Below are 570,669 nucleotides of genomic sequence, written 5' to 3' on the forward strand. Positions count from 1 at the left end.
CTTTTAAGTTTAAAATCAGCAGGACTGTTGCTGCCTGGGGATGTGTTTCCACGACAGTGGAAGGAGAAGTGAATGGAGGAGTACTGGATTTTTTAAAGGAACGCAGGGCTCCATGAGCAGGTTCTCTGCTTCACAGAACATACTTCCTGGTAGGGGTAGGGGTTGGAGTGAACATCACCTGACTGGCAGGGGCTGCTCAACCAATAAGAGAGGCTCTCCCCCCCCTTTCCCCAGAAAGTCCAGATGCAGCTGCATTTCAGGAGCAAGCCTCACTGAGCACAATGGGAGTTACTTTTGAGTAGACACATATGCTTGTGCTGGGAAAGGGTAGGGGAGAACACAAAGATGGGAAACCAGCCCCCATTTTAACCCACAGGATCTCTATAATGAAGGGTTAGTTACTTCCTAAGGCAATAACCAAACAAAGGAGAATTGGATCCTCGAGATTTCACTTTACCGCACTTAGGGAATTGGGCTTCAAACTGTGCCATGTCAATTAAGGGAGATCTCTGTAAGTTCTGATGTGGGCATTCAGAGGGCAAGCCTCATTCAGTCCAATGGGAGTTACTTCTGAAGAGATACTCATTGGTTTGTACAGGGAGGGGAACACACAGGAAACAACCCTTGAATGGGGTCACAGTGAAAGGCACACCCCTGGGCAGAGCTAGCATACCTGAGCTAAATGCAGGGGTTGGGGCACACAGCAACTATACCTCCGAGAACCTGACTTAAGGAAAAGAATCGGACTTTAAGCAGTCTCAGGAAATCCAGGTTTTCCCTGATAAGCTCCAGGGTGACTGCTGGCTGGCCATGATGTCATCTGTCCCTAACAACCTCAGCATGTAGCCAGCTCAAAGTAAATCGCTGGTGGAAACACTCCCTGGGACGCAGATAACACCTTTAGCCTTCTCAGCCTTTTCTGCTGTACCAGGAGAGCAGCAAGCCAGTTAGAGGGGCCAGGTTTGGTAAGCCAGCCCCACCTATGCAAGGAGAAAGAACTTTTGCCACAGCTGCACTGGTTTCCTGGGTTGGAGGCTCTTTCTTTGGAAGCCGCCACTGGCAGCAAGTCACCACTAGCAAGTTACCCCTTTTGGTTATTTGAAGGGTGAGGGTGCTCTCTGTTTCCTCTACTGACTCAGCCGGTGTAGTCTCCACGGTGAGGCTAGAATCTCTGGGAACAGGGGTTTTGCTGGAGGGTGGGTGTCCCTCTTTTTCCTGTTGAATGGGCCTATTGAGAGGGGTGCCACAAGCAGAGAATTGAGTGGTTATGTGGTCTTGGGGAAAGACTCTGACTCAAGAGATAAAAGGATTTGATTTAGGGTCTAGGCAAGCTTTGGATTGTGAAAGTGCTGGGAATTCATCTCTGTCTGGCTTCACAATACGTTGCAATCAGGAAGAGGCAGTTACTCCTCCTCCCCTACAGAGTAACCCTGGGCAAAAGCAGCCAACTTGAGACACATAATAGGCCAGATAGCAGAATTGGCTGTGTGTGTGCATGTGCGCGCCTGCCTAAGGCTTACTCCCAAGCAATGCCTGCAACTGAAAAGGAGAGAAAAACAACAACCAGGTGGTGTTCTCAGGTCCAGGCTAAGCTTTCCCTAGGCTGGATTAAGACGTGAAGAACCCTAGTCGCCCTGCCCCAGCATAAAATCTGGCACACAGGCAAAAAGGGGTTTGTGGTTTCAGTGTCACTGATCCTGGACACTCCTTTGCTGAGACAACTCTTGAACCCTGAACTAACAACTCCTTTGAGTCCTGTGCCTTGGGGACCCCGTTTTGGATTATATTGCAGGACTATAAAACCATGTCTCTGGCTCCTGTTAGATTATCTGAGTTTATTTCAACTTGGGTGCACTAAGGAGACTGATGTGTGGACTCTGTGATTTGCCTGTTTTGTATCCTGTTGTAATAAAGGAGTTCAATGTTTCTTTAATACGTGTCTACTTGCTGATGTTGCGAGTGAGAGGGGCTTGCCAGGTTATGCGTGATGGGTTATTGCCCCTCTGCGAAGCTTGTTTCAATGAGGGGAGCTGGTGAGCAGCAGTTAGGAAATTGATACCTCGTCTGTTTTTGCATGATTGTTGTGGGGATTTTCCCTCCCTGGTTCCTCCCCTACTTTTTAAAAGTTTCCCGCTGCAATATTTTGTAAATTATTGGGGGAGGGAATTGGTTGTTATGGGTTAAGGAGCAGGAGAGCATGGCGTTTGCCTATTTGTTGTTTCAAAATAACTCTTCAGAGAAATTGGACCTAAAATAAATCAAACAGCTTTATATAATTTATGAGAAGTGTAATTGGACATGAAATTGCTTATAGAAACAGTTCTTAATCACATATATTAATATTACATATTGTAACAAGCAATTTAGGTTCCAAAACAAGAATCGCCCTATATAAAGACAAGAATGTAACCAAAAGATATAATTTGATAGGAGAGAGAGACAGTGAGACAGAGAATTCAAAACAGAAACAAAAGTAAATTCAAAATTTATTTATTTATTTTTAAACAGCAATGCATATGGGGCCATGCAATTGACTCTGCTTCATTTTTCAATATTGCAGGTTGCATGGGAGAGAGAAATAACAGCAGATCTAAGGAACCGATCCAAAACCATCTTTGTCATCTGAAGCAGTATTCTTCCGTGTCAGGTATCATCTTTTTAAAAATTTAGCAACATGAATATCAGCGAAAAGAAGGAACCAGATATACTGGTATAATAGGAAATTAAATTTTCTAGTATATTTGTATAGTGCTTTCAAGTCTTCAAAGTAGCTCACATGCATTATCTAGCTGTAAACTACTATTATTATCCTCCATAGGGGGGAGGGGGGAGGCGGTTTGAGGCTCAGAGAGAGAGAGGGAGGGAGGGAGGGAGGGACGGGGGGAGAGAGAGAGAGAGAGAGAGAGAGAGAGAGAGAGAGAGGCTTACCTAAGCCTGCCTAGTGAGTTCAAGGCAGAGGTGATATCTGAACTGGGGATTCGCAGTTCAGTCTTACTCACTACATTACACTAGCATATGATGAACTAATTGAATATAACTAGGGGATAACTGGACACAATATTCCTGAGTGTGAATACAATCACCCGAGAGCTACTGCTGAAAAGAAAGGTGGCTTTTTTGATATTTAAAATAAAGGAACCAAACGATGAGAGGATGATACAGCTGAAGGGACTTGCCGAATCAATGGGTTGAGGAAGTCAACAGGCACCCTTGGCTTGTTTTCAAAAATGTTAAAATGTTACTTTTTTTTTTCATTTTCATGAAATCAAATCCAATGAAAACACATGTGTAGATGAGCGTCCAGTTCGTTTTCCTTGCATTACAGTTGCAAAGCAATCCATTCTGATTTCAAGTCTTAAGACCCCTAGTTACGGATTCTGTAATCAGGAACCTGTGGTAAGAGAAAGCAAGTGGAATTGTATCACTATTTGTCTTTAAATTATCTGAATGAGCACACAGCAGACTCATTTGGAACACAAAGAAGACCATACACCAGTTTTTAGGCTTTCAGTCTCTGCTTTCTTCATTAGAAGAACAACAGTCCAGTAAAATGAGAAAGTTCAGAGACAAAGGTATCATAGGCTTCAAAGCAATTTTGGCTGCTTTGCAAAAGGAAGAAGAGTAGCTGTCATCAAAATTCTGTTTGTGTCTTGTCAGGTGTTTATTCTAAGCTAGTCTTCAACACTGCTTCGAAGAAGTATTCCCCATGCCAGCTTTTTTTGTTAAGAGCTCTAAATGACACCTCTAAGGCTGCAATCCAATGTCCACTTACCTGGGTGTAAGTCCCATCAAAGTCAAAGAGGCTTACTTCTTAATAGGACATGTATAGCATTGCGCTGTAAAGCACTAGAAGGCATCCCTCCACATCCCAGGTTCACTCAAAAGAAAGGCTGGCCAACCAAGATATGGCTGGAGGAAGAATATCCTACTCTGCACTGTTTTCAGCCCAGTGCAGGAATAGGGGTGCTTTGCAACCATGGAAGTGTTTTCACCATCATGACTCACAGAAGGATACATGTTAGGTCAGGGGTGTTGAATCTCAGGCCCTCTGGCACCTTCTGCAGCCCCCACCCCCTTTCCCCTGACCAACTATAATTGGGTGGTTTCCCAACTTTGGCAGTTTTTTCCCCATTCTAAGAAGGTTGAAATGCCTCTCCTGAGGCTTAGCTACTGGCAGTAAGAGCTTTACAATAAAATATGTCTTTTTTTTGCATTTTTGGCCATGCCCCCTTTGGCTTCAGCGCCACTTACCACTGCAATGTGCTGCCAAGAGCTTCTCTGAAATTGAATTTGGCCTTCAGGCTGAAAGAGGTTCTTAGGTAGTGGTTGAACAGAAAGAAGAGACTAATGGGAACATTAATGCCATGCTGGATAAGACTGATCAGAATGCTAGTCCAGCATTCTGTTCCCACGGTGGCCAACCAGATGCCTATGGGAAGCCCACAAGCAGGACAGGAGCACAATAGCACCTTCTTGCTCCTGTCCCTCAGCTACTGGTATTCAGAAGCATGCTGAATACAGGAGATTATATATAGCCTTCATGACTAATAGCCTTTGATAGAGATGGGATGACAGGTTATGCAGAGGAGTGGAAACTTGCTGGCTTTGAACAGGATGAATAAGGATAATGAGCATGCCTGGGCAGGGAAAACACTGATGAGGGAGGCAAAGCGAATACCTTTGCTTACGAGTGTGCTGTTGGAATGGTGTGTGTGTGTATTTATATATCTATAGATGTGTGCACACACACTTTTACAGGAGTTTATGAGCCATGTGGGAATAGACATTGTGGAATATGTGTGCAGTGTCAAAGTGCGTGTCAATGTGACCTCTAAAAGCTGCACTGAAATGCTACTGTTTAGGACCCCCAGTAGCCTCAAGTTCGCCAGCTCAGAAATCACTGAAATATAACATAGTAAGAAGTAGTGCAAGGGCTTATTACACACACACACACACCATTTCTGGCTTGCTGTTGTTCAGTCGTTAAGTAGTGTCCGACTCTTCATGACCCCATGGACCATAGCACGCCAGGCCTTCCTGTCCTCCGCTCTCTCCTGGAGTGTGCTCAAGTCCATATTCATTGCATCGGTGATGCTATCTAGCCATCTCATCCTCTGCCGTCCCCTTCTCCTTTTGCCTTCAATCTTTCCCAGCATCAGGGTCTTTTCCAGAGAGTTTTCTCTTCGCATTAGGTGGCCAAAATATTTGAGCTTCAGCTTCAGTATCTGTCCTTCCAATGAGCAATTAGGGTTGATTTCCTTTAGGATTGACTGATTTGTCCTCCTTGCAGTCCAGGGGACTTGTAAGAGTCTTCTCCAGCACCACAGTTTGAAAGCATCGATTCTTTGGCACTCAGCCTTCCTTATAGTCTAACTCTCACAGCCATACGTCGCTACTGGGAAAACCATAGCTTTGATTATACAAACCTTTGTCGGCAAGGTGATGTCTCTGCTTCTTACTATGCTGTCTAGGTTTGCCATAACTTTCTTCCCAAGGAGCAAGTGTCTTTTAATTTCATGGCTACAGTCACCGTCTGCGGTGATCTTGGAGCCCAAGAAAGTAAAATTTGTCACTGCTTCCATTTCTTCCCCTTCCATATGCCAGGAAGTGATGGGGCCAGATGCCATGATCTTAGTTTTTTTTAATGTTGAGTTTCAAACCAGCTTTTGCACTGTCCACTTTCACCCTCAACAAGATGGTCTTTAGATCCTTTTCGCTTTCTGCCATTAGGGTGGTATCGTCTGTGTATCTGAGGTTGTTGATAATTCTCCCGGCAATCTTAATTCCGACCTGTGATTCATCCAACCCGGCGTTTCTCATGATGTACTCTGCATATAAGTTAAATAAGCAGACGCGACAATATAAGGCCTTGTCGTACTCCTTTCCCAATTTTGAACCAACTGGTTTTCCATGTCTGGTTCTTACTGTTGCTTCTTGACCCTTGTACAAGTTTCTCAGGAGACAGGTAAGGTGGTCTGGTACTCCCATCTCTTTCAGAATTTGCCACAATTTGTTGTGATCCACACAATCAAAGGCTTTAGCGTAGTCAATGAAGCAGAAATAGACGTTTTTCTGGAATTCTCTTGCTTTCTCCATGATCCAGCGAATGTGGGCGATTTGATCTCTAATTCCTCTGCCTCTTCGAAACCCAGCTTGTACTTCTGGTAGTTCTCGGCTCACATGCTGCTGAAGCCTAGCTTGTAGGATTTTGAGCATCACCTTGCTGGCATGTGAAATGAGCGCAACTGTACGGTAGTTTGAACACTCTTTGGCATTGCCATTCTTTGGAATTGGAATGTGAACTGACCTTTTCTAGTCATTCATTTATTTATTTATTTATTTATTTATTATTTAATTTATTAATCGCCCATCTGGCTGGTCACCCAGCCACTCTGGGCGATGTACAGCATACAATAAAACAATAAAATTCTACAATAAAAACATTTTCTAAAATACCCTAACCCACCCCAAATGCCTGCCTGAACAGCCACGTTTTTAATGCACGACGGAAGCTCATTAAAGAGGGGGCATGGTGGAGTTCCCTAGGGAGGGAGTTCCACAGAGTGGGGGCCACTACAGAAAAGGCCCTCTCCCTCGTCTCCACCAGTCTAGCTGTGTTGGCTGATGGGACAGAGAGAAGGCCATCCGAGGCTGATCTTGTTAAGCGGCCTGTCTGGTGCTGCTGGAGGCGCTCCTTAAGATAGGCTGGGCTGGAACCATATAGGGTTTTAAAGGTCAAAACCAACACCTTGAATTTGGCCCGGAAAACAACTGGTAACCAGTGCAACTCCTTCAGCACTGGAGTGATGTGATCTCGCCGGCGGCTGCCTTTAATCAGGCGAGCCGCCGCATTCTATACCAGCTGCAGCTTCCGAACCGTCTTCAAGGGTAACCCCACGTAGAGCGCATTACAGTAGTCTAAACGAGAGGAGACCAGGGCATGTACTACCGATGGGAGCAGATGGTCGGGAAGGAAGGGGCGCAGCCGCCGTAGCAGATGGAGTTGATACAGTGCTGTCCGGCTCACAGCTGACACCTGAGCCTCCATGGACAGCTGGGAGTCCAAAATGACCCCCAGGCTGCGGACCTGGTTTTTCAAGGGTAGCCGTTTCCCATTCAACACCAGATCAACATCCCCAGGTTTTCTGGGTAACAGACCTGACATTGCAGAGCAGTAAACGAAGGCCAGAAGATGGGGTCACACCTCCCCCAGCCATCCTTTGGCTCTGGACAGGCCCGGAGCAGGGGACAGATATTACACATCTCTCCCTTGTTCCCCTTACCTGGCATGGCCTGCCCCTAGCGCTCTGCCAGCGCCTGCCGCCCAGCCTCGGTATCTTCTGGCCCCCAACACTGCCCCCACTGCCTCCATCAGGTGGACACATGCCCCCTCGCTCCCGCCTATCAGGCAGGCTACCCACCCCTAAAAACTCAACAAAATCCCCCAGAAAAACAAACAAACAAAACAATTAAAAATCCCCTTAAAAATAATGCCAGGCCGGAGTCCACAGGGAAGGCCTGGTGCTGGTGGCGGCAGCAGCAGGCACACCTCTTCCCCGGTGGTGGTGGTGGCCTCTCCTGCAGGCCCTGGCTCTCCCAGGCCACCTCAGCCAGCCAGCTTATGTAGCCCCTCCAGGGAGGGGCAGATGGAGCAGCACAGCTGGCTGGGTACCTGGGGGCCTGGTCCTGCAGGGACTGGCGGTCTGCCAGGCAGAAGTCTACAGGGAAGGCCTGGTGGTAGTAGTGGTGGTGGCGGCGGCGGCAGCAGCAGCAGCAGGACCAGCAGCAGCAGGCATGCCTCTTCCCCGGTGGTGGTGGTGGTGGCCTCTCCTGCAAGCCCTGGCTCTCCCAGGCCACCTCAGCCAGCCAGCTTATGTAGCCCCTCCAGGGAGGGGCAGGTGGAGCAGCACAGCTGGCTGGGTACCTGGGGGCCTGGTCCTGCTAGGAGGCTAGGGGATGTTGACCTGGTGTTGAATGGGGTACGGCTACCCTTGAAAGACCAGGTCCGCAGCCTGGGGGTCATTTTGGACTCCCAGTCTTGTGGCCATTGTTGAGTGTTCCAAATTTGTTGGCATATTGAATGCAGCACTTTAACAGCATCATCTTTTAGGATTTTAAATAGCTCAGCTGGAATACTGTCATCTCCGTTAGCTTTGTTGTTAGTAATGCTCCCTAAGGCCCACTTGACTTCACTCTCTAGGATGTGAAGTCTCTCTACAAGATAAAGGCGAAGTACAGGCTGAAGGGGCAGGATTGCAGCTTGAGATCGACAGGCATATGGTCAAGGAACACCTCATTACTTTGAATGAGTTCAAATCTCCAGGGCCAGATGAACTGCATCCTAGAGTAATAAAGGAACTGGCAGAAGAACTCTCAGAACCGCTGTCTATTCTCTTTGAGAAATCATGGAGGACCGGGGAAGTGCCAGATGACTGGAGGAGGGCTAACGTTGTCCCTATCTTCAAAAAGGGTAAAAAGGAGGAACCTGGGAACTACAGACCAGTCAGTCTGACATCAATCCCTGGGAAAATTCTGGAGCAGATCATAAAGCAATCCATCTGGAAGCACCTTGACAACAATGCCGTGATTACTCGAAGCCAACATGGATTTGTCAAAAACAAGTCCTGCCAGACAAATCTGATCTCATTTTTTGATCAAGTAACCTCCCTTGTGGACCGTGGGAATGCTGTAGACACCATATACCTCGACTTCAGCAAAGCTTTCGACAAACTGCCCCATGATATCCTGATGAGCAAACTAGCTCAAAGTGGGCTAGATGAAACAACGATCCGGTGGATCCACAGTTGGCTACAGAATCGGACTCAAAGAGTGCTTATCAATGGGACCTTCTCAAGCTGGGGAGAGGTAACGAGTGGGGTACCGCAGGGCTCAGTCCTGGGCCCAGTGCTCTTCAACATTTTTATTAATGACTTGGAGGAGGAGGTGCAGGGAATGCTGATCAAATTTGCAGATGACACAAAATTGGGAGGGATAGCTAATACTTTGGAAGACAGAAACAAAATTCAAAGTGATCTGGATAGACTGGAGTGCTGGGCAGAAAACAACAGAATGGCATTTAATAGGGACAAATGCCAAGTTCTGCACCTAGGAAAAAGAAACCAAATGCACAGTTACAAGATGGGGGATACGTGGCTCAACCACACTACGAGCGAGAAGGATCTTGGAATTGTCGTCGATCACAAGCTGAATATGAGCCAACAATGTGATGTGGCTGCAAAAAAGGCAAATGCTATTTTGGGCTGCATTAATAGAAGCATCGCTTCCAAATCCCGGGAAGTACTAGTTCCCCTCTACTCAGCACTGGTTAGGCCTCATCTGGAGTACTGTGTCCAGTTCTGGGCACCACACTTTAAGAAGGATGCAGACAAGCTGGAGAGTGTTCAAAGGAGGGCAACAAAGATGATCAGGGGACTGGAAACAAAGCCCTATGAAGAGAGACTGAAAGAACTGGGCATGTTTAGCCTTGAGAAGAGAAGACTGAGGGGAGATATGATAGCACTCTTCAAGTACTTGAAAGGTTGTCACAGAGAAGAAGGCCAGGATCTCTTCTTGATCATCCCAGAGTGAAGGCCACGGAATAATGGGCTCAAGTTACAGGAAGCCAGATTCCGGCTGAACATCAGGAAAAACTTCCTGAGTGTCAGAGCAATACGGCAATGGAACCAATTACCTGGGGAGGTGGTGGGCTCTCCCACACTGGAGGCCTTTAAGACGAGGCTGGACAGCCATTTGTCAGGGATGCTCTGACTTGGATTCCTGCATTGAGCAGGGGGTTGGACTCGATGGCCTTGTAGGCCCCTTCCAACCCTACTATTCTATGATTCTATGATTCTATGTCCGGCTCAAGTTCAGTGACTGGGCTATCATGGCTATCAGGGACATTCAGATCTTTCCTGTATAGTTCTTCTGTGTATTCTTTCCACCTCTTCTTGATCTCATCTGCTTCTGTTAAGTCCCTGCCTTCTTTGTCCTTTATCATGCCCGTCTTCGCACAAAACGTTCCCTTGAGATCTCCAATTTTCTTGAAGAGATCTCTCGTCTTTCCCATTCTATTGTTTTCTTCAATTTCTTTGCATTGTTCATTTAAGAAGGCCTTCTTGTCTCTCCTTGCTATTCTCTGGAACTCTGCATTCAGTTAAGTATATCTTCCCCTTTCTCCCTTGCTTTTCGCTTCCCTTCTTTCCTCAGCTACTTGTAAAGCCTCATCAGACAGCCGCTTTGCATTCTTGCATTTCTTTTTCTTTGGGATGGATTGAGTTGCTGCTTCCTGAACAGTGTTACGGACCTCCGTCCATAGTTCCTCAGGCACTCTGTCTATCAGGTCTAATCCCTGAAATCTATTCGTCACCTCCCCTGTATATTCATAAGGGATATGGTTGAGGTCATACCTGAATGGTTTAGTGGTTTTCCCTATGTTCTTCAATTTAAGCTGAAAATTTGCAAGAAGCAGCTCATGATCTGAGCCACAGTCAGCTCCAGGTCTTGTTTTTGCTGACTGTAAAGAGCTTCTCCATCTTTGGATGCAAAGTACATAATCAATCTGATTTCGATATTGACCATCTGGTGATGTCCATGTGTAGAGTCGCCTCTTGTGCTGTTGGAAAAGAGTGTTTGCTATGATCAGCGTGTTCTCTTGCCAAAACTCTATTAGCCTTTGTCCTGCTTCATTTTGTAAACCAAGGCCATGCTTCCCAGTGATTTCTTGACTTCCTACTTTAGCATTGCAATCCCCTATGATGAAGAGGACATCTTTTTTTGGTGTTAGTTCTAGAAGGTGTTGTAGGTCTTCACAGAAGCGATTAACCTCAGCTTCTTCGGCATCAGTGGTTGGGGCATAGACTTGAATTACTGTGATGTTGAATGGTTTGCCTTGAATTCATACTGAGATCATTCTATGGTTTTTGAGATTGTACCCCAGTACTGCTTTTCCCACCCTTTTGTTGACTATGAGTGCTACTCCATTTCTTCTAAGGGATTCTTGCCCACAGTAGTAAATATAATGGTCACCTGAATTAAATTCGCCCATGCTTGTCCATTTGAGTTCGCTGATTCTCAAGATGTCGACGTTCAATCTTGCCATCTCATGTCTGACCACCTCCAGCTTACCTTGATTCATTGATCTGACATTCCAGGTTCCTAAACAATACTGTTCTTTACAGCATTGGACTTTCTTTTCACCACCAGACACATCCACAGCTGAGTGTCCTTTTGGCTTTGGCCCAGCTGCTTCACTCTTTCTGGCGCTACTTGGAAATTCCCTCTGCTCTTTCCCAGTAGTATATTGGACACCTTCCGACCTGAGGGGCTCATCTTCCAGCGTCATCTCTTTTAGCCTTGTGATATGTTCCATGGGGTTTTCTTGGCAAGAATACTGGAGTGGGTTGCCATTTCCTTCTCCAGTGGACCACATTTTGTCAGAACTCTCTGCCATGACCTGTCTGTCTTGGGTGGCCCTGCACGGCATAGCTTATGGCTTCACTGAGTTATGCAAGCCACATCACCACAACAAGGCAGTGATCCATGAAGGGGCCATTTCTGGCTACCAGTTGCATATTACAGGTAGAAGTTTTATGCATATCAGATGAGACTGAAGGTGACATCTGGGTTATTTGATATTGATCGTTTGGAGAGTGGGGAGAGGCCCATCTTTGTTGGGCATATTATGAGTGTGAAAAAGTCCCAGGTTCAATACCCAGCATCTCCAAGTAGGGCTGAGAAGGACTTCTGACCAAAACCCTGGAGAGTCGCTGCCAATCCGCATAGACCAGCCTTCCCCAACTTGGCACCCTCCAAATTGGCTGGACTACAATTCCCATCATCCCCAGCCAGCATTATGGGAGCTGTAGTCCAGCACATCTGGAGGCACCAGGCTGGGGAAGGCTAGTGTAGACAATGCTAAGATAGATGGTCTGACTCAGTATAAAGGCAGATTCCTCCACCTCCTAAAGGAACTTATAAATTTTCCTCTACCGCTGCTCCACATGACATTTTTGATCCTTTTAGTCCTTTCAGCACAAAAACAACATAGGGAATCCTATGTGGTAAGTTGAATGTGAAGATTCAACATGGGGTGGGGGGATTGCTCACCAGTGAGGTCTGGGAGGGGCTAAAGAGAGAGGAGCAACATTTAAACTCTCTGACCTCCTGCAGAACCTCCACATCTGCTGTTCCAGGACCATTCTGGAAAGTGTTCCATACACTCCATCTGAGAGGTGGTCTCCTGACTGATTTGAAAACTTTAACATGCATAAAATTTTCCCCTGCAATGTTCCAGAACTGAAGTATTTGGGCCCCATCTGGTGCTAAGTCTCTGCGGAATGAAAGCAACCCCCCACCCCACAAACACACACAAAACACATTTCTTAGGGCAAGTGTTTTGGTAAGCTATTCGACAAACTGAATTTAAGGATTCACTCCACAGTACTGTTAATTTCTGAAGTGATTATGGAAAGAAAAAAAGATTAAAAAAATGAAAAACGTCTCCCACACTGGAGCCACTTAACCAAATCAAGTGATTTACCGCTGCCTTTAAAGCTTGGTCCAGATCTTCCAGCAAGTCTTCTGAGTCTTCTAAACCAACAGATATGCGAATTAATGTATCAGAGATTCCAAGGGCTTCTCTGTCTGCCTTGGGAACTGAGGCGTGAGTCATGATGGCACTGAAAAAGAACAGCTCATCCATGATTCCAGAGTCATAAAAGCGCCAAACCATCCAGTACCAGCAGTGTAACAGTTTTTTAAAAAAAGAATTACACGTAGCAAGCAGATCTAAGAGCGAAGCACGGTTATGCTCTGCACGGCACTTTCAACCCATCTGCAAAATGCCAGTAGGTTCTCTTTCAGAGACAGAACTCTGATTAGTCAAATATGAGCTGGCACAGTGGGAAATCTGTGGGGTCTAAAATATATGCTAATGAAGGCACTGGATCAATTCTGACTCCATTCTAAGTACACTAAACTTACAGTATTTTTTAAGTTAAACAGAGAATATTAATCTTGACTATACTAACAGTAACACTGATCTATTGGATGGTGTGTGCGTGTGCGCGCGCGTACGCGCGTGCAGGGAGGTTGTCCAGCTTTAAAATAGGGCTTCATTTTCTCCAGTCCAGGGCTTAAAGTTGGTAGAAAGGGTTGTGGGAATGGGATGATGTAATTTCAAATTAGGCCAGACACAAGAAGTGGTATAGGTATAGGTCATCCTGAAAAGAAGTAGCATCCCACCTAAACTTTGAGCACTGCTGCAGTCTCTACAGGTGGAGTTTACTGTTCCTGTCAGATGACAGAATCAAATGAAATTTTTGTCAGCTCAAGACGTGGTCCAAAAAAATAAGCCCCTTTTCAATCATAATAGGAATAGGAATAATAGTAATAATAGTAGTAGTAGTAGTAGAAGTAGTAGAAATAATAATAATGGGCATTCTGGCAAAGTTAGCTTCACTATCTCAAACATAAAGGAAAAATCTCTAAATTCCTTTCTTCACAAGTATTAGACCCAAGGCCTGAAAATGCCACATGCATTTCTAGATATTTTGTACAGGATGCGTGGGATTAGCGTGCTTTCCTGAGCTATGGCTTTTTCAGACTTTGATCCCTAGCAGCCCCAATTCCTAGGTATTGTATCCAATTTGGTCCACGGGAAAGGCCTATTTTGTTAACCAGGGTTGGTTCTAGACAAATCTGAAATCACCCTGCCTCATTTACAGACTTTTACAGGAGGCCCAGACAACATTGTCTTTGATTTGTAACCCTCCCTTATTTTCCCACCACTTCTTTCATCCTTTTTCTTTCTACACAAAGTCCATTAAAAAGGAACAGACAGAATAGCTGCACAACACCTTTTGATGGGTAGTGCTAGGAGCCTGCCATCTGCAAGTACTCATAAAGACACTGGCTATATAACATCCATTAAAGGGAAGATGATTCTTGTTACCCTTGATATTTTTCCTGGTTGTAATTCTTTCTCTGGGGCAGACAAGTCTCAGACTCCTCTAATTTGAAACTATGCATCTTTAAGTCAGGGCAATTTGGAAGTAATGAAGTATTTACATGGTGCTTCCAATCTGCACTGTGTCTGTATTTAAATACACACTATTACATTATTTGCTGCACTTTATGAATGCGGTACAGTTTCCTGTACCAAATATGCCCCCCTCTGTACATAGTCCAAACAGCAGACTAATGTTTTACTAACAAGATTGAAATGAATATGTAGAGGGGTGTCTCGGTTATCCAGTGTGTTGATTTTCCCTCATTGGATGATTTGTAGGCTTATCCCTCCCACTACCTCTTAAAGAATTCAAATTACTGAAACACACAATTTCTGAGACACTTGAGATTAACCTGAGATTAAACCCTGGTTTCTGGCTCTGACTTGTTTGGGGGAAAGACAAGCCAGAGTTTTGGGTTCAGATGTCGTGCTAAACAACACAGGGACGGAGTGTTTAGCTGCTCTCACTGGCAGAAGAAGCAAAGCAGGAGGTTTGGGGTTTAAAAAGGCCAAATCCTAAACTGTCATTATGTGCAAACCAGGCCTAACTTTAACTTTTCTCATGTAGAGAAAGCCATACTCTGCAGAATTTGGCTTGCTCCTTCTTGCAAACTTGTACCAAATATTATAGCATAATCCAGACTCTCTTTTGCAGGACAAGGTAAAACTCATATCTCACAGCTGGGGATGGGAAAGGGCTCTTTAAACCATATAAAATAGTAAAAAGATGTTGGATTGTAAACCCACTGGGAAGGGTCTATCTTTTTATGTATTTTGTAAATCACCTAGTAGGTAGTTGTTGTTTTCCTTTAGACACTTCACAATTTACTCATGGTAGACTTACCGGATCCAAAACATACTCAGAACTGAAACAAATAGAGGTACGGCATGAAGCACACAGATGACTCTCAGAAAAAAAATGATTTAGGTGAAAAATCCATGTCCATCACTGGAGTATTATTATGTGTAGTAACAATACAGCCAAATTCACATACAGGAAAGTGTGGTTAAAATTGTGCAGGAAACAGCTTCACACAAAAGGCTTATTATGTGGAGATCTGTTACAAGAGGCCTGTCCAACAAGTGTGGATCTATTCCCTGCACCAAAATTATTATTTTCTACAGTTACGGGAACTTAACCACTCTCTGTTGTCTACCATGCATAGCAAGTTGAGATTCACAATATTCTGATAAAAATATATTTGAGGTTCATTAGTATACATTTTATTTTATAAGTGTAAAGCTTAGTTACACTTTTTTTACAAAGGGATTTATCCTAACAGAGATTGAACTTCACTTACGGATGTTCTGCCAAGCTTTCATATCCTCCCAGACTTTCAGCCAGGGCAAAAAGCTAGAGAAAAGAATACAACATGTTTAAATAAACATTCATTTAACTTTTCATTTGAAAACATGCAGCTCCAACATATGCAGAATTTGGTGTGCACAAACCCAGTGAAATCAGTGGAGAGGTGCACCGAAATCTGCACAGGGTCAGGCAACAAGAGGGATTATTTTGGCAGAGTAAAAGAAAATAAAGATGCATCAAATGCAACAGAGCTCTCCGCTTTAACAAAAACATAGGCACTATTTGTTTTCATTTTTGGAGTACATTTTTGTATGTCTTGAACTACATAATACCACATCTTCGAGAACATATCAGTAAGAGGTGCTAGGGTAGCTTATCAGCCTAAAAGGATAAATTATAGAGACCTGAAACCAAATACAATGATCAAGTGCTACTCTTCTCGCTTGGCTGCCAGACAAGTGGTTTTTCTGCATGACAAGGAGATTTTTTGCTTCTCTCACCAAACTGGAAAAAATGGTGTATCTTGTCAGATGCACAGAGCAATTGTCCTCCTAGAGGACGAGACTGCAGTGGTAGGGCATAATCTCCAGTAGCCCATTCCATGAAATCCAAGGTGTGCTTGCGTAGTAGGTAGAAGAGAGTCACTGGTTTGGCCTCATTTGGTAGAGATAGAATGCTACTGTATCTATGCGACAACAAGCTACTGTCTGCTTTGCTGTGACTACAACAGCTTCATAGGTAAGGGTTTACAAGAGATGATATCACAAAGACAGCATTGAAACAGTCTCTGATTTTCTGGCATTTCCTTCCCCTTATTTTCACAGATCAGGGATGCCTCAAGAGTCATGGTCCTGTTACTGTTGCTTTCCAAGCTTAATTCAGGGTCTGAGAGTGATGACACAAAGTGCTAGGCCTAGCGAACCTAAGAGATGGCCTTTGTCTCTGCAACGTCCATCGGACCTAATAGATAAACTTAAAAGGCTGTTCCTGGTCTATCACTTACACACCAAGATCAGGCAAGGGGACCATAGACATATTTAGAGGCTTCCATCTTCTGCAAAAAAAGGAAGACCTGCTAAAGCAGGGGTGGGCAGCATGCAATCCTCATGGCCTTGAATATGGCCCCTGCCATTCCCGTTGTTGCCCCACATTGCTAAATTAATTGGCACAAGGCAAAAAAATTGGTGGTTTGCCACCAAAATTCAACGGCAAACTACTGGAGACTCAAAAGTGCCAGATTTAGCTTGCTTTCAAGGATCTCACGTTATCTGAAGGATCGCCTCCTCCCATATGTGCCTGCCCAGACCTTAAGAACATCCTCAGCGGTCCTTCTCCATGAGCCCCTGCCAAAAGAAGTGAGGCGGGTGGCTACTAGGAAGAAAGCCTTTTCTGCTGTGGCACCCCAGCTGTGGAATAAGCACCCTAGTGAGGTTTGCCTGGCACCTACATTGTATTCCTTCCGGCACCTGGTAAATACTTTTTTTCTCCCAGGCATTTTAGCTTTCTAGTCTTTTAGCTTTGCTGTTTTAAATCTATATTTTAAATCTCTGCATTGCTCCTAGATTTTATTCTGGTTGTATTCTTATATTGTATTATATCATATATATAAAATGATTTTATATTTTGTATTGTTTTACTGTGTACTTTTTGGTTTTAATTTTTGTGAACCGCCCAGAGAGCTTTAGCTATTGGGCAGTATAGAAATCAATCAATCAATCAATCAATCAATCAATCAAATAAATAAAATGTATCCCTTTTGAGTCTCTGTAGCAGTTTGCCATTGAATTTCAGTAGCAAATTGCTAATTGTTTTGCTGCTGCGGACAGTACAGTAGCAGCAGTGTACTTCCCGGTGGGGCCCGGGGGCTGGAAATTGGCCCCTAGATCTCCTGAAGTTGCCCACCCCTGAGTTTGGGCACCTTCTGAAAGTGATGCAAGATACTGTTACTCAGTTGGTTTTTAGTGGCAAGGTGGTTTTAAAGGCAAAATGGGGGTTTAATCACAAAATCCCAGTTACAAGGATTAATGTATTATTACCTGCCCCAAGCCCTTGGGATGGGGTGGCACATAAAGCAAAATACATATTTTCCCTGCTCTTTGTGTCTGGGATAGCTTTATTCTCAATTATTGCTGCAGAACAGGAAGAGCTTTTTGTTATTTGTTGTTAATTCAGTTGCCAGTCATTGGTGAAACAAGGGCACATCTGTCCACAGACAATGGGTACAAACTGAGACAAAACAATACATTTGCTGGCAGACTTTCAAGAGAAATGACTGCACAGCTGTATTTAGGAGAGCATACCTTTCCAGTGAATCATGCTGAAGAAGCAGTCTTTCAAGTCAAAGCACTTGCGTCAGGCACTTTATAAACATAATACCGCTATTACATCATCAAAAACTTCCTTGCTTTCAAATTTCCATGTATAATTGTGGAGGCAGCAGAGAGAGCAGCTGGTACAGAGTGGCATTACGTGACACTTATTTGTTAGGCAACCACTGGGTGTCTGAATGAACACTTCACATTAATTCCAATGCACCCTTTCCCTTCCTTCTCATTACTGCCATTCCCCATAATTATATTTACATTTTGGGATGTCCTACAAACATATTAACGCCGTAATGCAGCCCTGCCCAACCTGAGGCTCTCCAGATGTGTTGGACTACAACTCCCAGCATTCCAGACTAGTGGCCACACTGGCTGGGGCTGATGGGAGTTGAAGTCCAAAGCATTTGGAGAGCACTAGGTTGGGCAGGCTGTCATAATGCATTCTGCAGGGAGGAAGGCAGTGTCCAGCTTGGTTGGCAGCATCCAAATCCTGACTAGGTGACAAGGAGGTGCTGCTGGTCTTCTAAAGGGAAAGTGCATTGAGACATGCTTTACCTTTAAGCTTTTGAGAAATTTGGTGGCATGTTCAAGGTTTCCTTTAATGTAAAAGGAAACCATTCCGGGGCAGCCCGTGCACTGACGTTTGACCAGCTCGTACTGCGGGTGCGATGGCAATCCTGAAATGAGTCACACGTTATACCAACGGCCTGATTTATATTACTACTTTCACACACACAAACACACACACAGCCTATTAAAATTTGAAGTAGCCAGCCAAAGGTGTAAATGGAATGGGCATGCATTGGCCATCAAGAATACCTTTATCAGTTCCACAGTTCAAACTGAACGAGTTCCAAAAAATACTGCTTGCCAAAAAAAAAGGCAAGTAAGGGTTCTGATTATGGTCATTATATTATTTTGTTCCGCACACTGGCTTGTATTCAGTGCTAATCCTAGTCAGAGTAGAACCACTGAAAAAGATGGGACTTAAGTTAGACTAACACTGGATACAATCCATTGGATACATGTTTAAGCTGGAGCAGAGCCACCTCTCTGGCCTAGTCCCCCCCCCCAAAGCGCCCCCTGCTGACCTCACCCCTCCAACACCCACATGTTCAGCAGGGGTGCCTGGGAAGAGACAGCTAACACCTCTTTGCAGATGTCCACAGTGAAGGCAGGGAAGTTCAGGGGCAACATAAGTAGAGCCATGCTGGATCAGACCAAGGCTCCATCTAGTCCAGTATTCTGTTCACATAGTGGTCAACCAGCTGTCAACAGGAGACTCACAAGCAGAACATGAGTGCAACAGCACCCTCCCACCCACACTCCCCAGCAACTGGTGTGCATAGGCATACTGCCTCCGATACTGGAGGGAGCACATAGCCATCAGGACTGCTAGCCATTGATAGCCTTCTCCTCCAGGAATTTGTCCAACCCCCTTTTGAAGCTATTTAAATTGGTGGCCATCGCCACATCTTGTGGTAGTGAATTCCATAGTTTAACTATGTGCTGTATGAAGAAGTGCTTCCTTTTCTCTGTCCTGAATCTCCCACCAGTCAGCTTCATGTGATGACCCTGGGTTCTAGTATTTGGGGAGAGGGAGAAAAAGGGCGCAAAGTTGAGGTCAGGGCCAGTGTTGCAGCCCAACTCCACCTCCTACACATGAAAGCCCTACCCATGTATAATGTATGAAAAGGGCTAGGATTTTGAATGCATTGCCTGGGATGAGTGTGTGTGTAATAACGGTAAGGAAATAAACCAATGGAATAAAGAGGATTGCAGGGGTGGGATCATGACAGTGAAATGGAGATGGAAGAAACTATTCACAAGCACCTGTTGTTTCCATCCTTAACCAGTCATTTGAGCCTCCAAACTAGAGTTGAAAGAGTCTTACAGCCCAATCCTATACACCTCCACTCAGAAGGAAGTCATGTTGAGTTCAGTGGGGCTTACTCCCAAACAGGTGGATATAGGATGCAGCCTCAGTCATGCAGTTGGCCAGATCTTCCCCCACTATAGCCCATGGCATTTTTATTACAGGAATAATTTAGCAACTGCCAGGTTCTGCAAAGTCAGCATACCAGGGAAAATGACCTTTTCAACTCTCGGATCTGACTCCAGGTATCGGGCTACAGCTAACGCGTTGTGGAAATGTTGTCTCATGCGGATCGGCAGTGTCTTTAAACCCCGACTGCAAAGGTAGCAGTCAAAAGGAGATGGAACTGCTCCAATGCCTGTAAAAGAAGACACAGAAATCACCTTCTTTGCTCATGCCCTAATTGCCCGCTTGGGGGAGGTCATTCTCTGCCAACCAGGTGCTCTCCAGATCAGTTAGACTGCACTTCCTGCCATTTCCATCCTTCGGCATTCCCATCAAAATATATTCATCACATCTTCAGAGTAAGATACCCAACTTGAATAGAGTTTTAATTGAAAGAGTTAAAATACAACACTCTGGTGGCATTGTGGCTAATAGGGATTCTGAGATTTGAACCATGAACCTCAAGGTCAGAGGCTGGGCAGCCTGGCCTAAGGAAAGAACATGGCTCTTGCTCAGGTCTCAGAGTCTTCTTCTGGCAAAGAAGGAAACAGTGATATTATTAATTATATTTTTATAATGTATCCCTTCCTCTAAGGACCTCAAGGAAATGTGCATGGTTCTCTCCCTCTCCCCAGATCTTTTATCCTCACAGCAACTCTCTGAAGTAGGACAGGTTCACAGGTAGTGATTGGACTGAGGTTACCCAGTAAGCATCACGCCTGAGTGAGATTTGAACTTTGGTCTCCCGGGTCCTAGTCCAACATTATTTCATTCTGGCTAATGTACAACTTCAGGCCTTCCATTTGGCAGGGCGTATGAATTCTCTGGACTGGCCAGGCCCAATACAAATTATTATTACATTTATACCCCATGTTTTTCCTCTTTCCTGAAACACAAGGCAGCTTACAGAGTCCTCCTCTCCATTTTTATCCTCACAACAACCCTGTGAAGTAAGCTAGGCTGAGAGTCTGTGACTGGCCCAAAGTCACCCAGTCAGCTTCGTGGCCCAAGTAGGGACTAGAACCCGGATCTCCCAAGTCCCAGTCCAACACTCTAACCACTACACCACACTGGCTGTCATTCAATTCTAGGAGAGTGCAATCTTCTACCTTTGCTTGGACAGTACAGAATCATCGGTCCCAGTGTTCGCAGCTGAAGCCACAGAGCTCAGTCAGGGACTCTGAGTAAGTGAACACACCCTCTCAGTCTCAACTGAAGTATGACCACTAAAGGCCCCAGCTGAGCCTGGGCTATGGGGCACCACTACCTATTCTATACATTCTGCTGTATTTAGAAATAGGTCATAGAAGGGCAACTCTACTATTGGGCAAAGTGAACCTGTTGCCTCAGGCAGCCTATTTTTGGGTGTTATGAAAATGGTTGGTTATTTAATTTATTATTATTCTATTTTTACTCCCAGGGAGAGCAGCTTGCAGGGTTTTCTGTCTCAGGTGGCAAAATAACTTGGCCAGCCTTGGGTACGATGTGCATTGACTTGGGGACAGGGGCACTAATCCTGGCCAAAACAGTTGCAACACAGGTGCCTGTATTGTGCCCATCCGTTTTCTCCAGCAGGGCTAATAGGAGCTTTGGAGCACAGGGGAGGGGCAAATTGGATCAGGAAAAGGCGGAGATGTAAACACACATTATGTGCTGCTGTTCTGGGTCAAAAATTGGAACACCCTGCAACCTCTTTGACATATAAAACCAAAAACAAATCTGGCAGGCGATCCAGTCACAGGTCTCCCATCATCTTAAGTCACTGTTTATTTATTTTAGGTTACAGCCTTGCTGTCCTCTTCTTTCTTGCCCTCATGTTGAGCAGCATCAAACACTTAAAAAACAAGAAGCCAGCAGGAATGAACCTGCCATATGAATGAGCTGGTTTACAATGAAAGATAGATTTGATTTAAAACGCTGCAATATCTTTAGTGCAAGAAAAGTGGGGTGGTGGGAGAGACTGTCTAACGAAGGAATGGCATCTGTTCCGCTGGAGGTTTTTGAAAATAAGTTAGAACATAAGTGTCAGGCACAAGAGCTTTACATAAAAACACGAAGCTGTATTACTGAGATAGGCAGATTTCGGAAATCTACATACATCACATGCTGTTTGCATGTGTATTTAATTCATACTCACCATTTTGCAAAAATCTGAGTCGTTCATGGATATCATCATCATTTACTGAAACCAGTCCCATTACAATGTCACTGTGACCTGATAATACAAGAAAGCAAAGGGGAAAATGGTTCATTGCTAATTTATTTAAGCAAAAAACAAGACACAGGTTTTATAGTAGTCCTTTTGCCTATTGTCCTTTCGCCTGTCATTCTGCATTCCTCCTGTGCAATTTTAAGCCATGACACTGGATTTCTGCTTTAGTGATGCTATCTTCCTAGAGATGTTTACTCTGAGGCCAAACGCTGAGATTTATTGGAACGTAATAGTTACTCTCCAAGATAAAACAGTAGGGCACCCTTTCCCAACCTGATGCCCTCCAGATGTTTTGGATTTCAATTCTCATCAGCATCAGGCAGCATGGCCAATGGTCAGGAATGCTGGGAGTTGTAGTCCAAAACAACTGGAGGGCACCAGGTTGGGGGATATAACATACCCCTAGTATGGCTTTCATCAGCCTTCCCCAACTTGCTGTCCTTCACAAGTGTTGGAATATAACACCTATCATCCCCACGTCGGCTGGGGATGATGGGAGCTGTAGACTAATATATCTGGAAGTGTTTTTTTGCAGATGTCCACAGCTAACCTGTGGACACTGGGGGCAGGGCCAAGGAGCTGGAAGGCCTTGGAGGCGGGACCACAGGCACATTCCTGCCACCTGTGTCCACATGGGATGAGCCATCACATGATTCACACACGAAGGGGGCTTGAGCCACGTGGCAAGCCCCGCATACACATTTATAGGTGTTTCTACAGCTGTTTGAGATACAGGAAGTGCACATGTAGTTTGAAGAAGAAAAAAGTCCAGATTAACACTCGTTGCACGCAAGGCCTTGGGCGCATCTGAACAATGTATTTGACCCCTGGTCAACGGGATCTTTAGATGGAAACAGTATGCTTTTCCAGCACTTGGGGAAGACTTTCTTCTGTCTGGGACAGAAATGAAAAGGCAGACAGCCTTCAAAGTAAGGAACTCCACATTCAAGAAGTGTATATGCAAGCAGAATACTGCCCTGCAGCACTATTGCTAAACTAAAGAAACATTTAAAAAAACCCAGAAGGAAAACTAGTCTGGACAATAACCACTGTGTACATATACTCTGCTGGGAGAAAGGGAAATGCATCATGCATTTATGGATGCCACCATAACACAACTTATTCTTTTTTCCCCCAATGTGGCATGAAAAAAATAAGAACCTGACAGCAAAAGGAACACTACCAGATATAAAAAGTATTTTGACTACTTGGTTCTTAAAATAAATAGCAACATAGCTTTATATAACATCCAGAAACTTACCATTCATGTATTTAGTTGCTGAGTACATACAGATGTCCGCTCCTAAAGCCAGAGGACGCTAAAACAGAAAAAAAGGAAGAAAAATAAATGCAAGAAATCAGACACAAAATCCTCATTTCATTTTTCTGTTGAGAGAATCAAATAGAAATTATACACTGGCTGCTGAGGCATATGTACCTCATATGCCTCAGCAGCCAGTGTATAATTTTCTATTTGATTGGTTTCTCACTGGTTTCTCACTGTTGAAACCAGAGCATCGCAGAAATTTCCTCAGTACAGAGAATAAGCAGATGGGGTAGCTGAGAAATTGTTCATGAGTCCCATGGACGCTTTGCCAACCACCGCTTGTGCTCTCTAATGAACATGAGCAGTTAAAGCTCTTGCCTGAAAAAAGTTTTAAGGAGGGTGAGGGAGAGATGGAATACTGCCTGGGAAAAGGACAACCTAGAGAAAAGGATAAGAGCCAACAAGTGGGAATTGAACTCTAAGGGTGGAATCTAGTTAAGTCATCCCACTGACAGAATGGCTTTCATCAGCAGAATGTCTGATGAAACAGCATGTACGGCCTGTCTGTAGGGAAAGGAAGACGTCACATTTCATAGCTTTAAGCTAGAGGAGGCACCAGGGCACCCGATGCACCCTCCTCTGGATACCAGGTAAATCAAGACATTGTATGCCATGTTTTGTTTTTACACACCAGCCAACTTGTTTTTGATAAGAGCAGAAATGGTCTTATGAAAGTGCCTCTTCCACCTGAAACACAGTCAGCTTGCTATTTCCCAACTTTCTAATCCTCTTCAGAATGTGGGAAACCATCTTCTTGTGTGGGGACCCTTCCACAAGACTGCTGCACCACAGGAAAACTGAAGGAAGCCTGAGGAAGGGTGGGAAAAAAATCACCTTGCGGTGTTGTGAATTGGCCCTGGGTCTTACCATGGCTGGGCATGTGTTATTGGCAGGATGGACCTGTGTTGAAGTATCCTCTTGGAGTATTTCAGTAAAACATTAATAGGTGTTAGGGTAGAAACAGATGCTGAAAGAAACAGGCTGCTACCACTACCCCATGTTTCTTTCTCCCCTTTCCCTGAATTCTTCTAGAGAATATGGAATAATCTGTTTTATTCTATCATCAGGGTCTGTTCTGTTGTGTGTTTATGCTTTCTTCCCCTGGAAATATTATAACTGTTGTGGTATCTCTTACTCTCTTCTGCTCTCTGCTTCTGGCACATGGCAATTTGGACCACTTGGCACTATTTCCCTCTATTATATTGGCTAATCTATTAGGAACGTTTGGTCATGGGATTAGTATGGGCGAATGGGCTAGATTATAGAACCATGTCACTGTCAGAATTTTAATTCCATGGAATTAAAGTCCTTCCATTTTACTGCCCTTCTATTTTCCAGGGATATTTCTATGTAGCTTTATTATTAACCATGACACCTCTTCTTGTTTTCAAATAAGTCACTAAATTACAGACTCTGCACCGTAATATTTAAACCCTATACTTTGTATGTTTACAGTACAATCCTTCACACCTTTTCTCAGAAGTAAGCTCCATTGTGTCTAATTGGGCTTACTCCCAAATAAGTTCATTTAGGGTTGCAGCTTCACTGTACAAAGGAGGGTCAAGGTTTAATGGATTTCTATATGTCTTTAAACTGAACAAGATGTTATTCATTAAATGTTCTCAGATTTGGTTGTATCTGCTACCTAAGCCGACAGTATGGATTGAACACTTCTGTTTCTGAGCAATAGAACTGTTGGGCCAGTTTGGTGAGGTGGATAGATTTGGAAGACCCAAGTTCAAATCCCACATCTGCTACTGTTTGACCTTCACAAGGTCACTCTTTGTCAGCCATGTTTTCCCATCTGTAAAAAGGGGACAGCATCGTGTCAAGAAGGCAAACTGTAACGAAGCACTCGGCAAATTAAATGTGCTATATAAATGAAAAGCAGCTGTAGAAAAAGACCAGTGAGTATCAAGATTAGTAACAAAAGTGCTATATGAATCATGATCTTGCCATAATGTTCCAGCAATGACCTTTCTCTTGTTTCTTAAAACACTTGTGCAGAAATATGTTTCTGTTTGTGCCGTGAACAGAAAATTACAACCTTGCAACACTGTTGTAATAACCTGTGTTAAACTATGGAGCTGGCCCTGCACTTTGAAAGACCCATGTCACAGGCCTAGTTGCAGGCACAGCAACTCTTAGGGCCATTAAAGTATAATCCCATTATACCAGTCATACATTACTACAGAGTTAATCACTCCAATATAGCATCTCTCTTGTACAAGGCCATACAATAAATATTGCAAAACCAGTAATAGGACACCTTTATTTTCTTATGACATCAGGGGGTGAGCCCCAGCTGTAATGCCAGAGGCCTGCCCCTGAAATCATCAGGTCTGCGCCTCGGGCGGGACACCAGCTTTCCTCCACCTGGGCTTTCTCACCATGGTGGCAGCTTCGCTGCTCCTTCACATTTCCGATAGAGGAGTAAAGTGGACTCAGTCAGCACCTACAAGAGCTGGCTGAGTCCCAACCTCCATCCCATAATGCATGCTCTTAATGACTATGCTACATTAGAGGGGAAAACTCGGCATCCTTACATGGAAGGTGCACTGTGCACACACTGCAGAACAGATGACACTTTCTGTCAACTCCTACCACACTTATCACCTGCGACTGGGAGGAAGTATTGTTGGAAGGGAGGGAAAGGAGACCTCCATTAAAGATGATAGCATTGCTTGTCTGCTCATAAAGGGCAAGGACACGCTATACTCTCAGCCTTCGTGTGAACAGTGCAAATGTTTAAGATCAAGATGTAAAGACTGCAATCCAATGCACGCTTGTTTGGGAGTAAATCACAACCTGATTTACTTTGGAGGAAACATGCATAGGATTATGCTGTAGCTTGCTCCAGAACAGGAGAAATTATCTCCCTACTACCAGTTCCACATGCCAAGATGTTTGGGCCATGCTGGCTCACTTTCATGACATGTGAAAAACCAATTAAATATATATATATACACACATTGGTGAAATCTCAACTATATATTGAAAATTCAGCACCATTGCTTGGAGATTTAACAAGAGATCAAATCCATGGTTTCTCGTGGCCAGTACTCTCATGCAATACTTTTTGAAAAGAAAAGAAAAAATACTGTCCATAAAGCATTTCCTGGACAGCACTGCATAATCAGCTTACCTGGAAATATGCAGACATAAAGGTATTATCTACTGCTAAAATAACTCCTTTGTGTTTGTGGACAATGTTGGCACACCCTTGAATGTCAATAACTTTCAGCATTGGATTTGTGGGGGTTTCAATCCAGACAAGCTGAAAAGACAAGATTATAAGATGATACATAAATGCATATTATTTGGCAACATCACCACCAATAAAATTGTATATTATTGTTTTCCTTTCTTACATTTGTAGGATGCAGTAAATTGAAAAAGGATATATTTGGACCTCACTCTTTCATGCACACACATAGACTTATTTCCTTCATCACAATTTCCTTGAACAAAGTGTTCAATTATTGTGGCAAATTCAGTATTTCATATTGGCTGGGTTCACACCACACCACACTCAAGTTTTGAGTGTGGGTTGTCGTGTTGTGTGAACCCAGTCATTTGTTATCACAAGAGGTCCCATGGAAAGAGACTTCCAGACTTGTAATCCTGTATGCCAAATATTTCAGCTTCACTTGCAGTCACCCAGATGCAAACTTGGTTCTTTGGTTATGTGCAAACCACGCCATACCGTACATGCTTACATTGGCAAATGGTCATCAGGTAATTGCCAAAGAGGTCAGTAGTTACAACTCCATCGAATGCAGTCTTTTTAACTCCTTATACTGAACAAGAAGAACTTGTTCCATAACAGCCAGTATAAGGAGCTATGCACTATATGATCTTTCTCCTACGCTTTTGCTTTGGGCAGTTGCAGCCAAACATCATAACTCCCAGGCTCTTGTACACTGAAGAGGGTTGATAGAAGAAAGTCACTCCAGGCATATTGAAAACACTGTTTTCTGAACATTCCTCTGTTACCTTGGTCTCTGGTGTGATTGCAGCCTCAAGACGTTCCAGTTTGCTACAGTCAACAAAAACAGCTTTCAGACCCATCTCTGACGCTATCCTCCGGAAATACCTGTTTGTGCCTAGGATACCAAGAAACCTGTCTTTATGAAATGCACCTTACATTAATTTCATTAGGGGGGAAAAAGAGGACCAATATTTTTCACCCTTTTGGAATTTGAGATGTGCTTAATGGCAGCTGTACCCTAAGTAGTGCTGATAGCAAACCCTGCTGGTTTCCATACGCATCTGACTTACAAGGAAGCAGGACAGCAGATTTATAGGCCGTTCTCATTACAATCTGAGTAACTTTTGCACCTTAGGCAAAGCTAAAAGCTACTATACCTTTTAAGACAAAAGGCAGGATATTATTTTAATAAATGAATCACTAAATATTGGCGGGTGGTATTCATCCAGTCATGTCCCCCTTGCTTTTCAGGAAAACATGTTTTGCTTCTCTAGGTGAAAAGCTCAGTCACATTAGGACATATTATTTGGCAATGCCTGCATGTAGCTACTGTAAATGGATACCTGTTTTGCTTACCCTTAAAGCTATCCTTGGCTACTGCCCCAAATAGTCTATGCACTAGTAGCAGAAAAGTCACCAGCATGGAGATCCCTAGTAAGAGTTCTCCACCTTCATCCAGTGAAATAATAGAAGAAAGGTCTATAACACCCATTTATTATGTGTGAGGTATTTGTTTTTAAAGAGCAAGTGTTAAAATTCAACAAAGTAAAACCTGCTTATGACAATGTTGGTTTTAACCAATGCTTTGGCTATTTTAAAGCACTATCCCCATTGTCTTAAAATAAAACATGGTAGTTACTCCAATTTATTTCCAGTGGGGCAATTCCATCTTAATTCCAAATAGGTCATGCAAACAATGGCATGCATCTTCATAGGGCTGCTCCAGTTCCTGGGCATACCTAGATGGGACCTAGAGTAGGTTGCTACTCTAGGAAAAGCAACTTATAGCAAAAGCACAATGAAGCATGAACTGATAAGTAGTCCACAGTGGCCCAGGACTACTGTGGCCCAGAACTCAATGGACAAACAGAAAACAAGGAACCTAGGAGAAGTAATGAATTAGCATCTGAAAGAAGGCTGGCAAATTTAGGACTGTTTGGTACAATAGCACATTATCCCACCTGCACAATGTAAAACTGCAATTTAAAAAATGGGATATACCTGTTTTTGTTTAAACTTAGGTTTAAAAAAGCCAAACCTTTCAAAAGGTTCTGAACTAGTTCAGAGGCAACACCAAACCATAGTTTGACATCGCCGAGGGAGTGATGGGTTCAAGAACTTTCTCTTTCCGTAGAATCAAATTAGTTATTTCTTCTTTAATGCAAACCATAAGTTGCCTTTACAGCTGAACCAGAGAACTGGGGTTTGCACTTGTCCTCCAAACCAGAATTACAAACCAGCTTCAACCTTAGTTTGGAAGGCTAGCATAAACTGTAGTTTGCCAGTTCAGATGTAACGGCAAACTATGGTTTGAACTAAAGAGGAAGTATCTGATTGAGTGTGTAAGCAGTGTAGAGACCCTGTAGCACATTCCCAACTGTCTAAAACAATGGTTTGGAAGTTTGGGATGTTAACATCTGAACCAATCCCACTATTTGAAAAAACATCAAACTAAAGAAAGTACACAAAAACCCATCAGTTTCCAGGGCAAAGTATGTGCAGTATGTGGAAGAAAATACATGTGTGAACCCATTAGTGCCTGTTGCCAAAATAACTAAAGCTCGTTTATAAGGAATATAAGCAATAAAGAAAGGGACAAATAGGGGCAGTGAATTCAATGAGACTGAGAGCTGATTCACAAATACATGAACACATTGAAGACTCACAACGGGATGCATCAACTGCTTCCATCTAAAAACTACTGTGCCTGAAGTGATATGAAAACTCCATCTATGGTGTTTGACCTGTTGTAGCTGATGACCTGTAGCTGAAGTTATCCTCGAACCTGCTGCAGTCATCGAGTGATAGATATAAACGTGCTAACTCTGTTTAAATCCCTTCTGCATTACAGTCTAAGAGATTACATCCAAGATAGTTAACACAGGTACATCACTCACCTCCATAGACATCATCTGTACAAATAACAGTATCTCCTGCCTTCAGTAGATGGGCAATGTTCAGAGTAGCTGCTGACCCAGAAGCATATGCTAAACCTAAGGGGGGGGGGACACACACACAAAAGAAAATTGACAAATGAACAAATTAGTTCTTCAAAACATTTGAGCTTTATAGCAAATATGAACTGTGGCAGAACTTGGGCCTTTGAACACAAGGGAGCCTGTACTGCAAATATTGTTCAAGAATACTGTCTGGGATTAGATTAGGGCAGGGGTGGCAACATGCAGCCCTGGCCACTACCCAAATGAAAAATAAAAATAAAACTCAAGTGCCATCTGTAGCGCTACCAAGTGCCCAAAGGGCCAAATTTAGGTTGTTTGCAAAATTATGACACCAAAAGTAAGTAAGCTAAATTTGACCCTTTTGGCATTCCATAACAGCTATGGATGCCATTTTTAAAAAATTCATTTTCGGGTAGCCCTGCACACTGCAGCCTTTATGTGTGTGTGTGTGTGGGGGGGGGGGGGTCTGGAGGGCAAAAATGACCCCGGGAACATCCAAAGTTGCCCATCCGTGAGTTAAGGGCTCTGACCACAAAGTTAGCACATAGTTTTTTCTAGAACCAAAAGTATTACCAAACATTTCCAGGCTCAAGAAAAGCACTGTATTTTGGAGCTGCACACATTTACGTTATATGCACAATTTCAAATTCCAGATACCCCGTGGATTACCAAATGCATTAATACAGCAGATAAAAACTCGAACAGTTAAAAAACAGATCTAATAAAATGATGGAGTTGTATCGCGGCATAGCATTTTACCAAAATCAGAGTTAAACATAAATCTATGATTTAAATAATTGATGTTTTAACTATTGTTCTGTATGGTCTTCATTGCCTCCAAAGTACATTATTTTTCATATTTAAAATGTTGACAGCTTACAATACTTAGCACCATCTAGCACTGCCACAGCCTTTTCCAAGCAATTACGAGTAGGATTTCCACAACGGCTATATTCAAAGCCCTATGAAAAATGAAAACAAAAATTGTAAAACTATCTTAACCAGTAGTTGATAGAAATATTAGGGTAAGTACAGAGACCTACTGCAGTTTTGCCAAACAAATACTAAATCTACCATTGATCATGAAATTAGGAATCCTGAAAATCTGTTTTCACCGGGGGTGGGGGTTAAAAAAGAAAGTTGCTAGACCTCATGGTTGCAGAATCGTCCATTTTGCCTTTGTCGCCACATTGCATGAGAACTCAGATCATGAAAACAGATTAAATTTTGCAAGCTGGAAGTGCTTTATGCTAATGAGGTCACTATTCTCTTGGATTAGGGGGTTTGTGGGTGATCAGGCTTCTTTTCAGCATTCAGGATCAAGTCAATATTGCACAACAAGTCAACACTTTTCAAAGGACAAGAAATACAGTAACGTCTGACGACTACAAGTATATGCACACATGATGCCAACATGCATAATTTGTGGCCACCTGAGTATTCTCCAGACAGACTATTCCATAACAATGTGAGACAGAACTAAACCAAACCATAATTAGAAAGGAGTTTTCTCCTTTCCCCATCACTTGGCTCCAAGATGGTTTCTGCCCAGGCTTGCAAGCAACCCATGCAAGTCCAGCAATAAGTCTTATCCAATGTTAGTCTATCTTATGTCCCATTCATTTCAATGGGTCTACTCCAAGTAGGACTAACAGTGGATACACAGAACCCAAAATATATGACATTCAGAAGACATGCATTTTCCCGAGCAGAACCATTCCAAAGGTGGGATATGAAAAATGCACATACTCAGGATACAATTCTCATGCAGGTACAAAACATGCTGGGGAGGGTGAAGATGCAGGAGGATGCAGAAACACACCTCGATTCAAAGCAAGCCCAAGGTTTAGCCTCCTGTGTTTCGTAAGGCAATCCAGATGCCCCAGAAGTAATGCTAAAACTGTAGGCCTAGACTTTGCCATTCACCTGGATCATTCAACTTGGGGCAACTTGTTGAAAGCCAGAGTCCTATGCTGCTCAGGCCATGTACTAAAGTCAAGGTGATCGCAGAAGAGGAGGAGGAGTGCAGGGGGACTATGAGACTGTTTCTGGAGGAATCCAGTTTGCCCAAGAAGCAAAGTCAACAATGGGGCTGGTGGAGGAAATGGGTGGGGTGCCGAGACAAGACTTAGGCTGCCAGTGTGGAACTACGTTTCTGGTAGGAGGCCAGTCCAAATATATGGAGTTCATTAAGGGGCTAGGTAGGACCATGGGGAAGCTTTGCAACTGAGCCAGAAAAAAAACTGCTAGAGCTAATGGCAAATCTGAGATAACAACTGTGGAGACTTTAAGGGGATAGAAGGAACGAGGAATCAGAAGAGGCCAGAGCTTCGGAGAGAGGGCATTCAGCTGTTTTCCCAGCCACCCAGAGGGTAAAATATACCAGTAATGGCTCCAAAAGCTAAACGCTAGTGCACCATAATGCTCAGATCATGAAAAACAGGCTGCAATCCTATATCCACTTAACTGAGAGTAAGCCCCATTAAACTCAATGGGACTTACTTCTGCCAGGCATGTATAGGACGGTACTGGGAGTATCTACCCACCCCCTTTTGCAGAGGTGGGCAGTTTTCAGGCCTCTGGGATCTACTTTTCTTTGTTTTTTGTTTTTTTACTAGTACCCTGACATCTTCCAATTGATGTGGATACAAACTAGCATCTCAGGCAGAAGGATGTATGCTAAAAATGTATGCACGTGCTCAGCCCAGGAATTTATGATCAGTACAAGAACCAAGCTCACAAGTCCTTTTACTCAAAAAAATTCTCCTGGTTTCCCCCCTCCCCAGCATGCTGTTTCAGCAACCATTTGGGGCAGGGGGGGGAAGCTTTTTAGTTATTGCCCTTGTTAGACCATTGGGAATTAGAAACCCTTGCCAATCTATTGGCAAAATCACCCCAAGATCAACCAGTAGATCCCGATATCTGTTCTTCCCACCCCTTCTGCCCTACTGGAATGTAGAGCGGCTGGATTTATCTTCCAGGTTATCGCACAAGTCCAGTAAAGCCATTCTCTTTAGTCATGGCAGAAACTGAACCAATAGAAGCGCTCAAAAAAGCTTCAATGCCTTATTTGCTGTCCTCTAATAGAAAAAATGGTAATGACTTCACACACATTGGTTTACTTGGCGTGGCAGCTACATGCAGGTGAGCCAGAACTGCAGCCAAAATGCACACATACACACATGCACAGAAACAACCTTCTTTGATGTTTTTAACCACAGCCAGCTTGCTTCTTTGGCAACAGGAACTGCTGCAGCAAACACTTCAAAGGCCGGTCTTCAGGCATGCACCTGTGTTGCTTTGTTGCATTATAGCCATATTAATTATACCTACAGTCCCTTCTTGTCTTAGAATCGATTACTTGCAAGTCTGAATATATCTGCTGGAAAAATGACAAATTAGGGATCAAAGCCGATTAGCCTTGAAGGGTTGGGTGGGGAGAGAGAACTAGGCTTTCTATTGGAACAAGATATTCTGTACAGATATTCTGTACAGAAACGTCATGGAAATATATATATTTTTCTTCTTCTGGTTTTTAATTGTTCCTGCCTGGCTAAACTCTCAAATGTTGGCTTGTAAAATCTTAAGTCTCTTATTGAACATTAACAGAAAAGTAGCTGTGTATGTCTGTTGCAGCAAAAGAACAAAATGTCTTGGGTCACTTTAAAGGCTAACAGATCTGTTTTGGCTTTATCTTTTAGCTATAAGGCGCCTCAAGACTTTTGGCTTGTTTTAATGAATGTGAAGTTTTATGGCTTTTAAAACACATGTGCTCTTTGAACCCGAAATATGTAATGAGCAATGCAACAGTTTGGAAAGTTGCCCACTTGCTTATGCAATTTCCGTATTGTGTTGTATCATGCAGAGCACAGAGAAGCAAGGTGAGCTTGTTGTGTCCTACCCATTAGAATAAACCAACTTAAAATGAATGAGCATTTCCTTGTAACCTGGAAAGTACCCAGAACAAGGAAGAACATCCTGAAATTCAACATTGACTGAATGTGTTGGAGTTGGATACACATATTATCTCATTATGGGGAGATGGAAGGTGATTATCACAAAACAAAATCAGGAGTTCCCTTTTAAAATATTTACAAATAACTTGCAAATTTCCAATACCTACCCCCCCCCCAAAAAAAAGAGGGATCAGAAGGAGAAAATAAATGCTCATTAAATTACTGTCCTAGTGGGGCAGAAGTGAAAACGAACACTGTAGTTGTAATGGGTCATTTCATTACTTTTTGAAATACTCCAGAGGTAATACATTTCCAGTTTGCAGTTGCATAGCCTCCACACATATACTAAAAATCTTTGTTGTCCTTTCCTCACAAGCACCCTTTAGCATTGCTCTTCCACAATCAGTTGGAAGCAAAGTATTACTCTGGTTCCACATGGCGCTTAATATAGCCCTGTATTCCCCATTCCACTATGTTGGCCCTCATGGCAAAGGCAAAAGTGGGCAGTGCTTTACCATCTCAGGAATCCCAAGGAAAAAAGTTGAAACATTTTCTTGTTTATTTCCTTCCCTATTAGCACTCTTGCACTTCGGTGCAAAAAATAACAACAATAATTCTTTTTTTAATTAAGAAAAATCCAAACATCTGCTGTTCAAAAGTAAGGGAGGAAGGGCATATAGGGGCAGAGGTGCAAGCAGCCAGTGCAGGTTAAAATCTGGTTGATTGGCCATTTGGGAGAAAAGAAAGGACAGGGGGTTAATTCATTCTTAGATAGTCCTCTGCACCATCTCCTGAACAGCTCAACTGTGGAATTTTAACTTTTCTGAAAGAAGTGCAGGGCGGGTATGGAACAAGTCATGGTGGTAGAGCAACTATGAAATGCACAGCAAGTATTTCAGAAAGGTGGGGTTTCAGCAACCATGTCACCTGCCACCTGCGTCATAGACTAGTCCTCCCATCAAACATGTCAAGCATGCTTTGCAGTCCACATGTGAAGCCTGGTGCGGCAATTACATGGAAAGTCAGGCAAATTGCTGCAAAGCAGATCTTTGAAAAGAAAGACAGGGAGAAAAATAGGGGAAGCACTAGAATGCGAAGCTTTGACAGACACATTGTCTGGATTCTCTGCAATAACCAAGTGTATAGGGATGCTGGAGAAATTCAAGATGGACTCGGAAGCTAAGCAGGATCAGCCCTGGGATATACTTGGATGGGAGGCCACCTGGGAAACAGGCTTCCTGCATTGAGCAGGGGGTTGGACTCAGTGGTCTTGTAGGCCCCTTCCAACCCTATGATTCTATGAATGGCATCAATTTGAGAGAAAATGGCTAGAGAGCAAGCATTGCCTCCTGGGCTTTCCTGAAAAGCGGTATTTCCAAATTCAATTCAGATATTGCAAAGTTGATATATTCTAGGAACTCCTATTTCACACCAAATACCAATCTCTTGCCCTAACTGACTTCCTGGATTCCACACTGATTCTTAATTTAAGTTTTGCCATTTAAAGTCCAAATTACATGATACATGTAATGCGTAGTCTGACAACATCTGAAAAGCCACACATTTCCACCCTGCTTTATGCACCTCATGCACCTGTTATTGTTGTTGTTTAAAAAAACCCAGTTGCAATAGCTTCAGGGTCAGAGGGCTGGGGGGACATTTTCTAGGAATGCAGCTTGCAGAAAAACCTCCTCCGCAATCCCAGTTCTGATCACACACACACAGCTGCTATTTGAAAAAGAGAACACAGGATCATCTAGTTTGGCCCTTAGAATGCAGAGTGACAAGGCAAAAATGATCAAAAGTGGTAATGTCATTAGTATTGTATCTGACCATCACGTTTTCTCTGAAACGGGCTAAAGGTCCTTCTCCTGGGCTTTTAATTCTACCAGGATTATCTTAATGAAATGTACAATTGAGCCAATGCAAATTAACAGAAGTGACCAAGTCATCACTAAAAGAAGCCTCATTGGCCTGGCATATACTGAAAATTATCTTAAGGGTGCTTCCAGATGGAGGGCTCCTAGCACTACCAATCAGAAGGCATTGTGCAGCTATCCCACCTTTCCCCCTTGATGGATTTTCTGTGGTAAGAAGCGAGGGAGAAAAAGATGGAAGCAGCCAAGAGAAAACACAGGAGGGTTACAAATGGAAGACGCTGCCTGGTCCTCCCATTACATTTCAGTGCGATGGCACAATGAGCACCTCGTCCGGAAGCATCCCTTAATCTGCTGATAGTATGTCGATGGTGGGATTTACTCGTTTTTGTTTTTTCCCATGCAGATTTTCCACATTAAAATTAAAAGGGATGTTTTCGTCATCATTAAAACCGAAGGACTGCAGCTTTCCTAAGGAACCTGCGGGCGTCTGGGAAGCGAAGGGAAGGAGTCAGGAGACGCAGGCTGAAGAGAGAGTAGGGCAGTAGGGCATGGAGGAGAGGCCGAGTATGGCTGGGGGGCAGTCGTAAAGAGACCCGATTTGATCACATGTCGGTACTGGAGAAAGGGCTGCTATTCGAGAAAAAGTCTTGATTTGGACGTAGCTAAGCAGAAAGAAGCTGGAGCTGCGGGGAGACCATTGGGGAGACGCATGGAAGAGTAACCCCTAACTGGAGAAGGCAGAGGGCGCCCTCCCCGCGCCTCCCGCGCCCCATCGCCACTCACGCTGGGCTGCCCCGGCGCATGTTGCTTGAAGGTGGTCGAGAGAGTAATCGGAGGCACCACGGCCAGCGAGTGCCACTGTTCGGGCTCTTGCCCCACGTGGATGGCCTGCGTGGCGAAGTGCTTGAAGGGCGGCAGGAAAGCGGCGCTCCGATCCTCGTTTGCCATGTTGCTCCCGGGGGCGGCGGCGGCCGGTGTCCCTTCCAGAGAAGCGCTAGGAAGCGGGTCGGGGGCGGCGGACGCGGGCTGAGCGGAACGCGCTGGGCGGCGAGGGGCAGACGACGCAGCGCTGTTGCCGGCGCAAGGTCCTGTCGCGCCGCGCCTTTGCCGGGTTGCCTGTGGCTGGCGGGGACAGCTGCCTTAAGGCGGGGAAGCTCCGCCCGGCTTGGCGGCCGGCGCGTCGCATCGCATCGCATGGCATGCGGCGATAGGCGGAGATCTGGCAGCCCCATCCGGCCACATGCTGGCCCAGCGCAGGCCTCCCATTGGCGCGAAACGGGGGCGCGTCGCACCCTGCCCAGGCTGGCCTTGGGGTCGAGGAACTGGCGGGCGCGCGGGCTGGCGCGGGGGGCGGCGCCATCCGTGGCGGGAGAAGGGAAGCCCGGTTGAAAGGGGACCGGCAAATCGTGGCCAGGCCATTCCCCGCACCTGCGTTTCTCTGAACGTCTCGCCCGGCCGCCCCACGCACCGCAGAGATCAGGCCCTCAGGCGCACTGCTGCCATTTTCTAGCTGGGGGCGGGGAGGGGTCGTCATTTTGAGACAGCGATTTGATAGTTATGTAGGGCAGGGGTGGGGAGCGCGTGGCCCTCCAGATGTTGGACTGCAGCTCCCATCAGCCCTAGCCAGCTTAGCCAACAACCTCTGGCGGGCCACGCGTTCGCCACCGTCGGGGTAGGGATTCTGCCCTATCTACTTCCAAACACCCAGCGACTAGACTTCGGACTTCTTTCTCCTCACCGCTAGTACTAGATAGAGAAGTTAATGTTCTGAAAAAAGTTGTCTTCTGGCCAGTGGATCATGTGAATGAACTAAAAAGTAACAGTTGAAGGAGCTGAACCATCGGCTGCAGGAGAAGCTACTCGGAATGAATGCACTGCATCCCAGGAGTTAATTGACAGAAGGGAAAGGGAAAGGTTCCTCTTGGGCAAGCACCGAGTCATTAGTGACCGCTAGAGGGGCGCGGTTTTTCCTCGGCGTTTGCCTGGCAGACTGTATAGCGGGGTGGTTTGCCATTGCCTCCCCAGTCCTAATTACCTGTCCCCCAGCAAGCTGGGTACTCCTTTTACCGATCTCGGAAGGATGGAGGGCTGAGATGGCTACCTGAAAACCAGCTTCTGCTGGGTTTGAACTCGGGTCGTGGGGAGAGTTTCGGTTGCGTTACTGCCGCGTACCACTCAATTACAAGAAAACAAGAATGTAAATGTAGCAGGCCTGGCATCAACATCTCATGTACTGGGGCATTTACCAGGGGCCATGCACCCTGGCAGGGTCACTAGTGCTTGCCTGAGTCTGTATCAGCCACATGAGCTTCCCACCAGTGGGCTACTACAGCTGCCAACCTCGCCCTTCCCTTCCTGAGGAAGGGCAGTTTGGCTCCCACTCCGTTATGCCACCAGGTAAGCGCCACCTCATGCAAACAAGGGGGAGGATGGCAGCTGCTTCAGCACTGCTGGCAGGTGGCCAAGTGGCAGGAGCCTTTAGGAGAGGTCTGGTCGGTGAGCATGGACTCTAGTCAGCATAAGGGTTTACCAGGGTTAGACAGACCATTTACTCCTTAACAGAAATCCAGACAACAAAAGGGAAAAGGCACAACTCAGATTTTATTAATTACAAATAGGATGCATTGGGCCACACGGCTACCATACAATACAACTCAGTTCCCCACAAGGCTCCCACCACAAGGGATATAATTACCAAACAATGATGGCTCCCTGCAACCTGAAATCTTTTTTTCATTTTTACCACAGTGCCATCTAGGTTACATCCTCACTTGCCAAGGGCAAAGGATCATACTCCTCAGCTATTATCCCTCTGAAAATTTCAACATCTCCCCTGCTCCCCTCCCCCCCTCCACTGCTGCTGTTTTCATTAGAAGGAAGCCTCCACTGATTTTCAGCTTTGAATTTATATTTATTAAATTTTTAGAACACTTGACACTCCTCCCAAAACACATGTGCAGCCCAAACCAAGCCATGTTTACTTGGAAGTGTCCCACTGATTTCAATGCAGCCTTACTATTGATTTTAATAAAACTGATGATGAATGCAGATATGTGCATGTTGAGAAGGTATTAAAACGAACTTTTACATCCTCCATGCATATAACCAACTGGTAAGCCTGTAGTCTGTATTGTTTGGTCAAGTGATGAAGAAAATCTTACCAGTTCTTTCCTTCTCCAGATCTCCGACACAGATGCTGAAATGTGACTCACCATTTGTCAGGATAACTAGTCAACCAGTTTACCAAATAGACACATCATAGGCATGCCACTGTTAAGTTACTTACCACTTGATAGATGGTTGTTTGTATTCACCTTTGCTTGCAAGTAATTTATATTCCCAGCCTGTTATAAAACATTTACTCAGGAATAAGCCCTATTTCATTCAATGGGGCTTATTCCCAACTAAATAGGATTGCAGCCTTAATTGTTTTTATAAGTAAATTGTATACCCCTATATGATAACCACTTCCCAATATTTGGAAAAAGGATTCCTCCCTCCTCATTCTTTCCTCTAAAAATAACTTGAAACTATGTTTTTTTTAGATGTGTAAGAAACATACTAAGGGAATGCTAAATAAAAATCATTGTTTATTTTTGAAAGGACTGAAGGTGGATATAATCAGATGTGATACTACCCCTCTGGAATGGTCCCATCTTTGTTGGCAATTTATTTATGTTGAACAACAGGGGGAAATTGACTTATGTACAGTCAGGGCCAGAAATATTGGAAAAAGGATAACTGTTTTCGCAGATGGCCTCTGTACACCACCACATTGAAGTTGAAAGGAAACACACCCAGATGGGAGCGAAGTCAGGACTTTCAGCTGTAATTCAAGGGGTTGGACAAAAGTGGGGCACTAACCATTCCGGAAGGACAGCCAGTGGCATACACACACACACCCATCGTTGGTGGCTCATAAGTAATGGAACAAACCAACATAATTTCAAACTTAAGGATCGCCTTTAATACCTGGATGAAAATCCTTTGCAGTCAATGACTGCCTGAAGTCTGGAACCCACTGACAAGACCAAATGCTGAATTTCCTCCCTTGACATGCTTTGCCAGGCCTTTACTGCAGCTGCCTTCAGCTGCTGCTTGTGGGTCTTTCTGCCTTCAGTCTTCAGTAAGTGAAAAGCATGCTCTATTGGGTTGAGATCAGGTGACTGACTTGGCCAGTGAAGAACATCCCACTTCTTTGCCTGGAGAAACTCTTGGGTAGCTTTTGCTGTATGTTTGGGGTCATTATCCATCTGCAATATGATGCGGCGTCCTATCAGTTTGGCAGCATTCAGCTGAATCTGAGCAGAAAGTATAGCCCTATACACTTCAGAATTCATCCTGCTGCTTTTATCAGCAGTCAGGTCATCAATAAACACCAGTGGCCTGGTTCCATTGGCAGCCATACATGCCCATGCCATAACACTGCCTCCACCATGTTTGACAGATGTGGTATGCTTTGGATCATGAGCTGTTCCTTTCCTTCTCCATACTTTTCTCTTCCCATCATTCTGGTACAAGTTAATCTTGGTTTCATCAGTCCAAAGAATCTTATTCCAGAACTGAGCAGGCTTTTTTTAGGTGTTTGCTCGCAAAGGCTCATCTGGCCTTTTGGTTCTTGAGCGTTACCAGTGGTTTGCACCTTGTTGTGAAGCCTCTGTATTTACATTCATGAAGCTGTCTCTTGACTGTAGATGTTGACAATGACATGCCTACCTCCTCAAGAGCATTCTTGACCTGGCTAGATGTTGTGAAAGGGTTCCTCTTCACCATGAGCAGAATTCTGCAGTCATCCACTTTAGTTGTCTTCCATGGTCTTCCAGGCCTTTTGCTGTTGCTGAGCTTGCCAGTTAATCCCTTCTTTTTCAGGATGTTCCAAACTGTTGTATTGGCCACTCCCACTGTTTTGCTATCTCTGTTTTGCTATCTCTTATTTTGTTTCCTCAGCCTAATGATGGCCTCCTTCACTCGCATGGACATCTCTTTGGACCTCATGTTGGGAGTTCCAGTGAACAGCTACCAAATGCAAACGTAACACTCAGAACCACCTCCAGGCCTTTTATCTGCTTGATTGGTCATGGGGTACCCAGGAAACAGGCCACACCTGGCCATGCAGCTGCTTGTCAGCCATTCATTCCATTACTTATGAGCCACCAATGATGGGTGTGTGTGTATGCCACTGGCTGTACTTGCTGAATGGTTAGTGCCCCACTTTTGTCACACCCTTGAATTACAGCTGAAAGTCCTGACTTCACTCCCATCTGGGTGTGTTTCCTTTCAACTTCAATGTGGTGGTGTACAGAGGCCAACTGCAAAACAGTTATCCTTGTTCCAATATTTCTGGCCCTGACCGTAAATTGAGCTAGCATCACCAAATATATCATAATTTGAACTATTGGTTCCATTTAATAAAATGGAGCCATGAAGAAAGGACATTGACTGATGAGTGGGCTTCTAGAGATCTGTATTTCTGTGGCATGACGTGTTCCAACTTTCTCCTTCAACCTCACCTAAGGATTCCCCCTGCCCCACCCAATGTAATAAACTTCATCAATGAAGACTAACGGCATAATCCTATGCATACTTACCCAAATATAAGGCTCACCCAGCCCTGCTCCTGCTCCTAAACCCAGCCTTTAACAGCAGCTTGATTTCCAGAAATCAGCATGTGAAGCTTTTCACACAGCATTATCACCTGCTGTTAAAGGCCTATGAGCAAGGGCAGTAAAAAAGTTGTCAACTATCACTAGCGAGCATGCCTAGGACTGTAATTGTGCAAATCAAAAGCATATTTACTCAAAAGGAAATTCCATTATATCCAAGTGTGTGTACATAGGTTTGGAGCTATGCAGAACAATTCTAAATATGTTTACTAAGAAGTAACTTCCTGAGTACAATGGGACCTACTCCCTATCAAGCATAGTTTGGACTGCAGCTGTGCAGCCCTATTCTGTGCAGTGTTAGGTGTAGGGAGTAAGTTCCATTGAAGTTGATGTATTATTGGAGTTACCATCAGAACGGATGTGAGTGATTTCAACCTTTAAAAAACTTTCAAAAGTGTATCAGTGGCCTGCTGAGCAACCTCCATTAAACTAGGATTTGGGTGTAGCTGTAAATCAGTACCACTTTGCTGGATGGGACTGTGCAGGCACACTGGTGACAGAGAAGTATGTTTTCTTTGCTGCCATGACTGCCACAGAGATGCCCTTCAAATGAGCTCTAAGCTGTGTTGGATTGGATTTCCTCTGGGTTTTCTTCCACTTGCACTCAAGTCGTCATCCCTGACATCCCATTTCCCTCAAGCCATCATAGAACTATGGTGACAACCGGGCTTTGGCAGCAGGAAGAGGACATCTAGGAGTTACTCTAACCACCACCAGCTGACTAGAGCAGAATTATAGCTGAACTAGTCTGTCAAATCCTGGAGGGAATTCTGAAAACCAATTAGATCCTGGATCAGAGGTCCACCACCCCTGCAAAAGCCATTCATACCACAAAGCCCACCTTCACCGGATGGCAATCCATTGATGACTATGGGGAAATCAATGGAGGTAATACTCATGGAGCACCCCCACTCTGACTGGAACAAAAAAAAACAAAGCTAGCATGTGACCAGCAATCTATTTTATTCCCAAAACATACTGAGAAAGGCCCACGGTTGTCATGGCTGCCATTAATTCATAAACTTTTCCTTGGATAAACGTTAAAGCTTGGAGAACTCAGCACCACTTCTGAAATCATCTCAATCAATTTAGTCAGGAGTGCTCACCAAAGAATCCCCAATTTATGCCACCTGCCTAAGGCAGTTTAGGATTGAATCCTATGCAGATTTAGACAGAAAAAAGTCCTACAACTTGCAGCATGCCCCAGCCAGCATGGCTGGCTGAAGAATGCTGGAAGTTGTAGGACTTTTTTCTGTCCAAACTTGCATAGGATTGCACCTTTACAGCATGAAAACAATACAGTTCTACAAGCATATTGATCAAATCACATTAAATATAAACAACAATTTTTAATAAACCAGCTTAACACAAATTACCATCTTAAAATAGACATCATTAGTAAATACCATTAAAAATTTCAAGTTAAAAGCCAGGAAGAACATGAGTTTTTAAAACCCTCTTAAAAGCTCCTTCTCAGAATGAGCTCCCCCTCCTGCCTGACTCTTGCAGCAGGGACTCTGTAATGGACACTAGGTCAGCTGCTTCAACCAAGATTACATTATGAATGACAGATGTCTTTTAAAGGACTTATTTGGCATTAAAATGGAGGAAACATAGGTTAAGTTGGTGATTGACATAATCTAGGTCTAGAAAGGACTGGAAAGTAGAAGGTACAGATCTTATGTGACTGTCTCCTTTCCTGGTATAGAGCCAGTCCTACGTCTCTTCAGTACCAATCTTCCCCTTCCCTTTACCATATGAATCACAGAACACACTGTCCTATCTGCAACAAACCCAGGACCAATAAACTTCAAACAACACAGGCCTTGTTTCCTGTCCAGCCAACTATAGCAAGAAGGGGGAGTTTTGTCTGCAGATGTATCTGATTTAACTCTCCATTCAGTGGCACAGAAAAATCTCAAGGGTGAGGACTGATTTCACTTCCTTTTAACCAATGTCTGCAAATGTGGAAACTTTAAATGTTCATTCAGTCTGGATATAGAATAAGACTCCAGTGTTTATTCAGTTAGATTGATTTAAATTATTTGACATATTGATTTAAATTCTTTTGATTAAAAATATGCCCCCTATTAATTTGAGAGCAGATTTTTGATAACATTATTTTTATTTTTAATATAAGAACTTACAAATCCATGGATGGCAGAAAGGACTATCTGTTCTGGTGTGGTGGCTGGTGTAACGTGTGTAATCTAAAATCAAAGGAAGAAACCTTTTCTGTAGAACTATTATTTTATTTATATACACTTTTATGCATTTAATCAAGCGATCAATTGTTTAAACTCATATGACTGCATACTAAGGCTGCAGTCCATAGCTCAGTTGTGCACTTAGTTGTGCTCAGGTAACCTGCAAGTGCTCAGTTACCTGGAAGTATGTACAATTGAAATCAGGGGGGCTTACTTCGGAGTACACATTGCATTGTAAGATTTCTTTAAGCAAGTGACATCTTCAGGCAGCAATTCCATATCCAGTTTCGTGGGAGTAAGTCCCACTAAACATGGTGTGACTTTCTTTAACATGCACAGGATTCTACTGTCAGCATGTAAATCAAGGAAGCACTGCACGAATAAAAAGATAAAATCAACATTTAAAAAGCAGCTTGCATACAAAGGAGGGAAATTGAAAAATCAGGATATTGGGTCCTTTTATGGATTTTAAAACACACAAAAAGATAACAAAATTGTTTTGGCTGTTGTCCTAAGCAAATATGGCAGCGTTCCACCCATGTTCACTTTGTGTAACTCACTTTCAAGTAAACATAGTTTGGATTGGGCTGTTTATCTGTATAATTCTCCCTTTCTAAATAAGTTTTCACCTCACTTACACCCAGTTATAAAATGCAGACAGAAGCAGATGGTTGAACCCACACTTAGTCATACTTAGATCAGATCCATTGACCAACTGAAGTCACTGATTTCAGAGAGATATAAGCTAATCATGGACCAGCGGAGCTGTCTTTTTTTCCCTTATGGACCAAGGTCGCCATCTTTTTTTTTTTTTATGTCCCATTGCTTTCAAGGGGTCTTCTCTAAGTATGACTATGCTTGGCTCCACCCCAGGGTCTATTATTCATTCACATAAATATAAAACAGTAGATCGATCTGTCTGAAACAACCTAATTACACTGTTTTAAACATATTTGTTTTTGTTTACATATGTCATGAGACAAATATTATCTGCTTGTTCCTGTCTGGACATTTTATCATACATCAGGGCTCAATTAAAATCTGCAGACCTTGTTGATCTGTACAGTGGATGTAGCTTTATTGAATTAACAGGACAGTTTGCTGCAGAATTGTTACAAAAAGAATTTTGCTGCAGAATTGTTACATGGCTTTTGTTCATGATAGAGATATTCTTTATTGCAGTGTTTAACAATTGAGTATTAGCAGATATTGGGTGCTGTCCAGCTTACTGCTCCATTTCTAAAATGAGAATCAGTTCTGCTAGGAAACTTCACCTCCTGAAAGTATGAACTGCTGACCCTGACAGTGCAGTCCTCTACATGACTACCCAGAAGTATTTATTTTTTACACTCTTAAACCACCCAATAACCAACACTCTCTGGGTGATATATAGCTTCAGTGGGACTTATTCTCAGGTAAGGGTTATATCCAATGTTAGTCTAACTTAAATCCCATTCATTTCAAGGTGTCTACTCTAAGTAGGACTAACCTTAGATACAATTCAAGCATGCATAGCAGGGGTGAGCAACTTGTGGCTCTCCAGATGTTTTGGCCTACAACCATTGGCTATATTGGCTATGGCTGATGGGAGTTGTAGGCTGAAATGTTTGGAGGTCCACAGACTGCCCACTCTGCTGTGTCCAGGGCATTTGTGGTTACTGAGTGCTAAGAGGAAGGCATTTCAGCCCATGTTCAGGTGCACTCTTCTTTATTACTATTTCATGTGTTCTAGCCTTGGTGCTAAAATGAAAAATAGGTGCAGGGATTCACCACTGATGAGCTGAATTAAGCTGGGCAGCTACTAGCTCAAGATGTTTGCTGGGCTAATTCTTATCCTAGTAGTAACATGTTCCTTTATAACAAGGGTGGGCAACATCTGAAGGGCTACAAGTTGCCCACTTCTGCTTTATAAAATCTGCTTCTCTAGGTGCAAAATGTGGCATCTGTAAGGTTGCCGGCTAACCAGAAAAACAGCTTTGCCTACTCCTATGCCTTTAACAGCAGCTTGATCTGTAAGAAATCAGCAATGCTTTTCAAAGCATAGAACAGAGTTGGGCCGCCAGAATTGGCCCTTTAGAAAGCCACCCTGCCCAGGTGGCCTCCAGACCACGGGGTAGGGCTTGGGGAGGGGCCCACAGAGGAAGCCCAAGCCTCTATGGGCCAGATGGGCAACCTCTGCTGGCCAGAAGTTGCCCTCCCTTGGCACAGGGCAAAGCATGGTAGCCTGCTAATGTTTGTGGATGAAGCTGCTGTCTATGGCACAGAAGCAGGGACTGGTAAAAAAATATGTTGGCAACCCTTAGGCCTGAGTTATCTTGAGTGTTGAGTTAACAGATTTGAATGATCCTTAAATCTTCAGTTATATCCAGAGTATTCCTTAATCACCCTACTATCACTTTGTCTATGTTCTGACTCTGGTGGACTCAGTTACTGGGAGAAGAAATATAAAGCAGACATAATGGTCTGACCTCTTTGATTCCATAAATTAGTTAACAGGAAGAGAACATCAAAATAAATCAAATCTTTGCTTCCACATTCATCCAGTAAATACATACATAAAATTTAGGTTGTGCACGGGCTCAGAAAATTAATTATTAAAATCCATAAATGACAGGAAAGAGCTAATTTTTTTCCTGATTGTTTTGAGGAGAACTTCTCTATCTCAGCTGACTCATATGTCTAGTGAATGCATAAACCTGCTACAGTGTCAGCATTGAGCCTCCTGGTGTTTGTATGACTCAGGAAACTGCAGGTTCTGTCTTGCCAGTGACCCAATACAATAACTAGGATATGCAGTATTGCATTATAGTTCCAGTTGACATATTTCAAGTAACAGATTCAAGGATCCAAGAGTTCAGTACAAACCTAACCATTTTTATTTGAAATAGTCTATTTTGACTTGGAACATGGAACCATCCAATCCAATGCATTATATATTTGGAAGTCAGTCCCACTGATTTCAGTAGACTTAATCCAAAGTAAGCACGCATAGGCTGTAATCCTATGCGCATTTTTTGTTGTTGTTCAGTCGGTGGCATTTACTTGGGGATAAATCACATTGAAATGAGGGATCCTTTGGCAGTATCCAATGCGATGCTACAAGTAACATAAATTATGTTATGCTAGTGTAAATGACCTCTAGCACAATGCTAATAGTGCTTGCTGGCATGACAGGTTTCCCCAGAAAACCTGTTGTGCCAGCAAGCGCTATTGGTGTTGCGCTAGACGTCATTTACACTAGCGCAATGTAATTTCAACTAGCGGTAGTGTCACATTGGTTAATTCCAAGTTAACATGGATTGAATCAGCTGGCTCAAGTCAAAGCAGACTAATTCAAACTCACTGGACTGCTGAAATGTGTTAGAGATGAATAAAAGCCTGATGAAGTTTTACTGGATTATCACTTTCAGAATCTAGGAATAATGTATACATTTGAAATATCATAACATATTGACACATATTCATACACATATTCCATCATACACTTATCTATTTTTATTTATTTATTATTAAATTTATTAATCGCCCATCTGGCTGGTCACCCAGCCACTCTGGGCAATGTACAACATACAATAAAACAGTTTAAAACAATAAAATTCTACAATAAAAACATTTTCTAAAATACCCTAACCCACCCCAAATGCCTGCCTGAACAACCACGTTTTTAATGCACGATGGAAGCTCATTAAGCTCATCTAGAAGTAAATTCTACTGAGTTCAATGGAGTTTACTTCTGAGTAGCAGTGAAGTGGCTACGTTTGCTGATTACATCAAATTATTTAGAGTGGTTAAAACAAAAAGGGATTGCAAGGAGCTCCAAAAGGATCTCTCCAAACTGGGAGAATAGCCATCCAAATGGCAAATGCGGTTCAGTGTAAGCAAATGTAAAGTGATGCATGTTGGGACAAAAAAATCCCAACTTCAGGTATAACCTGATGGGATCTGAGCTAGTGGTGACCAACCAAGACAAAGATGTTGGGGTTGTGGTAGACAGCTCAATGAAAACGTTGACCCAGTGTGTGGGTACTGTAAAAAAGGCAAACTCCATGTTAGGCGTAATTAGAAAAGGAATTGAGAATAAAACTGCCAATATAATACTGCCTTTATACAAACCCATGCTGCAACCACACTTATAATACTGTGTACAGTTCTCGCCATACCTAAAAAAAGATATTGTAGACCTGGAAAAAGTACAGAAAAGGGCAATTAAAATGATCAAGGGGCTGGAGTATCTCCCCTATGAGGGAAGGTTACAACCGCTGGACTTCTTTAGCTTGGAAAAAAGGAGTGTAAGGGGAGACATGATCAGAGGCCTACAAAATTATGCATGGTGTGGAGAATGTGGGTAGGGAGACATTTTTCTCCCTCTCTCAAAATACTAGAACCCTGGGTCATCCCATGAAGCTGAGTGGCGGGAGATTCAGAACAGATAAAAGTACTTCACACAGTGCATAGTTAAACTATGGAATTTCTCTACCTCAGGATACAGTGATGGCCACCAATTCTGATGACTTTAAAACAGGGTTACATAAATGCCTGGAGGAGAAGGCTAACAATGGCTACTAGTCCTGATAGCCATGTGCTACCTCCAGTACCAGAGGCAGTAAACATATGTACACCAGTTGTGGGAACATGGGCAGGAGGGTGCTCTTGCACTCATGTCCTGCTTGTGGATTCCTGGTCGACAGCTAGCTGACCACTGTGTGAACAGAACACTGGACTAGATGGACCCTTGGTCTGATCCAGCATGGCTCTACTTATGTTCTTGTGAGTAGACATGAATAGGATTGTGATGTAAATAAAAAAATTAAAAAACAGAAAAGTTAAATGAATGCATGTACTGTTCATAGGATGAGCATAGGTTTTGGTGATATAGGCATGAAAAATGCATCAAAGAAGTTGTTAATTTGTCATCGCAGTCCAACTATTGTTTTCTATTCCTAAAAGGTCCCCTTGTCCACCACTTCCCACTTCCGAATCCATATCACCTTGTCTTGACTTTTGCTGCTGGTGAACATTAGGTGCCTTCTGTTCCCCAGCCAATCTGTTTCCACACTCCCTAATGTCAAGCAAAACAACACAAAACACTAGTCACCCCTTATTTTCTGGGTTTAACATCCAGCTGGAAGATTTCTTGATAAGAATAACTTTAAAACTTGCTTATTAGTTTGTGACATTTTACTTGATCCCAATAAAAATATTAACCTACTATTCACTAATTGTTATTCAGTTTTAATTTAATTCATTTAATAGTTTGCAACGATCCTGCCATTTTCTTAATGTGATTTTGCGGTTCTGACATAGCAGAGGGTTTTAGTGGGATGTTTAAGGAGAAAAAGTGTTTTGTTTGTTTGTTTTAATGAAAAATACAAAGTACAGTTTAGTAAACGTGCACACTCCAACCTTCCTTAAAATTAAACAAGGCATGCTTGTTTGTTTGTTTGTTTAATTAATTAATTCTATACCACCCAATAGCTAAAGCTCTCTAGATGGTTCACAAAAATTAAAACCACAAGTATAGCATAAAAACAACATAAAAGCTTAAAACTACAGTATAAATGACAACCAGAATAAAACCGAGCAGCAATGCAGAGATTTAAAATACAGCAACAAATTTAAAACAACACAGCTAAAAGACTAGAATGTTAAAATGCTAAAATTCCTAGGAAAATAAAAAGGTCTTCACCTGGCACTGGAAAGAGTATATCATAAGTGCCAGGCAAACCTCCCTAGGGAGCTCATTCCACAACCGGGGTGCCACAGCAGAAAAGGCCCTCTTCCTGGTAGCCACTCACCTTGCTTCCTTTGGCAAGGGCTCCCACAGAAGGACCCCTGAATGTGATCTTAGGGTCTGGAAAGGTACATATGGGAAGAGACGATCCTTCAGATAACCTGGTCCCAAGCCATTTAGGGTTTTAAATGTTAATACCAGCACTATGAATTGGGCCTGGAAATGCACTGGCAGCCAGTGCAGCTGGAAAAGTACTGGCATAATATGATCTCACTGGCCAGCCCCCGTTAATCTCATTTTTATTTATTTATTTATTTATTTATTTTATTTATTTCTATACCGCCCAATAGCCGAAGCTCTCTGGGCGGTTCACAAAAACTAAAACCAAACAACACACATTAAAACAATTTAAAATAAATAGAACATTAAAACCACAATTAAAACAGGGCATCTCATTGCCCTGTTTTGGATCAGCTGAAGTTTCTAGACTGTTTTCAAAGGTAGAGCCATGTGTAATGCATTGCAGTAATCCAGACGAGAGGTTATCAGAGCATGGATAACTGTAGCTAGGCTAGTTCTGTCCAGATAAGGGTGTATTTGGTATATCAGCCTAAGCTGATAAAAGGTGCTCTGTGCCACCAAGTCCACCTGTATCTCAAGTGACAGTTCTGGTTTCCAGGAGCACCCCCAAACTACGAACCTGATCCTTTAAGGGGAGTGCAGCCCCCTCCAGAACAAGTTGAACATCACCTAGCCGGGCAGATGAACTACCCACTAACAGTACCTCTGTCTTGTCTGGATTGAGTCTGTTTATATTGGCCCTCATCCAGTCCATTACCTTGCCCAAGCACTGATTCAGAACAGGTTGCATTTCACCATAGGGATACTGGAGAAATTTGAGATGGACTAAAATGAGCTCAGATTTCTAAGAATCCAACCTGCAGAATCTGCTGCGGAGCAACCCCTGCAGGCTGCGTGGAGTACGTGGACTTTTGGATTATTTTTTTTACTTTCCCGAAATGTACATTTGTAGGAAAATGCATACGTTTCTGCTGAGGAAACGTTGAATGGAATGGGGGACAATACACTAAATGTTATGCACTAAGGTAAATTATGTAAACACTTACATAAATACTTACGTAATTATTTACGTATTTTTCTGCATGACGAAAAAAAATATTCGCATCTGTCTGTAGGCGGAAGATGGAACAAAAGGCACCCGACAATCCGTGAAACACAGATGGAGCGGATTTTACACAATCTGTACATCCCTATTTCACTGGTAGAGTATTCCACCAAGTTTACATAAGATTGCAGTTGTGCCAACTGGTAAGTACAGCAGAGGGCTTGTAATGCTGGAGGAGAGACTGAAGGGGGATTTTAAAAAATCAAGCATTTTCTGAAAATGCAGCAGTGACACTTAACTTTTTCATGAATTCTAGTCTGCTGTGCAGACTGATTTATGCAGAAATCAATAGGGGCACCTAACTCTAAATAGGATCAGATTTTGTGCAGTTTTATGTAAAAACAGTAGGGCAATCTTCTTAGTAAATATGCACAGAATTGGACTTTTAGCATTCCCTTTACGAGAGGCAGAATCCTAATCCTGGGGTGCTTCTATACCGATGGCTCGTAGTGCTAATAAATCGCTGAGCTGTATCCAATGCAGCTTCTGCTTAGTTCTGCTTAGGCAATTGATGGAGTGCTAGTGTAAGCAAGTTGTAGTGCAATGCTGATAGTGTATGCTAGTGTGGCAGGTTTTCTGGGGTATAGTGTCACACCAGTAATGGCATTGGCATTGCATTAGAAGTCCCTTACACTAGTACTACATTAACTGTGTAAGCAGAGCGGCAGTGTTGGATACCACCCACTGATCTTCCACTGTAAACTACAAGCAGAATTGAAATCAATTTTCGGTGTGTACATCCCACTATGTCCATCCACACTAGTGTCCTTAATGCTACTCTTCTATTTTTGAAGAGCATGGTTTTGATGTGGGCAGCGACTTATCAGGCACTTCAGTCTATCACAGCTCAGCCTATATTTACTATGCCCTTTGCAGTGGGCACCATTTTTATCACCTGTTTATTTTTAATTGACCTTTTAAGTAGTTACAACACTTTTCTGGCTATATCTTTTATTTTAAAACATACAAATAATAGCTAAATACCATTTAAATGAAAGACAGGAGGGAGCAATCCTATGTCCCCTAGACAGTGTCTGGGGGGATACAGGCTTTTTTGGATTCCTGGCTCCGCAGTCAAAGACAGGGCTCCGAGCTAGGAAAATGCGCTCCCCCCTTCCACTTATAGCCAGCACAGAGAGAACCGCACTGGCTGCCTCTCCAAGCTCGGTAAACCGAGTGCAGAGAGGGGGAAAGGAGGCATTCCTGGGGGTGGGGAAGAGGTTGGGGCGGCTGGCTTACACCTTTTTCTACTGCCACCACAGCCTCTTTACCTCCCCCTCCCCGAAGTGTCCATGAGACAGGCAATATCACCCATTTAGTTAAAATACGGTACAGAAGGCGCAAGACTCCTCCCTCTCTGCACAGGATACTCATAAGCCTCCAAGTTCAGGGTACCGACTTCATGAGTACCTAGGATGCAACTCATAGGATTGCGCCCTTAGTGTCATAACCCTATAAACTATATATTTTGGAAGGGTTTTTTTTCCAGTCACTACCATTTAAGTAAGGTTAATGGTGGTGACTGAAAAGAATTTTAAAAAGCAACATAGGACGCTGTCATATACTAAGTCAGACCCTTGGTCCATCAAGCCCAGTAAAGTTGACACTGACTGGCAGCAGCTCTCTAAGGTTTTAGGCAGGAGTTTTCCCAGCCCTACCTGGAGATGCTGGGGATTGAACCTGGGATCTTCTGCAGGCCAAGTATGTGCTCTACCACTAAGCGGAGACTGTTCCTCCACCTGTGGACTTCACATCTCCACCTGGTAGCTCCTAGGTCCGACACCCAATAATCTAGAGTTTGGGAGGACATCAAGACCCATTATTTAATAACTGAAATCTGAAAAGTGTGCCACAACAAGCCACTTTCTCTTTCTCTACATACAATTCCTTCTCTCAAGATTGTCATCCAAGATTTAGGGTGCAGTCCTATGCCCGCTAGACAGCGGCTGGACAGCCATAGCATTATTCGGTTTTCAGGAACTGACCTCTGAGCCTGTGCTCCGAGGTCAGTTCCCAGAAAACCGCCTCCCTGCCCCCTGCCTCGTAGGCAGCATGGATCATCCCGGGCTTTGTAAGCGCAGTGTGGAGCAGGAGGAAAGGGGGCGTTCCTGGGGGTGGGGAGGGGACCTTGGAAGGGCTGGTACAATGCTTCCTATGCGTCACCCCCCCCCCCACACTTTGGCTAGACAGCTGAAATCGGCTGTCTAGCTGCAAATGCAGGGCGGCCAGAGTGTGAAGGCTAAGATCCCCTCCGAGCTCTGCCCGCCCTGCATTTGGATAGGCAGTCACCTTGGAGTTCAGAGGCGGCCGATTGCTCCCTTAGAAGAAGAGCCTTTCCCTGTGCCTCAGCCACCCGTGCAGCCAAGCAATTTCAAACTCTGGCCTTTGTGGTCTTATGGGGGCGGGCTTTAGATGGTCATGTGCATTTCTTCACTTGTGAAACACACAACTACCGTTTCTCCTCCCCCTCCCCAACTGCCATTCCATGTTTTAAAGCTGCTTCTATATTCCTCATATTTTAGAACAACAAAACTGTTTGCCAACCCGGATTTTTTTTTTTAAATACTCTGCGCATGTGCAGTTTTTCATTTTAAACTCATTTAAATCATAGCGCCATAATGACTACAGGAATAAACAGAATTTGCTTCTGCTGCTCCGACGCCCTCTTCAACTGCCACTCTCCGGGTGGTCATTTGTCCCCCGGCTGCGGGGCCCTGGACTTGGGCCCAAAGGGCCAACCTAGCTGCCCTCAGGAACTCACTAGGCCCGGTCCCGCTCTTCCCATTTCAAAGCATCCCCGTTCTTTGCCGCCGCCGCCCTCCACGCAGAGCGCCTAACAGAACTCCCACGAAACCCCGCTCCAGCGAGTGGCTCAATCCGCCGCACGGGCTCCTCCTCGTCACGGTAACCATCTCGCGATGTGTCCTGCGATCTCACTCCGCCGAGCGCTCTGGAATCGCGAGATTCCCTCGACAAGATGGCGGCGCGGTCGAGTCGCTGAGAGGAGCGGCAGGTGGAAGGCAGTTTGAAAGAAGCTCGGCTGGGCTCGGAGTCCCTCAGCCTGCGGGGCGTCCCCGGGTGGGGTGGGGGGAATGCAGCCGGGACGGGACTCGCCGCCGCGGCTCTGAGCGCCTCGAGCCCCCCGCAGCGACTGCGGCGCCGCATCTCCGCGCCCGGGGCCGCCGCTGGCGATGACCGGAGAGAAGCTGCGCTCGCTGCGCAGGGACCACAAGCCCAGCAAGGAGGACGGGGACCTGCTGGCGCCCGGCGAGGAAGAGGCGGCGGCCGCGCCTGGCGGAGGAGGCGCCTTCCCCGGGGGCCGGGCGGGGAGCGGCAAGGGCGGCCGCGCCGGGAGCCACCGCATCTTCACCAACCACCACCGGCTGCCGCTCAAGGGTGGGCCCGGGGGGTCCTCGCCCGCCGCCGGCCCCGAGCCCGACAAGTGTCCAGCGGCGCAGTTCCCCGTGCACGAGTGTGTCTTCAAGGGAGACGTTAGGCGCCTGTCGGCGCTGATCCGCACACAGGGCATCGGCCAGAAGGACAGTCACGGTAGGACACGGTGCTCGGCCAACTTCTGCCAATCCCCCCACCCTACGGCGGGTTGCGCCTTCTGATGCCGGGTCCCCTGTCGCAAGCAGACTTGCTCGTGGCCAGTCCCGTATTTGTCCCAGTTTACTGCTAATCCGGCGGTCCTGCTGCTGCTGTCACGTTCCGCTCCCTTGGATTCGGATGGTTTTGAGATCTCCCCAGGAGAGTGTGGGTCTCCACCTTTATAATCTTGCTGTGTCCCCATCCCAAGAGTTCAAGCGCTACTTGCGAGGGGATAGTCTTGAATGTGACCCAGAAAATCACAGGGGCGTCCCCACTTTATCTCTGTGACATAAATGTCCCCTGTCGGTGATCCACAGAGCCAGAGATAGGACTGGGATTGCTTTATCTCCTATGGGATATGTGTCGGCTCCTATTCACCTCTGGATCTCTGGTCCTGTGTAAATCTATCACGGTGACCTAGTAAAGTAGCTTTAGTTCAGAAAGGCTGTGTGATAGCAGAACCTCTGCTGACCCTGTTTTGGGTTGTGTCAAACTAAGAAAGGTTAGGTTAAGGAGGATCAGTGCACACACAAGCACATGCTACTGACAGAATTTAGTTCCAGGGTGGGTGGGAGCGTACTTCTGAGAAACATCAGCTTTTCCTTGCTGTGAGAATTAAATAAAGGTTGCCTATTCACGTAGTCCTTGGCTATTTACATTAATACAATGTAGTCGCCATTGAAGGCAGAACTGTATTATCCTGGAGTTAAGGTTTTAAGCCAGCAAGACAACTTATGAGCTCGGCATCTCCCCTTTCTTCCAGAGGTGATGTCCAGTCAAAGTACAGACATAGTTATTTCTTCCCTTTTATGATGTTTTTGAATCTTGTATAAGCCATAAAGGACATGACAATAATTCTGCTGTGAGTCTCATAGCAAAATGGTATATCATTGTATATTTTAGGTTAGAATGGATGCGCCCTAATGTGTACTTGTTGCAGTCAAATATACAAAAAGCCTAGGTCTTCATGGTTGTTCGAAAGCATGCTGCCCACTCCATCCCAGTCTTTACCTGGGATGCACTCTTCGGTGATAATTCAGTGTGTTAGATTGGGCTGCATGTGCCCATGGGTAGAACTGTCTTTCATATAATGACTGGTTTCACACAATCACAGAGGGAAAATAAGCTTGTTCTAGGGTTTCAGGGCAGTTTGTAAACCACCCCAATCAGTCATCCTTGCTGGGTTCAGACATCACAACAGACTGTGCCCAGCGAGGGTAATTATGCTTATTAGGCAGCTCGCAACTGGCACGCGTGGGGCAGGAAAATAAACCACCGTGGCTTATTTTCCCTCTGTGATCATGTGATCCCACCCATTGTGTTTGTTAGGAATGTTCCTTTTCTGGAAAGAAAATTGCCTCTCTGGACACGCTTCACTGTTATGTGGTGATCATATTTTCCAGGAGAATAATTATGATGTCACCTGCCTCTTTCACCTGCAGCCATGAACTTGAGCTGTTGTTGTTGTTCAGTCATTAAGTCATGTCCGACTCTTCGTGACCCCATGGACCATAGCACGCCAGGCCTTCCTGTCCTCTGCTCTCTCCCGGAGCATGCTCAGGTTCCAAATTTTAATATGGTACTTATCTCAAGGGGTGTGCGTCATTTCAGCCTTTCCTTTCCGTAGCTTTTAACGAAACATCGGTATGAGTCTCTGAGATTCTTCCTGGCTACTCCCACCTTGAGATTTTTATCTGGTAGAACTTTATGCAATACCTTCATATTTGATGAATGGTTGTATCACAACATTCCAGTGGATAATTACACTTTTTCTTAATAGAAAAAGTTCTGTTAGCCCTTTACAGTAAATAATGATGAATGCAAGTTGGCACAGGTTGGTCTAAGATCACCAGCAAGCCAGCAACCTAGTTGAACCTATTTCAGAAATTGGCAAATGTAGTCATGGTACAGTAATAGTTATAAAACAGAATTGCACAGCTAACCTTTTCTATATCCGTTTAGTCCAATATATGACTAAATAACCTATTGGTATTGTAAAGCTGTCATAATGTAAAGATGTGCCTTAGAACCAAGCAAAATTTCATCCCAGAAATTGGCTTTCCTTGTCTTGAAACTTTTGAGATCTCACCCATGATATTGGTACATGAGTATAATTTCTGGATTCTCTGCGGTTCTAGGCCCTACTTAATTCAATAGGGCATAATCTGGCAGGAATGTATGAGTGCTGTTTGTTTTCTATTCCCATTATAGGTTCTCTTCCATCACTGCACCTTTAAAATCTCAGGCAAGAACAGTTCTGCAGTACATTCACAATCACACCTGTTCAATAAGGATAGTTTAGTGTACTAGCTGCCTCCCTCCACCTGTGAACATGGAGACACATAGGGAATGTGGCAAGAGGCATTCACCGCAGTTTGGGGGAGTGTGGACTGCCCACCACACCATCTTCCATCCCTTCCCCAAAGTATCCCTGCTGTAAAACAAATTGCATGCAAAGATAATACCAAAACCAGACACATAGCACTAAATATATTCAAAAGGTAGCATTTTCATTCCACCACTTCACATATTGGCAGCTGTAACAGAAAAAGGAGAAAAAAGAGCTTCTACAGTAGCACTTCACAGTTATCGCAGAGCTGGATGGCCTAATACTTCACTTATCTGCTTCACTTTTATTGAGGTGCAGTTGAGGCATGACTGAGTAATCTGCTCAGAAAAAGTAGCAGTTAATAAGCTTGACTGAACAGTAGGACCCATTTCCAAAGTAAATATCCTGTCACCATTCCACCAAATCTTTAACTCCAGGCAGGTGGATGTGCTGCTTGTTAACTGCCAAACAAGGGCAATCTGGGACTGATGAACTTGAAGTATGCCTTTGCAGCTGGGCAATTTTCTGTTTTTCCCTATTGTAAATTCACTAGTTGTAAACCCTCACCACCATCACCAGTAGAAGCAAAATGTGGGGTACCACCACTTTTTTAGAGCCATCCCAAAGCAGGATTCAGTTATACTTAAACAAGGAAAGCATGAATCATAAAAGCATAGAAATTCAATTAGAAGAATAAAAGTATAAAATGCATTTCATTTATGTACACTGTGATGGTAAACTGGCAAAGGTTTTATTTGATTGCCACAGCTTTGGATCCATTTTTTTTAGGGGAATATTGGAGTTTCTTCAGAACATGTTGAACTCTTGTCTCTGACTGGTAACATCCAACTGCACCACTGTAATCACTCAAGCAGTAGACTGAGAATGGATAGTCACCCAGTCAGCTGACTAACGACAAGGCACAAATATTAGGAATAAGTCTTATATATAAAACGCACCCTGGCAATTCAAGTGGCTAAATCCATATGACTTTTGACTGGTCATAACTAATTTCCCATAGGGATTACGAGAGAGAGAAAAGTTGATTTTCTGTTCAGTCAGAAACTTAGATGGTATTACGTGAATGCCACACAGTATGCATTTCAGTGGCCAGAGATTCTTCCAAGAGTTTATGCCTTAAAATAGTGGTAGACCAGGTCTTGGTGCTTTTATGCCAGTAAAAAAAAGAAGCAGAAGTTATAACGAGCACTGAGAAAAGCTTCGATGTAAGGCTACAATTAAGGGCAAACAACCCATCAGGACAAAATAAAAGTCTGAAAAGATTGTTTGGTACAGACAAAATGATTTGGTTGTTGCCCAGGGAGTTCAGTTACCAGAAAGAACCAGTTACCATAAACAACGATCTGGTGGATCCACAGTTGGCTACAGAATTGGACTCAAAGAGTGCTTATCAATGGGACCTTCTCAAACTGGGGAGAGGTAATGAGTGGGGTACCGCAGGGCTCAGTCCTGGGCCCAGTGCTCTTCAACATTTTTATTAATGACTTGGAGGAGGAGGTGCAGGGAATGCTGATCAAATTTGCAGATGACACAAAATTGTCATCTGCAAATTTGCAGATAGGATAGCTAATACTTTGGAAGACAGAAACAAAATTCAAAGTGATCTGGATAGACTGGAGCGCTGGGCTGAAAACAACAGAATGACATTTAATAGGGATAAATGCCAAGTTCTGCACCTAGGGAAAAGAAACCAAATGCACAGTTACAAGATGGGGGATACGTGGCTCAACAACACTACAGGCGAGAAAGATCTTGGAATTGTTGTAGATCACAAGCTGAATATGAGCCAACAATGTGATGTGGCTGCAAAAAAGGCCAATGCTATTTTGGGCTGTATTAATAGAAGCATAGCTTCCAAATCCCAGGAAGTACTAGTTCCCCTCTACTCGGCACTGGTTAGGCCTCATCTGGAGTACTGTGTCCAGTTCTGGGCACCACACTTTAAGAAGGATGCAGACAAACTGGAGAGGGTTCAGAGGAGGGCAACAAAGATGATCAGGGGACTGGAAACAAAGCCCTGTGAAGAGAGACTGAAAGAACTGGGCATGTTTAGCCTTGAGAAGAGAAGACTGAGGGGAGATATTATAGTGCTCTTCAAGTATTTGAAAGGTTATCACAGAGAGGAAGGCCTGGATCTCTCCTTGATCATCCCAGAGTGCAGGACACAGAATAATGGGCTCAAGTTACAGGAAGCCAGATTCTGGCTGAACATCAGGAAAAACTTCCTGTCGGTTAGAGCAATACGACAATGGAACCAGTTACCTAGGGAGGTGGTGTGCTCTCCCACACTGGAGGCGTTCAAGATGAGGCTGGACAGCCATCTGTCAGGGATGCTCTGACTTGGATTCCTGCACTGAGCAGGGGCTTGGACTCGATGGCCTTGTAGGCCCCTTCCAACCCTACTATTCTATGATTCTATGATTCTAAGAGAAACTAATTGGCCTGGGAAAATAACAGTTTTTCTTAGACCGCTAGCTCAATGGGGTCTCAACAGCTGAGGATTAGTAGTGTTTTCTGCTGCACTGACAGCCACCGGGAGGGAGAGTGCTGCATGTGCAACATTCATAGCACTGCCCTGCATTAAATAGGTCAGCACTACAGAGGCTTCTGCGCAACAGTATTCCAGTAAAGTCTCAAACCTTATTCAAGTAAATTTAGTCTATTGTTCGTTTGTGTTAATTAATGAAATATACACAGTTTTTATATAGGTAAAACAATAGTTTAACAGAAATTCTTGGATCTGATTATGTACTTCAGCAGGCACCACTTTAGAAGAGTTTTTCTCTCTCGTGTGTGTGTGTTTTCAAAGATGGCACCTACCATCTACAACTTTTGTGAATGCTTACAAATATATACACACACACACACACACACACACACACTCTTAATATTGCTCAATTTAACCAGGGCCATCTTTTTTTGAAAGAACTTTTAAGTGATCTAACTGATTAAACTTTGTAGCTCACGTACAAGCTGTCAAAAGCCATCATGGCAGTAATGGGGACATATTAACCTGGAGGCAACTACTGCTTCCCACAGACAACCAGACAAATGTTAAATTGCAAAGTTTGCTATAGTATGGCTGCTGTCCATGGTTCCTAGTTAGCCCTTGAGAAATGCAATTGAACTTTTGAAATGAATTCCAATTCCAATGTTTCTGTCATAATTCTTTGAAGCTGCTGTTTGCATTATATTTTCTGTAAGGAGCATCTGCCCAGTGCAGATATGACTTACTGCAAAAATAGTAAAATCTTATTTAAAAAAAATTCTAATGTAATTTGAAGTTCGCTCAACAAATTTCAAGCACAAGATGAGATTAAGGGGGAAGAACAGGGAAGTTTAGCATCCAAATTACACATTCTCTTGGGTAGCTTTCTTTTATGATTTGGTATACCAGGCCTGTTTTCTATGATAACCCGCCACTGTGACTGACTTATTGACATTGTTATTTGTGGATGGGATAAGTGAGCATCTGAGCTATCTCCTATTTATTCAGATATCAGCAGCTCCAAAACCAAGTAAGCGTTAGGGTTGTCATTGGTGCATGACCGTGCTACTTGTGACCACCTGAGAGAGAACAGTATTTAAAATCCCAGAAAGACACTTTTTCAATGATGCCTGATATTCTAGGGCAGCCTTCACCAACCTGGTGCCTTCCAGATGTGTTGGACTACAATCTCCAGCCAGCAAACTACAAAAACACTTCCTTGGTTAATATTAAAGGTAAACCAAATCTGCTTATGGCCCTTTTCACATTTTTTTTCAGTACAATTTAAAATAGGGTAGAATCATCACAGTTTTTTTTAAAGCAGTCATTATTTTAAATATGTGCCTAATACAGGTCCTGCCTACAGGCTTACAATCTAAAGTGAAGACATGTTAGAGGGAATGCCATACTATTTTGGATTTCCTTTTTGGACATTGCACCAAAGAAATCATCTGAATTTCTTTAAACATCTCAGTGGTAATGTAAGTCAGCTGCTCAGTGTCTTGCATATTTCATGGTCAATGTCACATGTGCCACACCTATTGAGAAAATCAGGAATCAGCAGGCCATCTTCGTGTGCTAAATTACAGGTATAATTTAAATATCTTTGACATATAAGGAGACTGTAATTGAGTAAGGCATGATTAAATTTCAGGCCATGGAGGTAGAGTATACTTCTTACAACAAAAGCTTATTCTAGAAGGTTGAAAATTGCAGTGCTCAAGCACACACCTACATTCCAGAACATAGTTAGAAAAACATAGTTGCTAATTAATGTATCTTCATTTCCCATGGATTAGTCCATACACTGAATATTAAAATTCAGTATGGGAAATGTAATGGCTTGTATTCCACCATTTTGGCTTAATTTAAGAAAAAAAATCTCCCTAAAGTTAATGTCTGCCTTCAGGTTGTAACAGTTGGTGATATTTTAGTTATTTACATCTTAACAAAAATGTAGCTATAAAGCAGTTCAAAATAGGTTGGGTAAACTGGAGTGCTTGCTTTTTGGCTTCTGCATTGAATCCTGCAGTTCAAGTCCTACATATTCAGAATTAGTGACAGCTGGGCAGACATACGAATGTATTAGAACATATGTCTTTATGCATTCTTATAAAAAAAAAATTGACAAATCTTAGCAGCTCCCACTGCAAATAGAGCAACCTCTTTTTCATTAGGTATGGCAACTCCAAAACTTGTATAATCAGACTGATTAAAAACTTCTTGATCAACTAAAATTAAGTGAGCAGTACGTTTTTTAAAAAACACTGGGCAGTATCCCAACGCTGCCCATGCACTAGTGGGACCAACTACTAGTGCAATGGAAAGCTAGCGGGCCCTGAAGCAACCAGAAACAACTGGGAACGCTTGTTTCTGGAAAGGGGAAGTATAATAGAGGTCGCAGAAGGGAGCGTCACTGACTTGTCCCATTTCAGAAATTAATGTTCCTGCTAATTTCTAGGGTTCCTTTAGGAAGCACCAGTTTCCTGTTGTGGTAGTGGTTGGTCCTGTGGGAGGAACAGAACTAGTGCAGACACAGTGGCAGTATTGGACACTGCTCATTATTTTTAATCCAAGTATCTACAAAAACTTGCCATTTTAGGAGAGAATTTCACACTTTTCTACTGAATAGTAAGAAATACCTTTTCTAGAATAGTATCTACTGTGAAGCATGTGTGTCCTCTAAGAACACTATTTTCTTCAGAACTATTGTTTTATTCATATGTAAACTCATGCAGATTTGAATTCATCAGGTGGAACTCATGCAATTAATCAGTGAAGGTTTCTTAATGGGGAGAATCCATTTGTCAAATTAGCAACTGACTTATCTTTTTTCTGTGGTATTGGATAGTTCTGGCTAGTAAAGGTAGTAACAGTTAATATATATCAGAGGTGCGCAACTTGTATTCCTCCAGATGTTTTGGCCTACAACTCCCATCAGCCCCAACCAGCATAGCCAATGGTGAGAGATGATGGGAGTAGTAGTCCAGAACATCTGGAGGGACACAAGTTGCCCATCCATAATATATATGAATAAAATGAGTATTTACTGTTGTATACTCTTTGCTTACAAAAGTCAGAATTCTGAGGTTCTGTTAACTGTATCAAAAATTACATGGTTTTCCCAATTGGTAAAAACTGCATGCATTTGTATAGAATTTGTTCATTTTGTATTTTTTTCTTCTTCTGGTTGTTGTCATTCAGAAGGGCACTAAAGTGCCACAAACAGCTAAAAAACTTGCTTAACTTTCCAGCCCTATTTTTGAGTTTTTCCAGTCACTGTCTTTTGCTTTGAAAACAAGAGTTGATGTTCTCTAAAATCTGACTTCTATGTTCAGTATAACGTTCTGTGCTTTCAGATCAAAGCTACAGAAAACCCATAACTATTGTTTGTATATAATTTTAAGCTATTACTCTAACTTTTTCCAGTAATTAAGTATTTTGAATTTATATGCCAGCCATCATAATTGTCCCAGGGCAATTTGCAGTATAGTGAATGATACCTGGTTTACATAACAGTACTTTACTAAGAGTTCATTTATAAAACTGGACCTGTGCAATGAATAAATAAAATATGCTGTTTAATTTTTTATTAGAATAAATTCCTTATGGGTAGTGACCTAGATCTGTCATTATTGATAACAATGGAGACTTTATAGACCTTAATTAATTTAGGGTGACAGAATGTCTCTTGTTTTTAGTACTTTTAATTATTCTTGTCCTATTAATCAATTTCCCAGGAGTAAATTGAATATGGAAACAATACAGATAATGTAGTAAAGTAACTTGTCATATGATTTAACACTGTTTATTCAGATCAAATTGAAAACAATAGGATTATTATACTTATATCGTCATAACCTCAATTATGCATTATCAGTGTGAAATTTGATATTCTGTCTGATTAAGATCCTGTACACTTATTGAATAATAATTTATTTTTTCTTTATAGGAAACACTCCGTTACACCTTGCTGTGATGTTGGGGAATAAAGGTTGGTAATTGTGCTCTTCTATCTGCTTTAAAAGAAAACATCCCGTAATGGTCAGCAACTTGAATCCTCAGGATTTTTCTTTTCCTTTTTTTTTGCACATCTTGAAACTGCTTGAAGGGAGCAACAGAATGAGAAAGAGGAGAATTCCTCTTTTTTTAAAAAAACCTCTCAACTTTCTGATCAGGAAATAGCTGTGGAAGATGGTGGTGGGGTTGACAGAACAATAGTGCTAGTGAGAAGAGAGTCTCTCCCTTCTCTCCCTTCCCACATCTATTCCTCCTTGTTCCTCCTTACCAGCTGTTTCCTGTCATGGGGGGAGGACAGTGGTAGTTGGACTTGCTAGGCATGGCCCACTCAACCTCCATTGATATTGGCCTGCCAGTAAACTCATTGTTAGCCAGGCCTCTGTAACAAGTTTCTGTTATCTTAGTTGATACTTGCTGGGGCGGTATTATGGTGGCAATGTGTTTGTGGAATGAAGTGGAGTTGTGGAGTGAAATGAAAGAGTTGCTGCAGGTCCAGGGGCTCTGTAAGGCCAAGAGTATGAGGAGGGTGAGCTGCTTGCTTATCTACGAAGTTGGTGCATAATTGTCAGAAAGCTTTGTAAAGTACAATGCAGTGGCACTGATGCAAGGGTGTGTGTGTGTAAAGTGTGCTTCCTGTTAGTGGAAGGAGTAGGAACATGAGTGAGAATTGGAAATGTGCGACCAGAATTTTCTCTGCCATTGGTCCTTATTACTAGCAATGGCAGGGGGTGGGGGCAGTCGTTCCCAGACTACAACGGAGGGATTTGTGGTTTTGGTACTGCAACAGCAGTTTGCAGACCATGGCAGATGGAGGTATCAGGGCAGGGGGAAGCCCTCTACCTAGTTACCATTGTGGAAATGCTGTTAGTGCTGTTTTACTGTGAGTAAGGGGCAGGACAAAACTCTCTTTGTTTTCCACTTGCCCTTGCTTGCTGGATGGCAATAGCTATAGGGAGGTTGTCATGTAAGAACATGGCTACCTGCACACCTCTACACACTACAGTCTTTCATTCTTTTGTTGTGTTGTGAAGGGCAAGATGGGACTTGGAACACATTCATATTGCAGGGACTGAGACTGGCTAGAATAAAGTACTGTAGGAGAAAGTGCTGGAGGATAATTTTCAGAACTTTCTATCACTCATATGTAAAACCTCATGGATATTGACTTCAGTTCATTTTCTTTACCATAGTCACGTTAGTAGCAGAGCTAATCATAATAATTTATTTTAAGTACTGGAATGAATTTACTACCCTTTTGTCAAATTGTGTTATTTTTTCAAAGCCCCTATTGACTAGGTTTACACAAGACGACAACGCACACTCGGGGTTGAGAGTGAGTTGACTGTGGGTTGTTGAGCCGTGGGTTGTTGTGTTGTGTGAACCCAGCCATTGGTAACCACATACCATCCACAGTTCACAACCCAACAACAAACCATAGATTCTCTTCATCGGTTGTTCATGGTTAGCACACCATAGTTTGTTAGTGTGGCTGGGTTCACACACCACAACAACCCACAGTTCAACAACATCCCACATTCAACCTATACTCAACCAGAGTTCTCGGACCATGAGATGGGCTGCTCTACAGAGGAAGAAATAGCTGCTAGCAGATGCACAAGCAATGTCATACTCAGTTGCAGCCCTACCAGTGAAATATAGTGAAGTGTATACACTAGTCCGAATTTCTTATCCTTAATGTCCTTTACTACAAAACTGCCTTTTGCTGCAAATAGCTATTGGGTAGACAATCTCTGTAGTAGACGTTTCATACTACTTTTGAAAATAGAAAGCACAATTCATCAGTTAAGTAACCTTAGTGGAAATCCTGTTATCCTGAAGATAAAATTATTCTGAAGGTCCAAACTGAAAGTATATGTTCTCTGGGGATGGATTCTTGGATCAGTAGATTATACATATCACACAGTGGGCAGGCCAGCAAGGAAATCCAAATCTCCAAAGTTAAGTTTACTTGTCTTTTCCTTTTGTTGCTGATTTTTATGAAAACCAGTATCTTGTGACCTTCCTGTTTTTATCTGAGCTCTGGACTAAACTCAGTGGATCCAGGCTTAGTCATGTTTAGAGCAGACCCACTTAAATCAATGAGACTTAATTTAGACATGACTGACTTAGGTCCTATTGATTTTAGCAAGTCTACTCTAAGCATGCCTACATCTAGATTCAGCCATATGCCCAAAATAGAACTTCTAATCTTTTCCCTGAAGCCTTCCTCTTCTTGTATATTTTCCATATCGGTTGCCAGTGTCACTATCCCCGCTGTTCAGGCGTGAAGGTTTGGCTCAATGTAATTTCTTCCCCTTCTTTGCACTCCATATTTAGTCTTGTCACCAAGTCATGTTACTTCTCCCTATACAAAAATGCTGTGTTGCACAAAACACATGATCCTAAGGGCTTGTTTTCTTTGCTGAGTTAAACCAAATTAATACAAATGCTATTCTTCTAACCAAGCTATATTTTTTTAAATGTTGTCAATCAACTAACGGATTAATTCCTGATCTGATTAGATTTGAATATGGAATCCAGGCTGATATGTGAAAAGGCCAATACCAATCTAATCAAAGTGCAATGATGGTGCTATAGAAAAACAATCTGTTTGAATTAGATTGCCAGACTAAAGGCCTGCTTTTGATTTGGAGCTTACCTGTTGAAGACCAGTTTTGTAAACTGTTGCTTTTCTCTTATACTATTTCAGACATTCAACTATTAGGGACCTCTCAGTGTTCCAACATAACTGAAGAAAATGATAATCTATATTCTGAAGCAAATACTCTCTTTTGGGATGAAATCCTGGATTAAGTTGGCATGGACAGTAGCAGAGTAATACAGCTTGTTTAGGATTAGCCAGGCATCCTGAGAACGCATACAGAATATGCTGAATTTATTAGTTTAAACTCGAAGCTGTTGCATAATAGCCTAACTGATGGCCCTGTTATCCTACAGTATTAAGGCTTATGCATGTTTTTGTTGTATTGATTTCAGTGAAACCAAAAGTGCTCTAATCAACCTACTCCAATTTAACTGGGTGAGGTAGTCACCTCACTTAAAATACTATACAAATATATGAAAAATTTCATTAACCAGATCAATATACTCTTGTAGAAAAAAGTAAAGTAACTTTTAAGGCTTTGTAATGCCCTCAGCAAGAACTCAGTTAAAACAGACATTTGATCTGCACTATTTATAGCATCATGATAGCCTTTTGTTTAATCCTGTTTTATTACGGGTTATTGCTATTATATGTATCCATCTATACATTGCAGATGGGTCAGTTGCATGGGAAGGAAAGGGTTTCTACCAGTGATAAAGATTTTCTGTCCTTGCAGAAAAATATTTAGGTTTTGAAATGATGCTTCTTAAAAACAGGCTTTGATCTTGAATGGTGTATATACACTTCCCTCTGCCATTGGAGAGTATCCCAGGCAGTGTGCAGGCACTACCCCTGAGTAGCAATGGGGGAATAATTGTGTAGCTTAACCAACATAAGGAGTCACAAATCCGTCCTCTTGCAGCTGTGTCCTCAGGGGTGAAGGGAGACTGAGCCTTACTTTCTTATCCGAAGTGACTTGTTGATGTGGGGAGGTGGAGGTAATGTGGGCTCAGACACAATGCTCATTTTGGCAATGGTCTGAACCACCAATCCTCTGAACTTCAGTTTTTGCAAGGGCTGGGGGGGAAGAAAGGGATTTCCCCATAGTTCATTTCTCTGAGTGAAAACTTTGCAGCCTTCCTTGTTTTCTGTAATGAAGGAGGAGGTGTCTCCTCTTAGCTTGTCATTCAAGCCAATACTTGCTTTAGAGATGAAGTCTAGCAGCAGATGCATCTCAAAATTCATGTGCCTTACTGTAAAATAGATAGCCTATATGGCAAGCAATAGGAGAAGCAAAATGAGCAAGAGACAAAATAAAACAGGATAACAAATTGAGGAACTGCTTGCTGATTAGGACCTCCATAATGACTAAGAGGCTCACTTTCCTATACTGGGAGTTGAACAGCAGATAGGGGTTTTGTTGGATGTGCCTATGAAGGAGAACATACACCTTAAAAGAGAAGGGTCAGAGCAAGAAGCTGAAGCAAATGTGGCCTGTGAAGAGTGAGGGGATAACTTTGTTATTCATATTCTTCCTTCATTCTGTTTTTCTTTTCTCTTTCATGCCATTCCTTCTTTCTCTTTCCTGACGTTTGTATGGCAGGAAGGTGGAGGAGGTTGGGAATTAGATGCCAGTAGTTGGGCCACACTAAAGTGGCAGGGTTGGTGGTAGTTTCTATCTTTTGAAAATACAAAACTCCTAAAATTTCCTCAGTGCAGCACCAACATAGGTTGGAGGGCTGGGGGAGCGGGGCGGGAAGTTGCTGTGGTTCATAGAACCTCCATCTCTATCTCCAGGAGACCACTCCATCTTGGAGCGGGCCTTGAGGGGTTGCACCTGGTGTTGGGCCATAGAGACAGATTGGGAATGCTGCTAGTGTACTGCCACCCTGCTGCCCAGCATCCTCCCTGACTGAGCTGGCAGAGGCAGTCGTAAGTGTGGTGTTGGAGGAACCCAGGACGGTGGTTCTGGGTGATTTCAACTTCCATGCTGAGGCTATCTCCGGAGTTCCAGCTCAGGACTTCATGGCCTCCATGACAACCATCTGGCTGTCTCAGTATGTCATCAGCCCAACACATGAAGCAGGGCACACCCTTGATTTGGTTTTTTCTCCAACTTGTGAGATGGGTAGTCTGAAGTTTGGGGGGCTCCAAGTAACCCCATTGTCATGGTCAGACCATTTCCTGGTGAGATTTGAACTTAATGGCGTTACTCTCCTCCCACAGTGCCGGAGGAACTATTCAGATGGTTCGCCCCAGGAGACTGATGGAATCCAATGGATTTCTGAATGCTCTTGAGGATTTTCCAGTGGAGAGAGCTGGTGATCCATCCGAGGTCCTAGCCTCGCTGTGGAACAGTGAGATGCGGAAGGCCATCGACTTGATTGCACCTGAGTGCCCTCTCTGGCACTGTGGAGCCTGTTCTGCTCCCTGGTATACTGGAGAGCTGTGGTCAATGAAACAGGCTGGATGTCAGCTAGAGCACAAATGGCACAAGACTCGAAATGAAGATGACTGAGCACGCTCTAGAGTGCATAATTGTGCCTACTGCATGGCAGTGCGGGCAGCAAAGAAGGTTTATTTTGCTGCCTCCATTGCATCCTCAAGTAGCATCCAGCAGAGCTCTTCCAGGTGGTCTGACGGTTGTTAACATCTTCCCCAGTAAATGGGGTCCTGACACTGTCGAGGACCTGCTGTGACCTTTTTGCATCGCACTTTGAGGACAAAATCGCTTGTCTCTGCAGTGAACTTGATGCTGTTGTTAGTGCAGTACCAGTCAAGGTGTCTAATGCCACCATCTGCCCGATTTTGTGGGATCAGTTCCAGTTGTTACAGCCTGATGATGTGGACAAGATGCTTGCAATAATGTGACCGACTACGTGCCCTCTTGATCCCTGTCCCTCCTGGCTGATAAAAGCTAGCCGAGGGGATATGACTGGGTGGGTCCAGGGCGTGATAAATGCTTCCCTACAGGAAGGGGTAGTCCCTGCTGTCCTTAAGGAGGCAGTAGTGTGGCCACTCCTGAAGAAGCCCACTCTGGACCCAACCGTCCAGAGACAACTACCACCCAGTTGCAAATACCCCTTTCCTAGGGAAGGTACTTCAGAGGGTCGTGGCGGAACAACTGCAGGCACTCTTGGAGAATACTGATTATCTAGACCCATTTTAGTCTGGGTTTCATCCTGGTTATGGGACTGAATCAGCCTTGGTCACCCTGATGCATGACTTTTATTGAGAGAAGGACACGGGGAGTGCAACCCTGTTAATTCTGCTTGATCTCTCATTGGCTTTTCATACCATCAACCATGGTATCCTTCTGGATCGACTCCATGGGATGGGTATTGGAGGCACTGTGTTACAGTGGTTCCAGTCCTACCTATGGGCCGATTTCAGAGAGTAACATTGGATGACTGTTCCTCAGCCCCTTGGCAGTTGAGCTATATGGGGTGCTGTGGAGTGCTGCAGGGTACTATCTTGTCCCCAATGTTGTTTAACATCTAGATGAAGCCTCTGGGAGCAGCCATTAGGGGATTTGGAGCTAAATGCCATCAGTATGCTGATGACACACAGTTCTTTCTCCCTGTGACACCTGAATCAGGAGAGGCTGTGCAAGTCCTGGATCGGTGCCTAGACTCAGTAATGGGCTGGATGAGGACCAATAAACTGAAGCTGAATCCTGGCAAGACGGAAGCCCTGTGGGTGAGTGGTTCCCGGGTCTGGGAGATAAGCTCATTGCCTGTTTGGATGGGGTTGCACTCCCTCTGAAAGATCAGGTCCATAGTCTGGGGGTACTCCTAGATCCATCATTGTCACTGGAGGCCCAAGTGGTCGCGGCAGCTCGGAGTGCCTTTTATCAGCTTTGGCTGGTTAGCCAGCTACGGCCTCTCCTGGACAGGGATAGCTTGACCATGGGGGTACAGGCATTAGTAACCTCAAGACTGGATTTCTGCAATGTGCTCTATGTGGGGCTGCCCTTAAGGCTGGTCCGGAAGCTGGAGCTAGTGCAGAATGCAGCAGCTTGGCTGTTGTCGGGGGTTGCCCCTTTTCAGTGTGTAACTCGTTTGCTGAGGGAACTGCACTGGCTGCCTATTCACTACCAGGCCAGGTTTAAGGTATTACAAAGTTGTTTTAAACCTGTTGGGACAGGTTTAAGGTCCCAAGTTGTTTAGGGCTTTAGTGTACAAAGCCCTAAACAACTTGGGACCAGGATACCTGAGCAAGTGCCTCCTTCTTTACCCAGTCACTGAGGTAATCAGACGGCATGTTCCTGGTGGTTCCACATGGACCCATGGCCCAATTGGAGTCCACCAGGAAAAGAACCTTCATTGTGGTGGCCCCCTTCCTGTGGAATTCTCTGCCTTTAGAGGTCAGGCAGGTGCCAACACTGTGTTTCTTCTGGCTCCTCCTGAAGACATTGTTATTTCAGGAGGCCTTCCTTGCATGACTGGCTGTGGTTTGTTAAATTCTACTTTATTGGGGTTTGTCTTTTAAAAAAATGTTTTAACTCTTTTAATCTGCTGTTTTATTCTTTTACCGTGTTATTCACCACTCCAAAATCTTCTGATGTGGAGCGGTATATAAATATTGTAAATAAATAAATAAATTTTAAAATGGATAAAATTATTTCTTGGCCTCCTGATTGCAGACCTCGGGCTCAGATGCAGTCCTCCATTTGCTCTTCTCCCATTCTCCTCACTGCAGATAAAAGTTACCAATTGAACACAGGTAGTCAAGCAGGGTACAGTCTCAGTATTCCCTCCAGTGTAGGGTAAATTAAACTTTGCTGATGATTAAGTTTTTCTTCCTAATCTGTGATCACGTTACAACTGTTAGAGTGTTGCGGGTCCATGTCCTCTTTATCCACTAGTGGCTTTGGCTGACCCAAATAGGAAAGATACTCGCACTAAACAATCTCCAAACCTCAGTACAGTTAGGTAGAGTAGATACAAGGTAGATGCCCTGTATGGCAAACAAAACTGTTAATCATTTTCTGTCAGTCTCAGAGTCATTATTATTTGTGCATAAATGGGTAGTTAAACTGCTGTTACATATTTCTAATTGGTCATTATGAAATAGTTTTTAAAAATATAAATTACTAAATCACAGTGGTACAGGTTTTAGCCTTTTTTCCACCTTTCAATTCAAAGTCTGCCTCAAACTAGCTATCTTACAAAGGAATGATATGGCTAAGGCACATTATGAAAACAGAAGATTGTATCCAATTGGTGTCCTCCATTGATGGAAGTCTCTTTGATCCAGTGGAGGCTTCTATTAACAGAATGGAAAGGGAAGTGTTTTTTGCCGATTCCCCTTCCCCTTGAAGCACCCTGCACCACCTCCCATGTTATCTGAAGGATTCCCCATCCTTCCAAAGCAGATCTGGGAAGGCGTGTTGGGGACTGGAAGGGAAGGAGGCATTGCCAAAATTGCCTTTCTCCCCATTCTGCTGATAGAAGCCTCTGCTAGATCTAAGAGGCTTCTGTCAGCAGAAGGACACCAATTCGATACAGTCAACAAAAATCTGCTGCACCACTCCAATGTACGTGAAAGTTATAATTAAATAATGTACCTGAAAGTTATAATTAAAAAATTAAAACTGTTCGACAAGTAGCTTGATAAGGTAATACCATTTCTTCTGAATGCCCTGTAAGGTTATGGAAACTACAGAATTCACTTCCACAAGATGTAGTGCTTACCACCTTCTCGGGGATGGCTTTAAAAGGGGATTAGACAAATTCATGGAGGATAAGGCCCCAATGGGTACTAGTCATGATGGCTATATATTATCCCCAGTATTAGAGGCAGTATGCCTTTCAATACCAGTTGCTGGAAAACACAAGAAAGAGGATTTTACTGTGCTCATGTTCTGCTTCTGGACTTCCCATATGTATCTGGTTGGCTGCTGTAATGCTGCACTTGATTGGTCTTTGGTCTGATCCAGCAGGGCTCTTCTTACATTCTTATGAATCATATTCCATGTTCCTAACAATTATAGGCAAATTTCATGTAAAATAATTTTAAACTATCGGTGAATCCTGATTTTCAAATTCAGTTCTGAAGGTACTTGCAGCGATTGTGTTTTAAGAAGGGGGATGGTCTGTATCATAAGCAAAATCAATGGTGGGTTCTTAGTTTAGGTAAATCAGTACAGATAATTTCCTAGGATCATTGTAGAGCAGCTTGGATTGTTAAATAAGCAATCCGTCAGATTTGATTTCTACATAATCTGTAATAGCTCTGCAGGGTACTAGGCTATATCCAGAAAAAGCTAGTTATATTCTAGCCCTTTTGAAATCAATGGGTCAAGTTAGTCATAATTTGAATTTTGATTTAAGTGGGACTAAAGGATGACTAATGTCCGCTGGATTCAACATAGATGTGACATTCAAATGGTTGGTTTACACCAAAATGCTACATAACATGTTTAAATGCCAAGAATGTCCTCAGTCGGTTTGTTTTAATGTGTTGCTCAACTATCTGTGAATTAGAAAAATGTATTTACTTCAGTATTGTTTGTGTCCATTTATAAGTAGCTCTTTGCAGAAGAGCGATTTAGGGCCCAATCCTATGCATGTTTAGACAGAAAAAAGTTCTACAAAAAGTTGTAGGACTTCTGTCTCAACATGCATAAGATTGTGCCCCTAGTGGACTTATTTGGAAAATAATTACTGCCTCTTATTTTATTATAGAATGTGCTCACCTGCTTTTGGCCCACAATGCTCCCGTGAAAGTGAAAAATGCTCAGGGATGGAGTCCTCTTGCAGAAGCTATCAGCTATGGAGATAGACAAATGAGTAAGAAACCATTGCTCTGGTTGTTTGACATAAATACAGGAAACCCATCTTGCCTTTAAAATCAGCTGTGTATTGCAAAACCTGGCTGAAATGTTTTGATCAGGGGGGGGAAACTTGTAACGCTGTAGATGTTTTGGCCTACAACTCCCATCAGTCCTAGCCAGCATAGCCAGAGGTGAGAGATGATGGGAGTTGTAGGTCAAAACCTTTGGAGGGCTACAAGTTGCCCACCCTTGGTTTAAATGATGAGCACCAAATCGATAATTTTTAAAGCATAATCTTTGTGTAAGGTTGTGCTATAGACTCACCAGGATGTCAGCGTGGAAACTGAGCCCATAGAGCCTCAGAGCAGTTCTGATTCTGAGGAAGAGCAACAACCCGTGGGAGAGGAGCTCGCTCATCGCTCACAGGCACAGCGGCAGGGAGAGGTTCCTCCTGCCTGCGTTCCTGAGAGAGATAGTGACCCTGGCAGCGGGGGATGGGGTCTTGCTGGACGCTCGGCACAGACGCAGGGAGCGGCGCCAGATGGAGGTCGCCAAGAGGAGGCACTCTGCTCGCTTGGCACTAAAACAGTGGTCGCGTCCCGAGGACCCAAGGGTAAGAGGGAGGATCTCTCCATAGCCCATAAGTTCAGAGTCTTCCCGCCCTCCTCCTTCAAACGGGGACCAACTGCCTTACCTGGAGCTTAGGCTACTCTCCTAACTACCCCAGTGCAGTTCCTTGCTTAGTCGCTGGTGATTAGCATCTGAGTCATTAAGTTGTAATAGGAATAAAGCCTTGGAAAGAATCCTTTTCATCTGTGTCTTGTGTTGGCTATTGGAGGGGACTGTAAGAGGCAGCTAGGGTGCTCCTGACACAGGATAAGCTAGTATTAGGGTTGGTGCAGAGGTGAAGCTGGCTATCAGTTATGGTTAAAAGATCAGGAATGGATCACAGGAGTCGTCACCCAGCCATAAACATAGTTTAAGTGTTACATTGGCATTAACATTAACTATGATTATACTGTTAGGTAAGACTTAGTCAACCAACCATATATTAAAATCCAGACCAATTCTTCAAAAAGGCAGTGTGTTGGTGTTATTATTATTATCCTGCTTCTCAGCTGAAAAGTTCCTGACACATAAAGAGACCGACTCACTCTTTCTATAGAAGTAAAATTATAAGACTTAGGTTTACCCAACTGCTTGAGCCTTTGTAAGGGCAAATTCTTTCATGACAGATGAATATCATTTTGTTTGTTCATATCTGAACATTTAATTTTATTCAACACAAATGACAGAAGGACCTTGATTTGCTTATTATAAATTACATTCCAAGGCTAGTTTACTTAATATCTGTAACTTTCATATTGTTACTTACACGTAATGTTCAGGATAGATTATTTATTCATTTGTTGTTCAGTCATGCCCGACTCTTCGTGACCCCATGGACCATAGCACGCCAGGCTTTCCTGTCCTGCGCTCTCTCCCGGAGCGTGCTCAAGTCCATATTCATTGCATCTGTGATGCTATCTAGCCATCTCATCCTCTGCCGTCCCCTTCTCCTTTTGCCTTCAATCTTTCCCAGCATCAGGGTCTTTTCCAGAGAGTTTTCTCTTCGCATTAGGTGGCCAAAATATTGGAGCTTCAGCTTCAGTATCTGTCCTTCCAATGAGCACTCAGGGTTGATTTCCTTTAGGATGGACTGATTTGACCTCCTTGCAGTCCAGGGGACTCGTAAGAGTCTTCTCCAGCACCACAGTTCAAAAGCATCAATTCTTCGGCGCTCAGCCTTCCTTATAGTCCAGCTCTCACAGCCATACATTACTACTGGGAAAACCATAGCTTTGATTAGACTGACCTTTGTCGGCAAGGTGGTGTCTCTGCTTCTTACTATGCTGTCTAGGTTTGCCATAGCTTTCCTCCCAAGGAGCAAGTGTCTTTTAATTTCATGGCTACAGTCACCATCTGCGGTGATCTTGGAGCCCATGAAAATAACATCTGTCACTGCTTCCATTTGTTCTCCTTCCATGTGCCAGGAAGTGATAGGGCCAGATGCCATGATCTTCGTCTTTTTAATGTTGAGTTTCAAACCAGCTTTTGCACTCTCCTCTTTCACCCTCAACAAGAGGCTCTTGAGATCCCCTTCGCTTTCTGCCATTAGGGTGGTATCGTCTGCGTATCTGAGGTTGTTGATAATTCTCCCGGCAATCTTAATTCCAACCTGTGATTCATCCAACCCGGCATTTCTCATGATGTACTCTGCGTATAAGTTAAATAAGCAGGGCGACAGTATGCAGCCTTGTCGTACTCCTTTCCCAATTTGGAACCAATCGGTTGTTCCATGTCTGGTTCTTACTGTTGCTTCTTGACCCTCGTACAGGTTTCTCAGGAATCAGGTAAGGTGGTCTGGTACCCCCATCTCTTTCAGAATTTGCCACAGTTTGTTGTGATCCACACAATCAAAGGCTTTAGCGTAGTCAATGAAGCAGAAATAGACGTTTTTCTGGAATTCTCTTGCTTTCTCCATGATCCAGCGAAAGTTGGCGATTTGATATCTAGTTCCTCTGCCTCTTCGGAACCCAGCTTGTAATTCCGGTAGTTCTCAGTTCGCATACTACTACAAGCCTAGCTTGTAGGATTTTGAGCATCACCTTGCTGGCATGTGAAATGAGCGCAATTGTATGGTAGTTTGAACACTCTTTGGCGTTGCCCTTCTTTGGAATTGGAATGTAAACTGACCTTTTCCAGTCTTGTGGCCACTGTTGAGTGTTCCAAATTTGTTGGCATATTGAGTGCAGCACTTTAACAGCATCATCTTTTAGGACTTTAAATAGCTCAGCTGGAATACTGTCATCTCCGCTAGCTTTGTTGTTAGTAATGCTTCCTAAGGCCCACTTGACTTCACTCTCTAGGATGTCCAGCTCAAGTTCAGTGACCGCACTATCATGGCTATCAGGGACATTCAGATCTTTCCTGTATAGTTCTTCTGTGTATTCTTGCCATCTCTTCTTAATCTCATCTGCTTCTGTTAGGTCCCTGCCTTCTTTGTCCTTTATCATGCCTGTCTTTGCACAAAACGTTCCCTTGAGATCTCCGATTTTCTTGAAGAGATCTCTGGTCTTTCCCATTCTTTTGTTTTCCTCGATTTCTTTGCATTGTTCATTTAAGAAGGCCTTCTTGTCTCTCCTTGCTATTCTCTGGAACTCTGCATTCAGTTGGATATATCTTCCCCTTTCTCCCTTGCTTTTCGCTTCCCTTCTTTCCTCAGCTACTTGTAAAGCCTCATCAGACAGCCACTTGGCTTTCTTGCATTTCTTTTTCTTTGGGATGGATTGAGTTGCTGCCTCCTGAACAATGTTACGGACCTCCGTCCATAGTTCCTCAGGCACTCTGTCTATCAGGTCTAATCCCTGAAATCTATTCCTCACCTCCACTGTATATTCATAAGGGATATGATTGAGGTCATACCTGAATGGTTTAGTGGTTTTCCCTACGTTCTTCAATTTAAGCCGAAATTTTGCAAGAAGCAGCTCATGATCTGAGCCACAGTCAGCTCCAGGTCTTGTTTTGACTGACTGTATAGAGCTTCTCCATCTTTGGCTGCAAAGGACATAATCAATCTGATTTCGATATTGACCATCTGGTGATGTCCATGTGTATAGTCGCCTCTTGTGCTGTTGGAAAAGAGTGTTTGCTATGATCAGCGTGTTCTCTTGGCAAAACTCTATTAGCCTTTGTCCTGCTTCATTTTGTACACCAAGGCCATGCTTGCTAGTTATCCCGGTGATTTCTTGACTTCCTACTTTAGCATTCCAACCCCCTATGATGAAGAGGACATCTTTTTTTGGTGTTAGTTCTAGAAGGTGTTGTAGGTCTTCATAGAACCGATCAAGCTCATCTTTTTCAGCCTCAGTGGTTGGGGCATAGACTTGAATTACTGTGATGTTGAATGGTTTGCCTTGGATTCATACTGAGATCATTCTATCATTTTTGAGATTGTACCCCAGTACTGCTTTTCCCACCCTTTTGTTGACTATGAGTGCTACTCCATTTCTTCTAAGGGATACTTGCCCACAGTAGTAGATATAATGGTCACCTGAATTAAATTCGCCCATGCTTGTCCATTTGAGTTCGCTGATTCCCAAGATGTCAATGTTCAATCTTGCCATCTCATGTTTGACCGCCTCCAGCTTACCTTGATTCATTGATCTTACATTCCAGGTTCCTAAACAATATTGTTCTTTACAGCATCGGATTTTCTTTTCACCATTTATTAAATTTATTTTAATTTATTTATTCATTTAATTACATACAATTTGAATAAAAGAGCCTTCTGTCATGTTACGGGGTGACAGATACATGTGTGTTCATTGCTATTTTTTTTAAAAAATCTGTTCAATAGAATGCTTATGTACAGCTCTAGTGTTTAAATGGTGGGAGATTCTTTCAAGCATGAAGAATATCAACATTATGGCTGCAGCTGAGAGGTGCTTGCTTGTACCTGAATTTTAGGAATGTTCCCTACAGAATTCTCAGACTGCTATTTAAACCCCTTCAGAAAACAGTCTGGGAGTTGGATGTGAAAGGTTTTAAAGGGAAAACATTGCTGCAACTGCACCATTTCTAAGAGTGAAACTCAGAAGAATTCAGTAGCTCACATAAAGGCTGTATGGATGTGAAAATATTGTATATATACCCTGTTATTACATGAGGCTCCCTGTGGTCTCCCATCGAGATTACTGACCAGGTCCACAGCTGCTTTTCAATAATGCTGAACCATTTAGTGTTCCCAGACTTTTCACTGGGCTCCATGAAGGTGTTATGCATTGCTCTCCAAATGGTAGTAGATGGGGATATAGTTGGAAATGTATAAATTCAGGTTGGCTTTTGCCTCCAGCCCTGCATACTTTTGCATACATTTTCAAATAGCAAAAAGGATCTTAAAGGCAGTCTCAGGTTCTGAGTCCCAGGGTTAGTGGATGTTTAACATTGCTATATTATCTTTGGCTTACAGTTCATTTATTTAGTTACAGCACTCCTAAGGAAACTGAAACAACAGTCTAGGGAAAGTGTTGAAGAAAAGCGACCACGTTTATTAAAAGCCCTGAAAGAGGTAAGTTTGTAAAGATTTTGTCATTTGTGATTTAAGATTATATGGCCATGAAATAATTATAGGGCCATAAAATAATTTTCTGGTGATTGCACTTAAGGGCAAACTGGCAAATGGTGTTTCACTTGTACAAGTTCCTGTTTGAGTTACAGCAATCTAGAGCTGTCCTAGTCAGCCTTTGTCTGTGAACTGCATCTCACCTGCCTGTCCATCTCCTTTAGAACAGCTGGTCCATAGGTGAGTCACTGTGTGGGGAAGGCCTTGGTGACAAGGTGTGGCCTATCAGTTGTATTTTGCCTATTCCTGCTACAGAGCTTCAGTCTTTTCTGTGGTTTGTAACTGATAAAAAATACGGCATCTAATGTGATATGGTACAGCTGTCTGTTGAATCTCCTTTCCCCCTGTGGTGATTTTGTCTTGGATAATGATACATTCCCTGCCTCTACTGCTTTCGACATTTCTTTTACTTCTGGATTATTCCAGCATTAATGAGCCACTGAATCTGCATAGCCTGTTTCTGCCTATATGGAGCACCTCAGAGTGGGGGGGGGGGTGTGGCCGGACGGCGCATAGGAAGTGTCATAACAGCACTTTCACGGTCCCCATCCCCAGGCACACCCCCTTTTTGGCTGCTCCGTGCTGCTCCTACGAGCACGGAGCTGGGGACAAGCCATACCTCCTACGAAGGGGCCGGGGGAGAAGGTGGGGAATCAGATTTCTAGGAAACAAAAAATTCTGTGGCTGTCTAGACACTGTCTAGAGGCCATAGGATTGTGCCCTAAGAGTATAACCTTAATATTATAGGAGAGCCAGTGTAGTGTAGTGGTGAGAGTGACAGACTGGGAGCCAGGAGATCCGGGTTCTAGTCCCCACTTGGCCATGGAAGCTCACTGGGTGACTTTGGGCCAGTCACAGACTCTCAGCCCAACCTACCTCACAGGGTTGTTGTTGTGAGGATACAACGGTGAGGAGGAGGAGAATGTAAGCCGCCTTGAGTTCCTTGCGAGAGGGAGAAAGGCGGGGTATAAATGCAATAAATAAATAAATAAATAAATAACATGTCAAACAGGATTATCAACATAGTAATAAGCATCAACAGCCTGATTTTTAAAAAAACACTGGCAGAATAACTGTTTAAATACATTCTTCTGTTGAAGACTCTCATTGTAGGTGTAAATCTTGTAGAAAATAATTTTTGTGCATGGAGAAAATTGCTGCATGGAGTCATTCTACTGTGGAAGAACTAGTTATTTCTAAAGTGGAGGAATGGCCATGAAGTGATAATTAAGCTGAGCTAACTTGGTAAAACAAAGTGACTGTGGCACTTCCTTAAGTGAGAGTAAATGGATGATAGATACTTCTAAGTAGCTGCAGAGCCCTATTGTGCTGTGGGGAAAAAAAAGCTTTGAATTGGAGCTGCTCAGTATCTTTTATCCAGGGTTCCAAAGCAGGTTCTCTCTTCCCACTTGTCACACAAATTCCCATAGAAACTGTGTATATGTAGCCTTTCTTCCCTAAAATTGGCAATGTGTCCCTCTTTAACTGGTCTTGAGCTCGGACACTCCCATATCTTGTCTTCAAATAACCGTGTTGTCTTTAACCAACCATTCACTTGGTCGCATTGGTGACCAGGGATTCTGTGAAGGTAAGTGCATGGAATTCCCTCCAGGTGAATTGGCTGGCAAAGAAGGGACAGAGTGATTGCTCCCTGCTTTGCCAGCTTGCCTGGCTTCTATGCTGGCTACAGACGAAAGCAGATCAGGCTGGCGCAGCAGGGACAGTGTTGCTGCTGCCCCAGCCCAGTCAGTTTCTATGTTGGAAATACAGGAAGCGAAGCCCCTTGCTCTGTGCCTGGCATAGAAATCAAGCAGGCTTGCTGAGGAGGCAGGGAGTGATACATGCCTCCTCTGCCAGCCTACCTTGTTTCTGCGTTGGATTAGAGATGTACAATTTCTGATAATTTTGAGGTCATGGGGGAAAAATGTGTTTTTATGGGGGTTGGGGGGAAAAGTGAAATTTTGGAAAAAAACGTGAAAATGAGCAATACTTATTTCTTTAGTGCTCTTTACAGATCTAAAGTCACTGTGTTGCTTTAAGACCAGCCTGGTGCCCTCCAGGTATTTTGGTTTTCAGCTCCCATCAGCCTCAGGCAGCATGGCGAATAGCCAGGAATGCTGGGCATTGTAGCCCAAAACATCCAGAGGGCACCAGGTAGTGGGAGGGGTGCTTTAAGAACATAAAGCAACCTTTCTGTTCCTAAAGTTATTCTATGTATAACTTAGTTTGCTCATAAAATTATCAGCATATTTTAAAACTTTTAAAAGTAAACTCAGTAAATTTGTAATTATTGTCTGAACATAATAGATTAGATTAGTAAATGACTGCTAGAGCATCAGAAACACAGCACTCTATAGAACAAAACTGAAACTGTCAAGAATACATATTTACTGTCAGGAATGCACAATGGTGACTTTACTCACATGTCGGGAAACAGAGCATAAATGTCTGTCAGTAAAAATATACTTTAGATCAATAATTTTAATAAGGAATGAAAGAAATAACTATGCTGGGAATCTTACAAAGAGGATTAAAGAAATGTTTTCCCCCATAGCTTCATTATTTCCAGATATTTTACATCACTAGTCTTTCTGTAAGAGTGTTATTACTACATAGATTATAGAAATTATTTTGGGGGGACGAAAGGCTGGGTAACAATATATAAATACTTTGTCTTAAATTCTAAAAGAATATTTCATAGTCCAAAGCTGTTCAATTTTTCCATTTGGGGGGGGGGGGGGGACACAAAAACATTCCTCAGAAAAAAACTGTTTTGCCTTTAATTTTTCCAGGCCTTCACATCTCTGTGCTGGATATGCATGAAGGAGCTTTGTCTTCTGCACAGAAGAAACACAGTAGGATGGCAGAGGAGGCATGGTTCGATCCCTTTTTTCTTGGTGAGCTCACTTGGCTTCCATGCTGATGATGGAGGAAAGGGCTTTACTGCTTCTTTGACAAGCATGGAAGTCAAGGATGCTGGTGGGAGCATGGAGTGATCCATGCCACCTCCGCTAGCCTACTGTGTTTCTAGCCTCAAAAATTATGAGATTGCTTTTTAGTCTTAGGAGGAACCATTTACTTTTATGAGTAAAAAGCAGGTGAGTAAAAAAATTGTGGTCTATTAACTTGTGTGGGCTTAGCAACAAGGCTGAAATATCCACAGGATCATCCAATTTGGTTACTCACTTTTTTTCTTTCCTAGCAAAATCTGAGGGAGAACATGGTTTGAGCAGCCTCTAAGAGTCACAGAACTGGAATGGTAACATTGGAGAGAGTATAGTTTATGGGCAGTATTCTACACTGTTGCATTCTATGATAACGGACTGCTAGTGCAACAGGAACTAGCGGTTCCTGAAACAACTGGAAATAAGCAACAACACATGTTTCCAGAACAGGCAGGTCAGTGAAGTTCACAGAAGGGAGTTCCACTGACCTGTCCTGTTCTGGAAGTGAACACTTCCAATTATTTCAGGAACCACTAGTTCCTGTTGCACTAGCAGTCCATTCCACTAGTGCACAGGCATTAGGGATACTGCCCTGTATTTAATTAAAAGATTAGGTTAATTAAAAAATCATATTGTTTTGGCCAGAACAGTTTTGCTTGTGCTCAATAATATTTTAAACTAGTAATGGAAATACTGAGAGATGCTACCTTTAGTTCTTTTGTAGATGAAATAAGAAAAAATAATGTAGATTTTTTAAAAAGCTGTTAACGTGACTAGGTGTGCAAACGGGCTTTCATCAAAGTACACCGACTACAAGTTTAGCATGTCCAATATGAAAGGTGTGCTTGTGTTAGCATTTCTGAAGAAAAATAACAGCATTCATTTATTATCATTTACCAGTTACAATTCTGTTTCTCTTCAGCTAGGAGACTTCTATCTTGAACTTCACTGGGATTTTCAAAGTTGGGGTATGTGTGTGTGTTTTTTTTAAGAAGACTAAAAAGGTCGGTAGTATTTTTCCAGACTTTCAACTTGGGTTGGTCGTGCTTTTACAGAAGAATGTGTCTGTGCCAAGCAGACCTGTCCCAGGTTGTGTGAAAGTCTTCATGCATACAGCTGTTCGCATGAAGAGCCCCTCCTGCAGATGTTGACAATACATACATAGACAGCAGGGCAAGGGTTTCTTGGTGTATCTGACTTTGCGGGAAGGGCTACTCAGCACTCGTGTGTTGCTTTTACTTGTAAGTACAATGCCTGAATAGGGCTGTAGTTGGAGCTAATCCCTCTCCTAATCTAAGTTAAGAACGTTAACATGTGGTGTTGCCTGTGACTTGATGCAGAGACGATGTTTCTTGATCTCTTAACCATGGTTTAGAGATTGGGAGCACCCTCTGGGCTTGTGTGCTCCTCCCCTCTCCCTCCCCATGTCATTTTTCTCTTGGTTCACATGCTCCTTCTCATTTAAAAGCCCAGCTCCTTTACCTTTTCAGCACTAATTATGGCTAGCCTTGTGTCTACACCAAGTTGAATACAAACCAGAGTTTGAACTCACTTCGAGCCACAGTTTCAAATAGTTAAAGCTAAGTGTGGCTAGCATTCAACTCACTGGAGATATGATACTAACTTTATTAGTGCTGAAAAGGAAAGGGAGACGAGTCTGAGTGGTTTGAGAGGGAGCATGCAGGCCAGAGTAGTATTCTCAATCACTTAACCAAAGTTAAAGGATTGGGAAACATTGTCTGCACTAAGCTTGTTGTAATAGGAACCAAATTGTTCCTTTATGTAACAATCATAGCATTGGATATAGCATTTTTAATATTGCTTTTATAGAGAATAAAATACCAAATTACTTTAGGGCACAATCCTATGGCCGCTAGTCAGCTGCTAGACGTCCATAGGATTGGTTGGTTCCAGGGAACCGACCTCGGAGCTCACGTTCTGAGGTTGGTTTCCAGAGAACCGACCACCTCCTCCTCCTGCACTGCTTCGTAGGCAGTGTGGATCGGCCCTGCGCTCTGCGCTTGGAAGAGCAGCATGGAGCGGGGAAAACAGGGCGTTCCCAGGGGTGGGCTGGGGCTGGGGAGGTCGTTAAGTGCCGGTACAACACTTCCTATGTGTCGTCTGGCTGCCTCTCCCTGCGCTCCGAGGTCCTGCGGCTAGACAGCTGAAATCGATTGTCTAGTCGCGAAAGCAGGGCAGCAGGAACACGGAAGAGATCCGCTCCTCACCATTCCTCCTGCCCTGCACTGGATAGGTGGTCGCCCCCATGATCAGAGGCGACCATCGATCCAAATGGGATTGCTCCCTCTGTGTCTAAGTTAAAACATGTTTTGCCACCCTGCTTTGAAATAGATTGGATGCTTTAAAAGAGTTAAATAGAATTCCAATAATACTGGTATATGTGTGTGCTGTTATGAGTAAATATGGTGTTTCTCTTACATATGAAAGGATGTATTATAATTACATTAATTCTAACAGTGCCATTTTTGTCAAATACAGTGCCTTTACTTTCCCGAATCCTGCCTTCCGATGCATGTAAAATATACAAACAAGGTATAAATATCAGGTAAGAATAGTCTTAATCTTTGGACTGTACTACTATAATATTGCTAAAAAGTTGGTTCTAGCTCCATAGAATTAATATTCCTTTTCTGACTATTATTTGACTCTGATTACTAAATTTCATACCCTTTAGGGATAATGGGTGAGGAGATTAAGAGTTTCTGGATGGGATGTAAAAGGCCATATTCACAGGGGCTTTTGATCTGCATTTCCTCTGCAATCCCCTTAAATGCCCCCCAAAGCTCCTGAATATTGGAGAACCCATCAAAGTGGTATCCATAAGGTTCTGTAACTAAAAGAGAAATTGGCACAAAGCCCTACCCCCCACCCTTACCAGCATATGTTGAAGTATGCTTATAGGCTTCTTTGGGTCATGGCCTCTCAAAATCATTGTACTAATGTGATCTAATTTATTACAGAAACATGGTTAGGGGAGATAACTGTATGAGAGAGACTTAATGTTCTGAATGATCCAATATGTGCAAGATCATGGGCCTGTCCATGTTTGGAAGCATTGAAAGACATGGAGTTATTCCTATTTTTTGTCACTTAATGCCAGGTACTATTATATCAAAGTGTGATTTGACCCTTAGCTGATTGTTGAAATGCCTTTTGTTAGAGTCTGGACTCTCATACTGCTAATGTGTGGAGAATTCTCAATGGAATAAAATATTCATAAGTTTTATTCTGTAAAGCAGCTCACTCTAATCCTTTTAATATGAATAACAGGGTGCTTGGCTTTTTAAGGCTAGAACTTGCTTAGGGCCCATCTTCAGCATAGTCTCTGTCCTACATAATTAAATCCTACAGAAATTGTGGAGGTGCTCCTAAATCAGGGGTGGGAGCTGAGGGCCGAATTGGCTCTGGGCGAGTGGGTCTAATCTATCTTTTACTAATAGACATTTAGGGATGCTCCAAGTCATTATCAGTTTCCCAACATGTGACTGCAGTCACCATGTCATAATATGTGAAAAAATGTGCATTCTCAACAGTTCAAGTTTTGATCCATAGAGTCTTGTATTTTTGTGCTTGTTCTAGTTAGATGTAGCAGTCAGTGAATGTAGTTCTAAAACCCGTGCGTGAGAGAAACGCTGTAGGTTATCCTGCCTCTACCACTACGTGCGACTGAGCGATGTGTGGATGATCTTGCCTAAGTTTCTTTAAAAAACAACAACAACCCCCAAAACTTTGAGGCTTGAGTCTATGGAACTCACTGCCACAGATTTTAATAGACTTCACTGTTAGGAAATGTTGCTTCAGCTATAAAACCTTTAACCACTACCATCAGAATAAATCCCTCTATAGCTAAAAGAAACTCAGTAGCCTGGTTCCTATGACAAAGGCATGGGGTTGACACCACCACTAGAGACAACCTTTCAAAATGAACAAAAAATAAAATGTTTATTAAGGAGAAAGATTTACAAAAGGGAAAAAATGTCACTCTTCAAATAATAGGATGAGTTCACTTAAAAGACTCTTAAATTAAATATGCTTGGTTACAATTCCCAATAGGCAAGAGCACCTTCTCCAGCTAAGTAAGCTCTCAATATCTTTACCTTCAGACCATACTTCCCTAAACTCCACCCCAACCAATTCCCCACAAACAAGAACAAATACTCTATACCAGTTTCCCTCTGTTTCCAGCTCTTCCTGCTTCATCTAGCTTCTAGGCTGATTCAGATGTTTCAGGGACTACTTGCTGAGGTTCCTTTTTGACAGAAGTAAAATAGGGACCTAAAATGTATTATGTATAGCTTGGCTTGCTTATACAATTATCATTTTTGGTATTTTAAATTTAAATGTATATGTTATTCAGACAATTATAAATGTACTGAGGTTACTTTTAAATGTTTGTAATTTTAATGAAAGTTTTATGAGCAAACCAAGTTACACATAATACAGTTTATATTCCTAAAGTAACAAAATGACTTTAGATCTGTAAAGAGGCTAAAAAAAATTGTACTGCATATTTCCCCCCAAATTTGCTTTTTTTTCCCCACACAAAAAGGAAAAAACCCAGTTTTTCCCATGGCTTCATAATTTCTGGAAATTTTGCAACTCTACAGTTGTCCATTGAGGGCACAGTCCTATGCATGTTTAGACAGAAAAAAGTCATATAACATGGCTAGCTGGGGAATGCTGGGAGTTGGAGGACTTTTTCTGTCTAAACATGCTTAGGATTGCACGATGAGCTAACTTTCAGGACTCTGCTCTGGTGTTTTAATTGTACGAACAGCACTAGTTGCTACACCTTTTTATACCACCAGCATATTGTGAAGCCCGACTGTGACTTCCAGTGGCTGGCTATTTCTTTGCGAGCTGCAGCTACCACCAAACCAAAGCTCATTGTTAAGAATAAAATAGGAGAGAGAGAGGCAGGTGAAGAAAACCTCAGGGCCTGTTCCAGTTGGACTCCCCACAGGACCATCTACCATCAACTGACTTATTCAAGGAGTCTAGGAGGGAGAGGAAGATAGATAAGGATAACAGCAGATGGCTGCTTCTGTTCCAACTAGACTATCCCTTCCTTTGCCCCCTGGGGCATCTATCACCAGCTGCCCTGCAGAAAGATCCTGATGAGTTTCTTGTTTGTTAATATTGTTTATTTTGACATAATTTTTAGTGATACTTGTAAGCTGCCTTGGTAGGATTTGTATCCTGAAAGGTGGCATATAAATAAGTGAAATAAAGAATAGTCATGGGAGTTCAAAAAGATTGACACCAGGGCCAGCATTGAGCTTGGGCCCCTGGTTGGAGAACACTGTCTGAAATCTTACTTGAAAAGTAAAGATCTTGAACATCCTTTGCCAAAGTTTCTGGACATAGTTGCAGTCCTACTACTTGAGATGGAACAATTGCTTGGTTTTTGCAACCCCTCCCACAATATGGGGGGAGAGTCTTAGTTATGTGATACAGTTTTAAGGGGGTATAGTTTCACTGGAGGACTAGTTTAAGCATCATTTGGCGGATATGGTCCTTGATTATTAGCACAGCTGCCTGTTAGGTAATGGATTTTTAATTTTAAACAAGTGAAGATAGCTTTTCTGTTTCTAAATAAAGATGTTCAAGTTTCCATCAAAGAGAATACTTAATCTCTTCCTTAGTTTTAATGTATTGCAAGGCACTCTCTCTTATATTAGAAAAAAGCAAAACAAACTTCTCCATCTGGCTACATCTGAAATTTTGGACAGCAGCCTTATCTGAATGAGATTTCAGTACTAGTATAGACTATGGTATCTGAATTGGGAACTTGTTCCTCTTCTCACAAGTCAGAATCATACGCCAAGAACAAACTCTGGCTTATGACTAGAGAACAGCAAACCAGAGTTCCTGTGTCAGACATAACGCTAAACAAATCAGTGAATGAGGGTTCTTGGTTTGTTTAGCTGCTCCTGCTGGCAGGAGGAGCCAAGTGCGAGTGACAGAGCAGTGTACACTGGCACATTCCACATTCTAAAAAATTCTGGCTTAGCATTATTACATGTGAAGTGGCCATACGAGTTCTTCCCAAAATATACCCTCTCGGATTCTTATTTTACTTCCTTTGCTCCATCCTTAATGTCTCAGAGAGTCCATGCTTCCTTTCCCCTCACTAATGAGTAATTACAATGAGCAGCCAGTCCCTGGAGGAAGGGCATTTAAGGCAGAGGCTATAACTTCCAGGTAGGTTTGAGTCCTGCCACCTCTTTGTTATGTGTTTCCCACAAGTAAAGCAGTGGTTTCACGGGAAACAGTACAGAATGCACTGACACCAACAATCCCTCCTTTTTCTGGCATTTCAGATCTCCTTTTCACCTTCCTCACTGGCTCCTGAAATTGTACTGTTTTGAACTAAGCAATGTAATACATGTCTATTTTTCTGGATCAGCTCAAGTGTTGGAATGTTTCCACAGGCTTGACACAACGCTCATAGATTTTACTGACATGAAGTGCCAACGAGGGGACTTAAGCTTCATTTTCAATGGTGATGCTGCACCCTCTGAATCCTTTGTAGTTTTAGACAATGAACAAAAAGTTTACCAACGAATACATCATGAGGTAAGCCATAGGATGTCTGATAAATGAAAGTATTCCATGCATACAAAGCAAAATATTTTCTTTTTTTTAATCCAAAATGAATCAAATACCTAGTTTTTAAAAAGTGTGCAAAGTAATTGCAAGGTGCTGCCAGTATACAAGGGTACTGTTCTTTCTTGGGAGTAAGACCCATTCTACAGAGGAGGCATGCATAGGGTAGAGCTATAAAACTACTGCTTTTCAGGATGCCTAATTAGTTGACAGCTCAGCTACAAACTGTGATGAATATGCTAAGCTTCTTTGCTGTATAGATTACTAGTGTCCTTCCAAATTCCCTTTTCCATTATGGCAATGGTGCCATTTCATTTTTAAGCTAAATAACGCAGGGTACATCTAAGGTCTGAGGAGGTCAGAGGCTGCAAGAGACAAATTTCTACAGAAGGTTTTCAAAGGCCTCAGTGGACATGTATGTATAGCTTTAGAAAGAAGCTGAGAAGATGAAATTGAAGTACAGTGTAATCTGGTACCTGGGAATTTGGCCAACCTCTGCAGTGATGCAGTTTAGATCAATGAAATGCATGGTGCACACATATGTATAGTGTGTAAGACAGGTCCCAAAGGGAATTAATTGATTATAGGAAGGCTCCTAATTATTTGAGCAGAAAGTTGATAAAGTAGAAGATAACACTTCTGTTTAATTGTGTTTTTTCTTAAACGTGGAATTGCACTTTCTCAGGAATCTGAGATGGAAACAGAGGAAGAAGTTGACATTTTGATGAGCAGTGATATTTATTCAGCAACATTATCAACCAAATCAATTACCTTCACACGTGCCCAGACAGGATGGCTTTTCCGAGAAGATAAAACAGTAAGCCTGTTTTTATTTTGAGATATCCATCTGTCCTGTGCAATTGTGCCCCACAGAGATAAAATGAGAGACTACCATGCACGCTGTCGGGATTGATCTGATCTGGATTGAGAGCAGGGAGGATTTTAAAGGTTAGGGTTGCAGAAGAGAGTCTGCTTCCAATGAAGCTTGAAGAAATAAGAGTGATTGGGGGGAAAGAATATATAAAGTGAGCAGGTAGACAATAATAGGCAAGGCTTGACGTGGTAGTTATCTGGCAGTTTTAGTCTTTGCATCAAAACATTTTGTGTTTTTGAGTGTGTGTTTTTATGTGTTTGTTTTTTTGCAGGAAAGGGTAGGAAACTTCTTGGCAGACTTCTACCTGGTTAATGGGCTAGTGTTAGAATCAAGGAAAAGACGAGAACATCTCAGCGAGGAAGATATTCTTCGAAACAAAGCTATCATGGAAAGCTTGAGTAAAGGTGGAAACTTGATGGAACAAAACTTTGAGGTACAATTAATTTTTTGTTAAACTGGGCATTTAACTAAACTTGTCAGTCTTGAAACAGCAATCTGACTATTTGTTGGAGGATAGAAAAAGTCGCAGTCTTAAACACTACAACGAAAGAGCTTGCTTGGGTCTACATGCTGTTTTTCTGATACCTTCCAGCACTGCCATGCTTTCTGAAACTCCCTGAGTTTCAGGGTGGTTTGTGAGGTAGTGTCAGAAGCAAAGGACTTGGAAGCCCCAGAGTGGATTGAGCCTAATATGCCACCCTTTGGATTGGGCCTTGACTTGTCTGCTTGTTGACCAGTCACTGTGGTCTCTCCCCATATTAAGTGATCAGAACAATAATGCTTATTGTTTCAGGGGGTTAGTTTAAACATCTTCCTTTGATGTATTTGGCAGGAAGTATGGAATTCCAGACAGTGTCCCCTTAGTTTTAATAGACTTTTTTTCTGGTTTAGTAAACAGGAATGTGAGTGTCTCACGCTATTTGGTAGATTTCTTCCTTGATGCCTCCCCGACCCTTGTCATTCCCTCCCATCTGCTTTGTGCTGATAGACTGCCAACTTTCCAGTTCCTTTTCTCTAAATAGTTTCAGGACGGGAACCTATTTAATTTTTTGTCAAGAAGCTGAAACGTTGAAGGTTTTTTTAAATGTATGCTGCGTTCCTCTATCTTCCTAAGAGGTGGCATGATGTTTCCTGAATAACTTAAATGTAGGTGAAGAGTGCCTTTTGTGCTCATGCAAAATACCGTTAGGCTTTAATGTTTCACCACAATGTGGCGTGTTATAGTTTTGCCATATTGAAAGAATGCTAGTAATTCTGTAAGTTGTAAAGGCTGTTAAAGATGGTGCTTTGAGTTTTAGTTGAAAGTTCAGGATACTACTTTGTCACAGAACAGTCTAATAATACACTTAATACTTGTAATGTCAAGTTATAAATTTGATTTTGAAAGGCTTACTGACATCTTGCTCATAGGCAAGCTACAGTGAGCCAAATAGTGGCTTGTGCTGTTGATGCTGAAACATAATCCTCTGCCTGGAGAAGGCTGCCAGAGGCTGGCCATCCATCCAGGAAAATCCTACCCTAGTCTTCCCTAACCTGGTGCCCTCCAGGTGTTCTGGACTTCAACTCCCAGAATTCCTGACTGTTGGCCATGCTGGCTGCACCTGATGGAAGTTGAAGTCAAAAACATTAGAGGGCACCAGGTTGGGGAAGGCTGCTCTACCCCTTACCTTACTATCAGAAATGGCTAGTGCAAGTTTGTGCTGGTTTGCCTGGCCCTTAGGTCCCTGCCAATAATGTGGGGAAGAAACACATGTTGAGAGGTCCCTGCCAGTGATGTGGGGTATATTGAACACGCTCTGAGGGGTATGTGCATAGCTGTTGGTGTAACTTTCTTGGAGGATGGGTGAGATAGATTTGTTCGCCTTGGTAATGATCTCAATGCTGCTTGTTGTGATGGGTCCAAATGAGGTGTCCAGTACACCATCTTATTCAGTTTTGTGGGATCAGTTTCTGCTTCTGCAGCCTGAGGACATGGGCAAGAACTACTTGTAGCAGTTCAACCCACATGTCTTCTCGCCCCTTGCCCATCATGGCTTATTCAAGCTAGCCGAGGGAATTTGACTGGGTGGGTCCATGGAGTGATGAATGCATCATTGTGTGAGGGGGTCATCCCTGCTGCCTTTAAGGAGGCAGTGGTAGGACTACTCCTGAAAAAGCTCTCCCAGGATCCAGAGATTTCTAATAACTACCCTCTGATGGTGAATACCCCCTTTTTGGGCAAGGTGCTTGAGAGGGTGGTGACGACTTAGCTAGAGGTGTTCTTGGAGGATACTGACTGTCTAGCCCCATTACAGTATGGGTTCCAGCTTGGTTATGGAATGGAATCGGGTTTGGTTGCCCTCATGGATGACCTTTAGCAGTAGAGGGACAAAAGGAGTGCGACTCTGTTACTATTACTCAGTCTCACAGTGGCTTTTGATAGCATTGATCATGCTATACTCTGTGGGCTGGGAGTTGGGGGCACCATTTTGCAGTGGTGTTTTAGGCATTTATTGCAAATATATCTGTTAGGTCATGGCTGGGGGAAAGCCAAAGCAATCTTTGTTCCAGCCTCATGATACTATAGTGTGTGCGTGTGACCTGGTTTGCACATAATGCTAACCCATGGTTATTTAAACCATTGTTTCTTGCCCTACCCAGGGTTTGCCTGGCAGGTGATCGAACAAACCATGGTTTGTTTTCTCAGTCCCTGGGTTGTTTCCTTCCCTGTTCGCCCACTCTCTCCTTGTATCCCAACTGCTTTTGCAGCACTGCAGTACTAACATGTAAAGAGGCTGAGGATTTTTTTACCACTCTTGCCTGCTGCCTCTGTAGCCTGGTGAAACAACCCATGAACAACCCATGATTCTGGGTTTACATGTAACAAAAACCCATGATTTAAACAACTCACAGTTCACAACCCAATAACAAATCATGGGTTCTCTTTGTGGTTAACAACCCATAGTTCCCCCATAGTTCCAGATTCAAATATAACAACAGCCTATGATTCAATAAGCCATGATTAATTAAACCATGGTTTCGTGTTATGTGCAAACCAGGTCTATGGCCTCGTTTGCACATAACGACAATCTAGAGTATGCATTGTCATTGAATTGTGGTTTTTTGAATCGTGTGTTGTTATGTATGAACCCTCCACTTTGGTTAACTCTGGGTTGTTATTCACAGAAAACCCAGGAAGAGAACCCATGGCTTGTTGGGTTGTGAACTCTGGGTTGTTTGTGGTTAAAAACCCATAGTTAAACCATAGAGCAGAGTTTGCACGTAATGGCAACTCACAATTCAACAACAAACCACGGTTCAACGATAAGCCCTACTCAACCGATACTCTGGATTATTGTTACATGCAAACCGTGTTACTGTGTGTGGGTGGTGAGGCTTTTTTGTTAGCTTGTTTTGTTTTAGATTGTTCTTATTTTGTAAACCATTTCAGGATTAGTTTAAAATGAAAAGCAGAATATAAATATTGTTAGTTAGTAAGTAAGCATGTAAATAAATAAATACAGATGTGCTTATAGGTTAGATGGTGGTAGCCTATTAAATAGTACAGTGCTTTGATTACAAAGACATCATGTGTTTTCCTTAAACAGCCTGTGAGGAGGCAATCTCTTACCCCACCTCCACCCAACACAATTACGTGGGAAGAGTACATATCTGCAGAAAATGGAAAGTGAGTATTAAATACATATGGTGGTAGCTACTGCTATGTGTAGTTAAAGTTATTTGCAAACTATCTAGGATATTTGACATCAGGAACCAAAACCCATTATGCTCTTGTAAATTTTGAACTATTGAATAAGAAGTCTAAGCCTTTTTTTAAAAAAAAGTGTGTCTACATTTTACTTTGTTTTATATAGTGATTTATTTTCTTTGGTGGTCTTTCTTTAGAAGAGTATCCAATCAATTTCTGCAGTGAAAATAACTTCTCAATCAGGATGAATGAAGTAATCAGATAGCTTCTGCCCTTTGCCCTTATTGGTGTGCACACTTGTGAAACTTAATAATGTGTGAGACCAACCATGACAGCCAAATTTCTTGAATAAGGCACTGTCCTTGGCTAACCTCATAAGTACTTGTTTGATGCACCTCGTTCAGAATTGAGTATAAAGATGAACATGTGAAACCATTCTTCCTACCTCTTACACTAGGAGTGCACAACCTTTCTGGTCCTGAGGGCTGCATCAGGTGGTGCCAGGGGGCCGCATATGTGTATGCATATGTACACACACATGTGCTGATGCACACACAGGTTTGCTTAGCTAGTACTAGCAAGGGAAACCCCAGGCAGCATCTATTCCTTTTTTTAAAAGTTTCTGTATTATTCCCATTCTAGTTAAAGTGACTGGGACTCACTGGCGAAGATCCAAAGAACTGTGGAACAAGTTCGCATAGCCAAGGGGCTTTGAATGGGTAGAATCCAATGTTAGTCCTATATAGAGTAGACCCACTGAAATGGAAAACTTGTGTTAAGACTAACTTAAGTCCCATTCATTTCAGTGGGTCTACTCTACATAGGACTAACCTTGGATACTTCCCAGAGTCTGTTTCTTAAAGAGTAGGCCTCCATGCCACAATGGAAAAATGTTTTTTTTTTAATGTGTGAGGGTTGTCTTTTCAAAGAGAAAGGATATGTTTGACTGGGTATACAAGTTCTTGGACTTGACTGAGCAGTTCTTTAGATCCTGGCTGACTTTTAAGAACTCACCCTTAACTGTGTGAAAACTTATATGGACAAATTGTGTGTGTGCATGTCTTTATATTGTTCTACTTTTTACAGACCTCTGTTCAGTTACTTTAATCCGGTAGAGCCTGGGCAGCATGCCCATTTTGGTTGCTAATAGCTGAACTGTTCAGGGCTTCGTTAACCATCAGCCCACTTTCCTGCACAACAGAAATGCATTCCAAGGTCTTATTGTCTGTGTAACTTAGGTTTTAATTTTTATTTTCTTTAACTAGAGCACCTCATTTGGGTAGGGAACTGGTTTGCAAAGAAAGCAAGAAAACATTTAAAGCCACAATAGCCATGAGCCAAGAATTTCCTCTAGGAATTGAATCGTAAGTCTGAACTCTCTGCTAGAAAAGTTTCTGAAAGGATATGTGATGAATCTAAAATATATTGATGAATAGAGAATTGTGCTTATTCCAGAGACTGCAATGTAATGCATTGTCATAGAATAAGAAAACAGTTGTCTAGAATTCTGATTCTGATTGTTCTACTGCATAATAAATGGCAAGGTGGTAAGCAATATTGTAAAACCCTGTGTATATTTTGTCAGTAGTTATTCCCTCCTATTTTTTTTTACAAGCACAGAAATTCTACAGGTCCTGAAATTACTGGTTTAATATATTCTTCTCCTGGAGTAGTAGAGAAAATGGAAACAGTGAGGATATCACTTGGTGTTGTGTAAGAAGTCCATAGCAAAATGGTGACCAAGATTTGAAGTGTACTACAAATCAGATAGTAATTGCTGTCTATCATAAAACCAGTTCCAGATTTGGTCCATTATAAGCAGAGCTGTATTCTCTCAGATACCACAAAACATGAAATTTGTGTGATTTATTCTATATCTAAGGGCCAAACAGCTTAAAAATATTTTGGCAAATACATCAAATAGAGGAGTGAAGAGACTGGTGTGGGAAGTCATAGACGTTGGACTTAACTGGCCAGGAGGATTGTGCAGTAGGAGATAGAAATAATTAAGGTGGGAGTGGAGAGCTGTGCAGGATATTGAAGACCCATCAAAATGGCCAGGGGAGGCCTGTGCACATGTTGATTCCTGAATACATACAATGCAAAACCCATACATGAAACTCTTTTCTATAGCCATGAATTCTGTAAAATTGCTGTTTTAAAAAAGTATGAGAAACTAAACATTTTGCACTTGTAGGTACTAGATTACATATATGCCAACATTACAAATGTGCAGGATATATACTGCACTGAGCACGTGTTGTATCAGTAGTAAATAAGTACATACACTGTACTTGTAATCTGAAAAGCTAGCACCTTGAAGAGGTGGTGTGAAGGAATCAGCACACAAATAAGAATGTAAATATAGGAAGTAACTTGCTTTTGGAAAAGTATAGTTTCCTGAAGTGTTATATTGTTTTCCATATCTGCTGTTTGTGTGCCCTGACAACTAGTTCTTACATCATTCATAATGGAATGTTCCTAAACTGGAATTTTGGAAGACTGTTCCATTGTTACGATTCATATGGAAAAATTATTAGCTTCAAAAGGAAGCTCATTTTTAGGTTGGAGCTGTGCAACTGAAATTCTTAATGGGTTAAGTGGGATTTCATAGTCTTTGGAAACTACAACCTGAGCTGTTAAGCTCATCTAAGAGAAAATGCTAGAACTTAGTTTAGCAAAATGAAAGACAGTCGGGAAATCATCCTACCAAATCATTTGAAGTTGACTGGAAATAGATGCTTAGCTGTGTTGATCTCTGAGTAGCATCCCACCAGAATTTATGTGGGAATATTTGACCCACTCTTGTTTAATCTACATTGTATTAGCCAAAATGATTCAATCTGATTCATGCTATTGGTGGCAAAGAGTAATATCTTCCCTGAAGCATCTTGGCTCAGTTGTTTGAGTCCTTTGCAGTTATTTGCTCTAGAAGTACCTTTCCTCTGCTTATAATACAATTGATTGTGTGGATACATCTTAAAACTGCTAAGGAATGACATTTTCATATGTACTCTTTTTCAGGTTATTAAATGTTTTAGAAGTAATTGCACCCTTCAAGCACTTTAACAAACTGCGGGAATTTGTGCAGATGAAACTTCCACCAGGCTTTCCTGTAAAGTTAGGTGAGCTGTCAGTGTGCATTTCATTAGTTAAAGTGACTCCCTGCTGTGCCAAGGACTTGGGTTGTTACTGAAATGTCTTAATCTTTAGAATAAGAAATACATTGTTTGCTACGCATGCTGTAGAAGGAATATAATCAGACCCTGGAGAGAAACGGACATGCCATTTTATAGTGTACTGGGCTGCAAATGCACAATAATAGAAAGTGAGGTTATTGCATGACTGGTTGTATGTGACCTGGTTTGCATGATCAAAATAAGCTACCATGGCTTATTTAAATCATGGCACATGCAGGGCACAATTTCGATAATCACTACCCAGGTGTGGTTTGTTACATTGTCCGAACCTGGGCGGCATGGCTTGTTGGGTGGGGAAGCAACCGTCCAATAACCCTACAACAGCATATGGGTTATGGGAGGGTTGTTTCCCCTTCCAACAAGCCATGCCGCCCAGGTTCGGATGACACAACAAACTGTGCCCAGGTGATGATTATGGAAATTGAGCCTGGCATGTGCCGCAGTTTAGATAAACCAGGGCAGCTCATTTTGATCGAGCGATTGGTCCACTGTGTAGCCTAAGGGCCAAATGAGGCAATATGTGAAATGTAGCCAGACATTTCATCTATCTGTTTAAAAAAATGTTATGCAGTCAGGATTGTATAGGGAGGATTGTGTTGCAGTCCGGAGGAAAATCCCCGTGCCCCAAAGCTGTCATTGATGTCAGTGTGAAGGTTTGTGGGTGGGTGTATCAGGGGGTGTCACTGAAACCATGGTGCAGGTGGGGAAGGGTTAGCTCCTCCATGTGCTTCGGTCACAGGGTTTCTCCATGCTATTTTTAAAAAACGCACGAGATGCCATCCCACGTTTCATGTGTCACATCTGTCTTGGCTCTGTTGCCTTTTCCTCGATCTCTAACTTGGTTGCTTTTGGAATGCATGAGTAGAGTGCCTTTCTTTGGGGGCAGGGAGGAACTGCAAAATGCTGAGTGCCCAGGCATAACATGCTATCAGCAAATATTTTAAACATTCATTTCCTAATTCTGTGTGAAAGCCAGCATGTGTCAGCCAGTGTGAAGTGTGGCAGTACAGAAAGTAAAGTTGGTGACAGGCAACAGTTTATAAGAGAACCAAAACCGGTTTGAAAGAAGTATAATTTTTTATGGCTCATTTCTGTGTGCCCTTTCTTTCGTTCCATTTTCTCCTGATGAAATGGGTTTGGCAGGTTTTTCAAAATATACACAAACCTGTGGAACCTGTGTCAAAGGCAAAAATTGAATAAATACTATGAGCAGTGATGCCACTTTCATATCTTTAAAAATTTCTCCCTCCCTCCCTCCCTCTGTCTCTCTGTCTCTCTCCCACTGTAATCTGTCTCCAGCCCAACTTTCAGCAAAATCGTGCTGGGTGCCATACAGAGCACAGAAGTAGCACAGTCACTGCTCAAAGGATCTGCTTTCTGAATTTGACAATGCAGAGTTAGAGAAACAGAGTTTGACAGTGCTTTAATGTTGTAGGGGTCTAATCTTGTACTCTATTTTCAACAAATGGGGTGGGCCTCTTTTAAGTTGCTGGAGGTGTGAACACTGAGAATGAATATTTATTATTATCTTTTTACCCCTCTTTTTAGGGCAAGCCCTCACAAGTTGACGTAAAATAAAAAGTTGAACAAAACAATGGACAAATAACATAATAAAAACAGCATCAGATAAAATCATATATATGGAACCAACAAAAAAATGTTTGGAGGAATAAAAAAGTCTTTAGGGTCTGCTTAAAGGCCACAAGGAAGGGCCAGGCAGAGTTCTTGGAGAAGGGGATTCCACAAGTGCGAAGCTGGTGCTGAAAAGCCCCTGTCTCTGTTCCCTGCCAACCTAGTTGACCTTAGTGGCAGGCCTGAGAGCAGGGCTTCCAGAGCTGATCTAAGGGTGTAGATGATCTTTCAAATAACCTGGTTGCATGCTATCTAGCAGCACTTCAAATTGAACTTTTAAATCAGCTCTCCCCAAATTGGTGCCCTATAGACCACTGGCCATGCTGGCTGGGAGTTAGCTGAAAAAATCTGGAGGTACCAGGTTGGGGAAGGCAGCTTCATATGGATGTGTAGCCAGTGCAGCTGATGCAAAATTGGTGTGGTATGATCTGGTGGCTGAAATTTTGCAGCAGCTGAAGTTTCTAGACCAGCCTTTCCCAACCTAGCACCTTCCAGATGTTTTGGACTACAACTCTCATCATCCCCAGCCAACATAGAGAATGGTAAGGGATCATGGAAATTGTAGTGTAAAACATTTGGAGGGCACCAGGTTGTTGAAGCCTGTTCCAGACTGTCTTCAAAGGCAGCTATACGTAGAGAGCATTAGAGTAGTCTAGATATAACCAGTGTGTGTGTGTAACTCAGCCCAGGTCTACTTTCTCCAGATAGTGCTGCAGTTGATGAACAAATCTAAGCTGCTAAAACGCACTCCTGGCCATTGAGGTAACCTTTGCCTCCATAAATAACTGGCTGCAGGAGTATCTCCAAACTGCATACCTGATTATTCAGGAGGAGTGTAACCATATCCAAAACAGGTTGCAGACTTCCATCCAGATCTGTGGTCTTCCCAATGAACAGTACTTCTGTCTCACCTCGATTTGCCCTACTTAATTCCAGAACTGCCTTCAGACACCTATTTAAAGTGTCGTGTGCGTTTCTGGTACTAGCAGTTGGAAATGAGAGGTAGAGCTGTGTGTTGTCTGCATACAAGTGACACCTCATCCCAAATCTCTGCATAACTGCTTCCGGCATTTTAATTTACATGTTACAAAGTATTGGAGACAGGCATGGGGTACCCCAACCTTGAGGTACCCCAGTGGTCAGTGTCCATGGGGTGGAACAGTAGTCTCAAAACCCCACCTTCCAGATGGGACTGTAACATTGTCCCCAAGACCCATTCTGGCAAGGTGGTCCTGAAGGATACCATGAACATGGTAGGACAGGGGGAATCCTTTTCTAAAGATACAAATGCCCCATACTGCAGTGCATTGAGTTATATCTGTTCCAAACAACATTTTTGCTCTGTTCTTCTTAGATATACCTGTGTTTCCAACCATCACGGCCACTGTGACTTTTCAGGAGTTTCGCTATGATGAGTTTGATGAATCAATCTTCACAGTTCCTGATGACTACAAGGAGGACCCCAGCCGCTTTCCTGATCTCTAACTTAACTGGAAAGTTAGCAGTGAATAAAGAATACCAGCATGCCACAGAAAGAGAGAATGCAGATAGCCCACAGACATAGGTCTGAAAGTGGGTGGAACTGGAAGGGATAAAACTTGCTTAAATGTATTCAGAAAGGGAACACAGAGTGAATCTCAATCGGTTGTACCATATAGAGAGCATCCATCTAGTGTCTCAATGACAGCAGGTCTCCTGATGTGTCCCATGCATTTATACATCCAGACCTGCAAGCATGGTAGCCTGGCACCTCAGTGATGACCCCACCCCACATATTTACATAGCAGCTATAAGGACTGTAAATTTTTTTTAAATTTTTACATTTCTTGGTAATAAAAAGCATTCTTGGACCATTACACTAAAAACTAAAATGTCTTACCTGGCTATTAGCCCTTCAAAACATCCACCTTACTCAAGATGCCCTCATAACCTTCCTTTGTTTTCATGAATTGTAAATTCTGTAATATTCATAAACTGAACATCAACTGAGTAAAGGGAATTGATTTTCTGTAGATGAATGAACCAAATGGTAACTATTTAAACAGTTTCATTTACCTTATTGCAATACATTTCAGAACTAGAGCATTCACTCTGCAGGGAATAAGGTACCTCCTTTAGCACCTTAGTGCAATTCATTGTGGTGCTATTCATATTTTTCCCAAACTGTTAGTTTCTCCATTGAAAGTTGTTTACTAATCTTCTCATGAAATCTACAGATGTTATTTTTTTCAGGCCGGTTGGAAATGTCCTTGCTGTGTGTGTTGGAGAGCATGCTTGGAGACCCTTCATTAGCCCCAAGTTGAATAACTGACATTGACCTGGTTCGAACAACCATCGTGGGCTAAACAAGCCACAATGGCTTGTTTAAGCTGCGGTTCATGCCAGGCTCAATGTGCATAATCACCTGTCTGGCAGCGGCTTGTGCTGTCCGAACCCAGCTGGCATGGCTTCTTTGAGGGGGAAACAAGCCTCAAATAACCCATGGGATGTTGTTGGGTTATTTGAGGGTTGTTTCCCCCTCAAAACATGCCACCCAGGTTTGGATGACACGATGAGCCATGGGCCAGGGGGGTGATTATGCAAATTGCACCCTGCACGCACTGTAGAAACAAGCCACCATGGCTTGTTTAGCCTATGATGACTGTGCGAACCTGCCCATTCTTTTGGGTTTACCTGATCCATGAAAGCTGGCCATCAAGCACACTAACCTTGTATTGATGTTCAGCTGCACTTTGGAATATACTGAATATATGCAGTTACATTACAACAACAATCTCAGCGCTTAAGTATTTTTTCCTAAGTGAAAACTTAGGAGAAATGAATAGGGCTTGCAATGAATAAAAGAAAAGAAAAAAGTACAAGAATAATCAGGGTGTTTCCAGCATGGCTAGCTACAGAAAGTGCAGTGGTTGTTTTTTTCAGATGGGTTTTAAAAAATTAGGATCTTCACATGGTTCCAGTGTATGAAACTTGAAGATAACCTAGCCTTTTTGCTTTACTGGAAAGAATGTGTCCAAAACTGTCAGTACTTATGTTCATTTGTATTCAGAGGTTTAGCTTCCAGTGATGTGTAAATGTACAAAAAATGTAAATATTTTCAGAAGTATATTCTTTGTGCAGTCTAGTCAATCTTTTTTTCTGGAAATTGCTCAAGTCACTTTCAGACTTGATGAAAATCACGATGCTGGGTAACACACCCAGTGCTGGCGATAACTTGGAATGTGAAATGGCGTGAGGTGAGTCCCAGCATGCAATAAAATCAGACTCATGAGCCACATAAGCTTTGTCAGGAGAAAGGTACAAGAATAGTCCCAACTGCTGTAGCTTTGTACTATTGCCATGTATAAAGAGGCAACTCCAGAAACCTGGAACTTTATGACCTAATACGGGGGAGAATTGTTGGGCCCAATTCCAGAAATACGGTAAACTTGTTTAAAGTTCCAACCTTAACCAATGTTGACGGTGAAGACTGACAGCCCTGTGTGTGAACAGAGCATTGACTGAGTTCGTGTGTATTGTTGTAGGTGCCATGTTGTGGAAAGTACAGTTTCACTATCCATTCTGAGAGGTGTGGCCTGCTCCCTGTAAATAGATAATGAAATAGATAAATGCAGAAGCATTTTATCAGTTAATTACTCTTTCCTCTGCCAGTTGATTCCTGGAAGAGGCATGGGGTTTGAATGCCTGACACTATGGGTTGTATCCAATTAGCACCTTCCACCAATGGAACTGGAGGGTTGGAGGGACTCTCTCAAGCAGATTTGGGGGTGGGGGAGAGGGAAAGTTCTGTTGTACGAGTGGAAGTCTGCTCACATGATGTTGGATTTTGCCCTTTGTATTCTCAATCCTGTAGGTACCTCATATAACAATACTGAGATGCTTTATAGGAATTTACAATTCTGTTCTTACATGAGTGAATGATGAGCAGTATGGGCTCGATTAGGTGATGGCCACTAAACTGTGGAAATATGCAATTGGTCATCTCCTATATCTAAAATTATTGGGTAAATAATGCCAAAGCTGTCCGTCCTAGATGTCTACAAAACTAAATATTGGCCCAAGAGCTGTCAGACTCGCATCTAGCAAATGGGTTTTCGTTCACAATGGTTAGAAACAATGGGTTGGATCCAGCCTTGGTCATGTTTAGTATAGACCCATTGAAGCCCATAGGAGTTAAGTTTGTAGTGAATGTAATAAATTACATTCATTTCAATAGGTCTACTCTAAGCATGAGTAAGTCTGGATCCAACCTGATGTTGTTTGTCCTCACTGATAAGGTCACAACTCTCGCTTTGTAAAATCTGTCTAGAAAAGAACTTCATTTTAACGTAGACTTGATGGACAAATATGTAAGAGGTGCTGCACCATCTTTGAGGAAAGATGTGAGCCCTCAGAAATTCTAGCCTATTTGCACCCAAAAAAAGCGGGGGGGGAGGGAGCCAACAGCATTGGCTTTGATAGATATTAAAGATACAATTTATATTCTATCTCATCTTATTTTAAAATCTGTAGCTATGTGGAGCGTTTTGTTACAGTTCTAAGAGTTTCAGGAAGAATTGGTGCCCACTGCAACTGATGCATATACACACAGATGACTTGCATGCAAGGAGCTTCTAGTTCATGAATTTGGGAAGTTGATTCACCCATACAAAAATAATGTTTGCATATTGACTCTCTTTGTAATAAATGGGAAAGCCATTCCACTAAAGGGAGCTCTATGCAGGCAGTTATTTTCCCCCACTTTGAGCAAATGACTGATTAGGAAGTCTTAGATCTGAGATTTTGATGCTTGGTTAATAAAAGAATTGGCATGAAGCAAAATGGTTTAGCACTTAGTAGTGCCTATTGTGGCTTCTTTTACGTTGGATATTCACATTCTTTTCTGACGTAGCAAAGTCACAATTAGGCAACTTCCGTCTGGCATTTTTGCATGCCAACATTGTTCTTTGAATGCATCTTCATTGTTTGGAATGACAACCTTCCTATGTCCTGGAAATCTTTGGAATTATTTTCAGGGATTTTGGTTCTTACCACAAGTGCGTTGTGTAGTTGCATTATGAAGAAAAGTTCATGCAAAAATGTGTAAGGTATCACACTAAGTATCACAAGAGGCCAGGTTATAGGATAAAGTACTTCTTCCATGCTTCTAGGTTATAGCTGGAAGTTAACATCTTTGGGAAACAATGAGCATTCTAAAAATTTTGGACAGATGAAGTATATACAAGTTAAACTCACTATTTTCCAAGCGTCTTCTGAAACTTTCTTGAAGCAAGTCCTCTTAAAATCTAGCAAGTGTTTTGATAAGCATGAATATGATATCTTTAAAAAGAATTCCTAGAACTCTTCCTTAACCAAACTCAGTTTTACTTGTCTTCCAAATAATTGCTTTATTTCATGGCAAAGGGAATGATATTGCTTTCCAAGCAGCTGGCATTTCAGTCACCTTATTAAGTTTGAAATTGCAATTCATGGATATCTAGCAACTTGTATCAGATAGTACACCTGTGGATATCAATCTGCGCTGGAAACTCACCTTAAGTTGAAGCATAATATATTCAAAAAGTCCATTTTTAAATATATACTTGTTTTTGATTCATTAAAGATAATTACATTATTTAAACTTTATTAACAAACTTCCTATAATGCTGCAGTTTTTCCTTTGAGTTTATAATTGTGGAAACCTAAATGTCATTTTTTGTATATTTTCATGTGTTTTGTCTAATCTAAACTCACTTTCACTAATAGGTTTTTTTGGTTGCACCACTTAGAATTAAGACCAAAAGATACTGTTTGCTTTTGAGACTGAACATATGAACATTTTCAAATCTATTCTGTACCATGTGTGGACACTTCCTCCATATTAGAGGAAGACTCAGAACTACAGAAAGGGTGTTACAGCGTACCACTTTCACAAGGACATTTTATTTGTCAGTTTTTCAATAAAATCCTCAATTTTCAATTGCATTTGCTCTGTCTCTTAACTTCACGTGGTAAGCTACAGACCTGTTGAAGTATGAAATTATCCTTTTAAAACATAGGAACATAGAAAATTGCCTTCTACTGAGTCAGAACATTGGCCCATCTAGCTCAGTATCATCAACACTGACTGGCAGCAGCTCTCCAGGGTTTCAGACAGGGTTCTTTCCTTGCCCTACCCGGAGAAGCTGGGGATTGAACCTGGAACCCTCTGCATGCAAAGCAGGTGCTCTGTCACACTGAGCTGTGACCCCTCCCCTAGTTGCACAGCATACATGTTTATCCTAATAAGAGATGCTGTGTAAATGCTTGCACCAGGGCAAGCTAATCACATTCTTGTCAGCAGCAGTCCGCTAATACGAAGTGAAATGAACAGAACTGGTGTAATGGATGCTTTAAAAAAACTATAGTGACAGCTACTATGGAGCCCCACAGCATACCTAAAACCTCTGCCCTCACTCTGCTCCCACCCAGGAATTTGTTTTGAGTAACAGAACTGCACACAGCTCAGAGACATGTGAAAGCCTGCAGGAAGAAAACAGAATTTTCCACAAATTTTCCAAAAAAACCTGGGATTTTTTTTTTAAACTGGGGTGTTCCCCCCCCACCACAACCCTTTTTCCGTCCCCCCCCCCAAGTCTTCATATCTCTACTTAGTTCTTCCATACAAAAATCCTCTTACAGCGCAATCCTACGTGGAGAGGTAGCTGCCTCCAACATCAGACATAACCACCTATCCAATGCAGGGCAGGAGTGCGAAAGGGATCCTCTCCTCCATGCTCCAGCCGCCCTCCATTTGCGGCTAGACGGCCAATTTCAGCTGTCTAGCTGCGAGATCTTGGTGGGGAGGCCAGTTCAGAGGTCACTTCCCAGAAACCAACCAATCCTATGGCTGTCTAGCAGCCATAGGATTCACCCTTAATTACCCCAAGCTTTCTTCAGTAGAACTGTATAATTTAGGCTGGGAGGGGAGTCATTTTATTCTATTTTTAAACATTTGGGAGACAGAAATGTCTGTCACTGAGCTAGTGTATCACCCAAGTATCTCCCATTAGATCCAGATCTACACAATTCTATCCCTGGCTTGGAGTGTTGTGTTAGGAAGTGGGAGAATGGTCTACGGTGTGTTATCTTTGCTTTTGATTGCTGCTGCAGAACTGAGTTTTCTGATAAGATACCTACGTTTAGAGTCCTGAACTGCAGCATTTAGGGAGCTTAACACCACAAAAATGTTACGTAGCTGATCCTCTTCTATAAGATTCAGTCTTTGGATGTTGGGAGTTAATACAAGTGCTCTGTACCCTTTCCCCAATGACACCTTCAGTCTGAATGGAGCTAGTCAAAAGACATTAACTTCTGCATGAATTCTGTACTGGTGTCAAGCTCGTGACTATATTACTGTATGTGCATGACATTTTTACAAAGGACATGAAGACGGGTATCTGTACCAAGGGGTTACAATCTTTAAGTCACAGGGAAGAATATGCACTTAATTACACAGAGGCTTATAGTACAGGGTTGTGGCAAAAGTTCACAGAAAAGCTGGCATTTGAGGGATTAGAACAGGGGTTCAGGGAGATAGTTCCACGTATAGGAGCAACAGTGGAGAAAGGGACAGCTTCCTGAAAGCAGGAGGCCTGACAGCTAAGTGGGATGGAGCCAGATGAGGTGAAGTAATGTTTCATAATGGGGCAAGGGCTTGGAGTTTTGAAGGGAAGGATGAGCTTTCATAAGATGCAGGAACATGAAAGAAGCTAGTTTGCACAAGATTGTTCCTCATTAGCTGCATGTACAAATGCATTGCTTTTTGGGGGAAGAGGTGTGTGTACATTAAGTTCCTTTTCCCTTACTACATCCACCCACAAGCATCAGTGAGATTGCTTTCAGACTAAGTATTTTAGGCAGCATTAAATCTTTGGCCTTGAGGAGGTGGGGAATCTTTGTGATTCTCTCTCTTGAAAGCTATAAGCATTGAAGTGTCCTAGGTGATCATTTAAATCCTTATCTTTTAAGACCCTATAAATGGCTTGCATTTGGCACCTCTGTTCTGCATTCTATTAGTAAATACTGTAATTAGACATCAATTACAGAAAAGGACTTTTCCAGACAAGGATGGCAGAATGTTATGAACAATGACTCTAGTAGAACTGTATTTTGAAGTTACTGAGGCTATTTAATACGAGTAAACCTTTCCCCTGCACCTCCTGTCTCATTTGTCTCCTGCTTTCCTTTTCAACTTCTCTTGGCAGAATGCCAAGTAGTAAGAAATTTAAATTCTAAATCTAAACTCTCACATCTAACAAATATATCCACTTGGTAGGAGGACTGGACTAGCAGCCTTAAAGAATTAAAACAGACGCCATAATGAGATTTTAGAGCATAGTACTGGTTTGAAAACCAGAGCAGGCTGGCTGGGAGCACCTTGCATCCAAGTAGTACTACTCCAACCTCACAGCCTGCTTGAAAGAAACCCATGCCACCAATGTGTGGCTACCAGGAGTTGCTTGATCATGGTCACCCTTCTGTAAGGTGCCAGTTGCACAAATTGCTACCCCACTCACACATTGTATGGAGCGGTGTTGGGCGGTAAGTGACTACGATTGGTTTCGGGTGCTTGTATACGGCTACTGTTTGTCTAAACCAGCCTCAGGTCTAGGGGATTAGAGATTGGCTATTACCTAAGGCAAATCCAGTCTGGTTCTAGAGAAAGATATAAAAATTGGTTTACAGGCAACTTTGCTTGGAAAACAGATGCAAGTGTTATTTATATGCAGCATCTACGTGCACGGCCTTTTACAGAGCACAAGAGGATAGGTCCACGCTGGAGCCAAAACCTGATATTTCTGTATGCAGATTTTCAATCACTTGCGTTTCATTTAATCCAGTTCATAAACTCTATGGGAATTAAGTAGTAAGTTAGACACAGGATTGTTGTTGTTGTTGTTCAGTCGTGTCCGACTCTTCGTGACCCCATGGACCATAGCACGCCAGGCCTTCCTGTCCTGCGCTCTCTCCCAGAGCGTGCTCAAGTTCATACTCATTGCATCGGTGATGCTATCTAGCCATCTCATCCTCTGCCGTCCCCTTCTCCTTTTGCCTTCAGTCTTTCCCAGCATCAGGGTCTTTTCCAGAGAGTTTTCTCTTCGCATTAGGTGGCCAAAATATTGGAGCTTCAGCTTCAGTATCTGTCCTTCCAATGAGCACTCAGGGTTGATTTCCTTTAGGATGGACTGATTTGACCTCCTTGCAGTCCAGGGGACTCGTAAGAGTCTTCTCCAGCACCACAGTTCGAAAGCATCGATTCTTCGGCGCTCAGCCTTCCTTATAGTCCAGCTCTCACAGCCATACGTTGCTACTGGGAAAACCATAGCTTTGATTAGACGGACCTCTGTCGGCAAGGTGATGTCTCTGCTTCTTACTATGCTGTCTAGGTTTGCCATAGCTTTCCTCCCAAGCAGCAAGCGTCTTTTAATTTCGTGGCTAGTCACCGTCTGCAGTGATCTTGGAGCCCAAGAAAGTAAAATCTGTCACTGCTTCCATTTCTTCCCCTTCTATATGCCAGGAAGTGATAGCGCCAGATGCCATGATCTTCGTTTTTTTAATGTTGAGTTTCAAACCAGCTTTTGCACTCTCCTCTTTCACCCTCAACAAGAGGCTCTTGAGATCCTCTTCGCTTTCTGCCATTAGGGTGGTATCGTCTGCATATCGGAGGTTGTTGATAATTCTCCCGGCAATCTTAATTCCGACCTGTGATTCATCCAACTCGGCGTTTCTCATGATGTACTCTGCATATAGGTTAAATAAGCAGGGTGACAATATGCAGCCTTGTCGTACTCCTTTCCCAATTTGGAACCACTCAGTTTTTCCATGTCTGGTTCTGACTGTTGCTTCTTGACCCTTGTACAGGTTTCTCAGGAGATAGGTAAGGTGGTCTGGTACTCCCATCACTTTAAGGATTTGTCACAGTTTGTTGTGATCCACACAATCAAAGGCTTTAGCGTAGTCAATGAAGCAGAAATAGACGTTTTTCTGGAATTCTCTTGCTTTCTCCATGAAGCAGCGAATGTTGGCAATTTGATCTCTAGTTCCTCTGCCTCTTCGAAACCCAGCTTGTACTTCCGGTACTTCTCGGTTCGCATACTGCTGAAGCCTAGCTTGTAGGATTTTGAGCATCACCTTGCTGGCATGTGAAATGAGTGCAATTGTGCGGTAGTTTGAACACTCTTTGGCGTTGCCCTTCTTTGGAATTGGAATGTAAACTTACCTTTTCCAGTCTTGCGGCCATTGAGTGTTCCAAATTTGTTGGCATATTGAATGCAGCACTTTAACAGCATCATCTTTTAGGACTTTAAATAGCTCAGCTGGAATACTGTCATCTCCGCTAGCTTTGTTGTTACTAATGCTTCCTAAGGCCCACTTGACTTCACTCTCGAGGATGTCCGGCTCAAGTTCAGTGACTGCACTATCATGGCTATCAGGGACATTCAGATCTTTCCTGTATAGTTCTTCTGTGTATTCTTTCCACCTCTTCTTAATCTCATCTGCATCTGTTAGGTCCCTGCCTTCTTTGTCCTTTATCATGCCCGTCTTTGCACAAAATGTTCCCTTGAGATCTCCGATTTTCTTGAAGAGATCTCTAGTCTTTCCCATTCTGTTGTTTTCCTCGATTTCTTTGCATTGTTCATTTAAGAAGGCCTTCTTGTCCCTCCTTGCTATTCTCTGGAACTCTGCATTCAGTTGGATATATCTTCCCCTTTCTCCCTTGCTTTTTGCTTCCCTTCTTTCGTGAGCTACTTGTAAAGCCTCATCAGACAGCCACTTGGCTTTCTTGCATTTCTTTTTCTTTGGGATGGATTGAGTTGCTGCCTCCTGAACAATGTTACGGACCTCCGTCCATAGTTCCTCAGGCACTCTGTCTATCAGGTCTATTCCCTGAAATCTATTCCTCACCTCCACTGTATATTCATCAGGGATATGATTGAGGTCATACCTGGTTTAGTGGTTTTCCCTACGTTCTTCAATTTAAGCCAAAATTTTGCAAGAAGCAGCTCATGATCTGAGCCACAGTCAGCTCCAGGTCTTGTTTTTACTGACTGTATAGAGCTTCTCCATCTTTGGCTGCAAAGGACATAATCAATCTGATTTCGATACTGACCATCTGGTGATGTCCATGTGTAGAGTCGCCTCCTGGGCTGTTGGAAAAGAGTATTTGCTATGATCAGCGTGTTCTCTTGGCAAAACTCTATTAGCTTTTGTCCTGCTTCATTTTGTACACAAAGGCCATGCCTGCCTGTTATCCCAGTGATTTGACTTCCTACTTTAGCATTCCAATCCCCTATGATGAAGAGGACATCTTTTTTTGGTGTTTGTTCTAGAAGGCGTTGTAGGTCTTCATAGAACCGATCAACCTCAGCTTCTGCGGCATCAGTGGTTGGGGCATAGACTTGAATTACTGTGATGTTGAATGGTTTGCCTTGGATTCGTACTGAGATCATTCTATCATTTTTAAGATTGTACCCCAGTACTGCTTTTCCCACCCTTTTGTTGACTATGAGTGCTACTCCATTTCTTCTAAGGGATTCTTGCCCACAATAGTAGATATGATGGTCACCTGAATTAAATTCGCCCATGCCTGTCCATTTGAGTTCGCCGATTCCCAAGATGTCGATGTTCAATCTTGCCATTTCATGTTTGACCGCCTCCAGCTTACCTTGATTCATTGATCTGACATTCCAGGTTCCTAAACAATATTGTTCTTTACAGCATCGGATTTTCTTTTCACCACCAGACACATCCACAGCTGAGTGTCCTTTCGGCTTTGGCCCAGCCACTTCACTCTTTCTGGCGCTACTTGGAAATTCCCTCTGCTCTTCCCCAGTAGTATATTGGACACCTTCCGACCTGAGGGGCTCATCTTCCGGCGTCATATCTTTTAGCCTTGTGATACGTTCAATGGGGTTTTCTTGGCAAGAATACTGGAGTGGGTTGCCATTTCCTTCTCCAGTGGACCACATTTTGTCAGAACTCTCTGCCATGACCTGTCCATCTTGGGTGGCCCTGCACAGCATAGCTTGTGGCTTCACTGAGTTACACAAACCCCTTCGCCACAACAAGGCAGTGATCCATGAAGGGGAGACACAGGATAGCATTTTTGTATTTAAACTTAAAAAAAAATAGTCCCAAGTGGACCCGATCCAAATTGTAACCAAATTGGCACAGGGAGGGAAATAACATTTCTCCCTGCTCCTCTTTCCCAATGAATCTCTCCCTGCCCCCCCGCCGCTATTTGCCAGAGAGGGCTAGGTACTGTTTGCACTCATATCAGCTTCCCTTTAGAAGGCAGGTGCTCGGAAAACTTTAGGCCCCTTCTGCTCAGTTCTGATCCAGACTTCCTCCACTTTGTTGTTTTTCAAATGAACTATATGCAAAAACAATGATACGTTAAATGAATAATCTAGTTTAGACTTTAGCAGAGTGCCATATAGGATTAATTCCAAAGCAGAGTTCCAATAGATTCAGAGAGACCTCAGCATAAATAGGTTGCTACACTTCCTTAGTAATTTGAGGTTTTGGTGTATTCACATGGAACTGCAAAGATTAACGGAGACTTGCAGCACACAGTGGAATTATCTATGACAGATAGCTTTTGTTTACTTTCTTGTGGGGGTGCATGACTTGTTTACACTTTTCTGGAAAGAAAAGGCTAGGAGACATTCTTTATATACTTCACTATATTGAGAAAATACCTCGCAGTTATTTTAAAAAGTTACATATCCATACATTCTAAAAACATCTGTGGAAAAATGATATTTGCATATGCTACTTCTGTTAAATGTTTCAAATTCAAACAAACCATATAGGTACTAATTCTAGGTATAACTTGTAACATTTTTTCATTGGTTATTGGAACAAAGGTTAGGATCTTCTTTTACAGATTGGCATCATTTAGAATTAAACAGTGCTTGGATATTATGTCACCCTTATCCCACTTTTCTAAAACAAAGAACACTGAGAGCAGTGTATTTTATTCCAGTGATAAGAGCACCTTTAGAATATATTGGGTAGGTCCTCTTTTTGAAGGCTTCCAAAAGAACGTTTGAATTATTTTGTTCTCTCACTCCCAAGAGGGGAAGAAAATGCCTAGAAGTGGTTAAGTATCAGCTTACCACTAATGTCTGCTGTACCTAGATAGATTTAAACCTGTGATTCAAAATGGAAATGTGAAAAGGAAAAAAGTGAGGTAACTTCATACAAGTCAATAGCATAAATAGATACATGTACACTTCAGTACAAATACAAGTGCATATTTAAGGGTTTTATTATCAAAGTCTTGTAAAACAATTTCAGAAACTGTACATCAACATGGCACAGACTGTAGCCTACTTTTGTTTTTATCTGCACAAAAGTATATGCTCCAAAAACTTCCAGAACTAAAAGAACAGTTTGCCCAACTACTTTGCATAATAACATGGAATCACTGTGTGCAAAAGGTTACTACTTCAGTGACTGTAACACAAAATTATTAGTTTATACAACTTGAGATCAAGTACATTATCAAGTAGACTTGTTTTAAAATCATCATGAAGTTCAATTTTTAAAATGCACTACCCCTTTTTGCAGGGTTTTTACACTCACAAACAAAATGAAATAAAATGCAGGCTCTGGAAAACTACACAAGGTTAACTCTCTCTTGTTTTGTGGAATACGGAAGTTTTCATTACTATCTCAAGAAGTCCTAGTTGTCAAAACTCAAGCACACCACCTGAGAAGGATTTAGACTCAAAGTTGACCTTACATTGAGCATCAAAAAAGGCTAGTGCATTTCCACCTTGTCGAAGCCAAACAAATCCACAACAAAAAGATTCAGCCACATGGCTAAAAAGATTACCTATCTCTATCGGAACACTTGTTTCCAGATGAAGCTAATGTTAGTTTCTTTGTCTACACTTAAGACCCTTAGTAGATCCACCGTATTTTGAAGGAGATGAGGATGTTCTTGCCACAGTTAACATGCAGCCAGTGCATTCCCTATTTTGCTCTATTACCGCAAATGAATCAAACTCTAGAAACACTATTGTAGGTGAGCTGGTTTACTAAAAAGATCATACAACACAAACAGTCCATGCCTGCCAAAGATGCATGCAGCTTTTTGCTCAAAAAGGAAAAAAGCAGCACCAAGCTAATAAGAACTGCTGGGCTACTTAATTCAATTTGGCCAATAACGAGAATGGAAACCCAGATATCACTTTCTCTAAAACTTTTGATGTAATTATTTAATATCAGGAGCTTTACAACCAGTTATAGTTACAGCTGTGTACATCTAGCTTAAAAGGTTAAACAAGTACAGCATAAAGGAATCACACAGGAATGACACCAATGCATGTCAGCAACTGTTGGTTTACTACAAAGGCAACATTCAGTCACTCATATCCATATCCTCTTCATGATGATCATCCCCATTGACTTTGGACTCCCTTGTATCTCCACTCCCTTTTTCAGCTGGTGACTCCTTACGTTTTGGAGAAGTAGAATCTGCTGCCTTTTCTTCCTTTTTCTCCTTTTCACTATCATAGCCTTGTTCTTCTTCATCATAATCCCTTGTAACCTGCTTTGCCGAGATAAAACCCAAAGCAAAACACATAAGACACGCTTCAAGGTTTTGAGGATTTAAAATTAAGTAGAGCGCTACACAAACATACACAGAGGAAAAAGATTTTTAAAGCATACTTTGACATCTTTGTCACTCTCTGACTTTCTCTCTCGATCCTTCTCTTTGTCTTTGCTCTTTTTCTTCTTGCTTGTTGACCTTTCTCGTTCTTCCCTGCTTCTTTCTTTGTCTTTATCCTTTTTCTTCTCCTTCTTGTGTCTAAGGTCATAAGAGATTTTTATTTTACAGTTTTATAGTCTGCTTTTCAGGGTAACCTCCCCCCCAAAGCAGATTATAACTTACTTTAAAATACAAAATACATAATCAAATAAAAAGTGTCTAAATCATAAATGGTTAAAGTAACAAATAAGACTGAAATACTGCAATTCTGTGTTTTGGTGTTAAAACCAGCAGTCAAATACAATGTATGCTTATGGACAAGTTGCACATTTTTGTAATACAATTGGTTCACATATGTGAGAAATGCAGGAGAGAGATTTTTATCAGACTAATTGGTTGTTAATGACACTTAAAGCTACAAAAATTTCAATGTAGAATCAAATTATTCATGCCTATTAAAGAATTTTATAAGCTGATTTAGAGAAAACCATCCAAACTATTTCACCCTCCCCTCAACTACATAAAATCACACACACAAACAACTATATCAGATACAAGCAGCAAGAAGGATGCAACAAGCCTTCTCTCTCTCTCAATTTGATCTGCAGTTCTCCAGATACTGGGGTGGTATATGATCACTTTTGACTTAATGTTACAGCAAAGAACATTTAACATAATAACAGTAGAATATGTTAAAATAATTACAACTATCAGCCATTATTTGCTTGAATGGTATCAGCCATGGTAATCTGAGTAAATTCATTCGCAACAAAGTGGTGCAAAATTCCCTACAACAAAACTGCAGCCAGTGAGACTGAAAACCTCTCACTGTGTGCTTCCCAAAAGTACTAGTGCACAGTCTATGGATTGGTTAAAATGTACAAACCTTTTTGGTGAAGGGGACCTAGACAACTTTCGCTTAGGAGACCTGGGCTTTTTGGGTGACCTGGATCCACTCCTGCTTCTTCTGCGTCGTCTTTCTCTGGAGTGATTAGTAATAAAAAATGCCACCCAATCAACATTTCCATCGGTTTTTAACATTCCTATGCATACACCCATTTTCCTCAGCAACTTAAAACAGGAATTTTAAACAATTCTTTGTGAATCCTTTTTAATGCCTGGCGTGTGTTTTTTGAAGGAGGGTAAGGTATGGATTTCAAAAGATAATAAACGAAACCAGCATTCCCCAAGCTGGTGCCCTCCAGATGTTCCAACTACAACTCCCATCAGCCCGTCAGCAGGGTTGTCAGGGTTGTAGTCCAACATTTGGAAGGCACCAGGCTGGGGAAGGTCAATACTAAGTGCAAGATGTGAACAAGTTCTTTCGTCTCTGAATTGTGATATGCTGCTAAACATTTTGTAGTAAAGAATGCCTGCAGCCGGATTTCTACTTAGTTAATTAAGTCTTCAGGACAGCTACAACATTACCTCAGACTTGCAAATGCAGAAAAAATCTGCTTCTCGTAACCATAGTTCTGTTTATCCTGAAAAATTAAAGGGCAAGGTCCTATTTGTATAGAAACTAGCCAATCCACCCCTTGGGTCAGACTGCAAGATTCTGTATGGATTTCTTCCCTTCCAAGAAAGTAACAGATTCTAGATCAAATGCTGTCAAACCAGAGAAATTGCATAAATGAACTCTACAAGTTTGTTTTTACAACAGCTTTTATTAGTTGAAGCCCTGTAATTCACAGAAGTGCTTTTCTGTGATAAGATACAACTCTCCCTCAAGTAATTCAAGATTTCCCATAAATCAAGGTAGCAATCCCTTTAAGGTTAGCATAATTAGTTCTCAAAACGTAAATACAAGGTTACAGAAGATACCACACCTGCTTGTGCTTCTGGATCGTCTGGCTGTGCTGTAACTCTTTGGTGGAGTTTTAGACCGTTTCTTCTCTTTCTCTTCTTTCTTTTTGTCTCTAACAACAACAAATACCAACCATACGTTAAAAAGGTGCATGTAGATTAGCTCTCATTATTTTCCCCCAAGATCAAGAATGAAGCACAAGTTGTTTTGTCTCAAAAACATCCCCATGCATCAAACACTCTTGGTTACTGCAAGGTTGTACAATCAGCCACCTGCAGTTGGCCCTCCAAGGGCTGGGGCCTAGGATGCAGCCCCCAGGGGTTTCCTGATATCACTGCTGCAGCCCAATCTCCCTTCCAAGTTCACTATTTCTCTGCCACTAGCAGCAGGAAAATGGCAATCTTTGGAGATTAGTGAAAGCCTCTTCCAACCACCCCACCAACCTCATTTCAGAAGTTGCTGTTTTCCCGCTGCTAGCAGCGACGGAAAACACAAATCTCAGAAGTGAGATGGGAGGAACTTCTGGGAAGGAGCCATGTCGTCCTGGCAGTGACTTGCGGGGCTCCGCAGGTCGCTTCTATCAAACAGCTCTGAAAAGGTTGAGAAATGTCCCCCCCCCCCCCCCCCTGGAAAATAAAGGGGAAGCCTGCAGTACCATCCGGATGAAATCTTAGAAGAACAGCTGCCTTTGCAGAGGATGCAAAGGGGTGCAAAACTAAGGTCAGTTGCCAGAGATAAACACCTACTGAAACGCTGTTTTGAAACTCTTAATTAATTAAGAGAATATAAGGAGGGCGTGCTCCAATCTTAGATAGTATTTGGAAACTTAAACTACCAGCAAGCACCACTTGCACAGCAAAAAGCAAAAGTATGGCAGTTGTATAAAGCTAACCTGAATTAAAATCAAGGAGTTGCAGACTTTTACAAAATGACTTTAGCTCAAGAGGTCCTTTCAAAAGAAGAAAAAAGAACAAATACTAAGACTGGTTGCATTTTTGAATAAGTATTACAATCTAATTAACTTTCTATTTCTTTAAATCATTGTTTGAAGGTTTTAATGTTTGAATTTATATGGCTGAAATCTATGTTTTTGTCCAGTTGCCTTTATCATCTGCATAAAAGAGATTTATCTTTTATGATAAATAGTGAAGAGATTATCATCATGAAAGAAATTCCTGGAAGATTTCGGAGGAAAAGGAAAGATTATGCATTTTTAACAACAATCCTGAAACAGAAAAAGATAATGTTTAGATGGGAATTCCCAGAAGGTGTGGTCTTCTCTTACAAAGAACAGAGATTTAAGTTGAACTCAGTTCAAAAAGCAAGAGAGTTCTTTCGAACTTATGGAAAAGATTGGACAGACCTACAACCTGATGTACAAGAAGAGGACAGCACTCAGGGTGCAACAGATGGAAATTAAGAATGTACCTTAATCTTATATTTTCTAAAAAAATGGATTATAAATTTTTAACTTGGAACATTAATGGGGCAAATGCTCCTCAAAAGAGAAAGAAAATATTTTGCTATTTACAAAAATTGAAACAAGATATGCTTACAAGAAACTCATATTAAGAAAGAAGATACCAAATATTTAATTAATAAAAAATTAGGTGAAGAGTTTATAACTGCAAGCCGAAAAAAGAAAAATGGAGTAGTTTTATATATTAAGCCACATTTGGGACTGGAATTGGTATAGTCAGATGAACAAGGTCATTTTGTGAGAGTTAAAATTACACCGAATGGTGTATCAACGTTGATTTTAGGGGTTTATGCACCTAATGACCACAAGGCGGAATTTTATGAGGATCTCTTATCCAAACACGTGGATCTAACTTTTGACAGTTGGTGTTAGTGTAATGGGAGATTGGAATGGGGTGATTGCACCTCAAATTGATAGACTATCAGAGAAAAAAATAAAGTGTAATCAAGGGAAATTACGTAAAAGTAAAATTTTTGGACCATAACCCTGTATCTATATCATATGTGAAAAGAAGCACTACTTTTAGATGGAGATTGAATGAAATGATATTTCAAAATAAAAGTATTGTGGATGACACTAAAAAGGAATTGAGATAATTTTTTGAATTGAATCTGGACAAGGGAACAAATATCCGAACAGTATGGGATGCAAGTAAGGCCTACATGAGAGGTTATTTTATACAACAAAACACGTAACTGAAAAATAAAAGAGAAGAGAAGGTACAAAATATTCTAAAACAGATAAAGGAGAAAGAAGAATTCCTAAAGAAAAAACCGGGACAGGCAAGTGTCCTCCGACAGATGAAATTGCTCCAACAACAATTGTCGATATTAACAGTCCAGGATATGCAAAAAAATTAAACTTTGTAAAACAAAGAAATTTTGAATTTGCTAATAAACCAGGAAGATGGTTGGCCTATAAACTTAGAAAGGAAAAAGAAAAGAAAACAATTGTGAAAATAAGCAAAAGTGGATTAGAATTAACCGATAATGTGGCAATTCAGAAAGCCTTTTAGCAATATTATTCATATTTGCATAAAGGACAGGATATCTCCCCAGAATTAATGGATAAATAAATTCATAAACAAAATTTACCAAAAATTACTAAGGAACAAAAACAAATGACGAATGGCCCAATAACAGCAAATGTAATGGTGGAAGCAATAAAAAAAATTAAACTGGGAAAAACTCCGGGACCAGATGGAATATCAGGATTATATTATAAATGCGAAGAAGAAATTTTACAACCGCTGAAAAATATGATGAACAGTATTTTAGAAAAGGGGGAGATACCGGAAACATGGAAAACAGCATATATAACATTAATACCTAAAGAAGGACAGGATTTAACCTTGACAAAAAACTACAGACCAATCTCATTATTAAACAATGACTATAAGGTATTTGCAACAATTTTGGCAGAAAGGCTCAAGAAAATATTGCAGGAGTCTGTATATGAGGACCAAAGCGGTTTCCTGCCAAGGAGACAGATGAGATATAATGTAAGAACGGTCTTGAACATGATGGAATATTTGGAAAAACATCCAGAAAAACAAGCAGCTCTGATATGAAGAACCAGACATTGGAGAAAACTTTATAAAGTCGGTAAAATCGGTATATACTGATCAAAAGGCTGAAATAATTATAAATGGGGATTTGACTAAACCTTGTGAGAAAGAGGAACAAGACAAGGTTGCCTATTGTCACCGCTATTGTTTATACTGGTTTTAGAATTACTGAACAGAGATATAAGACAGATGATCGAATTACAGGAATAAAGATTAAAAAGGAGAAATATAAGCTGAGGGCTTTTGCAGATGACTTGGTGTTCATGCTGGAAGAACCTTTAAAGGGAATTGAAATGTTAATGAAAAAATTAAAAGAATATGGAGCAGTGGTAGGGTTCAAAGTTAATAAACAGAAAACAATTTTTTTAACAAGGAATATGAATGTTAAGAAAAAAAAAGTTGATAGATAAGACTGGCTTCCAAATTGAAAAGAAAGTAAAATATTTGGGAGTCCTTTTGACAAATATTAATTGTATGCTTTTTCAAAATAACTATGTTAAAGTGTGGAATGAAATTAAACAAGACCTATTAAAATGGGAAAAATTGCAACTATCACTTTTGGGAAGAATTGCAACGATCAAAATGAATGTATTACCTTATTACATTGGATTTACCTTTTAAGCAGCGGCAGAGAGATATAATGAAGTTTATATGGCAAGCAAAAAACCCAAGAGTTAAAAAAAAAAATTTACAAGATGCAAAGGAAAGAGGTGGCTTGGGATTACCAGATTTTAAAACCTATTTTTCTGCCTGCTGCTTGATGTGGATGAAGGAATGGGTGACGGTGAAAAACAGAAGACTTTTAGAACTAGAAGGACATGAATTGAGATATGGGTGGCATGGTTATTTGTGGTACGATAAAACAAAAGTAAATGTAGATTTTAATAATCACTGTATAAAAAGGACTGTATTAAGAATTTGGAATAAATATAAATTAATGTTCTACCAAAAAATACCATGTTGGATATCTTCACAAGAAGGAATGCATAGAAGAGAATTTGATAGCACGCATAAATGGATAAGATATAACGATTTATTGGAACTGTCACAAGGGGAATATACGTTAAAATCAAGGGAAAGCTTACTGGAAGAAGGTCATGTATGTCAGTGGTTTTCATATTTGCAAGTTAAAGAAAGGTTTAAAAGAGATGAGAAAAATGGTGGACTTGAACAAACAGAATCTGAGTTTGAAACAGCATTGTGTACAAATGATGAACATGTTATTGCTAAACTGTATAAATTACTGTTAAAGTATGAGACAGGATGAACAAGTGAAAGATTGTATGATAAAATGGGCACAAAATGTTGGTCATAATATATCAAGGGAAGAGTGGGAAAGTATGTGGGGAAAAGATTTAAAATTTACTTTATATACAAGTCTTAAAGAGAATTTTTATAAGATGATGTATAGATGGTATATGTCACCATTTAAATTGTCTAAAATGTATACAGGTGTTTCTGGAAAATGTTGGAAATGTGAATATCAAGAGGGAACGTTTTATCATTTATGGTGGATTTGTAAAAAAGCTAAAACATTTTGGAAATGAATACCATCTTTAGCTCAAAGAATATTAAAGACTACTATAGAATTAAAGCCAGAAACTTTTTTATTGGGACTAATAAACACGTAAAAAAGGGGGAAACCTCTTTCTCTACATGACAATGGCTGCGAGGTTATTGTATGCACAAAAGTGGAAGAATGAAACAATACCAACTGTGAGCGCGTGGATCATGAAAATGATGGAGCTGGAAGATGGCAAAACTTACTATTATAATTAAAGAAGGATGAACAACTAAATTTATGTTAGATTGGAAACTTTTAATAGAATTTGTACAAGAAATAGAGAAAAATGATTATCTATGTATGCAGATTTAGAACTTTGAGATGGTTCTCTTTTGTTGTTAAAATTAGAAGAGAAATGAGATAATGTCTGTGAACTCAATATATGATATACAACTAAGATAAGAACTAGAGAATAATAATAAGCATTTGTTGTGTAAGGGGAGCCAAGGGTAGATACCTTACAATCTTAAGAGATATTTTAGTGTATGTGTATTGTGGGTTTATGTTGCTGTGTTGTTGTTTAAAAAAACAAAAACAAAAAGAAGTGAGATGGGAGGAGGAGATGCAGCAGTGGTGTCAGGCCACTTCCTAAGGCTACATCCCAGTGCTTGGAGGGCCACAGGTTGTGCACCCCCATGATCTTCAGAGGAGATTGGTGTGTGTGGGGGGAACAGTGAGCTTTGGAGGTGGGGGAGGCTGTCACCTCCACCACCTGCCAGCAATCATTACATATTAGTGGGCGGGGGGGGAGGTTTAAATTTCCCCTGCCCCTCCAGCCATGATTACTTATGGTTCTCACGGCCAAAACATTTGCACACGCATGGGCTACAGGGATGTATCAAATAGGGTCCCTCTGCTGAAAGAAGCCTCTTTGATCTAGCAGATGCTTCTGTCTATGGAACCAGGACAGAGGTGATTTTTGCCAGTTCCCTCCCTCTGCCTTCTTGTCAGGGGAGGGACACCACTGGATACAACCCACAGTTCCAATAGCTAGGATAGTAATATCCTCCAGGACAAAACATATTTCAGAATTTCACAAAGTTTTCAGGAGTACCTGGATTTGGATGTGCTCCTAGACCTTCTAACACGCTCTCTGGAATGAGACCTCCGCCGCCGAGGACTTTTAGATCGTCTCCTGCTTCTTGATTTTGAGTGAGATCGTCTTCTTGAACGGCTTCTTGATGTCCGTCTATTGAACAAAATATCAGCTACATCAAAATATTTGACCACAATAAGGTATATTACCTTAGCTTCAGCTATTGGGTGGTATGGAAATGTAATAATAAAAAGAAATTATATGAACTACCATACCAATGAAGTTTTCTGAGCAACCAAACTGTGGATTAGAACTAAACAATTTACATAAGTATCTGAAAAAGAATTAAGGAAAGAAGACTTTATGTTTCCCATGCACTAAGTTTAGATTCTTGGGAATCTCAGTATTCAAGATTTTTTTAGAAATACACTTTTCTAATCCTTATGGATTATAGATACACCTGAATATATATGGCCACTATCTGATGAAATGTGACATGTCTGGGATGTGTGTGTGTGTGTGGGGGGGCCATACAGAAGGAGACAAAACTTGACTTCTCGTGATCAGGAGATGGGGCTTCACTACTGTGCATTACCCTCCTATCTCCAACTGCTAGAAGAAAAACATATGGAAACATTTGCATAATTGATCTGAATTAAATGGTTAGGATTCCGATAACAGTGAAAATGAAAGAATAAGGATGTATGAAAAAATAAAGAGTCTCATGTCACATAAATTACTTTCACAATAAGTGGGCCCATACTTCAAATTTATAGAAGGGATTCCTCAACTTTTCTATGCAATGCTTTCCCGTATCCAACTATTCTAGCTTTAATATGAAAATGAATATTCATTTAATATTAAATGAAGCTTAACAGACACTTAGTAGATACAATGAGGGTTTGGGAAAATGTTTTGTGCAATATAATTTAATGGGCCCACTCTAAGTAGGACTAACATTGGATTTAACCCTAAGGTTGCAATCCTATACACATGTACCTAGGAGTAAGCCCCACTGAACGCAATATAATTTAGTTTTGAGTAGACACACATAGGATTGTAAATTGTTTTCTATTTTCATATACTATAAAGTAGTATGATGAAATAAGTGCCTGACACTTATATCATGAAAGACTCTTACCTGTGTCTAGAAGAAGATGGAGTTCTCCTCCTCCTTGAACGTGATCTGGATCTTGAATGCCTTCTTTTATCATCTTTTTTATCTGCAATTAAAATATTTAAAATGTCACACAACTTCTACAAAACACTGTCATAAGATATCTACAAAAAGTTTGGTTGCATACCCTCCTGGCTCTTTCTATGTAAATCTGCAACTGAATGAATTGCTCTACCCCAAAACTGCTTTTGGGGTACTTCTGCCTGTTCCATAAGGGACAAAACCCCTATATCTGTATCTGAATTCTTCAACCCAATCATGAAAATTATAGTTTACGGTAGATACTTGAAGAGATGAGGAAGATATTTAAGAAGTTTCCTTTCCTCTAAGCCAGTAAGCTAATGTTTTGTACAGCACTAAGAATGTAAGAAGAGCCTTGCTGGATCAAAACAAAGACCTATCTAGTCTAGCATCTTGTGCCTCAGTAGCCAGCCAGGTACCTATGGGAAGCCCACAAGCAGGCACTAGCCTTCTCCCATTGCTGTGTTGCAGCAACTGGCATTCAGAGGCATACTGCCTCTGATCATGGAGGTAATATATAGCGATTCATGACCAGTAGCGATTGATAGCTTTATCCTCCATGAATTTGTTTTTTCTTTATTTGTTCAGTCGCTTCTGACTCTTCATGACTTCATGGACCAGCCCACGCCACAGCTTCCTGTCGGCTGTTGCCACCCCCAGCTCCCCCAAGGTGGAGTCCGTCACCTCCAGAATATCATCCATCTATCTTGCCCTTGGTCGGCCCCTCTTCCTTTGGCCTTCCACTTTCCCTAGTATCAGCACCTTCTCCAGGGTATCCTGTCTTCTCATGATGTGGCCAAAGTACTTCAGCTTTGCCTGTAATATCATTTCCTCAAGTGAGCAGTCTGACTTTACTTCCTGGAATATGGACTGGTTTGATCTTCTTGCAGTCCAAGGCACTCTCAGAATTTTCCTCCAACACCACAGTTCAAAAGCATCCATCTTCCTTCGCTCAGCCTTCCTTATGGTCCAGCTCTCGCAGCCATAGGTTACTACGGGGAATACCATTGCTTTAACTATGCGGACCCCCTTTAAAGCCGCCTAAGTTGGTGGCCGTCACATCTTGTGGCAGCAAATGCCACAGCTGAACTATCACTGTATGAAGTAGTAATTCCTTTTGTCTGTCCTGAATCTCCCACCATTAAGCTTCATTGTATAACCCTGGGCTCTAGTATTAGGGGAGGAAGGGGGGACTTCTTTATCCACTTTCTTCACACCATGCGTAAATTCAAACACTTCTATCATGTCCCCATTTCTCACCCTTTTTCTAAACTAAAAAGCCCTCAAACTTGTAACTTTTTCTTACAGGGGAATTGCTAGAGCTCCCTAATCATTTTGGTTGCCATATTCGGTACCTTTTCCAGGTCTACAATATCTTCTGAGATGCAGCAACCAGAATTGTATGCAGTATTTCAAGTGTGATTGCACCACAGATTTGTATAAAGCAGGCTGGATTTATTTAAATCAAAGCAATACAAAATAAAAATTTTAAACTGAAAGTGGGAAAAAGGCTGATTTAAATCAAGTTTTCCAATGGTACTTTTCCCATATATTTCCTAAACAACCGCACAAATCTGGCCCTTAAAATATATTAATTTACAGCTAAATAAGAGTATTATTTACACTGTTGTTTCATTCTTACAGTCAGGCCTCGCATCTATTTGTTGCGCGGCATATGTTTTGTGTGCTTTCCTTTTTCTCCTATAGAGGGAATGACTTTAAAATAAGCCCACATAAGAATGCTGGACTAGACAGACCCTTGGTTTGAGCCAGCATGACTCTTCTTATGGGGTTTATGACCAGTAGCTGTGACAGTTTATGAGGTTAAGTATGAAAATACAGGAATCTGCACACTTTTGCCCAACTTTGTCTTCTCTTCTTCTTTCCAATGTTGCTTTCTGTTGCACTGACTTGGCCTTGGCGCAGCCCCATCCTTAGAGTACAGAGTAGCAAACAAGAATGAAATGCCCGTGAGTGGTACATTGAAGCAAGGTCTGATAGTAAGAGGGCAAACCAGACAAACTTATTTTTATGAAATGCCTGTCTTTTGTAGGCGGAGTATAAAAATTCACATTTGAGAAATGATCAAATTGATTCATCATTTACACAGAAAAGCCTCCTTTAACTCAATCTGGTTGAAGGCACTGTTGCAGTTTAGAGATTAGCCCTATGCAAGATAAGTAAGGCTAAAGTGGGGACGGGATGTCTGTGAGCACACACATGGCCCCCAAGAGACATCAACTATATCATAGGTCTTTGTGTGTTCAGTGAAAAGATCTTCTAAAAAGGTCTTTCAAGCACGTTTGGCAGAACACATGTTCAACGAAATGTGTTTTAATTTTTAAAAGTGAGAAATTTTTATAACACAACCATTTTATTAATATTTTTAAATAACGGATTTTTATCCACCTTACTATAAAGGCATTATTCAGCTGCTTTATTTTTTTATCACTTTCCTAATTATTCTTATCATGGAATTGGCCTTTTTCACAGCCTTCCAAATCTCTTTCCTGATCAGTCTGAACCAGCTCAGCCCCCCTCCCCCCATCAGCGTTCATGTGAAGTTAGGATTTTTTGTCACAGCATGCATCACTTTAAACATACTTGCACTGAACTGCATTTGCCATTTTATTGCTTTTTCACCCAGGTTGCAGAGACCCTATTGGACCTCTTCATAATCCTTTTTTATTTTTACCTCTCTGAATAATTTGGTATCATCACCACTCTAACAACAAATACTTTTTGTAATACAAGACTACTTAGGAGACATTTTAGAATAGTTTACCTGGTTCTATAGCAGCAGAGATCAGAGATTGTGCTTCTCGTACTCGTTTCATGGCTTCTTCTATTTCTTTACTGGAGGTATCTGTTTTCAGACTTGGCGAAACGAGGCCTGCAGCTACATGGTTCAGCCTGGAAGAAGCAAAAGAGTTAATAGTGGTTTTCGGCCTATTCAAAGGAGGACTAATATAACCCTTTCTGTAGATAATAATTTCAGTATTATACGTAACTTTTTTAAAGCATCAATTTAACTTCAATAACTGGTGCTGAAATTTATATGTTTTCCTCTTCCCTCCTCATTTATTTTTCCTTCTGTATGATGTCTATTAGACTGTGACCTTTCCGGCAGGTCTTATCTTTTAATATCTATATAGGGCTTACACATTTTTAGCCACTTTGTAAGTGATAAAGAATAATAATTCTGATGAGATAGAGATCTCCCTGAACTACACAGTATTTAATTTACTTGAAACAAACAGGAATCCTGCAACTTATTTCTACATATGATACTGGTGCAATTAACTTTTTTTTAAAAAGACTCTTACAAGAAGCTTGATCAAAGAAATCATCCTGTTTTTATACTAGTGAGTATAGTATACTCACACCCACAATTTCTTCCTTAAATTAGCTCTCAGAATGATACTGTATTTCTGTTTAATATTAAGCAGCTGACTGTCAAAGCTCTGCCGAAGTCATTACAAACTATTAGAAGCCCAAGGCTGAACTCCTATCCACAGTTACCTGGGAGTAAGCCCCACTGAACGCCATGGGATTTACTTCCCAGTAGACATGTGTAGGGTTGTACTGTAAGGAAACCACTGTGAATTTTATTCCAGGAAATGGAAGAGAAGTAAGGTAGGAGGTGGCCTGAGCTAGGTGAAGAAACTTCTTCACTTCTACATTTGTGAAGCAACACCAGTGTTGACTAAGATGGAGAAAGCAAGAGCAAAGACTGCCCACTAGGAAAGTCTCTCTTTGCTAGTCTTCCCATAAAGGGCCTAGCTGAAACAGGCTAGGGGCGGCCTGGACTTCCTCCATTTGTAATAGATTTGGCTGGTTAAGTCAGCTTGTGAAAATCATCTCCTGCCTCTTGCTGCCTTAGGGCAGGAGTCCCTAACCTTTTTGGGGTAGTAGGCACATTTGGAATTTTGAGAGTCCTGTGGGTGCTCTCACAAAATGGCTGCAATGGGAGCATGGCTGGTCACAATACACCCATTTCCCAAAGGTAAACTGGTGAAGCTAAAAGAAAAGTAATTGCCCCATAACCTGACTACAAGGCAGAGGTTTGGCCTGAGTCCAAAGCACAAAACCACTTTTCTGAAACCAGTTTTCTGCGTAAACACCCATTTCACAGAAGGCAAACTGATGAGACTGAGACAGGTAGCTTGGCCAAGAAACTAGGTACAAGACAGTTGTAGTGTCTGAGCCCTAAATGCCAAATCACGTATTTGCCCCCACAAAGCACAACAAAATATCCATTTCACAGAAAGCAAAATGGTGATACTCAGAAAAACAGTCTCTCTCTCACAAACACAGGCCAAACACACACACATCGCACAGGCAAAATACCTCCCTCCCTGCCTGCCATCCACTCTATGTCCCCAACATTCTGTCCCCAGCCTTCCAGGATGCTCCCCATGACCTTCAGCCTATGCTTTAAAATGAAGAGCTGTGCTCCAGCTGCACCCCATTTTTATTTTCTAAGAATGCCTCTGGGGGCTAGAGAAATTATTGGAAATAAAGATGATGCCCACAGGCAGCACCAGCCTCCCAGTTTAAACAATTTTTAAAAAGCATTTATCTAAAATCATGAGAGCCAGGTTGCCTGGAAGGCACCATGTGAGATGACTACGGGCACCATGCTGGGGGCCCCAGCATTAGGGGCTCCAAAGTACAGACATCACAATCTGTTGTACTTGTAAGATAGGCAGAAAAGCAAGAATCTGAACAACTGCATCTCTTTCCCCTCATGCTTTGTACAGTGACAGGAGAAACTACTCTCTTAAAACCACAGGAACCCTCTCAAATGCAGACCTGGCAACTGTATGACTTGTGCGTGTGTGTCTTTAATTCTGTGCTAGGGAAAGCTTCATGAGTTTAATTTACATCTGGTTAAAGGCACAAGAGTTGGGTTAGAAAAAAGGTGGCAATTCGAGTACCTGTATGAGATATGTCCCTAGCTCGCCCCTTCTTCAGCTACATGAATGCAATCCAAAAGAAGCCTTATGTACCCATGAAAGCACTTCTGCATGCATACAGATGTGCGTGTGTTGCCAATTTGCAGCATGGTATAGCGGTTACTTTCAGAATTCCCCACTCAGCCATGAAATTCACTGGGTGAACGTGCCTATCTTACAGAGTTGTGAGGGCTCCTTGGCCCTTTGCTTCCCTGCTTCTGGAGACCATTCCTCACTTAACCTGCCCAACTTAACTAAAAGCTGCCCCTGCTGCTAGGGCGGGCGCGAAGATCCTTTTTCTTGCCAAGACCAGTTGAAACCTGCCAGGGCTACATTATAGCAGTAGGCAGGGGCAGAACCTGAAAATATTCCTCATTCCTGGTTTAAACTGCAGAAAAATAACACATTAAAAGCCTATTTGAATAAGAGAGGGAAGCTAGTCCAATGCTCCCAGAGAGGGGATTCCATTCATCCATCCACACATGTGTGCACATCATTCATTCTCGCTGGCTGGCTGGCTGTGCACATTATGATAAGCCACTGTGGGTTGTGAGCCATGTTCGTGTCAGCGTGGCTTACAGTGACATTCAACCCCGGTGCAGGTGATTCAGCATGAGTTGTGTTTGCCAACAAACCACCCTGAGAGCCCATGGCTTGTAGTAGGGTTGTTGAGAAGAGCTTGTTTTCAGGGTGGCTTGTCGTGATGTCCAAACCTGGCATCGTAGCTTGTGCCAAGTGCCTACAGAGCTGCTTGGCAAAAGCAGCAAATAAGCCCCATGCCACTCTTCACAATCTCGCCAGTGCTGCCTCCAGCCTCTCCCACCAGTGACTGCCCGTCCACTGATGCCCAAATGGCGCTATGGAAGGATCGTCACTCGTTCACCACCTTTTAATAATAATTCGATGCTTCAGGAGTATGCAGGAGTAAGTTGCATTGAGCAGGGGGTTGGACTCGATGGTCTTATAGGCCCTTTCCAACCCTATTATTCTATTAATCCATGAAATGGCATCGGGTGTTTTATTTTAGAATTTTTCCCTGGCTAAAGTGTGTGTGTGTGTGTGTGTGTGTGTGTGTGTGTATATATATATATATATATATATATATATATATATATGGGAGTTATTGGTTTTTTTTATATAAAAAAAACCAATTAAAAAAAACCAATATATATATATATATATATATATATATATAAAAAAAACCAATAACTCCCATTTCTGTGTTATGGAGCCAGTGTAGGGTAGTGGCTAGAGTGTTGGACTGGGAGTCGGGAGATCTGGGTTCTAGTCCCCACTTGGCCATGGAAGCTCACTGGGTGACTTTGGGCCAGTCACTGACTCTCAACCCTACCTACCTCACAGGGTTCTTGTGAGGATAAAGGGGAGAGGAGGATTATGTACGCTGCCTTGGGTTCCTTAAGGAGGAAAAAAAGACGGGATATAAACATAATGCATAAATAGTAATAATAAATTTCTGGACTTGCTGGAGACTCAGAGAAGTATTGAGAGTGGAGGGGACACTGCCAAGTGTCAGTTCGAGGCTTAACAGCAAGAGGATGACATTGCCAAACGGGACTAACAATCTGCATTTGTGTCACTAGGAATGAGGAAAACAGGGGGAAGGATGCAAACTCAGTAACAGCAGCAGTTGACTGGGTTTTGATTCAGAATGAGAAAGAGCAGACCTGCTTTGCTAACCTATGCTGAGAATCTGAGGTTCTCCCCCTCTCTTAGTTTTGCTCCCGACTGCTCTCCAAAGCCTCATCTCAGCACCTTTTCCCAGTCCCCCGGCAGCAGCACTGACAGTTCAGTGGAACCAGAGCAACGTCACCTCATCTTCCCATCCCCTCAGCAGGATTTCTCTTCCCTCACCCCATACGGACAATCTACTGTACCCACCCTTAAGAGTCACCAAGCAATGTGAAATATTCCCTTCTCTGTGGTACTTTCTATGGGGAACACACCATGCGTACGCACACACACAAGAGCACAGCCTGCCCCGTTGGTGGGTGGGAGGGAAAGAGACTGCTGATCAGTGGCTGCCAATCACTGCTGGCCCTCTTTTTAAAAAGAGTCAGGCAGTGTGTGTTCAGGTCATCCAGCTCCACTGCTTTTGCTATAGGGAAAGCAGAGAGGTGGAGCCAGCTCAGGGTGCTTTATCACGCTTCATTCAGCTGAATGAGGAGGGAAGTAGGCGGGCAGAGACGAACACAGTGGTAGGAGGTATCATCAAATGAACTGGCAGAGGAGCAAAGCAAACTGCTTGCGCCAGCTTGGCTGCAGCTCCAATGGTTGGGGGAGGGTGTCCTGGGTGAAGGGGGCTTGGTTTGGGTAGGTCACTGGAGATCTAGGCAGAATGGGGAAGAGGTCTGCATTTGGACCACCGTCTGGAGATTCCCCATCCATGTCCTAGCAGAAACAGCCTGTCATTCCCCTTCAAGGAGACTGCTTATAAACATGCTACACATCCTCTTTAATTCTTTGTCCACGAGCACTGATCAAGCCCAGAAGATCCATCATCACAGGTGCCAATCAAATCACTTTTATTGAAATCTTGCATTGGTAGCCATTGCATGCAGATGAGCGAATGGACTGAAGGGGGAGGGAGGTAACGCTACGACCCTCCTCTAAGCCCAGCCTAGAAATACAGTGAGCGGCTGCAGGAGCGATGGAACTCTCCATCTGGCCAGGGATTTTTAGTTTTTTGGCAGGCTAATACATTTTGTGGGCTTATTTACAGGACTGCCTCATTCCAGCCTTCCCCAACCTGGTGCTCTCCAGGTGTTTTCAATTTCGATTCCCACCAGCCCCAACCAGAATGGCCAATGGTCAGGAGTGCTGGGAGTAGTAGCCAAATACCTGGAGGGCACCACGTTGGCATAGGCTGCCTCATTTCATTACAACACAGAATTTTCATACCGTCTTCACTGTTAAAGTACAAAAACAAAAAGCCAACCACTTAATTTCTCAGGAAGGCAACATTTCCCAAGATTCCCTACAAATGGCTTCCCCATATCATTTTTTGGCCAGGGGTGGGAGAGAGCACTCTCAGGAGCAGCTGCATTCCAGCGCAACCATTAAGAGTCATACTTACTTTGGATCCACTGTGCTCATAAGCTTCAGTAGTTGATCTGCCGCAAGAGACTGTAAAAAGAGCCAGAAAGTGCTTTTAAAGTTATAAACAGGAAATGTGGGAGAGAGAAGGAAATTGCAGCCCAAAAGTCTCTAAATCTAACTAAAATGAGGGAGCATTTGCAGATTAAAGAAACCAATATGCAAAATGTATCTGTCAGCCTCATGAAAGTGGGTCATCTTAAATTGTCCGATTGCGTGGCATCTTTCCAGGCAAAGAATACCATTTCCTTTCTGATTACTAGTGGTCTGTGTTAGCAGTTAATTCCCAATTGCCTTGATTGAGAAGTTCTAGTTTGCTTAAGGCCGTTTTTTATTTTACTGTTTATTCCTTTTTATGGTTAAAAAGGTATGCCAAGGATCTAACACTGAAGGCATAGCTGAGAGAAGTTGAGCAGCTGAGGGAAACTAAACTTGTGCTAACTTGCTAACAGTTAGGCCTGCTTTGTGGGGCTAACAGTAGTTTGATCTAGTTTGCAGATTTCATTTTCATCAGGAACGTTTGATTTTATGGTTAACTATAAATGCACATTTGGTTTTCAGTTGCACCTAAAGTTAATGCTTTACAAGCTAAATTATAAGGTTGAATTTGGGCCAAAGCTGTGATCTAGCTATGTTACCTGAGCTGAACAGGTGTTTAGAAGTTATGCTACCCCAAGTGTGAACTATGATGGTGGATAAACCATGGGTTTATCCAAACAGCCAGTGCACCATGATCCTAAACCTGTTTACTCAGATCTAAGTCACATTGATTATGCCGACACTGACTTCCAGTGACCTTCAAATGAATTTTCTTGCAAATCAATCCAATTTAAATTAGCCACAACAGGGAATCAACTGCCCACACATTTTAATACAGAGCAGAGATCAGGAACCTCTAAACCTGGCCCACAGGCATTCTGCAACCAAACCACCAGCTTCTGCTGCAGGCCACACCCCCTCTCCTAGGCCCCACCCAATGCTTAGGACTAGAGAAAGGCTGACTGACTGAAGACTGGAGTTTCCCTTCACAGCAATATAGAAAGGCAGCCTTTCGCTAGTGCTAAGAACGGAAGGGCTGCTCCTTTCTCTGTGCACAGAGGGCATGGTCTCTCCATGCCTCTCCGTCCACTGAGAAAGAGTCAGCTAACAAAAGGGGCGGGGTCTATCGCCTGAAGTCATCCAACCCTGAGGAAGTGTCCCAGGAGACAATTTGGCCCCTGGGGCCAAAACAGTTTCCCCCACCCCCAGATACAGAGGATGCCTGCAGAATTCCATTTGAGTACAGAGAAAACTTTTAAATGAGTAAGAATTCACAATGTAAAATATGTTGACGAAGTAACAAGAGTTAACTGTTGCTAGACTTCGACAAGGCGAGAGATCATGGGATTAGGTTCCATTTTTAACACATACAATTCATGAAACGATTACTAAAGAAAATTAAAATCAAATCAAAAACTATTAAAGTCAAATAGAAGACATGCAAAGAGAAGCCCAGTCACTGCTATCCAGTGGTTTTCACCAAATGAATTAGAAATCTTTCACTAAATGTTTTGTCTGGATTGACCTTGTTTATTGGCCATCATCAAGCTCATTACTGATCTCTATCTAATACTGGTTCAGCACATCAACTGCTTCACTTGAAGTAGATAAAAAAAAGAGAAATAAGAGCTGGATGTCATCAGTATACTGATGACAACCTAACTCAAAAGCCCAGATGACCTCACTTAGTTTCATGCAGATGTTAAAAAGCACAGAGAACAAGACAGAACCCCAATGACAGCAAGTATCTAAAAATTGTGCTCAAAGATGTCATCATGCAGTTAGAGATCTGCTAGAAATAGTTCCAAAAATGCATTTGATTATGCCAGTTTTTCTGAATCACTTAGGGTGCAATCCTATGCATGATTGGACAGAAAAAACATCCTAAAACTCCCAGCATCCCTCCAGTCATTCAAGCTGGCTGGGCATGCTGGGAACTGTAGGACGTTTTCCTGTCTAAGCATGCTAAGATTGCGCCCTTAAAAAACCAAAATAACTTTTGTTCTAGAAAGTTCACTTGACTGTAAAATCATACTGAACTCTTTGCTGTTTTTGTTTTTTCTTGGCAAGTAAGTAGCAGTTTTGCTCAAATCTGGATCAAAGTAGTATATGTTAGTAGGTGCTGGAAAAAGTATCACATTCATTTTCACAATTGACAATTTGCCAGAGACTGAAAGGTGTGCACGCATACACACACATATATGTGTGCATATATGAGCAATATACCTGTGAATTTATATTTGCCCCAGGAAGCCCAAGAGCAGCCAGGGTTGGGTCAAGAGTTGGAGCTCCTAAAGCAGCCAAAGGAACAGCACCAATCTGTAAAAAAAAAAAACCACAAGAAAGATAGTGTGTAACAATATATGCAGCAATAATCTTTCATAAGGCAAATAAGTACCCAGTACATACCTGTTTCTGCCAGACGGTGTACAACACATTCCATTTTTAAAAAGCCTTCACCATCTCCATAAGGAAAAGGAGTAGTTTCTAACAGTTCTGTATAACTTTTGAAGTATTGCTGAAGGATTACTTGCAGTGACATTAATATGAAACAACATAGGAAGCTGTGTTTTACCAAGTCAGATTATTGTTCATCTAATCATAGCACTATCTGATTGGAAGCTCTCTAGGATCTGAAGCAGAGGACTTTCCCATCTCCTGAAAGCCTTTTCAACTGGAGTTGTCAGTGATCGAAGCTGGCCATTTCTGCATGCAAACTATGTGCTCTTCTACTGATCTATGGGCCTTTCCCAATGACGCTGCCCTATACTGAGTCAGGCCATTAGGCACTGTGCGAGCTACTAGTGATAGGTCTCCAAGTTCCCAGGCAAGGATCTCTCCCATCATCTGTTACTTCATCCTTTAAAAAAACAAACAAACTGGAGTTGTTGGGGACGGATCCTGGACTTATGCTTGCAAGGTGTGTGAACTACAGCTAAGAACCCTCTGTAATATCCACAATGTGTGACCTTATTAGAATGCAAACTTTAATTAATTAAAGCAAGTAATTGATCAAAGATTTTCAAAATTACTGAAGTTTTGAATTGGCTGCCATTATAGAAGATGTATTTATCTTCCCTCTTCTTAACTGGTGTCTGACATTTCCCTCCTCTCCACTCCTTGAGGAACAGGACCGAAGAAACAGTTAGATGCAGGCATGCAGGCTCAGAGCTCTTACGCACTGGTGTTTGCCTCACCTGTTGAGAACAGTTGGCTTGGCAAGTAAAAGAGATGAATAGGAGGCCCTGCCACCAAGGTGTTTGCCTCACCTGTTGAGAACAGTTGGCTTGGCAAGTAAAAGAGATGAATAGGAGGCCCTGCCACCAAGGCAGGGTGTCACAATGTGCACTTTGGGCGGAATTTTGCAAGAATCACTGGGGACTTATTTTGGAGTAGCCTGATCCAGAAAATCTTACATTTATTCAGAACAACTGGTTTATTCATGTGCAGATTTAATCAATTCATTTATTAGTTAATTGCAACTTAGATAATTAACGCTCCCTTAATCAGGTGACAGTCCTAGCCCACGGATGGCTAACGAGTTGCACAAGTGAAAGAGGCTGCTAGGATTAAGCTGCTGGGTTTTGTGATGTTCTAGGCAGGAACAGACATGCCTGTCTGTGAACAGGGGTAGGCAATCTTTTACCTGTTGAGGGTAATCTGTCAGGGGGTGCATGCTGTGGAAGGCAAGCTGGGCTCAAGGCAGCAGTAGGAAGGAGCAGAGCTAAAAGTGGCCACTCTTTTGTCTCTCTCTCCCCACATTGCTGGTTGCCAGGAAAGAGATAGATGGCCCTTGCCAGCGGTCTGAACTGATCGAATGCAGAGGACTTTTGAAATCAGGATGAGGGCCTCAGGTTGCCCACCCTGGCACAGAGTCAGGCCTACACTCCATTGCTTGCACTGCTACTGGAACAACTTGTACAATTAAAAGCAGCATGCAACTATGGACAGAATCAAATGCAACAATATTGCTAAACTTCAGTCCCCTGACTGTAGACAATTTTAGGGGCAACTCATCTGCCCACACTTCCCATTTATACCAGGACCACGTTCCTTTGGGCTATATGTCCCCTCAGTCTTCCACACTCTGGGGAGGGAGCATCACACCGTAGCACTTTGCTTCATCGTGGTGCTAACAGGACTCTTCTGATCTCTCACAGCCTCCATGATGCTATCCCTATGTTAAACAGGGTTGTATTTTGAAAACTGGATACAAGGCTCTCTCATTTGTGGGATGAAAACCAAAGTACTCTGAGGCTGCAACCTATGTAAACTTAGTAGGGAGTTAGGCCCACCAAACTCAGTGGGACTTACATCCAACTAAACTGTGCAGGACCTTGGAGCTTTTCTGGGAATGGAACATCACCCCAAGCAGCTTTTGGAACGCTGAAGCTTCTAAAGTTAGAGGGCTTCATCCTACAAAGAAGAAAACCTTAACCCCTGCCTCACAATACAGCCCCAATACAGGAAAAGCATCACAGAGGCTGTACAAGACAGAAGGACCCCCTGCCTTGGCATCATGTTGTGTGAAAGCATGCCAATCCTTTCTGGCTCCATTATACGGCTCATTCCTATTAGGGAAGCGGAATGCCAACACAGGAAAGCGAGGAAGTGAAAAAAAGGGCAGCGTTCTCAAAAATGCCTGGGAAACTCTCTTTCCCCACCTAAAATCTAATGCAGTCATTACTGCAGCCAGCTAATCCTTGTAACTAACTGCTCAGAAGCAACGACTGTAATGTCTGAAGGAGGGACATTTGGAAGATTACAGCAGCTAATTCTTCAGCTACAAAAATTGTGAAACACACTTTTTTCTGGTCAAGGAAGCAGCCACATCTGTTCCCACTTCAGAGGTTAACGTACAGATTCAGAAACAAGTGAAACATCTTTCAAATCATTATGGTGAATTGGGTGTCAACCCAGTATGAACTTTAAAGCTAAAGGGGAGAATGGGAGCTAGCCTGGTTGCTAGGGACAATATACTAGCCACAGTCCTGTCGTAAACTTTGTAATTATTTTGCTACAGGAAGTGCACCTTCCTACACAGAGATTCATTTATTTAGTATATACCTATACCGCCCCATAGCTGAAGCTCTCTGAGCAGTTCACAGAAATTAAAAACTATTAAAATACATTTAAAGTATAAAAACCATTTATGTAAAGACATGAAATACATAGCACACACAACAACATGTATATAAAAACAATTTAAACAATTGTTTAAAAACAATTTGGATTATCAGCCAAAGATAATCCAGGAAAAAGCTCATTACATGCTACCAAATGCCTGAGAGAAAAAGGAAGTTTTAACCTGGCGCTGAAAAGATAACAATGTTGGTGCCAGGTGGGCGTCACTGCGGAGATCATTCCACAATTGCGAGGCCACCACTGAGAATACCCTCCCCCTTGTTGCTGCCCTCCGAGCCTCCCTTGGATGCACAGCAGTACATGGGTTGGTTCATGCTGGGAGAGGCATTCCATCAAGTATTGATGCCCCGAGCCGTGTAAGGCTTAATAGGTCAGAACCAGCACCTTGAATCGGGCTTGAAAACATACAGGCAGCCAGTGCAAGCGGGCAAGAATCACAGTTATGTTTGGACCATCTTGTCTATGGTATCAGTCTGGCTGCTGCATTTTGCACAAGTTGCAGCTTCTGAACCCACATAGAGTACATTGAAGTGATCTAACTTGGAGGTTATCAGAGCATAGAGAACTGAAGCCAGGTTATCACTGTCCAGATAGGGGTATAGTTGGGCCACCAACTGAAGTTGGTAGAAGTCAGCCCGTGCCACTGAGGCTACTTGAGCCTCAAGTGACAAAGATGGCTCCAGGAAGACCCCCATGCTATGAACCTGCTCCTTCAGGGGGAGTGCAACCCCATCCAGAACAGGTTGAGTATCCTCCATCCAGTCAGGAGAACCACCCACCAACAGCATATGTCTTGTCTCGGTTGAGTTTCAGTTTATTAGCCCTCATCCAGTCCATTGCCATACCCAGGCACCGATTTAGCACATCCACAGCCTCACCTGAAGAAGACGAAAAGGAGAAACAGAGCTGTGTGTCATCAGTATACTGATGGCAATGCACTCCAAAACTCCGGATGATCGCACTCAACAGTTTCTTGTAGATGTTGAATAAAACATCTGGCTGACAAAACTGAGCCCTGCAGATCCCCATACTGGAGAATCCACGAGGTTGAGCAATATTCCTCAAGCACCACCTTCTGGAGCTGACCATCCAAGTAGGAGCAAAAACCACCGAAATGCAGTACCTCCCACTCCCAACTCAGACAATCATCCCAGAAGGATACCATGGACAATAGTAGCAAAAGCCATTGAGAAATAAAGGAGAATCAACGTCACACTCCCCATCTCTCTCCTGACATAGGTCATCATACAGGGCAACCAAGGCCTGTTTCAGTGCCAAAGCTCAGCCTGAACCCGACTGAAATGAATCTAGATAATCAGGCTCATCCAAGTGTTTCTGAGCTGGTTGGCAACCACCTGCTCAAGAACCTTGCCCAGGAAAGGAACATTTGCCACTAGCCTAAAATTATTAAGATTTTCTAGGTCCAGGGAGGGTTTCTTTAGGAATGGTTTCACCACAGCCTCTTTAAGGCAGCCTGGGGCCACTCCCTCTTGCAAGGGGGCATTGATCACCTCCCTGGCCCAGCTGTTTATTCCCTGCCAGTTTTTATAAGCCAAGAGGGGCAAGGATTGGATATGGAAGTGGTTGCACAAACCTGTCTGAGCACCTTATCTAAGTCCTTGAGCCATACCAACTGATAGAATCATAGAATAGTAGGGTTGGAAGGGGCCTACAAGGCCATCGAGCCCAACCCCGTGCTCAATGCAGGAACACACTGAAGTAGTACATACTGTGCATTCTTTTACATATCACCTAATGTGTAAACTTACCTGAGAAAGTGGGTTGGGCGTAGGCAGGAGTCCACCCCCCGGCAGAAGACCTGCCACAGCATTAGCTGGTGCCAGGAGAGACAAAGCCTTAGTCTCATCAGGAATAACTCCTGCAGAGAGACCGCTTTGCATTAGAAGACACTCATCAATGATATTTTTAAAAAACCACACACACAAATACACCCAGAAAATGTCTCCCTGAAACACCACCTGAGTTTGCTGAAGTACTTATGTTGGCTACAATACAATGTTTGATCTCTTAATAATTTATAATTAATTTGTATGTTCAGAATGAAACTTCAATGTGTGAAAATTTGACTGTTCCTTTTTCTCTACGAAAGGTTAAGTTCTAGAATAAAAAAATAGCACAATACACACTACTGTTTTGTTAACACTGCCAAGATTTCATCACCTGTACTCGATTTTTAAGTCATGAACCAAACGTAAGCAAGCACAGTCGGTTCTCCAGGGGTGTGCTCTCAACTTTCAAAAGCTGTTTTATGAACAACGACTCGTGTCGGCTGCTTCACTATAAAGCACACAGAAAAATCAAGATACACAAGACAAAAAAAGTTTGATTTAGGGGTTAATAATATGGTACAGTTCACTATGATTTCTTTTACACCTACCATACAATTTTGTAAAACTTAAAGAGCAGGTAAGGAAAAGTGTAGGGCTTTTGCTGGCATGTCACATGGATATGAAGGTCTCCACAGAGCTCCAAATAGAGGTTCTGCATATGTGTTCATGTGTATGTGTTCATGTAAACACCTAAAATGTGGCACATTCCTTACCTGTGCAGTAAAATACATGCTCCACTGTGTGTCATGCTTACTGTACCAAGAATGCTGCTGCAGATTGCCATTTCAGAAGAAACTTCTGGTCTGCAGCCTTGTAGCCTGCTAAGTGTATAGTTTTACTTCCTAGCCTGAATAGAGAACAACCTTACAAAAAGGTCCAACGTGAGACAAACAATGTTGAGCGTTGTTATTTTAACCAACAGCAAAAGCCCTATACGTATGGATTAATCTGTTAATGTGCCCAAGCCCCCAATATGAGAGTTCAACAAGACAACTGTACTATATATTTGCAAATACCAGAAGCGTTTCTGCAATACATATTTAAAAAGACTGCATCTCATCATAAAACATACAATATGTACAGGGCACTTAAGAGAAACTGGATAAGCTGCAGAAGAAAACTGTTGGGTGGTATTTTCAGCAGGGCCTGGTATATAGTTCAGGCTGAACCAGGGAAAAGAACTGTAAAACACAACAACAAAAAAGAAAAACCACTGTTAAATAAAGGTAATGGTTCCTTCCACCTATACTGAGAAGTGCCGATAATATAAACAAATGTATAATACACAGCACTGTAATCTTTCTTCTGTCACTGAGCTGTCATAATTTCAATACCAAAAGTTATGGTGGGAAAAGGGGGGAAGGTCATTTAGATACAGGGCATTAATGCATCAATATAAACATAGCTATAGAGATTATGGGATAATTTTGCATGCAAAATTATGTCTCAGAGGATATTATTTATGTTTACACACAATTAGTGCAACTATAACATTTCTGGCATCTAACTAAAAATCCTCTTATCTTGAGACACCTCACAGAAGATCTGCATCCATTAATTAGTCATGCATCTGATCCTCTCATTTTTAGGAAAAAAGTTATTCAGAAATAAAACTACATTTTTTTAAAAAAAAAGCAATGAGGCCCCTCACCAGTTAATTTTCATGCGTCAAGAGTTTTTTACTGCTGCTTTGTTAGAACCATGACATACTGCATGAATGTGTAGAAATGAAGAAAAAGAAACAGACAAAAGAAACAAACATTAACCAAAGAACCTACACAACCCCACCCAAAGCCATTGTTAATATTTGAGTTCCTTCCAAATCCTTGAATTTCACAGTGAAGTTTATCATACTATGCCTTACCGTGAACTTTGTGTTAAGTCTAAAACACAAAGCAACAGCCAACACCAAGATATGTGAACACACTAAGAACAGGAACGTGACTGATACAGGCTATGAATAGCATAGTGCAATATTTTAATAGTGAGGTAATGTCAAAACATATCACCACAATAGTAAAAAAAATGTAGATTTAAATTCAGCAGAGTACTTAAGCATGTGCCTCAATACATATGAGCAGGCCCATTGAATCTGAAGTAACTTACTCAACCGTGCTTAAGTACCTAGCGGAAAAGGGGCTCTTCCAATATAAACAATGGAAGAGCGAAGCCTGTTTGCTTCCATACATAAGGAACTATTGAAAGAACAAAGTAGTCAAACTTCATGGGGAAAAAAACAACAGTGGATTATTCTGCTATCGTACTGTGTCCAGAATCATAACTCTCCACCAACTAAAAAACTGCGTAGATCCTAAAACTCAAAATTGAGTCCTTGACTAATAATAGCTGCTCAAGTCACATTAAAAAATCTTCAGGAGATTCTCAATTGACCTCTTTGGTTGATCATCTTAGTGCCAGTTTTATCAGTCATTAGCATTCTAGCGCAAAATATAAAAACATGTTTACAAAGAGAATATTACCTATAAAAATCTTCAAAATTTACCAGCCTTAAACGTTGTCCTGCAGATACATCAGAAACTAGTTCCGTTAAAAGCCAAACTAGGTATGACAGCAGCAGTCGTGCCCCAACCACATAAAAAGGGTGTGTGTCCATTTTTGATAAAAGTAGTAACACAACGGTCCGAGGCCCTGAAACCTACCCCAACATACTGCTTACCTCTCTACTGCCCCTTTCTGCAAGCGCTGAGCACATTTCCAGCATTGGAGCTCAGAGGAGAAAAAAAGCACAGGGGGACAGATTGTAAGAAAGTTAAGCTGCAGGCACAGGAAGGGTTCTGCACTCTTCACCCATGCACACCTTTCAAATTAAAGACAAACACCCATCCCCTTCTTGATATGAAATTGGGGCAAATCCATATTTAAATGCAGAGCCACTGTCACATCTAGTTTGGCCCTAATATGGATAAAGTTCATGCAAGAACCAAATGCAAATATATCTCAAATTGTTATTTTGCCCGAAATAATGTGGAAGGAATAATCTGAAAATATCCTACTTGGCACTTTAAAACTGATCAGGAGTAGAAGTTGCTCATTTAGTTTCAGTTAGAAATATCCTAATACTAACAACTAGGTCTTGTCAGACATGTCTGCAAGCTACATATTCCTCTGCCTTGTTAATGTGTAAACAGACTTTTACATCAAAATAGTTACTAAATGTAAGACTTAACACTGCAATCCGACACACAGTTAGGCTGCTACATCCCACTGAATTCAATGAGGTTTAGCAACCTGTGTACCCAGGAGTGATTAGTAAGACTGAAAATATTTTATTTTAATCAAGTTATTTAAGAAGATTACTAGTTTATCAATTAATGGTGCCTTTGAAATAGTTGTGATGAAATCTACAGAAGTTCAACAGAACTCATTAGAAGAGCAGTCTTCTTGGTACAGAATTATAGAGTTATGTTCCCAACCCTGCTCATTGTTTTTCAAATTACTGTAACACCCTAAAAATGTAAGAAAAAGAAGAGAGAAAAAATGTTGTTAACAAGTGATTACACCAGGAAAACACTTGGGGGACTTGAGTGCTTGCTGGCCTTTAGTTAATGTCTAGAATCCCCTGTAGCTGCAGAGGACCCCACTGTTTCAGTCATCTGGAAGGGCCTTTGCATTTGCCTTCTCCACTACAAAAATCACACACACAAATAACAGAGAGAAGAGTTTATTATTTAGTGAAATTCTAGAAAATATAGCAAGGTTGAACAAGAAAATGCGGAATAAGATCTAACACCCAGTGCCCATTTAGCACCTTTGGAGATATTTTCTGACTAACAGAGATTATCAAACCCTTGGTGTACCAGAATTTATACTGAACGTAAATGCTTTTGAATTGTCAACTAAAGTAAACAGAACATTGCCTTGGATCTGCCACTATACTTCCACCCATTCTCTATGAGGGAGAATGAATCATGTGACAACATATGCCCGGTAACTTAAAGCAACATTTCTTGTTTATGTATTTCAGTTTCAAAATACTGCGTAAAAAGATATCTTGAGGGGCCTGATATAAATAAAAGATATCAAATAATGCTGCTTAAACACATTAAGTTTTCTAAAAGTCTTTTTGCGAAAAGACTGACAGGCATGTTCCAGCTTTTGTTGCATAACTAAATGTTTAATTTGCTTTTGTACAAAAACTAGATATATCAGTATACCAAGGGTTTTTAAAAATGTAAATAGCTTAGATGTTTTACATGCTAAACTTCATGCTATTAAACTACATCAAGATTTAGTACCATTGTTCTATGGCTTCGTAGATCATTAAACAATTCACAAACCTTCTGCATATGGTACGACTATCAATGCTCTGTCAACGAATACAGTATTTGTCAGATGTTGAGCCACAACTGCAGAGTCAGGTTCTTGGAACTTTACAAAACACACACGTGAAGAAACAGGCAAAGGAGAGTCACTGAAAAACAACACACAATAAACATTAGATAACAATAAGATTAAATAAGAACATTAGATATAAGATCAACACAGTCAATAAGTTATTCAACTGAAAATGAACTGTGTCATGGTATTTTAGTTTTGCATAACAATTTACTGTCATTAAATCATGAGCAGTTGCAAGAGACAAGAGATGTGAGGTATCAACCCGCTTCTAACAGTATTTTCTGGGTACCATTACATGCAACTCAACAAAACAAGGGAGTGTTAGAAAATGAAGTCACACAGATCTGCACAGAATATGAATGCATAACATATGAGGGCATGATTTGGACAGCTACACCAAGAAGATCCAACACTTTTATATTGCGTACTTTAAAACAGTTGAGAAACTAATCTAAAAAAAAAGAAGACATCTATTGGTAGTACTGCGAAATTCATCAATTCACTTTTCCCTTTCACCATTTAAAATAGTGGTGGATGGATTCCAAAACAGGGATGGGATGTTCAATGCTGGATTTCTGGAATCCATCATCCACCACCCCACCCGTTTCTTTGGAGTCCAGACCAATCTGGAATGAACGGGGAGGGGGGTAGCCCAAAGGTTCCCAGGAGCCATCCTGCTGTAGAAATGGAGCCAAACATTTTTATCTTCTAATAACATGCTGTCTCATATAATTAATTAGCAAAATCATGATCAGACACACAGTAGAATTGGGCAGTTTTAAAGCTATAATTAACTTTTCCAGGTAACTATCCCTAGGAAGTGCATTAATTATATTCTTATATAAATCATTGCAACAACAGCCACCAATTTGGCTATGTATCACCTCCAGTGACAGGGGCAGTATGGCTTTCAATACTAGTTGCTGGGGAACACGAGAGGGAAGGTGCTCTTGCGCCTCTATCCTGCTTCTGGGCTTCCAATAGGCTAGTGTGGGAACAGTGGACTAGACAGACCTTTGTCTGATTCAGCAGGGTTCTTATGTAGTAAGATTAGGATGTTAACAGTTTCAGGCCCTTACAGTGCAATCCTAAGTACATTTATCAAGCAGTGTGTGTGCTAAGCTTAAGAAATTACTTTTCTTAAAATTTAAACAACATAAGAGAAGTGAATGCTACTGAGTTCTCATGCCTTAAAATATTTCCATTTACTCAAATAAAGACAATTTCCAAGTAAATATTTGAATAACATTTAATACCACATTAACAGTGCAGTTCTATGCTTCTTACTCAGAAGAAAGATAAATTATATTTAATGAGGCTTAGTCTCACTCTCTAGTAAGTGTATTTAGGATTCCAGCCAAAGTGCACTTCCCTAGTCCCCTTCCTCCTATCAAATTTTTAAGTTCAATTATTCTACGCTATTGGAAAAATGTCAGGAATATATATATACAGCATACAAAATTAACATAAAATTTCCCCCCACCACCACCCAAAACTGCTTCCCACTGCTCCCTTTTGCCGAATTTACTTCATTGTAAGTGTGCCTTAAGGCCTTAAATAGTTTAATCCATATGGGAAAAATACATATTTGGAGCTGAGACTTAGTTACATCGTCTAAAGAAATGGCGCATAAAAATTAACTAAGGGAGCAATCCTATGGCCACTAGACAATGTCAGATTTTTCAGTTTCTGGGAACCGAGGTTGGAGTCAGGGCTCTGACCTTGGTTCCCACAAACCTCACTCCTCACCCCTTCCCCCTCATAACCAGCGTGGTTCTCTCCGCGCTGGCTACATCTCCGTGCTCCGAAACACAGCGTGGAGATGGAGAAAAGAGGGCGGGGCCTGCCTAGCCAAAAATTCAGGGAGGCCGGAGAATGGAGGCGAGGATTGCCTTCATGCTCTGGCCACCCTGCATTCAAGAGTCATCAGTCTCTGAGTTTGGAGGCTGACAACTATCTCTATAGGATTCCGCCCTATGTGAAAGGAGGCAACAGAATACTTTAGTCATGATAGCTCTAGAACATAATGTTTATACTCTACAGGACAAATACCAGAGTTCTAGAGCAGAGAAGGCAGGCTTTCAATCTTGCATGGTCTACTGCAGCCTTCCCCAACCTTGTGCCCTCCAGATGTGATGCACCACAACTCTCCATCACCTCCAGCCTGCATGCTGGCTGATGGTGATGGCAGTTGTCATCCAACATACCTGGAGGGCACCAGCTGGGAAAGACTAGTCAACTGTATTTTCTTTCTTTTTACTAAACTCTACATGATCCATGTTTTAACTGTATGAAGCAAAACGTACACTTGAGGAGTTCAGTTCAGGCACAACTAATCCATATTAAGTGGTCCTGAGGATACATTTCACTTAAGAACATAAGGTGACCTGATCCAGCAAGGCACAAGATCCACCTAGTCCTACATTCCTTGCAAAAATCCAAGCAGATAACAGGCCACCCCAAATCACTGAATAGTACAATGTCTACTTCTTGGCCATACCTCCTTTAAAACATTTCATAAAAGTATATTTTGACTCTTAGTTGCAAAAATTATACATTCATACCACCTAAAGAATCATTATGTCCACACCCCATTTTGAAGAAATACATAGGAAGTATAGATTGCTCTCTTTTGACATAACCATTGGTCATGTCTTCACACAACAATATGCCAGGATTCTGCAGAATCCTGGGTTACTCACAAACTGCATGCTACTACATGCAGGCTGTTTGCTCCCACTTGGCCCTTCTCCCAGTGGGGCTGGCTAAACTAACTAGGAAAGGAAAGCTTAGCATGTTATCCATTCTAGGACCTGCCTGCTTATTGTTCCACTTATAAGCCAGAATTGCAAACCAGGGTTTGATTTATGATTCCTGGCTTGTTTGGGAGCGAGAAAGCCTGGAGCCAGGGAATTCTGGCTTCCTGCTGGGTGCAAATGCGGCCACTGTAAATCACCTTGAAAACTTAAGCTGTGTGCTTTGGGGATGCTTCCGCATGACGCTACACACATTATTTATTTATTTCATTTATATCCCGACTTTTTTTCCTCTTGCAAGGAACCCAAGGCAAATTACATTATCTTCCTCCTCTCCATTTTATCCTCACAACAACAACCCTGTGAGGTAGGTTGGGCTGAGAGTCTGTGACTGGCCTAAAGTCACCCAGTGAGCTTTCCATGGCTGAGTGGGGACTAGAACTCGGATCTCCAGGCTCCCAGTCCAACACTCTAGCCACTACACCACACTGGTGCTCTTGATTGGGGGCAGGGGGGGTGGGAAGAGCAATGTAACTGCATAGTTGTATGGAAACAGATACCATTTGGCATTGTTGTTTCACTGATAACAGGAACCATCTCTCTAGAATTATTCAAAACTTGTGTGGAGTGGAGCACAACCCAACTCCTCGCCTTCTTAAATATACATTGGGGTTGGACTCAAAGGTCTTATAGGCCCCTTCCAACCCTACTATTCTATGATTCTATTATCTTTTCCATACAATATTCTTACAAAGACTAACCGATGCTCACAGACCATTCACATCCCAACTGTGAATATCTGTTTGTTCAAAGTATTATTTTAATGTTCCTGTAATTTTCCTCCCTCAAAGAGCTAAACGACTAGGCTGTTTTATATTTGTTATCCGCTGTCTCCACAGAGTGCTCTGGAAATGAGAAGGGCGGGTGGGTTTTTGCCTCTCTAGAGCAACAGAAAAAATGGGGCGAGCGGGAGAAAGGCGGCTACAGTTCTGGAAACACAAGATGGCTGGGAGAGGGTGGGTGAAGAAGGCACCGAAGGATGGTGCTTCTGGAGGCCCGAAGGCGTCCGATTTCGGAGGCTGCAAGAGCAGAGCCCTCATGTAGCTCTTCGCAGCCTGGCGCCCACTCCCGGCCTCCTTCCCTCCCCGCCCCCACAGGCCCGATTCGGGCCTGGCACGTCCGAGCGCGCGGCTTCGCGGCCTCCATTAGGCCGCCCTGAGGCCTAGGCCTTGATGAGGCGGCTCGGCGAGATGCCGCGTCCCCTGACGACGAGCGAGACTCACTCGGGAGGGAAGAGGCGCAGCTCCTCGATCTTGCCCAGGAAACCGAAGAGGGTCCGCATCTGTTCGGAGCTGGCGCTCGGGGAGACGTTGGTAACCTGGATCACGTCGGTGCCGCTGCTTGAAGCCATCGCACTGCCTCCTGCTCCGGCACTACAAACACATCGAGGGGAGAGGGGTCGAGGGCCCTGGGGAAGCGGGTGATCGCCTCTTTCTTGGGTCCCTCAGCGCTTCCGGTCGAGCTAATCAGAAAAGGGCCCCCGATCTCTGTCGCGCGCGCAATAACTGCCGCTGAACGATCGTTTCGCCACCAGCTTGCCTGGGTCGCAATATCCCACAATCCTCAGCGGCCTCGTCCCCGCGCTCCTCGACGGAAGAGCCTCTCAGCGCTGCGCCTGCTCGCGCCGAGCCGCCTAGCAGAGCGAGACACGCAGAACCTGTATGGTGCGCATGCCCGCTCCTTAGATCACCTTGCCGCGCATGTGCAGGGTCCTCGTTCAGTTCGGGCGGGGCGCCGCCTTGTACGTCGAGCGTTTTCCGGTGGGAGCGAGATAACGTTGGAGTCGGGGGCTGTACGGTAGCTTGGCTTTGAACAGCCAGGCAGGATTACTGACTCGCTGCGGTGAAGAACTGTGTGCTTATTAATTTGCTACTGACTTTTCATCAGTCTTAATCAGCAGTATTACAATCTCCTGGGGTATTTTGGCTGCCGTTAGGCAGAAAGTAGAAAAAGGACTCAATAGGAGCAAGATTAAGACCTTTCCTGAATATCCAATAGCTCTGTTTAGACACACTCTAATGTTTCCTCTGTTGTTGTTCAGTCGTGTCCGACTCTTCGTGACCCCATGGACCACAGCACGCCAGGCCCCCCTGTCCTCCGCTCTCCCCCGGAGCGTGCTCAAGTCCATATTCATTGCATCAGTGATGCTATCTAGCCATCTCATCCTCTGCCGTCCCCATCTCCTTTCGCCGTCAGTCTTTCCCAGCATCAGGGTCTTTTCCAGGGAGTTTTCTCTTCGCATCAGGTGGCCAAAATATTTGAGCTTCAGCTTTAGTATCTGTCCTTCCAATGAGCACTCAGGGTTGATTTCTTTTAGGATGGACTGATTTGACCTCCTTGCAGTCCAGGGGACTCGTAAGAGTCTTCTCCAGCACCACAGTTCGAAGGCATCGATTCTTCAGCACTCAGCCTTCCTTATAGTCCAGCTCTCACAGCCATACGTTGCTACTGGGAAAACCTTTGATTATACAAACCTTTGTCAGCAAGGTGATTTACTATGCTGTCTAGGTTTACCATAGCTTTCCTCCCCAGGAGCAAGCGTCTTTTAATTTCACAGATACAGTCACCATTTGCGGTGATCTTGGAGCCCAAGAAAATAAAATCTGTCACTGCTTCCATTTCTTCCCCTTCTATATGCCAGGAAGTGATGGGGCCAGATGCCATGATCTTAGTTTTTTTAATGTTGAGTTTCAAACCAGCTTTTGCACTCTCCACTTTCACCCGCAACAAGAGGCTCTTTAGATCCTCTTCACTTTCTGCCATCAGGGTGGTATCGTGTGCATATCTGAGGTTGTTGATAATTCTCCCAGCAATCTTACGGATTAGTAAAATAACATGGTGCTGGATAAGGACAGGAGAGGCCCAGACTCAATCTTCTACTTACTTAACAGAGCTCATGAGGCAGAATTGGCCGTGTCTTTCCAAGAGGAAGCTACTTTTAAGACTGTTGTACACATAAGAATTATAAAACACTTATTAGGGTGCAACCCTACACGTGTTTAGTCAGAAAAAAGCCCTACAACTTCCCAGCATTCCCCAGGCAGCATACCTGGTTGGGGAGTGCTGGGAGTTGTAGGACTTTTTTTTCTGTCTAAACTAGGATTGCACCCTTATTAGATTGGATCCAGATTTAGTTATACATAACAGTAGACCTACTGAAATAAATAGAACTTGTTAGTCATGATTAATTTAAATCTATTGAATCCAGTGATAAATACTGTAGAAATTATACATGATAATATACACATACAGTGATTCATGTTTAATGCCTGTTGTCTTTAAGTGAAATATTCATTGTCATGTATGTAACACTTATGCACGGTGGTTTAATATTTCCCAAAACCTCCCAGTGAATTTTATGATGTGGTGTCTTCACATTACTTTGTTAGTGGTTAGACATTAAAGATTTAAGACTAAAACTATAACATTTAAAGTAGATACGCAGATTTATTTTGCCAAAAGTTCATCTCAAAATCACACAGGACCACAATTGGACTGGAATTCAACACTTCTATATAATACAGCACTAACCCCATCATAAGCTAATAAACCACTTGCTTGTTATTATCCTATGAAGGTGGGTTCAAAAGTAACTATGGCTAAGTTCATCAGGGCTTACTTTCAAGTCAGTGTGCATATGACTGCAAATGAAATATTGTTTAGATCACAATCTACTAACCATTTATAACCCCTATTGATTTCAGCTGAAAAGCTTAGCTTAAGGTATAAGTCCCATCAAACCCAGTGGGATTTCCAAATAAATAGAATTGGACAGAGCCAGAAACAGAACAGTTATGCCTAGAATCTGAATTTCACTTGTAACACTACTTCTTTATCAGAGCTCTTCCACAGTCTCAAAACAGTCTGTGTTATGCAAACAAAGGTAAATGGAATAAAAAGAAAGCATCTATTGGGCGGTATATAAATGTAATAAATAAATAATATAATATAATCTATGCCAAAAACTGAGGGTGCAATCCTATGGCTGGTAGAAAGTGTCTAGACAGCCATACAATTTTTTGGTTTCTGGGAACCAAGCTCAAACCCAGGGTTCTGAGCTCGGTTCCCAGAAACCTCACTCCCACACCCACCCCCGCTGCCTCATAGACAGTATGGTTCATCCACAGCTCTGCATTCATAACCGCAGTACAGAGTGGGCAAAAAGGGGGCATTCCCGGGGGCAGGGAGGAGACTGCAGAAGTGTCATTATGACATCCTATGCTCCATCAGGCCTCCACCACCCCTGCTCAGACACCCCCCAGCTAGACAGCTGAAATCGGCTATCTAGCTGCAAATACAGGGCGGCCTCCGTGCTCCACCCGCCCTGCACTGGATAGTTGGCTGCCTCCAAATTCGGAGGCGGCTGTCTATCCCCATAGGATTGTGCCCAGAGTTAAATAAATATGACATAGGCTGCATTCCTAGTATGTCCACTTACTTGGGACTTACTTCAGAACAGCGCTGTATAGAATTGCACTGTAAAAGCATGTAATTATCCATTTTAAACATTCCATGGAAATACTACTTTCTTGGTTTCTTATCTAGTAAAAACAGATCTATTTTTGCATGTAAGAGATTACAGGACTTAAAATATCTTTCTTCCTCTGTTCTGCAATGGAGATGAATAGAAAGTAGATCCTGCACTGAACAGGGATCAATGGGCTAGATGACCTCTAAGGTACCTTCCGATTTTATGATTCTAGTATGGTACAGCCATCAAACTGATCTTCAAAAAGGAGTAAATGGGCTGCTTAACTGCTTGCTTCACCTTGCTTAATTTCATGTATGGTTTCATGGATCTGCTCCATTCAGTGTGGCTGCCCCTATGTCTAGTTTGTCACTTAGGCTTATTACTGTCATAGGAACATACTGAGTAAGATCACTGGCTCATCTAGGCCAGTATTGTTGACACTGACTGGTAGCAATTCTCCAGGGTTTCAGGCAGGAGTTTGTCCAGCCCTACCTGGAGATGCTGAGGTTTAACCTGGGGCATTCTGCATGCAATGCATGTGCTCTACCACTGCAGTGATCCTTCCCCTTTCATGATTTCATACATGGTTTTATGGGTCTGCTCCTTGCCCTTTCATGTCTAGTTTGTCACTTAATCATGCCCTTATTTTTGGCCTTGAAATGGCTGTTCTTAATCATTAAACCCTGAGAAATATATAAATCAAAGATGTGCTAGAAAGCTGCCCAGTGATCACACTATTAAAATGAAGCAGTCAGCATTATGCTGAACAGTCTTTGAAGAGTATGCATACGGTCAGCAGGCACTACTCCTTGTGAAAAAAATTCTCAAGGCATTTATCAAGTGCCAGGACAATCCTAATAGAAATCAACCCTGAGTGCTCATGGAAAGGACAGATACTGAAGCTGAAGCTCAAATATTTTGGCCACCTAATGCGAAGAGAAAACTCTCTGGAAAAGACCCTGATGCTGGGAAAGACTGAAGGCAAAAGGAGAAGGGGACTGCAGAGGGTGAGATGGCTAGATAGCATCACTGATGCAATGAATATGGACTTGAGCACGCTCCGGGAGAGAGCGCAGGACAGGAAGGCCTGGCGTGCTATGGTCCATGGGGTCACGAAGAGTCGGGCACGACTGAATAACTGAACAACAACAAGGACCTGGAGAAAATGCCTGCCTGAGAGTCACATCTCAGGCTTGGAAATCCTTCCCCTTTAGACCAGCCTCCTTCCCCAACCCAGTGACCTCCACATGTTTTGGACTAAAACGCCATTCTTCTGTTACCATTGGTCGTGCTGGCTGGGACTGATGGGAATTGTAGTTGAAAACATCTGGAGGGCACCAGGTTGGGGAAGGCTACATTACATTTCTATGGTGCCCTAAGGATCTCAGAGTAGCGTGCGACATTCTTTTCTGATTTCATCCCCAGGAGTTGCAACAATCCTGAGAGGCAGATTAAACTGAGAAAGTCTCATCTAATGCACTTCATCTAATGACCAATGTGGAGTTGAATCCATACCACTTTGACACCCTCCAGCCGCTATGCCCGCTGGCCCGCACTGCCTGCTTAGGCAAAGGCCGTCCGTATACGTCCTGGTTTTAAGGGCTGTTCAGACCTTTGTTTCAGCAGGAGCCAACCACCGGCCTTGTCTGAGACGCATATCCCCTGTTCTCGCTACCCCCGTCACCCGGTTAGGTTGTAGATCCGCCCACCACGTTAGCAGAGGCGGGCCCGCCCGAGGTTTAGGCGGCGCCGCGCCGCGCCCTCCGGTTCGGTCTGGCGGAAGCTCAAGGTGGACGCGATGCTGGGCGCGCGGAGACGGGGAGCGGGAAATTCCCTCGCCGGCTTCCGACGGGGCGCCGGGGATGGCGAGGCGAGCGCGGCGGCGGTGCCTCAGGGCCTGATCCGAGCGGCCCGGAAGAGCGGCCAGTTAAACCTGTCTGACCGGGAGCTCACCGAAGGTGCGAGCGGCCCGGGCGCGGGCTGGAGCCGCCGAGCTGTGTACCTCGTTCCCCGCGCGCCGAGGGGAAACGCTCAGCACGGACTGGCGGGGGGAGGCCGAGGCCTTCTGAGCTCACCCATGGGGCCGGGTCTCTCTCCTTGCGGAAAGAGGGCGGTTTGGGGTGGAGGGGCTTACGTGGGAGGGTGCCGTGCTCCAGACAGGGCCTTCTCATTCCCTCTCTCCCACCCAGAGTTTAGTGCTTGTAGGAACGGGCGCGAAAAGCCACGCCCATCCTTTTCTTGCCCTGGCCCTGTACCGGCCTTCCCTCAACCTGGTGCCTTCTGGAGGCGTTGGATTCCAACTCCCAGCGTGGCTGCCTGGGGAATGCTGGGGGTTGTAGTCCAACACTACCTGGAAGGCACCAGGTTGGGCGAAGGCTGTCCTATACAGCAGGGGTGGGCAACCTGTGAAGTAAAACCCGTGTCAGTAACAGGAGGAAGAACTCGCCCTGCGTCCTGGAGGAGGGAGGGATGGGATGGGATGGGGTCAGCTCCTCCTAACTGCTTTATCTTCGTAAAGGGACAGGAAGGCTATTTTGTTCAGTCGTGTCCGACTCTTCGTGACCCCATGGACCATAGCACGCCAGGCCTTCCTGTCCTGCGCTCTCTCCCGGAGTGTGCTCAAGTTCATATTCATTGCATCGGTGATGCTATCTAGCCATCTCCTCCTCTGCCGTCCCCTTCTCCTTATTACAGGCTGTCTTTACAGGTGGAACATGCTGTATATGGGACTGTGTGGCAAGCATGCTGGCTCCAGTGCTAAGCACACTTACTAGGAAGGAAGAAAATGTGCTTAGTCCCATTGGAGTAAGTGGGACTTATGGATAAACATGGCTAGGCTTGTGCTACACCGTTTAGAAACGGAGAACTTGGAAGGGTAGAGCAAGTTACGGGGGGAAAAACAAAGGCTTTCCTCCTTTGTAGATGTACATAAATCCAATATTTTCTTTTGTAATTGTGTGAAATATTTCAGAATGGCAACAGTAGTGGAGGCAGAACTATGACTGCTGGGTCAGGTATTTGTATGAACGTATCATTTTTCTTTGTGTAGTACCTCTACATGTATGGCGAATAAATTTGGATACTCCGGAAGAAGCTAACCAAAATCTCTCTTTTGGTGCTGCTGATCGGTGGTGGGAGCAAACTGATCTCACCAAACTAATCTTATCTTCAAACAAACTTCAGTGTCTTTCTGATGATGTCAAATTCTTGCCTGCGCTCACCGTGCTGGATGTGAGTACAATAACTGATGGATGTTGCATTCATATTGTGTAAAGTCTGATAAAGAGTGTGTGGGAGGAATCACAGAATAGGCATTTCCCATTCTGCAAGCTGTAAGAGTTTTGTTGAGTGCTCCAGTCCTGAAAGGCACGTATAGATCTTACAGTAAAAATACATGTCTGTGATTTATCCAGTCCATAGGAAGCAGCATTGTATCTAGCATCAGAGGGGCTTCACAGGTGTATATTTGTCAGTTGTTGAGCTGTTGTGGTGTGAGGCTAGAGTGCTTGACTTAAGTTACGCAGTCCGAGGTTCTCACTGGTTGACCATAGGTCAGTCACCAGCCTCACTTGCAGGTTGTTGGGAGAATAAAATGAATGCTTCCCTGAGCTCGGGGGGGGGGGGAGCACATTAAAAAGTTGGCTGACTTTAATGGGGATAAAGAATGAGGAATCTGCAAAATTCTAAGAAGGATTCTGAATCTTGGGCATCTGAAATTAAACTGGTTCCTATGCTTTAAAACTGTTCTCAGTGTGAGTATGGTTTCTTCCGTAGTTTTTCAGTTCCCCCTTCATTCCTTCCGGTTTTACCTCTTAGCCTTGCCATTAAATGACAGAGCTTGACAAAATGGCTAAAAATGTGAACCAGTGGAATTCTGGTTTAGAATTACAGTGGCTTGTACAGATGTCATTTCCAAACCCTAAATTTGTTGGCACTAGTTGTGTTCTAGAGCAATTGATATTTTATACACTAGGAGAATAAATGTGCTCCTGGCAACTTCTTATTTTTAGGTGCATGATAATCAACTGACATCTCTTCCTTCTGCTGTAGGATTGTTGGAAAACCTTCAGAAACTTAATGTGAGGTAAACATATTATACGAACTTCATAAAAATATTTAGTGAATGGAAATGCTTTTTATATACAGACCTTCATTTTTAATGTGCAAAAAATCTTTTCAAGCCAGAGGTCTTTGTGTTGACAGCTGTTATATTTTCCAAGGTGGTTCTAATGCATCCTTTCATAATTATTAAGGTGAGGGCCTTTTTAGTGGTGGCACCCCTGTTGTAGAATGTGCCCCCCCTCCCCTGAGAGAGGCTCACTTTGCGCCTGCATTGTGGCATTTTTGGTGCCAGGTGAAGACCTTTTTATTTTTCCAGGTTTTTTAGTCCTTCAGTTTAAAAAATTGCATTACTGCATTTGTGGAACTTTGCACTGCTGCTGGTTTTGTCTTGGTTTTATTATCTTTTAAACTTACATTTTTAATGTTACGTTTTGGTATATTATATTTTATGGTCAAGTTTTCTTTTGTAAGCTTTGGCTAATGGTTGGTGTCAAGAATGGGTTAATAGGGTAGGAGCAATGAGGGCTGCTGGGGCAGTCACTTTTTCAGCAGCCACCTGGAGGTTGATTGTTTTTTGGCCCTTTCTCAGCCAGGCAGCTCAAGGTTTGCTCTGGCTAATTGGGAAAATGATAACATCCTGTGCCTGGTGGGAAGATGCAACCTCTTTGGAGGGTGGAGTGGGGTGTCCTGGGACTGGGCTGAGATTGGGTGTTTCAAATCTGCCTGGAGTTGCTAGGGCTGGGTAATAAAAAGAGGGCTAAAGAAGGGGCTCGAGTCTTTTATTGGCCCTGACGGTACTAGGGTGTGCTACTGGTCAATGGTTATCCTGGGAGGCCCATACTTTGGTATTTATTGGATAGACTAGCTAGTTTTATTGTTTTGCTCTTGGGAGTGTGTGCCTGGGTGTTTAGCATTCCTGGTTTTGTTTAGAGTTTTGAACCTTGCTTGTAATTTCCTGTACAACCTACCACCTCTTCCCTGTTCCTTCCTCTTTGCCCCTTTCCCCTTTAATAAACTTTTATTCAGCTTTCAGTTGGTGTGGTCTTCTGAATAACTTCAGTGCTAAATACAGTGCCTGTTGGCCTGGAAGGGAGCAACTGGGTTAATTCTGGGGAAATTTGTGGCCAAGTTAGGCCTGGCCTACCTTGCAGGGTTGTTGGGGTGAAACCAGTAATCCTTCACAGTTGGTATCGAATATAGTACAATAAAATCAAGATATTATTTTATCTATAGTCATAATAAACTGAAAGATATACCAGAGGAGCTTACCCAGCTAAAGCACTTGAGGAGTCTGTTTCTGCAGCACAATGAATTATGTCACTTGCCTGATGAATTTGGACAACTTATCAGTTTGGAAGAGTTGGTAAGTAGAAGGCTTTTGTGATAACTCTCCTTGTGATGCTTACTACTATTATTACTATTTTTTTAGTTATACTTGCATAATACTTGAATTGGTACAGTATTTTACAGTTCTTGGGCTGGATCCAGACTACCTTTGGGTGGAGTTCCGCCCACAGGACTCCTCCTGGAGGATGGGAGGAAGAGGTTTTTGCCAGATCTCCCTTCCACCTGCCCCACTCCCCAAAAAGCTGATTGTGAGGGACAGGGGATCTCTGGAACACAGTGGGAGGTATCTCTGGGGCTGGAGGGGGAAGGAGGCATTGCCCCCCAATCCCCTCCCTTTTCTCCAGTGGGAGCTGCCACTAGATCTAGGTCTCTTCAGTGAATGGAAGAAGTCTGCGTCCAACCCTTTATTTTGGGTTTATCAGCCCTATATTAAGAATCGGGCAATTCTTGTCTGACAGATTTACTGTTGAATGTTAAAACTCTGCATATGACACACTGCTTGCAAACATGCTACAATTTGCAGAACCTTTTAGCTTATACTATATCTGATTAACTTAATAGTACTTCAGTTTGTTATGTGAAAAGTCTTGAACAACATTTCATCATCTCCCTCCAAAAGCTTATAGAAAAGTTAATGAGATGTGCTAAGGGGAGCCCTATTGGGTCTGCTCAAAGGTTTATCTTGTCCAGCATCCTGGTGCCCACAGCAGCCAGCCAGATGCCTCCAAGAAGCACTCCAGGAAGGCATGAAGGCAATAGTAGTGTCCCCTCCCACCAAGCAACTGTTATTAAGAGGCTCATTGCCTCAGAACCTTGACCTGTTATAGCTAATACTCATTGTGTGATCATGGATAATAGCCATTGATAGACTTATCTGCCATAAATTTGCCTAATTCCCCTTTACAGTAGGCATCACCACATCTTGTGGCAGTGAATTCTATAAATAAATTGTGTATGTTGTGAAGAAGTGCTTTATTTTGTTTGTCCTGAATTTACTGCTACACAATTTTATTGGGTGACCCTGACTGTCTGACATCTGAGTGTCAGATATCCCAGAGTTTCTTTGCAGGCGAGATGCTCCATGCAAGCAATCTTGTTTCTGTGGAAGCCTTCATGTACACGGCTGTACACTTGAAGGCCCCCTCCTAACAGACGTTTGAGGTCTACATACACATTTCATAGGGAGGGCCTACATGACATGCACGATAGTAGGGGGTGAGACTACTCGATGTGTCTCCGCTCACATGTTTAACTATGTGGGTTAAATAATGCCTGAATAAGGCTCTTGTCTATGGTAGACCCAACTCTTTCATATTTTAACATACATATGTGGAAAGCACATGTTTCCAGCTGCATGTATGTGCCTGTAAATGCTTCAAAGAGCCTGAATTGGTAGTGGGTCCCCACCTCATGTGGTGTCATTGCTGCCATGTCCTAAGATGAGGTATACTTTAAGAAACCCAACTGACGTGAAAGTTTACAAACAGCTTAATTTGAAATAACTTTACTGAAGCTTGTTTTCAATTGAATGTGACCAAGTCTAAATCTGTTAGCTTATTAAGTCGTTTGGACATTACTTAAATTTTCTCACATAATCATTGTTATAAATTATTCACAGTGCAATCGTATGCGTATTTACTCAGAAGTAAGTTAACTTGTATCCAATTCGTTTTATTCCTACATAGGTGTACATAGGGTCACTGCTTGAATCAATGTTTCTTCTCTTGCTTTCTTCAGGATATTTCCAACAACCATATTTCTAGTATCCCTACAAGTTTTGCTTTTCTTACAAACTTGGTGCGTCTCAATTTGGCTTATAATCAATTGAGGAATCTACCAGCAGAAATCAGTGCAATGAAAAGTAAGGAAGTTTTGAAATAGGGTTTTGGTAAACTTGTATTTGTTGTCGTGTGTGTGTGTGTGTGCGGGGGGTGCTAGTAGTAATTGTTTTTTTCTGAAACTCAATTTAAAAAGTACCTCACCATTATTCTTCTCTAAGGAGTTTTATTTTCATGCACTGTAGATATGACTTAAACCCAACAGCATATTACTAATTGTATTATTGAGTTAACCCTACCTACCTCTTTTTCCCTTTCGTCTAAAAAGCAAGAGTGGTGAAACCTCACTTGCACACTTGTGAATCATTCTTTTTCAATCTGGCTTGGACACTAAACATTTGAAGCCCCTTTTAAAAGTATAATTTGACTAAAATATACCTGTGTGGTGGTGGTGTTCAGTAAAGTCACCTAGTACCAGGGGCAGGGAGCCTATATACACCAGTTGCTGGGGAACATGGGTGGGACGATGCTGTCCTGCTTGTGCGTTCCTGGTCGACAGCTGGTTGGCCACTCTGTGAACAGAATGCTGGACTAGATGGATTCTTGGTCTGATTCTAGCATGGCTTTTACGTTCTTATTGACTTTGATTCTGATATATATACGTTGATCTGTTCTTATAGGTTTAAAACAGCTTGATTGTACTAAAAACTACTTGGAAACTATACCTCCTGAACTATCCAATATGGTTTCATTGCAAGAACTTTATCTAAGGAGAAACAAATTGTGCTACCTGCCAGACTTTCCTTCATGCACATCTTTAAAGGTAAGATTTGTTCTCTGTAGCTTTGATGCTTGGTTGTGCGTTAGTGGATTGTGGTATTGAAGTATATTTTTCTCATGCTACTGTAATTAATTTACTACTTGTAATTAAGGGAGCAGTCCTACTGGATTTCTGCCTGCTAGACAGGAGCTTCTGATCTCAGAGGCTTCTGAAAACCCTGTGCTCTGCTGGCTGCTGCCAACAGGATGGGTTGAATGACAAAGGAGATATTTGACTCTCGGTCCTCCTTTTCAGCATTTTCCATTAGATGGGCCTCTGAGCCTGGCTACTGGAGTTGTGCTGCCAGGGGTGGGGACAGGGCTTGAGAGGCTTTAGGATTCTGCAGATCCTGGCCTCTCCTCCTTCCCTGCCCACTGGCACACCCCTTTTTTCCTCTGCCTATCCCCTTCCGAGGTCTTGACACTGACCTTGGAAGAGGAGCTGCCACAGAGCTTGCTGGGGTGGCTGGGAGGGGGTGGGGGTGAAGAGCCGAGTGGGGATTCTAATCTCCGAGATCCTAGTTCTGTCCATTGTCTTGGAGGTGAAAATCCCCAGTATTCTATGGCCCCTAAAACTATTTATTCATTTGATTTGTATCCTGTCTTTCCACGAAGAAAATGGAGTTCAAGGTAGCTAACAATCATAAGAAGTAAAAAAAAAAAAAAAAAAACCAACCCAAAAACAAATACATTAAAATGACAGTTAAAGGCACAACAATAAAAGGTAAAATAGCAACAGAGTACAGCTTCTGCCAAGAGACCAGCTTATATGCCAAGGGCCTGCTTTAATAAAAACATATTTGCTTGCTGGCAGAAGGACAGCAGAGGGACCCAACCTAGCCTGCTTTGGCAGGGAGTGCCCTAGCCTGGGAGCAGCCACTGAGAACGCCCTTTCTCACGTCATCACTATATGTGCCTCTGAAGGCAGTATTACTGAGAGAAGGGCCTCCAAAGATCTTAAAACCCGGCAGGCTTGTACGGGAGAAGGCGGTCTTTCAAGTAGCCTGGTTCTGAGCTGTATAGGGCTTTATAGGTCATAATCAGCACTTTAACGTGTGCCTGGGAACAGAACAGTAGTCAGTGAAGCTGTGGTAACAAGTGAGTCCCTGTGAACCAGCTTCCTGTAACTGGCCCCATTTAACTGTGTGGCCGCAGCATTCTGGACCAGGTGAAGTTTCCGAACAGTTTTCAAAGGCAGCCCCGCATAGAGCACATGACTGTAGTCTAGATGGGATGTAAATAAGGCATGCATGACTCTGTAACTTTCATCTATATATATTGGTGAAACTGAGCTAAAAGTAGTTAAGCTTATCCAGCTAGGTACTGAAATTAGATTCTTAGCCTGATTTTTGTTTTGTGACACTGCGATTAGAGTATAGCATATAGGTTGTCCAGCTGCCTGTATTTAACCACATACAGAGCAATCCTATACATTTGTACTCAGAAGTAAGCCCCACTGAGTTCAATGGGACTTACTCCCAGGTAAGTGTGTATAGGATCGCAGCCTAACATGGTGCTTTCAGACAGTATGTTTTAAGGGCAGAGTGATTCCTGTGACACATATACATGATGTAGTTCCATCTGCATTCTGAAGAAAATTTGTATTCAAGTTTGTCTTCAGAATGTGGATAGAACATTTTTTTTTAATGAAAGTTAAGATTATCAGAATTTTAGTAAGGTTGGTAAGAGCAATTTGATGCTTCTCTACCAAGAAGTAATCCTACTGAGTTTAGTGTGGTTTACTTCCAAGTAAGTATGTGTGATATGGAACACTAGTTACTTAACTACCTACATGGTTACTACAGACTTCCTGCTTGAGAAACTCTGATTAAAAAAATGTAAATATTTGTTTGCTTTTAGAGATGTAGTAGTACAATTCAGAGACTGCTTTATCTTGGCATTTGTCTTTTTTGAGATTAATTTATCTTTTTTTCATTTTTTTCATTCCTCTAGGAATTGCACATTGGTGAAAATCAGATTGAAGTGTTAAGAGCTGAACACCTAAAGCATCTGAATTCCTTGTGTGTATTGGAACTTAGAGATAATAAACTGAAATCATTGCCTGATGAAATTACTGTACTACAGGGATTAGAGCGACTAGACCTATCCAACAATGATATCAGTGGGTAAGACTAGTCTAGTATGGTAGGAAAACATATGTAATAGTCTTCCTTGCTTCGTAGCAAGGAATCCAGGGTTATATGATTGCTGAATTTTAGAACTAAGACCATACTTTTCCCTTGAAAAACAGTATTAATTTGTAAAGTAATATTGAACCACAAAGAAGGATCTTCTAATTATGAGCTTCAGAATTCTGGGTAAGTGGGCATAGTATTGTTACACCTTCTGTATTTGATGTAATTTCTAAAAAATACTTTATCTTGGCAGTCTCCCTTATAAGCTAGGAAACCTTTCTCAGCTGAAGTTCCTAGCATTGGAAGGAAATCCTTTAAGAACAATTCGAAGGGATGTTCTACAAGTAAGTACACATACTTTACATATTAAATTATTTCTACTCCCTTTTAATCAAATATGTGATAATTGACAAGCTTTTTCTGTGCTCTTTTTCTTCTGTATTAGAAAGGAACACAAGAAATTCTGAAATACCTTAGGAGTAAAATACAAGGTAAATGTTTTCTTTGAGAGTTGAAGGTGTACAGTTAAGTGAGCCCTTGGGATAGCTGTAGTTTATTAGATTAACTATTCTCCATTTTCTTATTGCTGTTTTAGTTTTTTATAATTAGAAATCCCATTCATCCACATCTCTGTTCAGATAGCTTTTCTCTTTTTCCATGTAATTGAAAGTAGTTTACTAGTATGTATTGAAGCCTATCCCTTATTATATAGATCCTAAGTAAGTTGAAGACTCTAGTTTGGTATTAATAAAATAGAAAGCTGGAGAACTGAATGTCCAGAAGAATTGTTTGTTGCCTAGTTACTAGTTCAATAGTTCATTAGCAGCTTAAAATAAACTTGGTAGTGAAAGATGCAAATATTGCCAGTCATGAAATTGACTTGCTACCTCTGAATGTCAAACGCAGCAGCAGCCCATCTCAATACATGGAAAACTGCTCTAGGAACTTGAGGAAATTTCAGAAGCAGTTTGTGATATCACAGCCTGCTTCCGTCTCCCATACCATGATGTGCCACATTACTCTTCCCTTGTCTGTATTGACTCCTCCCATTATCCTGCAGCCATTTTTCATCCCCAACTGTATGCTTGCTACTCTTACTACCCTGCAAAACCTATCTCACTTTTAAGCTCCAGCGCAGGCAGAAGCCCTTGAGAGTCTTAGCTTGCTATTTCTGGAACTTCCCTTAACTTAATAAAGAAGTATTGCATACTTGTGCACTCATGTTTGCCATTCATCTATAGCTTGATCCTAAACACATCTGTTTGGAAATGTTTTATTGACTTTAGTGGAAGAGCATACTTCTAAGTAAACATGCTCAGGACGGAGCATCAAGTAAGTGTGCTTCCTTCCTTGATAGTGGATGAGTTAAACGTAATAATAGATTTTTCTTTCGCAATGTATTTAACGGTTTGTACTAGAGAATGTCGGCAGTATTACTGCTTGTGTAATATCTAATAACTATTTGACATCTCTTTTAAAAGGTCTGGTTTAGCAACAAATACTTTAAAAGTATTAGCATATTAATATTAATATTAATAAGTATTAATTTGAAATGGTCTCCTTGGGTGGGATTCTGTTTGTATGGGCAAACATGGTAGAACGATTGGGTATCTCTTGGTACCAGGTTGTGGGTAGTTACTGTAGTGCTATTTGGGAGCGAAAGAACTTCACTTACTGAATTATTTCATCGTCTGTTTTTTAAAAAAAAAAAAATACATGCATGCCAAAATTGATTTGGACTTGTATCAACCAAATATGATGTGACCATTCATTTTGTCATTAGTATAGCTTCCCCTTTAAAAAAAGGTTTCTTAAACGGTAATAATTCAAAGCGAAAGTGTTATATGCTATACTATCACAGATCTTACTTTTTCAGTAATATTCTCAACAATTCTTTAATAACTCGAAACCTTTGGACAACTGGATCATAGGATACTTATGAGAACATAGGATACTTATGAGAATCTAAAAATGAAATTGTCCATGTAAAGCATCTGGCCTGGTTTGCATGACACGGCAGCCCACCGTGGCTTAGTTTACCTGTGGGGGTTGTTATGTCATGCCAGGCACCATTTTTGCATGGCACCCACAATCGCCTGGCTTGCCATGGCTTGTCATATTGTGCAAACACAGGTGGCAGAAATTGTTTGAGGTGAGACAATTGGACAGGTTGTCTAACCCTCAAACAACCCCTGCTGCCTGGTTTCGCACAACACCACAAGCCATGGCAAGCCAGGCGCATGCAGACATCATGCAAAAATGGCACCTGCAGTCCCCGGCACGATGCAACAGCCTCTGCGGGTAAATTAAGCCATGGTGGTCTGTTGTGTTGTGCAAAACAGGTCATTTTCTCCATTGGTCCTGGTGTGGTGAAGAAATACAAGCTTTTATGACCTAAGGCACCTGTATAGCAAACACCGCACTTGATCGGATAGAACGATAATCCCAAATATCAACTACCTTCGTAAACCTTGGAGAACTAGAGAAGTTCGCAGGCTTTGGAGACTTTCCAAAGAAAAAGCCCTGAGCATCTTCTAGAGCCAGTGTAGTGTAGTGGTGAGAGTGACGGACTGGGAGCCGGGAGATCCGGGTTCTAGTCCCCACTTGGCCATGGAAGCTCACTGGGTGACTTTGGGCCAGTCACAGACTCTCAGCCCAACCTACCTCACAGGGTTGTTGTTGTGAGGATACAACGGTGAGGAGGAGGATAATGTAAGCCGCCTTGAGTTCCTTGCAAGAGGGAGAAAGGCGGGGTATAAATGCAATAAATAAATAAATAAATAAATACGCTGTATAAAGTCTTTGGGGCTGCTTGTTATTTACTACAGCTGAGCCAGAAATGGGATACTTTTCACAAACATGCCATCCCCTGTGAAAATCCAATTTGTTTATTTAAAAGATTTATAAGATCTCTTTTATGTTAAACCCTTTTGTTAAGTACAAGAAAATTTAAATCCACAAAGCATAATAAAATGATGTGAAAATCAGAATTTACAGTTAAAAATACCAGACAGTACCATATACACTATGGCCCTAGTAGAATCCTAACTCCATTATAGGCCAAGGTAAGCAGGTGACCCTTTAGGGACCATTTGAAGACCTGTAACAATGGGGCCTTTGATGATGGGCATTCTCAAAATGGGAGCAAACCTTTTCACAGTCTAGCTCCTTCCACAACATCTATTCAGTGTTAAGTCGATATTTTCCTGTTCCTACTTTGAATTAGCTTTGTGTCATCCCATAGCCAAATATGATAGGTTACATGATTGGTCATGAAACCAATTCAGAGGAAGGGTGGGCAGCATCTCAGTGTGTTGACCTCATGATGTCATCGTCACGTAGCCAGTTTCAGCTATGGGATGCAACAGCCAACACACTATGCAATTCTCTGTTGACTGAAATTAATTAGAAAAAGGAGTACGTAGTTAGAAAAACAAATGTCACTGAAGCAGCCAATGAGGCTGTGAAGAGGCTGCAAAGAACAGCAAAAAAAAAAAGAACATGGCCCTTATTTTGGCAGTGAAGAATATAGATAGTGTTCAGTTTGACCTGCTTTGGATTTCCCAAGTTCTTTGAATACACTGAAGTCAGTGGGACATATTTCTGAATAGACACACATAGGATGGGCTGCAAATATGACTTACTGGGTGTCGAACCATTTTAAGTCTTCTATTATGGCCCATGCTAAGCCTGTCAAGTAAAATTTGAAATCATGTTCCTTACCATCTGGCTACACTTTATCTTCTTAAGACTTCTGTACATTTCTGATGTTTTTCAAATGTTAACCATATCTACTCCTGTTTTCTTTAGACGATGATATAATTGGTCCAAATGGAGAATTGCCTGTGACTGCAATGACTTTGCCAAGTCAGTCAAAGATTAACTTTCATGCTATAACTGCGTTGAAAACATTGGATTATAGGTAGGAATATTTTAAGCTTAGAAGAGCTAGACTTATACATGAAAATGAATTGTTATAAAGTTTTCAGTTTTATAGTGTGTCCCTGACAGATCAGTTTTAATGAAGCCATCCATTAATCATAGCTGAAGGAAAGGGCCACAGGATCACATGCTTTCCCCTGCCAGCCATTCGCCTCTCTGGAATGAATTGTATCTTGTATCGTAACCATAGTTTGTATGTCTACAACATTTATCTACTGTATTTCTGCCCAAAGCACTCAACATTAGTGTTAACCATGGCTAAAGTTGGTGCTGATGGTAACCCTTAACTCCATGGTTAAAGCAGGGAATCTGTGCTGGAAAGACATGGGTCTATGGGAGGAGAACACACAATCCTGTGGCCCAGTCCCTTACCCATGATTAGTTGTGAAAGCTAGTTACAGCAGTACTGGCAGTAGAACTGCAAGTTCTATAAAGGTGTTTCCTTGGGATTCAGATTTCATTTTCATTCTGGGTGCTTTCTGGTAAGAGGGCTTAAACTATTTCACAATTTCAGTTGTCGCTCGAAATAATTGAGAACCTTGATGCAATCCTATACATGTTTACTTGAAAAGTAGTTAGAATGGACTGGTAAGCATGAGACAACAGCCCACCGTAGGTTTTTTAACCCACGAGGAGACTGCAGGATGCAAGTGGCCACCATTTTGCATATCCAGCCCTCGCTCAGGGGTTGTGTCATGTCATATGAACTTGGTGAGCATGGGTTATGCAAAGGTTAAACAACCCTCATACAACCCTTGAAGAGACCATGGGTTGTTTAACCCTCACATATTTCATGCTCGCTGGGTTCACATGACATGACAACCCCCGAGCGGACATTGGATGTACAAAGTGGTGCCCATGGGCCCTGCAGATCATCATAGGTTAAGTAACCCATGATGAGCTGCGTTGTGTTGTGCAAACTAAGTCACTTTGGTCAATGGGACTTACTCCCAGCTAAGTGTGCATTGGGTTGCTGCTATAGTGATCTTAAAAGCCCCATTTGTAGTAGCATAGTAATAGACTATAGTAATGGTAAACAGTGATAACAAGCTTTACAGTGTTGTTCTCCAAGCTATGAAATAAAAAGTCATCTATTTGGTAAAGCTGTTTGGTTAATGTTGTGCTAGTAGTACTATAATAACATGTTGGAGAACAATCTGGTTTCAGGGCTGGCTATGGGACAGAGACTGCTTTGGTCACCTTGGTGGACGATCTACTCCGGGAACTGGACAGAGGGAGTGTGTCTCCTCTTGGTTCTGCTGGATCTCTCAGCAGCGTTTGATACCATCAACCATGGTATCCTTCTGGGGTGTCTGAGATGGGACTGGGAGGCAGTCCTTTATAGTGGGTACAGTCGTTCTTGGAGGGGCAAATGTAGAAAGTGGTGCTGGGGGATTCCTGTTTGATGACATGGCTGCTGGGTTCCGTCTTATCCCCCATGCTATTTAACAGAGACATGAAATCGCTGGGCGAGATTGTCCTGAGTTTTGGGGCTTGGTGCCACCAGTGTGCTGATGACACCCAACTTTCTCCTTTGCATGGTAATCCATGTTCTAGTTCTAAATCAGTGTCTGATGTTGGTAATGGATGTGATGAGGGCAAACTAATTGAAGCTTAATCCTGTCAAGACAGAGGTTCTCTTGGTTAGGCGAAAGGCAGATCAGGGAATAGGGATTCAAACTGTACTGGATAGAGTTATGCTTCCCTGAAGGCTCAGGCTCGCAATTCGGGTGTACTCCTGGACTTGGCCCTGAACTTGGATGCCTAGGTTTTGGCGGTAGCCAGGAGTGCGTTTGCACAGCTGAGGCTAGTGTGCGAACTGCCCTAGTTCCTAGAGCTGTCTGATCTGGCCATGGTCATGCTTGCCTTAGTTACATCCTGTTTGGACTACTATAATGCGTTCTGTGCGGGGCTGCCTTTGAAAACTGTTCAGAAACTTCAGTTGCTCCAGAATGCTGCAGCCAGACTATTGACTGGGGCTGGTTACAGGAAGCACATGATTCCCTTGTTACAACAGTTTCACTGGCTACCAGTCTTTTTCTGGGCACAATTCAAAGTGATGGTTATGACCTATAAAGCCCTACATGGTTTGGGACCAGGCCACCTGAAATACTGTCTTCTCCCATACAAGCCTGCCTGGGTCTTTAGACCTTTGGGAAAGGCCCCTCTTTCGATATCACTACCTTTAGAGATGTGTTTGGCAACACAAGAGAGGGCCTTCTCGGTGGTTGCTCCCAGGCTGTGGAACTCCCTGCCAAGTGAGGCTAGGTTCACTTCCTCTATGCTACCCTTCCACCAAAGATATTTTTATTCAAGCAGACCTTTGGTGTGTAAGCAAAGCAGTTGAGTTGGGTGCTGTGTTTATTCTGTTGTGTTTTCAATTATGTTTTAATGCATTTGTTTTATAGTTTTAATCAAATTTTATGATTGTAAGCTGCCTTGAGTGCCATTTTTCTTGGTAGGGTACAAATAAAAGCAGGGTACAAATAAAATATATATAATAAAAAAGACTGTCCCTACCCACAGCCTTATAAAGCTTTCTGTGGAGTGGTCTTGTTGAGGTCAGTAGTCTTGGTTAGTAGCTATTTTTGTAAAGGCTTTAGAAATGGCTTCGCATCTCATTAATTTTTTTTAAAAGGTGTCTTCGTAGAATGTTGTGACTTGGTCTCCCAGCCTTATTCCATATTGATAGTTAAGTACAAATGAGTCATTCTGCAGGTGGATTTAGAAGAACCCAATGGCTTTCCCATTTTAATTTTTGATTTTTTTAAATTAGGTTGTTTTATCAAAACACCCTTAACGGTTATCAGTCTAAATTGCATGTGCCTCCTAAATAAAATGACTTCTAAAATATTTTTAGTGACAAACAGGCAGCTGTAATTCCAGATGAAGTATTGAATGCAGTTGGAAGCAATCCTGTCACTACCATAAATTTCAGCAAGAATAATCTGACTGACATTCCTGTAAGGTACTATGTTTCTGCTACAACAGTGTTAATCCTGCTATGTCTTATTTCAAGGGAAACATTATAGGCATGTTTCAGTCTTGGGAGTTAAAATATCGCTTCAGTTGTGTTTTTGTCTTAGGATATGATCCAAGATGTGCCCAGTGAAAGACTTTGTTCACTGTGAGTAGTGTGTAGGTATATTAACAAGATGGTGACCTAGTTTGGACATGAAATGAAAACACAGCTTAGTGCTATGTGCATGTGCCTTGGGCTCACTTGCTCTCCTCTTCCTTCTCCCACTCATCTGCAAGGAGTAGACTGGAAGCATCTACTTCCTGTTTTTAATTACTATGTAACATTATGTACACTATGTTTCTCATTATGTACAAAAAAGGAAAACTGTGGTTAATCTAATGAACCAAGCCAAGATCAACCCTGGTTGGTTTTAACAAACCATAGTTTAAAGCAGACTTCCACACATCAGCTTGCTGTGGCAAGTATGACTCCCCCTCTGGTGAGTGTGATAAGTAGAGCCACATAGGTCCAAACTGGGAAAGATGGAAACCCCAGCTTGTCCCACTGTCGAGTAAGAAAGGCAAGTAGGGAAGGTTGGATGCCACTGCTTGCCGGCCTTGGAGGGGTCTCCATGCAGCAGTGGCTAATTGGTCACTCTCTCACTGGCCTTTCCCATCAGGGAAGGCCCATAGTGTGTGTTGGAGGCCTGTGCTCAGAGGCTCTCAGTGTGCTTCCAACTGGGATCGCCCAGTCAGCACCTCTCCTGCCAGCTTTTCTCAGTGGGACAGTGTGTTGGGCTATGGCAGTTGGAGGCGCTTAGGGCTCCTCCAAGCAGCCACTCTCCTCCATCTTTTCCTGTTGGGAAAGGCTGACAGGCTCTGTATGTTTGGCATTGCTCGTCAGAGGTCCTTGGAACACTTATGACCTGTGTTGCCCAAAAGGCCGCTCTTCTGCCAGCCTTTCGCAGTGGGTGTGTGTATGTCTTGAGTGATGCTGGCCAGAAGTGCTCAGCCTCTTCCAAGCACCTTTGCCCACCCGGGCACGTTCCCCCCATCCCAGCCCTTTCATCAGGAAAGGCCATGAGGTGGAGGCTTCCCTGGAGTTTTTAGCTTGGCCAGCAAGACCAGCTAAAAATTGTAGACCCCTGGTTTAAACTAGCCTGAGTTCCCAGTTGAGATATAAGAATAGATCAGATGAACAGAATCTATGCCTGCTACCAGGTGCTCTTCCATACAGGCAGCTTACAGGGCTAGACCACTTTAATTTCAGCAATAGAACTGTGCCATTTAGCTTCAGACCATTCTTTGGGCTTCTTATATTAAGCTGTCAGTTATTTAATGCCACAAGGTAGTAGCAATAGCTGTCTTGACACCATCCCTAGGTGGCTGGTCTCATTCCAACTGAATGAGGTGAAATAATGGGTCTCAAGTAAGTTCCCTTGTTTTGAAGTAAAATTAAGTTTGTAATGGTTAACAGCAACTGCCCAGATCCTTTTGTCAACCAGAACTCATTTGATTAGCCTTGGACAAGATTACATTTCTGATCTTTTTTGCTCATCTGTAGTGAAGTCTAGTTCTAGGTGAGGATAACATCTTACTCTGGGGTTATAAAATGGTGATGGTTCTACAGTTTGGCTTTATCAGTGGTCTTTTGAAATAACTCTAAATACTGCAAATCACTGACATTTTTTTTAATTATCTGCAGAATTGTGGAATTAAAAGACTCTGTCTGTGATATCAATTTTGGTTTCAATAAGCTCTCTTCCATTTCCCTGGAGCTCTGTATGCTTCATAGACTGACACATTTGGATATCAGGCAAGTGATTACTTAAAACTTTCTCCCTAAGACATCTTAGAATTATAGACTCCCTTAAAGCCTTTCCCTTGTTAAATGCAGTAATAGGTGAAATTTTAGCCAATGTGGAGTCAAGGATATGCTTGAAACAAACCTGAGGATACTCCTAAACTCCTTTTTGAGAACTCTAGCAGCAGAGTTAAACAGCAGCAAAGGCAAGCTGTCACTATACTGTTGGAGCAAATGTGGCTAAATAGATACAAGGGTAAAATGACTGAGAAAAGGCTGGCCCTTCAAGAAGACTTGAATTGGCATTGGCTAAATCAGTGTGACGTTAACATTCTGAGATCAAAAGAAGGCTAGAGGCCTGGCTTGCGCAATTTGTGACACATGTAACAAAACCTATCCTACCAGCCATGCATGGGCCCTACAAGGGACTCTGGTAAACCTCTGGGTTTTGCTGCCTAGTACCTAGCAGCCTAGTGCATGGCTAGTGGGTTCCATTCAGCTTGTTGAGTTGCAACTTATGTAGGTCTCTTTTGGGCTGAATATTCTTATGGCAGAGAGGGGTTTGGACCCAGGTTTTTCCCAAAACTATTCCTGTCTCTTCTGGGTTATGTTTCATGCACTTTTCCCAACTAGCCAAGATCAAGTGGATGCCTCTTCCTATCTGGCCTCCACATCTGTAGTGCTCCAGGAGGGATGGGCAGTTGTAATATACTTCCATCTGTCTGCCTGTCCCTTGTACTTCCTACATTTGTGCATCCAGATTTCTGCACTCCATTTCAGCTGATGCCACTTGTGTTATGGAAGTGAAGGCAAATTTTAGCAATTGGAAGTTTGAACCAATTTGCCTTTGTGCAAGAGAGCAATTGACTAAACCCATAAGCGCAGTTAAGTTCCATGTTGCTAAGCTGTTAATTTGTATTTGATTAGTTTTCTCTAGTAATGCGTTATGAACAGTTCTGAACCGGTAAAAATGGCTGGGTTAAATAGATTCATGGCTGTTTAATTCATGCAGTCTCTGTAAGCTGACCCAGTGGATTTTGTTGGAATTACTGCATGTGCTCCACTGCATGTGCAACAAATTTCCCATAGACCGGGTTTGAATGTAACAAAAATCCAGAGTATGGATTGAGTATGGATTGTTATTGACTTGTGGGTTGTCTACATGCAAACCCTGCACTATGGCTCAACTATAGGTTGTTAACCATGGACAACCCGGAGTTCACAACCCAGCAACATACCATGGGTTCTCTTCCTGGGTTGTTTGTGGTTGACATTGCATAGTTAAACCATAGTGCAGGGTTTTCATGTAACGAAATGTAACGAATCCATGATTCAACAAGAACCCACAATTCAACCTACTCTGGGCTGTCATGGCATCCAAACCAGGCTAAAGAGATACTACTTATGTATAGAAAATTATGTCCTTATCTATATAATGAATGTGTATTTCACCATATGCACATGCAGCTGGAATTGCCAAGTGGGACATGCTACTGTTTATGTGATGTAATAAGAGGAGCCCTGCTGGATCAGACTATAGGTTAGCTCCTAGTTTCCAATAGTAGCTAGCTGGATGCTTCTTGGAAGCTCACAAGAAGGACATGAGGGCAACAGCTTTCCCTATTTTTGATCCCAGTAACTGATAGTTGGAAGCATGTTGCTCCTGAACATGGAGGTTCCACTTGCACTAATGTGCATTCACCCACACATGATTATTGTAGATGTGAAGTATACTCATCTAGCTTATTTATCATGGGAAAGTGGTTCTCAATCCATGTTAGAATAGGAGCCAGTGGTTCTACCTGTGTATTAAAGGAAAAACATTGTTTTAATAAAAATGATTGTTAGTCTGCCTTTAAGCTTAGAACCCTCTCATTTACAACTTTTGTACCAGGAAATGGTTCAATTAAAACATCAACTTCTAATCTAAATTACTAGTTGGAGTGTTTGGTTGCTTTTGTTTTTTACAATTTAGAAATAACAGCTTGACATCTCTGCCTGATGAAATGGAAGCACTGGCAAAACTGCAAATAATAAATCTTGCCTATAACAGGTAAGTGCCCTTGCAGATGGCCCTAGCAAGGTTACTGAATCGAGAGTCCATCAGGCCCCAACATTGCAGACTTTTAGGAAGCCTTTGAAAACCTATTTGTTTGCTCTGGCCTTCCTCTGATTATGTATGTGTGTTTTTATTGTTGTTTTTATGAAATTGCATCAGTCTATTTTATTGTTGTCAGCTGCCTTAGGAGGTCTCCTGCCCTGAAAGGTGGCCTAGAAATATTTTAAATAATACATAAATAGTTGGTTTTATGCCTTTGTTTTGTGGTATTATGTAACACTGAGAAACCACAGCAAACTTGTGCATTCAGAAATTCACCCAGGTAATTTGCTTGTATAAGCAGTACCATGTTGAAGGAGGCAATTCCTGGGATGCTTCAGGTTGTGTGAATAGACTGTATTCTGAAAGTGCACATGGATGTTGAAATGTGATGTTATTCCACTGCTCATATACACAAAAAAACCTATTCAAGAGATGTAAAACTTAGAGCTTTGAAGCCCATTAGGGTGTGTGTGGGGGTTGTCTCTTTTTTCTATGGGGGAGTTGGTAGAATTGAAATTTGTGACAGGTAGATCTAAACTACTTAAATAAACATGATTTATAACTCAACAATTATAAATATATCCATTGTTCAGGTGCAGCAGCTTGCTGCTCCATCTATAAAGTACCTAAGCACATCTTAATTTTTGTCATTTAGGAGAATAGAGGGGAAAATTAAGAGTTGAAAATAACCTAGTGTTTTGCCTCCAGCTTAACAGATTGTAGTATTATTAGTAAATCCAGATAACTTTAAAACACTGAACTCTTCAACTATGTACCATCATTTCATACAATATGGACCACATGAGTCATGTGAAACCTGTATCATTTTTATATCCTTAATTTAATAATTAATATAGCCTTAAAAATACTGCCATCTCAGGGTTCTTCCTCCAAGCAGCACAACTTTCTGAAAGATCTTCCAGTAACTTTCAATTCAGAACTTTTTATTCTTATCTCCTCTTCCCACATTCCACCAGCAGAAATGCTCTGCTAGTTCAAAAGTCTTCCACACATGGGAGGAGCTCTTCTGTTTGTGGAAGGCAAGGTCTGGATCCAAGCCATTGTTTATAACCCTGCTCTAGTGTACCTTTCTTCAACTGTTCTTGCAACATTGATAAATATTGTATTATGAAAACAGTGTTATTTATATATTTGTGTTGTCTTTGTAATGTATGTCACTTACACAGGGGGACATTTTCAGATAAGAAATACTATTATCTACCTTTTACCTCACCCACAGAAATCTGAAGTCATTCTCCTAGTGCTCCTGCCAATACAGGCCTATTTCCCTTCTTCCCCTATTACAAATATTTGGTTGTAGCCAAACAAACTATGCAATCCTATGCATGTTTATGTGGAAATAAGCCCTACTGAATTTTTAGGATTGCAGTGCAAGTTAGTTGCACTTAAGTCTCATTGAAATCAATTCTTAAATTGTCCCATTGATTTCAGTTGATGTGCAATTAACTTAGTCTGGATCCAGCCCCCGGTTTTTTTTTTTAATGGAGTCTCTGAAGGAACCACCATGCTCAGTTTCTAGCAGCCATATGATTGTTGGAATCCCAACAGGTGCATTCGGTAGTTGTGTTTACACAAATAATTTTTTAGGTAGAATTAATTTTGTTCAGCATTTATGTTTTACTTGTAATTATTCCTTTATAGATTTAAAATATTTCCAAAAGTCCTGTATCACATCCCAACCCTTGAAACAATCCTCCTTGGTAATAATCAGGTTGGGTCTCTGGAACCTCTACAAATAAAGAAGTTGGATAGGCTTGGTACCCTAGATCTTCAAAACAATGATCTTTTGCAAGTACCGCCAGAACTTGGGAACTGTGTCAATCTCAGGTGACTTTAACTTCATGAATTGTACATAACATGTTTCTATGCAACTTATTTATTTTGGAAAAGACTGTAATGAAACAGTACAAATATGCATCACTAAATCCATTTTATTTTTGTGTCTATTTGAATTGATTCAGTTATCTTTTTGAAAATGCGTGCTCTTAGTTCTTTGCAGAAAAAACTGTCAGATACTGTTGTTTCCAGAGATTAGGTACACACTAAATTTAAGGGTGCGCTCCTCCGTGTACTCCCATCAGTATGAGTACAATTCATTGAATATTTGAGTCTAGAATCTCTCTGTCTCTCTGGGATAGCACCCAGAACCTTACAAAAAGGTTTGTTGGAAAGCCCATGTTCAAAGAAACATTTTCCCCCAGTTCCGTTGTGATGTTGTACCTGTGCTAAAGAGAACACAGGAGAGAGCCCACTCTCTAAACTACTCATCTGACAGTGCCATTGGTTAGAAATTGGTGCTGTTATAGACAGTTGTCCTGGTTGGTGCTTGTAGGGGGAGTTTATGCTAAAGTATGAATTTTTTAGAGCTATAATGGTCTTTCAACCTGCATAAGTCCAGTTGTGGTTGAAAGATGGCAAATATAAATGATTAGGGACATGGCTGACCTCCATTTTTAAGTAATTGACATGAAGCTTCTATATAACAAGAGACTATTTAGATGACTTTTCTGACTCCAAGGTTTTTCAGTGAATCCTACCTAAAAATAGAATTTAAATGATTATCGCTTTTATGTATAAGGATTATGCATGCACATACAAGTGGGTGCACTAGAATGAACTCTTGTCCTAATTGGTTTCTGGTCCTTCAATTAGGACGCTTTTGCTGGAAGGCAATCCTTTTCGGACTCCTCGAGCAGCCATTCTTGCCAAGGGTACAGCTGCTGTGCTTGAATACCTAAGAAGCAGGATTCCTACATGATCCATTATTGCTGGTTTGAACTGAAATGGGTACAAGATCTTGCTCTCTGAAGAATGAAAACTGCAATCCTTGTGCTGGAGAACTGTTTGTTTGGATTAGCATAACCCCAACATGCACATGCTGGTGTTACTCTTAAGGGCTGATTCACTTAGGACTTTAACCTTACATGCAAGCCGTTCAACTGCCCTTGGGGACTTACTTGTATGCCATAAGTGTGGTACACAGATCTGTCCAGCAGTGATTCTTGGTGATCATGGCATTAGGGAAAAATGCTGCTGCAGTCAAGGAATTGTTGATGGCTGTATCCATGTATGCCCTGATTCACCACACACCTTATATGAAGAAATGTAGTATGTCAGCTGAAGTTGGACATGTGTAATGATATGGATTTGTGTTGAAATCACCACCACCACCATGTTCAAAATTACCTTTTTTTCTAATTTTGGGAGCACCAAAATAGTTCTTGTTCAAACAATAAAACATGGGGATTTTAATCTGCATGGTATGAAGCATCTGGTTCATGCTTTGGCCTATTACCGGAGAAGTATGATGAAAGCTTAATTGCCTTTGATGTATTTGTACCCATATTCCATATATATTCGAAAATCAGGCTCAACCACATATAGGAGGCGTTGATCAGTTTTAGAAAATCAGCCACATGGCTAAGTATGCTTTATATCAAACTGCTATAAATTCCAGAAATTAGGAAATTTGTGACTCCTGGTGGGTACAGTCAGTCTCAGTACATCCATTTCACAGAAGGTAAATTGTTAAGGTTAAAAGACAAGTAACCTGCCCAATAAACTGAGTACAAGGTGGCACCTGGGCTCCAAGACACAAAATCACTTATTTAAACTCCATTTTCTGTTCCAACACCTACTGCGCAGAAGGCAAACCAATTTATTTCCCTAAGTGAGAAGTTCCGTCCCAAATCAATTTCCACCAAACTCACACCTCATAACACAAACACACATGGTTGTATGGAACAGTGTAATTCTCTTAGTGAGAATGAGGTAACACTAGCGGAAACCAAGCTCTGAACTATGCGCGAAGGGAGAATCCAAGATGTTCCCCTTGCGTAGCCACTTGCCGATCTTAGGTTTCCAAAGTGGTCCGCTAGCACTTGCACAACAGGAAAAAGCAGCAGAGCGCTTCTAGCACAGCAGTTTCTTCTGCTAATGGTGCAATGGAATTAGGTCACAAAATCCCACTGCCACACAGACCGCTGCCCCCTTCACTTTCCCCCACTGCCATTGGGTTGCCCACTCACTGCTCCCTCTCTTAGTTAGGTCACTCCCTCCCCCCCCTGCACTTAGGTTGCTCTTTCCCACTTTCCATCTCTCCCTACCTTTGTTTTTGGTCCTAGGCATGCTGTGAAGTACAGCCCTAGCCAAGGCTCCAGCTGCCTGCCATTTTTCTTTTTCCAAAGGCCCCATGTGGGCCTACAGGCATGCTGGGGAAAAGAAGATGGTGGGCAGCTGGAGGCTTGGTCAGTGGTGTGCTTTACAGTATGAAGAGCTGCCCTTAAGTAAAAAACAAAACAAGAAATGGATTGGAAAGGGCAGGAAAGCCTCACAGGTGCATCTGCAGGGCTCTGCAAGTGCCGTGTTGGGGAAGTCCACCTTAGTTCAAAACAGAGTTGCGTATGTCAGCGCACATCTAAGTTGTCACTTTTCTTTGTAAAATACATGAAACTAGCAGTTGAGAAAAGGAAGGCACGTGGGGGGTCCTAATTCTTTAGCTGGAAAACAGCCTCTGACACCTCTTGCACAGATATAATTCAACTGCTCTTGTCATTGAGTATGCTAGGTGTGCTGCTTTGACTGTGTTGCCTGCTGGGCTTGCTTTTGGACCATTTTATATTGGCACAGAATCATAATGTTAGGAAGTTGGGATTTCCGCAAAAGCTGCAGTCCTAAAAGATACTTTAAGGTTCTGTTAATCAGTGGGATTTATTGCTGAGACAACTGTGTGAAGACAGATTTTGAATCTAGTATATAATTCTGTATGCGTAGTAATGGACAGAAGCCCCAGACTGTTGGTTGTTCCATACAGTAGCAAGGAAGCACACTACTGCTCCTGAGGATATTCACCTTTCCCCCAAACAGCTGATACCACTGCAGAAGCCATAGCCCCTTTCCACCAAGAAAATGAGAGATTGCTGGATGTGGATCCAGTGAATGGCCATGCAGCACCTTCCCCTGCAACCCATCAACTCTTCCAGGAGAGGATATTCTGTTGGAAGCCTGGTTTTAGTTGCAGATTGTGATGGATTTAAGCAAATGGCTCTTGTTTTTCATGGAGATACGGGCAAAAATTATTTTTTAATTATCAAGTTAATCGCTATAGTCAAGACTGGGGATGTGGACACTGAAGTAGTAACAATTCTTGAACATTTGATGTTACAGCATAATGCAAACTCTAGATTTTCTACATATACCATGAGTGGCATTCCTTCAGACTATAGAGGATGTTTCTAGCCATTGCCATCAATTCAGCGTAGTACTGGGTATGCTTAAGCATGTTTGACAGTGGAGAGTTTCCCTAATAATGGTGGTACTTGTGCAGCTTACTAGCATGATATGCTAGCACATTTGACACATGCTACCCCAAATCAGTTGTACCAAATGCTTCTAGTCTACAGTACAATCAGGATCCAGGTGAAGAATACTAACCAGTTTGCTAAACTAGTATTGGCAACTCCAAACCTCTAGGACAGCCAATACTACTTTTGTGGCTACAACTCTTGAAAAACTGACCACTAGAATTGTCCTTTTCATGAGAATGCAGCCCCACTTGATGCTTTTGATGTCCTTGGAATGCCACAAAATTACAACCTGTGAAATGACAGAATTAAAATAAAAAGAGGCCTAACATCATTCTATGAATGTCTGTGAATTAGAAAAATGAAATCTTTGTGCTGGTGTCTTGCAATTACATTTTTAAAAGACAGAATACTTACAATAAGGTGACTTTATTTATACAATAGACTTTTTAATATATTATTCAAAACACTTTTTTTAAATACTGAAAAAGTTTGAGTACATCAAAGCCGAAAATGGCTCTGCTATACACTGCACAGCATTGTTTGAGTCCCTGTATTCGTTTTATGTACAGAAAGCATCTGCGAAATGCATTCTAAACACAATATGCACCTTACCAGTTAGTGTCAATACACAAAGTAAAATGGGAAGGATACCACCTGCATGTGCAAATTAAAGTTAATTGATTTCACTGAATCAATTGATTTAAAATATAGCTTTAAAGTACCTTTTTGCACATAAAATGAAGCAGCTTTCAAGTTCAGTAAATCTGTATACTGCAAAAACATTGAAATACATTCACAATCTATGTTCATAAAGTAGTAAATGATTCTTCATTCAGCCTTATTTACAATGATACTGTAATTAAACTGAAAAGTACAGTTCGTCATATAGCAATCTTTGTAACACATACAAAAATGACAGTTCTGTATATAATTTAAGCTCAAAATCACAATTGTTCCAAAATATTAATTACAGTACAGCTATCTCTATAATTAAACATGTGTTTTATAAAATGGTAAAATTTGTAATAAAGTAAGTTGTTGGTTTTGACTTGATTACAGTACTCACAAGTAGAAAAATGTAACTAGTAAGTCTTTGTCTTGCCCAGTGTTAAGCCACCTAAGCTAGCAAAGAGGCAGGAAAGGCCCCAATTTATAAAAATTCAGCCTCTTGTGCCGAACTGTTGTGGCTTATTGATGTTTAGAATAAAAGATTTTACAAGGGGGCATGAAAATTCTAGATGGAGTGAAATGGTCTGCATCAATATACATACTTTATGTGCGAGTTAATGCACATCTGAAAGGTTCATAAAGACTAGTAAGGGAGGACTCATTTTAAAAGTCAATTAAAGTCTGGTATTTATAGACAAAAATCTGGCTATTAAAAATCCATGTGCTGAAGAAAATATGTTTTGCCTCTGGGTGTCACTGTTGGGCTGCACAGATAGCACCACTGTTGAGCATAGCAAAACTAATTGGGTTTTTTTAAACCCACCTTCATTGCATTTATATCCAATCCAAACTCCTGGCTAAAACGTGCTTTTGTACTTGTCTCAACATAATGCAGTAATGAAAGACATGACTGAAGGGGGCGAAATTGAAATCAAAATACTTGATAGCAATTTCTAAAGGAAGGGAAAGTGTTTTATAAAAGCATGAGTCTTCAGTTCCATCTTAATTTTACCAAGGTACATGAAAGCTGTAAACATGAAAAACCTGAATCAATGGCACTAACCTATCATTAAAAACTGTTTCTGTTTCCAATAGTGATCCCTCCTCAACCTTAGCAAGGGAATGGATATATTGGCATTTTGCTTTCATTTCTCTGGTTTGTATGATTATTTCTTAGTGAGGCATGTTTTGCTGTCACACACAGAACTCAATACACTCACAAACTAGCTCTGTACAATGCTAAGACTACTTTTTTTAGTTGTGAACATGCATAGCGTGTTGCAAAAAAAGCTTAATCTAGTAGAACAGCCTTTCCCCAGTCTGATGCCGTCCAGATGTGCTTGGACTACAACTCTCATCATGCCAAGCCAGCATGGCCACCAGCCATATCTGTAGTAGAGCATGTTCCTATTGGCAGGGTAAAAGAAAATGTATCATTTGGCTCTAGATTTCATAGATGCAAGGCTCACAAGGGAACAGTGGTTAATTTTAAAAATAAGACATTTTTTATTCTTATGTTGGTCCCAGGCTCATAGTCTGAAAGTACACAATGCAAGAACCTTGCTGAAGTTAAGACAGTGGTGGGTCTGGTGCTTGATTGGGAGACCCTGAGGTAATATCTTGTGTTCCATGAAGAAAGAAGGGATATAGGTTTGGTGGCAAAGCCAGGAAGATTGACTAGACGTATGTTTTCGAAGGGTTAAAATGGCACTTGCTACAGCAGGCAGGGCACAGTGTGGGACTAAGCAGAGTTCAGTTTTCTAAACACAGGACTTAGACTTTGTTCTAATTACACTATTGCCTGATTAAACCACTCACTTGATTAATCACATGCATTCTGGTTCATTAATGTATTGATTGAAATTTACATATGGGTAAAAATTCTGAAGCAAGAAGCATGCGTCCTTTTCTTTTAAGATGATGCATGCGTACGCCGTAGCAGATTGACCCCCCCCCACACACACACACACATCTGAAAGAAAAGCAAATGCCTCTTTTAAGATGGTGCTTGCCACCTGCCATTTTTACTAAGTATTAAAATATTTTTAAAATCTGCAGCCTGATGGCTTGGGTGCACCTTTTTAGCCAATTTAAAGGTTTTTAACTGATAATATCTAACTGATTGATTAAATGTTGCAGCTTTAATGCTAATAGATTGCTTTTTACATGATATAAATTGTGCCAGGGAGAACTGTTACAGAGAGTCTAAAAATTATAATTCTGTAGAAGTCCTTTTGGTAGAGTTTCTGCCACTGGAGCATGTCCCAGCATGTGCACAGCTGTAAAACAACTGAAATGATACTGTTGCTGACATGACAGTAATGTCTAAAATCCATGTAGTCACATCCATGTACTCTAATGTGCCCCTGAATAGCTGTTGTGTAATGAGTGGGAGAAAAGGTAAGGGAATGTCAGCCTCTCCCGGTACACTTTAGACTGCAATCTTATACACTTACCTGGGAGTAAGTCCTATTTAACTCAGTGGGGTTTACTTCTGAATATACATGTATAGGATTGCAGTTTTAGTGTAGTTTCAAAGCACAATTTGGTTAATAGGCTTGTATAGAAAGCTAAACAACAGGTATCGTTGGTAACAAAATTGTTGCCATGGCAACAAATGTAGCAGAATCTAATTCTAATGAGAAGGTGGAAACTGAACAGTAAACATTTAAGCATTAGTTTTGGATTTCACCTGGGTATTTTTTAATAATAAAAAATGAGAATGAGTAGGTTTAAAAACTACACAAGGTCCTCAGTGGCATATGAGGACGGGTAAGCTCTGCAGTGTTTTATGCAAGCTGTACTGATTGTAGAGGCAATCTGTGATTCAAAGATCACCAAAGATCCACAGTATACACGTTGAATGCCATATAGAATATTTATCTTATGTTCATATCCTACACACTTCCTCAAAGGCTCAGACCAGATTGTATACAGTTCTCAGGCCATCTTGCATCCAACTTGCTTGGGGAGGCCTTGCAGAATATGCTGAATTATAAAACCTTTCTGCCAAGCTGCTGTTTATGCATCTCCTTATAATTCTCGGATTCAATAAGATACTTGCACTGAAATCTGCATGTTCTATGCAGTAGGGGTGTGCACAGAAATGTTTTTGCTTTGGATCCCAGTTCAGTGTTTTCCATATGAGGCCAGTTTGCTTGGGACTGCTTCAGGCAACCCCTGCTCCACCTCAGATTTAATCTCTTGTTAGAACTGGATAAACATGTCAGGCATAGTAGCCTTTCTGAGAGGATGAGGCCTGCCAAATTTCAGGCAGATACGATTTTGTGCTAGGCAGGCACCTTTAAAGTTGATTTTCGGGGGTCTGTACTGGAATAAGGAAAGGGTTCAATTATACAAGCCAAAAAAACAATCACCAATGTTCCACTGCAAACTCTTTCAGAGTTCCTGCTCCTAAGGGAGTGAACAAGAAAAGAGCAATGGAAAACAGTGGCACAGTTTCCGATCTGTTACTTCAACAACCCTCTCAAAAGTGTTGTGATTGGAAAAGAGCCCTGATAAAGTAATTCCCTAAATGGATGCTGGAGGTGTCAGTCAAAACAAATTACACACCCTCCTATCCACCCACCCCCCGCCCCAGTATTCTCCTTTTGTGGAGAGTATTGGTAGGGGGTGTATGCATTTTAAATGGATTGTCTGTGATTCTCCAAATCTTTGAAGTGGTCCAAAGGTTCAGGAGCTGCCCAGTTTGCTTCAGAGAAGACTTGATGTACATTGGACAAGGTCAAAATTCGAAAAAGGCTGCTTCGGTTCAGCCTTCATCCGAACCAAATACACGCCCTGTACTACAGAACCCTGAGGGGCTATCCTGGCTATTTTTAACAGGTGATTTTTTATGGTTTGTTGCAGAGTTTTACTGTTCAATCATTGTTTTATATTCCATCCTTCCGAGGTCGGTAAAATGAGTACCCAGTTTGCTGGGGGGAAAGGTAGTCACGACTGGGGAAGGCAATGGCAAACCACCCCGCTATAGTCTGCCATGAAAACGCCAGCGTAAGCGACGTCCCTCTAGGGGTCAGTAATGACCCGGTGCTTGCACAGAAGGAACCTTTCCTTATCTTAAACCTAGGAAAGGTGGGATATCTTAATTAGCCTTACAGATATTCAAAACTGTGAATTGCTTGCATAAATCTATTGAAGTGCCTCGACAAAGTGATAAAAGAACTGCATTACATTATAGATAAACTGCTTTCCAATTAGCTACAGTAAGGGTTCCTCTAGTCATAAGCAACACTAAGCATTTATACACTTGGATAAAGGAAAAACCCGCACTATCTTTACCCATTCGTTGTCCTATTCTGGCTTAAACCCTGTGCACTTTTCATCAAGCAAAACACCTTGCCATTCATTGAGAATTTGGGCTGAGTAAGAACAGTGTACTTTTGCACTGGAGTGTCTGAGCTTGGAACAAGGAAAGGGATGTGGAAGGAAAGCATTACAGGTTACAAAGGATATGGAGTAGATGTCAGTGTTTCCTTGTGTGCCAGCCTAAACCAACTAAATGAATGAGGTTAGAGGACAGCCTTCCTTCACTGTTATGAATTGTTTACTAACAAGTAATGCCGCTCACTGGATATTTACGCTGCTGCTCACAAGGAAGTCTGCCTGTGCACCTGCTGAAGAGATGGTCAGCAACAGCTTTGGCAGTACCCATTTCAGGCTTCGTGTTTGAAGGTAGTAAGGGGGAGTACCGATACAGATCCTGCTCCACATCTTTCAACTTAATATTCCTAGCTAAAGGCTCAACACATTTGAATGGGTCGGGAAGGGATGGCAAGTCCCAGTCCCATTCTCCTCCATGGGGACTCCCTGCTCTGCCACCCATCTCCGAAATCTTTGTAGCCCTGCCCCAGATTCCATTTCTTGGTCACACTGGCATGTGAAGGAGTGTTGGGAGAGAGGACAAAACAAATTGGCTTATGTACACACACATACTAGAGCTGAGCATGAGGAGGGAGCTGAGCTTTGTGAACAATTTCCTGGTCCTCAGAAATAGGTTAATAAATGTCTGCTTCACTTCTTACACAATGAACCTCCTTCTACTCTATTCAAATTGGGATATCCAATGCCTTTAGTTAAGAATGAATAATTCCAAACGGAGGTTCCCTTGTTAAACTGTAGAGTGATTGCTTTTGGAAGCATGGCATTAAAATGTTAGGTTGTCCTGCTTGATTGTTTAGCCACTACAAAGATGGGTTACAGCTGGCTTAAGCTATAAAGGTTGGCCACTTTAAATAAAGTTAATGTTAAGAGAAATAAGAGGTTTCCTACTCACACTAACAACAACATTAAAATGATTTACTATCTATTCCACAATAGTTTACATGCAGTGAGCTAAAGGATCTGCAAAAGCCCAGTAACTGATTCTTCTCTAGACTTTGTTTATAGGCCCAAGAATGAATGGTATGATTTATGAACTGACGCACCTTGAATGCTAACATTTTTAGCTAATTAGAATGGAACCAGTTATAAACATGGCCCCTGATCCAAGGAGTCAGGTATGCAGCAGTAAGCTGTGGGTGTGCTGACTGGCATGACCTTCTAATCACTGTGCCCTCAGCTCTGATACACATTGGAGGTATGAAAAAACTGGCAGGATTCCTCATTTCCCAAATAGGCTAGTACTGTAAGTGCTGACCACTTGTTTGGTAGTGCATTCACAGCTCTGGGGTTGGATCCAGAGCTGTTCCTCTGCCCCCGGAAGGATACCACTGGTGGAACAGAACTCTCTTCCCCTCCCACATCCCCCTACACATCTTCCAAATCTCCTCTGGAGGATCGCACAACCCTACAGAAGATTGGAAGGTGCATGGAGGGGAGGGGGCTGTGGGTGGGGGATAGAGAGGACATGGAGGTCCCATCACACCAGTGATATCATTCCATGGGTGAAGGAATGATCCTGGATCCAACCTGATTTACTTTGGGACACTTTCCCCTATGAAGTGCATTATTCTGGTGGCAGCAAGGCTGGGTGGGTGGGGCTTAACTAGAAAAGCTTATTACACGTATTTTGCAGCAGCTGAACTAGTTGTTAATTTGTTTCCTGACAATATGAAGTGTTGGTGGTTACCTTTAAAGGTAACCTAATGGCGAGGGTGCAGAATACTTAAGGGGCCACCTCCTTCTGTTCCAGCCTGCTTCTCCTTAAGATCTGCTGGGGAGGTTTCCCATCTTCTGTTTGTGGCTGTGGGATGACTGGTCAGGACACAATAAAAGATCTTCCCTGTGGCCACACACAGATTATGGAACATCTTTCCTCGTGAGATCCATTCGGACCCTTCTCTCCCAGTTCTCACCACCCTGTTTTTTTATACAAAAAGTCTGCAGAAGGAGACCTAGTTTTGCATGTGTAAACTCCCACACCACTACCCACCCCAAATCATGGTGTTTATGTCAAATGTCATCCTCCAGTCTAAGGCATACATGTATTTGCACTAGGAAAACAATAACAAAAAAGGGGAAGATTTGCAGTACACTCCTATACATCTCACCTCAGAAGTGAGTTCCATTATGTTCAGTTCCCACATACGTGGTCATAGGACTGCAGCCCTAATTTAATATATATTTCTTCGAGGTGTCTATGAAAATATTTTTCTATAAGCCATTTATATCTGATCTGAGACAGACAGACTTTATGGGAATTAAACTTTTTATATAGTTTTCTTTCTAAAGGCATATACAACCTTGAGCAATGTTTTTGATGGACAACAAAATTTGTAAAGAGATTGTGTGTGCTTCTGTGTTCTGAAATTACATGACATCCAGAAATAATTAAAAAGAATATTTAAACTGGCACCAATGCATAGCCAGATGCTTACAATGGAAACTAATACATAATCACATGGAAGTTATATTTATATAGTTATTTTTCCCCAGGATGATCCATACTAACATATAGTATTATACATTTGGCACTATGTTTGCCATTGGTCCAGCAATTGGCAAAAAATGGTTTCATTCATATATATATATATATATATATATATAATTTTTTTATTTAATTAAACATTAGATCTGGCTAGGCATATTTTACTGTTTATAAAAAAATATTTAGACAGTAAGCTCACGTTGAATAACTAGGTCTACTGTATTCTGGAAACTCTTCAGTAGTAATACAGCTTTTTCATGTTCCATATGTACAAAACTGTGTCCATTTGCCTGTAACAGACGAAAGAAAAAAAATGAATAGAACTGTTTATCATTGTGGCCACATGGGGTGTACAGCTTAAAGACCAACTGAAATCATACAATAATACAAAATCATTGAAAAGCAATCCCAGTAGAATCTCCATTATTCTAACTTTGATTATCACAAGGCTCTAGGAAGTTTAAAGCATGTCCTCATGCAACCCCGTGTCAGCATCATCATCGTTAAATTAAAGAAAAGGTAAAGGTGTCCCCAACCAGTCGTGTCCGACTCTAGGGTGCGGTGCTCATCCCCGTTTCTAAGCCGAAGAGCCAGCGCTGTCCAAAGACGCTTCCGTGGTCATGTGGCCGGCATGACTGAACACCGAGGTGCACGGAACGCTGTTACCTTTCCCGCCGAGGCGGTACCTATTTATCTACTTGCAATTTCTTGCTTTCGAACTGCTAGGTTGGCAGAAGCTGGGACTGAAGACGGGAGCTCACTCTGTCACGCAGCACTCGGGTCTCGAACTTCTGACCTGCCGACCTTCCAGTCTGCAGTTCAGCGTCTTAACCACTAAGCCACCGCGGCCCCACTAAAAATTAATATTAAAATTAAAATTAAAAATTGTTAAATTACAGCTGTGTTAATTTCCAGGTTATACTGACCCTATTTTTATTTGGGCTAACAATTCTTCCAATTTACAGGGTTTTATCCATGTCAGTCTGGAGACGTGCACGGAGACAGGGGCTACCACGCTCATCCCCCTCATGCTGGGTTCTACAGTTATCTTTCTACATGGGAATGCTACATGGGAGTAAATAACTACACATCCAGCAACTGGGAACCTTGCTGGATTGGGTCCAGCACACATTGCCTAACACAAGAGTGATGAACCTCAGGCCCAGGGGCCAAATCCAGCCTTCCTGGGGTCCCAATCTGGCTGTTCAGGGTTCTCCAGATGGCCCACTCCCTTTCCCCCGACCACTTGGTGATTTCCTTGCTTTTGTGCAGTTTGCCCTCCATTCTAGAAGGTTGAAACGCCTCTCCGAAGGCTAAGTTACTGGCAGCAAGAGCTTTAAGCCAAAATATGTGGGGCGGAGGGGGGGCTGGCCCCACCACCTTTTGCCTTCAGCCCCGCCCACTATGGGAATGTGTCCCCGAGAGCTTCTCCAAAACTGAATTCGTCCTTTGGGCTGAAAGAGGTCCAACACCCCTGACCTAACGGATTTTTAATGCCATCAAGACCTCTCCAATCTGCAGTGGAGAGGTCCAGGTTCAATCACACCTCCCCCAAATCAGCACTATGACACTGGTCACCTCTTGGGGAGAGATCCTCAAGTGCATGGTGCTGCTGCTGTGTGAGGACTAAGTCAGGGCCTGTAAATGTAACAAGTATTAAATGACAACAGCAGCTGTAGTTTAAAAGCCAGGCATATTTGAGCAGGCAGCAATCTTGTGAGAAAAGCCAAACTTAATGCTGAGAATACCAGTGTTCTCCATGCAAAATACATTACTTAATTTCATGATTTATTTTGCTTGTTTGATTAAGTAAAGACAGCAGGAGAGGGGAATGAACAGTAAAGGAGGTCAGAAGAAATATAGAAGTAGAAGGACAAGATACTGCGGAAGCAGCTTTGAAGCACCAAACAGGCACATCGGTCACAGATTTCTGAACAGTCACATCCATGTTTTTTTCAGGATTTTCTCTGTAACCCATAAAGCCTAGGGGTTAGATTCAGACTTAGTCACACCTAGAGCAGATCCACTGAAATCAACAGGGCAAGTCAGTCAGCTAGTAGTATCCAGTGTTAGTCTTATATAGAGTAGACCCATTAAAATGAATGGAACTTAAGTTAGTCATGACTAACTTAAGTTTCATTCATTTCAGTAGGTTTACTCTATGTACGACTAACACTGGATATTACCCATGACTAAATTAAGTGTCATTGATTTCAGTGGCTCTACTAAGTCTGGATCCAAACCTGGAAAATGAACATGAAGTTTCTGAGGGATCCAGATTGCACAACATTGTTGATGATGGACACAATTGGTCACATATGGAATATGTTCTGCACTACAAATCATCAGGGGCGATTTCCTGGCATTTCTGGGCAGCATAGTGCTGATACAAATACGGGAGCTTTCAAGCAAATACTGTATTTGTTTGTGCTGTGTTTTTCACATCAAAATCAAAGATTTTTCATTCTTCAATGTAACACACCCTGACATTTTCACCAAAATCAGGATGTGCCACAGCTTATGCAAGGTGTCATTTAAGCAATTTTTACAAAAATAATGAAACCATCTCTGAAAGATGGCAGGATTTTGCACATTCTTTAAGTCCCTTTCTTTTTAACTTGCTATATGATTAATTCCTGAGTCTGCAGTAAGGAAAAAAATGACTTTGAACTTGAAAAATAGACAATGGAATGGGAATTGTTTCATACCAGCTCCTAAAAACCATCTTAAGCCTCTATTTTCAAAGCATCACAGGACTAAAACAAACCAGGAGGCTGGTTAAATATCCTGGCCCAAGGATCTGCTATATAAAAGCTCCACCATCACCTATCCCAGTTAGCCTCCATATGCAATTATCAGAAGCGAACAAGATGTCCAAGGCACAAATCATTTCATTAAGTGAAAGAAGCCATAGGCTGCACAGCCTGAAGTAATTATTAATATGTCTGACCTTGAGGAGGATATGTTCAGGGGTTTTTTCTGATAGCATCATAATATGAAGTACTGAGATGTCATATTGATTTCATCTTTCAGAATGGCCATATGTGACATAAAGCACTCATATTCTATAAGGGTCAAATAATCTTAATTCTAATTTACTCTAAAGCTATATAAAAGTTTACAGTTATATTCAGCATATATATGTTAATTTTAGCATTTCTTAGTTGCAGCATTCTTCTTTTTGTTTTGTAATTAACATTCTAAAATGGCTGAAGCAGACCATAGGCTTATTACTAGCATATTTATTAATACAGTTTACTAGTTATTGATCTTCATTACATTGTATGCATGGTGTACATTATGTATATCTATTTCATTCTGTATGCTTTGCCTCAGTTTAAACATTTTTGACATTTAAACATATCTCAGATAATCTTTGGTTTTAAAAAAGGAAACCTTATCAGTTATTTTAATTTCTTCTTCTGAATGCTGTAATTTAGTGCAAATCTACTATGTTTGAAGGACATTACAAAGGCCATATGTTCAGGCTTTCCCCCAAGATCTCAGTTTTATTCCTCAGTTTTGCTTTAGTACCATTGTTCGGAGATAATGGCCTGGTTCAGACATAATGGCTGAAACATGGTCAGGCTATTGTAGATGAACTTTAGGCATACATGTTCCTTCATCTCCTCCCCTTGCATGTTCCAATCCCGTTACTCCCTCCATGGTTTGAACAAACTATAGTTTTATTACAAACCTGTGGATTCCAATTCTGGCTTGGAGGCAAACTATGGTTTGGCCAATTTGCTTGTCAAGGTTGAATTATGGTTTGCTCGAACCAGGCAGGAAGGAGATAAACTGGAGTGTACAAGGGGAGGAGAAAGCCTGTGAACCTAAAACCCAATGATGATTAAACCATGGCTTGGCTGTTACATCTGTAATGGGGAAAAAATCTAGCAAATGTAATTTTCATGGGAGGATCTCCTTGCTTTCCCTATTCCTTCAGGTCTGGTGACCATAAGTTTAGAAAGGCTCACTAATTTACAGCAGCTTTGGTCAAAATGTATGGCAAAGAAAGCTATAAATCCCTCTCAGGTCTCCCAGTATTTGAAGACTGTATTAATTTTTCCCCAGAAAAGCACTGTCTATAACAATGGAAGAAAATGGCCAGGTCCCACCCCACCCACCAGTTAGACCAGCACAGCTAATGGCACTTTTGATGTATGTTCTTGAATAGCATTACCCACATGCAAGCCATTATTAAAACGGAAGGAAGCTTTAAAAGGCATATGATATTACATTTTTTTTTATCCCACCCTTCCTCCAAAGGGTCCAAAAGGCATACCTGCTCCCTCCCCTTTAATCTCACTAGCTTAGACAGAGAGGGTTGCTAGCCCAAGGTCATCAGTCAGTGTGAGGAACTGAGCCTGGATCTCCCCCCGAATAAGTCTAGCCTCTAACCACTATAGTACATTGAGTGATATGGTGTGGGAGTAACTGCCAAAAGAAAAAAAGAGTCCCAATGGGCTTATGTGCATGCCTAAAGCATCTTTTGGATCCCAACAAATATGAATGCAGTAATCCAGAACCACAGAGTTACAAAGTACATACAGCTGCATCTTCACGTCTCCCCATTTGCTTCAATGGAAAGCACAGCTCTGTCATTGTACATTGAGCTGTCCTCTCCATTTAATCAAACAGAGATGATCCTGGAGGCAGGGAAAGAAAGACTGTCTGTGTTCTAGATATATCTAGAACAGAAATGTCATATGTCCACCAGATGCTGTCTAGGGGACATAGGGTTGTGCCCTAAGGCATTTAGCTACATTTATGTGTACAGAGTAGTACTGAAAAAAAGTATCAAAGCTACAATTCAATGTTGAAGTATAAATTTAAGCATTGCCAAAGAGGCAAAACTACTACTTTCCTATAACGAGGGAGGAAGCAACAAGAAGAGTAATACTGAACAGAGAGCCCACACACTAAAGAGAAAATTATTTTATTAATTTAAATGTTGTTTTAACAAATAGCAGGAAAATAATTTAAGAGAAAGAGTACAAATTCCAGACAGATCAAAGACATTCAACAAAGCCTTGAATTACATGTGCAAAACCTCAGTAGAATATTTTCTGGCAGCCAGACTGATGCTGGGCTCCATTTAGATTTTAGGTTTTTTGTAAAGGCTGATGATCCATCATGTTGCAGTAAATGGCCTTAAGTGCAAAAACATCTGCCTGCATGTCCCTTTCTCATATCCTGTCAGCCTAATTTTGGCTTCCAACCTAAGGACTGAAACCCCCTAACTTAGGCCACAGTTCTCCATCCACTTACTCCAGAGTTGTCCAATTGATTTTAGGGGGGAAGGAGAGAAATTCAGATGGTTCTTTGATTGGACATGAATAAACCCATTCTTCTATTTGGCTGATCTTGATGCAGCGCAAAGGGCCGATAACATAAAAACATGTTTTCTATTCAAGGGATTTATAAAGGATCAAAACCATGATCCCTAAACATGCAGCATGGATCATTTGACACATAGTACGTTGGCTGGAGTGATTGACTTTATCATAAACAAGCTTTCAGCCCTCCTTCTTTTAAAACTTTTACCTGAAATTTAGATGCATTTGACTACGAAGAGAACATGAAAATGTGAGAACACTTAAGGATTCACTTGTATAATAGCACATGCTACAGGATGGTGACACAAATGGAGGCAGAAAAACTAAAGGAATCCTAAAGATTGTCTCCTGAAATTAATGGGTTATTTAAGGCAGAATAAATTGTAATTCTGTCAAAAGCATAGAAACCCAAGAGCAACTAGAATTCCAGGGAAACTTAGAGCATCCTAACTTCTAAATGTGAGGAGATATATAGTCAATGCATCCAAGCCTACTTGGTTCCACCTTGAAGCAGCACTGTGACCCTTAAAGCTCACGCGGTTCTTTTCCTAAAGATACCATCATATGCCATGGATACTGTTAATATCTGATGTTAAAATATTATTTTTCCACGGAATTGCAAGATGAAAATTTAAATGGAGTGATAATACTGAACCAACAGATCATATATGATCCCCTTCAACATAAGCCTAAAAAGTAGTTGCCATTAATAAGAACTGCATGCTGGACTTCTGAGTAAGGGAGTATGATCCTTGTACACAACATGTTCCATTTTCCTATGATTTGGCCTTGAAATAACATGTTTACTTGAAACAGCTTTAACTAGTTTATACCGTAGGAGTTATTGACTTATTTGCCATTTTTTAGAATCAGAAGGTAGTCTTTGTGATGGGAAAATCCTTTGTTGATGAGCCATATCAATGCATGAGGCAGGCAAACAATAGATATTCGTATCTCAATTTTCTTAACTCAGACTTTTTGATGATGTTTTATAGTGGATTGTGTGAGACAATGTTTTGTTCAGGGAACAAGACCCTGGATTTTGAAATGGGGTTTAAGAGATATCCAATGCTTCATGTGTACTCAGTGCCATCTGCAATAAGAACAAATATATTTCAGAACCTCAATTGCTAACTTTGCTTTACAAATACAACTTATTAAGTTTAAATTCAATGTCAGACTTACCATGAAACCACCCCACGTTTGTTGGCCAGAAGTCAGGGTAATAACCAGGTTCTGAAATCTGAAAAAGGAAAGTATTGTGGCTGTGGTTCGGCTACTTTGCCACTGCCCACTTTACTGATAATTGGCACTTGAACTGAAAGCCTAAGACACAATCCATATACTAAGGAGTAACAGTTTAATCTACATGACACAGATGTGTTTGATAGATTCACTTCGGTGTTCATAATTGTGTGTTGGCCAGTTGCACACTACCGACAGCAGGGGTGAGAGGTCCCATGGAAAAAAATCAACGCGTTCAGGGCTAAACTAGATGTGATGGTGACAGACCCATTTGTTTAAACCCATTCTCCCAAATCACATATAAAATGGGATGGGCTATATATGTGTCTGGTAAGAGTAGCTGAACTTTCCCTGTGCCTTCTGCATAATTCCCCCCTAGCCCCTTTCTCAAATTCTTCTCTCCCAGCTGAGCTTACTTTTGATATTGAAATTCAGCTGAGGAGAAACGTGCCTGAGGAGAACTACCTCAAGGAGGTAAGCTGCAGGGGCTGGGGGCAGCACCCCACTTTTGTGCCCCATCTGCTCTAGAAATATGTCCAGCCCTTTACTTTACATGCTATTGTGGCAGACCTGGGTGAGACAAATGGATCTGCCAAGTACTTGGGCTTTCATAGCACTCTTTAATATGACTGAACTTTGAAAAAATATCTTTCTTGAAAATAGTCCAGCATCAATGGGAATACTCTTATTGATGAACAACAAGCAAGCTTATAGGTAACTGATTAGTGACTCTAGGAAAGAAGGCAGGACTCAACAGATTTTGTCAAGCAAAATTCCAATGTGTTCTGAACCTGACAGTTCTTCCATATTGGAAGTATTTCAAAGTCACAAACTTGACAAAAATATTATATAAAAATACTGCTGAAATACATCTAGCTACAAAATAAAACACATGCCTTAATATGTAATGATGCAATTATATATATGTGTGTGTGCGTGCGTGTGTGTGCACGCGCAGAAAACTAATATGTCTAGTAATACCTCTTACTAGCAAAGCCATATACTAATTAAAGAGTCCCCAGGAAACTACATATTGCTAAAGGGAAGACATAAATGTAAAAAAACATCAGTTATTGTAACTGTTATTAAAACCTAGTTAAACGGTTTTTAGAAAGGCATAGGGCTCTTCCAGACAGGTTTTTGTTAGTGGGATATTTTGGGCTGTCCATCTGATGTCAGTAGTCTCCTGCAGTCATCCCAAGTCATCCTGAGTCCCCCGCCCCCCGCCTTCTCCCATATTTTCTCACACTGGAGAAAATCTTTTAATTATTTTCTGATGTACCATGATCCACAAAAAACCAGTGGAGTGGCTACATGATTTGGGGAGCTTGTGGTGTTTTGTGTGGCTGTGTGACATGTAAGGCGATGTTGCTGGGGGGGTGTTTTTATGGCTTCAGGGTGGCCAGACAGCTGCATTTCAATTGCACCTCTCCCTGCTTCTGCTGCTCTTTCCTTTATCTCCCCGCCCCCGTACACAGTCCTGTTTTAGGGCGCAATCCTATGAAGATAGTCACTAGCCTCCAAACTTGGAGGCTGGCAACTGTCCTATGCAGGGCGGCTGGAGCATGGCAGGGATCTTCTCCTCCGTGCTCTAACCACCCTGAACTTTCAGCTCAATGAATGATTTTGTGCGTCTAGCTGGGGATGTTGGAGCAGGAGCAGGGGATGCTGCACGGCTCAGGAAGAGGCTTCCACAGTCTCCTCCCCTCCCTGCCCCTGGACCACCCCTTTTTTGCCCTCTCTGCATGCCATTTGCTGGCTACGAGGGGGAGGGGAAGGACTGTGAGCTCAGACCCCAGAAACTGAAAAATCCTATGACACTCTCGACAGTGTCTAGTGGCCACAGCATCGCTCTCTTAGTGACAAAATAAAGGGTGGTGATGTGTGTGTGTGCGCAGGGGGAATGGTGATATTTGTACAGAGGTTTTTGTTTTCTAGTTTCTTCTCCAGAATTGTGCAATAGTGTAATTATGAAAGTCCAAAGGTTCTCTGCTGTGCTTTTACTCCCGTGTAAGTGCACGTGGTCCTGATTTGAACTATGGTGTTCCAGGAGCAGAGGGTTAAACCTTCCCTCCCCACCACCAGTTTCCTCCAAAGGTTTTATCACCACCACCTGGGAGGGATAAAAAAAGAAAATGAGTAGAATGGATACTTTGTTCTTTTTTATCCCCCCCGGCCCCGCTCCCATGGGGGGGGGGAATGGGGAAGGTTTAACTCTCAGCTCCCAAAATACCATAGTCCTGATCAAAATCAGGGCAACATGCACTTACACAGGAATAAAAACGCAGCAGAACCTTTGGGATTCCAGAACTGCGTAGTTCTGGAGAAGAAACAAATAAAAAACTGCACCTAAGCACAAAGAACATGTGGGAGGGAGCAGCAAAGGAAGAACTTAAGCTACATCTCTGCTCACTGGTGTGGACAGAAGGATGCAGCATGTAGTGGCAGTTTCCCGATAGTGTGGGCAGTACATGGAAATTCCACTTGTACTTTATAGTGGAAGTCAAATAACCAGTGGTGCTATGAGACCTCTATCTGGAAGAGCCCACGTGGATGGGCAAATGAGTGATGGTCGAGATCACAAGGATTTTCCAAACATCATCTTGTCCCTAATTCCCATTTGTGTTTGTGATCACTGCTCACTTTGCATGAACAGGAAACTTGCACAAATCAAATGGGATATTTGTGCCAATTTCCCCAAATCTGAACAAAATTCCTAATTTGCCAACTTTCCTCCATTGACTAAAGTGGGGCTGATTCAGTCTATGGATAAAATTTGTGCAAATTAGGAAATTTGCACAAATGGAACTGGGAATTGGGAACAAGATGAACATGAGCACATGTTCGGCAATTTGCAAATATTTTCAGTGGACACATGCATGTGCTCGTGTTTGGAGCTTCAAACAGGCATGCTTGCATGTTTTGTGAGCAAAAACAAAATTCCCATACATCCTTACGTGGGAAAGGTTTCACAAAATATGCAATTTGTTATTCCAAAATAAGTATGTATATAAAACTAAATCCTACTTCAACTCTATTCCTCCAAAATATATACAAAAATAAAACAGAACCATTAGGTAGGACATTGATTGTAAATAACAAATTGCCCTCTTTAGCAGTATTATAATGGATTTATTATATTTTGTTATGTTCATGACTTTCTAGTTTCATACTCAAAACACATATAGATTTTTGTTTGACAATAAAGTCTTGTCTGTCCTTGTTGGGTTTTGCCTTCTAGAGCTGTTTGCTGTGTTCTGCAGCTGTCCTGTTCCATTAGTAACTTTAGGGCTCATTTCACACATGCATTTAGTGGTGTGGCACTACAACCACATAAAAGTTGCACCACATGGCAAGCCATTCATGTCATGCGAACAGCTACCCATCTTGTTCTAACAATTTTTGCCATACAATTGCAAACTGCAAAATAAAAGGGTTGCAATGGCATAGTGAAGATTTCTAGAACTTCATGGGGAGCCATTTCCCACAAAAGGCTTGCTGAGTGCAGTGTGCATGGTTAAGAGGTTATTAATCTGTTGACTGATTGTTTCAATTGGGCCTAACTGATGGTTTATTATGATCCTAGAATAAGCCCATGCTTACACATGCACGTTCATCACTTGCATTATTCTGCTCTGACTCACTTGTATGAATGAGCCATCATAGATCAATCACTATCATTCCATGACAACTTAAATACAATATTTTTAATGGACATTGTTCAAACATTTAGCCAAATCAAGCATTTTTAGCAAATGATGACATACATATGGCCAGCCCTAAGTGTTCTATGTTACTTAACCAGACAGTGATTAAAATTCTAAAACTAACTGACTATCTCTCTCATGAATAGAGTAGAACATTCTGGGTTTATTGGGAAGACTCAGAGAAAATTAGCTAGGTTCCATCCCAGGGCTTTCTTTTCCAGTCTCTATATACCAATTGTACAAAAGACTGAGGGCCCTTTTCCTTTACCTTGGTGTGGCAAAGTCATTAGGAAATTTTACTTCATCTATTTCCCTTCGTGTATGGTTCTTCTGAATGTACCCAGATATACTGGAAAGGAGCCACCATGGAAAAGGCCTTGCTCCTTCTGACTGCTCGCCTGACTTCTGAAGGCAAAAGTATGTTGAACAAGGCCTCACCTGACAATCTTAGCATGCCCAGGAGCAGGAAGGGTTATATGGAAGAAGGCATTCCCTCAGGTTGAGAATGACCCAACTCTTGATCTACTCGCCCAGTAGATAGGACATGTGATGGAACAGAGAAATCTTCTTCTCCTTTCTGTGCCCTGGGTTATTCTATCCCTTGCCAGTTCTTTTTGTGGAAAAATCAGATATTTTAGCCAAATTCTGCAACTGATGGTTTCAGCAGCAACATTGCTAACAGTGTCCTTGACAAAGAAGGACACTTATCATGTCCACTATATGAAACTGGCAAGGTATAAACCTGGCGATAACTTTTCCACATCAGAAGTAAGCATGGAAACTAGGTCTAAAGTAACAAAGTAGAAAACCCAGCCATTGTGATGCAGAAGAAGAGTGTATACAAGTTAGTAGACATTTTACAATCTATCCCTCCCTCCACCCATAATGAAGAAGAAATAATACCCGAAATACCCAAAATTAACTGAAAAAGAACCGTTGATATTTTGGAATATGTAAGGTTTGCTCAGTGATGCCAGGATTTTTATTGGCAAGTTTCTTCCCCTTCTTGTTAACTGTCACTTCTCAGTGTCATTAATTATCCAGGTCAAGCAGAGCAAAGTCCATAGGAAATTAAGAAAAATTGATCACTTTGGTTCAGTGCCACATTCCCTGAATAAGCTGAAAAAGTTCATATTTCAGATAGTAAACCTGTCACTGCAAGCACTGCTATTAAACAGATCCAGATAAAGGGAAACATGAATGAGCTGCATTCATCAACTTTCTATCGATTTACTGCGTAACCAGTACACATCACCAGGATGTTCTGTCTCAGTAAAAGGTTGAACCATTGCTTCAGATTTCGAAAAGGTGAATATTCAGTCCAATTATATTTTGGATTATTGTGAAGCGGATATAATTAGCTGCATAATCCACGGGGAACTTCTATGAAAGCACCACTGAAGTTAACAGCATTGTAGCACAACAGCGAGAAGAGCTAAGCTCTCTCAGAACTTCTGCTTATTTCTTCAGGGTTTTTGCAGGAGAAGTTTCTGTTGAACATTTTGGATCATACATATCTCAACTCGAATAAATAGCTTAAACATAACATTCAAAATGTATTGGATATACCCAAGTGCCTTTCCTAGAGATTTAGATTGTTTCCCAACATTCTGGAGGCTACAGACAATTAAACCTGAATTCAACATTTAAACTACTAATTAGCAAGTTAAAATGGCTATAATACTTTGGATTTAGATTTGTAAGCATTTCTCTTTCAAGGCGAGGAGAGGCTTCGTCTTCTTCTCCTTGCTCACTGCTCAATTTCTTAGAGGAGACAGATGAATAGGCAGTGATAGCAAGGTGGAAGAAAAGCAGGGCCAGAGGGCTCCGGGAGTTGGACTAGCAGACTAGGCTTTCTGCTTAGGTATGGGCCTTGGCAAGTGCCCAACATGCCAACACTTGACCCCAGCCATAATGATCAAATATAAATGTGTTCCAAGCAAACAAGGGTTTCTTCCAGAAATATTTCTAGACTTCTATATAAAGAGCTCATGTTATTCAAAATACTATGAATGAATAACTCAGTCCTATTTACTAAGGATGGGTAAACTTGGAGTGTGGATTGACCATTTACAAAGGATTGGGGCAAAAATTTTAGAAATTAAATAAATAAAAGCCATCTGTTCTATTCTGGATTATTTCCAGATGAGGGCTCTCGTTGCTAGGCCTGCACTGAGGCCTAGCATGCATGATCAACTAGGCCTAATTAGGCCCAGTACAGAGCTGTGGAGGGCATTTCCCTACCCTTTTTGAGTAGTCCCTTTACTTAAGAGCTTCTCCAAATGTGCGTGGCCAGAAGATGATAGTGACTGGAGGTAAGATGATACAAATCAACCTATGGAACAGAGAAAGGCAGAACTGGTTCTACATTTTTATGTTAACAATTTGGGTTCTGAAGCAGACTGGCTAGTCAGTTAGGCTGATTTAATTATTCACGATCTCGGCTATTGGTACTTTCTGAAATAATTCATGTTTGTAGTTGATTTTAATATAAATACCGTGCATCCAGATGATAAATCTGGACAGTATTCAGAATGCAACTGAAATTTGATGGGCTCAGTTATGATGATTTCAGAAAAATGTTATCCCCAGCTGCCTGTGTGAGAGGGTGGAGTATTAAAAAATGAGATGCAATTAAGTGAAAGTGTGATTACAGGCCACAGTTCAAATTTGAAGCAGTATTTCTGTTTCAGCAGTACTTGAAGAACATGGGCAATTTTGGAAATATTGGTGTGGAAATAAGCATGTTGTGATCTGCTTCCTTCCTAGAACTGCCTGAGAACATCTATGCCACTGCTGGTAAAAGTGGAACAGGGCTGAGATCTGTCATCCCTGTCATGGGGTAAGGATTTAACCATTCCCTGCCACACCATTTTCCCAATCTACATCAAACATGTCCCCCTTCCACTGGAGCAGAAAGTATTCATCATCATCATCTGCTGTGGGACTAATTTCAGCTTTACGGAGGCAATATAGATAACAACAGTACACGGAAAAGGTTAACTCTCCTTGCTGCTCCCATCCAGTTCAAAGGTGCTTTTAAGTAAAATGAAAATATAAAGAGATCCAACCATGGTTCTCCTTTTCACCTAAGCCCCCCAACAGTGGCCAAACACTGGATATTATCATGGAATATGTTCTTTATCCATAAAGAGCAAATATTCCAATATGATTCAGGATGTAAAGTGAATGTCATTAATATAGGTACTGAAAAAATTGTATCATGAGAATTCATGCCAAGAGTGCAGTTCTCAGAGTTGTTACTTCTAAGCTGTAACCAAATATTTCAGAGATATGCTGATGCGGAGATATTCAGGATATTCAGGATGCAACAGATTGTATAATCATCTGTTGGATATACATTACAAAGGCAAGATGATGACATTGCTCCAACTTTCTGACTTACCATATGATTTAGTAATTGTGCTGCCCTAAGCTGTCATGACCAAACATTCTGATTTACAATTTTATGAAAAATTATTTTCAAATTGCTATCCAGGTAACAAATCAGATTCCTTATGTGTTATGCAGACTGTTAATGTGACAAAAAAAGTGTCTGCTTTTCTGACTCTGAAGTTAACATATTCTCTTCAGGGGGTTGGTCTAGCAAGTACACATGTATGGAAGTTCCACAGGGCCAGCCTTACATACTCTAATGTCTTGTATTAAAATTAACGTTCTGACACCAGTATTGCACCACTGGATCCTGCAGCTTCCAAGACCTCACATCTCAAGGATGGCCTTCACCAGAGCATCTTTCTCATCTCATTCCCTCAGCTGACAGCCCATCATTCCCTCAAAGGATTCCAGTCCCCTGAGCATCTTAATCCCAGGTCACATTGACTTTGGGCCATTATAGACTACTCAACTTCCTGCGCTCTACTCTGAGCTGCTCCTTGTACAGTGCTACTGTAGGGAGTCACTTAAGCAATTGCATACAATGACCAAGACTGCACCTCTCGTGAGTTCAATTTAAGAGGACTGTAACTGAGGGAAAAAGGAAATGACATTTGCAAGTTTAAAGTAACCCAGTAAGGGCCAAACATAAGATACAAATTTGGGGCAGACACTGCTGAGCAGCTGAAAATCAATGCAGGGGCACACTTTGCCAAGGAGAAGTAGCAAACAAGGGAGGGCATTGAATCCTTTTCCTGCTCACTACCTTTCTCTTTCTTTCAAACTGGAGTTACTAGGTGCAAACATGGCTGGGACTGCAGGGAAAAAGCAGCCAAGAAGGAGAGTTGTGGGAGGGAAGCAGCAGGTGGGGAAAAGGCTAAATCCGACCATCCACCTCTTTCCTGCAAATTGCATAACGTCCCTTCCCTGCCTGCCTGCCTGCCTGCCCGCCTGCCCACCCACCCACACACACACACACACCCCACACACCACAATGCAGCTGTTTGGCAGTGACCAGCGTTCCAACCCACATCTGCCACTGAATTCTAGTTCTACCCTGAGAATACCTGAGGAGACAGGTTCACAAACTGCCAGGAAAATATGAACTATGTAATCACTTTATTAACCAAACTTGTTACAGAATACCATTATCATAGGACTAACAGAATTGTAACAAATGTGGAAAGTGAATTTGTTCTGGTTCTGGTTTTTGTTTGGCAAATTGTAAAAAAGCGGGGCGGGGGAGGTATTTATAGATTTGTTTCTATTTTTCTATAGCAGCCAACTGAGAACACTTGCTTTGCTATGTCTATGGAAAAGGCGAAGTGCTTGCAGTGAATGAGAAATAAGGAAGAAGAGGAGGTGAGGAATGCAGATGAAGGAATATAAGTGAGTGAGAAAGCAAGACAATGAGTGCAGGTATGTGACTGTACGACAGGCAGGTGCAAGAAAAAAAACTTCATGTGCAGGAGAAGCTGAGCTTCATTAGTTTCCTAAAAGAAGTTCCCTCTGCCAAACAGACAAGCAACATATAAAAGTGAACCAAATCCTGGCCAATAACCATATATTTGATATAAAACCAGTGAAGTGCTGTAAATATGGACCCTTTGATGCCATTCCACAGGCCAGTTCACAAACTAGATGCTGTGGTAGTGAACAAATTATAATGTTAAGAACCACCTTCTTCCATACCAATCCGTCTGCCTACTAAGATCTTCAGCAGAGACCTTGTTTTTGGCCCACCATTGTCAGAGTTGCAGTTGGTGGTGACATAGGACAGAGCCTTCTTGGTAGTAGCAGCACCAAGACTGTGGAACTCCCTCCCCTTTGCTACAGGCCTTTGATTAACGGTTGACTGTTTATTTTGTCAGGCTTTTGGCCTTGACTGATCTGTTGTCCTGGCTCCTTTTGCTATTGTTCATACTGGACAGAGGGTTTTTTGGCTGCATTTGTTTGCCATTCTGTTTTGTCTGATCTGGCCACAGTTACACACACCTTAGTTACATCCCATTTGGAGTACTGTAACACACTTTATGTGGGGCTGCCTTGAAAACTGTTCGGAAATGTCAGCTGGTTGACAGGGGCTGGTTACAGGGAGCAAGTGACTCCCTTGTTACAACAGCTTCACTGGCATCCAGTCTGTTCCTGAGCACAATTCGAAGTGCTGGTTATGACCTATAAAGCCCTATACAGGTCAGGACAAGGCTACCTGAAAGACCACCTTCTCCCGTATGAGCCTGCCCAAATTTGAAGATCTTCAGGAGAGGGCCTTCTTTAAATATTGCTGCCTTCAGAGGCGCATTTGGTGGCAACACGAGAGAGGGCTTTCTTGGTGGCTACTTCCAAGCTATGCAACTCCCTGCCAAGGGAGGCTAGGTTGGCTCCCTCTCTGCTGTCCTTCTGCTGGCAGGCAAATATGTTTTTATTCAAACAGGACTTTAGCATGTAAGCGAGTCTGTTGGGTTATTTATTTACTTAATTTATTCATTATCACATTATTATATTCCACCTGTTTCCCTTGTGCAAGAAAGCCAAGGCAGATTAATTCTCGTCTCCATTTTATCCTCACAAAACTGACTGGCCCAAAGTCACCAAGTGAGCTTCATGGCTGAGCAGGGACTCCCGAGTCCCAGTTCAACACTCTAACCTCTACATCATGCTGGCTCTCTGCTGGGTTGGGTGCTGTTTTTATTCTGTTGTTGTTATGTTTTTAATTGTGCTTTTAATGTATTTGTTTTAATGAAGATTTTATTTATCTATGTTTGTAAGCCACCCTGAGTGTCATTTTCTTGATAGAAAGGCGGAGTACAAATGAAATAAAAAAATCAAATAAATATTGTCTTGTTTTTCATTGCATTTTTAATTTGTTTAAATTGTGTAAACTACTTTGAAAGCCTGCTGGTGGCAAAGTAGCCTATAAATACAAACATACATAACCTAAACATTGACTCTGCATAAACTCACACCTCCTTAATAAATATTGTGTCTATAGACAAGAAAGGTTTACCCAAGTTAGATGACAAAGTTATACATGGGTAAGTTCCACTGAATTACGTGGAGCATATAAACAACCTTAATGATCATTTAACTGTAGAACGTGTTGCTGAAACAAGCTCAGTAAACCAAAGGGTAAAATTTCAGTAATTATTCTTCAGACGACACCATTTTTCTCATATGCCCTTGGTAATGGAATGTATTGCAATGGCAAAACTGGTGACAGGCTTCTACTGTGAATTATGGATCACTGTAGCTACAGCTTAAGGGTGTATCTCAGCAGGGTGAATAGCTTCTGAAGGCTTCCTTTTTCTCTCAAACAGACAACAGAATATTGATACTGAATTTGCTGTCATATGAGGCTATACAAGACTATAGTTCAAACTAAATAAATGGGTAAGTAAAACAGGCTGATGCATACAAAACACATTCACCTTGATCCGGCAAAGCTGATCCAAGGATTCTATGCAAAGAACACACCCAGGGCTGTGCATAGTTTGCAGTGTCGGGCCTGGACATATGTCCTTAAACAAGGGGTGGGCAACTGCGGGAAGTCCGGGGGACATTTCTACCACCACCACCACCACCGTGGCTGGTGTTGCACAGCCGGGGGGGAGGGACCCTGAAAAAAAATCTTAAAAAATAAATAATCTGCAGTTTGCTGCTGAAATTTGGCAGCAAACTGTTCCATAGCACTATGGAGTACTTCAAGGGTTAAAGTGAGGTAGTTTGCAAGCTAGATATGACTTTTATGAATTTTAGCATTCTATAGCTGCTATGGTTTAAAGTCTGGCTTTAAAACAAGCTAAATTTTACCCCTGTAGCACTCCGTAGTGCTAAATCGGCCTTTTCTTGCCCAAAACAATTCTTTTTAAAGCCTGGCACTGCAGCAGGCGGCGGCCGGATGCAGCCCATAGGTTGCATGCTGCCCCTACCTGCCTTAAACAGACAGGTGAAGGACCAGCTCAGTCAAACAGCTTGGTAACCTCTGGAGAGCTGAATACCCCCTCTGAACATGTGGTGCACACACACAATTTTACAGAACCTAGTCCCTCTTTGCAAATGGCTACTTCCTTTTACAGAGTTCCTAAAGGGTTCTATTCTAATTCCAGAATGGAAAACATTACTTTATATTTTAGACCACTGAGCATAGGAGACAGTTGCCATCACCTTTTTAAAGAAAAATATGCTTTTAAAAAATGTGCCGCCTCTTCATAAGTTCAACTTCACTTGTACAAATTAAAAAAAAAAGTGTTTGAATGCCTAACAGTCTGATGCTGAGCAGTAATAAGCCATAGTACTTGTGTTTAAAGTAATTTATGCTCCAGAGTGCCAGTCCCATCAAATACCCTACACACTGACTTGAAATACATTCTATTGGTTTCATTGGTACTTACGCATACATACTTAAGCTAAAGGGAACAAGTGGCCTAATTCCAAGCACTTTAGCTTAACTGGGATGTGAATAGGGCTGTCTGTCTGACAGCTCTCCAGCTCAACACATAGAGATTAGTGCTTTGAAATTTAGAGGCTGCGAAATGTATCGGTGGTGGCAGATATCACAATACCTGATTTTGGAAAGTGTGTTTAATTTGGAGCATTACCTCTGAAGGGATAAAAGAGACCTGGGACCTTAGCTATTTCACTGTACAAGGTGTAAGAATCAGTGAGCCAATCAACCTAAGCCACTGGCTCTTTTTCTGCTGCGAACACAGCCTCCAGGAACTGAAATTATATGGTTCCCTGACATTCCTTCTGTGATTGTCCTCTTCTACAGTGCAGACTGGGAAGGGACTAACACAGGATGAATAACACAGGATGAAGCAGTCGGCAGCATAAACCAAAGGACTGGATGTGCACTGAAGTGCCTCTGAAGTGCTAATGTTGGTGGAGGCATCCTTTCATTGTCCCAAAAGGTGGCTATAAGCCTGGACAAACTACAGGAGATCTACCTTATTTTTTCACTAAGATTACCTATGCCTGACTAAGAAGAGTGAGTTCATTACTGTGATGTTTTAAATAAATGCCTAAGGCCAAAACGGACACTACTTTAAATCTGTATCTAGCAGACACACTAAAGTAGTATCTGTTTTTGTTTTCACTTTTACTCTAGAGTAGGTGCAGGGCCCCAATCCAGATCTTAAAAGCCCCCTACACTAGGGTTCCAATCCAGATCAGTCCCCCTGCACCTACTCTGGAGTAAAAGGGGGATGGGGAGACGTAGCTCCCAGACATCGATTTAAAGTAATGCCTGTTTTGGCCCTAATACTGCATGAGTTATTTTATCTCTTCTAAGCTGTAATCATAATATTGGAGAATACCAAAGAATTGTGAAAAATAAGCATGGAAAATGCTTAAAACAAATGTAAAAAGAAATCCAAAATGTACCATAGGGGAAAAAGGTGTGCGGGACTCTCCCTTTTGTTGGCAATAGTCTGAGCTACATAGTCAGAGTTTGCTTGGAGGTAAATTTGTTTTGAGTATGAAGAAATATGAATTGGATGTATCCCTATGCTAGCATAACTGTTCTGTAAAACTGGATAAGTTAATAAGTAAAGATTAAAAAAACCCTCCCAAACATTGCAGTCTATTCATACCGAATGTCATGGTAATCTAAAAAGAAAAGAAAATCTCATGCACAAAAACATTTGGCTCTTTTGTGCCATCTTCCATTTTATTCCCAAGCAATCACAGTTAAGAGGGGAGGAAGGAATGGTGTGGACCACTGCCCTGATTCTACCACACTTTCTGATTTAGTTATATGTAGGCATCTCTTCAGCTGGCTTCAGTTTAAACTAAGCGAATCCAAAACGCACATGGAGGAGCGAAAGACAAAAGTTCCATATGTGAACAATCTATGCCCAGGGTCACATTGGACAAAGTTCACACTGATGTTTCACTTCAAGAAAGTAATAAGTGTTGCTCTCCAGCTTATATAATTCAGCTCATAACTTGGCCAGAAGTGTAACAAGTGCCCTAACCTCTCCAGGCAAACAACCTATTCCTCCCTGGCACACTAGCCATGCCTTCTGTCTTCCAGTCACCTTGCTCCTTTATGGGGCCTGAAGATTCCCAAGCAGACCTTCTTCCATGCCCATCCACGATTGGGTCCATGTCTACTTGTCAGGGGAGCAAGTTCATCAGTGCTGATTGTCATCACTGTGGCACCTGAATCTCGACCTGAGACCATATGAAGCTTATTTGGGGCAGGCAGAGTAAAAAGCAATATGGCAGCATGCATATATGAAGAAATATTTGCACTGAAACCATGCTTTGTTCAATAAAAGCTCTCACTTACCTGAATAATCTTATCACCAGGCTGGAGCAGATTGGATGCTGGTCCATCAGGCTGAACCCTAGTAACAAAGATACCCTATAAGTCAGAAGTAACAGAGGTTAGGATACTATCACCAAGAACTAGGCTAAAGGTTTGTATATGAATTAAATAGATAACTGCCAGAATGAATGAACCTATAGGTGCTATGCTCACTGTAAGCCATCCCACTTGCTGAATCTTAAGCTTCTTCATTGGCCAAAGTCCAATAATAATTTCGAAGTAGGAGCCTGTCATCAAAGAGCCAGGAACAATGGCTTGTCTACAAAAGCCATTGCTGAAATATAGGTAAGTCAATGTGCATTCTTATTTTCACTGGACAAGACAGGAAGGCGGGTTGTCTGAAAACCCACTGGACATGTATACATTTTCCTTGTGATGCTTAAATCTCCATCACAATCTCCCACAAAACTGCCTCACCTTGCTGTCAGCTATTGCTGAGAAACCACCATGAGTGAATTTCCCCATGGGGCTTCTTACTGTGGTGCTGGCCACCAGTTTGAAAATTCAAGGCATGACGTGGATGCCGCAGCTTGTCATTATGTGAAAACCCAGCGTGGGTGGGTTGTTGGGGTGGTTAACAAGCCACCCCAAACCCTAAAACAGGCCATGGGTTCTGGGCAGCTTGTTAACCACCCCAACAACCCACCCTCACCGGGTTCACATGTAGCAACAAGCTGTGCCCTCCCCCCCAGTGGCTTGAATTTTCAAAATGCAAAATGGCAAGCCCCACAGGGAAATTAATCCATGGTGGTTTGCCATTACATGCGAACCAGGTCTTGACTAATAGCTGCCTCCCTAAAATCACCAACCATTTTTAGAAAAAGTGGAAAATAAAACAAAGAACTATGAACTTGTAGTGAAAATATAGCTCACACAAAAGATTTACATAGCTCATTCCTTTGAAGAACCTGATGTAGGCTGACTTTAATCAGGTTTCTTTTTTAAATTTAACTGAAACAAAAATATGTCAATACTTCCAAGAAAAAATACAAAATAAAATCAGCAGCATTATCTTAATGAATGGGGAGAATAACACAAACTAAGCTCCATCATACTTGTAGGTTAAAAGCCTGCTCAGAAAGAAAAACCTTCATAGCCCACATAAATGGCCCAAGCCTTCAAATCTGGCAAATTTCCAGTATTATCCAAAGTGAAACACAGAGTAAGCACAATGAAGCAAATTTCTTCATTGCAATATATGTAGTAAATATAAACCAGTCTTATATATTTCACAGTAATACAAAATATATTTTATGAATTCTAAACTTACATTAGGTTTCTATGAGGAAAGTATAGGGGGAGATGCTGGACTAGATTGAAGACCTCCAAGGAGGTTTTATTCAGCTGTCAAGAGGTTGCAGGAACAGAAAATCTAATGCAGTGCTCGTTTCTCCCACACATTTTATCCCACACATCTGCACTGGGGCTCTAGACTAGACCAAGGCGGGGAATAGGATGTTCTAGCCTCTGCTGATCTGTCTCTCCCCATTGATGAATGGGTTGTAGCCAGTATCTATAGTCACTTTATACTGCTGTCATTTTCACAGGTAAGTTTTCAGACCCGTTTCTAGTAGATTTCTCAACACTCTCTCTTTTCAGTATAGGAGATGTGTTATTGCTTGCTGTTTGTTCAGTGGCACACTCTGTGCACTATCCTACCTGGGATATAAATCTACAATATCATGCCACTCAATATTTTCATTCTGCACTTTTCACTATCCCCCATTCTCCACTCATTTGAGCCAATAATTCATTATTATCTATCTTTAGTTCTCTTTAGATTTTATTTTTAATTGGTTGTGTGCCCTCTACACAACACAAACAACATATATACATACGTTATAAACATGGAGGGGAGGGAGATTTCAAGAATTTCTATGAAAATCCATACACCAGCTAAATCAGAGTATACAATGGGACTAAAGAACAGCTCAGTCCAAATCATATTTTGTCAGGAATAAGTCCTATTTAGTTCAGCTGATTTCAATGGAACTTCAGTAGCTTAAGGGCGCAATCCTATTCATGTTTAGAAAGAAAAAAAAAGTCCTACAACTCCCAGCATGCCCTGATAGCCATGCCAGCTGGGGCATGCTGCAAGTTATAGGACGTGTTTCTGTCTAAACATGCACAGTATTGCACCCTAAGTCTGCTATTTTTCCCCATTTTCTCCAATATCTCTGTCACCCCACAAAATACACAGTCCTGTTTAAATATATTTGAAATGTATAGCTAGTATTAAGCTGTTCTGTTCTGTTCAGTACCTCAAAATTAGTATATGTTGCTAAGAATGGTAGAAATACCAATGCAAACAATCTTCTAAAAATTAAAAAAGGTAAGGCAGAACTGATGTACAACATCAACCATGAGACAAGTGAACAAGGATGAATTAATTTATAACTTTCACAAATATTCTATTTCAACTTCACAGGATTTCCTGAAGAATCCTGTAATAAAAAGGCTGCTTTTGTTATGCCTCTTCTCATAATAATTTTAAGGTGTATGAAATGAAGTTCTATGGGATAAAATGGACAGCTGCAATCTGGAAGGCAGTTAAGAGGGGCAAAATCTGCTTCCCTCTCTAGATACTAGGATTCATCAGGAGCAGGTTTAATGTGGGTCAGCTCACACCCTATGGAATCTCTGATTCCATGCTTTTATAATATAGTCTCAAATATGAATGAAAGGGTATCATCTGTTCCTATGGGGAACAGTAAAGTGCTGCACTTTCCACCACACCTAAGACTGGCCCGGTCACCACCATCAAGGATCCCATATGGAAAGATAAATACCCCATCCTCCCTGAGTAAATCCAGAGTTTTAAGAGAGTGTCAATATGTTTCTGTCATTTTCTATCCCAGCCCCAAACAAAAAGCTGGGTTTGAGAGGGCAGGAAGGAGCCAATGGTTCTGGCTTGGGAAGGGAAGCAGTGCCCTTCTAGGAGGTTGTGTCCAGCTTGGGGGAATTGTAGGCAGAACTAACTTTGGAAAAGTGGAACCAATCCCACCCCTTGCTCTGTCACTACAAATGATAGAAAGTAGAGAGAGCTGGGGAAAGGACTGAAACTGTTCATACCTTTCACTTCCTCCTTCCCCAGCCACTATGATGGGTCTTTGATTAGTTCAAAACAATAGTATACAGGCTTGAACGTATGAGATCCTAGGCATTCTTAACTACCACTAAAACACTTAAGACTGGGATAAATATTTTCTAAAAGCCTTGTCCTATTTTACACACCACTGACTCACCAGGGTGGTTGTAACATGTAAAATAAAATGAAAACTGAATAACCTCCAAATCCTCAACAATCCCAATTCCACTATTTGCTAGCAACACATTTTTTGCACAGATTCAATATCTTTTCCCCTATGCTTTGGATAGGTTACATCGTTGTACTCTAGCCTTTCTTTTGCTGATTGAATTTTCATTGAAAGCAAAAGGAGGAACTAACTACATCAACATCCAAAACTTTACTGCTACCCAAAACATTCAAAACATCAGCTTCTATTTCCTGATACCTTTAAGCCACAATCCTATGCAAGTTTAGACAGAGAAAAGGCCTACAACTCCCAGCATGCCCCAGCCAGCATTGCTGGCTGGGGCATGCTGGGAGTTGTAGGCCATTTCTCTGTCTAAACATGCATAGGATTGCGCTCTTAGTTGTCATTGTAAGAAATTAATTAACGTCTTACCTTGTCAGAAGGTTTGAATGGATTTCCTTGTCCACTTATTCCTCCACTGATACTAAATCCAAGGCCTGGATTCTTTTCTATCCTCACACAAAACTATATTTAAAAGACACAAAGGGATGACTAAATATTTGCATTAAATTAATAATCACAAATGTGTGATTTCCTGACAAATGTTACCTGCAATTACTACTATTTCAATGAGTCTATCTGGGTGAATTGTATTTAAGTGAAATATTGAGGATGTAGTAGTATATGTTGCAATGCAGAATGTACTGAATCAACCCTAATGCAATAACATTTGTTTAACAATTAGAAACAATACATAATACAGAAAATGTGAATTTATATTAGAATACATAAGAAATGTTCTGCAAGATGTTAACCCCCCCCCCTTTTTTTTTTTTACAAGCACGATAATTTTAATTAACATCTAAAATGCCAACTTGGGCAAGGACATGAAATTGGAAGGAAACTTCATATTTTTATTTCCGTATCAATAAGCTGAAAATATTTTTAGCCGCTCCAAATCCGAATTAATTGATGTAGAAATTCTTCACAGAAAAAGGACATAGACAAGGAGTGCTTCCATAAGGGTTCAGTGTGGAATTGCCATGCTTCGTCCACTCACTTTTTACACAGCATCCACATGACATCATCCAAGCACTGTCATCCTGTATCTTTTCTGTGGCTCTTCCATTGTTTCCCAGACCAAAGGAAGTCCAACTTTTTTCATAGAAGCAGAAGAGAAGCCCAATCTCCATAGAGGTAAATGCCTTTAGCACTATTCTTTCATCCTTTTAGAAGGGAAAGCTTTTAATGTGGGCAATGATGTATCAGAAAAGTGAACCTATGGCAACTTGGCACACATTCATTATAATCTTTGTAGTAGACACCATCTTATGACCACTTTTTGTTTTTTAATCTGTCTTTTAATTATCACTAAAATATTTTCCAGGTATATTTTAAAAAATAATGAAGAGAGGTATAATGCTATAACCCCCTTCATGGACCACTGCCTTGTTGTGGCGAAGGGGCTTGCGTAACTCAATGAAGCCATAAGCTGTGCTGTAAAGGGCCACCCAAGACGGACAGGTCATGGCAGAGAGTTCTGACAAAATGTGGTCCACTGGAGAAGGAAATGGCAACCCACTCCAGTATTCTTGCCAAGAAAACCCCTTGGAACGTATCATAAGGCTAAAAGGTATGACGCCGGAAGATGAGCCCCTCAGGTCGGAAGGCATCCAATATACTACTGGGGAAGAGCAGAGGGTATTTCCAAGTAGCACCAGAAAGAGTGAAGCGGCTGGGCCAAAGCCGAAAGGACACTCAGCTGTGGATGTGTCTGGTGGTGAAAAGAAAATCCGATGCTGTAAAGAACAATATTGTTTAGGAACCTGGAATGTCAGATCAATGAATCAAGGTAAGCTGAAGGTGGTCAAACATGAGATGGCAAGATTGAACATCGACATCTTGGGAATCAGCGAACTCAAATGGACAAGCATGGGCAAATTTAATTCAGGTGACCATTATATCTACTACTGTGGGCAAGAATCCCTTAGAAGAAATGGAGTAGCACTCATAGTCAATAAAAAGGTGGGAAAAGCAGTCCTGGGGTACAATCTCAAAAACAATAGAATGATCTCAGTACGAATCCAAGGCAAACCATTCAACATCACAGTAATTCAAGTCTATGCCCCAACCACTGAGGCCGAAGAAGCTGAGGTTGATCGGTTCTATGAAAACCTACAACACCTTCTAGAACTAACACCAAAAAAAGATGTCCTTTTCATCATAGGGGATTGGAATGCTAAAGTAGGAAGTCAAGAAATCACCGGGATAACAGGCAAGCATGGCCTGGGTGTACAAAATGAAGCAGGACAAAGGCTAATAGAGTTTTGCCAAGAGAACACGCTGATCATAGCAAACACTCTTTTCCAACAGCACAAGAGGCGACTCTACACATGGACATCACCAGATGGTCAATATCGAAATCAGATTGATTATGTACTTTGCAGCCAAAGATGGAGAAGTTCTATACAGTCAGTAAAAACAAAACCTGGAGCTGACTGTGGCTCAGATCATGAGCTTCTTGTTGCAAAATTTCGGCTTAAATTGAAGAACGTAGGGAAAACCACTAAACCGTTCCGGTATGACCTAAATCATATCCCTTTTGAATATACAGTGGAGGTGAGGAATAGATTTAAGGGATTAGACCTGATAGACAGAGTGCCTGAGGAACTACAGACAGAGGTCCGTAACATTGTTCAGGAGGCAGCAACTCAATCCATCCCAAAGAAAAAGAAATGCAAGAAAGCCAAGTGGCTGTATGATGAGGCTTTACAAGTAGCTGAGGAAAGAAGGGAAGCGAAAAGCAAGGGAGAAAGGGGAAGATATATCCAACTGAATACAGAGTTCCAGAGAATAGCAAGGAGAGACAAGAAGGCCTTCTTAAATGAACAATGTAAAGAAATCAAGGAAAACAATAGAATGGGAAAGACTAGAGATCTTTTCAAGAAAATCGGAGATCTCAAGGGAACGTTTTGTGCAAAGACGGGTATGATAAAGGACAAAGAAGGCAGGGACCTAACAGAAGCAGATGAGAGTAATAAGAGGTGGAAAGAATACACAGAAGAACTATACAGGAAAGATCTGAATGTCCCTGATAGCCATGATAGTGTGGTCACTGAACTTGAGCCGGACATCCTAGAGAGTGAAGTCAAGTGGGCCTTAGGAAGCATTACTAACAACAAAGCTAGCGGAGATGACAGTATTCCAGCTGAGCTATTTAAAATCCTAAAAGATGATGCTGTTAAAGTGCTGCACTCAATATGCCAACACATTTGGAACACTCAACAGTGGCCACAAGACTGGAAAAGGTCAGTTTACATTCCAATTCCAAAGAAGGGCAACGCCAAAGAGTGTTCAAACTACTGTACAATTGCGCTCATTTCACATGCCAGCAAGTTGATGCTCAAAATCCTACAAGCTAGGCTTCAGCAGTATGTGAACCGAGAACTACCGGAAGTACAAGCTGGGTTTCGAAGAGGCAGAGGAACTAGAGATCACATCGCCAACATTCGCTGCATCATGGAGAACCAAGAGAATTCCAGAAAAACATCTATTTCTGCTTCATTGACTAAGCTAAAGCCTTTGATTGTGTGGATCACAACAAACTGTGGCAAATTCTTAAAGAGATGGGAGTACCAGACCACCTTACCTGTCTCCTGAGGAATCTGTACGAGGGTCAAGAAGCAACAGTAAGAACCAGACATGGAACAACCGATTGGTTCAAAATTGGGAAAGGAGTACGACAAGGTTGTATATTGTCGCCCTGCTTATTTAACTTATATGCAGAGTACATCATGAGAAACACCAGGTTGGATGAATCACAGGTCGGAATTAAGATTGCTGGGAGAATTATCAACAACCTCAGATACGCAGACGATAACACCCTAATGGCAGAAAGTGAAGAGGATCTAAAGAGCCTCTTGTTGAGGGTGAAAGTGGAGAGTGCAAAAGCTGGTTTGAAACTCAACATTAAAAAAACGAAGATCATGGCATCTGGCCCCATCATTTCCTGGCATATAGAAAGGAAGAAATGGAAGCAGTGACAGATTTTATTTTCTTGGTCTCCAAGATCACCGCAGACGGTGACTGTAGCCATGAAATTAAAAGACGCTTGCTCCTTGGGAGGAAAGCTATGGCAAACCTAGACAGCATAGTAAGAAGCAGAGATATCACCTTGCCGACAAAGGTCCATATAATCAAAGCTATGGTTTTCCCAGTAGCAACGGATGGCTGTGAGAGCTGGACTATAAGGAAGGCTAAGCGCCGAAGAATCGATGCTTTCGAACTGTGGTGCTGGAGAAGACTCCTACGAGTCCCCTGGACTGCAAGGAGGTCCAATCAGTCAGTCCTAAAGGAAATCAACCCTGAGCGCTCATTGGAAGGACAGATACTGAAGCTGAAGCTCCAATACTTTGGCCACCTAATGCGAAGAGAAAACTCCCTGGAAAAGACCCTGATGCTGGGAAAGACTGAAGGCAAAAGAAGAAGGGGACGGCAGAGGATGAGATGGCTAGGTAGCATCACCGATGCAATGAATATGAACTTGAGCACACTCCGGGAGAGAGTGGAGGACAGAAAGGCCTGGCGTGCTATGGTCAATGGGGTCACGAAGAGTCAGACACGACTTAACGACTGAACAACAACAATAGTGCTATAATACCACAATGCTATAATGTTAATTAAAAAAAATAACTGTAAAAAACCCTTTTGGGTCACCACCAAATGGTAATATCAGAAAGTTTTAAAAAAAAATTTAACAGTTAACATCATTGTATCATCAGGTTATAACACTATAATAGTGTGATTCTCCTTCACCCCCCAAAAAAAGTGTCTTAGCAATAATTAAATAATCCATTAAATAACAAAAACAGGGGCATCCCCTAAAACGTTATATAATGAATGTGTGCCAAGCTTCAAACAACCTCAAGCATGGCAGCTATTGTCACACTTAATGATGTGGACAAAACACAGCAGGATATGCCCATAGAAAAAGACACACCCAATAGTATGGAAAGTCAGTTGTAATTGTGCTTGAAGTTTCCACCAGAAGAGCAATGACTGGGTAGTGCTAGGAGCCACATGTCTCAGAGCAGCCAAAAAGTTATCATCTTTCCATCTGTCTTTATAAAACTACAAATATAACCGGGATCCAAACCGCATTATTATAGTAAACTAATCACACACATCACTTAACTTTGTAGAGCTGATTCACATATCCTTTAAAAATATGATGGTGGTTACATAAGGAAGTCACCATGAGTTTTTTGTGGGCACAGTGCTTGGTCCTGTGAATGCTTCACATTGAGATCATCACCTTTCAGATCTACACAACATTTTGGATCTGTTTCCTGTCTCCTAGCTGAGACACAACATTTTAGATCTGTTTCCTGTCTCCTAGCTGAGCAGAGCAGAGCAGAGGAAGCTGCTCCACCTGGTCTAGGGGCTATACAAGCAAGCAAGCTCCCAGAGAGTGAGCAAACAGGGAGAGCAAACAGGAGTTCAGCAGGGGAGGTCAAAGAGGAGGTCTCTAACCATTTTTTTTAATTTTTAATTTTTTAATTTATTTTTCTTGTAATACACACTTCCATACCAGTGGGATTCTGTTGTTAACCTCTAGTGAATAGAGGACAAAGCACAGATTATCACAGTACAGTCAGAAAGCTAGAAACATAAAGGGAATAGAGACTACGGAAGGAAAAGACTTCCCAGTGGTGGTGACCTGCAAGGTTTGTGCAAAGTTTGTTTTCTTGCCTGAGATCAACATGGCCTACACATGCAACAGGTGCAAGTTGATTACACCATTGGAAGAAAAAGTAAGAGGACTTGAGTGGCGAGTGGGAATCTCCAGGGAATAAGAGAAGACGAAGAGTTCTTAGACAGAATGTTGGAACTACAGCAGCAAAGTGAAGTACAGAAGCTAGAAGAGCAACAGCAAGCTGAGGCAGAAGAGGAAAATGCTGAGGCAAAGAAAAATGAAGTAGAGGATACTCCTTGGAAAAGGGTAACAGTTAGGACAGAAGAACCAGAAGCCACTCTGCACCAGGGGAAGCAGTGGAACTATGGAACCATTTTCAGGTACCTGAGGATGAGACTGGAGGGCAGCTTGAAGAGGAAGAATTACTGGGGACCCTGCATGAGAGTGAGCAAGAGGCTGAAGGTCAGTCAACCAGGGGCAATGAAACCAAGACCTACATCAACAAGAAAAGTGTAGTAGTTGTGGGAGACTCCTTGCTGCGTGGGATTGAAACCCAAGTTATGTTGCGAAGACCCATGGACTCGCAGGTATGCTGTCTCCCAGGATGATGGATTAGAGACGTGACTGAAAGGCTGCCTACACTCATAAAGCCCTCTGACAGGTATCCCTTTCTTCTCATCCATGTGGGAACAAATGATACCACCAAGCGGAGCTACGAAGAAATCACATCTGACTTTGAAGCTTTGGGAAGGAAACTCAAGAAATTTGGGCCTAGATAGTTTTCTCATCCATCCTTCCAGTAGTTACAAGAGGGACAAAAAGGGAAAGAAAAATACTCTGGGTGAATGACTGGCTATGAAGGTGGTGCTGACGCAAGAGATCTGGATTCTGGGACCATGGTCTATACTTCATGGAAGATGGACTGCTGGCAAGGGATGAGTTCCACCTCACAAGGGCTGGAAAGAATGTGTTTGGACACAGCGTGAAAAACTTCATCAGGAGGGCTTTAAACTGGATCCTACAGGGAAGGGAGACGTAAAGCTGGGGGTAACAGTGGACGAAGGCTCATGCACCACAACGGAGAGAACAGCTCTAAGAGCACCCAATAATAGTCTTCAGAAACATGTAGGAAGAAATCCAGACTATAAAGCATATGGTCTTCAATGTCTATATAGTAATACCCAGAGTATGGGAAACAAACAGAATGAACTTGCACTCTTAATACGGGAGGGAAATTACGACTTGATAGGTGTAACTAAAACTTGGTGGGATGACTGCCATGACTGGAATACAGCAATTGAAGCATATAACTTGTTCAAAAAGAACAGAAGGAACAGAAAGGGAGGTGGAGTTGCACTATATGTTAAAGATAATATCTCTGCACAGAAATAGAGGAGGAGGAGCTTGGTAGCCCCATCAAGAGCATCTGGGTTAAAATAAATGGAGCAAAGAATAAAAGGAACATGGTGGTCAGAGTCTACTACCAGCCACCCAATCAAGGAGAAGATGAGGATGAAACTTTTGAAAAGCAAATAGACAATGTTTCAAGGAAGCATGATGTACTAGTAATGGGGGACTTCAATTTCCCTGAAATTAGTTGGGAGACAAATTTTGCAAAATATGGCCCCTCCAAGAAATTCCTGACTTGTGTTGCTGATAACTTCCTCCTACAGAAAGCGGAGGAAGGAACTAGAGGATCGGCTAGACTTGACTTGATCCTAACCAACAGAGATGACTTAGTGGATAAAGTAGCAGTTATGGGAACTCTGGGGGAACGTGACCATGTCATACTTGAGTTCTTGGTTCTAAAGGAAGCAAAAGCCTAGTGCAGCCAAATGCGTACCCTGGATTTTAGGAAAGCCAAATTTAATAAACTCAAAACAATGATACGTAACGTCCCACGGCAAGTGACTCTAATGAGAAAAGGAGTCCAAGATGGGTGGGAGTTTTTAAAAAAGGAGATTCTAAAGGCACAATTACAAACAATTCCGACAAGAAAAAAAAGGGCGGAAGACAACAGAAGAAGCCAATGTGGCTTCACAAAAAGCTTAGAGATGACCTGAAAACAAAAAAAGAACACAGATAGGAAGTGGAAGGAAGGCCAAGCTACAACGGAAGAGTACAGGCAGGTAGCACAGAATTGCAGGGATGGCGTCAGGAAGGCTAAAGCTGAAAACCAGCTGAGGTTAGTGAGGGATGCTAAAAGCAACAAAAAGGCGTTCTTGGGATATGTACATAGTAAAAGGCAGAGGAAATAAAGGGTGGTTCAACAATAAGGATGGCAAAATGATAACAGATAACAAAGAAAAGGCAGTGCTCAATTCCTACTTTGGCTCAGTCTTCTCCTGAAAGAGGGTCTATGACCCCCCTGACAAAGGCAAAGTACAGGCTGAAGGGGCAGGATTGCAGCTTGATATTGATAGGCATATGATCAAGGAATACTTAATTACTTTGAAAGAGTTCAAATCTCCAGGGCCAGATGAACTGCATCCTAGAATAATAAAGGAACTGGCAGAAGAACTCTCAGAACTACTGTCTATTATCTTTGAGAAATCATGGAGGATGTGTGAAGTGCCAGATGATTGGAGGCGGGCTAATGTTGTCCCTATCTTCAAAAAGGAGGAACCTGGGAACTACAGAACAGTCAGTCTGATATCAAACCCTGGGAAAATACTGGAGCAGATTATAAAGAAATCAGTCTGTAAACTCCTTGACAACAATGCAGTGATTACTCGAAGCCAACATGGATTTGTCATGAACAAATCCTGCCAGACTAATCTGATCACATTTTTTGATCAGGTAACCTCCCTTGTGGACTGTGGGAATGCTGTGGGCATAATATACCTTGACTTCAGCAAAGCTTTCAACACAGTGCTGCATGATATCCTTATTAGCAAACTAGCTCAAAGTGGGCTAGATGAAACAACAATCAGGTGGATCCACAACTGGCTACAGAATCAGACTCAAAGTATGCTTATCAATGCAATCTTCTCAAACTGGGGAGAGGTAACAAGCGGGGTACTGCAGGGCTCAGTCCTGGGCCCAGTGCTCTTCCACATTTTTATGAATGACTTGGAGGAGGAGGTGCAGGGAATGCTGATCAAATTTGCAGATGACACAAAATTGGGCGGGATAGCTAATACCCTAGAAGACAGAAACAAAATTCAAAGTGATCTTGATAGACTGGAGCACTGGGCAGAAAACAACAGAATTAAATTTAATAGGGATAAATACCAAGTTCTGCACCTAGGAAAAAGAAACCAAAAGTACAGTTACAAATGGGGGATACGTGGCTCAACAATACTACAAGCGAGAAGGATCTTGGAATTGTTGTAGATCACAAGCTGAACATGAGCCAACAATGTGATGTGGCTTCAAAAAATAGGCAAATGCTATTTTGGGCTGTTTTAATAGAAGTATAGCTTCCAAATCATGTGAAGTACTAGTTCCCCTCTACTCAGCACTGATTAGGCCTCATCTGGAGTACTGTGTCCAGTTCTGGGCACCGCACTTTAAGAAGGATGCAGACAAACTGGAGAGGGTTCAGAGGAGGGCAACGAGGATGATCAGAGGACTGGAAACAAAGCCCTATGAGGAGAGACTGAAAGAACTGGGCATATTTAGCCTTGAGAAGAGAAGACTGAGGGGAGATATGATAGCGCTCTTCAAGTACTTGAAAGGTTGTCCCAGAGAGGAAGGCCAGGATTTCTTCTCGATCATCCCAGAGTGCAAGACACGGAACAATGGGCTCAAATTACCGGAAGCCAGATTCCAGCTGAACATCAGGAAAAACTTCCTGACTGTTAGAGCAATACGACAATGGAACCAACTACCTTGGGATGTGGTGGGCTCTCCCACACTGGAGGCATTCAAGAAGAAGCTGAACAGCCATCTGTCATGGATGCTTTGACTTAGATTCCTGCATTGAGCAGGGGTTTGGATTTGATGGTCTTATAGGCCCCTTCCAACCCTACTAATCTATGATTCTATGATTTAAGGGTTTTCTATGAGGTGATGAGTTACAATTTGTGCTTCTGTTGGAGCTCACCCAAATCTCCCATAGTGACTTCATAACATGAGCAAGATAAATGATTAATGTGCCCATATACAAAGTAACTGGCATTCGTAATCTACATGTACATGGTTTTACATCTAGCAATAACGAACAGTACTAAATATTGAAACCCTTCTCATAGACATAAGACATTAACCTACCTTATTTGCACAATTTCTACCTTTCTCAGCTTTCATCATCAAGGTGTTTTGCAGCATACTCACCTGTTCTGGATAGCCATCCATACTTCTCTGCCCTTTAGTTTGGATGACACATCTCCCTGCTTGCGGTGCTCGAGTGCTCTGAGAAGGGATTTGTATCGGCAGTGGTGACTGATACTGCTGGATGGTTACTTTATTCATGTTGCCCTCGTATGGCTGCTCTCGGCTCCGATGCTGTAGGCTTTGTGATCCCATCAGAGTCTGGATATGGCTACCTGCCTGTGTATAACATTAACACATCCGGCCAAAAATTAAGGAAAATGAAAAAAGCAATCCTTAAAACTTGTATAGTTATGCTCTTAACAGTTAATATCTATTAATTTTTGTGAACCGCCCAGAGAGCTTCAGCTATTGGGAGGTATAGAAATAAATAAATAAACAAATAAACAAACAAACAAACTGTGAGACTAACTTTCCCATTACAACTTGGTCATCTTAATGGATGACCTTCTGCAGGAGGGAGGAAGGGAGGGAGTTGGGAGCACTGTTTTACAGTGATTACACTCCTACTTGCAGAGACGGTTCCAGAAAGTAGCACTGGGTGACTGTGCCTAGGCACACTGGCAGCTGTACTATGGGGTGCCGCTGGATTCCATCTTGTCCCCAGTGCTCTTTAATGAAGCTCTATATGAAGCTACTGGAGGTGGTCATTAGAATTGGGGCTGGGTGTCATCAGTATGCTAATACTCAGCTCTATTGCTCTGTGATATCTAAATCAAACAGGTTTTGAACCAATGTCTTGTTGCAGTGATGGACTGGATGAGAGCCAGCAAATTGAGACTCAGTCTTGACAAGACAGAGACTCTATGGATGGGCAGTTCCTGCGTACAGGAATTGGAGAGTTTGCCTGTTCTAGATGAGGTTGCACTCCATCAGAAAGAACAAGTACATAGTTTGAGGGTGCTTCTGGATTCCTTGCTGTCATTAGAAGCTCAAATGACTTCTGTGGCAAGGAGCTATTACTAGCTTTAGTTGGTATGCCAACTATGCCCTTTCCTGGACAGAGATAGCCTTGCCACTGTGGTCTATGCATTGGACCTCACATTTAGATTAAGAGCAATGTAAGAACACAAGAAGAGCCATGCTGGATCAGACCAAGGGTCCATGTAGTCCAACATTCTGTTCATACAGTGGCCAATAGGGATGGCGGAGAATTCCACCACGGACTCCAGTGAGGCTGGATTCTTTAGAATCTGCCCCCCCCCCCAGAGTTTGTGGCGGAATGGCCTCCCTCCCCCTGGCCACCCCGCAGAATCCCCCCAGGACGGACCTACCTGGTGGTGGATGCGGCGGCGGCGGCAGCAGTGGCTCCAGTGGCAAATGAAGCGGCAGCAGCTCCGGACGCTGCCAGGCTGCTGTGGCCGCAAATGACGGCTAAAGCAGTAGTCCCCTACACCATTTGCGTTCCCACTTTAGCTGTGATAGGCTACATAAATATTTACGTAGCCTATCATGGGCTGGTGTAGGGACGCAAATGGCGTCCCCTACGCAGGACACTATTTGCATCCGCAGCAGCCCGTAGCAGCTGGAGGCTCCACTGAGGGTTGGCACAGCCGGCGGCTCCGTGGACTGGCTGCGGAGCGGAGCCGGCCGGGCAGGATTCCGGGGGGGGGGAAGGAACGGATCACCTCTCACCCCCATCGAGGATTCTGGAGGAAGGAATGGATCGCCTCCCTCCACCTGAGGACCCCAGCGGAGCCAGGTAAGTGGGGTTTCGTACACCTCTAGTGGCCAACTAGCTGTTGACCAGGAACCCACAAGCAGGGCATGAGCGCAACAGCACCCTCCCACCCATGTTCCCCAGAAACTGATGTACTTAGGCTCACTGTCTCTCTCTGGTACTGGAGGTAGTACATCGCCATCAAGACTAGTGGCCCTTGATTGCCTTTTCCTCTGATAGCCTTTTTGATAGCCTTTTGGAATTTGTCCAACCCCCTTTTAAAGCCATCCAAATTGGTGGCCATTACTACATCCTTTGGTAGCCAATTCCATAGTTTAACTATGAAGTACTTCCTTTGATCTGTCCTGAATCTCCCACCCACCAGCTTCATAGGGATGACCCCAGGTTCTAGTATTTTGCGACAGGGAGAAAAATGTCTCCCTATCCACATTCTCCACACCATGCATAATTCTGTAGATCTCTATCATGTCTCCCCTTGCCCTCCTTTTTTCCAAGCTAAACAATCCCAGCTGTTGTAACCTTCTCTCCTAGGGGAGATGCTCCAGCCCCTTGATCATTTTAGTTGACCTTTTCTACATTTTTTCCAGCCCTACAATATCTTTTTTAGGTGTGGTGACCAGAACTGGACACAGTATTCCAAGTGTGGACACACTACAGATTTGTGTAAAGGCAGTAGTATATAGGCAGTTTTACTTATGATTGCTTTCCTAATTATGCCTAACATGGAATTGGCCTTTTTCACAGCAGCCACACACTAGGTTGACATTATCATTGAGCTGTCCACCATAACCCCAAGATCTCTTTCCTGGTCAGTCACCGCTAGCTCAGAGCCCATCAGGTTATACTTGAAGTTGGGATTTTTTGCCCCAATGTACATCACTTTACACTTGCTTACACTGAACCGCATTTGCCATTTAGATGCCCATTCTCCCAGTTTGGAGAGAACCTTTCAGAGCTCTTCACAATCCCTTTTTGTTTTAACCACCCTAAATAATTTGGTGTCATCCGCAAACTTGGCCACTTCATTGCTCACTCCTAATTCTAGATCATTTATGAACAGGTTGAAAAGCATTGATCCTAATACAGATCCTTGTGGGACCCCGCTATTTACTTCCCTCCATTGAGGGAATTTACCATTTATTCCTACTCTCTGCTTTCTGTTCTTTAACCAGTTACTGATCCATAAGAGGCCCTCTCCTCTTATTCTGTGGGTGCTAAGTTTGCTCAGGAGTCTTTGGTGAAGGACTTCGTCAAAAGCCTTCTGGAAGTCCAAGTAAACAATTTCTACCGGATCACCCTTGTCTGCATGTTTATTGACAATCTCAAAGAACTCTAAAAGGTTAGTGAGACAGGACTTACCTTTGCAGAAACCATGTTGATTCTTCTTCAGCAAGGCCTGTCCTTCAATATGCTTACTAATTTTATCTTTAATAATGCCTTCAACCAATTTACCCAGAACAGACGTTAAGCTAACTGGCCTGTAATTTCCTGGATCCCCCCGGATCCTTTTTTGAAAATTGGTGTTACATTGGCCATCTTCCAGTCCTCTGGGATAGAGGCTGATCTTAGGGACATGTTACATATTTTGGTTAAAAGATCAGCAATTTCATATTTGAGTTCTTTGAGAACTCTAGACGGATAACATCTGGGCCTGGTGATTTATTTGCTTTCAGTTTTTCAATAAGGTTGAGAACTCCGTCTTTCATCACCACTATCTGCCTCAGTTCCTCAGACTCCCTTCCTGAAAACATCAGTTAAGGCATAGGTATCTGTCCTATATCTTCTGCAGTGAATATGGATGAAAAGAATTCATTCAGCTTCTCTGCAATCTCCTTATCCTCCTTCAGTACTCCTGTAATTCCATTGTCATCCAATAGTCCAACTGCCTCCCTAGCTGGTTTTCCACTTCTGATGTATTTAAAGAATTCTTTATTGTTGGCCTTGATGTTGTTAGCGACATGCTCTTCAAAATGCTTTTTTGCATCTCTTATTGTCTGCTTGCATCGCCTTTGTGAAAGCTTGTGCTGCCTTTTGTTTTCCTCACTTGGGCAAGACTTCCATTCACTGAAGGAAACTCTCTTTTCTCTAATAGCCCCCTTAACCTTGCTTGTTAACCATGCCAGTGACCTCTTGGACCTGGTGCTACCTTTCCTAACCTGTGGCATACATTTTATGTGGGGCTATCCTTGTGCTTGGTCTGGAAGCTGCAGCTAGTGCAGAATGCCACAGCCAGGATGCAGACTGGGATGCCTGGCCACGCACATATTATACCAATGCTGAAGCAACTGCACTGGCTGCCTATTAGCTACATTCAAGTTCAAGGTTTTGCCAAAACAACTTGGGACCAGGTTACCTGGTGGATTGCCTTCTCTGATGCAGACTCATTTGATCGCCAAGATCATTGGAAGAAGCCTTACTGCAGATTGCCATCAGGCGGCAACCACGAAGTGGGTTTTTTCCACAGTGGCACTCGCTTTGTAGAATGCCCTCCCCATTTAGTATGCAGGAGGCACCAACTGTGTCAGCCAAAGACTGACTTAGATGTCAGCCAAAGACCTACCTTTTCATCCAGTCCTTGTGCTGACCAGTGTGTTGACCGTTACCTGTCTGATGCAGGATATGTATTTTTTAAAATTAGATGTTTTTTATTTTTAAAAATGTTTTAACTGTGGAAGTTTTGTATTTTAAATGTTTGTGTTGTAAACTGTTTCAAGATGTCTTTCCAGATATAATCAAGCAGCCTACAAATTGATTAAATAAATACACACATAAATAAATATACTTTCTCTTGTACAGTAAAGAAACCTCTTCAGCAGATATCCAGAGGTCTGCCTTTTGACTAAAGCTCCAAAAAACTATAATTAAAAACAGCACCTTGAATTTAGCCATTGAATCTGATGAAAATGTAACTCCTGCAGCTACTTTGAAAGAGAATGTACCAATAATCAATTGTAAAATGGAAGTATTACTTTTTAAATATTTTTAAATATAGTACAAATGAAAAAGTTATAAAAGGCAAGCCTTTGACATGTATGGCAAATAGTGCACTTTACTGTTCACTGTTAAAAATCTGTATTATTTTACATTTTTACTGCAGTCCTATGTAAATGTTGGTGTTAGATAACTTTGGCTAATAAACTATGGTTAGTTCAAAACAAGCCAGAATCAAACCACGGTTTAAGAACCTGGCTTTTTTTCTTTTTCCAAACCATTAGTTTAAACTAAACAGAATGTCCCAAGTATTGGGGAACTCTGATAATTTTAAATTGGAAATGAATGCTTCTGTTCTCTCCCTATGGTGTATGCCATAGGAGGAGAGGGGAAAAGGACTGTATGAGCCAGAGGCTTGTGGATCTAGCACCCAAACATGGTTTATTATTATGTCTGAACCAGTCCAATATGTGCATGTGCTGGGAAGCCACAGCCAATTGCAGCTTCCCCATGTATGAGAAAGAAGCAAAGTACATGCACATGTGATTACCAATATAACCCAACATACTCAAGTTTCACACTTTTCTCTATAAGTGCTTTTTATATAGGACATTAGTAACGTGTTGTGGCCTTTAGCATTTCACAGGTAGAAAATGTTAGTGTAGATTGGCCCTAAGGCTGCAATCCTAAACAGATTACTAGCGAATATGGCCCATTGAGAAGAGTGGGACTTACTTCAGAGTAAATGTGATAGGATTGCTCTGTGAAGCTGCTACCTAATTTGTCCTGGTAAAAATTCTTCCTAGCTCCCAACTACAGTAATAAGTTTAACCCTGAGCAATAAAGCAAGATCAGCCCATTAACTTCTACATGAAAAGCTTCACCACTAGCCCATACTATTCACTTGCCAATTTCCAGTCATTTTACCTGGTTTAGTGGGTGATAAAACATATATATGTATTTATAATAGGACCTTCAGTTGAGTGACAATAATATCCTGTTAGGCAACAGTAACACACACTTGGTATAATACAGAGAAAGTTGCAATGGGAAAGTTAGTGTCACTGATATTAATGGTTAAGATAACTATATACCTCTATCTCACAAATGTCAATGGAGTTTTGGGAACAGTTTACTTCTGCAGGATTGTGCCCATTCAATATTAATTTACATTATTTATATAGGGTTAGATCCATATTTAGGGATGTGCAGTTGAGCTGGCAGAAGCAGACTTCTCCCTCCTCCCTCCTCCTCATGGCAGCCACTCCAGTCCACTGAAAATGCTACGCAGAGGGTCCGGGGACCCTATTGAAAGTGGTGAACTGTGGTGCGGGGGAGACAGGGGATCCCTGAAAATTAGGCATAGGCACCTTCTGTCCACAGAAGGCAGATCCTGGATCCAACCCATAGTACTCTGCAAGTTTGAAAATCAGGATTTTATACAGACAATTCTATACAAATCATTACTGTGAAGTCAGTTTCAAATGACTTGTACATTTTAAACCTTCAGCCACTATAGTAGAAATGAATCACTAGAGGTCAGATTCAATGAAAAGAAGTTAGCATTGCTAGAGCGGCTTGCTAAAAAACTGAAAGCAATAGGTAAATAATGTTCATAATTCATTTTCTCATCCATTTTAATAGGTTTTTTGTTTGCAAAGCCTCATATTGCTACAGCTTAGGTGTTCAAAACAGGTCCTACTGTATACGGATGAGCTGAAAATAAATCTTTTTTCAGAAAAACAAAATTACTTATTCTGATTGGGGAAATAATCTCCACTGTGTAAGCAAGTTTCCCATGATTTCATTTGTATTTTATATACTCTTTTAACATCCTTCATAAAAGTTAATTATTTCAAGCTGGGAGCTTTCTATTGACAGCACAATTCCAAATGTTGGCAAAGAATGTAACAATGAATAGCGCTAAGAAGTTAAACAGATTCTGGAATGCTGGATAATCATTTCGCATACATCATCGATAAATATTAAAATTGACAGAAGCTTTAAAAAGTCAACAAAAATTGGAGTCAAATATTCTTTTTAACTGTATAGATTATTGACTGGAAAAAGAGGGGAGATACACCTCGTTCTGCCCCTGCTGAAGCCGAGAGAGGATAGTGATACAAGAAGGCATTTAAATGAAATAAACATGGTGCGGATGCAATGCTGGCAGTCAGTTAATAGTGGCTATAAGGAGAGGATTGTGGTCTACCTCCTCAGCCTCACCGTTCCCCCTCCAGAGTGAATTTTCCCAGTCCACCTTACCTATGACTAGGTGTTACCTTGGCACTGACTGATCACAGTTAATGCTAAAATCCTTTAATCTAGGTTTGCTAACTATAATAAAGCCCTGGTTTCAAGTTGTGGCCAAGATGGAACCTAGTTAACATTAGTGACAATGTAACATTTAACCATGGTGGGAGAATTTGCAACAATGAAAGCACACAATCCCATGGCCCAATCCCAATCACTTAACTATAGCTAAGAGCTCACTGGCATACATCAGTACCAGAGTGGAAGTACTGTGCATTTATATTAGCGCAGTATTAATGGTTTGTGATATATGTTACCTTTTTAGTAATGGTTTCTGGTGGCACATCTCGCCTACCAAGGGGATATGGATTCCATTGGCTGCCAGCAGAAACATCTTCCTGTCCATTGTCTAGAATGCTGCTCTGTTGTGATGGGGTCTATTTTAAAAACGTTAAGTAATACATTCTTTAGTGAGAGGAAATCAATGCACAGAGTTATAATTTATGCCCTTCATTAGCCTTTTTGATAAACATCATTTATATTTCATTTGCGATGGGAAATAGCCACACAGTACATATTCTTGCATTATATTGAAGTTTTACTAAGAAGTGTCAGAAGTTTACTAAGACACTGGCAATAATTTATTAGCTGAAATAATATCATTAAATTAACACACACTCTAAGTATATCTATCTGAAGAAACACATTTAAATATACATAGCAAAACAATCCTCATACAACTGTTTTCTAGAAACTAAACTTCATGCCAGACATTTCTACTGTCACAGTGGAAATCCCATAGCAAAATCATATTCTATTTCCCATCACAAATCTTAAAATAAGTATGAAGATGTAATCAATTATCCTAAAAGACATATTTAACAATGACACTATATGCTGCTCCATATTAATATGCATGTTATAAAGGCTCCAGAAAGCACAAAGGAAGGCTCCACACTCAAGAAAGATTCAAGGAGTTGGGTATATTTAGCCTGAAGAAGAGATTATTAACAAGTGATATGATAGCCATCTTTTAATATTTGAAGGGCTGTCACATAGAGAACTTCTGCTATTGGGCGATATACAAATGTAATAAAAAAGAAACAAATGATGCAGCAAATTTGTTTTCTGTTGCTCCAGAAGGTAGGTTTTGGCCCAGCAGGTTCAAATTACAAGAAAAAGTATCCAGATTAAACATTAGGATGAAGTTCCTGATGGTATAAGCTGTTGAACAGTGGAACAAATTGCTTCAGAAGGCAGTGGACTATCCTTCATTAGAGGTTTTTAAACAGAGGCTGGATCTATCAGGGGTACTGTACTGTAGTAGTAGATTTCCTGCATCAGCAGGGCTTGGATTACATCTTTGAGGTCTCTTTCAGCTCTATGATTCCATGTGATTCTTTTAATCAAGAGAAAGCCTAATTTACAAACCAGAGAAACTGGATTTAAGAAGATCGATGGGCGTTAAAGTCAATGGCACAATTAGCCTAAACCAGAGGTGGGCAACAGGTCGCCCACAGGCTATGTGCACCCCTCACTGCTCCTCAGTGTGAACCCTGCTGCCTTAGAATTCAGTGGCAGTAAAAAAATTTAAAAACCCAGCCCCAAATAAGCCATTTTAGTGCTATGGAGTGCCCCAAAGGTCAAATTTAGTGTACGAAGTAAAAAGCTACATTGACCCTTGCAGCAGTTTGGCATAGTTTGTCACCAAACAAACTGTTGGCAGCAAACTGCTGATTTTTCCCCTGTGGAATGCGGCCCACTGGGGAATGCCCCCTGGACCTAAACCCTTCAAAGTATAATCAAAACGTTATGTTACGTGAATACTTGTAGAAGCAGTATTTATCTCAATTCCCTTACTTTTGTTATATGCGATTTTAGTGATATCAGCCCTCCTGATGGAGGTAGAAGTGCTTCACCTGTAAAGGGGGGGGGCATGGTTAAAATATCTAAGTCAAGTCTTCTACTGGTGGTTGCTCATCAGCTGTATGTCCATTGAGGAATCATTTTGGTTCTTTTCCCAACAGCTGGGTCTCCTTTCTGCTTTACTGTGGTTTGGGAGGTCAACAACCTGTCTCTCTATAACAACCTTCCTCAACCTGGGCTCCTCCAGATGTTTTGGCCTACAAATCCCATCAGGCCCAACCAGTAGGACCAATTGCCAGGATTGATGGGAGTTGTAGGCCAAAACATTTGGAGGGGCCCAGATTGGGGAAAGTTCCCCTATAACCTGTTTTAGAAGCACTCTGCTGAAATATGTAAGTTTTTACGTTGTGTTATAGATGTTGGTGATCATCTTTTATTCTGCTGGTGACTTCATCATACACCAGGATGATCAGTTTATGGTTCATCAATGGGAACTCAACAACAGGAATAATGACAGGTGATTCTGCCCTGGTAGCTAGGAATACCTCTCCAGATTTTGAGATAAAATAGCCATTAGAGTTTGGAAAGATTATTACGCTTTGCTTAATATTTGTAAATAAAACTAATATCATAAAGACAAGGTAAGTTTCCAGTGTTCCCCAATCCAAAGGAAATTCTGTAATATTGTCTCAGAGCTTCTCACACACTTTGGGTGTGTGGGGAGCACTTAGCAATATGCAGGTGATGATCTAGAAGGTAATTAATACATGAAAATGGCATACAGTACATGGATCATACTTGCATATGGACCATCCTTCCATATGTTTCCTAATGGATTATTAAAATTAAGCCTCAGCTCCTCTAACAACTGCATTTCAGTAACTTCAGCATTGTTGAATGGGCCTCAACAATATGTACCTAACATCTAATGTTGTGTATTTTTATTTACATATATTTATATATAATTTGTTATCTTTAATATACACATGCATTCTGTTTGTTGAAAACAGGAATGTAAATGCATTTTTATCTTAATCAAAAACTATATGTATTTTATAACTAATAACCTATTTTACTTGTCAATGTAAATGCTCTTATGAATGATACTGATGGGAACTAAATAAAGGGAAATGGATCTCTTAAGAAAGTTTTTTAATTGACAAACAGAAAGAAAAGTTATGGCCCCATTAAGGTGTGGACATTCATTTTTGACATTTTTAGTCCCTAGTTGACTTGACCATTAGGCAAGTTCAGGTGATGTGTGTCAGATACCAGATGTTGGGATACTTTTAAAGGGCAGCAAATTGTCAATGATTTACAATGCAACCCTATGCCTGTATACTCAGAAGTAAACTCTATGAGGTTCAATGGGACGTACGCCCAGGTAAGTGTGCATAAGATTGCAGCATTTTTTATTATATTTTTACCACAGTTTTGGAGATTTGCTAATGTGAGCTTCCTCTGCTTGATATTCAGTGATTGCTCCCACCTACTGCAGTACCCATACCATACCGCAGGCATTTCCTGATGGTCCTCTGTCCAACAGGTGACACATTGGGGGGGGAGGCACAGGGGCCTGCAGTGGGAAGCGATGGGAAAGCCCCATTGCAAAGTGACCTTCTTCTTGCACAAAGTATGAATACAAACCATAGCCTTCAAATAGAAACTGGATTAACATTTTCAGAACACCAGAGAGAATCCAAGCCCCCCACCCCCCGCAAACTATTCCAGGATTACCAACAGACATCACCTTAAAAACTATATAGTACTATTGAAAGATTTTAAGGTCTAACATTCATTCCTTAGTTATTCTAATTTCCTGCACATATCCAGAAATGCAAAATCAGCTAGATAATACTGGGAAGAAGATACATGGCAGTGGGGAAATGAAAGTATTAATGAGTCAGTGATAAATTTACATTTACTTGCAGCAAGTTATATATTGCTTGCTTTAAATACAAGATTTCACTCTGACATATATCAGAGATAGTGTCTACAACAGATAGTAACAGTATAGCAAAAGTTGAAGTCAGAGACATAATTTCTTGGTTATTTATTTACGTACAGAGGGCCATTAGCCCATTCCAGCAATACCCTAGGCTCTTCAGTATATTAAGAAAAAGAACCATGCACTGGAATGGATATTCATCAAATTATTGGAAAGGAGGATTACCTATGATGCAAATTCTGAAAGAACTTACATTACTTTTTCAATTGCCTGTGTAGCTGGTGTTGATTTAGTTATGGGAACTAGAAACACAAACATGCCAGCCTGTAACATTCTAGATTAGTAGGATGTACATTAATCAAATGTTAAACTGGTAAAGATAGTTTAGTAGTGTGTGAGTAGTAAATAAAAGATGGTTGGTGATGAATTACATGCATATTTTTTAGCTCAATCTGTGTCTTTTAAAATGTTTTAATTATTTTAATGTAATGTTTTATTCTTTTATCTTGTTGTTCAACACTCCAAAATCTTTGATGTGGAACGGTGTGTGTATGTGTGTGTGTGTGTGTGTGTATATATATATCTATATATAGATATAGATATATATCACAATGTTGAGCTAAAACATCCAGTGTTTTAATCATGGAATCATATATTTAGGACTAGCAGGAATATCACAGGTAGTCCAATTTGTACATGTGGACAAAATTCTACAGACCAGTCTCTACCACCCAAATGCTTAGCTAGCTATACCTCCAAACCTTCAAAGAAAGCAATCTCACTTTCCTAGACTGCTGTTTTCAGTGCCTAACACTCACGTGAGGTTATGATTGCCTCTGCGACTGACAACTATAACTTATTACTTAATACTTAATCTATCCTATTGCAATTTAGATCCTCTAGCTCATATTCTTCTCTCAGTAGCAGTGAAGAACAATTGTTTTTTTGTCTAGGTGTCTTTTTTAAACACACTAATGGTTTCTACTGTGTTAATGTATATCAGCTATTCAATTAGTAAGCGGGCCTACGTATTTGTGGTCATGATTTCACTTTGATGAATGACACCTTGATTTGGTACAATTTTGAAAAATGCTATTGGAATATGTCCTGACTGGATTACCTTAGAACAACTATTCCAAATCTGATGTCCTCCAGATGTGTTGGGCTGGGGAATTCTAGGAGTTGTAGTCCAACACATCTGAAGGGCATCCGGTTCCAGGGGAAGCCTGCCCTTAGAGACTTAAATAAATGAAAACGTATGTTTACATACAACATATAGTTCATTCCACAATGGTCTACATACAGAAATACATCAATATAATAAAAGGTGTGAATAGGACATTCATTTTGAAATTTCACTACAATGATAATTGTAGGCTGATCTTTAACTAGGCCACTGAACTGCAGCATTTGTAGGCCCCTGCTCTTATGATGTCATCCTAAGTGATAACATAATTTGTGATGGAGCTTTCCTAACATTAACCATCTGAACCATTCTAACACCATCGACATTATTAAGCATCTACAACATGAAACATGGTCCTCAGGCCTCTCTGGCTAACATGACTACATCAGTCTGCAAAAGAAGAGCAGAAAGCAGCATGACTGTCACGTGGTGAGCCAATTACTTGAAGAAGCAAAGATGCTATGTAGGCAAATTATGTTAGCAACTTTGCTTTTTGAATTGCTTTTGGGACACAAGCATGAACAATATGCAAAAGCTTTAAAAAGAAAAGGAAAGAGAGAATACGAAAACTATTGTTATGTGCTGTCTGATATGTTCAGGCTATCTCATACTTACTTTCGGTAGAGGTAGCTCTTGATGCATTTGGTTTTCAAATTTAGATTTAGTCTGCAAGTTTAATGTCATGCTTCTGCCCTCATGCATTGCTGACAAACCTCCAGAGCGCAGCATGCCAAGGTTAACAGTGTTGTGTTTATAAGCAGCAGTCTGAGTAGAGGAAATAACAACCACGTGACAGGATATGAACACACATGCTCAGTAAGAGGAAATATTGCACATATATGACTAACTTCACATGGTCTCAAGTAAAGCAAACAAACAATACCAAGAAATAAGTAGCTTTTTTATGCATGCACTGAGTCAGACAGAAGCACATAGAGTGCTAGTTGTACATAAAATGGTTACCATATAAAGACATCGACAAAAAAGGCAAACAAGATATTTTATACTGATGGCCTCTAAAATGTGTTTAATACAAATATATTGTTCCTTTATGCTGGAGGAAGCATTATCTTGATATGCTCTCTAAGCCAATTTACAATAAAAAAAATTCCATTTAATCTTGGCAAGTAATTCATTGGGAAGAACATACAAGAGGGTTCTGTTCTATATTGTGTACTTCACAAAACTGCATCACAGATCTCTGTAGTTAAAGTTTTAAACAGTCAAAGAAAATAGTAAATAGAGTTGCTTGTTGATTAGCTAAACTACACAAGAGCATGATGTGGCTAGATATTTGCATTTTTCTTATATATTATATTAGCTGCTGAATGACAGAAACATCTGACTCTCCATGTTTTACTTTTACACAGAACAACACAAAACATCATTAAAATCTTCCACTTGCCATCAAGGGCTGCCCCTTAAAAATGATTCCGCACAACATGTTGCAATCGTTATATACCAGTTTTGAATCTACACTGGCAAAAGGTTATCCACTCTATACATACCATCTAATTTCCAAAAACCACACTGAGCTTAATTTAATCAGTCAGCAAATAACCTTCATGAATAAATTATTCTTGATTATATATAAAATATTACATTCATATAAAAGTATTTGTTATTTAAGCCAAGCACATCTCCAGAAAAACAAGAGCTGACCCTGAAATGTCTATGCTTCATCTGTCCATGCAAATGAAGAAGTACATGCATCTCCAAAGATGAACAGTTTTAAATCAACCACAATTACAAGGGAATACACTTCACCCTCAATGTCTGCAGATGAGACTACTGTATTAAAAAACAACAACACTTCCATCATACCCCAAATGTATTTTTAAAAAATCAATATGCCTAAATATTGATAAACATAAATAGATATTTGCATCCATAATCAAATTTAACTCTTGTCTAGAGAGCTATAACTGTGTAGCATGCTCTAGGTACACCAGATATGCTTACTGCAAATAGCATGTTTATACGGCACAAGAGGACAATAGCTAAGCCTAATGCTTATACTCTGTACCAACAAAGGTGAGTTTACACCAACATGTCCTTTGTAAGAGGAGTGTACTTAATATAAAAGATTAACATCAGTTCCATGGTTTCTTACAGGCGCTAAGCATGTTTCTCTCTCTAAAATGAGACCTGTATAACAAAGATCTGTGAAGATAATTGGTTCAAAATTAAATAAGATAAATATTTACACTGGAGTATTTCGATAATTTCATGATGATCAGGGGAATATATATATATATATATATATATATATATATATGAGAAATGTCTGAAGTTACACGTGTTCATATGCCCCAAGCTAATTCCAGACATCTACTATCTAATGTTAACCAAAATCATTCATAATTGAACTTAAAATTCTAGGCAATATAAGAGTCAAAGGAAGGACTAGATGGACAAAATAAATAAAAGAGAAAAAGTGAATTCCACAGCCAGAAAAGACTGCTGAAAAAGTGTCCAAGGCTGAGCGAGTCTAAATAAGAAGCATACCATTCAACAAGTCCAAGATAATGCAAGCCAAACTAAGGCCAATACGTCAGGGTGTGGCTTCGCAGTCAATGTCCTTCTCCAATTTCTTCGTGATACTTTTTTTTCTTTTACACAGTGCAGCCCTAAGGTTGTAGCTACACTGAGCAGGACACTGGTTTCATAATCTTTTCTCCTCCAACGGTTTTCTCACTGAAAATTGCCCATTCCAGCTGCTTGTACCCTCATTGGGGAAAAGAGATGAGTGCCTGCATTTTGTAAGCAGTCTATATGTTTTGAGGGGGGGCAGATTTGCAGTGGAAAAATGTCATATGGGGAAGATTAAGAAACTCCTCTTCCACTGCACTAGTTTTCCACTTCAAATTGCAGGTGCAATGGTTGTACTGTGTAACAAAAACTAGGCACAAAAAAGAATCCTGGCACTACATGTAATTTTTCAGACTACATGCCATCTAAATGTTTTCTGGATATTTCAGTTATTGCTGTAATGTATTTTACTCATAAGGGAATAAACAACGATTTCCTTATCATCATTCCAAATAACACAATAGTTCATTCTTAATTCTTCATAGTTTGTAAACGCTATCTGATGTCAATGAGTGCATTTGCACATTTATCGGATAATGAGTGGAATCCAATGTTGCATGAGTGGAAGTGCTCACGTATGAGAACCCCCTACCCTTGTATGAGAATTCTCCTTCTCCCCTCCCCCTGTAGCCCCCAATGCCCCCTGCCAAATCAGTTCCAGAGGGTCCCCCAACCCACCAGAGCAGATTCTGAGGGCATGTGGACTAATTCCTGTCAACAAAGGACTTCCTTGGATTCCACTTAATACATGTTAATTTACAGCGCAATCCTAAATATATCTACTCAGAAGTAAGTCCTCTTGAGTTCAATGGGGCTTGCTCCCAGGTAAGTGGGGATAGGACTGTAGCCTAGGAAAGTCTTTCTAACATATATTTAGAATACAAGTTATATTTGGTCTCTCTTGAGCCTTTAGGTATTACAGCATCAGAACCTATGCACTTTTGGAAATAAGTGAAATTCAAACTAAATAACTTACTTCCAAGTAAATAGGTTTAAGACTGAAGTAACAGAACATAAGTAATGTAACTTAATCCTTGATCAGAAAGGCTAAATGTTCTACAAAGGATAAAAGAAACCCAGAATTAATCCAATAGCTCTCATGCATACATAGTGAGCACATGTCTTTGTGCACAGGACTTGTCCTTATCAAAGAAAACAGAGCAGCTTCTGCAGTTGTATCCCGGAGTTCTGCTGAGTTTTGGACTGAGCCCATTAACTATAAGCCTACCTAGGTTAAATATTCTCATTATTTTTGCCTTAGAAGTTGTATTTAATATTTTCCTTATACACTGTAAAAGCTAACGAATAACACATAAAAGTATTTTTAAATGCAATACTGTTTTGATATCATGCTTGATTTAAAAAAAAAGTTTAATAAATAATCCACTACTGAGGCTAACACTACTAGAAGTAGAGATTATTTTGCATTTTTTAAAAAATCAGTGCTATATCTGGGAAGATCTTCCCTAGTTTTCACCCAAGGAACTCTGATACTAACTCACTGAGTATAAATCTTTACAAAATAGACTTCATGGTTTATTTGTTCATAACACAAATCTGGGAATTATTATTGGATAACATATTAACCACTGCAAACAGAAACTTTTGATATATAAAAATATAAAAAACTAAAGGCATTAATTGCAGAGAAATGCCAAACATACCCTGTCTAACCTTCTAGCTTCTATATGTCTAAGTAGCTGTTGTCTCCAGTCAGCGGGCATTTTACCACAGCTCTCATTTCCCTTCACAGGGGTAGGCCTTGTCTTTAAATCAGTGTTATCTGACGGCTTGTCACCATAGTTACCCAAGTTATAGTCTGATGGTATCTTTTCCAACAAAGCTGCCATTGTAGGCCTAGCTGAAACTGGCCTGGTTTGGGAGGTACCATAACTCTCTGTACTGTAGCTTCTTGCAGATAATGGCCTCCTTTGTGTAAGGTTTTTAACTGGAAAACTTCCAGACTGGGCTTTCACTTCTTGATATGAAGGGTGTTCATCTTCATACCTGCCATTTCTTTTGAGGAACTGGGATTCAGATACTGATACACTGCTTTGGCGTTCCATAGCTCCTCTATACTGATGTCTGTTATACCTATCGCTCTGAGGCAGTTCGTGCGGTTCACTGACTCTTCTATACATTGACATTTCTGTGGAACTGGCCAATGAATCTGCTCTTCTCAGAAATCCAGCCCTTGATCCCTGACTTGAGAACTGGGTATTGACATTCTCCTCATTAACAGAAGGCTGAGAGAATGAAAACATGTGCTCCATGGGTGGATATCCCCGGTAGGCCCTTGGGCTAACCAAATCCTTGGAGACATTTTTAGTCTGCTGGGGAATGTATTCTGGAGTATGTTGAAAAGGTGGTGGTATCCTCTTTTCTGCTTTCAATTCCACTGATCCTTGAGGATTAAAACTTTGGTCAAACTGGTACACTTTTTTAGTCACAGAAGGCTTTTGCTGCTGCTGTACCTTGACACTTCCATAGGTCAGCAACTCATCATCGAGCATTGGTACAGACTGGCTACGAGACATACTAGACATTCCATGTTCTGGCCCCATCATTTTATCTGGCCTGTCATGTATTCCTGCATTGTCAGTAGTAGCTGCATAGTTCTCTAGTGGTATATTATAAACTTTATATGCGCCAATATCTATCTCATCTATACTTTGTGACTTCTTAAATCTACTCGCCTTCAAATCTCTCATCATTGGGGAAAGCCTCTCTGTACTCTTGCTGATGGAAATGACACTTTTTGATGGCTCCGGGCGACAGTGAATATGCGAGAACACATTACTAATACTTCTATTAGCATTTGAATCATGATACTCCCAAGATGTTCCTGGAGAAAAAGTGCTAGTTATTTCAGGAGAATCTTTAACAAGATCTTTCCTTTCAGGTAAAGGGCTGGTGGTAGGGGTGCTCTCCAGCTTAGAAGGAAAGGCTGTCCTGTCTTCAAAGGGGCTAGGGGTTCTTGTCCAGTTCTGCCAAGGGTTTGATGGAGGCACTTCTGATTCAGGTGTATTTCTGAGAGTGGGCTGTTCAAGTTCAAGGGGAATACCAACTATCCTGTCTTGCCTAATTAAAGGCCTGCGTCCATGAGCAGATGTGCTTCTTGATTTAGAGCTTAAGAGGGGGTTAGTGCTGGGATTCTCCACCATGCTCTCCTCTGCTACAAATCCTGTGTTATCATAGTGAGAGCCATCATTCCAGCTGTCAGCAAAGGTGTCACTCATTGGACGCCTATCATTATGCTGCTGTAAGTTTCCTGCTGGAGCAGACTCCCGCTGGCTGAGCAATGGCTTTGTCTCAAGAGGCTGGGGAAAAGACTGGACAAGCCTGCAAGAAACAAAGATAAAAACAAACCTGTATCAGAAAAGGAAGCCATCGGAGCAGAACAAAATGCTAACGAAATCCCTTACCATCACTGCGTGTATAGGTTAACCAGGATGCTAATGAATGGAAGCTTTAGCTTGCTTGGAGTGGAATAATAAAAACAGTTGGGGAGACTTTGGAAAGCTGTCAATGCCAGCATTAGATACCTCTGAGTAAAAAATAAAAATACATTTCGATGCTCTTGACTGCACCTAACATGTGAAGTGAAAAGCAGAACTGAGGATTAGAGTGAAACAACATGTTATTGCACAGAAAGCCAGCCTTGTATGCTGTTTTCTTTTAGCACCTTCAAAGCTTTGCAATTGAGGCTTCTATTATGAAAATCTTGCATTCCGCCATATTGTGGAGAAAAATGTAAAAACATGGCACCACAGTTTCGGCAACTTATCAGACTTTTCACATGTTTTTGATAGGAAGCTGAAGAGTATTCCCTCCTTAATACCTTTAAAGACCATCAAATATTTTAGAAAAAGCGAATTAATTATCTATATTAGGGTTTTCACCTTACCCAAGAAGGAAAAAAAAAATCCACTGTTCATATGAATTTGTTAATCATGCACATGATTACTAATTACAACTTGATAAATTTGTGGCAAGAATGTCAAGTCTACAATCCTCCATCCCCCAAAACCTATCATTGACTAGTTTATAAAACTATTAGGTAGGGAAATATAAATAGTTAGGGAAGGGAAATGTTCTTATTAGGCAGGGAAATAGAAAGCTGCCTTAACCACTGAAAAATGGAAAGGCAGGGTATAGATGTTTCACATTAAAAATAAAATAAAAGCAGTATGAGAAACAGTTGAATAGAGAAAAGGACTCTTCATATTAAACTTAACAAAGTTCATTAGAACAGTACTGTGAATACACATTTTTCAAATGTCTTACTTTAAACAAGCTCTTCGGTGAGTTTGGGCAGATGATATATCAATTTATTTGACCTGTTCTCAAAGATTTTAGAAGATTTGTTTTAAAAGTTCAGAAAATATTTTGTATAAGCGAATTATAAGGGGCACAATCAAACCAAGGTGAAGCACTTTTAAGTCCCATCAATATGCTTAAGCATCTTCCATTGGTATCAACGGAAATTGACTGGTTGATTGAGGGTGCAATCCTATGCATGTTTAGACAGAAAAAAGACCTACAAGTCCCAGCATTCCCCAGCCAGAATGCTGGGAGTTCTTGGACTTTTTTCTGTCTAAACATGCATAGGACTGCGGCCTAAAAGTATTTATAACCCACCCTTCATCCTAGCGTATCAGGACAATGTACAAAAGGCATAAAAACCAAAATATGCCACAATACAATAAAATCATAAAATGTATCACAGTAAAAGCACATCAAAACATAAAAATAGCAGAGCAAACGAAACAAACCAGCAAATACTTTAGAATGCCTGGGCAAATAATTAAGTTTTGGCCTGGCACTGAAATGATAGCAGCAATCACACCAGTCAGGCTTTAATGGGGAGGGCATTCCAGAGATAGGGCTCCACCCCAAAGAAGCCCCTCTGCCTAGTTGCTACACAGTGAATTTCCCCTGGCAAAGAAACCCTGAGAAGAGCCTTCTCTGAAGGTCTTAGGATACAGGCAGGTGGAGAGATTCTCCTTCAGGTACTTAAACAACAGCACCTTGAATTGGGCTTGGAAGAGAATAGGCAGCCACTGTAAGTCTTTAACAGCTGGTAAAAATATGCTTCCCCCTGGCTGTACCAGCTAAAATTCTGGCAGCTGCATTCTGTAATATCTGAAGCTTCTGAATCATCTCCAAGGCAGTCCTACATAGAAAGCATTACAGTAATACAATCAGAAGGTTACTAGATCATGGATCATCATAGCCAGATTTTCCCTGCCCAGGAATGGTCATAGCTGGTGAACCAGCCAAAGTTGATTGAAGGCACTGTGTGTCACTGAGGTCACCTAAGCCTCAAATGAGACTGCTCAGTCCAAGAGTATCCCCAAGCTATGTACCTGCACTTTCAGGGGGAGTGCAACCCTATCTAGAAAAAGATATACATCTACTTATTAACATGAGAACCATCTACATGAGAACCACACTGCCTCTTTCTTGTCCGAATTCAGTCCCTCCTGATAGAGCTGAGTGTCATCAGCATACAGATGACACTTCACTCCAAACCTCTTAATGACCTCCCCCAGTGGCTTCATATAGGTGTTTAAAAGCATGGGTGACAAGATGGAACCTTGTAGAAACCCACAGCATTAATGCCTTGGAATCAAGCAGAATCCCCCCCCACACACACACACACACAATGCAACTTCCTGAAACTGACCCTGAAGGTAGAACCTCCATATAACTGTGCCTCCTACTCCCATCCGACAGGGCTGTTCTAGCATTCATTCATTTTATTATATTTACATTTCTTACAATGATATTAAAAGCCATTGAGAGATCAAGGAGAATTAGCAGGGTTACACTCCTCGCCGTCTTTCTCCAAACAGAAGTAAGCCATCAGGGCAACCAAGGCTGTTTCAGTGCCAAGCCTGGATCTGAACCCAGACTGAAATGGGTCCAGATAATTTGCTTCATCCCAAAGTATCTGAAATTGAACTGACTCCACCTTCTAAAGCACCTTGCCCCAAAACATGATACTAGAGACTGGACAATAGTTTATTTATTGATTTGATTTGACTTGTACCCTGCCTTTCTGCCAAAAAATGGCACCCAAGTCAGCTGTTATAGTTGCTATAATCTCCTGGGTCCAAAGAAGGCTTCTTAAGAAGGAGTTGTACAAGCATCGCCTACAAGGTGGCTGAACCTAACCCTTATTGCAAAAAAGTATTAACCACCTCCTGGACTCAGTCAATCTCCTTTGGCTTGCTGTTAAAAGCCAAGTGAGGGAAGGGGCAAGAATAAAGGTGGTAGGCCCAACCCTTCTAAGCACAATGTCCACATCCTTAGGAGAAGAAAAAAACCAGATTAGACAGTTGTCTGAAGATGTCCACAGCAACTGTATCAAGAATGGTGTCACATTCTACACAAATATGAGTGCTTTTACCCTCAGTGCCTCACAAAATGTTATAATGTAACATATATTGTAACAGCCTCTGACATGTTATAATGTATCTGGGAGGCCTGGGGCCGGGTGTTGTTGCTGTGTTGGAGGCCTGATTTGGTGGAAGCTGCTTGATGACAATCTGAATGGGAGGAGGGGGCGAAGAGATGATCGCTTGTAATATTTTTAAATGGGGCCTGGATTGGGTAAATTCAGTTTTGACTGGCTGAGGATTCTAGCTACTGTAGGTGGAAAAGAGCAGCTGGGAAATGACAGTTGACATTTAAGGAGTTGACAGCCAGGGACTCGGTTGTTAGTCTCTCAGGAAGGTCTGCTGGTTGGTGGGTGGTGTTATAGAAGGACTAGGAGAAAGCTGAGGAGAAAGTGAATAGTTAAAGCCTGAATATTAAGCTATCCCTTCTCTGTGGGATAACCTGGCTGATAAAGATCAGGAGTAGGGAGCAGGTGGCTGTGTTATGCCAGGCGGCTGCCCTAAGATCTTGCCAGAAAAAGGTTACACAAGCAGGCATTAAAACCCAGAAAAATGATCCAAGCAGCCAGAAATACAACAGGGGGAGCATTTAGAGTCAGAAAAAGACTGTACCCAAGAGCTGGACCTGGTTGTGAGTGTATTTGGTTGGGGCAGAAGTTTAGGGAAGTTGGCCCAAGGTAAAAGAAGTCATTAAGAAGCTTGTATTAGCAACTGTGTCTCCTAAGTCCATAAGAAGTGTCAGCAAGTATTTTTTTGAAACCCCTAAAGTAACTATTAGTTCCCTTATGTACCAAATATTCTTTTAATAAATTGTTTAATGGTTCGTTTTGTCTCTAGCGGTGATGCCCATCTTACGCCTAAGCCTCTTATACCAAACTACTAGGAGGTTTCAAAATACTCTTAGGGAGCAATCCTATCGTGATAGGTGGCTGCCTCCCCTCCACACTTCAGCTGCCCTGCATTCGTGGCTATACAGCTGTATATACAACCATCCCGTATAGAGCTCTGTATGAGATGGAGAAAATCTAGATGACTCATAATCACTGTATCACATTTTATGGGTCTTCTATTCTTCTCAGCTGAAAAATACACCTAGGAACTGAGTGACATGGATGAAACACCATTCAACTACTTGTGACCCACTCTGGATACATGCAGATACACCTAAATTCTGGATAGGGGTTGCTCAGAAAAGTAAAAAGTCATTACCAGGGCACAAGGATTAACTTCCCTGGGCTTGGTACAAACATGTAAAACAGGACCCCCTTTCCTCTCCCCTCCAAAAAAGGCTCTATCCGTTTTGAAAAACTGAGGAATTGGTTAACTTTTCAGTTCCCTTTATTTAAGCTCATTACACTTCTGGCTGCCTGATTTGTATTTATAGTCAAACTTGGTATTGCAAATGGGGCCTGCCAAGTAAACACACCTGTTGCCCCACAAAGAATTATTCACTGCATCTTTAGCTGTAGTCTGCAAAGACCCCATTTTAACACGAGCATTAGAAGACCCTGAAGAAGCCTGTGAAGGTGAATAGTCCGAGTAGGTGCCTGAAGAAACACTATTATTCATGCAATGCACTTTATCTGCTTCAGACTCATCTGTTGACTCTGCAAAACAGAAGAAATATGACATTACAATCTCATAGGAGAATAGAAGACCAAACAGAAATATGTTTCAAGAGAATACCGTGTAAAGCACAATATATTACTTTTGCATCTTTCATTATCTGTCATCTCCAAATATGTATAAAATGAGTCAGTACCTTTTTTTTCTTTTCCCAAGAGAACAAGTTTAGGTTGGTACATTGGTGCTTCAGCCATTGAGGGGCGAAGTTCTCCTATCCTCATATCATTCACAGGGTGTACAAAAGGGTCCTGTAAAATGCAAGAATATTGGAGAATTAAATAACATTATAAAATAATAGCCCAGCAAGTGATATTAAATGAACTTTAAAATCAACTTTATCAGGAGCATGGAACTATAGAACTTGGAAGAACAAATAGTGCCTTTAAATTCTGTTCTATAAAATCATGTTTCTCTCTGCTCAGAGCTGTGTGTTCTCTCCCAAGGACAGAAATATTAACAGAGGAGCAATGAGGAACAAAACAGAAAACTAGGGGCAAATCAAAGCTACTTACTTTGATCAGGCCTACATGCCTGGCAGTTCAGTAGGCAAGCTGATGCTCTGACTCACAACTACATTTTCTCATAGGTAGACACTCCATCTTGCCACTTCAAATGGCAAGGTACAATGCTCACTTGTGAGTAATTTGCTTATATATATATATATGCTCCAAGTTTAAGTAGGAAGTTTTAGGTACATAATTTCTTGCATTGAATCCTAAGATAGCACACAGACTGTAGAGAGCCACAAAGCAGAACAGAAAGTCATGTACTTTGGCTCAAGGAAAACATATCTGGCCAAAACGTGGTCAAAGTTGCTTAAAAGTATAAATACATCTTTACAGAATATAAAATCTATAACTAAAATAATGGAACAACATAAAAAGCTAAACTCTAGTCATTTTAAAGCATTTAAAAACCATAGAAAAACTGTGCAGTCTAGAGATTAAAGGCCACCTTAAAAAGGAAGTTCTTAACCATCCTCCTGAAATAAGAGGGAGCTGGATCTCCCTATATAGGGAGTGTAACACCACAGAGAACAGCCTCCATCTGGTAGATGGCAGGAGTAGCCTGCATCAAGGCCTTTCTGGCAGGTCCCTTGGACCCTGCTTGATCTGGCTTCAATCTTGCCTGTTTGGACCATGCTCTTGTCTTGGCCACTGAGAGCAGACCCTGACGAGGCCTGATATTGTGGCAGGTTTCTGTGTCATGCAGTGTTGGGAATGACCATTTTGTATGACATAGTACGAGAATGATTTGATATTTGGTCCCACAATGAAAAGAAAATCAGAGTAGCAGCATTTAAAAGTGAAGTGAAATTGTATCTATTTAGAGGGGGGGGGGAGGGAGAAGGGTGACAGAATGACGTATTGCATTGATCTTAATACAGTTTGTTTAAATAGCTTTGCCACTTGTTACCTCCACTGATATCTCTTTTGCTGCCATTGGCCACTTGTGTTCATATTTGTCTTTCACAGCTTGCTCTGTACTGGCAGTTGGTGCTGAATTCTCAGGCCTCATTCCATGGCTAGATTTGCCCACCAGATTTTGAACAGATTTCACCATATTCTTTAAATCTTCTGGATATGGAGTTGGATAGCGCTTTAAGTTTATTTCAACCTGAGCATTCATTTAACAAAATAAATTAAAAGCACAAATAGGAAATAAAAATAACCATTAAACCTCTAGTTTTGATTATCAAGGCTATATAAAACGCAAAACACAGAGACAGTGAGTTTAGGCATTTGAGACAATGTTGACATAAAACATTTGCTCTACTGTGTCTTTGAAATGCTAAAGCCTATGTCATTTACAACATGGCGAATGCAGAATTCAAATCCACTGGTATTAATGACTGAATTTTTCCCCCCCCTAGAATTCTAGAATTTGAGAATACTTTGGCTAACATTATACCTTGATGTTCAGACTGCTAAAAATCCCTCAAATGGTTCAGCTAGAATCTGGAAATCTACTAATATATGGAACGTCACTCTGGATTTATAATAGAAGATTCTGACTGCTTATTTGAACATATTAGTAGGAATCCAAAAAAGGTTAGATGTTCTTAAGTCCTACTGAAACCAATGAGACTTAAGTGTACCTATTATTACAATGGATTGCACCAAAAATGGAACATTTTTTTCCTGTGATGAATGAATGTATTTGTATAAAACTGTGATATTATTTTTACCACAAAAGGAAAAAGATAACATGTACAGCCAAGGTTCTAATGCAGACACAAGTTAATCGGCATCCGTTCAAAAAGCTTGACTGATGTGAAGAGTACAAACTATGGTAGCAACTTACACTCAGCGCTGAAGTATAATAAAGTATGCATTACAGACAAGCACATCCAAAGATGGATCTCAATAGCAAATGTGAAATATTACACATCAATGTACAGCTCCAACAAGAAAACTAAAGTGATGTGTGGAATATAGCACTGCTATAGCTCTAAATGACTTATATTTGAAAGACTGTAATGGCTGATAGTCTCATTTAAGCACTTGCTATACTCGATGGCCTGGGCCATGTTTTAACTAAGACTTACACATGACCTTAAAGACAGTTGGGATGTAAGCCAAATAATACATGCATTGCAAAGGCTACTAAAAATACAGAGTAACTAAATTAACTACATAAGGAGATTTAAGTAAAGTCAATTTATCTTAGGTCAATATTAGCTTTCACTGTTAAATGTATTTTCAGATGTGCTAGATAGAATTAGGGTGAAGATATTCCCATATTGATATTAAAAATGATAATTACCAATGAAGTCTAGACTCCCTTTCTATTCATGGTCTTTTATGTTTCACATTTAAAGTTACCTCAGAAGTAGCATGCCGCTGGGGATAAAAACCTTCCAAAGTGCAATATTCCTGGATAGAAGAATTTCTTTTTTAATTTCTACTGTCAAATTCATTTGAGCAAACAATGATATACTTGACCAAAAGCATATTTCACAAGACCCATCAACATAAAATTATTATGAAAATTGTATTAAAAGATCTATTATCAAATGTTGTATTTAAACACAAAACAACAAACCAATCCCTATTAAATTTAGATGAATATGCAGACTGCTGTAGTAGGCCACATATTTCCTTGAAAAACAGGCCTTTGATATAGAGGGTTCTTTCAACCCTCAAAACAATGTCTTCATATCAGCCAAACAAGGAGGTACCTGCAATTGATACTGTAATGCATAGATAGGCAAGACGCCAGATAAATTAATGATGGCATTTAAGCACCTGTGAGATCCAATCATTACTGTGCATTATGTTTAACGTTATTGTGCACTATGGATAACATGTAAGGGGGTCACCTTCAAAAACCCATATATTGGACTGATCTGCAATAATTTGATGTGTCGAGATATAATAATATTAACATTCACAAAATAATGTGACAGAAACATCTCTACATGGTTTCCTTCAAATATTTAGTACCATAAACACTAAATAAAAGAGAAATACAAATACAACACAAATAATAAAGTCTGTGTTTACCAATTTAATACATTTAAACGGGAATTTACACAGGTATTACTGAGAACCCTACTGTTATTTTAATAGGCTTGAAAGTATTGTTGTTAGGGCAGTATCCACTACTGGCAATCCACCAGCACTTAACATGCTGCACTAGAAGAAGTGACTGCTAGTGTAGTGGAAAACTAGCACTTGCTCGCACAACCCAAGGAAACTAGCTGAAAGTACCACTTCTGGAATAGGACAGGTCAACGGAGCTACTTTCTGAAAGCTCTGCTGACTTGTCCCATTCTGGAAGAGGTAGTTCCAGCTAGTTTCTGGTTGTGCCATTACTGCTAGTGGTCATTACTGCTAATGCAGTCGCAGCACTGGTTACTGCCCTCAATAAATGTTAGGGGTAATTCACACATGCACATTTATCACCCAGTGCCTTGTCATTTGATGACTTGCAACAACTGAATAAATGTTCTCCACTGAAAATCATATCTGAGACATATGCACATTCTTTATGTACTGTTTGATCTGTGATGGGTGTTTCATACATAAAGGTCATCCCTTGATGCTGCAGTCATTGAGAGATAAACATGCATGTGTGAACTCACTCTAGCACTATACACATTTAATAGAAGAAGTTGTCAATTGCTGAAGAAATAGTTGGGTTTCCTGCTAATCCTGGCAAGCAAACTGAAAGCCAGCTTTGGGAACAGCTCCTTGGAGTGAATCCTCCTGCATTACTCATGTTAAGTACAGTTAAGGCTAACTTTTAACCCAGGATCCTAAACTAAACCTCAGTTCCAGATCCTGGTTTAAGGGAAACCCTGGTTAGTCCTAATATCAATACTGCTGAGCTACTGAAGTAGGAAGGAGGGACTTTGCTCCAGGGAGGGGAAAGGCAAGTGTATTTCTGAGGCTGGATTCTGATTTGTTAACTGTGGTTATTATACTTGGTTAATAATATTATATCTGGTTATTATATTATAGTATATTATACTATAATATAATAGTATAATATTATACTATATTATACAGCATTATACTTGGAATGTACACTGTACAAAAGTAATGTAGAAATGGTATTGCATTCCAGATCAGTTCTAAATTGTTAGGGGAGTATCCAATGCAACACTACTGCTAACATACATTACACTGTACCAGTGCAATGACCTCTAGCGCAATATCAATAGCACTAGCTGGTGCAATGGGTTTTACGGGAAAACCTGTCACGCCAGGAAACACTACTGATGTTGCACTGGAGGTCATGACACTGGCACAATGTAATTTACGTTAGCAGTAGTGTTGCACTGGATACTGCCCTTAGCCAATATTAACAGAGCCCTTTTCTAGTTTGTAAACTAACACCACAATGAAGGATAAAACTGGCTTCTAATCCCTGTTCAAAGGCTCTCTTATGCTTGTACAATAAATCAGAAAACCTTGATCAACTGAGTATATGCATTCAAGTTAACCTGAATACTGTGACACCAAACATTTTTGAAACTAGATTATTGTCCATTTAACCAAATGAAGAGAGGCAAGGATACTTTCCTAATGTAGTTAAAGAAAACATATACACAGAGTGGCCCAAAAGTAGGTATACAGTTGTTTAGAAAGTTGATGGGAGGGGGAGAGAATGTGTGAGTAGATGTGTGGGTGGAGTCAGAATGACAGTTGGGAAGAGTGAGTGACAGGGAGTGACAGTTAAATCAGTTAAGTGTAGAGAGTGAGGGAAGTGAGGCCCTTAAGTAGATATACAGTTGTTTAGTTCTTCAGGTTTTTTTTTACTGATATTCAACAATCTAAACAACTGTATACCTACTTTTGGGCCATCTTGTGTGTGTGTGTGTGTATATATATATATGTATCTTTTTAAAAGGCTTTCTAAAAATAAAAGAAAGCTGCAATGAATAAAGCTATACCTGGAACTTTAAAAAAAAAAGTTTGTGATATTTTGGGTAACATTTGAACAGATATGATTTATTTCTACAGTGTCACTTTCAGTTTGAAACTTTCAGGTATAAACATAACCTTACTGGAAATGACAATGTTCTGATTTGTGAAGTACATTACATTAGAAGTATAGGAAATTGTTATTGTTTCATGAAACTATAGCACCTGAAGTCAGAGGGGATAGGGCTTAACCTGGAAATACAGAGCCATTTCATTGCTTTAAAATGACTTTTGCCTTGCTCCTCTATATAAACATACTCTTTGTTGCATCCTTAAAAGTAGCCTGCTCTATAGGCTTCTGACAGAATACTATCCCTCTGCTCAAATTTTATATGTATAAATTGTTTAAAATTGTGTTTGTATTTCTATTACAAACTTGTAAAGAATCTACAAATTTGTAAAGAAATCTATACATATAAAATCAGATACAATGCTACTTTTCTATATACATTTATTTTTGTTTAAGGATTATTTTAAGAGCATGGCAGGTGAGATGCTGATAAAATTCATCGACAAAACCTTTGTCATTAACATCACCATGAAATGATAACGTATAGCATAGGGTGAACCTGATTTACTTGCAGTATTGGTGCAGCTCCTGTGCAAAGTGTCTGTACACACAGGATTCCTGAGGGTCATCAGTGGCTTTTGTACCCCGCTCTCACCTATAGGCTTTCAGGCAGTACAACTGGCCTTAAGGGGGAACGGGACAGCTTTGTGTGCCTCTCATATCCACATTCAATTCTCTCTCCTTTCCAGATGCCAGTTACATGTGTTCTGGAATACAGAGGCAAGAGAAGGAAGGCCGGATAGAGATGTGGGAGATTCGCATAGACAGCTGCACATGTGATCCTGTGTTGGTTGGGAGGAAGCAAAGACAGGGCTCTATGGAAATCCTCTGCCCCCTAATGCCAGTGCAATTAAATAACACAATTTTGCGGTCAACAAAGATTTAAACTGGTCCAAAATGTATTGAATGGCAGCTGGAACAAGAGGATGTGAAGTCTAAATATGAAATTACATTTCAGGGCGTATATCTTTGTGTGTGTGCTTGGTTAGCTATGAAATAAAAGATGGATACAGAATAAGACCTAAAACAAAAGATAGGTAGGATTTTTCTTTCTCTCTACCAACTAACCTCAATGATAGCCTTGTTGAAATTCCAAACACAATTAAGTTCATTAATAGGTATGAGTCTTTATCTCAGCAAATCAAATGTTAGAATTAAACACATTTGCCCCAATCCAGTAAGGCAATACTCACATAAAAACCCTGCTGGAAGTGTTTGATCTTGACACCCAGAACTCTGGACACAGATCCCTATACTGGATTGAGTAATGTGCATGCAGTACCAAACGTGTGTGTGTGTGTGTGTGTGTACTCACTCTCTCACACACACACACACACACACACACACACGCTTTTTGTTTGTTAAAGAGGGCACTTAAATTAGTTTAAAGTCATATAATATATAAAACAGGGGTGGGCAACATGTGGCCCATAGGCCACAAGTGGCCCCTTGCCACGCCCACTGCAGCATGCACTGCAGCAGGAAAACAAAACCCTGTTTATTTTAAATTAAGGTAGCATTACCACTACGGAGCAATAAAAGAAGCTAAATTTTACCTTTTTACCACACCAAAGCCAATTTTTCCTGGTGCCCCCTGGAGTGCATCCTGTGGAAGTGGGGGAATGGAGGGGGGCATAAATGGCCTCCAGGGCTCCTGAAGTTGCCCACCCGACACTGAATAAAATCCTGATGTCAAGGCAGTTGTAACAGTAGCCAACCCATTGGGATATGGAGCGGTTTGGACAGCCGCATTTTGAGTACTAAGATCAGGCAACATTTTTTGTATTATGGAATACATTGTGTGAAATGTGAATTCTGGGGAGTATCTGGGGAGTTTTGCTTTTGCATCTCTGCTCATTTTGTTTCACCCACTGGAATGACTGCCAGCACAACAGGAAGTTCATGCTTCCTAAAGCAACCCCAGAAATGAGCTGAAATGCTTGCTTCCAAAAAGGGACAGATTAGCAGAGCTCCATTCTCCACTGACGTACTCCATTCCAGAAACAAGTCTTTTGGCTTGTTTCTGGTTGCTTTAGGAACCACTAGCTTCCTGTTGTGCTAGTTGTGGGTCCTGCTGGTGCCCAAGCAGTATTGACTATGGAAGGATTCCCTTACTTAAGACTGAACATAAGAGTTTGATGATCAGTATATCAGTCATCCTTGTGTGTCCGTGGTTGTCTGTGATTGCTTAAATTTCCCAAAGAAGAAATGTATGTCTGTGCTAATTAATTAATTGGACTAAAATGTTCTTCCTTATGATCCTGCCATACATGAAGCTTGGCTTTAATAAAGGAATATAACCTATTATCCCCACCCCACCCTCCATTTTATATAGAATGGATTATTTCATCTGACATGAAAGTTCTCAGCCAATTAGAAATGATATTGTGTGAACCTAAGCCATCAACCTCCTTTGCTTACACAGTGTTATGCTTTTAGTAAAACTGTCATAAAAACAGCACAGCAAGATAAATGCACTTCAAGTAGTTTCATTTCAGTTCTGCCAAACATGATTTGCGAGAGGGAATACGTATTTCTCAGTCTCCATAGATATTTTTAAGAGTGCCAGTCCCTTCCTTTCTAAATGTCACAAGCCTTAATGGACCTTTATGGCAAATATCAAGGAAAGGAAAGACATCAAGAAAAGATGCATATTATAAGGACAACAGACCACTTTTTAAAGAAAGGTCAGGTAAAATGCCTTTCAACAAGGTTGCTTCACACACAAGGAGGGCTTTCCCATTGCCAGTTATGGAAGAGGTGACTTTAAGTGCCGGGAAACTTCCATCTACCATAGCCAGCAATGGGTGGTCCAACCACAATCCTAGGGAGTACAGTCAATATTTCAAATAGACTAGCAGGGTAATCCTGTGCATGTTTACTTAGAAGTCCCTCTGTGTTCATTGTGGTTTACTCTCTCATAACGGTGTTTAGTATTGCAGCTTTACTTAGGTATAGATTTAGTCAATAACTGCTCCACATATTCAAGAATCATCTACGTATTTGTTATGGGATTTGTTCACTGACCAAGGAATACAATCCCAGTTACCTTAACTTTTCCTGCATTCCCCTCTTCTTCCTTTTTTTCTTCAAATTCAAAGGCAACTGTCATACGTTGTTGTCGCTGTTCCTCCCACAGAGTAGGATTAAAACTATCACTGTCAGACTGGAAATCTACAGATAATTAGAAAATTAGAGCCAGAATCAATAAGGGTTGTGATAAAACCTTACTCACACTATCCCCTTAAATTACCAACAACTCTAAATTATAAAAACTGTGCCAAGTCTTAACTTATTTATTTGTTTTTAAATCATTCATTCAAAACATTTATACAGTACCGGCTCCAGGTTTTGGTGGCCCCTTGGGCTAGATGCCCTCAGTAGGCTCCCAACCTGAGTGGGCCCATCTCCTCTTCACAGCCCATTCACTTGCTCTCTCCCTCTGGACCCAATTGGTACAACTGCCCAGAGGGGGAGCACAAGTCCAATGAAAGACGCTGCTCTACCTTCTCACTCTGGTCAGGGACTGCATGCTTGGAGAGGGCAGGTAAACAAGCAGCAGCAGGAGGCTCCAAGGGCCTCAGCAAGTGCCCAACAATAACTACCTCTGATGCTAACCCTGCAATTATATCCTGCCTATGTGAAGAGAGCACAAATAGTCGAGAGTATGGGCATCTCTACAACAGCATAAAATCCTGCATTTAAAATGGGGCTTTCTGCTTCCGTTTTAAATGCAGGATCACGACGACTCCCCTTTTCACGCGTTTCCTTCCCCCCCACCCCCTTCCCCCTCCTTCTCCCTGTAACTGAGTCTTCCACATCTTTCATTGATCTCGCTCCTCTTCTTGCCGCTTTAACTCTTTTCACGGAGGGAACTGAAGCAGAACACAACGGGGTGATTTGATAGCTCATTATCTGCGATCTATTTAAAAACGGAACAAAGGGCATTTAGTGCAGGAGATGCCTTGAATGATCACGGCGTCACGTAAAGAGCCCGCAGACTTCCATGAAGGAGCGATCTCAATCGCAGGATAAAAGCTCAGTGTGGAGCAACCCTATTTCACACAGTAGGCCCAGCATGAAGATGCTTAGGGCTGCCTGTTGAGGTCACTCTGCAGTTTTGCAAGTGCAAAACATCCATCCACTCCTGGCTGCCAATTTGCCTCAAGTTTAGCAAATATATTTAATAGGAAGCCTTCTCTTGGGCCAGTTTAGAGCCATTATTTAAGTTCTGATTGTTTTGTTAGCTCCACCAGAAGAACACAAATAGAGAATCTAGTAAGACTATGCAATACAGGAAATACTTCACGGTATTCATCTTGGTTATTTATTTAAAAGATTTATATCCTGCTTTTCAGCTGAGTGATTCTCAAGGTGGCTTACAGTAAACTCTAACAACACACACACATCCCCCTAAACCCACAGAACCCAGAAGCTCTTAGTCCACTGGCCAATGGATAGAGCCAGAGTGTAGTCAGAACATTCATATGAATCATTATTATTATTTTGATTTTACAGCTAACAGATCCAGGCTGCCTTCAGACCACGGTTTATTGTGATAGGAATGAGCTTAGGTAAGCCTTGTGCTCGTGTGCTCCCCACTTCCTTCTCTTCCTCTGACATGGCTGCAAAAAGGAGATCAGAAGTTTTTGCTCCCATTTTTTATTAATGGCAGTTACATCCAAACCTTAACCTGTGGTTAATCTTAACTATGGCTTGCTGAAGCAAAATAGCTTCAGAAGCTACGGTTTCCATTAAATCATAAAAATTAACCATAGTTTCTTGGGCTTTGACAAAATGACAACCTGCTGCTAATCAAAAATGGAAGCAGACACTTCCAAGCTTCTCCTTGTGGCTGCACCAGAGGAGGAGAGAGAAGAGGGAGCCTGAGACTTGCCTAGGCTTGTTCACATCTTGACATCTGAATGCAGCCAATACCTTGTCACCCAGTAATCCTGTGGTAGATGTGAGACTGAAATCAAATACTGCCAGATCTGTGTAAATTCTGTCTACTTACTACTCTGGCTCTGATGTATCATTCTGACTGCAGAGAACTAAGGCTAATTTAAGGGAAAAGCTACAGGAAATCTGTAGAACTAAAACGCAGACATACTGTACTTAGAAGAAGTAGGGTACCAATTGCTTCAGAAATCAGAAAGGGTGCAATTCTATGCATGTTTAGACAGAAAAAAAAGTTCTACAAGTCCCAGCATTCCTCATCCAGCCATGCCTGGGTTTTGGGTTGTACTGTAAAATCAACAACTATCAATATGATCATTACTTGGAACACTTAACTTGGCATTAAATGAATTTTGCATAGGTGTCTGAGGGTGCCTCTACATTAGCAAGAAACCCACAAAACCCTGCATCCTTACCAGGGCTTTCTGCTTTCGGTTTCATTGCAGGATTAGGATGTCTGCACACTGCAGACACATGGTTTGAATTGAGGGAGTGCTTCCCTCCCTCCCTGGCATGTGTGCAAAGGAGTGGGGGGGGGGAGTTTTGCTTTGTCGCTTAACTTGTGCTGGAGTTTCATCACAGCCCGAGGCACACTTACTTGGGAGTAAGCCCCACTGAACTTAATAGGGTGCTCTGAATCAACAGAGGATGTTGATTCTGAACTTGGTGGGATGGGGGATCAGCTCTGTCTCCCTTCGTTGCAAGAAGGACTTTTGCTCTCTTCTCCCACTGATCGGTGACTGAGAGTCACGTGGTTTGAACTGAGGAAAGTCCTTCCTTAGCAAGTTCATGGTGCTAAGCCAGCATTACACACTGCTGGTATGGTGCCATTTACTTTTATTACTAGTGTATCTCTGATGATTTTGAAAGCGCGATAAAGGGGAAAATGTGTATGAGGTGTCCTGGAGGTTGACAACATCATGTAATGACCCGCAAAATTCCATGAATGACCAATCACGAGCATGCAATAAAGCGCTCATGTGGAGACACCCTGAATTTAGAAAAAAAACCTGGCTGACAGTAATTTACCTTCATCACTGCGGGGTTGCTGAGGAAACATGTAGTTAGTCAGCACTCTCTGCTTTGTTTCTGGATGTGCCTCAGTTTGAAGAGGAATAAGGGCCTTAGACTGTAAACAAAAAGCAAGCAACATTAGAGTAACTAAAAAAAAAGCCAGTGTGCCTGGGGAAACAAAACAAAATGATGGTTACAGGTGAGATATTACATTGTTATGACTGAGATATAGCATCTCCAGCCAGCAGATGGTGCTGTACTGTTTTCTTATTACTTAGGGCGCAACCCTATGGGCATAGTCGGCCGCCACCAAACTCGAAGGCGACTGACTATCCAATGCAGGGTGAGTGGAGCATGGAGGGGTTCTTCTCCTCCATGCTCCGGCTGCCCTGCATTTGTGGCGAGATGGCATTCCCGCCACCCTGCATTTGCAGCTAGATGGACAATTTTGGCTGTCTAGCCAGGGTGCCTCGGAGAAGTGGGGCAGAGGCCAGACAGCACATAGGAGGCATCATAATGGGGTTTCTGCTGTCTCCTCCCCTTCCCAGGAACACCCCTTTTCCAGTCGCTCCATGCTGCTCTTACGAGCGCAGAGCTGGGGATGAACTGCGCCGCCTACAAGGTGGCAGGGAAGGGGACAGGGAAACCATTTCCTGGGAACCAACCTCAGCAATGGAAAATGAAAAATCCTATGGCTGTCTAGACGCAGTCTGGTGGCCATAGGATTGCACCCTCTGTTATTGTTCTGTGTGTTGCCATATTGTTTTGTTTTAAATGGGAAATTACAGTATCCTTACAACTCTGGGTGTGATCCAGATGCACACATGCAATCTCTTCATCATTTTGGTCATCAGTTTTACATTTACATAAACACTTTCCTTCCTATAACATCTTTGTAAGGCCATGTCACAGAGAAAATGCCACATCCTCCTTAGGTGGTACAGATATGGTAAGCTCAAATAGATTTGGAGCTTATGCACTCCCTCCCCTTCCAAACTTCCTTCACACTGTATAAAAGGCAATCACTACACCAGAAGACCCTACGTTTATTTGAACAAGGAAAGTCTTGGTGTACTCAATACCGTCTACATCTGGTGAAGCAGTGCTAACACTCAGGGCTTCTCTACACCAGGGTTTTATCCCACACCTTTACCTTCCAGATTCTTTGTGGGATTAAGATTAGCTCCTTTACACGTGCTTACATGTGCTTTTTTTCAGGGATCTCCATTCCCTGCAATTTCTATATGTTTCATTATGCAGCCACTAGATGGTGCTGTGGTATAGCGGAATTGCGCAGTTACATGCAGCCATTGCTGTGCTTCATAGAGCAAAGCGTGGATTATCCCTTTCAAGAAAAAAGCTGCGATAACGGTCACAAAGCACAGGACATGGCCTGGAGGTTGACAATGTTGTGTAAAGGACCTGCAAACATCCATGAGTGACCAACGATGAGTGCACAATAAAAGCCTCATGTAGAGATGCCCCCAGTCTCAGTATGTGTTGTAGGTGTGAGAGAAGTATTCTGAATTCAGATTGATACACTGTAGTTAGGTCCATGCAAAATCAGTTGAACAAGCCATTTGTTTACCATATGAAGAACCTATCAAATGCTGCTCTGCAAAAACAGAATGCGCTTATACTGAAGGCAGTTTTCTGACAGGTGATTTTTCACCATGCTTCCAAACTCAGGAATTTAAAATGTTTGCAGTCTCACTAGGACATCTGCCGATAGGGAAAAGCTCAGAAGAAAACCTTTAGGATGCGTGAACACTTCTAGATCACATCCTAATGTTGCTGCAGAAAACACATGAAGTTCTAGCATAATAGATTTTAATATTCATAGTTCAACATAAATATTTTACAAATAGAGCTAACCCTGTTGTTGAGCTCTTAGGATGGGGATAGATATTAAATGTGTACCTGGTTGTCTGAAAGCCACAAAGCTGCAAGTTCTTTAAGCTTTGTAAAAGTGATAGGCAAATTTTTCAATCTGCAAAAATAACAGAATTCGGATAGCATGAGTATTTCCTGTATGCAACAGCCATATTTACCAGGACATTGGCAATGCTGTTGTGACGTACTTCACAGTCAGATGACAACAAACATGTTGGTAATTTTCATTTTGCTTTTCTTTTTGCATTGCTTTTAAAAGACATTTTATTTTAAAAAATGCACTTTACATTTATTTTTCCAGAAACATTTTCTCAGGGTGCTTCTAGGCAGATAGCTTCTAGTGCTACCAATCAAAAGGCATTGTGCAGCTATTCCATCTTTTCCCACCTTAACAGATTTTTTTTCCTAGTAAGAAAAAATACAGATGAGAGGGGGGAAACCCAGGAGGGTTACAAATGGTAATTTTTGTGAACCGCCCAGAGAGCTTCAGCTATTGGGCAGTATAGAAATGAAATAAATAAATAAATATAAAATGGTAGATAACAACTTCTGGAACCGCCCCCCTATAAAAATGCATGAATGAGGCAGAGTGACTGCACAATAAAAGCCTGCCTCTTCTGGAAGCACCCTCAGTTTAAAATGCGTATTGAACTCCCTAAATCCTCAGATCACAGTTCGAAAACCCAGATGGCTAAAATCATAAATAAAAATATTGCCAGTTTCACAGAGCAGCCGTGATTTGCTTATATATCTCCAACATATCACACTAACGACAACCTCATTTTCTCAGAATTAAAGACTGCCTAGATTTTATCAAATTAAAAGGAGGGTTTTTTTTGAAGTGCTTATTATACCAAAATAACATTGCATTCCTGAGATCCCAAGTGTACATCAGCAATCAAGAGTTGTGATGCCAAATAATAGTCTACCTCGAGTAGAGAAAGCTCTTTTACTTCTCCTATGAGTAAGATACGTTGGGAAATACAACTGGAAAAGGTTTAAGCTGGGAGAACTCCTGAGGGTGCCTCGCGATGAAGCTTTTGTTATGCAATCGCTCTGCCTTATTTATAGAATTTTATGGAGGGTCTAGTTGTTATCGTTTTCAACTTGTAACCCTCCTGTTTTTTCCAACTGCTTTTTCCTTTTTTTCTTTTCACAAAAATTCTGTTCAGGGAGAAAGGATGGAACAGCTACATGATGACCTGGTTCGCATGATCAAATTGACCCATGGTGGCTTAAATAAGCCACTGTGGTTTGCGGGCACCTGCAGACACCATTCCATAACAAATCACCCACAATCCACAGACTGTTTTAGGGTTGTGGATGGTTTGTTAACCATGCCAACAACCCACCCTCACCGGGTTTATACATCGTGACAAGCTACTAGGGGGCTGGTGTATGGAACAGGTGCCCACCCAGAAACCACAATAGATTATTTAAGCCACCACGGGTTGTGTTGGTCATGCAAACCAGGCCAATGTTTTTTGATTGGTAGCCTAGGAGCCCTCTGACTGGAAGCACCCCAAATCTCAATACTAATCTTGCTCCCGCTGACGTTTCCTGCTTATACCTGAAGATTTTGGCTAAAATGCTTCTTCAGCTCATACCATTAGACCTGTCCTATAGCTTAGCCAAGACTTAATTCTCATTAATTTCCTCTGTTGACCCTTCATTGATCAGTCAATATCTAAGATCTCTTCTGCATCTGACTGGTTACTGGAGTTTGTGGAGTCTACAGATCATTGAACTCCAGAAATAGAATGGAAAGTGATGGCAATATTGTCTTCAGCTGATCTAAACTCCTCAGCACACTCAGCACTTTCCACTTGCTACATGGCCAACAGGGGGGAGAATGAAGACTGGAGCTGTCGACTAAACAACTTTGGTTGGTGGTGGGTTGTTTGGTGTAGGGGTTTTTTCTTTCTTTCTTTCAGGTCAGTTGCTAGAAAAGCTAGGGGCAATGCCCCCCCCCCCGCCCCACCAATCTGTACACCTTAGGTAGATAGACCACTTTTTGTGCTAGACTCCACTTCCAGACCCACCTAAAACTGCTGAGCTCTGCCTTCCAGCCCTACCACAAAGTTTGCCCTGACTTGACCCTCAGATGCATTCTGGGTCTCATCCCCCACAAGTACCAACATCTTATTTTATTTATTTACAATATTTATATACCGCTCTACATCAGAAGATTTTGGAGCGGTGAACAACACAGTAAAAGAATAAAACAGCAGGTTAAAAGAGTTAAAACATTTTTGTTATTATTTCATGAGCTGGAAACAAGATACATTTATCAAATATGGCTCATATTCTATGAAGAATTCAGGTTAGCCTTTCTTGTTCTACGAATTAAATCCCAATATCAATATACTGCCACTGTGAAATGATTTCCAATGACTTTTGTGTTAAATGGTTCTACAATAACAAAAAACAGAGCTATATTTAAACATTTATTAATTAGTTCCCACAAGAAGGAAAGGGATTCCTAAGTTAGTAGAAGTTTATTTTTTACTGCCTTTTCAGTTAAATGAATCACCGACTTGTAGCATTAATAACTACTAGCCTTCAGAAAATATGTTAGTCAACATCATATTATTTATAAATCGACCTAAAACATTTAAACAATAAAATACTCAAAAATAGAAAGGGACTACCTGAATCTTTTCTGCAGTGCTTGACTTTTACTTTAAGAATTAGAAGTAATTTTCAGCAATTGCACATTTTCATTCAGTGAATCAAATTCCTGCAATGCAGCCTTCCCCAACCTGGTGCCCTCTAGATATTTTGGACTAAAACTCCCATAATCTCAGGCCATTAGCTATGGTGGAATTGTAGTCTAAAACATCTGGAGGGCACCAGGTTGGAGAAAGCTCTGATGTGATGCATGACTCCTCCCATTCATTTCTGGAAGTAGGACACCAGAGGCTTCTGGAAGTGTCACAGGGAGGAGTCTTCCTGAGTTTGGTCTTACCTCCTCTGAGCTAGCATCTCCTTGTGGCTTTCTAAGCCATAAATGTTATTGAGGCTTCTCTTATTTCTCTTTGCTACTTGGTAGGGTGACTGTTTTTGGTTTCTTCCCAATCTGTTTTTTACTTTTTTATACTATTTATCAGATTCTAAAACCTACAGACAGGGATTGTGTTATTTAATCATCTTTCTTCATCACCAAGAAAACTTCAGGAGCTTTATGAATAATAATAATAATAATAATAATGATAATAATGTTTAATAATAAAGTTTAATAATGGGAAATGTGGCACTCCCAAAGCAGAGGTACTTTCTTGAAAGAAGATGTCTGGATTCTATGTAACCAATAAGCGCAAATGTACATTTGTTGTTCTGTCAACTGATAATCTGAAAACACTTTAAGAGACAAACAGTTCAATATCTTTACATTTCGAACTGGTGGCAGTCTATTCAAAACAGCATTGAGTACACAGTAAATTTATAATGATAAAAGCATTACCTGTTGTCACTCAGATTTAAGACTCGGAGTTTCTGCATCTGACCAATCTCATCAGGAAGAAACTCCAGTTTGTTGGAGCGCAAAGACATAACTGTTACATTCTTACAATTTCCAATCTGTGGGAATCAAAGGCAATTGTTAAGACATGTTCTATGTCATCATAATTGTCATCTGTACAGGTGCCTTAGTTATGCCTTCAAAATAACTGAATAATGTATTTTATTTCACATATGACCAGTGCAGGCCAGTTACAAATGGGTTAAGCTAGAATCACTATTTATTCCTATACAGCTCTTATTACTGTGTGGGAGAGAAAATGCTTTCTGTGTGTATAAGTGGAGACAATTTGCTTGGCAAGTGAGATATCATTAGTTGGGAGAGAGCCACTTTGAAGTAGCCCCCTTCCTGTGAAAATCCCGGCCTTTGGAGGTCAGCCAGGCGCCAACTTTGTGTTCCTTCCGGTGCCTTCTGAAGACATTGTTATTTCAGGAAGCCTTCTTTGAGTGGCCAGCCATGGTTTATTAAATTATTACAATATAAATATTGTAAATAAATAAATAAATATTTCTTGGTAATGGCTTCTGAACAGCCTCATATTTGGCAGCTTAAGGCCCCTAAGCAATGAAGTGCAGCAGGATGTTTCTCTTCCACACCAGCTCAGTAACACTGGAAGATCTAGGTCACATGGGAAGAGCCCATGAGACAGCTTCTTCCCATGCCAAAGTTGCCCCATTCTCAAGATAGGCAGTATGGCTGTGGGAAGGAGCCATGTCATGGGCTTGTCTCATATAATTTAGATTTTCTGAAGTTACTGGAGTGGTAACACACTTCACGATTTCTCACACCACTAATGTCATTGTCAGAAGGGGTCCCTCGTGTTTAATGAACGTGGGGCTCAGATCTATGACACTGCTTTGCAAACATCTTGAATGGGTGCGCCTACATCCAAACTACAGAAACTGCTGCTGATTTTATTGAGTGGACCTTTACCACCACCATATCTTAGCCTTAACTAAGAGCCTGGCAAAGACTCAGATAAAGAATGCCAACTTTAGCTGCAAAACCCACACTTCCGACAGAAGTTGGAACCATTCTTTCAGAAGCCAGGTTCTCTGGTGTCATCTGATCTAGATTACAAAATAGGCTGAGAAATAGAATGGGACATTTTCACCTTGCAGGGTTTCCATGGGTCAGCCACCCACATGAAAAGCCCTTTTGGATCTGTTTTTCTGCTCCTAGGACTCTTGTTCATGTGATACATATCACTAAGTTGTCAGAGACAACTTACATAAAAGGACAAAAAGCATATCTTGCCTTTCTCTTTACATACATTTTACATAAATATCCAAGGCGTAAAGTCTAAAAGCAATACATAGTCAAAACAAAACAAAATATCAATACTAAATCAATACTGAATGAATAAAACATAAAATAAGCACAGTCACAAATTCAAATCTAAAAAGCAACAGTTTACAGATCCACAAGCATCCAAGAATCACTTGAATCCCAAGCAAAGGATACAAAGACACTGCCATTTTGCTGGGGGGAGGAGGGGGAAGAGAGATGATATTCCCCTCTATCTTATATCCGACCTCAAAAAGGAAGCAGGCCTAGATAGATTGGATTTGTGTCATTTTGAAGCTTAAGCAAGTGTGCTTAATCTATCGCAAACTCTGGGGTGATCAAAACCTGTCTCCTTGAGCTCACATCTTGCAGAGAAACTGTTCCCAAGGTCTCAAGCAACAGAGGTGTAGCTATCTTATCCAAAAGCAGATTATGTTGATCCAGTCTTTCAAAGCCTAGATCCAACTGATGGAAATGGTTTACTCATGCCTTTGCTTTCATATCTATAAAAGATTGCTAAGGAAATGGAGGTTCCATAATATCTTCAAGTTTCTTCTTCCACAATAACTTGATGAGATAGCTTTGTTGGCTTTTTGACAAATGTTCTAAAGGTGTGGGGCATTTGGAGGGTTAATTTTGTTCCTCAACATAGGCCATACACTGTGCTTGTCAGCAAGAGATTAATGACTGTTATGATTCTGATAGTATTAAAACCAGTCTACTGTCCCATAAATCATTCTGACAGGATAAGAACCAACTTTTTAAAAAAATTACCCATGCGGTCTGATATGGTGATGGTCTGCCAGCAACCTAAGGCCCTTAAGATATACAATCAAGGACATGGCTAAGAAGAGACTGAATCCCATTTTAAACAAATTCCAGAACCTTCAGAGGTTTTGCCTTTAGAACAACAGTGGGGAAACTTTGAGAGTTTGGGGGCTGGATTCCCACCCCCACCACCCAGCCCCAGACCAATCCAGCAGCCCAAAGGATACTGGAGTACCAAGGCTAGAAGAATAAAGAAAAACAACAGGAAAGTTTCCCATGGAACCTTAAAGACTAACATATTTATTACAGCATAAGCTTTCACGGGCCAAAGACTACTAAATCAGATGCATCTGATGAAAATGGGTCATGGCATATGAGAGCTTAAGGACAGGAGTCAGAGGACTTTTTGTTGCTGTTATTTTTGCTGCAAACACTAACATAGCTACTCCTCAGAAAAGTTTAAAAAAAGGTAGGGGGCTCATAAACAGATTCTAAAGTGTGCTTCCCTAATTCCCTGGTGGGAATTGTTCGGAGGTGAGAGAAAAATTAGCTGTGGATGAATGAGCAGGAATCCCTTTGTTGTTGTTGTTCAGTCGTGTCCGACTTTGTGACCCCATGGACCATAGCACGCCAGGCCTTCCTGTCCTCCGCTCTCTCCCGGAGCGTGCTCAAGTCCATATTCATTGCATCAGTGATGCTATCTAGCCATCTCATCCTCTGCCGTCCCCTTCTCCTTTTGCCTTCAGTCTTTCCCAGCATCAGGGTCTTTTCCAGGGAGTTTTCCCTTCGCATTAGGTGGCCAAAATATTTGAGCTTCAGCTTCAGTATCTGTCCTTCCAATAAGCACTCAGAGTTGATTTCCTTTAGGATTTACTGATCTGACCCCCTTCCAGTCCAGGGGACTTGTAAGAGTCTTCTCCAGCGCCACAGTTCGAAAGCATCGATTCTTCGGCGCTCAGCCTTCCTTATAGTCCAGCTCTCACAGCCATACGTTACTACAGGGAAAACCATAGCTTTGATTATGCGGACCTTTGTCGGCAAGGTGATGTCTCTGCTTCTTACTATGCTGTCTAGGTTTGCCATAGCTTTCCTCCCAAGGAGCAAGTGTCTCTTAATTTCATGGCTACAGTCACCGTCTGCGGTGATCTTGAAGCCCAAGAAAATAAAATCTGTCACTGCTTCCATTTATTCCCCTTCCATATGCCAGGAAGTGATGGGGCCAGACGCCATGATCTTCCTTTTTTTAATGTTGCGTTTCAAACCAGCTTTTGCACTCTCCTCTTTCACCCTCAACAAGAGGCTCTTTAGATCCTCTTCACTTTCTGCCATTAGGGTGGTATCATCTGCGTATCTGAGGTTGTTGATAATTCTCCTGACAATCTTAATTCCAACCTGTGATTCATCCAACCCAGCATTTCTCATGATGTACTCTGCATATAAGTTAAATAAGCAGGGTGACAATATACAGCCTTGTCGTACTCCTTTCCCAATTTGGAACCAATCGGTTGTTCCATGTCTGGTTCTTACTGTTGCTTCTTGACCCTCATACAGGTTTCTCAGGAGACAGGTAAGGTGGTCTGGTACTCCCATCTCTTTCAGAATTTGCCACAGTTTGTTGTGATCCACACAATCAAAGGCTTTAGCATAGTCAATGAAGCAGAAATAGACGTTTTTCTGGAATTCTCTTGCTTTCTCCATGATCCAGCGAATGTTGGCGATTTGATCTCTAGTTCCTCTGCCTCTTCGAAACCCAGCTTGTACTTCCGGTAGTTCTCGGTTCACATACTGCTGAAGCCTAGCTTGTAGGATTTTGAGCATCACCTTGCTGGCATGTGAAATGAGCGCAATTGTACGGTAGTTTCAACACTCTTTGGCATTGCCCTTCTTTGGAATTGGAATGTAAACTGACCTTTTCCAGTCTTGTGGCCACTGTTGAGTGTTCCAAATGTGTTGGCATATTGAGTGCAGCACTTTAACAACATCATCTTTTAGGATTTTAAATAGCTCAGCTGGAATACTGTCATCTCCGCTAGCTTTGTTGTTACTAATGCTTCCTAAGGCCCACTTGACTTCACTCTCGAGGATGTCCGGCTCAAGTTCAGTGACCGCACTATCATGGCTATCAGGGACATCAAGATCTTTCCTGTATAGTTCTTCTGTGTATTCTTGCCACCTCTTCTTAATCTCATCTGCTTCTGTTAGGTCCCTGCCTTCTTTGTCCTTTATCATACCCGTCTTTGCACAAAACGTTCCCTTGAGATCTCTGATTTTCTTGAAGAGATCTCTAGTCTTTCCCATTCTATTGTTTTCCTCAATTTCTTTGCATTGTTCATTTAAGAAGGCCTTCTTGTCTCTCCTTGCTATTCTCTGGAACTCTGCATTCAGTTGGATATATCTTCCCCTTTCTCCCTTGCTTTTCGCTTCCCTTCTTTCCTCAGCTACTTGTAAAGCCTCCTCAGACAGCCGCTTGGCTTTCTTGCATTTCTTTTTCTTGGGGATGGATTGAGTTGCTGCCTCCTGAACAATGTTACGGACCTCCGTCCATAGTTCCTCAGGCACTCTATCAGGTCTAATCCCTTAAATTTATTCCTCACCTCCACTGTATATTCATAAGGGATATGATTGAGGTCATACCTGAATGGTTTAGTGGTTTTCCCTACGTTCTTCAATTTAAGCTGAAATTTTGCAAGAAGCAGCTCGTGATCTGAGCCACAGTCAGCTCCAGGTCTTGTTTTTACTGACTGTATAGAGCTTCTCCATCTTTGGCTGCAAAGGACATAATCAATCTGGTTTCAATATTGACCATCTGGTGATGTCCATGTGTAGAGTCGCCTCTTGTGCTGTTGGAAAAGAGTGTTTGCTATGATCAGCGTGTTCTCTTGACAAAACTCTATTAGCCTTTGTCCTGCTTCATTTTGTACACCAAGGCCATGCTTGCCTGTTATCCTGGTGATTTCCTGACTTCCTACTTCAGCATTCCAATCCCCTATGATGAAGAGGACATCTTTTTTTGGTGTTAGTTCTAGAAGGTGTTAGGTCTTCATAGAACCGATCAACCTCAGCCTCTTTGGCATCAGTGGTTGGGGCAAAGACTTGAATTACTGTGATGTTGAATGGTTTGCCTTGGATTCATACTGAGATCATTCTATTGTTTTTGAGATTGTACCCCAGTACTGCTTTTCCCACCCTTTTGTTGACTATGAGTGCTACTCCATTTCTTCTAAGGGATTCTTGCCCACAGTAGTAGATATGATGATCATCTGAATTAAATTCGCCCATGCTTGTCTATTTGAGTTCGCTAATTCCCAAGATGTCGATGTTCAATCTTGCCATCTCATGTTTGACCACCTCCAGCTTACCTTGATTCATTGATCTTACATTCCAGGTTCCTAAACAATATTGTTCTTTACAGCATCGGATTTTCTTTTCACCACCAGACACATCCACAGCTGAGTGTCCTTTCGGGTTTGGCCCACCCGCTTCACTCTTTCTGGCGCTACTTGGAAATACCCTCTGCTCTTCCCCAATAGTATATTGGACACCTTCCGACCTGAGGGGCTCATCTTCTGGCTTCATATCTTTTAGCCTTGTGATACGTTCCATGGGGTTTTCTTGGCAAGAATACTGGAGTGGGTTGCCATTTCCTTCTCCAGTGGACCACATTTTGTCAGAACTCTCTGCCATGACCTGTCCATCTTGGGTGGCCCTGCACGGCATAGCTTATGGCTTCACTGAGTTACGCAAGCCCCTTCGCCACAACAAGGCAGTGATCCGTGAAGGGGGGGAATCCCTTTACTGAAGGCCAAATGAGATGTAATGATATTCATACCTTTAGCCTTTGTAGTTTGACTCTACGTAGTCTAAAAACCTGCCACTGAGAAGGGTTGGTCTGAGGGGAACCTCTCTTCCTAAATGATGCCATTGAATTAATGACACTGTCTGTTATTAGGAGGAGCTGACAACACCGTTGCCATACTATCCTTCACCTACTACAGGAAGAAAGTCTCCAACAGTCTCTTAGTTGCTTCTACTTCAAAATCTACTTCAGAAGGAACGAACCAGAGTGAGCAGGGCTGGCTCAAGCCATTTTGCCGCCTGAGGTAGAGGCAGGGTCTACTGACTGAGACATTACTTAGGCTTTGCAGAGAAGCTGACCCAAGTCCTATGAGACTTCACTAAGCCTGTGGCAAAGTATCATGAGACTTCACTAAGCCTCATAAGGCTTACGCTATGTCTTGTAAAGCTTATCTATATAAGGCTCTCCCCACATGACCTGGCCTGGGTCTGTGGATGGCTGTTGTCCTGTCTGGTGTTCCAGATGCCTGTCGGGAGCTGCTATGCTTCAGTCAGAAGAGGAAGCAAGCCACCAGTGGCACCCCATGGCCTGGCCAGTATTTCCAAGCTGATACTGTTAGGAACTAAAATGTTTGAAGTTCAAAATTGTCAGTCATCACACATCATTCTTGTGTGAATATTGCTCTTTTCAAAGCAATCGATGAGCAAAGTTCATAGGGCCTGGCAAAGAGTTTGCATTACAGGGGCTTTGTTGTTGTGTTTATCTTAGTATTTTATTATAATTACTATTTAATGCATTTTGTACACTGCCCTGTGATTTGATCTTAAAGGGCGATATATAAATATTTATAATATTACTTCAGGCCAAACTCCCATTTGGTAATCATGACTTCAGTGAAAATTTACTTTTGATAAAGACTGGGAATTTTCAAATACATTGTATGTCATAATAAAGCCTTACTTCTCTAGGCAGTTCAGGCAGGAAGTTTTCATCTACAGCTAGAGTCCGCAGACTGTGCAGGTAGCCAATGGTGGGAGGTAGAGACTCCAATTCATTACAGCTGCAGTCAAATTCTTCTAATAAAGATAAACTGAAATATTAAGTACATTTGTTAGTCTATTTCACAAAACCATCAACCATTATTCACGGAATTTCTGGAATTTTTGAAATTTTTGAAATTCGAAAATTGAAATCTGGAGTTTTTAGCATTCCAGATTTGCAAACGATGCAGGTGAAAATACCATTTATCTTACATGTTTTTTGTAATTACAGTAGAAAGGTAAGTTTGAAGGACTATAATGGAAATATATTTGCAGCAGCTTTCTAACTGAAGCAGAGCAATGGTCCACTACTGCCGACATTGACTGGCAGTTCCCCTGAACCTAAACATTACTTCACGCAACGGGGTTTCTGTGCAAAGCCACATGCAAAATAATGTGTATGCAGCTGTGTATGACAAACACACATGTCTAATTTGCCCTATGTATATGAATGACAGCGTGTCCCTCCCACATGTAAATAACAGCAAAATAGAAATGTGTGCACATCTCCTGCCACATGTATATCATGCAAAACAGACACGTGCCAGTTTATTGTACAATGAGAAAAAAAAAACCATCAAGAGGTCAAATCCTACAAGTGGAAATGCTAGGAAATGCAATTGGAGTCTCATACTGATAGGGCATGTGCTCTGGCAACAAGCTGCAACCCCTCCCCCAGTATCAATTAAGTAATATTATATGTTTAATTTAAAACATTAAGGGTAGTATCCAACTGTGCTCCAGTGCTACTGCCACTTTTCCTCATTGCTCTAGTAAGCATTGCCCAAGCATTGGTTCACACTAGTATGACACTGTTAGCGCTAGCACTTGGGCACAACTGTATACTACCCTAATGAATTATTCTATTAACTGCTGTTATTATTTGAATGCTGAACTTTCACAAGGCATTGTGTTGTTTGTACATTATCATCTCACAGCTCCAACTGCACTAAGAACAGACAATAAATAGTGTCTGTTCCGTGTAATAAACAGTGCCTGCTCTAGAAAGCTAACAGTCTAAACATATGGAAAGAAAACAAATAAAGAAAAACTTTTCACTTGGTATAACAGCTGGTAACAAGGGGGGAAATCGGTCTTTCGGTTGTCACGACTGCCGCCATCTTGGATATGAAAAGTTGGTTACTGGACTGAACACAAATTCACAACTAAATCTATGACAGGTGTGTCACCCTGATGTACATAGCAATCAAGGAAGAAGTTGTATCCTTTGTAAACATGCTTTATCTTTCAGGCTGACAGATACCTTTCCATGTAGACCTGGAAAAACATTCCTCAAAAGGAACAGAAAATGAAACAATTGCCACTAGAAGCATTTTGTGATTTTATTTAGTAAACTTAAATACCTTCATACAAAGACATGAATTTAACATTCCTGACAAGTGGAACTCTATACTGGGAGCTTGACAATTAGACACTTGCAGTCTAAAACAAAGAAACATGCTGAATTATCTTAATGCCTATCCTGGATTTTAATCTATTTTTGTACTCCACTGACAAATTAATAAATAACTCGTTTGCAAAAGCTACTTGAGGGCTTGGGCCACGTAGAAGGAGTTACTGAGCAGGGACAATCCCAGCTACCAGCTATATTGGGCAGAAGGAAAGAGAACACACCCTGACTTCCCAAGAACAGACAAAATATTCACAAGTGGCCAAAGCTCCAGACTTTTCTGCATAAGCTCATTGGCAACAGTGAAAATAACGAGTGCCCGAAAAGGCTTTTAGCTGCTTTCCCCCCGGCTATTTATCTTGAATGTTCCTCAGACTAACGAATCTAAAACAGCTGATCTACAGCCCACGACCCATCTGGCTTCCCATCCCCTTTCCCCCTGCTACTAACTACTAGACTACACTAGTTGGGAGGACTGAAGTGTGTCATCCTTTTGAGAGCTGCACAGTGATTAATGAAGTGGGTTGGGAAGAGAACAGCTGAAAGCTTTGTTAGGCTTCTTATTATATGCTTGCGGCTGCCAATCTGTCATTCAAGCCAGAGGAAGTGATCATTTCTAAAGGCAACATTCAGACAAATTGGCCCAGATCCACTTTAGGCTTGTGTTGACAGAAGCAGATGCAGCCTTAGGTGAATGTGCTTTAGTAGACCACCTGGCAAAACTGTAATGCTGCACTCGCCTTCAATGACTCTACAGCCAGCCAAGAGTTGCGATTATTTCATGCTATTCCCTTTCAGCTTCCACCAGTGCCTAGAATGGGTACTGTAAATACTGCAAAGAAGGAACACTGTGATTTCAACGGCATCCATGCTAATACGCTAAATGGTCAACACAATCCTATATAAAAGCTCCTAGAGTTCTCACGTCTGCAAATTAATTAGTTCATTATTGAACGTACTCGTTTCAAAGTGTAATAAACACTGTCTCTACCTCCTCTGGCTCCTCAGTCCTCAATATTACCATAACTAAATTCCATTATAATCAATTACACTTATTTTGACATGATCCAATCCAGAGAAAGTTATGTTTCCTACTTCCTAAATTCCTACTTTGGCTCAGTCTTCTCCCGAAAGAGGGTCTATGACCCCTCTGGCAAAGGCGACGTACAGGCTGAAGGGGCAGGATTGCAGCTTGAGATCGATAGGCATATGGTCAAGGAACACCTCATTACTTTGAATGAGTTCAAATCTCCAGGGCCAGATGAACTGCACCCTAGAGTAATAAAGGAACTGGCAGAAGAACTCTCAGGACCACTGTGTATTATCTTTGAGCAATCATGGAGGACGGGGGAAGTGCCAGATGACTGGAGGAGGGCTAATGTTGTCCCTATCTTCAAAAAGGGTAAAAAGGAGGAACCTGGGAACTACAGACCAGTCAGTCCAGGGAATTTTCCCTGGGAAAATTCTGGAGCAGATGATAAAGCAATCCATCTGTGAGCACCTTGAAAACAATGCAGTGATTACTTGAAGCCAACATGGATTTGTCAAAAACAAGTCCTGCCAGACAAATCTGATCTCATTTTTTGATCAAGTAACCTCCCTTGTAGACCATGCGAATGCTGTAGACATCATATACCTTGACTTCAGCAAAGCTTTCGACAAAGTGCCCCATGATATCCTGATGAGCAAACTAGCTCAAAGTGGGCTAGATGAAACAACGATCCGGTGGATCCACAGTAGGCTACAGAATCGGACTCAAAGAGTGCTTATCAATGAGACCTTCTCAAATTGGGGAGAGGTAATGAGTGGGGTACCACAGGGCTCAGTCCTGGGCCCAGTGCTCTTCAACATTTTTATTAATGACTTGGAGGAGGAGGTGCAGGGAATGCTGATCAGATTTGCAGATGACACAAAATTGGGTGAGATAGCTAATACTTTGGAAGAAAGAAACAAAATTCAAAGTGATCTGGATAGACTGGAGCGCTGGCCAGAAAACAACAGAATGACATTTAATAGGGATAAATGCCAAGTTCTGCACCTAGGAAAAAGAAACCAAAGGCACAGTTACAAGATGGGGAATACGTGGCTCAACAACACTAAAGCGAGAAGGATCTTGGAATTGTTGTCAATCACAAGCTGAATATGAGCCAACAATGGGATGTGGCTGCAAAAAATAGGCAAATGCTCTTTTGAGCTGCATTAATAGAAGCATAGCTTCCAAATCCCGGGAAGTACTAGTTCCCCTCTACTCAGCACTGGTTAGGCCTCATCTGGAGTACTGTGTCCAGTTCTGGGCACCACACTTGAAGAAGGATGCAGACAAGCTGGAGAGAGTTCAGAGGAGGGCAACAAAGATGATCAGGGGACTGGAAACAAAGCCCTATGAAGAGAGACTGAAAGAACTGGGCATGTTTAGCCTTGAGAAGAGAAGACTGAGGGGAGATATGATAGCGCTCTTCAAGTACTTGAAAGGTTGTCCCAGAGAGGAAGGCCAGGATCTCTTCTTGATCATCCCAGAGTGCAGGACACGGAATAATGGGCTCAAGTTACAGGAAGCCAGATTCCAGCTGAACATCAAGAAAAACTTCCTGACTGTTAGAGCAATACGACAGTGGAACCAATTACCTAGGGAGGTGGTGGGCTCTCCCACACTGGAGGCATTCAAGACAAGGCTGGACAGCCATTTGTCAGGGATGCTCTGACTTGGATTCCTGCACTGAGCAGGGGGTTGGACTCGATGGCCTTGTAGGCCCCTTCCAACCCTACTGTCCTATGATTCTATGATTCTATGCATCAGAAGAACCCAGCAGGAATTAAGTACACACTAAAATACTTTAGTTCTATTGATTTCAATGGGACTTTCTTTCATTGAACCCAGTACTCCAATCTAGAGAATCTTTGTGCATATTCTCTACCATGTATCTGTAGGTGCCCCACTCTTGAGAGCTGTCCTTTTTCACATAAATAGAGGGATAAATTCATGTCCACAGAAAGATGCATGTACAGTTTTCTGCCTCCACTGAAATATGGACAGGAAGCCATAGCTCAGTGACACAAAAATAGCAGAACAGATGGCTCCCAACACCTTTCAAGGAAATTCTTTATCAAGGGGGAAAAAACCTGTAAAAAAAATCTCTGCCAAAGCAATCATCTCAATAAATTTGCAATTTATGTATCTCTGTGTTTATATTACTGCTCATTAAACTTCTGCTACACATCTGGAAAATGCTAATACTATTATTTATAAAAAATGATTCTGCAAATCACATATTGCTTTATACTTAATTAATTGGTTTAAACTATTGTGTAAATTGGCACACTGCCAATTTCTATTAACAAAAAAAACTATAAAAATCTCAATTGTCTTTGAATTTTACATGATAAAACCAGGCGACTGCTAAAAATATTGGAATTGTCAATTTTTACATTTATTTAACTTTATATTTAACTCATACCATAAACTTGGCATACTGAAACCTTGTTCCTTCAATAGTGCCTTTGTCATTCTATGAAACTAGGTACTCTAACATGCCCCTGAATTATATCTAGAGAGTAGGGACACAGGGTTGGAAAAACAGAGGTGACTGGTACTGTAAACCTCGCAGATGAACTCCCAATAGCATGGAGCTTCCATTGCTCATGTACTCTTCCATCTCCTATTTCAAAGAGCAGAGATCAGATAATTAGAGTGCCATAAAGATTTCTCCCCTATGCCCCATGAAGATGGACTGAAAAAATAACTCTGGAGGTGCCAGGACAGGTGGCAGCAGCTATGACCTCTTCTCTTTATTCATAAACCAAGCAAAGAAGCTGTGAGAGTGGGTCATTTTGTTATCTCCTACCACAGATAGCAGGAGCTGTTTTTGGAAAGCATTTCAAATTATTATAGTGCAGTTAGGTCTGGACCTTGGGGCCATGCCTGTCAATGAGGCGTAGTGTGCTGCCACAAGGAGAATCAGGGGTGTTGCTAGAGTCTTAAAAGATCCGGGGCACAGGCCCATAAAACAAATTTGCGCGCACAAACACACATATATACGAGTCTAAGCGGACGTCTAATGTGTGTGTGTGTGTGTGTGTGTGGTGCGTGCATGCAGTGTGCTTGCGTGTGTGTACAGATTACATACATACATACAAAGTGTGCACTAACCCCCCACCCCACTTCAACTCAGACCCTGATTCAGCATTTTGGAAAACATCCTGCTTCTGCTCTGGCCAATTTGTAGTCAGACCACTTCAGCTCAGCACCAAACCTGAGTCAAGGTTTGGAAAAATGAGACTTTATGCTTCCTGTTGACTACCATGGGAAATTAGAAAAAAAAACTGTAACTTTTTTCTCTTGGTCAGAATTGGATAATTTCAGGCATAGTAGCCCCCTAGAAGGGGATACACCTCCACAATGTCAGAAAAATAGGTGCAGGGTTTATATTTTCTTTTAAAGGGAACTGCCAATAACGTTTTTTATTCCTTGGAAGAATTGGATAAGAATTTCAGGATTCATTGCCCCATCAGAGGAGATCATGTCTGCCAAATTTCAGAATGATAGCCACAAGGGTTTTTGTGCAAGGGTGGCCTTGACATTTTGAGGTCTCCAAAAGAAGACATACTTACCTCCCTATGTTCCTTGTGGACCATTGTTCTGAAAATTACAGACAGCCTACAGTTGTCCCTAAGTAAGAAACCAGCAAAGTTTCAGAAGGACAGGTGCAGAAGTTCATGTGGAAGGTGAGTTCTCCAGCTTGGGGGAGGGAGTGATTTGCTTTCCCTTCCATTCAGCCCTTCCCCAATAGTTTTTGGATAAATTTGTAAGAAAACACACAGGTCATTAGAGGTGGCTCCCAGGCAATAAATCTGCAAAGTTTCTGAAGGATATACATGTATTCTAATTTAGAATGACTAGAATTTATTTACATTTCACCAATGTTAGCAGAAGGGGAACATGGGTGGGAAGGTGCTATTGCACTCATGTCCTGCTTGTGGGTTTCCTATGGACATCTGGTTGGCCACTGTGTGAACAGAACGCTGGCCTAGATAGACCTTGGTCTGATGCAGCACAGCTCTTCTTATGTTCTTAAATAGAGAGTGCCTTTGAGCATGTGCAGAATGTTTTTCTTTCACCACTGAGCACTTATGTTCTCCCCCTACCAATTCTATTCCCCTCCATGCAACCATCCTCCTCATCCTACCATGCTCCAGCAACTCTTCATAAAAACTGATGTCTTATTTTGTGCAACTCTCCTCTACCTCCTCCTTGTTATGCACAAGCTCTCATTGCATCTTCCTCCCCATAACTTCATTTGTGCCAAGACTTCACCAGGATTCAGCCAATGAGTCTGTTTTCAAAACTAGGGCTAAGTTATGCAGAAACTCTGAGTGTGCACTAAGTGCCTTTCCCTCACCACTGAAGCTAGAGTTCATGCAAAAAAAAAAAACCCAAACCCACAAATGACAAAACATGCATAAGACTGAGCTGAAAGGGCAGTCAATTCATTAGACAGAATTGGGTAGGCACTGTATTAAGCCTGTAGTACCATGCTCACAACTCAGGACTTATTTCTGAGTAAACATGCAGAACATCAAGGTGCAAACCTCCCTGCAAAAGTAACTTGCACTGGAATCCTATGCACACTTTCCTGAGGGTAAGCCTCATTAAACATAACGGGACTTCTCAGTAGGCATACATAGGATTGCATAAATTAGCAATATTTATCTCCCCTCCACATAAAAAACAAACCAAAACCTCCTATTTTTATTAAAGCTTTCTGTTCAGAGGAACATAGGAAGCTGCCTTGTACTGAGTCAGACCCTGGGTCCATCTAGCACAGTATTGTTAACACTGACTGGCAGCAGCAGCTCACCAGTGTTTCAGGCAGGATTCTTTCCTAGACCTACCTGGAGATGCTGGGGATTGAACTCGGGACCTTCTGCATGCCAAGCATGTGTTCTGCCGCTGAGCTACAGCCCTTCCTATTGCTGCATAATGGCAACTGACAAACAAAACAGCCCCAGATTTGTGTCTCTGCAACCATGTGAACCCACTTTTCTCAAAGGCTCGAGTGAGGAGAAAAACCAACCCTCTTGTCTGTTTGTATAAAGTCAAATACAGTTCAGAACTTCTCTTGCCCACCAAATAGAATTCTCTTTAAGGATTCCCCAAGATATGCTCTGGGTAGAATAAAGAAAAAGAAGAAAGAACAGGATAGGGGAGGGAAGAAGAAAAGAAGAATGGTGACTGGAAATGTGTGTGTGGGTGGGGGGCAGAGAGAATTCCCTAAGCCAATTGGCTCCTTTCAGAGAGGTAGTACTTCAGAGGAATTTAGGAGGCTGTGGAGGGTTTGTAAGGATTGCATGTACTTAAATGAACTTTATGAGGTGAGGTGGCTGAGGGCTTTTTCTAACTTTTTTAAAACTGTAGAACCTATTTAAAAGCCCCAGAAATTTCTTGATCATGACACCACATAGTCCTAACCCTCTCTTTGGGATTATTTGAGTCCTACAGCTATTTAGAAGAAATAAAAGTGGAGGGGGTGAAAGAAGTTTGTGGAGGCTGATTGGATCCTTTGCTGTACTGAAGCTACTAAACTTCTGCAGAATCCAAAGGTTCCAGTTTGGGGCAGTAAAATCAGGTGCTGTGTGAAATACCAGTATTTCACATGGAGCTCTTTCTTCCCTTCCTTCTCCCTCTTCAAAATTTCATTGCAGGCAAGCTCACAACAGTATGTAAGAGCAGAAAATAAAAGTAGGGGGAGAGAGGGTTTTTGCACCTCAAAAAAACCCTACACCAGAGATTAGGGATAGTGACCTCCTAATGGTCATTTTAAACACCTTCCGATTAGGATCTCTAATCCCCTGTGTGGCTTGACAGTTTTCTACTGTTTGTTTTAATCTTTGAGAAAAGGAAACTTTATGCATGGCTAGCACAAAAGCCACTGGACCTAACTGTCTGAAATTTGGCAGATTCAGTCAGCGCCATAGGGCCTGCTAGGTCCCCAAATTCTATGAGTTTATGTGGAAGCACAAAAAAATTATAGCTCTTTACTTTGACAGATTTTCTTGGGAAAAGAAAATTTTACCTGTGGCTAGCACAAAAGCCACTAGACCTAACTGTCTGAACTTTGGCAGGCTCAGTCATCTGTATAGGGGCTTCCAGGTCCCCAAATTCCATGCACATATGTGGAAGCACAAAAAAAATATAGCTCTTTGCTTTGACACATTTTCTTGAAAATAGCATATTTTACCTGTGACTAGCACAAAAGCCACTGGATGTAACTGCCTGAAATTTGGCAGATTTAACCAGTTCCATGGGTGCTACCAAGCCTCCAAATTTCATGTATTTATCCTACACACTAAAAAAGTTATGGCTATTTTTGTTTTCCAATGCAAGTCAATGAGAAAATGTAAAAAAAATGGCAATTAGGATAGCTCAAAAGATCCGGGGCACAGCTCAAAAAAGATCCGGGGCCCGTGCCCAGGTGGGCCCTCCCCTAATGACATCTCTGAGGAGAAGATTTGAAAAAATGTCTATAGCACCAGAGATGCCTGCCCGAGAGCAATAAAGGAGCTTCTTAGAGAAGATGGAAACACCCCCCTCCCCAATTTAAAGGAAGATATTACACTGGACAAAAAGAAAGGTGAAGAGTGGGAAAAAACACAAACCAAAGGTGTGGGTGGGTGGGAGGCCTAGCTCACGCTCCCCTCAGAAATAGAGCATACTGAAAGTTCTTGCAGATGCTACCACTACAGCAGTCAAGAAGGAACTGGACAGGAAGGTGGAAGCTGAACAGGAAAGTGGAGGCAGGCTTCCCACCAAAATGTTTATTGCCTAGTTCTAGAAGGTTCCAAACTCTGCTCTGCACAGGCACAGACTTCCGTATGTGGGACTGCCCAGAAAATTGGGCAGTCCTTCTCCATGAAGGAGAAAATTAACTTTGGGTGAATCATGCTGTACAGGATATATTTGTCATGAGTTACTAAGAAGTAAGCCCCTTTGGGCTTCCAAATACCCATATATAGGATTGTATTGTAATATCTTGCAGATGGGAAAGTCTATAAAATGTTTTCCACTTACTTTCCAATGGCATTGGGCAGAACTGTGAGCTGATTGTCATCTACTTTTAGAGTTGTAAGCCTTTTCAAGAGCCCTGCAGAGAGAGAGAGAGAGAGAGAGAGAGAGAGAGAGAGAGATTTGTTAAACGAGAGGTAGTATACCTAAGAACAGTGCAAGCATATTTCCTATAATTATTTTTGCAGTACAAAGTGCACCCCCTTTTAGAGCTCTCTGTACTATTTATTATGATGCCTATTCAAAGGAGGTCTGTTTGAGCAGAAGTTATTTGAAATAAGGGGAATAAAATATAATCTTTGTTAAAATAAAGGATACCAGACAACCCAATTCAAAGATTTCTCTTCCAGAGATGAACAGACAGCTGTTCCAAAGTATTTTAAAGCTTTGCAGTTGCTAAGAGCAGGATTTTCCGATATAATTCTTAAGTCAGCAAACACAGTACATTCAAATGGCAATAGTCATACTACTGTCAAAAGTGAATTCTTACACTGTATTTTTATATATGCAGTTTCACACTCATGTCTGAAGACACAGCCATTCTAGGGTATTTCTTCATCATGGGAAACAAACTAAGTTACACAAGTGCCTTCTAATACCAGGTTCAATCCCTGATATCTCCAGGTAGGGCTGGAAATATTCTTGCCTGAAACCTTGGAGAGCCGCTGTCAGTCAATGTCCATACTGGGCTAGATGGACCATGGTCAGACTCAGCATAAGGTAGTTTCCTATGTTCCTCATATATGTATTGGGTTTTTTAAAAACTCTGGTAAAGGTATTCCAATATTAAAAAATAACAGTACCTCATAGACGTGCCTCCACATATGAAAATGTGATATAAGGGAATTTGACCAGGAGCATTTTTTCTGTATTATGAAGCAAGACTTTACAACTTTATATCTGTGTTCTTCAAACTTAATATAAGAACAGTATGTCACATTTGAGGTAAAGCTGTTAATGTTTACTATAGGATAATGAAAAGTAGAGGTAGGGGGAGACAAATCTCTATTCAGAGGAAACTGAGAGCTTTTCTAGATAAGGCAGTTAATTGACTGTTAATCTGCTGTATCTACTTTTGGTTTCACTACATGAAAAGTGTTTCCTTTCCTGCTTTTCCACTACATAACCTCTTAGTGGCACTGTCATATAGCGGAATAGCGCAATTACACAAGTGGAAAACAAGTGTTTTGTTTTCTCTGCTCTAAAAAACTCGCAAAAACTTCTCTTTAGGCAAAGAAGCGGAACGGGAGAGTTACGATGCCATCTAAAGAGCCCGTAAACAACCATGAGTAAGGAATGCTCGTGCAATAGATGCAATAGATACCTCATGTAGAAAAGCCCTGACACCTGAATCCAAAACACCACTCAGGGAACAAAAGTATGGTCCCTAGACAGCATCTGGAGGACCACAGGATATTTCGGATTCCTGGAACTGAAGTCAGAGACAGCGTTCTGACCTCATATCCAAGAATCCGTGTACCAACCTCTTCCCTGTCACAACTGCCATGGAAAGAACTGTGCCGGCTGCCTCTCTGAGGTTGGGAACGCAACTTTGGAGAGGGGGTAAAGAGGGCGTTCCAGCGGGCAGAGAGGGGAGTGAACTGGAGAGGCCAGGATATGAGCAATCACCAGGCCTCTCCAGCCTCCTTCCCACCCCCTACACAGTGCCCCAGCTAGATGGGCAAAAAAGCATATCTAGTGAAAATGCAGAGTGGGAGGGGAACGGAGGTGAAGATTGCCTTTGCAACTTCTTCTGCTCTGCATTCGATAACTGTAAGCCTCCAAATTCAGAGGCTTACAATAATCTCTATAGGACTACGCCCTTATTAACCACAACGCATCCTCACAGCAACACCGCCCTCAAAGATAGGCATGTATTTTGTCAAGTTTTATTGGTTTACCTATAGAGTCTGGCAGTTGTTGTAGCATGTTGGATGACAACAGCAGATCTTCAAGGGCTTCACATCCCGATATGTCCATATCTATACTTTCTATCCTATTTTTTGACATATCCAAGTACACCAGCTGCTTTAATCTTCCTATAGGCTTGATGACATCACATAAGAATAAAGATTAATTTATCAGATTGTTGATTCATATTAATTATTAATATGCAACATAACAGCAACAGAAATGAAATACTATGAGCATACACATGTAATGCCAGTGAGCAGGCAATGGCAATTTATTGAAGCAGAAGTAATCTGGCACGATGTCAGGTAAAATGGAAAACACAAGATACATTTGAAAATTAAACACCTTTTCTAACTTCATATTTATAGACACTGAAACAATTATCACTAAACTCTTTACATTTTGAGGACATGATCCTTTCCAATGCAGATATCGACTCACACACGATGTGGTCCCAATAGAGCACAACACAGCCCTATTTTTCACAGCAGTTCACGCACAGACCACAGCACAGACTGTTGCAAGGAATGGAAGGCCTATGCATACCTTCCATATTCCCATTCATCCCACCTCCTTCAAGGAATATAAGCTCAGAGTTTGAGTTCCTTGGCTGACTGGATGAGTTAGGTCTAAACAGAGATACGGGAGGTATGCACGTATGTTCCATTCCCCTTTATAGCTGGCATAATAAGTGTCTGTTTATGTGTATTGAGGGTCCAAGAATACCTCTTATGTCCAATGGAGATGCCTTCATGCATGCATGCTATGCACCCACATGGGGAAGGATCATGCCCTAGTTTTTAAGAAGTACTTGAAGAATCAATTGCTATTTAATGTGTTGTATTAAATGTTAGTCATAATCTATATTCTAATACCTATTCGTCTTCGAGTGACTGTGCTTTTATAGGGAAAACAGCACCACCCATGCATAAGAGGGAGGTACTGGCAGACTTGAGATAACCTGGAGGTTTTCAGAAATACAACACATCTTTAGGAAAGAAACCTTGGGAGGAATCCTGCCACCCCTCCACTGCAAAAGTGTTCCAATGAGGACTGGAAACAAGGACCTGAACAGAAGCATTCCACGTGGCAACAATTTGTTGCTGATTCCCAGGTGTTTGAATCTAATGCAAAGCAAGCTGGTTAGACAAGTAGATAAATCCTCTACTGAACTAGGAAGATCCAGTATTTCAGGGATGGGGGCCCTCTGGCCTGCAGGCTGGAAAGCCCCCCCACCCCCCTCTCATGTCTGGCTCTGGCCTTGGCCGTTCTCTGAAACCCCACCCCGCCTGGGGATGGCAAGGGAAAATAGCTTCATTAGAAGTTGGTGCTTTAAGGCACCTGGAGTGCCTTGAAGCAGTAACTTTTAAAGGCTTCCCTCACCCCTCATCCTTCCAGTTGGAAAGGAAGTGACCACCTCAAGGTGCCTGAAGCATCTTGAAGCAGGAGATCCTGAAGGCTTCCCTCACCCCCCACCTTTCCTAACTGCAAACTGGCTCCATTGGGAGCCACCACTTCAAAGCTCTCCAGGGTTTGTTCTCACAGTCAATTTGCTGAAAATTGGAAGCGTTTGGAAGTCATTGGTGGCAGATGATCCCATGGCAAAACCAAAGCCATTCCAGCCTTTGCGGTGGAAAATCTGTATTTTCTGAGACTACTTTTACTCTGTTTTTTTCCCTTTAATTCAGGCCCTCCATGCTTCCTGCGCTGTGTCCTCCTATCCTCCACGGCTACTTCAGCATAGAATCTTAGAATAGTAGGGTTGGAAGGGGCCTGTAAGACCATCGAGTCCAGCCCCCTGCTCAGTGCTGGAATCCGAGTCAAAGCATCCTTGACAAGTGGCTGTCCAGCTTCATCTTGAATGCCTCCAGTGTGGGAGAGCTCACTACCTCCCTAGGTAACTGGTTCCATTGTTGTATTGTTCTAACAGTCAGGAAGTTTTTCCTGATGTTCAGATGGAATCTGGCTTCCTGTAACTTGTGCGCATTATTCCATGTCCTGCATTCTGGGATGATCGAGAAGAGATCCTGGTCTTCCTCTCTGTGACAGCCTTTCAAGGACTTGAAGAGCGCTATCATATCTCCGCTCAGTCTTCTTTTCTGAAGGCTAAACGTGCCCAGTTCTTTCAGTCTCTCTTCATGATAGACCTGCCCAGGGGTGTGCCAAGGGGTGTTTTCCCTGTCTGTATTTCCCCAAGGTTTCCACCATTTCGCAGCCGGGCACTCCGGCGTGCCAGTATTTATTTCTCCTCGCTTCACTTTGCCAGTCATTGCAGTTGCTTTTTATCTTCTTCACTACATCAGCCACCCTGCATACCTAGGTGACCTCTGTTTAGGACCCCCCAATTTATTCTTTTATAACCCAATCGTGCATTTGGCCAGGCTCAGCCAGCATGAAGTGCTAACTAGCACTTCTTTTAGCAGTGGGAATCCATGATTGGCTGAGCCCGGCTACAGGGAAAGCAAACTAGAGTACACCCCCCCCCCTTCTGAGCATGTTTACTTGGAAGTAAGAAATATATCTCGCTCCCCTGCAGTGAAAGGGTTAAAGCCTAACTTTAGTAACTTGCCCTAAAGCTGTCTTTCACTTCTCCATGAAATCACTATTTCAATACTGTGCTTCTTTGACTCTGTCTTGAGATCACGGAACTTCCTATCTCATTGAGCAGGGAGAAGGAGAAAAGGGGGTACAAAGGGGAGTTGGAAGCAATTATCTGGCAGAGTGCTGGAATGGGGTGAAATTGAGAGGCTGGGCTGCTTTCATGGGAAGGCCTCCTCAAGGCAAAAGTGCACACATCTGGGAAAAGGGATGGGGAAATAATATAGCAGCAGAAGGGAGCCTTCAGAACTGTGAATTAGGTGCTCTCCATTCATAATAACGTAGTAGCATGGGGAAGCCTGGATGGGGTGGGGGGAGGCAATGAGCCTCTCTCACTGGTTGAGCAGCCCCTGCCAGTCTGGTGACATTCAGTTCTACTCCCCCCATGCCACCCAGAAGTATGTTCCATTCAAGCACTGTGTGACCCCTGAAAACTGGATCTCAATGGTGCTGTACACTCGTCTTTTCTTGCTCCGCGTGTCCCTGACGGACCAAAGCTGATTCCATGAAAATCCAGGTATTATGCCAATGTGCTTCTCATTCCATTCTCGTGAAGATCTTGAGGTGGTTGCTCTGAACAGAGCCAGCTCCCCTCACCTTTCCCATTAGAAAAGGTGAGGGAAGCCTTCAAGAATTACCACTAGAACCACATGACGTATTCCAGTTGCTGGAGAGACCACCTGTAGGCCACCTCACCTCATTCTGTATATCCAACAGTGGACATATGACATACAGCAAGCAGGCACTATCCCAGGCTGGCCTTGAAATACTAAACTGTCTGTTATGAAAGAGGACGCTTAGCCACCCTGGGTGGTCAGCTCTCCTAAATCTATCATAATTTGCTGGAGACAATTCAGCCAATCAGAAGCAGAACAGAATAAGCAACATTCTGTTGGTCCAATTCTCCTCTAGAACAAAGAGGGCCTTTGTACAGGAAACTCTGAGATTTTTTGTTTGAGAGACTGATAGAAGTGTGCTACTCTAGGTGACATGCTCTCCCAAGAACGACAAGTCCCAGAGTTCCTTGTATCCTGCACAGGCAGGAGGGGACAACAGGGCACAACAACCAACTGGAAGCAGCAGGTGAGAAGAAGCACTGAAATAATCAGGGATACTGAGATTTCAGAACCAGCAGGAGGCAGTACTGTTGACAGAATTTACAGGCCTCAGTCAAAACAGATATGAATACATGAGTTAAACCTCTGGTTTTCAGTGTACAAGTGGGTCCTACAACAACAAAAATTGCAGTATTAAAATTGCAGTATTAAGTGCCCATATTCAGTGTGTTTCAGAAAGCCAGACATGCCCTTCTCCAAGAGACTCAGTTCTAGTATCTCTCCTCACAGTTTCTCTCCTCACAGCATTTCCTCGTACCACCACACTCAGCATTCTGAGTGGACACTGAGCATGTTCCTTTCATGTTTTATCCTTTAATTCAAATACCAGCACTTACAGTCTTGATTTAAGGAGGTGCTTCTTATATATATTTTACTCAATTTCAGCTTTGGGATTTTAAATCTTACTTTGAAATATCTTGAGTTAACAAAACCAAAATATATGTTAGATGAACCACCAGACGGATATGGTATTCCTATGACCCCCAATCAGGGTAGCTTCCATATATGAAAAATAAGTAAGTCAGAACATCTCATTTTTATATTTAGATTTTTCAGACAGATTTTTACATTTAGTCTGCAATCCAATGCACACTTACCTGGGAGTAAGTTCCACTGAACTCAGTGGGGCTTACTTCTGAGTAGACACATGTAGGATTGCACTGTTAGTTCCATTTTTTCCACCAACAGCTTCCATCATCACTTCCACACCTGGCTAGAATGGTCATGCTCAAAGGGGGACTCACAAAGGAAGGTTGTGGAGGCTGGAACTACATATACTGCCTATGGCATTTTCCAGAACAGCTTCCCCTTTCACACATGCTAATTCTGTACTTTTATCCAAATGCATAAGTGACAGCTTATCTTCTACACCGCCTTGAGAGGGTTCCACCCTTAAAGGTAGACTAAAAATAATTTTAGATACCTAGACAGATGGCTGTCATGTCTAACATAAAAGCCTAAGGATGCAATCTTATGGATGTTTAGACAGAAAAACGTCCTACAATTCCCAGCATTGCTTAGCCAGCATGGCTGGCTGGGGAATGACGGGGGTTGTAGGACATTTTTCTTTTTAAACATGCATCGGATTGCATCCTAAATGTGTGATCTACAGGAGGCATATATATATATATATGCAACAACTGAACTTTTTCTTTTATTGAGATGGTGTTGCTAAAGCTGCTGAAGAATATTCTATAGTTCCATACAGAAGAGCTATAAGAAATCTGATTATTATATGGTATTAAAGTTATTTGCATCAAATTAAGTTCTTCAGAAAAAAGCTGCACTGAGGGTCAGATTGGAAGATTCTTTTTTGGGGCGGGGGACACATCCTTCAACAATACAACTCAGGAGGCCTATCACATAAAATATATATTTTTTAATTCAAGCTCACATGTATAACCTTCCATTCTCTCTGTGTGTGCATGTGCGTGTGCACGTGTGTGCCTTTGATATCTTCAGCGCTCTCCACATTATTTCAAAGCACATCTACTGTTTAAAAATTGACATCGCTCACACATATTTTTAAGAAAAAAATCAAATAAAATGCAAGTATACACATATTTGACATTTGACAAAATTATGCAGTGCTGGAATAGATCAATATACGTTTACTATTTACACATTACTATGCAATGACACATTAGTATCCTTGTCAAAAAATGTATGTTCACACTAACATTTCCCTATAACAATAAATGAAAATAAATATTTTATACTCCAAAATATACATTTATCTTGCTTTACCACAAAATTATACATACCCCAGGTAGTGTTTGAAGTGAATTATTGTCCATCCATATTTCCTTTAGGTTTTGTATCTGTTCCAGAACCTCAGGCTGCAAAAAAGTAGCTTTTATAAATGTAATATTTAACCAAACCAAACTGCATTTCAGTTATTTTAGACAAATCACCTCTCATAAACAAACCAAAATAGAACTATAGGCTTTTTTCTTTTTACATCTGGCTGCTTCATCATTCTCTTTTTAACACTGTATTTATGACAGAAGTTAAATATTCATGAAAGTCACATTTCTGATTATGAATGTTTAGACCTAAAACATTAAACAAGCAACATCACACTGTTTATGACTGAGAAGAAAGTGCTAGAAACTCAGATCAGCAATAGCAGATCTGGTTAAGGACTTAAGAAACTTCAACCTCTCAAAAAGGTAAAAAAAACTCTTCAAAACCCCCCGAAGATATCCATCAATCTACAGTGGATTCCTTTATTACCATACCCATGCAAAACTGGATCCTATGCAGCTTTTCTAAGTCTGGAAAGCAAAAGGTGGAGCTGCTTATTTATGCAACCATCAGGATTCCCATGGGAGAAGGAGGAGGATCAGAGTCACTAGATTGGGGCAATTCTATATTGAAGGATCTGGCTGTGCAATAGTGGTTTGTTTTATCTTCTTTTAAACAAGTTTTTCTTACCAGCTCAGAAAATTCATTATTGCCCAGGTCAAGCCGCTCCAGCTGTGTCAGTTTGTGCATCGACCTGCAAAAAAACAAATATAAACCATGAACATTTTACCCAGAGATAACAATTTTACTGAACTTATACTATGCAAAGTTGTAAAGTATGTTGTGTTGATAACTTCCTTTAAAAGACAGACAGGTATACCCAACAGGAGAAAGGACATTTCTTTATGAAATTGTTCACAGTTATTACCATTGGCAATATTACTTATTGATTTATTTCATTTAAAAATCTACTGCTTCTATGATCAAATTATCTCCACAAAGATATTTTTGGGCACATAGCATTAATGATGGGTCCAACTCAGAACCTGTCCAAGCAGGCTTCTTATTTCTTTGAACAGAGAGGTCAGGTCTGAAGAAGGAACAGAATTGCACCTTCTACTGAGAAGGTCTTAGGAGTAGGAAGCTCAATGTGCATAACACAGCTCCTGGACTTACAAGAAAATGCTGGGTCAGAATGCCAGTGTTTTATAACCACAAACTGATTAAGTATATCAGATGGGCAGAATATGACCCTGTTATTTCAGAGTTCCTCCGAAAGGAGGATTCTGCCAAGTGTGGGTTCTCCTGTCACCACCTTTCAGTGGCCAGGCAACTCTAAGGAAGATTAAGAAGTAAGTGAATTTGGAATAAGAGGGATGGAGAGAGAGACAGAGAGAGAGAGAGAGAGAGACTGAAGCTGACATATGCTCTGAACTAGCGAGACAGATGTCAGGTAACTTGAAAGAAAAGCAAATTACACATTAGGCATACATTAAAGATAACCAAAAGAATCCAATCAAATCCAAGTACCTACCCAAATGTACCCACATTTTATAAAGTCTGAGTCTGTCCAATACACACAAACAAAAAGCATAAGAGAAATAGAAAGCTATGTGTCTGCTACTGCACCTGTGGTTCCATGCTGCAGAATTGGCTGCTGCATGGTTATCAGCATATACAGTGTAATCTGCATGATTGAAATGTCAGTTGTCTGAACTCTTACAAATCAGGTTTCACTCTGTGCCTGTATTCCCCATCTAATCCTGTATTCACATTAATTCAGTTTATTTCTATTTCTTATTATCCAAGAGTATTATCCCCTCTCCAACACTCAGAGAAATAAAACTATATCATATAAAATATATTTGTACAACCCTAGGACCAAAAAAAATGGGAGGGGGGAATTGCATTTTTGCATTGCCTCCCAAATTCATTAGCTGCTGTGTATAAATTGCATGAATTTACAACTTCAGCCACAAACTGCAGCTGAAATCTCCTATTAGCTAACATAATAGGATTAAATTGTACTGGGCCTATACACTCATTATATCTTGGAAATATGTTTTTCAAGTATTGTGTCCATAAATAATACAGAGAAGTGATAAAACAAATTGTTCTGGCATTTATTTTTCCCCATTGTTAATGCTAAGCATCAACCATGAAGGAATTGATGAGCCATTCTGCCTGGTTATCCAAAATGTTTCTTTTCCTTTGGAATAGCTTAGTTACTAACAATAGATGCTAATTATTGGGTAATCAGTGCAGCAGATCGCTCAGCTATTTCAGTGATCAGCGCATAAACACTTGCAGGGAGGAAAAAGACTAGTGGGAAACGATTGCATAGGAAATTTGCTGCAAACAAACCTAAACGCCTGTCATACTTTTCATTTAGTTAGAGTGGCTGGCAGGCTTGGAGAAAACCAGTTTTGGGGGTTTAAACTCAAAAGTACTGTTATTGCTCTGAGACCAATATTGTTATGAATCCAGCACTGCCTGCCTAGATATACTTGTTTATCTGCTCCCACAAGGTATACATTGTCCATACTTTTTAAAATAATGCACAGACCATAAGTCTGTGGGGGCACAGTTCCCTGCAAAAGCCTGTCTTGAACTTCCCATTGCTCAAGGGCCAGCACAAAGTAATATTTTCATTTCTTATTTTTAACTTTGAAAAAAATCCATTATGCTCCTTCAGCCCCTTCTCTGAATGAGGCATAATTGCTATAAGCAGACTGGCTAGATTTTTATGGCTGGCTTTTACCAGCGATGAAGCAAGCAGACTTGTCAGTCACACTTCTCCAAGCACCTTCTTAGCTAATTCAGTCACCAATAAGAGAAGTAATACACTCTTACCTACATACTTAGTAAATTCTGAAATAAGAAGGTTTATTTGCACCCACAGAAGGGCAACATGCTGTTACCAGTTCTGGATTTGTTCACATGGTTTATCAGTTGAAAGGTCTTACATGAGTGTGCACCTCTCCTTCTACCATTTCATTTCACGATTTAAAAGCCTTACGTGCTGGTGTCAAGCTGAGGCTTGAATCCAATGGTAGCATGGCAGTAGGTAGGCATTTCTTCAATTTAAATTATTAATCTAGGTTTTATATTTCATATGGCGTTCTGACGGCTTTTACTTCAACAGAGGGAACAATCCTATGGCCTCTAGACAGTGGCTAGATAGCCATAGGATATGTAGTTTTCCAGGAACCGACCTCAGAGCCCATGCTCCGAGGTTGGTTCCCGGAGAACTGACCTCACCCCACTTCCGTGCTACCTCGGAGGCAGCACGGAACAGCCCCACGCTCTGCGCTCACAAGAAGAGCATGGAGCGGCTGAAAACTGGTGTTCCGGGGGGCATTCCGGGGCGGGGAGGGCGGAAATGCCTGTACGACACATCCAATGTATCATACAGCAGCCTCCTCCCCTGCTCTACCCTCCCACGGCTAGACAGCTGCAATCGGCTGTCCAACCGAAAATGCAGGGCAGGAGGAGCACGAAGGGAACAATCCCCCCTGTGCTTCTCCCACCCTGCATTGGATAGGCAGTCACCTCCGAGTTTGGAGGTGGCCACCTATCCAAATAGGATTGCACCCTAATTAGCTTTTGAACAACCAAACTGTTTTTAGCGTTATGGAGATTCAACAACACAACGAAACAGCTGTAGTTATACAAGAGTGAGTAATGAAATACCACTGTAAACAAATGCTGATCTTATTCCTGGAAGCAGGTCAAAGAATTCTGCTGCTATCTCATCCCTAAACTGTGTACAGATCTTATTTTAAAAGTGTGTCTAGCAGCTATGTATTCTTTTCATTTTTACTCTAAAGTTGGCAGAGGGCCCCCAATCCCATCCTTAAAAGCCACCCTGTCTCCCACACTAGGATCCCAAACTGGATCGAAGTCCCGCACCTACTCCAGGGTAAGAATGAAAAAAAGCCGTGGCTGCTAGATATAGATTTCAAGTAAGGTCTGTTTTGGCCCTGTGATTAGTTGCTTTTGAAACAGCAGATCAGTGCTGCGGAATGGAATGGGCAGGGGCAGCAGAACAGAGGTGAGGCCAAGGGCAAGGATTCCAGCAACAGGCAAGGCACCAACTGTACATCCATGGAAGCAGAACTAAAATGCAATCCTACTCATGTCTCCTCAGAACTAAGCCCAACTGAGTTCCATGGGACTTACTCCCTGGTAAGTGTAGATAGCATTATAATTAAGAAAACGTCATGCAGTTCACCAAGGCCAGGAAGGTTGAATGAGTAGGAAACACCTATATGAGCTTTCTGAGTCTGTCATTACTACAGGATGGATTAAGTCCATCCTGTACTTTTAAGGTAAAATACCTTAAAAGTATGCCACATCAGCACCGGTTAACTGAAGAAAATAAAACAGATATTGATAGCAAAGGGAAAACGTATGCAAGACTAAATGATGACTGAAATGTACTGGCTACATCATAAAATGGCAAACTCTGCGTTAATTTCCTAGACAGATATATATTTTATACTTAAAACCCATTAAGGTAAATAAGGTCTTCTATTTTAGTAACCAAGGAAACTTTCTAGAATTGCTGCCATGATTGAGAATAACATCAATATGTAAAAATAATATAACATTATTTTATCCACAAATATTTGATATAAGAAAAAAAAGGCATGCAAATGTTAACATTAAGGATGTTGACTGCATTAGTTGCATAAGAAAACACTCTTAATATGTTCATATACCATGGACCAAAAAATTAAAAGAGACAGGTACCTGTATATTTTCTCCAGCGATACTAGCAGCAACTCCAAGAGAGAGGGGCAATTTAGATAGGGAAAACAGTGAGAGAGAAAGGATAAAACACCTTCTGCCCCCATGCTACAGCTCTGATCAAAATCAAAGTATAATTGGCTACTTCAGTGTGTGTGTGTGTGCGCGTGTGTGTGTGCGCGCGCGCGCGCGCATATTTTAAGTTGGAAGGTCATCTCTGCAAGTGAGGATATGACCACTGACATGACTATTTTCAGGCAGCTTGGTATATAATGGCAGCTCTGTCTGCCCAGTAACTACCATATCTTGCTTCAGCCTATCCGGGATGGACATTTTGTTTTTGTTTGGTACTTTATTTTTGGGAGTACGGAACTGGGCCAAGGCAAAATGAAGGAGCAAGACTGGAAAGAAGAGAAGACAACGCAGTTGTCCAAAGTGCAGATTCCTATATTCCCATACTTAACTTCACAAATTTTCATAAGTACTGGTAAAAGCAAAATGTGTACAGTGTGACAAAGAGGTGGTAGGCCTTGTTGTGAACATGAAACAGCAGTGTAAACAATACTCTATTTAGTTGTAAATTAACATGTTTTAGTGGTCATATTTGCACCATTGTTTCGGACATATATAAAGAAGAATCAGTTGGAAACTTGTTTTAAATAAATGATAGCCTTTTTTTTGCTAATTTAAACCACTTTGATTAAACCACTTTTAGAGCAATCCACCACAGTTACTACAATATTCCTGTTTGTTTGTCTGTATGTATAAGAAAGAGACAATATACTACATTTGTTCTATCATTAAAATACGCTTGCCATTATTTTCCAAGTAAACAAAGACTTGCAGTGTTAAATCTCTTCATTTCTTGAAGAAAACATACATGCTACGCCAGGGCATTTTGTGATGTGGTTGCCATAGATATGTGTTCTCTGTTTCTTCTACTGCCAAACCTAATAACCACACCACATTTCCTTCACACTTCCGTAATTCCTCAGAGGCCAGATCTAACATTTCACCATTAATGTCTTTCTGCACATAACCTAACATATTCAGCCATGCTTAAACCCATTTAAATCAATCCTTTATGATCGTATGTATATCCCATAGTATTAAATACTTTATTAGCCTATAACAAGGAACCGAAACATTTTCCAACGAGCTTTCCCAAAGAAAGTTTCTTGGAAATTAACTAACGTCAATTAACTAAGCCCTATCACTTGCTCAGGCAAGGATCTACTTAAATATCACACAAGGAACCCAGAAAGCTGCCTTTTACCGAGTCAGACCTTTTACCGAGTCAGACCTTTTACCGAGTCAGACCATTGGTCCAGCTAGTCCAGTATTGTCAGCGCTAACTGGCAGCGGCTCTCCAGGGTTTCAGGCAAGATTCTTTCCTAGCTCTACCTGGAGATGCTGGTGATTGAACCTAGGACCTTCTGCATGCAAAGGATGTGCTCTGCCACTGAGCTACAACCTACCACCTCCCTTTAATTTCAATCTATGGGTTTACATTACATGACAGTAGACTTTGGCTGCACATTAGGAAAAAACACCTTAATGGTAGGAGCAGCTTGATAATGGAACCAATTACCTAGGGAGGTGGCAGGCACTCTCTCACTGGAGGTCTTCAAGCAGAGGGTGGACTGCCATCTGTTGGGGATGTTCTAGTTCTGATTTCCTGCATCAAGCGGGGAGTTGGAACAGATAGCCTACAGGGTCCCTACCAACTCCATGATTCCATGTATTGAAGGGCAACCTGCTGAAATTTCTCCCAAACATGGACTATCAGGAATCTGGTTTTCCAGAATTATTAATATCGCATGGCAATCTTTATGGCAATCATCTCCATAGCAATCCTTCTGGAGCTGGAGATATAGGTTGAGGCTTGAAGCTGTGCACTGTGGCATTGTTAAATGACCTCTAACTGTGTTTTTGCCGTATCCAAGAGATACTCTGATTAGATCAGACAGCCTTTGGTGGTTTATATGGGCTAAGTCAGATTCCTCTCAGAAAACACATCTGACATACTTCTCCCAGGTCTGGAGTTTGGTAATTAGTCTTCTACGTCAGAGAGGTTTACAAGCTTTCCATACACACCATCCAATGACGCTTAGTGGATTCAGGGGCCATGAGAAGTCATAATCAGAAAGGTCTGTGACTAGATCACAACCCATCTACTCACACTTGGACAGTGCCTGGCTTCTTTCTTTCTTTCTTTCTTTCTTTCTTTCTTTCTTTCTTACTTACTTACTTACTTACTTATTTGATTTATTAATCACCCATCTGGCTGGTCACCCAGCCACTCTGGGCGATTTACAAGTACGTAATAAAACAGTTTAAAACAATGAAATTGTACAATAAAAACATCATTTTCTAAAAATACCCTAACCCACCCCAAATGCCTGCCTGAACAACCACATTTTTAATGCGCGGCGGAAGTTCATTAAAGAGGGGGCATGGCGGAGTTCCCTAGGGAGGGAGTTCCAAAAAGTGGGGACCACCACAGAGAAGGCCCTCTCCCTCGTCCCTACCAGTCTAGCTGTCCTGGCCGATGGGACTGGGAGAAGGCCATTCAAGGCTGATCTTGTTAAGCGGTCTGGTGTTGATGGAGGCACTCTTTAAGATTCTTCTGGCAGAAGCAAGCAACAAGGAAGTTGTTGCAAGTTTCACCATGACTTTCTTGTTGTTCGATGCTTACTGAAGAAACCATGTGCTACTAGAGGCTAAGCAGGTGGTGGCAGTAGTGCTGCTGAAAAGTCTGGAAAGGAAATCTCAGTGGGTACCTCCAGCAACTGACAGAACCGATTGCTCGTGCGATCACTCGGAGGGATTCCAGTAAAATGGATCTTGTCCAAAATGGAACTTGGGTGAACTACCTCTATGAAATAGGGACTGAACTAGAAATTATGAGACTGGGTGAGGTTTCCTAAAGTCAAGAGGCCTGCCAAATCCTCAAATACAACTCAGGCAATAAGACCACAACATGCTTTAAAGAAAGTGGGGAAAGATCTTGGGAGGCAATAAAACTCTCTCTCTCACACACACACACACTCAGTCCCAGGAAGGACTTGCTGCAATTACCATCAACTCCAAAGGCGGTCAGGGGTAAAGCAGGCTTCATTCTATCGATTAAAGGCTAAGTCACATTTTGAGATGGAAGGTATAGTATGAACTGCTCTGCTGTTACCAGGCTTCTATTTGAATATTCATATGGAAGAGTGATCCATCTTTAAAGACTGACTCATTTCCCAAAACTTCCACTTTACTGCAATATTTATATCAGAATTCCATAAAAATACAAGAGTGCTGTTTCAACAAAAGAGCTTGGGAATCCTTATATATACATTATATTAATCATGAACAACTGAAATCAATTTAATATAAGATGGAAAATATAACAACATCTACATGCAAATATAAATTATAAAGTTATATAGCAGGCATTCCTGAAATTGGTCTCACCTTGACAGTACACGGCAAATCACTTACAGTTTGAGCCAACATTGGAATCAAAATGAATTCTGGGTAAGAACGTACATAAAAAACTAACTGAAGATGAAACTAACAAGAAGCTTCTCGAATTTCACTTTGAAATTAATTGGATTCAGTTCCCATGTGATGGCCACTTCACACATTGTACAGTATCAAACCCCAGATTTCCAGTGAGTGCACACTTGGCAGGGAACTATAATCAATACCAGCACTCTGATTAGTTTGCCTCAATGATGCATGTGCTTCTAAGCATCTGTTTGTTGTGTTCACACTTAATGTTGTTAATAATTACACTTAAGTCTCAGGTGCAACCATTTTCTGGACAGCATCCCAAATTACAATCACCTCTTTTAGCTGGGGAAAGAACTGTATTTTCCAAGTATCAATATTACAATTAGAGTCTAGGAAGTTATCTCTAAAACAGAACTTGAGAGTAATGTCTTCCTACGGGCACAGTAAAGTTGAATAATGCTGGAAGAAAATAAATGGTATCATGAACATAAGAAGAGCCATGCTGGATAAGATGGTGCAAGGTCCAGCTAGTCCAGCATTCTATTCACAATGGCCAACCAGCTGCCTGTGGGAAACCCACAGGTAGGACAAGACTACATTAGCTCCCTCCCAACCATGTTCCCCAGCAACTACTGTAACTTTGCATGGTGCTCAGCAATATACAGAGGCAATCGAAGTGGGGTGGGGGGATGGGAGAGGTCCTCTAGAGAACACCTGAAATAACCCTTCCACTTCAGTTTTGACAACTGCAGTACGTACGCATTTTTATTAATTTAAAATTAGGAAATAATGTATTTTTTTTTACTCTATTTACAAGGCGCTAGCACAAAACAACAGATAATTTTCTTAAGAAATTAAAAACAAAAACGTAATGTGGATCCCTTCATGGAAAATCCTATCATTACCAAATTTCATAAAAGTTGTTCACAGAATTTTACACACTGCTTACAGTTCTGTTTATTGTTGATATATACCAATCACAATAAATGTATAAATTCCACCCCTGTCTTTCAGCATCAAAACCACTATATTGCTTTTTCATTCTTTTCAAACACACATGTGAAGTTATTTCTTAATGCTGGAACTCATATTTTAAATGGTGCCAATGAAAGTGTACATCTGTAAAGCACATACACACAAGCACACACCATTAGATGTAATACAGTACATCACATATCTGTTTCAATATCACATATAAATGCCTCACAAGGCAATATGACTAATACAAACTAAAGAATAGGGCCAACCTTAACTAACTTTAAATTTTAACTACATAGAAAACTTCAAATATATCCACTCATCAGAACATAAAGCTAATCAGAAACCCTCAAAAGATAGCTAAATAATTGGTTGCTTTAGAGCTTACAGTAATGCGCTAAAAGCCACTCCTGTGCTGAAAAATGGTAACATCAGCAGGACTTATCCCCACATTTATGTACAAATTAGAGCTTTTTTAGACAGTTCAGAGAAAAGCCAAGAGAGTAAACTTGAGAGTGATTTTATTACATTTATATCCACCTTAGTACCCAAAATAGTTCTTCCTCTTTCAATTTCCCATGTCTTATTGAAAGGGACAGGGAGTATGCTCCTGATTTAGAGATAGAATGCACTTTTTCCCATGGGAGATATGAATATCCGTTACCTTTACTTGAGGCTCGGAAACATGGGAATATGAAGCAGAAGTGATTCATACTTCCTCTCTTGTTTCTTCTCTGGGATGCCAAAATGGCCTCTCAGACACATGTCCATGTCTGACTTGCAAGTTTACATTAGTATAAGTCCTTCTGATTTTATGTCATTAATGTTTGTTACAGGAATAACCTGCAACCTCCTATAAGCAAAAGGTATTTTCTAAATAAACTTTGAGAGAGAAGAATGAAGGCTTTAACAGGAACTTGAAAACTTACCTATAGTTTTCCTACATTTAAACTAACATGAGTAACTTTAAATTTGCTGGTTCCGATGATTGCAATAGTATTATTTGTTTAGAATTACATGAGGCATAGTGGCTGCTTTGACTACATTACAAATTAGTACGTGATATTTGATCTTCAAAATGTGTGGCTGTGAATGGATAAGGTCTCTGGGAACTGGCCCAGTGTATGTGTAAGTAGAAGTTCAAGCATGGGAAGGGCAGATTCTCTTCTCAGAGAAGACACAGCAAACATTTTGCACAAAGGTCAATATAGCAAGTGGCAGCCTCCATCAGCATGTAGTATCCCCAAACTGTTTTGGTTTCATAGTATAGCATGGGAGAACTACCTCAACACAGTCTATTCGTGCTGATGCTCCTGATGCTGCCATTTCAGGTGCTCGAAAAGGTGCTGCCTTCACATCCTCTGCTGTTGGTGCCATTGTACTCTCCCAGGCGATGGGGCAAGGGGCACACTCTGGATCTTCAAATGCTAAGATGAGAAAAATCAATTTCAATGCCCAAAAGATGGAACTGCTAGAGCAGAAGAGGTGACTAAAACTACCAAAAGGATTATGGCACTTAAGAGAGAGCTAACTTATGACATTAGGAAAGAATCTGAAACTAAATATTCTGCTTTTGCAAGCCACTGTAAACAAAATTTTGTATTTGGAAATTGAAAAGAAATTTGACAATTTCCCCCTTGTTTAGGCCGGTATAAGAACATATATGCCTGAGGCCAAGAGCAGAAAAAGGAGAAGTGCAGTATTATTTGCAGGGAAATGTTTTTTGGATGTTTCAGCACGTCATCAGAATAATTCCAATTAATGGTAGTATAAAATAATTTGGTCATGAAAGAAGTTAGCCTAGAGAGCTAAAAAAACTGGATCTTAGTTTTAGTCCAGAGTCCTAAACCCAATTTCTCATGTTTATTGTTTGATTTGGGGAGACCACCACTGAGTGATAATCATGCAGTGAACCCTCCTTCTGAATGAACCCTTACCTGTGAAATCTAAGAACAAAAGAAGAGCCTTGCAGGATCAGACCAAAGGTCCATTTAATCCAGCATTCTGTTCACACAGTAGCCAATCAATTCCCTGTGGGAAACCCACAAGTAGGACATGAGCGCAACAGCACACTCCCGCTTTCCCAGCTACTGGTGTACATAGGCATACTGCCCTTTATATTGGAGGCAGCATATAGCCATCAGGACTACTACCCACTGATAGCCTTACCCTCCAAGAATTTGTTTAATCCCCTTTAAAAGCCATCCAAATTGGTGGCCATCACTACATCTTGTGGTAGAAAATTCCATAATTTAAGCATGCGCTTTGTGAAGTAGTTCCTTTTATCTGTTCTGAAGCTCCCACCATTCGCTTCTTCAGATGACCTGAGTACTAGTATTATGAAAGAGTGATAAAAATGTTTTCATATGCACTTTCTCCACACCATACATAATTTTGTACACCTCTATCATGGCTCCCCTCACTTGCCTTTTCTCTAACCTAAGCAGTCCCCGATGTTGTAAATTTCCTTGTAGTGGAAATGATCCAGGCCCTTGATCATTTCAGTTGCTCTTTTCTGCACTTTTTCCAACTCTATAATATCCCTTTTTAGGTGTGAACAGAACTGTACACTGTGCTCCAAGCATAGTTGCACTGCAGATTTGTGTATAGGCAGTTTCGATTGCTTTCCTAATTATGCCTAACATGGAATTGGCCTTTTTTCACAGCAGCCACACATTGGGTTGACATTTTCATTGAGCTGTCCACCACAACCCCAAGATCTCTTTCTTGATCTGTCACTGCTAGCTCAGGTCTCATCAGTTTATATGTGAAGTTGGGATTTTTTGCCCCAACATGCATCACTTTACACTTGCTTACACTGAACTGCATTTGACATTGTGATGCCCATTTTCCCAGTTTGGAGAGATCCTTTCAAAGCTCTTTCCAGTCCCGTTTTGTTTTAACCACCCTAAATAATTTGGTGTCATCTGCAAACATGGCCACCTCACTGCTTGCTCCTAATCTAGATTATTTATGAACATGCTGAAAAACACTGGTTCCAAGACAGCTCCCTGTGGGACCCCACTGTTTACATCCCTCCACTGGAAGAAGTTACCACATACTCCTACTCTCTGCTTTCTGTTCTTTAACCAGTTACTGATCCATAAGAGGCCCTCTCCTCTTATTCTGTGGGTGCTAAATTTACTCAGGAGTTTTGGGTGGAGGACTTTGTCAAAAGTCTTTTGAAAGTCCAAGTAACCAATGTCTACTGGATCATCCCTATCCACTTGTTTATTGACCCTCTCAAAGAACTCTAAAAGGTTAGTGAGACAGAACTTACCTTTGCAGAAGCCATGTTGATTCTTTTTCAGTAGGGCTTGTTCTTCTATATGCTTACTAATGTTATCTTCAATAATGCTTTCTACTAATTTACCCAGAACAGATGTTAAACCTGTAATTTCCTGGTTCCCCCTTAGACCCCTTTTTAAAAATTGGCATTACATTGGCCATTCTCCAGCACTCTGGTATAGAAGCTGACCTTAGGGACATGTTACATATTTCTGTTGGAAGATCAGCAATTTCACATTTGAGTTCTTTAAGGGCTCTAGGATAGATAGCATTTTGTCCCAGTGATTTATTAGCTGTCAATCTGTAAATAAGGTTAAGAACTTCATCTTTTGTCACCACTGTTTGCCTCAGTTCCTCAGCCTCCCTTCCTGAAAATATCAGTTCATCTGTCCTACATCTTCTGCAGGGAAGACAGATGAAAAGAATTCATTCAGCTTCTATGCAATTGCCTTATCCTCCTTTAGTACTCCTTCAACTCTGTTGTCATCCAGTGGTCCAACTGCCTCCCTAGCTGCTTGTGAGATATTTAAATAATTATTTATTGTTGGCCTTGATGTTGTTGGCAATATGCTCCTCAAAATGTTTGGGTTTTTTTTTTTTACATCTCTTAGTGTCTGCTTGCATTTCCTTTGTGCATATTTGTGTTACTTTTGGTTCTCCTCATTTGGGCAAGCCTTTTTTTCCCTGTAATAGCCCACTTGACACTACTCATTAACAATGCTGGTGATCACTTGGACTTGGTGCCACCTTTCCTAAACTGTGGTATTCATCTTCTATTATTAAGGTTTTGAGTAACCTCCAAGCATTTTGGAGGGATTTAACTTTCTTGTCTCCCCCTTTCAATTTCCTTTTTACCAATTCCCTCATTTTAGAAAAGTTTCCTCTTTTGAAGTCAAATGTAACTGTGTTGGACTTCCTTGGCAATTTTCTACCTAAATATATATTAAATCTGATAGCACTGTTTATAATTGGTTCAACAACATTCATATCTCACAACATTCACTAGGTCCTGAGCAGCACCACTTAGGGTTAAATCCAGGGTTGCCTCCCCTCTGGTTGGTTCCATGATGAACTGTTCTAGGGCACATTTAAGACGTCAAGAAATTTAACCTTTGTCGTGGCTGGAACATGCATTTATCCTGTCAATGTGGGGGTAATTGAAGTCACCTTTTATTACAACAGTTCCTTGTTTGGATGCTCCCTTGTTTCCATCTCAAGATCACCCTGAGCTTTCTGGTCTGGGGGACGAGAGCATGTCCCTAGTACCAAATTATTTTTGGAGCCTGGTATTGTCGTCCACAGTGCTTCTGTGGAGGAGTCTGCCCCTTTTAGGTTTTCTAGTCTGCTTGACATTATGCCCTCTTTGATGTACAGAGCAACACCTCCTCTAATATGCCCTTTCCTGTCCTTCCTATAGAGTTTATATACAGAGATTACTATATCCCACTGGTTCTCTCTGTTCCACCAGGCTTCCATTATGCCTACTATATCTACGTTTTCATTTATAACCAGGCACTACAACTCTCCTATCTTGGCTTGGAAGCTTCTAGCATTAGCACTGAAACACCTATGCACAGCGTCTCTCCCCAGATGCCTCTGGCAAGTGCATCTTCGCTTGACCCTACGCCTATTTGACTGGCTATTTTCACCATATGTTCATGGCCTATTCCCTCTCTGTCTCCATTTGGGCAATTGGAAACATTTTACCTTCATCCCCTAGGGATGATTCAGTGCAAACTGGATGCTTCCCAGCTCCTGTCAGCTTTCCCCACAGTTCAGTTTAAAAGCTGCCACCTTTTTTTATGTTAAGCATCAGCAGCCTGTTTTCATTCTGATTTAAGTGGAGCTTGTCCCACTTCTACAGGTTCAGCTTGTCCCAAAATATTCCCCGCTGTGTAACAAATTGGAACTCCTCCTACTTACAGCACCATTTCATCCACACATTGAGACTCCTTAGCTTCATGTATTTAGCTGGTCCTGCACATGGAATAGGTAGCATTTAAGAGAAAGCTACTTTGGTGGTCCTGGATTTGAACCTCACACTTGGCAACCTAAATTTGGCTTCCAGGACCTCACAATTACATTTCCTCATGTCATTGGTACCAACATGGACCACAACCACTGACCCCACCCCAGCACTCTCTAGTACAGCACTCTATCTAGACAGTGCATGATATCCACAACTTTTACACCAGGCAGGCATTTACCATGTGGTATACATGCCCATCACAAACTCAGCTGTCTAATTATCATCCCACTACCATAAGCCTTCTGCCCCAGAGGCACATCCTTGGCATGAGAGGATATTTATTCATCTTCTAAGAAATGGATCCTTAAGGTTTTTATTGGTACTGGGTTTACCTGGAAAATCGAGTTATTTACTAGGATAAGGCGGGAAGTCAGCTGCCCTGCTCTTTACCCTGTTGCTAAACTTGCACAGGTGCTTAATTCATATGTGTGCTAAAAGACTTTTTCTCTTGATGTTCTGTCACTGGGTCTGAGAGGCTTCATCACTGGGGTTCCTTGGACTTGGTGCATCTAGTATCTGAGCTGTTAGGGATGCCCACTGAAAATGGATTTTCTCCCCTGATTTTCTAAGGACCGGATTTCCTCACGTGAGGGAATAGTAAGCAAATACATTCAAAATACAAAGAGTATGAAAACTGGGATTCTATTGTGAGATAAATCTAATGTGTCAATATTTTAGGTCTCTTTTTATCTGCTTAGTCCATCACCAATAGAAAGTAAAAGAGCTGATTTCTTGTTTTCATTTGAGACCCATAGCTATTTAACTTGCATGTCTACATACACTGAGGCTGCAATCCTATACACCTTACCTGGGAGTAAGTCCCACTGAACTCAGTGGAGCTTATTTCTAATTAACATGTTTAGGATTGTACTATAAACCGGTAAAAACTCAGTTGCTTATTCTCATAACAATAGTATTTCATTCCTTCTCTAAAGCATTTCCCCTCATTTTCCACTCTTCCTTCTGAATTCATGTATCATCGTTATTAAAACTTGTAATTTTAAGAAAACCCTCAGAAGAAACTATTCTGTATAAAACATGTGAAACTCATATTTTGTTTTTACACATATTCTTGGCAAGGCACACCTACAGTTTAAATACAATATCTGAATGACATGCAGCTCTATATCTCCTTATCATCTTAGTCTAGAGAAGCTGTAGTGGTTTTGAACCAGTGTTTGAGGTCAGTGATGGACTTGATGGCAGCAAATAAATTAAATTTGGACAAGACATTGGTGCTCTGACAAGAGGCCTACTGTCAGTCTGTTCTGCCAGCCTGTTCTGCACTCCCCCTGAAGGATCAGATTCACTGTTCGAAGGTGCTCCTGGATGCAGATTTGCTCCCAGATGCCCAGATGACAGCTGTGGCCAGGACTGCCTTTGCTCAGGTTTGGCTAGTGTGTCAACTAAGCCAGTTCTTGGGGAAGTCAACTTGACCACAGTCACAGAAACACTTGTTACATCTAGATTGGATTAGTGTTAACATGCTCTATGTGAGGCCGCCCTTGAAGACTGTTCAAAAATGCAAGTACAGAATGCTGCCACTAAAAATCCTGGCTAGTGCTAAATATTGGGATCATGTGGCCCCGTTGTTATACCAGCTGCATTGGGTGCTGCTCTATTTATGAGGACAATTCAAGATGCTGGTTATTACTTTTAAAGCAGCCTTGTAAACATGCCCACAAAAGTTACTAGTCTGCAATTTATTTTACTAGCCTAAGAGGCTAGTTGTTTGTGCTTCACTGCTGGCTACAGAAGATTTGCAACCAGCATGGAAATATAGTGTACTAGCCTATTAGCAGGCTAGTAACAAAAATCTATCTACCAAGCAGGCAAGTGGAGGAGGAACTGAGTAATCTGCTCATCCTCTGCCAGCCCATTCACTCGCCTACATGGAATTCTATGCACTGCATAGAATTTCTTATCACCTATGGATTCCAGGTGACTTGTTAAATACAAGCCTGTTTTAAAGCCCTAAATGTCTTGGGACCAAGTTACCTAAAGAACCATTCTCTCCTGTATAGGTCTGCTGTCTCTTTAAAAGCAACTGAGGAGGTCCATTTGCACTGCCTTCTGAGGTATAACTGGTGGCAACATAGAAGAGGTCCTTTTCAGTAGCAGCACCCAGTATGTGAAACTCCCTGCCAAATAAGTTCAGTTATCTCCTTTTCTAGTGGTTCATCATTTTTTTTTGGTAAGCTTTTGGGTGCTATCCAGCTAACATCTTCCCCAATAGAATGGTATTTGTCAACAGAATGGATTCCCCCATCACAGCCCTCCCCCAAATCTGCTCTGGAGGTTTGAGGGACCCTCCAAAGAAGATTGGGAAGGCTCCAGGAAGAGGCAAGGGTAAACTCAGTTGTGTGAACAGAAATCAATTCAAAGAACCCTTTGATTTTATCTGTATATTAGTTGTTTTTTTTTAAAAAAAAAACCCTGGGTCTCTTTTTGGTTATTAGTTGTATTGCTTTTTTGTGTTTTCTGGATATTGCTATTTGATTGATTGTTGGTGATTTGCTGTTTTTCATGCTGTTTTATATTTGCTGTTAGCTGCTCTGGACATCTCCATTTGGAGGGGGAAAGAAGGTTATACATATACTTTTAGGTTATAAATAAATACTTTTGTTTTCTTACAAATCTGAGGTGAAATTAAGAGAAATGTTATTTTTGTATATTTTAACATATTTACTAACATTCAGCTCTCCCTATTCTGTTGTCTTAAATATGCTTTGCTTCTGTGTTTTTTTGTATTTTTAAATGAAGTAGCCGCGGTGGCTTAGTGGTTAAGACACTGAACTGCAGACTGGAAGGTTGGCAGGTCAGCAGTTCGAGACCCGAGTGCTGCGTGACGGAGTGAGCTCCCATCTTCAGTCCCAGCTTCTGCCAACCTAGCAGTTCGAAAGCAAGAAATTGCAAGTAGATAAATAGGTACCGCCTCGGCGGGAAAGGTAACAGGGTTCCATTCACCTTGGTGTTCAGTCATGCCGGCCACATGACCACGGAAGCGTCTTCGGACAGCGCTGGCTCTTCGGCTTAGAAACGGGGATGAGCACCGCACCCTAGAGTCGGACACGACTGGTTGGGGACACTTTTTACCTTTTAGCAATGCCCTGCTGTATCATGGAAGACCTCAAAGAGGGACAAAGGGCTCCAGAGGAAGATGGGGGCATTCGTCAGGTAAGGTCTAAACTTCTTCCTGAGCTATTCTGGTGTTCTGCTTGATTAGGCTAAGAAACAGTGGGCAGTATCTAACACTGCCAATGTACCAGCAGGAGCCACCATCAGCGCAACAGGAAGCTAGCATTTCCTAAAGCAACTGGAAATGAGCTGAAAGTCTCATGTCCAGAACAGAAATGTGAGCTTCGGCTCACCATTCAGAATCTTGATCCTGCAGCTGTCCCATTACAGAAATGTGGGTTTCGGGTCATTTTCAAGGTCGGTCTAGCTGCTGCTGGTTCAACATAACCAGCAGAGATGCAGGGACAGCGTTGGATACTGCCCAGCGCTAGCCAACTTCCCAGTATAATACAAGCCAATATAAGAGCTAGTGTGCACTGATAATGAGTAATGGATCAAGTATTTATGGCAATTGCTTTAATTTCAATGGGAACTTGGATTACATCAGCTGTAGAAAAAGTAGTGAGAATGTGATCCTTTGTGTACCATTTGCATTGAGTAGCAAGGAAGTCCCATAGCACACCAAACAATGCCCAGATATTTACACTGCATACCATACTTCAAATCTGAATACAAGAAGGATGTTGCATCTCCATCCTGCCACTGCTCTTAGTCAAAACTGAGACAGTCCTAGCTTTCAAAATCTCTCCCACTTAGCTGAATGCCATATTAGAAATGGTGACCCAGCTCCAGTATCAAGATTTAGGAAAAGCCACCCCCCCCCTTTCCTTCCAGGACTAGTTCCGTAATTAAAATGTATACCTAATTCTTCTCTAGGAAAATGCACTATAGATTCTACAAAAAGGTATTGCGTAATTAGTTTTAGGAAGTACAGAGTGTAAGAACCAAGTTATTCATTTTATGGGCCTATTTCATTTTCACTTGCTACAAGAAACAATCTTTAATATTGACAGTTCCCCCATGGAATTATTGCATGATTCCTGTCGTATACATATACAAACATGTGAGAATGGTTGTGTAAAGGACCACTGCATTCCCATGCTTTCTCTGGTATAATTCTGGTTGGTTCCTAACACCAAGGAAACAGTAGATAGCATTGAACATTGCCTGGGTTTGATAATGGGCTGGATCAGGGTGAACAAGCTATGGCTAAATCCAGACAAGGTGGAGGTGCTGTTGGTAAGCAGACTGCCTGGCTTGGGGATTGAGATTCAACCTGTTCTGGAAGGCGGTGCACTCTTCCCGAGGGGTCAGGTCAGAAGTTTAGCCTTTAAAGGACCTGGCTAATCTAAGGGACCTTCTGTCTCTTCAGGATACCATTACTCACAGAAGCCCATTTGTAGAGCATGCGTCTCCCAAACTGTGGAATGCAGTTCCTCAAAAATTACACTTGCTTCTCACTCTCTTGGCTTTTAGAAAGGGTGTAAAGACATAGTTCTTTATTTTTTTATTTAATTGATTTATATACCACTGCACATATTTAAAAGTATCTCTAAGCAGTATTAATAAATTAGCCTTTTAAACTATATAATTGGTTTAATGTTTTCAATGTCCTGTGTTTTACTATTTTATTGTTTTAAATGGTTGTGCAACCATTTAGGAACAATATGCCAACAAATATGGAACACTCAACAGTGGCCACAAGACTGGAAAAGGTCAGTTTACATTCCATTTCCAAAGAAGGGCAATGCCAAAGAGTGTTCAAACTACCGTACAATTGTGCTCTTTTCACATGCCAGCAAGGTGATGCTCAAAATCCTACAAGCTAGGCTTCAGTAGTATGTGAACCGAGAACTACCGGAAGTACAAGCTGGGTTCCGAAGAGGCAGAGGAACTAGAGATCAAATCGCCAACGTTCGCTGGATCATAGGGAAAGCAAGAGAATTCCAGAAAAACGGCTATTTCTGCTTCATTGACTACGCTAAAGCCTTTGATTGTGTGGATCACAACAAACTGTGGCAAATTCTTAAAGAGATGGGAGTACCAGACCACCTTACCTGTCTCCTGAGAAACCTTTACGAGGGTCAAGAAGCAACAGTAAGAACCAGACATGAAACAACCGATTGGTTCAAAATTGGGAAAGGAGTATGACAAGGCTGCATATTGTCGCCCTGCTTATTTAACTTATATGCAGAGTACATCATGAGAAACACCAGGTTGGATGAATCACAGGTCGGAATTAAGATTTGTGGGAGAATTATCAACAACCTCAGATACGCAGACGATACCCTAATGGGAGAAATCGAAGAGGAACTAAAGAGCCTCTTGTTGAGGGTGAAAGTGGAGAGTGCAAAAGCTGGTTTGAAACGCAACATTAAAAAAACAAAGATCATGGCATCTGGCCCCATCACTTCCTGGCATATAGAAGGGGAAGAAATGGAAGCAGTGACATTTTCTTGGGCTCCAAGATCGCCACAGACGGTGACTGTAGCCATGAAATTAAAAGATGCTTGCTCCTTGGGGGAAAGCTATGGCAAACCTAGACAGCATAGTAAGAAGCAGAGACATCACCTTGCCGACAAAGGTCCGTATAATCAAAGCTATGGTTTTCCCAGTAGTAATGTATGGCTGTGAGAGCTGGACTGTAAGGAAGGCTGAGCGCCGAAGAATTGATGTTTTCGAACTGTGGTACTGGAGAAGACTCTTACGAGTTCCCTGGACTGCAAGAAGGTCACATCAGTCAATCCTAAAGGAAATCAACCCTGACTGCTCATTGGAAGGACAGATACTGAAGCTGAAGCTCGAATATTTTGGCCACCTAATGCGAAGAGAAAACTCTCTGGAAAAGACCCCGATGCTGGGAAAGACTGAAGGCAAAAGGAGGAGACAGCAGAGGATGAGATGGCTAGATACCATCACCGATGCAATGAATATGAACCTGAGCACATTCCGGGAGAGAGCAGAGGACAGGAAGACCTGGTGTGCTATGGTCCATGGGGTCACAAAGAGTCGGACACGACTTAACGACTAAATAACATGTAGAACTAACACTGGATACAACCAACCAAGAAGAAGTTTGCTTGCAACTTTCTCTTTCTGCACATGAAGAAGGGAATGGATGGCTGAAGGCAGAATTCCTGAGATACTTCAGGAGTGGTTTAGTGGAAGGGAAGTTGGGAGGGGGTCAGTGAAATAGATGGATTTTGGAAAGTGGATGTTTAAACAGTGAGGGAGAGTGAGGCTAAGAGGTATCTTCTCCCAAGACATATTCTATGGCTCTGATTCTCTTTGGGAGGTAGAATGGGCTGGGGGTGGGGGAGAGAAAGAAGGCAGCAGTACCCAAATGCAAAGCTGTGCTAGGATCAGCCTCTAAGCTCCAGAGTTTAGCAACAGCCACCATCACCATGAGAGCCCAGTGCTCACTGACTGAACAGCTGAGCCACTTCCTTCAACATCCCTAGAAATGACAAATAGTCACAATAAGTGGCCAGGGAAGGAGGCTCCTCCTGCTGGGGCAGGAATAGGGGGGCACTTCTGCACTATTAAAAAATAGGAACGCTTCACTAAAAAAAACAGGTGGGGGCAACAAAAGAAGATAGAGATTTACATAAAATGTACATCTGCTAATTCATCGTGTAGATGTGCATTTATAAATAATTACCACAATTTAAATACAATACATCTCACCATAATGGGGAATACTGGGACAGGGTGATCTGTGTGCCTGCTCTGTCAGCTATCCAGGATGAAGTGAGGATCCTATTCACATGGGGGTGACCAACATCATTTATCAAGATGCTTCTGCCTAACAACAGTAGATATTATTTTTGTTCTTGTTAATGCATGGGAACTAAATAATGTGCAAGTGTCACAGAAGAGGGTTAGTCTAGTGTTGTTGCTGTTTTTAATTGCTTGTTGCTTTTATCCAGATGCATTTAAAGTGTTATATAATGGAACATTTTAAATTGGAGCGATAAGAGGAAATTATTGGGGTGAATTTGTTTTACAAAGCCTTTTCTTTTTCTTATAACGTATTACTTATTATATACAGTCTGGTTTTGTAGTTAGCTCAGAATAATGGTCATTATTTCCTTCACTAAACCAAAATAATGTATCTTCTGTGGTTGCCAGCGCATATACCATTTGTCCACCTGGACTGCACTACGAAGTGTACTGAAGTATAGTAGCAAATTGTATTGACAGATTTTTATTGAAAGCAATTCTTCAACAGCAGCCACCCTGAATCAATTAATCACAGTAAAAGCCTTTTTAAATTATGGGATGCTACACCACGTAGAAAATGCATTCACATTAATATGTATTACTTTTTGTTGACAATTATTGAACTGTCAGTAGTTTAGCTTAAATTAAAATTACATTTCTTTCATTCAATAAGAAATTAAGTAAATCTACCAGTAAATTAGGAATTAGGCCTTTGAAGAGTAACACATGAAATAAATCATTTAAAGTAACAAAGCTGTTTTATTAAATGCAAATATGAGCTAAAGCCAGGGCCAGATCCCTGCCTGTTTGTACTCCAAGACGCAAAAAGAGGCACATTCCAACAGTACCTATTAGATAACCAGCACAAAGAATTGTTGTCAGCCCAATTCATTATGTCTGAAATTGAACTGGCAAATAAACATATGAAAAATGGTAAGGCTCCAGGCCCATTTGGACATGAGAGGGAAAGCAGGGCTATTCCACCAGCCCTGCTGAAAGGCCTCTCTCATGAAGGCTCCACCCTCAACTGTTACTACCAGCAGCCAAAGCAGCAGGATGTACTGAGGAGGAGGATAGGGGGAAGCAGGGCCATAACACTAACCCTGCTGAAAGAATTAGTTTTGTTTCCCTTTTGTTTCCCATTCGTTTTGTTTCCCATTCATTTTTTCTTGTGTGTGGTGTCCTTTTAGACTGTAAAGAAGGGACTGTCTTGTTTAACTTATTATTTGTAAGCCACTTTGAGAAGCTTTTCAGCTGAGAGAGGCATAAAAATACTTCAAATAAATAAATGTCTCATGGAGTGGTGCAAGCCCTTACTAGTGCATTGGAGCTCCCTCTTGCTGCTATAAAATGTAAGCATGATCCCTTGCTGGCCTTATCTCTAGACATGAAAAAAACTCTTTAATAGACTGACTTGGGAATTGTTACACTACTCAATGCAGAGCTTCAGTATTCCATCAGAATTCCATTTTTGGATAAAGGGTCTTCACAGAAACCCTTGCTTTAGATTAACCAGTAATGGCCTTTCATCAAATAGCTTCCCCATGGCTTGTGGCATATGCCAAGTATATGCCTTCCTTTACCTATTATTTCAATATGGCTTTAGAAATCCTGGCATGTGCTATCAGGTAATCCAGAAATATTACTTAATATGAGACTGTAAACATAAATGCTTGTTGTTTGTTGATGATATATAGGTGTTGTTACTTTCAGAGCCTTATGATGAGCCTTATAAATTATTTTGGGGTGGTCTCAGAGGGTGAAATCAACTGAAATACAAGGCCAATTATCTCTTAGTTTCTACGCTGAATCCATTAAATATCTAGGTCTCGTTATTCCAAGTAATATTCATTTCATCATTCAGATTAAAATGAAGGATATTCCTTGACACTAAGTCTCTGGGAAAAAATCAATAATCTTGACATGAATGTGGTCCGACAGATACCTTTTGAGGGGGCTTCCAATATTACACTTAATATTTTTGTTAAACTAGATTCCTTATTTAGAAAATGCATACGGGCCCAACAGGTGAGTCAACGATCACATAACAGTTTTATTTATTTATTTATTTATTACATTTCTATACCGCCCAATAGCTGAAGCTCTCCGGGTGGTCCACAACAGTAATGATGGGATTGGGACAGGGGGCTTTAATCTGCTTTGCTGGTTTGGCCCTCCTAGGCCCAAGGGACCAATGGATTTTGCAGGTTCTAGAGCAGCCATGTTAAGGTTAAGGTGGATGTGAAAAAATTGCCCACTGTGGAAAAATTCAGCTTTGTGTAAGCTGCTTAGAGTTTTGCTGAATCTTAAATGCCAGCTGAAGTTAGAACTTGGCATTGTGATTTGATAGTGAGGTCCCAATATCTCACTTCAACCAATAATAGGCCAAGAGGCACCACAATAGGTTCACAGACAATGCAGAATCATAAACATTATTGAATTGGTTGGGTGAAAGTGTTGAAGTATGTTTAAATGACCTGTGGAAAAGTTTGCCAGGCAGCAGTATTCTGGTTGCATTCTTCGAACTACCAGATAGATTGTGGACATCCATGACCTACATTTTTATGCCTATTTGCATAGTTATATGTAAAACTGACATTAAAGAACAAAACTTAGTCCTATCCTGACCACATAAAATTGCTTTGGGATACATATTTTTGGGGTGTGTGTGTGTGTGGGGAGGGTTGCCATTACTACTATCACTGCTGCTGCTTCCATCCACCTCTTCTCTGTAACAGCTGGGCTGGAGACAACTGGATCCTTTGCCCCACTACACAGGCTGGATAAATATGGTTTTATACAAATTTGCTAGGAAACTTGGAAATGTTTTCTAAAAACTAGATGGGCAGGAGGGAGTAAGGAGAAAGAATCCAGACCCTCAGTTAGAACTAAAAGGTTAGAGATATTACCTTGTCAATATTGTGTTGTAAACGCTATCCTAAAACTATTGTTATGCCATTTCAAAACCATTTCATTGTTTTGATTGCTTCCTTATGCCATTTTCGGACTGCTCATAATCATTCACAGTAACACACATTTGTAATATTATCTTCTATATGAAGATACTATTTTCAGGTATTGTGTATTAATAAACAAATTGATTAATTTCAGTTAAAACCTCGAGTCTGTGGTCATTTACACTGCCCAATGGGCTGCAAAAGTGCAAATTCAAACACAGACCAGACAATTGAATTAACATTCCTAACATAGATCCATTTCTGAAACTGGGTGGACTCATTTGGAAAAGGCTCAAATATTGCCAGCAGTCTCATATAAAATGTCCCCAAATATACCACCAAGCTGGCTTAGCTGGTGGGTACTGAACTGATCTATATACCCATGTAGACTCAACACTTTGGTGGAGTACAAAGTTTAAAATAATGGGAAAATGGGGCAGATCTTATGATTTAACCCTAACTATTCAGAAAGGATAAAATTGCAAATACCTTGAGCTCTTGCAAACCAGCTCTCTCTCTCTCTCTCTCTCTCTAGCAGTGACTCCATTCTAATCAGGTTTCAGACTTGGTTATGGGATGCAAACTGCATTGGTCACCCCAGTTGTTGACTTACTTCAAGGCATGAATGAGGGAAGTGCAACCCTGTTGGTTCTTCTGGATCTCTCAGCTGCTTTTGATACCATCAACCATGGTGTTGTTCTGGATTGTTTATCTGGTTTGGGCTTAGGAGGAACAGTGTTAAAGTGGTTCCGGTCCTTCCTAGAGGCACAGTCTCAGAAGGTGGTGCTGGGGAACCTCTGTTCCACACCATGGCCGTTAGCCTGTGGGGTGCCACAAGGTTCCATCTTGTCTCCCATGCTTTCTAATGTTCACATGAATCCACTGGGGGAAGTAATCTGGAGGTTTGGGCTAAGGTGTCATCAGTATGAGGATGATACTCAGCTCTCTCTCTCATTTCCATTACACATCCAAGGGAGGTTGTGCAACTCTTGAACCAGGGCTTTTTAAAGAAGGCTCTGAAGACTTACTTCTTTACTCTGGCCTTACCCTGATTATGTTTTCTCAGACTGGGTTATAGCTGCAATTGTGTCGTAGGTTCTGTCTTACTCTGTTGATGCTTGTTTTGTGGAACTCTTGCTGCTTTTATTATCACATCATTTTTTTTTAATTATGATTTTTATTATATGTATTTTAATGTTGTACACTGCCTAGGGAGGGCTCCTGCCCAGAAAGGTGGCCTATAAATATTTTAAAAATAAACCAATAACTGTGTTCGAATTCTCTGCTGCTGCACCCCCTATTGGTTGATATTCTTCTTGCAAAGGCAAAATCCCAAACTCAAAAAGATTAAGGGAACAATCCTACTGGGATAGGCAGCCGCCTCTGAACTCAGAAACAAGCGCCTATCCAATGCAAGGCAGGAGAAGCGTGGAGGGGATCTTCCCCTCCATGCTTCAGCTGTCTAGCCACGGGAAGGCAGAGTGGGGGAGTAGCTGCCAAACGACAAGCTGGATGTGTCTTACTGGCATTTCTGCCTTCCCTGCCCTGGAACGCCCCCCAGAATGCCCCATCTTCGCCACTCCATACTCCTCTTCCGATTGCGGAGCACAGGGTTGTTCAGAGCTGCCTGTGAGGCAGCACAGGAGTGGGGGAAGGTCAGTTCTCAGGGAACCGACCTTGGAGCGCAGGCTCCAAAGTCGGTTCCCGGAAACTGATGTGTCCTAGGGCCGTCTAGCCGCTGACTACAGGCCATAGGATTGCTCCCTAAATGGGTGTAGCCATAAAGTAACAAATTCAGCAACAGAAATCAAGATTCCATGCTAAAGGTCCCTTTCTATTAACAGAATGGTATTATCACAAAACGTTCACAAAGTAGTAGCTGAGTGAGCATGCTACTGAAATGGAGACATGACATCTTCATAATTAACTAAAGATACAACTCATATGGTCTTTAAATTATTCTAAGAAAATGTCAAGTATTGCAGTAGAAATTTGGAATTACATAGGTTCTGCAATTTTATTCAAGTGATTCATCTTTGTCTCTTCATCTTGAAGCACCCTCATCATTTGTATGATACTATTATACAAGAGTTTTATACTTCCTAGCTTATCTTTTTTGTTTTTGATAGTGATGTGCAACCTTCCAATCAAATTTTCAATTTCTTCTTCCTGGGTATGAAATCATCATATATTCTAATATTGATTCAAGCCTTGGAGTGCTTGAGCTCATGTAGCCAAAACCACAACATACATGCACAAGAGGGAGGTAACAGGAGACTCGGGTAACTCTGAGGTTTGCAGAAGGAAAAAAAAGAATCTTAAAAAAAATCTGTACAGTGGGGGAAACTCAAAGCAGACCTATATCAACTGAACACGCTCAGCACCCATGGAATACTGACTGTCAAGAAGAAAAAAGCTAAAACCAATATAATTAGTTCATTATTCAATAAATGATATACTTATTGATGATTATAACTTCATTGATTATAAACAATGAAGTTATAATAAACAATATCTACATACAAGGAAAATCAGGCATACTTGTCATTTGTCAGCATATTTTAAGAGGAAATTAATTATCAATTGATGTTTCTTTTCAGGTAATGTCATCTCTCCAAAAAGGAGAGTGGGCTGTCCAGGAAATTCTTTGTTTACATACGATATAAATGGGGACCTTATCTCTAAAAATAAATCTTGTTTAGTAACATCTGTCTTTTGTTATGTCTCAATTTCTCTAAAAGAGCAATCTGCCAAACCCTTGAGAACCAATCATGAACTCTATATACTCTGGCTGTTTTTTAAAATTTGGGGCAATTTCCTTCCTGGCTGCTGCAACCAATAACTGGATATGTTCCTCGTGGAAAATCTTGCCCTAGGAGTCTTTAGAGACAGAGAGGACTGCTAAAAAGGAGTCTAATTGAATTAGAGGTTGCAATATTTCTGAAATAATTTTGAAAATAGATTTCCAAAATGTCTGGAACAGATGGAAATGAGAGGAGAAATCTAAGACGTAGTCAAGATTGACCACCAGTGTGTTCACCCCACTCCGCAAAATAAGAAAAACAGCCAAATTAGAACTGAGCATGCTCAGTGTTGGGAAAAATGGAAAATGGGGAGAGAAAAATGGAAAAGAGTGGAAAGAACCTTGAACAGAAGCAGTCCACATCGCAACATTTTGTTGCAGGATCCCACTTGTTCCCTCTGTTACAGATGTTCAGATTTTTTTTTATTTCTGTAGCCGAAACAGCACCACCCACGCACAAAAGAGAGGTATCAGCAGGCTTGGGGAAACCCCAAAGTTTGCAAAAGTACAAGTAATCTTTAGAAAAAATCCTAAGAGTGATGAACCCCCCCCCCAAAAAAAAAACATCCCAATGAAGACTGACGGTGGTCAGTGGCCACAGAATACTAAGTGACTGGTGTGGGGGAGGAGAAAAAATACGAAGGGGAAAGAGAAGGGAAGAGCTGGTATCCAGAATAACAGCACTCCTCACTGCAACATTTTGTGGAAGGTTCCACTTATATTTAATTATTCATAAAAATATTTTAGTGATGTACAGTTGCTTGCAAAATAATCTTTTTATTTTCATGTGCACAAGGAAGTAATTGTTTAAATTTACTGTACTTTTAAACTGCCCAATAACCAAAGTTCTCTACTTAATTCTTATTACAACTTCAAGAACCCTATAAGGGTTTTAATCCCTATTAAACTGCAGCATTTAAAAACTCCCCTAAACCTAGGCAGCCTGACATAAGTAATTTGTGCATTTGGCTACAGAACTGCAATGCTCAAGTAGAATTGACATCTTTTAAAATGAGAAATTATGGGAAATGTTTGGGCTGCAGGGGGAAGGAGAGAGGGAGAAAATCCTGTTGCACTAGTGGACACTTGCTTGCGTGACATCAGATTTAACCAAAAATCACCTTTTGCCATTGACTGATAATTACAACTTGCTTCTATGAAAAGTGGTATATTAACAACATAAAACAACATTTTAGTCAGTATTATGCTATGTTCATTTAACTGTTGATATTCTACTTAACCAGTAAGGGTCAAGATTTGACTAAAGTGCTATGTCATTCTATACCACATTATACAGTTTACTAGATACATCTACTCAGAAGTAGGTCCCATTGTGTTACTTCTGTAGTAAGTGTGTTTAGGTTCCTCCCCAGTGATGTTCTATTCGGTGAGAGATTCCAAATCTTGCTGAAACTAGACACCCAAATATCAAACCCATGTAATGTAATGTCTATTTACATTAGCTAAATGATTATTAATATCATTGCTCATATTAAAAGCAAACTCAGATTTACAACAGTTCACTTCATAACCCAATATTATGTCATGACTGGGTCAGCCCTATGGCAAAACAGGGGCAAATCCATTGAGTAAAGTCGGCAAGCAAAGGGTCAAGAGCATACTATTACCAGGCCAGCAATATGGCCATCCAAAAACAGTCTTATCAAGAGTCCAGGCATCAGCAGCACAAGGTATCAGTCCAAGAAACAACAAGGTCAAGGAAGCAAGTTTTCACAGTAATGAGAGCTGAGATAAAGGTGTTACGCTTGCAGGTCTCAACTGACAGCTTATGAGCTGGAGCTTCCAGAACCTACCCAGGACTCAGCTGCGGTACATCAGAGGCTTCTGGAATAAGTCCTTTTCTTGAGGATGGCTCTACTCAGAAGGAACCCTTTACTTCCAAATAGCCTGGTTGCTATGGTTCTTGAGATACATGCTTTGCCTCTAAGTGGCAGCCTGTGCCTCTACCTTCTGGACCCGACACATTCTAGGGCTGAGAAGATATCAGCCTCCTCTGAGCCCACAGATAAGGTATAGTCCTCGGGGGTCCTGTCTGGGAGTTCCTCAGAGTCCATCATGGTTGAAGGACCCAGTGTAGCTTCCCCAATAATGTCAGAGGTGCCTGGGATATCACTAGGGTCAAGAGGTCCCACAAGGTCTTTAGGATCTATAATGTCAGGATCTTTGTCCAAAGAATCATCCTAGCCTGGGCCTAGTGTCAGGTATGACACTCAGTATCAAACTAAGTTGTTCTAAAATTGTTATCAGCTCAGAAAAGGATAGTTCTGAATGAGTAAATGTCAGATGAATATAATCTGTATATACAACAATTGTGAATATTATAACTCCAGTCTTAGCCCTTGATATTATCTTATTCTGTCAATAACAACAATCAATGGCTCCAGAAAAAGAGGAAACAATAAGGGCAAAAGAGGGCAAACCTGCCTTGAATCTCTGTATAATAACACTTGACATGATAAAAGCCATTTACAGAGACCCTTATTGATGGATTCTGTGCATCAAAGAGACAAATTCTTACCCATCCACATTATGTTTTCCCATAACTTGTTATAAATAATTCCATTCAACATGATCAAATCCTTTTTCCACATCCAAAAATATAATTGCGCCTTGTTGCAAATATTTTTAAATTATTTTAATACAAAAGTATTACAATTAATTTTAATAATTGATGACAATTCCCTGTTTTTAATTAAAACTGTTTGATCTGAATCTATATATTCAGGCTGCAATCCTATACCTACTTACCAGTGAGTAAATCCCATTAAACTCAATGGAGCCTACTTCAGAGTCAATATGTATACAATTGTGCCGTTAGTCTACATGCAATGATTGATAGCCAGATATTAAAATACTGATTGAGTAATAATACAGGAAGATGAGAGATACTGACAGAGAATGATCTTCCAAGTTTTTAAAATAATGTTTGTTTCTCCTTTTATGTGATCTTGCTTTTTAAACATTTCATCTATTACTTATCAAGATCTCCACATTTTTTTTCTGAAGGGCATCTAACTATGTGGTTACATCATTTAGTTTACTACTTTTTATCTCTATCTACACAGTAATCCTCAACTGATTCCCCTCAAATTTGTATCTTCCAAAGTCTGATTTATCCTTACTTCAGATAATCTCAGTTCTTTAGAAAGGAATGATGTTGAAGAGTCCAAAGGGGAAGATACTTGTTCTTCATGTTCCTCTGTAAGATTTTCAGGATGTTTGGAATCCTTCAGGTATTTGGAATCCTTTGCATCTATACTGTATTTTACAGCCTTTGGGCCCTTAGCATCTTTGGACTCCCTTGTAATTTTAGAGTCCTTGGTATTATTGTCTTCAGAGTCCGTGTCACCTTTGGAGTCTTTTGCATTCCCATTTTTAGGAACTTTCCATATTGTTCAGAAGCTAAAGCTGCAATCCTATATCCATTTGCCTGGGAGTAAGCCCCACTGAACTACTTCTGAGTAGATAGGCATACAATTGTGCACTTTGAGAGCAATCCTACATCCCCTAGATAGCATCTGGGGGAGATAGGATTTTTCAGTTCCCCAGCTAAAAGCTCATAGACAGTGCTCATAGACATGCCCCCCGCCTCCACCCCCTCCCCCTTGTAGCTGGGGCGGAGAGAACCGCACCACTACTGCCTCCGTGCTCGTAACATGGAGCATGGAGGTGTGAAAATGGGGCATTCCTGGGGGCAGGGATGGGAGCTATTTTAGGCAGCTTCCTATGTGGTCTCCAGCCCTGTTCCCACCCCCTCCCCTTAGGGAGGCCCTTAGATGCACGAAAACACATCCGTGCTTCTTCTGCCCTACACTGGATAGGTGGTAGGTAGGTCAGTTCAGACATTCTTACAGTTCATCTGTCTTGATGCTTAATGTAGTGCTTGCTGTTGCGCTCATGCTCTGCTTGTGGGTTCCTGGTTGACAGCGAATGCTGGACTAGGTGGACCCTTGGTCTGATCCAGCATGGCTCTTCTTATGTTCTGAAGGAGGAGGAGGAGGAGGAGGAGGGCTCCTTGAGTTGTTAGGATGAGACCTTGCTTCAGACTTACATAAGTTGGTGCTGAGGATGTTCTTAGCTGGTATCCTTTGCCAGGTAGACTTTCACCACCCTTGGAAATTCTGAAGAGGGACGGCTGGAAGCTACATTCCATAGGTATACCTGACTTTCATTGCCCTGCCTACCTCACAGAAGCTGGAGTTGCTGCAAAGATTACTAGCTTTCTGGTGGGATTGATGGAGTTTCCTTTTCTTGGCTGCTCCTTCTTTGTGCACATACACTATTATTTTCTTAATATACTGGAGATGAATCTGATTTGTTCAGGGAAGTGTGTATTTTGTGCTATACCAAGAGGCATCGAGCAGAGGGAACACTGTATACCAAAATCCAAGGAAAGGAAGCTGAAACCCTCCAAGGCTATTTCTAGACAAGGCATTTATTGTGCGCTTATGACTCATGGAAGTTTGCGGGTCCATTACATGACATTGTCAACCTCCAGGATGTGTCCCGCGCCTTCCGTGCCTTCCACGGGTTATCTTGCTTAAAACAAATATGAGAAATAGGCTGGAATGTTTAAAAACTCAGGGTTTTGGCAGCCACTAGGATGGCACTGTTCCATTACAAACAATGGGAAGCCCAGTACAGCCGCCGGGAGATGGCATTTTCACTTCTGCCTTCTGAAAGAGCACAATCTCATCATGCTGTGGGAATGGAAGCAAAATGGCCTGGTAAGGCTGAAGAATTTCCTTTAATGTAGAGACACCCTAAGAGTCACCTCCCAATATTACCCCAGGGAAACCTCTTCCCAGCCATAAACAGGACAACTAGTTGGACCAAGAATAGTACACTCTTTGTACATTTGTGCCATGCCTGAGGTGCCTGTAGAATACGTAGAAGAAGCAAACAGGCAATGCCAATGGTCCCATATCCACAGACATGGGACCTATCATAATTTTCAGGATAATTTTTATTTTTATTCAGATTACTTATTAATATATTGGCAGCAGATGGTGATATAATGCCAGAGTACAAAATCTTCTGGAAGATTAAATCTCAATAGATTTTTTTTAGAAGAAAGTATCTAGGTCATCATTCTGGACAGAAATTTGGAACTTCCATTGTGGAAGATCCTGTAGAATAAAGAAAAGATGTGAAAGGAGTAATGAAACTCATATTTGTACTTTTCTACTTTGTAAAAGATCAACTGTGCATGAAATTACTCAAATCTGTCAAGCAGTAACTATTGGAAAAGTCATGCTGAGACACAGTTAATGGCACTAATAAGTGAGTTGTTATTTCATTTCTCTAATTTTAAAATATATTGCATTATTTTTGCCATTTCTATTTATTGCCAATTGAATAGGGTTATGTCATGGTAAATAATTCCCAATAAACTACATGTTGACAAAACAGTTATCTTCTTTAATTAGTCTCATTTTCATTTTTTTGACATCTACAATTAATGTAATGTTACATTCACTGGATCTGTGGGAAACTCTATGGTAACAACAGATAAATCTGAAAAATACATTCTATCTGATTATGAATTACATTTCTACTGCTGGTCATTATATTTTTATCTGCATAAGAATCACATGCATCATCAAAGCTCTCTCTTAACTTTTGCTGCTATGGCCTATGAACCAAACTACTATTCAGTTGTTAAAACTGTACAGTTGGCTGTGGCAGCTGCATAGGCAAAAGTGGAAGTACTCAAATTGTGCATGTGGTCCTGTTCTGTGGGAAGGCTAGAAAATCTCAGCAGACAGCGCACCCTGCATGGATAGACCTATGAAAGGAAAGTAAGGGAAATGCCATGCTTAAAAACAAACAAAGAACTCCTGGTTTTGAAGTATGTGAATATAATTTTATTTTAGCTGTACTTGAATTAATTCTAGTTAGGCAAGTTGTCAGTTTTCTGAAGATATCTACTTTTCTAAATAGGTAAATACAGTAGATATATTCTGTTTGTAAGCATTTAGTATAGTGTCACAAAATTCTTTACAGAAATAGGAAAACATGACTATCAACAAAACTATTGCAAAGTGGGAAAGCCGAGTTGCAACTGAGAGTTGTGGATAGTGATGGGAAAGCACCCTTAGCCCAGGTGTGGCCCTCCAGATGTTTTGGCCTACATATCCCCTGAGCCCTAGCCAGCATATCCAGTGGTGAGGAATGACAGCAGTTGTACGGCAAAACATCTGGAGGAACACAAGTTGCCCACCCTGCCTTACATCAGTTCAGGAATGGGCTTGGCAAACCAAGCTATTTAAAACAACAACAACAACAACAAAGATTCCCCCCAAGCCCAATACTGGAATTCAAAACCTGTCACAATCCTGACAACCTAAGTAGAGGTATGATGGGGTCCAAATACCCCCCCAATCCCCCCCCCCGGTAAGCTGCTCTGACCTGTTTCCCATCCCTTCTGTCCCCACTTACCATCCTGTGGAGACACCAACAAAAGAAAGGAGACTGGTGGAAAGCCACCATTCGTACCTTGCTGGTGGAAAGCCACCATTCTTAACTCCCTAGCACTTCAAACACTGCAATGGCAGCAGCCCAGGCACCAGACAAAAATTTAGAGAAATTTAGTTTTTTCCTAAGTGCCTGACTCCTTCATATGGAACTTATGTGCTAAGGTTCTCAGTGCCTGGAATGCTGATGTCATCACTAGTAGGAGATAGTTAATTCAAACAGGCAACCTGCAACTAGACAGTGTATCCACTTGAGTCACTGGAGAAAAAAGGATTGTTTGCAGTGAGAGCACACAAACATACAGTGGCTTGATACAAACTGTGTTCAGTTTGGTCACTCATGTTCAAATAGTATGAATTAAAACTGTAGCAGGCGTAAATGAGAACACAAATATAAACAACTGAGAACTTATGAACAAAGATAATGGAAAATTATTAAGATTCTATAAGCAGACTGTTAAACAGAATGTTTGAAAGCATTGGGTTTTACCCAGTATGCCCTCCTGCTGATGAAACGGCTTACGTCAGTGGAATGGTGAAGAGGTGATTTCCCCTTCCATCTGCAGCACCACACAGGAAGGTTGGTGGGACACTGGATTTTGCCCATTCATTGTTCCCACACTACAGTTATTTCAGAATGATTTTATTAGCTTCAGTTATACCACAGAAATCGCTGTAGGACTTTTCAATGACATGCCTTAGTACTGGCCGCTAATTAACTTCTATGACACTTCTGCAGGACTATAGGTGTGAAATATCTGCCCAACAGGCTGCATTCATAAGTATGACCAGTGCCCTAATTACCACCATTATATAAACCAGTCCAAATGCTATAATTATAGTACAGTCAAAGGAAGTGATGTGCCAATAAGAAAGACGCCATTATGTGTTTCATCCACAAATATTTAAAGTCAAACATGAACATGTGCTTTGGATTTTTTTTTTTTAAATTAACCAATCCCTCAACATTCAGGTGCAGCCCTCAGACACAGATGGATACTCTGTTTTCCCCTTTCCTTCCCCCTTCAAGGGTCTGTATAGGTGGCATGATGGGCCTTTATGGAAAATGGAAAGTAATATTATATTTTGAATATAATTTAAGGCTATGTGTTAAAAGTTTGCTATGATATGCTTCATCTTCAGAAAATGCAATAGACAATGAGGTGTCCAGATGTCCAGTTAAGTCTGCAAAACTATTTTATGGCTTCAGCACTAATAAGCAATATAACTGTAAATGATTAAAGAGAGAGGTGATATATACACCCAACTTATTTTATAAGCCACTGTGGCTGGTACTGTCTCTCCAAAGCCTCGAGCAAAAGTCTTTCCTTAGCCCTATGGCCTAAGGTGCTCTAACTGGAGTTGACAGGGATTAAATCATGGACTTTCTCTGCATCCAAATCATGTGCTCTATTACTAAGATATGGTTTAAATCAGGGGTGGGCACAAACTGGATCTCCAGATGTTTTAGACTTGAACACCCAGAAGCCCTTGCTAGCATGGCCAATGGTCAAGAACGCTGGGAGTTGAAGTCCAAAACATCTGGAGATCTACTTTCTGATCACCCCTAGTTTAAATAATAAATGTAAACTAAGGGCTCCAGTTGATAAATCTATCTTTGTTGGTATTATTTTATGGTACATACGTTGTTATACGCAGAAAGCAAGAAAACCACAATTATTGTAAATTTTGTAATTCTCCTTCAAAAAAGTTATGTTTTTAAAGAAACACAGGAATATAATCACTCCCCTCTTAATAAAATGGCTGTCCCATGAGGAGAAACGTTGGGCATCAAAATGAGCTAAGAGGTAGGAGATGAAAACATCCTTGATGATTGGATAGCAGGATGGAGAGTTGGGAAGACACTTTGACAGTATGCAAAATAACAAAAACAAAACAACAACAGCAACAAAGCAACTTCAGAAGGTGTGTATGTAGGAACTTCATTTTGAGGATTCTGAAGATGAACAAATATAGTTCAGAGTTATGTACCCTGAACAGGATTTAGTCAGGGGAGAGTTCAAATGAACTGATAATTTCACTCAGGCTCAGGAAAAACATGGCGAGTAATTGTGGGGTGGGTGGGATTGGGGGTAATTAGGGCTGCTGAGTGAAATGCAAGTAAAACAAGCATTCTGCTCAGCCAACACCAGGAATTACAGTACATGCCACTCAGACTGATACTGCATATTATAACTTGAAGAGTTTGCAAATTGAAAAACAACACCTAGATTTGGGGTGCGCATCTCCACATTTCTAACTGGATAAGAAATATAAACAGGGAAGAGAAATAAGATGGCATAAGCAGAAAGAAAAATGATGGCAGGGATGTTTGGGCAAAAATTAGGATTAGAACATTAAGAGTATAATAAAATATTTGCATAATGTAACCAACATACATATAAATAAAAGCTAAAAAAAGCAATGTTTCATATCAAAAGAATGCTCTTTTTCATTATAGTAAAATGAGCGTGGTGGAATATAACAAAAAAAGGAAGGAGCAAAATGCACAAACTGGGACATTTTTTCACAGGACTCAAATTGTTTTACATTTTATGCATGCTCATTAGAATGATAAGAAAATGCTAATTCTAGGTAAGAGGAGTAGCTGTGTTACATCGTGGCAACAATAATTTTTCATGAACTGATGCAAATGCATGATTAATTTCTATCTGGGATATAAATAAAAATGATAGAAATGTTGGACAACAATTTTAGGAACACTTAAATATATAAAAGGTTTACTTCAGAGAAGTGTACAAGCCAAGCCTAGGCCTGTTTATTCAGAAGTAAGTTCCACTGAGTTTAAAGAAGCCCTGAGCACAATAGTTGTGAAAAGGTGGAGTTTTATTAATTAAATTAGATTTATTATTAATCTAATAAATAAATAGCTCAGTCCTAAGTATGCATATAACTACAACTTAAATGTATCTAAAGTTCCACTAAGGTAAGTGATACAGGTTAGCTGAAACCAGTTTAAACATAACAAATGTTCTCTGAATGGGAGTCAATGTGTAGCTTTTTCAACCGTTTCTAGTGGGAATTTTTTGGCACAAGTTACAATTTTACTTTTAACAATTAAATTGACTAGGTAACAAATTACATTTCATTATCTCAAAACAGATGAGGGTATTTAATGAAAGTCTCTCTGTCAAATTATAGAAATATAATTGTTTGGGAAATAATCTGTCATATTCACTTACAGTTGTGTGTGGATTCTGGGCTACCTACTGGTTACAGACAAATGCATATAACAGAGCCCAGATATCCCTTTCTTTTTTTTAAAAAAACACCCACAACAGCTTCCTAAAGGATCACTCTTTCCCCACCTGCTTTCTCTGCTCCAAACCACAACAGATTACTTCCCTCTTTATTAGCTAGCACATAAGGCTGTTAAAACAGTTCCTCTACAGAGAACTGTTCACTTGCTCCTGAAGAAGAGTATGTTGATTCAAACCTAGGGGTCTTATGAAGAACTCATGTGGGCACTAGAGCCCCAACTCTTAAAATAAATGACTGAATCAAGATGACTGTCTGAATCAAGAGATATAGATTTATGCAGGCACAGAATTAGCAGCACTGAACATGCGATCCCAAGGAGAAGTTCCAGTTAAGATAATATTAAAAATGCATGTTTAATCTTCAATTAATGCTTTTAAGCATACTAAAATTTTTGAAACAACCAATGTGGCAATATATGCCTTGCATAAAAAGCCATTGTTACAGTTAGCATTAGTTAAAACTATATATAGAAAGAACCTTCATCTTCACATAGGGAGTTGCCACAGATACGCATTGCTCAATACAAATTGTAAGCTTGGAATTTCTATGCCATTTACAGGATGTACTTAAAATGTTAATGTCTTCAATACTTATTTACACAAATAAGTCAAACGCTTGCCTGAAAGGAATGATAGTTGCCAGCACAACAGCAACAAGTATCTGGAACTGTTTTTGTAAATTGTTTAATTGTCTTTATATGAAACTACAAAAAAGCAATCCATACATTGTCCCATCCCAATGCTACTGAATTCTAGGGTTAATCAGAAGGTTCTCTACCCAAACCCCAGACCTTTAAAAGAATTTCAACAGCAGATATAAAAAGATTTGCCTCCCTTCTCCTCTCATAATGTGATCCGATCTATTACAAAGTGATGTTCTCATTATCAGCATAGTAGATCATATCACAGGACAATGTTCCAAGTATACATGTAACAGAGACTCATCTTAGTATGTCAGACACACATTTTGCACTGTAATACTTCACATAACCTTCCTGAATAAAACAGATTTTAACCCTGTACGTTTTCATGCAGCCTATCTACACATTATGGGGGATGTGCCACCAAACCACTACCTTCTCACACATCTTACAAGTTGAAGAAACACCAGAGATGTCATCATCACACTCAGCACTTCTCTGCCCTGCTCCAATTCATTAGCTGCCATTTATATCTGGTGGGCAAACACTGAACACATTACGTGTTTCTTTTATCAAATGTTACCAGGGGATGTGGGCCAGCAGCAGCCACACACACGTTCTATTATATAGCCAAACTGCATCTTACAGCAAGTTCAACTTTCAGTTTCAATATGAAATTAAAATAATTGTGATGGTTCTGTGAGAGAGATGGTGTGTCTTCTGTTCCTGCAAATTCCCATCAAGTAAATGGAAAAATTCCAAAGTAAAAGGGTCTGCATCTCAGGAACCCATATTGACCATTTAAGTTTTTGTCCTGATTTGAAATCCAATGACGAAGTTTTTAGCGTCTGCTCTTTCCGCAAAACGTTTTTCACACCAGCACATAAAATAAGGTATCATGACAATCCACAAACATCTAATAGTCAATTTAAAAGACAGCTTCCATTGTCGTTAATCAATACTGAGCTGCACCCAAGCAACATAATCTTCAGATGCATGTCCTCAGCACAGGAAATTGGAAACCACATTTTCCATGAATTACTAATGACCTTTTAGGAAACTGTTCGCATTGAAGCTGACCTTAGTGAAGACAAATACCTCTCTCCCCTAATTCTAACTTACTGGGTTTTTCTTTTTTTCTTTTTAGGGACTTACACTCTATGTATAAGCTGTACAGACTGAGCGTAAATATTGTAAGGACAAATAGAAGCCTGCCATGGTTGAGAGTGACTACGCTGACTACTATTACTACTACTGCCTCAGATTCATAGAGATATGTTTCTATACCCTCGCTGCAATTAGCATAGGATATTACATAGTTACTTTTAAGTACTCTGTTCTGAGGATGCTTGCAGTAGGAATTTTTGTTTTGCTTTTTGTTTTGCAAAACAAAGTAATCATGGTAGCAATAATAACAATTGTGGCAGCAGATAAATTATTACCCACACCACAAACACTCCCTCTCACCTATATCCACTTTGACACCCCACTTGCACAAATCCTACAGTTGTCTATCTCTCCCCTTCCTTTCCACTCTTCAAATGGCATGGTCACTGTTGTGCTCAGAATTTTAGTAGTAAAGAGTAGCAATTTTAGTAGCTCAAGAATAGCAACAGCCAGTACAACCCTATGCATTCTGAAGAACTGTGTACCCCATTTTTCCTCCATCTGGACATTAATCTGTTTGGGCAAAGTTCTAGTGACCCTTTCCTCCAAAGGATTACAACTGACGTAACCTCACTATTGATTAGCAAATGGACATTCAGCACTCTTTTCCTACTCAACAAATGATCCCATCATCTGTCAGGTACTGTGGGAAAGAACAGGAAAGCTTTCCAACCTGCCTACAAGATGATCAGCACCAGAATAGCACAATGCTATTTCAGCACTGACATTTCAGGTGAGGAGGAATCACCTGAACTGGATTGCAGTGCTCTTTCCCCAACAAATGAATCAAATGTCTGTTAGACCTTGGTATATAACCCCTTATCCAACAAAAGTTATACGGTAATACCAGTGCAGTGCTAGTCTCTTGAGAAGGGATACCAAGAATGACTTCCCAGAGGCCTTAATCTCAGTACAGGTGACTGAGTTTATTTAGGTTTAAAAGAAAAGCTTGTAACCCACTCCTATCAAATATAGAGAGCTATTATTTAACTGCCTGTCTGATCTGGATAGCTTTGTTCAGGCACATATGACCATACACTGGTGTTCTCCTAGCTACACTCTGGTTATTTTTTTTTTTAAGTCTTTTTGGTAAGTGTCAGACTTAGAAGGAGATTTGGGCAGGGGGGAGCAAGTTCTATATTTAAATAGATTTCCTAACCATGCGCATAGGACACTGGCAACTGGACTAATATTGCATCTAAACAGAATATATTGGGGAGGTGGGGGAATATAATTAGCATGTACATTGTATAGATACTTTGTCAGTCAATTGCTGCCCATTGCAGCAGCAATAATAATAATAATAATAATAATAATAATAATTCTATGCATTTCTCTAAAAGGCTTGATATAAGAGACTGCAGCATATACCCTGTGGTAGTTCCTTCTGTAGACCATCTGCAATCCACCAACCTCAATGACTGGCTGGCTGGGGAATGCTGGGAGTTACAGAACTTTTTTCTGTCTAAACATGCATAGGATTGCGCCCTAAACTAGTTTTCCTGCATGGAAAACTTTACATGGGACGTGCATAAAGCACAAAGGGCCTTATTTCATCCCAGGCACATCTATTCCCAGAATCAAATAATGTGTGTTTTCACTTTTTATTGATATATCAAACCTCCTTTCATAACAGAATGCAGAGAGAATGTTTTCACAGTTATACTTTCTGAAACCAGAAATATTCTAACTATGATGGAAGTAGATACTAACAAAATGATAGTCATACTGAAGTAAATGGGTGGGAAAACCAAATAATACACTTTAAGATATTATTCACTGTTTTAATACTAATGTTAATTTTGAGAATCTAAGTCACTGGGTGTCTACTGCTGGCCCAGAAAATAGTTTTCATAAGTGTGACCCATGGGTCCTTATAAACAGCATTTCAGTGTACCTGCAGATATACATCATACAGCTAATCATACTTATAGATACATGATGAACAGCAGAAATAGTATTATCTAGAGAGAGAAAGATGCAGCAAAGCCAAACAGCTTTGCCATTTGCGATGCAAATAATTCAGGGTTAGTTCAGGTGCAATTAATGGTTTTGCAACTGAAAGTACAGAAGAAGTACAGTAGTGGGTATCAAATGTAAATGTGTTGATAAAATGCCAAACATGGGAAGAACCAAAGGGCAATAGCACAACACATGCTTTCCATGCATCAAGCCCCAGGTTCAATCTAGGAATGGCTGTCATGGGGAAATCCTTTGGACCTCACTGGATTTCTCCAGAGTCCTTGGCGTGGCTTGCATTTGTGAGCCAAACCGTGGGCTTTTTCCTGGAATCTGGGAAATGTCTCAGTTTCCCCCTCCCTAAAAATGCCATTTGAGCAAATTTCAGCTGTATTTGCTTAATTTGCACAATTAATATGCTTAATTTTGCACCAAGTATGCCTGCAATTTGTGCGAATTAAGCAAATTATGACCACAATTTGCACAAATTTCCACAAAATGTGGTAAATTACAGCCACAAGTGAGTCAAGCCAGCTCGCAGGTTAGTGAGCCAGACTCCGGGGGGGGGGGGGAAGCTGCTGAAAGCTCGGCAAACTCCCCCCCACGATGGATTCCTCCAACATCCCTAGTTCAATCCTGTATGCCCAGTAAAAGGAACTCAGATAGCAGGGTTGGAGAAGAACCCTGCCTGAGATCCTGAGAGCTGCCATCAGTTAGAGTAGATGATATTGTGAAAGATGGATCAAAGGTCCAACTCAGTACACGGCAGCTTATTTCATTCATACATCTGGTGAGCATGAACCCCATATCAATAAGAGTGTTTACCAGCACAGGATTACAAATTCATGGAGGGCAGTGAATTAGAAAATCAGATTTAGAGAACTGATTTTCATTGTAGTCTTGCACTGTAGGTAAGATAGATATGATAAATAACTGGCTGGTTTGAGGCTGGTTTGTAGAGACCCTCATTAAGAGAGAACCTGGTTAGTGCTAACCATGATCCTGCCTGTGCACAAGTTACAAATTAAATCTGGGGTGGGAGTGAGAGATTTGAATCAAAGATGGAGTAGCAGAGGGAATGTTACCCACTCCTAATCATGGTTTAGAGTAGCCTTCCCCAACTAGGTGCCCTCCAAATGTTTTAGAGTCCAACTACCATGGCCAATGGTAAAAGATGCTGGCAGTTTTATACCAAAACATCTGGAGGACAACAGGCTGGGGAACACTGGTTTAGAGACGGACAGTGTTGCAGCAGTGCAGAATCATTAAAAAAAATAAACGCCAACCTAGACATTCATAAAAGCGAGTGCCTCCTAAGTGTGGGGGCAAAACACCAAGTTTGTGATGTAAGCTGAGATTTCCTTAACCAGTTGTGGGTAGATTGTTCCATACTAGATAAATATTTCTGTGTAATGCATGTGTTTCCCAGTGGCTGAACTCTCATGCACAATTCTTTGTCAAAGTAAATGTTAAGCATGCATCAGAACGTGTGTGTTCTGATCTAATGTTTATCTGCCTTTTCCTCAATGAATGCTTATGATTTACAGTCATTATTATTGTTGGTTTAAAAGATATCCCCTAAATGAATAATTTTCCAAAAATTCTAAAACACAAGTTGCAAAGGGAATCACTCAGCAAGCCAGCACAATTCTGAATGGAATAAAAAAATTACATTCTTTGAACATTTCAAGTAACTAAAACACGTAGGCACTTACTTTGGTAGAGTTTTCAAGTGATTCTCTCGTAATTCCAATATTCGTAATTTAACAAGTCTAGAAGTGTTAAAGATGAAAGAAGTATAAATCCAAATGAGAAATTATTAACCATATACATGAATTGCTAGGAAGCTCTTTCTTCCAACTCAAATGATGCTAGCCATATATTTGTTTGAGATTATTCCCATACACCTGGCCAGCCTCTAATTAGAATCATAGCCATATGTCTGCAGCTGAAAATTAAATTAATATTTGCTGATTATTTCAATGAGACAACTATGCTGAATCTTAATATACAGCAGATATTTCTATCTTTAGAATATTAAGTAACTTCAAGACAGCATACATCAGCTGTGATTGCTGGCAGTGTACTTCTGGAAAATCCTGACAAGCCACACGAGAGCAATTAAATAGGAAAAAAATACAGAACGCTGAAATAAATGCATGTTGCCACCAATGACTGCTTATAAGATTTACCTTTTTCATAGTAAATGGGACAAAAATAAAACAAAACATCCTGCACATGATCCAGCATGTATAGCAATGCATCTTGCCTGTTAGAGCACTGAAGAAAAATTAATTACTGAATTAATTATGTTTCTACGAGCTAAAAGAATACAAACTACAAAGAGAAGACTAAGACAAGAAGAGGATTTGTGTGCAGGTGAAGAGGATAAGAAAAAAAGAAAGAGAAGCTATTCTAAATGCTCCATTGTGGATCTCAGTATAATATCTGCTTATGATGTCTGTGAATTTTGGACAATGCTTCTGATCACTCGTGCCTCTAGAGCACAAACTATGTAATTCCATGTGACTCATGTGTATGCTTCATGTTGTGAATAGCACACAATTTATTTTCAAACATCTCTCTTGATTGATTGACTAAGGACAGTCCCAGGCCTATACATAAGTCAGAATTAATCAAACTGCTGACAGTACTTTCAGGGTGCAAACCTATGCACATTTAGACAAAACAAAAACAAAACCCCCTACAACTCCCCCAGCATTCCCCAGCCAGCCAGGCTGGCAAGAGCTAAGAGCTAAGTAACTTTAATGTGGAAAGCTATTCTAATTAGGAATGACACCTTCTATCATAAGGCTAGATAAACTATTCCTGAAGAGCTGGAAGAAGCTTCAGACAATTTATTTATGCTATTTTTAAACATATGTATATTTTGTACAACTGATGCAGGTTCCCATGGTGTAATTATTTTTTATCTGATAATCAAACCCTACAATATATAAGTTTCTAAAATTGGGATCTTAAAAACAACTCAGAATTGCCTTAAGAAAAGACTCATGCTGAATCAGACCAAAGGCTTATCTAGTCCAGCATTCTGTTCACACAGTGGCCAAGCAGCGGCCTGTGGGAAGCTGACAAGTAGGACATGAATGCAGTAGCACTCTTCCATTCATGCTCCCTAGCAACAGTTATATTGCTACAGGCATACTGCCTCCAAACCTAGAGGTAATATATAGCCATCATGACTAGTAGCCACTGATAGCCTTGGGCAGTAACCAACGCTGCCCAAGTGCTAGCAGAACCCAGTACTCGCACAACAGGAAGCTAGTGGTTCCAAAACCAGTTGGAAACAAGCTGAAACACTCTTTTCTGCAATGGGGGAGGCCAGCAGAGCTCACAGAAGGGAGCTCTGTTGATCTATCCTGCTCCAGAAATTAGTGCTTCGGCTGATTTTAGGAAGTGCTAGCTTCCTGTTGCACTTGTGGTAGGTCCTGCAGGTGCAAGGAGAGTGGTGGCTCAGTGGCGGTATGAATGTGTCTCATCCCCTTTTAAAGTTATCCAAGTTGGTGACCATCATTACATCTTGTGGTAGCCAATTACATAGTATAATTATGTACTGTGTGAAAAAGTACTTCCTTTTATCTGTCCTGAATCTCCTACTATTCATATTCATTGAATAGTTCCAGGCTCTAGTATTATGGGAGAGGGAGAAAAATGTCAAACTAGTCACTTTCTCCACACCATGCATAATTCTGTACACCCCTATCTTGTCTCCTCATACTCACCCTTTTTTCCAAGCTAAAGCCTTCTAGATGTTACAACCTGCTCTCATTGGGGGAGTTGCCTCAGCCCCTTGATAATTTTGGTTGCCATTTTTCTACACCTTTTCCAACTCTTATGATATTTTTTTTTTAGGTGCGGTGACTAGAACTGTACACAGTATTCCAAGTGTGGTCACACCATAGATTTGTATAAGGGCAGTACGATATGGGCAGTTTTATTTTCAATTCCTTTCCTAATTATGCCTAACATGGAATTGGCCTTTTTTCACAGCAGCCACACACAGGCTCGACATTTTTACCGAGCTATCCACCACAACCCCAAGATCTATTTCTTGGTCAGTCACCGCTAGCTCAGATGTCAACTTATATGTGAAGCTGGGATATTTTTTGCTCCAGTCACTTTATACTTGCTTACATTGAAGTGCACTTGCCATTGTGATCCCCATTCTCCCAGTCTGGAGAGATCGTTTCGGAGCTCTTCACATTCCCTTTTTGCTTTAACCATCCTCAATAATTTGGTGTCATCAGCAAACTTGGCCACTTCGCTACCTACTCCTAATTCCAGATCATTTATGAACAAGTTGAAAAGCACTGGTCCCAATACAGATCTTTGTGGGACTCCACTGTATATATCCCTCCATTGTGAGAAGTGGCTATTATTCCTACCCTCTGCTTCCTTTTCTTTAAACACGTTACCAGTCCATAAGAGGATCTCTCCTCTCATTCTATGGCTGCTAAGTTTGCTCAGGAGTCTTTGCTGAGGGACTTTGTCAAAAGCCTTTTGGAAGTCCAAGTAAACAATGTCTGCCAGATCAAAGTGTCCATATGTTTACTGACACACCCAAAGAACTCTAAAAGGTTAGTGAGACAGGACATACCTTTGTAGAAGCCATGTTGATCCTTTTTCATCAGATCTTGTCCTTCTATATGCTTCATAATTTTATCTTTAATAATGTTTTTCACCAATTTATCCGGAACAGACATTAAGCACACCAGCCTGTAATTTCCTGGATCTCTCCTAGATCCCTTTTTAAAATTGTTACATTGGCCACTCTCCAGTCCTCTGATACAGAAGCCAATCTTAGGGACATGCTATGTATTTTTGTTAGAAGATTGGCAATTTCACATTTGAGTTCTTTAAGAACTTTAGGATGGATACCATCTGGGCCAAGTGATTTTTTTGCTTTCAATTTGTCATTAAGGTCTAGAACATAATCTCTTGCCACCACTATTTGCTTCAGTTGCTCAGACTCCCTTCCTGAAAACATCAGTTCAGGCATGGGTCTTCTGCAGTGAAGACAGATGAAAAGAGTTCATTGAGCTTCTCTGCAATCTCCTTATCCTCCTTCAGCACTCATTCAATCCCGTTGTTATCTAACCAACAACTGCCTCCCTAGCCAGTCTCCTGCTTCTGAAATATTTAAATAATATTTTATTGCTAGCCCCGACATTATTAGAGATATGCTCCTCAAAATACTGTTTTGCATCCCTGAAGGTCTGTTTTCATTTCCTTTGTGTGGGGTTGTGTTCCTTTATGTTCTCTTCAATGGGCAAGACATGCCTTCTTGAAACTAAACAACAGGAAACTACAAAATAAAATGTGGGAATGTGTAATCAAAATTCCACTCCATGTTCATCTAATTTTTGCTGTTGCAAGATCCAAGCAGCATGCCAATATAGCGCAACCACAAGATCAAAAATTAGTACGGTAATTTAATGTGTCTATACACTGCATGGATGCTCCTTACCTAGAAACACACCATCATCTGACCTCATTGGTAGATAAGAATATAAAAAGTACATTGAAAAGGCAAATGAAATGTACCATTCTCTGTCATAGTAGATGCCATGAGCCAGTATTGGTCCCAACATTAAAGAGAAACGGAGAAACAGAAGTGTGAACAAATTGCACTTTACATTCTCTACTTTTGTTGTAACATGCACAGTGCAACTGGAGCATCTCACCCACAATGAGATCAATGAGCTAAAGGGGGATAGCTAGAACTCATAGATTGCCCCTCAAGTGAGATGTGCCAGTCCCTACTTTGCACATTACAGTGCAATGTGATTTGCACTGTAATGTGCAAATTACCCTCCTCAATCCTCCCTTCCTCAGCACTTACATCGTGGTTTAATTAAACAACAGTTAGCCAATACGTCTGAAATGGGGAATCATTATTTAATATCAATTTACTAACCAGGATTTTAAACCAACTTTAAATTGTAGTTTAAGATCATGGTTACCAAACTGATATTAAATCACAGCCTCCCCCTTTTGCAGACGTATTGGCTAACTGCAGTTTAATTAAACCAAGATGTAAGCACCGAGGAAGGAAGGAAGGAAGGAAGGAAGGAAGGAAGGAAGGAAGGAGGAAGGAAGGAGATGAGTCTGCGGTTTAGCAATCAAGTTATTAAGCATCCAAACTCAGCCACTGTGTCTAACTCAATTTTGAATGGAACATGGGACATTTCTGTAGTAAAAATTTGTTTCAAATTGCAGTCACCAAAGGTTGGGGCAAATTATCAAAAGTCTAGACAGAAGGAGAATGAATAAAGAAAAGTGGGAAGTTAGAGATCAAAAGATGCAATGGCGATAGGTGAATTTCAGAATTAGGCTTCCATTTTTTCAGTTGGCTAATTCAGATTGTTTTGTTATGGAGGTAAGATAAAGAAAGATAGTAGTGGTAGGCATCAGTAACAGAGATTAATTACTGTTGTCAAGCACAAATTTTAAATGCTATCCTTTGCTTGGGGAGGAACAGAGATTCAGCAATTCAGTGAGAGCTTTCTCCCACTTGCTATCTGGACAGATGGCTACTGGCCTTGTCAGAGCATTTGTATTTGGATATTGTAGAAGAAAACTTAGGTAACTGTATGTGGAGTGCACTGTTTGTGACATAGATTTGAATAAGTCATGAGCGTGAGTATCTTCCAAGTATTAGAATATATGGTTTGACAGTAGAATTTCTTTCTTTATCCTGTAAAATGAAAGACATTTGCCTATCCTGAAATGCATGGCTTTTTATACAGAAATGGTGGATTTTTCAACTCTCCTGGGGAAAAAAAATCAAGACAGCTGGCAATCTAAATAAAAGTGGCAGCATATGGAGACAGTGAGTCAATTTGGTGTTATATGACTGAGACTTGGGCTCACATGCTCCCTCCTCCCCTTGTGAGCTCTGCTTAGTTAGTTTCATCCTGGTCTGCCAGTTTAGATGTAATAGCAAACTATGGTTTGTGCTTGCCCTTCAACCCAAGATTGTAAACCAGGGTTTAATCCAGGTTTGCAGGGTAACTGCAAAGCATAGCCTGCCAGTTCAGATGTAATGGAAAACTATGGATGCCATAAACCAGAAGGTAAGTAATTAAGTCACATATGTAAGTGAAGGAGGGAGTGCACAAGCACAAGATAGTGTCAAAACACCACACGTGAACCTAACCACTGTAATGCTTGTATACAATTGTCAACCACTTATTTCCTAACCCTGCTATCTCAACACCTGCCTTAAGGTTCTTTCATACATTGCCAAGAAAAAATCAGTCCACGCTGACTAAAACCATAGTAATAATTCCTGGTTTTAATAGTAAAAACAGTTAACAACTTGGGAATGGGTGGTGGATTTCCAGAAAAGGGGAAAAAATCATTATGAATTTAAAGGAACATCGGTTTACTATTCAATCAATATTTTGCCCTGTTTTAAAACCATTTATACATTATAAAGGTTTCCAGGAACACATATGCTTTACTCAATCAGATGCTAATGTCATATCATTTCCAAAAAGTGTTATTGCTCTTTATAGTTTCTGGATCAGTATAAACTTCAAAATATGTTACAATCTCTATCTTCTCTGTGTGAAGTAAATAATTTTATTGGAAGTAAATAATTTTTACTTTAAGGATGAGGAAATGGAAGCTCAGACATAAGGACATGTCAACCTATATGGAGTCCAAGGATAAGCAGGAATTTGAACCTAAATCTCTCAGGTCCAGACCAACCTTCCATAAGTTGGATCACACTGACTCTGTACACTTATCTTTGGGTCTTTTGTGGTGTCTTCTATGTCCTTGAATTGTCATCATCCAAATGCATTCTGTTCTTTTCCTCACCTCCATAACGGCCTGCTCATCCTCAACTATTTCTTTTTTGCAAGTCAGAAAATATTGTTGCTTCTTCTCACCAGCAGAAAAAGAAGTTATGCCTCATCACAATCCACTATACGACATTGGCCAAAAAGACAACCCCGTATACTGGCAAATTTGATTACACATTTGTATTGGCTAAAGGCGGGGGCTCAGCAGTTTATTGTATAGCCCAGGAGTGCAGAACCTCTGTCAGCCTGAGGGCCAAATTCTGTTTTGGAGAAGCTCTTGCGGGACACATTCCAGTAGTGGATGGGGCTGAAGGCAAAAGGGGAAGGGCCAAACACCAGCATGTTTTAGCTTAAATCTCTTACTGCAAGTAACTAAGCCTTAGGAGAGGCATTCCAATATTTTAGATGGAGGATATCTGAACAAAATCTGGAAAACAAATGATTGGTGGTTGGGGGAAGTGGGTGTGGTCCTCTGGGGAAAAATGGTGGGCTGGATTGGGACTCCAGGTGGGCCAGGGGTTCTGCACCCCGATATAGCCTGTTGGTGTGGGTGATTCGGCTCTGCTGTCATCAGAACAGAACTATCCCTCTACTATCTCTAACAATTTCTCATTTCATTAGTAGCAGTTCTCCTCTCTCTTTCTCAAAGCCTACAAAGCAGTTGTCCCAAAGAAGCATCAGTTAAATTCTACATGTAATTCAGAAAGAAAGGGAAGAAGTATAGTTACTACAAAGTGCATATTCTAGTTTTCATGCCTTAACAGTTTGTAAGCTGTGTTATGAAGCCCAAATACTCTTGGTTAACAGGGAACTGACATACTTAATATGCTTACCTTCCAAAGTTAGCTGGAAGAAATTCCAGAAAGGCATCATTTAGGTAGAGCTGGGTCAAGTTTAAAAGCTGTGTGAAACCATCTGGGAGTCTAAAAAAACAAGTGGAAAGATTTAGCTTTGATACTATAAAAACAATACAAAAATAAGTCCCACAGATACATGTCCTCACTCACACCCATACTGCTGCAGTGAACACAGAAAAATATATTGAGCCAGTTGTTAGAGCTAACATTTCGTATGTTACTGAAACAAATTATACACTACATCACTCTTTTGGGAGATTTATGCACCTGGTAATTTAAGGTTACATCAGCTCTTTCATTTGTCTGCATTAGCTTCTCAGAGATAGATTTAATTTTGAAATGATAATCAGATGATATCAATGTCAGTTTTTATAACCTCTGGAACGAAACATTTTTATTGATACTGAAAGCATAATGCAATTTTATTCAGATTGAGGACTATTGCCCTATGAGATGTGTTGCCATTTGTCCCTAAAACATGACTGTAAGATGTTATTATTGCACCTACTTTGCATTGGCATAATTGAATTATTACAGAAAAAAAGACAGCATGATATAATTGATAAATCAACATTGTGCAGTTGAGATAAGAACAGAGGGAAAATGACAGAACTATGTATACATAAGAACCACATTTTGTTTATTTTAATGCCTAACAATGCCTAACTAACTCCTGTAAGTCAGGAGTGGGCAGAAGTTAGATCTCTAGATGTTTTAGACTTCAGCACCCAGAAGCCCCTGCAGGAATAGCAATGGTTAGGAATGCTGGGAGTCAAAGTCCAAATAATCTGGAGATCTACATTCTTCCCCCCCCCCCCCGATGTAAATGACTATAGAATATATACTCTATATGACAATGGACAATTCACTCTGGTAAATCTGTGCCATAGAGAAAGTTGCTGAGGACAACTAAGTATTACTTTGTATTAAATGAATTGCACTGTAACCTCCTTACAGCACAACCATATGCATGTTTTATCAGAACGAAGCTCTGCTGTATTCAATATGGTTTACTTCCCAGGTAAGCATGCATAGGATTGCAACCTTAGCCAATGTATTCCTGCTACATCTAAATTTTATGGCCACCAAAAAGAAGAACCATTTTGACACTATTGTAAAACATCTCCCTAATGGTGCCATAGATGCTGTCAGATATAGTTTCATTAATTAGAACTTTACAGGCACTAAAAGATGTTGCATAAGAAAAGCAAAGCCAACTATTTTAAAGAAACAAAAGGTGTGTGTGTGCGTGCGTGCGTGCGTGCGTGAGAGAGAGAGAGAGAGAGAGAGAGAGAGAATTTGGCAAAGTTCCCATAGATAGATCATTTGGCAAAGTTCCCACTGATGCACATAACAGCAGAGCCATCCCTCCAAATCAATGCAGAAATTAAAATTCTTTGTAACATTAGGTCAGTGATATTCCAGGAACTATGTCTGTCATTTATTTATGAGTCCAGTCTCTGTGTTCAACTATGGAAAACTATGGTTCTCACTGCACCCTAAACTGAACCATATTCTGGAGACATACTTTGGCTCACAGGAAGTGGGGTAAGACAAAAATAGAACTCTTCTGTGTTTGGACACTGCAGTGTGGAACTTCCCAGTGGCCCAGTCTGCACGTCACGACAACCCACAATTTTTATAAAACTGTGGGTTAACATGAATGAACCTGATCACTTCTGTCCATGCTTTAGTTAGAGTTACATGTGCAAAAGGAACTCTGACTTGTCTCTCCCAAAACAAGGAAGAACCCATGGCTTATTGTTAGGCTGTTTCTCTGGCTTATTGGGGAGACATGAGCCAGAGTTCCCAGTTCGCACGTAACACTAACCAAACCATGGACAGAAGGTCCATGGGTTGTTTAGCTGCTCCTGCTTGCAGCATAAGCAATCAAGCTCATTCACAATAACCCACAAAAAAAGTGGATTCTTGTGATGTGCAAATGAGGCCAATTTCACATCCAGATTGACATTGCATAATTTCGAAAAACACACCCACACTTCAATTTGTGAGATGTAGGGTTTAGGATGAATATAAATGTTTAGCTCTCAAGGAACGAGGTCATGCGTTTATATATTAAAAAAGCTGGATAAATATTTTTTGGCAATATAAACCATGTCAGTAATATATGTATTTTTCTATCAAATCTAAACAGATAATTCTAAGTATTAGAAAAACATTCAGATGAGCCACAAGGCAGTGGACCACAGAGAAAGTGAGTAAATGCATGTTTATTTTCAGAATAAATTGAGCTGAGTTGTTTTATGTATTTAAAACAATATACATATATGTATATTCAGTCTGTTTCTGGGTTTGCTGAAGCAGCTAACAATAAAAAATACAACTCACAATAAAATGCATTCAAAAAATAATCTCTCTTCATCTAAGTAGCAGAAATTTAATCCTCTAGGCTAGGGGTAGGCAATATGGCACCCCTCTACTTTTTTTTTATCAACATTTCTTACTGGCAGCTAGGATTGCTTCAAATAAAAATGAGGGCCTCTAGCTTCTTCCACTTTCTTTTGCTATGAATGCCTCTGGATTGCACGTGCGGCTCAGGTACATTCTTAGGAAATGACAATGGCAGGTGGCTGCAAGCCAGTGTTTTTCTCTGCAGTGCACCCATTTTGAGGTGTTGCCCAAGACAGTTTCTCAAATTGCCAAATGTGCCCACAGGTGCAAAAACTTTGCCTACCGCTGCTCTGGGCTAAACAAAACAGCAAGGTCTCACCTATTGTCTAAAGGCCAGAAGGTAGGCAGTAGTGTTTGTCTCAATGTGGGGAATATTCCACCAATGAGATAGCATAACTGAAAAGGCCCTGCTTTCTTTTTATACTAGCCCTGCTTCAGCCCTAGTTGGCTCCTGGAACAGAACTCCACCAGATGTCCAAAGTACATCAGGAAGTTTGCATGAGAGTGTCATGCCCCTACTGGAAGATTTCTCCTCAGAGGCAGAGCTGGAGGACCAGGAACCACCAGCCACCAGCATTGCCCAGGATCTGCGAGTAAACCAGGAGAAGCTGGGGACCTCAGGGGACAACCCTGAGGGCATCACCTGTGGAGGACAAGAAAAAAAGGCAGACAGAGAAACTCCCGAGCCCTTGGGAGAGACGCCACCTGAAAGGACCGGAACTCAGAAGAAGTGCTAGACTGAGCCACAGGCCTCCTTGTCTATTTGCACTTAGGAGACTTGTTCACAAGGAGGCCTTTTCAGCTCACAGCTGGGGCTTGGGTGTAGCTCTGACAGCCTCTGCATAAAAACAGCAGTGTAAGGGTGAAAGAGTTGCTGAATCTGTGTTGACCATACCTTCCTGCATCCAGCTTCCCCTAACTGCTTCCTTAACCGATTCCTGGCATGAGTACTTCTGGACTCAGCTCTTTTGCCTGATCTCTGTTTGTGCTGACCACATGAACTCTTGGACCCTTGAACCTACAACTGCTAGGCTCAGACTTGACAGTTTGTTTCCAGCCACAACTAAATCACTGAGGTGGTATTACAAGAGAACCTGGCCTTAAGGGACCAGGTAGATCAGCTTGCCAACATGGTGAATACAGACACATGTAAATCAGCTTGGGGCCAGCAACTGCCTCTGCCCATGCTCCCTAGAGGCAAGTGTCTGGTAGCCCTGCCTGAGAAATGTGATAGGTCCCCAGATAAGTTTCCTGCTTTCCTGGTGCATGGTATTCTTTACATGCAAATGTGCTCTGAAGATTTTCTGGATGACTGGGTCTGTGTGGGGTTAATTATCAACTTGCTCACTGACCCAGCCCCTAAATAGGCAACCCTCTACTTACTGCAATCCAATCCCCTCTTGTACAATTTCAGGAGATCTGTGGAACAACTGCAAATCACTATGAGGATCCTAAGAATGTGGAGTCGGCTAACTGATGGATCCAGCGCCTCCACCAAGGGAAGGAAAGAGTCACCTTGGATGCCAGTTCTTTCTGATTGACCTGGACTGGAATGAGGCAGTTTTTGTGGATCAATTTCAAGATGGGTTGGCGGATGATATCCTTCCTAAATGAACTGGCTCAGGTGGAACAACCGGCCACTTGGCAAAATTTGATACAACACTACTTCTGAATAGATGGTCAGTTGGAAAGTCACCACCCTATGTCTCGAACAGCCATCCATCACAGGTCCTCAAGCTCCCTGACCTGACTCTGGGCATCCTTGATGTTGGGTGGACCCAGAGCTTCCATGGAGGAACCTACGTAGCTAGGGGATTGTCCAACTGTGCCTAACAGCAGAAGAAAAACAACATCTATGCCGAGCAAGTCTGTGTTTGTATTGTGGAGAGCCTGGTCATTATGCCAATTTCTGACCTGCCAAACACTATCGTCCTTTGGTGGTGGGTAACTATGGCCCCCAAGCCTAGAAGGGGTTGTAGGTCTGGCCCGGGCATCTTCTACCAGCCCCGACCCAACTGAGAGGCTACCATGCCAACCCTTGACTCTAAGTACTTGTCTTCATTGGCTGGATAAGCCTGTCATTCAGACCATGGCTATGCTTGACCCAGGTCCCTTCAGTAATTTTATGGACATTGGCTTTGCCCAGAAACACCAAGTCCCAATACAACCCTTTGAGGTCCCAGTATTGGTGGAAAGCATAGACAGCCATCCCCTGACATCAAGCCCAGTAACCCAACAAATGGCCCATCTCACCTTGGAAATTCAGGGACATCAAGAAACCACCCATTTCCATCAGGCAGTGGTCACACACTTTACCCTTGCATTGGGAATAGTATGAATAGTATGGCTGTCTTTCCATGTTCCATAGATCTTTTGGTTTCAGGGTGAGGTGGTATTTACTTCAGCTTACTATGGCATGCAGACTTGGCCTGAGAAGTACCCACTGCCTCTCATACTGGAGTTACTAGAGCAATTACATGTGACAGTCATTTATACAAACTTGGATTTGTGCAGGGCATATAACAGTCTGGACCTGAGCAGGGGATGAATAGAAGACTGCCTTCCAGATGCGTTATGAATATTACAAATATACTGTTACGCCTTTCAGTTTGTGCAGTGCCCTGGCTGCTTTCCAACATTTCATGAATGACATCTTTCAAGACTACCTAGATCGATTCATTATCATTTATCTAGATGATATTCTCATCTATTCATCCAACCATTGTGTGTTGCAATGACACCATTTGTATGCTAAACTGGAGAAATGCGTCTTTAACCCATAAAAGGTAGAATTCTTAGGGCACCAAATATTGCCTGGCAGTCTCAAGATGGATCCAGTGAAAGTGAAGACTGTAGTGTCCTAGCAGGCTCCCAGAAATGTAAAAGATGTTCAGTGATTTCTTGGCTTTGCCAATTATTATCACTGGTTTATCTGAGACTTTGCAAAGATTGCAGCTTCATTTACTGATTCACTTCGCTCCCAAGACCACTTTCAGTGGGGAGAAGCTGCTCAGCAGGCTTATAGAAACTGTTCACCTTGGAACCCATACTTCAGGACCCATATCCACAGACTCCATTTATGGTTGAGACCGATGCCTCTAACATATACTGCTACTTCAAACTTCACCTGCCCATGGAGTACTGATGCTGTATGCCTATTTTTCTCTCAAACTCAGTCCATCAGAGCAAAACTATATTGTTTGGGATAAAGAACTGTTGGCCAATAAGGTGGCGTTTGAGAACAGGTGTCACCTCCTAGAAGGCACAACTCACCTGGTGGAAGTACACACTGAGTACCAAAACTGAAATACTTACAGACTGCTCCAAAATATAATCAGCTACAGGTATGATAGTCTCTCTCCTTGTTATGCTTTAATTTTAAAGTGACATACATTCAGAGGTCTTGCAATAAGCAAACACATGCATTGTCTTGAAAGTCAGACATCTCCCCAGAAGTGGAGGAATTGGTGTCCATAGTATTGAGATTGGAAAACTTTGTTGCAGCTCTGGTCCCACCAAATTACAACTACAACAACACAACACTTTTGCATAAACCTGATTACAGGAGCTGGGGTAAGGGAGGTGTCCCTATATAACCCTAGGGAGACCTCTGTACCACCCGGGCCAAATTTATGCATCTCCAGGCTCTCTTTGCACAGAAGTGCTCTCCTTGTGCCATGTTGGCCTGGTCATTTTGAACTATACAAGATGCTCCACTATACAAGAACTATACAAGACGCTCCACTTGGTCACCCATGAAATTTGGTGGCCTCTCAGGTACACAGGGATGTGGAGTGATATGTCCAGACCTGTGACAACTGTCATGGGGAACAGAACTAACTTGGTAAGCTCATCAGCTTGCTAATACCCACTATTGACCCCATTGGGACCATGGAAAACTATTTCCATGGACTTTATTACAGACCTATCCATGTCAGAAGGGAGCATGGCCATTCTAGTGACAGTGGACTCATTTACAAAAATGGCACATTTTATTTCTTGTGTTAGAATCCCCTCTACCAAAGATGCTGCACAGTTGTTATTGTTGTTTTGAATATATTTTTATTTATTTTATTTTTATAAATGAAATAAACAATACCAAATTTACCAACTACCTAATCAATACTTCAATTTCCCAACAGTACAATATTCTGATGAGGACACCACAATAACAAAGAGAGAAGAAAAAAGGGAGGAAAAAAAGATAAAAAGGGGAAAAGGGAGGAGGAAAGGAAGTGAAGAAAAAAAAGGAAAAAAATTCCTCCCCTTCCCTCCCCCTCTCCCTTAAAAAATTACGTTTAAACTCCAACACCCCCCGGCCTCCGATGCCATTCTGTTTTAAAAACTATATCTATAAGCTTAACAATCTTACAGTTTAATAAAAAAACTTACATTTCTATATCGTATCATCAATCTTATATCAAGGAAACAGGTCTACAATTCATTCCTAAAAGCCTATATTAATAATAAAAATAATGAAATATATATAGTATTATATAATAATAAAACTTAATATAAACATTCAACCATCAGTAATAAATTTTATACTAGATATATTATCTATTTTAAAATAAAAATATAAAGAAAAGCAAGAAAAAATAAAAGAGAAAAGAGAATAAACCAATATAAATATAATCATTTATCTTCTGAATTAGTCTGAGTCATATAGACTAAACACAAACAGTTAACAAAGCTTGTTTAAAGATTCCAGTTCATGGGGTTGTAACAGAATTCTCATGCATTTTTACATTAAGCCAAGCCTTTGCCATTTCATGATTTAGAAACTTCTTCATCTGACCTTCAGACACGATACAAAGTGTAGCAGGATATTTTAAGTAATATTGTAAGTTCATTTGTTCTGCCATATCCTTTGCATTGATAAATTGCCTTCTTTTATTCGCCACCTCTTTGATGTAGTCTGGGAATAACATAACTTTATCTTGTTTCCAGGAAAGGCTTCCAGCCTCCTTCGCCAAGCACAGGATATAATTCTTTGTGGAGACTTTTGCAAATTGAACTATGATGCTGCTGCACAGTTGTTTGTGGGTCATATCTTCTGCCTGCACGGGTTACCTGACAGCATCATGTTGGACTGAGGACCACAATTCACTGCCTGATTTTGGAAAACCTTATTTTCTCTACTGGATGCATCTTTCCACAGCCTATCACCCGCAGACGGACAAGCAGACGGAACATGAAAATGCCACCTTGGAACAGTACCTGAGGTGTTATCTTAACTACCAACAAGAGTTACTGCTTTTGGTGGAGTTCGCATATAATAATGACCTTCACTCCTCCACCCTGCAGATACCTTTTTATACCAACTATGGGTATCATCCCCACTTCTTCCCAGGTACCTCCCCAGAGTCTTCCATCTTGGTTGCAGGCCACCTCCTTCAGAACATTCAGGCCCTGCATCAGGTCCTGTGGGAACAGCTAGAGCAGGCTAAACAGACTTACAACACTTTGCAGATCAGAAGCATCAACTGGGACCTCCACTGCAGGTTGGGAACCGGGTATGGCTGTCATCCCTCCACTTTCTAACATGCCGGCTAAGTCATAAGTTGGATGCCTGCTTTCTGGATCCATTTCGTATAACCACTCAGATCAATCCTGTGACCTTCCATGTGGATCCATCCTGTGTTCCATTGATTCCTCCTGGTTCCTACGTCACCAAATAACCCATTCCAAGGCCCCTCAAATCCACCTCCAGTGCTCATGGATGGAGAAGAAGAGTATGAGGTAGCCCAGATATTGGATTCCCATCTGCACCATGGTCAACTTCAATACCTCATTGATTGAAGGGGTGCAGGCTAGAGGAACGTTCTTAGGAAGATGATGATGATTAATTTCATTTCTATACACCCCACCCCACCCCAGCCGAAGCTCTCTGGGTGGTTGCCAGTGATGCTCACACCCCTACTCTGGTTAGCTGCTTCCATCCTCGATATTCAGGGAAACCAGGAGCCTCCACCTTTGTGGTGGTGGTGGTGGAATAGTGTCATGCCCCCACTGGTAGACTCCTCTTCAGAAGAAGAGCTGGAAGACCAGCAACCACCTGCCACTAGCAATGCCGAGGATCTGCCAGCAGACCAAGAGGAGCTCAGGCCCTCAGGCATGACTACCACGAGGGCATCACCTATGCAGGGCAGGGACTCTGCCTCAGAGGTGGAGGCAAGAGAAACCCCCAAACCCTTGGGAGAGATGCCGCCTGAAAAGACAGGAGTGCTAGACTTGAGAAGGAGTGCTAAACTGAGCCATATGCCTCCTTGAGAGAAAAGATCTACTTGCATGTGGGAGGAGGACCCAACTGAGACTTGGGTGTGACTCTGACAGCCTCTGCGTAAGTGTGAGGCTAAGAGAGCTGCTGGAATCAATATCGCCCAAACCTTGCTTATCCAACTTCCTTTGCTTTGCCTTGACTCTGGACTGCTTCCTTGACTAACTAGTATAAACTCTGTGTTGCCACAAGGCTAGTAGACTGAGAATGATTGGAGAAAAATACATTTGCCTGTTTCCCTTGCGATGGAACAACTTTACACTTTTAAAATAAATCTACTACAAATAAACCGGTAAAGGTGGAAACATAACAAAAAAGATGTTCTTTTTTAAAAGCTCATTTAGCATTTCTTTAAGTTTAAGATCGAAAACACATGATGTCATATCAGGTGCAGTTTGGCATGTTTTTTTTAAAAAAGATCATGTAGCATTTCTTTAAGTTTCAGATTGAAAACGTGATATCAGATCCACGCTGTTTAGTGCAGAAGAAATAAACTGGCAGTGAAAATTTTCTGCACATCTACACTGCTCAAGCTTCAGTTTTTTAAAAATGAGCAAAATCAGTCTGGTAAATCTCTAGTAATAAAAGTTATAATAACATATTCTTATATAGATTTCTGGCATGAGTATGTCTGGACTGAACTCTGACTTTCCTCTTTCCTGCTCCTTGACTGCTCTGTTGTCTTGACACTTTGCTGCCTGTTATCTGGACCGTTGAGACCTTGCCTCTTGCCTGATCCCTGTTTGTGCTGTCTACCTTGGAACTCTTGGGCCTTTGAACCTGCAACTGGTAGGCTCAGACTCAGAAAATGTGACAGGAAAATGTTCTCTAAGGTATCCTGGTCCTTAGTCATATAGATAGTTAAAGGTGAACATCAGCATTTTTAATTGATCTAAGAAAAAATTACAGCCAATGCAGCTCTTTCAGCACTGATGTAATATGATCAACATACAAATGTTCTACCACACTGGACCAATTCAAGTTTCTAAACAGGAGATTCCATTGCCTTTCTCTGTTCTGGCCTATATGGCTTGCCAAATCTCATAATTTAATTTTCCATGCTTTACCTTCTCCATTCTGTTTGTCCTAAAAACCTGGTAAAAGAGACTGCTATTATTCCTCTTTTACAGATGAAGAACTGAAGACGAGAATTGAAGGAACTGAGAACTGAAGGAACTACCCAAGCTATCCAGGGAGTCTCAGATGAGATTTGAACCTAGTTCTTCCAGATCTAAGTCAAACATTGATTCTTTTTGCTGCTCAGTAGTCTCATTAACTTATTGCTTTCATGTGAGATACAGTCTTGCAACTTGCTGGCAAAAGGGCTGTAGCTCAGTGGTAGAGCACAAGCTTTGCATAAAAAAGACCCCAGATTCAATCCCTGGCATCTCTGCACAGGGCTGGAAAAGACTCCTCTCTGAAACACTGGAGAGCCGCTTTTAGTCAGTGTAGAGGATACTGAGCCTGATGGACCAATGGTTTGACTTGGTATAAGGCAGCTTGCTATAGTCTCAGAAAAGCTGAATACTGATTTTTTTTTTTAAAAAAAACGGGGGCTTACAATCTTTGTCATAGTGGATTCACCATGGCATCAGCCCACATACCCCCTTCAATAACTCTATCAGTACTGATTGAGTAGAACCCTTAAAATGTATCCATGTTTCTTTTTCTAGCCATCACTGCAGAGCTCCCATGCCTTCATATAGCTCTTTCACGCTTGGCTATATTGTTTATAACATTTTTGTTATAAACAAATGACAACTCTATGTATGTGATATACCTTTCCTTCACATTGCAGACTTTCATATGTAAAACACTGCACATATAAAAAAGACAAACATTAACTCCATTCAGGGATACTCACTTAGAAATAGGATTGACACTGGCTTCAATTATTGTTAAACACTTACAGCACTTTATATTTTCTGGAAAATCTTGGATCCCTAAAAAGAAAACAAAGATGTCATATGTTATCTAGGTACACCATAAATTATTGCTCTATCACAAAGGGAAAAGTTTCAATTTAGTCCTAAACAGACCACAGGACCCACACCATGTAGTAAATATACCTGAACTATGTTTAAATCCTGATCATGTCTAGGACCCAGAGCCCCTATTAGCATCTGCCTGGCTAGGTGATGTTCAACCTATTCTGGAGGGGGTTGTACTCCACATAAAGGATCAGGTTCATAATTTGGGAGTGCTCTTGGACCCAGAACTGTCACTTGAGGCACAGGTAAACTTGGTGGCATGGAGCACTTTATATCAGCTTAGGCTGGTATACCAACTACAGCCTTATCTGGACAGAGACAGCCTATCTACAGTTATCCATGCTCCGATAACCTCTCGTCTGGATTACTGCAATGCGTTCTACATGCGGCTGCCTTTGAAAACGCTCTGGAAACTTCAGTTAGTCCAAAATAGGGCAACAAGACTATTAACAGGGACTGGCCAATGAGATCACATCATGCCAGTACTTTTTCAGCTGAACTGGCTGCCAGTCCATTTCCAGGCCCGACTCAAAGTGCTGGTATTAACAGTCAAAGCCTTTAACAGTTTGGGGCCAGGTTATCTAAACAATCGCCTCCTCCCATATGTGCCTGCCTGGACCTTAAGATCATCCTCAATGGTCCTTCTCCATGCTAAAGGAAGTGTGGTGGGTGGCTACCAGGAAGGGGGCCTTTTCTGCTGTGGCACCCCAGCTGTGGAATAAGCTTGCTAGAGAGGTTCATCTGGCACCTACGTTGTACTCCTTCTGGTGCCAGGTGAAGACCTTTTTATTCACCCAGTCTTTTAGCATTTTAGCTTCCTAATCTTTAAGCTCTGGTGTTTTAACTCTGTATTTTAAATCTCTGCGTTACTGCTAGATTTTACCGTGGTTGTACTATTATATTGTGGTTTTAAGCTTTCATACTTTATATTGTTTTATGCTGCACTTTGTGGTTTTAATTTTTGTGAATCGCCCTGAGAGCTTCGGCCAGTGGGCGGTATAGAAATGAAATGAATAAATAAACAAATAAAAATGTGCAAACACTTCTGCACAGGAACCAGCTCTTGCCATACACCCCCCCCACACACACAATTTCTCATACTTCATTGAAAGCCTCTCCTAACGTTGTCTGATTTGCAGAAGTGGCTTGCTGGGCAGCACAGGTGACTATAAATACAGATGGATGACCACAGAAGAACCTACTACACATACAAGGCTCCCTTTGAGTCTAAGCCATATCTATAAGCAAAGCCAGTATTATTTGCAGTAATAATATTGAATGACTGAATGAATGTATATCAAGCAAGCATTAGGACATATGCCTCAGGTCCAAGTCAAAGCTAAATAGGTACTTTAAATAAGAAGTTGCCATCGGGATTCCGTCAGATCCCAATAATTGTGGGCTTTTAAGAAGTTCATGAAAACTTAATAATTTACTCTGGCCTTCCCCTGATTATGTGTTATTGGATTGGGTTATCTGGCTACAGTTATCTGTTTTAAGTTTATGCCATTTGATGTTTTTTAGAACGTTTGCTGCTGTTGCTGTTTTTATTGTGTTTGTACTGTTTTTATTGCCACATTGGTTTAATTATGTGTTTTATTGTTGCATGCCATCTTGGGAAGGCTTCTGCCCATAAAGGTGGCCAAGAAATATTTTAAATAAATGACATAAAAAATGAGGCATGTCAGGCATGTCAAAGGCATGCATAATTAATGGCCTCTTGACACTCATTCTTATAAGATCTCACCTCCCTCACCTGAGAGGTGCATTGAATGATGTCTCTGTTACCTTCAAATGGGTTGCAACCTGCTTTGGTATTCTAGGTTGGGAGGGGAAAGTTGGATAAACCTTTAATAAATAAATGCAACAGACTTGGTGGAAAGCTAGCTCCTCCATGTAACTGACATGATGGGCTCAGTGCTAAGATAGTGAGAATGGGCCAAAATTCATTCCTGAGATTCATTCTTAGGGTTTCTTCATTTTGGGAGACGTTCATGTATAACAAGTGTATGCTTTATTTATTTACAAAATATATAAACCACTTCTAAATTCACAGACATTCTCAAAGTGGAGAAGAATCAAACTTAAAAATACAATTTATAATAATAATAATAATAATGATAATAATGATAATATAAATACCAGTCTAACACTAGACTAATGCAATTAGCAGACATGAAAAAAACATACAGAACCAAATCTGTAGCTGCAACTTTGCTTGAATGGGTTACATTCCTAGTCCTTGCAAATTTCACTTGGCCACCATAGAATTTCAAGGGCCACCACAGAAACCAGCTATTAAAAACAGCAATTCCTGACATATGTGGTACGCACAACAATATCTAAATCGATGGCAAGTTATGCGTGGGAGAAGGAGCTCCCTCAGTTATCCTGGACTCAGACCACACTGGGCTTTGATGGCAAGAATCAGTACCTCAAATTTATCCTGCAAACACACTGATAATCAGTGGCACTCACATTGTATTTTATGACTTGTAACTAATTTGACTGCCATATTCAGGACCATGTGAAATTCCTGAGCTGTTTTCAAGAGGATTACCCATGTATAGCACATTACAGTAGACCAGTAGGAGGCAACTTGTGGCCTTCCAGATGTTTTGGCCTAAACTCCCATCAGCCCCTAGCCAGCATACCAATGCTGGACCAAAACATCTGGAGTTGCCCACACCTGCAGTGCAGTAAGGACCAAACTACACATTATGATAATTCCATGGCATGCAATTGTCCCTTACTCACAAGTAAGCATGCACCCCTGATCTGGATCAGGACCATCACATGGGAGAAGGGGAGGTTTAAACATTCCCCCCCAACCACTTCCTTCCCAATATTCCCCTCTCCAATGGGGTTTAAATTATATTTACAGAACACCTGCATTGGTCCTATGTTATTGGACTCCATCCCCTTCTTTCTTTTCTTTTTTAGACACTTGCCTTAAATGCATATTTATTTGAATTGTTCCCCTTCCCCTTTTCTTCCCTTCCTTGTTAAGTAAATCCTAACTGTTGTTTTCCCATTCTATTAAGTTGCTCACTTAATAGTTTTTCCCTCTTTTCAGTGAATAAGGCATCATACTCTATTTTAAGCCCCTGCCTTTATTTCTCCTCATCCATCTCACTACACTTTGAAACTAGAGATAATGGCCTGGCACCCACCTGGATATCATTTTAGCATCAGGCAAAGACCTTTTTATTTTCCCAGACTTTTCAAACCTCTGTTATATTGGTTCTATGCTGCTTGGTGTTTATTTTTAATTCTGTTGAATGTGACTCCCTTGTTATAGCAACTTCACTGGCTACAGGTCTGTTTCTAAGCAGAAATTGAACGTACACAATGAAAACAGAGAAATGTCCAGTGAAACGGTCCATTCACAAAGAACTGAGAAAGAAGACTGCCTCTCTTCCCTTATACAGGGCAAAGTTTACAGAACTCAGAGCACTTTTGTCTTGCTAAATTCTGACTACTTAGAACATGCTATGCTAATTCCTATCAGATGCCCTGAAGTGGAAGGGTATAAAAAACTATTACATGAATCCAAAGATGATACACAGTTCCTTGCTTCCTGGGAGCCCCAGTCGTCTCCAGTTATGGTTGCAGGGAGGACAAAACACTTCTCAGTAGAGGCTGGGGGGCAGTCTGTCTAGGCCACCATATATCCACACTATAGCAGCCAAGGTCATGTCTCAGGAGCCAATCAGCTGTGCCAGTTGGTCTCCTGGGGCAGAGTTTAGGACCAGACCAGAGGGAAAAACTACACTTGGGGCACCAGCACCTTTTCCCAGTAGCCAACTGATACACATCTAGTAGTGGGAACCTGAAGAAGAGCCTCTGTTGAAAATCTTAAGTGTATGGGAAGGAACACATGAAAACAACCTTCCTGTTTACCCTGGCCTCCCTTTTCCTCTATTGTTCCTGTGTCACATTTTAGACTGTAATGTCCTCAAGGCAAGGACCTGTTCTACTCTATAAAGTGGATGTGAGTTGCACAATGTTATTGTCTTCCACACTGTTATAATTCAGCTGATCCTCACTAACAATGAAATGTGAGTGCAAATTATGTGTTACTAACAGAAAGACTGCTGATATTCTTTAGTCACTGTTATCTATCAAGGATTTGTCCATAGCAAAAGAGGTGGGATGTTCCAGTGGATTTTACTGGCTTTGTCTGTATGCGGATGAATACTGTTTTTTTCTTAGCCCATGAGTCATCACTGGAACTTACTTATGTTAATTTTTTTTATTAGGCTTGTCAAGGTAATAGCCTATGGATGTTTATTCTGCAAAATGAAATGGAGTAAATCATCAGAGAAGTGGACTAAATGCAAAGAAAGTCACTGAGCAATGACACAGAAGAATAAAGTATTACAACTGAATTTATTACCCAAGGACTTTTGAGTCTGTCCTTGTTCAAAGGCCCCTTCTCTTTGGAAAGGAATGAAGATTTCTAGTGAAAATTTATTTTAAGAAGTCTGTTATGTGGCCACAATCTAGTAAGCACCTCTGGGTGCACAGGAGGACATATAAATACAGCCTTACCTTGCCTCAATTAAAAAAAATCCAACCCATATGTGTGGGCCAAGAAGCACAACTCCATACTTTTCCACTATGCTTCCATACTTGTTTCCATTTCAGTCTATGGAAGAGAACCAAAAAATCTTAAAATTTAAAAAAAAATCTGGTATGGATTCTTAGAAATATACTGTGTTAACGTTTGGTTTTAAATCTTCCCTCAAGATTTAAATGTTACATTTTGAATTTCATGTCATATTTGTGTTGTTTGACACTTTCCCATGATCATTTTCTTCTTCTAGCTCACCCAATCCAGCTCCAGGGCTCAGTGGGGCCTTCAACAAAGGTCCATCTGGTGCCCCCTAAATGGTGGTCCTCCCTAGGGTTTGGGGATCTGAGGGAATTACTCTGATGGTGCCAACAGCCATTTCCCCCTACCCCCAGCATTTCCTCAGAAGCTGACCCATTTTCCAGGGTGTTGCTGAAAACAAAGATTCAGTAAGGGTGTGGGTATGAGTGTACATTTAACAAAAGGAGAGCCCAGAACAGGCATAAACTGTGGTGTCTTCTAGGGCACCAGCAGCCACTCAAAGATGCCTCCAACAGCTGCCCAGAGCTGACATGAGCCATGCAGATCACCTCTGCTTTCCATTACATCTTTAATACTGCACTCTATAAGTAAAATGTCTTCAGCAGTCCTAATCACACTGAACAAGTTCCTTTGAAATCAGCAAATATACTTCCCAGGTTTATAAAATAAAAAAAACACAGAGATATCTTGTTAAAAATGCCTACTACTTTATGATTATTTTTCTTTAGTCAGGCACCTCACTGGGAATAAGCTGTTTTTGAAATGAAGTCAAACTACAGGCTTAGCTGGTCTGAGGACAGAGCTCTGACAGTGGGTCTTAAATACACAGAGGGAAGCTGAGAAAATTTAAATTAAATTGGCTCTAAAATAAGGCATGCATTCACTGTAGTGATGAAGGAGACAATTTTAAAAATAAAAATAGCTCCAGCATGCCCTAAAGACAGACTGAATATAACAGAATGTTCATCTTAATGATACATCCCGTGCATTATGTAACACTTTTTTATTCTGACACCATTAGACAAGCAGAGTGCCCAAATGGGTAGCAGTGAAAATTAAAGAGAATCAATTATGTGCACTGTTGTCAGAATTTGGCCCTTTGAGGTTTTGCTCTGCTCAAAAAACTCCCTAGGGCTCTTAGAAATTGCTTAGATTTAGTCAACTCCCAGTTCAAAGACTATATTGCGGCATACTCTGCAGAGCAATCCTTCCAGCTGGTCATCACAGACCTGGTGAGATTCTTTTGCAAGTTATTATTGAACACAGAAGTATATAGAACAACCTTCTCCAACCAGTGGCCAGGAATGGTGGGAAATGTAATCCAAAACATCTAGAGAGTACTAGGTTGAGAAAGGCTGAGCTAGAAGCTCCTCCCAACTTTCATATATTACATGAATGGTGAGAAGGCAGAACAATGTCTAGTTATTTTTTTTAAATAAACATATGAAGCTTTGCATTCTTTTACTACCACCTCCATAAGAAAGCTAACATTTGTAGGAGTAATACGGGGTTGTATGTGGTGTGATTTTGCTATTACTCAGTAATGTACATGGGCTGCGATCCTGAGTTTACTTCGGCTTCTGAGTGGAGTTCGACTCCAGATGTTCCTGTCAGTGGAAGGGGGTGAAGCTGACTTTCAATGCTTCCCCCTTCCTCCTGCAGCCTCTTGTGCCTCTAAATATCTGCTTCAAAGGGCTAGGGCACCCTGTGGAATGGAACAGCGAAATCAGCAGAAATTGCCTCCCTCCTCCCCACCCCTTCCACCAGGGAGATCCTCTACTAGATTTTGGTCCCATCCTTGAATAGAAGGGCTCCTTTTTTACAGCACAACTAGTCAGGATCCGAGCTATAAAAATGAAAGTGCTTACTTTAAAAAAAAGGATATATCTGCAAGAATATTTAATAGACTGATTAGCAGCCTCTGATCTTCTAAATCTTTTTTTTCATTTTGACAAGTCTGGAAGTAATAGTTCTTCCCCTGCTGGAAGGCTATAAAGGTTATAGTGCGTGTTCTTCCTACTGCAGTGTGACTTTAGCAAATCAGACAAAAGAAATAACATTTCAACAGAGAATGAACTATTTAGTTAGTTTCTCCCATCCTTAGCTTATAACAGCATGAGCTGGTTAAGGACTGGCAATCCTACTCTGTTTCCCTGCAATTAAAACTGGTAATTGGCATTGACACTGCAATCTGTATTTTATTATTAGCTGCCTTGTGTGCCATTTTTTTGGTGAAAAGGTGGGATAAATAAATAAAATATATTTTTAATTACCATTATGGAACTCAGCCTCCCTTCTCTTATCACTGCCAAAGCCCATAATATATGTCCTTGCCTGAAGTGTAAGATGCCTAACTTGCTATCTTCATCCTATGTTGCTCCAGGTAATATTTTTCCAGGACCTCTTTCATCTACCACATTCTCTCAAGTGCATCTACCCAACCTATTTAATTCTCTCATTCTCTTTAGCCTCTTCCCTACCCATTCATGTGCCCAGCACATAATATGAACTATGAATAATTAGTATCAAAGCATGGTTTGACGACATACAAAAAGGCCCAGTTCAGATGTAGTATTAAACCATAATTCAGTGATACATAAACAAGCCTCAGGATAATGAGCTTTCCCATACCGTTGTCTGGCATAGTTGCCAGGAAATCAGAAGCATCCCCTTCCTGTTTTTAACCATGGTTTCCTTTTATGTCTGAAAAAGGACAAATTGTGATTAATCTAAACTATCGTTTATTGAAGCAAGCCAGAATCAAACCTCTCATGGTGACCTGTTTCAACAAACCATAGTTTAAACTAATCAGAGCTCCCAGTTCAGAAATAATGATGCCAGTTGCTTTAAAATGAGAAGCAGATACATCTAATCTGTGCTGCTTTGCTGGGGAGAGGAAGAGGGGAACATGTGAGCCCAAGCATCACTGCTGCTTGTTCACACAATAGTAAATCATGGTTTAGCATTATGTCCAAACCATACAAAACAAACAAAAAGAGATTAAAAACTATTACATATTTGGAGTAAACTATCCTTCAAAGTAACTGAAAAGTCTTTTAATGCTGTCAAAACCATAATGCATGCAAGAAATGGTCAGAAACGCAATTAATGTTTTCAGCATTCTCTTTCTCTCCCAGCATGTTGTGAAAAATGATAAACACAAGGATAAAAATGGTAATTTACCAGAGGCAGCCATTTCCGCAAGTACTGATATTATGTATGTATGTATGTATGTATTTATTTATTTATTCAGGGTGCAATCCTATGCATGTTTAGACAGAAGAAAAGTCCTACAATGCCCAGCACTCTATAGATGGCTTGCTGGGGAATGTTAGGAGTTGTAGGACTTTTTTCTGTCTAAACATGCATAGGATTGCTCCCTCAGTTAGTTAGTTAGTTAGTTATATGGCACTATCCATGTAAATGTAGCTTTACAAAGAACAGGTTTGACAGGTTCCCAATCCCAAGGGGCTTCTATCTGAAAACAGATTACAGATGAAAAGGGTGGGAAGGGAGACAGGGAAAAACATATGGTTATTTCAATTACATGCCCTTTCACTTAGATACAATAACTATTGGTTTTTCAGAATGCTTCCTAGAAAATGTGAGTTTTAAGGAGGGAACAGACGTTTCTCAGTGGCCTTCTAAAATCTTAAGAACTAGCAGTAAAAGTAAGCATTCTTTACATTTTGAACATTTACTATAAAATATATGTAGATGCATTGGTTTGAAATCCTGACAGGGCATTCCAGTAATTCATTGCCTCATTACTAGTAGACTCCATAAACTATATTTACTTCACATTTACGATCAGCTGCAAAACTTCAAATAGAGAATGGCTAAAAATAATGTATGAAACTTGAACTTCTGGGATATATATTTTAAAATTTCACTGCCTCTATTAAGTGACATTTTGGGTGTATCTACACTAGAGACAAATAGAAGCCACAAGTATCTTAGGATCTGCAGTTCTTTGAAAAGAGCATGCGTGTGCATGCATGCATGAGTGCGCATGTAAGTATCTCTCCCAGTACCCTCACCAAACCACAGTTCCTTTTCTTCTACAGGGAAAATATGATATTTAAACCAGTATAAAAGGTTATGTATTTTGTACTAAATATATAGCTCAGTTTATGGTTTATGTGGGTTTAAACAATGAAGTAAAGCAAAGATGAAGAACCTCCAGCCTGATGTTCTCCAACTAGCCTGCAATAATGCTCTGTCTCACAATGAAAGTGTCATATATGTATTATCTAATTAAACATTATGGGTTGGACCCAGATTTACACTGGATCGACTGTGCTGGTGGAAGTGGATTTCCCCCTCCCTCTCATGGCAACCCCTCCACCCACCTGAAAATGCTACACAGAGAGTCAGGAAACCCTCCTGAATGGGTACGCTGTCATGTGGGAGATAGGGGGGATCAAAAAAATTAGGTGGAAGGACCTTCTGTGAGCAGTGCCCTTCCTCTTGCAGAAGGTCCCTTCCTCTCAGGGAGGACAGATCATAGATTCATCTTTCTCTCTCTCTCTCTCTCACTCTCTCTCTCTCTCTATATATATACACACACACACACACACACAGAGCGCGCACACACACACACACACAAGTATATGAATTAGAGGAAGAAAAGGTATTGTGTTTTCCTTCTATTTTGTAAGACCCAAACCATTTTTGTAGTTCAGGTAAGTAAATAAAATCCTTAAATTCCCTTTATCTTTAACAAAAGATATATATGGTCATTCACTAAAACCAAAATCAAGGTTTAGAATGTGAATATGGAATTATCTACCAAATCATGGCCAATATTTAACACTGGATCGACATACTACTAGAACTGGAAATCCATTCCATGTCTCTCTTTACAAATGAAGTATGTTAGACACATTAACAATTTTGTACCTTGTCATCATGAAAATCATGAGGTTCTTTTAGCAAACTGAAACACTTTCCTACAATGGCTCTGCTTAATTGCGCTCTTTCCATTTTCCTAAACGAGCTTAAAGAAAAAGAGGCAGATGGGAAACACAACTGCTGTGTGTTTACAATGGCCAATTACAATGGCAATTTGCACAACCCTAAATATTTGCACAGGCATATTTGTTTGCACAGCTTCCTGCAATGTTAGAATTATGGCTAGCAAGACTGTAGTTGCACGGCAGCTGGAGCACTCAGTGTTGCATATGAGCAAAGCCAACTTTGCTGTTGGTCCACAACTGATCTCAGATTAAATCAGAGAAAAGATACACCAGGAAGAACTTAATAGAACACTTTATTGAGGGCACAATCCTATGCATGTTCAGACGGAAAAAAGTCCTACAACTCCTACTATTCCCCAGCCAACCATACTGGCTGGGGAATGCTGGGAGCTGTAAGGCTTTTTCTGTCTAAACATGCATAGCAGTGCGCTCTTAGAGGTTTTCATTTTTAAGTTATCCAAATAAAATGTTCTGGAGATATGCTGAGGTATAATTCTTTCCACATGAGGGCAAGATTAGTGAGATAGCTTCTTCCTTGCTGCTAAAAATCTATGATTCTATGATAAATGAAAAAGAATACAGGAACAATTTTTCCTTACCATTTTTACTGATGTCAAGTTCTTTAAGATTAACTAAACTGGCAATGCTGGTTGGCAGGCTTGAAAGGTCATTGTCTGGGATACTCAGTTTACGCAGAGCTTGACAGTTGAATAATTGCTACAACAACAAAAGAAAATTGGTTATAACACTCCCTTTATATGTTAGTGTATGGTTAACATTTAGAGGCAGTAATAAATATAGTACAAAATACCACACATTTCTCATAGCCAATAACGACCAGTGCACACGCAATGAGCCTGATCTCTTAACAGCTGCTAAACTTTCTCCCTCCACACAGCCTCCTGAGAGTAAACCCTCCAACGCCACACCAAAAACTGCAGTGAAAACGTATGTCAACATGAAGGAAAGTTGACAAGGTTCTTCACTTAACCAGACTTCTTAACCAGAGTGGTTAAGAATACAGGACCTACCAATGGTAGAGACCGACAAAGTAGGACTGAGGATGCGGTGATGTTGGAGACCTCCAAGAACAGAAGTGGTGTTGGTACTGATTAGCTACTAAATTAAAGATGACAGTCTGTTTTTTCAACTTAAAAGGTAAAACCACCATTTTAATATTTTTTCTGTTATAAAGCTATAAAGGGAGGAGAACCACACCACATCAGAAACCTTCACTAATTCAATGAAACCGTAATGCAACAATATTAAAATCCAAGCAATGCATAACTAACATTAACACTTACAGAATGCTGGTGAACAAACTGCAATGGAAGTTAACTTCGTTTTAGCATCTTGCGTGTGAATTTGCACAGCTACTATTTGGTATATTTTATGAAAGGCCCTATCATCTGTTCAAAAATGCATTGCTTCAGAAAGTCTGAGAGCCACTGAAAAGAGACCATTCATTTGGGCTGGTGAAACAGGATCTTAATGCAAACCAATTTCCATTAAGAAAATGGTTCCTTTTGGAATGATTTTGTCGTCTACTCTCAGTCTACCTTTCAGGGAAAAAAATGATACGTAATGGCAACAATAAGGCAAGAGTAAGAAATGCATTTACAGAGAAATAAAATTACTCTGAAGAGCCATTTTAACAAGTACATTTTCTCAGGAAACCTTATTTAACTCTTGAGATATTACTATGACCTTGAACATTAACACCCCAGGGGGGATAACTAATCTGCAATAGGTTGGTATTCCTTTTAGGCAGGAGCCCATACACTGATAATGGTGGTTATTTAGGTTGCACAATTCTCTATGTCAACATGGTACTGAAAGGGTTAAATGAGTCTAATTCATTATGTTGATCTTGAAAACCTGAACAATGCCAACCTGGTCTTGGAATGATCAAATGAGTCTAATGTATTATTTTAAGAAGACCCCAAGTAGACCTCTGACTCATACTGATACCCCATATTTATATTGTGTGCTTGTACCTTAGAACACCTTTAATCCAAAAAAATGCAGTAACAGCCTGTGATTGGGGGGTGGGAAATGGACAACATGTGGTTTGAGCATTGCAGGTTTGAGCAGTGCAGAGGTATGCCAAGGATTACTTTTGTTTAAAGCCACCACCTGCTGATAAGAAACTGTGACGTTGACTAAAGAACAAAACACAGCTACTCGGTGTACTACTTATACTGGCAGGATGGCCTTGTTTGAGTCTATAAGCAACAACAACACGGTAAGAACAGCACCCTTACTTGATGGCTCAGCCATGACAACGATGATGCAAGTGGCTTTTTGTTTTAAAGCCAAGTGATAAGAAGGTACAGATGTCGAAGCTTCAAAGAACTTCAGGGGACTTTTATATAAACCATGTAGACAAGGGGAAGGCATTCCCATAACAAAATGTAGAGGCAAATATTAGGATAATGGGACAGGTGGAATCCTCACCTCTGACTGGTGAGTGGTGGCATTAACCTAACCATTGACCAGAGCAAAGATATAAAAAGCTCATGCCACATGTTCTTTGTCATAGCATAGATGTTCAAAAGAAATAGTGACAGCAAAACTGAACGTACCCTAACAACAAGTTTAGTAGAAGAGTGTTTAACCAGTGTGGTGTAGTGGTGAGAGTGTTGGACTGGGAGCTGGGAGATCCAGGCTCTAGTCCCCACTTGGCCATGTAAGCTCACTGAGTGGCTTTGGGCCCATCACAGACTCTCAGCCCAACCTACCTCACAGGGTTGTTGTGAGGATAAAATGGAGAGAAGGAGGTAATGTAAGCTGCCTTGGGTTCCTTGCAAGAGGAAAAAAGGCAGGATATAAATGCAGTACATACATACATACATACATACATAAACTATGTTGAGATGAGTGGCTTTCCTGCACATTTCTTAGGTTGCTAAAATTAAATAGTGTGTCAAAAGTTCAATTCAATTTTAGCCCCACATCATTGGCCAGAACTGGTGTTATAGGCTAAGACCTTCTGGTCCTCACTATCGATTTGGCTCTGGCTGCTATATTTTGTATAAGCTGCAGTTTATAAACTTTCTTCAAAAGAAATTAGCAGGATTCACACTAATTCCTACAGTAATATGGCCTTTTCCTTAATTCATCCAGGTAAGATTTGCATTGAAGTCAATGATTTGCTTCTGCCAGAAAATTTAAGCAAAGTAAGAGAAGTACATGCTATTGTTTTAAATTTTTACAAGTATTCCAATAATATTTTCTACATAATATAACGTTTAAATCACATCAAGGGTGCAATCCCATGCCTGCTTAGACAGAAAAAACGTCCTACAGTGCTCCCAGCATTCCCTAGCCAGACATGCTGAGTGGGGCATGTTGGGAGTTGTGGGACTTTTTCCTGTCTATACATGCATATAAAGCATGCGTAAACATGCTTTATTTTTTTCCTTCAAATATTTCAGGTCAAATACTTGTACATGGGAACAAAATATTAACATGGGGTACTTTTTAAAGCTTTGTTTACTAAATGCAAGCAAAATAAACACACCAAATTAGATCTCTCTAGGCAGGAATAGGCAAGCTGTGGCCCTCTAGATGTTTTGGCCTATGGCTCCCATCAACTTTAGCCAGCATAGCCAATGGTGAGGAATGATGGGAGTTATAGGCCAAAACATCTGGAGGGCCACAACTTGCACATCCCTGTTCTAGGGTATCAGAACATTTCCTGATGCAAACTGAACATTTCCCTATGCAAATGACCCTATGCAAATTAACCTAATGTGCAGTGCAAAATTTAATGCTAATTTGCATTAGAAAATTTTCATATCACTGATCTGGCCCACTTGCACTGGCTGCCTGTATGTTTCCAAACCCAATTCAAGGTGCTTGTTTTGACTTATAAAGCCTTACATGGCTTCCAACCATAATTCCTGATGGAGCACTTCTCCCAGTATAAACCTATCCATATGCTACAATCAACATCCTGCAAGTGCCTCCTCCGAGGGAGGTTCAGAGGAAGGCAACAAGGGAGAAAGCCTTCATGACAGAGGCCCGCAGAATGTGGAATGCTCTCCATAGTGAAATCTACCAGGCTCCAATACTGTCAACTTTTCAGCACCAGGTGAAGACTTTCCTCTGCTCCCAGCATTTGTTGGTATACAATTGATGTTTTTAATTTAGTTGTGTTATGGGGCCTGAGCATTTTAGGGCGCAATCCTATCAAGACAGGCGGCTGAACTCAGAGGCGACCACCTATCCAATGCAGGGCAGGAGAAGTGTGGAGGGGATCATCCCCTCCATGCTTCAGCCACCCTGCATTCGCAGCTAGACAGCTGATTTTGGCTGTCTAGCCACGAGAAGGCACAGCGGTGGGGAGGAGATACTGGCCGATGCATAGGAAGCATCGGAACAGCACTTCCGCCCTCCCCGCCCCGGCACTCCCCCAGGAACACCCCGTTTTCGCTGCTTCATGCTCCTCTTCTGAGCGCGGAGCGCACGGCCGTTCTCTGCTGCTTACAAGCCAGCACGGGAGGGGGTGGACATCGGTTCTCAGGGAACCGACCTATCCTATGGCTGTCTAGTCACTGACTACCGGCCATAGGATTGTGCCCTTAATTGTTTTAAACTCCTTTCAATTGTTTAAAATCTGTGTATATTTTAACCCTTGTTGTAAGACTAAGTTCTCTTAGAGAAAGGTGTTTCATAAATTTAGGGAGCGATCCTATGCATGTTTAAACAGAAAAAAGTCCTACAACTCCCAACGTGCCTCAGCCAGCCATACTGGATAGGGAGTTCTGGAAGTTGTAGGACTTTTTTTCTATCTAAACATGCATAGGATTGCATTCTTAATAAATGAAATCAAATCAAATTTCAGAACCGATAGGATGCAGATAAAATTGGGATTCAGTTAATTTAAACCTTCAACAATTTAAATGATACAAATATAAAATTTCAGAGTCTGGAACATATATTAGTTTTGAAGTGAAGAAAGGGTCATAGCAAACAAATGCCTTGGGGCCTAGAAACTACTGAACTACATTTTATTGAAGTGCTAGGTATGTGTCTGGGGGTTGCTTGGAATTATAGGTCTTTTTTCTATCTAAACATGCATAGGATAGTACCCTTATTTATTACAAGATATCTATAATTCCTTCTTTTCACTCCCCCTTGCATAATTAGATAGAAAAAATGTTGTTTCATCTCTTCAGGACGCAAGAAGGAAAATCTATTTCATTCAAATGGGAATTTGGGGTTATATCTGTTCTATGTTCATTTCAATGTACTGTTGAAGTTATTTTACAACCAAAAAGTATCTTTCAATATTGTGAAGTTGAGAAGGTACATGCCTACTTTTTTTTACAGGAAACAAATGCAAGTCCTGTCAGTTTCACTTTGCGAGCGGAGATGGGTCAAAGAAGACGCAGACAACAAGCTTGGGTTGAAAATTGGGCCATATTTTATTGAAATATTTGCAAAGGGGTAACTAGGATGGGCATCTAATTGTGTCAGCAGCTAGCTGACACTTCTTGGGCGAAAACACACCCAGCCTGAGGGGTGGCGGTGATCTCGCGGTGATCTTCCGGGGGAGGTAGACCTTCCGGTGTCACCCCCAACCCGGTGCCGCACAACACCTGGGTGAGTGAGTAGGGTTGGTCTCCCAGGCTACCCTTATCCCCCTGCTGAGCCGCACAACCCATTTGGGGGGCCTCAGGTGTCACCTGTCACCATAAGGTGCCTCTGCATGCACACCATCCCTACTCCCTTTCCTGTTTTGCCCGTCCTAGCCGCCAAGTGGAATGTGACCGATGATATAGACTGTATTCCCCTATAGGACACACCCACCCCACCTAACAGTGTGATGTAGGCGAAAAAGACCCACAGTCCTAGGCCAATTGGACTGTGAGCCAAAAAATTCCTACATGGCTCCCAAAGGGGCAGCCGGCAAAAACCCACACTGCTAAGGGGAGGGTGGGAGGGAGCTGCGTCGCGCCAAAGAGCTGAGATTGGGAGGGGGAGCTGAGTTTAAGGCAGCTCAGCATGCCCCTCCCTGCATGGTGGTGCCACTGGGGTGCACCAATCAGAGGCCCCTAGGTCTTGTCACCCCACCCGCCCGCAATGGCCCCCCCCCTTTTAGCCAGACAAGCTGGCACCGGGTAGGGCATATATGTAAAATGGAAGGTCAGCATATTCAGTTGCATTTTCTATTTTTTAAAAAAACTCAATGGATTATCACATCTTTTAAAGAGGTTGTTCTACTTTGGCATTTTTGATCTGAAGCATATCAGCAGTCAAACCCTAAAGCTAAATTGCTCTCTTTAAGCTGTCTTTTTTCTCCTGCTGATTTCATACAAAAATTCCAAGCTTGCTCATAGTTCAGCATCACTCAGAAAAAAAATCAAATTAAATTATCTTAGATATCTTCATATCAAGGTTATCATGAGAAGTCCTTCTCTGGGTGCTGGGAGGGGGGAGGTTAAGGCAGGTGGAAAAGACCTGCTCTTTAGTATCACCCTGGCTTTGGAACACTCTGCCTAAACTCACCCTAGCTTTAGAACACTCACCTGGTGCCTACTTTGGCTTGTATCCAGTGTTATAATACTTATCATAGTAAATTACATGGTTATATACTTTTGGCTCCATGTTACAATCTTATGGTATAATCCTATTTTTTTGATGGATAGCCTTATTATGCTATTTTTTTTTTAAATCTAGAAAGTGGAATACTGGTGTGTGTGTTTTTAAATAAAAAGCCTCTTTAAATTAAAACTAAACAGCAGCCACAAATTATGATTAAAAAGAAGTAATAACTCTGAACTACCATCAGCAAATTGACCTCCATCATACTCTATTTCATCTCTATAAGGCAGAAAAGTATGATTTGGTGTCCAGAGACTTCTCTATGAACACACACACACACACACACACACACACACACACATATATATATATATATATATATATATGGGAAAATGACTCACTTCTCTATATCACTTTCCCTTCAACCCCCTGGAGAGTATAACTAAAATTGCTTTTCCAGTTATAAACAATTTCCTGGTGGAGTGAACAAGCCACTACACTGAGCATCCAAATTTGGCTAAAGGGGTAGGGAGATACAGCTTAGCAATATAACAATATAGTTTTAGCAAGATCTACACAAGTTAAGCAATTTTAAGTTGCACTGGTTAACAGGAGACACTTAGGCACATGCTTAATTCCCCTTGGGCTGTACATACTCTAAAATGCATGCCCAGTCCTTGCATAAAGATCCATAAGTATTTTTCTTAATGCACTAACAGTGAATAAAGGTTTTTAATAGCTGACAGTGTCCAGAGAGCTGTGGAAGAAATGCACGCTAAGAAATTGTATGGTAGATTATATACGTATGTGCGCATGTGTGTGCGCGCGCGCACACACACACACACACATGTGCCCTTTACAGACTGTAGCAGTAGCATGGGAGCTCCTTTTCCACAACTTCACCACACAGTGCTGCTGTAACATTTAAAGGCCCAGCATCAAATGAGCAGGGCTCAATGACACAGGTTGTTCCCTCCCAGACAGGTGCTACTTGCATAGTAAGAACGCACCAATTGGCTCCTGCTCATGCGGTGCTAGGCCTCTAAGCATCACAACAACAGTAGATGATGATGGTGACAGATGCCATGGGAACAACTGATTCCCACACCAACACATTTTAAAATATTCAAAAGGGTGCAACAGTTGAACTTTCTGGAGCTTGCACAGCCTCAAAAATGAAAACTGCCCAGTACTATGTTATCCGGGCAGCTGCGTGTGAGAGTGCATCTCCCACACTCTCTTGGCAAAGCTCCTCCAAATCTACAGAAAGGAGATAGATAAGACGTCAAAGGTTTGAGGCACCCTGACATATTATAATGGCATTAATGTATGTGTGAGCAATAGGGACTAACAAATATTAGTTTGGCTTACTAGCCAGCCCCTATTTGTGCTTTCCACCAACCTGTCCCCTTGCCCAAGACCTTTGGCATCTGCAGAGGGCTTAGGAGAGACAGAGATTTCTCTCATTTGTATTGGGGTATGGAGACTGCATGAGTCTCTTATATTCATTCACTCACTCACTCACTCACTCACTCATTTATTACATTTCTATATCGCCCAATAGCCAAAGCTCTCTGGGCAGTTCACAAAAACTCTTACACTATTTCTTCTCTTATCTTGTTTGGGTAAGACCTTCCCTGCCTTTTAAGCCCTCTGCATGTTTGAGGACTTAGGGAGAAGCAAAGTATTTTCTTATTTGCACTGCACTTTGGAGAAAGTAAGAAACAGCAAGTGACTTCTTCTCAAAACTGCTATGCAATAATGCAAGTGACAGAAGACACAGCATCTCGTACTGACAAGCACAGGGGACTTGGAAGAATGGCAGGGATATCTCTCATTTTCACTAGTGTTTCTTCTCCAAACTCCAATGAGAAATCTGGGGAGGTGCTGTGTGTGCTGTTAAGCATCCTTCTCTCTAGAGACTGAGGGACAAGGGAAGCTGTGGATATGTAGTCATGGGTGTGCGTTAGCTGGCTTCAGATATTAAGTAATGCCTTCAGATGGAAGGTGAGGAGAGAGGGAATGCAAGTTCCTCCACTCACACTTCCTATCAAACCTGGGAACAGTACTCTCCCTCTGTAGTGAAAAGTGCAAACTCACCATGCATCTGTAGTTTGCACACCCCTTGATGGAAAAGAGGAACAGCGGAGTAGATACTTCATTAGAAGTCTGGTTTCAGAGCATCAGCCACAGCAGCCAAAGAAACATCATGTAATTACATGTGATTCAATGGTGTTAATCTCCTAATGGTCTTTGTCCACTGACAGAAGTTCTTTTATAGCTGGGGTGGGAAACCTGCACCCAAGTATCGCCTGTGGCCTTTGACCTAATTTCACCTGGCCCTCAGCATCATCTACATTTCCCAATGCTGCAGGCCCATTCTTCCTTTCCAGGCCACCTCTCTGGGAATAGCTTCCTCTTCCACTTTGTACACAAATGTACAGGTGCACAAGAGATACACAAGAGCTAAAGAAGGGATGGGGTGGCACAGAGAAAGAGCTACACATTCCTGCGATGCTGCAAACCCTGCTTAGGTTTGGCTGCAGCTCTGCCACCACTGGGCAAAATTTGCAAAGATTTGCAAAGCCTAAAGAGTTGCATGATATAATTGCCCCCCAATTCCTTTGCAGATGACTATGGTTTTGTGTATTTTGGCCCTTATTGCTCAGCTATTTAAAAAAAAATGAACGTGTTTTGGAAGATCCAGATAGATCTGGAAATGCTTATTTCAGCCTATTAAATACAAACTCTCCTTAGCACAACAAGTCGTGAGACGTATTTCTCAATATACTTTAAAAAACAACAAAACACCCACAAACCAGGACTATTTATCTAAAATTACTTCCAGGCCACCTTTAGTGTGGAACCCTTTGATTTGCTATCACTAATTAGCTCCTGGAAAGCTAATGCTTGCTTTCAGCTTGTCTCCAGTTCCCCTCCCCAAGCCCCTCTTGAGATTGCTGCAGCTTTAAGTAAATCCATGGATGGACATTCTAAACCCCTGTTTAGTCTTTATGCCACGCTGCACACAGAAGTGAATGTACAATAAAACCCATAGTATCACTGAAACACATACTCTGGGAATAGCTGAGCTGGAAAGGCCCTAAAGGCCATCAAACCCAACTTCCTGAATCTGAGAGATGATTACCCAAAGTATTCACGCAGAGAATGTCTTAGGGCAGGCAGTTGTATTAGGTGACTCACTGGTCCCTTCCAGTTCAGATTCTATGGCTGAAACAAGATGCAATGGCAGTGTTGCTGTAAAAAAAGGTAATCCTGTGCCAAGTTCTCCTTCCTCTGCCCACAAAGGTATTGTCAAGGTAACATGTGAAGTTATCTGATTTATGCCCCTGCCAACACCAGCCAATAACATGAAGCATCATGTCATAATTAATATAATATAATTAACATAATAAGTAATGTTGCATGTTTCCTTAACTACACGTTACAAGGAGCAGAAGGAGAAGTCAACACAGAGTTTACCATGCCTATGAAAAGTTCAATACATTCTTCATTTTAAGTAAATGAAGCATCTCACTGACTCTGAATGAACATACCCATGAGCTTAAAATTAGTTGTAAACTGAGGGGCTTCATTCTAGCACATTAAGGATCAAGCCCTATGCATATATCTCAAGTACCATGGCATTAATGAAGAATTTTGTTTTGATGCACTTACAGGAACAGAATCCAATACAACCTGTTTATCTCTGGTCTGCTGGCAGAACTAAGACCAGTGTATTTTCTAAAAGCAGGAAAAATGTGTAATTAGTTGCCACACTGAATAACTGAAGCCAGCAGTTTGTCTATATTGAAGTTCCTTTTCATATAGAGTGTTCAAGCATACTTTAAATGTTCATTTAACAAGTCAGTGGCATTTGCATATTAGAGAAAGGGTAGGGTTTACCTTAGGTAGCTCTTCAATTTGATTGGCATCTAGATAAAGCTCCTCTAACGTCCGTTCAAAGTTAAAAACTTCCTTTGGCACCTGCTGAAGGCTGCAGTGGGAGTAATCAAGCACTGAGATTATTTCTTCTTCCCCTCGAAAACATCGGCACGGCACCAGGCGGCCAATAATTTTCCTTTTGGTTGTCATCTCCAAATGCTGCACTAAAAAATAAAATAAATAAAATAAATTGTTTCCCAAAACCATTTCTCATTTTATTAGAAAAACACCTAGTGGAATGTCTAAGATTCCTTTCAACAGCATTTTAATATATAATTGGTCCATTCAGTATAAAACTTCTCAGTATAAATCCTCCAAGACTTTATTCTTAGTCAACAGAATTAATATCAAGTTTCTATATATCATGTTTTAATTTTTTTCTAGCTTGGTTAATTTTGCACGCAATGCCATAGCCACAAGAATATGTTCTTCCATAGCCATTATTTGTTTTACTTTCATTCCATAAGGCAGTGATATTTTTAACTTAGTTGCATTATGAACTATTGGTCTATGATATGAAAAATGGATGGAATAACAACACAAATCATATGGCTTTGTGTGTAATCACAATTTATATAAAGCTTACTCAAGCTTGCTATTATGCAGCAAGATGAAGTGACCTGCTTAAGGCAGCACCAGCAGGTGGAGGCGGGCAATACAAGGTACAGAAAGGGTCGCAAAGTTCAAGCGACTTACTCAAAAATTGGCTGTAAGCCTATCCACTCATACTGAATACAACTATGATATATTGTTGAAAAGTTTGATTTTTATAATGAATGTTAACAATGCCCAAATTCTTATTAGTCCTTTGATAATTATAAAGTATGCTTATTTTCAGAGTTCTATTTCTACTTGATAACCCTGAGGTCTACTTACTGTTTCTAAACCTATATATGTATGTATATATCTGTATCTGTATCTGTATCTATATCTATCTACACATACACACACCATTCCTTCCATCTTCCAGCTTTTATTTGTCTCTGTTTTCACAACTGGCAGAAATTAAGATAGTTAGATCTCTTAGGTTAGATCAACTTAGAGCTCTGTCGCTAACAATACATATACTTGTCCTTAATGATTAAATAAAAGTAAGACATTTAAGAACATAAAAACAGCTGTGCTGGATCAGATCAAATCAAATACCTATGTAGTTCAGCATTCTGTTCTCATTATGGCCAAACAGATGCCTATGGGAAACTCACAAGCAGGACATGAGTGCAATATCCATGGGAAACCCACAAACAGGACAGGAGCACAATAGCACCTTCCTGCTTGTGTTCCCTAGCATTTAAACAGTTACATTTCATAAACATACCAAATAATACAATTTAATGTGCTAAGTTTCACTTGAACATTTGATAAAGTTTAAGTACATTAAGTTTAAATTTCCACCTCCCCAAACTTCCATTTTTTTCCCAGGAAAAAACACCTGAAAATGTCTTCCCATGGCTTCAGAAATTTCAGAATTGTACACCATCATCAGAATATAGACGCAATAGAGTTTTAATTTATTGTTCACAGCTGTTTACTCTAAAAAAGACTTTGTTGTGGTCTTATGGACCATCAAGTCCTAGAATCAATCATTCACATAATTTATTTTTATTTTATTTATTTGTGATATTTATATACCATTATATATAATAAAATCCCTAAGCAGTTCACAAATAAATATTAAAATCATATTTAAAATACAATTATTAAAAACATAAAACATTAAAATAATTCCAATTACAATAAAAGCAATACAAGGAGCAGTACGATGGAACAACACGATTAATTTAATTACAGTTCAGGGAAAGCCTGGGTGAACAAGTGTGTTTTCAAGAGGCATTTGAAAGATGCCACATTTTCTGCCTCCTGGACAAAGAGTGGGTGCCAGTACAGAGAAGGCCCGCCATTGGGGTATTGCATGGTGACATTCCATTAGTTTCGGAATGATCAGCAAGGCCTCTCCTGACAATTGTAAAAGTCACCTGGTATGTATAAGGCAAGGTGGTCTGCCTTTAAACCACTCAGGCTGCAATTCTATACTCATTTATCTGAAAAGATAGTGGGGCTTGCTTCTGAGTAGACATGTTAGGATTATGCTGTTAGACATAATCTAAGGTCATTAGCTTCAAACTCGTGAGAACTTCAGGTATTCCATAATTTGTCACAAAACTAAAAGTATGCCCTTACCAAATACCATCAAATCATAGTTTACTAAATAGTTTAGTTGTTTACCATCAAATCGTAGTTTACTGAATAACTTAGTTGTTTGCCAATTTATTATCAGGCATAAATACTGTTCCAGGATGAGACTGGAACAATATTGTCAACCCCTGTATGCAGCATATAATTTTTCCGCGGCTGGCCTACCCAGGAAACTTAAGTTTCTTCTGCGGGTATTAATGGCTGCTGTGCAACTACGCATGCAGCTCCTACTACTTCTTGCTGTAATACAAGCATGAGGATATACATGGTGGTTCTCTGTCAGAGGCACAACAGCTAGATACAACCAAACATGAAGAACCTAAGATTGGATAGGGGCTTTCAAGCCCTGCATTATGCTGGCATGTTGGGAATATTGCAGGTGAACTGGCAACTAGTCAAAAGATTTATGGGCAGAACTGAAATAAACCAGTCCTTGGAAAAACAACAAAGAACACATGTCAACTTACGTTTAAGCTTATTTCCACTGAAGTCAATGGATCTAAATCTATGTACTCATACTTAACTGGGTTGTGGAACTGGCTATTCGTGAGCACAAAAAAAATTGCCAATTCAGAAGGTATTTCCTAGATTTTCTTGCATTTATTTAGGATTTTAAATGTCTTGGCTGAAGCATTTTCTTCAGGGTAAACTGATGGGAATTTTGCACTGAACTATGATTTTATGAATACATGAATTCTGAATTACAAAGTCATGCATTCACAAGTTACAACTCATTATATATGATGATTTATCATTTCATTTGCAAGTTTCATTGTGCGCAACACCAATTTGCATATCTATGCAATTTATATATCATTTTGAATATTCATAGTCTGCACAGTATGCCCTGGCCAATATGGAACAGCCAGAATACACACTAGAGCACCACCTTTCACTCCTACAAAGGACAATGGGTTGGGATGGTGCTGGAGAAAGGCAGTGGGGTGGCAATTTGAGCCAGTTGTTCCTTCCCACTGCAGTCCCTTGTGCCCCCTGAGAAGCTGCTCCAATGGGCTGCGAGACCCTCTTCAAAAGCATAGGAGGTGGTACTGGGGGGACTGCAGGGGAAAGGGAGAACTGGCAAAAATTGCAGCCCTTGTTCCTCCAGTGGAAGCCTCCACTGGGTCTTAGTTCCCCCAGTCCCCATGAATAGAAGGTGCCCAACCCTTTGTGAAGGAGCATGTCTGGATCAATCTCATTGTTTATCACTTTACCTACACCAGTGCTTCGGTGTCTGCGCAATGAACTGCCTATAGCCCTCAGGCACAATCATAAAATATTTAGTTTTTATAAAACTGCTGCCTCTTCTGAGTCTTAATGGAGAAGGATAAGTAAACATTAAAAAGCCTCTATTCATGATAGAGGCTAGAGCCTGATAGAGGCTCATTAGCAACTATCTGCGGAACTGAGCAATTACAGTGGCTACTTTGCATCCATTTCTAAGTAATTAAGCTCAGAAATAAAGACATAATTTTATATTCATGCTCATTGGGAAAGGATTTGAACAGAAAAGCTGGAAGAGCTTCTTATTTGTCTGACAGGGAAAACTGTTTATACTGGGTAAACATTAGTGTAAAGAAGTATCATAATTGAAAGAAACTAATCACATCAATATTGGTCCATTTTTGGAAACTGGAATGCTGAAATCGGAACTTGCCAGAATAGAACTGAACTCTGATTTTTCTTTTTTGCTGAGTTTTATGAGAATTGGATTTTCTAACACACAGGCTACATACACTAAACAATGTATATGAACAACTGCAGTACAGGTCTTTCTCTCTCCTCCCCACACCACTTCCATTTGTACTCACATCCATCTCAGGGTCTACCTCTAAGGCCAAATAACTATGACATCAAGGAGAAGGTTGGAAAGATCCATCAGCTAGAGGTCTTGCTGGACAGACACCTGGTTAGCAGGATCTACTAGGGTTTTCTTTTTGTTTTACTAGAGCAGAGGCCCACCAACCAGGAACAAGAGCAAAATGATGTCTCATGGCAAGGGCCGAACATACAATTAGAACGAACATACAATTAGAATTAAAGAACAGGGTCATTTTATTTATTTATTTATTATTAAATTTATTAATCACCCATCTGGCTGGTCACCCAGCCACTCTGGGCGATGTACAACATACAATAAAACAGTTTAAAACAATAAAATTCTACAATAAAAACATTTTCTAAAATACCCTAACCCACCCCAAATGCCCGCCTGAACAACCACGTTTTTAATGCACGATGGAAGCTAATTAAAGAGGGGGCATGGTGGAGTTCCCTAGGGAGAGAGTTCCACAGAGTGGGGGCCACCACAGAAAAGGCCCTCTCCCTCGTCCCCACCAGTCTACGTAATATTTACGTAGCCTATCATGGCCAAAAAACAGGAACGCAAATGGTGGCCACCATAGCTGCTGCCATTTGCGTCCGCAGGCTCCACACAGCACCTGTGAATGCACCTGGCTGGCAGCTCTGCGGAGTTGCCGCGGAGCGGAACCAGCTGGGTTAGGATTTCGGGGGGAGGTGCGGAGCGCCTCCCCACCACCGCGAATCACCCCGTCGAAAAGCTAAGTGACTTTCGTACATCCTACTTCCCCTCCATCACAAGGGCATACACGTTCATAGTATGGCACCTTTCGATATCTTCCCTCTAAAAGCACAGATGGTAAAACATTAAATTGAGCTAACATAAAGACGTTTCTAAATTTGGGGATGTTAAGTTGGTCAGATAATTTGCAGGCACAAATACCTAACTCCAAGAGAAGTAATAATTGGTGACAAAACTTAAATAGTTCTGTATCCCATACTCATTGTTTCATAGTTAGTTTAGCTTTAAAATATCCAAGAGCTATTAAACTTCCAGTTGTAAACCCGTAAGTCAGTAATTTCTCTGTCAACAACCTTCTCCATGTTGGCTGAAAAGCCTCCGTTAGGGTCAGTGGGGCCAATCCTATAGGGGCAAAAACAAGTTTGAGCCAAACATTTATCAAACAAAAACAAACCATACACCAAAACTGCTTAAAGCACAATGCTAACCAAATAGATTACAGTAACTTCTTTAGCTCCATTATGCATCTCCTGGACTGAAAGAGCCTTTCTGGCTCCAAAGAACACTCAGACGCTTCATTGTCTCAATAGTGAGAGTTCTGTCTGCCTCTGGCAATCACAAGGAGATTAACATATGAATGCTGTCAGGACAAATCCCTTTTTCTCCTTCACAATTTCTCAAAATGTGAAGAACAAGTGAAAGAGGCAGAAATGAACATCACTGAGACCAAAGTGCACCTGGTTTCATGTTTATCAATTCCAATAACAACCTTTCTGTCTGACTCCCTTTGGCCGAGGGGCGTAAGCTAAAACAGAGAGCAAGGAATAAACCAATTTTATAATTTAGCTGGACCAGATGCTGACTTTTGATGTATTGTACAATAATCACATTTTTAATTAGGATCAGCTGTTAAAGTTTAAGCATGTTTATAGTGCATGTACCTCAGACTGAATATTACGAATTGTCCCTTCCCCTCAAAGATGGGTGAGGAAAGAAGGGAATACTCCCCCACAAATGAGTAGGGGTACTCCCCACCACAATACCACACAACCTGTAGAGAAGGAGAGGGCAAGAAAATCAAATCCACCCTAAAAAGATTCAATTATATTCATTAACACATGGGAGATGCAGCTAGTACCCATATGCTCAAGGCCTTCATATATCCTACTGTGTAGTTATAAACATGAACAGTACCCAAAAGGGACACACTTTAAAGTTACAGCACATATGCCTTACTCATAATGGTGGCAAAATTTACTTTGAGGTTTGTGATTCCTAAAATAAGGGATGAAATCCAATGCATGTCAGCAAACTTGTGCCTCCATAGAGGACCTTCCCCTCTTATCCTCCCCTGCAGCCCCCCCTTACTCCCCCAAATCTGCTCTGGAGGCTCCTCCAACTATCTGAGCAGATTTTGGGGGTGTCTGAAGTACTTTGGCCACGTAATGAGAAGACAGGACACCCTGGAGAAGATGCTAGGGAAAAGTAGGAGGGCAAAAGGAAGAGAGGCCGACCAAGGGCAAGATGGATGGATGATATTCTGGAGGTGACGGACTCGACCTTAGGGGAGCTGGGGGTGGCGATGGCCGACAGGAAGCTCTGGCGTGGGCTGGTCCATGAAGTCACGAAGAGTCAGAAGTGACTGACCAAATAAACAACAACAACACGAGGGGCTTCTGGGAGACGGGGGCCCATTCCACTGAGGGAAGCTGTTCCATCAGCCAGACAGGTTAATTAGAGACATAAGGTAACAAAATGTCGACCACAAGATGCAGGGCCGATGACATGTTGCGACAGTCCCATGGTTGTCATGGAGACCATGAAGTCCTGAGCCGCCCCTGACAAAGTGCTATCAGCATGAATGTTGAGATCCCCCAGAATCAACACTCTTATGTTCTTATCTTTTCTTACTATAGCTTTTTCCAAGGATTGGGAGATATATTATGGAGCAGTAGCAATATCCATCAGCTAGTGACATCATCTAGCCTCTATTGAAACAAAAAGTTTTAAATTTCTTGCCAAACGTCTTCTAAGTCTAACAACAACAACAACAACAACCTATTCCTGACCACAATTCCTGACCTTTCTGGGCCCTTGCATACAAAGCAGTGTCATTGTAGCATTTTTCTGAGTTTGGTATTGTATAAACAAATGCCCCTGGGACACCACATCTTTTGTAGCTTTTCAGATCATCTAAGGTTAACAAATAATTAAACAATGACATGTATTTGGAGACCTCTCCAGAAAACACACTTCCCCACAGGCATTCCAAAAACAGCATTAGCATTGCAGTTATTCTACTGTAGCACTGGTGCTTAAGACAAATCTCAAATGCCATTTTGATGGAAACCCAGAACAAACACAGCACAGGAAATGGAAAATGTAGTTATGTTTAATGTAGTGCAACACAGAGAAACATTATAGCTTTTAAAATGTCAACAGCACAAATACTACACTATTCTAATAAGTTATTCCAATTCTTTCAAAGAACATTGCAATTTCTTATGGAACATAAACATGTTTTTGAAAAATCAAGCTAAACAAACAAAGCATTTACTAGCTAAAGCCAGAGAAGTGGCTCAGTTGCTCATCTTAAGAGTCTGAGCAGAAGTCTGACTTTCAGGGTAAATAGAATTAATGTGGTAGTCTTAACCAAGTCTCTAGTCTTTGCTCATCTGCTTCAAAAAATGACAACACACCATGATAATCTGCCTACATTTAAAATGGAAGAGTATTAGTTCTGGAATATAAAAGTAGCCTGCCTAGGAATTTAAGTGAATTTGCAGAACTTTGTGGCACCTGTTCATGCTATACTTAGCTCTTTGCTCCTCCCGCTAATATCTGATAATAAACAATAGTGTAGAAAGCATAACAACGTGTTCACATTCTGAAAAAAAAGCATACAAACTGATTTACAGTGGCCTGGCCATATACTTAATATATTGCAGTGTGGAACGATAACATTCGAGCAATATTGAGCCAATGTTAAACTGAATGTGTAAATATGAACAGCCTGTGCCCAAGAGGTGTAACTAGCCAAAGTGTCCTATTGGCTTTATTCAAAATTTGGTAGAAAATACTACTACAGGGGTACAGATGTTGCTGGGCTGCAACTCCCATTTTCAATCCTCATTGGCTATGCTGGCTGTGCTGATCAGAGCTGTGGTCCAAACATGTCTGGTGGGCCACACATTCCACCCCCATGCTACTAGAAAGAAAGGTCTTCCTTCCTTTAGCAGAAAATCCTCCAGTGTCATAGTTCCATTGAATAGAAACTTCATCCCAAGGACTCTTGCCAGACTCTGAAATCCTGGTATCCTTGATGGTACCAGTTTTGATTAAAAACCAAAAACTATAGCTGTAGCTGTATTTACTGTACCATATGTTAATCATATCAAATAGTAAATACTAGAGATGTAGACTGATGATATTCCATTGAACTATGAGCCATACCTCTGTTCATAGGGATCTGCAACAACATCGACCATTGCTATCTGCCTATCAGTCATTTGATACACAGGTTCAGAATTTTTGTAATGCTGTGAATGGGGAATCCTTTCATGCAAGAACAAGTGCATGGGTCCCCGGAACCATATAGGGTTTTAAAGGTCAAAACCAACACCCTGAATTTGGCCTGGAAAACAACTGGTAACCAGTGCAACTCCTTCAGCACTGGAGCGATGTGATCTCGCCGGTGGCTGCCTTTAATCAGGTGTGCCGCCACATTCTGTACCAGCTGCAGCTTCCAAACCATCATCAAGAGTAGCCCCACGTAGAGTGCATTACGGTAGTCTAAACGAGAGGAGACCAGAGCATGTATTACCGATGGGAGCAGATGGTCAGGAAGGTAGTGGAGCAGCCGCCATATCAAATGGAGTTGGTACAGCGCTCCAGACGGGCCAGGAGGATACCATGGTCAACGGTATCAAAAGCCGCTGAGAGGTCGAGGAGAACAAGGAAGGAGCATTCACCCCTATCCAGAGCCCTCCTCATATCATCTACCAAGGTGACCAAGGCCGTTTCTGTCCCATGCCCAGGCTGGAAGCCTGACTGAGATGGATCTAGATAGTCGGCTTCTTCCAAGTGTGCCTTCAACTGCATCACCACCACCCGCATAATCACCTTGCCCCAAAATGGCAGATTCAAGACTGGGTGAAAGTTGTTCAGAACTTGGGGATCCAAGGAGGGCTTCTTTAAGAGTAGTCTTATCACTGCCTCCTTGAGGGCTGATGGCATCACTCCCTCCTCAACGGAGGCATTCACCACCACCCCGATCCCCTCACCCACTCTCTCTCTGCAGCCAATAATGAGCCAAGATGGGCAAGGATCAAGTAAGCAGGTGGTCGGCCTTACAGATGAAAGCACCTTGTCCACTTCATCAGAAGGAAGAAGCTGGAACTGATCCCACAAAACCGGTTTGCCACAGACCGCCTCTTGTTCACTAACTGTATTCACAGTGCATGGAATAACACTCCTAATCCAATCAATTTTATCTGCAAAGTGCCTTGCCAAGGCCTCACAGGAGTCCTTAGAATGCTCCAGCGGTTCTGGAGCCACTGGACCGACCAGGGTCCAGTCGGTCCCTGGTAACCCACTTGGAACAGCCTCCTGGGACAGCACTCTGCAGACGTGAGGAAGCATAATATTCCTTTTTTGCTGCCTTCACCGCCACATGATAGGATGAAGATACAGCTCTATCTACTGATAGGACTAGTGGCATCTACAAGAAATACACCACAAGCAGAAAAACCCCTATTCTAAATTAAAATATGTTGTTACCTTCTGCCAATAGTCCATAAATTCTTGAGTAAAATGGTTTGTAAAATACATAAAAAGCATAAACATACATGATGCAGTTTCCCCAAATTTTGGTATGTGTGTTTTTGTTTTTGTTCTGTTGCCATTATTTCTGCATTATCTATTGTTGTTGTTCAGTCGTTCAGTCGTGTCCGACTCTTCGTGACCCCATGGACCATAGCACGCCAGGCCTTCCTGTCCTGCGCACTCTCCCGGAGCGTGCTCAAGTTCATATTCATTGCATCGGTGATGCTATCTAGCCATCTCATCCTCTGCCGTCCCCTTCTCCTTTTGCCTTCAGTCTTTCCCATAGGGGTGGACGAAAGTCACTTACCTTTTCTCGCAGCTTGTTCGCGGTGGGGGGGAGCGCTTCGCTGCTCCCCCCGCGAAGTTCAGGCCGGGGGGGGAGGCTTCCCGCCTCGCCCGGCCGAAATTCAGGCCGGGGGGGGGAGGCTTCCCGCCTCGCCCGGCCAAAATTCAGGCCGGGGGGGAGGCTTCCCGCCTCGCCCGGCCGCGAACACGAAAGTAAAAAAAAAAAAAAAAACAACGTCCCCTGATAGGCTACGTGACGATTCACGTAGCCTATCACGGGTAGATCTGGAAAGTCAGCCATGATAGGCTACGTGAATCGTCACGTAGCCTATCAGGAGACGTGTTTTTTTTTTTTCTTTCATTGCAATGGCGGGGGCGGCAGCCGGTCGAAAGACCGGCTGCCGCTCCCGCCCCGCTCGAACACCGGACGAACCGCCAGCCGGACCCGCCACCGGGAGGGACATTCAGGGAAGGTAAGTCCCGTCCTGGGGGGGGGGGTGCGGGGGGGGTGCAGAGGATTTCTCCCCGAAACTTGTTCGGGGGGCCGAACACGTTGGCGCTCGGCCCCCCGAAGTTTCGGGGAGAAATTCTCCGCCATCCCTACTTTCCCAGCATCAGGGTCTTTTCCAGAGAGTTTTCTCTTCGCATTAGGTGGCCAAAATATTGGAGCTTCAGCTTCAGTATCTGTCCTTCCAATGAGCACTCAGGGTTGATTTCCTTTAGGATTGACTGATTGGACCTCCTTGCAGTCCAGGGGACTCGTAAGAGTCTTCTCCAGCACCACAGTTCGAAAGCATCAATTCTTCGGCGCTCAGCCTTCCTTAGAGTCCAGCTCTCACAGCTATACATTACTACTGGGAAAACCATAGCTTTGATTAGACGGACCTTTGTCGGCAAGGTGATGTCTCTGCTTCTTACTATGCTGTCTAGGTTGGCCATAGCTTTCCTCCCAAGGAGCAAGCGTCTTTTAATTTCATGGCTACAGTCACCGTCTGTGGTGATCTGGGAGCCCAAGAAAGTAAAATCTGTCACTGCTTCCATTTCTTCCCCTTCTATATGCCAGGAAGTGATAGGGCCAGATGCCATGATCTTAGTTTTTTTAATGTTAAGTTTCAAACCAGCTTTTGCACTCTCCTCTTTCACCCTCAACAAGAGGTTCTTGAGATCCTCTTCGCTTTCTGCCATTAGGGTGGTATCGTCTGCATATCGGAGGTTGTTGATAATTCTCCCAGCAATCTTAATTCCGACCTCTGATTCATCCAACCCGGCATTTCTCATGATGTACTCTGCATATAAGTTAAATAAGCAGGGTGACAATATGCAGCCTTGTCGTACTCCTTTCCCAATTTTGAACCAATCGGTTGTTCAATGTCTGGTTCTTACTGTTGCTTCTTGACCCTCGTACAGGTTTCTCAGGAGACAGGTAAGGTGGTCTGGTACTCCCATCTCTTTAAGAATTTGCCACAGTTTGTTGTGATCCACACAATCAAAGGCTTTAGCGTAGTCAATGAAGCAGAAATAGACGTTTTTCTGGAATTCTCTTGCTTTCTCCATGATGCAGCGAACGTTGGCAATTTGATCTCTAGTTCCTCTGCCTCTTCGAAACCCAGCTTGTACTTCCGGTAGTTCTCAGTTCGCATACTGCTGAAGCCTAGCTTGTAGGATTTTGAGCATCATCTTGCTGGCATGTGAAATGAGCGCAATTGTGCGGTAGTTTGAACACTCTTTGGCGTTGCCCTTCTTTGGAATTGGAATGTAAACTGACCTTTTCCAGTCTTGTGGCCACTGTTGAGTGTTCCAGATTTGTTGGCATATTGAATGCAGCACTTTAACAGCATCATCTTTTAGGATTTTAAATAGCTCGGCTGGAATACTGTCATCTCCGGTAGCTTTGTTGTTACTAATGCTTCCTAAGGCCCACTTGACTTCACTCTCGAGGATGTCCGGCTCAAGTTCAGTGACCGCACTATTATGGCTATCAGGGACATTCAGATCTTTCCTGTATAGTTCTTCTGTGTATTCTTGCCACCTCTTCTTAATCTCATCTGCTTCTGTTAGGTCCCTGCCTTCTTTGTCCTTTATCATGCCTGTCTTTGCACAAAACGTTCACTTGAGATCTCCAATTTTCTTGAAGAGATCTCTAGTCTTTCCCATTCTGTTGTTTTCCTCAATTTCTTTGCATTGTTCATTTAAGAAGGCCTTCTTGTCTCTCCTTGCTATTCTCTGGAACTCTGCATTCAGTTGGGTATATCTTCCTCTTTCTCCCTTGCTTGTCGCTTCCCTTCTTTCGTGAGCTACTTGTAAAGCCTCATCAGACAGCCACTTGGCTTTCTTGCATTTCTTTTTCTTTGGGATGGATTTCGTTGCTGCCTCCTGAACAATGTTACGGACCTCCGTCCATAGTTCCTCAGGCACTCTGTCTATCAGGTCTAATCCCTGAAATCTATTCCTCACCTCCACTGTATATTCATCAGGGATATGATTGAGGTCATAACTGAACGGTTTAGTGGTTTTCCCGACGTTCTTCAATTTAAGCCGAAATTTTGCAAGAAGCAGCTCATGATCTGAGCCACAGTCAGCGCCAGGTCTTGTTTTTACTGACTGTATGGAGCTTCTCCATCTTTGGCTGCAAAGGACATAATCAATCTGATTTCGATATTGACCATCTGGTGACGTCCATGTGTAGAGTCGCCTCTTGTGCTGTTGGAAAAGAGTGTTTGCTATGATCAGCATGTTCTCTTGGCAAAACTCTATTAGCCTTTGTCCTGCTTCATTTTGTACACCAAGGCCATGCCTGCCTGTTATCCCGGTGATTTCTTGACTTCCTACTTTAGCATTCCAATCCCCTATGATGAAGAGGACATCTTTTTTTGGTGTTAGTTCTAGAAGGTGTTGTAGGTCTTCATAGAACCGATCAACCTCAGCTTCTTCGGCCTCAGTGGTTGGGGCATAGACTTGAATGACTGTGATGTTGAATGGTTTGCCTTGGATTCGTACTGAGATCATTCTATCATTTTTAAGATTGTACCCCAGTACTGCTTTTCCCACCCTTTTGTTGACTATGAGTGCTACTCCATTTCTTCTAAGGGATTCTTGCCCACAATAGTAGATATGATGGTCACCTGAATTAAATTCGCCCATACGTGTCCATTTTAGTTCGCTGATTCCCAAGATGTCGATGTTCAATCTTGCCATCTCATGTTTGACCACCTCCACCTTACCTTGATTCATTGATCTGACATTCCAGGTTCCTAAACAATATTGTTCTTTACAGCATCGGATTTTCTTTTCACCACCAGACACATCCACAGCTGAGTGTCCTTTCGGCTTTGGCCCAGCCGCTTCACTCTTTCTGGCGCTACTTGGAAATACCCTCTGCTCTTCCCCAGTAGTATATTGGACACCTTCCGACCTGAGGGGCTCATCTTCCGGCATCATCTCTTTTAGCCTTGTGATACGTTCCATGGGGTTTTCTTGGCAAGAATACTGGAGTGGGTTGCCATTTCCTTCTCCATGATAAATGCATTATCTATACATTTCTTTTAAAGTGGAATGTCCATGTGGGACTGTGTTGGGTCCAGGGGCATTGCTAGGTTCTTAAAAGATCCAGGGCACAGGCCCATAACACAAGTGTTTGTGTGTGTATGTGTGTGTGTGCACGCACGTACGCATGTGGGGTGTGCATGTGGTGTGCTTGTGTGTGTGTGTATAGATTACATACATACGTACATAAGAAGTGTGCACTGACCCCCCACCCCACTTCAACTCAGACCCCAATTCAGCGTTTTGGAAAACATCCTGCTTCTGCTCAGGCCAACGTACAATCAGACCACTTCAGCTCAGCACCAAACCTGAGTCAAAGTTTGGAAAAATGAGTCTTTATGCTTCCTGTTGATGACCATGGGAAATTCCTGGGCAAGGTGCTTGAACAGCTCCAGGCACTCTTGAATTAAACAGATTATGTAGATCCATTTCAATCGGGCTTCAGGTCTGGTTTTGGAATGGAAACTGCCTTGGTCGCCCTGTGGGATGACCTCTGCCAGGAGAGGGATAGCGGGAGCAAGACCCTGTTGATTCTCCTGGACCTCTCAGAGGCTTTCGATACCATCGACCATGGTATCCTTCTGGATAGGTTGTCTGGGCTGGGAGTCAGAGGCACTGCACTGCAGTGGTTCTGCTCCTACTTGGATGGCCGACTCCAGGAAATGGTGCTGGAGGATTATGTCTCTATGCCATCGCAATTATGCCATGGGGTTCCACAGGGCTCTAGTTTATCCCCCATGCTGTTTAACATCTACATGAACCCGCTGGAGATCTGGGCTGAGATGCCATCAATATGCGGATGACACCGAGCTCTACCTGTCTTTCTCATCAAAACCAGGTGAGGCAGTGGCTGTTCTGAATCAGTGCCTGGGCACAGTAATGGACTGGATGAGGGCCAATAAACTGAAACTCAATCCAGACAAGACTGGTACTGTTAGTGGGTAGTTCATCTGCCTGGCTAGGTGATATTCAACCTGTTCTGGAGGGGGTTCCACTCCCCCTAAAGGATCAGGTTCATAGTTTGGGGGTGCTCTTGGACCCAGAACTGTCACTTGAGGCACAAGTGAACTCAGTGGCATGGAGCACTGTTTTATCAGCTTAGGCTGGTATATCAACTACGCCCTTATCTGGACATAGATAGCCTAGCTACAGTTATCCATGCTCTTGAATCTCATCTGGATTACTGCAATGTGTATGTGTTATATGTGGGGCTGCCTTTGAAAATGGTCAGGAGACTTCAGTTGATCCAAAATAGGGCAGCAAGATTGTTAACAGGGACTTGCCAATGAGCTTGTATTACGCCAGTACTTTTCCAGCTGCACTGGCTGCCAGTCCATTTCCGGGCCCGATTCAAAGTGCTGGTATTAACACTCAAAGCCCTAAACAGCTTGGGGCCAGGTTATCTGAAGGATCGCCTCCTCCCATATGTGCCTGCCCAGATCTTAAGATCATACTCAGCAGCCCTCCTCCGTGAGCCCCTGCCAAAGGAAGTGAGGCGGGTGGCTACTAGGAGGAGGGCCTTTTCTGCTGTGGCACCCTGGCTGTGGAATGAGCAACCTAGTGAGGTTTGCCTGGCACCTACATTGTATTCCTTCCGGCACCAGGTGAAGACCATTTTATTTTCCCAGGCGTTTTAGCATTTTAGCTTCTAGACTTTTAGCTTTGCTGTTTTAAATCTGTATTTTAAATCTCTGCATTTCTGCTAGGTTTTACGCTGGTTTTATTCTGGTTGTATTGTTATATTGTGATTCTAATCTTTTTATATTTTATATTGTTTTACTGTGTGCTTTTTGGTTTTAATTTTTGTGACTTGCCCAGAGAGCTTCGGCTATTGAGCGGTATAGAAATGAAATGAAATGAAAGAAAGACCTGTTACTTTTTTTCCTTGGTCAGAACTGGATGATAATTTCAGGCATAGTGGCCCCCTACAAGGGGATTACACCTGCTCAATGTCAGAAAAATAGGTGCAGGGTTTATGTTTTGATTTTCTTTTAAAGGGAACTGCCAATAACATTTTTATTATCCGGAAGACCTGGATAAACATTTCAGGATCCATTGCCCCATCAGAGGAGATCATGTCTGCCAAATTTCAGACTGATAGCCACAAGGGTTTTTGTGCAAGGGTGGCCTTGACATTTTGAGGTCTCCAAAAGAGGACATCCTTATCTCTCTATGTTCCCTGTGCACCAATGTTCTGAAAATTACAGACAGCCTAGAGTTGTCCCTAAGTAGGAAACAGCAAAGTTTCAGAAGGATAGGTGCAGCAGTTTATGTGGAAGGCGAGTTCTCCAATTTGGGGGAGGGAGTGCCTTGCTTTCCCTTCCCTTCCCCCCTTCCCGAATAGTTTTTGGGTAAGTTTGTATGAAAATACACAGGACATTAGAGGTGTCCCCCAGGCAAGAAACCTGCAAAGTTCCTGAAGGATATACATGCATGCAAATTTAGAATTACTAGAATGTATTTACATTTCACCAGTGCTAGTAGCAGGGGACATGGTTGGGAGGAAGGTGCTATTGCACTCATGTCCTGCTTGTGGGTTTCCCGTGGGCATCTAGTTGGACACTGTGTGAACAGAATGCTGTACTAGATGGACCTTGGTATGATGCAGCATGGCTCTTCTTATTCTTAAACAGAGAGTGCTTCTGAGCATATGCAGAATGCTTTTCTTTCACCACCGAACACTTACATTCTCCCCCTACCAATTCTATTCCCCCCATGCAACCATCCCTCATCTTACCATCCTCCAGCAACTCTTCATAAAAACAGATGTCTTGTTTTGTGCAACTCTCCTCTACCTCCTCGTTATGCACAAACTCATTGTATCCTTCTCCCCATAACTTCATTTGTGCCAAGACTTAACCAGGATTCAACCAATGAGTCTGTTTTCAAAACTAAGGCTAAGTTATGGAGAAATTCTGAGCATGTACTAAGTGCCTTTCCCTCACCACTGAAACTATAGTTCATGCAAAATAAGAAAACATACACAAATGACAAAACATGCATAGGACTGAGGTGAAAGGGTAGTCAATTCATTAGATGGAATTAGGTAGATATTGTATTAAGCCTGCAGTACCATGCTCATAACTCAGAACTTATTTCTGGGTGCAAACCTCCCTGCGAAAGTAACCTGCACTGGAATCCTATGCACACTTTCTTGAAGGTAAGCCTCATTAAACATAATGGGGTTTCTGAGTAGGCATACATAGGCTTGCATAAATGAGCAGTATTTATCTCCCCTCCTCTTAAAAAACAAACCAAAAAACTCCTATTTTTATTTAGGGATGTCAGAGAATTCTGCCACGGATCTCAGTGAGGCCGAATGCCAGTGCATTCGGCCCCCCAAACTCCGTGGCGGAACAGCCTGCCCCCCTGCCCCCCGCAGATCCCCCCCAGGACGAGACTCCCCTGGGGCAGATCTTCCGGGCGGCGGCGGCTCTGGCAGCAGCTCCGGCTTCAGCAGCTGGTCTTCCGACCAGCTGCCGCCGCTGCCATTTCCAGGCTTGTGTAAAAAAAAAAGAAAAAAAGACGTGATAGGCTACGTAAATCTTTACGTAGCCTATCATGGTTGGATGGGTTTAAAAAAAAAACGTGTACGCAAATGGCGGCAGCTATGGCCGCCATCATTTGCATTCCTTCTTTTTGCCCTCTTAATCTACATAAATATTTATGTTGACTATGACGGCAAAAATCAAGGGGAACGCAAATAGCGTAGTGGGCGCTATTTGCGTCACTTTTTGATTCCCCGTTTTAGCCTACGTTTTAGCCTACATTTGCGTTCTTTTTGCCCTCTTAATCTACGTAAATATTTACGTAGGCTAAAACAGGGAATCAAAAAGGGACACAAATAGTGCCCGCTACGCTATTTGCGTTCCCCTTGATTTTCGCTGTCATAGTCTATGTAAATATTTACGTAGATTAAGAGGGCAAAAAGAAGGAACACACATGGCGGCAGCTGTGGCCGCCGCCATTTGCGTATGGGGTTTTTTGTGTTTTTTTACCCAGAGCCCTCCGCGGCTGGAAATCCAGCTGCGGACGGCTCTGGCCTGGCCGGGCCTGGCCGGCTGCTCCGCAGAGCTGCCACGGAGCACACCCGGCCGTTCAAGGATTCCAGAGGGAGGAATGGAGCGCCTCCCCCCCGGCCAGGATTCTGGGGGGAGGGACGGAACGCCTCCCCCCACCACCATCAACATAATCCGTGAAAGGTAAGTCACTTTCATACATCCCTATTTTTATTAAAGCTTTCTGTTCAGAGGAATATAGGAAGCTGTCAGACCCTGGGTCCATCTAGCCCAGTACTGTCAACACTGACTGGCAGCAGCGGCGTTCCAGGGTTTCAGGCCAGATTCTTTCCTAGCCCTACCTGGAGATTCTGGGGATTGAAGCTCGGAACTTCTGCATGCCAAGCATGTGCTCTACCGCTGAGCTACAGCCCTTCCTATTACTGAATAATGGCAACTGACAAACAAAACAGCCCCAGATTTGTTTCTCTGCAACCAAGTGAACCCACTTTTCTCAAAGGCTCAAGTGAGAAGGAGAAAAACCAACCTTCTTGTCTGTTTGTATAAAGTCAAACACAGTTCAGAACTTTTCTTGCCCACCGAAGAGAATTCTGTTTAAGAATTCCCCAAAATATGCTCTGGGTGAAATAAAGAAGAGAAAGGAAGAAAGAACAGGATAAGGGAGGGAAGAAGAAAAGAAGAATGGTGATTGGAAATGCGTGGGGAGGGGGAGGGGGTTGAGAGAATTCCCTAAGCCAAATGGCTCCTTTCAGAGAGGTAGTACTTCAGAGGAATTTAGGAGGCTGTGGAGGGTTTGTAAGGATTGCATGTACTTAAATGAACTTTATGAGGTGAGGTGGCTGAGGGCATTTTCTAGCTTTTTTAAAAGTGCAGAACCTATTTAAAAGCCTTAACAGTTCCTCAACCATGATGCTGTATAGTCCTAACCCTCCTTTTGAAATAATCTGAGTCCTACAGCTATTTCGGAGAAATTAAAATGGAAGGGGAGAAACAAGTTTGTGGAGGCTGATTGGATCCTTTGCTGTACTGAAGCTACTAAACTTCTGCAGAATCCAAAGGTTCAGGTTTGGGACAGTAAAACCAGATGCTGTGTGAAATACCAGTATTTCACATGGAGCTCTTTCTTCCCTTCCTTCTCCCTCTTCAAAATTTCACTGCAAGCAAGCTCCCAACACTGGGCATATAAGAGCAGAAAAGAAAAGTAGGGGGAGAGAGGGTTTTTGCACCTCAAAAAAACCCTACACCAGAGATTAGGGATAGTGACCTCCTAATGGTCACCTTAAACACCTTCTGATTAGGATCGCTAATCCCCTGTGTGGCTTGACAGTTTTCTACTTTTTGTTTTAAGCTTTGAGAAAAGGAAACTTTATGCATGACTAGCACAAAAGCCACTGGACCTAACTGTCTGAAATTTGGCAGGTTCAGTCAGTTCCGTAGGGGCTGTGAGGTCCCCAAATTCCATGCACTTATGTGGAAGAACAACCAAATTATAGCACTTTGCTTTGACAGATTGTCTTGAAAATAGCAAATTTTACCTGTGACTAGCGCAAAAGCCACTGGACCTAAGTGCTTGAAGTTTGGCAAGTTCAATCAGCTCCATGGGGGCTGTAAGGTCCCCAAATCTCATACACTTATGTGGAAGAACAAAAAAAAGTATAGCTCTTTGCTTTGACAGATTGGACAGGGTTAATCAGATCCATAGAGGCTACCAGGTCTCCAAGTTTCATGTATTTATCATACAAACTAAAAAAGTTATGACCGTTTCTGTTTTCCAATGCAAATGGGAAAATGCTAAAAAATGGCGATTAGGACAGCTCAAAAGATCCAGGGCCCGTACCCAGGTGGGCTTTGTATAACGACGCCTTTGGTTAGGTCCCTAAATGGAGGGGGAAACAGACCATCTCTACCAATACTAAAAAAACTTGCAGTAATGAAGCAAGGGTGGGAATGACCCCAAACTTTCCAAATGCACTTACTATGTGGCACCAGGGAATATACTTTCCAGCACAGAATACAGTGCACGTGTGATGGAAATTAGCTAGATTTTAAAAGTTTGATCAGTTAGCTCCATCCTAGAGGCCTACAACCTAGGGATGTACGAAAGTCACTTACCTTTTCGAAGGGTGACATTCGCGGTGGGGGGGAGGCACTCCGTCCCTCCCCCCAAAAATTCTCCCTGGCCAGCTCCACTCCGCAGCCACTCTGCGGAGCCACCGGCCAGACATCTGGTCACTGCACAGGGACGCAAATGGTGGCCGCCGTAGCCGCTGCCATTTGCGTCCCTGTATTTTGCTGTGATAGGCTACGTATATATTTACATAGCCTATCACGGCAAAAACAAAAAAAGGGAATGCAAATGGCGGCGGCTATGCGGCCGCCATTTGCGTTGCCTTTTTTGCCGTGATAGGCTATGTAAATATATACGTAGCCTATCATGGCAAAATACAGGGACACAAATGGCGGCGGCTCCGGCGGCTGCCATTTGTGTCCCTGTGCAGCCCAGTGGCCAGATGTCTGGCTGCGGGCGGCCCCAGCCGGCGGCTCCGCAGAGTCGCTGCAGAGCGGAGCCGGCCGGGGAGAATTTTGGGGGGAGGGACAGAGCGCCTCCCCCCCCACTGTGAATGTCACCCTTCGAAAAGGTAAGTGACTTTCGTACATCCCTACTACAACCTCATTTCGAAACAGCCTGGTTCCATGAGGTGCCTGTGTGAGAGCAGCAGATGACCCCACGTCCATTTTTCTGCCCTTCATCCTATGTATTAAGTGATGCTAATCAATTTTAGAAGGTCTGAGAGGCATTGTCTCTTGTGTCTGACATTCTGTGAAACCAGATGTGATTGCTCACACAGCTTAATCAAATTCGCCCACTAAATTGTAATTTTCTGTAAGCCTTTTGCCCTGCCAGCTAGCCAATTTAGACTGGTTCATGTATGAAGAGGGTTTACTGCTTCCTCTTCCAATTAAACTAGCTTTGTCTAAAAGGAGACAATTTCAAAAGGATATGGTGATAAAATTCTCTGTATGATGAAGAAAAACAAATTCTTTTGGGGCCACAGTCTGACTTTCTCCACCTTCTGTTTTCAGAATTACACTATGATCCTGTAGCCATCTTTCTTAAGATGGCCTGAGCATAGGACAATTTTCATGTAATTAAGGACTTGAGAACTTACCCAGCTAGAACCATGATGGACTTAGGTGTATAAGAAGATAGCTGTTTCTATCTTTTTTAACCTTCCAATATTACATTTCTTTATTTTTAGTTTTAACATAGTGATGTACGAAAGTCACTTACCTGGTCCCGCAGCTTGCTTCGCAGTGGGGGGGAGGTGCTTCGGTTCTCCCCCCAAAGTTCAGGCCGGGGGGGGAGGCGCCCTGCCGCGCCCAGCTGAAATTCAGGGGGGGGCGCCCCGCCTCACCAGACTGAAATTCAGGCTGGGGAGAAGCGCCCTGTCTCCCCGGCCGCGAAATAAAAAGTGAATGAAAAAAAAACAAAACACCCGTGATAGGCTACGTAACGATTAACGTAGCCTATCACGGCTAGATTTCCAAAGTCAGCCGTGATAGGCTATGTTACTCGTTACGTAGCCTATCATGGGTGACTCTGAAAAAAAAAAAAAAGCGCGTATGCAAATGGCGGCGCCCATGGGCGCCACCATTTGCGTACGCACTTTTTTTTTTCTTCTTCCCCAAAGTCACCCGTGATAGGCTACGTAATGATTTACGTAGCCTATCACGGCTGACTTTGGAAATCTAGCCGTGATAGGCTACGTTAATCGTTACGTAGCCTATCACGGGTGTGTGGGTTTTTTTTTCATTCACCTTCTAATGGCGGCGGCGGCAGCTGGTCGGAAGACCAGCCACCGCCCCTGCCCCAGCCGAAATGCCGCCGAAACGCCGCTGGGACCCGCCGCCGAGAGGAACATTCGAGGGAGGTAAGTCTACGTAAATATTTATGTAGGCTAAAACGGGGAATCAAAAAGGGACGCAAATAGCGCCCGCTACGCTATTTGCGTTCCCCTTGATTATCGCCGTCATAGTCTACGTAAATATTTACGTAGATTAAGAGGGCAAAAATAAGGAACGCAAATGGCGTAGCCGCCGCCATTTGCGTACGCGGTTGTTGTTGTTGTTGTTGTTTTACCCAGAGCCCTCCGCGGCCGGAAATCCGGCTGTGGAAGGCTCTGGCCTGGCCTGGCCGGCTGCTCCGCGGAGCTGCTGCGGAGCACAGCCGGCCGTGGAGGATTCTGGGGGGGAGGAATGGAGTGCCTCCCCGCCGGCGAGGATTCCGGGGGGAGGGATGGAACACCTCCCCCCCACCATCAACATAATCCGCGAACAGGTAAGTGACATTCGTACATCCCTAGTGTGAACAAGCAGGTTGCTTGGTGATGAGGAGGAGCAAGACAGGGGAGCTCTTGGCAGGTGCCCAACCATGCCTACCTTTGATGCTACTTCTGATCCTGAAAGTTCTCAGGAAGTGGTGTTGGCCTCCCCAGGGTCCTCCCACCCATCTATTTCCTGTAGCTGCCAGGCATGACTCTAGGGAGGCCACTGGTGCCTCTCAAGGCAAGCTTTGAATCATGCACCAGCCTCCTTAAGGCCTCTACCAGTTGCCTGAAGCCCTATACGCACACTTCAGTTCTTACTTCAGGACTGATACCTACCTTGATCTCTGAAGTGCCCACATACTAGAAAGTAGAATTGTATTCTGGAATGGCTGAGTCCTCCCTTTAAGTCCAGAATAATTGTACTGGAGTTGGAGGAAGCTCTCACTCTTTCAGTCCAATCCTCCAGCTAGAAGGATGGGGGACGGGGGAAATAGAGAGTCCCTTCCCACATCCTTCCCTCCACAAAACCTGGCACATTCCCACATTATTACTTCTCTTTCTGATATTCAGGCTGTGAGTGCCAGTGCTCATGTAGCCCAAAACAGCTCCATTCACACACAGGAAGTATCAGCAGGGTGGGGGAAAACCAAGGTTTGTATGAAAAATACACTGGGGGGACCCCCACAAAACAACCCCGTGAGGACTGAACATGTTCATTGGTCACAGAATGCTGATTGTTGGGGGAAGAAAATCAGGGGGAAGGGGGAAAGGCACGGAATGGAATGGCTGGAATCCTGAGCACTCCGCACTGCAACATTTTGTTGCATTCCGCAGTTGTTTAAATAATACACTCTAATTCTCAACTAAATGTATTACTCTGCAGGACACTTCAATTCAGTCCTAAGCATATAAACATTGCCCTTTTTACTAAAGCATAAAAAGCTGAGATACAATCTATATTATAAATTCTCCCCCCCCCCCACCACCCCTGGCCTAAATTACAGATTAGGTCAGAAGGAAAAAAAGAACTACAGCAGGAAAGTAAATGTAAACAATGCCATTTAATATCTTGGTGCCTGCTCTGCCTTTATAATTATCTGTAAGGCTTATCCTCTTAGAAAATCCACATTTAATCTAGCAAAAAACCATTGGCTCTAAGGAAATTAATTTCAATAAACCTGATCTTTCTTCAGTTAGAAGATCTTTTGTGCAACAAAATTACTAATCTTTATTTTGCACTAATCAGGAGATGGGGATGCTTTCTCCCTTGCTTAAAACCAAAACAAATCCCACAAAATTAAAACAAACAATATAGTTTTAGTTATGTGTTACTAACATTTTATTTTCAAAGTAGAACAAATTAGTTTGATTGATTACAAACCTGTGGTTGACTAAAACAGGAAGAAGGTAGCCCACTGAAATTTAGTTGTTGTTGTTTTTACTAATCTTACAAATATTTCTGTATTTATGAAATATTTTTAGTTAAATCCCCTGTATAAGTCTGAAAAGAACCAGTGTTCTTGTACCTGGCAATACGGTTTCACATATGGTTTCAGGCCTGATATATATTTTATCATACTTATTGTGACCCTTTTCCCCTACTGTACATAAATGTATTTCAAAGAGTTGTACTCCTGAATGCAGTTGTGCTGCTTTAAAAAGGAAACAAAAGAGATAAGAGAGTTAAAAGAAAATATCCAGGAAAAGAATGTTAAGTAGAAGGGTATCCTTTGTTCCCAATGCATTTCAAGGAACCCTCTCTGCTTTTTGTATAAACTCATGGGGCTCCAGGATTCATACAAACAATTATTTGGAACAAGGAACCTTTGAAAAGATGCACTGTGCAGCAGCAATCTGAATTTGGGGAGGCAATCTGTCATGAAGACACCGTTTTTCAATGCACACCTGAAGAAGAATGAACTAACGGGATAGTTAGCAGGAAACCACAGAGCTGCTTCTGTCTACACAAGCTCTCTAGTACATTGATGGCAGTCATTGACAAATCTGATCAGCTATTCACACAGCTACATTGCATTTTCAATATTTAACGGCATTTTCAATATTCTCCTTATAATTGTTGCTGACAGCCAAATTACATTGGTTATTACATTTTCCAGTAGTGTGTCCTGTTACTTTGTCCTATGTAACAAAGTATCTTACTTTGTTATGTGCATTCTTTCTACTTTAATATTTCATTTATTTGATACATTTCTGTACTGCCCAATAGCTGAAACTGTCTTGGCAGTTCACAAAAATTAAAACCACAATTACAGCATAAAACAATATAAAATATAAAAACCTAAAACAGTACAACCAGAATAAAACCTAGCATCATGTTTTAATATTATGTGTCACAGGGCAGGGATGGCTCTACCATTAGGCAGAGTGCGGCAGGTGCCTCAGGCAGCTGATGCTAGGAGGCAGGGACCCGGGGCAAGGCTTATCAGGACAGGTCTGTATGTGCCATGTGGTCTGCACAGCATCGTCCACGCTTGCCTGTTTTCCTCAGGTGCAATAGAAGATACTGCCCCATTGCCAGGGTTTACATAAGATTCAACTACCAGTCCAGCTGTCTTCTGGAATGGGGAGTGGGGGGGCATGCTGTCCTTTGCCTCAGGCAGCAAAATGTCTTTGGCCAACCCTATTTTCTACTAATTTGTGCTAAATATTGCACTATACTTACCAATGTTTTTTGGTCTATTTTTAACAGTTGCATGCTAGTATTTATCGTTAACTGTTATTCAAGCTGCTGAACTCTTATTTCTAGTGTATATCTTTAACATCACCATGCCTATGCACATGCCCACACACACTTGTGCTTGACTATCTTTCACCATTAACTTAAAATATTAGAGCAATCCAAAGAACACTAACAAATAACCACATTTACTAATATTAAAGATTCTCAGAAAGATAGTCTCGCAGCATACAGATGAAATGCATTTTCTGAAAGCTGTCTCTTAATATGAAATCACTTTAAAGATAACATATACACACAACACGTGATAAGCTTCAGTTAACATATATAGCACATGAAAAGCTTCACAGAATTTATTTTACAAAAAAGAAAGCGAAGCATATATGCAGAAGGAAGTCAAGACATTTCACAACCCAGTATTTTGCTAAAACATACCACTTCAGAGTGTAGCTACACACTGTATCCTGCCATATTACGAGAACTTGCAGCCCACCCCTCCGCCACAAAAAAAAGAGGAAGAGTGTGTGTGTGCGCGCACGCGCGCGCGTGTATGTGAAGGACCCAATCTTAATCCCGCAAAATATCTGGAAGCAGAAGCCCCGGTAAAGTTGCGAGATAAAAAGCCTGGTGTGGAGAAGGTCACAATTCTAATATCAGTGTGATTGCTACACATTAGGTCGATGGGCTTGTGCGCAGAATTGCAGGCTGCAGTCTAAGGCATGATCAATTCCTAGTTTGAGGAACATGTGGAATGAACTCTATGTAGAATGGTGTGTGGATATGTGCAAGTTCACATGTGTGTTTAAGATATATAGATACAGATGTTGGGGGCAGGGGAGACTCCCACTGGAAGTAATGGCCAGTGCACTGCATCGGGGGACGACGACATACCATTGTACTCTATAGAGCCCAAAACCAGCAATCCTTTCACCCATATCACTAACAGATTTATGTGGAAGTAAATCCAACTGATTTGAACATAACCTACTTCCAAATAAATGTGCTTAGAATAACTGTCTTAAAATATTATACTAACCACATTTGAGGACACTTTATATATGCTCTGTTTACTCTGTTCACTCAATTTACTCTGTTCAGATATTTTAAAACACTTTTAAAAGCATGTAAATATAATGAACTATACTTTCCTTTCAGTGACAGAGCTGGCAAATAGTTTAAACTTTAATTTATACATTTAACACAGCTGACATCTGGCCTAGGACAACCCCACTATATCCTGATATGAAGTCTCTTTCACAGAGTTTACTTCATAAGCCTGAGGCAAGATTGTAATTCAGTAGTGGATTACTGGATAATCATTTTACAAACATAATTCACACACTTCACTACTCAACATGCCACTTCACTACCTACATGCCATATTGCCTGGTTTTAAAGAGATCACAAGGAACAAAACTAACACACATAACTAAGTTGTTTATAAGTGACGGTCCAAGCCTAAAGAGCAATTTACTGGCAGAAGTACAAACAGAAGACTCCCCATTGGAATTAAGGCACAGCAAGTGCCATGCAGCTTTGACATGCTTGCCACAGAAAGCCTTTCTATCCAGATATCCCAGTTTACACTAGCCAGTGGTTCTCATGCAAATACCTTATGATATTTGACCAAATAGGGCTGCCACTGCCAAGCTCATATCTGGGAGGTATTCACATGGTAGAGCTGAATCAGCACTCTGAATTGTTCAGGCCTGATATAATACTAGAATTACCCTTCTGCCTTTGGTAACAAAACATACACCACTTCCAACTCCTGATATTAATGATCTTGAGCTGGAGAATGCACCATCCAGGTCCAAACTCAGGTATGGTTGCACTTGGTCCAGGTCAAGCCTGACAAGCATTCACCCTAACATGGAGGTGGCCTTTTATACAAATGTCAGCTATATGTGATCATCTTCCAGCTGCATGTGCTCCCAAGGCATGTATGTAGTGGGAAATAGCCTTATATTGTGCCCAAGTAAGGGTCACTTTGAACAGCATCTTGGTTGTTGCCAGGTGGCTGTTGGTGGCCCTGCCCCATTCCTCCCCACATTCATTAGTACAATATCCCCTTGCATAATAACAGGTCCATCAGCTTCATTCCTACAATGTTCTGAAGGAGGATTTAGCATTGTTTGAACTTCAAATTGCTCTCCTTGTCAGGAACAATGAAAATAAGATGAAGCGTAATTTGTATGAGTTATGATTCCCGTTGTGCCTTGCTACACAGAAATGAGAATTAGAGAAGAACACTGGACACTCAAGGCCCTTTCCTTTTATACTACAATACAGTCAGCATAACCATTTGAATGTATAAATCTGATAAGCTATTTTGTTAAAGATACTGATTAGATTAGGATGAACATTATTTTTAATATTAAAAACATTAATGTTAAATATATATATATATATATATATAATATTATAATAATTAATATTACAGTATTACAATATTAAAAATATATACAAATGTAGGGTGTATATAACTTCTATATTAAAATATACAAATACAGGGTGAAATCCAATATTGTGCAAGCATACTTCTGCTCATGCAATAGTACTTTCCCCTTCCACCCTCCAACCCTCTACTGCAGCGTTTGAAGGCACATGGGGGGCTGCAGGAGAAGGTAGAGAATCACCTTCCCTGCTCTGCTGACACAAGCCACTCTGGGGTGGGGGGTTGGGGTAGGGTGGTGTACAACCTTTATATAGAATATTAAAGAATAATTTTTAAATGTCCAAGCAGTTAACATTAACCGAAGAAAACATAGGCATTGGCCAACCTCTTCCAACGCAAAAAAATCACTGCGCTGTAACCATCACAGATAACAAGTACAAAATATCCCAGTTTTCCATGGTTACATAAGCATACTTGTGTTTAGCAACTTTTCCATTCAGTGCTCAAAACTGTCCATAGTATTCTCCTTTCGGCAAAGAAAATAACTGAGTGTATTTGGTCTGCAAAAACACGAGCATCACCCTAACCTTCCAATATTCTTTACGCTATTTTAACATAGATATATATTGCAGATAGCCAAATGACAACTTATCTGACTGGTTAAGTCACATAGCCTAATAGCCAAAGCAAAATTCAGTGGCATCTTGAAACTGCACAGCCTCCCTGGTCGTCCCTGAAACAAACAAGTGACAGGATATGAAGTCCTAAGAAATGAGTGGTTGAGTTAATTGTATCCTCCAAATTCCATCCTATAAAGTCTTTTGTGAAACTATAAAGGAGTTTTAGAGGAACCTGATACTGTCTGAAAGTCAACAAGTAAAAAACTAGAAGTAGGGATGTCAGAGAATTTTGCCACGAATATCAGGGAGATTCGAAATCGGTGGAGAAACGGTCTGCCACCCCCCCGGGATGGGACTTACCTTGTGCGAATGTCCCTGGTGGCGGCGGCGGTTCGGCGGCGGTTCAGCAGCGGTGGCTGCGGCGGCTGTTATTCCGACCGGCTGCCGCCGCCACCATTTCCAGTAAAAAAAAAAAACCAAAAAAAATGTGATAGGCTACGTAAACATTTACATAGCCTATCACGGCTAGATTTTAAAAAAATACCGTGATAGGCTACGTAAATGTTTACGTAGCCTATCACGGCTGAGTAAACAAAAAACAAAAAAAACACGCGTATGCAAATGGCGGCGCCCATGGGCGCTGCCATTTGCGTTCCTTATTTTGGCACGTCTAGTCTAAGTAAACATTTACGTAGACTACAGCGAAAATAAGGGGAACGTAAATAGTGTAGACGCTATGCTATTTGCGTTCCCCTTATTTTCGCCGTAGTCTATGTAAATGTTTACGTAGACTAGACATGCCAAAATAAGGAATGAAAATGGCGGCGCCCATGGGCGCCGCCATTTGCGTACGCGCATTTTTTTTTACTCAGCCGTGATAGGCTATGTAAACATTTACGTAGCCTATCACGGCTGATTGCAGGGACACAAACGGCGGCGGCTATGGCCGCCGCCATTTGCATTCCCAGCCAGCCAGGATTCGCAGCAGGAGGGACAGGGCGCCTCCCTCCCGGCCAGAATTTTGGGGGGGAGGGACGGGACACCTCCCCCCCAGCCAGAATTTTTGGGGGGAGGGACGGGGCACCTCCCCCCTGGCCAGAATTTCAGGGGGGGGGGACGGAGCGCCTCCCCCCCACCGCGAATCAAATTTCGGGCAAGGTAAGTGACTTTCGTACATCCCTAACTAGAAGGAAGAAATATGAAGTGGGAAATAGCATGATCATTTACAGTAGCATTTAGAAAATGTTTCAGAAGTTTTCATGAGGTTTGTGGCTGCAAACTGTCACTGCCAAATTTCACTTTGCACGTTCTTGGCCACATGTATGCTAGAGTAACGCACATCCTTGCAGAATTTGTGAAGTGCCATGTTTCAGACAGACGGAACAGTAGCCAATTACATGGTTGGTTCCATGTCTGTTAGAGCATATGGACCATCATTAGGAATCACACAGCACTGAAGTTTTTGAAAAGGGCACAATGAAGACTTGTCTCATGCAAAGGCATGCTGCTGACATCCAGGATGTTAAGAATGTGAAACAGAGCTTGTAGCTAAAAGTGATGAAGTACTGAATTTCTTTTTTTTTATTGCCTATGGAATATCTAATCTAGTAATACAGAATAACAGAATAAAAAGAGTATAAAAGCAAAAGACTCTGAATCAGTGTATTTTACAAAAGGGTCTTGTTTCTTCTATCTCTGGTTTCCTATAATGTAGGGGTGGACAACTTTGGTCTCCAGATGTTTTGGTCTACAACTTCCATAAACCCTAGCCAGCACAGGTAATAGTAATGGTTGATGGAAGTTGTAGGCCAGAACATCTGAAGGGCCATAAATTGCCTACCCTGCAGTATAATGCATCTTCACAATATGTAGGCTATGTATGTGGATATGGTTTGATCACACTAGCCTTCACTGTAGCAGCAGCAAATTCCAAGACTGAAATCCTATGCACACTGATAAAAAAAGTTCCATTATTCACAATGGGGTTTATTTATTTTGTACATTTATACATTGCCCATATGTAAGCTGTTCTGATTCTAAGTTTTTGTGGGGAGAGATAGAATGTAATCTCTTTGCCAAGGAGTTGGCTTATCACTGTTAAGAAACAAAATGGTGGACTGGATTAGTATTGGTTTTATATAGCAGAGCTCTTGTATTCAGCTTATAAGACCAAAACTGCTTATCTTCAGCAGCATAGGTGTTTTTTGAATACATGCATTTAAAATTTGCCCACCATATACCCTTACTGTTGGGAACCTATTGATTTTTCCCTATTGCTTTGACTGAAGATTTCAAATATTAATTCCTCTAACAATTTACAAGTTGCCCTTTAGTGCTGAGGAGGATCTAGGAAAACTTCATCTCTTCAGTCCTTGGCAAATTTCTGTATACACGATCATCAAAAGAGAAGACAATTAGAAGGAAAGATATCAACAGGACCAGATAAATAATGACATGGCTTTAAGCTACATTGTAACTGGCAATTCACTTTTATGAATTCTTGTTCATATCTGAATTGTGCACTATACTTCAAAAACATTCTTGTGAAAAGATGTCAGTTTCTAAATGGGATATCATTACAGCAGAATAATTACAATGTATCCAACAGAACAGAGTGCCACAGTATTGAAAATAATCTGAATACGAGGAAATATGAGGTTTTCTGTACATAGTAGCCCTTATAATTAGCCACACATACCAAGAAATTAGACCAAGATAAATCAAAGTTCCATTCCACAATTATATTTTCATTAAAATATCACCATTTGATTTTTCTTTATATACTACCACTTTGGTCCTCTAATAAGGTATAGAGGCTAGACTCTGTGGCACTACAGAAACTCTAAGCACTACCTCACGTTGACCTTTTGTAAATGGGATATACACACTTGTGGATGAAGATGCACAAATTTTGTAATGTAAGAATGGCCAAACAAGTGTCTCTTTTCAATCCATGTGTCTGGAAGCCAATGCTTACTTCCCCTTCCAGAGTGTATGGGGTTGAAGAAAAGGACACTTTCACATTACAAAATACACACATCTTCACACATGAATGTGCACTATATTATTATTTATTACTTAGTGAGTTAGAGGCACCTGGGCTAAGTCACATCCCCCCCCCTTGGGGACTGATGCCAGTTTCATGTTGTCCCAATAAGATAGTTTGGCAGCAGCACTGTAGATCAAAATGGCCACTGTTAGCGATGGATAGAGAATCCTCGCAACCCTGAAACCCAAGCTGGGGTTTTAATGACTTGGCATGGATCCCAGATAAGTTTCCTAGCTTGGCATGGATTCTATGTACACATAAAACCGCACATGGGTAAGTTTAATTTTTGGACACATCCTGCACAATGTTTCAATTGGACTTCTGTTTCAAAAGTGAAGGGCATGCTAGAATGCATACATAAATTGGCAGCAACACAAATAAAATATATATAAATAAAATAATTTACACACTACAATGTAGATATGAATCTCCTCTTGGCTAGAACACTGTGGCTTTTCCCCCAAATGAGTACTATTAACACCTTTAGCACAACCTTTTAGCATATTTAGCATAACCTTTAGTTACATAAGCAAACAGTTTATATTACATGCAAACCTGGTTGTTTCCAGTTTTGTTGCCTTTAAGAAACTTGTCCACATCAGCCTGCTTTTTGTGAAACATGTCTGCCATAGAATCCAGAGTGTTGCAGAGACTCATGGGGCATCTTCTAGGATACAGGCTGCTCCCCGGGTCTCTTGGCCCTTACTACTGGTCTATCTCAACACTCCCCTGCACCTCCATGTTGTTGGGGAAAATCAATCATGGTTGACTTTCAAGGAAATAGTCTGCCATCATCTATCTTCTTACTGAGGAATCCCTGGCAAACTTCAAAGGAATCTATTACGAATTTGAAAACCACTGTAATAAACTATACAGTAACTGAACAATAAACATGTTTACAACTGCTATGTAGTTTTAAATGCATGCCAATTTCATGCTATTGCACTGATAGGATTTTATTAACTACCCAACTATTTTACAATGGTTTTGGCCATGATTTCTTTGTATAATTTTGACATGTTAATCAGCTCAGCAAGAGCTTCGTAAAGAAGAACTGTGTCCGTGCTGCTGAGATCAGCAGTATGAACATTCCATCAATAATAAGAAATACTTCTAGACTGGAAAAGGCCATTTTTAATTACAACTATGAATTACTATTATTATTATTACTAGTAGTAGCAGCAGCAGCAGATATCTAGTGACACAAGACCACTTCATTATTTCTGGCATGCTTAGATTGCAGTTCTAATACAAGGAAATTAAACATATCCAAGTCTGAGCATTCATCTAGACTAAGTTACCATTTCTTCAAATGATTAAATTAACAGCTTAGATCAACCAAGAGTGCCCTCCTGTTTACTGTGATTGAAAGGGAAGAAGATATAGAGAAGGCAATCGGTGGCTTCTCCAGAGTTTTTGAGCTTTCCTTTCCTGGATGTTGACCAAGCCTTAACAACTTCTGAATGCTCTGTTTGACCAGCTATCTGCAGGATATAATGCATAAAGAATCCAGCATCTGTAACTAAGGTTTGTTCTTGGTTTACAAATCCTGGCTTGCTTGGGAGTGACAAGCCAGGATCCTGGGTCTGGACAACACGCTAAACAAACCTTCCAGGTTTGTTTAGTGGTCATGCTAGCGAGGAAGAACAAAGCAGAAGTGAACAGGCTTTTCACACTAACACACAGTCCCTTCAGCATGCATGTGGCCACTGTCAAAAGGCATAGTTTCAAGAAACATCCACAGTATTTACTAATTATGCCATGATTGTAGCATCACCAACACTACAGTATAATAGTTAGTATCTTACCTTGAATCTCCGTTGCCCTGCACAGACTTCTCTGAAGAACATACATTGTAATTTTCCTGCATTACATGTACTAACGTTCTACTACTTTTTTCCTAGTCACCATTTAAGCCATTCTTGTCACACTTAATATCTGCAGTAATCTTGGGATAAATTGAAAAAGTGATTGCTGGCCACTACAGAATCATCTCATTCCTTTATGGAAATTACCTGATCCTTTATTTGCATGCAATCCCAATCATCAACCTGCTGTGGAGGCTGATTGGGTCTGGCCTTTCCCATTATACCAGTCAGTTTGACTTTAGTATGAGGACTGCAGAATTTCCAGGAAATATTAACTGTGCATTTCATTGGTTGTAAAATGCTTAGAGGATCTCAAAGCACTGATATCTGTTATAGGAGACTGTGGGAATCAAATGCACAAGCGCAGTGAGGCATTCATCCAAGACCCATGCTTGTTTCTTTCCCAAGGTTTTAGTATGACTTTTTCTATTTTTGCTAAGTATCTGCTTTTCCCCCTTTTTGAAGCTCTGCATTAGAAACTATTTTATATTATCTCTACTGATAAACACGTACCTGCAACCCCAATAATCAGATTTTTTTTCTAGGAGCTTCTCTTCAGGCAGCTCTCCCAACTGAATCTCTCAACTGCTTTAAAAATTCCCCAAGTATAAAAAGCTGATTAACATGTGAAAATGATTGTGCATCCGCCCTTTTTCCTAGATGAATAACTAGAAAATTATGAAGAAAACAAAAACATGTGATGAGGCTAATTGCTGTAAGCCTATCCGAGGGGCCAATTCTCAAAGCCAAACATATCTGATGTCCAGTAATAAAGAGTAGAAACATTTCCCCGAACATGTGCCAGTCAGCATTGCTCCCCAGCCTGTCTACCGTGCACAGTCAGCACTGCTCCCTAGTCTGTCTACTGTGCACTCCCTAGTGCTTGAAGAAACAAGTTTCCCCATTACACTTTACACATATAGGAAGCAAGCACTACTGCTGCATGAAGTATGGTCCTCACTTGACATTTGGTATTTGGGTACAAGTATAAAACTCAAATGCACCTCTCATTGAGTCAGAAGCTGTTCATGCATACACTTTGATACACACCTTTCTAATGTAGCAGTAAAAAAAAAGGGCCAGGCCCCTGCTTCCCTACTTTAAAGGATTAGACACGCGCACGCATGCACACACACACAGACACACACACACACACAGTGTTGTGTGTCTTATACTTGGATATTGAGCTCAAGTGCAAAACATAACTGAGAACACGGGGTCCTCAGGCTTTCTGTAGCAGTAAGAAAGTGCTCCAGTCTGGGTATACTGACTACTCTTCAAAATCAAAACATGGTATTATGCTGGTGTTGGAAACAAACATACAGGTATTTAGGTTTGACATGCAGAACTGCATACCAATAATTCAGCAACCTCAGGCACAATTCAGTGAAAAATTCAAATGAGAGAAATCTTGGCATGGTCTTTTCCAGTGGTCTTTCAGCTTGATATTTTCAAGTATTTTGCTTTCGTTAACTATATCTTTATTAACAGAAGCATCTTTAGGGCTTAGGGTTCTCAGATCCAGAATCAAGATGGAATATTTAGCTTGGAACATAATCCAGGCTAAAAGTATAGTTTACAACTCTTGCTGGCTTCCTAATTCTATGCATCATTTTTCATACCTATTAGTAGGGAAGAATCATCAGCCATTTTGTGTGATGGCTTCTATCAAACTGTACTGGACAAAAAAATGTAAGTACATGTTCCTGGAAATGGCAACATTATTTTCCCATTAAAATGGGGAGTGTGGAGAATTTGCATCTGTATCCATAAGAAGGCATATGGTGAAACTATATGGAGTGGAGCTTCTGATTTCTCCTTTCAGAATACTTTTAAAACAAGATGATGGCATAATTCCCCAAAATTTACTTATGAGTAGGCTGCATATTGGGACTTCACATGTTCTGCTGATTGATTCAACATATTCCAGGTTAGAATAGAAAGTTAAAATCAAGGGAGAAAACCAGAGGGGAAAGTATAACTTCCAACAGGTTTTAATTTCACCCCAAATTATGTATTCACTATAAAAGAAGAAATTGCTCCCATTTAAAAAATAAGACCCAAGGGCTCAATCTTATGCATGTTTAAACAGAAAAATGTCCTGCAACTCCCAGCTTTCCCCAGGCATGCTGGCATTCATAGGACTTTTTTCTGTCTAAACATGCATAAGATTGCATCCTAAAGGAGTTTAACATTCTGGTTGCTTCTATTGCAGCATACTTTGGATGGTGGCTCTTGAGACTGGCAAAATCACAGGGGAGATGGTTCAAACTAGTCAATTATGCTGTAAATGGGAAGCTACCCTTCAGAAAAAGAGAAACTATTTGATATACTCATAGTCCTTTACACATATATGCAATGGCTTGCTAAACTGTAGCCATTTATATGCAAACCTCTGTTCTCAGCATTTATTGGAACCTGGTTATGAGATATTCTTGCTTTTTTAAAAAAAGAGCTTTTAACTGAGATGCATTATTCCATTTCTTGATATCCAGGTGAAAATCAGTACTTTTGTCAAATTCAGTGAAGAGTATCCAGCCTGCCTCTGGTGGTTCTGTTGCACTAGGGGGAGGTGGGATTGGTTGCATTTCTAAAAAATAACTCCAGAAATGAGTGAAAATGCTCATGTCTGGATTAGCCAGGTCAGCGGAGCTCCCTTCTACAAGTTCTGCTGACCTGTTTCAAACTGGGAAAGAGCATTTCCGCTCATTTCAGGTTACTTTTAGAACCACAAAAGCACCATTGAGTAAGTGCTTGATCCCATGAGCGCACAGGCAGAATAGGATAAGACAGGAGATATTTTTATCCTGTTTGATCAACACCATTAATACCCAGTTGTAACAGCCACAATAGGAAGCTGGCTGGCTGCACTGGAAACAGAATGCTGGACTAGATGGGTATTAGGCTGGTCCAGTAAGGCAATATTTATACTCTTAAGGATATGGCCTTGAATTTGGGAACATTTAGGAATAATTTAGAAAAACAACTGTAAGAAATATGTGCAAGTGAGTCACATCCAGTTCATTTGAAAGAAACAAAGCTTATACTGTAAAATATGTTTCCCTGACAGAATAACACATGAATAGATCAAAAATAAAGTACGGCTGATTTGAAATAACCCCACTAACTCCGCAACCTTATTTGCAGGCTCTGAGGTCATAGCGGGAGGGGAGCCTTTTGTCAATGCTTTCAGGTGAGGCATTGCATAAACAATGCCTCACTGTTTTCCAGTGCGGTGTTGGAATGGACGGAAAAACACCTAGTTGCCTAGGCAATATAGGGACACTTCCCTGCCTTCTGGCACTCTCTTGAGCTAAGTACCAAAATATAAGGAGAGCAATGTGATTGATAGGTGAATCCCCCTATCTTAGCCACGGAGGTCATGTGTTCTACTTTACAGAGGATAGTCCTCTATTTGAAAGCATCCTCTATTTGTCCAGCCCAAGTCTACTTCAGAGATAAAGAACCCTAAGAAGGGAGAGTAGGAGACCCTTGAAGTTGCCCTTCAGCACTTAGCACCTGGACCACAGACAGAGCAGGCAGACAGGTCACCTGTTCACAGTCTTCTCCACTATGGTGAGATGTATTTGTCAAGGTTCCACTTATGACCTGTGTAGTAAAAATGTAACCTAAAAGCCATTGTAAGTGTCTTAAGCAGCACGTAGTACTGTAAGAGCTGCGCATGCCTGGAATGAGCAGACAGTAACCCTAAGATAAGGTTGCTAAGCAAACCGCTGGCAACCAATCAGAACTAACACACTGGCTGAGGAATGCAGGCTAAGTGATAAAACTGTAGCGCGGGGGTTGCCCAGGGTCGATTCTAGGGATGGGGGAGAATTTCTCCCCGAAACTTCGGGGGGCCGAGTGCCAACGCATTCGGTCCTCCGAAGGTTGTTCGGGGAGAAATTCTCCGCCCCCCCGCCTCCGCCCCCCCCCCGGGATGGGACTTACCTTTCACGAATGTCCCTCCCGGCGGCGGTTCCCGGCGGCGGTTCGGCTGGTCTTCGTCAGGGGCGGGGGCGGCAGCCAGTCATTCGACCGGCTGCCGCCGCCGCCATTACAAGAAAAGTTTAAAAAAAAACACGCCCCTGTGATAGGCTACGTAACGATTAACGTAGCCTATCACGGCTAGATTTGCAAAGTCAGCCATGATAGGCTACGTTAATCGTCACGTAGCCTATCACGGGTGACTTAAAAAAAAAAAAGCGCGTACGGCGGCCCCCATAGGGAGCCGCCATTCGTGTTCCTTATTTGGTCCCTGTAGTCTACGTAAAGATTTACATAGACTATGGCGAAAATAAGGGCAACGCAAATAGCGTTGCCCTTATTTTCGCCGTAGTCTACGTAAATCTTTACGTAGACTACAGGGAACAAATAAGGAACGCGAATGGCGGCTCCCTATGGGGGCCGCCGTACGCGCTTTTTTTTTTTCCCCAAAGTCACCCGTGATAGGCTACGTGACGATTAACGTAGCCTATCACGGCTGACTTTGCAGATCTAGCCATGATAGGCTACGTTAATCGTTACGTAGCCTATCACAGGGGTGTTTTTTTTTCTTTTGAAGTTTGCGGCCAGGGAGACGGGGCGCTTCTCCCCGGCCTGAATTTCGGGCGGGCGAGGCGGGAAGCCTCCCCCCCAGCCTGAATTTCGGCCGGGCGAGGAGGGAAGCCCCCCCCGGCCTGAACTTTAGGGGGAGCAGTGAAACGCCTCCCCCCCACCGCGAAGCAAGCTGCGAGACCAGGTAAGTGACTTTCGTGCATCCCTAGTCGACTCTGCTTTTGAGCATGAGCTCCTTTGTCGAAGTATTTGCAAACAATTTGGTGAGTCTATCAGGAGTCCCTTAGACCACCCTGGGGGCAAACGACAGAACCGGCGAAGGTGCCTGTGGGGCGTGCTGGACCGCCTTTGAGGTCTGCCACGGCACCAGAGAACGGGGGTCGGGACACCCAGGAGGTTAAAGGCGTGGACTCCATTGATTGAGTCAACCAGGCTGAACGGGTCTGAAGAGATGGCACTAGGGTGCTGGGCAGAGTAAGTATTTGATTTCCCTTGTGACTTTCTGTTTGAGTTGTCTTCAGAGCGTCTGAGGTTTGTCAGACTCCGTGTAAGCGTCTGAGGTTTGTCAGGCTCCATGTATGATTTCAAATAGAGGTTGGCACAATGGGGTCAGGTAGCTCCCGTTTAGAAAGCTCTGCCACTCCCTTGGGATGCATGCTCAGGAACTTTAGGAAGTTCAAAAGAGATTTTAGAATTAAGATGGCCAAGGGTAAATTTACCTTCTTTTGCCAACTGGACTGGCCAGCATTTGGAATTAGTTGGCCAGACATAGGATCCTTTGATGTAAATCTTGTAAATGCTGTATATAAAAATGTGGTGAATAATGGGCAATGGGATCAATTCGCCTATATTGTTGGTTGAATTGGTGCAGAAAGAATCCCCCTTAGTTACAGAAGTGTAAATGTGTAAATGTGTTACTGGCAAAGGACCGCAGGGGCAAGAGACCTCAGTGGTGTCTGAAGCAAGTAGTGAGATAGATTTGCCTCAGGGAAAGTGAGGTTATCAGCATTTGGATAAGTGCCAACCAAAATCCACTGAAGGCGAGAAAAGGTTGAATATAAAGTTCAATATTGTAAAGTCATGACAGTATGCTCCGAGGTGAAGCCCAAAGCCCCTGTTCTCCCTGATTCAAGCCCCACGGAAGGAGCTTGAAGACTGGGAGACCCTGCCCAAGGTGCCCTGAGCTCCCCCTGGTCTTATTCGGTCTGTTAGGTTGGGAGGAGAAGTTGTTGGGGGAGAGAGGGGGCCCTCCAGAGACAATTTGTCTGCCACCGTATCCAAGTTTGTTAGAAGAAGAAAAAGCAGTTGAAAAAGTTGCAACTTCTGAAGAAAGAGATTTGTTTGATGTCTTAAAGACTGTGGCAAAATCAAGAAACAAAGACAGAGCAAGTTCTTAAAATATCAGGCTCTGTGTAAGCTTATCTCTGTCAGCCTACTCAGAGCAGAGCCAAGGGGGACTTGCCTAACCCCCCTTTGCCGTGGCTGGTTTAGCCTTAGCAAGCAGAGAGGCTGGAAGGTGTCTGTGAGGACTAGGGATGTACAAAAGTCACTTACCTGGTCTCGCAGCTTGCTTCGCGGTGGGGGGGAGGCGCTTCGCTGCTCTCCCTGAACTTCAGGCCATTCAGTTCAGGCAATCTCACTCTTTTGTCAGGTCCTCACTAGGGATGGGGGAGAATTTCTCCCCGAACAACCTTCGGAGGACCGAATGCGTTGGCACTCGGCCCCCTGAAGTTTTGGAGAGAAATTCTCCCCCATCCCTAGTGAGGACCTGACAAAAGAGTGAGATTTGCAAAAAAACAAGAAAAACATCACAGCTGGAAAGCTGAGCAGCACTGCTCTGTTCTTATCTGTGGAGGAATCTAGAAGAGGTATAAGGTTACACCTTCCCCATTTGAACTGAGGAAGAGACAGAGAGCTTTTGGTAATAACATCTCTTCTTTATGGCCCAAAGCCTTCTTTGTTAGAGGCACTCTGCACATGGACTGGAACTTTGGACAGTTAAAGACTTGCCGTAAAAAGTACTGTGAGGCTTGTCATAGCCTTAAACTCCTGTTGTTGTAGATTGTGTGTTTGTTTGTGATCAGCTCAGTGTACAGTTTGATTTGTGATTTCAACACTCAGATAAAAAGCTGCATTTGACTGAAAGAACTGGGTATATTTAGCCTTGAGAAGAGAAGACTGAGGGGAGATCTGATAGCACTCTTCAAGTACTTGAAAGGTTGTCCCAGAGAGGAAGGCCAGGATCTCTTCTCGATCATCCAGAGTGTAGGACACGGAATAATAGGCTCAAGTGACAGGAAGCTGGATTCCAGCTGAACATCAGGAGAAACGTCCTAACTGTTAGAGCAATATGACAATGGAACCCATTACCTAGGGACGTGGTGGGCTCTCCCACACTGGAGGCATTCAAGACGAGGCTGGACAGCCATCCGTCAGGGATGCTCTGATTTGGATTCCTGCACTGAGCAGGGGGTTGGACTCGATGGCCTTGTAAGCCCCTTCCAACCCTACTATTCTATGATTCTATGATTTCCAAGGCTTTGATTTCATTTACCCTAACGAAGCATACAGATACAAATTGCTAGAGATTCACAGACTACAAAGGAAACAGCCTTCAAAAAGTTCAAAGAGAAACTACGAAAGTTAGTTTCCCTTTAAAAAGGGGGGCAGCAAATTCTCTTAACTTAAGAGGTGAGAAAGAGTCCCCCACTCTCCCGTGATACTTCTAAGCCCAGCTGTGTTTCTGAAGCCTGAGAAAGTTCCTGCCCCACGTGTTCCAGCTCTTTCTCAAAATCTGAACTGTTTTGACGTTCCATTTGCTCAAAGGCAAACCTGACACTCTGCCAAAACTCATGCAGTGTGGAGTTGCCAATGCAAAAATGGTGGCTTGGAACTCTTTGCATGTATGAGAATGCCCTTCCCTTGATTTTGATGGGCCCTGACCATGCAGTCAGAGGAACTGTATAATTGTTAGATCTGCTCCACCATGCCCTACAATACAAAACAAATGTTTTCCAGTCATGGTGTTAGATTTTAATGATATGAAAAAAGGTATAAAAGAAGGCAGAAGAAAGTAGCAGACAAAAAGGCTAAAAAAAGAGAGCTTATCCCAAACGTGTGTCGCTGAGATTAGTAAGAAGATCTAAGCAAGTGAGTCTCTGTCGAAGCAATGGCAAACAGCCTAACTTGCAGAGAAGACAAAGAGTTAAAACTGGTGCATGGCACAGAGAATTTGAAACATGATCTGCAGAACAGGGAAGCCAAAAGATAAGTGTGCCTGTTACAAGAGGGAAGCTATAGTAGCCATAAAAAGGGGCGAAGCACCCGTATGAAGCTTTAAGAAAAATATTACCCACTAGAAGTGGACAATTAAAATAAAAAAAGTATTTTCTTAAATTGAAGCAACCCTTAATATCACCACCTGCTTTAGCCTTATCAGACCCCAGATCATGATGGTGCACCTGAGAGCACATAAAAAGAGTGCCATTCCTGAAAAAAGGAAAAGGCAATGCTGGCAGCCACCATGGGCAGAGATATAAACCGCGGCTTGAGAGCACAGAAGCGACCAGAGGGGGGGGGGCGGAAAAGGAAAGGGCCGACCGGGGCTCGATAAATGTGCGTATTGTCAAGAGAAGAGACACTGGAAGAAAGATTTTCCAAAGTTGAAAGAGAAAAGAGACTCACCCTGAAAGCTGCCAAATGTGGGCAGGGTCCTCCGGGGCTGGGGAGGGAGTCTAGCTGAAGGGCCACCACCCTACGAACAAACGCTCGGGAGAATCCCAAGGTAAAAGTAAGGGTTGGTGGCAAGGACTGTAAAGCCCTAGTAGATACTGGAGCCACATTTTCTATGATCCCTGTGAAGCCCCCCCGGCGAGAGAAAGTGGAAAGCATGTAACTGTAAAAGGAATTAAAGAGAAAAAAAAAGTAAATTGCCTGTGTGTAAGCCCCTCCTCACGAAGACTGGAAATAACATACTGGAACATGCCTTTGTAGTTTCATCTGCATACCTGGTTGCCCTCTTGGAGCGGGACTTGTTAACAAAACTGCAAGCTAAAATCTTCTTCCGTGATAATCAGATTGTAGTACAGCTGCCGGGCTCAAATTATCAAATGGCCTTTCAAGCAATCGAGATTGTGTCAGAGGCCAAAGGGACTGAGATTTTAGAGAATGTTGATCCATGTGTGTGGGCAGACAGAACCCCTGCCCGAGCAAATGCATAACACCAGTTAAAATCTTCTTTAAAAAGGGAGAGCCCTGTGTGTGTGAGGCAGTATCCTCTGAAGAAAGCCACCTGTGCAGGCTTGAAGCCGCTCATTGAGAAGTTCAAAAATTATGGTTAGCTAATAAAGGGATCATCCCCCTTTAACACCCCGATTTTGGGTGCGCCCAAGGCAGATAGCACCTCCTTCAGGTTAGACCAAGACCTGAGAACAGTGGCTGACTGCCCTTTGTGCCTCAAAAACAATTCAAAAATGTTTGAGCCCCCAGCTCAAATGAGAAGTCGCCCTTGCGCTTACTATCCTTTTCAGAGATTTCAAATTGACTTTTCAGAGTTGCCCCAGGCTCATGGCTATCGGTACCTGCTAGTAATGATAAAACCAATTGACTACACCGCACAGACAGTAGCCAAGATCCTGTTAAAAAGTAATCCCTAGGCTCTTGTTACCTAAAGAGAGTGAATCAAATCAGGGGCCCCATTTTGTTGGACAAGTGACGCAAGTAGTGGCCCAGGCATAACAAACTAACTAGAAGCTACACCCCCCTTGGAAACCTCAATCCACAAGTCAAGTTGAGAAGATGAACCACACCTTAAAGACAATGCTCACTAGAATTTGTTTAAAGATTAAGTTGAAAGGCCACAGGCCTTGCCAATCACCTTGACTCGAGTACAGGGCACCCCCAAGGGAAGTATTAAATTGACACCCTTTAAACGTTCTATAAGCGCCCACCTCAGATATTACCTATGGCTGACAGCTTAAATGTAAATTTAGAAGTAAGAGTTTTAAGATTCAAGATTGTGTTACTGCCCTGCAGTCTGTTTTGATTTCACAGGTTTGTGACACCTCACCAATCCTGGACTTTAGACGCTCCAGTGCATAATCTCAATCCCAGTGATTGGGTGCTAATCCAGTCCTAGAAAGATGAACCACCTACCGAGAAGCGGAAGGGTCTGTTTCAGATCCTACTTACCACTCCCATTGCTATAAAAGTCGCTAAAGGGAAAAAGTGGATTCATCACACTGAATAAAAGCATCACCTGCACCAGAGAGGGTCACACCGGAAGGTGACCCACCTGAAGGTCACCATTGGAATAATGAACCCCTGAAAGGACTCAAGTAGCTCTACAGAAAGAGGGCACTCTCGTTTCAAGGGTTCCTGATGAACGGAACAAAACTGAGTTCCAAAAGTTCAAAAAAATGTGTTTTTGTTGTCAACATTCTAGTAGCTAGAACAAAGGCATCCTAGGCCTCACTTGCTGTTTAGAGAAAACCGTCATTGCCACAGCAATAATAGTTTGCACCTTTAAGTGCGTAGTCCACTGCTGGACCAAAGAGAGTATAAATTTGAGAAAAGCCTTTTGAGGGAGGAATTGTAGTAAAAATGTAACCTAAAAGCCATTGTATGTGTCTTAAGCAGCACGTAGTACTGTAACAGCTGCGCTTGCCTGGAATGAGCAGACAGTAACCCTAAGATAAGGTTGCTAAGCAAACCACTGGCAACCAATCAAAAGTAACATGCTGGCTGAGGAATGCAGGCTAAGTGATAAAACTGTAGCACGGGGGTTGCCCAGGGTCGACTCTGCTTTTGAGCGTGAGCTCCTTTGTCGAACTGTTTGCAAACAATAAAATCGAGTTGGACCCAGCCTGAAGTTGACTCTCCTCTTTGGGGCAAATTGGACTAGACTCCAGGGGGCGAAACTAGCATTTTGTGCAACACCTGGACCCCCTGAGCAACTCCTTAAGGATTTCTTGCCTTCTTAAGAGTCCCGTCTTCCTTCTTTTAAACTTCTCCTTCCCAGTAATGTGGGGTTTAAGTTGTAGACTTGACATGGGGTGACTGACAGTCCAGACACGAGGTTTAATCAGAACAGTTTACTGGTAAATTTAAAGCTACCAAATCACAACTAAAGGTATTTACGCAATAGAGCTGAGCAATACAAAAGGCATTAAAAGAAAATTTTCAAAATACAAGTTCCTTTACCCTAGCTGTCCTTAGACTTTTCTAGGCAGTTTCTTCCTGCTCACTCTTCAGACTCTGCTCTCACTTCAGGCTCTGGCTCTCTCTCCTCTTACTGGCTCTCTTGTTCTCTTTATATACCCTCCTCCATCAAAACTGAAAGTACTGCTTCAAACCTGAAGAAATGAAACTTAACCAGAGAAATTAAATTACTCCTCTCAGGGTTACCCCCTACCAACAGAAAACTCCAGGCTTCTAAGCTTGACCCTTTCCCCCTTTGCCTCTGTAGGCTTCAAACCTTCACAGTACTGTATTTCTAGTTACACTATAGTAATAATTTCTAATTTTGAATCTGTACATATAAATTAGCAAATGCCCACTTTGTGCAAAGTTGTATCCACTTTTGTCCTCTTTTCTGGCAATGTGTAAGAGGCCACCATAATCTTACCCATATCACGTTGTATCCCTGCATTACCTTGGCAACCATGTAAATATTCCTATCTTCCAGCATTGCACAGGAATAACAAAAAGGTACTAACTATTGGGCTAAGAACAGTCACAGAAGAAATGAATTTAACATGCATTCAAAGGAAAATAAATTTTGGATGCCACAAACTTATTTCACCTCCAGGTTTCTCATGAGCGATACTTTGGATCAGCTTTACCGAACAAGGAAGTAGCATCCTACTTTTGTGTTTTTCACTCATATGACATTTTATCCTTGTTGTGGCATGAAGTGCATGAGGCTACATTTTAGAGGTCGAAACCCTGCAGAAGGGACAGCTTCCAAACAAAGCAAAGTGGATGCAGGAATAAAAGACTTCGGAGAGGACTGTCAGAAAACACATGGATGGAAATGCAACCATATTCAAACATTCTGACTTGCCAGATCAAGTATTATAGAAGTAGAAGTTGAAACTTTGAAAACCTGAAATTGGAAGGAGGTTTTGGGAGGGATAGGAGAGCAGCCTATAAGCTGCTCACTGGTGATTTGCCACACAGATTTGGCAACCTGCTCTACAAACACAGTGGAAGGCAGCCTCTTAGATCTCTAGGGACATTCACCCCATAAACCTGTCCAGACCTCTTATAGCTACAGTTGACTCAACTCCAGTATGTTTAGAGGATTCTGAATTGTAGCTGAAGGTGTATGTTGACTATCTCCCATGCACTCCATTCAGACATTAGAGGAATTATGTTAATCTACTCTATCTGTGAATGGGGAGGGGGAAAGGCGGCAGAAAGTGGAGGGGGAGCTAGACTCATCTCTGATCCTTCTGGGGACATCATTGGATTAGAATTCAGCTCCTGTTTCCCCTTCTGTCCTTCCTTGCAGAGAAAAGAAAAAAGGCTGAAGGGGAAGCTGAGGTTCATGAGCCTGATGAATCCTACTGAGGGTCCAGCAGGATTTCAGTTCAGTACCAGCTCCCCATGCTCTTTTATATGATCAAGTGCCATCTGGTTCTCTGAAGCCGGGATAACAATTACCACTAAGTTATATATCCTGTAGCACAGCCTTGCCCCAACCTTGGTCCCTGCAGATGTTTTGGCCTACAATTCCCATCAGCCCCAGCCAGCATGGATAATGTTCAGGAATGATTTTTATTTATGTCTAAAATGTACTCATCTCCCTATAGCTAATTGCTCTTAGGATAATGTACAACAAAACAAATAAAATCCAAAAATCCATATACAACAAGTTAAAAAAAACCCACCACAAAACAATGAATTAAAACAGAGAGACTAAAATAAAACAGGTATAAAACACAACATACAGTGCTAAAAGATATCACAAAGTTGAAAACTACTTTAACACAACATAGCACAAAAAATATACAGCGGATTAAAAAGCCTGTGAGAAAACAAGTATCTGACATCAAAAAGACAAGGTAGGCCTCTCTGGAGAGGGCATTGCACAATGGGGGGCTACTACTGAAAAGGCCCACTCTCACTTGGCCAACTGCTGTACTTCAACACATGAGGGTACTTGAAACATCCAGTAATGACCTCCAGGATCAGGTAGGAACGTGTGGGAAGAGGTGATCCTTCAGATACTGTGGCCCAAAGACATGAAGGGATTATAACTGAACACCAGCACTTTAAACTGGATCTAGAAACTAACTGGGGCCTACTGAAGAAGGTAGAATACTGGTGTAATATGATCATGACAACCAGTTCCAGTCAGTACTCTTGCTGCCATATTTTGTAAAAACTAACATTTCTATATTATCTTCAAAGGCAGCACCACATACAACACATTGGAAGGGTTTGCCTGTCATGATAAGCCATGCTTTGTCCAGTAGCATGCTCATAAATGCTGGCCAGTCATTCCTGCTGCAAGCTGCAGCAGCTAAACAAACCACAGAGATTTGTTCCATAGCTTGTTTAGGATGACATGAGAACCCAGATATCTGGCTTGTCTCTCCCCAGACAAGCTGGAGAAATAGCCCAACAACAAATTGTGGGCCTTAAAGTTATCCAGTAATATCTGACCGGATGGTGCCCTGGACACCTCCACAAATTGAACTGCATCAACTATAGAATGTGAGTTACAATGGATGTGACTGATTTTGCCTTCAAAATGTCTAGGAAACATATCACACTGTGTTAGAGAGGGTCTATTAGATCTCCCACCAGGCCAGAATGTAAAAGACCCAAAACCACTCAGAAAACTGAGAGGATGCAATTGTGTGGGAGAGAAAATTGGTTCGCCACCACCAAGTAGGCTCGATAATGAGCTCTTACTTGTGTTTGATTGGATTTGAGAAAAGCTTTTCTCCACTTGTGTTCCAGTCATCTCCCAGCTTGCTTCATTGCCCTTAGCTCAGATGTATACCAAGGAATCTACCAAATGTTGGGAGTTGTAGACCAAAGCATCTGAAGGGGTTCAGGTTGGGGAAAACTCCCTAATGTATACTCCTTCACCCATGTTAAAACATTCTGAGTCAATAAGAGTCAAACAGAACTCAGGCATTTTAATATTTGTAGCTCGCATGCCTAAAGTATGTAAAAAGCCAAAAGAGCTTTCATATTAAGGTCTTTCCTTATGTATTTACGGATGACCAATAAATTTAAAATCTAATAATCGTGGAGAGAACTAAACTCCTGCAAGCAGCTTGTCAATGGTGTAGCAGTTCAACAAATGCAGAGCTATTCTTTCTTCTCTTAAAACATCTGGAATATGGCAAATTTACAGGAGACAGAGTATATTCAAAAGTGGTGGGGAGGTTAATCACTTGGCAGATCTATCCTAGCTTCCCCTTGCTTGGCTATATAAAACAATTGATGGTATACACAGTAAATATAATGACATGAGTCAAGACACAAATCAGAATTGATTGACAGATTGATTGTATTTTTAATCTGCCCAATAATAAATGTTCTCTGGGCAGATTACAAATGGTTAAAAGAATAAAATATGATACAATACAAAATAATAAATAGAACAGGATATGTAAGAACAGCCATAAAATCTAAAAACCAAGTTCTAAAATGCTGTGTAGAATCAGTGCTGATGATGTGTAAAATCATCAGAAAATCCAGGTTTATATATGTATGAATGTCTTGTTCTATGTCATTTTAATTGCCCCTACCAATGCTACCTCCTTCCTCTGAGGTCATTTAAATTAGAAAGAAAAAGGAGAGCAACACACAAAATCAAAGATGCAGTTTTTAAAATAATTACATCTTCTCCTCAACTTGCAAATTGCAGCCACCCTCTTTCATTTCTAGGTGGGAATGGTGGGATAGGTGGGATATATACCAGAGATATATACCAGAGTCAGCAGGTTAATAAAGCAACTAGGTAATTTCCAATAGCTGTCAGGTTTGCAGCTTGAGAGAAAAGAAAGGAAGGGCATCTTGGCTACCCAATCAGCTACCTGAAGATATGACATGAAGATATGATCCTCTTAGCTGTAGGAAGCAGGAAATCAGAACAAGAACACGAAGTCCATTCCATGTTTCCTTCCCATGTCTCATCTCTTACAGCAAATTGCTTTGGTGATCTCTAACTTCTGGCCAACTCTAAAGGCTCCAGCTGTCTCGCTGTCTTCCTTAGGATTGGCTGTGGTCTGGTCCACTCCTTCGCTGTATGGAAGCAGTATGACCAGTTTCCTTACTGGATAGTTTTGGCAGACAAAACACTGGAGATAAGAGGAAGCAACTGCTGCTTCTAAAAATACTCTTCTCCCTTCTAATTTTCTGCACCATCCAAGAATTAATTTGTGCCATCCACTATTTATTTATTTATTTATTTATTTATTTTCATTTCTATACCGCCCAATAGCTGAAGCTCTCTGGGCAGTTCACAAAAATTAAAACCAAGAAGTGCAGGGTAAAACAATATAAAAGCATTAAAAACAGAATATTAACAATACAACCAGAATAAAACCAAAATAAAACCTAGCAGCAACGCAGAGATTTAAAATACAGATTTAAAACAGCAAAGCTAAAAGTCTAGAAAACTAAAATGCTAAAATGCCTGTGAGAAGAAAAGGTCTTCACCTGGCACCAGAAGGTATACAATGTAGGTGCCAGGTGAACCTCACTAGGCAGCTCATTCCACAGCAGGAGTGCCACAGCAGAAAAGGCCCTCTTCCTAGTAGCCACCCACCTCACTTCCTTTGGCAGGGGCTCATGGAAAAGGACCACTGAGGATTATCTTAATGAGGATGATCACTAATGGCACAATACACTGATACATGCTTTAATAGTTCATCCTACATGCTGGATCACCCCTTGCTTTTACGATAAACAGTATGTAGCCCATAATCTTGAAAGTTCAGCAATACCTACTTTCTCAGCTCATGTCATTTTACTATCCTCCCAACACCAGAAGAAAGGGAAAAACATAACATACTTCCTAGATATTAGTTTATATTCAATTTACTTAATGGGCACTTAATTTGTAGGACAACATTAATTATAGCTGAGGGCAAATAAAAAAAAATAGTTTCCCAGGTAATTATTTCTTTAGATTAAGACGAATATGCAGGCTTCTAATCTCAAAATGGGTACGAAAGACTTGGTGTGAAGTCATTAGTGCATCATGTCAGTTTCATGCAATAGATGCTTTTAAATGCTTCTCTGCATTTGCCATATTGAGAAATCTTCAAACTAGCCACAGTAAAGTTGAATGACTGAATAATTAATCTTCCCACTGCAGAAGAATTCTTCTTCTTTCTAGCATAGCCAATGTGAACTCTTACCCCAGGAGAACATGGTCATGTGTTCCTGTTCTAGCACTATTGTTTCAAACATATTGAGATAAAGGTGTACGATTGGCTCAGCCAACACTGCAGATACCAAGGGCTCTTCCACTAACAAGGGTGACTGATAATATACTAAATCTCATTCCCTCAGGATCAGAAGAGGGTGGGTGGGTAGGGGACAGAGAGGAAAGTACCCTTCACTGATTCTCTGCTTGAGAAATGTGACCACAAATAAACCCTCGTCTCAACTAAGGAAAAGAATATAGTCCTTCAAGGTTCACCCAACCCAACCCACCCACCTCTCATCACCTGACAGCCTGAGATGGAGACTCCTAACCTGTCACAATCCAGAAGCAGTGCTAGTCCCCAGCCAGCAAGAAATGCCCCTTTCAATATGTATCACAGATCAGCTATACAAGTGTCTGATATGTTTACATCCCGAGCATGTTAACTCAGAAGCAAGTCCCTCTGAGCTCAACGTGACATTCCCTAGAAAGTGATCTTCGGTTTGAAGCCTAATAGCACAATACTAAGCATGTCTAGAAAGAGGTAAGCTGTGTTGAATGGGATACACTCCAAGTGTGTATAAGACTATAAGTCCCATTGAACTAAGAAATCTTACTTTACTATACAGGATTGCACTTTTTAGTGTAGAATGGCTCAGTCTATCTGACCTTTGCTGACACAATTTCCGGATGCTTATCTTACAGCGCAATCCTATGCCTGTTTAGACAGAAGAAAGACCTACAACTCCCAGCATTCTGCAGCCAGCTATGCTGGCTGGGGCATCCTAGGAGGTATAGGACTTTTTTCTGTCTAAACAGGCATAGGATTGCACCCTTAGTCAACTTTCCTGTGGATAGTTTCTTTCTCCCTCTTCTGTCTTCTCTTGCATTCATATACCTTTATTGGGGGATTATATGATTGAAACACCTGTATCTGAGGATTCTGTAATTCTAGAAGCAATGTCTGATACCACTTTTCTATACACAAATCTACCTCTCCTCTGTCTTAAGAATAAGTGAATCCCTGCTTTGGACTCCAAAGAAGTTTTTCTGCTTTGATTGTAGACATACATCCTTTATCTAAAAGGAAGGGGTAGACATTAACTAGGAATACTGATTTAACATATCTCTGGTTTTGTTAGGGAGGGACTGAAGGTCTGATATGTTTATACTGAGATTTCTCAGATGAGGTGTTGAATTTTTCATCACTTGGAAAAAAGGCAAGTAAGGGGAGACATGATGGAGGTGTACAAAATTATGCATGGTGTGGAGAATGTGGATAGGGAGGCATTTTGCTCTCTCTCTCAAAGTGCTAGAACCCAGGGTCATCCCATGAAGCTGGTTGGTGGGAGATTCAGGACAGATAAAAGGAAGTACTTCTTCGCACAGCACATAGTCAAACTACGGAATTCACTACCACAGGACATAGTGATGATGGCCACCAATTTGGATGGCTTTAAAAAGGGGGAGGGAGACAAATTCCTGGAGAAGAAAGCTATCAATGGCTACTAGTCCTGATGGCTCTATGCCACCTCCAGTATCTGAGGCAGTACACCTGTGTACACCAGTTGCTGGAAAACATGGGCAGGAGGGTTCTGTTGCACTCATGTCCTGCTTGTGGGCTTCCCATCGACAGCTGGTTGGCACTGTGTGAACAGAATGCTGGACTAGATGGACCCTTGGTCTGATCCAGCAGTGCTCTTCTTTTGTTCTTACGACCACATTTTTCCTTTATACTTTCTATAGGGCAACAGAGTTAAACAGGTGCTCAAAAAGTTTTTTCAAAGTATTCAAGTAATCTTGCTTTACTTTCATAGTATCTGGGATGACCTTTTTTAGCTCAGAAGATTGTGGAAACAAAAATAGACAAGAATTAAATCTGTAATGTAAATAAAAAGTCTGAAGGTACTTATTCAGGGTTTTTTTTTCTAACCAGACAACAAGAGGGATGTTAAAATTTGTTGCAGGTCACCTTTATGGTAGAAAAGAAATTGATCTCCTAGCACAAAGGAATGGCAGCTTTCTAAAGCTTTCTACAAACTTGATATTCAAATATCAATGCTGAAAAAGGAAATGTAAGTACTATTCAAACTGACTTTCACACACATGCAACAAATTGAAGACTGTTGCATTTTGTGTGAAAGTTGATCTGAATAGTGCTTAAATCTCTAGGAATGTACAAGTCTAAAATATTTCATCAAGGGAGCACAGAAAAATACCAGTTTCTTTCAAAGGCTATTTTTCATGATTATGTGTGAACAAGAAATAGATCTATCTCTAGGCACAATCCCACGAAATGAATAAAACAGCACCTGACTTACCAGTTACATGGTGTGCATGTAGGTGCATGTGCTGGTGGTGCTGGTGGTGTGTGTGTGTGTGTGTGTGTGTGTGTAAAATGAGCCTCCTCTTAGGAAAGATTTTCCTTCAGGAATCCAATTGTATCTTACCTTCTAAGGCTACAATCCATATCACTTAAGCTGACATACTTGCATTTAAGCAGTGTGTAGCCAAATCTTATTCATGTTTACAAGGAAGTTATGTCCCATAAATCTCAATGGAATTTAATCCAATCGACTTGCAGCCTTCATGTCTGGTCCTAAACTCCAGCATATCGTTTCAAGTTGAATTAGGGGTAACCAGTTTCTATTATATAGCAAAGTACCACAGGTTTGGCAAAAACAAAAACCAATCATCCCACTGAATGTCTGTAATGAAATATATGGGTAACCCTTCTTCAGTGACTTTTGCATGCATAGCATCTCTGGGTATCTTTAACTCTTGCAGTTGATTGCTCACTATGTTGTTGAACTTCTTCCAAAGCAATCGTTTTTCCAGATCCTGATACTCCAGGAACTACTAATTTTCAAGCCCTTACCCCAGAAGGGGCTCAGTATCAAACAGCTGCACACTAGTCCATTGTTGGCCAATTCCCAGAGGCCTACTAATTTCCTTCGTCCTCCCAGCCTCAGAATATCAGTACTAAGGCATGCCAGGCTGCAGCACCATTTCCCTGTCCTAAGGTTGCTCAATGGTGGCACTCAAGAGGTAGGAGCCTTCCACTTGTGCTGCTCCCATAGAGTCCTAGCACTAAAAGCTGCTAGACCCGTTTGTCCTTGCTTGGCAATTTCAGGAGGGAAAAAATTGCTGGGTCCTAATGCGTGTCATAGCATGCTGTGCAGCTAGCTACTCCTGGCTGAACTGTTCTGTACTGTTGCAAAACTTGCAGACAGGGGAGAGGAATTCACAAGGTTATGATCCTTGTGTGCCTCAGACAGAAGAGTCATGAATCCCTTCCCCTCAGTAAGTCCCAAGCTGGCACACAATAATTCAACTAGTAACTGCAGTGTAATGTGCTACAGCAGGAGGTAGGTGTCCCAGCCTTTTGGGGTTGGTGGCCACATTCAAAATTTGTGAGTGTGTCGTGGGTGTTCTCACAAAATGACTGCCATGCAGTGGCTTGCCCATTCATAAAACAGCTGTCATGGTAGGCATGGCTGATCAGAAATCACTCATTTCCCTGAAGTCAAACTGGTAAGACTAAAAGAAAAGTAACTTGCCCAAGAACCTAAAACAAAGCAGAAGTGGTGTCTGAGCACCTCTAGTTAGAAAAAAAATGTAATTTTAAAAAATGTTAAGAAATAAAATAAAAATCAGGAGGGGCAGGATCCTAGCAGGCACTAAGAGAGGTGTCTGTGGGCACACTGGAGACTCCAGCTCTAGGCCATCAGCTTCCTGAAGACCTATTCATGAGTAATTAAGTCTCCAATCTATACACGCTTGGAAATAAATATCATTAAACTCAATGGGACTGACTTGTGATAGACCTACAGGATTTCAGCCAACGGACCCCAATCCTAATCATGGGCAGTATCCAATCAGGTACAGCCACTAACATAAATTATGCTGCGCCTCCGTAACCTACTCTAGCACAATGCCAACTACCAATTTTTCTAGGAAATCAAAGCACCCGGTAATGCCATTGGCTAGAGTAGTTTATGCTAGTGCAACATAATTTATGTTAGTAGTTGGGCCCCACTGAATACTGCCCCATGTTTGATCGGAAGCAAGTCCTATTAAGTTTAATACAACTTATTCCCAAAGAATCACTCCATGTACATTTAGGAATTCACTGCTATGCATGACACAAAAAAGGCATAGGATTAATCGTACACAAGATTGTGCTCTTATAAATTTAAACTTAATAGTTATATTATTATTATTGTTATATAGAACAATGGAATGGTAAAAATGAATTTTAAAAAGTTCCCCAGCATCCAGGTAGGGCTGGAAAATGCTTTTGTCTGAAACCTTGGAGAGCCACTGCCGTTTAGTGTAGACGATAACGAACTAGATAAACTGACAGTCTAACCTGATATGAGGCAGCTTCTTTGTTGGGAGAGTACTTCCGCAGTGGATGTACCATGCAGATCATATGAGCTTGTAAATCCCTCAAGAACTCCTTGCTGTAAACAGAGCACAACCATATTATAACTGTCTATGAATACTGCCCTCCTTATGGACATCCTAGACCTGCATTTAGATTGGTTGGTGCAGATTTTTTCTTTCACTGTTGTGTTTTTAGTCTATTTGTTTTTGTGTTATCTTTTAATCTGATTTTTTATTGTTAGCCACCTTGAGTGCCATTTTTTTCCTAGTGGGATATAAATGAAATTAATAATATGTTAATACACATTCACATGCCAGCCTGAGGACCTTCTCAGGTACACTGTGGTTTTTTTCAGAATTGGACTTTTGCTCACAAGTTAATACTACAGAGCAAACTAATTTAGCTGAATTGGGTGAAATTAAATTATCACAAGGTATAGTGATGGCCACCAACTTGGATGGCTTTAAAAGGGGAATTAGACAAATTCACGGAGGATAAGGCTACCAGTGGCTACTACTAGTAACCTCCAGTAACAGAGGCAGTATGCCTCTTAATACCAGTTCTAAGGAACATGAACAGGTGGGTGCTACTGCGCTCATGTCCTCCTTATCAGCTTCCCACAAGCAGCTGGTTGGCCACTGTGTGAACAGAATGCTGGACGGGGTGGTCCTTTGATTTGATCCAGCATGGCTTTTCTTACATTCTTATTTTCCATAAATGAGTGGTTAGGTGGAGCCAGTAAATTGTGCCACAAAGAACACTAAATAAAGTTATTTTTATTTAACAGAAAGGGGTTTTTTAGGTAGAGGGAGGGGCCAGAAATCTTAAAAGCTTTCAGCAGATGTCTCCTTTTTATTATGTTAACTAGAACAGCACCTCAAGGAGAAAACTGCTCTTTAGAATATTGCATAATGTATATTCATGGAGTAAAAATATTCTTTGAAAAGCCAGTCCCCTGTTCTTGGCTAGATATCTTTATTGTATTTTATATCCCAGCATGAATGATGTAATAGCATGCTTACAGCAGATCTGGGGTTTTGTTTTTAAGAAAAAAAATGTTAGAAAGGTTTTGGAAAGTCAAGCATTAAAAACCTAAAAAAACATACCATAATTAATTACTGTAGAAATAGTTGAACAAATAATGTTTTACACACAAACAGAATCTTTATATAGTCCTGTACTTTGTATATTTATAGTTGTGGAAGAGTGAGCACAGGAACAGAAGGACTGAAAACCTTATGGAATCCCAGTGCTTCCAGTTCAAACACTGCACTCACATGCCTCACAATGATAAGAAATAGTGCACGCATTCACAGTAGCGCTTGCAAATTATCATTTACCGTATTATACCTGAACTGGAAATGATAAATAATACCTTGCATTTACATAGTACTTCACTTTTAACTGTTCAACTTGCTTCACATAATCATGATCTTGTGATTCTTACAACTACCCTGTAAATATCAGTATTGCAGGTGGGTGACTGAGACGGACACCATCTTGCCTAAGACACCCAGTGTGTGCACGGTAGAGCCCGATTCAAACTGTAGACTTCTTGATTATTATTTATTTATGGTACTTCTATCCTGCTTTTCTATTAAAAGTAAAGATGGCAGACATATATATAATAAAATATTTCTGATTCATATCTCAGTCTCTTATTCACAATGCTGTAGAGAAGATGGCCTCACAACAATGCCTTCTTCTGAGGGTTTGCAGGATTTGCAAAGCAGGATTAGAAGAGGTTGTTCTAAACACAGGGATAAAGTTATGTCAAGAGTAGCTGTTCCCCTTCTTGATGTGGGTGCGGTAAGAGCAGGGACAGAAGAGAGAGTGCCTTCATTGCAGCTATATGGTTCACAAAACGCAGGATTGGCTTGCAGCTAAGAGCTAGGCTTCAATCTTGCATGTTGGTCAGCCACTAGACTGCCTTTCTAGGAAAGCCTGGCTCTGCAAAGATCTAGGTTCTCCTTTTTTTCACCCCAAGACCCTGTCTATGCAATGAAATAATCTGCTTTAAAAGAAATACTCCTTCCACCAATTCAAATTGCAATAATCTAAGAAAGGAGAAGAAAGCAATACCCAAAAGTCAAAGCCGTTTATGCAGAGCTCATATCTATTGCAAGTAATGGGATACACCCAAATGAAATGTCAGTAAATATTGGGTAACATGTATGCATTTGCCTATGGTTTCTTGAGAAGTCGCAAAGGCAAAAGTCTGTGATATCTGGAGGGAAGATGGAAGGTGATGACAGAGTGGGCTGAGTCTTTTATATCAGTGCCAACAGAGTTAATGATAACTCCATTGTTTTTTTGCCAGTGGGAAAGCTAGTGGCAAATAAATCAGCCAGGAAATTCCTACGGGGAAAATGGCAGGGGACACAAGTGACTATGTTCAGTCAAAGAGTAACCAAGGATCCCAGGGAAGTGAGGTGAAGGATGGAAGAATCTGGTTGCAAGTTGCCATTTGCCACAAAATGCCAGGCAAGCAGCACAACCCTTCCCTTGAATTGTCTGCTCTTGACCTAAGGGGCTAGAGATGCAACTGACATGAACTGTGCCTGGTAAAGCTGTACACTGGGAACTGTAGCCATTCTAAAGGTGGAGTAGCCTAAGGAAGTATATTACTCATACTTTAGCAGATATAATGTCATCAACCCTTTTTCCTCTGCAGGTAAGAAAGATGGGTTAACACCTCACAGTTTGTAGGCTAGCTGCTAAAGTGAGATAATCTGCTTTAATATTTTGATAAGGCTGTGATCCACTTCTTGAGTCCTGGCTAAAAGAGTCTGAAAAGAAGCTTCTGAACCACTAGTTTTAAGGCAGAGATTCCACAAGTGTCTACAACAGTTAAAATAGACGTATAGCACAGAAGGCACGCAAACTGTATACATGACTCTTATTGTGCTGATATGAAAAATGTTTTTCTATCTACAAACCTGATACATAAAAATGTGATTATTCAATTTGGAGGTAGAACTGTCTGTCTGCAAAAGTAGTTGTGGTTTTTACGAGTACACTGTTGAAATCCCTGTTAGAGAATGCTTCCCTTGGAGTCTACACGCTGCTAATAGCTTGGGAAAGCAAGACATCTCCTTAAATAAATGTTATGCACAGTGAAGTGTAGTATCATTTTGCAGTACAATGCTTTCGAGTGAACTTCATTAGGAATGTGGAAAGAACAGGGAGACGATATGTCTTCAAAATGAAACTAGAACACTTTTATTAGACACTTCCTTTGCACCAATGAGTTTTACATATATACATAATTAAGTTTCCAACATGCAAGAGGTAAACAATAGTACAGAACCATTTGAATACCAGGTTTGAAAAGGTACAGTATGTAGAAATATGTTCTTGGTAGTTGCTCCACACCTGTCAGACTCTCTTTCTTCCCCAACATTCAAGCCTGAATGGTTTTGGGGAGATGTCCTTTCTTTTGGGGGCTGTTTCATAGCTGTGGTTAAGCAGGAGTGAGACAATTTTATCAGTTTTTATACTGTATAGCAGGGATGGACAGAAGGTAAATCAGGATCTACTGGTAGATCCCTGGGTGAAGATCCCTGTTCTTTAATTCAAAGTGTATGTCTTTTGCACCTGGCTCTAAAAAACAAAGATCCAAACAAGCCTGTAGTTTGTGCACCTCTGCTGTATACAATTTTTTACAATGCAATCACATGTATCTACTGAGAAGTAAGACCCAGTGAGTTCAGTGGTACCTACCCCTGGGTAAACGTGTATAGGAGTGCAGCCTCAGTTGGTATCTTCTTGACTCTTAATACATTGCATATGTCTTCAGCCCTCTTACCCATATTTAACACATAATGGGAAAAAGTGACAATCTTACACTCCCATTAACATAACCCTTCCTACTTATTACTGTTAGGGACTCTCACACTTTCACATTCTTTCATCTTTATTTCATCCACAGAAATGGATCCGATATTGATATGCTGAAATGTGTTAGCTCCTATTACCAATGTATATTAACTGTTTTCCAATGGAAAACATAATTAGACAGTCTTATTGACTGACAGACCAATTAATAACACACTACAGTTGAGCATACCATACTTCTAACTTGCTACAAAGACAGGTTTAATTACTTAAGTCATTCCAGACTAAACACAAAAAGTTTCACGTCTACACATATTCACTATAATAGACAGCTTAAATAAATCTGTAGCAGCACTAGTGCTGCCAGAATTAAGTGTGATAATATATACGGAGAGTTTAAAAATCCAAAGTATAACATGCTATGGGGGCTTCCTCTCTCCAACACTACCACCACCTATGGGGAAACTGTTCCTTCGCTGAGCTATCCTACCTATGAGGTTTCTTATTTCCAGCAAATGCTTATATTTCTAGGCATCTGCTACTATAATTCAGAGTTCCACAAGCTGATCCTTTTCTGGTGCCACCAGTTCTGTTAGAATAATTTATTTAAAACACCACATGCCAACCAACGGACCTTTGCCCTCCCTCTCCACAGACTGGCCCTGTTCAGACGTGCACAGGGGGAGGGTGGCTAGGGTAACTATGGAGGGGGGTAGCATAACCACAATGTGCGCACCCATCACACGACCGGGAACCATGCAGCACCACGTGGCTCCCATAACCACCCCCTCCGTAGTTTCTGTTAACTACACTCCCAGACTAGTGATCCCTGCACCCCTCGCACTGCAAAAATGCACCACCAGCCACTCCATCCATTGCGATGCACTGGCAAACATAGAGAAAGTCTACAGTGGATACAGTGTCAACAGAAGTAGCAGGTGCTCTAGGTGGCCGTCTCTATGGTCGTGACCTGTAAACCACCCGGAGCCTATTTTAACCACTGGGGAGCATGACAGATGTAATGGTAAGCCACCCCGGGGCCCCATAACCCTGCTGCATGGGGATGGTTAGCCAAGGTGGTTTTAGAACCATGGTTAGCACGTTTTTCTCCCAACACAACACATGATATGCTTAGCCACCTTAGTTCGTGCAAATTCCCTAACCATCATGGCTTCACATTACGTGTGAACAGGGTCACTGACTCTCAACTGTCAATGGTCCTACTTTAACTGTCATTTCCCAACTGCTCTTTTCCAACTAACTACAATCCCCAGCTAATCAGAATTGAACTAACCTGATCCAGGCCCCATCTAACAATATTCAAAGCGATCGTCGGTCTCTTCCCTTTCAGAATGTCATTCACCAACTACTATACAGGCCTTTGGCAATATCAAACCAAAGCCTCAAGCCTACTCAGATACATTATTGCTCACAGAAGCCACATAAAATAAACATTACAGAACTACAGCCATTTCTTCATACATGCTTACTTCAGAGATGTCACATTTAAAAATCTAAAAGTAAATAGATTAGAAACTGCAGACAAAATGTTATGTCCAATACATATGTCTTCCCACTTCTGTTAGCAAACAGTTAACCACAAGGAGAGAAGAAACAGTTGCTTAGAGTTATTCCTTAATCGGTGGGGACTCTCCTCCCTCTCCACAAGGACTGCATTAGATATGCAGTCTAATACTGTGCCTAGGTCTCCCAATTTTGGGTCTCCCAAGAAGCAAGGGAGGCTGCAGTGGGGGGATTTTGAGCCACTATGGCAGCTTCTTGCATATCTGATGGGGAATATGAGTGCAGAAACCTGTTTCTCTTTGTGTTTGCATCAGGTAAATACCACACTACAATCAAAATGGTGGTAAGAATAAGTCAGTAAGAGTTATACATTTTCTTACTATTTGTTCAAATCCCAACTTTAAAAACATACACACAGATGCAGAAATGCAAAGCTGCATCTATATATCCTATTTCTCTAGATTTTTCACTAACAAAAATTCAAAAGCAAATCTTTAGCTGTGTACAGAAGATAGCTTGACAGATATGTAATAGGTGGTATTGCAGAGCTGTCATTGCCCATGATATACAGTATCATTTTTACATCTGCAATGCTCTATGTTTTTGCAGTTTTGCAGTTCAAGCTTTAAGTTATACCATATAAGAGTCAAAATAAGGACAGAGTGCTCCATCCCTCTTTTGAACATAGCACAGAAACTGCTAGACAGAAGCCCTCTCCCTCCATGCCCAACACAGAAATGCAGCTTTTTGCCACTTCTCTGCCATCTCCCAGCAGGCTAGTATTTTTTTCTTTTCTCAGGCTAATAACTCATGTACAAGGCTGAGCTATAGAAATGTGAACTTGCATTAATATTTTTGAGCAATTGCTGTGGCAGCTTATTGGATAGTCTCTATGATGAGTAAACACCCAACCATACTCCATGAAATCTCTAGAATACTTTTGGAAGTGTGTCTAAAACTGAGGTGAGTATTACACAGAAGGAAGAGTGAATATCTACTTAGGCAGTTACACAGACCTTCTAAAAAAAAGAAGTCACAAAGAGAAGTGCTGAAGTCCAGAAACAGCCACATGTTGACTTGTCTGCTATCCGAACAAGCTGCAGTTAAGAACTAGGACACCTGAGAGTGGATTTTTTTCTCAATAGCAAGACAATGCCCCCCCATTCCTGAATCACTAGCTTGGAGTCTGTACAAACATGAGTGGGATCAGAGGTATAGTCATGGCAAGGAGAAGTTGCTCCTATTCTTCCAAATAAATAATCTTCAAAGAAATAATTATCATGCATACAGCTGTCAAGAGGAGGAGGAGGAGGAGGAGGAGAAATGGAAGAAGCCATACGTGGTTTCAATTATTAGGAAGCAAAGATGGGTGGGGTCCATTCATACGATTAGTTTCTATGACAGCACTGAAGCTTTTACATGCAGCAAAATGCAACTATAATTTCTCATAGAACCACTATCATGGATTATACCTTCACTTTGCAACCCAGCCAAGTAAGGAACGAGTGAACCTGGGATATGGCTTCAGGTGAGGCAAGCAAAGAAAGCAGACTAACATGACGTAAAGTATGTAACCTGCTTATATGAACTTTTGAAAACATTAAACCACTAATAAAAACAGAGTTCAAACAGCAGGTACTATTAAGTATCTGTGCAGATTTAATATAACCACCACCACCCCACACACATACAACATTGCACCAGCAAGGTTCCTCAAGTGGCAAGTTATGTTGGATGCATAAGAGTGTCTCTATAAGTGTAAGATAAAAGGAAGAGGAATAAGGAGAAAATTGTAAAATAACCAAACCAGGGGTGGGGGTGGGGAATTACAGATAAAATGCATTTGTTAAAAATTCACATACACAAAATATAAGCACAAATGACCTTGAATGAGCCTAAAAGACTCATCAAATATTAAAGCACTTTCTGAACCCCCATCTTTAAAAGACAAGCATAACTTTTCAGAAAGAAATAATACAAGTTGCAAGGTTTTTTTTGGCCAAGAGAAAGCAGCATGCAGAGACAGCAACAACTGATAAGAAAGTGTTATAACACTTTGCTTTGTGAAAAATATATTAGAAAGGGGAGAGGATAAAATATTCCTTCCATAAAGGATTTCATCTTGCTGACCGAAAGGGCAAAGTATCTTATTATGGATGATAGCTCTGGCATTAAACAATTGCCTTTTCTAGTGGAAGAGTTCTCTTTTCACTAGCATACCTGAACAAACTGCAAAATGGTGGCCAAAAATTACAACCTGCCTCTTTGCCTTTCTTTCATTCAGCTGCTTGACATTACAACTCGGGCCAAGCCAGCTAGGTGATATGGCCTCTCCATGCAGAACTAGACTGTTTCAACAATACTATAAAGCCACGTGGGGTTTCAGGGTCATCGAAAACAGGGCCACTGTGCACTCCACACAAGCTGGGAGCTGCCATGTGCTGAAATTTCAGGTGGTCAATATTTTCCTGAGGTTTGCATGCTAACATGAGAGAAACTTTTCAGAAAAAATAGGCAACTTTTGTGTGAACCACCCAGAGAGCTTTGGTTACTGGAGGGTATAGAAATGTAATCATCATCATCATAAACAAAAACAACAACTTGCATGAGAAACACAATGGATTCATAAACCAGAATCCAAATAAGAACTCCAAAGCAATTTTATTTCAAAAATTGCTTAGTTTTAATCCTGCCTCAGCTTGTGACAAACATTGGGTATCTAAAGTTAGGAAAAACAGGAAGGTTGGTAAGACCTAGAAAAGTCAAGCTGAGGTGCAAACTACATGTTAGTGGAGATACTTCACACTGTAAAGCTATAGCCTTATTCAGGCATTCTTCTGTATTTAAATGAGGAAAACAAAGATGAAAACACTAGCTCCACCCCCAACAGCCTCATCCTCATCACCCTCCATAAGTTGGAGGAATAACTTCTGATGCAGGGAGCCTTCTCTACTCATGTAGGCTCCCTATACAATGCAGAATCCTGATTTACAAGGAGAACACGCTCTTCACTTAGAGGTTATTGTCCTGTCCTACCCAAATGAGCTCCCAGCAAAGCTGCGGTTGCAATACCTCATAACTGGGTGGCATAGCAGCAGATATAGTAGAATCATATCCATCAAAGGCAGGTTCCAATAATTAAAGCAAAGGAAAGCTTGGACAGAGTCAAGTCTTGGTCAGCCACATGCAGACTCATATGGAATCAGGCTAGAACTAGGTGTCCTGTCCTAAGCTGGCTTAGGGCTCCAAGGAGAGACTGGGTTGCAGCTGTAGTACTGGAAGGGCTGGATCACCAGAGTAAGATCATATCCAAGGAGGCAAGGTCTCATCCAATAGTCTAGGTCTGTCAGGACCCTGGACAGATCACTATGGCAGGTATGGGCTGGAATTCACTCAAAAGCACTCATCTCAGCAACGTTGGAGGCCTTCTGAAGCCTGGCAAGTCTGGACCTGCTGTTAACCCTGTTCCATTTGAGGAGCTTCTTAGTGGGTCATTGCCTGATTCTGCAGCCAATGGCTCCAGTTGTGTGGAGGCAATGACAACTACCTCAGAGAGATGCCCTCTGAGTCTGAGGAGTTTGGTAAAACTATATCCTCTGACCTGGAAGATTCCATAGGAGCAGATGATGGGTTACTGGATGAAGGCTCCTCCTCTTGCAAGTCCTCATTTGAACCAGGCGTGAGTGAATTATTAAGACCAGAGAACATGACACTAGGTAGAAATGGTCAGGACCTTGGATACAGCACTGCCTGAAAGCTTTTCATGGATAGCGAGGGGAACTCTTGCTTCAGCAGGGTGCAGAAGCCTTCTGGAAGCTTATAAATCAGAGGTGAAGAACCTGTGGCCCTCCAAGTGTTGTCAAACTCCAGATCCCATCCACCCCAGCCAGCATGGCCAATGGTCAGGGATGATAAGAGCTGGAGTCCAACATCATCTGGAAGGCTAAAGGTTTCCCACACTTGTTATAAAGGCTGGCCAGCCTGGTACTGCTGTAGGTCCCAGCTCCTGCTGGGAAGCTACTCGAGATTTTAACATGTTGTTCCTTTGTGCAACAGTCATTGGCTCTTATGGTTATGGGTGATGGGGCTGCACCAGAAGAAAGTCCTTCAATTCTGATATCAGATAAAGTCATTCCTTCTGGTGTGGAAGGAGAATATGTAGTCCTCTAGGTAAGGGGGTGGTGGTGGTGGTAGATGCCTCATCCAGGTTGGATGGAGGGTTGAGGTTGAACATGACAGTTATCTCTCCAACTTGTGGAGGGCAATGGGTATAGCAGTGAGGGAGCAGAGCTTTCGCGATCCTTCGTCCTCCCCCTTCGCAATCAACACACTCCAGGATACCAGGTTTCAGACTCACTACTTTTTTAGTTAACAACTAGCTTCCTTACAAATACAAATTCTAAGAAACTCTCAGACTGCAATGAAAACAGCTAATCTATACAATCACGAATATCAACAGAGGAGCAGAAGTGGAAGTTAGAGAAGTTGCCAGCCGTCTGAGCAAAAACTTTTTGGCCAGACTAGCTTCGAAGGGATGCCCCTCCCTTAAGGTGGCTCTCTCCTACGTAGGCTTTCAACCTGGTGGAGTGTCTGAGCTCCACTTCTAACTTTTCTAGGTATGTTGGAGAATTCTGCCACGGACTCCAATGAGGCCGGATTCTTTAGAATCCAGCCCCCTGGAATCCGTGGCAGAACGGCCTCACCCCTCTGGAACGGACCTACCTGGCAGCTCTGGTGGCGGCGGCTCTGGGTCATCTTCTGGGCTGCTGCGGCCACAAATGGCAGCTGTCGTGGCAGCCGCCATTTGTGTCCCTGCTGTAGCCGTGATAGGCTACGTAGATATGTCCCCTACGCAGGACGCCATTTGCATCCGCAGCAGCCCGTCAGTGGATGGGGGCCCTGCTGCGGATCAGCCTGGCCGATGGCTCTGTGGACTGGCTGCAGAGCAGAGCCGGCTGAGCAGGATTCCGGGGGGGGGGGGGAGGACCGGATCGCCTCCCCCCAGTCGAGGATTCCAGGGGGAGGACCAGATCGCCTCCCCCCCATGGAACCCAGTGGAGCCAGGTAAGTGGGGTTTCGTACACACCTAAACTTTTCCCGCTTCGCTCTACAATGGACCCTAGCATCCCTCAAGTCACGTCCCTCATTCTCCTCCTCCCCCGAAACCTAGGTTCACATGGAGAAGGAAAAGGGTGGGGGCAGGTATTCAGGCTGAGCCATCTGTGTGTGTGTCAAAGTCTTGGGAAGAAGGCCTTGCCATGTCTGAGCTCACTAGGGAGGGAGCCTCCTCCTGTTCTGGCTGTTCCTGTTCTGAATCTGAGGTGCTAGACATCGCCACATGCTGAGATTCATTCCTGACAAGAACCAGCTTGTTCATCCTCAACCTCACTCCACCCCCTATTCATGTGTTGTTTAAACACAGAAAAAAAGCCTGAATAGGGCCCAATGTCTCTCAAGTAAAGTATAGCTGAAAAATACACATGACATGGCATTATCACATTGGTTTTCCCCATCATGCTCGTCGCTTCATTAGCTCGTCACTTGTTGGGCTTGGAAACACTAACACACTGACATCACATAACATGTATTTTTCAGTTACACATTTCCAGGGAGATAGAAGTTGGTGGTGCCAATGCACCTTTACACAACACCACACTTTCTAGTGGCTCACTAGCTCATGTGGAAAAATTGTAATTTTGTAATGCTGTATTATAGAAGAACTGGATGACAGAGCTTTACTAATTCTAGGGGAACACTTGTTTTCCTTTGGGATGGGGGCAATTTCAAAGTAAAAAGACATCATGTCCACCACCTCCAGTTTGGGAAGCCTCTAGCCAAGCTATTTTAAATGTGAACAAAAATATAATATGGAGATTCATTCAACCATCCAGTTCATTATACATTTCAGATGCTGTCTGAAAAATTACCCATATAAATATTGTCTCTTGATTTATTGTGTACACAGTATGGCTGTAGCAGCTTTTTAAATGTGTCCTTTCAGGTTTTCAGTGCTGGCAATCGAAGACTCAAATTTAATTCCTTCCTACCATGAAAATGGCTTGGCTGCATTATTGTTGCTGTTGTTGTTTATTCGTTCAGTCGCTTCCGACTCTTCGAGACTTCATGGACCACTGCACAATATATATTTGGGTTAAGAGCAGACAGTATTCTGCCATGTCTTAATATTATTTCTATTTGCAGGATACAAGTTAAAATGTTCAGCCACATACTTCTACAGATGTATTTAAAATTTACATTAAACAAATTAAAATGACCATCTGTAGCTACACTTTTTGTTTGAAAGTTAACTACTCCCAGCTATTGGGTTTATTAGGATATTTAAAAAATCATAACTAAAATAAGCCAGTCCTTCCCAGATCTTAGGCAAGAAGTGGCTACCCTGCTGAGATGAAAGCAAAGAAGCAGACTAGCCAGTTTAACAATACAATTCTATTCAAGTTTCCTCAGAGGTAAGCTTCACTGTCTTCAACAGTGCTTGTTGTTGTTGTTGTTCAGTCGTTCAGTCGTGTCCGACTCTTCGTGACCCCATGGACCATAGCACGCCAGGCCTTCCTGTCCTGCGCTCTCTCCCAGAGCATGCTCAAGTTCATATTCATTGCATCCGTGATGCTATCTAGCCATCTCATCCTCTGCCGTCCCCTTCTCCTTTTGCCTTCAGTCTTTCCCAGCATCAGAGTCTTTGCCAGGGAGTTTTCTCTTCGCATTAGGTGGCCAAAATATTGGAGCTTCAGCTTCATTATCTGTCCTTCCAATGAGCACTCAGGGTTGATTTCCTTTAGGATGGACTGATTTGTCCTCCTTGCAGTCCCTAGTAAGTATATTTAGGATCAAAGGCTCAATAAATGGAATTGTCAGATGTGATAAATAAAATGGCAACATGAACTAAAAATGCTTAATATTAGAACATTTTTTTCATCCCTTAGCCTTCTGTTTGTGTGCAACAAAACTCTTGAACAAAAATATTTTTATCAGCCTGGGAAGGAGAGGATAAGTCTACAGAGGCAGAGCTATGATTGAACTGGGGGAGGGGCAAAGGAGGGAAACAGCTGAATTAATTTTCCTATCCATGCACATGAGATGTACATGGTAAGATTCCTCACTCCTGCCTTATGTGGAAGGAATCTCTGGCCAGTGGGCTGAATGTGGCTCACAGGGCCTCCTGATCCAGCACACAGCCTCTCGACCCCCACCCCACAAGCAATTAGGCTTTTAAAAGGCCTCCACTGGCTCTAATGGAAGGATTAGCTATCCCTCCCTTCTGCTCACTGTGACCCCCACACCAAAAATTGCCTCCCACAGCAATTAGATTTTACAATGCCTCCATTTCTGCCAATCAAGGCTTTTAAAAAGCTAATTGCCATGTGTGGGTGGGTGGAATTCGAGTCACAGCTGAGGAGGGAAGAGCTAACCCTCCTCCCAAGCACTGGATCCCCGCAATTGCCCTCCAAAGCTTCCATGGGTGTAAGTGTAAGCTTTTTTAAAGGCCTTAATGCCTGGGAGGGAGGGGCAAAGACGGGAAGCAGCAGAAGAGTGACAGGGACAGAGAAGGGGTGGGGGAAGAAAAAAATGGAGAGAAAAAGAGAGAAGTGGGAAAGGAGACAGAGAGAGAACGAGAAAACTAAATGAATGGATGGACGGGGAGTGTGGATTGGTCTGTGAGCATGTGTGAGACTGAGAAGGAGCTCTGGCCCACCTGCTTTGGTGTCCACATTTGGCTCCATCACCACCCACTGCTGGTATGCAGCACCCAGAAGGCTTCCCATGACAGAATGTGCCCTTGGGCCAAAAAAGGTTCCCCACCTTCTTTACATACATATGGTATAAGGAGATTTGCAGCAAGACTGGGCTGTTTGAAAGAGAAAACTATTACCTTAAAACCAGAGATTCTGATTAATCTGAATTTATCCAGAACTTACTGTCTGATATAACTGAATTCAGGTTAACAAGAGCCAGTAAGGTTAAATTGATCTTGTCACTCTAAACATAGAAAAGGTTTGTCTCAGTTAATTGTGTTTTATGCTCTTTAAGACCAGATTTCCTACATTGCCTGAAGATTTGTAGTTACATTTGGAAAACAGTCATAGTAATAAAAATAAGCATCTGTCACTCCTCTTAGTGCCCTTGACTGCAATTTTACTCAACATGTAAAATATTCCTGTTAACACAAATAAGCATCCTATGAACAGAAGGGAACTATGCATCAATGGATCATTAGAAACAGCAAGTTGCCTTCTTAATTAACCATTTATGTCTCTGGATGTAGGGTTAGACCAGATGATACTTGCCCCTTATGCAGTCTTCCTGATCCAACCCATCAAATGGAGGGGCGTGCAACCATGCCTTTCCTCCCTGCTCACTGGGCGCACCACCACGGCACTTCCAAATATAACCTACTCCTGAAATCCAATGAACATGAACCAAACTCAGTTTTCCTGAATAGGGATGGTGTAGGGTAGTATGCCAGATGGGTGGGGAGAGCAGGTGAATGCATACTTCTGCTCTACATGATGGGCTGGATTGTGATGTGAGGCAGGGAATATCTTTTGATTCAGCCTGTTGTCTTCTCCCTTACACTTTACCACAACCATTAAGGTAACCTGATTCTACCTTCTTAGCTATACAACATGTTCAAATAGCAAGAGAACAAAGAAATGCATTATTGGTGTCTGCCCTTCATTTGGACCGGCATTAAACAACCAGTGTTACACAAGCGTGGGATTATTTCATTTGTCATACATAAAGACACGTGTTTAATTGTACATACTGTTTTTGCTACTTTTTATTAATTTTTTGTTAACGGCCTTGAATCTTGTGAAGAGGTAAGTTAGAAACTGACATATAAAAACAAAATACCAGCACACATGGGAATAAAGATGTGTACGTTCAGCCAAGCATCAGGCTTATGGGAGCCCATATGATGACATTAAGGTTTTGGCAAAGGACAACTTACATTGTGTATGTTAAAGAATGTGCCCAAGATGTGGTCTGAGAGTATATATTATGCAGTCACCTTATTGAAGTTAAGCAAGTGCTGGAAGGGACTAATACTAAGGGCATTTCCACCTGTCTCACTTCACCCCACCCCACCATCTTACAGTCTGATAAAGCTTGCTGCCTGAACACAGTGCTGGGGCGGGGGGTGCTTGGCAGAGAAAGACCTGGTTCACACGATCACTGCAGCCCATGAGCCCCAGGCTGGACTATTCATGGTTCAGCTGCAGCTTGTCATGTTCTCCGAACCCAGGCAGCATGGCTTGTTGGAGGGGGAAACAATTCTCCCAATAACCCATGGCCTGTTGTAGGGTTAATGGAGGACTGCTTCCCCCTCCAACAGGCTATGCTGCCCGGATTCAGATGACATGGCAAATTATGGCAACCCCCTGCCAGGGACTGAAAATCAAAATGGCCACCAGCACGTGCTATAACCCACCGTGGCTTAAATAAGCCACGTTGGGCTGTGGTGTTCATGTGAACCATCTCATTGACTGAGCACTGTCAAAACTATGAGTGGATGTGGGACTTCAAGGAGAACTGGCACAGGTGACAGATGGGGAAGGGACCGAGAGAGGACACCCAGGTGAATACTGGGAGGAAGGCTACTGCAAGTGAGAGGTGTGGCTGCCAACCAATGTTTGTAGGTGAAAAACCACACATTGCCTTTGTGAAACAGATCTATTTTTCCTTGAAGTTAGCATATTTTTAATTTCTGTGTTAGGCTTTATTCTCTCTCCTAATCGAATCTCTGTTGGATTAGGTCAATTTATTTGCATTGCTTTATTCAATACTAGATTAGTTGATATTTTATTATGTATTTACCTAGTAATGCTATGGCTTTGTATAATTGTTCCTATTCTGTTTTTTCAATGGTTATATTAATTGCTGTTAATTTGATATGATGGGAGTCACTTTGGACACAATCTTGTGGAAAAACAGTATATAAATAAATGGATAAATAAACACCATCTAGAGGTGTTGGACTACAACTCCCAGCATTCCCCAGTCAGCCATGCTGGGAGTTGTAGTCCAACATTTCTGGAGGGCACCAAGTTGGGGGAAGGCTGATACAGGGCCAGGCAAGAAAAGGAGAAATGGGTGTGGCTTTTAACACGATTGAAATGTCCTTCCTACAAGCACCAAACTCTGGGTTGTAGAGAGGATGAGAAGGTCCTGCTTGGAGTATGGCACCCACCCCTGTAAGCCCCTTGACCCTAAACTGCCTGCTTCGATCACTTTCCTATTCAACTAAAATGAGCAAGTGTCCACTCCCATTTTTGCCAGAGACTGGTTAAATAGATTGAAATTTGAGGAAAACAATTAAATATTTCAGAAGCACCATTTGTAAATTGTAAATAAATTATTTGAGAGAGTATTGTAAATTTTTTTTTAATGTACACACTGCGAAACTGATAGGCACCTCAGAGTTAATGTGAAATTTCTAATGTTAAAATAGAACTCCTTAATTTTAACTGTCTACTAGTGTCTTTGAGCGTTTTGTGACACAAAACTCACTTCACTTCTCTCTTAGATCACTCAGATTTATTATCTAGTCTCTTAGAATAATGACTGGGAAGGAAAAGACAAACAATCAAGGACAGAACTTAAATAACTAATATTGTCACAACTGAAGGAGGACAACTGAAGGTGGATGGATTGATACTTTGTGAGTATCACAGTGGCAAAGGGGAAGTAATCTTTCCCCCAGGTTAATATGCTTGTCATTTATTACTGAGATTATTACCCAGTCTTCCAAATCATGTTCCAGTTGTCTGTACCACTCCCACCTCCACTGTACTGCTGCTGTTACACACATCATGCCAATCCTTGGCACAAGGGATAGCCCTACCACAGAAGTGTATATTGTGGAATTATATGGTCACAGGACTTGCATGCCAACATTCCTGATGAAGAAAATCAGGCTTTCAAAGAATTTAAACTCCTGAGAATGTTTAATGTGACATTTTTACACTTGCAGTATTTCCACAAGATACCTTAGTGGGAATCTCATTAAAGGAACTGCCACACAAAATTGTTTTGTGACAGGAACAGGATGATTTGGCCCAGAGATTGAATGCCAGCATCCAATTGGGCTTGCCTAATACTAAGTCTATTTCCAGTTCCTAAACCACAGGCTACTCCCACTGCTATGTAACACTCAAGTGCAATAAAGAATATCAGTGTGAGAATATTTACATCAATCTTAAGGCCACAAATGGGCCATACACGCTCAGTAAATATTTGGCAGTACGCGTAGTCATATATTGCTCCCATTACAATTGGGTGACTATCAATGTTTAGTTATATCTTTACTTTAATTAAAGTTTGAACAAAATTATATTGTAATTATAATTACATGCACATTGCTCATTAACAGCCAGATATCACACTGTATTACTAAACAAATCTATCATATATGCGTGTTTTAAATCAAAATAACCTTGTCTGAAAGCTCATTTTTCATTCTGCAATACTGCAAGTATAAGATGAAGAACCATGAAATGTTTCACTGAGTATAGTTGCATAGAGAAATATCTTTGCATACTGTTCTACAACTCACATGATCAATGTTAATTAAAAGGGGAGGGGGCAAAACTCCTTAAAAATCTGAGCTATGGAACTTCAAAATCTGAATCTACCCATATACAAATCTTCCATGGTTGTGTCATTAGCAGACCTTCCAAGTCAGTCAGAGAAGAGATGCTGAGCCAGTAACTTGTCAAAATGTTTTGCCAGGAGATCAGCCTGATTAACTAAAAGTGCTGACTCAGTGGTGTTAAAGATCTCCTTTTTAACATTAGCCTTTTCGAATCCTAACTTCCAATTAGCTCTTGATTGCTACAGTGGATTAATCCTGAAAACATGCTGAGCTAACCCTTTTTTCAAAATCTGCTTTTAATGCTAATCTACACCATGACACTGACTAGAGCTCTCAAGTTCCATGTTAATTTTATTCATAAATACAATGGCCTAGACCAAGGTCGGTATATAACGATGTAAGTAGCATGTTCAGCAGCAAACAAAAATATGCAGCTTTTAAAATAAAAGAAGTTTTGACTTGTTAGTTTCAAATGCTAAACATATGATTCGTTGGTACCTTAGCTTTGATAAACCTGCACATTACAAGAGCCAGCCTTGGAATAAACATGAAGCAATTTACTCAAGGAGTAATCTACCTTACAAACCTAGTCTAAGACATTTTGCTGCATGAGGCGGATGACAAAATGTTCCCCCCATTCCACATACAGAAGCTGATCAAGATGGCAGTTGAATATTTATTTATTCATTCATTCATTTCATTTCTATGCCGCCCAATATAGCCAAAGGTCTCTGGGCAGTTCACAAAAATTAAAACCAAAAAGCACACAGTAAAACAATATAAAATATAAAAACATTAAAACCACAATATAACAATACAACCAGAATAAAACCAGTGTAAAACCTAGCAGCAATGCAGAGATTTAAAACAACAAAGCTAAAATGCTAAAATGCCTGGGAAAATAAAAAGATTTTCACCTGGCGCCGGAAGGAATACAATGTAGGTTCCAGGCGAACCTCACTAGGGAGCTCATTCCACAGCTGGGGTGCCACAGCAGAAAAGGCCCTCCTCCTAGTAGCCACCTGCCTCACTTCCTTTGGCAGGGGCTCACGGAGGAGGGCCACTGAGGATGATCTTAAGGTCTGACCAGGCACATATGGGAGGAGGCAATCCTTCAGATAACCTGGCCCCAAGCCATTTAGGGCTTTGAATGTTAATACCAGCACTTTGAATCGGGCCCAGGAATGGACAGGCAGCCAGTGCAGCTGGAAAAGTACTGGCGTAATGTGACCCTGTTGGCCAGTCCCTGTTAACAACCTTACTTCAATAATGATGATGGGACAGCATCCCTCACTGCATCTCAGAGCAGCCAGCTTGCTTAGGGGTGCAAGGGAGATTACATGGCACACACAGACCTCACCACTTGTCCCTAACTCACCCGGCCTACTGTTATGGCTGGCCATGCTACCTTCAATACTGAGAGTAAATTATTTCAGGAGTATTGCAACTGACTGCCATACACACAACTCAGCATGGGAACTGGTCCTACATATATGGATCTCAGCACAGGGACCAAAACCCACCATCACAGCTAGCCATCCATTAGAAATATGAATTAAAGAATTGATCACTGAAAAACATTTAAAGACTAATCCCAGCACTGAGGCAAAAATGAATGTTCTTATGATGTCTCTAGGTGACAGCAGAAAAGGAAAATCCCAATTGTCCTGATTCAGCTCCAAGACTGGCATGTAGTCGACCACAGAGGACATGATATTCACAAATACTTGGCATTCCATCAGATAGCAAAGCAAAAATATATAGCAAGCTCTATCTCAGGCATAGTCAGTCACAACAGAGCATTTTCATGGAAGCAATTTCCGAGACCATGTTCATTGGACAGTCACAATTGAATTTCAATCAATGGAGACCAGAATAGATCCTAGGATTATCCAGGTAGCCAAGACAACCCAAGGATACAGGAAAGAGAAAATTCAGCATGGCTCAGTGAGTATAGCCTAGGGAAGATAAAGCAGGTGATGGAATGTAACCTGAGCCACCACTGTCCTGAGAAGCAACTGTTCAGGACCACAGAGGTTTTCCACCTGAGCATTTGAGCAAAGGTCAAAAACCACTGTGAAATCTGAATGAGAGCTTGAAATTGCTCAATGGTGGCTAAGAGCTTATTGACAAGGAAGGGTTACAGCTGCCACAACAGGTGTAACTAGTAGCATTCGCTACTAGCCAATATTTCTACCTGGGTACACAGATGTAGTATAGGGTCGAAGATTCTGTAGACCTGATCTCTCCAGAAGAATGATCCTATCTAGAACAAAAAGGACCCACCTTCTCAGCAAGAATATTATGATCTTCCAAACATCAGTAAATATATATTATCTGGATTCAACTTCAAGGCACTAACTGCTGCACCCAACAGATTTTAATAATAAAAAGCTTGAGCCTATCAGCATATACATTACCAAACACCATTCAGTAAGCCCTATACTTATTTTCCTCTAATGCAACCAAACAGGGAAGAAGCTTTCTGATTATGTAATAGAAAACTAGGAAAAGGGCCACTGAATATGATGACAGCCCAGCCACCATAACCCATTCCACCATGTCTCATTGGTAAAAAGAAACAGCCACTCTGTCATAAGCACTTAAATGGTCTACAACCTCCAGCTCATGTTAACTGTAACAGACACAATATTATCCTTGAGAGCTTCAGAATGTATATTCCGTATTTCAGATTAAATGTTGCTCTGGCACAAGTATTAAGATTTCAGTAGAAAGAGGACTGCTTTAGCCTCTGAACTGCTGTTTTCTGTTGAGGAAGGGACTCTGAATGTTTAGTGAGCAACCTCAGGGCAAATCACCTGCTTACAACATTATCCACTTAAAGGGCTGGTTGGATGTTATAATTCAAGGATCTAGCATCCACAACATGCAGTAGTTATGTCTTGTCTTTAGGAAAGTAAAGGTCATGTTGTATTCACTACAACTGTAACAAATCAATCTAGATGTATAACCTAATCCTACAGGAAGGCAGTCAGAACAAGCCTCTCTTGTGAGAATGTTCTAACATCCCATGCCCTTTTTTTGGTAATAATTACAATTCATGCTGGTTGAATGAACAAAAGGAGACAAGAGCCTGTCACTTTAAATACCAGATTATACAAAATAGGACGTAAAACAGAATCCACACCTCACCTTTGCCCTGGGTGCAAAATAAAAAAAGGGGGGGGGCTACAGTAAAGAGCTTACTTGCTCTATATAATTTACTAGGTTACAAATAAGGTCTTCTTCAGTTGATTATCATCTGTACAGTATGGGTGGTCAGCAAACCTCAGGCAAAATGAAGAAATAGCAAGATGTGATGATAAACAATCTGACTCAAAGGCCGTCGTATCTTTAGAAATGCTAGACCATTCAATGATCAAAAAACCTGCTAGTTTAAGACCAGAGTTAAGGCTATCTCATGGAGCCTCAAGCTCCACAAAGCCAGGAAAGTGGAAGCTAAGGCTGGCGGCATAACAGCTGTGTGCCGTGATCAGTAACAATGTTGTGCAATGATACAAATTGTGCTTGCTTACAACTTATCCTTCACACACCCACACATTTCTTTGGTCTTTCAGGCCCAAATCCAGATGGAGTGTTTGGGACCAGCAAAGATGCCACACATTGTCCTGGTCCTGTATTGTCTTATGATGCTGGTAGGCCTTATTGTATTGCTAAAGGAATATTCCTGGAGTTCTTTGCCTATTTGTGTGTTTTGCTTAGCACTGCTAAGACAAAATGGGCCCCTCCAAGTTTACACAGTTCCCCATGCCACTAGTTGGTGTAAGGACAAGTATTACCTCTGGACAGTACTGATGCAACAACCCTGCAGTATTTCCAACTTATGGAAATGAAGCCCCCTGCTGGATGCCTGAACCCAACCCCTTTGGCCTTGAGGAGCTGTCATACGAGATTCTAAAGAGGAGTTATTGGAGAGGTGATTCTGAGAGAAAGAGACTGGGGAGACCACACGGGGAGTGAATAAAAAGTACCAACTAGAGAAGACAGTGGAGGAGAGAACTCCAGACAAATACCCTCAACCAGCATTTATCCAGGATACGGGATTATTACCTAGAAACCTTTGTGAACACATATACACTCCACTACATGTGTATACATCAGCAACCTGTACAACAGGGGTCCCCCAAATTCAAATTTGGGAATTTGAGAAACTGCTGTGGATACCACCACAAACACCTAATCAGTGGATCGCCACTTTGGCATCTACCTGTCATGTCCATGGATCTTAGGCTGCATCTTATTCAGCAAAAACTTTTGTTCCATGTCAATTGGACACCACAACATCTCTTTAATAAGAGATTGTCTAATTTGACTAATTGCTGGCAGTGCAATACGGCTAATGCTTCTTTTAAATATATGTTTTGGTAATGACCTATAGTTGCTTCTTTTGGGGAGGACCCGGAGGAGGTTATTATACAGATAGATTTTGTACTGGAACAGTCTTTAATATTCACCGATGTAAACACGCTTTTATATTATTTACCTGGTCAGCATCAGTGGATTCTCTGTCTCCTTTTGACAGCTAAAAGGCTGGTATTACAACACTGGAAGGGTAAACACTCACGCCCTATAATGCAATGGATAGAGGACCATAGAACACTTTCAATATTTGAGCAGTTGGAAGATGCTACCTTCAAATGGATACTTACAGTCAAGGCCAGAAATATTGGAACAAGGATAACTGTTTTGGCAGTTGGCCTCTGTACACTACCACATTGAAGTTGAAAGGCAACACACCCAGATGGGAGCGAAGTCAGGATTTTCAGCTGTAATTCAAGGGGTTTGACAAAAATGAGGCACTAACCATTCAGGAAGGACAGCCAGTGGCATACACACACACCCATCGTTGGTGGCTCATAAGTAATGGAACAAATGGCTGACAAGCAGCTGCATGGACAGGTGTGGCCGGTTTCCTGGGTACCCCATGACCAATCAAGCAGATAAAAGGCCTGGAAGTGGTTCTGAGTGCTACATTTGCATTTGTAGCTGTTCACTGGAACTCCCAACATGAGGTCCAAAGAGGTGTCCATGCGAGTGAAGGAGGCCATCATTAGGCTGAGGAAACAAATAAACCCATCAGAGAGATAGCAAATACATTGGGAGTGGCCAATACAACAGTTTGGAACATCTTGAAAAAGAAGGAATTAACTGGCAAGCTCAGCAACAGCAGAAGGCCTGGAAGACCACAAAAGAAAACTAAAGTGGATGACCGCAGAATTCTGCTCATGGTGAAGAGGAACCCTTTCACAACATCTAGCCAGGTCAAGAACACTCTTGAGGAGGTAGGCATGTCATTGTCAACATCTATAGTCAAGAGACAATTTTATGAATGTAAATACAGAGGCTTCACAACAAGGTGCAAACCACTGGTAACGTTCAAGAACCGAAAGGCCAGATTAGCCTTTGCCAGCAAACACCTAAAAAAAGCCTGCCCAGTTCTGGAATAAGATACTTTGGACTGATGAAACCAAGATTAACTTGTACCAGAATGATGGGAAGAGAAAAGTATGGAGAAGGAAAGGAACAGCTCATGATCCAAAGCATACCATATCACCTGTCAAACATGGTGGAGGCAGCGTTATGGCATGGGCATGTATGGCTGCCAATGGAACCAGGCCACTGGTATTTATTGATGACCTGACTGCTGATCAAAGCAGCAGGATGAATTCTGAAGTGTATAGGGCTATACTTTCTGCTCAGATTCAGACGAATGCTGCCAAACTGATAGGGCGCCGCTTCATATTGCAGATGGATAATGACCCCAAACATACAGCAAAAGCTACCCAAGAGTTTCTGAAGGCAAAGAAGTGGGATGTTCTTCACTGGCCAAGTGAGTCACCTGATCTCAACCCAATAGAGCACGCTTTTCACTTACTGAACACAAGACTGAAGGCAGAAAGACCCACAAACAAGCAGCAGCTGAAGGCAGCTGCCGTAAAGGCCTGGCAAAGCATCTCAAGAGAGGAAACTCAGCATTTGGTCATGTCCATTGGTTCCAGACTTCAGGCAGTCATTGATTGCAAAGGATTTTCATTCAGGTATTAAAGGCGATCCTTACGTTTGAAACGATGTTGTTTTGTTCCATTACTTATGAGCCACCAACGATTGGGGGGGGGGTGTATGCCACTGTGTGTACTTACTGAATGGTTCGTGCCCCACTTTAGTCAAACCCCTTGAATTACAGCTGGAAGTCCTGACTTTGCTCCCATCTGGGTGTGTTGCCTTTCAACTTCAATGTGGTGGTGTACAGAGGCCAACTGCCAAAACAGTTATCCTTGTTCCAATATTTCTGGCCATGACTGTATTTGGAAATTTGGTCCACTTTTGTTGAAGGAAGAATGTTTATGCATTTCATTCAAATCCATATTGTATACAAAAAATGGAAATACATTAATTTTAAAAGTAAAAAGTTGTGGGTGCCCGTGAGCACCACATTGGGGCACTATTGGAGGTGCCTGCAGGCATAATGGTGCCCACAGGCACTGCATTGGGAACCCCTGCTGTACAATGTACATCAGTTGCATATATGATGTGTGAAATGTACCTATGTACTGATCAACAATGTGTACACATGTACACCGATTGTATATGCATGGAATGTAATGTGTGAAAGTGAGTGTGTTTTCATCAATTCACACAGCAATATGTCATTCATTCAACCCAGGTGCATCTGTAAACATGATCTGTAGGATTAAGTAGGATTCTAATACCTTTGTACAAATCAGGTATGAGTGTATGTAGACAATAGGTCTATTCAAGCATTTGAAAATCTCAAGTGTGGAGACAGATATATACGCACACACACCTGCCTCCAAACTCCCTGTGTTGATGGGGAAGGTTCAATTCCCAGTATCTTGAGGCAGAACTGAAAAAGTCCTGTCTGAAGCCTTAGAGAGCTGCTATCAGTCAGTGTCTCAATACTGGCTGGAAAGACCAATGTTCTGATTCAGTATAAGGCAGCTTCCTATGTACCACATACAGTTTACTGTCAGGGTCACTCACTCACACAAGATATAATAAACATAATACCCCAAAAGTCATAATATGTAAAATCTGTGCAATGGAAAACTAACAAGATTAGATTAGAACTCTTCAGCAAGGAACTCTATTAGAACTCTACAGCATATATAACAAGTACGTACAAAATCACGAGTGGCAGGGAAAAGAGTAATGACAATTTGAAGGTTTTATCAGGTTAAGGCTTCTCTTATCACTTCTGTCCTGTCCATCTTACTTAGGCTGTACATAGCCTAGGCCAAGAAGTGTGTCATTTTGTTCTTCACAACACCTCACCCACTGTTGGCATTAAATCAATGTAAGATCATAGTAGCCAGACAACATCAGCTATGGTAACGAGGCAGGCAGAACTGTGGAAAAATAAAATGAAGTGCACTTATTTCCTATGGCACCCAATGCAAGAAGTGGTAAAAATGTTTTAGATGAAAGATTGCACATATACTCCAACAGAGTGCACCACTGATCCTTCTAACAAATTGTCATGGTACATGGAATAATGTACAAGAATATCACTGAATTCAATTTCACAAAGACAGGACCATCAGCAACTATTAAAAATCTACTTCTTTAAGGATGTTCTGAAGCATTAAGACTTCCAGAAGCTAAATATTACTTTTTTAAAATAGCTTGAGAATTCTTTTAGAATTCAGAGTTGCTATATATTTTCTGTCTAAAATTTTCATTACTCTGGAAACTGGGTTAATGAACTAGTCCTGTTCCAAAAGTAGCCTTTGGAGCTGCTTGTAACCTGGTACATTAGCACCTATCAACTAGGAAGGTGGAAAGAGTGCCTGAAGCCACAAACACTTCATTGGTATGCATGGGAGAGTGAGAGAAAAGACTAGAGGAACTGTGCTATCTGTAGGGCACTCAGAGTAGCATCTGCATAGTAGATAGCTGAAGAATACTTTTAAGTTTTTCAAAAGCTGAGAAGGACAGGCTACTTTGTGCAATGTAACCAGTTTCAAGCTCTAGTATACATAGGAGCTGAAAGACTGATGCATGAATGCCCTTTGGTCATAAGTCTGAACACCCAACTGAAGAAGTCAGAAGAGATGGGCCTAGATGGGGTGAAGACCCTACATGATTGTTTGGTTCAGTCTTCTTAAAATTGTTCTACTCCAGTAAGATTTGAACTGGAGTGTAGAATGTAGAATGACTTCCAGATAAGTACATCTGGCTCCTTCATTGTTTGCTTCTAAATGGGCTTTCAATGAGAGCTGTATTTCAGCAGGCATTATTAAGATTTAAACTTTGTTTTTATTTTACTGCTGCTTTTTAACCATGCTTTACTCATGTTGTCTTCTCATTGCTGATTGGATTTGATGCCTTGAGTATACTTTGATAAAGATAGGACATACATTATAGATATGTGTAAAACAAAACAAAACTGTAACCAGTTCATGTTTGCTATTATGCTTCTTACTTATATATATCCAAATATTTAATATTTAGCTGCCAGAAAATGAAAATGATCAATAAGGAACCAGCCAACTGGCAGGAGGAACATATATTAAGAAACCATTTCCCCAGAACTTCCAAGACTTTAAATGATTACTTCACTAATTATGCTAATTTCAAAATCAATGTCAGCCCAACATCAGAAAAAAACAAAATAGTAAAAAGATGCTCTATATTTTATGTTCTGTGTCTATCACATTAGATGGAGAGGCAGAAAAAGAACGAGAATAAAACAGTGAATATCTACCCTACATCATTACCAACTGTTAAAATATATGGATGGATTGAATATGAATATATAAAGGCACTAAAGCATTCAGATAATCTGAACTTCAGATAAGATGGTATTCTATTAATACAGGTCTTTGCTGATATAAACGGCCGACAGGAAGCTCTGGCGTGGGCTGGTCCATGAAGTCACCAAGAGTGGGAAGCGACTTGACGAATAAACAACAACATGCTGATATAAGACTAAATGGGCACAAAGAATCGAGATTTGGGATCATTTGGGCACTCTGCACCGCTGGACTGGTGAGAAGAGAGAACTGAGGGGAGAGGATTGTTCCATAGTTTACAGCTGGCTGCCTGTAACCCCGCCCCCATCTCCCAATATCCTGCCTTGTGTCGGCCTGCGCTGCTTGCAGAGTGAGTGGGAACACCTGCTGAAGTGTTCTCCAGCCAACCGGAGAAGAGTTCTATCTCTGAGCCTTGAGATCTCCAGGCATCATGGAGACTTAAAAACTGCCCTGCTATGAAGTAGTGGGCCAACACCAGCAGGCCAACCTGGCAGGGGCACCCCCAAAGGGGACACACCCCTTTGGTTTGCCCCTTCGGTTTGCCACAAGGGCGAGGGTGCCTTCTATCTTCTCTTCGTTTTTGGTCTGCTTACATCCTGGTCATCTACTGATTGCCTGTCTTATGTGAATGAGGTGTCCCTGAGTGAGAGCCTCTGAGTGGGATCCTCTGACAGCAGCAGTATTCCATATGTTATTGGTGGGTGAGAGGCAGGGGATAGAAGCTTCATATCCTAGAACTGCTTCTCCACCCAGGGTGGGAGCCTGTGGTAGTCAGAAGTGGAGCTCCCCCTGGGTGAGAGCTGGGGGGGGGGGTGGAGAACTGCTTTGCCACCTTCCATGTGAGACAGAATGAGCATGAACCAATGGAAGTAGGTTACATGGCTAAGAAATAAGTACTTTATTTGTTCTCTGCTTTATTTTGGTTGATTAACAAGCCTGATGTCCTGTGACCAGCGGCTGGTTACGACCACAAATTACAAACTGTGACTGTGTTCATTTGGTTGGGAGTGATTGTTGGATGAGTGGAGTGTATGTGTTGAATGGTTGATTGTATATCTGAATGGTGAGTGGCTGTTGAGAGTGTGTGGGTATTTTTTATGGCGGTAAGGATGTGCCTAGAAAACTCTGATACAGGGACCCATGAAGGGGGCACCACTATTCCAGTGACTTGGGGCAGAAGGAGATATGGCAGGAGGAGGGGGCTGGGACATCAAAGTAGAATGGGCCACAGGTGTTTATACAGTGTTCCCCTTCTACCCCCCTCCTCTAGCTCTCATGTAGCTGGTAGCTCTTCCACTGTGCCCTCCTGTCTTGTGGTGCTGCTATTTAATGCCAGATCGGTCTGAAATAAGACCACACTCATTCATGATTTAATCATGGATGAGAGGGCCAACCTGGCGTATATTACTGAGACTTGTGTGGGTGAGCTGGGTGGAATCAACCTGACTCAGCTCTGGCCACCTGGGTACTCAGTGCAGTACCAACATAGGTTGCAGGGCCGAAGGGGGGGGGGAGTTTCCATGGTTCATAGAACTTCCATCCCTATCACCAGGAAACCACTCCACCTTGGAGCAGGCCTTGAGGAGTTGCACCTGGTGTTGGGCCATAGAGACAGATGGGGATGCTGCTGGTGTACCGCCCACCCTGCTGCCCAGCATCCTCCCTGACTGAGCTGGCGGAGGCCGTCGCAAGTGTGGTGTTGGATGAACCCAGGACAGTGGTTCTGGGTGGCTTCAACTTCCATGCTGAGGCTATCTCCGGAGTTCCAGCTCAGGACTTCATAGCCTCCATGACAACCATAGGGCTGTCTCAGTATGTCATCGGCCCAACACATGAAGCAGGGCACACCCTTGATTTGGTTTTTACTCCAACTTGTGAGATGGGTAGTCTGAAGATTGAATGGCTCCAAGTAACCCCATTCTCATGATCAGACCACTTCCTGGTGAGATTTCAACTTACAGCATTACTCTCCTCTAGGGGACCTATTTGGACGGTCCGCCTCAGGAGACTGATGGAATCCAATGGATTTCTGAATGCTCTTGGGGATTTTCCAGTGGAGAGAGCTAGTGATCCAGCTGAGGCCCTAGCCTCACTGTGGAACAGTGAGATGCGGAGGGCCATTAGCTTGATTGCACCTGAGTGCCCTCTCCAGCACTGTGGAGCCCATTCTGCTCCCTGGTATACTGGGGAGCTGCAGTCAATGAAACAGGCTGGATGTCAGCTGGGGCGCAAATGGCACAAGACTCAAAGTGAAGACGACTGAGCACCCTCTAGAGTGCATAATCGTGCCTACTGCATGGCAGTGCGGGCAGTAGGGATGTACGAAAATTCCGCCACGGATCACGGGGAGGCTGAATGCCAGTGCATTCGGCCCCTCGAAATCGGTGGCGGAATGGCCCGCCACCCCCCCGGGATGAGACTTACCTTGGGCGGATCTTCCTGGCGGTGGCGGCTCCGGTGGCGGCACGGCGGCGGCCGGTCTTCTGACCAGCCACCACCGCCGCCATTTCAGTTAAAAAAAAAAAAAAACTTGATAGGCTACGTAAAGATTTACGTAGCCTATCACAGCTAGGTTTTTTTTAAAAAACCGTGATAGGCTACATAAATGTTTACGTAGCCTATCACGGCTGACTTAAAAAAAAAAAAAAACACGCGCATACGCAAATGGCGGCAGCCATGGCCACCGCCATTTGCATTCCTTATTTTGGCACGTCTTAGTCTACGTTAACATTTACGTAGACTAAGACGGCGAAAATAAGGGGAACGCAAATAGCGTAGGGCTGTGGCCGCCGCCATTTGTGTATGCACGTTTTTTGTGGTTTTTTTAAGTCAGCCATGATAGGCTATGTAAACATTTATGTAGCCTATCACGGCTGACTGCAGGGATGCAAATGGCGGCGGCTACGGCCGCCGCCATTTGCGTCCCTGCTAGCCAGCAGCCGGATGTCCAGCTGCTGGTGGAGCACAGCCGGCCAGCCAGGATTCCGGGGGGGGGGGGAGGAACGGAGCGCCTCCCCCCCCAGCGAGGATTCCAGGGGGAGGGACGGAACGCCTCCCCCAAACCATAAACATAATTCACGAAAGCTAAGTACCTTTCGTACATCCCTAGTGGGCAGCAAAGGTTTATTTTGCTGCCTCCATTTACATCCTCAAGTAGCCCGTCCAGCAGAGCTCTTCCAGGTGGTCTGGCAGTTGTTAACATCTTCCCCAGTAAATGGGGCCCCGTCCCCGTCGAGGACCCGCTGTGACCTTTTTGCATCGCACTTTGAGGACAAAATTGCTTGTCTCCGCAGCAACCTTGATGCTGTTATTAGTGCAGTACCAGTGGAGATGTCTGATGCCACCATCTGCCTGATTTTGTGGGAACAGTTCCAGTTGTTACGGCCTGATGATGTGGACAAGATGCTTGCAAAAATGTGACCGACCATGTGCCCTCTTGATCCCTGTCCCTCCTGGCTAATAAAAGCTAGCCAAGGAGGTATGACTGGGTGGGTCCAGGGAGTGATAAATGCTTCCCTATGGGAAGGGGTGGTCCCTTCTGTCCTTAAGGAGGCAATAGTGCGGCCACTCCTGAAGAAGCCCACTCTGGACCCAATGGTAGTAGACAACTACCACCCAGTTGCAAATACCCCTTTTCTAGGGAAGGTACTTGAGAGGGTCGTGGCAGACCAACTGCAGGCACTCTTGGAGGATACTGATTATTAGACCCATTTCAATCTGGGTTTCGTCCTGGTTACAGGAGTGAATCAGCCTTGGTCACCCTGATGGATGACCTTTATCGAGAGAAGGACATGGGGAGTGCAACCCTGTTAATTCTGCTCGATCTCTCATCGGCTTTTGATACCGTCGACCATGGTATCCTCCTGGATCGACTCCGTGGGATGCGTATTTGAGGCACTATGTTACAGTGGTTCCAGTCCTACCTATGGGACTGATTTTAGAGAGTAACATTGGGTGACTATTCCTTGGCCCCTTGGCAATTGAGCTATGGGGTGCCGCAGGGTATCATCTTGTCCGCAAAGTTGTTTAACATCTATATGAAGCCGCTGGGACAGGTCATTAGGGGATTTGGAGCTAAATGCCATCAGTATGCTGATGACATGCAGCTCTATCTCCCTGTGATATCTGAATCAGGAGCGGCTGTGCAAGTCCTGAATCAGTGCCTAGATTCAGTAATGGGCTGGATGCGGGCCAATAAACTGAAGCTGAATCCTGGCAAGACGGAAGCCCTGTGTGTGAGTGGTTCCCAGGTCCAGGAGATAGGCTCATTGCCTGTTCTGGAAGGGGTTGCACTTCCTCTGAAAGATCAGGTCCATAGTCTGGGGGTAGTCCTAGATCCATCATTGTCGCTGGAGGCCCAAGTGGTCGCGGCGGCTCAGAGTGCCTTTTACCAGCTTCGGCTGGTTCGCCAGCTACGGCCTGTCCTGGACAGGGATAGCTTGACCACGGTGGTACAGGCATTAGTAACCTCAAGACTGGATTACTGCGATGCGCTCTATGTGGGGCTGCCCTTAAGGCTGGTCTGGAAGCTGGAGCTAGTGCAGAATGCAGGAGCTCGGCTGTTGTCAGGAGCTGCCCCTTTTCAGCGTGTAACTCCTCTGCTGAGGGAACTGCACTGGCTGCCTATTTGCTACCGGGCCAGGTTTAAGGTATTGTACTCATGTACAAAGCCCTAAACAACTTGGGACCAGGATACCTGAGAGAGTGCCTCCTTCCTTACCAACCTGTCCGGTCACTGAGGTCATCAGAAGGCATGTTCCTGGTGGTTCCACATGGACCCATGGCCCGGTTGGAGTCCACCAGGAAAAGAGCCTTCAGTGTGGTGGCCCCCTTCCTGTGGAATTCCCTGACTTTAGAGGTCAGGCAGGTGCCAACATTGTGTTCCTTCCGGTGCCTCCTGAAGATGTTGTTATTTCAAGAGGCCTTCCTTGCATGACCAGCCGTGGTTTGTTAAATTCCACTTTGTTGGGGTTTCTCTTTTTAAAAATGTTTTAACTCTTTTAACCTGCTGTTTTATTCTTTTACCATGTTGTTCACCACTCCGAAACCTTCTGATGTGGGGCAGTATATAAATATTGTAAATAAATAAATAAATAAATCTAAAACAGGAATAGACAAGTTATTATACTAAGAATCAAACTCAGCCCTTTAGCCTCTCTAGAAACACAGACCTCAAAACAGGGAGTTCTACTACTGCCTACTAGCTATGAAAAGATGTATATGCATGACAAACAAATGCTACATATTGACCTGGTTTGCACAAGCATGACAGCCCACCATGGCTTGTTTTAGGATTATTCGAGGTGCCATGCAAAAATTGTGCATGTAGGCGTCCAGCATAACACAACATATCCTACAGGTAAATTATTTTTTAATCAATTTTTATTGTGAATTTAAACCAAACAAAACAAACCAAAAAATTTAAAAAACAAAAAATTTAAAAATATATCATATTCTAAAATCCTCAGTTTCAAATATTACAATATTCTAAGAAGAAAAAAAGAGGGGGAAAATAGGTTACACATAAACTTCAGTAAAAGCAGACCAGATATCCAAATATAAATCCATATACCACTCTTTCAAATGTTGCTAGCGTTGTTCAACCATTGCATTATAGGCGGTGAGCTTTTATCTTTCCAGTATCGTAATATCAGTCTTTTGGCAACCACAACGGCGTGAAAGATCCATTTACACTGACCATGTGTCACATTCCAAAAAATAGGTAAGTAATTTAAGAGAACGTTTACATCAGTAAATATAAAAGAGCTTTCCAATACAAAATGTATCTGTATAATAACTTCCTCCCAAAAGGAGGCAAATATTTGGCATTTCCAAAACATATGGATAAGAGAAGCATTACACCTCCAACAATAGGACGAATTTGACAAACCTTTATTAAAGTGACATTGTGGTGTCCAATAGACCCGAAGCAAACGTTTTTGCTGAATCAAACGTAACCAAAGATCCACAGAGATATCCAATACAGACGCTGAAACGGCAGTCCATTGATTAAACAAATTAGGGCATTCCAATTCCCTATTCCATTCCTGCTGTAAACCACATGTATCATATTTGTTCACTGATCAGAAATACTTATAAACATGAATCATAGGTCAATATATCTGGTCAGCTTCAATAAGTATTTCTAGTAATGAAGGAAACTCCAAAGCAGTAAAAGCAGCAAGACCAAATCTAGATACTAACAAATGTTTCAATTGCAAATACTGCCATTCCACTGTAGCAGGAAAACCAAATTTATCTTCCAAAGTTTTAAATTGCAAAAACTCATCATCAACACCGACTAATTGATCCAGGGTAAAGATCCTTTTATCTGTTCAGATCTGCCACAAAAACATTTTCTTTCCAATTCTTAAATCTGGATTTCCCCATAAAGTCAATTTAGCATGGGAAAATGGATCAAAGTGTACATTATACACCATACATCTTTGACTGCCATAATTGTGGGAGGAGCTCTGTCTGCCCTAATGTAGCGAGAACCTAATGCCAGCCATCTAAAAGAGAGGTTCCAGACAAGAAGATTACAAGATTGACCAAGGGGGAAAATTAAATCTGAGTGGAAAAGATCAAAATTTGGTGCATGTCAGCAAATAAGCCTGACGGTAGGTAGCTAGATCCAGAAAACGAAACCTGCCTTCTTTAACTGTAAGATGCATCCTTTTCAGATATATTCTTGGTGGAAAGGAACCCCAAAAGAATTTACAAAACAAAGCATTAGATTTTTGAAAATATTTTCCAGGTATAAGTATAGGGATCCCACATATAACATAAATATATAGTATTCATCTTAAGTGTATTAACCTTATCCCATAAACTCAACTTTAAAGATGCCCATCTATCTATATCTCACCAAATATCATTAATCAACTTAGTTAAATTTAAACTAGCGATAATTATTCCCAAGTAAGTAATAGGCTCTGGGTACCGTCGAAATTGCCAATTGGCTAATACACTAGTGTATATCCTATCTCCAATCGGCATTATTTCCAACTTTGACCAATTAACTGAATAGCCAGACAATTTACCAAAAGTATTAATCAATTTCATCAAAGCTGGAACCAACAACTGGAGTTTCGAGATAAACAACAAGCGATTATCAGTATAAAGGCTAATTTTACATTCTAAACCAAAATGTACAAATCCATGAGTCCTGCTATTTTGTCTAAGAGCACACACCAGGGGTTCCAAACATAAGTTGAATATCAATAGGGAAAGTGGACAACCTTGTCTGGTGCCCCACCCAAGTAAAAAAAAAAAAGAAGCCGAAAATAAACTGTTAGTCATTACTCTCGCTCTTGGAGCTGAGTATTTTAACCCATTTCAAAAACTCTATAGGAAAACCAAAATTAGTCAGTGTGGTGAAAATAAATTTCCAATGAATTTTGTCAAAGGCCTTTTCCGCATCCAAGGAAATGACACAGTTCTTTCAGAATTTAAAGCAACTGGATCAACAACTAATCTGTGATTATCAGACCCAGTCTGTTTTTAATAAATCCCACCTGGTCTGGTCTAACCAATGCGGCCATGACTTGTTGCAATCTATTGGCCAAGATTGCTAATATTTTGATATCTACATTAATTAATGATATAGGTCAATAGTTAGCAAAATAAGTATGACCCTTGCCAGGCTTAGGAATCACGGTAATATAAGCATAATTTAACGATGACGAAAAAGAGCCCACCTCAAAAATATGGTTATAGACATGATACAACTTTGGGGCTAAAAAACTGGAAAATGTTTTATACCACTCATTTGGGAATCCATCTGGACTGGGTGATTTCCTAGTGTTATCTTCATTATTGCAGTCAAAATTTCCTCTAAACGCAGAGGTGCTAAAGGAGTTGTTGTTGTAAAGAATCTAAACATGGAAGATTGATTTGAGAAAAAAGAAAGCTTCCATATCTTGCTCTGGTATCTTATTACCAGTACTATAAAGATCAGAATAAAACTTTAAAAATTGTGAGTTTATGTCTGTAGTAGAAGTATATATTTTGCCACTCTCATCTTTAATAGCTGAAATGACATTTTGATGTTGATGCTGTTTAAGACAATGTCCAAGGAACTTACTAGGCTGTTCACCATTTCCCCAATATTTCTGTTGTAGACAGGTCGGAGCAAATTCTGCTTGCTGTGAAATAATACTATTCAATTCATACTTAGTATTCTGTAGCTCTTGATAGAGTTGTGCTGTGGGGTAAGTGGCAAACTGAGTTATGAGAGATTTCAGCTTCTTATTTAAAAATGTCTGTTGAGTTTTTTTAAGTTTCTTTGGTAAATAGCATAAGAAATAATTCGGTCCCTTATAAAAGCTTTACTGGCTTGGAGAAATAAAAAAATAGTCTAATCTAAAGCAATTATGGTGAACTGGTGAAATAAAAGTATACTCTCTGTCAGCAAGATGTAAAATTCTCCAAGCATCAATTAAATCATATTCCATCATCTAAGCCTGGAGTGCCAATCTCACAGCAGATTGGGTTTTAGGAGAAGGTGTAGTCCTATCTAACAAAGGATCTAAGACCTCGTTAAAGTCCCCACCCACAATTAAATAATCATATGTGATATCAATCAGTTTGGCAAAGCAATCATGAAACATGACTGGAGAATCACTATTTGGTCCATACACATTGATGATAGCAATAATTTACCCATATACTTCCCTATCAGAATCAAAAAAACGCCCCTCAGTATCAAGAATCACCTGTTGAACTACCATAGAAAATCGCTTATGTATTAAAATCGCAACCCCTTTACACTGTGTTGAAGTGTCTGTACATAAGCCTCACCAACCCAGTATTTTTGCAACATCTCTCGATCTGCAGCCATCAAATGAGTTTCTTGTAAAAAAAAAAAAAAAAAGCCATGTCAACATTAAGCTCTTTTAACTTGGTAAGAACACTTTTCTGTTTGTTTACATTTCACAACCCCTTGACATTCCATGAAATCCCATTAAGCACTGAAAAAGCAAAAACAAACTGTTTGCCCCTCCACCCAAACACATCTTTCCAAATTTACAAAAAATAACAAAATTTATATACCGTAAGTGGTATAAACAAATACATCTAGGGATGTACGAATTGTGTACCTTCAGTGCCGCTTGACTTCCTCAGTTTGCGGCCCCGGAATTCTCCTCTTTTTTTTCCACTCCAAAAATTACGAAGATAATTCCGTACCGAAAACCGTAATTCTGGTGCCCAGCCGTCTCCGTGAGTCTGCATAACTTCCGTAAGAATCGCTATTTTTCGTAAATATTTACTTCTTTAAAAAAAATTTGAAATCCTTCGTCTCAGTTTACTTTCAGTCAAAACACCTCTTCCTTGGGGCTTCCCAAAAGAAGGCTGTCTTAGGTGTGCCTGAGCGATAAACTATTTGTTGAAAGCAACGCTGTTTTAAAGAAAGAAAAAACTGTTTAAAATGACCGTGCCACTCCAGGACCGGCATAGTCATTTAAAAAGGTTTTTTCTTTCTATGGCTAAAATGGGGAATACTTCATACAAGACAGAAAAAGTAAGACGCAGGATATTCAGGGCCTTTTTAACCTTGAGGTTTGGCACAGGGTTGGCCAAGCACTAATAAATGTCCACAATTTACATAGAGTCAGTGCATGTTCTCACAAATCTGAGGTTCTGTTGTGGGATGTTCTACCTCTTAGAAAGCAACATACTGTTTTATATCTGAGGAATTATGACAGTTTTCCAAATGGAACATGCCACTGTCACCTACTGAATATCCCTAGTGATGTAATTAACAAAACAAACAACTCTTCTTCCCCACCCCCACCTCCTACAGTCAGGGCCAGAAATACTGGAACAAGGATAAATGTTTTGGCAGTTGGCCTCTGTACACCACCACATTGAAGTTGAAAGGAAACACACCCAGATGGGAGCAAAGTCAGGACTTCCAGCTGTAATTCAAGGTGTTTGACAAAAATGAGGCACTAACCATTCCGGAAGGACAGCCAGTGGCATACACAAACACCCATCGTTGGTGGCTCATAAGTGATGGAATGAATGGCTGACAAGCAGCTGCATGGCCAGGTGTGGCCTGTTTCCTGGGTACCCCATGACCAATCAAGCAGATAAAGGGCCAGAATGATGGAAAGAGAAAAGTATGGAGAAGGAAAGGAACAGCTCATGATCCAAAGCATACCATATCATCTGTCAAACATGGTGGAGGCAGTGTTATGGCATGGGCATGTATGGCTGCCAATGGAACCGGGCCACTGGTGTTTATTGATGACGGGACTGCTGATCAAAGCAGCAGGATGAATTCTGAAGTGTATAGGGCTATACTTTCTGCTCAGATTCAGATGAATGTTGCCAAACTGATAGGACGCTGCTTCATATTGCAGATGGATCATGACCCAAAACATACAGCAAAAGCTACCCAAGAGTTTCTGAAGGCAAAGAAGTGGGATGTTCTTCACTGGCCAAGCGAGTCACCTGATCTCAACCCAACAGAGCATGCTTTTCACTTACTGAACACAAGACTGACAGCAGAAAGACCCACAAACAAGCAGCAGCTGAAGGCAGCTGCAGTAAAGGCCTGGCAAAGCATTTCAAGGGAGGAAACTCAGCATTTGGTCATGCCCATGGGTTCCAGACTTCAGGCAGCCATTGACTGCAAAGGATTTTCATCCAGGAATTAAAGGCGATCCTTATGTTTGAAATGATGTTGGTTTGTTCCATTACTTATGAGCCACCAACGATGTGTGTTGCGTATGCCACTGGCTGTCCTTCCTGAATGGTTAGTGCCCCACTTTTGCCAAACCCCTTGAATTACAGCTGAAAGTCCAGACTTCACTCCCATCTGGGTGTGTTGCCTTTCAACTTCAATGTGGTGGTGTACAGAGGCCAACTGCCCAAACAATTATCCTTGTTCCAATATTTCTGGCCCTGACTGTATATACAAGACTTCATTTTATTTTTTAAAACCCCTCTAGTTGTTACTTATCTCTTTACTATGCAAGCAATGAATAGCACATCCAGCATTTTTAAATGGCAAGACCAGTAAAGCTAACACCACTATTTAATTCCATTCCAAGGATTCCTATTTGTTTCCCAAGACTTATTCCCTTAAACATACACTTCTGCATGAAAAAATTAAAATCCTTAGCATATCTTGGAGGGTATTCAACACACTCATCCTATTCTCACGGGGACAGCCCTACTATTAGGCAGGGTGAACTGGCCGCCTCAGGTTACAGATGCTGTGGGAGGGGTGCAGGGAGCCATTCTTCCTGTTTCCCCTGCCTGTTCCTGAGCACTCCCCAACCATTCCCATCCTCCTGAGCCTGCATCCCAACGGCAGCTATGCTTGCTTGTTATTGGCACTGGGTGGCTGGCTCTCACCTTGTCACCTTCTCCTAATATATCAAACAGCACTCTTGAGAAAGGCCCCTGACTAAGAGGCAGACAGCCCAGAACATTGGCAGGCACTACACATGCGTCTGCATTGCTCTGTTCACAGGATACGCACTGATGCTACCACTGCTGCATTGCAACATTCATTGGAGCAGGCCGCAAGCAAAGCGGTGAACAAGATGTTAAGAGGATAGAGCTCTACCACGTGGCCTGTTCAGCACCCCTTAAACTAGCCTGTGGCTACGCTCAGGTATGTTGGAGGATAACATCTCAGCACCACTGTCAACATAAGAATCAACTGTCAGCCAGTCGGCTTCTGTAGGTGAAATTGAGGTGGGGTGAGGATCTTGTCCTTCGTTTCAGATAGAAAAATATCTGGGGCTGGCCCTTCCTCTCCAAAATTCTAAAGGCTCATGAAAATGCAAAGAATTTCTCCCCAAACAAGATTATCTAGTTCCTAAAATGTTCAAACAATTAAAAACTGATGCTGGTTTAAAATTTAAGTTCACTAACAGTTTTTTTTTTAATTATTAAATTTATTAATCGCCCATCTGGCTGGTCACCAGAACAGTGAATTCTTTAAAGAGGCAGCTTGAGAATATCAAGGTGAATTGACAGACAGTTCTTGTTCAGAGCTTTATGTGCCCTCTGTCCCTAAGAGGCAATCTAAAATGCTAAATAAACATTTAAAATTTCAGTGATATATTCTACCATTCATTGGGGGAAATGAGAGAGTTAAAACGCATTCTTGCACACGCATACACAGCTGATCATTATGCTATTTACCTCGCTCATACCAACTCTTGCATTTAATCATTGTTCCAGTTTTGTCAGTTCATCTGTAAACATCAGGGGGTCAGAGCGTAAGGTCTACATTTATTTAGGCATTCTTCCAAATTAATTGAGAGATGAAAATTAGAGCAGTACAAATGATGGCTAATGTCTGGTCTGTCAACTCGACTGGAGGAAGCGTACACAAAAGTATCTATACATGGATGAAAGATTAAAGCTGCCAACCTACACCTACTTCCCTGAGAGGAAGTCCCATGAAACTCAAGAAAAGGTTCTTCTGGGTAGACATATATATGATTGTGATGTAATGGCCCTATGTGTGGGGTAGACAACCCAGTGCCCTCCAGACGTTTTGACTACAACTACCATCAGCCCGAGCCACCATAGCCAATAGTCAGGAATTATGGCCTTTGTAAGGTGGGATATAAATGCAATAAATAAATATAAATAAATAAAATAAAATAATCCAAAACATCAGCAGGTCATCAGGTTGACTACCCCTGCCCTACGTTATTGTGCTGCATAACCCTATGCAAGTGTTCTCTTTGCCATGTGATTAAAAACTGTTGAGGAAGAGCAGGGGCATGCTTGCAAATGCTGCTCTCTCCAACAGGTCATCTTCCCCTCTTCTATAGCCCACCACAACTTGAAGGACCTAAAGAACCACAGCACTCCTGATCCCTCTTCTTAGGGTTCTTTATCTTTAAACTGGGCTTCAGCTGGACAGCTCTTCAAGGAGAGGACACCTTCAAATAGAGGATGTCCTCTGACAGTCCTTCAGAATAGAGGAATGTCCCAAATGTAAAGTAGGACACAAGGGGAGGTATCCAACAAGGAGCAATCATTAATGTAAATTACGTTGCGTTAGAGTAAACTATGCTAGTGTAACACCAATAGCATTAGCTGATACAATGAGTTCCCTGGGAAACTGGCACTCTACTGGTATTATGCTAATCTATGCTAGCGCAACATAATTTACATTAATGGTTGCGCCCTGCCGGATATTGCCCACGGCCACTATATTTGTGGAGTAAAGTGCTACTCAGTGCAAGGTAGGCAGGCAACTTAAAGTTACAAGCAAACACACACATATCTGGATTTAAGCCTCATTTAACTATGGGACTTATTTCCAAGTCAGCATGCATAGGATTAAGGTCAGCACACATGGGATAGTTTTATACCTAGAGGAAGTAGAAAAAGCAAATCCTTCAAATTTTATTTTAATTGAGTACTCTGAATTCACTGGCTGTTTTAGAATACATTCTTAACACTATTATGGTGCAACTTAAACAATGGATAACAGCATTACTGAAGACATCTGCACGTTTTATCTATCTTTACCGATACAAACAGGTCTTGAGGGTGGCTTTGCTGGGTGGTATAGTTGTATAGTTAAGATCTCCCTCATACAAATGTTATCAGCTGTAGTCTGGGAATAACAGCCACTTTACTCATCTATTCTCTTTCTAAGCTAGACATCTGCTGAAAACCTTGTGGCTATCTATTGAGCTACCTCTGAAATGTATGCTTGAAGTGCTCATGCTTGCTTTGTTGTTGTTCAGTCGTGTCCGACTCTTCGTGACCCCATGGACACGCCAGGCCTTCCTGTCCTGCGCTCTCTCCCGGAGTGTGCTCAAGTTCATATTCATTGCATCGGTGATGCTATCTAGCCATCTCATCCTCTGTCGTCCCCTTCTCCTTTTGCCTTCAGTCTTTCCCAGCATCAGGGTCTTTTCCAGAGAGTTTTCTCTTCGCATTAGGTGGCCAAAATATTTCAGCTTCAGTATCTGTCCTTCCAATGAGCACTCAGGGTTGATTTCCTTTAGGATTGACTGATTGGACCTCCTTGCAGTCCAGGGGACTCGTAAGAGTCTTCTCCAGCACCACAGTTCGAAAGCATCAATTCTTCGGCGCTCAGCCTTCCTTATAGTCCAGCTCTCATAGCCATACATTACTACTGAGAAAACCATAGCTTTGATTAGACGGACCTTTGTCGGCAAGGTGATGTCTCTGCTTCTTACTATGCTGTCTAGGTTTGCCGTAGCTCATGCTTGCTACATGTACTTTTATTCCTTCCTAATAAGAAAAGGCACAACAGGATATGTCAGTGACAAAAGCACTGTGATCAGAACTGCTGCACAAAATAGATTAAGTGATTTTCATATGTTTTATTTTTATATTCTTACCAAACAGCTACCACAGTGCTACTGAAGAACTACCAGGCCTGGGAGGGGGGGGGGGTAGCTTTCAAAAACATTTTTCCCTTCAAAAATTTTTTTGTTGTTTTTTATGTAAACCGTTTTGTGAGAATGGCCTGAAAAATGGTATATAAATACCTTAAATAAATAATAAAATCAATCTCTGAGCAACCAGGTTTGGGTAAAACATAATTTTAAATGTAAGGTCTCATCAACCTCTAAAATGATGGCAACACAAGCATTTATGCTAGTTACATTTTGCACTGGTTAAGTTATAGCTAATTATTTCATACAGCAAAAAGATAAAAATACAACTCTGGTCACATACAAAGCTGCTCTGAGTCTGAATTTATCCTCAAAGATATCAAGATAGCCATCGAAGGATCATACTATTTTCTCTAGATTCCTTTCTTCTTTTAAATGAAAGAACAGATGGGTGGCTACTACTAGGTCATCCTCTGGACAAGCCTAGTCAATAAATTAGAACCAGTGCATTAACATTTACCATGAATTCCATTTGTTAGAGGTCTAAATATTTGGAATTCAATTCTATTTAATTGCACCAGGTGTAGAATATGCATAGCAATACTAATGTGACCTGAGCCTGATTAATGTGGCTTGGGGGGGGGGGGTACATTCACATTTTTAAAAATGTACTCTGCTTATAAACCGCTCTGGGAATATGCCTGAAGGGTGGTATAAAAATACTTTTAATAAATCAAATAAATAAACAGATATCCTAACTCTGCAGGTTCTCTTTCAAGGTGTCTGGTTAGTATTCCTCTACTAACCCATCTCCCTCAATAAAGGTATGGCAGGGACCTTACCTTACCATAAGAAAATTGTGCTCTGACTGAAAGGAAAACTGTTTTGCTTGGCTGTAATTGTTGTCCTTCCCAAGCGTCCTATGTGTAGCCCGTCATTTGGGATGCACAAATACATGCCACAATGTGGAAACTTCCAGGGATCTGACAAAAACAAAATCCTCATAATACTCCCCTTTCTGTGCATGAGCCTGAAGATAAGGTCCAGGTACCCTTCTTGCTCATTGTCCTTGTGGCCTTGCAGGAACCAGATAAAAATGTTTTGGGTGAGATCAGGCTCTACGGTAGGAGAAGGTCAGTTTGTCCTCCAAGTGGTCATTGCAGGTAAGCAGCCCTGTTTCCTGCTTCGTGACCTCTATGCTGTCCAAGATACTGGCAAGTGGCCTTACTTAGATGTGAGTGCAGAAGGATCTTGCAGTAAGAAAAACCTGTTGAGACTGTTCTTCTCATGGTAGCGTCTGAGCAAACCTACATTCCAAAAGCATAATGTTGCAAGACCAGATGGCATCTCTAAACACAGCAGCAATGGGAATGCCTAACTTTACTGCTACTGAGACCAAACGGGTTCAGGTGGGCATGCAGAGATAACCACTTGCTAAATTTATTGCTTTGCTTCATCATAATAGGTCTATATGCTATCTTTATAGCCTGTGCATTAAGACAGCAAGACCTCTGTAGTTGTAACCAAAAGGCAAGCATTCTGTCACTCAGAGCAGCTGTATTATCTATGTCTAAGAATTTAGCCCAGATAGGGATTAGGGGAGAAAGGAAGACTATGATACTATATTGTGTTGGAAAAGGAAGCGTCAGCACAAAGACTACGTTAATCTTCAAGTTTTGAAGATTAAAGTCTTACGGGAGTTAGTCAGCAGACTGGTGAACTTTCCGAGTGAAAAAATGCTGCATTTTGAAGCAACGACATTGTAGACTGTTTACCAGGATTCAAGAGAGAGATGTGGAAAGAATTCTACTAGGTGAAGAGTAAAACACTGGGTTCTTCCAAACTAGTGGCTCCTAGCACTACCCAATCATTACTCTTCAGTGTAAGCTGCATGTGAAATTGCAACTGATTTTCCACATTACAGAAAGCTAGAACTCCATGTGTGTATGTGTGTGTGTGTGTGTTTGTAAATATACAAACATATCTCACTATATTCCATACAAGCTAGTGGGCATAATATAGCTCAATTCTGAGCATACCATTTAAAAATAAATTATTTAATATGCTCTAAAACAGTGTTTTATTAGGTTCTATTTCACAATTACTTTCATTCATTCTTTGAAAGGTAGACTAAAAAGTGTTTTAGCAGCCATTTAAAAATTGGCCCCAAAATTGGCACTGGCAGGGTGTGGGGTGGGGAAGGGTTCTTTGAATTTTTAATTGGCACTAAGATGCCTTTTTAAGTGCTTTTGCATGAATATTTTAATATTAAAAAAAGCAAAAGGAGATTTTTAGTGCAAATTAAAAGATCAATCAAAAATCCACTGATAAAATGGGACCAACAGGAACAATAAGAATGAAGATGTGCTGAAATAGATCCAAGGCAGTAGGTTCACCCACCATATGTCATTGCATGTGTCAAAACCATGTCTCTTAAAAACACAGAAGAGTAGCTCTAGGCCATTTGCATCAGTGGAGATGGTGGTATTGTTCCATTTTGCTACATTGTTCCATTTGAGGAAATCCAACCTCCTTGAAGTTGGATTTTCTGTGTTCTGAAAAGAGATAGAAGAAACACAGGGAAAGAAAGGGCACTGATTTGATGACAATTTTATGCAGATGGCCTGTAATATGTGACTAAACAAGCATGGCAATTCCAGAGTAAGCACCTCGTGTAGAAGCACTCATTGTGACAGATATTTTTTTGTCCAGATCCTTGGGACAAATGAGCCTCTGCCAGGGATAATATTATTTTTAGTCTTGATACGTGTAGGAAAACCACTGGGAAACCCCTACTGTTGACACCAATAAGGAACTAACAGGATCTTCAGAGACTTGGCAATACATGGGAAAAACAGATGTAGAAGTTGTTGAACATATCCTCAGTTCCAGTGATGACTGCTAATTGTTAGGCATGGTCATTCTCACGTACACTGACTCAGCCTTGCTCCTTGAACCAGAAGTAGTTCTTATCAGTACTGCATGGTGTTTACCAGTGACTGCTGGACACAATCATGTTTGAAGTGACTGCATGAGTCCACTGCCAATTGTGTACATGCATTTGTGTATGCTCTTAAATCTAGAAGTGTGTGAAATCCAATAATTAAAAAGCAAAATCTTTTACACCCCTAGATAGTTCAACTAGTACTAGGGCACAAATACCTGTTCAAGATCGCAACAGCCATGCCACCATTTTTAATCTAGTTATCAGCCTCTTTAATAGGCACAATCAGAACAGAGAGAAACAGATTTCTTTAAATGCATAGCTGAATATGCTTTCAGTTGAAAGAATGTAAGTATAGTACAGAATTGCCTGGAATGGGGCAAAATGAGTTGGATTTGGATTGAGTCATACTTAGTAGACCACTGAAATAAATGGGACTTAGGTTAATCATTGATTTCATTAACCATTTCATTTAATTAGGTTAATCATTAACCTAGGTTCCATTGATTTCAATAGGCCTACTCTAAGTATGGCTAAATCTGGGGTCCAAGCCACTGTTTAATCTAAAAAGCTTGCCAGTATTATCCTTATCACCATACCGTTTAACAGTATGCTTGATGCTTAACACCATAAGAGTACTGCAGAAGCATCATATAAAATTGCTTACAAATCCAATACATATAAATAGATGAAACCCATCTTGCTTTTGTCCACAGATTCTGATACACCATTTACCACCTCTTAATACTGAGTACAAGTAAGTTGTGAACACGTGGATATAAAAGAAACATACCAGTGTACCAGCATCAGGTAATACCTTGGAAAATTGAGCCACAGAAATGAGTCCACTCTCTTTCAGTGGCACTGAGCCAGGGTGGACATTCTGATAGCATTTATTATCTGCACTTAATTAGTTTGGGACTGTGTTCTGATCAAAGTGAGATAATGAGGCCATAAAATACAGTTCCTTATTATGTGGATAAAAGCATGGGTGTCATCATTTAAAGCATGTAAGAAATCCAATTACAAAGACTTTCAATCTTTCTTAGCAGAAGTAACACAAGTTAGCTCTGTTCCATTCAGATCCAATGCAACAGATATTAAATGACCAATGATTCACAATAAAGAGCTAGGGCCATATTGGTCCTAAACAATGAAGAATCCTACCATTAAAAACAACAACACATCGAACAGCTCTTCTCTACACTTTTTGTTTCAGTTGTCTTGCTTTATTATTTCACACATGCATATATGACCAGGATGCAATTCTATCCAAACGTACTTGAGAGTAAATCCAACTGAACTCTGTGGTGATACTTACTTCTGAGTAAACATGCTTCACATTTAACATGTTCAGTGGTAGAACTACCTCCTCAAGGAGTAAAACATACCCCTCCCTTTTAGGCAGTTCCTGACCTATTCTACACATAACAAACAGAAAGCAACGTCTTTCCAACAAGACAGGCTCCTGGTTTTACTAGGCCCTCAACAATTACCCTTACTCTGCACAGCTCCAAATGAAACAAAAGGAGACAGTCAAGTCATGTAATGAAAGGGAAACTTAAAAATACATTCCTCCACATATTTTCACCTTTGAGGTGTCACAACTCTGTATGTTGTTACTACACATATCTCCTGCCAAAGCCATTTTTAGAATTCTGTGCATGCAAGCAACATAATAATAATCCAATTCCTAAGGAAGTCAAGAAAGCTGGTACTGCAAGCATGTAAATCCCAGTATTAAGGCACTAATTCAGTAACAGCAGCAGCCAGAACACATGACTAGTCACTAAGCAAGTACAATGGCAGAGAATGAAAAGAAGGCACGTACACTCACACATGCACACAAAACCATACTTCCACTTGAGGAAAATATTTTCTTTGCTTGTAGGGCAGAGGTGTTGTGGAAGCTATAGTGGCTTGGAAGGATTAGCAGAAGTGAGAAGATACAAGTATTAGGACTTGTGCTAGCACCAACAGTGATGTGGAGTGGAAAGTTTTCCAAAATGGAAATTTTCCCAGTGCTTTATTTTTCCATGGAAATGTTTCTGATTCATAAGTTCATTGGTAATGAATGCTAGTTGCAAATAGAACTTGTAAACGGCAAGTTTTAATTAGTATTTTTCAGGTTATTATCCCTAGAAAGTATGTGAGAGAATACATATACAGTCAGGGCCAGAAATATTGGAACAAGGATAACTGTTTTGGCAGTTGGCCTCTGTACACCACCACATTGAAGTTGAAAGGAAACACACCCAGATGGGAGTGAAGTCAGGACATTCAGCTATAATTCAAGGGGTTTGGCAAAGTGGGGCACTAACCATTCAGGAAGGACAGCCAGTGGCATACACACACAGACATCATTGGGGGCTCATAAGTAATGGAATAAACCAACATCAGTTCAAACATAAGGATCGCCTTTAATACCTGGATGAAAATCCTTTGCAATCAATGACTGCCTGAAGTCTGGAACCCATGGACATGACCAAATGCTGAGTCTCCTCCCTCGACATGCTTTGCCAGGCCTTTATGGCAGCTGCCTTCAGCTGTGGCTTGTTTGTGGGTCTTTCTGCCTTCAGTCTTGTCTTCAATAAGTGAAAAGCATGCTCTATTGGGTTGAGATCAGGTGACTCGCTTGGCCAGTGAAGAACATCCCACTTCTTTGCCTTCAGAAACTCTTGGGTAGCTTTTGCTGTATGTTTTGGGTTATTATCCATCTGCAATATGAAGCAGCGCCCTATCAGTTTGGCAGCATTCCGCTGAATCTGAGCAGAAAGTATAGCCCTATACACTTCAGAATTCATCCTGCTGCTTTGATCAGCAGTCAGGTCATCAATAAACACCAGTGGCCCGGTTCGATCGGCAGACATACATGCCCATGCCATAACACTGCCTCCACCATGTTTGACAGATGATACGGTATGCTTTGGATCATGAGCTGTTCCTTTCCTTCTCCATACTTTTCTCTTCCCATCACTCTGGTACAAGTTAATCTTGGTTTCATCAGTCCAAAGAATCTTATTCCAGAACTGGGCAGGCTTTTTTTAGGTGTTTGCTGGCAAAGGGTAATCTGGCCTGTCTGTTCTTGAGCGTTACCAGTGGTTTGCACCTTGTTGTGAAGCTTCTGTATTTACATTCATAAAGCTGTCTCTTGACTGTAGATGTTGACAATGATATGCCTACCTCCTCAAGAGTGTTCTTGACCTGGCTAGATGTTGTGAAAGGGTTCCTCTTCACTATGAGCAGAATTCTGCGGTCATCCACTCTAGTTGTCTTCCATGGTCTTCCAGGCATTTTGCTGTTGCTGAGCTTGCCAGTTAATTCCTTCTTTTTCAGGATGTCCCAAACTGTTGTGTTGGCCACTCCCAATGCTTTTGCTATCTCTCTGATGGACTTATTTTGTTTCCACAGCCTAATGATGGTCTCCTTCACTCACATGGACACTCTTTGGACCTCATGTTGGGAGTTCCAGTGAACAGCTACCAAATGCAAATGCAACACTCAGGACCACCTCCAGGCCTTTTATCTGCTTGATTTGTCAAGGGGTACCCAGCAAACAGGCCACACCTGTCCATGCAGCTGCTTGTCAGCCATTCGTTCCATTACTTATGAGCCACCAACGATGGGTGTATGTGCATGCCACTGGCTGTCCTTCCAGAATGGTTAGTGCCCCACTTTTGTAAAACCCCTTGAATTACAGCTGAAAGTCCTGACTTCTCTCCCATCTGGGTGTGTTTCCTTTCAACTTCAATGTGGTGGTGTACAGAGGCCAACTGCCAAAACAGTTATCCTTGTTCCAATATTTCTGGCCCTGACTGTATGTTACTGAAATACATATATCTGTCAATGTGAAATGTAACTATCAAGTAGTGACAATGAAACTAATGATCCCCAACAACCTTATTGGAAGAGAGTTGAACTCTATTAAAATAGACGAGTGGTTGTCAACATATCATGCACAGTTCTTAGGGTTACTAAAATCAGTTAGTGCAGCCTTCCCTAACCTGGAGGTTTCCAGATGTGTTGCACTACAACTCCCAGCATTTCCAGCCAGCCATGCGGCTAGAGGATGTTGACAGTTGTTGTCCAAAACATCTGGACATCTCCAGGTTGGGAAAGGTTGAATTAGCATGTCAACAGTTTTCAGTACCTTTTAATTTTTCTTACATTTAAACAATTAAGGAAAGGACTGTCAGGGTGGAAACTGAGCTGACAGAATCCCAGAGCAGTTCTGATTCTGAGGAAGAACAGCAATCCATGGGAGAGGAGCTCGCTCATCTCTCACAGGCACAGCCACTGGCAGAGATTCCTTCTGCTAGCATTCCTGGGATAGATAGTGACCCTTGGCAGCAAGAGAGTGCTGGAGGGGGGCTTGCTGGATGCTCAACGCCGATGCAGGGAGCGACGACAGATGGAGGGTGTGGAAAGGAGGCATAGGACCCAAGGGAAAGAGGGAGGATCTCTCCCTAGCCCATAAGTTCAGGGTCTTCCCGTGGTTCTCCTTCAAACGGGGACCAACTGCCGAACCTGGAGCATAAGGCTACTCTACTATCTTTCCCCAGTGCTGTTCCTTGCTTAGTCGCTGGTGATTAGCATCTGAAAGAGTCATTAAGTTGTAAAAGGATTAAAGCCTTGAAAAGAATCTTTTTGTCTGTGTCTTGAGTTGGCTATTGGAGTAGATTGTAAGAGGCAACTAGGGCGCTCCTGACAAGGACATATTATTGTCTTTAAATTTTTACAATTATTCCAATTTAAAAACACTACATAACATAACATTTAAATCACATTAAATGTGCTTTAATTTTCCCCCTCAAATATTTCAGGTCAAATAATTTTGATGTACTGGGACAAAAAAATTACATGGGATTTTTTTTTTAGCGTTATTGTTTATTAAGTAAAAATAAAATAAACATGCTAAATTAGATCCCCGTCTCATAATTTTCTGATGCAACTGAACATTTTCTGATCCAAATGACCCTGTTCAAATTAGCCCAATTCAAAATTTTCCAGAAAGCCAACTTCACTGGGCACCATACTACTGTTAGTCTAAAAGTATAATTTGTGTAACTTTCCCCTGTGACTTTCTTTTTGTTGTCCATATGAATCATAAGTAAAACTGTCATAACTATGTTTAAGAGACTGCATTTAAAGCAATGCACTGAAGTTGATACAAATGCCAGTGCCCCATAAGATGGGAGTGTTAAACCTAAGTCTCCCACTGAAATCGATAGGAGTTAACTGCATCTGGATTGTACTCATAGTTTTAATAACTAGTTGAGAGACATGTTAAGCATGTTATGTATTTATATGAACATAGAGGATACAACATTCAAGTAAAAAGAAAACACACTTTGAATGGCATGCAACTCTGAGAATCCGAGTTTTCAATTTACTAGTTGCACTGACCTGATTTCAAAGGGCATTCCTTTCATTTGAAAAAAAATCCACTTGAAGCCAAGCCCTGTGAATATTTATTTTTTGCTTTCTCTGGCCTGCTATATATGTCGATGCAGTAAGCTCTTGAGGAGCCAGGAGTATTATTGCCCTCATTTGTTACATTTGGAAAGAAATTTTGTTTTGATGCTAGATCAGATCTGCTCAGCCTTGTATGTTAGATGCTTATCTAGAACAAGTCTCCAAAACTACATCAATTTACTGGGCTGAATCGTCCCCACAAGGTTAGAAATGCCAAAACAGTCGAAGTTATTACAACTGGTTTTATTTAAGTTTGGGTCTGAACGTTAATACATTGCTGTATTTTATCAGAATTTTAAAAGAATCTATATTATGACCCTCACTTGGAGCCCCTGAAATGGCAAAACTATGCCTAATAAATCCAGTACTTCAGAAGTCTTCATAAAGTATAGAAGTTAAAGTGAAAGAGAATTATCAACTCAGTCAATTGCCATGTCACATGGAAGTCAACACATGTTCCTAGGAATTTGCCAGCAGCACAAATAGCAAGAGATAAAAAGCCTATAAGCTGGCATGTCACGTATACCTATTTCTTTGGGCCAATTGTATAGCTTCTTCTGTATAATATTACATTTCTTTGTATTTTGCCCGCAAATAATACATTCTTTTCACCACTTGGCTGGCACTTACATATTCCTATACTCAAGGTACAAGCCCCCAATAGGCTCAAATTCCTCTACAGTAATTAAGAGCTCTCACATGTATGCATGCACTTGGATGAGCACTCAAATTCTTAACCACCAAGAACACTGACTTACCTGCTTCAGCAGCCTTAACGGAGAACCACTTCACATGGCGCAAATGTCACATGCAGGCTGCTTGAAATTACATGTGCATGTAAATTACATGTGAAATTACATCTAGTATTCTAGTATTATCTAGCATTCCTAGGTTTTCCATTTTAGCATTGTGCAGTACACTGTCCCTCAGGGAAGTGGAATGAGGTCATTTTGATTACAATCATTGATTTCTTTAGTAACCATCTCTTACTAGGCCAGTTTTGATAGAAGCAAAAGGTCTTTTAAAAAACAGGAAAGTGACTAAGGGAACAATCCTATGGCCGCTAGTCAGCAGCTAGATGACCATAGGATACATTGGTTCCCTGAGAACCGACCTTCACCCCATCCCACACTGTCTCGCGGGCAGCTCAGAGCAGCCCTGCACTCAGAAGAGGAGTGCAGAGCAGCAAAAACGAGGCGTTCCAGGGGGCGTTCCAGAGCAGGGAAGGCGGAAATGCTGGTACGACACATCCTTTGTGTTGTCTGGCAGCCGCTTTCCCTGCTCCGCCTTCCCGCGGCTAGACAGCTGAAATCAGCTGTCTAGCTGCAAATGCAGGGCGGCTGAAGCGCAGAAGGGAAAATTCCCTCCGTGTTTCTCCTGCTCTGCATCGGATAGGCGGTCGCCTCTGAGTTTGGAGGCAGCCGCCTATCCCCGTAGGATTGTGCCCTAAGGGTGCGATCCTATGTATGTTTAGACAGAAAGAAGTCCTACAACTCCCAGCATTCCCCAGCCAGCTATGCCAGTTGAAACATGCTGGGCTTTCTAGGACTTCTTTCTGTCTAAACATGCATAGGATTGCACCATAAAAAAGCACCAAGTCACAAACACCAAATTACACTGAAGGTGTCATATAAATTAATAACAGCACCATTATATGGGCACAATCCAGTCAAATTTAAGCAATTTTAGATAACATTAATTTCAATGTAAGAGCACTAGCATACGTTTCTCTCTTTTATGATAAGCTACATTTAGAACACTGTGTATGGTTTTGATCACACCATTTCAAAAAGGAAAGCAGGGCTGGAAATGCTATAGAAAACATTAATGTAACTTGAAACATCACTACATGGCCTACATCAATCTCTGCTTCTTTAATGGTCATCATAATCTAAGAACTAGGTCTCCTTCATCAATAAATAAAACATGGTTTATTAGTTTTCATAGTTTTAGTTATTTTTAAAGTACTGAACAGTGTTTAAAATGAGCACAATCAGAAACATGCTTAATATTGCCATAATTTAGTCATTTCCTTGATGCAACTTACTAACAAAAATTCTGCTGGAACAGAATATTAGTTACCAAGGCCAAATGTAGACATCAATTATTTGCACCTTTGAGAAGTACACATTTTTCTCCCATTGATTAAAGTGTGGTTGTGCACATGCATATGTTTCAAATTGACGAAGTTTAAAACACATTTTCCTTTGGTCTGCAAATCACACTGCAAGCTCAGAAATGTATAGACTTTGACTGCAGATTGCATTCAAGTCCACACGTGAGCTTGGAAGGTGCAAACTGGGCAAATTCTAGTCTAAAACAAACTGAAACAAATTTGCCATATATCTCTATGTCCCAACGTTTTAACCAATGTTGAATTCACATCACAAGGTTGTGAAGTTTGTCAGCCCACCTATTCCAGTTTGCTGCACATTGTAACATTATAGAACAAGTTAACATGTCATAAATCTTTGTACAGAGAGGATCATTTTGTGAAGAAATAAAAACCTTGACATTGTCCCGCAGTGCTTGCACAGTTAAGTGGCCACACAATTCAAATGTCAAAAATTCTGCATACTAGAGCAGTATGTAGCCTCAGGTTACCCAGAGAGAAAGTAGAATTAACTGGATATACAAACTAAAAAAAACACAAAAAACAAAAAACAGACCCTGTCTGCTCCAGTTTCCTTTCTATCTAGCTTGCCACATCTTGTTAGTGCTCCAGACCAGAAGTTACTTATCTGAAAAGCATAGATTTTGTGACAAAGTATGCAATATTGCAAGCTATTTTTGGCAGGAGGACTTTCGTATCTGATGAATTCAAAATCATAATTGCTGCTGTAGTTAATAGTCATGTTTATAAAGAGAAAATATCTACCACATAAGGGCTGTCAAAAAAAAAATCCCATTTAAAACTCAAGTGTGGGATCAAATTAGCCAATATGGAAATTTGTTCTGTTCTCTAACACCCACAAGTTCCAGAACATTAGGCTGAAGTGCTGGCATGAATAAGAACCATTTGTCAAATGTAAAAATTCAGAAGGTTGTCAGGAGTTTTAAAAGTGAACAATTTAGAGGGGCCTTTATATATATATATTGGCATTGCATTGGACATTAGTGGGTTAATGTGGAGGTGAATAAGATGGTTGGTTTCTTAGGTTTGTACTTGTAAAAAGCCAACAACAATCTCATGGTCTAAACTGAATACTTAGGTGCATAGCATCTTTTACAAAGATACTAAAAATACTAACATACTTAGTTTCCAAAACATGACATCGCAAATAGGGAAGGAGAGACATGGAAAAGATATGAACAAAAGAATTTGGGCTACATTTACACCAGGATGTTTCAGAGCAGCTTTGCGCTATCTGAGAAGACAATAGTTAACCCTGGATATGGATTTTACCCATCTTGCACCACCAAAGATTATCACAATGTCCTTTTAAAAATGCAAAAATAACCTCTTTTAGGGCACAACTCTGTGGCACCGGGGAGGATGTCCCAGGGGCCACAGAATACTGCTGGCCTTCCTTTCTGCAAGCAGATGAGGCAGCCATCAAAAGCCTCTTCTGTTGGGCAATGCAAAGCTCCATCACTGCTTTTCTGCTGTGGAATACCCAATGCTGGTAGGGGTTGAAAAGGGACAGAATGGGAGAGGCCTCGGATCTGCTGCATCAAAAGCATTCCCATTCCTGACATGCTCCCAATGGGGGGTGGGGGGAAGAGAACTATGTCAGCCATGGAGCTGGTGTAGTTATTTTCCCTCTCATTGATAGCAATGGGAAGGAAAATAAAAATGGTCAGCCATGGCAAATAAAAATGTAAAAGCCCTCCCTCACACACACACACACACACCCCTTCCATTCTGACCAGTGGAAGCATTGCAGGGCTTTGGATTTGGCGGTTCTTCTCCCACAGATTCACCCTCCCCCACAGGATTACTCTGTTAGTACTTCCTTATTTCATATAAAGACCCCACCCTTCCATTTCAACTAATTAATCTTACTTCCATTTAAGCCTGGTTTGGAAATATATCATCCATGGGGAGTTGCTGGCAATGTCTGTGCATCACTTTACTTGCCTTGTAAATGCAATGGCCTTGTAGGCCCCTTCCAACCCTACTATTCTATGATACTATTCTATGATTCTATGCTCTGTAGTTAAGACTGAACTGTTCTTGAGTAGAGCAGAAAAACCTATATTTTTATTCTCTCTTACTCTGGTGTTGGAATTCTATAGATCTTTAGACCAGGATACATGTGACATTTAAGATCCATGTAGTTTTCCTCTTTCTTCTTTTACAAAGTGCAGCTGTGAAGGTTGCAATCTGCAGTGGAAGGCCAGCCACAGGGGGGGGGGGTGCTTGACCTCTCCAATGTGTTGTTTACAAAAATAATATATAACACACCCATCTGCTTTTTGGCCCACGCAAGGAAATATAAAGGTCATATGTATGTTGTTTGCAATTAACTCTTTTCTATTTTCTGTTATTCTTTTTTGTCAATCATCTTTTATGTGTTATATATACATATAGAGCCTTATGGAATTCAGAACATTTTTAGAAAGGACAATTGTTAATAATTGGAACTACAGAAAATTTGAAGGAGCTGGCTACATTTTCAGATGAAGGCAAAAGAATTAGAGAAGATGAGAAAAATCAGCCATGAAAGTATGGGACAAGTAAATTTCGTGCATGCACGTGCGCACGCGCGCACAGACACACACACACACACGCAAAACAGAAAATTGCAAAGATAAAGATGAGACAACTGATGATGAACTGTGCCAGTCTAGAACGTGGGAACTTGGGAACTATAGGTACATATCTGACTTCTAGTGCACATTTCCAGATTACTGCCCCTCAACAAGCTGCTTAAGGCCTAATGAAGAACACATTGTCAAGATTATTTATTTATTTATTTATTGCATTTATACCCCGCCTTTCTCCCTCTCGCAAGGAACTCAAGGTGGCTTACATTATCCTCCTCCTCACCGTTGTATCCTCACAACAACAACCCTGTGAGGTAGGTTGGGCTGAGAGTCTGTGACTGGCCCAAAGTCACCCAGTGAGCTTCCATGGCCAAGTGGGGACTAGAACCCGGATCTCCCGGCTCCCAGTCCGTCACTCTCACCACTACACTACACAGACTTCACAGAGCTTTGAGTCAAACCATTAATCAGTCTATGTTCCCTATTTGTAAAGTGTCTGCCAACAGAACTGTGAGAATAGCAGTGAGGTATGGGTTATACCTCTTGCATCCTTACTGAGAGAGTAAATGTGAATTTCTGTCAAAGGCTCAAGCTCTCGCACTTGGCTCTGAGAGCATTTAGACATTTATTCCTTACATCTGTTTCTCGTCCTCAGTGTTTAGGCATATACTGAAGAATATAATGGCCACATATGAAAGACAAGCTGTAAGACAAATAAAAACTTAATGTCATCGCTTTTCTTCAAATCTCAATTGTACAACCATTTCATGTTTCAGGGACCAGTCAAGGTGTTTTTTTTTTTAACAGATCCAAAATAATTGCTGCATCTCCCTGAGCTATGGCTTGTCAGCCACCATATTTAAACAAGATTTGCAAATAATATTAATTACATGCCACTAAAATGTGAAGACTGCAGCCCTCTGGAGCATTACACATTAGATCAACCTTAATACTGCTATGAAATCAATTGACCCAAAATTTAAAACTACCGGAGTGCAGTTTTTCCCTATTATGTAAAACTAAATTCTAGAATTGTAAGTGTTGCTGGCTCTTACACCATACAGCTTTACCAAGATATACAAGATGATCAACATTTAAGGAATCTGTGCCATGTCTGGCAATAACCTAAGAGCTTCACTGAACCTGTCAGCTTTCAGCACAGTCTATAAATACTTTAAATAAATAATATAGTGGGCATCTTAGCGAGAATATAATTATCACTTTCTACTTTCAAAGTACTACGTCATTATTCCATGACCAAAAGTAGTATGTCTTTTTATTGCACATTCATATCATATCTGCTGCAGTTTCAGGGAGCTTATTTGTCGTTCATTTATCACACATACAGACACATGATTTAAAGCTTCTTCATCACTAAAATCTTTCCATTTCCCTAAAATGGTCTTTTCCAAAATGATTTAGAAACAGTATTTCTTCCACTGGTTAAGACTTGCACTTTCACCCTTGATGAGACGGCCACTACTCCCTTTTTTCCTCATTATCTCCACCATCCAAGAGATGGGCCTGTTCGAACCATGAGATGCTTCCACATAACAATGCCAGCAAGGTATAATCCATAGGCTCCTCTGCTGCTGATATTTTTTGCAGAAATGAGGTATCACACTCCAATGTTTTGTGGATACTATGCTTTCTTCCTTCACCATTCACCACAGATAGGTCTTTGGCACTGGGAAACAACCCACCCCCACTAGACTCTGTCTAAATTTTGTACTCTATCTTCATGCAACTCTGTCTCTTAGCTTGTTAGTCTTCTATTATCCTACAAATCATTTGTTCACTTCTGCATGTTAGTTTCAGAGGAAATCACAGAAGTTCATGGGAGGAGACTGAACGAAGGACAAAATGCCATGATGTTGTTTCATAAGCATGTCACAGCACACAGACATGAATTCACAAGGTATCATTGCCAGATGACCCAACAGTGAGAAATGTAGTATGGAATGCACATCGGAGATCCTGCTCATTTTATATTTTAACTTGTTATTATGCCATTTTAGCATTCTAAAAAAGGAAAGAACTCCAGAGAGTTGGAGTCCCTCAGTGGTTTTCAAACCTTCTACCTACACTCCATGCATCAACTTGGCTATCAAAATACCAGTGAGCATTTTGTGGAAGATTCTGGGTCAAGTTTTAAGTGGGATGCACACTCAGGTCACATAGGGAACTAGCCAAGCTTGTTGGGTTTCACCATCCCTCCATGTGAACCAAGAGTACACATTGTAGGGAAGACTAGTGGTCGTGGAAAACCTGGCTTTGGGGAAAGTTTATTTTCCATTACTGTTCTTGTCATTGAGAGACCTCCTAATAATCTTACGAGGAACAAGGTTCCACAGATCGTACTTCAATAGCCACTAGACTAGATGATCAAGGACACATACACTAAACCTAAAGCAGTTGTAACATGTCTCTTTAGAGAGAGATAAACCCCCTAAATAGCTTCTTCCATTGCTGAATCACTCTCACAGTTAGGGCCTTACCCCCACCCCAAAGAACGATCTAAATCTTCTTTTTGACAATTTAAACCATTTGTTTCATGACTTTCCTCAAAACATACAGGGAACAACTGTTCTTCCTATATACTCCGATATCACCTAATATTTGATAGTTATCTTCTTTTCTCAAGGCTAACAGTCTAACAGTACTTTATTTCAGCCTTTCTTCAGACAACCTGATTTCTACAGCGCTCACAGCTCTCCTATTAAACTTCTACAGGAATGGGTGGCCTCCAGATGGTCCTGGACCAACTCCCATCAGCTCCAGCCATGATGGCCAATGGTCATGGATGATGGGCATTGCAGTACCAACAACATCTGGAGGGCCATAGCTCTCCCAACCCTGCTTTACAAGATTCATGGGATTCTTATCAATACTGCTTCTCAGTTTAAGTATTACCTTTACCATAGGATATATGGGGAGATGCTTTTTACACATGCATAGCCAAATTGAATTCCTCATTGTTCCCTGCTCCCATGTTTACATGGAAGTACTGAACATGCTGACAGCCCCATTTGTGTCAGTAAAGGAAACTTACTCACGCATAAAAAGAAGCACATGGATCTGTATCTTTCACTGAAGTGAATGAAAAATATTTCATGTGTTCATTGGAACTCCTGCACCTTAAGCAGTTGACAGATTGATGCAATAACATTTTGAAAATTTGGAAGTTTTTCTATACGGCACTATTTTGTAGATTGTGGCAATGATCTGCAGTTGATAATGAATCTTCCCTCTTCTCCCCTTCAACTGACATTCTGCCTGAATGACCTATAGCCATTTTTAGGCAAACTAAAATTCAGCATCTTAAATTTGCATATAATGTAGCACTGCTAAATATTTAATGTGAATGTAAATGTTGCCTTTGATATATTTTTGTATAATTTTAAATGACCCATACAATGCCAAAAAGCTCATACTTTAAAAGCTCCCTAAATAGATATACAATGAATTGTTGCGGTTTCAAAGTGGCTATGATTGCCTATTGGATCAATATACTGTTCTACTTAAAAGGTGTGTGCATGTTATTTTACACTGCAGATTCTATTTACCCATTTTATTCTACATGACTATCCAATACAATTTAATTCTACAAAATGAGTTTCCCATGTAAAATCGCAATATATAAAACAACAAAAATGTGCCATATGTCCAGCATGTATATATACACTTTGCCCATAATGCTATGAAAAATGGCCCACTCAAGTTCTGTTAATTTCTCGAAGTGAATTCCTTTTCAGTGGATTAACAGACGATTATGCAAAGCAAACTTACAAAATCTGAAATAAAGAAAAAAAATCATTCCTATTACATCCAGAACAGAATAGATGTAGACATGTTCTCAATTTTTAAAATATAATAAGCATTCTTAATATGACCTTGCCTTAATAATGTGTTAGCTTTGGATATCTTCATATATTTTTTTCTTAGCCCTTCATTTATTCAATAATCCTCCAATGTTTGTGTGTTTGTTTTTGCCATCAATCTAGTTGCCACAATCAAATTCAATACAAGAACCTAGGTCTGGACCATGCATTATAGCCACTAAAAACAGCTGCGGACAAAGTAGTATTATCTGTATCTGCTATTACTGACATAATAACATAATTTCCCTAACATAATTTCCTCTATTTCCAACATTCAGTTGCTGGTATAGCCAAAAGGGAACCATCTATAGGGAGGAACCCTATATACAGCCCAATTCGGACTGGATATGCTTAATGAGCATGGAATGCTGACTGTTGTGGGAAGAATAGAAAACTGGGTGGGAGGAGAAATGGAATGGAGTATCATGGAGGAGGGCATAGCTGACTGAACAGAATCATTCCACATTGCAACATTTTGTTGCAGGTCCTACTTGTTACTAACTACTAAAAGTCACTGTACATTCTCAAAGCACCTCTAGCACCTGTCACTATAAGCACCATTCTTTAATTTAGCTGGGGTGGGATACCATTGGATGAAGGTTTTAGATTGTCATTTAAATTTACACTACCAGAAAATACTGGTTCCAGCTGTTAGAGATGCAGTCAAGTACTTTTTGTACCAAAACTCCCAAATCTTGATGCCACGTAGCAGGGAACTGCAAGTGTTGCCTTTGCTTACTGGCCAACCACTGTTAGTGGTTATCAAGGGAGAAACTGAGTCTTCTCTTATCTGCACTGGACTTTTGAGAAGACAATAAACAGCAGGACTGTCTCCAGCTGCTTAGAGGAGACTCCTACCATTTCTTATCCTCCTCCAAACTGCAGCAGCGGAATGAAAGCTTTAGGGACTGAATCTGTATCGTGAAAGTTCTGCTCACTGGAGAGCACGTGGTAATTAGACTCTTTCCAATCCCTTCATGAACTAGCATGTCCTTATTGACGGATGACATGTTCACACTATTAGAATTGCTTACGCCTGCAGTCCTGTACCCATTTAACTGGGATTAAAACTCATTAAACTCGATGGAACTTCTGAGTAGACATGTATAGGATTGTGCTGTAATTGCTGAATCATATGCATGTCTGCTCAGAGGAAAGTCCCTTCGAGTTCAGTGGGCCTTACTCCCAGGTAAGAAGCACAGTTAAGACTGCAGCCTAAGTTGGTGATTTTTCTTCACCTACTGAAATAAGTAAGATCTAATCAGAAAAAACTCGAAAGGGTGACTGACACACATTTACACTGGTTATAAAATATAGCTATGTCAGGAAAATAAAATGCATTTTTTAATGTATGAAAGGAACATCTTTGATAGATAAGCTCCACTTTCCCCAACGCTGGTATTCTCTAGTGGAAACCCTCACCTCCATCTCTCATACCACTGAATGTTCTCAGTACCATTAAACCCTCACATGTTCCAAACATATATGGTACTGAATATATGGCTCCACCAGAAAAAAGAAAAAATAGGAGATGCACCAACCAAAAAAAAATTAGGGAGAGTATACAATATGTATGGTAACATTTTGAATTACAGTTTTTATAGAATTGGATCCACAGTTGCATGAGCAGACGTTTCACCCCATCGTTCCCACTGCATCTCTCAAAGAGCTACTTCAAGAGTTGGGGACCATACGGTATAGTGAATGCTGTGGTACATCACAAGTGTGTGTTTGTGTGTGTGTGTGTGTGTGTGTGTGGTGGAATCCTTGAATACCGGGTCTGTGTGTGCTGGTCCCTCTTCCAACTGCAACCCCTTGTGCCACAGCTTCACCATTCAGGAGGGTCTCACAGGGGGCTACACTGGACAGGAGTAGGAAAGCATTATTGCATCAGTTGCCTTCCATTCATGCATTTCTGGATCAATCCTATAAAAACTTTTACATTTAAAGGTCAGCCAACCCATACTATTTTCCAACTAAATATTAAAACAAATTCAAATAACCAGAGCTTGACTTTCTCCTGCATTGCCCCCTCAAACTTTGGAATATGCTCCCTCAAGAACTGTATTTGGCCCCCACAGGCTTGGCCTTTAGAAAAGGTATAAAGATGTATCTTTTCAATTTAGCGTTTTGAAAGGTGTAGCTGTAATGTTTTAACATTTTTTAACTATTTTTAATATTCTTGTTTTTGTTGTTTTAAGGTTTTACTGTTTTTATTGTTGTGCCCTTTTAGCAGATAACACAAGATATAAATGTGAATACATAAACAAATAATAAATTATGAGTCATACGCTCCTAAAGATTACAACATGCAACTGAAACACCATAAAGCAACCATTGGTTAAGGAGAACATATTGGGCAGTATCCTATACTGCTGCTGTGCCTCTGCTAGTCCTTTGCGCAAGTGGAATGGACTGCTAGAGTAACCAGAAGTTGTCATTTCTGAAACAACCATGGAAATGAGCAGAAATGCTCGTTTCCAGAATGGGTGAAGTCAGTGGAGCTCTCTTCTGCTAGTTCCTGTTGTGCTAGAGGTCCGTTTCTCAAGCATGGGGCAGCACAGGATATAGCCCGTTATTTCTGTTGGTAGGAAATTATAATGAAAACCTATTTTGATTCTCAGAAATAATTATCACTCTTTTAGGAATGAGGTGCATAAGGGAGATTTCCATTCAACATCCTATGTCTCCGTATAAAATCCGTGTCCCACACAATCACTCTATAATGTTCACACATCAACTATATAAAGCAGGACATACACAAATTATAGGATCTCTCCTCCTAAAGGTTCTCCTCTCCACAATAAAGGCCACAAAAGCCTGCTTATAAAATCCAGCCAAAGTTAAGTAATTTAAATCCCAGAGATTTCAACAGAAGAAAAACAAACATGTGCCTTTCTCCCAGTGGAACTTGAAAGTATTTAAATTAAGGATTGTGCCACAAGTTGGTATGTGTTTTAATATATAAGCAAATGAGGCTCTGTTTCATTATTATATAGCAACATCTTTATACGGTAAAAAAATGCTGTATAAATGCTGTTTACAAGGATTGATTTTTGTAAACTCATAAGGAACAGCAAAACTGCATCTACATCTATGCAGTTCAGTGTAATGACTTATATTATGATTGTCAATCATCGTTACCAACTTTGAAGGCTCTCATGACATTTGTCTTGTTATTTGTTAAGTATCAGATACACACTTAACAAATCTCTATATAAGTTCATTCATAAAGTTAGTATATTTTAGTATATTGACTATCAAAGAGATTACTTGCTACAGTTCAGCCATTTGGAAATATATATATATTTCTTTTCCAAGAAACTACACGATCACTAGTACATCATCTTACACTAGTGCACAAGTGGTTTAAGCCAAGACTTCTACTTTGGGTAGAACAGAACACATTTTAAAAAGCTCTCCCTAATTTGCTTTCATCAAACTTTTAAAAAAAAAACAGAAGTGTGAAGTCAACCTAATCGAAAACCTACATTAAAATTCAGGAAAAAAAAATAGGTCAGGGTCCCCTCCCCTCCTCACCCCCGCAAAACAGGTATAATTCCATTCAGAATAAATGTTCTGTACAATTAAGACAGCTTGCTGGATTATATATTATAGTGCTCCCATTTCTTTAAGAAGGTGCTACTTTTTCTAGCACATATGCACTGCAACACTTGATGATGAAAGAGAGAGAAGGGTTGCCATGGTAAGTCTGCATCTTTGTTGAATACTGGAATAAACTGATGCATAGAACCAACACCCACATAACTTGTCAATGCAAGTTATTGATTGGGGGGGTACACGTAACACTAACAGGAATGTGTTAAATATAAGTCATGATTGTTATTCAAACTTCTTTGCGTTGCAATTGCCCACAACACCTCAGCTTAAGAGAAATAAGAATAGAATTCTCTATGGAGCTCTCTTTAGGTGAAAATGTCAGAGGCCAAGTACAAAGCATGAAAATGTTACCATGGTGACAACATTATAAATGCCTAAGATAAGAATATACCTATCTCCCTCATATGAGGGAGATTTTAATGGAGCTATATTTCTAAATGGCCCACCAAGAAACACACATCTATAGAGACATCAACCTAGCTCAAACTTGCAGCAGAGAAAGGACTGATTAAATTCTCACTAATAACAAGTGGAAACAAATCTTCTAAATCCAAAGTGACTTGGGTGTCAGAGTTTTTATGAGATGACCACCATGACAAGCAAAAACATAGGAAACATAACACAAAATTTACTCCCACCAAAGTACTTTAGCAACTGATCACTGATTTCAACTCTATACTCTAGAACCATACCCACAGAGCCAATCCCCACTTCATGCTGTGTTACACAGGAGTCTAAATGCTTGACTGCATCCATCTCCCTGTCATACCAAGCATCCTCATAGGTCTTCATCTAAGGCAGGGACTTCTTACTTCCCGCTCCACAAGTGGCTTAGAAAGACCAAAACACAGAGAGGTGGGGGACTCCTGGCTTTTCAGTTGGGTGGGAAGGGATGGGGGAGGAAAGGGTTCTATACCCATTCAAAAGCTGTCCAGAGGGAGGAAAGGGAAGAGAGAAAGAGAGAGGTTGGAAGCTTCGTACATAGCTTATGGACACCGCAAGCTGTAATACATATACAATATACATATAAAGTGAATATTTCATGACCAAGTTAAGGGAACCTCGGTGTCACTATCTTGGATAATTACAATTCCCATAAATATATATCCACATGTACAAGGTTTTTTTCCATTCAGAATACAACACCAACCAGATGAACCATAATGAACCATAAATGTCTAGGAACCCAACTGCAATTTTAGAGAATGGTCTATATTTGTGTATCTGCAAACCATGGGTATCAGTTGAATAATCATCTCTGTGGCTGCAAAACATTACACAGAAGCTGTCCCTGTGTTTCTGGTCAAACAGATGACAAACAAGTTTGTTGTGTGAGGAAAAATAGTGACCTTTCCAGGAACTTTGCAAAATTAATTATCTTGCTGAAAAATATATAGAGCAAGTGCAAATAGGAAAATATCATTTCTGTTCAACATATATTGGAAATATCAAAATTTCAAGAATTATTAAAATGTGTAGTTACTGGAAATTACCATCTGCCAGCTTTAATAAGCTTTAACTGGAAACAAAGACATCCTGATTATCGATATTTATTTCCCCTAACTGAGGTACCATCATCCAATCTCTTTGTAGTATATACTCATTCACATTTTTTTAATCTAAAAAGGCACCTCTCTTGCTGTGTGTGTGCGCGTGTGTGTTAAACATGGAGAATTATTCCCTTTATTTCCAAAGTTCAAGGGTGAGTGTGGATCTTTATTATTATTTATTCAATTTATAACCCACCTATATACGCTAGGCGGGGTACAAAGTTAAAAACAATTTAACAAAAAATCCAACAATAAAAACAACACAGCATAAAAACAGTATATAAGAGACAACAAAGAGGAACGAGAGTTCTAAAAAGGGAAGGCCTGCCAGAATAATAGAGTCTTTAATTCCTGCCTTAAAAACTTCAAAGCGGTCAGCAGGCACATTTCAACCAGCAGGTCATTCCACAACTCTGGGGCAGCAAAAGAAAAGGTCCTCTTGCATGTGGCTGCTAATCTCACATTAGGCAGCCACAGCAGATAGCCTCAGAGGACCTTAGGTGGCAGGAGTATGCAACATCCATGACCAAGAGGGAGATTCAGTCTGCAGAAGTACCAAAAAAAAAAAAAGCCTGTAGAAAAATACCCTAAGGGGAAGGAACACCCAAAACAGCCCAATGAGGGCTGAATATGCTCAGTGTGTGGGAGATGTTGACTGACTCTTTGGGGTGGGTGTGAATGGAAAACTGGCCAGAGGAGAATGGAGTATCCTGGAAAGGGCATGACTGCCTGGAAGCCTGAACTCCACACTGCAATAGTTTGTTGCAGGCCCTACCTGTAAGATTTCCTAATATGCTTATTTTCAATAATCAACAGCAAATATGGCATAATTTCATCTACTGACAGGGGTACAGGTCAGGCGGGATATATTACGCATTTCTAATAATTAGCTCATTAAGATTAAAATATTTCTTATATAAACTCACTGTAACACTTGGGAAATAGTTTGACTGGCTAAGTGCAGTAACACTGGTGTAAATTAATGCAATCCAGCTTCAACAAAATTTTACCTACTGACAGGCACATTGTGGGCGTTTAATGAACAGGGATGGCTAGGAACTGCAAAGCTGGATTACAGACATCCCTTTCACACAGATACCAAAAAAGGCAAGCTGCTCTGAGTCACAAAGTATTGGGAAGAAGAGGGTGGAGGAAGAGGAATCTTGATGGGTTGAAAGAGGTGGAAGTTTCACATACCCACACTTAAGAGGGCATAAATACATTTTCACAACAGCAGCAACACAAGATAGATCAAAGAAAGATTAAAAAAAAATAAAACCACTTGAGGGTCACTGTCTTCTGCTGTGGCACCCCAGCTGTGGAATGAGCTCCCTAGTGAGATTCGCCTGGCACCTACATTGTATTCTTTCCGGCACCAGGTGAAGACCTTTTTATTTTCCCAGGCATTTTAGCATTTCAGATCTTTAGACTTTTAGCTTTGCTGCTTTAAATCTGTATTTTAAATCTCTGCACTGCTGCTAGGTTTTATTCTGGTCTTATTCTGGTTGTATTGCTTACTGTGGTTTTAATGCTTTATATTATTTTATTGTGTGCTCTTTGGTTTTAATTTTTGTGAACTGCCCAGGGAGCTTCAGCTATTGGGCAGTATAGAAATGGAATAAACAAACAAACAGAGAACTGTGATGCCCATACATCATTGCAGGGCAATTACCACTGGGGACAGTCTGAACTGCACTGAAATCAATGCCATTTTAGCTATCAATCCTCCCCTTTTGTTTTGACATCCCACTCTTTTGGTAAAGTGTTAAAGTGAGAAAATCCCAACTGTGTTTTTATCTGTAGGCAGTGGAAAAACAAGAGCGGGTCCTTGTGTGTGAGCGTGCATTTGTGTTTAAATTGCCCCTGGTAACTACAAGATCAAACAGTCTAGCCCTCATATCTGTATATGTTTTTTTTTTTTTAATGGCTAACATGCTTTGAAAGCATAAGGTTGGCCTGCCCTCTCTGACACACACTCATGAATCTTGATCCTGCAGAATCTTAATAAGCTGTCAGAGGTTGGCGCCATGAGGCAGCTGCCCAGGGCCCAGCACCTGAGAAGGACCCACTGACCACTGTCCAAACACTGCTGGGTGGTTTGGGCTATATTCACCATGATGCCGGGAGGGAGAGCACAAGTGAACAAATGGAGGCAGCAGCTACCTCTGGTTCTGCCTGCTCACCCTCTCCTTGGACAGTATGTCAAAGAGGCGTACAGCCAGCAGGGCTGCCCACAGAGAATGTGTGAAACAGAGGAGGCTGCTATCCCCACTTACTTGCTCATCTCCCTCTCAGTGACAATTTGGCCCTGTAGCACTTCCCCACTTCTACCAGATGATGCAGTTAGGCCCAATCTCCATCATACAGTGCCCACTCACAGAGGGAAAGAGAGAGAATGAGAGACAGAGAGGTGTGAAGCAGGCAGAATATTTTGCCTGTGCAAGGACAGCAACCTCATCTTCTCACACACTCTCTGTGGGTAACACAACAGTGGGTATTGGGACAGAGTGAGCTCAGTCCTCTGTACTGTAGACGATTGGTTCCAGATTATGGGAAGGCCTCAGCAACATGCCTCTGAGTGACCTCCTTCTCCTCACTTTCCAGCCAGCCCCATCCTCCCCACCATGCCACCAAGAGAGGGGGGGAGAGGGTGGCATGAACAGGGGACTGGAGACGATGGTGCTTTCTAGAGACCTCTCTTTCTAGAAAGCACCATGGGCCCCAATCCCACTACTGTCCGCTTGCCATCTCTGTTGGTGCAACATGGAGGATTGGGCCCCACCAGGCCCAGTCCTCACCACTGCAGCACCCAGAAGGAGAGCACAGGTGTGCAAGGGAACAGAGGTAGCTGCTCATGTAAGGGACAACCGCCTCATCTTCTGCTCACTCACCTGCGTTCTCCCTCTGGGTTGTGCAGCACAGCAGTGCTGGAGGACAACCATGCAGAGATGGTGGTAGTTTCTGCTTGCTCACCCCTTCTGGGAGGCCCTGCTGGGCCAAATCCATGTGAGTGAGAGAGCGTGAGTGGGGAGGTAGAGCCTCACAGAGAGAGATGGGACGTGAGAGAGCTTTTTGCAGCTATCGCCTGCCTAAGCCTTCCTGCCATACTGCTAAGAGAAGGCGAGCAATTGTGTATGGCTACCAATTGTTCCTGGATTGAGCAGTCTCCTCTTCTCACTTGCCTGCGCTCTCCCTGTGGGCAGTGTGGCAGGGAGGACGCACTCCAATCAACACTGCTCCACTGCCCACAGAGAAACTGCAAGCAGATGAGCGGACAGCCACTGCCTCCTTTCCCGGGGCAGCACAGCAGGGAGGCCTTGGCCCACCGGGGTTGCCCAGACTGCATGAGCGGAAGCCGCCTCTGCGGCTACTTGGTTGCCTTCTAGAACTGCACCCAATCCCCACGGCTGTGTCTGTGTCACCCAGAGCGAGTGAGGTGAGCGAAGGATTAGATGAAGCGGCTGCTCCTTCCACAAGCAATACACTCTGCTCCACTTGCACACCTTTCCTCTCCCGCTGAATGCAGTGGTGGTGGGGATTGGGCCCAGTGCGCCACCTAGAGAGAGAGAGACAGCGAGAAGTGGCAGCAGCTCTCTCTCTCTGCAGCGCCACGAGTCCGTTCCTCCCTCCATGCCGCTCATAGAAGGAGCGTGGCCAATCAGCCACCTCTGCCCACTCGCTCACACCCTCTCCCTCGGCGGCATGGCGAGGAGGATTGCACTGACTGCATGGTGAGGAGAAGCCCTCCCACCATCACCAAAAAGCGCTGAGAGAACCCCCAACCCCACCAACACACACACACCGGGAACTGGCCCTGCATGCTGCATATTTCCCCGGGCACAAGTGCCAAGCGGGAGCATCTGCCGCTCCGACCAAAGCACCAGCTCCTGCCACCTTGATCCTCGCCTCCTACCACCCCGCCCCCTCCAAACCCTCACGTCTTTTAAGAGGAGGGGGCTACAAAGCCAACGGAGGCGGAGGAGGGGCTGCCCCTCTCGCTTTGCTTTGGCAGCGGTGCTTTCTCCCCCTAGCAACCACTGCATTTCATCTGGTTACCGCCACTACCACCAGCAGCTACAGCGCCCTGGGGCGCTCCCTCGCTCGCCCGCCCACTGCAACCGAAGCCCCCTTCCGTGCCATCCGCCACCAAACCGAGGCAACATCCAACACAACTGGGGAGAGAAGGAAGCTGCAAAGGGCTATTTCCTCCAGCTGCCTGGATGCCAGCTTAGCCATGCAGGAAGCCGCCCGAGCACGCGGCGCCTCCACCACGACTAACACGCCCCTACAGCAGCTCGCCCAGAAGGAGCGAGCAGCCCCTTCCCCAAGCAAGGACGCAGCCCCAGCAGCGAAAAGACTCACACTGCAGGGTGGGGAAATCTGTCCGTTTAGTGTCCGCTGGCTGCGGAGAATAGCAGCGGGGATTCCTACCCAGAGATGGGGGGTCCGCCGTTTAGGGGTCTGGGAGATGGGGAAAAGGAGGGGGAAAGCGGAGCAGGGCAGGAGGGCGGCTTCCCTCCCCTTTGGGGCCCCCTCCCCCATCCTCGACCACGATGCGGATACCTTTCAGGTGAACATCTGGGGAGAGATCGCACTCCCTCCCCCTTACTCGGAGGTCTGGAGAACAGGTACCTTGTCAGCTGAAGTCTCTCCGTTTGCCAGACCCCCAAGGCAACCACCCCAAAAGCAAGCTCTTCATCCAGTAAATCCTTTAGGACCGAGCCGGCGAGCGAAGAAAGGGGGCTCCTGCCACCGCCGCCGCGCCGCCGCCGCGGAAACGGCAATGCGAAGGAAGGGGGGGCCGAACCAGCCCCTTCCCAGCGCATCTGTCAGAGCGGGGCGCAGGAGCGACACTCCACAAGGGCACGCGGGGAGGAGGAGGGCTGCCTTACATCTCCGCGGCGGCTGGCCACGAGGAACGCGGAGGCGGCGGCGGAGCCTCCCCCAGCCCGGAAAAGCTCGGAGGCTCTGCTGGGGCTCCCCCGCGGGGGTCAAGGGGCCTCCTCGCGGCGGCGGCAGCTCCGTTCATTCACAGGTGCAATGGTTGCAGAAGGGGGGGGGAGGAGGACTGCTGCTGCTCGCATGTGGCCGAGCCCCTTCGCCGCCGGTTCCGAAGCTGGAGGCGGAGAGCCTGGGAGTGGAGAGTCCCCCACGTCCGACGGCGATGCCAACCGGGAAACGGAGGAGAAGCGCCTGCTGCTGCTGCCCCGAGCGGACGGTGTGTGTGGAGTGACCCCGGGCCAAAGGGGCGAGCGGGAAACGAGGGGCCTCTTCCCCCGGGGTGGGAGGCTACCTCTGTACAGCCAACACGCGGCGGGGGGGGCAGGAGAGAGCCCCCTGCTTTGGTTTGCGCGGAGGTAGGAAGCGAAGCGCCCTCCCTAACGGGGGGGGGGAGCAGCAGTATACCCGCCCCCACAAGCTTCGCGTCAGAGCTCTTCGCGAGCGGCGCCGGCTGCTGCTGCTTCTTTTGCAGCTCTTCCTACCCCCCCTTTCTCTCCCCCTTTTTTTTCCTTCTGGTCTTACCGAAGAAACGGAGTGGGCGTGGAGGTTGGTGCGCAAGCGCCCCGCCCCCAGCCGCTCTCCTCCGTGCTCCGCACGTGGCCACCACGGCCCCGCAGCAACGCACACGCCCTTTTCGCCTCCTTCGCGCACTTCCTTCCCCCTCCGCGCCGCCGCTCCTTTCCCAGACCCACCAAGAGATCCGGCCAGTGCAGCGTCTCCTGTCCATCCCAGCCCGCGCTCCCCGCCCATGAGGGTGTTCTGCTCCCTGCATTCCTTCAGTCTCAGGAAATCAGACGGGGCCAGGGATTGGTTAGGGCCCGCAGAGAGCAGTACCGCAGGAGACAGGGATCCAGGCCCCAGAGCCTAGGGTGCCCTGGGCCCTGAACTCTGGAAGGACAGAGGTGCCAATCACAGACCACATGCTGCTGAGATGCAGCGGCCTACATACACCGCAGGGGGCTTGGGCCACCACAGGTGGGCGTGCCCCCCCCAGGGTGTGCTGCAGCAGAAGCAACACCTCCATCACCCGAGACCCAGAGCGCAGCAGCCTTCCACCCACCCATCAAAGGGGACAAACCAGGTGTTTGCAGGAAGAAGCTGCCACTGCCACCAATCACTTTTCTCACTCCCTGGCAGTGCCCTTTGTCACTCTGGGAGTCACTGGTGGGATTGGGCCCAGTGGAGCCTCCCAGAGAGAGCATGCAAGTGACCGCTGCCCCAAAACATTTTTGCCACCTGAAGTGAAGGGCCGTGCCCCACCTCCAAGTCCATGTATAGATTCGGCCATATTGTGACCATGCACTGGATGAGGCCTGATCAGCTGGAACTCTGTCCCAACAAGAGTGAGATGCTGTTAGTGGGTGGTTCTGATGGAACGGAGGGTGTTCATCCTGTTCTAGCTGGGATGGGATTGCAGAGTCACTGAAGGTTTTCCTGGTATCATCATTTTCACTTGAAGCTCAGGTGGCCTCAGTGGCATGGAGGGTCTTCCACCAGCTTTGGCTGGTGGCCCAACTACATCCCTGTCTTGACAGGGATAACCTGTCTAAGCTCTAGTAACCCCCAAGTTACATTACTGCAATGCACTCTACATGGGGCTGTCTTTGAAGCCAGTTCGGCTTATGCAAAATGCAGCAGCCAGCAGCGGGGACCAGAAAGTCTGACCATATAACACCAATTCTAGCCCGTTTGCACTGGCTGCCTGACCTGTATGTTTCTAAACCTGAATTAAGGTGTTGTTTTTGACCTATAAAGACTTAGCTTGGGACTGCAATACCTGACAGAGCGCCTCTCCCAATACAAACCTACCTGCACACTACAATCTTCTGAGGCCCTCCTCCAGGTGCCTCCTCCGAGGGACATTCAGAGGGGAGCAACAAGGGAGAGGGCCTTCTTGGTGGTCCCCCCCCCCAGTTGTGGAACACTCTTCCCACTTTAGGCCCTCCTGGCCAACTTTCTCACCCTTTTGGCAGCAGGTTAAGATTTTCCTCTACTCCAAGGCATTTGACAGGAATATGATGAGGGTTTAAATATCAGTTGTTTTATTGGGTCCTGGTATTTTGTTGTTAACCGCTTTTAGCTGCTTTAAATGGTTTTACATTTTTGTATTTTGAAGATTTTTTATTACATTTTAATCATGTTCTATTTTGAGTTTTAATGTTTGCGAACTGTCCAGAGAGCTTGATTGCTGGGCCGCATACAAATGAAACAAATGAATACTGCCCATTGAATCTTTCTTCAACACTGGCAACAGGAAAACAGTATCACCCAACACAGCAGGGGCACCTTTTGAAAATGTTATTGGTGCTATATTGGACGAGATGCTAGAGCTGTCATTCTTCAGGGTTCCAAGGGTTTCTAAGAAGTCAAATACATGAACTCGGGTGGGTACATCTATTCTGCATACAAATACATGTGCATGAACAGTCACCATGCAGTCTACAGCCTGTGAGTTTACACACTGCGGCTACTGAGATACACTTTGAACGGCTGAAAACATATTCTAGGACAATTATGATTTTCTACTACATCTTTAACCAAAAAGAACAAACACCCTCTTGGTTTTAAAATGAATGGAGGACAGGCTATTGCAGAGTAAATGAATTCAGCACGTAGGGTAGATCATTTAGCAATGTGTAATTTGATTGATTGATTGATTGATTGATTGATTTGAACCCCACCTTTCTACCAAGAAAAATGGCACTCAGGGCAGCTTGTAATAATGGGGCGGGGGAGACATATGAAGTTATTCTTGTTATGAAAACGGGGGTATTACAAGTGTGTCCCTGTTTTCACCTATGAAAGATTGGATGGATAGCATACCCAGCTTCTTATCACAGTGAGAAAGTAGCTGGGCTTGTCCTCCAGTCTGCACTCCGGAGATCCATTGCTGAGGGCAGCAACTCATTCTGTGGTATCAAGCAAAGCATATGTCACTGGGGAGACAAAGCCTATCCCAGCTCCTTGGTGCGCACACCTATGTAATGTGCATGTCTGCAAATGCATTTGCCATGTATATTCATTACATTTTAATGTGCTCACATGCAAAACAGTGTGTCAAGTGCCTTCAGTAGCCTTGGGTGATTAGCAGTCTCTTAGAGTTGCTAGCTTCAGGTGGAACAAAATTTCTACATGAGCAGCATTTCTATGTAGGAATTTGCTGGAGACCAGCATGTAGATAATAAAACAAAATCGTTTTGCATGAAGAATTTGAGAGAGTCTACTACCTTCAGTGTAGGGATTTTGTAATATATGAAACATCACCTAGGATGTTTTCAGAAGTGATTCTTGCATCTTTTTTTTTTCCTGGCAAACCTGAGTTCCATCATCTGCGATGTTTCCTGTGTCTGCAAAGTGAATGAAAAAGCTACACTGATTAGGGGCATTTGCTATTTTAAAAAATGTGGATTAGAACACATTTTACTTTATGTTGATATTTGAAGATTACAATCTCGCTATGTTATGCATCATACAAAATTCATAATGGGAGACACTTTTTTGAAGAACCATCTGCCACATCCCTGTATCTTCTTATATGTCAAAGACCCCACATGACTAGGGGTGTTATATACATGGCACTAACAAAAATACAAATTTATTTATTTATTTGTTAAATTTCTTAAATTGCCCACCTGGCTGGTCACCCAGCCACAACTGACCCACTCACTCACTCACTCTTTATATCACTTCTGAACTCTGTTACAGAAAAAGATAATTCTGGAAGAGCAACTGAGCGCATACACTGAAGGCAATGTAGGTCCCTGGGGCCAATTTAAAAGAAAGGTGATCTAAGCTGAAAATGCTCCATCAGTTCATCCTACCATTTACCCATTCTGTTCTTTGCTGTCCTACCTTCTCTTCCCTTTCCCTTCCTATTTGCAAGTTTGCACACATTGGGCTGGACCCAGATTTAGTTATGCTTAGACCCATTGAAATCAATGGAACTTAAGTTAGTCGTGACATGATTGTCTTTGACTAAGTCTGTATCCAACACGTTACTTCCATTGCTTTTCCCATCTCCTAAATAGAGCCATTATTCCATGCATCCTTATTAAGAAGAATGGAAGGAGAAACAGAGCAGCACAATAATAGAATTGGGGGAACCAAATTCTGTTACTGTGCTGTTGTGTTTCTCCTTCTGTTCTTAATCTTTTCTCTGAAAAGGCACATCAACTCCTGTTGTTCAAGGCATGAGCCCTAGGTTTTAAGAACAAGATTTTTGTCCATTTTAAACTGAGAAATAACCACAGGTTTCAACCGGAAAGAGATTGTCAGATGACAATGTCAAAAGAAAGCTCAGATTGTCTGTTCTAAGGGCTCTTCCAGAGGACAACAAAAGAAAACGCAGATTTCATTCCTGTCAGAACATTGGCAGTAGCTTTGATTCAGAAGCAGCAGTTATGAAGCACATGTATTATGTGCTTCACAACTGAAGTAGTACTCATGGCTATCTAACCCCTCTGCCCCCATTAGACTACTAAGTCCAGGGTCTAAAATGACCTAGCTGCACCACACTGCAGGAAAGCCTTCCTGCTGCTGTGTATTTTGTTTTGTTTTAATTAGGGAGATATATATTTTTGTACCGGAATGGTGGGGACCTGCTGCTTGGTACCTTGACTGATGTTTGCCCATTTTTGAAAAGTTTCTCATGAGCAGTCCCTGCCTACGTAGCTCTGTAGGAAAATACACAACTTCTAAAGACATAAGCAACATTAAGTAGCATTTAATACATTTCAAAAATGGTACAGATAAAAGGGAGAGTTGGGTCAATCACTGCCAGTGATGTCACAGGCACCATTCTGTAGTTGTCCATGACACTTGAACTATTACATTCCACACAACATTCATTTGTGCAATGGATAGCTCAGGAAAGAGGTGGGATCACATGTTCAGTTATCATGCCTAACCTATGGAGGTTTGTCTCGTTCAGCCTTCCCCAGCCAGATGCCTTCCAGATGTTTTAGATGTCAAGTTCCATCAGCCTGAGCCAGCATAGCCATTGATCAGAAATGCTCAATTGTAGTCCAAAATATCTAGCAGGCACCCAGTTGGGGGAGGCTGGTTTGGGCCCTCCCTCCCCAGTTTTAAATAGGCTCTTAAGGCCATTTTATTCTGACAGGCATTTTTTAATCAGTCTGTGATTATGTGAGGGGGGGTGTTTCTATCTGCTGATGTGTGTTTTTTTAAATGATGTTGGGGTTTGTTATTTTGTTTGTTTACTGCTGTTTTGTTATTTGTTTTGGAGGGGTTTGGTTAGGGTTGATTTTAATCTGTTGTGATACATATATGTAAGCCAACTTGACTGTCATTTATCATAGAAAGGTAGTATGTAAGTGCTGAAATAAATAATAATTTCCCCAGACACAATGTTTTGGTTTTGGCATGGTGGAAGGAATTGTGACTTTACTTCAAGAAACATGCTAGCTGTGGGAAAGATATTTCCAGCAGCAGCAGCAGCAGCAACAGCAAAATCTAGGTAGGCCCAAAGTATGACGTATTAGTTGAGCTTTTCCAAAATAACAGGATTCTCTATATATCACAGAGCTATGGTTTTATTTCATAGTTATTTGTCATTTCCTGTGAAAGCCCTTGTACTAGCCTCTGTCCAGGACAAACCACTGGATAAGAGCCACCATTGGCTTTCCCATCATATACCCGATGAAAGTAATTGCCAGTGCAACTAGAGAGAGAGTTTGTCAGAAGGGAGAGAAAATTGGGCGTTCAGTGGTTTAGAACTGTCAGAGAGAAGATAACTTACCTCAGCTTTGCTTTTTCAAAATGCTGATGCTGGCTATTTTCAATGGTTTCTATAACCATTTCTGTAATGTCTGCCAGAGCATTGTGGATCCTGTAGATTTATTACCTTTTGTATGAAGCATTTGCTGACATTTTTAACAGAAAACTTAGTATATGAGAAGAGCTCTTGAACACTATAGCAAGAGCTATTAAAAGATATAAGAAAAAATAACAGTTGCAAGGCTAAGGCTGCAATCCTTACTTGGGAGTAAATCCCATTAAACACCTTGGGATTTACTTCTTAGTAAACATTCATAAGGACTGGGCTGCATCCAAGATAAGCGGGGATGACTATGATTACATGTTTTTCTACAATTTCCAGAAGAACTTTGAATTAGAACTCTAAGAACCACTCTACACATGACAGTTCATCTACACGCAAATAATTTCAGAAGGCAAAAAACAAAACAAAACATGTCAGCCATTATGTATTTAGTACAACATGTTTCTTTTCCCACAAGTAGATGAACCACTTCTTTCCAATCACAATCTCACATCTGTAGTGGCTTCCCAACGACTTTAGACATGGCAACATAAAAAAATATTAGACTGTATTTCACACATGATGATATACATAATAAATTTTATATGTAGACTGCTTAGAGACTTTATTATATTAAGCTGTATAAAACTATTATAAATAAGTGTGTATGTGCAGCATTTCCTTCACAGAGTTTATTTCCAAGTAGGGAAAATGTCTTGTATGAAGACAGTCTGTGATTTAAAGCAACTGAAATCTTTTTCTGGACTTCCATAATATACTGTGTGGAACTCTCTTCCAAACTACTTCCACCACTGCTGAGATAAGGTTGTCAGAGCAACATGACAAAAAGAGAGATTATGGAGGCAGGAATGTTTATCCTCTGCAGTGAAACTAAAACTAAACACATTTGAGCCTCTAACTTTTTAGGCTACTTGTCAATGTTATCAATTCTGGTTAGAACCTGAAGGAAAGAAGAAGGTAGATTCTAGTCAATGTAGGTATGTTTGCTTTATAGACCAGTTTAAGCCCAAACTGACTTAAACCTGAAGCACTAAAACATTGTAAGAGAAATCTATTATGTGCTATGAAGCTTTGGTGTTATGAAATGTGAACTATTCAATTAAAATAATTGACAGCAACCCTGCAGTCATAGAGGTTCTTTTCAATGAGTGATAAAAATGCCTTACTATCTATGTAGGTAGGATTATACTACATCACTTGAAATATTGTTTTATCTGGTCTTTTTTGTTTAAAGTTAGAAACAAAATGGCTATTAAGGGCTTGTACATGGACACAGGTGAACAACAAACAAGAGAGAATGGTTATGTTGTCATGCCAATGTGTGTGGGGGGTGAGAGAGAGAGAGAGAGAGAGAGAGAGAGAGAATAGGAATATATCACAAATAGAAGACAAACATTCTGTAGAACATCTACATGTAAGCAGAATACATAATAATCTCTTGTGCATTTAGCCCTTAGGCCACCCAAGAGCAGGATTCATAAATTGTGAAAGGGTTTTCTCACTTCTCTGAAACCCCACGAAGAAAACCTGGGAACCAGTTTGGACTGGGAACTTGGTATCCCAGTCACACACCAGGAGTGAATAACAGCAGGGCCAAAATAGGAATTATTTTAAATCCATACCTAGCAGCTATGTCTTTGTTTCTTTTTTTTAACTTTACAGTAGGTGCAGGGGCCCTATGTCAGATTTTAAAAGCCCCCTACCCCCCAAGCTATGGTAATGATCTGTACTGGGGGCCCTGCCCTACTGTAGAGTAAAAAAAGACATAGCTGCCAATATGGACTAAAGTAATACCTTTCTGGCCTTCATCCATATGTTTACTTCACCATAAGTTACAAAAGAATAATGCTAGAATAGTGAAGAATAGTCATACATACACACATGTCCCAGATTATGCTATGTTTATTGCAAGTGAGCTGCTGCAATGATCCAGGTGGTAGCTTGTGCCCTCCAATCAGTAGATCATCTGGGAAGGTGCCTGAAAGCACAGGAGCTTTAAAACTGTTGCAGGTTAGGATTTTAGCTGGCTTGCCTCTTCTGTAAGAGAGAGACAGTTCCATTTCAGTTGTCCTGCCCCGTTGACATCTCTCTGCAGGTAGTTTGCCCAGCTTCCACTGTTGGCTCTTTAGAAACAGATTGTCGGGTCACTGAGTCTCCCCTGGTCAGTGATCCACTTCATAGCCCAGTGACTCTTGTAGCTTACTTCTGTCACTAGCTCTGTTATTTCAGCCACAAGGCAGAAAAATGTCCTCAGGCCCTCTGAAGCTTTCAACACAACTCCCCCTTGCTCCCCCATGTTGCATGAACTATGGGGAGGTAGTTTAGACTTTCTTTAGGAAGATCCCTCTTCAGAAAGCTTGAGCCACACATCTGAATACAGCTTTTAAAACAAAGATTAAAACTATCTCTTAAATATGCAGCTTATTGTTCCCTAACTCAATCACCATGCCTCTTTTGTATTCTCTACTGTGACTGTACTGCATACGGTAACAGCACTTCCTCTAGGGGCCAAGCTACACATTACTTCAAAGACATCACTTTCTTACTCTTCCTTACTCTAAAGTAAGTGCAAGGTGGCAATCGATCAGGGCCCTAGTGGGGATAGAGGGCGTTAACCCTTTCTCCTCCACTGTGGTCACAATCCAGATCACCCTCCCGCCCTTCACCTGCAATTTTTATTGCCAAAAAGTTATCAATTTGTCTTCAAAATAATGTGTAGTTTGGGTCTAGATGACTAAAAGTCAGGCTGTTTCTACCCTCTAAAGGGTAGAAACACAAGACTACACCGTACAGTACACATTCCTGTATTACACAAATTAACCCAGAATACGTACTACTCTGTAGTTCTGTATTTGCAGTCAGTAACATGTGTACTTACAATCATGTATTGCTTATAGTTACATGCATATAAAAACAGTCATAAGTGTTTCTTGAACAATGTTCATTTGTAAGTATAATCAGGTAGTTAAATCATTTCAAGGGTACTGTGTGTTAACTGTTCTGTAGTATGTAACCTTGGTTCTTCTCTGTTTTGCATGTTTGTGTACTAGAAACACACCCTGCACCTCATTACATCTGTTCAAAAGGACCTACAAAACCACTTAATACAGGTTCATTACCATGGAATACATTTTAATTATTATGGCATACAATATCGCTTCACACAAATCAATTACTCCTCAGTATCTCTTAATTACCATGTCATACAATCAGGGTGGATCTTTTCTAGCCTGTCAATAAAAGTTTAGGCTGAAGTAGGGATTCTAATAAGGTGATATTGAGCAAGGAACCAAGGGTTGATTGAGTAAATAGAGGCAGTGAATAAAACAGACTGTGCTTCTGTGTAGCTGATATATCTGGTGTTTATTGGGTGTTTTAAGATTTACTCTCTGTAGTAGTTGAAGATTGCTTGAGGTTATACCTCAAATTCTTGAATTATTGACTTAGATACAGAATCTAATATTATATCCTGCTCTTGGGATTCAGCATGCCTAATCAAATTAGCATCTGCCTGCCTTTGTAAGCTCACAATCACCCACACAAGCATGGTTATTGAAGGCACTGCTGCCTGAAATACACCATGTTGCTCAGCAAACCCCACTTCTACCAGTAGGTTTATAGCAGTTTTGAACCATTCTCATTTTTTAAAAAATAGCAAAATCCACCACTGAATTGAAATTCATTTCTTGATTCTGCAAATTGTACAGTGCTATGCTGTACGGCTTTAGCCAAATACAAATATGCATTATGTAGCTAGCATGCAGTGCCGGCTTCCCTCATAGCAACGCACAGAGAATAACAATTCAGCTGGCTTGCTTCCTACTTGTATTTCTGTCAAAGTAAGATCATTACTGAGGGCAGAAGTAAACCCTTCTTGCTTTTCCATCTTCTTTGCCTGTCGCAACCTTTACAATAATTTTAATGCATGCAGTATCTTTCAAAAATGTTATCTGCCTCCCGCTATCACGATTTTCAATGTTTCATAACTTCCCAGTCAAATCCTTTTTGTTAACTCTCCTCACACCACAATCCTAGGCATGTCTACTCAGAAGTAAGTCTATTTAGTTCAATGGGAATTTCTCCCAGGCAAGTGTTGAGGATTGGAGACGTGAATGTATTGCTTTATTATTTTCTAATCTGTTTATTCTCTCTGACATATTATGTATTTATTTAACTGATTGGGCCCATTTCTGGGCCTGCAGCTGCATCATTACTTATTGAATTTATTATCTACAGTCTAAGTACCTACAAGCCTTTGGGTGGACTTGTGAACATTTCACTATTTTGCTATTCTGTAACCAAAGACATCTTCTTGTGCATCTCAGTCTGGACTGCAAAAGACCGAAGGCTTAGCTTTCTCTGTTTCACATTTAATTTGTCCTGGATTTTATTATAGATTATGTATATTTTAAATTTTTTTGCAGCGTCCCATCTGAAATACAAGTCTACAAGCAAAATGGCAGGGCTTTTAAGTTTATATACACAGAATTTCTGTCCTGTACTATTCTAAGTGTTCAGGGTTGGTTAACATATCCTTATCTCAGGACCAAACTAAATGTTCTCCTACTCATGCATAGTGGAGCTATGCATGATTGTTTCCCCTATACTCCTGCAAGCGCATGTGGCCCCAATTAAGATCTGGACCATGGCACTTTGGGAGAGAAGGGAGAGAGCTTCCCCCTACCTGTTTTTGTGCCAAAATTCCACACACACCCTTGTGGAGTGGGTGGGGGTAGGGTTTTAAAAAAGGGGTATAAGCCTCTACTGATTGAACCAATATGGTATTAATCCTATGTCCTCCAAAATCCTATGAATGGCAGTTTTGGGAAGTAATACATTTTGCATAGTACCATCCACATACAAAGGGGCTGCGGTGGCTTAGTGGTTAAGATGCTGAACTGCAGACCGGAAGGTCGGCAGGACAGCAGTTCGAGACCCGAGTGCTGCGTGACGGAGTGAGCTCCCGTCTTCAGTCCCAGCTCCTGCCAACCTAGCAGTTCGAAAGCAAGAAATTGCAAGTAGATAAATAGGTACCGCTTCGGCGGAAAAGGTAACAGCGTTCCGTGCACCTCGGTGTTCAGTCATGCCGGCCACATGACCACGGAAGCGTCTTCGGACAGCGCTGGCTCTTCGGCTTAGAAATGGAGATGGGCACCACACCCTAGAGTCGGACACAACTGGTTGGGGATACCTTTACCTTTTTATCCACATACAAGCATAACTGCTTGTGTAGATCAAAGAAACATTTAGGGTGCAATCTATGTATGGCTGGCTGGGGAATGCTGGGGGTCGTAGGACCTTTTTCTGTCTAAACATGTATAGGATTTAGCCTTTATCCAAGTAAGTAGAACCCAATTATCCACATATTTTGGATGTGCTCCTTCCCCGTTTCCCAGACTGTTTGGTATATGTTATCACTCATTGTTCTGAAGAAATATGTAGATGTTTTGACAAATACAGAAACTGAGATAGATAGATTGATTTGCAGTGATGAACAGTTTGGGCTTTGACTATTTCTAGTGAAACAGGGAAAATTCAGCTGCCTCAGTTGCCACATATCCCTATGAACTAAGCAGAGTAGGCCAAAAGTTTAAAAGATTATTTCTTTCAGCTAAAACTAACCTAACCCAGCCTGACCCATACATCAGTGCAGAGTACAAACCTGGCAACAGCTGCTATAAACTGACATGAACCTGAGTGGAATGCTGTACGTTGTTAAATTAATGCAATAAATAGTAGTTAAAAATGACTGTTCTCAAAATACAGAAAGCCAGGGAAATGGTATCCGCACAGGGAAGCTGGCTGTGTTACATGGTCAGCCAAGCAGCCACTGATGTTATATCGTATCAAGAGTTCTAGTAGAGAATTCATTTAGGAAAAGGAAGCATGATTCTTACAGAAATTCAGATGGTACAGTCTCAGGCTTCCAAGGCAACCTGAGATACTTACACAGTGTTAGGAATATTTTGAATTAGCAGTCCTGTTCCTGCCTCAAATAGCAACCATGAAAAGCTCTGTTAATATAAGAGAGGCTGCCATTTTAAGTACCCTTCTTCTCAAGTAAGCTGGGTTAAAATACAACTGGGCTTGAAGGAGGACTTTTGCTATAGGCCAGTAAATTGCTGAAACTTTGCTGTGTCAGAAACAGTTGTTGAGTTATTTTATTTTGACTGGTCAAAAAAGACACCGTTAAAATAAATTCATTTTATACTTTTTAATTAATTAATGGATGAACACAGCCTTCCCCAACCTGATACCCACTAGCTGTGTTGGACTAGAACTCCCATCATCCCCAGCCAGCTTGGCCAGTGAGTGGGCCATGTTCTAGTCCAACACAGCTGAAAGGCATCAGGTTGGGAAAAGCCATGCTCGGATATGGTTAGACTGAGACAGTATCTACCTAAGGACATTATGAAAATATCATTAGGTTTTATTAATACTTTATTGCCCTCAAATATTACAGAATGAATAGCATTGTATTACTACTTCTGCCCATGCATAATATTATCTAATAGATAATCTATTATAGATAATCTATTATCTATCAATTATCTAATAATATCTATTATATTATAGATAAAATAGATTCTATAGGATAGAAAAGTAGTTTAGGTGCTTTTTGTACTTTTGAGTTAGCTCTCCTCTTGTAAATAAGCTTTATATTTTTTGGTACCCAGTGATGTTACTTCCCTGATGTTTTATATCAGTTTGTTACCAATAGCTGGGATTACGGCCGGGGTGAGATACAGACTGAGACTCAAAATCCAAATGCAGTTTCTCCCAACACCTTTATTTAGATAGAATGCAGTTCAGTGCAATCCATTCACACTTTCCCATTCACTCAGATAGTTACCAATGTTGGAGCAAGTGAACTTGGTGGCTAGCCAGGTCATATTCTGAGAAGCAGGAGTTGTGCTGTGAGCAGCTGCTTCTTTGGTGTTCTGATCTTCCTCTTTGTTCTGTTGATTTTGGAATATCTTAAATACTCTTCTTTCCCAAGTCTTTGCACAATGTGGAAAAACATGCCTGTTGACAATGTGTCCTGATCGTACATTAATTGGTCTTCTCTTATCGATCCTAAAGGATATCACCTTTCCCCAGAGGTCTTGACGACCACTTCACTTGCTGGCACTCATACAACCTTTGCCTCAGTCTCCAGGCTTATTTTCAAACATTCTTTGTCCATTGTTCTCTTCCAAATTCCACTGATCAACTGCATCTTGTTCATGCCTGGTCAGCTTCGCACGTACGCACACCTCATTTTCCGCAATTCGTTGGCCTTTACTGTGTTTTTTTCTGGTAATTTTTCTTTATTCAAATTTCAGGAACCTATTCATCCAAAAAGAGGGCCATTATATGATTTTACATGACAAGATTAACATCTCAAATGTTTGGTTTGAGAAGCTCCACTTAGTATCTGAAAAAATGTAAAAGATGGAGGGGGGAAGGCATCTGATTATGTGTAAAAAATCAGTCTTACTGCTGGCTGATCTTACGTAGCTAATTAACGTAGCAAATTAAGGAACAGCACTATCGCTGCAATAACTGAAAGAACAGTTTTATCTATTATTATGGTAGTCTCAGATGTTCCACTGAAGAAGCAAAGAAGAAATCTTGCTTCCTCTGTTGCTGTTTCAGTAGAATATCCAAAGCCACATCCTTCTTTGATACTTTCTTGCCATTCAGGAAAGAGCAGGAGTAGCCAGCAGTGAAATTAGTATAGCATGAATTGGATTAGAATGAAGGACAGTGATGCTACTGAGAAACCTTAGAAGAGGCAGACAACAGACAAGGGATGCTTGTAATAAGAAAAATGGCACCAGAATTCATGTGTGCGCGCGCGTGTGTGTGTGTGTTTGAAATATTTCTAAGCTGCCTTTCAGGGCAAAAGCACTCCCAGGGCAGTTTATATTAAAATAAAACATAAAACTACAATATCCTGTTTCAATAAAATGCAATAATTTAAAGTAGAAATTACAAATATCTCACAATCCAGCACAAGATGAATGTAAAACCAATTAAACCATTGAAAAACACAATGTAAAAGCAGCAGCAATATAAACCATTAATCAGCAATTCAATGCAGCCGCTCAGTTAAAAAAGAAAAAGCAACTTGAAAGAAGTTTAAGGCCCATGTAACATTTCTGTCCACGTGAATGCTTTGGGATGAAGGCTTGTATTCTTCCAGCATCTGTCTTGCCGAAGAGTGAACCATCCCCATGGATTTTGTAAGAGAGATCTCTCAGCAGCAACCAACCAGAATCTTTAAGGTTTCTAGAGCATTTCTACTAAACACGTGCATTTCCTGTTCTGGCCTAAAGTTTTCCAGCAGGATACTTTCCTTAAGAGTAATAATTTCAAAGATCCCCCATGCCAGAAAGGAACTTCAATGGGAATGGACCTATGGAATGGGACTATGAAGTAGAGGTGGGGGGCGACATCCAATGTCACCCAAGCAGACTTCCCCTTCCTCTCCTCCCCCCAGCACTTTCCTGCACCCCCTGAAGGAGGGTCTCCCAACTTTCCAGAGCAGATTTGGCAGTATTGGAGGGGGCAATCCACACCACCACCAGTGTTTGTTCTGCTGGTAGACAGATACAGTTGGATGCAACCCAACATGTACATATGCAGCAGTAGTCCATAAAGACCTGGGATGGAAGGATGGCTGGGGAGTGCAGCAGGGATGTCACTGTCAGTACATTGTGGCTGGCAGGTGTGGCCATGGGAATCTGAGTAGCTACAGGTCCACACAGGATGAGTGAGGTGGGGTTATCAAGTTCAGAACCAGCAGGAAAGCATTTTAATATTGTGCCCAGGGTGCTAAAGTACATAAGGTACATATATCAAACATGCTAATATGTATTACAGAAACTTTTTTGAAGGTACATTCTGTCAATCGGAGTTTACAAACTTTTTAAAAGTGCATTTTGATGTGGCCCTTTAAAATATAATAAGGTCTTATTTCTATGACAGAAAGCCTACTTGCTTTGGATTAATGAGAATGTGATGTATACCCAGCCATGGAGCTGTATGAGGAACACTAAGTTTAGTTAATATTCAGGTAATATTGGTTCTACTTTATATATTGTGTCCAGTAGAGTTTCATTGGCATAAACCTGGTGTGATGGAATGGGAACTCAGGCTGTATATCTGAAGAAAAATTATGCTAAAGTAAAGTTGTTTCTGTGCAGTTGTATTAAAGAGCAGTTCTGGGTAATTTCATCAACAGTAATTATTTCAAAGATCTCCCATGCAAGTAAAGAATTTCAGTGGGAATGGGCATATGGAATGGGACTATGAAGTTGAGATATGGTGTACAAAGAGAAAAACAAGGAAGAGAGGGACTTTAAAGGTATGACCACCTAAACTGCCATGGGCTTCCAAGTAACTGCTGTATGTTCCTTTGAAAAATCACCTTCTCTGAAGTTCTCTATATGCTACTTGGGACAAACAGAGAGGGTTTTGTTTTTTTGTTTTTTGCTTTGCACTTCATTTCCCTTAACTATCATATAGTTTTCTCTCTCATTCTCCCAGGAGCCCCTCATTCTCCCTCCTTTTTTCTTGACGGCTTGTAGCCGCCCGCCATCTTTATTTCCACATGTGGCCCAGAGGCATTCATGGGAAATGAAGACAGCAGTGGCTGCAGGCCCTCACTTTGCTTGGAAGTGATCCCAACTGCTGGGAAGAAAATGTATTAATTAAAAAAAGTGGGAGGGAGTAGGGCACCTTGGCCGGCCCTAAGAAAGGTGTCCCAGGTCACACTGGTACCCACAGGCATCGCACTACCTACCACTGTTTGTTTTCTGTCACTCCATTTTTTTTTCATTTTCTCCACAATCTTCATACTGAGCTGGTGAACCTTTCTCTCTCTTGTTTGGTACTGCATTTAGATTTAGAGGATGCATTAACTCATGGAACTCTGAAGGGCATCCATAGTAGTTTAATGTATCAAAGACAGTGGTGAAAAAAAATGTAATTATCACAGTGGATATTTGCTGACAAATACAAATATGAGGTCTCCAGCCTAGTAAAAAGAGCCTGTTTCACACACATGATACTTATTGCTAACTGTAATATAAGACAGTGACTTGGGTGATTAAATACAAACTTAATAGATCCTTGCTCCTAATTAGTTCAGACTTTTCAGCACTAGCTATTTATTTTTAACCATTTTAAAATACACCTGTTTGATAGGAACTGTAGTTTTTTCTCTCTCTTTCATGAGATACAGTTACAAATGTATACCAGTTACAGATGTACAGCAGATGTGAATCAAATATTTGCAGCAATTCATCTTAGTACCAGGTTTCTTACTTTGTCAATGCATCTAACAAAGCTCTCAACTCTGAAAAATACTGTGAAGCTGTGTAAAGCCCTAGAAAAATATTGATCTGTGTATACAAGTATAGAAATGTTCATTTTCTATGTTTACATTCTGGGTGAAATCCAACTGAATTGTTTTGCTGATGGAACTACTTGGGGGGGATTTCTGGGGGGCCAATTTCCCACCACCCCCTTTCAGCACCTCATGTGCCCTCAAAATCTGCTCCAGAGGTTTCCAAGTGTGTCCTCTAGTGGTTTCTTAGCCAGAAGTGTAGAAAAGAATTCAGGTCATTGGGAAACTTCTTTGATGGTAAATCTGTGGATGTAAGTTCTTCGGCTGAAGCGACCAAGGAACAGAATCAGACATCAAACCATCTTCAGAATGGGCTGAAGGTTGATTTTCCATAGTCTGGGCTTCAGTCTGGCTTTGAGTCTGCAGTGTCCATGAGGCTCACTGTCCAATCCTAAGCATGTACGATTAGAAGTAAGTAAGTCCTAGTGGGGCTTACTTCCAGGAGAGTGTGCATAGGATTGCAGCATTAATCTCTCCAATTTACCCATTTACAGACTCAGAAGCACCGTCTAAGACGGGCTTCCCCAACCTGGCGCCTTCCAGATATGTTGGACTACAACCACCATCATCCCCAGCCAGCATGGCCACTGTGATCAATTGCATGATGGGAGTTGTAGTCCAAAACATCTGGAGGGCTGGAGGCCAGGCAAGACTGGCCTAAAATATCTGAGGCTTGGAATATTTTGAAGTTAAGATTTCAGAATGCTTTACTGACTTGGTGTGCCAATCCCTACCAGCTTTGTAAAATATAAAAAATGAAACACATGCACTTCTGCCACCCTCCCAGCTAACCAGGAAACTCCATCTAACTGCTAAATCCTAGAAATTGGGGAAAACCAGCCTGTCTCTGTCCACCTGCCTCTTCAGGAGCTGCAGGGACTCTCACCAGTCAGCAGAAACTCCATCTAACCTTAAGAGCCAGTTGCTGGAGGAAGGGAGAAGATCACCCTATTTCTGCAAAAGACTTTTTAGATAAAACTGGCAAGGGTGGGAGTTGAATCTCCGGAGGCACTTTAAATAGCAACTGAAGATGGCAGCAGATAATGGAAGGAAGGAAGGAAGGAAGGAAGGAAGGAAGGAAGGAAGGAAGGAACTTAGAAAATACACTGAGCATCAGTAGTATGTGACAAGCTTCCATGTATTACTTTAGAGCTGAAGCTTCTCATTTGCATTATGTCACAAGTCACCAGGGCTAGAACTTAAAACCATTGGCTTGGTGAGCAGCCGCTCAATGCATGCAGTGAGTTACTGGAGTTGTAAGCTGGAGTATCTTCCAAGGCAGTAATGTATTTTCAGACTCTGGATTTGGTCTGGCCACCCACTCTGGCCATTGGGCCTTCCTATTCAGGGACAGCTCAAACAGTGTGGTGTAGTGTTAGAGTGTTGAGCAGGGACTGGGAAGACCTGGATTCTCATCCCCATTTGGCCATGAAGCTCATGGGATGACTTTGGGCCAGTCACTGACTAGTCTCAGCGTAATCTACATCACAGGATTATTGTGAGTATAAAATGGAGAGGAGGGGGATCATGTATGCTGCCTTGGACTCCTTGGAGGATAGTTGGGATATAAATAAATAATAAATATATAGATTTTGCTTGGCCAACAAAGTCTTCATGGCTCTGGTGTGATTAGGTGGTCTTCTGCTCCGACATCTTGGCAAAAAAATTATCCCACTCCTCTGGGTGTACAGCTCATTCCTGACCACATTATGATGCATTATTTATAGTAAGCTGCTATGAAAAAAAATAGTGCAAAAAGTCTGTAAATAAAAGATTATACTGGACTATTCCTTAGACAATAGTGCTCAATATTCATGGTGCTTCACAAACTTCAAGGCTGAGTCTGGTATGTTGACCAACACCCACTCATTGAGTACAAATGAAACCAACTCCTGAAATTGGGAATTCCCCATCCCCCCAAATATAGGTTTCTATCTGAGTTCCCATTTCATGTGAAAATCTCCAGTAGCCCGGGGGTTGGGGGTGGGGAATGCAGAACCTTTTAAACATATAGGCCGGGACACAAAGAACTTTGCAATTAGTACTGCATGTTGAGGACGTGCCCCACTCAACTGTGCTACATAGCAATCCACTTTTGAAATTCAGGGTCTGTCAAAGCAGACTGAGATATGGAATACTGTCTGCTGTTCAAACAAAAACTATTACAGATGCCAATATTTTTTTTCCTAATTCACACACACACACCATGCTACTTAACTTACACATCAAATATTTCATTAAATAGTGAGCTTCTCCTTAAGCAGTTTTACTCTAACTACTCCACAAGCACATCCGCAATATATTAAGAATAATTATCCGTGAGTTTATGTTGTAGTATTATGTGTCTCCTTTTTTTTCTGTTGCCTGCATTTTTAACTTTATTTCAAAATAAAATACAATTCCATGAGGAAAAAAACACACTTTAAAAATCCTACTAAGCATATTCAACAGCTTGTTGTTGTTGTTGTTCAGTCGTTCAGTCGTGTCTGACTCTTCGTGACCCCATGGACCATAGCACGCCAGGCCTTCCTGTCCTGCGCTCTCTCCCGGAGCATGCTCAAGTCCATATTCATTGCATCCGTGATGCTATCTAGCCATCTCATCCTCTGCCGTCCCCTTCTCCTTTTGCCTTCAGTCTTTCCCAGCATCAGGGTCTTTTCCAGGGAGTTTTCTCTTCGCATTAGGTGGCCAAAATATTGGAGCTTCAGCTTCATTATCTGTCCTTCCAATGAGCAGTCAGGGTTGATTTCCTTTAGGATGGACTGATTTTACCTCCTTGCAGTCCAGGGGACTCGTAAGAGTCTTCTCCAGCACCACAGTTCGAAAGCATCAATTCTTTGGTGCTCAGCCTTCCTTATAGTCCAGCTCTCACAGCCATACATTACTACTGGGAAAACCATAGCTTTGATTAGACAGACCTTTGTCGGCAAGGTGATGTCTCTGCTTCTTACTATGCTGTCTAGGTTTGCCATAGCTTTCCTCCCGAGGAGCAAGCGTCTTTTAATTTCATGGCTACAGTCACCGTCTGCGGTGATCTTGGAGCCCAAGAAAGTAAAATCTGTCACTGCTTCCATTTCTTCCCCTTCTATGTGCCAGGAAGTGATAGGGCCAGATGACATGATCTTAGTTTTTTTTATGTATTCAACAGCTTGGGTACTCCTAAAGGGCTGTTTGCCTGCGGAATGGACAAAACTGGCAGGCCAGCCCCCTCCCCCTGTTCTAGGAGTGTGTTGAACATTGTGCATGCGGAGCAAATTTGGAGTGTGTGCAGGGGGCTTCAGGGAAGAGGAGAGGAAGGGAAAGTCTTGTTGCGTGAGCAGAAAGTACCTCTTTGGATCCGAGGCCCAGGGTTGGCCCAAGCTGTTTTGCTGCCTGAGGTGATGGAGAAGATGGCACCCTTCCCCATTTCATGTACAAAAACCATCCTGACTGGCCATTGAATCCTACTTCAACATAGGAACAGCATCCTCCACTGAACCTGAGGGCATCAGGCTAGCTTAGAAAGTGCAGGGCAGGGTGCATGATACACAAAGGCCTACCCTCCAACAACTCATTGCCACTCCCCAGCATCTGCTGCTGGAGGCAGATGCCTTACTTTGTCTAATGGTAGGGCCTGGCCCTGAGCAGACCTAGAATTGTTCCACTGAAAGCTATGTTTGTCATTTATCAAACTAGCAACTCTCTCTCTCTCTCATTCTTATGATAGTGACAGTGTCATTTCAGTAAGAGTATTATGATACCAGGAAATCATTTTAAAAACCAGGAGCTAAAAATAAAGGGAGCTGGCAATGAATCAAAAGTGTGAAAATGCTTAGATCAGGACGATGCCAGTAAACTGTGTCAATAATATCTTGTGAACTCTGCCTGTACTCACTTCCCAAAAAGATCTAAAAGGAAAGCTGCAAACATGACAAGCTTGTACAGTTTAGAAAGATTTGGCAGGGACTGGTGTTAAAAATCTGAATGTGAACAGAAGAGACAGCCCATTTGTGTTTACAGGTTATACTCTAGTCTAAAAGCAAATGGAGAACCATTTTCATTACTGACCTGTGGACTTTTGAAGTGTTAAGAGACTAGCAATTCAGTCCCTCGCTAGCCATTTTCATTCTATTTAGTATTTTAAGGAATGTTTGCTCTTTTGAAAAACAGTAACAAAAACACCTTCACAACTACCACCACCACCACCACCACCACCATATAATTATAATTAATAAGGCAAATTCTTTCCCCTCTGTTTTTGTTTGCCTAAAATAATTCTTGACATTTTGGAGCAGTTCGACAGTGGCACACAAAGAAAAAAGGCTGCTACTCACTCAGAACTGTCAGTTAAGTAGACTAAAGAGATAGGCTAATCATGCTTCTGCCCCACCACCCCCGCTGCTCAGCCAGACGCAGGATTTTGCAAAATAACCCACTGATTACTCACAAAGCTGTGACTTGCTCTAAATTCTCCATGATTCATGCCCTGCTTCTTCTTTTTCAATTGCATCTATATATACAATATTGTTTATAATGCATATATGTGTGGATATAACACATATATAGAGCAACAACACTACATCACTATCTAATGAATGGAAGCCATTCTCAACTCCATCACAAGAGCAAGAAAACTGAAACAGGGTCTACAGTGTGTTCTCCTGGGTGTTTCTTCTACATCTCTGGCAGGGGTGAGCAACTTGTGGCCCTCCAAATGTTTTGGTTTACAACTCACTTCATCCTTAGCTAGCTTAGCCAATGGGGAGGGATGATGAGAATTATAGGCAAAACATCTGAAGGGTCACAGGTTTCCCACCCCCGATCTCCAGCAATGATGCTAAATGTAGCGCGTTATGTTCAAAGCAATGGTGTGGATGGTGTATTTTACTGCCAGTAATATCAAGGTTATTGTTTCAGAAGGCTGCACTCTATAGAAAAGGTATTTCAAATGTATACTGTAGACACAGGGGAGTAGTCATTATTTGTTTGTTTGTTTGTTTATTTATTGCATTTATATCCCGCCTTTTTTCCTCTTGCAAGGAACCCAAGGCAGCTTACATTCTCCTCCACCTCCTTTCCATTTTATCCTCACAACAACCCTGTGAGGTAGGTTGGGCTGAGAGTCTGTGACTGGCCCAAAGTCACCCAGTGAGCTTCCATGGCTGAGTGGGCACTAGAACCCAGATCTCCCAGCTCCCAGTCCAGCACTCTAGCCACTACACCACGCTGGATCTCATTGTGAAGCACTACACTATATTTTCAAAAGATATATAATCTCTCATTGGAATGAGGGGCACTGAAACCTGTGAGGGTGAAGGAACTTTTCCCACCAATTTGATGTCATCTGAGGCATATGAGCAGGTATAATCATAGAACATAGGGCTGGAAGGGGCCTACAAGGCCATCGAGTCCAACCCCCTGCTCAATGCAAGAATCCAAGTCAGAGCATCCCTGACAGATGGCTGTCCAGAAGAAGAAGACTAAGGAAGATATGTTTTAAAGTATTAGAACATGACCAGCCTGAGCCACCAAACAATTGGCCCAGAGTGTGTGGATTTTAATCTGATTTGATATGTTCATCATAATTACTTTGGCCATAATCCAGTACGCCATTAGACATGCTTAAGCCCACTTGTACATTTGTGTTGTATTGTGGACACTGGCTGCAATCCAAAAAACCTATGAAATCCTGGGGACACATGGAGTTCTATGCTCTCAGGAGCTGTCCCATTCTTTTCCCATGTTTGCATGTGCAGCTCCTTCTTTGCGTACTTCACATATCTTGGAGATGACTGATTTTCCATGTTCTCGTTAGGAGTCCTCTTACATTACTAGAATAATTATGCATGATCAAAATGTTCTTCCGTTCCTGCATTTATTCTTCAATGTTGTATCTGTTTCTGTCCTAAAGGTTCCTCCTCCTCCTCTTGTTGTTCCTATACTCCATCTTATAGCATTCTAAATCATGCCATTCATCCTTGGAGTCAACATTTATATTACTATAATGCCATTAAATGGTGTTTGAGTTGCTGCTGAACAAAGCTCCGTATATTACCTTTCCAAAAATTCTACTTCATCAATCAATTTTTCCTGCTTCCTAACTGGCATCAACTTCATCTTGAATTTCAGAAGCTGTACTTTAGTTTACAAATGATGCCTCTCCATCTTGTGTAAGAACATGAAGTTTACTTCCCCAGTTGATCTAGCAGCACTTGTTTACCACATAAAAGCACTGAAATTTCTCTTGAGGCAGACATACCTCAAGGAATCTCAAGGAAACTTATTAGAATACAGATAGAAAGTATGGGGCTCAATTGACCAGAAAAAACTGGTCTGCCCTCTTTGTGTGTCTTTAACATAGGAAGATACTATATACCACTGGTTCATCCAGCTAAATATTGTCTGTTCAATGACTGGCAGTGGCTCTCCACTGTTAGGTGTCTTTCCATTAGGTGTCTTTCCCAAACCTACTTGGAGATGCTAGAGATTGAACCTGAGACCTTTTGCATGCAAAGCATGCACTCTGCCACTAATATTCAATCCCTCCTCAGCAGTTTAATGTGCAGAAACCAGCAAAAGCACTATTATCCACTAATAATGCCTGGTTATCCAATATCGTTAAATGTACAGCTCCCTATACCAGCTTCTAGTTGAAAAGTTGACAATCCTAATAAGAATGGTAGAGAAGGACAGAATATACAAGTCATTTCTGATGTTGACTCCATTCACTGCAGCAGGTCATTAATATCATAAAATATACAAGTCATTTCCGATGTTGACTCCATTCACTGCAGCAGGTCATTAATATCATACAGCTATAGTGGTTTAGCTCATATCAGTTTTACAGAGTGGCTAGGCTGTGACTGAATCACATGTAGCTTCTGCATAATCATGTGCTGACTTTGGACAGTTTAGGGCGCACTCCTGTGCACACTTTCCTGGGAGTAAGCCCCATTGAACTCAATAGTACTTACTTCTGAGTAGACATGTGTAGAATTGCACAGTAATCCTAAACTGAAGGACAAAATCTAAAGTACATGTGTGTTCAGGGCAGGATAGAAAATTGTCTACTAGACAAGGAAAAGGAGGTGGCAGCAGTGGTATCACAACCTTCAGGATTACTTAGTGAAGGTGTGGGTCTGATGGGTGTTAGAGAGGTTGTTGGGGAATGACTGTTAGAGTACAAGAGAAAATGGTGTCAAGAAGGGCTTTGGGGTGCTATGATTAGTAATGGGCAAACTTACCCCAAGACAGAATATATGGATTTTCTCTTCGGTTATTAATCCAAATAATGCTCTCACTGTATAAATGGAATGTAGAACAAAGTGAGAAAATTGAATACAAGTTGACTACATACTTTATAGTGATTTTACATTAGAGAAATATCCATAACCTTCAAAGATATGCCAGTAAATAGTTTGTTCCATCACCAAACACCTCTGCCTCTGTTTTGGTATTTAACAAGCCATAAAAACAAATTAATGTCATTTAGGCTTCAGTGCCACAAACCCTGTAATATGGTGGATTAAATTTACAGTTACAAAAGATGGAGAGAATTGCAAAATTCCAGTAGTATGTACCAAATTGCTGTCATATATATGATTTTTGAAATTGGCTATGTTATTTGCATGTCCACATGCTTCTACTGTGGTTTTGAGGATATGTTCCCTTAAAGAAGAATAACTGATAATGACTACTTTGTCTATATATTTATTTAGCAACTGAAAAAATGTTAGACTACAGTGGGGTAGCATTGGAGCAGATGTGTAACATTCCTGTGAAGGATATAACACAGGAAAAACAGTCTAGTGACCAGCAGAAATGCTGTAGGACCCAATATTGTTGTTTTGCTCATATTGAGCCAAAGAGATGGAATGGGGTAGAAATCTATTCATATCATCAATCCAACAAACAAGCCAGTCAGCTGCCACCTTATACCATCAGTTCTATTGATCCATATCGGATGACAAGAATCTTACGAGTTCTGAGATAGGTGATGTGCATCTTGGGATTTTCACAGTATTCAGTAGCAGAAGTTCTTCAGGTTCCAACCAAGCATCCTTCACAGCCACATTATTCATATCCAAGAGTCTAGTACCTCCAGGCATCGGAGGCATGCAACCTGGGCTTTCCTGGTCCCTTCCAACATTCTGTGAGTTTTCTCTGTTCATCCAATGAACCCTAGAGTGCCCCCTCATCAGAAGTTCTGATGCAGACAACTTAAAGTGGAAACTTCACTAAGACAGTGGAATGGTTGTTTGAGGGTTGATTCATGAAATCTCCAAAAACAGCCTGGCTTGCTAGTATTTCAGGCCTTAGCTGAAGGCAGGCCATTGCTGGTGGAATGCATCTTTTGTATGACTTCTGGCAATCCCACTAGCTGTGTATGAAATGGCCCATAGAAGATAGAGTGTTTATCTGGGTAAGCATTCCATGTGTGCCCTGTCACATTATAAGAGTAGCTTTGATGGGAACACTGCGGACATGTTAACTAATGCATATATAGACCAGCACACATGGTAAATGGTTTAAGCATGATGGACTGCACATGGACTGCTTACTTGGTTAAGGGTGCAATCATATCCATTGTTTAGACAGAAAGAAGTCCTAAACTTCCCAGTATGCCCCAACCAGCATGGATTCCTGGGGCATGCTGGGAGTTGTATGACTTTTGTTCTGTATAAACATGTTTAGGATTACACCTAGTGTTTTCCTGCGGGCTTCATCACATAAAAACTGGACCTGTGTTTCAAGATGGAAGTGCCCATTGGTAGGGTGCATGTATTTTGCGTGTGCAGAGTCATCAAACATACATGTTGTGGCATTCCTAATTACTGAAATATAATTAAAATATATTTAATATATATATTAAAAATATATGAAATATAAATTCAGAAGCCTGGTGGCTTGCTGTCTTTATATCAATTTTCTTGTCACATCTAAAGTTGATGGAGTGCTGTTTTGCATGTGGCTAAAATAATGGAGGACAACAGACTGTAATCTATATTAAAATGAAGAATCCTGATCAGTTACATCTTGTAGATGGTGCTACAGCTGAGCTGGCACTGGCCATGGTCATGTAGCTAAGATTTACCTCATCATTTATTTCTTTAAGAGGGAAATAATAGATGGGAATAACTATGGACTATACCTGACCCACACCAAATCAATGGGACCTTTTTAATCTTGTGACATGGGATGACAAGTTCTTAAGGTTAAGATGTGATTTATAAACTCCACTGTAATAATGTGACCATCCCTCCTAAAGACCAGTGTGCCAGGAAGCCCAGGAGCCACATAGCACCCCCTTTGTCACCAGTTATGTGCTGATCACTCCAAAATCCACAGGCTGCAAGGTGACAGAGCCCATAAGAATCATAGTAAAAGCACCTGCATATCATGGCAGGTAAGTGAGCCCTTTCACATCCTTTGAAGTGATGCCATAGATATATGTGGCCTCTACAAGATCAGATGACCTGGGGGGGAACTGTGTGACACAAAAAGACTGCAGCCACTGGTTGGAGTGGTTGCAAGTAGCTCCTGCCCTAGTCATAATCCCATGAACCCTCTTCCCCCCACTATGGAATGGCTGGGATGTTGAGCCCCAATACAAGCAGGGAGCAGTGTTGAAGGGCTAGGTATATATGTGGGGTGAATTGGTACAGATGGGGTTGTGGGTTACACTCTAAATTGTTAAAATGGGTTATGGAATCAAGGTTAAGATTAGAGTACATGGGAGTAAAATGGTGCCAAACACTTGAGTGCTGAAAGAATGTATGTGTTTAGCAAAGAATGTATGGAATGAAGTGACCCGGTGAATTATCAAAAAGCTAAACTGAATTTCGGTGAGAACTGGTAGTAAGGGATGTTATAGATTTTGTGGTATCTAGGAATGTAATGCAAGAATCAATGTTGATTCCAAACATCCTAACTTTATTGGGTTAAAAAAGGCAAATTAGTTCAATAATATGTTTCTGTCTTCTGATTTTCACCATAATATTTGTTCTGGTTTACTTTCAGCATTCCCTGCCTTACTAAACTACTATTTGCTTTAAACTTATCTTTAGCCCAGCGATCTCACAATAAGGGAGATAGTCCTATTTCTCTCTCTCTTCTCTCTCTCTCTCTCTCTCTCTTTTATATACTACTGTAAGGCCCCAGGCCTGAACCAAGCTATCAGTAGTATTAGAGGGGCTTAGATGCCCCATAATGCTCTCCGACTTTAGTTCAGAAGGCTGCTGTTTTCCCTAACCGGCCTCTTGATTTACCAGGATGAGTCAAAGAGTGATAAGGCTGATGGTGTGGCCTCAAGCACATTCCAGACTAATGAGTGGAGTGTCTTATCAAGATCTGCCTGAGAAGCGAAGCTTGTTTGTCTTAAAGCTGCAGGTGGTGCTGCTGGGAACCCAGCACTGCTAGTCTGTGCTGGTAATGAACGCTAGTTGGCGCTTGCTAGTGTTGTGCTGCCTCACTGCTAACATGTATGGTATAAGACTCATGTTACCCCATGGCTCTAGGTTCAGAGAAGCTGTCTGATCCAACCATTGGGTACGCCTCTGTGCTGACTGTATTCAAGAAAATATCTCCTTGTAAGTAAACCTGGATCTGATTTATCACTACCTTGTTGTTTATTCGGTCAGTCGCTTCTGACTCTTCGTGACTTCATGGACCAGCCCATGCCAGAGCTTCCTGTCAGCCATCGCCACCCCCTACTCCCCCAAGATCGAGTCCGTCACCTCCAGAATATCATCCATCCACCTTGCCCTTGGTCGGCCCCTCTTCCTCTTGCCTTCCACTTTCCCTAGCATCAGCATCTTGTTCAGGGTGTCCTGTCTTCTCATTATGTGGCCAAAGTACTTCAGTTTTGCCTTTAATTAATATCATTCCCTCCAGTGAGCAGTCTGGCTTTATTTCCTGGAGGATGGACTGGTTTGATCTTCTTGCAGTCCAAGGCACTCTCAGAATTTTCCTCCAGCACCACAGTTCAAAAGCATCTATCTTCCTTCGCTCAGCCTCCTTATGGTCCAGCTCTTGCAGCCATAGGTTACTACGGGGAATACCATTGCTTTAACTATGCGGACCTTTGTTGTCAGTGTGATGTCTCTGCTCTTCACTATTTTATCAAGATTTGTCATTGCTGTCCTCCCAAGAAGTAAATGTCTTCTGATTTCCTGGCTGCAGTCAGCGTCTGCAGTAATCTTTGCGCCTAGAAAGACAAAGTCTGTCACTGCCTCCACGTTTTCTCCCTCTCTTTGCCAGTTATCAATCAAGCTGGTTGCCATAATCTTAGTTTTTTTGAGGTTTAACTGCAACCCAGCTTTTGCACTTTCTTCTTTCACCTTTGTCATGAGGTTCCTCAGCTCCTCCTTGCTTTCAGCCATCAAAGTAGTATCATCTGCATATCTGAGATTGTTAATGTTTCTTCCAGTGATTTTAACTACAGCCTTGGCTTCATCAAGCCCAGCACATCGCATGATGTGTTCTGCGTACAGGTTGAATAGTAGGGTGAGAGTATACAACCCTGCTGTACTCCTTTCCCAATCTTAAACCAGTCCATTGTTCTGTGGTCTGTTCTTACCGTTGCTACTTGGTCATTATACAGATTCCTCAGGAGGCAGACAAGATGACTTGGTATCCCCATACCACCAAGAACTTACCACAATTTGTTATGATCCACACAGTCAAAGGCTTTAGAATAGTCAATAAAACAGAAATAGATGTTTTTCTGAAACTCCCTGGCTTTCTCCATTATCCAGCGGATATTGGCAACTTGGTCTCTAGTTCCTCTGCCTTTTCTAAACCCAGCTTGTATATCTGGCAATTCTTGTTCCATGAATTGCTGGAGTCTACCTTGCAAGATCTTGAGCATTACCTTACTGGCATGTGAAATAAGTGCCACTTTTGATAGTTTGAACATTCTTTGGTGCTTCCCTTTTTTGGTATGGGGGTATAGGTTGATTTTTTCCAATCTGATGGCCATTCTTGTGTTTTCCAAATTTGCTGGCATATGGCATGCATCACCTTGACAGCATCATCTTGCAACATTTTAAACAGTTCAGCTGGGATACCGTCATCTCCTGCTGCCTTGTTATTAGCAATGCTTCTTAAGGCCCATTCAACCTCACTCTTCAGGATGTCTGGCTCTAGCTCATTGACCACACCGTCAAATCTATCCCCGATATTATTATCCCTCCTATACAGATCTTCTGTATATTCTTGCCACCTTTTCTTGATCTCTTCTGCTTCTGTTAGGTCCTTACCATCTTTGTTTTTGATCATACCCATTTTTGCCTGGAATTTACCTCCAATGTTTCTAATTTTCTGGAATAGGTCCTTCCTGTTCTATTATCTTCTTCTGCTTCCGCGCATTGCTTGTTTAAAAATAATTCCTTATCTCTTCTGGCTAACCTCTGGAATTCTGCATTTAATTGGGCGTATCTCCCCCTATCACTGTTGCCTTTTGCTTTCCTTCTTTCTTGGGCTGCTTCCAGTGTCTCAGCAGACAGCCATCCTGCCTTCTTGGTTTTCTTTGGGATGTTTTTTGTTGCCGCCTCCTGAACAATGTTGCGAACTTCTGTCCATAGTTCTTCCGGGACCGTATCTACTAAATCTAGTCCCTTAAATCTATTCTTCACCTCCACTGCATATTCATTAGGAATATTAGTGAGCTCATATCTAACTGCTCTGTGGGTCTTCCCTATTCTCTTTAGTCTGATTCTAAAGATCACTATCTTAGTACCTCTAAATTAAGAGTTTGAAGCCTACTGCAGGGGCAATACAACTGCCCATTAGCTGAAGGTCTCTGGATGGTTTACAAGACAAAGCTTAAAACCACAAAATAATACAACAAAATAGTAAAACGTAATTATAAAACCAGAAGTTTAAAACAGAATAAAACCGAAGAAGTAACCAAGATAAAAGCCAGCAGCAGTGCAAAGTTCTAAAAATGCACTAACACATTTAAAACTGAAGTGGCAAAAAGGATGGGAAAATAAAAATAAAATAAAAAATGACCTTTTTGCTCCAAGGGCCCTCAAGACAATAACTTTAAAAAAGAGGGCTGTGCACCACTTTGTTCCAAGGCCCGAACCCCGAGTCAAAGCAGGCTGCTTCAGGTCACTTTGTGCCGCTTCTGAGGTGAAGCAGAGGAGGCATGAAGCGACCCAGAGTGAGTCGGGGCTCCCCAAAGTGCTTGGTGTGCTTTGGAGCTTCGGCCGCCCCAGCCCAGCCATGCCACGTCCTTACCTGAGCCGCCGCCACCACCAGCACCCTCACCACCACCTCTGCCGCCGTCCTCACCGCTGCCAACTCCTGAGGCCTGGACGCACATACCAACTCTTATTGCAGGGAATCACCATTTTTAATGGTGGCGGCAGCAAGGGTGGCAGCGGCAAAGGTGGCGGCAGAGGAGGCGGCAGCAGAGGAGGCGGAGGCAGCAGCAAGGTCAGTGGTTTTGCATGGGGGTATCGGGGAGGGACTCGAAGCAGGGTTCAACATCCAAATCCCATTTCAGGTTCAGGGCCAGGTTGGGTTGAGGGCCCCCCAAATCTTCCCGAGCAGAATCAGGCCCACCTCCAAAGCCATGAAGCAGCTTCCAAGTTGGATCGGGAGTTCCCTGCACAGCCCTATTGAAAAACACAAAAAATAGAGCAAGCCAGAATAAAACTTTAAAACCCACCAAACACCAGCCTAAATAAAGTGATCTTTACAGCCTGCCTAAAGCTAGGCAAAGATGGGGCAAATCTGACATTTGTAGGGAGGGAATTCCATAATCAGGGTGCTGTCACAGAAAAGGCTCTGTCCCATGTCCCCCATTAACTTCTCTTGGTGGTGGGACATATAACAGGACCTCTGAAGATCATAGATTACAGGCAGGTTCAAAAGGGAGGAGGTGGTATTTCAGTTGTCTTGCTCCCATATCAGGGCTTTATAGGTAAGAATCAGTATCTTGGAACTGGGCCCAGAAACAAATAGGGAGCTGTGTAGATGAACTAAGATATGGTCTACAAAGTGCACACCAGAAAGCAATCTGGCTGTAGCATTTGCATTAGCTGCAGTTTCTGAATACTCTTCAAGTGCAGTCCCATGTAGAGTGCAATGAAACAGTCTAAACAGGAAGTGATTAAGGCATAGATCACTTTAGCCAGATCTATATTCTTCAGGAAGGGGTAGAGGTGGCACACCAGCTGCATAAGAACAAAAGTAATCCAGTGCCGGGACTAGAAGAATGCCAAGTCCAGAAGTACTCCAAAACAAGACCTTCAGACAGTGTAGATTCAGTCACCCACCCCCTTCAGCTCTTACTTATTAACGTGTGTTTTGTGTCAGGACCCTTCAGCTGATACATCAGCTCCTCTTAATCTACTGAGCCAGTCCTGTCAGGTGGGATAATGAGTTGGCTAACTATATTGCTGAGCCAATAGAATATTTTCCCAGTTGGGTCACCATTTACTAACAGGTGGAGGCTGAGAGAGATAATGCCAACCTGCTACAGAGACCTTGGCTTTATTATTACCATACTTGCATGACTCCTATTATATGATGGAATGCAAGAACACAGAGGCAAAACTTCAGCCTGTGCTCTCGAATGTTGATAACATTTTATAGTCTTCATTAATTTCAGTTATATGCCAGAGAGTAGAGTAAATTCCCAGCTTGGCTTTGCCAACCAAATGGAAATTAAAGTTGTCTGCACAGTAAGGCCAGAGAACATGGATTCATGCACGCTATGTTCTGTACAAAGCAATAATTTAGATGATTCAATTGAGTAACAGTTAATGATGGGAGCCCTGTACAGTGAGATGAATAGTTCACATGGCCACTTGGATCTCATCTTTTCTACTTCCCTTTCTGTTACAGAATTAATAAAACAAATGACCTGGGTTTTGATTTTTTTTTTAAAAGAGCTCAAAGAGAAACATACTGCAGTGTTTCTACAGATGAGTGAACAGTATAAAGAAAGAATTGGTGCTATGTGCTGCCAGTATTCTGTGTGGAGTTGAGGTTTGAAGCTCATAAGGAGATTTTAAATGGAACTTGTTTTTCAATGTGCATTTATAAAGCTGAACCCTAAGCCACTTCTATGTCATCAGTAGTTCCCAGAGTTCCATTTGCAAATGGCATCGATATACACCAGTGATTACTCCATGCCACGAGCAGTGAAGTGGCAACTGCAGTACCATGGAAAGCACCACCCAACATCCGTATGTGTCATAAATTGGAATTTTCCTGGTAGCTATGAAGAGTGACCATTTTTATAAACAAATTTACATTCACATATTTGGCTCTCTTAGGAATATATGTAATAAATAAGTTAAATACTAATTTCTGGATTGGGACCGTCATCGGAGCTCCCTTGTGTAAGCTCCACCACTAACCTGCTCCATGCTGGAAATAAGTGCTGCTTTAACAACTGCTAGCTCCCCTTTGTGCTAGTGTTGGGTCCCACTGGTGCATAGACACAATAGGATACTGAGTAATAGTAGTAGTGGTAATAATAATAATAATAATAGTAATGATGATGATGATCATTTGCAAGGTGCCTGCCCTCATTTCTTCCAATTCTCCTCTTCTATTGCTATCTCTGAGTTACATGCCACATTGTTTCAGAGGTGCCTCTGACCATCAAGAGTGGCTTGAGGGGCACAGAGAATGCTGTGGGGAGGAATTGTGCTTGCTTATAGTTTACCCTCTATGCACCTACACTTTCTCAAAGATTTTTAGGCCCAAATCCAGATGGGGAGGATAGAGTGCCTGGGACCAGCAAAGATGCCCCACATTGTCCTGGTCTTGTACTGCTTTATGAAGCACCTGGGCCTTACTGTATTGCTAGAGGAATCCTTCTGTGAGTTGACCCAGGCCAGTTTGTTGCTTGTAAGCAAGCACAATTTGTGACATTGCGCAAAAGCATTACTGATCACAGGGCACGTCTGTTAAGGCATCACCCGTAACTTCCAGTTTTCTGGCTTTGTGGAGCTTGAGCCTACATGAGATAACTTTAACTCTGGTCTTAAACTGGCAGGTTTTTTAAATGTCCCTGGTTTTTAAAAAGGAAAATTTGTTACAGTGTTCTGAACGCCCCACCCCCAAAAAACTAAAAAACACACACACACAAACCAACCAAAAAGAAATAATTAACTGAGCAGGTGTGCACAAAAATTTATTTATTTATTTATTTATTTGAATCCCATTTTTCTACCAAGAAAAATGGCACTCAAGGCAGCTTACAATCATAAATAAAACAATAATACAGTTCATTAAAATACAATAAAAATACAGCAATAGCAAAATAAAACCAGCACCCAACCCAACAGAACTGCTTACATGCCAAAGGCCTTATTTAATGAAGAAGTCTTTGCCTGCCGGTGGAAGGCCAGCAGAGAGTGAGCCAACCTAGCCTCCCTGAGCAGGGAGTTTCCAGCCTGGCCAACGAATGGGCCTCTCTTGCATCTAGGGAGGGACGAAAGTCACTTACCTGGTCCCGCAGGTTGCTTCGCGGTGGCGGGGAGGTGCTCCGTCCCTCCCCCTGAAATTCTGGGTGGGAGGGGAGGCGCCCCATCCCTCCCCACCGAAATTCTGGCCGGGGGGGAGCGCCCCGCCTCTCCGGCTGTGAAAGTTCTTCTCCTGCCAGGACACAAACGGCGGCGGCCGTAGCCGCCACCGTTTGTGTCCCTGGCCTGCAGTCAGCCGTGATAGGCTACGTAAATCTTTACATAGCCTATCATGGCTGACTTTGAAAAAAAAAAAGAAAAGCAAATAGCGTTGCTCTTATTTTCGCCGTAGTCTACGTAAATATTTACGTAGACTACCCAGGCCAAAATAAGGAACACAAATGGCAGCGCCCATGGGCGCCACCATTTGCGTATGCGCTTTTTTTTTTCTTTTTCAAAGTCAGCCGTGATAGGCTACGTAAAGATTTACGTAGCCTATCACGGTGTTTTTTGAAAATCTAGCCATGATAGGCTACGTAAATCTTTACGTAGCCTATCACGTTTGTTGTTTTGGTTTTTTTACTTGGAAATGGCGGCGGCAGCAGCCGGTCGGAAGACCGGCCGCCGCACCGCCCCCGGGACTGAATCACACAGGACTGAATCACACAGCAGCTTCTTCCCCTGGTCTGGCCTGACCTCACCCCACCCTTCTCCACCCCATGCCACTCCTCTGCCCCGCAGGACAAAGCTCTTATCTCCAATCAGCAACTGGTTGGAGATAAGTGATTTCTCCTGCTAAGCACTGAGAAAGGTAGCCTCTTTCACTGCTAAACAAGAGAAAGCACTTATCTCCAGTCAGCTACTGATCAAATATAAGACCTTTTTCCCTCCATGGCAGAGGGGGTGGGGCTATGGAAAGAAGCTGCTAGGCTAGATGGGGACCCCCATCTTACCCATCCCTGATCTAGACTAAGCAGCTGGGACCCATTTATTTTGTCATTGTGGTCATGGCAATCAAATTGGTTGCTGGAGATATCAGACCTCTGCTACCTCTAATGAACCCAGTCTGGTTCTTTATACATTACGGTCCTAATTTTCAATTAAGAGCTTATTTTATGTTAAGTATAAGGCAAATAGATGCAAAGATGGATTTTGTTCTTGATTGTACTACTTTGGGTCTGGAGTAACTTCACACAGAGTTAAGTACTGCACATGGCAACTTGAAGAAAATATTGAGTACTCTTTTTTTAAAAGATTCAATAATTAAACTTCAGATTTAATAATATAAGGATTACTTAATTTCAAAATTATGTTCTGCTCCTTGCCTCCACAGGGAATTATGAGTTCTAAATGCGGTTAGGAAGTAATATTTACCTTGTGAGTGGATGTTGTATTTTCAAAGGAAGCATTCTTCAAAAAGGCCTTGTAACATTATATCCTAGTACAGTCTTCCCTAACCTGGTGCCCTCCAGATATTTTGGACCACAACTCCCAGCATTCCTGACCATTGGCCATGCTGGTTGAGATGGATAGGAGTTGAAGTCCAAAACATCTGGAGGACAACAAGTTGGAGAAGGCTGGGCTAATGCATGGCCCTATTGATATAAGTACTAACGTTTTGACTGCCTGATCTGATGCATGCTTACCCCAAAGTATTCAGTGGGTTTTACTGCTAGGTAAGTGCATGGGTCCACGGTGGCTTAGTGGTTAAGACGCTGAACTGCAGACTGGAAGGTCGGCAGGACAGCAGTTCGAGACCCGAGTGCTGCGTGATGGAGTGAGCTCCCATCTTCAGTCCCAGCTTCTGCTAACCTAGCAGTTCAAAAGCAAGAAATTGCAAGTAGATAAATAGGTACCGCCTCAGCGGGAAAGGTAACAGCGTTCTGTGCACCTCGGTGTTCAGTCATGCCGGCCACATGACCACGGAAGCGTCTTCGGACAGTGCTGGCTCTTCGGCTTAGAAACGGGGATGAGCACCGCACCCTAGAGTCGGACACGACTGGTTGGGGACACCTTTACCTTTTTAACTGCATGGAAACTTAGTTTATGGGTAAAATAACATCTACAGTAAAAGATTAACTTCATGTCTTGAGCTCAGAAATTTTATTTTGTTTTTCTTAAAAAAAAAAAAAAATTAACGTCCAGCCAGAGGAAGAGTTTTGTAGAACTCCGAAGTTGGCATACTGTATTCTGAAACCTGGTTGGGCCAAATAAAATATACTTGTTCACTAACCTGGTGATATCTGTTCTGCTGGGACATTGACACTGCTCAGCATTGATCTAATTGGGTACTCTTCTTATCCATTTTTTTTTAAAGGTCTTTGCAAATTGCGCAGATCCCTTGGCTACAACATGGGAATTCAGGAAATAATGATCACCAGCCAAAGTACACTGGAGACCTCTATAATTGCAACATCTTAACCTTTAGATATGTTTGTATAAGCAAAAGAAACTGAAATAAACACTGCTTTCTAAATTGCTAACGCAGCATATCAGGAAGGTAAATTCTGCTGCATACGAAAGGAAAAAGCTGGCTTTTAGCGCAATTTTTTCATTTTTTTTTTTTTACACATGCAATCACTGTCATCATTCATGTGAAAATGCACTCAGCCTTCTGGAACAGAGAAAACAAGAAGTACAACTTCATTAAAAAGGAACAAGCTGAGCAATGTTGATGCCCCTGTGTCCTGCGACCCACAAATTAATCCTATTATTTTTGTCACCATCAGTCTGGTGTAGCCCATCTTGCTCCATTTTACAGCTTGTGTAAGCAGCTTACACAATTTGCTACAGAAAATGGAATGGCAGTTTGTAGAGACCATGAATCAGGAAAGATGACAGGTGTTCTGGACGTGGACAATGCAGATGTCAAAGAGCTTTATTTCTGGACCAGCCGGCTCCAGGAGAGATAGAAAAATAAGCAAGCAAGCAAGCAAACAAACAAACTAAAAGAGGGAAGGTACTACAGAGAAATGTAATGAAAAAGCGTAGTGCTGTTATTGGTTATTTAAACAATAAAATTTAAAGTTGTACTACTTAGAGCTAGTCTAGATGTTCAGAAAAGGTTTACAGACAGAGCAGCCTTTCTGGGGCTGTGCTGCTTCAAAATTCTAGCAAGGGAACACATCTTTGAATGTCAACATGAAATCTCCCTGAATGTAGATGACAAGCCTGCCAGGGAGATGTTAGTCTGTTTTCCCTGACATATATACTCTTTTTTCCTTGGAAGGAGAGGTCAACATAGAGAAGCATTCAAATACAGTCCACTCGCCTACATTCTGAAGTGGTACTGTCCCCAAAGGACTGCGCCACTGCCTTTTTCTGAATGTTTCGCCCAGCCCTTAACTTACGGGCAGCAGTTTGATCTAGAACATGTATTGGACTCATAGACTCCCATTTAGTCAGGAGCTACATGTGGAGAACAAAAATGTAAAGAGAAGAAGACTAATTAAAATACTTAGTTTTTTTAGGTTCATGTATATCTCGTGTGTGAGGATACATGCAACCAGTTTTGTTATATTATAAGGTGATCCCCCCCACACACACACACACACCTTGTGGAGAGATTCTCATTGCATTTATATAATTTATAGAAGATATTTATAGAAGTTATAGTTATATAAATGAATCGGATGGTACTGACTGGATGTATATCTCACCTCTGAAAAATGGCCCATGCAAAAATACCCTAGGGCTATAATATTACACATCAGAGCAGGCCTTACCGGCGCTACGCAGAATGAGGTAACTACCTCAGGCAGCAGATGATGGGAGGGGGCTGTGGTACCACTCTCCAGGAATTCCTCCTGAGCCCCCTGGCCATTCCCCTTTCTTGAAGGACAAAGCTATGTGTGTTACACAGTATGTCCAGAACCCCCTAAAATAGCCTATTGCCCTCAGGGGTGGCTGAGGACCCTATCCTGTTGCAAATATTGGTATAATATCCAACTACCAGTCTAGTTGGATTCTGCATGTGAAATAGAGGGGGTGGGGGTCCCATCTTGTCCTTTGCCTCAACAAGCAGCAAAATGCCTTGGGCCAGTCTTGCTAAGCATACTGATTTGAAAGTAAGTCCCAGAAACGTCAATTGCATTGTGTTTCACATTGTATTTTTAAGGTTTTACTCTTTTGCAACCTGCCCAGAGAGCTTTGGCTATTGGGCAGTACTGAAATGCAATAAAATAAATACATAAACAAACAAACGTGCCTACAAGTAAACATGGTTAGCACTGGCCTTCAAATATAAGTCATTTTTAAACTTAGGCTTATGCTCAAAGATATTCAAGTTGTCAACTTTTTCTTCTAGCATTTTCCCTCCTAGCTATAAAATGCTGGACTAGATGGACCTTTGGTCTGATCCAGCATGGGTCTTCTTATGTTCTTAAGTCTAGAGCTGGCATGAATGGAGTTACAGGAAGACTGTTTCTGAGAAATACCATTGTGATGGCATTCAAGGCCAGTGTGAATTTCTCCTGTAAGTCAAACAGAATCAGGTTGATTCTCAAATCATTTTGACTCAACAAGTTCTATTCATTTCTGCAGTGACACAGATTCAGGGTCAAGGTGTTCTGAGCATTAGAAAATGTTACACAGTGGGTTTTCTTAAATCTTTTTCATGAGAAACTGTGGACAAGATCTTTGTGCTTATTATTAAAACTATCATAGAAGTTACTGTGTCTTCCCCTTTACTGGGGAAAAACATTCCCATTCCCACCACGACTTTGTGGAGTGCAGAGTTCACTCTTCAAGCTTGCATTGTCATAGGAAATTCATTTCATTATTAACATTTTAAACATTTCTATACTCATGGTTAAATGTTTTGGGAAATGGGATTTGCAGATTTTTGTTCAGTGAGGAGTGCCAAAATTTAAAGTTTGCATGTTTAATTTTTAATTTGCCCAAGACTCACAAGATAATTGATGAATTTATTCAGATGTATAGCCCATTCCATCTTGAAGCCCTTTGGCAGATAACAATAGATTTACAGGCATTACGTATTTGTTATGTAAGTATACATTACTAAAAGGAAAACTCAAATAGTTAAAAATGTCTCAGACACTAATACCAAAGGAGATTCCACTCCCAACAAGCCAAATGAAAAGATCTCAGTGCTTCTAAAATATGCTTGGGCTTTGGTCATCCTCTTGGGGAGAGAGTTTCACAGGGATGGAGACATGGGTTGGGAACCAACACCTTATCTCCTGTAGCACCAGCACTCTGAATCCTCAGAAGGCCATATAGACTAGGCCTTTTGGATCAAGAACACCTTCTAAGTTGCAGTTCTAGCCTGAAGAGAGACAGATGACACCACCCTTCAGCCTTGATACTATCAGCTGACTCCACAAGCCAATCAGATCACACCAGCCCTATAAAATCCTTGCAGCCAAGCTAGCTCCACAGCCTGAGCAACTCATTCCATTTACTTTTAAATTACATTTCTATATTGCCCAATAGCCAAAGCTCTTTGGGCGGTTCAGAGCAATTAAAACCATATAACACAACATAAGATACAATATAAACGTTTAAAGCTTTAACACTACAGTATAAAATTAAAATAAAAACCAAAATAAAACCTAGCAGCAATGCAGATTTAAAATACAGTAAGTGATTTAAAACAAAAACTGAAAGACTAAAATACCTGGGAAAATAAGAAGGTCTCACCTGGCTCCAGAAAGTCCACAAAGTAAGCACTAGGCAAGCCTGTCTGGGAAGCTCATTCCACAACCAGGTGCTACAACAAAAAAGGCCCTCCTCTTAGTAGCCATTGAGAAGCAATACAGATTCTCTGGCCTCACCTCAACTCCCTGATCTGGTTATCTGGCCTCCAGTCGCTCCATGACCACATCTCCTGCCTCTGGCCATTTGACCATTATTTATTTGCATTAAACTCAGATCCTGCTGGTGCCTGTCATCAAGCTAGCTCCCAGGCATGACAACATGCCTTAGCAGTCCCAATGTGGTCTGTATGTTATTTTGTTTATAGATGGTATTTTGAAGGCCATTCTACATTTGACAGTTTACCTTTGTTATAACATTAGTATAACAATAAAAAGTGTCCACGTAACACAATCATGTATGAAAATCACCCACATTCCTCTTTGGTTGTGATAATGCATCTCTGGAAGCAGAGTGCGGTACAGTCTCAAAGCAAAATATATATCCTTGTGTGATATCCCAAGCATACCTTTTCCCTACATGATGGGAGTAATTTCCATGAAGCAAAAAGGCCAAGTGTGAAACAGCCCTTAATCTCTCATACTGAGAGATCCTGATGCAACACAGGAGGAGGAGGTAGTCTCTTAAGCGTATTGGTGTGCAAGCTATTAAGGGCTCTTAGGGTCAAACTTTAAGTCCAGAAGAAATTGGACGACTTCAAATGCTGTGGAACTGGTGTTTTATGTACATGATGTCAAGTTCTCTGGCCTTGACCCCCTCTCTGGCTCAGGGGAGGTGGAGGAGACATTGTCCAATGAGTCATCATCTGTTGCTCTGGGACCTTCCAGAGGCAAGAGGATGAGGCTTTATGGTAGTTTTCAGCCTCAGAGAGCACTCCCCCAATGTAGTCTTCACCACCCCCATGCTGGAGGGGTCAGTGGCTGCAGAATCAGGCCATAGCCCTTAAGAGACAGCTCACCAGAGGGGGTGGGGTGAACAGGATGTCCAGAACAAGAGCCTTCATAAAGCATCAGAAGACATCTGCATGTTGCTGAGACAATGGTTTCTCTTGAGTGAGTTCTAGCCAGCATAGATCTGCCATGGTCCTGACAGACTCTGTGTCACCTTTCCCTTCCAGTATGTGCAACTTCTTCACATTGGCTTCCCTGGGAATCATAAACCAAGCTAGAGAAGACACATAGCACTAGGGATGTAAGAAAGTCACTCACCTTTTCGAAGGGTGTCATTCGCGGTGGGGGGGAGGCGCTCCATCCCTCCCCCCAAAATTCTCTCTGGTCAGCTCCACTCTACAGAGATTCCATGGAGCCACCGGCCGGGGCCGCCCACAGCCAGACATCCGGCCGCTGGGCAGCCTGCAGGGACACAAATGGCGGCGGCCGTAGCTGCCGCCATTTGCGTCCCTGTATTTTGCCATGGTAGGCTACGTAAATATTTATGTAGCCTATCACAGCAAAAAAACCCTACAAAAAACAGTGAACGCAAATGGTGGTGCATTTGCGTTCCCTTTTTTTTTTGCTGTGATAGGTTATGTAAATATTTATGTAGGCTATGACGGCCAAAAGAAAAAGGGAACGCAAATGGCGGCCGCCGTAGCCGCCGCCATTTGCGTTCCCTTTTTTTTGCCGTGATAGGCTACATAAATACTTACGCAACCTATCACGGCTTCCGCAGGGACACAAACGGCATCCCTGCATTAGCCGTGATAGGCTATGTAAGTATTTATGTAGCCTATCACGGCTATAGTGAAGAAGCGAATGGTGACTGTGGCTGCAGCCACCATTCGCAAGTCAGCGCGAACAACAGCAGGTAGGTGTCCCATTTTGCGTGCCTTTCGCGGGGTGGGGGGGGGCTTCATTCCGCCACAGATTTCGGGGGGCCGAATGCACTGGCATTCGGCTTCACCGAGATCCATGGCGGAATTCTCTGACATCCCTACATAGCACCCTGTAAAGAGTTGGATAATTGCATTCTGCACCTGCTGAAGATTCCAAGCAGTCATCAAGTGAATCTCATGAATTCGTCATTCTGTTTCCATTCCTCTTTAATAGTTTAGCCAGCTACTGATTTGATCACTTTTTCTCAGGGGTTGCAGCCTTGCAAGTATGAAATGAGGGTTCCTCATTCCACATGCACACAGCACCTTACCTGTCTAGTAAGCCACCCAAGAGTCTGTTTCAGGCCATTGTTATTGAAAGAGCTGCAACATCACTACCACTTTGTTAGCAACTTATGTTTTGGAGGCATGCAGACTTTCTCCCCTGCAAATAGTGGTTTCATTTACCTAAATGCTGGTTATGAGCCGGGAGAAGGAGTGTGATTGACTGACTGACAGATCCATATTCTAATCCTAAGGAATATTTTATCAGGGGGCAGGGGCTCCAATCACTGTGCTTTGGAGTGGGGGCAAAGATGGGACCATGAGATGGCAATTCTTCCAACGCCAACAGGCTTCACTGTGAAAAAAGCTTTAAACTGGTTTTCAGTCATCATAAATCCCTAGACACTATCATTTGCAAGTTTCTTGCCTGGAGATACCTTTTTCATAGAAATTCCACACAAACACACAGAGCAGAGGAAAGAGGAAGAGAATCACTCCCCCCTACCTGAATTTGAGGACTCCCCTTCCTCATGAACCATGCACCTATTGTTCTGGAACTTTGCAAGTCTCTTAGGGACATCTCTAGGCTGTCATTTTCAGAGCAATGGTCTACAAGGAACATAGGGTGATAAGCATATCCTCTTTTGGAGACCCACAAAATGCCAAATGCACAACTCCCCTGCAGCTATCATTCTGAAGTTTTGCAGGCTTGATCTCCTCAGAAGGAGCAACCATTCCTGAATTTCATCCAGTTCTGCCACGAAATAGAAAAAGTTTGGCAGTTCCCTTTTTAAAAAGAATCAGAATATAAAGGTGCATAGTACAATCCTCCTGCATCTGTTTTTCTGACATTAGGCACTCGTAAAGGGCTACTATGCCTGCAACTAATATGTCAGGAGTGCCCTAGCAGCCTCTTTCAGTACACTCTAATAGGCTTTAATCAAGGCTTTAATCCTTTTACAACTTAATGACTCTTTCAGATGCTAATCACCAGCGACTAAGCAAAGAACCGCAGAGTAGCCTATGCTCCGGGTAGGCAGTTGATCCCCGTTTAAAGGAGAATCACGGGAAGACCCAGAACTTATGGGCTAGGGAGAGATCCTCCCTCTTTCCCTTGGGTCCACGGGAGGTGGCCGTTGCTTGCGCGCCAAACGGGCGCTACGCCTCCTTTCCGCGCCCTCCATCGCTCATTGCTCTTTGCGTCTGTGTCACGCATCTAGCAAACCCCGTTCCCGCACTTTCTCACTGCTAGGATCACTATCTCAGGAATGCGGGCAGGAGGAATCTCTGCCAGCTGCTCTGCCTGTGAGGGATGAGCTGGCTCCTCTCCCATGGATTGCTATTCCTCCTCAGAATCAGAACTGCTCTGGGGTTCTATCGGCTCAGTTTCTACCCTGACATCACATCCAGTTCTGACCAAGAGACAAAAACGTTCATCCATATTTTGGTTTCCCATAATATTCAGTGGAAAGCATGAAGACTTGGATTTCCAAACTCCAACACGGGTTTGGTATCATGTTAAAGTGGACAGACTCCAAAACATTCTGAGAACAATTGGGACTGGGTGTTTCAATCATATTATGCCAGTCTATTATCTGCGCTGGGCTCCCAGTCCATTTCCAGCTCCCTTTTAAAGTGCTGGTTTTGACATGTAAAGCCCTTAATGGGCTTACCTGAAAGACTGCCTTCTTCTGTATATACCTACCCAGACCTTAAAATCTTCAGAGGCTGTGGTATAGGTTTCCCAGCCAAGAGAAGTGACGTGGGCTGCTACTAGGGATGGCGGAGAATTCCGCCATGGATCACAGGGAGGCCAAATGCCAGTGCATTCAGCCCCCCGAAATCTGTGGCGGAATGGCCTGCCACCCCCCTGCCACCCCCGCGGATCCCCCCCGGGACGAGACTTACCTGGGGCGGATCTTCCGGGCTGCGGGTGGCTCCGGAGGCGGCTCCGGCGGTGGCGGCTGCAGTGGCTGGTCTTCCGACCAGCTGCTGCCACCACCATTTGCAGTTTTTGGGTTTTTTTTTTATAAACACGTGATAGGCTACGTAAGTTTTTATGTAGCCTAAAACGTCTGGGTAAAAAAAAAAAAGGCATCCACTACGCTATTTGCGTTCCCCTTATTTTCGCCATCTTAGTCTACGTAAATATTTATATAGATTAAGACGTCAAAAATAAGGAATGCAAATGGCGGCGGCCGTAGCTGCCGCCATTTGCATAAGCTTTTTTTTTTTTTCCCAGAGCCCTCCGCAGCCGGATATCCGGCTGTGGATGGCTCTGGCCTGGCTGGGGCTGGCCAGCTGCTCCGTGGAGCTGCCGCGGAGCAGAGCCGGCCGCAGAGGATTCCGGGGGGGAGGAACGGACAGCCTCCCCCCCCGTCCAGGATTCCGGGGGGAGGGACAGAACGCCTCCCCCCCCACCATAAACATAATCCGCGAACAGGTAAGTGATTTTCGTACATCCCTAGCTGCTACCAGGGAAAGGGCCTTTTCAGTGATTGACAACACAGCTGTGAAATACCTTCCCTGCAGAGGCTCACCTGGTATCTTCTTTATCATCTTTTCAGTGTATGGTGAAACTCTTTTTATTCACTCAGGGCTTTTAAATGATTTGTGTTTTACAAAAAAAGCTTTTAAGGGCTGAGCTACTAATTGGTCTTAATTGTCAACAGCAAAAAAAAAAAGAAAAAGAAAAAAGGAAAGGTTTTTTTAGGCTGCATTTCACTGGTTTTTGGTGTATTTCAAAAGCTCTATTGTTTCTTAATATTGTATTTTATTCTCAGTTCTGTAAGCTACCCAGCGAACATATACATGTATGCATGCAAATTCAATAAATAAATAAATAAATAAATAGCTAGCTAGCTGCTAGGATTTATTCAGGTTCCCCATACCTACGCACCCCACTCCACTCTAATGTACACATTCGGAGCTTTCTGTTACAACACTGCCTTCTCATCTTGCCACAGGCTTGCCATGTGAATGTACATGATATAAGATAAGCCTGGACCAGCTTCATGTTTGCATGACATGTCAATAACTTTGGCCGTTTAAAAATATGGTTGATAAACTCAATGGGCATCTGCAAACTAAGGTGCCAGTCAAAGCCGACCCTACCATTAGGCAGAGTGAGGCAGCTGTCTCAGGCAGCTGATTTTGGGTATCATGAAATGGAAGCAAATTGTTAGCTATTTATTTATGCATATTGTATTTTTACTGTCAGAGAAGGGGAGAAGCACTTGTTTGATTTTCTGCCTCATGAGCCAAAATAACTTGGCTGGCCTTGAGTATTATGCACTTCGACTGGAGGGAGGCAGGGGCGCCATTTGCTGCTCTACCTCAGGTCTTGGGCTGGCTCTCATGTGAGTACAGCAAAAGAGGATTGAATGTATATGAACCCCTACTCTGATAATTAATAACGGAACTAATCAACAGCTCAAGGGAAAGGAATAGAGGGATGACTAACTCTTGCCTTGCTCCCTCTCCTGAACAGCTTATTGGGATATTGCTAATTTCCTGACTAGGCCACATTAGACCAGGAACTGTGCACAGAGAGAATCCATTTGCATGCACAGTTCCTCATCCGGTTTGGGAATTGCCCTCTTTGAAAGATTTTCTGAGAACACCTGCTGCTTACAAATGGAAACAATTATTATTGGGAAATGAACCTTGGGTCTCAAGAGCTAAGTATCGGCTGTGGCTCAATCAGAAAATGCATCAATGAAATGCCTCAGGGAACTCCTTCTGCATATACGAGCCACAGGAAGTGGATGCCTAATGCAAACAATCTATTCCTATGTTGAGCCTGCCCAAAAGGTTTTCTTCAGCACTGGGAATAAGGATAGTGTCTTGTTAAGAAAGACTAAGTTGCTCTGTACACAAAAGGGATGAGGTGGATAGGAGTCAAGAAAATGGCTGAAGCTAAAATTAAGAACCTAAGGTTTTGTGTGTGTGTGTGTGTTTTTAAATATTGCTTTTGAACTGAAAAGAAATAACAATCATAGTAGTAGGCATATGGTATAAAAATGGCAAAGACTGAAAGTTCAATGAATTTACTCCATTCAAAACCACTGATTGCCAATGACAGACTTGAACAACCTGTAAAATTTGCATTTCAGGTGCAAAACATATTCTTTATATACCATACAACATGTGTGGTGAAAACTGGCTATGTGGTCTGGAAAAACTAAGTCACTTTTCTGGAATCACCTCCAAAGATAGTAGGGAACAATTATTTTACACATATAATTGAATTACCTTCATGTCGCCTTTGAGTAAAAGTAACAAAAATTAAAATCTTGAACAAGAGCAACAACACTGTCTAGTCATTATTGCCACCCTCAAGAGAGGACTGTCTGTGAGGTTCAGAAAAAATTAAGCGGCTCTCCTAGAATCACCGATGTGGTTCTAGAAAATCTCTTATTCTTAAGTCTGACTGACAAGACCTTTTTAGAGTCATTTTAATTCATGCTGGTCAAGTTATGCTTGCATTCGGTGATGTGGAAATGACAGTGCTGTATGAGTGTCAGGAAGCTGATTTGCTTCTGACACATGCAGCAGGGGAGAAAAAAATATTCTGGCATAATCATTCCCATATTACAAAATACACAAAGTCTGCTATACCTGTGCTAAAACATAACCTGAGTAGTTTTACTACATGAATCCACCTGAGAAAGAGGCTCAAGTATAACTTAGATATTTGGACAGGCTTGATAACATGTATATCTTCCTTGAAAGTGCTCATGTCATGTACATAAACTATTTCCCCACTTCTTTTTGTGACACTTAAGAACATAAGAAGAGCCTTGCAGGATCAAACCAAAGTCCTATCTAGACCAGCATTCTGTTTCCACAGTGGCCAGTGGATTTCTCATAAGCTAGATACCTATGAGAAATCCACAAGGAAGACATGAGTACAACAGTATCTTCTCACTCATGTTCCCTAGCAACTAGTATTCAGAGGCATACTTCCCCTGATACTGGAGGTTATATATAGCCATCATGACTTGCAGCCATTGCCTTATACTCCATGAATTTATCTAATCCTCTGTTAAGACTGTCCAAATAGGTGGCCATCACTACATCTTGTGGTAGTGAATTTAACAGTTTAACTATGTTAAAGGTGTAAAAATGGTAAAAACAAGAATAAAACGATCAGCAGAGCTAAAAGCAAAACCACAGCTAAATCAAGCCTACTGATGAGTGGAACCTGAAGGGAAAATGCCATTTTCCATCCCATTTTCCTAGTAACAAGCAGTGGATTGTCATAGAAAAGCTATTAATCAAATCTAATCATTTGGATTTCTATGAGCTTCACTAGTTTGCTGTTTCCCCAGTATTCAGTCGGATCTAGGCCTCAAATGGTATTGTGCAAGCATTCACCATTGTACTGCATCATTCATACTTTAGTGTTAAAGAAGCTGTGTAAATAAACTGAGGTAAAACTGAGGTAGAAGTTTAACTGTTATGCTCTGTTTCAATGACTGAAGGACTGCATGGGTTACTGTAGAAGAAAAATTTATATCTTTTACTCCAGACTTGTGCCTGAGGAGAGTTACATTGTAAATGTAGTGTGCTGGTAAACTGGCAGTTACTGTTACCACCAAAAGGGAAATGAAGCCAGATTTCTGTCTTTATACATGGGAAGGAATCCCTGAGAGGACTAGTTCATTTCCCCAGTTAAGTTTCAGTTTCAATTCGCCAGTTAAGTTCCATTTCTTCAGTTTTGAAACAGTACTTTTGGTTTTGAGGGAGGAGGTATATAAAGAGAGCCAGAGAGCCAGTAACAACAGAGTCAGAGAGACCAGAGCCTGAAGGGAGAGCAGGAAGAAGCAGGCTGGAGAACTCTAAGTATAGCTAGAACTTGTGTTTTCTACTTTTATTTTCTTTTAAGGCCTTTTGTATCACTCAGTGCTATTGTGTAAATACCTCTAGTTGTAATTTGCTTGCTTTAATTTACCAGTAAACTGTTGTGGTTAAACCCGGTGTCTTAACCCCACATCTACAGCCTAAATCCCACATTACTGGAAAGGGGGAAAGAAGGAAGGTGAGACTATTATTATTATTGTTGTTATTATTTACATTTCTATACCGCCCCATAGCTGAAGTTCTTTGGGCAGTTTACAGAAGTTAAGGAAGCAAGAGATCCTTAAGGAGTTGTTCTGGGGGTCCGGGTAATAAGGGGGACCCTGACATGCCCATTGGTCCTGAGTTTAAACAAAGGAGGTGTGATAGAATGTTGATCACACCAAAGCTGATTGGCTGGAGGGAATATACGAAGGGAACTGGAGGGAATATACGAAGCTTCTGAGAGGTATCTGGAAGAGCCTGTCATAGGGAGTCTGCAGGAGAATTTGCTTTGGGAGTTTCGGCTGAGGAAGAGTCATCAGGAGGTATCTTCATGAAGCTGGGAGCCTGGGGAAGATGTCAGCCAGGAAGAAGAGCAGCCACAAGACCAGGAGGCCAGGTTGAGAGCATGTGAGACAGAAGCTTAAGAAGGTCTGCAAGTGAGGAGAGGAAGAGTCCTGGAGCAACCTTTGGAGGAAAGAGCAGAAGCCTGACTATCAGTTGGCAGTGGTGGTCGTCTGAAAACTGAGCAGCTTCTGGACCAAACTGAAGACTTCAGGAAAAGCCTGGTGAACAGCCTTGAAGGTTCTAGGAGGAAATCTAAGCCTACCAGAGAGAAGGCTGCCTTGCAAGCCCCCATTATTAGAAGCCTGTGAGTTAACTGGGGTGGAGTTTCATAGGGAAATTGGCTTAAGTTTGATTAGGGTTAGGAACTTGGGCTTCTAACACCTGATTGATGGTAAAAGTAACCACACAGAAACCCTGTTTTAATGTAGTAACAGAAATCTTAATTAATAAGCTTTCTTGCTTTTTAATAAAATACTATGTATCTTTGTTTACGTTCCTGGTGTCTCTGATCTGTTTTGTCCCAGGTCTAATGATCAGCTACCTTGGTGGGTTGGGGGGAAGTGTGTTTGAAATAAAGGGATGTCATTTAATGTTGGCAGTGGAAGCAAAGGGAGCGATTGCCTAGTGGTGAGGGGATGATCCTCCACATTTGGTGTTAGTGGTGAGCTTCCCTTAGAGTAGAAGGTCCCACCAGAAGATCAGGCTCTCCACAAGCTGCATAAATGCTTAGTCATTCTTGCACATCTGTATTTTGCCTGATGTCACTCTACATTATGAGCTTGGTAGTGTTACATAGAGCTGTGGAGCGACTGAGGTAGTTATACATATTTGGCCTTACTGCGAAAGGGATTTACCATGATTTACTAATCACGGGATTAACCAAGATTATAGAATTTGGTTTAGTGTGGAAAGTGTAAAATACTTTGAGAATGCAGATATTGTGAGAATATATATAATACTTTTTAATGTAAGTGCAACACCAGTGAACATTTCCTGGCTCAAGGTGAAAGTGCAATGGATTTGTCACAAGCAAGGTCTTAAGTCTTTTAGGTGCAGGATTCAGAAATCTCAGAACCTCAATATTCAACCAGATGTTAGTTTCAAGTTTAGCATAGGTAATGATAGTCCTACTTTGTCAATGTTATTGCTCTGTTAGGAGGGCTATATCTGACTTTTAATAAATACTGTGTCATCTATGACTAACTGAGCCGCCCCCTTGTTGAAGCCATAGGACTGTTGTTCATTATCTAGTTCTGGATAAGAATTCGTGCTGGAGCTTAGCTAAACAATGCTGGCTGGCTTTACCATAATGATATTCAAGCTGACATTCTAATGTACTTGGAATTTTGCATTATTCAAATGGATTTGTTCTTTTCCTGTGACCTCCAAGTTAGAGCATTCACAATTTAAGTCATCTTCTTTAGTATACCTCCTGCCACACAAAGTATTGCTAATGAGCAGTATTTATCTGAAGACAGACTTGCCAAATGTCAATTTGACCCAAATAGTTTGGATTTCTGCTGTGTTTTTCAGGAAGCCTGTGGGCCAGAGATTTCTTTAAGACTCTTAAGTGTAGATGTTTTCCTCTGCTCCATGCCTGCAGTAAAGCTGTGCACAGAGTTCCAAAGTTATTTATTTACAAGTGGAACCTGCAACAAAATGTTGCAGTGAGGAATGCTCCTTTTTAGGACTCTACCCAGCCAGCCATACCCCTTTCCACAATGTTCCATTCCATTTGCCCTCCCACCCAGATTACTGTTTCTCACCCCGACAGTTAGGCAGGATTCCATGGCAACTGAACAGGCTCAGTCCTTATAGGGTCTGTTTGGGGTGGGCTCCATCCCCTTAGACTTTTTCCTAAAGATTTTGGGTATTTCTACAAACCTTGGGGCTTCCCCAAGCTTGCTGATACCTCTGTCTTGTGCATGGATGGTGCCATTTTGCCTACAGAAGGATCTACACTTGTCTCTGCATTTTAGAAACAGAGGGAATGATTTACAGTCAGGGTCAGAAATATTGGAACAAGGATAACTGTTTGGGCAATTGGCCTCTATACACCACCACATTGAAATTGAAAGGAAACACACCCAGATGGGAGCGAAGTCAGGACTTTCAGCTGTAATTAAAGGGGTTTGACAAAAGTGGGGCACTAACCATTCCAGAAGGACAGCCAGCGGCACACACACACACATCGTTGGGGGCTCATAAGTAATGGAACAACCAACATCATTTCAAACCTAAGGATCGCCTTTAATACCTGGAGGAAAATCTAGGGATGGCAGAGAATTTCTCCCCGAAACTTCGGGGGGCCGAGTGCCAACATGTTCGGCCCCCTGAACAAGTTTCGGGGAGAAATCCTCCGCCCCCCCGCCCCCCGCACCCCCCCCCGGGACGGGACTTACCTTTGCCGAATGTCCCTCCTGGCGGCTGGTCCGGCTGGCGGTTCGGCGGGTGTTCGTGTGGGGCAGCAGCGGCAGCCGGTCTTTCGACCGGCTGCCGCCGCCGCCATTCCAATAAAAGAAAAAAAAACGCCCCCGTGATAGGCTACGTGACGATTAATTAGCCTATTTGCGTTGCCCTTATTTTCGCCGTAGTCTACGTAAATCTTTACGTAGACTACAGCGACCAAATAAGGAACGTGAATGGCAGCACCCTATGGGGGCCGCCATTAGTGTACGCGCTTTTTTTTTTTTTTTAAAGTCGCCCGTGGTAGGCTACGTGATGATTAACATAGCCTATCATGGCTGACTTTGCAGATCTAGCCGTGATAGGCTACGTTAATCGTCACGTAGCCTATCACGGGGGCGGTTTTTTTTTAAAAAAAAAAACTTTGGAGTTCGCGGCCGGGGCGAGGCGGGAAGCCTCCCCCCCGGCCTGAACTTTGCGGGGGGAGCAGCGAAGCGCCTCCCCCCCCACCACGAACAAGCTTCGACGACAGGTAAGTGACTTTCGTCCACCCCTAGGAAAATTCTTCGCAGTCAATGACTGCCTGAAGTCTGGAACCCACGGACATGACCAAATGCTGAGTTTCGTCCCTTGACATGCTTTGCAAGGCCTTTACTTTACTGCTTTCAGCTGCTGCTTGTTTGTTTGTGGGTCTTTCTGCCTTCAGTCTTGTCTTCAGTAAGTGAAAAGCATGCTCTCTTGGGTTGAGATCAGGTGACTCACTTGGCCAGTGAAGAACATCCCACTTCTTTGCCTTCAGAAACTCTTGGGTAGCTTTTGCTGTATGTTTGGGGTCATTATCTATCTGTAATATGAAGCAGCGTCCTATCAGTTTGGCAACATTCCGCTGAATCTGAGCAGAAAGTATAGCCCTATACACTTCAGAATTCATCCTGCTGCTTTTATCAGCAGTCAGGTCATCAATAAACACCAGTGACCTGGTTCCATTGGCAGCCATACATGCCCATGCCATAACACTGCCTCCACCATGTTTGACAGATGATGTGGTATGCTTTGGATCATGAGCTGTTCCTTTCCTTCTCCATACTTTTCTCTTCCCATCATTCTGGTACAAGTTAATCTTGGTTTCATCAGTCCAAAGAATCTTATTCCAGAACTGGGCACGCTTTTTTAGGTGTTTGCTGGCAAAGGCTAATCTGGCCTGTCTGTTCTTGAGCGTTACCAGTGGTTTGCACCTTGTTGTGAAGCCTCTGTATTTGCATTCATAAAGCTGTCTCTTGACTGTAGATGTTGACAATGACATGCCTACCTCTGCAAGAGCATTCCTGATCTGGCTAGATGTTGTGAAGGGGTTTCTCTTGCCCATGAGCACAATTCTGCCATCATCCACTTTAGTTGTCTTCCATGGTCTTCCAGGCCTTTTGCTGTTGCTGAGCTTGCCAGTTAAGTCTTTCTTTTTCAGGAAGTTCCAAACATCCTGTTGTGTTGGCCACTCCCAATGTTTTTGCTATCTCTCTGATGGGTTTATGTTGTTTCCTCAGCCTAATGATGGCCTCTTTCACTCGCATGGACACCCCTTTGGACCTCATGTTGGGAGTTCCAGTGAACAGCTACCAAATGCAAATGTAACACTCAGAACCACCTCCAGGCCTTTTATCTGCTTGATTGGTCATGGGGTACCCAGGAAACAGGCCACACCTGGCCATGCAGCTGCTTGTCAGCCATTCATTGCATTACTTATGAGCCACCAATGAGGGGTGTGTGTGTATGCCACTGGCTGTACTTCCTGAATGGTTAGGGCCCCACTTTTGTCAAACCTCTTGAATTACAGCTGAAAGTCCTGACTTCGCTCCCATCTGGGTGTGTGTCAGGGTGGACACTGAGCCCATAGAATCCCAGAGTAGTTCTGATTCTGAGGAAGAGGAGTTGCTCCTGGGAGAGGAGCGCGCTCCTCTTTCCCAGGGCCAACAGCTGACGGAGATTCCTCCCACTGGCATTCCTAGCTTAGATAGCAGTCCTGGGAGTAACAGTGCGCGGGAAGCAGACTTGATGGACGCGCGACGCCAATGCAGAGAGCAGCGCCAAATGGAGGGCGCGGAAAGGAGGCGTAGTGCCCGGTTGGCGCACAAACAATGGCTGCGCCCAGAGGATCCAAGGAAAAAGGGGAGGGACTCTCCCTAGCCCTTAAGTTCAGGGGTCTGCCAGTGATTCCCTTTCAAACGGGGACCAATTGTTCCAACTTAGGGCATAGGTACTCTGCTGCTCATATCTAGTTGCTAACAGTAGCGTTGTTAAGTTGTAAAAGAGGAATAAAGATTTGAAAAGAATCCCTTTGTCTGTGTCTGGACTTGGCTACTGGATTAGACTGAGAGAGGCCTCCAACCAAGGAAACCTTGACAGCTTGGTCCCCGTTCCTCTTCCCCCCCCTTCTCCTATTGCCTTATGGAGGGTGCTGGGGACCCAGCGGTGCAAGATCTAGTGCAAGAGAACCAGATGCTCCATGATCAGATGGCTCAACTAACGGCTGCCGTGCAGAATCTACAGGCTGCGGTTCAACCCCATCCACCTCCGATTCCCCTCCGCCGCAAGTGCCCGGTGTCCTTGCCAGAGAAGTTTTCTGGTGAGAAAGGACTTTTTCAGATTTTCAGGGCCCAATCAGAGCTGTACATGCATCTTAGGCCTGAGGATTTCCAGATGGAACAGGTTCATGTGGGCTTCATCATTAACCTACTGTCAGGCATGGCAGCTAGATGGGCTTCGGGGCTCCTGCTCGCTAATGACCCCCTGCTCGGGGACTATCAAGGTTTCATGACAGCCATGGCACATTTTTTCAGTGACCCCCTGCGCACGCAGATGGCTTCTCGGGAGATTTGCCGCCTCCGGCAGGGCAATGACTCAGTTTCCAGCTACACTACAACCTTTCACTTGCTGATGCAGGATTTACAGTGGAATGATGCTGCGCTAGTGGCTCAGTTTTTGGATGGTTTGAACGACGAGATCTTAGATGAGTTGGCACGCATGCCCAGCCTGCCTACTTTGGAGGAGCTCATCCAGACCTTCCTTCAGATAGATAGTTGGCTGGAGGGGCGCCAGCAGACCCGGCGGGGCGCCGGGGGCCGGGATTTCCCTCCTCCCATTCCCCCATGTTTCCTGCCTCCTCCCCCACCCCCCGCTCCGGTGCTGGGGTGGAGGAGACCCCGATGCAGCTGGGAGCTACCCGAGCCTCACTGCTGCCAGAGGAGCTTGAGCGCCGGCGTGCTGAGTGCTGATGTTTTCGATGTGGAAAGCTGGGGCATTTCGCCAAGACCTGCTGAGTTAAATCCACAGCTCCACTGCCTTCTCCTCCTCGTCCCCAGGCATGACTAGACTGCCCCCCAAGCTTGTTGAGGGCCTCCAGTGTGGGATTCAGTTCCCCAACCCCCCCCACCCTCCCATCTACTGTTGCATGTTCACCTCCACTCCTCCCAGTGGGGTGGGGTGGAGGCCCTAGCTTTAATGGACTCGGGGGCTACGACCAGTCTCATGGATGAGACCTTCACCCTCTTCCACAAGATTCCTACCCTGCCCCTTCCTGCCCCCTTGGCAGTGGAGACCATTGATGGGCGTCCTCTCTCTTCGGGCGCGGTGACCCGTATTACAGTTCCGCTCACTCTGCGCGCCCAGTCCCACGTTGAGCAGATTCAGTTTCACTTAGCCAAGGTTCCCTTATACCCAATCGTGCTGGGTGTTTCCTGGCTCTCTAAGCACAACCCTCAGATTTCTTGGGGGCTTCAGCAAGTGGAGTTTGCATCTCCCTACTGCCGGGAGCATTGCCTCCTGGAGGAGGTGCCAGTCCCACCCCAGGCCTTAACCCTTTCCTCCCCCTCCTTGTCTGCTTCTGGCAGTCCTTCAGCTACCATCATCCTCCCAGAGAAGTATGCAGCTTTTCGGGATGTGTTTAACAAGAAGGAGGCTGACCAGCTTCCCCCCCACCGCCCTTTTGACTGTGCCATTAACCTCATTCTGGGGGCGACCATCCCTGCTGGCCGGCTGTATTCAATGTCGGAGCTGGAACTTCGAGCTCTGCGGGAGTTTTTGGACAAGAATCTCAAACGCGGCTTCATTCGCCTGTCTTCCTCCCCCGCCTGCGCTCCTACTTCCTCTGTGGCCAAATGATCTCGAGAGCTCCGCCCGGTGCACGATTTCAGAAATCTAAATTCGGTCTCCATCCCTGACAAGTACCCCCTCCCCCTCATATCTGAGATGCTGGAGTGCCTGGGGCGAGCCAAGATTTTCACAAAGTTGGACCTGCATAGCGCATACAATCTCATTCGCATCCGGGAGGGGGATGAGTGGAAGACCTCTTTCAGGACCAGGTACGGAGCATATGAATACGTAGTAATGCCTTTTGGGCTCACCTGCGCCTGCCCCCCCACTTTTTCGCATTTTATGAATGCCATCTTCTGGGACTATTTGGACACTTTCCTCTTTGCTTATCTCGATGATTTTCTTATATTTTCTGAGGACCCCCACGCCCATCTATGTCATGTCTCCACCATCCTCCAGCGCCTCCACGAGAACCATCCTTATGCCAAGGTGGAGAAATGTGTGTTTGACCTAACCTCTTTGGACTTTCTTGGCTACATTATTTCGCCTGACGGTATCAGGATGGATCCTGCAAAGGTCCAGGCTGTCCTCTCCTGGCAAGCTCCATCCACCAAGAAGGATTTGCAACATTTTCTGGGTTTTGCTAATTTTTACAGAAAGTTCCTGCCCAGTTTTGCTCGGCTGACTTCTCCTCTCACGGACCTCCTTAAGGGCAAGAAATCTCCCTTTCATTGGATGGCATCTGCCCAATAGGCTTTCAAGGAACTTAAGAAGCTTTTCAGTTCTGAGCCGATCCTGTTACATCCCGACCCGAGGAAGCCTTTTGTAGTGCAGACCGATGCCTCTGACTTTGCGGTGGGGGCGGTGCTCTTTCAGCCAGATCGGGAGGGCGGCGGGCTGCAAACCTGCACCTACCACTCCAGGAAGCTGACCATGTCTGAGAGGAATTATACCAATTGGGAGAAGGAACTGTTGGCCATCAAGTCCTCTTTGGAGACCTGGCGTCATCTCCTGGAGAGGGCGCAGCACCCAGTCGAAGTTAGAACCAACCATCGCAACCTCGAACATCTTCAGACTAGGGGTGTCAGAGAATTTCTCGCCGAAACTTCGGGGGGCCGAGTGCCAACGTATTCGGCCCCCCGAAGTAGTTTCGGGGAGAAATTCTCCACCCCCCCGCCCCCCCCGGATGGGACTTACCTTTCCCGAATGTCGCTCCCAGTGGCGGGTCACAGCGGCGGTTCGGCAGGGCTTCGACAGGGGCGGGGGCGGCAGCTGGTCTTTTGACCGGCTGCCGCTGCCGCCATTCCAAGAAAAGTAAAAACAAAAAAAAATGCCCCCGTGATAGGCTACGTGACGATTAACGTAGCCTATCACGGCTAGATTTGCAAAGTCAGCCGTGATAGGCTACGTAAATCGTCATGTAGCCTAACACGGGTGACTTTAAAAAAAAAAAAGCGTTTTAAAAGATTACGTAGACTACGGCGAAAATAAGGGCAACGCTATTTGTGTTGCCCTTATTTTTGCCGTAGTCTACGTAAAGATTTACGTAGACTACAGCGACCAAATAAGGAACGCGAATGGCGGCTCCCAATGGGGCCGCCATTTGCGTATGCGCTTTTTTTTTTAAAGTCAGCCGTGATAGGCTACGTGACGATTAATGTAGCCTATCACGGCTGACTTTGCAGATCTAGCCGTGATAGGCTACGTAAATTGTCACGTAGCCTATCACGGGGGCATTTTTTTTTTAACTTTTTATTTCGCAGTCGGGCGAGTCGAGGCGCCTCCTCCCTGGCCTGAATTTCGGCCGGGCGAGGCGGAAAGCCTCCCCCCCCCAGCCTAAACTTCGGGTGGAGCAGCGAAGCGCCTCCCCCCCACCGCGAAGCAAGTTGCCAGACCAGGTAAGTGACTTTCGTACACTCCTACTTCAGACAGCCCGTGCCTTAAACCAGTGGCAGATTAGGTGGTCGCTTTTTTTTTCTCGGTTCCACCTTAAGATTTGCCATGTGAAAGCCTCAGACAACCTACAAGCGGATGCTCTTTCTCGTAAGCCTGACCTCCAGCCAGGGAGTGAGGAAAATCTCCCCCCTTCTGATTCTTCCCCCCGAAGGCCTGGTGGCAGCTGCTGTGCCTCATTCTTGGGAGGAGCTCCTTCTCTCTGCACAGGCTCAGGATGCTTTTGTTTGCGCAAAGTTGGAGGAATTGGGGCTAGCCTCTGCCCCCCCCACTCTACCCCTTTCTCTTTGCGAGGTGGCCTGCTTTACCATTCTGGCTGGGTCTATGTGCCTTCTAGACCCCTCCATGAGAAGGTCCTCCATCTGTGCCACGACTCCCCCACAGCTGGGCATTTTGGCGTCGCCAAGACCCTGCATGGAGTGACGAGTGATTTTTGGTGGCCTCGTGTGTGTCAGGACGTCAAGTCCTTTGTCACCTCCTGCCCAACCTGCCAGCGGGCGAAGGCCCCCTCAGGCAAGCCCACAGGCTTGCTTCACCCCCCTGCCTACCCCCTCAGGACCTTGGAAACTGCTCTCCCTTGACTTCATCACTGACTTGCCTCGCTCACACGGTAAGACCACTATTCTGGTGGTGGTGGATTTGTTTTCTAAGATGGCCCATTTCATCCCCTGCTCTGGGTTGCCCACAGCCAGGGAGATGGCAGGGCTGTTCTTGGCGCATGTTTTCCTCCTCCATGGATGGCCCGAGGGTCTCATTTCGGATAGGGGGCCCCAATTCACTGCCCATTTCTGGAGGGACCTACTTGCATTGCTCCATGTGACGCTCCGTCTTTCCTCCACCCACCATCCACAGACGGACAGTCAGACTGAGCGCACCAATGCGACTCTGGAGCAATATCTGCACTGTTATGTCAATTACCAGCAGGATGACTGGTTTTCCTTGCTGCCTCTCGCAGAATTTGCTTATAACAATGCCTGCCATGCTTCCACCCGCCAAATTCCATTTTTTGCCAATTTTGGTTACCACCCCAAGGCTTTCCCGTCCACCCTAGCTCCCTCTTTGGTGCCAGCGGCCCATGACTTTTTAGAGGAGTTGCGAGCCATACACCACCTCTTACGGGACTCCCTCGAGCAAGCCAAGACAGCCTACAAGGCCTCTGCAGACCGGCGGCGCCAGTCGGGTCCGCCTCTGCAACCAGGGGACTGGGTTTGGTTGTCCACCCACTACCTCCCCTCTCACTCGCCCTCAAGGAAGCTCGCGCCTCGCCACATGGGGCCTTTCTAGGGGTGCACGAAAGTCACTTACCTGGTCTTGCAGCTTGCTTCGCGGTGGAGGGGAGGCGCTTCGCTGCTCCCCCCGAAGTTCAGGCTGGGGAGGAGGCTTCCCTCCTCGCCCGGCCAAAATTCAGGCTGGGGGGGAGGCTTCCCGCCTCACACGGCCGAAATTCAGGCCGGGGAGGAGGCTCCTCGCCTCGCCCGGCCGCGAAATAAAAAGTTAAAAAAAAAACGCCCCCGTGATAGGCTACGTGACGATTTACGTAGCCTATCACAGCTAGATCTGCAAAGTCAGCTTTGATAGGCTACGTTAATTGTCACGTAGCCTATCACGGGTGACTTAAAAAAAAAAAAAGCACGTACGCAAATGGCGGCCCCCATAGGGAGCCACCATTCGCGTTCCTTATTCGGTCGCTGTAGTCTACGTAAATCTTTACGTAGACTACGGTGAAAATAAGGGCAACGCAAATAGCGTTGCCCTTATTTTCGCCGTAGTCTATATAAATCTTTACGTAGACTACAGCGACCAAATAAGGAACGCGAATGGCGGCTCCGTATGGGGGCCGCCATTAGCCGTACGTGCTTTTTTTTTTTTTAAGTCACCCGTGATAGGCTACGTGACGATTAACGTAGCCTATCAAAGCTGACTTTGCAGATCTAGCTGTGATAGGCTACGTAAATCGTCACGTAGCCTATTATGGGGGCGTTTTTTTTTTTTAACTTTTCTTGGAATGGTGGCGGCGGCGGCAGCCGATCGAAAGACCGGCTGCTGCCCCCGCTCCTGTCGAAACCCTGCCGAACCGCCGCTGCGACCCGCCACCGGGAGCGACATTCGGGAAAGATAAGTCCCATCTTGGGGGGGGCAGGGGGGTGCGGAGAATTTCTCCCCGAAACTACTTCGGGGGGCCGAATACATTGGCACTTGGCCCCCCGAAGTTTCGGGGAGAAATTCTCCCCCATCCCTAGGCCTTTCCAGATTACAGCCCAGATTAACCCTGTTGCTTTTCGCCTGGCTCTCCCCCCCCTCCATGAAGATCCATCCTGTTTTTCATCAGTCCTTGCTGTCCCCCCTGGTTTCTGGCGACCCTCATCGCTCAGTCGGCTCCCCCCCGCCACCAGTGCCGGTGGAGGGGGAGGAGAAGTTTGAGGTCGCGGAGATTCTGGACTCCCTCCTTTCTCACGGCCGCTTGCAATATCTGGTGGACTGGAAGGGGTATGGGCCTGATGAGCGATCCTGGGAACCTGCAGAAAATGTGCATACTCCGTTGCTGCTGAGGCGCCTCCACCAGCTGTACCCCCACAAACCCGGGGCCCCAGGGGAGGAGCACGAGGGGGGGCCTCATGGGAGCGGGGATGATGTCAGGGTGGACACTGAGCCCATAGAATCCCAGAGTAGTTCTGATTCTGAGGAAGAGGAATCGCTCCTGGGAGAGGAGCGCGCTCATCCTTCCCAGGGCCAACAGCTGGCAGGGATTCCTCCCACCGGCATTCCTAGCTTAGATAGCAGTCCTGGGAGTGACAGAGCGCGGGAAGCAGACTTGATGGACGTGCGACGCCGACACAGAGAGCGGCACCAAATGGAGAGTGCGGAAAGGAGGCGTAGTGCCCGGTTGGCACGCAAACAACGGCTGCACCCAGAGGATCCAAGGAAAAAGGGGAGGGACTCTCCCTAGCCCTTAAGTTCAGGGGTCTGCCAGTGATTCCCTTTCAAACGGGGACCAACTGTTCCAACTTAGGGCATAGTTGGTACTCTGCTGCTCATATCTAGTTGCTAACAGTAGCGTTGTTAAGTTGTAAAGGAGGAATAAAGATTTGAAAAGAATCCCTTTGTCTGTGTCTGGACTTGGCTACTGGATTAGACTGAGAGAGGCCTCCAAGGAGCCCTTGACAGTGTGTTTCTTTTCAACTTCAATGTGGTGGTGTACAGAGGCCAACTGGCAAAACAGTTATCCTTGTTCCAATATTTATGGTCCTGTCTGTATAAAATGTTTTGAACTCACTTTTCCTTTCCAATGGAGATGCTCAAGGCAACTAATACAACACAAATAAACAAAATGCAAAATAACACTAATCCAGTCAGTAAAATAGCTAAATACATAAAATATATTTGAACACTAAAAACAATGTTTAAACAAATTATGAGAGCCAGTGCTAACAAATAACAACTTAGAAGAGCAATAGAATCAATGGCTTGTTTAAAAAGAAAGGTCTTCAAAATGCCAGTGAAACACAGAGGAAGATGATCTAACATCTTTCTCTTGGGAAGATCTGTTCAGTGCCCAGTGAAATTACATAGCCCCTTGTTCTATACTATCAATTTTGGAGTCATCAAGAAGTGAAGCCCTATGTGGATGGGGTAAGGAAAGCTATGTGTGTGTGTGTAGCGGGGGGAGAATACCAACTGCTAAGGAATGGAGAAAAGTGGCAGGAGGAAAATGTGGGGTATCAGGATCACTCTGACATACTATATGTGTTCCCTCTCTATGGTAGCCATTTGGCTAGGGCCCCCAAAATGAACAAGTATTGTTAGTACTCTGGAAAGAAAGGGAAATACGACAGAACCTATCCATGGCCATAGATCCATGATTTTTGTCTCTCCAGTTTTGCCTTCCGGCCTTAGCCATGACAAAGCAAGCATGCTTCGGCCAGTTAGCATTGCTCATGGTAAAGATTCTAACATTTCAGCTGCTGATTTATCCATCAGATCTTTGGTACACAGTGCAAAAGATCTTTCTAAAAAGCAGTCCTCTCTTATCTAACTATCAATAAAAGGGGTTTAAGGCAGAAAAATATAACATGTTTCATTTCCAAAAGTAAATGTTCCATCTTTAATCATTTACAATGATTGTTACATTTCCTAGACAGTTCAGATTTCAGGATTTTTTGTCAATTATTTTGTGCTTCTTTTATGTCACTATTTCCTATCTACAATACACATCTCACAGAGAACAATAACCTAAGCATTAACACCCTGCCTCCCATCATAGCATGCTTTAAATCAGGGTTTAAATATTTCTTTCACATTGGATTTTATTTATAAAGGAATGTTGTTACACTCTACATATAATCATAATCATAAAATTGTACACATAATTCCTGCCCAGAGAACATTAAAATCTTCTAGGTTTGTGCCTGACATTCAGCCAGTTTGATCCATGCTTGATTTACATGCTGGTTTCTTTACCCACAGAGATTTTGCCTAGTTTGATTTGTTTTACATTTTCAATTGTAAACTCAATTACTCTGTTTTGAGACATGCACTAACATTAAGACTTCTTGAATACATACTTAAGTTGTAGACTGAAGTCTTACTAGAATTACACTGGATTGTTGTCTTATGTCCACTTATCTGTAAATGGAACCTAATCATATAATTTTAAGGGGTCACAACTAGAAGTAGGTGTATTTGGCCGAATCCAGAATCCAGAACCGAATTGGGCTGTTTCAGACAGATGTGGGTGATGTCCAAATTAAAGTGGGGCTCTTTCGAAGCGAACGGAATCTGAAGAATCTGGATTCAGAAGAACAGAGAGTCATAATTTGCCTCTAAAAACTGACACGTTTCTTCCCAAGCTCTCCACATAAGGCAGGGATGATGAACTTGTGACCCTCCAGATGTTGTTCGACTGTAACTCTCAGCATCCCTTACCATTGGCTATGCTGGCTAGGGCTGATTGAAGTTGCCCTACCCCACCAGTGATATAAGGAAAACATCAGGGTGGGGAGAGAGGGGAGGGAGCAGAGGGGGTGTAGATTTGTGACTGTCAACTACAGCGTCTAGATCTCAAATAGACCAATGTTTCTGAAACATACAACCAGGTGTGGTAACACTACAATAAATTGCAAAACAACAACAACCCCTCAGTGTAGCAAGAATGCAAAGAACATAGTTATAATAAGACTGCAAACACAGAGTCTCAGATGATAATAGACAATTAGCAAATGAGGAAATACAAATGGTGTGACTTCTATCATACAGAAATAAGTAGTGTTAACAATTAATAATAATGTTGGTCAACATAAGGAAGTTGCACCTACCTCACAAATAACTGCAATTCAAAAATGTCTCTTAATGTTGACAATGCCAAATATAAGAGTAAATACACTCGTACAAGAATGAATTCAGTTCATAAGTATTACTATTAAATGAATAATAACGATAGTACGCAGTGGTATGTTATCTGATGACAACTCTGGGATTTAATGCCACTTCTGTGTTTCATCAGAAGAATGAGACATTGTTTATGAGTAAGCACTACGTAGCCAGATTGTATGCCTCTCAAACACCATGCCCAGTTCTAAAAAAACAAGACAGGGAGGCAAAGATAACTAACAAGAACCTAAAGCATATATCAATAATAATGATAACATTTACTTATGCCTTAAGCTGGTACCTGAGAATCTGGAAAGACATGGTGTACTCCAGATGTTTCAGACTTCAGCTCCCATCGCCCCAAGCTAGCAGAGCGAATAGCGGAGAATGCCCAGAGTGGAAATCCAAAACATCTGGAGAGGACCAGGTTGGGGAAGGCTGATGTGTTGTCATGATCTTTGCATTTTAGGAAACTCCCAATTTTTCTGAATTAGTATCTTCCCGATGATCCTAATCTCAGACAGATACTGCATCAGAGTTTGAAATGCAGAAAGTGGAAGAAAACTCACCCAAGGCCTTGCCTATCTTGTTCTTATCCTACCATCACTCTTAAGGCATGTGTATCTTGTTCTATGTGGTTGGAACATTTGGGAGTGGTTCTTAATGGAGTGTGCAAAGGGGTTTTGCCTCCATCTCGGCACTTCTAGGAACTGACATCAGAGATAAGGGTAGCTATTTCCAAAATGGGTACAGTTGTTTGCTTTGCTTTGCTACCCTTTTATTGAAAAACATGCTTCCCACAGCTTACTGCCAGAAGCCAATTTTCTCCATCAGTAACTCTGTCTTTCACATTTTCTGAAGAAATGGCTATCTTGCTAATCAGTGGACACACACACACACACACACACACAGACATTGGAGGAAAAAAATCCTTAGGGTCATGTATTGTTTGCCAATTAGCACAGTGACTAATTAATAACTGTTAGGGCACAATCTTGTCCATGTTTAGACAAAACAAAAAGTCATACAACTCCCAGCATTCCCCAGCCAACATGGCTGTTTGGGGAATGCTGGATGCTGTAGGACTTTTTTTCCCCTTTCTAAACATGCATAGGATTGCACCCTTAATTGCTTTGGTCAATTTAGGTCAGTTCCAAATTCTGGAAATGTAATAATGTTCTGGGGTCTCCAACCTGGTGCCCACAGGCACCAATGTTCCCAAGGACACCTCTCTTGGCTCCCTGACCCTCCTGACTTCTAAAAAAATTTTTTTTAAAATTAAAAATGCTTTTAAACTGGGAGGCTGGCATACTGCAAAATGATGTGCTAGCCTCCAGCACCATCTTTATTTCCAAGAATCCATCTGGGCCTCAGAGGCATTCTTAGAAAATACAAATGCTGGTGGTTGCAGTGCAGCGTGTCCAATGAACCAGAAAAAAGGCAAGGTGCAGGTTGGGGTGGTGATGGTAGGGAGTGTCCTGGGGGCTGGAGAGGGGTGGGGAGCAAGGAGGGGTCCTTTGCCTGTGCCCTGTGTGTGTGTTTTGCCTAGGTTTTGTGTGTGGGATCTGTGTGTGTTTGTGTCAGGGGGGTGTATGTCTTGCATGATTTGGTGTGTGTGTTTTGCCTGTATGTTTATGTTTCACTGAGCATCACCAGTTTGCCTTCTGTGAAAAAGGTATTTTATTGTGCTTTGTGACAGCAAATATGTGATTTGGCATTTGGACCCCACCTCTACCTTGTACTCAGTTTCTTGGTGACATTACTGGTCTCTGAGCCTCATTAGTTTGCCATCTGCAAAATGGATGTGGAGCAGAAACCTGTAGATTCGAAGGAGTGGTGTTGTGTTTTGATGCTCAGAGTCTACCTCTGCCTTGTACTTGGGTTCTTGGGCAAGCTACTTTTCTTTTACTTTCACCAGTTTGCTTTCTGGGAAATGAGCATCTTGTGATCCACTGCACACCATATGACAGCCGTTTTGTGAGAATGTCCATGACACTCGCTCAAAATTCCAAATGTCACCACTGACTCCAAAAGATTGGCAACCTCTGCTCTAGTTGTTTGGTGATGGGCATACACAGAAGCCAAGCAGAGAGGATCAGCTTAAGTGGGAGGGAGCAGAGGCTGCTTGAATACACAGTATCTGTAGCCTTTAGCTGAAGCACTCCTCCTCAGTCAGCTTCACAAGCAGCCTTTCTAGGCACTGCCAGATATCTGCCTTTCCTGCCCACCCCTCCTCTGACCCCACTATGAAGTCCAGAAATGACTCGGGCTTCACTTGGTCTTCGCTTCCGCCTTCCTTGATGTCTGCAGAATGAACATGGGCTTCTGGTCTGTGGTAACAAGTTATCTGTTGCCCTACATCCATCAAAGTGTCAAAATACAAACTACCCTTCTGCATTAGCTGAACTAGCAGAAACAGCAGTAATGCAATCCACCCATGTAGAACTTTAAAGCTACTACCACTGCAGGTATAAAGTGTTCTTGGCCTGTAGAAAACAGGTGCAGAGGTTGAGCTGGGGTTCAAATCTGACATGCAAAATTGTGTCCTGAAGGTGCATGCCCGTTTACAAGGTTGACACAGGGGCTGGTGAGTCAACTACAAAATGCATTCAAGGAACAATTTGTCAGACAAAGTTCCCAGTTTAATGCTGCCTTTGCTTGAATAAGTACTGCAAAGCTTTTGGCAAATATTTTGTTCATTAACTTCTTGTTGCACAACTAGTTTGCAGCCAGGTCTGTAATGCCACATGTGCAACCAAAGCCAAAACGGAAACTACGTATGCTGGAGCATCTCCATCAGAGTCAATGGGAACTATTCCACACAGACGTTGTTTGAGGACTGTGGGTCATATTCCTTTAATGTTACCAGGGCGTCAAAGATAGGCATGGGTGGGCACTTGCTGAGGGGCTCACTGACAAGAGCCCTCTGGAGTTGCTCCTCCTCTTCACCACTGCAACCTGCTTGTTCACCTGTCTCTTGCTCCTGCCCAGACAAGGGTGATGGTGAGAAGGTGGAGTGGTAGATGCCATTGCAATAGACTATACTGCAATAGACTATGCATCTTGTTAAAGCATCACAGAATATCAATGATCACAGTGAGTCAGAATGTCAATTTTTAGAACTACTTCAGACAAAAAATGCACTGAAAAGAGCACGGTGCATAGGGACTGGTTGACTCACTGCACAAAACTGAAAATGGCTGTTTCTCTTGATCAGCTCTTGCTGGAATCTGGCTCTTTCCTACAGATTGTCAGTGACAGTGAGTGCTACCCAACACTTTAAAAATGGGCAAGTTTTTCATGACAACAAGAGGGAGGGCTGTGTGTATGACTGTTCATAGTCTGATACAAAAAATAATATGGGCTATTTATCTTGAAAAGGATATTTGTAACATGAACAGGATAGATGAGCTGACACAGAGCTATAAATAAATAAATGGGTGTACAGAATGCTTCCCTGACAGTGCAGCCTGAAAACTTCATGTCTGAGGACCAGATGAAATATTTGTTCTGAATATTGAATCTGGAGAGACCTAACCAGAACAATGGCGATATACTTTATTGGCAAACAACATGGAATTGACGGATGCTCCTGCTTATTGAAAGTGGCAAGAGACAGGGAGAATTTAGTAGGGCAACAAAGATGATCAGGGGACTGGAAACAGAGCCCTATGAGGAGAGGCTGAAAGAACTGGGCATGTGTAGCCTTGAGAAGTGAAGACTGAGCGGAGATATGATAGCGCTCTTCAAGTACTGGAAAGGTTGTCTGAGAGAGGAAGGCCAGGATCTCTTCTCGATCATCCCGGAGTGCAGGACACAGAATAATGGGTTCAAGTTACAGTAAGTCAGATTCTGGCTGAACATCAGGAAAACTTCCTGAATGTTAGAGCAATACGACAATGGAACCAATTACCTAGGCAGGTGGTGGGCTTTCCCACACTGGAGGCATTCAAGATGAGGCTGGAGAGCCATCAGTCAGGGATGCTTTGACTTGGATTCCTGCACTGAGCAGGGCGTTGGACTCGATGGTCTTATACGCCCCTTCCAACCCTACTATTCTATGATTCTATGAGTACTGAAGGGTCTTCGTCTCCATGGAAGCATGGCCTGATGCTCCATAGTGTGTCTTCTTCACTACACTGCCCCTTGCTAAGCAGGGATGGATTCAATACACAGAAAAAGCTTCAATCTAAGACACTGTTTTGAAGGATGAGCAGGTACAGGCATATACTCATTACGTTTCATGCCTTTCATGCCAGTTTTTCACCATCCCTATGATTTTTGCAGGGTGGGGGCAGGGGGTTATGGTCCCTTAGTTAAAGGACCTGGAGCAGTCTGGGTCTGGTTTGTTCAGAGGAGAGCTCTCCCCAAATCTCTCAATCTTGAAATATGTACAGCTGCCTCTGAGCATGTGTTGAGCAAATATCTCCCACCCCCAGTGCACACATCTAGAATTTCCAGGTCAGAAGGTGTGTAGCTTCTTTGCAAGATCATATTAGAAATGATCCATAGCACTGTTCATTTCATTTCATTTCCCTCCATACAGTGCTCCACATTTTTTTTCTGATTCTGCCCACTCCTGCAAGTTAGTAAGTCACCCCAGGTCAGTGAAGAATTGAACTTAGGTCCCCCATTATCAAATACCAGGGTCAAAATGTAATTTAGTACTAGGGACATACTACCATCCCCCAGATCATAATGTTCAGGGTGATCTTGAGATGGTAAATGAAACTGGGGAGCATCCAAAGGAGGAGGTGTTGTAATAATGGGCGACTTCAATTACCCCCACATTGACTGGATAAATGCATGTACCAGTCACATCAAAGAGGTTACATTTCTTGAGGCCATAAACAACTCTGCCCTAGAAGAGCTGGTCATAGAACTGACCAGAGGGGAGGTGACCCTGGAATTAATCCTAACTGGTGCTGCCCAGGACCAAGTGTGAGATGTGAGCATTGATGAATCAGTTGGAAACAGTGACCACAGTGCTATCAGATTTAATATATATATTTAAGTATATTTCACAGAAGTACAACACAGTCACATTTGACTTTAAAAGTGGAAACTTTTTTAAAATGAGGGAACTGGTAAAAAGGAAGTTGAAAGGGGGAGTCAAGAGCGTTAAATCTTTTCAAAATGTTTGGGTGTTATTCAAAACCACAATAATAGAAGCTCAGCTAGAATGTATACCACAGGTTAGGACCAAGTCCAAGAGGTCACCAGCATGGTCAACAAGCAGGGTCAAGGAAGCTATCAAAGGAAAGAAGGCTTCCTTCAGAAACTGGAAGTCTTGCCCAAATGAAGAGAACAAAAAGGAAATGGTGACAAACTTGCACAAAGGAAATGCAAGCAGAAAATAAGAGATGTAAAAAAGGCATTTTGAGGACCATATTGCTACCAACATCAAGGCCAACAATAAAGAATTCTTTAAATATACTAGAAGCAGGAAACCAGCTAGTGAGGCAGTTGGATCATTAGATGAAAATGGAGTTAAAGGAGGATAAAAAGATTGTGGAGAAGCTGAATGAATTATTTTCTTCTTCTGCAGAAGATGTAGGACACCTACCTATGCCTAAATGGATTTTTTTCAGGAAGGGAATATTAGGAACTGAGGCAAATAGTGGTAACAAAAGATGATGTTCTTGGCCTTATTGATAAATTGAAAGCTAATAAATCACTGGGTCTCAATGGTATCCATTCTAGAGTTCTTAAAGAACTCAAATGTGAAATTGCTGATCTTCTAACCAAAATATGTAACACATCCCTAAGATCAGCCTCTATACCAGAAGACTGGAAAATGGCCAATTAATGCCAATTTTTAAAAAGGGAGCCTGGGGGGATCCATGAAATTACAGGCCAGTTAGCTTAATGTCTGTTCCAGGTAAATTGGTTGAAAGCATTATTAAAGATAAAATTGGTTAGCATATAGAAGGGCAAGCCCTACTGAAAAAGAATCAACATGGCTTCTATAAAGGTAAGTCCTGTCTCACTAACCTTTTAGAGTTCATTGAGAGTGTCAATAAACATGTGGACAGGTAGACATTGTTTACTTGGACTTCCAAAAGTCTTTTGACAAAGTTCTTCACCAAAGATGCCTGAGCAAACTTAGCAGTCATGGACTAAGAGGAGAGGTCCTCTTATGGATCAGTAACTGATCAAAGAACAGACTGACCAAGAAAGAGATCTTGGAGTTGTGGTGGACAGCTCAATGGAAATATTGACCCAGTGTGTGGCTGCTGTGAAAAAGGAAAATTCCAAGTTAGGCATAATTAGGAAAGGAACTGAAAATAAAACTGCCACGATCATACTCCCCTTATGCAAATCTGTGGTGTGTGACCACACTTAGAATGCTGTGTACAGCTCTGGTCACCACACCTCAAAAAGAATATCAAGATAGCTGCAATGGCAGCTTACCTGTTCAGAGAATGTCTGCCATGGTCACAAAACATTCATTTTCCAGAAGGAAAACTGGTGAGACTAAAAGAAAGCAGTTTGCCCAAGAACTTAAATACAAGGCAGAAGTCAAGTATGAGCTCCAAAACACAGTCGCACAGTTGCCACAGTTGGAAACTATGGAGTTAGGCCTTGTCTCCAGTTACTATGGGTTGGAGTTTAGACTCCACCCCCTTAGCTTGCGCTTGTGATTACTTTCATTTTCCTATTTAGTTCAGTGTTTTATGTAATATAAAGGTATTTGTATTACATAATACTCCTTTATGTAATATAAATGAAACAGAGTACTCACTTGTAGGCCCAAACAACAAGAAGCTGCTTATTGAAGAACAGGCAAACATTGAACTAAATAGGAAAAGGAAAGTAATCTAAAGCACAGGCTAAAAGGGTGGAGTCTAAACTCCAACCCATAATCACTGGAGGCAAGATTTAACTCTATAGTTTCCAATTGCTACAACCATTTTGAAGCCAAACGAAGATGACACTGGAGGGCAGCACTTTGCTATGCAGCATGCCAGCCTCCCAGATTTTTTTTTTTAAAAAAACTCTTAAGGAATGAAATAAAAAGCAGAAGGGGTAGGCAGCCTGGTGGGCACCAAGAGAGGGGTCCGTGGGCACATTGGTGGTGCCCATAGGCACCCTGTTGGAGATCCCAAACATAGAGTGTGAAGGGGACATATGCATCTTCCAATTAACTTTCACTGGAGACATGCTGGGCAGCTGAAACCACCACATGTCCCTAAATGTTTGGGGATATGTCTCCCACCCACATCGTACGTGTTTATCATGGCAAATCCTATTTGGATGTTGTTATTAGGTGGCCAGTTACACATTGCCAAAAAAGAGGGACTACATCACGAACAAGAGAACTCAGATTTGCATAAAATGTAAATATGCTAATATCTAATTTAGAATAATTACTATAATTTAAGTAGAAACACCATACGTGGCACCATATTGGGGAAGACTGTGACCAGGTGACCTGTCTGATGGTACCAGCTCAGTCTGCTGTCCAGGTGCTAAGTGCTGAAGGGCAGCTTCAAGGTCCCCCTGTTCTTCCTTCTTAGGGTTCTTTAGCTTTAAACTGGACTGGGATTGGACCGTGTTTCAAGCAGAGGACTGTCCTCTGACAGCCCTTCAAACAAAGGGCTGTCCTCCATAAAGTAAGACACATGGCCACCCTAGCTAATCTATCTGTGGTGCCATGTAAAGTAGTGCTGGGGAGCCATCTCTCCACATGCTGATTCATAATGGTTCAATTTAAAACAGATAAAGAGGCCATTCTTTGGATAGCTGAAAGCAATCTCATTTTTAATTAATCAGATATGAATCAGCAAGCCTTTTAAGCCCTGTCACATTCTGGTTGACTTCCGAATTTCCTGATGGACTAGAAACCTCCCTGAATCCTGCATCCCTCACAGCCTAGATGGGACTGTCCCTGCCAGCCATAGTTGGTGTTACTTACTGGCTTTACCTCCAGAAAGTAACATAAAATAAGTAGATTGCAGGGAGGATCCCATCCAGCTGGGAGGAGTGCACTTCTGAGGGAGGCTTCTAAGCTCTTGTTGTTCCTGACAATATCTTTGAGAGCACCTGTGGCCTAGAAGCTTTTTTAACCTTTAAAATCCCAATTTGGAGTCCTTGGCCTTCATGCAGACTCAGAAATGGGGCAAGCAAAACAAAGCAAGATTAAGATTCACCCAATCCAGTAAGTCAGGGGTGAGCAACTTGTGGCCCTCCAGATTTTTTGGCCTACAACTCCTATCAGCCCTTACCAGCACAGCCAATGGCAAGGGATTATGGGAATTGTAGGTCAAAACATTTGGAGAACCACAAGTTGTCCATCCCTGCAGTACGTGAATCAAATTCACCACTCATGTACAACAGCTCTCAGTGGGTACACTTGGGCTGGGGAAAAATGTGAAGCAATTTATCTATCTCATCTATATTTTTACCATGTTGGCCCAGATGGAGCAAACATCCCCCTTTTCTACCACCTATGAAATCATCCATGAGCTGTACATACTGGAACTGGAAGTTGATTTTAGCCATGTGAGAATCTAAACTAGCTATTTTTCAAAGAGGCAAATATCACATAATTACGTATGATAAAACAGGAGGTATCTAATTTAGAATTATTGAGGACTCATATGCACTAATAGTGTTACAACTGTTGTCAACAACAGTGGTCATAACTGTGATATTTATGTAAGAGATTTATAGGCTGCTTTTTAAGGAAGACCCTCCCAAGGCAGCATACAAAATTAAAACCATAAGACACAATAAAACAATGAAAAAATAAGAATAAAATATCAGGATTTAAAAATTAAAACCACTTAGCATCATCTACGCAATGACACCCAGTATACTAATTCAGTTATACGTAAGTCTTTAGGGCCTACTTGAAGGCCTGTAATGACAGGTCCTGGCGGATGTCAGTTGGAACAGGTCCACAAAGGAATGCATTCCAAGTCAACTTAGAGGTTAAAGACAAAGCAAACAAGGTTCATTAGTATTGCAGACACTTCCAATCATCACTGAACAGGCAGAATGTATTAGTAGAATGCTAGCTAACAGAAAGTCACAAACTGCTGAGGTAACTCAAGGAACCAGGGCTGGCATCAAGGGTCAGCATGGTCAGGCACTTGCTGAGGGCCCATGCCCCCAGGAGGGGGCCGACTGAAAAGAGCCCCCTGGCCCTGCACCTCCTCTTCACCACTGCCACCTGCCTCTTGCTCTGGCCCTGACAACGGTGGTGGTGAAAAGGAGGAACAGTAGATGCCACTGCCTACATCCGGCATTGCAAGAAACCATGATTTCTTTGCATTTCTTTTCTCAGATCAAGCATAGTGTAATTGTTTGGCTTGCAGAGCTGCATCTTTTGAGAGTCATCTCATCAATAGCCTGCACTAAAGGAAATTAATATTTAGTAACCAACAGAAGACAGACAAAACAACTGCATCTCGTCCACCCCCTTGGGAGTGCTTGCCACCTACCTGCTTCTGACTGTGCTGTTTGGCCTTTTTAGTCTTTAAAGAAAGGACTGCTTATCATCACTTCCTCCAGTCACAGTGTGAAGAGTTTTCTGTAGATTCACTTGAAGTTTGTTCCAAATCACTTTCAGGCTGTCAAACTGTTGAAGCAAACAGATGAGAATCTTTGTCTTCCAGTTGCTCTGGGCTAGTTGCTTCTTCACCATAGCAGGGAAATCCACACCCATGACTAATAGCAGGCTCACTCCCACTCAGAGCTTGCAAGGTAAAGGTTATAGAACTGGAACTGTAATAACACAACGTATCAGTACTCTTTAGCTCCAAACAATAATTGCTCTTTGAGTTTTATTGTGATTGAAAGGGAGCATAGTGCAGGAAGAAATCTGTGGAAAAAACAGCTGGTAAGGAAAGGTAAGGTAAAAACAAAGGGATGCAACAATGAAAATATTGCTAGTTGCTAACGTGTGCAATATTTTTGTCTGTTTTGTGATTTCATTCATTTTCATTATGAAAAACCTTGTTTGCTTAGTTGTTCATTCATTAAAATCACATTCATTTTCATTTTATTTGCCACTGCTTTCCATGGGAGACCCAAATGCTCTTTAGCTGCTTGTAACTTCTGTGTTTTCCATCCAATCAGCATGATGTTTTCCAGCATTTTACCAACCCCTCCAAGGAATCAAATGTGCCACATTTTAGATAGCCTGGGGGAAAGAGTTCCCTATTCTTTAGGCAATTAAAAAAGGCACATAGGGAAGCTATTAAATAATCTCTGTCTCTCTAAACTACAAACTACAAATAACTAAGGACGTTAGGGAACACAGTGTGAAATGGATTGAAAATTCTTAAAGGAACTGTTAGAGGTGACTGAGTGGAACTTTTTGCAGAAAAACAAAAATAGACCAACGGAAGAACCTGAAAATCCTCACTCTCCAATGAATGAAAAGAAACCAAAGCCACCCAGGCAAAAAACAAGCCTTCATCTCTCATTTTTGTAGACTTCCACAAGTCTCTCCCCTTGCCATTGGGATTGGAGGGTTCCAGAAACAGGGCCTATCAGAATGTTAGTCACTTTTTCTAAAATGTGTTTCAGTTGAAGATTGGCTAGCTTATGATGTCTCAGTCTCCCTTTTCCTTCTGTCTGTCTTGTAAACTCCTTGTAAACTCTGGGCAGTATCCAGCGGGGTGCAACCACCAATATAAATTATGTTGTCCTAGCGCAAACTACTCTAGCACAATATAATTGATGTTGTGGTTGTGCCCTGTTGGATACTGCCCTCTATCAGCTGTAGACAAACAATGGTTCTGAATAAGTAATCAATGAGTAATGAATGAATATACGACATTCAGAACGCATTCATGACTGCAGCATTCATCTCTTTATTAGTAGTGAATAAAAGAATCAGCCACATTGATTTCAATTGTTAATTTCTTTCTAAACAAATGCACACCCTACCAGACACTACTACGTCCTATGCTTTGTCAATACTAGCATCTCATTTTGATATTAGAGAAATATCCCCATCCTTTGTCATTTCTGTTTACTCATTTGAATTTTGTATTAATAAAGAGCCAGTGTGGTGTAGTGGCAAGAGTGTTGGACTGGGAGCTGGGAGATCTGGGTTCTAGTCCCCACTCGGCCATGGAAGCTCACTGGGTGACTTTGGGCCAGTCACACACTCTCAGCCCAACCTACCTCACAGGGTTGTTGTTGTGAGGATAAAATGGAGAGGAGGAGGAGGATAATGTAAGCCACCTTGAGTTCCTTGCAAGAGGAAAAAAGGCAGGATATAAATGCAATAATAAATAATAATAAATAAATAAATAAATAAATATTTAAACTTTGCATTATTTGCTTTTTGAGTGATATGCTATGCCATATACAAACATGTACCAGAAAGTATTTTCTAAACAAAGAGAGTGGAAATGCAATAGTAGATCTCATATCAAATATACATTCATATTCTGAATTACAAAGCATAATTTACTCAATTCATACCACTGGGATTATTTTAAACTTAAATATTTTGCCCAATTTGCAGCTAAGCTTACATAAACACAAACCTTTAATTTGATCAGCATGAAAAGTTAAATGCTGTAATCATTGCAGAAGCTTGAGGTTCGTAGCAGTCCAGCAGATGTGTAGATGGAGAGACAAGATTATGAAAGGAATCATTCACAGAAAGTGTACACAAATGTTTTATGATTATGTATCATGTAACTATTTTCTTGGTTACACCAGTTCTGACTGGTGTTTAAACAGTTATGTTTGAAAGAGAGTGATTCTTAATTTGCTCCATCAGTTGGACCACAGGGTATTTGGAATGTAGTTATATTCATTGAGAAACCAACATTGGTTTGATTCACAGAGCAGCAAATTCATTGTAGGTCTTAGCTAAGCTTGACCTACATTCCATGAGAAGCTCTCAAATCTAGCACATTTCAGAAGGTATGGTTGTATCAGCTCTCAAAAGTGGAAGTCACTTCCCTGAATTACATACAAAAGTGCAATCAATGCTGTATATAACCACTTGTAGTTTATGGTGTCTCCAATTTTTTTTAATTACAGACCCTGCTGCTATAGTATGCCAAACTAAGACCTGCAAGGTTCCATGGCAAAAGTTGATGGGTGGAAATAGAAAAGACTTTACAGTTCTGTCTTTTAGCTTTTCTTGTGAGGACCAAACTCCATGTGACATTATACACATTGGAAAAAAAATACACACAGCATTAAACATACTATAGATAGCTTCAGGTGAGGGGATCAGGACCATAGTGAATGGCAAGGGAGGGGAGCTAACCTTTTCCTCCCCTGCCATCATCTCAGTGAAAATCCCCCCCCCCTTCACCTCAGAAGAGAATCGTCCATTGGCACCAGTGGATAACCATAATTAGCCTCCTATACATTTGGACATATAGGGAAGAGCTTCTGGAGATGATTTCCAGGGAGCTTTGAATCCTCACCTTTCTCATGATAGAGATTAAATACTGACTGTTATTGGCTAACCTCCTCCTTCATCCTTGCTGCATCTTCATCATCTGTGTTTTCTCCCTTCAGTAACAGTGGTTTTGTAGGCCTTTAGGCTGTTCAAAGAACTTCACATATGTTACTTTAGGAACTAGATGTTATGATGTACATGCTGCTGCTCTCTCCCCTTCTGTAACATTTCTGTACAACTAGACATCCCAATGTATTTCCCCACCCCTATTCCATCCTTGGCTATTACTGGCAGAAACTGAGCAAAATGCATCATGACACAAGTAAATTGTTAGGGCAGAATCCAATGGGGTGCTTATGCCTCCACTGATCCTTTTACGTCACACCAATTCCATTGCGCAATCAGCCCCCACCACTTGTGCAACTGCGAATTAACACTTCCAGGGCAACCCGAAACAAGAATTTCCACTCATTTCGGGGCTTTGCCCAGGAAGCGCTAAATCTCTGCATAAGCAGTGGGTCCCGCTTGTACAACAGAATTGGTGGGACCCACCGCTTCCGGAAGGGAATCGAATGGCTGGGGTGGAAAGGAATCAGATTCTGCCCACAGAATTATAGAGTTAGGAGGGGGATCTTGTGAGTCCATCTAGTCTAACCTCCTGCTTGATGCAGGAAATCCAGAGCTAGACCATCTGCACATGGCTGCCCAGCCTCTGCTTGATGACCTCCAGTGAGGGAGATGTTGTTTTCTTTTCCAAACTCCTGATCATTTTTTTGCCCTCCTCAGGATCTGTTCCAATTTGTCTATATCAGTCTTAAAATGCAATGTTCACAATGGGACATGGTACTCCAATTGATGACTGACTAGTGTAGAATAAAGTGGAACTGTTACTTCTTGTGACTTGAAAGCTATGGTACTATTAATGCAGCCCAAAGATTGCTTTAGCCTTCTTTTGCAGCTGCATCACACTAACTCAGTAAGCCTGCATTGCTTTCAACTAATGACCATTGCAACTTTTCGATTAATAAAAGATACAAACTCTGAGAAGTTCAATTTCAGAATTAAAAACCTGAAGATCAAAACTTAGAAACAATGAAAAAAAAAAAAAGGTAAAGTTAAAGGTGTCCCCAGCCAGTCGTGTCCAACTCTAGGGGGTGGTGCTCATCTCCATTTCTAAGCTGAAGAGCCAGCGCTGTCCGAAGACGCTTCTGTGGTCATGTGGCCAGCATGACTGAACACCGAGGTGCACGGGGCGCGGTTACGTTTCCTGCCGAAGCGGTACCTATTTATCTACTTGCAATTTCTTGCTTTCGAACTGCTAGGTTGGCAGGAGCTGGGACTGAAGACAGGAGCTCACTCCATCACGTGGCACTCGGGTCTCGAACTGCTGTCCTGCCGACCTTCTGGTCTGCAGTTCAGCGTCTTAACCACTAAGCATAATAATTGAATATATGAATAGATTAATCAGATTAAGACAGGGCTGGGCAACTTGTGAGTCTCCAGATGTTTTAGCCTACAACTCTCATCAGACCTAGTCAGCATAGCCAATGGTGAGGGATGGTGGAAGTTGTAGGCCAAAAGATCTGGAGGGCCACAAGTTGCTCACCCCTGGATCATTGCAGCAATCAACTCTTTCTCCCTTGTTAATCACTTTGTCCCTTCCTCCACCTTCTGAAAGAGGATGTTTTCAGAAAGGCATGTCAGGAAGTTGTAGTAGGTGCTATGGATGGGGAATGGGGAACTAGATACGTGGCTGCTGACAGAACACCTCTTCCACCCATGCCTTAAGGTTATCCATGGAAAGTCCTTATTCTGAGGCTAAGAGGATAGCAGCAAGAGAAAGGGCTATTTCAGTGGTGGCCTCTCAGCTCTCGAATGCTCTCCCAGAGGAAGCTCACCTGGTGCCCTCACTGCTATTTTTTGGCACCAGGCTAAGACTTCTGTTCTCCAGTCCCAGCTATTTAAGCATTTCAGTATTTTAATGTTTAAGATTTTAGTCCCTGCAGGTAGATTTACTCTTGTACCTGATGGTGAGTTTAGTTTTTGCATCTGTATTATATTATGCTGTATTGGTATGTTTACTGGTTTTATGTTGTTGTTTTTATTGTGTTTTATTGTATTTATTATATTTTAAATTTTATTGTACAGTGCCAAGAGAAATTTGCATTATTAGTAATAACTAATACATTAAATAAACAAACAGATAATGCGTAAGATTTGAACTGGAGATTTCCAGATTCACACCTTAATTTCTTGGCCCCATAATGCACCAGCTCACATTTCTCCTGCTCTTGCCCACTTAGCAAAGATGATGTCACTTATTGTGTTCAATACACCATTTAGCACACATTTTAGTGCTAACCAAATGTTTCATAATGATAAATGCTAATTATAATTTATTATCCAAACATTAGTTATCCAAATGTCTTCAAATCTCCATGTTTCTTGGAGAGATTCCTCCTGCAGCATTTCCTTTGATGCATAAAACATATCAACAAAAATTCTTAACAGTCCAGCAAGATATATCTTACCCTGTTTGGGGAAACAATGACACACTTCACCATAAGCCTCCATAATACCATGTTGTCAGTTTTAAGCTTATATTGCATCCAATGGGGAAAAAGGACACAGACATGCTTGACAAAAAGGAAAACTTCTGGATCTACAGACTCAGAACTCATAGTTCATATGGCCTTAATCTGGAGGATAATTCATAAGCATTATACCAATCATACCTCTTTTTTTCCTCCTTAGGAATGTTTATCTCCCAGCATTCCAAACTGTCACACCTGGTATCCATTTAACATCACAGATACCGATGAGGGCAGAAACCAACAAGTTTGGCTTTAAATATATTTTTAAATTACTCTGTTGTTAGTCTATGAATGAGAGGGCTGTGTTTACATATGACAAGATCAGCAGGTAATTCTCTGTATACTGGGCATACCTGTAGTATTACCCATAATAATTTTATACTTTCTATATCAGCTTTCCTCCAAGAAGCTCATGGCAGCATAGTTTCTCTCACACTTCATTCTCACAACAACCCTATAGTAGGCTAGCTAGGTAAGAAGATGTGAGTGGCTCAGAATCATCCAAAGAGCTCCATAACTGAGAAGGGATTTGAACATGAGCCTCTGAGGGTTAAGCACAACATTACATCCACTACACTGCACTTGATCTCACACATTATGTGACATCCATCCTAGTATTTTTCTTGATCAGTGCGTGTACATGCTGCAGGGAGTTGCAATTAGCCAACATGCAGACATGTTAACATGTATATGTTTTGTTTTTACATGCAGTCAGAAATGTGTATGGCTATCACATGCAGGGCAGGAGAAGACTATTGTGCGGGCATACACAATATATAAATGTGTGTTCTAATTCTATGCCTGCCTAGGCATCAGTGGTGTAGTGCTAAATTTTGACGTGCAGGCGCTCATCATGACAGTCCATATAGTCAAACCCCAAAGGATAGTCCAAAAACTCAGGCAGCTGTGGGGATCCATATCAACAAACCAATTCTAGCAGTTTTCATCTCCCCTAAGAGCAGGTCTTTTGTAAAGCTAATGGGTCTTAACTGCTCATTCAAGACCAAGCTAACCCCAAATACTTTCCATTACAACAGGGATAGCCCATAACAATATACAGTTGCTGGGAAAATCTATTTTCCTCCAGCTACTGTGAGGATTGCAGCTAAAGTCAGCCAGAACAGGGAATCCTGAAGGTGTGGCAGATGACATCATCATCCCTGCTAATCAAAATGTCCCTGTGCATCAATGCTTCAAGTCCTGGCTCCACTGCAACACTACTACTCAGAGGTATGTTCCATTTATTTCAGTGGGACTTACTCCTACAGAACTGTGTACAGGATTGCAGCCTAAGTCTGTTACACTGATATGACACATTTTGGTTAAGATTAATGATGAATGCTTAGCATATCTTAAAGTATTAATTACATTCTGTTTCTCCTCTGCAGATGAGAGAACTAATGGAAATACAGAATTGGAAGAATCTAGTGCATCTTGTAGTCCCACCCTCTACCTAAAGTATCCTCATTATGCTTGGCAATATTTTTGTGAAAACATCCAAGGAAGAAGATTTCACAACTCCTAAGAAGTTTGTTCCACTGAAGATTTGCTCTTCTGGTTAAGAAGTTAATCCTGATTAACCTTAATGTATCTCTCTTTATTTTAAGTCAACTGGTTCCTGCCACTGGTGTAAAATGGTCCCCAACTTGTTTCTATGATCCTTACCTTCTTTCTACTAGTAGACGTAGGGCTAATTCACTGTCTGGGCCATTCAGAAGTTCTTCTGTATGATGCTGGCCCATATGGGGGCTAGTAAAGTTGCAAGCTTCCCGTGACATGGGTCATCCTGGGGGGAATCTTCACGACAATGGAATGAGAAGTGCGTTGGAGTATTAGCTGGATTTTCATGAAATTGGCTTTGGTTCATCAGGGATACACAAAGCAAGATAAGCTGAGTGTACTGTACCTTTAAAATCTGTTTTTCAGGGGTCACACAACACTTGAAAGGAACATACTGAGTGGGGTGGGGGAGAAGAACTGAACATCATCAAACTGGCAGGGACTGCTCAACCAATGAGAAAGGCTGGTTTCCCAGCCCATGTCCAGACTGGACATTATTTTGTCCAGGCCCTTCTACATTATTTTGAATGGAGAGCAACTAATTTTTGCCCATGTGTGGAGCTTTCCCTGAAGAAGCCAAAATCCTGCTTCTTGAGTGCAGCATCGGAAGGGTCCCCCTGAGAGCATCCCACCCCAATTTTGCCCATTCCAGCAATCTACCGCAGAATTATTGCTGCCACCCCATTTCCCCATGTGCGCACTTTTGCCCTGAGAAGCCAAAATCCCTGGTTCTCAAGTGTAGCATCTGAAGGCTCCCCCTGAGAACACTCCTCACATTTTGCCCCATTCCAGCAAACTGTTGCAGAGCTATTGCTTACACAAACACCACACACCTTTCTCCTTCTCTGGGCACTTTCTCCCTGCTTGCAATGACAGGCCCTGGAGATCTTGCCAGATCAGAGAAGCAACTTTACATAACATCAAAGAAGCGACTTCACAAAATATTGGACATGTGATTTAACCCAACCATGGAGAAGTGAACTAATGCAAACATCAGAGAAGTGCATCATCACATGAGCCAATTACTGGTGAAATGGGTGTGTAGGAGATTCTGAAGGCTGGAAAGATTCAGTGAGGTCACGGCCAAGTGAAAGACACCCCTGGGCAGGGCTATCATGAAGTAAATGTGGAGGATGGGGGCACACAGCACCAGAAGCACAGAGAACCAGAATGAAAGAAATCAAACGGAATAAAAGTAGTCTCAGAAAATCTGGCTTTTCCACTGGAAATCTCCAGGAAGACTGCAGATTGGCCACAATGTCATCTGATGCCAACGACTTTGAAATGCTCCCCATTCACAGCAAATCCCCCATGAGGACAGCCCGTTGGCTTGGGTGGAGAGTCTTTATGCCTGGAGAATGTTGCTTTGCCTGGATGATGGAGAGGCTCTCCATCCAGTCAGATCCAGTCCATTTGGTGAGCCGCTTACAAATATTAAAACCCCTGTGCTGTGCCTCTGCTGTGCAGAAGCATTTTTCAAAGTAGCCTCAATATCTGAGCTGTAATATTTCAATCAGTACTAATATTTGTGCCTTTCATATGATGTGCACAATTTTTTCTATTTCAGAGAAAGCCTTAGAGTAGATAAACAAAATGGTAGTCTTACACTACAAGATGCACAGTTACTAGGAACTAATCTTATAAGCATTCATGTTAAGGAACTGGAGAGTATTCCATGCAGACCATGAATTGCAATATGCATTGATCTGCTTGCTATTTTATCTGTTGTGTTAAACAACTTGGGTAGCCATGGGAATGTGTTAGAATTCAATCTGGTGGTGGTGGTTGTTTTTAATAAATGCCACTTTTGATTACTCCATTTGTCCTTTACTACTAGGAAAGAAACTCTGTTTTACTTCTACCCAAGTAGCTCGTTATCTGTTGGATGAAATGTCAAACCATAGGCTTTTATAAAGATCCAATTCTAGCCTCTTGAAGGGAAGAGGCTGACTCCCTAGAACAGCCTTTGCTTATGTTTTTTGGGCAAAGAAACTCACATGTTTTCTGTTTATTTATCTAAAATAGGAAGGCACGTTTTGGGCATCCCAATGTTTCAATCATTCTGGAGCAAGACAGAGGTGCTGATAACCCATCCAGACACCATCTAGCCCTTTGTCTTCAACTCTTACTTGACAACCCACTATTAAAACATGGTATCAGCAAATCTCCACACGCCCTTCCCCCCAAAAGTCACAGGAATGACAAGGCACATCGACATCTGCTTTACACAGTAGATGTAAACTGTCATATATCCATGGAATATATGGCCATTTTTATTCCAGCTGCCTTAACACTCTATGTTTTAGCTACATCAATCATAGCTAATCTCATTGAAAAGATTTTGCTAAATCTAAAATAATCATATATGACACAACTGGATGCGCCCTTTGTTAAATCACTATCAAAATGTCCATTGAACCATGGAACATAGGAACTTGTTGCCCTCCAGATGTTTGGAACTACAACTCCCCCCAGCACCAGTCAGCATGGACAATGATCAGAAATGCTGGGAGATGTAGTCCAAAACATCTGGAGGGCAACAGGTTGGGGGAGGCTGGCCTACTCTGTCTGGCACCAACTTTCCAGGATCTCAGACAGACTTTCCCACCAACTGTTAATTGATCCTTTTATCTGGAGATGCTAGGCTTTGAACTTGGGACCATCTGCATGGGAAGCTGTACCATGTAGCTACAGTCTGTCCTCTACAGTTCCAATTGCTATCAGTTAGAGTAAGAGGTTGCTTCCAGAACAGAATGTCTGCATGCTATTAATCTCAGTTACACAGCAACGGAAGGTTTGCATGGACTAGCAGCCATGTTCCACCAAAGGATATGCATTGCATTTGAATCTGGGAGCAAACCTTGCAGTTAAACATATTGTGTTGTATAAGGTGTAGTGCCCAACTGGGCCTGGGGAAAAGCACCCTGATTAAATGTGGGGACATTTCCTATCTGATCAGATGGTATGAAGCAATTACATGGGCTGGGAGTACAGCCTTGTGAGGGCTGGCCTATGAGAAGGTGGAGATAAGCACTACTCTAGACAGTACTGAGCAGAACTGAGAGGAGATGGAATAGCCTGGGGAAAGTATACCATTAATCATCATGATTTACTTAATTTCAAGTCTGGAACTTGCCAGCCTGTAAAGGATGTTCTAGATAAGTTACTAGACCTCACTGAGGATAATTTTTCTCCTCCTGTCCTTATTCCCTTACGAAAAAAAGTCAGTCACCACTGCTCCTTTTCCCTGCTGCTAGGAGGCATTGGTGAGCAATCTGGTGCTTCTCCCAAAATTGAATCCAAATTTTCCTGTCGATGCTCAAAATGTCTTAAGAAGTTTTTCAAATATCCAAAGGGAGCACTCAGAGTGCCTGGTTGATGCCAGATCTGTGCTGCCTGATACTCCTTCCCTATCTGGAGACAATGGGAATCACCCATCAGGACTCAACTCCTGCTGGAAACTATACTCTCTGAGTGACTTTTCCTGCATGGAGGGTTGGGGCTCATCAGGCCTCTCATTGTCTGGAAATAATTCCCTGAGCTTCCTTTCCTGATGCGGGAGGCAGACAGGCCTCACCTGTCGTCCTCAGAGCTTTCCCCCCACCCCTTCTCTGAAATCATTTGTGTGTGTGTCTTTGCGTGGGGTGTTGAAGAGAAAGGGCTAACAGGGAACAAAATGCAGGAGTGTAAGCAGAATTGGCTGGGTCCACCTTGATTCCGCTTGAAGCAATTCAAGCAGGGATGCTCACATTGTCAAATGCTCACCTCAACCCTAGTTCTCTCCACTAGAGGTATGAGAGGGAGAGGCTGGTCATGTCCCTGTAGGACAGGGATAGGAAACTTTTTGGGGCTGCAGGCACATCTGGCAATTTGATAAACTGTGCTGGGCACCACCACAAAATGGTTGCCATGGGAGGTGTGGTGAAGGACAAGTAACCTGCCCAAAAGACTCGGTACAAGGCAGAGGTGGGGTCTGAGCCCCAACACGATAAATCAGGGTGGGCAGAAAGTACATCTCCAGATTTTTGCACTTCAGCTCCCAGCATTCCTGACGATTGGCCATGCTGGAAGAGGCTTCTGGGAGTTGAAGTCTGAAAATCTAGAGATCTACCTTCTGCCCACCCCTGCACTAAAGAACTCATTTGAACCCATGCTTTTCAGCACCACCATAAACCTATTTCACCTCAGTCCCAGCTGCCAGTAAAAAAAAAGTGTTAAAAGTGGGAGGGCTAGGGCACCTTGGTGGGTGCCAAGACAGGTGTCCAGGGGGTGCCTTGGTGCTGTGGGCAGCACATTGCCTACCCCTGCTCTAGGAATTGCAAGTGCTCCTTAAGTCCACCAAACAGCTCTTTGGCATTCCCCTTGCCTTTCTCACTCAACACCACAAGTCTTGAATTACTAATATGAGACAAAACATCCAACCATGGTAGGACATACAGGGAAGCCATATGGTAAAGACCTCATTTTTGCCCCGTGTAAAATGTGTGATGGGGGTGTGGCAAATGTACACACCATATTTGTAATAACCCAAATGACCAAGCAGCTGTGTGGTAGAAAACCCTACCATGGTGGTCACCTGAGTTTACTCTCCAAAATAACCTAAATACTGCCAGACATTTTTGTTTTTGTTTTTGTTTGTTTTTGTTGTTTTTCTTTTGAACAGGAAATGCATTTGGGTACACATTTTTTTAAAGCATACACCCAAACTTGTACTCCCCCCCCAACTTAAATGTGAAAATGCGGGGGCGGGGTTTAATGTGCATTTTTAAAGTGTGCATTTTCCCAATGAACACATTTTGTCAATGCGATTACAAACTTGGGAATATGCGAGCTTGGTCAGTGAAATGTGCTCATGTTTTGGGGGTGTGAAATGAAATTCTCGACCATTCTTAGGAAAGGCCCAATATAGATATGATGCCAAGATTAGCACAACTGGTCTCCTGTTCTTGCATGGAGGAGCATGATCAGTTTTGTAGGCTGTGAAATGGCATTGCATTGGTGGTGAGGGAGACTGCAGATCTGACCAGAGCTGCAGCAACATCTGTCTGTGTTTAACCCATTCCCTCCCTGCCATTTTTCTGGTCAAAATTCCCTCCCTTCTGCTTTCCCATCCACTGCCAAGTGGGAAAGAAGCTGGGGCTGTTTTGACTGTTTTCATTGGCAGAAAGGAAATGGGATAAGCGACCCTCCCCTGTCATTGCTCCAATTTAGATTTGCACCCCCCTGCATTGCTGCTTTTTGTTTTTAAAAGCAGGCAGGATACTGATCATGTACCTCCTGGGATCTCTTCTTGTTTGGCCCTTGGCGTATGTTATGACATTCATGTTGCAGACTGTTCTCAGAGTGCATGATTCACACATTTCACTAGGACTTGAGTCAGAGAACCATCTTAAAAAGATAACAAACAAAAACATGTTGGACAACAGTGTATAAGTAATTTACACAATTTTTGTTCTTCACTGATTCAATGCATGTGAAATAAGCATGAGTATGTGAACAGACACCCACTTGCTTAATTTATGAAGGTATTCTGAGCTCTTCACTTGGACATCTTGTGAGAGGGAGGGAGGGAGATTAACTTCTGCATTTTCCCTTCCTGAAAGGTTGCCTTAAAATATATAAACTGTTCATAAGGAGGAGAAGAAAGGACTTTTATTGCATAATAATGTCTCCCCTAAATTTGTGTGCATACGTTAAAAGCACTGTGAAGCCTCAATAGGTTTTTGATTTGTTATTTTTATGAACAAGCTTGGGTACATTATCTCCTAAGACAATCTACCAGCTGTTAAATGTTTGCTTTTACGATTCAGAGAGCTTCAGCTGTAGAATGCAGAGACATTTAGTGGCTGTGTGTGTGTGAGTGGCAATTGCTAGTCAAAATCAAAACCCAAGGCATTTGGTTTCTTGAGACTATGAGCTTAGATGCCAAGAGTGTAAATCACTAATTCTTGCTTAAGAAGTATTACATGAACCCAATGGAGCATGGGTACAAGGCAGAGGATGGAGCAGTGCTTATCTAGGGAAATCTCAAAACCCATATTAGTGTCGTACTAATATTAAGCCAACCAAAAGATCACAAAAAATGTGCAAGCTTTTGAAATCTCCAGATCAATTCATCAGGCAAGATGTTATACAAAGGAAGTAGGGAGGGGGGAAATACGGAAAGGGAAAAAAATCTGACTAGTGGGAAGGAAAGTCTCCAAATATTTAAATAAGGCTCCGCACAGCCCTCCTTTCCCATTCCATCTTGGAAATCTGAACATGCAGACAGTGACTTCACTGTCTAGTCCAGCGGGGGAAAACCTCTTTCAGCATAAGGACCAAATTCCATTTTGGAGAAGCTCTTGGGGTGGTGGGCAGAGCTAAAGGCAAACAGGGTGGCTCCAAAAATAGAAAAAATGCTGGTATATATTAGGTTAAAGCTCTTACTGCCAGTAACTAAGCCTTAGGAGAGGCATGTCACCCTTTTAGAAAGGGAAACACTACACAAAGCCCATGAAACCACAAAACAATCAGTGGTTAAGGGAAATGGGGTGTGGCTAGGAGTAGGGAGCAAGGCCATCTACAGAACCTCAGTGGATCAGATTGGCACCCCTTGTGGGCCGAATTTAGGGATGTCAGAGAATTCCGCCACGGATCTCGGTGAGGCCGAATGCCAGTGCATTCAGCCCCCTGAACTCCGTGGCGGACAGCCTGCCACCCCCTGTCCCCCCGCGGATCTCCCCTGGGACGAGACTTACCTGGGGCGGATCTTCCGAGCGGCGGCGGTGGCGGCTCCGGCGGCAGCTTCGGCGGCAGCAGTGGCTAGTCTTCTGACTGGCTGCCGCCACTGCCATTTGCAGTCTTGTAAAAAAAAACAAAAAACAAACCCGACGTGATAGGCTAAGTAAAGATTTACATAGCCTATCATGGCTGGGTTTAAAAACAAAAAAACAAAAAACCGCGTACGCAAATGGCGGCGGCTATGGCCGCCGCCATTTGCGTTCCTCATTTTTGGCCATCTTAGTCTACGTAAATATTTACGTAGACTATGACGGCGAAAATAAAGGGGAATGCAAATAGTGTAGCAGGCACTATTTGCGTCCCTTTTTGATTAGCCGTTTTAGCCTACGTAAATATTTACGTAGGCTATAACAGTGAATCAAAAAAGGACGCAAATAGCGCCCGCTACACTATTTGTGTTCCCCTTTATTTTCACCGTCATAGTCTACGTAAATATTTACGTAGATTAAGATGGCCAAAAAGAAGGAATGCAAATGGCGGCGGCCGTAGCCGCCGCCGTTTGCGTATGCAGGGTTTTTTTTTCTATTTCCCCAGAGCCTTCTGCGGCTGGAAATCCAGCTGCGGACGGCTCTGGCCTGGCTGGGCCTGGCTGGCTGCTCCACAGAGCTGCCACAGAGCACAGCTGGCTGTGGAGGATTCCGGGGGGGAGGAACGGATCACCTCCCCTCATCGAGGATTCCGGGGGAGGGACGGAAACCTCCCCCCCCACCATCAACATAGTCCGTGGAAAGGTAAGTGACTTTTGTAAATCCCTAGCCGAATTTGGCCCCTGGTCCTGAGGTTCTCTGCACCCCTAATCTAGTCAGATTTCCTCCTATTCCCTACCCCAACCTACTTTTTATCTTGCCTGATGAAGAGATCTGGAGATCTCAAAAGCGTGCACATTTTTTGTGATCTTTTGGTTGACCTTAATAAAGGTATTACATTAACATAGGTTCTGGGTTTTACTTATGGTCAATATGGTCACCTTTGCTTTTTGTGAGACTAGGGAAATTTGTTCCCCTGATCTAGGCACCTTAAGGGAAAAGGTGAGAAGAGGAAACAATAGGCATATAGGGTCCCAGTATGTGGTCTAAAGGCACATGAGGCAGCTACCTTGGTGAAGCTAAGCAGGTCTGGGTCTGGTCAGTGCTTGGAGGGGAGCCACCCATGTAGCCACCTTGAGTTCCATGATGGAAGAAAGGTGGGAGATGATGATGATGATGACGACGACAGCTTAGACAAAGGAGATAGCTGGCATAGATCAATGCTTTGAAAATGTGCAGGACGACATGAAGTGAATAGCTGCCCTTGGAGCTGGTATGGGAAGAAGCATACATTGGGATTAAAGTAAAGGTCAACTTCTTTGTCTGGGGCAAGGAAAGCAACCATGGTCAGAGAGCTCCTTCAACATGTCCTTCAAAGTGAAGGTTATACTCACCCAAACCAAAGGCCTGCTAATGGCTGGTCTTTGGTGATACAAGCAGAATATTTCTTTGCTAGCAATGCCTGTTTGGTGGGTATCAGGCATCTGCTGCAGGGCTCTGGGAAGCTTGAAGAGTATAAGAAGAGCCCTGCTGGATCAGCCCAAACACCCATCTAGTGCAGCATCCTGTTTCCAACAGTGACCAACCAGATGTCTATAGGAAGCCCACTTGCAGGATAGGAGGACACTAGCACCCTCCTGGGATTGTTCTCCATTATGCTGCCTCTGATCCTGGAGGTAGCACACAGCCATCACGGCTAGTAACTATTGATCGTTTCACCCTACGTGAATTTGCCCAATGCCATTTTAAAGACCCTTAAGTTGGCGTCTGCCACTACCTCTTGCAGCAGTGAATTTCATAGTATAACTATGCGCTGTGTGAAGGAGTACTGCCTTTTATCTGTCCTGGCTCTTTCAGCAGTTGACTTTACTGGATGAGTCCAGGCTCTAGTGTTACAAAAGAGGGGGGAAAGCATATCTCAATCTTTGTGTGGTCCTTCTGTGAGCATGTGTGTCTCCTGGACAGTTCTAGATGGAGGAACGTTATCCATATTGGCTGCTTCGCATTCTCCTGTTTTGCATCAGTTACATTCATTTTGGTTCTCTAAAAAGGTAATATCATTTCAGTTAGGTAGCCTTTTCACATTAACTATAGAAAGTTGTTGAAGAATATGGTCAAAGAATCAATCTGCTTCTTTCAAGGAACAAAGTATACTATCTAATCCTGGCATTTGTAGTTCTTTCTAAATACCCTCTATGTTTGTGAGGTAATTCTGCAGTACACACAGTACTGTATTCTTTAGTTGCCATGGCAAAATTTCATTTTTTCCCTTCCCTTCAGTTACAGCGTGAGTTGTTTCTAAAAACTCACATTAATTGTTGCTACACATTGTAAGAAGCTACATAATTTCTCCAAAGATAAGGTTCTCTCAACCTGCAATAAACTTAATTCTTTTGCAACCAAGCCCAGAAATAAAGAGGTGAGAGTCAGTTGCTGAGTGACAACATTAATTAATTTTACAAAGGGTGATCTACATATTCAAATATTCAACTTGCTAACTAATTAACACCCTCCCCTCAATACAGGCCCCTAACAGGCTGAGGGAAGGACAAATGCACCTTCCTCATCAAACCTCTTTTGGGGGAGCTTCCCTTATTTAAACCAAAGGCTAGCCTATCTGATAGCTAGCCATGGCCTTTCATTGCCCTCACATTTAGGTGCCAAGGAAGGTATGCCTCCATCAGCCCAGCACAGGCCCGATAGCTTTCTGTACATGAATCAGGCCTAAGTGAAGCTCCTGTCCTGCTCCCCTATAGCCATAAAGACTTAAGGGGGCATGGGTAAGGAATCCTCCTCTCACCCCAAAAGGATGCCCTGAGGTGATGCACAGAAGAGGGTGGAACAGGACGAATGGCCATTCTCAGCCTGCCCAAGATTCGGCACCGCACTTCCCAAATAACTGTCCAAGCACCGCCCTTAAGAAGCCTCACTCCAAAGCCAGCATGCTGTAGGCAGAACTGCCCCCTGCTGACCAGCTGATGGTCCATCCAGGCCATTGTATTGGCCCCAGGAGCGTAGCTAAGTCACCTGTAGTGTTAGAGGGGCCTAGAGATCCATAATGCCTTGCTTAAGTTCATTATTAGTGCAATAATAGTTGCTAGTAAGCCTCTGAGCATGTGAAGATGAGTCAAAGGGCTGATAGCATGGCCTAGCACACTCCATACTAATGAGTGAATCAAGCACTCTGCCGGGGAAGTGATGTTTGTTTGTCTTAAAGCTGCATGTGGTTCTGCTGAGAACCAAACACTATTAGTCCATGCTGGGAATGAACGCTACGGGGCATTTGTTGCTGTTATGCTGCCTCATTGCTAACAAGTATGGTATAAAACCCATTATACCCCATGGCTCTGGGTTCAGAGAAGCTATCTGATCCAACAACTGGGTACGCCTGTGTGCTGTAAGTTACTCAATAAAGTACTCCTTGTAAGTAAAGCTGGGTCTGCTTTATCACTATCTTGGCACCTCTAAATTAAGAGGTCGAAACCCACGGCCAGGGCAACACAGCCATCTAGGTAAAACATTCCTACGCCACTCACCTCAGGAACAAGATGGGACTCTGTCCTGTTCTGCTCCCTTCTGCAAACAACCCTTCTCTCTCTCTCCTCTGCGGGCCAGGATCAAAAGCGAGCTGGGAGAAGGAAAGGTGGTGGCATTAGCAAGGCTTTATCATAGCAACGGTTTGTTTTAAGCAGCCAATGGTTTTTAGAACAGCTGAGGAGATTGTTAGGCTACCTGAATATAGGGATGTCGGAGAATTTCTCCACGAATCTCCAGGAGGCCAAATGCCAACACATTCGGCCCCCCGAAATTGGTGGGGAAATTCTCCGACACCCCCCCACCCCCCCAGGATGGGACTTACCTCGCACGAATGTCTCGCGTGGCGGCGGGTCCCGGCGGTGGTTCGGCGGCGTTTCAGCGGCGGTGGCAGCGGCGGCTGGTCTTTGGACCGGCTGCTGCTGCCACCATTTCCAAGTAAAGTGTAAAAAAACAAAACGTGATAGGCTACGTAAAGATTTACGTAGCCTATCACGGCTAGGGGTGCACGAAAGCCACTTACCTGGTCTCGCAGCTTTTCGCGGTGGGGGGGAGGCGCTTCGCTGCTCTCCCCCCGAAGTTCAGGCCGGGGGGGAGGCTTCCCGCCTCGCCCGGCCGAAATTCAAGCCGGGGAGGAGGCGTCTTGCCTCGCCTGGCCGCGAAATAAAAAGTAAAAAAAAAAAACACCCCTGTGATAGGCTACGTGACGATTAACGTAGCCTATCACGGCTAGATCTGCAAAGTCAGCCGTGATAGGCTACGTAAATCGTCACGTAGCCTATCACGGGTGACTTAAAAAAAAAAAAAAGCATGTACGCAAATGGCGGCCCCCATAGGGAGCCGCCATTCGCATTCCTTATTTGGTCGCTGTAGTCTACGTAAAGATTTACGTAGACTACGGCGAAAATAAGGGCAACGCTAATTGCCCTCCCCCCCCCGAAAACAGCTGCGGTACCAGGTAAGGGACTTTCGTCCATCCCTACCTGAATACAGCACTGAGTGCGCAAATATCACACCCAGGAGGCTACTAGTCAGCCAACCTATTCAGGCGCCTTTTAACTAGGGATGTCAGAGAATTCCGCCACGGATCTTGGTGAGGCTGAATGCCAGTGCATTTGGCCCCTCAAAATCCATGGCGGAACGGCTGCCCCCCCTGCCCCCCGCGGATCCTCCCCAGGACGAGACTTACCTGGGGCGGATGTTCCGGACGACGGCGGCGGCTCCAGCGGTGGCTTTGTCATTGTCGTCGTTGGCTGGTCTTCCGACCGGCTGCCGCCGCTGCCATTTGCAGTCTCATCTTTTTTTTTTTTTTTTTACATCAGTGATAGGCTACGTAAAGACTTACTCAGGGTATCATGGCTGGGTTAAAACAACAACAACACGTGTATGCAAATGGCGGTGGCTACGGCCGCCGCCATTTGTGTTCCTTATTTTTTGCCGTCTTAGTCTATGTAAATATTTATGTAGACTAAGACAAAGACAAGAAAGGGGAATGCAAATAGCACCCAGTATGCTATTTGTGTTCCCCTTTCTTTTCATCGTCTTAGTCTACGTAAATATTTACGTAGACTAAGACGGTGAAAAATAAAGAACGCAAATGGCGGTGGCCGTAGCCGCTGCCATTTGCGTACGCATTTTTTGTTTTTGTTTTTACCCAGAAATCTGGCTGCAGATGGCCCTGGCCTGGGCCTGGCCAGCTGCTCCACGGAGCTGTTGCGGAGCACAGCTGGCCGTCGAGGATTCCGGGGGGGAGGACCAGATCGCCTCCCCCCCCGTCGAGGATTCCGGGGGGAGGGACGAAACACCTCCCCCCCCATCATGAACAGAATCCGCAAAAAGGTAAGTGACTTTCATACATCCCTACTTAACCCAGGCCCCAGTGACAGAATGATCCCTAATCATGTGTGGAGGGGTTGCAGCCCTGACATGTTGCAATATAGGCATAGCCCTTCCAGTAATGCCTTTCCCCTTGAAAGTACCCCAGCAATGGCTCCCCCTACCATGGATATCTCAGACTGGCTATCATGAGGACCAACTAAAGCCCAGGCAGCTGCATGGTCTGAGGGGACAGGGACCTTCCATTGTCATTGCCATGCCAAGACTTTATGCAACTGAATGCCTCTCACACAGCCATGACACTGTGTGGCAGTGCCATGGCCATAGCTCAGTGGCAGAGCACATGATCTGCATGCAAAAGGTCCCAGGTTCAATCCACAGCATCTCCATGCAGTGTTGGGAAAGAATCCTGTCTGAGTGAGACCTTGGAGAGCCATTGCTAGTCAGCAGAGATAGTACTGAGCTAGATGGCCCAATGGTCTGATCTGGTATAAAGTTTTGTCTGCAGGCAGCACTGCATACAGAGTCCTTTTCAATGTAGAGAGCCTACATGCCCTGCCCTTTGTGTGCTATGGCAAAGCTGGAGCATGTCCAAAGTTTCTAGTCCTCTTGGTTGTGGAGCAAATAATGTAAGCAACTTCTACTAAGGAATCAGAAAGCAGAAAGAGTGGGTGAAGTTTTGAGTGGTCAAAGAGTGAATCTTCACACTTCCGCAAATCTTCATGTTTTTGCTCACATTCTGTTCTGCCACTATCCACCTACAGAATATATCTTAATAGCATAGACTCTCCTGGACAGAGGTAGCCTGGCCACAATTATCCATGCTCTGGTAACATCCCATTTAGATGTATGTGTGACTGCCCTTGAAAACTGTTTGGCAGCTTCAGTTGATGCTAAATATGCAGTTAGATTACTAACTGGGACTGGTTGTTCAGCTCATATCTCTCAGGTCTTGAAGCAAATGCATTGGTTTCTGCACATCATTCAAAGATTCAAGTTGGTTTTGATCTTTTAATATCCTGTAGAGCTAATGACCGGTGTACCTCAAGGACAGCTTACTCCTACCTGAACATGCCCAGACCCTGAGATCATCGTTAGAGGCCCTTCTTCAGGTACTGCTACCACCTGGTAGTAAACAAAGATAGGGCCTTTTCAGTGGTGGCCACCCCATCTTTTTATTTGTCCTGGGTTTTTAGATGTTTTGGTATTGTTTTAGCTTACTGGTGTTCTGTTGTGTTTTATTACTTTTATGATATTGTTGGCATAAATCATTGGTTTTTAATTGTTAGATTGTGGGTAGGACCTTTTTCATTTTCATTTTTGCACAGTGCCTAGTGGATTTAGTATAAATCATAAAAGTAATAATTTGTAATTAGCCTCACATTTGGTAATTAACTCAATTAGATAGCTAGCTAACTACATGCAAATTACACAAGTTATTTCAATAGGATATTGTAATCAGAATCCAGGAGTTGGTAGAGTAGAATCAGAGAATGTGCAATCACAACTGGGTTTTATATGTGAATCCATTTCTTTCCACTATGAAACATCCCAACAGTGCTCATGTGGTGACTGGGTGTTGAGTGCTGTGTCTTGTGGAAGAATGGCTTGAAGAACTGCGACTTTAGTTACTACTCACTATTGATACAATTCTTCATTATCTTAAATTATCTAATAGTAGGTGTTTAAAAGCACTTGCTTTCACACTGCTTGATGTGGATTATTGTCACAGCAACTGTGGTCCAAGTCAGAAAAATCTTTTTCAGTACCATGGAGACCATAAAAACACACAAATGCTATAGAAGCCTATTCAAAGTAGGGAAGAAAAAAACCTCTTTTGGACAGGTATTTAGGGTGGAATCTTATGCATGTTTAGACAGAAAGAAGTCCTGCAACTCCCAGCATTTTTCAGCTGGAGTATGCTGGGAGTTGTAGGACTTTTTCTGTCTAAACATGCATAGAATTGCACTCTTAATTGTTTTTATGATACATGAGCCAAATAATTTAAAAGCATTGGAAGAAAACACACCCACCCACATGCACACACACACATACATTTCCACAAACAACAGAAAGCCCCACAGATTGGGTCACTCAGAGATCTGTGAATGTGATATTGGTAGGGATGTATGAAAGTCACTTACCTTTTCGAAGGGTGACATTCGCAGTGCGGGGAGGCGCTCCGTCCCTCCCCCTGAAATTCTCTCCGTCTGGCTCCGCTCCACAGAAATTCCACGGAGCCGCCAGCTGGGGTCGCCCACAGCCGGACATCTGGCTGCTGGGCAGCCTGCAGGGACGCAAATGGCAGCCGCTGTAGCTGCCGCCATTGGTGTCCCTGTATTTTGCCATGGTAGGCTGCGTAAATACTTACGTAGCCTATCACGGCTAATGCAGGGACGCCATTTGCATCCCTGCGGAAGCCGTGACAGGCTACGTAAGTATTTACGTAGCCTATCACGGCTACATGGAAGAAGCGAATGGCGGCCACAGACGCGGCCACCATTCGCAATCGCAAGTCAGCGCGGATGGCAGCAGGTAGGTGCTCCATTCTGGGCCCATTTCGCAGGGGGGGCTTCGCTATGCCATGGATTTCGGGGGGCCTAATGCACTGGTATTCGGCCTCACTGAGATCCGTGGCAGAATTCTCTGACATCCTTAGATATTGGTGCCAAGGAATTAGACATTTTTTAAGACCTGCAGCTGGGTGGCCCCCATCCCTGGACCATAAAAATAAAGGCTAATTGCTAGCTCTTACAGCTACATCTTTCAGTTCAACCTTAACAATCATATTCAGAATAATACAATTTGCTGAGATCACCAACTATTTATCCCAAAAGGTTCAACTCACAAGCCTTTAATATGGAGCATCAAAGCAAGCACTACATTTGTAGCTATTTCCATGATGCATTTATAGATTCCCAGTATTTAGAATATGTTTGCAGTGTGTGTGTGTGTGTGTGTGGGTGTGGCGGGGGGATCTCTTTATACAATACTACCCTAAAGGAATTGTAATGTGATTGTCACTTTTTAAATAAATCACTAAGTGCTGATGATCACACACTGAATATCTGCAGACAGTAGCTAGTAATGAAGACATACACAACAGTAGCTAGTAATGAAAAAATACACAATTCTTCATGGAGAGATAATCCCACAAAATATGCCTGCCTGCCTCTGGCACTGACATGTTCATGGACATCTGAGCCAGAGGGCTGGTCTCCTCATCATTTCAGCTACTAGCATTGCTCTGTGGATGATACAGTGCCACATCTACCAGAAATCAACCTCTCCTCTCAAGCCTGAGGCAGAAGAAGTTGCAACATTCTGTTGTTGTTGCAGACTTGAACTACTATGCACAATCCTGACAAGACTTCTTTGAAAAGAATGTCCCTGTTTTTTCAGGCGATAGGCTACGTAAATAGCTATGTAAATACAGACATGTAGCCTATCGCAAGAAGAAACAGGGACGCAAATGGCGTGGCGGATGCCATTTGTGTCTGGATCACTTCCTGTTTCTCATCTGCAGTGATATGGACAGCAATGGTGGCCATATCGCTTGCGGAATGGAGCTGCCAGTGAGGAGTATTTGGCTCCACAACAATCTGGCGGGAGGCAGAGGTGAGTGGGAATGTTCCGCCGCAGACTCCGGAGTAATTGCATTGGAGTTATTGGAGTCCATGGTGGAATTCTCTGCCATCCCTAGCTGACTGAGACCAACGGTCTGTACAATTTGACATCCTATTCCCCATAGTAGCCACACACAAAAGGAACAGGCAGGCCTCAGTTGGTGTTTGAAGCAGCAGTGTATTATATGAGGATTGCAGCAATGAATTTGGACCAGTCATCTTTCTCAGAGGCAAGAGGTCACTTTCTCCTTAAAATCTTTGCCTTTCTCAGAGGCAAGAGGTCACTTGGATAGCTCCTTTAGGGTTCGGACTGGTTCTGACTGAAACCCAGAGCGGATCCACTGCCATCAGATCCACCAGCCTCCAGAGTCCACCCCCCTGCTCAATGCAGGCTCTGCACCGCAGAGTGCAGCTACAGCTTCGCTGACAAATGGCCACCCTTAAGCAATACCATAGCTTAAATTGCTTAAATACCTCCAGTGGAGGAGAACCCACCATCTCCCAGGGTAGACAGTTCCACTAGTGAACAACAGCTCTTACTGTTGGGAGTTTCTCCTAATGTTTACTTAAAATCTGCTTACATGCAATATCCACCCATTGGTTCTAGTCCTGCCCTGAAGAGCAACAGAGAACAAATGTACTCCATCTTCTGCATGACAGCCTTTCAAATATTTGAAGCCTGCTACCATGTCTCCCCTTAATCTTCTCTTCTCCAGGTGAACATATCCAGCTCTTTCAACCATTCCTGATAGGACGTGGTTTCCAGACTCCTCACCACCCTGGTTACTCTTATAGAATCAGTTAGAACCCTCCTATAGTGATTCTAGCCAATCTGGGGTCATGTAGTGAATGTGATGCTGTCACATAAATGTCACGTAGCCAATCAGATTTGGCTCCTGAACACAAAGGATGCTAATTCAGAATGAGAACAGTTATTACTGAATCCCATCAGGGAAGGTGGAGAAATGCAGCTGATACCTGAATGGGTTTCAGGACGGGGAATTCAGCCATTGCTTAGGCTGCCAGACAATACCTGTTCTTCTCTACCTGCAGTGCTGCAGTGGTTCTACCACATGTATCTTTGCCATTCTTGGTAGTGGTGGGAGACAAACTACCAGTTATCTTGTTTCCAGCAGGGCAATCACTGCCCCCACACAATGGAAGAACACTGACTTTTGAGTCACCTCCGAAAAAAAGAAAAGAAAAGAAGGTGTCGTGTCACAGTGGGTGAAAGCATTTGCAAACACACACCGTTTGGTTT

General features: G+C 42.1%; 5 protein-coding genes across 6 annotated transcripts; 2 read left to right on the plus strand and 3 right to left on the minus strand.

Moving 5' to 3' along the window:
• Window positions 1-2,244: 2,244 nt before the first annotated feature.
• Window positions 2,245-36,351, minus strand: CTH (cystathionine gamma-lyase). Its single transcript, XM_084852233.1, has 12 exons — window positions 36,015-36,351; window positions 30,276-30,357; window positions 29,333-29,428; window positions 27,221-27,330; window positions 26,370-26,501; window positions 23,159-23,216; window positions 21,823-21,900; window positions 19,726-19,878; window positions 18,200-18,321; window positions 15,313-15,365; window positions 12,542-12,680; window positions 2,245-3,391 (listed from the first exon to the last, which is right to left on the minus strand). The coding sequence occupies exons 1-12, from the start codon at window positions 36,177-36,179 to the stop codon at window positions 3,365-3,367; spliced, it is 1,215 nt and encodes a 404-aa protein (XP_084708359.1). The 5' UTR covers window positions 36,180-36,351; the 3' UTR covers window positions 2,245-3,364.
• A 16,619-nt stretch (window positions 36,352-52,970) lies between these two features.
• ANKRD13C (ankyrin repeat domain 13C) lies at window positions 52,971-101,942 on the plus strand. The gene is made up of 13 exons (XM_084852235.1): window positions 52,971-53,567; window positions 62,400-62,441; window positions 71,762-71,866; window positions 76,875-76,960; window positions 80,882-80,927; window positions 82,459-82,525; window positions 86,415-86,559; window positions 87,275-87,406; window positions 87,735-87,896; window positions 91,051-91,130; window positions 92,417-92,515; window positions 94,176-94,276; window positions 97,338-101,942. Exons 1-13 carry the CDS (start codon window positions 53,210-53,212, stop codon window positions 97,466-97,468), a joined length of 1,554 nt encoding a protein of 517 aa, XP_084708361.1. The 5' UTR covers window positions 52,971-53,209; the 3' UTR covers window positions 97,469-101,942.
• Window positions 101,943-109,259: 7,317 nt separating this feature from the next.
• Window positions 109,260-143,224, minus strand: SRSF11 (serine and arginine rich splicing factor 11). 2 transcript variants are annotated; one of them, XM_084852237.1, is made up of 12 exons: window positions 142,883-143,224; window positions 138,783-138,916; window positions 134,404-134,513; window positions 129,716-129,808; window positions 127,431-127,480; window positions 122,164-122,291; window positions 119,322-119,403; window positions 118,199-118,333; window positions 112,556-112,645; window positions 111,613-111,708; window positions 110,687-110,825; window positions 109,260-110,564 (listed from the first exon to the last, which is right to left on the minus strand). In XM_084852237.1, the coding sequence occupies exons 1-12, from the start codon at window positions 143,008-143,010 to the stop codon at window positions 110,376-110,378; spliced, it is 1,374 nt and encodes a 457-aa protein (XP_084708363.1). In that variant the 5' UTR covers window positions 143,011-143,224; the 3' UTR covers window positions 109,260-110,375. The 2 variants fall into 2 exon arrangements, with proteins under 2 accessions (XP_084708363.1, XP_084708362.1); XM_084852236.1 differs by having other exon boundaries at window positions 109,260-110,567.
• A 4,671-nt stretch (window positions 143,225-147,895) lies between these two features.
• LRRC40 (leucine rich repeat containing 40) lies at window positions 147,896-173,458 on the plus strand. The gene is made up of 15 exons (XM_084852234.1): window positions 147,896-148,088; window positions 149,180-149,361; window positions 150,141-150,214; window positions 151,426-151,555; window positions 153,277-153,400; window positions 153,998-154,140; window positions 156,090-156,262; window positions 156,525-156,615; window positions 156,717-156,762; window positions 160,082-160,193; window positions 163,074-163,181; window positions 164,880-164,990; window positions 166,954-167,031; window positions 168,742-168,927; window positions 169,753-173,458. The coding sequence occupies exons 1-15, from the start codon at window positions 147,929-147,931 to the stop codon at window positions 169,856-169,858; spliced, it is 1,824 nt and encodes a 607-aa protein (XP_084708360.1). The 5' UTR covers window positions 147,896-147,928; the 3' UTR covers window positions 169,859-173,458.
• Window positions 173,459-180,146: 6,688 nt separating this feature from the next.
• LRRC7 (leucine rich repeat containing 7) lies at window positions 180,147-477,074 on the minus strand. The gene is made up of 26 exons (XM_084852238.1): window positions 476,985-477,074; window positions 356,406-356,608; window positions 346,547-346,664; window positions 336,224-336,302; window positions 325,644-325,733; window positions 318,694-318,750; window positions 277,012-277,075; window positions 276,339-276,413; window positions 270,847-270,991; window positions 268,952-269,024; window positions 259,396-259,525; window positions 252,528-252,643; window positions 249,092-249,161; window positions 247,187-247,286; window positions 244,248-244,372; window positions 238,522-238,572; window positions 237,113-237,313; window positions 235,833-235,944; window positions 235,497-235,677; window positions 229,331-231,008; window positions 225,690-225,839; window positions 220,392-220,511; window positions 213,213-213,428; window positions 203,672-203,764; window positions 199,944-200,018; window positions 180,147-180,254 (listed from the first exon to the last, which is right to left on the minus strand). Exons 2-26 carry the CDS (start codon window positions 356,592-356,594, stop codon window positions 180,147-180,149), a joined length of 4,416 nt encoding a protein of 1,471 aa, XP_084708364.1. The 5' UTR covers window positions 356,595-356,608; window positions 476,985-477,074.
• Between the last annotated feature and the right edge of the window lie 93,595 nt (window positions 477,075-570,669).

The sequence above is a fragment of the Heloderma suspectum genome, chromosome 4, assembly GCF_057233095.1.
Source record: "Heloderma suspectum isolate Gila_16-S chromosome 4, 16-S_ref, whole genome shotgun sequence".
NCBI lineage: Eukaryota > Metazoa > Chordata > Lepidosauria > Squamata > Helodermatidae > Heloderma > Heloderma suspectum.

Bases quoted from the DNA above. Each gene is read 5' to 3' on its own strand.
- ANKRD13C (XM_084852235.1), top strand. From the start codon at position 53,210: ATGACCGGAGAGAAGCTGCGCTCGCTGCGCAGGGACCACAAGCCCAGC. The intron at 80,928-82,458 runs GTATGTGTGTGT...TGTCAAATACAG, and splicing joins CTGGGATTTTCAAAGTTGGG to TGCCTTTACTTTCCCGAATC. The intron at 82,526-86,414 runs GTAAGAATAGTC...ATGTTTCCACAG, and splicing joins AAACAAGGTATAAATATCAG to GCTTGACACAACGCTCATAG.
- LRRC40 (XM_084852234.1), top strand. From the start codon at position 147,929: ATGCTGGGCGCGCGGAGACGGGGAGCGGGAAATTCCCTCGCCGGCTTC. The intron at 148,089-149,179 runs GTGCGAGCGGCC...TTCTTTGTGTAG, and splicing joins TGACCGGGAGCTCACCGAAG to TACCTCTACATGTATGGCGA. The intron at 167,032-168,741 runs GTAAGTGCCCTT...ATTCCTTTATAG, and splicing joins ATAAATCTTGCCTATAACAG to ATTTAAAATATTTCCAAAAG.
- SRSF11 (XM_084852236.1), bottom strand. From the start codon at position 143,010: ATGGCTTCAAGCAGCGGCACCGACGTGATCCAGGTTACCAACGTCTCC. The intron at 122,292-127,430 runs GTAAGTATGACT...TGCTTCTTCCAG, and splicing joins ATGAGCACAGTGGATCCAAA to GCTGAACCATGTAGCTGCAG. The intron at 119,404-122,163 runs GTAAACTATTCT...TTTTAATTGCAG, and splicing joins CTCTGCTGCTATAGAACCAG to ATAAAAAAGATGATAAAAGA.
- LRRC7 (XM_084852238.1), bottom strand. From the start codon at position 356,594: ATGACAACCAAAAGGAAAATTATTGGCCGCCTGGTGCCGTGCCGATGT. The intron at 336,303-346,546 runs GTAAGGAAAAAT...TTTTCTTTTTAG, and splicing joins ACTTGACATCAGTAAAAATG to GGATCCAAGATTTTCCAGAA. The intron at 235,678-235,832 runs GTACTGACTCAT...TCTGTTTTGCAG, and splicing joins CTTGGGAAAAGAAAAAAAAG to AGTCAACAGATGAGTCTGAA.
- CTH (XM_084852233.1), bottom strand. From the start codon at position 36,179: ATGGCAAACGAGGATCGGAGCGCCGCTTTCCTGCCGCCCTTCAAGCAC. The intron at 29,429-30,275 runs GTAAGCTGTCAA...CCCCCCCCTTAG, and splicing joins GCTAGATGGTGCTAAGTATT to GTTTAGCATATGCTTCTGGG. The intron at 18,322-19,725 runs GTATGCTGACTT...GACTCATTTCAG, and splicing joins TGAAAAGGTCATTTTCCCTG to GATTGCCATCGCACCCGCAG.